This window comes from Schistocerca americana, chromosome 1 (genome assembly GCF_021461395.2).
Source record: "Schistocerca americana isolate TAMUIC-IGC-003095 chromosome 1, iqSchAmer2.1, whole genome shotgun sequence".
Taxonomy (NCBI): Eukaryota; Metazoa; Arthropoda; class Insecta; order Orthoptera; family Acrididae; genus Schistocerca; species Schistocerca americana.
In genome coordinates, this window is record NC_060119.1 from 291129807 (window position 1) to 291706522 (window position 576716).

At 41.9% G+C, this 576716-nt stretch overlaps 3 protein-coding genes and 4 non-coding genes across 11 annotated transcripts; 1 reads left to right on the top strand and 6 right to left on the bottom strand.

The window, feature by feature from the left end:
• Nucleotides 1–38303: 38303 nt before the first annotated feature.
• Nucleotides 38304–38378, bottom strand: Trnat-cgu. Its single transcript has one exon. It is a non-coding gene; the product is annotated as a tRNA-Thr (tRNA).
• A 226-nt stretch (nucleotides 38379–38604) lies between these two features.
• Nucleotides 38605–38679, bottom strand: Trnat-cgu. Its single transcript has one exon. It is a non-coding gene; the product is annotated as a tRNA-Thr (tRNA).
• A 226-nt stretch (nucleotides 38680–38905) lies between these two features.
• Trnat-cgu lies at nucleotides 38906–38980 on the bottom strand. Its single transcript has one exon. It is a non-coding gene; the product is annotated as a tRNA-Thr (tRNA).
• Nucleotides 38981–76955: 37975 nt separating this feature from the next.
• Nucleotides 76956–329745, bottom strand: LOC124622113 (organic cation transporter protein-like). 5 transcript variants are annotated; one of them, XM_047147742.1, is made up of 11 exons: nucleotides 329690–329745; nucleotides 152852–153001; nucleotides 130538–130766; nucleotides 130356–130459; nucleotides 125026–125180; nucleotides 122405–122573; nucleotides 111366–111593; nucleotides 103529–103743; nucleotides 95513–95694; nucleotides 91884–92020; nucleotides 76956–78104 (listed from the first exon to the last, which is right to left on the bottom strand). In XM_047147742.1, exons 2-11 carry the CDS (start codon nucleotides 152992–152994, stop codon nucleotides 78017–78019), a joined length of 1650 nt encoding a protein of 549 aa, XP_047003698.1. In that variant the 5' UTR covers nucleotides 152995–153001; nucleotides 329690–329745; the 3' UTR covers nucleotides 76956–78016. The 5 variants fall into 5 exon arrangements, with proteins under 5 accessions (XP_047003698.1, XP_047003708.1, XP_047003716.1 ...); XM_047147752.1 differs by lacking the exon at nucleotides 329690–329745 and adding an exon at nucleotides 213069–213107; XM_047147760.1 differs by lacking the exon at nucleotides 329690–329745 and adding an exon at nucleotides 213065–213090.
• Nucleotides 329746–341286: 11541 nt separating this feature from the next.
• Trnap-ugg lies at nucleotides 341287–341370 on the bottom strand. The gene has a single exon. It is a non-coding gene; the product is annotated as a tRNA-Pro (tRNA).
• A 59134-nt stretch (nucleotides 341371–400504) lies between these two features.
• LOC124595001 (protein TFG-like) lies at nucleotides 400505–461018 on the bottom strand. The gene is made up of 7 exons (XM_047133551.1): nucleotides 460673–461018; nucleotides 452164–452305; nucleotides 436382–436624; nucleotides 430172–430315; nucleotides 428582–428881; nucleotides 410374–410527; nucleotides 400505–402160 (listed from the first exon to the last, which is right to left on the bottom strand). The coding sequence occupies exons 1-7, from the start codon at nucleotides 460748–460750 to the stop codon at nucleotides 401929–401931; spliced, it is 1293 nt and encodes a 430-aa protein (XP_046989507.1). The 5' UTR covers nucleotides 460751–461018; the 3' UTR covers nucleotides 400505–401928.
• Nucleotides 461019–461106: 88 nt separating this feature from the next.
• LOC124595011 (UDP-N-acetylglucosamine transferase subunit ALG14 homolog) lies at nucleotides 461107–462288 on the top strand. Its single transcript, XM_047133562.1, has one exon. The coding sequence runs from the start codon at nucleotides 461397–461399 to the stop codon at nucleotides 462060–462062; it is 666 nt and encodes a 221-aa protein (XP_046989518.1). The 5' UTR covers nucleotides 461107–461396; the 3' UTR covers nucleotides 462063–462288.
• The last annotated feature ends 114428 nt before the right edge of the window (nucleotides 462289–576716 follow it).

A 576716-nucleotide genomic window follows, 5' to 3' on the forward strand; every position in this document is an offset into this window, starting at 1 on the left:
AAAATGAAAAGATTCTGGAAATATTGTTATAATTAGAATGAAAATTATCGATTGCAATACAATATTACGCATGCAATTAATGTTTTACCGCCGGAAAATGATGCCGGCCACGATCCTACCGTCAACCATCCCTGAAATGTTTTTCCGTTGTTTCCCATTTCATCGCCAGGTACATGCCCCCATTCTGCCATCGTAGCATCATGTGTGTTTCATTACCCCTTTCCCTGTGAGCTAAAGATAGATAATTCTCAACTCTATTAATGCTATAATGAAATAAATTACTTTTCTTCTTTTTGGGCTCTCCCATTCAGAATTCTTAATCTGTGTTATTAGGAAATGAAATCATAATCTCCAACAGAAATCCATTGTTCGTCGATTTTTCCTATCTGCTGACGGGTTTCAGTAACACTGTAGCTTTTAAAATGGTTCTTTGACAATGTGTCTTAACCTATAGTATGTGGTCAAAAATATCCGGATATCTAAAGTGGACGTTAATACAGGTTGCACCCGCCCTTCACATGACGGCCTGAACTGTACTGGTGACTTGTTCTGTGAGGTGTCTGAGTGGCTGTGGAGCAACGCTCTTTCTTCCTCTAGAGCCGAACCCAGGGGAGATAGAGATGCAGGACGCTATGAAATGCCCCTGATGTGTTTGGTACTCTTGTTATACCCATGACTAGTCCATCTACGAAGTCAATGAGCTGTCCTGGCCGTTCCATTTCATTCTTATGGGCTCTCTACTGACCACACACTACTGCCCGCTTCCGTTTACGCTGACGAGACCGTCTCTCGTGACGTCTAGCGGTCAATTCCGCATTATGTCCACAGCGGGATCTGCGGCGTCAGCGCGGCTGAGTGCGAACCGAAGGGGCCTGGGTTCCATTCCCGACGGGGTCGGGGATTTTCACTGCCCAGGGACTGCGTATTTCATTATCCTTACATTCGTATCGTCAATAGTGACACGCAAGTCGCCTCAAATACACTGTCGTACCGTCTTTCCACTGCTGAGTTGGCTGTATGAGCACAAACCGAAAGCAAATGAATTTAAATGAATAAAAAGAATTCCTTGTTACATAGGGGTCTCCGGATATTTTTGATCAGATAGCGTAAATCACATTCCTTAATTTTGTGAATGATTTACATGTGTAAGTAAGCTGACAGATAAACGCAAACGTACTGTTCTAGCGCTCTTAAACAAATCGTTGGATAACTAAAACATGCGCGAGTTATTAAATAGCGATTGCTCTGAACCCGAATTGGAGTAGCTAAGTGATACAGTGAACAATGAACGTTTGGTGGAGCAAAGAGAGCGAAAACGAGGCGATCGTGTAGCCTGTTATCACGCACTCCGAGCCAATAAAACTCGACTATCTTTGATTGAAGTATGCAACATAAAATTCATTTTAGCTCTGTGGAAAATGACAACTGTGATCAGGAAAAAGAAAGAAAGAAAATTGAAGTCATACGAAATACATCGTGTTTTAATCGTACTTTTATAAATAAGTTCTCATTTCTCTGCGAGTAAAGTGTATGTAATGCACTGGGCGTTGAAATGTGGCATGTAATATCTTTTACGAATACAATAAATTGCAGCGTTGGGAAGAAACATTTCTATTCTGGATTATACATGTTTTTTCCGTTATCCGTGCAGACTCGGGTTCTCATTGAACCGGAGAATCTGACGCTTGCTATATTACAGTATATCTCCGTGTCGATAGCAAAACATTCTCCTCATTGATGCCTGTTTGCCATAGTTCTCCATCACGACAGAAAACTAAAGTCTTATAGTATGAATGGTTGGGCGACGCAGAAGGGTAGGTTCAACCGCCTCTGGACTGGAAAGGTTTTCCCTATTCTTCGCGTCCGCAGGCACCTTTCCTTCGCGAAGTATGAGAGCCGTGTGCGTAAGTGTATCTGCGAAATGTAAATGACTGTAATGGGCGTCTGAATAGTGTAGTGTCATGTACGTGTTAGGGATGATGAGAAAGGCGAAAGCGTGAAGCACGGTCGCGGCACATATCCCACTCCTCTCGAAAAGCACCAAGGAGACCCGCCGAGCTTAACATCCCCATGGGAAGGACGCGTTACTATAAACAGTGCCACATGCCCTCACTTCATGAGACACTGCGGAGACTTCTGTAATTTAATCCAGAACATTGGTGCAAAGGAACTTTTATGGCACCAACTCACCTCCTCTTGTCGGCCAAATACTGGCAGTGAGAATTTCATCCACCAACAGGAAATCAACCTTTTTTCGTTTTCTCCCGCCTTCGGCTACGGATTATGTTCAATTTAGTGACCTACTTGTATATCTTTAAGGATTGCCCGTATTCTTTAAAACACATACAGTGTCAGTCTAAAAATGGTTCAAATGGCTCTGAGCACTATGCGACTTAACTTCTGAGGTCATCAGTCGCCTAGAACTTAGAACTAATTAAACCTAACTAACCTAAGGACATCACACACATCCATGCCCGAGGCAGGATTCGAACCTGCGACCGCAGCGGTCACGCGGTTCCAGACTGAAGCGCCTTTAACCGCACGGCCACACCGGCCGGCTAGTGTCAGTCTATTGCACTACGAAAACTAGTTGTAGAAACAGCAGTATTACAATGTTGTTTTATGCAGCATTATTCCACTCGCATCTGTTGGAAGTTTTCTCCCAGGATCAACTGTCTGCTTCTTGATGTGTACTTCAGACCACCAATATTTTAATGTCTTGCCACTGGTCAATGTGCATTTCCCTTTATCGCGCGTGGTTCTCGCGTTCGATGTTATTAGGAGTGAGACTAAAGTTGTTGCTGTCGGCCACGTTCACGGTATACGGCAAAGAACTGCGGGCGTAGATTCTCCTAGTCCGCGCACCTGCGCCTTTCTGCCGTGTTATTGTTTGAAACCAACATCTAAATCACGTGACGAAGGGAAAATGTCGGAGTTTCTCTCATTATGTAGCATGCGAAGTAGAGCCATCAGATATCGTTTTTCTCTTTTATAGCTGAAATCAGGTATTAATTTTAATAATCGAACGACATGTTGTATTAGCATAACTCACGTAGCAGTATAGTTAACCCAGTTTCTCCGTAATTCTCAATATTAATGCGGTTACTTGATGCCAGGTGAAAGGGTAAAAACAGTCTGATACAATGAAATGACAATTGTTTGTTGTTTACAAACTATACTATTAAAATTCTGTTTTTGTTGCACCCAGAATCATTTAGTTCGTCGCTTCCACAGGAGTATAAGATGAAACATCAGTTTGAACGGAAGCATTTTGTTTTCTGGAAAGACACGTGAAATATTTTATTGTGCTTTTATACACTACTGGCCATTAAAATTGCTACACCAAGAAGAAATGCAGATGACAAGCGGATATTCAATGGACAAATATGTTATACTAGAACTGACATGTGATTACATTTTCACGCAATTTTGGTGCATAGATCCTGAGAAATCAGTACTCAGAACAACCACCTCTGCCCGTAATAACGGCCTTGATACGCCTGTGCATCAAACAAAGCTTGGATGGTGCGTACAGGTACAGATGCCCATGCAGCTTCAACACGATACCACAATTCATCAAGAGTAGTGACTGGCGTATTGTGACGAGACAGTTGCTCGACCACCATTGACCAGACTTTTCAATTGGTGGGAGATGTGGAGAATGTGCTGGCCAGGGCAGCAGTCGAACATTTTCTGCGTCGAGAAAGGCCCGTACAGGGCCTGCAACATGCGGTCGTGCATTATCCTGCTAAAATGTAGGGTTTCGCAGGGATCGAATGAAGGGTAGAGCCACGGGTCGTAACACATCTGAAATGTAACGCCCACTGTTCAGAGTGTCGTCAGTGCGAACAAGAGGTGACCGAGACGTGTAACCAATGGCACCCCATACCATCACGCCGGGTGATACACCAGTATGGCGATGACGAATACACGCTTCCAATGTGCGTTCACCGCGATGTCGCCAAGCACGGATGCGACCATCACGAAGCTGTATTTATCCGACAAAATGACGTTTTGCCATTCGTGCACCCACGTTCGTCGTTGAGTACACCATCGCAGGCGCTCCTGTCTGTGATGCAGCGCCAAGGGTAACCGCAGCCACGGTGTCTGAGCTGATAGTCCATGCTGCTGCAAACGTCGTCGAACTGTTTGTGCAGACGGTTGTTGTCTTGCAAACGTCCCCATCTGTTGACTCAGGGTTGGAGACGTGACTGCACGATCCGTTACAGTCATGCGGATAAGATGCCTGTCATGTCGACTGCTAGTGATACGAGGCCGTTGGGATCCAGCACGGCGTTCCGTATTACCCTCCTGATCCCACTGATTCCCCATATTCTGCTAACAGTCATTGGATCTCGACCAACGAGAGCAGCAATGTCGCGATACGATAAACCGCAATCGCGACAGGCTACAATCCGACCTTTATCAAAGTCGGAAACGTGATGGTACGGATTTCTCCTCCTTATATGAGGCATCACAACAACGTTTCACCAGGCAACGCCGGTCAACTGCTGTTTGTGTATGAGAAATCGGTTGGAAACGATCTACATGTCAGCACATTGTAGGTGTCGCCACCGGCGCCAACCTTGTGTGAATGCTCTGAAATGCTAATCATTTGCATATCAGAGCATCTTCTTCCTGTCGGTTAAATTGCGCATCTGTAGCACGTCATCTTCGTGGTGTAGCAATTTTAATGGCCAGTAGTGTACTATCGCTAATGCCCGATAAACACAAAATGATCGATTCTGTTTTATGACTTCAGTCCAATGCACGTACCGAAACTATATCAAGTTAAGAAGCATAATACGAAGGCATACTAAAAGGTATGCAGCAAGCAGTAAAGGAAACAAAAGAAAAGTTTTGAGTAGGCATTAAAATCCATGGAGAAGAAATAAAAACTTTGAGGTTCGCCGATGACATTGTAATTCTGTCGGAGACAGCAAAGGACTTGCTAGAGCACTTGAACGGAATGGACAGTGTCTTTAAAGGAGGGTATAAGATGAACATCAACACAAGAAAAACGAGGAAAATGGAATGCAGTCGAATTAAGTCGGGTGGTGCTGAGGGAACTGGATTAGGAAATGAGACACTTAAAGTACACTCCTGGAAATTGAAATAAGAACACCGTGAATTCATTGTCCCAGGAAGGGGAAACTTTATTGACACATTCCTGGGGTCAGATACATCACATGATCACAGAACCACAGGCACATAGACACAGGCAACAGAGCATGCACAATGTCGGCACTAGTACAGTGTATATCCACCTTTCGCAGCAATGCAGGCTGCTATTCTCCCATGGAGACGATCGTAGAGATGCTGGATGTAGTCCTGTGGAACGGCTTGCCATGCCATTTCCACCTGGCGCCTCAGTTGGACCAGCGTTCGTGCTGGACGTGCAGACCACGTGAGACGACGCTTCATCCAGTCGCAAACATGCTCAATGGGGGACAGATCCGGAGATCTTGCTGGCCAGGGTAGTTGACTTACACCTTCTAGAGCACGTTGGGTGGCACGGGATACATGCGGACGTGCATTGTCCTGTTGGAACAGCAAGTTCCCTTGCCGGTCTAGGAATGGTAGAACGATGGGTTCGATGACGGTTTGGATGTACCGTGCACTATTCAGTGTCCCTTCGACGATCACCAGTGGTGTACGGCCAGTGTAGGAGATCGCTCCCCACACCATGATGCCGGGTGTTGGCCCTGTGTGCCTCGGTCGTATGCAGTCCTGATTGTGGCGCTCACCTGCACGGCGCCAAACACGCATACGACCATCATTGGCACCAAGGCAGAAGCGACTCTCATCGCTGAAGACGACACGTCTCCATTCGTCTCTCCATTCACGCCTGTCGCGACACCACTGGAGGCGGGCTGCACGATGTTGGGGCGTGAGCGGAAGACGCCCTAACGGTGTGCGGGACCGTAGCCCAGCTTCATGGAGACGGTTGCGAATGGTCCTCGCCGATACCCCAGGAGCAACAGTGTCCCTAATTTGCTGGGAAGTGGCGGTGCGGTCCCCTACGGCACTGCGTAGGATCCTACGGTCTTGGCGTGCATCCGTGCGTCGCTGCGGTCCGGTCCCAGGTCGACGGGCACGTGCACCTTCCGCCGACCACTGGCGACAACATCGATGTACTGTGGAGACCTCACGCCCCACGTGTTGAGCAATTCGGCGGTACGTCCACCCGGCCTCCCGCATGCCCACTATACGCCCTCGCTCAAAGTCCGTCAACTGCACATACGGTTCACGTCCACGCTGTCGCGGCATGCTACCAGTGTTAAAGACTGCGATGGAGCTCCGTATGCCACGGCAAACTGGCTGACACTGACGGCGGCGGTGCACAAATGCTGCGCAGCTAGCGCCATTCGACGGCCAACACCGCGGTTCCTGGTGTGTCCGCTGTGCCGTGCGTGTGATCATTGCTTGTACAGCCCTCTCGCAGTGTCCGGAGCAAGTATGGTGGGTCTGACACACCGGTGTCAATGTGTTCTTTTTTTCCATTTCCAGGAGTGTAGTAAAGGAGTTTTGCTATTTGGGGAGCAAAATAACTGATGATGGTCGAAGTAGAGAGGATATAAAATGTAGACTGGGAATGGCATGGAAAGCGTTTCTGAAGAAGAGAAATTTGTTAACATCGAGTATAGCTTTAAGTGTCTGGAAGTCGTTTCTGAAAGTATTTGTATGGAGTGTAGCCACGTATAGAAGTGAAACACGGACGATAAATAGTTTAGACAAGAAGAGAATAGAAGCTTCCGAAATGTGGTGCTACTGAAGAATGCTGAAGATTAGATGGGTAGATCACATAACTAATGAGGAGGTATTGAATAGAATTGGGGAGAAGAGGAGTATGTGGCACAACTTGACTAGAAGAAGGAATCGGTTGGTAGGACATGTTCTGAAGCATCAAGGGATCACCAATTTAGTACTGGAGGGCAGCGTGGAGGGTAAAAATCGTAGAGGGAGACCAAGAGATGAATACACTAAGCAGATTCAGAAGGATGTAGGCAGCAGTAGGTACTGGGAGATGACGAAGCTTGCACAGGATGGAGTAGCATGGAGAGCTGCATCAAACCAGTCTCAGGACTGAAGACCACAACAACAACAACACTGAAAAGTAAAGCCCCCGATTGTTTTCTGTTTGAATATCGGTTGAGGTATTTCATATCATGCATGCTACCCGGTCGACTTTCTCTCGTGGCTGACGCAAGTTGCAATCCTCTGGCGCTAGACGACTCCAAACTGTGCGTGTAACATGGCAGCGTACAACGGTGCGTGGAAACAGCGTGCAGTTATTCGAAGAGTTGGTCCACACACGGAGCACCCTCTCATTCAGCACGACATGCCAGACCACACACGGGGGCGGCTACATCTGCAATAATCGGACGCCTTGTGTTACTGTCATCAGTCATTCTCCATACAGTACTGACTTGGCCGAACCGATTTTCATCTGTATCAGAACTATGAGAACGCCTTCTTGGACTTCACTTTGATGGTGACAAAACATTGCAAGCAAAGGTGAGATTGTGACACCGTCAACAAACTTAAATATTCTACAGTGACGGTATGGACATATAAGGCTGTCTTTGGGAGAAGTGTATTCTCCACCGAGGTGGCTATGTTGAGAAATACATTTGTAAATGGGAAGAACAAAAGAGTAGAATGTTGATAAAGTTTTATTTAAAAAGCTATAAGAGTTTTCAAATAAAATTTCGTAGGCATTACTTTTCAGCACGCCATAGTATACTAGAAAACTTTGATTAAAGAGAAAATTCTCACGAGTTCGATATTAACATTCTGTTTCTCGAAATCTACGACATTCGACCCGTATTTTAGATCTGAAGACAATCACACATTATAATTTTCAAAAAAGTGTTCGCAAAATTTCACTTCGTATTTTTAAAATAACTTTACCTGTAGAACAAAACACTCCTTCCCTTCACATGCCTTTCGGTGCAACCAATTCTGCACCAGATTTCACCACTGTAAAGAAGGACCACTTACTGAAAGTACTAGAATTAAGATAAACATAGGTTGGACAGTATTCCCAGAATTTGTCTGCAATTCGACGTCGGTACTAGTCAGCTAATCAAGATGTAAATATAATGACGTCAGGCACAGTTTATATTGTTTGTATTATGTAAACACATTGGCAGAGTTAGTAATGAATATCAGTAGTAGAGAAAATGAGAAGCAAATATCAGTGTCACAATCGTCAACAATCAGATTTTTTACTTGTAAAGCTCGTGTAGCGTCACATATGAGTATTTTTTTCTAGTTGTATTAAGTAAATAGTTCTGTATGGCGGTACCGGTGAGACGTGCGACTACTAGAGGCGCCCGCCCTGCTGCCTGGTTGGTTCCAGCAGCTCCAGAGCAGAGGCGCGTCCGAGGTGGGTTAGGAGGACGGCCCGCGCGCTGATGAGTGCCTTTTATCCACCCCACACGAGTGCCATCGGAAATCGAAGTTTGTTGCTCCCCGTCGGAACGAACTCCTTCCCTCCACCCCTCCTTTCCTCCAACAGCTGACGCTGGTCTTGTACTGCAAGAAAAACGCATTACATCTAACTTCCTTCTCCTATCGCGCCTTTTATCTGTCTTGTCCGCCAGCGAGCTTCCAGCCACTTTCTGGAGCGATTACAGAATGTCTTAGACGTGTTCCACTTAGCAGAGAGCTGATCTAATCCACTTTGTCAGCCCATTAAGAGGTGGACTAATAATCTCTGCGCTACATGTACAGCCGCAGAGACCATGTAGTTAACGCCCTAACGATGAACTCTTCCAATGTTTCCTTCATGACAGACGAAGATACAATAAACAGATCTCACAGAGCGCTAGATACCATAACGATAACCAGATGAAACAATGAAATTCCCTGCGGGGTCAGGGATTTTCTCTGCCTCGTGATGACTGGGTGTTGTGTGCTGTCCTTAGGTTAGTTAGGTTTAAGTAGTTCTAAGTTCTAGGGGACTGATGACCATAGATGTTAAGTCCCATAGTGCTCAGAGCCATTTTTTTGAAACAATTAAATCCAAAACTAAATATCATTCACTCATTCTAATCACTTATAGGTCATGACCTGAACTGAAGCACCCGAATGGAGTGCGGTAATTCAGTTGCATTTATGGTTCGTCGGATTACGGCTGGGTGTGATTAGATAATAAATTTAAATCTATTTCTTTCAAGTTGAAATTTACCAATGAGTTGAGGAATAATTGCTTTGGAAATTTGAATTAAAAAGATAATATTTCTGAAAATAGAATAAAAGTGCGTTGTTAGAATTACACAGGGTGTCCCAAAAAGAATGACCCGATTTTAAATAGAATTATTTATCAGCAAGAAGGGCTTAACACCAACAAGTTGCACACTAAATTACTCAGAAAAGACAGAAGTTTATAAAAATCCATCATAAATGTTCAATATGTCCTCCATTGGCTGCACGGACGACATCTAGCCGATAGCCGAATTCATCCCAAACTTAGCGTAAGGTGTCGTCTGTCACTGAAGCTACAGCAGCTGATATTCTGGTTTTCAGTTCATCAATGTCACGTGGTAAGGGAGGAACGTAAACACATTGTTTAACATATCCCTACAGGAAGAAATCACATGGTGTTAAGTCGGGGGTCCTAGGAGGCCAAGAGTGTAAAGCCTGGCCTCGCGGTCCTGTGCGCCCTATCCAACGTTGAGGCACGTTGGCACTGAGGAAACTACGCACTTTGTTGTGCCAGTCCGGTGGTGTTCCATCTTGCTGATAGATAAAATTTTCAGAGTCGAGTTGTGGGAATAACCAGTTCCGTAGCATTGCAAGATATGATTGTCCTGTTACGGTTTCATCCTCAAAAATGTAGGGTCCATAAACCCTGCTTTGCGAAACAGCACAAAAAACATTCACTTTTGGTGAATCACGTTCGTGTTCAATTGTTTCATGAGGATTTTCGAGCCCCCATATACGAACATTATGACGGTGAACCTAACCGCTAATATGGAAAGTTGCCTCATCGCTGAATATCAACCGCGACATAAAAGTGTAATCTTCCATGTCCACGCTCCAGGTCAGCGCTCGTAGCGCCATCCAGCTGTTTTTTTTCTGAAACTCTAGACCATGCCCATTACATCTAGCGCTCTTTCAGTTACCTAGTGACAGTTGTCTCAATATTATTACAAGTTAAAATCGAGTCATTCTTTTTGGGACACCCTGTATATTATGTTAGACTTGAAAAGCACGGTTTTTAATTTTTTTAGAGCTTGATACCGGCACTTTTATTTCAGTACACACACTCATTGATGTTCTTTATCGTTATTAACTGTGCCCGCTTCACAAAAAGTAGCAAAGCTTTGTATTCGATAATGGCTTCGCAACATGTCTGCTCATTATCGTCCTGTCCTAATCACCGGGCGAGGTGGCGCAGCGGTTAGCCACTGGACTCGCTTTCGGGAGGGCTACGGCTCAAACCCGCGTCCGGCCATCCTGATTTGGGTTTTCCGTGATTTCCCTAACTGGCTTTCCTTAGCTCCTTTGTGAGGGTACGTCCGGCTTCTTTCCCCATCCTTCACTATCCGCTGGGACCGATGACCTCGCTGTTTGGTCCCCTCCACTGAATCAACCAACCAGCTTCATCTTTTCCGTTACCAATGTTATCATTGTTTCCATTTTCTCAAGCAAATTGTACAAACTGTGATTCTAATTGTACGATTAAAAACAGTCTGTCCAGCACCTACAGGAGTTTAACATTAGAATACAGGACAGGTACACCTGTCTATACACACGTAAATTATTCAGCAAGATATCAGAGGTCATTAAACATAGTTTCTGTAAAACAGAGGCCTTAAGAATAAATCAGCGAATATTCTGCTGGTCAACTCATACTCTGTTAAAAAGTATCCTCACATAAATTCTGAAACATAATAGTTTGCAGGTTTATAAGCTCCTATTAATGTTGGAAATCTTACGTTGTCTATTCACTGAACGTGTACACGCAAAATGTTGAAGTATTTCCTTTATTTATGTCCACTCGGTTCTACTGATTGCTTCTCACAAATTACATTTCAACACTTCCTCTTTAACTCGACTTCATTTATAGCTACCAACCAAAGATGCTATAACAACGATCGTTTTTTTAAAATAAATTGCTCTAGTTTCTAATGTACATTCATTGTAACGTGCTATGCATTATACAACATATAAGCTTATTTTTTATTTTAAGTAGTAATATACTCAATTAAAGCTACAAGTCTTCTCTTACCAGTCGCAGTTCATTTCACTGGTTCTTCATAAGAACTTTCAGGGTTTCAGGAGACACCTGCACGAAAACTGCAAAAAGTGCGTATCAGTGTATAGAGCTCTCCAAGTTAGAATCTCACATTACAGGTGCTCAATGCAGACACTGTCCGTGATGTGGCGAACGTCAGAATATGTGGAAGAGCACGTATGCGCAGTTCACTGAAGCTGTTACTGCCTGGGAAGACAGAATGGCAGTAGCCCACTTCAGAAAGTTTTCACTGGACTGCCTGATTGCAGGCATTCACTAATTTGAGGTGAGAGTACAGAGTGAATGATTTGTCTACATAGTCTGAAATTCATGTCTCCTGCAGCAACTATGTCATGGCGCATAATTTGAATCGAAACTCGAAGAGATGCTCTACCCACTGATTTGTGTCTTTTCTGCCTGTATCGTAGTTTTTGCAGACTTTTCGTTTGAAATCCTAGAGGTACTCGTGAATAAGCCTCTATTTTCACCGTATCGTTCAGGTTTACTGAGAAAAGTGTGCGTGCAGTGTAGCGCTGTGATTTTGCTGGGAGGAAAGAGAGTATGAAACATTCTTTAGTCCTCTCACATAGAATTAAGCGAGATATTTCGCTTAATGCCACTATCCGATGGAGAGGTAGTGGAGGGACTTGGGCTTCCAGGCATTCTGCGTAGTTGTCAAATCTCCATCATGCCCTCCCACATTCCCCTTCCCACACCAACCATTCTCCCCAACTTCAACCCTCTATGCCATCTGTTCTGTTTCTGGAAAACTATAGGAAGTTCAAAACCGAGATGAGAGAGTATCCTACTAGTTGGCGGTACTGGCAGAGCTTGCATGGTTGCCAGATGTTTCCCAAGATAACACTGATCGAAGTGGCACTGCAGACACACACTGGACTCTGATTTGTGAGGACAGTAGTTCAAATCCGCGTCATCCAACCATCCAGATTTAGGTTTTCGCATGATTTCCTACACTTCTCCAGGCAAATTGTAGAATGGTTCCTTTGGTGTGGCATAGCCAATATCCTTCCTCATCCTTGAAACACTCCAAGCTCGTGCTACATCTGTAATGACATCAGTGTTGATGGGATGTTAAACACTAATCGCTCTCTTCCTTTTACAAGATGGCAAAACTAATCCTCAAGGTCATAGGGTCACTGGGCAACCCAAGATGACACACTATTTTTTTTTTTTTTTTTTTTTTACTGTGGGACTCAACTGCTGAGGTCATTAGTCCCCTAGAACTTAGAACTAGTTAAACCTAACTAACCTAAGGACATCACAAACAGCCATGCCCGAGGCAGGATTCGAACCTGCGACCGTAGCGGTCTTGTGGTTCCAGACTGCAGCGCCTTTAACCTCACGGCCACTTCGGCCGGCGACAATTAGAGACAATTAGAGATAGCGGATCCAAGATGCTGAAACTAGCTCACCTGTGGAATCCAAGATCAAATATAACATATCATAGCGCAGTTGTAAAATCCAAGACAGCGGCCTCTACGATGTCATAATCCAAGCCAATGGAACCGGCTTACTTTCCCTCAAAGTTATGCAGTAATTTTATCCATCTCATATCATCCTACCTCAATACTTTGTTTAGTGCTAGTAGCGAGTGGGTTATGTCTATATGAGACATGGCAGTTGGCTCATCTTGTTCATTCGTATCACAAGACCGCGAGTGAGTCGAAATGCATCAATGTGGGCCTAGCACGAAGCCTAGATTTTGAAGTTATGGTGGAAGTTGAAAATGTTCACCAAGGTGCGAATGTGGAGATGACAGACGAGGAATGGGAAGAACTGTACAGCAATTTGAGTCATGACGAAGTCAGTTCAGTCACAGTGAATCATCTCGTAAGATTGACATCAGAACCATCACTGTATCCACTGTCAAAATTGTAACGTGCCACTTCCAATAGAGTTTATACAATGGCTCATCAGCTCGACAGATGTTAGTCATTTATGGATGGAACTGAGAAAGCATGCAGTATTTGAATGCAATTGACCATTATTTGATTCCTAAACAACTGATACCTTGTTGATGTGATATTTCACGCAGCTTTCACAAGTTACCTCTAGCGCCTCAGAGTGAGATTTTTATTACTAACTATGAACATCGCTATAAGCAATGTGATTTGAGTGGGCAACATCAAACTGATTGACCTTCTGTATGTTTTTTTATCAATACGACATGAGACATATTAGAAGTAATTTGTTCCAGAATATATAGCACAATAGAGCTTGGTAGATTTTGTGAAAACACCAGCATTTTTCAATCACCATTCTCTTTTAAAAGAGATGAGTTCAAAGTACTGAAAAATACTTCAGTGTTCATAACCTTTAGCATATATTCGTTCCCTCACTTGAATTAACAGCTAATACTATCACTTTGTGTTCATCAGATTTGGCATCAAATATCATAACCTTATTCGTATTCAGTAGTATCTGCGATGACAGTGTCAGTGACAGTGATGAATGGCTGTAGATTCAAATGTATCTTTCTTCTATACCCGGCGCAGAGATACGGTAATTCTTAAACAGAGAAGGTATAGCCCTACACTTTGTGTTTTCAAAGTTACTGTGCAGTAAGGAATGCCATCACCATAAACACTGTTCGATAGTTGAGGCGGTACGAAATTCAAATTGGGAGGTTATGTAATCCAACGTACTTTACACAAAGGACCAAACTGCAGCGTATGTGAACAGCATCGACTAGAAAATATGGATCGACTTAACAGAGTTAGTGTGTTGTACTCTACAACCTTCGTAAACATGGTCGCTCAACATTATGATGCGTGTTGTTCATCAGTACTTGTAACGTGTATGAAACCACCATGTCATATGTAAACTGAACTACGTTCTTTCTTAAGCATTTTCGTACGTGAAACAATATGTAAAAGTTTGTAAAACATGTTTAACAGTCATCCGCATGTGTTTTCCCTATAAAATTCGTTGTATACTAATACAGCATGTAGTAAGCCCCATGAGTGAGTGGCCCTCGTATGACGGTATCTTCTAGTGACCTGGCTGTGTTACATGTATCACGGAGAAATTAAATAATTTATTTTTGATGATTCAATCTTATAGTACCTAGTCGAAAACATAAACAAGGTGAGCGATTAGATTTCTTGAGGTGGAAGACTTGTTACGATTATTAACTCAGAGTGGGAGAAGAAAACGAAGAGAAACTAGAGTAAAGATTGAACAAATGAAATCATTAATATCATTTGCAGTTTCTCCGTGCAGGAGTAAATCATTTATTTTAGAGACCAAAAGCAAAATTCAAGCATAGAAGCAAAACTTCGCAGTAATTAACAGATATATCAACAACGGAAGAATGAGAAACTAAATATCTCTCATTAACCATTTCGTGAGAACCGGCGGCAGTGTTGTGACCACGTAAAAGAATATGGCTCAACCTACGTAAAAAGTATAATAGAAAAAGATTGTGATGAAGAAGAGGTGAAAAATGTAGGAAAGCAAGCAAGCTTAATTCGTGTGAAAAAAAGATGATAATGATAATAATAAGAAACTGACAAAATAAGAAGCATTCAATAGAAACTATCTACAGACAAAAATAAAGTATCTCTTGATCGAATGGGGATAGCTGATAACAACTCCTGTTTCTGACTAACAATTGTGGTAGAAACTAAATGAAAGTTGATAGAAACAAGAGATTATCACCAATTCAGTTCATAGATCTGTTCTTTACGTTCACATTAGAACTGTTCGACGACTTTTTATGTTTAAAAAACTCACATTTTGTCGAGTTGTGTATGACTAGGGTAGTCGGAGGTAAAGCCCCACTATTTCAGTTTTGCTCGTATTGGGAGAATTCTAGGGAATGTAGTTCTTCTATAAAGGGGACCGTGTAAAGAAGATATGTACAACCCATTCTTCAGGACTACTCGAGTGCGCGGGATCCTCAACAGGTCAGATTAAAGGAAGACATCGAAGCAATTCAAAGGCGTGCTGCTAGATTTATTGCAGTTAGGTTCGTTCAACAAGCGAGTGTTACAGGATTGCTCCGTGGAATGAAATGGGAACCCCTGGAGAGAAGAAGAAATTATTTTAGCAAAATAGTATTGTGAAAGTTTTGGGAACCGGCATTCGCGACAGGCTGCATAACGATCCTACGGCCACCAACCTACATCTCACCTACTGATCTCTAAGAAAAAATAAGAAGAATGAGGGCTCATACGGAAGCATACAGATAGTCGTTTTTCTCCTCACTCCATTTTCGAGTGGAACAGGGAAAGGAATGACTTGCAGTTGTACAAAGTACCCTCCACCATGTACTGTACGGTTGCTTGCGAATTGTGTACGTAGATATAAACTTCAAAAGAGAAGCTACGTTTTTCTGGAAGAACACTTTCAGTTTGAATATCCAAGCCTTCTTCTTTCGGTGCCTATTCGGTTCGGATGTTGATGATCATGATGGCTACTCATCTCTTGTTGGACCAACACGGAGTAGTTCTGTTGAGGACATACTGAACCGGCATCTTAGGTCATCAACCAACGATATTTGTCTTCTTCCAGGACCTCTTTTGCTGTTGATTTCCCCTTGCAGTACTTTTTGTAACAAATCATATCTATTTGTATTCCGCGTGATATGTCCTAGATACTACAACTTTCGGCGTTTCACTATCTTGATCAATTCAGATGTAGTGTTCATTCTTCTCAAAACTTCTATGTTTGTATTCTCAGGATCCGCTTATAAAGCCACAATTCAAAGGCTCCAGCTTCTTCTCCATGTTTCTGTTTAGGGTTCATGTCTCTACCCCATATAGGAGGACAGCATATACATAGCAGTAAAATGTATGAGTTTTGTTCTTAAAGTTAGGTTATGGCTTTTGAAGGCAGCACTCATTTTCTGAAACACACTTCTTGCTTTCCCGACGCGAATCTTGATTTTTTGCGAGTTATCCCTCATTTCATTTATTATGGTTCCACGGTATGTATATTGTTTTACCCTTTCTATAACTCTTTAGCTTATGACTAAGGTTACTCCTGCAATATTTTCCCTACTTACGCCAATGAGTTTTGTCTTTGTGGTATTTATTTCAAGCCCATACTGACTACTAACTCTTACAGTTCTGTCCATTATTAACTGTAACGCTTTGATAGTGTCAGCAAATACAACAGTATCATCAACATATCGAATGTTGTTCAATCTTATTCCATTTATCACAATTTCTTCTTCTATTTCTTCCAGGGATTCTTTGAATATGAATTCTGACTGTATATTAAATAGTATGGGTGACAAGATACATCCCTGTCTTAACCCATCTGAGCGGTTATGGGCACCATGTCACGGATTGCGTGGCACCTCCCGCCGGGCATGGATGTGTATTGCTTAAGTTAAAGTAGTGTGTAAGTATATGGACCGATTACCTCGGCAGTTTAGTCCTTTAGGAATTCACACACATTTGAAAATTTCGTAATACCCTGAGACTTACGATTGTTTCGATGTATTCTCCATCAATATGTAACGCCGCTGTTTTATTGCAATACAGGTTCTTGGTGATTCGCAGATCTCTTCCCTCCATTCCAATATCTCTCAGAATCTCCATCAATTTGCTGTGTCTCAGTCTGTCAAAAGCCTTCTGGTAATCTATTAGATAAGCAAATACATTTTTATTTAAGTCCCTAGGTCTCTGAAACAATACTTGTACACTGAACATGGCTTCTCTCGTACCCATGGCATTAACAAGCCCAAACTGTTTAGGTGCTATCTGTTCCTCACATTGTCTACATACAGGGTGACAATTATTGAACTATGTGAAATAAAATCGTCATAACTTCAGAACGGTTTATGTTAGGACGTTCAGATTTCACAGCTGACCGCGGGGCATTATGGGAGTTAGTATGGTATGGTTTAGCGACGAAGCTCACTTTTATTTGGATGCTTTCATCAATGAGCAAAATTGGCGTATTTGTGGGGCTGAGAATCCGCATTTCGCGATCAAGAATCTCTTCACGCCCAACGGGTGGCTGTGTGGTACGCAATGTCCAGCCACTGAATAATCTGTGCGATATTCCTTGACGACAAGCTGCGTACCGAATGGTGCGTGAAGGGTTTGCAGGATGATTTCATCCCCATTATCCAAAATGACCCTGATTTCGACAAGATGTGGTTCATGCAAGATGAAACTCGACTCCTTCGAAACAGGAGAGTGCTTGATGTCCTGAAATAGTATTTTTGGGACCGCATTCTGGCTCTGGGATAACCAGAAGCCACTGGCATAGGCCTCGATTGGTCGCCATATTCTCCGGATCTGAACACACGCGACTCCTTTTTGTGGAGCTATATTAAAAACAAGGTGTACAGAATAACCTCTAAACCATTGCTGAGCTGAAAACAGTCATTAAGGAGGTCATGGACAGCATGTTCCGACACTTCAGTGAGTCTTGCAGAATTTCGCTCTTCGTCTGCGCCACATCATCGCCGATGATATCTGTAGCGACGTTTACATATTGAGTGAAATGTGTGCACACCGTAGTTTGTAACTGACTTACTTTTCTTTCATTAAGTTCAATAATTGTTGCCCTGTATCCTTCTGTGTATCACCCTCAAAAACAATTTCAAGATAGGGGTCAGTAAGCTTATCGTACGATAATCTCCGCACCGTTTCGCATTTGTTTTTTTGGGCAGAGTAAAGAAAGCTGATTTCAGCCACTCCAATGGAATGTTTCCAGATATGTAAATTTGAACGAAAATTTTGATTAATCATTTTACATGATTTTCATCCATCAATTTTAAGAACTCTGCTTCTGCTTTATCTGGTCCCAAAGACTTTCCATCCTTCATCTGATTGATGGCTGTTTGAACCTCAACTTCTAATATATCTGTACCACTTATTTCATTAGTGCTTGAATTAAAAGCAAATATATTGTCATGAAATAAATTTTCTATATTTTTTCCATGCCTTTTTCTTGTCTTCTAATTCCACCATCAAGTTCCCTTCTTCATTCACTAGTTTTCCACTGATGGTCTTCCTGTAATTCCTTGTTCTTTCTTTGACTTCCTTGCGTACATTGAAACTATCATATTTAGTTTAATGAAACTAGATTTCCTCGCACTGCTCCACTTTTTAATTTTCTTTCGCCTCCCTTATTTTTCTTCTCATGTCCTTATTTATGTTTCTATATTCCGTTGGGTTTCCCTTATTTAATCTCCTTTCCTCCATTAGATTCAGTATGTCATCCGTCATCTATGACTTTCTCTTCTTTCCTTCTGGTTTCATGTACTTTTCTTTTATATGCTGTACAACTTCCTATAGTTTGTTTAGTTCTAAATTGATACTGGTACTTGTGATGTCTTCTATGTTAGTCGCAAAGTTGAGTTCTGTTTGTATATTCTGTTTTACTATCAAGTCTTTCATTTTCCTCAAATTGTAGCTCTGCTTTTTCATTCTCTTCACTCTCTTCATTCCAACTTTAAAAACTCCTACAAGCGGTGTGTGATCAGAGTTTACGTCTGTTCCTGGGTATGTTTTTACTGATGTAAAACTGTTCCCGAAACGTTTATTTAACAGTATGAAACGAATCTGATTTCTCACTCATTCGCCAGATCTGTCCATTGGAGACTTTTATATATTCAATCTTCTAGACGTAAGTTTAAACCAGGTGTTCATAATCACACACAGCAAAATTTTCAAGATCATCGCCTCTAGAATTCGTCTGTCCTAGTCCAAATGGTCCTACCTTGTCTCATGTTCTACCTTCCCCTACTTTCGAACTAAAATCTCCCATCACAACCGTCAACTCGTGTTTGTTAAGTGTTCTCAAAATTTCTATTATGTTGTCTTAAAATTCTTTTATCCTTTCATCTTCCTTGTTCGTTATAGGGGGATACACTTATATTTATATCATTAGGGTTACCGCTCAGCTGCAATGACACTATACGGGCTGATACAGGTATGAACCTTTTGAGATGTCTCGCTAGTTTTGCTGATAGTATTACACCGAACCCATGCTCATGTTTCCCGTCTGCTCTTCCTGAGTATAGCACTCTGTGTCCACTTAGGTAAATATCTCCTGTGTTTGGCCATCACATCTTGCTAACTCCAAGTATCTCTATTCCCATCCTATCTATTTCTTGAATTGTGTTATGGATTCATACAATGCAGGCTTTCACGGCCGGTGTTGTCTTCAGTTAAAACTTCCGGGCTGAGAGGCCGTGGTCGATATATAAAATTTCCACCTAACGTTTCGTCTCCATCTGCGGGAGACATCTTCTGAGGTCGTCCGGCTACTGCCACTGATGCTCCAGGTACTCTCGCATTTATAGAGCGCATAGAGGGCACCACCATTCGTCACGTGATGCCGACGGTACGCCTATCTTTGGACGGCGTCATCATTTTCGATTAAGAGTATTCGATTTTCATTCGCTGGCGCAACGTCGACATCCATATTTTGTCCGACTTTAAAACTTACTCTTTTCTATTAAAATTATTATGGTGTTTGTGAATCTCTATTGCTTCTCTATACATGCGCGCATGATAATGGGATGTTCGTGCTAGAACGCTTGTCTCATTTAATTTCGTGGTTCCCATCTCGAAAAACATGCTCAGCTACGGCCGATTTTTCGATGTGTCCTAAGCAACAGTTTCTTTTATGTTCAGCTAAGCCAGTGTTTACACTTCTTTTGCTATTGGTTATGGATTAAACCTCCTTGTCGCCCGCATCTAGTGGCCGTGCGGTAGCGTTCTCGCTTCCCACGCACGGGTTCCCGGGTTCGATTCCCGGCGGGGTCAGGGATTTTCTCTGCCTCGTGATGGCTGGGTGTTGTGTGCTGTCCTTAGGTTAGTTAGGTTTAAGTAGTTCTAAGTTCTAGGGGACTGATGACCATAGATGTTAAGTCCCATAGTGGTCAGAGCCATTTGAACCATTTGAAACCTCCTTGACTCATTTATTTTGCATATCACATTGCCATTTTTATATTTCTTTTATTTTTCTTGCCATTTGATTTTCTTCACATCTGTTCCTCCCGGAGATCCGACTGAGGAACTTACTCCGGGTGCTAATTTCGCCATGAGCATAGCCATGATAATTACTAGGACGTGCCATAAGGCCTTTAATGTAGTCGTTGACCATTGAGTTCTACGTCCTTATGCCGGTGACCGTCTTCATAGTTCCTCCGCCCTTAGAGCCAGTTTGGCAACTCTGGGCCAAAAGAGTGCCCTAATCTTAAGCCTCTATTGGCAAGAAAGCATCCCGGGAGTCACTCGGTCGCCAGAGGCTCGTCAGTGTAAAACAGGGCGCAATTCGTGCATATGACGATGGCATTTGGGTAGACATTACCCCTTGCGCATCTAGTGACGCAGTAAGGATGAATCACTTGATTCTGCAAGAAAATGTACACTGAAATGAACACAGCCAGCCTCAGTGAGTTATTTGGATACGCGAGACATCAGACTTTACTGGAATGAGATTTTCACTCTGCAGCGGAGTGTGCGCTGATATGAAACTTCCTGACAGATTAAAACTGTGTGCCCGACCGAGACTCGAACTCGGAACCTTTGCCTTTCGCGGGCAAGTGCTCTACCAACTGAGCTACCGAAGCACGACTAACGCCCGGTACTCATAGCTTTACTTCTGCCAGTATCTCGTCTCCTACCTTCCAAACTTTACAGAAGCTCTCCTGCGAACCTTGCAGAACTAGCACTCCTGAAAGAAAGGATATAGCGGAGACATGGCTTAGCCACAGCCTGTGGGATGTTTCCAGAATGAGATTTTCACTCTGCAGCGGAGTGTGCGTTGATATGAAAGCTGTGAGTACCGGGCGTGAGTCGTGCTTCGGTAGCTCAGTTGGTAGAGCACTTGCCCGCGAAAGGCAAAGGTCCCGAGTTCGAGTCTCGGTCGAGCACACAGTTTTAATCTGCCAGGAAGTTTCATCAGACTTTACTGCTCGAAAGCATGAATCTCGTAACAATTTTTTTAGTTCCTTTTGACCAAATTTCACACATACGCACCAAGCAGTCTTTTTTATGTCAACTACCTCAAGTGATTGGTTGCTAATGTTTCGTAGTAATTTTCGTAACTCTTTACCGTACTTTATGTTCTTTTTGTGATTACTTTTATAGAGAATTTTTGTTATTTTTTACAGTTATGATTTGACATAGTTTATTTTGCAAGAAAATTTATTTCTTATGATATATTAGTGTGTAGGAGCAAATAACTGCACTGTCATGGATCCTTCGGCTAAACAGCAAAAATAGTACTTTCGCTCTTTAATAAATTAATTATTTGTTCCATTCAACATATTCACAACTATGCTACTGTAGTTAACTAATTCTATTTCTTTTTGGGTGATATGCGACTGGTGACGAAGAAAATTAATTCTGAAGATTAAAAGACACTGCATTCAGAGCGAATGTTCTGCACCTTTAATCAATAATTGCGTTGGGTTACCTTCGAACTGTTTCAGATGACCACAAGTGAAGACAGTTTATACGAAACTGTCTGCAAAAGGAACGTATCGAGTGAAATTGAATGATGAAACGTAGAGATAATAGGTATTTTAATCGTAGTTTTGCTTTCCAAGCAATTTTTCCACCCAGCTTTTATAACTTTTAATCTGAGGTACACCATGTTGTATCTATCTTCTTTTATCAAAACTAGCTCATGTCCTGAATATATTCCTGCAGCAAATCAAACCCTGAATAGTCTGCTCACGAGGGTGGCTTGATACATCTGACATACAGTACAGTAAGTGACACATATACGCAACAACTAAAAGCAGGGAGCAGGGGCATAAATGCGTAGATATTAATTTACAGGACAAATGACCTCTTCATTAAACAAAATATTCTTACTTCAACACAACTTTTTATGATCACAAACCAGAAAAACGTCACAAGTATCGAATATGGAGAATAGTAAGGTTGAGAAACGGGTTCAAAGACCAATGTGATCGCTTTTCCCTCGGAAACAACCGATTTGTGAGCAGGTGCATTTTCATGGTCCAGCAGCGCGCCTTTGCAAGCGTAACTTGATCGCTACCAACTCAAATAACTATGTAGACTCTCTAATAACACTTAGTGTTAAGAGAGAGTCACAGATTTACCCTAAGTAATGGTGCGCCTCCGGACGTTCAGCCGCGTCAGTTGGAGACCAGGCAGAGCGTACACATAACAGCAAAACTCGCAGCACCTGAAAAAGGCGATTAGTCAATAGTAGGAATATAGTGAGTAAAATGGGAACTGCAACTCAGCTGAACAAATCAGAAGCACGACACTAATCAATCACGCCGAGAAAACCTCAGAGATCACTGCTTAATCTGCTCCAAACATTTACGATGATACACAATAATTCCCAAACAAATACGAGGCACCGATAAAACGGTCTCAACTTTTTCGGTCGTTTTCAGCTTCGATAACCCACAGTTTCAACGAAATTTTCATTTCTCAAATGTAATGGTCGATCCACGTCTAGCCAACAGTCACGTAAGTCCTTCGGATTACTCTCCAAGGTTTCCATACACGAGACTGGAATCATTCTTAGGGCGCTTTGAAGCTGGTGTCAACAACGGAGGCTACCATTAAACACCTTCTTCCGTCCCACAACTATAGTGACGATATTGCACAGCCGTTTATACACTGATGCGCCTTTGAAACTGGTACAGACATGTGTATTCAAATACAGAGAGACGTAAAGAGGCAGAACACGGCGCTGCGGTCGGCAACGCCTATGTAAGACAAGAAATGTCTGGCGCAGTTGTTAGATCGGTTACTGCTGCTGCAATGGCAGGTTTTCAAGATTTAAGTGAGTTTGAACGTCGGAGCACGAGCGGTGGGACACAGCATCTCCGAGGTAGCGATGAAGTGGGGATTTTACCGAACGACCATTTCAGGAGTGTACCGTGAATATCAAGAATCCGGTAAAACATCAAATCACCGACATCGCTGCGGCCGGAAGAAGATGCTGTAAGAACGGGACCAACGACGACTGAAGAGAATCGTTCAGCGTGACAAAAGTGTAACCCTTTCGCAAATTGCAGCAGATTTCAGTGCTGGGCCACCAACAAGTGTCAGCGTGCGAACGATTCAACGAAACGTCATCGATATGGGCTTTCGGAGCCGAAGGCCCACTAGTGTACCCTTTATTACGTCAGGACACAATGCCTTAGGGCTCACCTGCGCCCGTTAACACCGGAATTGGCCTGTTGATGACTAGAAACACATTGCCTGGTCGGACGAGTCTCGTTTCAAATTGGATCGAGCGGATGGACGCATCTGCACTGAAGAAGATCATTGGCCGGTAAGTCTTATCTATATGAAGATGGTATCTGTTCTTTCAGAGATGTTCTCGATGGCTCAGTATTGCCGGCACGGTAGCTCAGAGTGTTTGATCAGAGGGTTAGTAGCCCTCCGTAATAAAAAAACTGAGTGTACAGATCAATGACGACCTTGAACAGGTGTCATAGGACGTCCACCCCGAGCAAACGCAACAAAGAATATTGAACAAAATGAGATAGGCAAAACAAAAAAGGTTAACTGTCCCCGATGATATTTATCGACGTCTGTAAGCAGCTAATGGTCTGGATTTCATTTTGATTTCATTCTTCGAGAGCTGCAAGATCGCTAATGGTATCTGTTCTTTCGGACATATATTCAGATACCAAATATGAAGTCCTCGCACAAAATGTCTAAATTCGGCCAGGAGTTTGAGTCTTATAGAAACAAAACGTAAATATACTGAAGGAAGAAAGAATACAGGTCTGCGTGTGCAATTTTTATGTACGTATAACAACGTATGAAGTGAAAAGATACACAGCAAACCATAAACAAGAAAAAAGTTTGAATAACGGTGTCGAAACTGATACAGAAAACTGCGCATTCAGGATAAAAGGAATTGGAGATCAATACACAGTGTGCCACTTCAAAGAAATGGTAAGAATGATAAAACTTACATCGAGTGGATATCAGAGCCACATTGACGGAGCAGAGGATGGAACGCATCGAGGCTTCGTAGATGTGGAGGATGATGGAGGTACGCAATCCCCACATTCGGCCGGTTAATAGCTTCAGTTTCTTGTGGGTTTTCTCTTTGATGTTTATTAAGTAGGACTTACACGTTATATTAGACCGAGTTATTTTAGTGTCTCTTCAGTTTTTCATGGTAAATCTGTCTCATCGTAGTAGGTAACGCAGTTCACATACGAGAATTACACTTACAGTTGGAGTAAGAATGAAAAGAATACCGGAGCACGTTGTTCATAACCCGAAACGTATTTCTCGGATGAATCGTTCTAAGCAACTGCTGAGTATTCGGGGGACTGTGACAGTGGTGGCCTCCACCGGTCGCAGTTATACTATGCAGAACAATCAGAAATGCAGCAGCGAATTGCTTTGACTTCCAAATCAGTCGGACGTAGTTACACCGCAACCAGGAGGCAGCATACACAGGCCGTGATTGCGCGCGCGGCCGCTAGGAGTGCTGATATCGATCGCGGAGGTGTGCAGTCTGTGCGGTGGCTAGGCTGTGTAATGAAGTGAGCGGGATTTGCACGACGGATGGTCGCTACAAGAGCGGGACGCAGCATCATTTTTAGTTCTGGCATAGACTTCAGGCTAGGGACACAGGTGAAGAGGTAGTTCTCTACCTTCCCCTTAATATTTTCGAAGGAGTTTCCAAATTTTCTATTTTGAGTAGGTCCAAATAAAAACCCAAATATTGAACAGACTCGAATCCCAGCTTTCCCTCCAACAGTTCCTCTTGGTCTAACCAGTGGCTCCTGAAGATAAACCCCTCCAGAACACATACGACGAACCATGCATAGTTTTGTATCCAGGATTGTTAGCTGACCACTTACATTTTACAACCATCCTATCCAGTTAAGTAATACATCTCAGACTAATGCTCGAACAGCAACTAACATGGAAACCTCACCTACAACTACGCCAACAAAAATCCCACAATAGGTTTAAACTACTAACAGGTCTAACGTGGGAATTGCAACTCTTCACTGTGCTACACTCCTGCGAAACGTCGATTCTCCCTGTCCTCTTCTGCGCCCTTGTTTCCCTGGATTTCCGCTCGCCCCGCTATCACTCCCTCAAAATCCTACATCGCCATACACTCCACCTTGCTTTCCACAACCGTTTACTATCGCCTATGTGGATCATCTATCATCAAATTCTCGCCACTAATCAGCCATTCTGAACTGCTGCGCGTATCCTGTACTATCCTAAAACTGTAGTAGAACCGTGAAAGAAGATCCCTGGCAGTTGCAGTGAGCTTTGATTTGCGTGTCTACCTCAACCAGTCATGCAATGGAATTGTGTATATGTCTCAATTGCAACGCCTCATTGTTGTCGCATCTCTATGGACGACTATCGTTTCGACCTGGAGCGGTCTGCGGCTCAAGTTGAAGGCTGTCAGTAACACTGCCAGCTACCAGCGATATTCATTCGTCGACACTCCTAAAGACTCCATTTTCCCTTTATTTTCCTGTGACCACCTATACTGGTAAGCTGCTGCGCCTATACCAACACACCCTACCATCTCTACGCCCGCATACGCTCCATATCCTATCTCAACGCAACTTCAGCCGACTCTCTCTCTCTCTCTCTCTCTCTCTCTCTCTCTCTCTCTCTCCCTCTAACCTAATGAAGTGTGCCTCGCTAGTTACCCATCTTACCCACGATCTCAGTCTGCATCAGGGCTCCACCATCCCTCTCCATCTTCTCTCCACCCTTCTCCTCTTAATACTGTGATCCTGCCCACACAGCAAACTCGTCCTCATGTTCTGTTCTCCTGTTTCTATCGCGCAACTCGTACGTTCATCTCTGGAGAAACTATACAGAAGACCCCTGAATTTACAACTACAACATATAGAACATCTTTCTCCATCCCAAAATCTTTTACTTTCCAGTGTAGGCTTTTCAACATTTTAATCAAAGTGCAGTGTTCATTTTCAAAACAACGACGCCGTTCTGCAACGTGTTCTAATGACATATTTCTGCTTGTGTCTTTACCTTCTAGCCTTTCGACTTTAATTAAATACGACAAAGACAATCAACAGCTTAATCACCAACAAACTCTGTCTTTTTACAGATTTGTAAAATTTTTCACCTTTTATTCATATTTGTTTCGTCTTTGCGTTTATTTTAGCACTTTTGGCTGAAGAGTGGAATGTCGCACCGCTGGCAGCCCATTCTTATTCCATAAGGAGCGATGGTGATGAAATACCAGTGCGGGCTTTGGTGACTGTGTTTGTGATTATCAAAAAATTCAACTTAAATGACTTTTTACTGTATTTACTTAGAATCTTGAATTTTTTTACATCGCGAAGGGACCATAGACCATGGTATTTGATACAAAATTCAACTATGCCCGTACCTCAGAAGAAGAGGTCCAACCAGATGTGGAGGATGATGGGGGTATGCAATTTCCTTGTTCGACCGGTTTATAGTTTTGGTTTCTTGTGGGCCTTCTGTTTGATGGTTATTAGAAGGACCGCCGCGTTATTTTACGGTTGACGGTTAGACCTAGATATTTCATTGTGTCTTCGGTTTTTATGGTACATTCTGTCTCATTAAGAATACAATGGGAATTCCACCGTTAAATACCGAGGAGAGAGCGGATAGGTGAAAAGAGTACACTGAAGGCCTCTATGAAGGGGAGAACTTGCTCATGAAGCGATGGAAATAGAAACAGAGGTCGACAGAAAACAGTTAGGGGCTCCAGAATTAGGATCAGAATTTAAAAGAGTTTTGGACGAGTTCAGATCAAATAAGACAGAAAGGAGAGATAAGTCTATCGGAATTTGTGAAATCTTCGGGAGAAGTGGCAACAAACAAGTGTAGAATGTATAGGACTGGAAATATACCAGCAGACTTTCGGAAATACAGCGTTCAAGCAATCCCGAAAATAGCAACAGCCGACAAGTGCGAGAATTATCACACGATCAAAGTAAAGCTCATGCTTCCAAGTTGCTAACAAGCATAATAAACGGAAGAACGGAAAAGAAAACTGAGGTTCTATTAGACGACAGTTAGTTTGGCTTTAGGAAAGGAAAAGGCATGACAGAGGCAGTTCTGATGTTGCGCTTGATAATGGAAGCAACGTTGAAGCATAACCAGGTCACGTTCATAGCATTCGGCGACCAAGAATAAGCGATCGAAAATGTAAAATGGTACAAGATGTTCGAAATTCTGAGAAAAATATAAATAACCTACAGGGAAAGACGAGTAATATGCAATAGGTACAAGAACTAAGAGGGAAAAATAAGATTGGAAGACAAAGAACAAACTGCTCGAATTAAAGAGGATGTAAGATAGGAAGGAAGTCATTCGTCTCTACTGGTCAATCTATACATCGAAGAAGCAATGACGTAAATTAAAACCAGGGTTCAATAGTGGGACTGTAATTCATAATGAAAGGATATCAATGATAAGATTCGCTGATGATCTTGCTATCCTCAGTGAATGTGAAGAAGAATTACAGGATCTGATGGATGTAATGAACAGTCTAATGAATACGTAGTATGGATCGAGAGTAAACCAGAAAAAGACAAAGATAATCATATTTAGCAGAAATAGTAATAGCGAGAAATCTAACACTAGAATGGGGGTTACGAAGTAGACAAAATTAAGGAATTTTGCTACCTTGGAAGTAAAATTATGCATGACGGATGATGTAAAGAAAACATAGAAAGCAGACTAGATCAGGGAAAGAGGGTATTCCTGGCAAACAGAAGTCTGTAGGTATCTAACATACGCCTAAATTTGAGGAAGAAATTTGTGAGAATGTACATTTGGATCACGACATTGTATGGTAGTGAATCATGGATAGTGAGAAAACCGGGACAGAAGAGAGTCTAATTGTTTGAAATCTGATGCTGGAGAAAAGTATTGAAAATTAGTTGGACTGGTAAGGTAAGGAATGAGGAGGTTCTCCGTAGAATCTGCGAAGGAAGGGAAGACAGATCTTAACAGATGAACAGAGAGACAGACGGACGGACAGTCCTGTAGGAGTTTCGCATTTACCGATTGTGGTGCGAAAACCTATGGAGAAAAGAAATCCGTGATTCGTGGCGCACCACACGTGCAGTCTGACTGTAGTACCTCCTGAGCAAGTCGACTTATCTCCTCTGGACCTACCCAAACAGATGCAAGCGGTTACACAACATACCCTCACATATTCTACACTGGCACACAATTTTCCCAGCCCTGAATTAAAATTATTTCTCCCACGGTTCAAACAAACTTCTTATAGAGGTAGTCCTTGGTTGCAAATCAGCTGCTGAAACTGCAAAAGTACTACCAAATGATCCCATATTCTCTAACAAAGGGCGAAAAGAACCGAGCTCTAAAATGGACGCTTCCTGACTGAGAAAGAAATGAAAAGTAGCAAAAAAAATTATGGATACACCCAAATGTTTCGTTTGGAGCTCAGCATTTCTGAGCGTACTTCACTGGTTTATACCTTTCCTTTCAATTAAATTTGTTAGATAGATACCTTTAAAATTAGGTTATTATTCAAAAAGTATTTTCATTATGGTTGGGATGAATTATTAGGTGGTCAAGGTTTATACATCTGGTTTGTTTATTTAATTCGTTTAGTGCCATGGCATTTCAGTGAACTCGTCCTCATCCACTCCAGCCCTTTCGTGTCAGTAAATTTAATTCATTTGAAATCTACTGCTGAGGAGTCCTCGAGCGATCGTCAGCGTAATACCACTGTAATGAGTTCTCAAGTCACTTATACAGTTTTTAGTTTGTCCCTAAACTAGAAAAAGCAATTGTCTCAATTTTTCTACTTCTTTTATTTTGTGTCGTCTTAAATAACAAAAACACTGTCGAGACATATTATCATTATCATGCCCTAATTTGACGTCTACAGTTTGTAACTCCTGGCGTAGGCCAATATCTACATCTACATGCATGTTCCACAGACAACTGGATGGTGCATGGTGGAGAATACCTTATACTATCATTAGTCATTTCCTTTCCTATTCCACTAGCAGACAGAGCAAAGAAAAAACGACTACCCATACGCCTCCGAACGGTCCCTAATTACTGTTATTTTCATGGTCCTTATGCAAATGTACATTAGCGGCAGAAGAATCGTTCTGCAGTAAGCTTCAAATTCCGATTCTCTAAATTTTCTCTGTAGTGTTCCCTCCAATGATTCCCATTTGAGTTCACGAAGGATCTCTGTAATAAGAAATGATCGGTAACAAATCTAGCAACGCGCTTCTGAACTCCTTCAGTGTCTTCCTTTAATCCAAACTGGAGCAATACTCAAACAACACTCAAGGATGGATCGCACTAGTGTTCTATGCGCGGCCTCCTTTACAGGTGAACCACACGTTCCTAAAATTCCCCCAATAAACCCAAGTCGACCATTTGCCTCTCCCACTACCGTCCTCATGTGCCCGTTCCATGTAATATCGCTTTGCAACCTTACACCTAGATATTAAACTGACGTGAAGTGATCGCGCGGGATTAGCGAGCGGTCTGAGGCGCTGCAGTGATAGACTGTGCGGCTGATCCTGCCGGAGGTTCGAGTCCTCCCTCGGGCATGGGTGTGTGTGTTTGTCCTTAGGGTAATTTAGGTTAAGTAATGTGTAAGCTTAGGGACTGATGACCTTAACAGTCAAGTCCTATAAGATTTCACACACATTTGAACTTGTTTGACGTGACGTGTTGTAAAGCTGCATACTACTAATTTTGTATTCGAACATTACTGAATTGTTTTGCTTATTCATCTGCAATAAATTCCATTTCTCTACATATAGAGCACGCTGCCATTCATCATAGCAACCAGAAATTTTCTCTAAGTCGTCTTGTATGCTCCTAAATTTGTATCCACACCCGCAGATTGCTACTCACCCTGTCCCTCAGATCATTTATGTATACTGGATGTTCAGAAAGTCTGACAAACTCGTAAGGACGCTGCAGGGAAAGAACGCAATCGATCAGCTGTCACGGAAAACGATTTGCAGCCAGAAGACCGTCAGATTCAATTTCATAACGCCCAGTTCCTGGCTGTCAGCAGCAGGTATTACGATAGTTTATATATAGAGGCTACGGCGGTTATTAAACGCACCAATCATTTTTTAGTACGAAGGTATAAAACTGAGTGGTATCTGGATCCCGGTGCTGACGAAGATGTGCACCAGTCTTCCACTGGACATTGATATTAATAACACCAACCAATAATGGCTAATTGCACCCGAGTTTTGAAGGCTTGTCCCGTCAAGCCTCTGCACGGAAACGAGCTGTTACTTTGGTCAGTGGCGATCTAGTGAATGTAACGGACATTCATAAAATTTGTAACTCTCCCTGAGGATACCCTCCGCAGATAGGAATGAAAAGTTAGGTTTCTCTAAGAAATTCATTCGAGCACTGCATAATAGCTCGGAATAGCTAATAAGTGTGATTTTGATCGTTACCCGACAAAATTCTCTTTAGGCCTACATCAGATTCCAGAAAGCAGTAAACACAAATTGGAAGTTCCAAAACGTATATTCGATGTACAGAGTATCAAAGGCAATGGAAAGTTTACAAACTAAACAAAAGACTTGAATGTACAAAATTTTTAGCTACTACAGTCAGGACTTATACAAACAACAAAAAGCATCGAAGACCAGAACACAAGTGCCTCGTGGACAGAGGATTACAAACAGTAGAAAACATCGAAAACCAGAACGCAAGTGCAAAGTGGACAGACGAAAGAAAAATAATTCAAGAAATTGCTAAAGGACATTAAAAACAAAACTGGTCTAATACCATTGCCTCAGATCAAAGACAAAATTGGGGAAATGTCCTATACCAATAATTAAACCTGTGAAATGATCGCTGAATACTTTTCTAAATTACTTAACTGTGAAAAATCAAAATAAAAATATTTCACTTCTATCAAGCAAAATTGGGAACCATCGAGAATACATGGATTAAACTAGATAATTGAATCTCTGATAAATAACATACTTCAGCAGTAGACCTCTCACTGCAGAGCTATGGAAAATGCTGGAAAGAATTTCATTACAAAACTCGATGAAGCCGGCCGGCGTGGCCGAGCGGTTCTAGGCGCTATAGTCTGGAAACGCGTGACCGCTACGGTCGCAGGTTCGAATCCTGCCTCGGGCATGGATGTGGGTGATGTCCTTAGGTTAGTTAGGTTTAAGTAGTTCTAAGTTCTAGGGGACTGATGACCTTAGAAGTTAAGTCCCATAGTGCTCAGAGCCATTTGAACCATTTTTGAACTCGATGAAATTGGTATGAAATATGATGATCAGAAAAAATCCGTGACGAATGTGGAAATCGCATGTTTGCTACACAAAAAAAGGAATTAGAAAAAAAACCCAAATTGATATCATGGAATCTGACCACGTTCAGTTACCTACCAATTGCTGCCCAAAGCTCTCTTCAACTGAGCAGAGTCACAACTAGGTCCTCAAGTCGGTGAATAGCGGTATGGATTCAGAAAAGGGCGATCGTGTGTAGAACAAATTCTTAACCTTAAGAATTCAGTGAACTATTCCCGTAACACATTAAACAAACGGTATGTCGTCAAGTCGATAAAAGAAAATGCTTGCCTACTTTCATTTTTAATTAATTCAGTCATGAGTGCATTGCATGCACGGTTACCTAAATTAGAAGGCACTAGGACAGTATGCCATTTGATAAAGAGGGTGGAAAGTGATTGCGTACTGCTTGCCTCGGCATCTAGTTGCTCTGGGCTCTGGGCAAAAAGATATGGACAGTCTTTCTTTCCTCGCGTAATCTTGAGAACTGTTTGTGTTCGGCACTGTGTGGTGAGAAACATGCTGTTCGGTGAGTCATCGCAGGGACGAATTAAGTGGCCGCAGTTATGAGAAGGTGGAAGAGCAGGGATGCAGGAACAATGCCTGGGGCAGAGCGGGATCCGATCACAGGAGTGGCGAGCAGGAGACCCCTGTCGACCAGGAGTCGGCCAGGAACGTCCTGCTGTCGATGCACGATCGAGCATTGTCCCAAAAAATAGCCACAGAGATCTTTTTTACAACTTTCTGCCCTTCACGCACGATGGGCTAGCACTCAGGAAATTGTTCTCTGTGAGCAGAAAAACCCTCTTCAAAATTTTAAGTTGAAATAGTCCCACCCTGCTGAGCTCCCGACGTAGTGACGCCACCACAGTCGCTGTATTTTTAGAGCCTTTTAGTTTCCCATATGTTTGCAGGCTGCGCAAAAAAATAAGTGTCATGACTAGAAATCAGCCGGTGCCGTCAGAAGACGTGACGTGGGCGAATGTACTTTTTTTGTGGCGAGCCTCTCGATGGGGGAGGGAGTGATTTTGTCCATCTCGTGGAGGGACGGTATGCATCGAAATATGTTTATACGATTGGCGTAGAGAGTGGAGTTGCTGATAAAATATCGATGTATCATTACATTTTCCAAAAAGATATCGATATATATCGGTAACATACTATCCAGCGTTATGCAGATATCAAGACTGCAATATTGAGTGCCGATATTTTTATTCTACATCATATTTTCTCACAATTTTCGGAAAATATTTGAAGTTTTTTTCTTTAATTATAGTAGGATATGATTTTACTTTAACTGTGTGAAGGAGTCTTACAACTTTTTGAGCTTTCATCACTGCGGCGTTCTTGGGTTAAAAGTTCGCGTATCATCTTATTGCTTTCTTTAGTCGTACTGTCAACCACAAAATTCCCACCTACCTCAGTACTGCGTCTGGTCACCAACCCGCTTCTCTGCAACGTAGATACTGTTCTGACGCTGTTAAAGGCAGCGTTGAAGAAAAACATCGTCAATACTTACGTTAGCACAGTCCGCATTAGATCTGTCGCTAAATGTCATGTAAATGTCTTATAACAATTTTCGGGTGGAGGGCGATGGTTTCATCTCTTAGAAAAATGTCAAAATCCGGCAGATAGTTCTTTATTTGCTTTAGATGCCAAATCAAATAGGTGCCATCAGTCAGCATTGAAAACTACCAGCTAACAACACTGACCTCATCTCATAGCTCATACCATCTAGTACACACGCAAGACAGCCAGAAATGTACCAAAGTTCAACCCCAATTGTTACGCGATTTTCACAGTTTATACTCAGCTACAACATGAGTTTTACATTCGGTCTTTTTCAGTAGATTTATTTAAAAGAAGTTGCTCGCCTACTATTCCGTAAGCGATTACGAAATATGCCATGCGGAATTCTTCACGAACGCCGAGAGTTCATACGCGTTTATCTCTTCAACTAATTCCTTCACAAAGCTCAAATTTTCACAACCTGCCCGTAAACGCATCTGCTTTCACGGCGATATAAACCGAACGCGAAATAACAGTACCTTCTTCATTTTACATATAACTTTTCGGACACATTCAACATGACTTGTGCGTCCGACAGCGAGACTATGACTGCTTCAATGCCGTTGCTCACAGCGCAATTACTACTTGATAGAGCGCGGCAAAGACTTCATTCTGATTGGTTGATCAAATGAACAGCCAATCAGATCAGTCTTTCAAGATCATAATCGCGCCTCAACTGTTTTACTCCAATCAACATTGACAGAAGCATTTACGTCATTTTATGCTGCAAATATTAATAAAATGTTCCACCAGACCAAACCACACGAAAACTAATCTTGAAATAGCTTTAGATAAACATTACTCTACGAATAACTATTCTGGCTGCCTTCTTATAAAAAGAAGCTCACTTGGACGTACGTCACCAGCAAGTAAGGAGAATTACAGATTTCGTTGCAACAGCTTGTTGCACACTTTCCCATGACCAAGTTACATAGTGTTTAACAAGAGATAATATTGAATCTCTACTTATGTCCCGCATACACACTCTCATTTAATCTCATTTATTTACACAATAGTTATTAAATGAATATTAATTCTTACTGAATTCTCTATTACGAAACCGAAAAATAGTGAACGTTATTTAAGTATAAAAATTCAAACATACCGACCTAACATTTTGTAAATGATTCCAACTAATAGCAAAGGACAAACTGTTATGCATCCGAACTGACTTTAATCTTACTAGTGTCGGTTCTTTGGTATTTTAGGTAATTTTCTCTAATTTTGAAAATATCTCAGCCAGAAAGCTGAGATATTGCAACCAGCTTCTTTTTAATGACAAAAGGCTACATATTAACTTTTATCAAAATTGACCCATGTTTAGTGTGGTTTAGTTAGATTCTTAAGGTCTTGAATATTCTGTCGCTGGAACTTACACAAGTAGCGCTTCCCACGGTCGTGCTAGAGCCATGTGCGAGTAAATCACGCCGAGATACAAGGAACAGCACACTAGTTGCGTTAAAAAACAATTTTTAACACAACTAATGTGCTATTTCTTCAGTTAAAAATTCTTAAAAAATAATTGCTGAAAATGAGTAACAAAAGTCTAAAAGACAAGATCGGTAATTGTGTTGGGTGTAGACGTGTGAGGAAAGATGCTAATGTAATTGGCGCTCGACGCTACGAACAGGAACTGCAACGTTTAGCTTCACCAATCAATTTCGGCACTACAACTGCTAGGTCGCTGGCGTCTGGGGAAAAAAAAAGATGGAAGTCAACATGAAGTGTTCCGGACAATCCGATATGTGACGAAACCCAACGGTGGACATATCAGACATTTTTTATTGTGCCACTTACACGCAGTTACCGTTGTTAGCAATGTGGTTATCGCCAAGCGTGAACGTGCATTTTCCTTTCAATTCTTGCTCTAAGGAAGAAAGGCAGGCTGCTAGCGTGTTGATTTACAGAATATCTAATAATAAAGTAATACTCTAAAACCAGCAGCATATTTACAATAGCAGCCGTTATTTTTCCCGCCAGTCGATATATCGATACGTTCATTGGATATATCGGGAGCCAATAATGACATGTTTTAAATATCGGTACATCGATTCCCAATATTTTAAAAATATCAACAATCCTAGTATAGAGATTCCGCCGTGTATCAGATGATTGCGTGTATTTCCCGTGGTACTCTACATGGAGCTTATTTTTGGGGAGAAGGTCTTTTAGAGAGAATTTTGTGGAGAGTTTGCTCGTGGAGGCGGCCTGGGTGGCCAAGCGGTTCTAGGCGCTACAGTCTGGAACCGCGAGACCGCTACGTTCGCTGGTTCGAATCCTGCCTCGGACATGGATGTGTCTGATGTCCTTAGGTTAGTTCGGTTTAAGTGGTTCTAAGTTCTAGGGGACTGATGACCTCCGAAGTTAAGTCCCATAGTGCTCAGAGCCATTTGAACCATTTTTTTGTTCGGGGGCGCTGATCAGAACGGTTAGTCAGAGGATGGAGTCGGAAGAGGATCAAAATAGAAGTGTTCATCTGGGGTGCTGCAAGCGCGGCAGAGTCCATCGTTCGAGTCCAGCCAGAGGCGCGCTTCTCACACGGTACCGATACCTGGTGATGACATTAAATAAAGTGAACATTTTTATTTGCTGAAATATTTTTACTGTACGCAGAGACTTTGATAGAGGCTTGCGTAAAGAAAAAAAGGAACTAAAATTAATTTAAGCACACTGTCGATACGATAGGCGTAGAAAGTGTTTAATAACAAAGAAACTCTTTGTTCTGTGTAATTAGAATGAAAAGACTTTGTTTGTTAATCATTGCACGAGGAGCAAGAATTCGCTATTAGGTTTCTTTTGTTCTGGAATGCACGCAACGATTCGTCATTGCACGTTGTGAGTCTGTAATAGTTTAATAATTGTTGAAATAGAGTATAGAGAGAGTTATTACTGTTTCGTTCAAGTAGGCAGTCGTTTCGCATTCGGGAAGCAACAACTTTTCTAACTTTCAGTGACTGCAGCAGCGTGGGAAGATCGTACCAATAAAAGTCATTGTTGGCTGCCATTAACGGCCGTAGCATTTCCTCTAATATTTTCACAGCTTCTCCCAGGTCTAAACGCCTGAGAGTGTATAAATAATTTTTCCTTGACAGGCCTTAAATATATATATATGTATTAGTAACTTTAAAGCATTTGCAGTATTTATCAAAATTTGTGGACTATCAGCAATCGATTACCGTTTCTTTATTTTGAGGTAAAAAAATAATAATAATTTGAGTTTCCTTACGAAGAGAGAACAATATTTCTCCACGTGACACCAACGAATAATATTTTCTCATGCTTAAATTAATCAAAGATACGTTGTGATGTTTAGCTTTTCGATTCATCAAGTATACATGTCACTATAGAAGCTTCCAGTATAATTCCCTCCCCCCCCCCCCCCCCCCTTTAGGATAGATGCCATAAAACCAGTGTATTTAGGCAGCAAATTGGCTCCCAACGCGACGCCCGACTCAATTATAATCTTTTCCTCAGAATTTGATTTAGCCCATTGAACCGCGTTGCCGTGGGGCTCAGTAAAAAGTTGTCAAAATTTCAATACTTGTATGTATTGTAACATTTGATTTGTTCTTTACCATGTTCATAAAACTGAACATCACATGGAATCTGAGGGAATGATCATAAATGCCCCGAGCAACTGAAGCAAGAAAATAAATAATTTGTAGAATAAGACCTGAAAGCTCGACGTCGCAGCCTATATCTGCGATGACGCATCTGCTTAATACCATAGGTAAGGAAATGGTTCCGTAGACTCCCAAGCTTCATGATATTAAGCAATAGGTACCTAGGGGCTATGTAAAAAGCTAATTTTTGTAATTAAAGGCTGAAGTTAGGTAGCTTTTGCTGAATGCGTACAATCAGCTATGCAGAATATCTGAAGTCTTTACTGCTACAAAAGTATAAATGTAACGTTATTGGACAAAAACGAGTAATTCCTGTGGAGAACTGTATAATCAGCTGTACAGTATTGTACAGTTTTAAAGTTGTTTTTCAAAATTTATTTTTAGCTTTCAAAAATAACTGAACATTTTGTGTCTGTTAGTTAGGCTATAGTGGATTCTGTTACTGTGTGATACTTTTTATAAAGCCATTGTGTGTTTTCGTCTTTTTTGGGAGGAGTTAGTATTGTTTTAAGCATGGGTAGACCCCGTAGGAAGGATAAAGCAAAAACAGACGCCACATCAGAGGTCGAGATAGCCGAAGATGTGCAAGATTGTCCATTTACCAAACTTGATGGGGAAGGTGACTCGGTAGTACAAAATTTGGAACCCGAAGACACGAGAGTAGAAAATGTGCTGCCTGCATCTAGCGCTGAGAAGCTGGAAAAGCATACAGGCGCCAGATCAGCTGACGCTCAAGGCAAAACATAGACGGTTGTGGCTACAGCTGATGATGGTACTGTCGCTGCCGGCGCCTGCAAACGATTTTGTTTCGTTATTGCTAGCTAAGCTTGACCAAAGGAAACGTCAAAGGGAAGAAAGGGAAAGAGCAGAGAAACTGGAAAAGAAGGAAAGGAAAACAGTAAAAGAGACAGAGAGAGAACAGACTGAAACAGAAAGGGACAATCGTTTTGTTGATAATATCAATAAAATTTTTGATGATAGTGATAAACCTGTTATTGCTCATCTTAAGAAAGAAGTGGATAGCTGGCGTGATCAAGTTGCGGGATTGGTTAGCCAGAACAAAGATATGTAAAAAAGGTGGAAGACCTTGGCTCGAAAGTGACTAAACTTGACAAGTGGACAGCAGGCACTGGAGACGCAAGTCAAGACGCTCACTATCAATGTAGATGAATTGTCTAATAGTATCGAGAGTAAGGCGGAAGAGGAGGTAATAATTGCCTTGCATAAATTAAATATCGGTGTAGAACGAGAAAGCAAGGATAGAACTCTCGACTATCGCCGGAATTAAACGAAATGAATCAGCGCATTTCAGCTTTGGAGAAAGATGGCAAGCAAAAAGAACAGAAAAATTTACCGAATGTTGGCTATCGGTAAGCAACATACCGATAATTACGGTAAACAGTAAACAGTTATGTCGCGAGAATGCGGGCAAGTACAGTCTGTGCAATCGGGAGGTATTGCTGGTGCCACGGAAATTGGTGTGATACCAACCATTGCGCAAGAAAAACACGAAGAGTCACTGGTTAAGCATAGACGTTCCAAACGCTCGCAGAGGAGCAGAAATCAGTGCACCCCTTGAAACTTCCTGGCAGATTAAAACTGTGTGCCCGACCGAGACTCGAACTCGGGACCTTTGCCTTACGCGGGCAAGTGCTCTACCAACTGAGCTACCGAAGCACGACTCACGGCCGGTACTCACAGCTTTACTTCTGCCAGTACCTCGTCTCCTACCTTCCAAACTTTACAGAAGCTCTCCTGCGAAACTTGCAGAACTAGCACTCCTGAAAGAAAGGATATTGCGGAGACATGGCTTAGCCACAGCCTGGGGGATGTTTCCAGAATGAGATTTTCACTCTGCAGCGGAGTGTGCGCTGATATGAAACTTCCTGGCAGATTAAAACTGTGTGCCCGACCGAGACTCGAACTCGGGACCTTTGCCTTACGCGGGCAAGTGCTCTACCAACTGAGCTACCGAAGCACGACTCACGGCCGGTACTCACAGCTTTACTTCTGCCAGTACCTCGTCTCCTACCTTCCAAACTTTACAGAAGCTCTCCTGCGAAACTTGCAGAACTAGCACTCCTGAAAGAAAGGATATTGCGGAGACATGGCTTAGCCACAGCCTGGGGGATGTTTCCAGAATGAGATTTTCACTCTGCAGCGGAGTGTGCGCTGATATGAAACTTCCTGGCAGATTAAAACTGTGTGCCCGACCGAGACTCGAACTCGGGACCTTTGCCTTACGCGGGCAAGTGCTCTACCAACTGAGCTACCGAAGCACGACTCACGGCCGGTACTCACAGCTTTACTTCTGCCAGTACCTCGTCTCCTACCTTCCAAACTTTACAGAAGCTCTCCTGCTACTTTCTCCTCGTACAACGTACTAACTGTGTGAGAAAAAATACACAGTAATTGTGAACGCCAAAGAAGCGATCGTAATATGGGGACATTCCCAGTGAATAATAAGAAAACTCCGTGTCTTTCTGCGGACGAAAACTGGACTTATCCACAGTGACCGACAGAGAAATAACTCTGAACAGTGATAAAGCCTGTTTAGTGTAAATACCTCTATAAATTAAAGGCATACTACCGTTACAGGTGAAATTTCCATACAAATACATTAACTGTGAAGTACTAGCTGTCAAACAGTGTACTTCGTTTACGGCAGCAAGCCGCATGTTATTACGAAACAGCTGACAGGTGCACCAGCATGAAAATGTAAACCCACTAGGTTTCCTCAGTCTGTGTAGAACGCTGACCACAGTGAATACATGCAAGTTAAAACTATTGTGTATCACACCACGAGACGTAGTATTTCTCAAGACTGCGATTACAGCGAGAAGCCTACGACGTGTGTATTTAAAAGTACTGGGCTAGTGGCGTTCAACACAATACACAGAAACAATTTTTGACATTACATGGATGGTTGGAAAGTGAATGACTAATAATAATACCCTATTTCCAGCTCTCATGTTGTCCGCCCCCGGCAGCTGAGTGGTCAGCGCAACTGAATGTCAATCCTAAGGGCCCGGGTTCGATTTTCGGCTGGGTCGGAGATTTTCTCCGTTTCATCCCCATCGACGCGCAAGTCGGCGAAGTGGCGTCAAACGGAAAGACTTGCACCCGACGAACGGTCTACCCTACGGGAGACCCTAGTGACAAGACATTTACAATTTAGCTGTCATGTTAACATCTGTGTTTGATGACGATGTTGATGCTCGTTCGACTGTTACTTCATGTTCGCATACGCGAGATGTGCCAACGGAGAAGGCATGCCGACAATCACATCAGATCGACGCGAGGGGCTGAGTTCGCTCCTCACACCAACAATGCGCTGAAGTTCATCAGCCGCCGATCAACGCAAGTGGTGGAGTTTGCTCCTCACGACAACACTGAGCGGTAGTCCATAGCCCAACGACCTGTCAATAGGGGGGCGTATTCCTGACCACCACGCCACCAAACTTGTCGAAGATTCGCAGTCTACAGTGCCCCAAGAGTGTTCAAATAAATTGTATTAATCAAAATTGTACATTGAAAAAAATATTAAGCGTGTCGGCGAAATTTTGTCAAAACTTTACTCTTGTAGAGGAAAATGATTTTTTTTTTTTTAATTTGCAAGTATGTGTTTATAAAATAATGGATACAGTTTGTTTGTGTAAGGCAGTTGTAAAAAGCAAGAGACAATTTTATCTCACTGTAGGGTCATTAAAAGTAAATTTTTATGTCTTCATAACTGCTATTTGAGAGTATACTAACCTAAACTATCACTCGTATTTAGAAGCACTATTATTTTCTTACGAAACCTCAAGTGAGAACAGTTTGAAGACTCCGGGAGTGATTTTTACATCTTGGTCTTTCCCGCGCCTGTGAACCTCGTGGAGTATAAGCCATGATTTACCAGGAGTTGTTTATTAGGATCAAGCTGTTCCCATTGGAAACAAAATGAGGGGCTAGCAGTAGACGAAGAAATGCCAATGACCGTCAAACAATATCGTTGTTATCACATAATATTTGTGAGACGTTGTCTAGTGCAAGTAGTAAAAGGTGTGTTTAAACCTTAAACATCGCAACATGGGAAATACCAGTACACAAATAGAACTTTGGTCTAGATATCCCGGGGGGCCACCGTACCGATACCTAGTGACGACTTTAAATAAAGTAAACATTTTTATTTGCTGAAATATTTTTGAGTATATTTTTGACAGAGATGTGTGTAAAGAAAGAAAAGGAACTAAAATTAATTTAAGAATATTGTCAAATGGTTCTGAGCACTATGGGACTTAACTGCTGAGGTCATCAGTCCCCTAGAACTTAGAACTACTTAAACCTAATTAACCTAAGGACATCACACATATACATGCCCCAGGCAGGATTCGAACCTGCGACCGTAGTTGTCGCGCAGTTCCATACTGTAGCGCCTAGAACCGCTCGGCCGCTCCGGCCGGCAAGAATAATGTCTATACGATCGGCTTAGAAATTGTATAATAATAAAGAAACTCTTTGTTCTGTTAATTAATATGAAAATAATGTTTTTTTAATAATTTTACAAGGATAAATAATTCACTGTTAGGTTTCTCTTGTTCTGGAATGAACGCAACAGTCGGCCATGGAGCATAATAATTTATTGATTTTTAAAATAGTTTATAGAAAGAGTTAATACTGTTTCATTTAAGTAGACATGCGTTTTCCATGCAGGAAGTTGTAACTTTTTTAATTTTCAGTGAGTGCAGCAGCGCGCAAATATCGCATCAATGAAAGTCATTGTTCGCCGCTATTACTGGCCGTAACATTTCTTCTTAACAGTACATATTAGTAACCTTAAGGCCGCTTCAAGGCAGTCGATTACCATTTCAAAAGTAATATATTGAGGTAAAAAATAATAAATAATTTGCGTTTCTTTACCAAGAGACAAAAATATTTCGCCACATGACAACCACAAATAATAACATTGTTTCACGCTTAAGTTCATCAAAATACGCCGAGATGTTTAGCTTTTCTATAGATCACGTAAATATTTTACTGGTAACATTTTAAGGTGCCTCACACCACACACCCGTAGCAAGACTGTGCCCGTTATTTAAAACAACGTTATTTTAATTAAAGAATCGGAGCAGATTTCTGCATATTGTTCCCTGTTTGTAACTACAATCCTATCCTTTTCTGTAGTATATATTTTGCCCAGAACTTTTCAGTATAATTTTTCCCCCACTGGGACAGATGCCGTAAAAGTAGTACATTTAGGCACCAGTACAACACACTTCAGATTTGCAGCAGCGATCACAAAGCTACTAGCGGGAGGCAGTTGTGTACAGTGAGCGGCTTTGCCGCCCGGCACGTTTGGAATTTTCCAGTTGTTCCATCACCCTCTGCAGCATGTTCTTTCGACCTGGAACAGTGGTTGCTTAGTTTATGCGTGTACTACACTCTTCCAGTTTAGTTATTTGCATTCACTGTCATTCACTATAGAAACTATCATGTAGCGTTACTGTTGATGCTCAGAAAAAATGAAGGCATCATGCAGTGAGTTCCACCCCTTCACACTGACTTGGTCACCCTTATTGGCACTGAAACGATTTTGATACAGACGTTTTCAACTTCATACTTTTTGGGTTTCAATGTCAAATTACAATTGCAATTTATTCAATAACTCTGTTGTCATGCTGAATAACATTTCATTTTGCATAAATTAGTGTACCTTATCACTTAATAAATTTTTGTCTTTTTCTGCGGAGCTGGCCGGGCTGGCCGAGCGGTTCTAGGCGCTACAGTCTGGAACCGTGCGACCGCTACGGCCGCAGGTTCGAAACCTGCCTCGGGCATGGATGTGTGTGATGTCCTTAGGTTAGTTAGGTTTAAGTAGTTCTAAGTTCTAGGGGGCTGATGACCTCAGAAGTTAAGTCCCATAGTGCTCAGAGCCATTTTTTCTGTGGGACGTAAGATGTTATCACAAGTTCCCCAACTTAGGATTCAATATTGGGGCCGCAAATTATACTTTTTTTAAATTCGTGTTTACGTAGTCTGCTGTACGTAGATTACAGTAGTGTTCTTTAAGGGTGGCTCTGTGTTGGGGGTCATTACAGGGCAGAAATGAATCATACATGATTCACGTGTTAACATAGCTCTGGGCATCTTGTATAAATTGATGCACCTTGTGACAGGATTGATCACAAATTAAAACATACTGCCAGAATGAGATTTTCACTCTGCAGCGGAGTGTGCACTGATATGAAACTTCCTGGCAGATTAAAACTGTGTGCCGGACCGAGACTCGAACTCGGGACCTTTGCCTTTCACGGGCAAGTGCTGTAACATACTGATTTGCAGTCGGATAAAATCATTGTCATATTTTCCATCAGTTTAATAGTTCGTTTTTAAAAACAATAAAAGTATATATTTATATCAGTAGTGTTTGTAGTATGATTGCTAGCGGAAAGGCTGATTCTCTATGTATATGTTTGTCAGGGCTTTGTGTGTGTGTGTGTGTGTGTGTGTGTGTGTGTGTGTGTGTGTGTGTGTGTATGTCAGGCATAGTTTGGCAATTGATTTCATTTAAGTGCTGATATTTTAGATAGTAGCGTGAATGAGAACAAGGAGCAAAGTGAAGTTAGTACTGGGGCAGAATAAGAGCAAATGTTTTAATGACATGAAGCATAGTCAGAATAGAGATGAAGGTGAGATCAGAGAGGAGATGGTTAACTGTGCATTAAACAGTCAGGCACAAACGTAGGCGATATGGAGAGAGCAGCACCGGATTGCAGGAAACTAGATGTGGGTGAAGATGAAGATGCCGTTTATTTTCGATGTATTGATGCTGCAGTAAAAATACTAAGGATTAAGACAGGCGGGTCACATTATCAAAGTGGCGTTCTGCACAGCATTCATGTGGCTCGGCACCATGGAAAAAATGCTCAGACGCGCACTGTTCTAAAATTCTTAAAGCAGGTAGAAGAGAGGAGGCAGAAAGAAGCTAAGGCCTCAGAAAAGACGAAGCAAAGAGAAGCCAAGAACTTGAAAAATAGATTGACAGAAAACGTGAAAGCAATAGAAAGAAATAGGTAAAGTGAATTTAAGGAATTCATAAAAAGATTGACAGAAGACATGAACAAAATCAAAGGAGAGGTGATGGAAGTTAAGATGATGTCCACTGAGGAATATAAGTAGCGACTAGAGCTAAGAAAGATGCACAAGTAGGCAGGATAGAGGCGAATGGACCCAATAAAGAGATGCGAGAAGGCAGAAATTATGCAAAGCTAGCCCACAGTGCTAGAAGTCAAATAAGAAAGTTATAGCCACACTACAAGAACAAGATCAGAAAATAGAGGAGAAAACTCGGGATGAAATATCTAAGAACTCGGAAAGAATACCGGTAGTCAAGATAGACTTAAAACAAGTATAAATTGATAACAATGTTAAAGAAACAAGCAGCGAGTAGAGGAGGTGGAAGAACAAGTGGAAAAAACATCCAGAAAGAACAAGAACGTCTAAAGTGAGTGGAGCGGGAAATAAGAAAGGGAGGATCACGATCCAACGTAACACAGCCAGCGCATGAGTCCCCACGTGCGGTCACCCACAAGTCGCTGCACCACAGGCCATGAGCCGCGAATGGAGACCGACCAGTCTCACAATTGTGTTCGATCCAGATGAAACGACATGTACGTGAGTTGTGAAAATAATAGAGGACAAAAGTTGTAAGAAAGTCGTAGTCACAAGGTTACGCGCCATCTACAGGAAATTAGAGGATCCAAAACAGAAAAGAGAATACTATAAATGCTAAAGAGAACATGGCATTCGACTACAAACACTTTTTGTTGAGCGGAACTTCCAAAGTTATTGGCATAGTGGGAATATACAACATCCAAAGGCTTGGATCACCATCCTGGCCATTAGAATATCAATTAGAGTTTATTTGTAGACACATGGAATGGTTGGCAGCAGAGATAATGCAAAGTATTACAACTCCCTGCACATCATATAAGGTATTCAAAGAAGCTTTCCTCATCAGATATAGGTCGCATGAGATGCAGCATTGGATTAAACAAGAAATTATGATATGCAGAAATTTGGATTCGTCAGAATTCAAAAGCTCATTCAAAGTTTTCAAGTCTTTGGTTAAGAAGAATCAGTTCCTGGACACACCGTGTAGCACAAGTGAAGTAATCAGCTTATATGAAGCTACCCATTAACCCAAGGCCAAATCCAAAGGCAGTGTTGTTGGTGAAGTATGACACTTAGAATCGAAAGCACATTTATTACTGACAAAAAAGTACAGCTAGAGCAGAACTGACCTAGACGGCGAGCGCAGTTATTTACACAAACATTGAATGTTCCGGAATACAAGTATTTATACAACCATAAAATATTCCAAATATAAAAACATATGATACTTCAAGAACCTTCCAGAAACGGTAAGTAATAAATAATGAATTACTGCTGGTGGACAGGTTTGAATCGGTGACCCATAGCTCACCAGCCAGCAACATCAACATCACTGAATGCATCAGAGATCCATCTCTCGGAGAAATAGCGACTCCCTGTAGCAGAAGCCCGCATATGAGTCGTCTACAGCACTGTGGTCTAGATTTTGTCAATAGTCCTCTGATGATGGCACTTACAGATAATCGTGTCTGGTTGTTTCAGTACATCCTCTTCACTATGATGAGCATCAAAGATAGCCTCTTCCATAAAGGTTTGTGACTGTTGACTGAATCTTCAGTTTCTTTAAACTTTCCATCATTGATCTGTGCCTCTGCACTGTAGTAGGTCTTAGTATGAAGGACACGGATAAGATCATTGCTCTTTTGTCCTCTTGATGAAGGGTCACAATCCTTATCTTCAAATGAGACCTCTGGCAAGCGACAAAGGATACATATGGGCCAAAGTAGCACTTTAGTCAGTGACATTTCTGAAAGTCCCAATTTCAGCACAGGCGTAAAAATCCATACTGAGTTCCCTGAGCTGTATGTCACTGGCTGAGCTTGGCATTACAGTATTCTCAGCTTTTCTCCCAAACACTCAGGGCCCATATGCAAGCCATCTGTATTGCTTCTTTGGTCCTGGGGATGATGTGTTTCATGTAGTCATCTTGAGTATTGTTCCACTCAAATGGGAACCATGTTCCATTGTTATTCCTGCCTTATGAATGTGAGACAGAAAGAACAGTGTGAGGCTTGGAGTGTCTTGCTTCACAGTGTTGTGTGCAAATGTCATGATGGGCAGTGCTGTATCTCACTCTCTCTCTCCCTTCAGTAGCAGTATACATTGAGAGCATATCTACCAACATCTTCTGTGAGACCAGTTGTTTGTGGATAGTATGCAGCTGTCATCCTGTTGGTGATGCCACAACAGAAAAATTTTCCATGGTCAGAGATCATGACTTTGGGTGCTCCATGCTTCAAAATGATGTCTTCTATAAGTGCTTTTACAATTTCTGGAGCTTCAGCAGGCAGTGACAGTATAGCAAAAGACATAGTCAGTGCAAACTGTTATCATCTGATGCCCATTTGTCAACTTCAGGAAGCTTCCAAGAGATCAATTTCTGTTTGGGAGAAATGACTAAATGGCTGTTAGCTGCTGAAGGCTAAATAAATAAACAAATAAATTCAGAGTGATACCACAGGTGTGATTGGTATCAGATGCCCCAGAGGCGATAGCAGCACATCCTTATGTGGTTAGCATTCCTTACAGTGGCTGACATAATATCGAGCAGGTTCATAGAGACCTGGCCAGCACCTGATTTTATCTAGAGTTTTCACATACCTCAGGTGACCAGTGACCTGGTGTTGTAGCATCGTGAAAATACTTCAGGATCATTGGCCACAGATGTGCTGGGATGACAATCCCCAAATGATCATATTTGCTATTATTCAATGCTCCATTTAATAACTGGAATCTTTTTTGGTTGGTTCCTTGGCCTTCAAGGCTTCTATGATTTCCAGCAATGTTGAATCTTCGCTCTATTCAGCATCAATGTCATTAAATGCAGTGATTGAAACTTCATCCATCTGCTGTGTTCTGCCAAAGGAATCCTTGAAAGGCAATCAGTGACCTTGTGTTTACATCTGTTTATGTATACCATTGTGACATTGCACTCCTGAAGCTTCAGTGTCCATCTTATAAGTTTACCAGGTGGCTCCTTCAGCATAGAGAATAGAGATCTATTACAGCAGTAAATGGTTTGCCAAATAAATACAACCAGAACCTACTGATGGCTCAAACAACTGCAAGACTCTCTATCTTGGTTGGACTGTAGTCCTTCTCAGACATGGTGGGTACTCTAGAAGCATAAGCTATTATATTTCCAGTACCTTCCAGAATCTGCATGAGAACTGCACCTATCCCATAACCACTAACATCAATGAGAAGTTCTGCCTCAGCTAGAGCTGTAGAAGATATTAGCAACTCATTAATGACAAGGAAATATTTTTCTTGTGGCTTGTTTGGTTTCTCCCTGTGGTAGCTCTTCAAGGGACATGCCATGGTACAAAAGTCCTTCGTGAATAATGCACAATGTGAAAAAACTTCTCACAAAATGAATAATCCAAGGAGCCAGAAAATCTATGACTGCTTTTATTTTCTCTGAAATGGGCCTGACTCCATCACAGTTCACTAATCGGCCCACAATTTTTATTTGTCACATGTCGAAGGGGAACTTTTTCAGATTCAGATGGAGACCTGCGGTCTGAACACACTTCAGCACAGTTGCCAGGCAGCTTAGATGTTCTTCAAATACCTTAAAGAAAATGACACACTCACCCACATAGCAAAGACATGTCATCCATTTATGGTGTTGAAACAGGTTGTCCAGCATATGTTTGAAGTTGGCTGGAGAATTACATAGTCAAAATGGCATAACTTTGAACTCGTAGAGGCCATCAAGAGTTATGAAGGCAGTTCTTTTGTCAGTCAGCCTCTTCAACTAATTTATCAGTAACCTGTTTGCATGTCCACATTTGAGAAATATCTCACAGTCAGGGCGTCACCAATGTGCAGCAATGGATAGACATCATTTTTTATGATTTCGTTCAGTCATTGTTAGTCAAGTATAGATGCCATGTGTCACATTCCTTCTTCACAAAATCCACTATAGAGGATCACTAAAGGTTTAATGATTTCATCTTGCAGCATCTTCTCCACTTCTTTCTGGATTATCTGAGGTTCAACCAGCAACACTGTAAGAACACTGGCTAATTGATGGGTGATCCTGTGTTGATACAATGTTTTATCACAGACTGCTTGGTCTTTCTTTCCTCCATTCTAGATTTGAAGGTATCTGAAAATTTACACAGAATAGCTGTTAGTCGTCAATGTTGCTCCTCAGTCAGATCAGACACTGTTGTATATTCGATAGTAGCTTCCTCCGCTGCATTGTCTATACTGATGGTGGAGAATGATTCTTTGTTGATAATACTAAGCTGCCCTTACTGGACTTGTTCAACTGCAATTATTCACATACCTACAGGAATGAGTTGTTGCTGGTCATAACAAATGATAATCCAAAGTTCCCCTTGATCACCCACAATGCTTACTTCATCTGTGGCATCTAGATTCCTTTTGTAAGCCTGTATAGCTTTTTGCAGTAGATAAAAGTGTCACATCTCTTGATTGATGACTGTAACTTGTGTCATTGATGATGGTGGGATAACAACATCCTCAGTGGCAAACAATGCTATGTTATGTGTACTGTTGGATTAACTTCATCCATCTGGAGCTCTAATTCTCCACAGTCTATGATTGCTTGTGATGCCTGCAAGAAGTCCCATCTGAGGATATCATGCTATATTCTGTCAAAATGATGAATTTGAAGGACTGTGTTCCATCATTGATAGTTATTCTTATTTTGCATTTGCAGACCATAGATTCTTTTAACTGCTGGCAAAAAGCATTCAACATTAGCATAAAAAGAAGTTCCTACAGTAGCTAACAACTGGACTGACTGGCTGTCAACAAAGCTACTGATGGGAGTTCCAGTCAGCTTGGTAATTGTCGTCTTTGGAAGATTTACATCTGTGGTGGCCTCACCTCCATAGAAAGTCCCCTCACTTGCTTTTCCTGAATTCAACAGTTACATGAATGACTGGTATCTCTGTACAGCAACAGGGAATGGCTATAGCATTGTTGGGGAATGGCTATAGCATTTTTTCCTCATGCCGGAAACTGAGATGAGCTTTGGCTCATAAGTTAACTATAATCATCTGCAGTTGGCTGGCCTGAGTAAGACTGTTGTGGTGGTTGACATCTTTCAGCCCAGCAGTTGTGGAACACTTGTCTTCTTTTTTTAAGCAGTGCATGTATCCATGGTAGTCATGTGTTTTCTTCCATCCTCCAAATGTCTGTTCTTCTATCGGGTATTTCACTTGGTGGAGGAGTTTGTTGTGCCTTTGTCAGCTGGATGCTTCCTTCTTTCTCAGCCTCACTTAATTAATAACATGATCTGGATAATATTTAACATGATGAGCATCTAGCACAAACACTATTGCAAGAAACAACTTTTGAGCAATGGTTTTAATTCCCATTAATAACATCTTCTGTTCAGTTTTTATTCATTCATCATAATATATTTGTATTGTCAATGTAAAAACACTAACTTTGGTTGCTCACATGCATGAGTGTGATTTAATGCTGCAAATACAACCAGGCAAAAGCTGATATATGAGTTAAGATCATACAATGATTTTTCATATTTTTCCCACAATACAGTGCAATATTTTCTTTTAATAATCATCAAAGGTCACCATGCCAATGATGACCTCTTTCAGCTTGGCACTGCTGTCAGCTGCATGCATGAGGTTATGAGCTTTCAGTGACACTGCACCTGGTAGCAGCAAGTCCGTTGCAGTTGCTCCAGTGCCCTTGAACCCATGTAACAGAAGGAAACAACAGTTCACAGTACATATTATTTCGAACATGAAACTACACACATCACAGATATACTCATTTTTTATATTACAACCCCATACAGGTTAAATATGGTTTCTTTAACATGAATATGTTCCGGCGTAATGACAAGGGCCAGTGCGAAGAACAACACAAGAGCAGAGAAGGCTGTGAGATGACATCAGCCAATAGAATGCTGACTATGACATCACCATGACAGGAGCAGCTGCTACAAGAAGAGAATATAAGTGCTGCTCCTGCCAGCCTTGGCCGGACAGTAGAAGGTGGACAGTAGCAGAGGCACTACCAGAGAGGCCTAGAACAGCAGCGAGGTTGACAATAGCAGTAACTTATGAGTGAATGTAATTAATGTGTATGGACATTGTAATTAGCAAAGGACTTTGATTATTGGCATATCGCCATTTGCTTGTGATCCAGAGTTAAGTATTTTAAATTTACTTTATTTTAATAAAACCCATTAATGTGATTTACTTGAATTGTTGTATAGCTATCTGAGAAAGCACCACCTTTCAGGTACCCTATAACAAATGAGTGGGCAGGACGCCATATAATATTACATACTTCGCATATCCAGAGTTCTTACCACAAACCATGCATCAAACCATGTCACTGTAGGAAGGTAGTGCTGGCCTAGGGTGTGCTACATTTTCTCATGACTTTCAGCACGCAACTACATTCTCTTCATTGTTCTCAACCCACTGCTCACCTGTGCCATCCAAGTAAAAGTATACATTTCCCAAATTCGTCATGCCAACTCACTTGTTATATCTGGTGAGTTAGCTGAATCCTTTCAGTCATTTCATCAGGTCCAGACCAGAATCTGTGGAAAGCTTTGATGGATACCTGATATGCAGATGACCTGCAGGTGTTTGAAATCCATCTGTGTCTTAAATATATGGCTCTAAGGTAAGATGTACTGCTTTTTATTTTGGTCCCTGTCCACATAGGCAATGGCTATTACATTGCCTGATTATAGGCACGGTAATGTATAGCTTTTGAAGCAGCCAGCATCTCCACCAAATAATATCATGGCAAAATCACAATAAAGTCCAAATCTGAAGGTTGGATCATCAGTGAAGTCCAATATTTAGAACTGAAAGCATGTTTATTGCTGACAAAAATGGATAGAACAAAACTGATTTCCCAGAAAAAAAGTGCAGTTATTTGTTTAAATGACTGGTATTCAAAATTCTAGTATTTGTATAAGCATTGAATATTCCAGATATATAAACATAAGATATTTCAGGGTCCTTCCAGAAACAATAAATGCAAAATAACAAATAATTGCTGGTGGTCAGGTTTCAGTAAGTGGCCTGCAGCACACCAGTCAGCAGAGCAAACCACTACACTACACTGAATGGACAAGAGCTTGGGTACCCAATGATTAGGTGTTGCAGAAGCTTCCATTGTGATCACAGAAGTCTGAATGATGATGAAGAAAGTGGTAGACCCTCTGTGTGAGGGAGGCTCCTTTGCTTATAGACCAACAGATCACATTGGAGCTCTTAGTGGGAAAAATTAAAAACAGTCTTGGATCAGTTATAAACATCTTGCACAACATTTTGAACATGACAGAACTCACCACACATGGGGTTCCACAATGGCATAGACTTATTCAAAATGCCTGCCAAACCTGTTGTATCATGGTGTACATAACCTTCAAGTTGTTCAAATGGCTCTGAGAACTATGGGATTTAACATCTGAGGTCATCAGTCCCCTAGAACTTAGAACCACTTAAACCTAGCCAACCTAAGGATATCACACACATCCATGCCCGAGGCATGATTCAAACCTGCGGCCATAGCGGTCATGTGGTTCCAGACTGAAGCACCCAGAACCGCTCGGTCACAGTGGCTGGCTCTGTACATAAACTTATTTACCTGTGCTAAACTGCTATCGGTAACTGCACCTCCATCAAACCTAGCTGAAAAACGACTGACTCAATAGGCAATTTCAAATGATGTAGTCCACACAAAGTTTACAGTTCAGATAATTTAACAGCACTTTCATACTGAACCATCTATGATTTATAGCCAGACTGAGTTTGATCTACATAAATTACACACAGATAAATGGTTAGCCACATACTACGTTCGGTTGATGTCCTGTAATATGAGTGTTCATCCGCAGTAACCTAACAGTGAAGTAATTAAACACAGTCATTAAATTGTGACAAGTAAATCATCCACACAGTGATTGAATAAAGTTCTCAAATCACTGTCCTTGAAATCTAGCAACCATATTAATGCAACAAACAATGTGCACATTCAGTAACTATTGGAAGTAATACTGTTCATTTTCTAATACTGTTCTCATAGTTAGCTAAAGGCATTATTGAATATCAACACAGTTCATGAAATCAATTACTAGTTCACAGTTGGTCATTAAAAATAGTCACCGAATAGATTCTTGGATACAAAATTTAGATAAAATAAAGTACATTTTCCAACTTATAACATATGCTAAAGTGTCTGTTGTGTGTCCCCCATTTTAGTGGACATAGATCTTCTGCAGACTGACTTACAAAAATTAGAACTACATTGATCTATTGTTGTTTACTAGATTTTTACAAGTTACTATTAAAATTTTACATTCCTGATTAAACTGAATGGTGTGGCAAGATCCTTCTGCATGAGAACTTTTAGGCACAACAGTAATTGGTGCTGGGTTATGTAATCTAGTTTGCCAAACTATGGAGTTCTGCTTCAGTAACAGTGTTGTAACTAAGAATGCTAATTACTCTGAAACTAAATGGGTGCAAAACTTTACCAAGTTTGCAACATTAACTATATAAATACTTCACTTACATTTGATCTACTTTATCAGAAAGTTAGTAATTTGGTATGTGTTGACATATGAACAATGATAATGAGTTCAAAAATTACTGGTAATAGTAAAGTAATTTAGTTACACTTACGAATTTCAGTTAACACAAAGAATGTAACGAGCTAAGTTGGATAATCCCTTAGTGTGTATTCTAGATTTTTGGTACAGTGCAAATGCCATGTAAGTGATGATCTCAGAGATATTTGCAAAATAAATAAATAAATAAAAATAAGAATTTTTGGGGAAGAAAAACATAACAGAGAGAAAGAATCAACTTCTTTGTCACAATTTCCTTAGCTTCCTGTTCTGCTTGGACAAATGTTGGATGTACTACTATGAGCCTGAGACAAAGCAGAAAAGCAAGAAATATAAACATCGGTTTTTACCATCACCAAAAATGTTGAAGAATGACCCATTATTAGGCAAGGTGATACAGAGAATTTTGTAGGCTGCTGTTGTGTGCTGCAAGCATGTTATACTCATAATGGAAAACTATTGCAGGAGCATACTACCAAAATCTTCTGAAAATATTCTGATAATGTTTTACAACATGGCTCATAGAACATACTCCTGAACTTTTTAAGTTTTCAGATTTCTGTGTCAAACATAACAAATCATCAGTCATAGAACATCAACCTTCCACAGCATTATATGTAAGTTAAACAAGATTTAAAGTTTCATAAGGTATTTGGAAGTTACTCCCCCTACTTGAAAAAACATACATTTATGGGGAATAACACTGCTGACAGCAGTGACTTCTTTTCTAAACAAATAGTTCCCTGAAATTTATATAAATACAAAAATTTTGCATATAGGATAATTTCTAGGCTAACAATTTACAAATTTCAGTCACAAGCTTAATGTAGTTGACAGTTGCTTGAGTACATTACCCAGTACCTATGATCTCTTGGAAGACAACTGGACCAATGAGAGTGCAGCCATACAGGAGCTTGGGAGTGGATCCACCCACATCTTTCAGTTTCCTCCCTAGATTTTTCATCACATGCTCCAACGGATAGGTAACTTCCTGTCAAGCTTGCACATCAAATTCTGAAACATTGTTTTATGTACTAAGTATGCTGTTCAATACCTCCCCCACATCATGTGAAATATTTGTTGCCTGCCTATATTGAAAAAAAAAAAAAAAGTATTTAGGGCTTACATCAGAATGGATTAAAAAGTGTTCACATATACAGTACATTAATAAAAAGAGCTAAATGCAATGAAAAAATGAACTAGTAAGGTAATACACATATACGAGGGCGGTTCAGAAAGTAACCTCCGATTGGTCACAGTGCGGGTTGTGGGGGGAGTAGCGACGCCATCTGTGCGTTCACGCACTCAACAGGTCAGTCGGCATCAAGCCGTGGTCGAGTGAACATCGTACCTGCGCTAGTTTAGTTTTTGTGGCAGTTTGAAATGTGTGCTGCAATAGAAAACCCCGCCAAATGTGAAGTGCGTGCTGTCATAAGGTTTTTTACAGCCAAAGGATATTCTGCAGCAGCTATTCATCGTGAGCTTTGTGCCGTGTACGGACCAAGAGTTATGAGTGAAGGAGTTGTCCGTGAATGGGTACGTTTATTTAAAAGTGGACGAGAAAACGTTCATGATGAAGAGAGGAGTGGTAGACCATCATTGGTGACTGACGAACTCGTTCAGACAGTTGATGCAAAAGTTCGTGAAAATCGACGTTCCTCAATGTCGGAGTTGTCTACTGGGTTTCCACAGATTTATAAGACTCTCTTGTACGAGATAGTGACAGCAAGATTGGGTTACCGTAAGTTCTGTGCACGATGGGTGCCCAAAATTCTTACCGACCTCCACAAACCTCAAAGAATGGCCTCTGCATTAGACTTTCTGTCACGTTATGAGGATGAAGGAGAACCATTGTTAAACAGAATCATGACCGGTGACGAAACCTGGATTAAGTACGTGAACCCTGAGACAAAAGAACAATCAAAGATGTGGGCACATTCAAATTCGCCTACCAAACCAAGAAAAGCCTCGCAAGATTTTTCTGCCAAAAAACTGATGGCAACGGTGTTTTGGAATGCCAAAGGGGTGTTGTTGGTTGAATTCATGGAACGTGGTACGACCATTAATCAAGACGTGTACTGTGAAACAATAAAAAAGTTACGACGGGCTATACAGAACAAACGCCGTGGTATGCTGACTTCCGGTATCGTTTTTTTGCACGATAACGCCCGTCCTCACTCTGCTCGCAGAACAACAGCCCTTCTTGAGTCCTTCAAGTGGGATGTTATCAACCATCCACCTTACAGCCCAGACCTGGCGCCAAGTGATTATCACCTCTTCATGCATTTGAAGAAATGGCTCGGGTCACAGCGGTTTGATGACGACGAAGAGCTCAAAGATGCGGTCACAGGCTGGCTCCAGGCACAAGCGGGTGATTTTTATGCAGAAGGAATTTCAAAGCTTGTGAAGAGATACGATAAGTGCCTAAATCGCTATGGAGACTATGTAGAAAAATAGTGCAAAGATGTAGTTGTAAGATGTATATATTAAAATATTTTTATTTAACTTGGTGTATTTTTTTAAATCAACCGGAGGTTACTTTCTGAACGGCCCTCGTATAATAAAGATGTCTCATAACATTCACTTGGCAATTAGCAGATTTTAAGATATTATGTACACAAGCAAGACGAGCTGGACTGACTGATGGAGCATCTGACAAATGCCTACAAATAAGATATGGACCATAGTCTACAATGTACTGACATAAGAATTCTGTGTAGGTGAACACATGTGTTTGGTTTACACATATGAAATTGCTAGATACTATTCCTAATGTTTACAGTACACATGAATAAAATGAGCCTTCACTCAATTTTCCACAACACCCATGACTTTATCCAAAAGAGTTCCTGACAATTCAATTAGATCACTTTCTGCAGAGAACACAAGAATAATAATAGTATTTAAAATTAATAGCATTCTAAAATCAGAAATCTATCACTAGATCTTTAATGGCATTGTCACATTTCAAAATCATGAAAGGTTCTACCTGTTCAGTCACATGGCATACATGTATCAAAATCTAAAGCACAAATCTATTACATAACAGAATTATGTAGTTGTATGAATCTGCAAATATAGTGTGGCATAGTCTTAAACTCAGTCAATAGACAGAACTTTAGAAATCACATCATCTTACATACTACATTCCTGACAAAGGAGAAAAAAAAGTTCAATACCTAAGGATCATGTATATAAGCTTTCAGTTCAGTGACACTGTGTAATCCAAACAATTTCTTAGATGTAGGATACACAAGTCTGTATGCATTAGCATGTGGGTTTTCAAGAATTTTGAATGGTCCTATATAAATATCAAAGAATTTCTTTATCTTAGATGTCAACACTTTAGATTTCTGTTTGGCTTTCACCAACACAGTAACTCCTACCTCAAACTTAGAAAATCTGCCTTTACCATCATGTCTCTGTTTTCTCCCATCCTCCTGGTTTTTCATCATTTCCCTGACATACTCTTCTCTCTCTTGCGGTGACAGAATTTTACATAGTGGAAACTCAACATTCTCAGAAATAAAGCTAGCTGGTCTGTGATTAAACACGATTCAAAATGGCAAAAACATGTTGTATAATGTTGTAAGCTCTTCATAATATCCTCAAAATCACTGACATAATCTATCCAACTGGTATGATTCTTATTACAATATGTTTTAAACAGCCTTCCAATTTCTCTCATATATCTTTCTACAGGATTACTTGATGAATGGTACACTAGGGTTAGAATATGTATATTTTTGCATGATCAACTAAGTCTTTCCAAGTTTGTGATGTAAACTGAGAACCACTGTCAGATGAAATCGTTTTAGGAATACCCACCTGATGAAAATATGTTTTTTTCAAACTTAGAAATGATTTGCTTACCAGTAAGTTTCTTAAGAGGAAACAGCCTTATGAACTTCAAAAATACATCAACCACCACAAAAACATAACTAAATCCATTCTTAGGCAAAGGTCTATAGATGTCTACAAACACGTGGTCTAGATTACTATTAGGCAGTATGTTCTGTATTTTACCTCTTCTTGTTTGGTTACTTATCTTTACTCTTTGACATCTGTCACAGCTGACATTCTTTTTCTTGACTCTTCTTCCCATGTTATAAAAATAGATGTTTTCCTGAACCTTTTGTGTACATTTGGCTGATTCATGATAACCAAAACTCTCATGGGTATAAGTACATAAAGTATCAATACACTGTTCTGGCCAACATAGTTTTCAATCATCTGCGTCAGTTTTATGTCTCCTGAATAAAATACCCTTACATACCTTATAATATTGTTCATTTTTTTTTCTCTGCCTTTCTTACCCACGTCCTCTAAACCAATTTCCAATTTTGGTCATGATTTTGATACCTGCAAATGTCTTTGCAAATTTTCAAGACCTCTTTTTCCTCTTTTACTCCTTTGAAGCGCAAAAGTTTAAACTCTTTCTCTCCTTCTCCAAAGTTGTTAGATGAGTCACTCCCTAAAGATAGCCTAGACAAAGCATCAGCGTCTGTGCCCTTAATATACAGAGTGGCATATGATAAGCCACCTGATTGAATTTTGATCCTACAAGTATACTATTGGGGCAATAGCTTTCAAATTGTGCATTCAACTTTGTGCAGCTCATGGAAATTATACCAGATGTCATTGCCAGTTCATCACTTCCATTGTGAGTCAGTCATTTCATTTTGCTGCAATGGCAGACAAAGGATAGTTGACCATCACACAAAAGACAAAGATTGTGTTACTGTTCATGGCGACAAACAATGCAATCATGACCTGATTTACACACATCAACAACATTATTTTCCGTCCAAGAGAAAGTCATTAGTACATACTACACAAAAATTCTGACTACTTTCATATTCTGGTTAGTGATTAGCACTTACATCACCATACTTAAACATAGTATCCCAAAACTTTTGATCAAAATATAAACGAGAAATTTGATATTCCTTCTGTTCAATTTCAGATTCATGTGCCACATCACTAACACTGTTATTACTGTCTAATTGCAAGTGTAACTTAGGGGCCATATGGTTATTATGTTTCCTCACCCTAAAAGTGTTGATCTTCATTGAGGCAAACTGCCATTTCCCGGGTAGTTACTTCTGTGATCTCTCCCTATTGTTACTCTGATCCTGATGGAAGTTCCCATTATCTCTGTTTCTGTGATTACCCCCATTCTGATTTCTGTCATTCCTATTATTATGGTACATACATCTTGCCAGTGCCCTATCGCCGGCCGCGGTGGCCGTGCAGTTCTAGGCACTTCAGTTCAGAACCGCGGGACCGCTACGGTCGCAGGTTCGAATCCTGCCTCAGGCATGGATGTGTGTGATGTCCTTAGGTTAGTTAGGTTTAAGTAGTTCTAAGTTCTAGGGGACTGATGACCTCTGATGTTAAGTCCCATAGTGCTCAGAGCCATTTGAACCATTTTTGAACTGCCCTATCCAGCAAGTCAACATAACATAAAAACTGTTCAAGACTACTGCCCTATCAGGTGTGTCGACACATAACATAAAAACTGTTCAAGACAATCATCAGGTCCATGTAACAAATCCCACTGCAGTGTTTCTGGTAATCTCCTTTTAAGTGTATCAATCAAGGTCATTTTGTCCAATGGTTTGTCAAGATGTGTTAATTTTTTAAGTTGGTTCTTACAAAACTCTTTAAAAGTGCTACGGTATCAATATTCTTCCAATTAGGACCATTCAAAAATTCACTTTTGATTCTCTCCTGTTCTTCCAATCAAAATTTATTTCAAAATCTTATCTCAAAACTCTGATATGTTTCCCACTGACAGAGCTTTGCCTTCAATAATTATTTTAACAAATTTAATGTTTTGATTCATGTCTCTGCAGCAGTGCAGAAAATCCACTCGATGTAAATTATCTGAAGGAAAAATTTTGATAGGAGTGTTGAAATATGCAATACCATTGTTTTCATGGAGATTTTTGGTAATACAATTTTCCTGAATTGCTGAAATTTTTTCATCTAAAACAGTTACTTTAGTCTGCATTTTGTTTTCAACATTTAAATTTTTTTTAATTTCAATTGATGACATTTGTTGGGTGGTAACTCCCATCTCACACAGTTTTTGCACTACGGCCTTGAAGTCTGATGTCATCAATATTCTTTAATTATTTTGCTGACTCAGCTACTAACTCATTTTGTAAACCAATAAATTCATTTTCTAAAACATATACTTTTTCATTGATACTTTTTAACCCCTCTGATAACCTATTTTTTAACTCTGAAACTTGATTACTAAGTCAACCTATTTGATCTTGTACCCTGTCCATTTTACTATTGTTTTCTGTTCTTATTTCAGTTAATTAATCATTAACTGCACTAAATTTGCTACTGTTATCTGTCTTCATTTCCTCTAGTTTTGCTAAAACTAACTGCAAAACATCAGCCTTTACTGTTTCTTTACTGTCTACAATTTCACTCAGGTCAAACATATCCTGACTGGAACTTGCGGCTTCCATTTTAACCTCATTTTTGCTTTCATCCCTATTTATTTAGCTAACATGGACATGAGTCCACAAACAAATTAACTTCACAAATAGTTTGTACTTATCATTCCTTTTTGATGTCCCTGGATGTAGTTGTAAAGTCCTCCTCACTTTCATTAGATCTGGTGTATCATTATTGGTAGTGCATCATTATCATTGGTATAAAGAACCTTTGTTGAGCAGCCACCAGTTTTGCTCCATGTGATCAAAAATTTATTTGTTAATAAATTCCAAAAATCAACGAAATAAAACAATTTCTGCAACAGACAAAACTTCATTATTAGTCAATTAATCATGGATGACGCCCACAGTTGTAATCTCAGCCTCCTTCCTTCTTCCAGCTACTGTCCACATTAAACAATGCCCAGTCAAAATAATTGATAAGCAAAGCCTTTCATGAATATTTGAGAGAAGTGAAGATTACAATAAATTTTCCAGTTTACTTAGCTTGTCATGTTGAGATGGCTCCAGTTCTTCTTGTGTAGGGGTCTGATTCTTGAAGCTGAAAATCTGACATCAGGTCCTACTAGTTGGTTTGAACTATATAAATTTGAAGATTGTTGTTGCAGAATTTTTATGTAAATATATTTTCCACTTATTTTCTCACATTTTAGTACATCATACAGTTTGTTTTTTTTTTCACATTAACAAAGCTGAAATTACATTGTTCACACCTATTCTATGTCGGATCACATCAGAGGCAAGCTTATGACTCCCTCATTCTGTGGAAATTGCAATATTCAATAGGGTTTACAATTTTTCTTAACAAAGGAATTCCTACCAGTTTTCGTTACATTATTAATTTCGATCATTTTTTCATAAATGAATTCAGAAATAAACATAGTAAACAGTACAGGATTGTGTAATTACTAATAGAGATTTTAAATGTGCAAATAATCTGTAATTTCAAATGTTCCTAACAAAAATAATTTTAACTGTACATTCAAAAATATTACTTACTGATTATAACATCAAAACTAAAATACTTCATAAAGTAATTCCTTTTCATAAATTTTAGCTTGAAATATAATGTACTGTGTATAAAATTTTATGAAAGTTTTCAGAAAGCAACTGTGATAATATTGACCTGTCCAAAATTCAAAAAATAATATGAGTATTGACAACTACTGTTGAGGAAAAGTAACGCTAGATGAAGATGTTCCATTACAACATAGACAAAAGTACATGAGTTTATATTAATACAAGTCTGTTTCAAGAGGTTTGGTATTGAGATTCTTTGTTTTCACTTGAAATAACTCCACTGCTTCTGATTGTAAAAATTACACCTAATTTCCATTAGTAGCAACATATCTGTAACAGAATACTATCCATATCACCTCAGCTAACAGCTACACCAGAACAAAAAACAAATAATGTCCTTTAATTTATAATATGACTTGAAAGATCTCTTTTTATTTTCTGTGAAGAACTTGTTACTTAGATCAGTGCTTACATTTTAATATGACTGGCTCTGCTTTTTGTTGACAGTTCCATATTGTTGTCTAACAACAGCTTCTCAGTTTTCACGAGTCCCCTGGGGGCCGAACTGCACAATAATCCTGGGTGCAGTGTGGGGCAGCGGTGTGGTGGGTGGACTGCTGTGGCCTGTTGTGGGGTTGTGAACCACTGATGTTAACAGTGGGACGAAGCCTCTCCATCATTTCTGGGTCCCCAGTTCATTACACAATTCAATACCTTCTGCCACTACCCCAGATGTGTCCTGTGGGATTCATTCTTGGAGATAGTTATTCACTCAATATATTATAATATTTTCTGTTAAAGATGTCAAGTCAAATGTTGAACTGTGTGCACCTTAGCATTGCCTTCTCATAGGATTCAACCATCATCTGTTGTCTGGACATGAATATTTATGTAAACATCAAGGAAGTCCCCATATTGGCAGTTCCGCATGGAAAGACATGAAGATTTGGGCAGCTATATAAAAATTTATGATGCATGATTATGGGTTCAAGATTCTCATCAAACCTGAACATGTGTGCCATCACTCTAAAAGTTTCACTGGGACTTATCTAGGGGAAATGGTCCGCTTTTGATTTGCAGCTCAGTGTACATGTGTATTTACAACACAAATCCATCCTCTTATGACAAGGCTGAGCACATGTGAGCTTACCTGAGTTATTGTAACAGATACTGGTGACAATTCCTGCACTGCATAAGTAACACATTACTGCAGTGGCAAATAAATACCTATTTCTCTTGCTGCTGAAGTAAAACTTTGACTTGAAAATTACTGACTGCACAAGATTATCTTACAGCATTCTATATCTTTTCTACTTCAGGCATCATCAGTTTCTTGCTGCTCAAATAGCAAAATTCATATACAACTAGGATGTTACATTATTAATCTAATTCACTCAGCAACACTGATTTAATTCAACTTCATTCGATTATCCTTGTTTTACTTTTGTTGGTATTCACCTTATTACCTCTTTTCAAGACGTTATCATTTCCATTCAGCTGCTCTTCCAAGACCTTTGCCATCTCTGATATAATCACAATGTCATCAGCAAAGCTCCAGGTTTTTATTTGTTCTCCCTTAACTTTAATTCTGTTTCCAAAGCTTGTCTTGGTTTCCTTCACAGTTTGCTCTATTTACTGATGGAATAACATCAGGACTAGGTTACAACACTGCCCCACTCCCTTCTCAACTAGCACTTCTCTTTCATGTCCATTGACTTTTGTAACTGCAATCAATTCAAGTGTAAGTTTTAGATAATGTTTTTCTCTCTGTATTTTGTACCCGCTACCTTCATAATTTCAGTTGGTGTATTTCAGTCACATTGACAAAAGCTTTTTCTTAGTCTACATGTGCTATAAATATAGGTTTGCCTTTGTTCAGTTTATCTAATAAGGTAAATTGTAGGATCAATATTGCTTCTCATGGTCCTACTTTTCTCTGGAATCCAAACTGATATTCCCTGAGCATAATTTTTAATTTTTTTCATTCTTCTGTAACTAACTGGTATCACTATTTTGTAACCATTACTTATTAAAGTAACAGTTCAGATATATGCATGCTTTCCACCACCTGCTTTTTTTTATTGGAATAATTACAGTCATTTTGAAGTATGAGGATATTTCACCTGTTTCATATACAGGGTGTTTCAAAAATGACCGGTATATTTGAAACGGCAATAAAAACTAAACGAGCAGCGATAGAAATACACCATTTGTTGCAATATGCTTGGGACAACAGTACATTTTCAGGCAGACAAACTTTCGAAATTACAGTAGTTACAATTTTCAACAACAGATGGCGCTGCGGTCTGGGAAACTCTATAGTACGATATTTTCCACATATCCACCATGCGCAGCAATAATATGGCGTAGTCTCTGAATGAAATTACCCGAAACCTTTGACAACGTGTCTGGCGGAATGGCTTCACATGCAGATGAGATGTACTGCTTCAGCTGTTCAATTGTTTCTGGATTCTGGCGGTACACCTGGTCTTTCAAGTGTCCCCACAGAAAGAAATCACAGGGGTTCATGTCTGGCGAATAGGGAGGCCAATCCACGCCGCCTCCTGTATGTTTCGGATAGCCCAAAGCACTCACACGATCATTGAAATATTCATTCAGGAAATTAAAGACGTCGGCCGTGCGATGTGGCCGGGCACCATCTTGCATAAACCACGTGGTGTTCGCAGTGTCATCTAAGGCAGTTTGTACCGCCACAAATTCATGAAGAATGTCCAGATAGCGTGATGCAGTAATCGTTTTGGATCTGAAAAATGGGCCAATGATTCCTTTGGAAGAAATGGCGGCCCAGACCAGTACTTTTTGAGGATGCAGGGACGATGGGACTGCAACATGGGGCTTTTCGGTTCCCCATATGCGCCAGTTCTGTTTATTGACAAAGCCGTCCAGGTAAAAATAAGCTTCGTCAGTAAACCAAATGCTGCCCACATGCATATCGCTGTCATCAATCCTGTGCACTATATCGTTAGCGAATGTCTCTCGTGCAGCAATGGTAGCGGTGCTGAGGGGTTGCTGCATTGGAATTTTGTATGGATAGAGGTGTAAACTCTGGCGCATGAGACGATACGTGGACGTTGGCGTCATTTGGACCCCAGCTGCAACACAGCGAACGGAAAACCGAGGCCGCTGTTGGATCACCTGCTGCACTAGCTGCGCGTTGCCCTCTGTGGTTGCCGTACGTGGTCGCCCTACCTTTCCAGCACGTTCATCCGTCATGTTCCCAGTCCGTTGAAATTTTTCAAACAGATCCTTTATTGTATCGCTTTTCGTTCCTTTGGTTACATTAAACCTCCGTTGAAAACTTCGTCTTGTTGCAACAACACTGTGTTCTAGGCGGTGGAATTCCAACACCAGAAAAATCCTCTGTTCTAAGGAATAAACCATGTTGTCTACAGCACACTTGCACGTTGTGAACAGCACACGCTTGCAGCAGAAAGACGACATACAGAATGGCGCACCCACAGACTGCGTTGTCTTCTATATCTTTCACATCACTTGCTGCGCCATCTGTTGTTGAAAATTGTAACTACTGTAATTTCGAAAGTTTGTCCACCTGAAAATGTACTGTTGTCCCAAGCATATTGCAACAAACGGTGTATTTCTATCGCTGCTCGTTTAGTTTTTATTGCCGTTTCAAATATACCGGTCATTTTTGAAACACCCTGTATCTTGCACACTAGCAATACTTTTGTAATGACTCGTTCTTCCAAGGATTGACTTCTGGGGCCTTGATTTGACTTAAGTGCTCAGTTGAATTCTTCTAACAGCATTAAATACCCCATCTCAACACCATACTTTGTCTTCTGTTTCTATAATGTCTTCAAGGTAGATTCTCTTGCAGAGCCCCTCTATATATTTGTTCCACCTTTAAGCTTCTACTTCTTTGCTTAGTCCTGGCTTGCCATTTGAGCTTTTGATATTCATTTCCATTGCTTCTATTTTGTCCATTTTTGGGCAGCATCACTGTTTCCTCAAGTTATGCATGATTCATCAGGCTTCTAGTTCATTTCTGTTCACTTGTTTTATTTCATATTGTCTTATATTTTCTTCTTTTGTGAATCAAAATCAATCTCTGTTGTATTGTCCAAGGATTTTTATTTGGCTTTTCTTTTTGTTTATTTAATTTGCTATTGCCTTCACTGTTTTATCTCTAAAATCTACTTATTTGTTTTCTATCACATCTCTTTGTTCATTTTCATCAGTTGTTGCCTAATGCCCCCTTTTAAACCCCAAACAACCTTTATTCTTGAAATTTATCCAGGTCCCATCAACTTTATTTCCTACCTGTTTGCAGTCTCTTTAGTTCAGAACCAATAAATCATGGTCAGAGTCCACATTTGGAACTAGATATGTTTTTGTTTAAGAATTTCTGGCTTATCATCATATAATCTGTCTGAAACTTTCTGTTGTCTCCAGATATCTGTCAAGTCTGCAACATTCTTTCATGATTGTTAAACAAAAATGTTTGCAATGATTAAATTATACTCTGTGCAAAATTTTGCTGGGTGGAATCCCTTCATTCTTTTTCCTCTAATCCATGAACTACCACATTTAACATTCTTGTTCTCTTCCCCTTCCTTTTGTTAAATTACAGCCTCTCATCACACTTACTTTTTTCTCCCTTGACTATCTAAATAATTTGTTTTATCTCAGCATATATTCTTTCAATCTCATCATCCTCCATGGAGCATAAACACTTGTATCATTGTATTGGTTTCATGTCTGCCTTGCTTACAATAATGTGTTCACTATGTGGTTCATAACTGCTTGCCAATATTCCCATTTCCTTATTAATTATTAGACCTAAACCTGCAGTGTCCCTTTTTGATGTAGTATTTTTAATCCTGTGCATACCTGAGCATGAGTTCTTTCCTTTTTGCCACTGCACTTCACTAATTCCCATAATATCTCAATTCAGCTTATTCTTTTCCCTTTTTAAATTGTCTAACCTTTCTGCCTAGTTAACAGAGCTATGATTTCATGATCTGACAAGTAACAAACTTCATGTTAGTTTCACAGTAAATAATGAAATGGTATTGAGCTTTCACAACAAATGTTTGTTGATATTCTGACTTTCTTCACATTGATACTGAATTGATATGCCTATCTGTCAAAATCTTTAGCAACAAAAACGACCAGAATTAATGTCATCTCACATGTCTTACATACTGGAATGTAAATAATTTAGGAGTAAAGAAGATCAGCCAATTACAGGGAATGTGGAATTATGGTATGGGTAAATATGTAGACTGCAAGAACACTACTGCTTACCTACACTTTGTGGTTCATCACAGGGGAACATTAATAAAATGAGATTTAATGAACCTGTAATTCTGGGCCCATGACTTCACTTCCATTTATTTCAATATCCAAGCCCAGAAAACTGAACTCATTACTGAGAAAGAGAAGAATAAGAATTCTGCAATACCAAAGTGGCTAAATATTCACTGAATTTGCGAGGACACACTTGTGTCTTTTGCTGTACAACACCAACAACTTTTCATCTTTTGAGGTCTATAAAGCTCAAGTTGATGGGAGCATGTAAGACAGCTTAACTGCAAAACCATCTCAATAGCCTTGTGGAGAGCATTCCATAAAATTGCAAACCATGCACTACTCTCTGCAGTGGGCATATTCCTTACCGACTATTGGCAGCCTGCATGTTTGACAAGATGCATTTATTACTGCAGTTCTTGTCACTGGATATTATACTGTTATGATTGAACCCCTGCTCCCAGTGGATAAAAAAAGTACAAGTTCTTACAAAATAAAAGTTATAACATTTTTACAATGTTTATGAATCATACAATGTACTAATAACTTGTGTCTGCCCCCTAAGCTGCCATGCAGCACATCTGGGTTCAATTCCTGGGCCAGTTGGAGATTTTCTCCACTTGGGGTTTGGATACTGTATTGTTTTCATCATCGTCATCATCATCGTCATCATCATCATCAACATGCAAGTCACCCAATGTAAAATCAACTGGAAAGACTTGCAACTCAATGGCCAAACTGCCCCAAGTGGGGACTCCTTGCCATCAATTCCATGTGATCATTTCATTTCATAACATCCTAACAGTTCTCTACTACCTCGAATGTACACTGATGGTTATTAAAATTGCAGTACCAGGAACCACTGCACATAACAAAATTTTATATATTATGCATATACAGTGTAGTAAAAACAGTACATTATTAAATCTGTGTGTGATTTGATGATTCACAGGGTGCAAAACTTTTTTACATCTGGTGATCTGGCAGCACCAGCAGCTCTAACCCAGCTTGGTGTCAAGTTAAACTGAGCTTGGATGACAGATATGGACATGTCAACATTCTGTATTTCTTCAACTCTATGCCATAGCTTATCAGTTGTACTGGCTGGTGAATAATGGCACACCAATCTCTCAACAATCCATGACCAGATGTTTTCATGTATAAGAGATACAAAGAATGTGATGGCCAGGGAAATGGACCAACACTATTTGTATTAAACTAGATCAGCCCAGCCCAGGCACAACTGCATAGCTTGGTGAAAGATGTCATGGAGACATTCTAAGACAAGGCACAGTTACTGTACATAACCTGCTGTCTAAGTTATTGGCTGTTCAAACCAGAACTGACCATACTGTATTTCCACTGCAACTCCATGCCAGTACAGGACTTGCTAGGTCCATGTGATGAGAAAAATAAAGTCTGATGATATCTGTCCTCCTCAGAGCCTCCACAGATGGATATGTCTATCATGACACTATAACCAAAATTAGGACACATGAAATTATGACAGTGTCACACTTGTGTCTATTGTTACTGTTGGATATGCCTCTCTCTGCTGCCACATAAAAGGGAGCCAAGACAATGGTCACCATGCTGACAGTTTGTGGCAACCCAGCCATCATTATATACAAGGGCTATCCACAAAGTACATTACGTTTTTGTTTGTGTCCATTAGGGGTGGGGCTAGCGTGGCCATCTTGGTGTCATGGCATTCCGCCACTCAGTCGGCATCCTGCTGTGCTAGTGAGAAGTTCGTGCTGTACTCCATTGAGTAACTGTGACAGTTTGAAATGTCAGCGTTAATTGAAAATGCTGCGAAGTGTGAAGTGCGTGCTGTAATAAGGTTTCTGACTTCAAAAAACTGTACACCGATAGAAATCTATCGGCAGCTTTGTGAAGTGTATGGGGACAACATAATCACTGAAGGTGGAGTGCGTCAATGGGTCATAAAATTTAAAAATGGCCAAACTAATGTTCACGACGAAGAGCGAAGTGGAAGACCCAGCATAGTGACTGCTGAACTTGTCGAAAAAGTCATTGCCGTGGTCCGTGAAAACCGTAATTTCACAGTAACGGACCTCTCTATGAGTTTTCCACAAATTTCACGAAGTTTGTTGCACGAAATCATTACCGAAAAACTTGGTTACCACAAGTTTTGTGCAAGATGGATACCAAAAATCTTGACAGAGATTCACAAAAATCAGCGAATGACTGCAGCGTTAACATTTTTGGACACTTACGAGAGAGATGGCGACTCATTACTCGATCGGATCGTTACTGGTGATGAAACATGGGTTAAGCATGTGAACTGTGAGACAAAATTGCAGTCAATGCAGTGGGGGCACACAAATTCCCCCCAAAAACCCAAGAAATGTATGCAGACAATGTCAGCAAGGAAGGTGATGGTGACTGTCTTTTGGGACAGAAAAGGTGTGATTTTTGTGGATTTCCTGGAAAGAGGCACTACAATAAACTCTCAAAGGTATTGCCAAACTCTGCACAACCTCAGATAAGCAATACAAAACAAGCGCAGGGTAAAGTTGGGCTCAAAGATCTTGCTGATTCATGACAATGCCCGGGCCCACACGGCAAATGCCACTCGTGAAGTTCTCAAATTTTTTATGTGGGAGTTGTTACCTCATCCACCGTACAGTCCCAACCTGGCACTGAGCGACTTCCACTTATTCCCAGCAATGAAGAAGTGGTTGGCTATGCAGCGTTTTGATGACGACGCACAGCTTCAAGAAGAGGTAACCACGTGGTTGAAGGCGCAGGCGGCCAAATTTTACGATGAAGGAATTTCCAAGCTCGTCCATTGCTATGATAAGTGCCTTAATTTAAATGGCAACTATGTAGAAAAGTAGTATTTAAGTGTGGCTTTCATCTGTATATAATAAAAAAAAAATTCCAATACTTTATTTATTTTTAATTCCAAAACGTAATGTACTTTGTGGATAGCCCTCATAGTACTATTTGTGTGGATACTTCTCCTGCTGCAAACAAACCCCTTTCTGACTCCAGATGTGTGATGTGTCTCTATGATCCAGTATGGCTGAAAGGTCAATATGTCCATATCTTTAGATGCTACTTGTGAAGAGCAATGAGATCTTAAATGGCTTTCAGTCAGGCCCTCCAGAATCCACTGACTCCATACTTGATGACAGTCATTGGCTAAGTCCTAACACATGCAGTAACAGTGTAGAATGATAAACTGCAATCTCAATTAGCCATGATCTTCACACTGTCTAATTCTGATTCATGAAGGTACACATTTCTTCTTCTTAATTGAGGCATACGACAATCCTCTCACAACCAGCCAACATTCAAATGCAGTTTCTGAGTTATAAATACACTGCTTAATAGAATAGAATCTTTATTTGCCTTTCAGTATGTTTTCCATATCTTTCATTATCCACAAAATGCATATGATATTACTCATTCATGGTTGCACTGTGATAAGTGTAGACCAGTAGACCATTCTGTATAATAGCTAAATTTTACACAAACCTCCTTGAGCCATTCAAAAGTGAAAACAGTCTTTCCCATCAATTATAGGGATAACTGTGCATCTGTAAAAAAAATGGCTTTGTGATCAGCTCAAGTGTGATGCATGGACTTTTTAGTTCTCATTGCAGCACTATGAATGGACACACTGCAGCAGAGCTATACATTGAATACTGACCTAAGCTACAGCATTTAAGAATAAGAAGCTGGTGTATGCTGTTGTCATAAAGCAATACCTCAGTATCAAAGTTGCCCAGTTTTCACACATAGTATTAAACTGCTTGGTTGTCAAGTTGTTCATGGAAAGTTATACCCTTTTCTTGTCATAGTATTGGTGTATCCAAGCATGTGGTACACTTATATTAATTTCACATTTCTTGAATGCCATCTTCATGGTGTTTCGATTTTAAGTCCCAGCAGTGTACTTGACCAAGAGAGTATGGTTTGTATAAGATTTGTCCATATTATGTTGTTTCCAGGCCTATATTGTTCACACATGGCAAAGCATTTTATGTGAGGTCTTTCTCAAAAGCAATGCCTCCAAATTATTTATGTGAGAACTCTTAACAAATGCTATTAACATTCTGCATCTTTATTCTTCATGACTATATATTTGTAGCCCTCTGCCATTAGATGGCTGTGAATTATAGTGAGTAACATGGCAGTGTGCAATATAACTATGTCGGGAAGTGAGAAACAGTGTTCTGTAATCAAGTTTTTAATTTGAAAAGTTCATCCACTTATGGTGCACCCTCTCCTTCAGCATGACAGTGCCAAACCACACATGAGGTCTGCAACATCTGCAACAATCTGACACCTTGGGTTCAATGTTATTGATCATCTTCCATACAGTGCAGATGTGGCCCCAACCAATTTTCATCTATTTACAAAACTTAAAGAAAACCTTCAAAGAGTTTGCTTTGATAATGTTGAAGCCATGCAAGAAAAGTGAAGCTGTGGCTCTGTCAACAAATCAAGCTTTCTACAATGATGGTATCACCAAGCTGTTCTCTTGTTGGGAGAACTGTGTTCTGCCAGGGTAACTTACATTGAGAAATAGGTATGTAGACATGAAGAATAAAGATCTAGAATGTTAAAAAAAGTTTGTTTTATTTAAAGAGCTTTAAGAGTTTTCACATAAAAGGTTTGGCAGCATTACTTTTCGATGTAGGTTTAATCACTGAGGTGACACAAGTCATGGGTTACCACCTCATATTGTGTCAGACATCCTTTTGCCCAGTGTAGTGTAGCAACTCAACATGACATGTATTCAACAAGTTGTCAGAAGTCCCATGCTGAAATATCAAGCCATGCTACCTCCATATCCATCCATAACTGCAATAATGTTGTGGTGCAGGATTTTTTGAACAAACTGACCTCTTGATTATGGCCCATAAGGGTGGCCAAATTATTTGCTGGAATTGTCCAGGATGTTCTTCAAACCAGTCATGTACAATAATTGTGGCCTGGTGACATGGCACATTGTCATCCATGAAAATTCCATCTTTCTCTGGGGGCACAATGTCCTTGAATAGCTGCAAATGGTCTCCAGCTAGCCAAACATAACCATTTCCATTCAACGATCAGTTCAGTTAGACCAGAGGACCCAGTCTATTCCATGTAGACAAAGTCCACATCATTAAGAAGCCACCACCACCTAGCACAGTACTTTGCTGACAACTTGGGTCCATTTCTTCTTGGGTCTGCACTACACTTGAACACTACCATCAGCTCTTACCAACCGACATCAGGACTCTTATAAGCAGGTCACAGTTTTCCAGTCATCTACATTCTGCCTGATATGATCATGAGCCCAGGAGAGGCACTGCAGGCGATGTGCTATTAGCAAAGGTGCTCACTTCAGTCATCTGCTGTCATAGCCCATCAATACCAAATTTCACTGCACTGCTCCAATGGAAACTTTGTCATAGATCACATATTGATTTCTGTGGTTATTTCATGCAGTGTTACTTGTCTGTTAGCACTAACAATTCCACAAAAAAGCCACTGCTCTCAATCAGTAAGTGAAGGCTGTCAGCCATTGCATTGTGCCTGGTGAGAAATAATACCTTAAATTTGGTATTCTCAACACACTCAAAACTGTAGATCTCAGAATACTGAATTCCTTAATGATTTCTGAAGCAATATGGCCCATCACGTGTCTAGCGCCAACTACCATTCTGTCTTTTAATCCCCATTGTGGGGCCGTAATCATATCAGACACATTTTCACACCTGACTACAAATGACAGTTCTGCCAATGCACAATACTACTGCCACCTGTATATGTGCATATCACCATCCTATGACTTATCACCTCAGTGTATATTCATAGTTTCAGTCGTTTTTGACATTGGCTGGTGAAGGAAAATGGCTAATACTTAATGTAATTATTAAAGCTATTGAGTCATTACTGTTGTTAAGCAAAAAATACATACCACATTGAGTCCCATTAAATATTTTGTATGTTGGGATTCACCAACAGAAGAGCTAGTTTTTACAATTCATTAAAAAATGGAAAAAAAACACTGTCATTTAGATTGCATTACAATGCATTTCTTCTCATCATTAAAATTTCAATAGTTTACAACAAATCAATAACATTTCTGCCTTGTTGCCATAGGTTCCCACAAACAGAGGTGAGAGGGGTCATTTGCCCACATCCATAATCTGTTATAGACATTTTATTAATTTCAGAATTATCATATATTTCTAGAAATGATTATCTATGAGTCTACTCAACAGCATGAAAAGGGTAACACAGTTGGCTTTAGGAAATACTGTAGAACTGGCAAATTTTGTGACACAACATTTTTCTGTAGCATAACCTCACACAAATATGTGTTACATCTGAATTCCACATACATTGAATTTTATAATGTTTAAGTTTGTTGACAATAAAGTTTCTACATGCAGTGAGGTATTTGGAATATAAATGTTCGTTGTCGCAGAATTATCTCCCCCTCCCCTCTCTCACAGCTCAGAACAACATTGTGGTGTGAAGTCTAATACATCACGTGTCAGAAAAATGTGCTAACCTAGTATTTCTTCCCGACACACAGTTACAAAATTGCTCAGTTTTTTAGTTTTTATCCCCACACACAGAAAAATTTTGCATACTTGGGGCTATTTATCTTTCTGATTTTCTTAAAATCCAAGTAATTTCATGCTTATCCTCATTCAAACGAAATAAGAAGCAGTAAACTAAAGTGTTTTAAGCAAGATAATTAAACAAAACTTTTACATATTTATTTATGCATGTGGTCAACAGTGCAGTACGAGAAAAGGACGTAGTCTCTCATCCCTACTGCGCACTCTACTCATTCAGGAAGCAGTGATGGAAATGAAAGAAAGGTTCAAGAGTGGAATTAAAATTTAAGGTGGAATGATATGATTGATAAGATTTGCAGATGACATGGCTATCCTCAGTGAAAGTGAAGATGAATTACAGGATCTGCTGAATGGAATGAACAGTCTACTGAGTGCAGAACATGGATTGAAAGTAAATCAAAGAAAGTCAAGAGTAAGAAATGAGAACTGCAAGAAACTTAACATCAGGATTGATGGTCATAAAGTAGATGACGTTAAGGAATTCTGCTACCTAGGAACCAAAATAATGCATGACAGATGGTGCAAGAGGGACATCAAAAGCAGACAAGCACTGGCAAAAAGAGCATTCCTGGCCAAGAGGAGTCTACTAGTATCAAACATAGGCCTTAATTTGAGGAAGAAATTCCTGAGAATATACATTTCGGGCACTGCATTGTATGGTAGTGAAACATGGACTGCGGGAAAATTATAACAGAAGAGAATTGAAGTATTTAAAAGGTAGTGCTACAAAAAAAAAATGTTTAAAATGAGGTGGGCTGATTACGTAAGGAATGAGAAGATTCTGGACAGAGTCAGAGAGGAAAGGAATGTATGAAAGCACCGACACGAAGAAGAGACAGGACAGGATGACAGGACATCTCTTAGGGCGTCAGGGAATAGCTTCCATGGTACTAGAGGAAGCAGTAGAAGGTAAAAACTGTAGAAGAAGACTGAGACTGGAATACATCCAGCAAATAGTTAAGGAAATTGTTTGCAATGGCTACCTGAGATAAAGAGGTTGGCACAGGGGAGGAATTTTTGGTGGGCCACATCAAACCAGCCAGAACACTGATGATGTCAAAAAAATGAGACAAGTCACTGTACTTACACTTAACATAATGTTCTCTAAGCAAGATAATTAGTTCAATTATTACGCACTTACAAGTTCCATGGTATGAGAGAAACCAGTCATTTAATTTAATACAGTATTCTGAGCAACTATATATTTTGTTTAGAAACAGTGTCATAATAAAAAAACTGTCTTTTTTTACTAGCAATTTACACATGTTCCCAGTTTTATTAATGTCATGGGACTAGGGCCTCCTGTCAGGTAGACCGTTCACCGAGTGCAAGTCTTTTGATGTGACGCCACTTCGGCAACTTGTGCGTCAATGGGGATGAAATGATGACGACGAGGACATCACAACACCCAGTCCATGAGTGGAGAAAATCTCTGACCCAGCCGGGAATCAAATCCAGGCCTGTAGAATTGACATTCTGTTGCACTGACCACTCAGCTACCGGGGCGGACAGATTTATTAATGACATTTGTTTTTTAAATTTCAACTGTTACAACTGTTTCTGCATGTATGTGTGTCACAGTTACCCCAGTAATTTACAGAAATAACGTTTTTTACTGTCCAATGGCTGAATAAAATGTGTGTAAATGTTACCCACAATGTTCTGCGCATATCACTGTTAGAAGTTATCGGTAGCAGCAGAAAGTTTCCAAGAAGGCTACAAAGATGTTTTTCCTCCTGCAAACAAAATCACTTTGTGACCAGCTCATGTGTAGTGTATGTATTTTTAGGGTCCATTGTTAATGGCACCACTGTGGAAGAATGCATTGCAGCAGTGCTATGTCGGATGTTGAGTTACACTATTTAATAATAGAAAGCCAGTGCGCTGTTGTCAAAAAGCAATATGTCAGTCACAAAATTGCCTAGTTTTATGGTACCACTAAAGTGTTTGGTTGTCAGGTTGTTCATGGAAAATAATACAATTTTCTTGCTTCAGTAGTGGCTTCAACATTGTTTTGTAATCACAGTGGATGTGAACCTTTACAGAACATTGCCAAAATAGAATACCTAATCTTTTCTCTGTCACTTTATTGTGCAGCCTTTAATGACCTGCAAAAAGGGACAGTTCCAGCATCTGTCGAAGAATAAATAATGTAGAACTATGCCTGCCTGGTCCCCATTCCCAATCCCCACAAAAACAGCTCTTTCACTTGGTGGCACCTTAAGTTCATCAGTAAGTTTGCGTTTGACCTGTCAAGGCTTACCGAGACTGACTTCAGTTTTACACAGTATAGTGATTATAGTAGAGGAGGAATAACATAGTCATGCTATTCTGGTACTGTAAGTGTATTCATTCACCTGTAGTTTATCTGTGAGCCGAAATACCAAAAAATAAAAATTTTTGCACTTGGTGAGAGGAGAAATGGTGAAATATTAAGGTTGAAAAGGTGTTTGGATCTTCTTAAACTATATGTTTCCCAAACTATACAGACACCAGCCATGTATGACATCCTGCCATAGATTTAGGAGTGCTGTGGTCCAGTTGCCATGTCTACACAATAACATGCCAGGCATGGGAGATGGCCATTTTTGTTGGGTCCTGGGTAGTTAAAAGTTGGTTCCATGAGACAGTTTGTTAGCTGTTTCTGAATGTTTCCTGCATCCATATTCACATTAATAGCATTAAATGATGCACCTTAATACACTGTGAACTATGCATACTTTTAAGATATGGCAGTAATTTACCTTGAGAAAAATATTGATTGGCTAACAATCAAATGTTGAAGATCTACAAAGCTTTGTGCGCTTCCTGTTTATTTATTTCTTGGGGCATGACAAATTCTCATATTTAACTAATAAGTGATATAAAAAATTGAATGTTTGGAAGCTTGCTAACTCTTGGATAGATTTCTGTGGGCACCTGTGCTCATTGCTGTGATAGGCAGCCTCAAAATCCTGTCTCAACATATTACACTCAGATTCCTCTATGTGGTCAGTCATTCACACACCAGTAATATGCTCACTCTTTTCTTAGCTGTTACCTTTTATGTTGCAACCGTTCTGTACAGCAGCTATGATGCATTTACAGTTCTGTCCAGGATGGATGTTACATGTAGGACATAGTTGTTTTTCTTAGTAGTTAACAAGGGCTTCACACTGTTAAATGGTATGTTATTCTGCTGCATGAGCTGTCCCACCATTCTCTCATGGAACATGTGACACAGTTACAGTTCTGAGTGTGTTGTGTACTCCTGTGAATATTCCTGTACTGTGTGTTTTATACAAATGTGATACACACACATCATCTACATCAATACTCCGCAAGCCATTTGATGGTGCATGGTACAGGGTATTCCTGGTACCACTAACTGACCCCTCAATCTCTTTCCCTGTTCCAATTGAAAGTAGCACATGGGAAGTATGATTGTTGGTTAACCTCCATATTAGCTCTAAATTCTCAAATTTTTTCATTGCAGTTATTTTGCAAGACTTATGTGGGATGGAAGTAATATGTTGTCTGACTTTCCTTGGAATGTACAGTCTTGAAATTTAAATAATAAACCTCTATGTAATACATGATGCCTTTCTTGTAGTGTGTCACTGAAATTTGTTGAGTATCTCTGTAATGCTCTCTTATAAACTAAATGATTCTGTGGCAAAATACTCAACTCTTTGTTGAATCTTCTCTCTCTTCCATTAATTATAGCCAGTAGGGATTCCAAACTGAGACAGTACTTATGAACTGGTTGAACAAGTGTTTTGTAAGCCACATCTGTCATGGATTAGTTACATTTACTGAATATTCTTCCTATGAATCTCAGCCTGGCAGTTGCTTTTCCCACAGTTTGTTTTATGTGGTCATTCTACTTAAGACTGCACCACATGGCTATTCCTGAATACGTTACAGTAGATACTGTTTCTAGGAATTTGTTGTCAGTAGATTAGTTGTACAGTAGTAGATTTTTTCCTTCTATGTATGCACAATATGTTACATTTATTTGCTTTCAGGGTCAACTGCCAGTCCCTGCACCATTAATCTGTCCTGTACAGGTCTTCCTGCAAATCCCAACAGTCATCTGGTATTCTACCTTCTTATGGACAACCACATCAACTGCGAACAGCCTTATGTTTCCAACATTTTCTACTAGATCATTTATATGTGTCATTAACAGTAACTGTCCTTTCACACTTTCTTAAGCTACTTCTGAAATTACCTTTATCTCTGCAGTTTTGTTCTGTTAAGAGCAACTTTAGGATGTATGTGCAGGGTAGTCTTTAATCTAGTCACTAATTTGGTCTGTTAGTTAGCTCGTATTTTTTTCACTAGATGACAGTGTGGAACTGTGAATAAATAATTTTTTGTGTACCAAAGAGTGTGATTTAAATATAACCTCTAATTTGTTGAAGTGAGCATGGGTACAGTTTATAGAATGTTAAATAAATCATTAATGAATTAAAATTTATGGTGGGTGCCTCAACTACATAAAACACTTGGAAAACATTGCTACACTAATGTGAACTATTTTGCTGGTTTCAGCATACTTCATGGCCTGTGTTAAACCTGTTAAACAATAAGAAGAACAGTGGTAAATTGTGAAATTGTTTTGAGGTTTCAGTACAAGTGGCACTGGATACACTTCCCACTATAGTCAATATACATTTCCTGTTCTGGTTTTTTCTAACTCGAATTGATATGTTTGTGCATGATAGAGCAGTATGTAAGTTCTGATGGAAGACTATTTTTTCACCTTGGGGACTGGTTGGGATGTAGGAGACCAGTGGTCATTCTCTGCCTTCTGTTGGATACACCCTTGAAATATTACAAATCAACTTCATGTCTACACATTTTCTTTGATGCTAAACTACAAAACAGTATCTGAATCATCTGTAGGAATTAACGAACAATTTATAAATAATAGAAAACTTAGCAGATTACAAAATGAAGGCAAATATAAAATTAATTTTCACTATTTAAAAATAGTGTGTTACAGTCTCACTTTTGAATGGTATAGGAAGATGTGAAAGGGCAGTGAATTATCTAAATCCAAGTAATTAAGTGTTCTCTGTTACAAAAAGATTTATTTTGTATAAATATATTTACATTTATCTGTGATTACAATCACAAAATTGTGAACTTATGAACAAAGTTCATACCTTTCGCACTCATAAAGACATAAAAATTTTCTAAAATTGCTGATTTCCAGAATTAGAAATCAAATTTCTTCTCCATTTAACAATGAATAGTGTACACAGTTAATTAATATGAGATTTACAGCAACCAATGGCAGCTCAGCATAACACATGGTAGGTCTACTTGTACAATCACCTAATAATGTTCTCTACATTGGTATCATAGATAGAAAACACATCAGAATATTTACAAAAGTGGAGTTTACAGGAAGAACAGTTAGTAATAATTCTGAGGGTTAATTATATGAAGCTAATGAATTAGCTAAGAACACTTATTTCTTAGATGTAGAGATGAGAAAAGGAGCTTTCAAATATTGAAGAAATAGGTGCGTGATATGAGATAAAGATGTCACAGAAAATGAACTGTCAGGGAGACAGACAGAAAGAAGATCAAGAAATAGAAAAATGCATCTGAAACAATGACAGATGAGTAATGAATGAATTCAGATTCTAGAATTACCTAGCAATATTAGTAGTTTGTGTACTAATGGATCAAATACTAGATTTTTCTGTACTCTTAATCTCTCAAGCACTTGAGATCTAAATGTGATAAATAAGCCACTGTGATAAATTGGAGATAACCTCTCCTCTTAAATAAATTAACTGTTGTGATGAAAATTATGTGTATGAAGAATGATATTTGCTTGCTGATAAAACTGATTATGTATTAACTACATAAATTCTGACTAATTAATATGCTACAGAAGCTGTCTCTGGTAACAACTTTAATACTTCACTATAAAGCTACAGGTAGAGATTAAGCTTAGTACATAACATGCCCAAGCTACTGCAGTCTGTCAAAATTACATGTGGAAAACAATTCATCTTGCACTGACTGCACATTACTTACTACTCCCTGAATTGTTCTGTATATACATATACAAACTTTCATATCATGTAATCAGTCTTACTCAATGCTCTTTCGCAATTCAAGTTCTCTATATTACCGTACTTTCAAGTGACAAGCATCATGTGTGTCTTTTTATTATTAGAATTGCTTTAGAACTTTTCTTAGCTGTCTCTGCTGGTGCCTTTTCAATATCTTCGGCTGCTTTCCTATAAAAGAATGAAATCATCATTATTAATTTTTATGTAGGCTACCTCCTGACTACATAAAAAATTATGCTAACAGATACTTTCTAAAACTCCTGTTACACAGTACTGTAAATCAATAAATGAATGAACTTTAACGACATAGGTAATACAGTTACTTACAAATTGGTTTCAAGATGTGTGAAAAAAGTTGTGAGACTGACAACATTGTGAGAGATTTGGCAATGCAGTGTTTTTCTACTTGTGAAGACCAGTGTTTTCATCTCTTCCAGGAGCTCATTCTGAGTTTCAGCTCTGTACAGCACTACATGATTTTTGAAAGTGCAATCAGTGAAGCTGTGTTTTTGTTGTGTTTTACAAAAATGGAACAGCAGAATTTAGAGCAACATTATGCCATCAAGTATAATGATTTTACAAGAAAATAACAAGCACAACTCTTTAGTGCATGATAGTAATGTTTTGTGATTCTCTTGAGTTCAACATCTCTCTCACAATGAGAGGATGCAGACTCAGTTTTTTAGGTGGACTGAGTAGAGAACGTGTTTAGTGTGAGAAACAGTGAAACATTTATGCGTGAGAGTCAGTTTTCCAAAAGGACTGGAGTTAGTGCAAGGAGTGTAGACCATTTTCATGGTTCCAAAGTCACTAGTGGGTGTCATTGATGTGTTCAGGAATGAAGAGGAAAAACTGTATTTATATCAAACAAAATTTTGCATTAGATAACAATGGAATGAGAAAGTGCAATCATTAAGACACTGACATATTTAGATGGAGTTTGCCCTGTCCAGCTGTTCCGACTTAGGTTTTCCATTCCCAATTGTTTCAGTCAAATGCCAGGATGGTTACTTCATCAAGGCCCTGACTGACCACCAGTTCTGTCCTTATGAAAGTATACTTTTATATTCTGTGTACGTATATATTTTTGAGCTATTTATTTTCACTGTATTATGACGACAAATCCAGTACAATTGTGAGGTGGTCCCTGGACAGACAAACAAATACAGAAATAATATTTTGTAGTTAAAGTCTGTCATCCTATTACCTTATGAACAACAACAGAAAGATATAGGTCACAACTATGTTAATTAGTATCTGTTTTTCTTTCATACTGTATGTGGGACCCAGACAAGATAGGACTAATGGCAGATATTGGACATACTCTAGGAATATACTACAACCTCCTATCTATTGCTCACATGAGTATTGTGAAGATAAGATTAGCATAATATACTGCACACACTGAGGCATTTAAATAATTGTTCTGGGTCAATGGCGGCATCTGATCCCACCCGTTGGCTTTGATCCATGACGTAAGGATGTTGCGGTGTGTGACATCATGACGGGGTGGAGTTTAGTTTACGAGTTGGTTATGTTTGTAGATATCATCTTCTTGTGTTATGGTGTGGAGTTTAGTTTGAATTTGTTGTGTTTGTAGACGTCCTCTTGCTGCAGTTGGTGGTGTCTACTGGTGGTGTGTTTAAGGTCTGCATGTTTTGTGGTGTATTTGGTTCATATGAGTGTCATTGGTCAAAGTGTGAATCAATTTTTATTGACTGTGACTGAAGAATGGAAATTGGTTTCAGTGAGTTTAGAATTAATTTTTTTGTGTTTATGTTATTGCAGCATTGATTGGTGTTAATGGTTTGCTGATTGTCATGTGGTGAGGCATTTAATTTATTTTGTGGCTTCTTTTGTTAGGTATGGATGTGACACTTAAATTTAACAGTTCATGGTTGGGGGCTGAGATGGGGGATGACATGACATCCCTCATTAAATTTTTTCAGATGTTTGGACTGTTGGCTGAAATAGTGAAGTGTAGTGACTGCAAAGAGAATAAGTGATTGGCCGGAGTTCCAATGTCTCTAAACAGGGGCTGTTCATGTGGCGGTACCAAAGGGATAACCTTTGGCAGTCCATTAGGTGTGGTACATGGTTCAAGAAGTCTAGGTTGGCCATGAGAGAGATCGTTTTGATAATGTATTATTTTTGTTATAGATCCTCCATCAGTTTTTGTGCACATGAGACTGATGAGAGTGAGAGGACCATTTTAGACTGGTTTTCTTTTTGTAGGGAAGCTTGTTCCGAATATGTTAAGTACAGGGTGGGTTGGGTGTGGTGGTTGGGGTAGATGAGTCTCAGTTTGGGAAGAGGAAATATGGGAGGTTTGTGAGTGTGAGAGGCCGTTATTTTGGGAGGTGGGTATGCAGAGTATGCTTTCCTGGTTTTGGAAGGGTGTACAAAGAGAGAGTTGGTGAGATCAATTGAAGAGTATATAGAGGAGGGTAGTACGGTAGTTTTATATGCTTTTTCATCTTATAGGGGGTTGGGGAATAGGGGTTATTATCATTTAGTTGTCAATAATAGTTTAGAGTTCAAGAATTATGAGACTGGGGTGTGGGAGTGGGGGGGGGGGGAGGGGGGGGGGGAGCAGTTAAATCAGTCACTGGGTGGGGAAGAGTTGGGTGGGGTTGGGGGGGGGGGGGGTTTATTTTATGATTATATTGTGGAGGACCTGTTTTGTTGCAGTTTTTTTGAGTTGTTGTGCGTGATCGAGTTTCGTTTATTTTCTGATTTTATTTGTTAGCGGATTTTTGTTTTTGGGGGAGGGTGAAGATTGGGGGGGGGGGGGGGGAGGAGGGGAGGGGGAGGGGTTGTTGGAGTTGGTAGAGCGTAACTTAAGGGTAGTATCCAATTCCAATTTTTTTGGTATCATAATTGACCTATATAGGTCAAGGGAAGTGTCCGATTCCAATGTGTCGTAGCTCTGTGTGTTTTGGTATCGTCAGTTGTAGTTGACCTTTATAGGTCAAGGGAAGTGTCCAATTCCACTTTTTTTTTTTTTTTTTTTTTTTTTTTTTTTTTTTTTTTTTTTTTTTTTTTTTTTGTGGTATTGATAGTTGTGGTGTGATTATGATTTTTGGGTGTTGGTTTTTATTTTGCAGTATCGACAATTGTGGTTGAGCTATGTATGTGAAGGGAAGTGATCGATTCCTGTGGATATTGTGAGTGTAGTGGGATTTGGGAATTGTGTGTTTTTTTATGTTGTCATTTTGTGTGATTTTGGATGGTGGTGTGTGTCTGTACGTGTTTATATTTAGTTTGTCCCCAACCAAAATCCCCCAATTTCTTGTGTTGATCCCATTAGTTTGATTATAATTTGGAGGGAGATGTGTTTATTGTTTTTACATGTATTTTCATGTTTGTTGTCATGTTTATGTAATGACATCATAGGCGCCATATTAGAGACACTGAAAATGGTCATTTCCACCATATTGGTGACTTCATGGTTCAAAACAGACAGGTGGAATCGGACGCTTCTGTAATCGCATCGTTCTTCCCATCCTCTATGCAGGAATGGAACAGGAAGAAACTCTTATAACTGGTACAATGCGATGTACCCTCTGCCAAGCACCTCATGGTGGTTTGCAGTATATAAATGCAGATGTAGATGTAGATTTATAGGCCCTCTCGACAAATGTAAAAAGGTATATATATTTTGAGAAACAACAACAAAATTAAAATTACAGATACTGGTTAGAGATAAAAGATTCTAGTGAGGAGAATCTTGAGTTTCTTGTGAAAGTCAGTTTTGATGTATAATGCTAAAGCAGAGATGAACAATACTAATACTGACACTTTTGTACCAAAGGTGAACTTACTTGTAGCTCAGAATAAAAAAGTGTTTCAGAAGTTTCAGAAAATAAACTCAAAAATATTTACTTAAACAAGTGCAATGATTCCTTTAGGGGCAGCAGCCCCTTAATGCAAGTGCCTCAATAACTTTAAAATGAATCCTTTGTAAGTAGTTGCAGAACAATCTCTCCTGAGCCAGAAGCTGTAATTCTACTAAATGTGATCAGTACCCATTTAAGTTCTGCTGCAACACAGAAGGCACTCTGGGAGTCATTTAGTAGTGATGGTTATCCTTGTCCTCCTTCCTTGGCAGTGGCAACTTACCCAAGACGTCAGGGGCAACATAATGTGACGCCTGGCTCTCTGGTTTCACCATGTGGATATTAAGGTCTTTGACCACTGAAAGGGAGAGGGCTCACCAATCCAAAGGCTTAGCTGCCACTTTCTCCAATTTGTAACAACTTTTTGTGTGGCATTTTCCTTAATTATGGGAGGAGTTGCTTGCTTGGGTAGAGAAGACAGGGTGCACTCCTGACGGTGTGTAGTGGTATTTGGATGAGGTTCTAAATCCATCATCAATGGATTCTGAAAGATTTCAGGTTCAGGTATAGCTTCCCAATGCAACACACATTTGTAGCTCACAAGAAGTTTCAGAACAGTGCATACCCCTCTGCAGAGTGAAAATTCATTCTGTATTTAATGTAACTGTTGAAGTGTAGACTCCTATGGTTCAAATAACCACAGAACAACCTCTACATATCTACACTCTGCACCCACTGTGAGGTGCACAGCAGAGGGTACATCCCATTGTACCAGTTATTATTGTTCCTTCCTGTTCCATTCATGTATGAAATGTGGGAGGAATGACTGATTGAATACCTCTGTGCATGCAGTAATTATTCGACTATTATCCTCATGATTCCTGTGTGACTGATAGGCATGGGGTTGTAGTATATCCCGAGAGTAATCATTTAAAGCTTGTTCTTGAAACTTCGTTAAAAGACTTTCTCAGGATAGTTTACATCTTGCTTCAAGAGTCTGCCATTTCAGTTCTTCAGCCACTCTGATGCATTAAACAAACCTGTGACCATTTGTGCTGCCCTCCTCTGTATATGTTGAATATCCCCTGTTAGTCCTATCTGATACAGGTCTTCTACACTTGAGCAATATTCTAAGATTGGTCACACAAGTGATTTGTAAGCAATCTATTTGGTATCCTAACAATAAAGCAAAGTCTACCACCAGCTTTACCCATGAATGAACCTTTGTGATCATTCCATTTCATCTCTCTTCAAAGAGATATTTGTACAAGTTGGCCAATTCATTAGAAACAACTGCATCACCTACAAAAGCTTGGTTTTACTATTAATATTGTTTGCAAGGTCATTAATATAAAACATGAATGGGCAAAGGTCACAACACACTTTCTTGGGCAATATCTGAACTTACTACTACAGCTGAGAATGACTCTCCAACCAAGATAACGTGCTTTGTCCTCTCTACTAAAAAGTCACAAATTTCACATGATACCCCATATGATCGTACTTTTGGCAATAAGCACAGGTGCGGTACTGATTCAAATGCTTTCTGGAAATTGAGAAACACTGTATCTACCTGGTTGCCTTGATCCAATACTTTCAGAGTATCATGTGAGAAAAATGGGGGCTGGGTTTCACATGATTGATGGTTTTGAAACCCATGCTGGTTGGTGTTGAGGAGGGCATTCTGTTCAAGATACCTCATTATGTTTGATCTCAGAATATGTTATAAGATTCTACAATAAATCCATGACAAGAATATTGGACCACTTCTACTACCCTTCTTTTAAATGGGTGAGACCTGCCCCTTTTCCAAGAACTGAGCACAGTTTTTTGTTTGAGGGATCTATCATAGATTATAGTGTATGGTTCTAATGGCTTCATGAAGTTAGCTCAAATAAAAATAAGGATCCCATACCATAGGTCTGGTAATTGTCAGTGTATCTGTGATGGAGGCAATTTTGGAAGTGAAATATCCATCTGATGAAGTTTTACCCACATTGTAATAGCCAAAAACATTCGAAGGGGTTGCATCACAGCCCTACATGAGGTTAATTGGGCTTCTTATCATATCATACTACATGCAGTCAAATTAAGCAAATTCAAAACCAGAGGGCTTTTTGGAGTTCATTAATTTTTTTACAAATTTTATAGTAGAGAAAAATAATAAGACATTACTTTTACTATAGACAAGAATATTAGAAAAATGAATTTTTGTAGTTACTTTGTGAGTGCACAAAAACAGTGCCAAATAATTTAGGCCTATCTCAGTTGTAACTGTCATATCCAAAATAGTATAAAACTACATAAACAAGCAAGTATACTGTATGGTTATTTTCAAAGTAACAAAATCCTAGATGAACTATAGGTTGCCTTTACATCTCATCTGTAAATAGTAAAAGCAAGAGAAATCTTGATGAACAGCATTTGTGGAGGGTATGGTGGGAGATCACTGTTCTGAAACACATGAATTTTAAGCTTTTATCTCTGGACAACACTGAAGACAGTTCTCTCAGGTTATTTGAGTGCAGCTAAAACAACAAACTACAGATATGAAACTTCCTGGCAGATTAAAACTGTGTGCCAGACCAAGACTTGAACTCGGGACCTTTGCCTTTTGCGGGCAAGTGCTCTACCAATTTCCCAGGAAGTTTCATTTCAGTACACACTCCGCTGCAGAGTGAAAATCTCATTCTGGAAACTACAGATAGTTTATGAAAATAAGCAGAGATCATAATTACTTATAAAAAGATGAACTCATCAAGGATCTGTTCTTGGATTTTTTCTGTTAATTACCTATGTTAGACCAGACAAAAACAAAGGAAATTCTCATTAAACTTAAGGTTATCAGAAGTACGATAAAACAGTTATACTACAACCCTCTACATACAGCTCACACAGGGATTGTGATGATAAGGTTAGAATATTTACTGCATGCATAGAGGCATTCAAACAATCATTCTTCTCACACTCCGTATGTGAATGGAACAGGAATAAACTCGAATAACTGGTACAATGGGACATACACACTGCCATATACCTCAGGATGGTTTGCACTGTATAGATGTAGATGTAGATACAGATATAAATGTAGGCCTTTGGAAATTCCCATTACAAAATTCTGGGACTTTTAGAGAGGAGTGAGTACATAATATTTTGGATAAATGCCCACAGGAGTGAGTACATAATATTTTGGATAAATGCCCACGTCCAGAAATGTACCATTTCTGTTCTACAATGGTTTCACTTCAGACGCTTAACTCATCCATTTCTGCTTGAGGAATTGAATTAAACATTATGCAGTACAATTATTAGGTAACAATTTTAAAGAAAACATAACAAAACAACCATTTATCACTTAAGCACATGAATTTCTATTAACAGTTAAAAATTACATACTGTAAATGCAGTATTCTGGGTTCTTTCTTGTTTTGAAATAATATAAACATGTAATGTTTGAGTGTTAATACAAACAAAGTACAATTCAATTCCCCAAGCAGAAGTGGATGAATTTTTGGGGACGTAACACTGTGGAGTTACCCAGAACAATGTTTCTGCCCTGATGTAGCTCATCTAACCTCTCTAGATGTGCAGTTAGTTCACTCTGATCAGTGTTTGTGACACACATGCTTTGTACATTGTAGGACAATAATATATTTGTATGGAATTGTACAACCTGTTAGTTGTTGTTATACATAGCTACTACTCGGAGTGCCACACCTCCCACAATGCTGACTCAAAAATTTCAACCGTATTATGTTTAAATTGTAAAATCTCCCACACCGGTCAATTGTCCTACAGTGACACAGCTATCCATTCAACCATTTCCTGCTCCAAGGAACATCAGTCTCATCTCTTTGTTAATGCCAGTGAATTCCATGAACTTTCCAGGCCTCCGTTTGTTACAATTTCACCAAAACCTGGGTGAAGTGTCTCATCCAACAGTTTGTAGTGAACCACCAACAATACTCCCATTGTTTCCACACCAGGCTCACACTGCTTCACACCAAACCAGCCAACATGTCGAATCCTCAGTGTGACCAGTGCCCGGTGACCATTTGTCAACAATTCTGCTATGACAACGAATGAGATTCCAGATGATCTATGGCTTTCCACCCCATTCATCAGAACACATAGTGCTCCAAGCTCCCCTATGAGAGATAATGACACTTGTTACTAGGAACACACTTATACTGTGAGTAAACCTGCGTGCATTAACATTCCCAGTGTTTTGGAAAACTATACGGGTCATGATAGTTGGTGAAGAGTGCCCCCCAATAAATAACCCTGAAATTGTTTCTAACTATTTACTACCTCCCTTATGAAATAACATGAGTTCAAGTGATCTTCTTAGATGTAAAAGTGAGCCACCCAACATGGACTGGATTGTCATGCAGTGTTTGCCCATGTGATTTGTGTCGCAACATCACTCAGGTGCCACGGTGGTGCTGGCATCTCCATCAGCCACCCCACATTCACTTGGAGCCACCACCACTGTGTGTGATGCACTGCAGCAAAACTATGTTACCAGATTCATTACCTCATGAGCATACCATATACTCACAGCATCTGGCAGCTCCCATGCTCCCATGGACTAGCCCTTTGCACCACCATACTGCTGGTCATGCCCACCTTCATGCTCAGCTCACACATCTAATGCACCACACATCTTAATCTCATCATGACTATGGTCCACCCCAATACTTCCACTCCTGCCACACCTACTGTGTCAAGTTTCTCTTCACTACTTTATGACACACCACTCCCTGATGCTTCCATGCTTGTCGCACCTACTATGCCACGTATCCTTTAGCAACTTTGTGATGCACCACTTCATTATGCCTTCACTCCTGCCTTGTATACCACATTGGACAATGCCCATCTTATGATGGGGTCAGCCCCACATAATCATGGCCCTTACCATTCCACATGTTCTTAGCTGAAACTACCTCTACTGAATGTGGACTTGCCTATGCTGTGGTTCACTCTTAGTGAGAGTGCATAATGCAATCTGCAGGTATCACTGAGTAAAATGACAAATTTTCAGTTCTTCTCAACTACCTCAGTGATAATACCAATCTCATTAGTGCCTTTCTGCTTGATGTTCCCACACAAAGAAACAAGTATGAGACTGTCAAGGCACTTCTGCTTCAGTGCCTATCCCACTTGCAAGAGCAACAACTTCATCTACTGCCTAAGTGAAACCTCACTCTCTCACAACACAACTTCTGAGCTAGGGTGCAAGCTTCACCTGCAAATTGATACTAGCCTCTTCCCAGATTGTACACTGTGGCCTTTGTGGCTCTTAAAACTGTGGGGGAGCATTCAAACAGTTATGCTTGAGCTGATGCCCTGCCAGCACTCTCGGCCACTACTGTGCACCTCCTATCATGCAGATGCCAGCCATGTGACATCTATCTGGACTTGCCGAACCTTGCTGAGCCATCACTTCCTGCTGCTCTGTACAGTCTCCCATGTGAAGAACATAAACAAATGCCTACAGTGCAGACTACCACCAGTGTGCCTCTGCCTGGTCACTGATCTGTGCCTGCCCGTCAGAACACTGCAAGTTGGCTGGGCACTATGCCGCCCATGTGCATTGCCTCTGTTGGTTACACAATTGCTTTGGCTCTGACATGCTGCTCTGTAGACAGCCTTGCTCATACTCAGCATGATCTTGCACCATGATAGTAGTGCACAATGTCATTCAGCCTCTTCAAGTAGGCAAATCACCATTTCCTGGTAGCATCTGCAGGTCTCATCTATGACCAGATAGCTCTCACCTCTTCATTATGATGCACAACTGATTTCTTACCTTCTAGTCAACACCAAAGCCAATGTCATCATGACTCCATCATCTCTCGCTCCTGCTACACTTTCATTTTCACCCATGAAATTGCGTGCAGCTAATGACTCCATGATGCTGGTGACTGGAACAGCCTCCATCAATCTCTATCTCAGTAACCACCCATCTATGCCTTGGACATTCTTGGTGGCTGGAATGATGGAACCTGTCTTAGGAGCTGACTTACTCGGACACTACCGTTTACTTCCAGACCTGTACTGCACTCTGCTCCTGCACCACTATGGCCAACAGCCAATCAGCAGCAAGATCTGAGACTCCCCTCCTGCTAATGATATGCCACCATCTCTTACTTCACTGTCAGACATCTCTTGATCTTATCTTGAAATGTTAAATGCTCCTGGAAGAGCTCAGCATGACCTCTGTCATTCACTCTAAACACTGGGGTTCCAACTTGGGTATGAGAGCAACCAATGACCACCTCCACTCTCCCATGGCCAAGACACCTACCGAGCTTCATATGACTCAACAGAAACTCACCATTCTGCAACATCGACACCCACTGTCCAATAACTAAGACAGCAGATCAGGCTCAAAATAGGTCAGTCAACTGCCATTACCTAATTGCGCTCACCCAGCCACACCTAGTGTTATTGACAGTGCCTCCATGATGGAGTTGTCCATTGATGATGGAGTTACTACAACACCTAGTGCTATGCCCTCAGTCCCCACTTCATGCCAGCCTATCTCGCCACAGACTATTTGTGCCATCCACGATAGGACATTTTGTCTTATCAACACCACCCCCAGCCTGCTGATCCACCAACACCCTCACCTCACCGCCTATCTCCCCACAAACGCAAAGTGGCAAAAGCCACCACTGACAAACTCTTGTGTGCTGGTACTGTACGGCCATCTGACAGTGCCTGGGCCTCACCTATCAAGTTTGTCCTCAAAAAGGATACCACTTTGCAATTGTTTGGTAATTATCGTACCTGAATGCCCAGACTATAATAGACAACTACTGTGTATCAAACTCACACAACTTCACACATGAACTTTCTGGTGCCATCATATTTAGTGTTGTTGATAGCAGAAGGGCCTATTTACAGACACCTATGGCTGATGAGTATATATCAATAACTGCAATAATCATGCCGTACTGTCATTTCAAGTTCTTATTTATGCTGTATGGGTTAAAAAATGTGGCACATACCTGGCAGAGGTTTATTGATAGCCTCCTATTTAACATGTGCTTCTGCTATGCTTACCTCGATGAGCCAATAATTTTCTCACAGTCTCCCGATGAGCATGTAATTCATTTATGCACAATGTTGGATGAGTTAGGAGCACATGGTGTCATAATTAATTAAGGCAAGTCCCAACTGTGGAATTCAAGTGTCACCTTCATTGGCCATCAGTTGACACTTGAGGATATGCACCAAGCCAGAGAAAAGGAAACAAATCTTCCTTCTCCCTTCTCCCATCCCCTTCAGACTATCGAGAACTATGACATTTCCTTGGGGTATCAACTTTTACAGGTATCATCTCCCACATGCTGCTGAAACACACTTGTCTCCACCTGAGCCACTGCATGGCAAGAACATCACCAGAAAATGATACCTGAGGTGGACCCATGAAATGCAAACAGTCTTCCACAAGGTAAAATCTAACCTCACACAAGCTGTCACTCTGACCCTTCCATTACTGGACACACTCCTCATGATCATTGCAGATGCCAGTAACTGTGTGATTGGTATGGTACTGCACCAAGAGATCACTGGTGTGATACACTGCTGCATCTCCTCTTGCGAAAGAATGGTCCACTTCTGATAGAGAGCTCTTGGCCATCTATGAGGTGATTTGCTATTTCCAGGATGACACCGAAGGATGCCCTCTAACCATTTACACTGACCAGAAGCCTCTTGCACACACTACGAAAAACGCTTTTGTTAACACCATGCCGAGGCTCCTTTCACCATCTCAACCTGGTCTCTCAATTTACCAACGACGTCAGACGCACCCAAGGTGCAGAAAATATAATCATGGACTAACAGCCTTGCTTGACAGTCACATATACTCAGCTGACTTTGATCTACTCACTGGCAAGGGCCAAAGACCGCAACCTGCAACAACTACTCACAGGACAAGACACTGGGCTACAACTACAACAGCGCACACTTCCAGGAGTCACCAAACCTTGTTTGGTGTAATGTGTCACAAGAGAAGATAAACCAATTGTCCTGCAATCCTCTTGGAAAACAGTGTCAGACTTGCTGCACAATCTTGCACACCCCAGAGTGCATCCCACACTCAAATTAGTCACAGAATGTTTCATCTGAGCTAACGTCAAGCACAATTGCATGGTATGGACCGAGGCCTGCATCCCCTGTCAACAGGTAAAGGTATGATGCCCCACTCAGCTCCACTTTTGGAAATTCCCTATCGCAAAGGACCATTTTCAACAAGGTCATATTGATTTAGCCATGCCACTCCCCGACTCGCAGGGTTCAAAGTACATCCATGACTGACCATAGGATGCATTGGATTGAGGCCACCCAGTTACCAGACACTTCAGTTGACAGAGTTGCCAGGGCCTTTGCAACTGGATTGCGAGGTTTGTTTGTCCTATGTCACTGACAACAGATCAAGCATGGGAGTTTAAGTCAACCTTATTCAGTGAACTGTGCGAACTTTGCGGGTGCCATTGTTTCCATATGACCACTTACCACCCACAGTCAAATGGACTATGGAATAACGGCACTACATGTTCAAAGCAGCATTGATCTGCCACTGGCAGACATGGACCAATGCCTTCTAGTTGCTTCTGAGAATTAGGACTGGTCATAAACAAGATTTGAATGCTTCTCTGGCTGAGATCCTATATGGTGAGCCACTGTCTCCCTGCAGAATTTATCACCCAAGTTGTAGCAACACTGGACCATGACCTGCCAGAACTAGTGCAGCGAGTGCATGAGCAGAGACGGAACATCCACGTGCCACCACCCAATGATCAGGCAAAGCCCATCTCCCCGCCCTCCCAACCCATTCCTACAAAGGCCCATATCACATAGTCAAGCAGGACACCAACACAATTGACATTATCATCTCAGGAAAAATGACTACAGTGTCCTTAAACAGACCACAGCCTGCATGGACTTCGGCCGACTGCCTGGCAGCATGCCTTGCATTCGTGCCTTTGCAGCCAACACATGCTCATTTCAGAGCACAACTAAATATTAGTGACTTTCTGCTGGAAGATATCAATAGCAGGTGTAACATCTTGCTTCATGACTCATGGAGCCCTCATTGTCATAGCCCCTGTATATGCTGTTCCCACCACCAATTCCAGGATAATGCCACCTTTACTGCTACCTCACGAGCCTCTAATCGGCATGCTAGGTACACTGCCCCCTCACCCATCACAGATGATATCACATCTTCTGCTGCCATCACACAATCTGCACTGCATCACTATCCCCCTTTCCTCAGCCTTTGGTAGCTCCTCCCACTTTGCACTTTGGAAGTGCACCGTGGCTGCTGGTGCACCTCTCCAATAATGATATTTCAGCAATTAATGCCTCCACCACATCAACATCCTGCCAGTGCACACAGCTTTCTCCCACATGCTCCACACTATGAGGAGGTTGGGTGGCATTGTCTGTGGACATGTAACTCAATGGAGTTACTTGGATCAATATCACTGCCCTGAGATAGCTCAGCTAACCTCTCTGGACCTGCAGTTAGTTCTCTACAAATATTTGTATATAATACAAGAAATGGCCACTGTCTGAATTTACATTCTTTGAGACATTTCCTTGTCTGTAACTGCTTTAAGTAACTGAACATATCTGCAATGTAGGCACTGTTATGCACCCACAGCATCCTTCCTCTGTCTCCAACAAAAGATGTGATATATGATGCTCCCTAAAGGAAGCACCTAGCTACATGAGAAATATGATTGTCTATTTGTGATGGGTCAATACAGGTTGCCAGACAGGTTACATGAAGCCAGTCTAAGATACATATGTGCAATGATTACAAGTCTTGTGGTGCAGAACAAGCTGCCAAGAAAGGTGTGGGTCTTCTAAGTGTAATGCAATAATTATTGTGTGGTGGCCTTCCAATTTTTATTTATTTAATTTCATCAATATCTTCTTCCTCTATGCCCAAAAGTATGCATCCTAACAATATTTCACTTGATGTACACTTCCAGCTACAACTCATTTCTGTGTAAGGAGGACTGTGTCATTAATTTGTTTGTGAGGGTTCAGAGATTTTTATGAGAACCTGGAGTGCTATACTCACATGCCAAACTTCTCTCCCTCCTCAATGGTGTCAGGGAGAGTCTTGTTGAGCGTCTCTGGCAGCAGCAGTGCCAGAACTCCAGCCATAAGTGTCAGCACACCGAACAGCAGCTGTGGCAGCGGAGCCCACACACCTGCCTGTTGGAAAAGAGCCACGCTGAAATTATAGGGGAAACTATCTCCAACACATGGTCAGTCTGAACTGAAATCTCTTTCTCTATCATCACAAAGGATGAAAAGACTCAAAAGCAGTTTATCCACACACACCACATGTATCCTGTTCTGGGCCCTCCTCTGTAAGGAACCTCTTGTATGTGCTGCCCAAATTTGGAAGGAAATGGGCTGGAAATGACAATATGGTTTAAAATTATGCTTGCATGACTATGCAGCTCTGAATATAAGAGGTAACTGATGATCTCAAATGTTTGAAGATTACATTCATCATGAATCTGTTTCATCAAATCATAACATAATATCAACAAACTAGCAAAATAGATTTATTTCATGTTATGTCCCAATCTGCTCTGCTTTGCTTTATTGCAAACTTGTGCCATCGTATTGTCAACAGAGATTGTTTGCATTATATTGTTAACCAAGCTTGCCTAAAAATCATTTGTTGATATTCTCTTACATGAAATGAAGTAAGCCACAAAGCTGAAAAGCCATACACTCTGAATTCGTTTGAATTAATGTTAGTGATAATGTAGCTCATTTATTGCTGTCAGCAACTGAAGTTATTATTTCTGGCTCAAGAAAAATTGAAAACATGGAACCGTGGTTACCTTACTCTTCCCACTTTTAGTAAAAACAAGAGTAAGGAAAACCTAGTTATTTGTAATGTTTACAAAGCCTAAATAAGAAGAGACCCAAAATTTGTATTTCAGTTTTATGATGGAGCTTCCCCTTATTTGTGAGAAGCATGCTAGTGCTTAAATTAGTGAAACAAAATTTTATTAGATGCCATATTCGCATTTTATATCCAACTAAAATTTGTTTAAAGTATGAGTACATATTGCTGAATAGTGGCTGAACAGTTCTTCAGTACTGTGTGTCCTGTACAACATTAAACTGGACCTGAAAAGAATAGGGTGGTTCTACAGTTCTGTGGACAATACTCTGGGGACCTTAAACGCTAGTTTTTAAATGATCATTCTCTACCCTAAGACGTGGACTGTTCGTCATCAGACCTACTATGGACTTCAGTTCTTCTGAGTCAAATTCCAGTGAATTTTCTTATTATGAACTTTTATTATTGACTTATGAACTTACATTCTTAACTCAACCTTGCAAATGAGAAACGATTTTATGCTTAATCCAGTTAATTGTGGTTAGGTGTTACTGGTAGGCCAGCTCCATGTACAAGGATACCTCTTTCCTCTGACAGTTGCCCTGTATTGATGTTGTGACTGCCACTTTGTTGTTGTTGTTGTTGTTGTTGTATGGTTGTTGATCACCCTGGGTGCCAACATTCATAACAGTTTTTTAAAGGCTATATCTAATGCAGCCCTTTTTAAAAATCCATATTTTCATAGTTTCCCTCTTTTCTCGTGATGGTTCCATGGTAAGTAGAAATTGTAATTGTTCAGCATGTAACAGGCGATAGATGGAGTGAACAGTGCATGTAACAACTCATGTGGTGGCACACCTTGCAGATCAGGAATGGCTTAAAGTCTGGTGCAGTGATTGTTATTGTAGTGAAATGGGCACCATTCTGTTTATCAGGCTGAGTATTATTTTACTAGTTTTCCAATTGTCTGCAAGCTTTCATGAGCATCTAGTTCACTGCACATGTCACAGATATCTATCCTGATCAAGTGTATGCCTGCTAGTTTTTCATTGGTCAGTAACATCCTGTTAACATCTTTATGCCATGTGCTGCTGGCTTCTGTTGATAAATGCATTGTGACTGTTTCCATGTGATTTTTATGGTAATGTTGAAATTTTGACTCCGTGCTGTTCTTGATTGGATTTCCTGTGACTGCATCATATCTTATCTCTAGTCTGCTCTCTGTGATTGGGAGCATGTCCTACAATGTTGCTCTTCTGCTGCATTGTCACATGTAGCTAGGTGTAAATGGACGCTGTTTTGGACTTAGGTCCATATTTGACAAATGAGACGACTGTCTGACTGGCCAGGCTGTATTTGTTTTCTATGATATTAGAGGCCTTGAGTATCAGCAGAGCAGTGTACTTTTATATGAAATTGATTAGGCTGTGACCTCCTAGTTTTAGAGTGCATGTGGTGTATGCAACCTTAAATAGTTTTCTTTGCAACACAAGCCAGGTGGGCACTTCACTATAGCTCAACCAAGTTCCTTGGGCAGATTTAGTAATATGGGCCATGACTGAAGACTTTGAAAGTAAATATATTTATTAGCTTCAACTCCTCTACCAGTGTTAGATTTCTTGTTGAGTTTGCTGTACTTAGGGCTCTGGTTGAATATAGTTTTGTGCACCAGTTGTCAGTCACCATTTGTTGAATGTTGGCTTGGACATGATGGTCTGCAGTGCCATTTCTTTTCATATCAGGACCCCTTTGCTTGTTATCTGCGCGATTCTTGCAGCACAGTAGTAGCTTGATGATCCTAGGCTTCCACTTCTGCAAGATAATGCCAAACTGCATATGGTGACAGTTTCTACTGCTTCTCTTCAAGCTTTCCAAACCTTACTTTATCCAGCAAGGTCACCAGATCGCTTCACAACAGAGAGCTGCCCAACCAGCTCGGGATTTTGAAGATCTAACGTACCAACTAGACAGGATTTGGCACGATATCCCTCAGGCCAACATCCAATAACTCTTCCAATCAAGGTCAAGTCGAATAACTGCCTGCATAGGGGCCAGGAGTTAACCAATGTATCACGGACTTGCTCAATTTGTGAAGCTCTTTCTCTCGAATAAAACATAAATTTTCTTGAAATTTTAACCGTTTGGTTATGTATAAACGTACACCACATGTATCATTTCCTGCCACATACACACAATTCTTTCATGGTGTGCCGTTTCTGTGTTCTGACTGTTATAAAAACAAATGGACAACTCGTGAGGGAATCCGGATGTCATTTATATGTATTGAATTATCAGCCTAATTGGATGTCTGCTTAATTGAAAATTATATGGAATTAAATTTGATTCGCAAAACACGGCGTGATTCTGAAGTAGGTCATGTTTGACATCAAGGGAATGAGGTCACAAGCCACAACAGCAAGTATCATATGAATCTGGGCAGTTGTATAGACAGTTTTCGAGAATATTGAGCTGATTAGGCCAATGATTCTGATTTTTCGATTTTATTAAATAATACATTGGCAACACTGATCAAGCAAGATGTCAGTTTTTTTTTTCAATCCAGCAATAACAAACACTACTTGGAGTTTTGGTTTGAGACTTTTAAGTTAAAGAACATCTCAGAAAAAAAAAAAATGATGCATTGGACCTGAACTACCAACGACCACAGGATGGAGACATTGAGTATATCACAGGAGTTGTCGATCTGAGTATCTGATGAGGGCTCACTTTTTGTGAAGTGTGCAACAAAACATAGGTAGGCCTCAACACAAAATAAATAGGAATCCAGACAGGGGGGCTGTGGAGACGGAAGATTGGGCCATGCGGTTGGCAGGCGTGCTCACCAGCAAGTTGAGGTAGGGCGCAATGATGCCGCCGACACGTGCGCACATGGAGCTCGTGCCCAGTGCCGCGTTGCGGATGACGGTGGGGAACTGCTCCGTCGTGAAGATGTACACCGTGCCGTACGATGCGGTCACCGCCAGCTTGCCCGCCATCACCAGCGTTATCTTCAGCCACAGAGCATCTGCAACCCGGAGACCCGCGTCAGTGCAATCATCACGCCTCCCACCTTCCGGCGTCAAGGACATAGCAATATTATCACCCTCCATATGACCCTAATCTAGTACCTAGTGATAATTTGGTTCTTGCACTTAAAGAGGGTCAGCACTACGAGGAAGATGACGTTCAAACGTTAGTTCAGGACTGGTCAAAAAAGAGACGGAGGTTTCTATGACAATGGACTGCAAAAGCTGGTCATTTTTTAAAATTTTATTTTAAAACTATGCCTCGCATTATTTGTCGAAGTTTATGCAGTCATAAGCGACTGAACTAGTGGTAGTAGTTGTATAGGAGGGAGTGCACTCATGTAACCACAAAGATCTGAACATTTCTGCCTGAGATGGTCTGGGACATCACTGGACTTTGTACTGGCCAGTGGAGGGAGAGTCGACTGGACAATGGGCCAGAAAAAAGTCTGCAACCAGTAAACTCCGCCACTCCACCCCACTTGATTGTGTGAAGAATCCAACTCTCTGTATAAAACAGCTTCAAACGTCTGATTGCTTCACAAGTGCGTTGATGTGTTCTAGGTTCGACGTTAAGCATATAAGCAGTGAGAAGTCTGCAAAAGGTCTGACACTACCAGTACATTTAAACTCTGCTGGAATTCGCTAAGTGCTCTCATTATCGAACACTAGATAAGTGAAGTCCCTGTAATTTGCACTCGGTTCCAAGCAAAACAAATTTTTCATGCATCTCAGTGTTTATGATGCCATATCTCGTGAATGTGTGTCACACAATGATATAATTCTGCACGTACATTCAGTGCTATACAAGGATACTGTCTACAGAAGCATTGTGAACAGAATTAGTATTAAAGAACTGTTAAATTAGAACTCCTGACTGAAGCTGAATTTTTATACTGGATGACTATTGTCTGAGTAATTTGTTCTTTGTGCGTTTTGCTGCAAGACTTGCACACAGTATCTAACAGTAAAACTAGTCTCACTGTGTTAGGGTTTAACATCAGCTTGTACCTCTTAATGAGCAGATTATGACAGCCATTTAAATTATTAAATTCTGTTCATAATTATATAAAATACTGATAATCAATTTTGTGTTGACCCTGGAGGCCGTTAAATAGGCAATCTGCATCTGGAAATGTGCACCATGATCCATGTTGGCTTATTAGCAATATAGACCATTCCAAGTAATGGTGCCTGGCACATGGTACAATCCGGCTTCGAGGATGTACCATGTACTACTCTACTTGGGGAAACCGCCACAGACATCATGTGAGACTTACCGATAAGCATTCTTCCCACGCACTATTCGCGAGTGGAACAGGGTTGGAGGAATCAGATACACCATTAGGTGGCTTGCGGAGTATGATGTAGATCTAGACAGTCAATTACAATGTGCAAGAATGTTTTGTTGATAGGAATCACGTCGACTATGGCAGATTCCAAATGTGGAGGATACAGATCATAATGCAATCAACCACTCGCCCAATCAACCACTCGCCCAATCAACCACTCGCCCAATCAACCACTCGCCCAATCAACCACTCGCCCAATCAACCACTCGCCCAATCAACCACTCGCCCAATCAACCACTCGCCCAATCAATCATGGACATTACTAAGGCACACAGGTTAATGCAGTACCATCAACTCTCTGTTGGCTGCAGAAACCATCGCCCCCATATGTGGGTGCAGGAACACAGCCACTGCAAAGTCGAGACAAAGAAAAAAATTGGTATGTGCTAACTGCAGGGGTAAGATTACATCGAATTCCACATGTGGTAGTGAACTTACTTGTCAATAGGGCAATGTTTAAGCTGGTGGGGTGACCGTGATATTTCCTGCAGGAGATATTTACAGCAGATATAAAGCAAGCTCGGCAGTGTCATGGGAGCCATAATTAACCTCCTCCACCATAGAACAATTAAAAAAACTTAAAGTAAAAATGGCACAAGCGTTTGTATTTTTGCATAAATCAATTTTCAAATTTCAGAGCTAGCTTTAGGAGAATAAAGTAGCATGAAAAGCAAAAGTCTCGGAAAAAAAGGCAACTCAAAAATTTACAAGCTACATCAAAATGAAAAAAAAAAAATTGTCTTCAGTCGCATGCTTTCCCAGACCTGTGTTCACAACCATAGTGGTTAGTGAGATACTGATGACGATTATTATTATTATTATTATTATTATTATTATTGCACACTTTTATTTTATGTCACGTAAATTATGTCAATGTTACGAAAACTTGTTGCTATCATAGTTCTTAAATTAATTGCATGATAATCACTTCCCAAATTTTCGAACATATGCTTTCATTTACTATATTTTTCTGATTTGCAATTCCTTGGGAGTTATGTTAAAGCGATATACGTAGCAGTGATCTGAACAAATGATATTAAATCACTTTATTATAACTAAACATTACATTAAAACATTTTAATAATATAAGCATTATTTAATGAGGTAAGCTCCATGTGTTGTCATTCTGTACACACTTTTGTCAATTTCTGTCAACGTTGTTATTTTGCCATCGATTATTATACAGTCACATTCCTTCTGGGCCTTCTTGAAGGAGTACACTAGCTATTCTCTAACTTAGATATGTAAACAAAGCACGCGCCGCCCATTTATAATGAAATCACTTTTCTGTTCCGCAGTATATGGTATTAATGACGTTATCTTATGTGTTCATGAAAGACTACAGACTGATTGGGCTGGGATAAGGCATCTGACCGTGGCGTACGCTGGTATACAGAACTGAAAAACAAAATTAACTTTCGCATGATGTGTCATGTCAAATAACATAGCTCTATGATACTTTGACCATACGTGGAACTGCTACAGTTTAATACAGAAAGTAAGTGAAGGAAATGAGACTAACAGAAATGACAATTTCATTCGAAGACAATAATTACACTGAAGCCATTGCGTATTCATGATGGTCCCTCACACAGTACAAAAAAGTGGTGCTTGGTTCTTAACATGGTGTGTGACCACCACTGATGGCAATGCATGCTCTGTAACGTGCTCCTGTTCTGGCAGCAAGGCCGGCAATGAGTGTTTTTGGTAGGGTACTCCATTTCTCCGCCATTATGGTTGACAACACCCAGGTGGCCGTTGGTGCATGCGGACGTGCTGCAAAACGTCTGCTCGACGCATCCTGCACATAGTCGACGGGATTTAAGTCAAGGGAAGGGGGGGCTGAATATGCATTTATGCTCATAAATTAAGGTTAATGCTGACACATGGTGCAACAACGCTCTGGTGGGCGGTTTTCGCGTTTAAATCACCTCGGGGTATGACCATGCGGTGCATTTGACCTGCGGTCGTCGCACGGTGGCGCTGGGAGCAGTCCACATTCGCAGAGGTGTGTTGGTGTATGTCAGAGTACAGTGCAGCGAGTAAGTGTGCAGACGTTTCCAGACGTGCTAATGGTGAATGTGTGTTGAAAATGGCTCAGAGAACACATATTGATGACGTTATGAGGGTTGGAATACTAGGGCGACTGGAGGCTGGTCAGACACAGCAGGTTGTAGCACAGGCCCTCCGTGTGCCACAAAGTGTGATCAAGATTATGGCAACGATTCTAGCAGGCAGAGACCGTGTCCAGGCGCTAAAGTACGGGACGTCCACAGTGTACAACACCACAAGAAGACCGATATCTCACCATGAGTGCTCGCAGATGGCCACGGAGTACTGCAGGTAGCCTTGCTCGGGACCTTACTGCAGCCACTGGAACAGTTGTCTCCAGACACACAGCCTACAGACGACTGAACAGACATGGTTTATTCGCCTGGAGACCTGGAAGGTGCGTTCCACTGACCCCTGGTTACAGGAGAACCCATAAAGTCTGGTGTCAAGAACACAGTACATGGCCACTGGAATAGTGGTCCAAGGTTATGTTCACGGACGAGTCCAGGTATAGTCTGAACAGTGATTCTCGCCGGGTTTTCATCTGGCGTGATCCCTTAATGTCCTTGAAAGGGACCAGTATGGAGGTCGTGGTTTGATGGTGTGATTTGGGATTATGATTGGTGCACGTGCGCCCCTGCATGTCTTTGACAGAGGAACTGTAACAGGTCAGGTGCATCATGACGTCATTTTGCTCCAGTATGTCCGCCTTTTCAGGGGTGCAGTGGGTCCCACCTTCCTCCTGATGGATGATAACGCACGGCCCCACCGAGCTGCCAAAGAGGAAGAATACTTTAAAACAGAAGGTATCAGGCGAATGGAGTGGCCTGCCTGTTCTCCAGACCTAAACTCCATCGAGCACATCTGCGATGCTCTCGCTGGACGTATCGCTGCACGTCTTCAAACCCTTAGGACACTTCAGGAGCTCTGACAGGCACTGGTGTAAGAATGGGAGGCCAGCAGCTGCTAGACCACCTGATCCAGAGTATGCCAACCGGTTGTGCGGCCTGTATGTGTGTGCATGGTTATCATATCCCATACTGGTGTCGGGGTACATGCGCAGGAAACAGTGGCGTTTTGTAGCACGTGTGTTTCGGGACGTTTTTCTCAACTTGTCACCAATACTGTGGACTTGCATATCTGTGTCGTGTGTGTTCCCTATGTGCCTATGCTATTAGCGCCAGTTTTGTGTAGTGCCACGTTGTGTGGCACCACATTCTGCAATTATCATTAATTTATGAGCATGAATGTGCTTTCATTCCAACAGCTCCTCTACCTGCGCTGTTCCATGTGAGCGCGCATTATCATCCATAAAAAAGACATCATGGCTGAATGCATTTCTGAAACGAAGTATACAGAGAAGGAATACAGTGTCACAATAATACTCAGTGAGAGTACCGTGTTCAAAGATCTGGAAGTCAGTACGACCACGCAAGATCATGCATTCCCGCGCGGTAAGACCTGGACCACCAAAGCGATCATGTTCGAACTGTATGTTCCCATCTCTCGGTATATGACGGTACGTCCAGCACTGCCGAACTATTGGTCCAGCTGTTAGGATATGAAGAGGTATAATGTTGCGTGGGCGTACTGATCTCTAAGTCTTTCCACACAGTACACACTCCGGTCAATGTTATTGTGACACTATACTGCTTTACCACGAGTCCTTTCAGGGGTGAATTCGGTCCTGAATTCATTTTTTATGCATGCCAGGACGCGATCACATCGAACTGCGCAGATGGAACAGCTCTTGGAAATAAGAGTATGTTCGGCGAATGCAGTGGCTTGCCCGTTGCCCCGACTTATATTCCATGGAGCACATGTGCGACGCGTTGGGGAGATGTATGGCAGGAAGTCCACGTGCACCAACAACCGTCCACCGGTTGCCAACAACGATAGTGGACGAATGGATCACCTCAACACTAGAACTCCATACCAACCTCGTTGGCAGCACGGGTACAAGTTACAGAGCCGGCATTGCCGTCCATGATGATCACACTGCCTATTAAGAACTATGTCCCGCATTTTGTAATGTCGAGAGTACCATCACGAACACAGTACTTTAAGCACTGTGGTGACTTCAGTTTAATTATTGTCTCTGAATAAGACTGTCATTTCTGTTCGTGTCGTTGAGTATTTCTTTCAGTCACGTTTTTGTACTATATTATAGCAGTTCGTTCTACATAGTTCAGTCACTTTAATATGACCACTGCCTATGGTCGACGTCAACGCTCAATAACCACTCACAGATGGCAGGTGACAGCACTACCAGTGGAAGGTATATTAAGCGTGTTGGGAGGACGCTGCAAACAGTGCAAAAATTGGCGTAATGCTGAAACGAAGCGATTCGCCTGACGACCTAAAGGGAATGATCATTGGCTTTCGGAATAAGGCTGGAACCACTTTCCAAATGGCACAGATCGTGAACTGTTTGCGTGCTGCCATGGATAAACTATACCAGGCACGGCAAAATCGCGTTATCTAAAACTGACGTCGACGCAAAAACGGTGCACCACAGGCCATAGATAACAGAAATCATTATACTTTTGGAATAACCAAGAAGAGAGATATGTGATATAAAAAGGCTGGCTTCGTGATGCAACATTTTCCTTAAGACAGACGAAACTGATGTTCGGTCGATGTTCTGTTTCCGAGAATGCTGAGAATATATTGTGCTACGCTTGGTGGATTTCCGCTCTTTCCATTTCACAGCGTTCACCCACAGAAGTCCTCGAATGGACCAATAGGACATCGAAAGTCAAATGGCAGAAATGAAACCACTACAGTAAAAGTAAACAGCGCAACCAAAAGTGATGCATATAAAAAATTTTGTTCGAACGAGTCCACTTATAAATGAAATGTGATTGCTTTACACTTTAAACTATAATCAGAATTATTGATACTCCCGTAAATCACGCAAGATGGCTTTTCCGACGAAAAAGTCCACCAAAAGCTAAAGTTTAGGCCAGATGACAAAGCGAACGCCAGCTTCATATTTGTAACATCATGACAACTCGCATTATTATACCCCCACAGTGTTGGTGTCTCAGTCTGGATGAATAGCACATTTTGCAATGTTGCTTACAAGTACTATAACTTCTTAGGCGACTAGTCAGTGTGTTGATGGCCTTGTAAGTAGAAACCGGTTACCGAAATGAATTAATGGTTCAAATGGCTCTGAGTACTATGGGACTTATCATCTGAGGTCATGAGGTCATCAGTCCCCTAGAACTTAGAACTACTTAAAGCTAACTAACGTAAGGACATCAGACACATCCACGCCCGAGGCAGGATTCGAACCTGCGACCGTAGCGGTCGCGCGGTTCCAAACAGAAGCACCTAGCACCGCTCGGCCACTGCGGCCGGCGAAATGAATTAATCCTATACAACATAGGCAATATGGTGTTTTTCATTCATTCTCTTACTTTGCTCCGTAATGCTTACAGATACGCTCATAAGCAACATTTAAGGGCCAAGGTAACTTTCGCATAATGTGTCACTTCCATGTAACAAACCGATTAAACTTGGATCATACATACACTGTCCAGTCACATTGCGGCCCTCTGTCAAAAGCCTAAATAACAACATTAGCCAATGGGGACGTGCAGGAAGAGTGTCAATGAGATCCGGGGAGGTGCCTAGAATGTGGAGCCACGCCGACTCCAGTCCCGCGGTCAACTGCCCTAGGTTTCTCAGTTGAGGATCCATGGTGAAAGCAGCCCCATTGAGGTGGTGCCACAGATTTTCTATTGACTTTGCGTTAGGGGAGTTTGATAGCGAGAGGAGTATGGTGCCCTCATCCTGGTGCTCTTAGAACCAAGCATGTACACTGCGAGCTGTGTGACAATTTGCATTGTCCTGCTGGCAGAGACATAAAGATGTAAAGTTTAATGGCAAGCTAAAAGGAATAGGAAAAGTGAAGTTACACTAAAAGAAGCGGATAATGAGTGAAGAAAGGTTATTATTACGCAGCAAGACTGAATGGTGTCTAACATAAAAAAATAGGTGTTCACAATCTTTTCCATTCTTGTGTATTTCTTTCACGATGCTAATCAGTTGAAGTCGGACAATAGTCTCGTAGGCCCAAAACCGGTTAGTTGAATGCACTGTGGAACATACACAGTATTGTGCTTTTAATTTATTATTACGCTGTTCCACCAAGAAGGAACTAAAGAATCAATATAGCAATGCAAGAGTGTTTCTTGCTGTGTTTTTATGTTTGCAGCTTCGAATTTCACCGCTTGTAGTCCGTATTTCTAAAGGGGCACGTGATGCGTAGATACAAACTACGTTCCGAAACTGTCCCACTGCGAGCGCTTTTCACGTTTGAGATGCAAATCGTTTGCATGCCGAGTCCTAGTTGCCAGAAGCCACCCGATCCTCGCACGCGGGCACTGTTGAGCGGCTGCGAGCGTGGCTGAGGGCTGACCTTCGGGGACGGCGGCGGTGAGCAGCAGCACGGCGCCGCCGGCCAGCATGCTGCCGCACAGGATGCTCTTGCGGCCCCAGCGGTTCAACGTAAGCAGCAGGAACGTGTAGGCCGGGATCTCGACCGCGCCGCAGATGAAGAAGTTGAGGTACTCGTTGCCGCCCAGGCTGGACGTGTTCCAAGACAGCCCGTAGTACGTCACGTTGTTCACGAACCTGCAGCACGACGGCAGCCGCTGAGCTTGCATTTCGCACAGGTGAAGTACAAGTAACAGCAGAGCATTTGCTTTACGCAGTTTGTCACTTAACTCTATATCACAATTTCTAATCTCATTTTGCTCCTTTTCTCCTTCCATACAACCAACCAAGGTTCGTCACATAAAACACACTATATGTCATTAAGGAGGCTACTTTTAACACCACATCTTACGAACCTTCCCTAAATCGCCAAGTCCAGACACGGGCGCGCGGGCGGCCACAGAAGCAGTACGCAAACAAAGAATCGCGTAGGAATATATTCGTTTGTTCAAAATCTTAAATCTCCTGAAATTTCTTCACACATTGCTCTGAAATTTTGATACAACGTTGAATTTGATTAAGCGCGTTTTTATGTATGTAATATGCAAGTAAATATGTAGTATGGAAATGTAAAAGTTATTACTGAAAATCTCAAAAAGTTCTTGACTGTTTTACTCCAAATTTTTACACAATACTCTAATGAACATTTCGGCAGACCTAGGCTATATACAGGGTGTCACAAAAAGGTACGGCCAAACTTTCAGGAAACATTCCCCCCACACAAATAAAGAAAATATGTTATGTGGACATGCGTCCGTAAACGCTTAATCTCCATGTTAGAGCTCATTTTAGTTTCGTCAGTAAGTACTGTACTTCCTCGATTCACCGCCAGTTGGCCCAATTGAAGGAAGATAATGTTGACTTCAGTGCTTGTGTTGACATGCGACTTATTGCTCTACAGTACTAGCATCAAGCACATCAGTACGTAGCATCAACAGGTTAGTGTTCATCACGAGCGTGGTTTTGCAGTCAGTGCAATGTTTACAAATGCGGAGTTGGCAGATGCCCATTTGATATATGGATTAGTACGGGGCAACAGCCGTGGCGCGGTACGTCTGTATCGAGACAGATTTCCAGAACGAAGGTGTCCCGACAGGAAGACGTTCGAAGCAATTGATCGGCGTCTTAGGGAGCACGGAACATTCCAGCCTATGACTCGCGACTGGGGAAGACCTAGAACGACGAGGACACCTGCAATGGACGAGGCAATTCTTCGTACAATTGACGATAACCCTAATGTCAGCGTCAGAGAAGTTGCTGCTGTACAAGGTAACGTTGACCACGTCACTGTATGGAGAGAGCTACGGGAGAACCAGTTGTTTCCGTACCATGTACAGCGTGTGCAGGCACTATCAGCAGCTGATTGGCCTCCACGGGTACACTTCTGCGAATGGTTCATCCAATAATGTGTCAATCCTCATTTCAGTGCAAATGTTCTGTTTACGGATGAGGCTTCATTTCAGCGTGATCAAATTGTAAATTTTCATAATCAACATGTGTGGGCTGACGAGAATCCGCACGCAATTGTGCAATCACGTCATCAACACAGATTTTCTGTGAACGTTTGGGCAGGCATTGTTGGTGATGTCTTGATTGGGCCCCATGTCCTTCCACCTACGCTCAATGGAGCGCGTTATCATGATTTCATACGGGATGCTCTACCTGTGCTGCTAGAACATGTGCCTTTACAAGTACGACACAACATGTGGTTCATGCACGATGGAGCTCCTGCACATTTCAGTCGAAGTGTTCGTACGCTTCTCAACAACAGATTCGGTGACCGATGGATTGGTAGAGGCGGACCAATTCCATGGCCTCCACGCTCTCCTGGCCTCAACCCTCTTGACTTTCATTTATGGGGGCATTTGAAAGCTCTGGTCTACACAACCCCGGTACCAAATGCAGAGACTCTTCGTGCTCGTATTGTGGACGGCTGAGGTACAATACGCCATTCTCCAGGGCTGCATCAGCCCATCAGGGATTCCATGCGACGGAGGGTGGATGCATGTATCCTCGCTAACGGAGGACATTTTGAACATTTCCTGTAACAAAGTGTTTGAAGTCACGCTGGTACGTTCTGTTGCTGTGTGTTTCCATTCCATGATTAATGTGATTTGAAGATGAGTAATAAAATGAGCTGTAACATGGAAAGTAAGCGTTTCGGGACACATGTCGACAAAACATATTTTCTTTCTTTGTGTGTGAGGAAAGTTTCCTGAAAGTTTGGCCGTACCTTTTTGTAACACCCTGTATTTTTAATGTATGTAACTTATAAAATATATATACACACACACATCAAAAAAAGTTTCGCATCACCTCGGTTCCCGGGAATCCTGAAGACAGACGTTGACTGTAGATACCCTATCACGTACACAGTCCCTGTGACTGTTTAGAGATGTCACTAAACCCGCCCAAAGATGCAAACAATCATGCATGAGCAGCGTCTATTAGGCGGAGGGGACCCGACAGCCGATCAGTTTCAGTCATTCCACCAGGAAGGAGGTACATGGCTCGTGTGTGGTCTGTTCAACCATGCCTAGACGGTCAATACCGGGGTTCGATCGCGACCGCATTGTTACTCTGTGCCAGGAAGGGCTCTCAACAAGGGAAGTGTCGAGGCGTCTCGGAGTGAACCAAAGCGATCTTGTTTGGAAATGGAGGAGATACAGAGCGACAGGAGCTGTCGATGACATACCTCGCTCAGGCCGCCCAAGGGTTACTACTACTACTACTACTGCAGTGGATGACCGCTACCTACGGATTATGGCGCTTAGGAATCCTGACAGCAACGCCACCATGTTGAATAAAGCTTTTCGTGCAGCCACAGGACATCGTGTTACGACTCAAACTGTGCGCAATAGGTTGCATGATGCGCAGCTTCACTCCCGACGTCCATGGCGAGGTCTATCTTTGCAACCACGGCACCAAGCAGCACAGTACAGATGGGCCGAACAACATGCCGAATTGACCGTTCAGAACTGGCATCACGTTCTCTTCACCGGTGAGTGTTGCATATGCCTTCAACCAGACAGTCGTCGGCGACGTGTTTGGAGGCAACCCGATCAGGCTGAACGCCTTAGACACATTGTCCAGCGAGTGCAGCAAGATGGAAGTTACCTGCTGTTTTGGGGTGGCATTATATGGGGCCGACGTACGCCGCTAGTCGGCATGGAAGGTGCCGTAACGGCTGTACGATACGCGAATGCCATCCTCCGATCGACAGTACAACCATATCGGCAGCATATTGGCGAGGCATTCGTCTTCATGGACCACAGTTCGCGCGCCCCATCACGCAAATCTTGTGAATTACTTCCTTCAGGATAACGACATCGCTCGACTAGAGTGGCCAGCATGTTCTCCAGATATGAACCCTATCGAACATGCCTGGGATAGATTGAAAAGGGCTATTTATGGACGACGTGACCCAGCAACCACTCCGAGGGATCTACGCCGAATCGCCGTTGAGGAGTGGGACAATCTGGACCAACTGTGCCTTGATGAGCTTATGGATAGTATGCCACAACGAATACAGGCATGCATCAACGCAAGAGGACGTGCTGCTGGGTACTAGAGGTACCGGTGTTTACAGCAATCTGGACCACCACCTCTGAAGGTCTCACAGTATGGTGGTATAACATGAAATATGTGGTTTTCACGACAATAAAAACGGCGGAAATGATGTTTATATTCATCCAATTTTCTGTACAGGTTCCGGAACTCGCGAAACAGAGTTGATGCAAAACGTTTTTTGATATATATATATATATATATATATATATATATATATATATTGTATTTATAGCTTATCGACTTTTGGTGTGAATACTACTACGGAATCTGAATTTGCAGTAACAATAATCAAGGCTCAAAATCAGCGAGAGGGGGGAAGAGGAGATGGACAGAGGAGTCGGAGGAAATGGACTGAGAAAGTGCGAAGGAGGAGAGAAGGACGTACATCCAATTCCCACACATATTAGAAACATGTGCTTTCTCTTTCCTTTTTTCCAATTATCCAGATCGAGCCACAGCAACGCGTGTCCGGGAACAAATAGTGGGCAACAAATCAGCTGATGAAATCATGAAGCTTTATTAATTAACAACCTGACGCCGTATCCATAATTTACGTATTAATTTTATTTAGAGGTACTTAAAAATTCAATCGCGAGTTAAACTATGAAAGAAAATTTTTACAGAAAAGAAGCTTTACGAAAATGATTCCTAACGTACTGAGGAACCGGAATCTGGAAACAGATTTCGGTTGCCGTCATTTTGTGAGAAATTAATAAATTACTTAGTGCCAACATCCGTTAAAAACTGCTGAAGTTTTACTTGCCGTCTTCTTGCTCGTGAGAGGCGTATGGAAACAGAGTAAACCATCATTCCTACTGTTGGGACTGTACAAGTAAAGGAAACGCCTGTGAGAAAAAGAAAGTGGTCAGGTATATACTTCACGTAGTGTGTATCTCCTCGGCCACCAACGCAGACGGCTCTTTTTTTTTTCCTTTTAAGTCTGAAGACGACCAGATTGTGGTGCCACCCTGGGCATAGGTCTGGCCGATGCCACGTCTGCTTCAATCTGTGTGAACTTCGGGACGAACCATCAGCTGCCGCTGTCGACACTGTTCGCGACCGCCTCTTGTAGGCACTGACTGCCATGCAGAAGTAGCAGTTATCTGTTCATTAGTTTGAACAGAACATAGCAGTGTTATTCGTTTTCATGCATCGTTTCAAAATGGTTCAAATGGCTCTGAGCACTATGGGACTCAACTGCTGAGGTCATTAGTCCCCTAGAACTTAGAACTAGTTAAACCTAACTAACCTAAGGACATCACACACATCCATGCCCGAGGCAGGATTCGAACCTGCGACCGTAGCGGTCTCGCGGTTCCAGACTGCAGCGCCAGAACCGCGCGGCCACTTCGGCCGGCTGCATCGTTTCATTCACTTGGTCAGCCAGAGTATCTCTCAGTTCGACAGCTGACCAAAGGCGCCAGATATGCGGTAAGAGTCACCAAAATTTCAACGAACTCCCCTTGCGAACGATGCGATCCGTCCCAAGACATACCCCTCTTCCAACCGCAGTCACTAAGCTCGTTCCTTTCTTCCTTCCTTCCTTCCTTCCATTCTTCCCTACCTCCCACTTCCATCCTGCTGAATTTCAGTCGCTTCCTGTGGTTCCATAGGGCCCCGTAGTCACACTCATCATTCCATCTTCGTCAGAGCCATGACTATTCTCATGCATTGACAGCATCACCTTTACACCATAGCAACATTCACATTATCATCAATAATTTCATTTTTAGTGCGATATAAAGGAATCTACAAATTTTTAAAGCGATCAATATTGTCCACCAGTTTGTTTTTCAAAGTCTTCAGTTAATCATCTTTTAGAAATCGTAAATATGGTCCACCACAGCAGCTTTTAAATCATCACTCAATCTGTTTTTACGTATTGTAAGCTTTCAGTGTAATCTGTGGTTGCAAAGCGGTGCCGCGCGGGATTAGCCGAGCGGTCTAGGGCGCTAGAGTCATGGACTGTGCGGCTGGTCCCGCCGGAGGTTCGAGTCCTCCCTCGGGCATGGGTGTGTCTGTTTGTCCTTAGGATAATTTAGGTTAGGCTTAGGGACTGATGACCTTAGTGGTTACGTCCCATACGATTTCACACACGTTTGAACATTTTTTTGAAAAGCGGTTATATCCACCATCAGCCCGCCCCTTCGTGAAGAGTTGAAATAACTATACAGGAAAATAGAATAGGGGAGGGCGGGGCTGGTGGAGCATAAGGGTACATTGGGCTAACGAAATATCTGCGAAACTATTCACCGCACGCTAATGCATCAAATTGCGGAAAGAAGCGGTCGTGGGAGGGAACCCGTCGCGCGACCGCCAGTGGCGACTTGCGATCGAGTGAGTACACGCCGGCATTGTTTACTTTGCGATCAAAAAGTAAAATAATCGTAAACGAGAATATTTCTTATGCACTTGCCAAACTTTATCCGTTTCCATCAGGTAAGTGTTAAACTTATATAAATTTAGTATATTTTTTTATATGTATACAAATTTTGGATGTAATTCTAACCATTGTTTCATAACCTCGCTTTTATTTTAAATTTTTGGGTAGGGGTTTGTATTGTACTGTATTAAACGAGACAACTAGAAACGACGGAGAGGCTTCGTCCCGCCGCAGCCCTCAGTGGTTCACAACCCCACAACAAAAACATGGTTCAAATGGCTCTGAGCACTATGGGACTCAACATCTGAGGTCATCAGTCCCCTAGAACTTAGAACTACTTAAACCTAACTAACCTAAGGACATCACACACATCCATGCTCGAGGCAGGATTCGAACCTGCTACCGTAGCAGTCGCGCCGTTCCAGACTGTAACGCCTGGCCGGCAGCCCACAACAGGCTACAGCAGTCCACCCACCCACCCACCCACCCACCCCACCGCCGCCCCACACCGAACCCAGGTTTATTATGCGGTTCGGCCCCGAGTGGACCACCCCTCCCCCCAACCCCACCCCCCCGCCCTGGGAACGTCTCATACCGGATGAGTAACTCGAATTGCGGGGTAGAGAAATTATGGTGTACACATACGTGGAGACGGTGTTTGCGCAGCAATCGCCGACACAGTGTAACTGAGGCGGAATAAGGGGAACCAGCTCGCATTCTCCGACGTATATGGAAAACCGCCTTAAAAACCAACCACGGGCTAGCTGGCACACCGGACTTCGACACTAATACGCCGGGCGGATTCACGCTGGGGACCGGCATTCCTACCCGCTCGGGAGGCAGTGAGTTAGACCGCGCGGCTAGCCGGGCGTGCTTGGGTTGGGCTGCGGTGGGGTGGGGTTAGTTGAGCAATAGTTGCTGAACCAAACCCTTTGACTTAGAACGAAAGTAATCTGGTATACCAGATAATTACATAAACATGCAAGTCTGATTTTGAACAGAAAGTCTGAGTCTAATCCATAAGATAGTCTTATGATATGTTAGTGTTTTATCGATTCTAGTTTTGTTTATTATTAAAAGAAAATTACTTTTAGTTTTACTGTAACGTCATTAAAAGACTATAAATAAAAAGCCGATTGTCAAACAAAAATTCTATTTCATGTCGAAGTAACATTGAACCCATGGTTTGCCTAGATTTCTAATTGCTCAATTTGCTCCATACCCTTGCTCATCTTACCTCACGTCTGGGGGGGGGGGGGGGGGGGTACGTTGAGCGTACTTGACTGTTGGAATTTAAACAGCTCTAGCTCTTAAATGCGACTTGTTAGAAATAAATTACTATGGACACTTTTGCAAAGGGATAAATTACCTACCCATCAGTATGTGTAACAAACCATTAAGAATTATAGTTGAGGAGCTATAACTAATAAAGTGAAAAATTACTTAACTAGCTCCGTCCCACCCTCCAGTCCTGACGGATGTTTTTTACTCATGACAATAGCGGAACACTCACTCATTGAAAACGCTGTTTTTATGCAAAGAGATACGACTTGGATACTGAGAATATTTTATAGTCATTTCATTGTAAAAGTCTTCTAGGATGTGTGTGATGTAAACAAGTCTGCTAACTACCATGACGTCAAGTGTATTTCACAGTGATGATGAGGAGGAGGAGACACGGAGGAGGAGGAGGAGGAGGAGGAGGAGGAGATATGGATGAGGCTCAGGAGGTCGGTGGCGAAGATCAGGAGGTAGAGGAAGAGGGAGATGGAGAGGTAGATGTAACGTAAGAAAGATAAGTGCTAACCAGTTGAAGAAGATGTTGAGCGCGCGGCGCCGCATATTGGGGTATCGCATGAGGTCGAGCAGCGAGGGCTGCCTGGCGTCCTTGGGCGGCTTCTCGGCGGGCAGCATGCGCTCCAGCAGGGCGTCCGGGGGCGCGACGCCGTTGACCGCCGCGACGCGCCGCAGCATCTGCTTCGCCTCCTCCGGCCGGCCCTGCGTCAGCAGCCAACGCGCAGACTCCGGCACGAACCTGCGGCATCCGGCGGCCCGCACGTCTCACCTTCCGTCCGCAAGGAGTCACAAACAGAACAACTCCACGTTCGCGAGTACATTCACGCCAACTGCATGCTCAACAGATTTTAGCTCTGAAATACGTACTATCACCTTGAAAATTTGGGGAGGAATCTGTATATTTTCATCTTTTTTGCATTCTTTTCAATTTCCTCACTGCAAGCTCTACAAATAAAGTAAAATGGGTTCGTGGTACTCTCATTACAATTTTTCCATCAAACGCATTACGTCAGTCACACAACTAAAGCAAGCTAGTTTGTAGATGGTAAACATCTTTTATGTTTCAAAAAAACGCAACGTAGAGCTTGACTTGTTTGTTCAGTGTATAATAAAGTCACTTGTGTTAAGACGGTTATAAGGGAAAGTTGCAGAAGACTGAACACTTCGTTGAACAACTTCTCATGGTTGGGATTCACAGTCATATAATATTTCTTAAAAGACATCATAGTCGCCGTTGCCTGTATAAAATATTTATTGTTACTATTTCAAGTAACACTGCAAAGTTACCTAAACACAAAAATACAAAAGTGAAGCACAGGGTGTATATACATAATTAAGCAAACATTTTATTAAGAAAGTAGCTCAATTATAAAAACTGGAGATAAATGTACGTTACTTACATTCTGTCAGAATATAAAACTATCTGACATGACTTTGAGAGTCCCACAAGATCTGATGAGTACTACACTTATTACATCGTAATATGTTGTTAAATACATACTGAACTGTCGATGTTATCATCGTTCTAATGATCTACCACACATACAAGTTCAGGTGCACTGACAACATGTGGAGCTAAGTCAGTTGACGCGAAAATACATTTACTTAAGATACTGCCTGTGCACGTAGCAAGGGTAGTACACACCAAGGATACAACTTATAAGCTTTATATCGTGAAGTCTTCATCTGTCGACAACATACAGCTTACTAAATAGTGCTATGTTTGTAATGGGCAGTAGGATAGGATTGGAATATTTATTTATAACATAATAGGGGATAATACTTGTGTTATCTGTTAATAGGCTCTCACATTGACTTAAGTGCTCGTAAATGAGATGAAGATAGAGCTCTGATATATAATACTTTGTATGCGTATAAATTTTACGAATATAAATGGCGTAAAACGCTCGCCAGCAATCCAATCCACTGTACAGCACCACAAATTTTGACAAAACATCACAATGCCTCCGCACAAATGCTTGATGCATCCTTCAACCAGACTCCATTATAGTAAACAGGACTAAGTAAATATGTATACTATTCCATCGAAATTGTTTACATGTTTTCGGTAAGTGTCTAAAATAACTGTACAATTCTATGAATTACTGTTGAAGTAAATTCATACAATAAATCACAAGCTTCGAAAACAATGAAATGTCGACGCTACATTTCATTTATAAAACATACAAAAACGAAATACATTGGAAAATGCTTTTCTTCCCTCGTTATAGTCCATAAATTTTTCTTTACAGTAAAATCAGTAATCTGGTGTAATAAGTGTTGTACTCATCGGATCTTGTGGGACTCTCAAGGTCAAAAGGCTGTATTTTGACGAGTTTTATAATCTGACAGAATGCAAGTAATGTACATTTACCTCCAATTTTTATAATTGAGCTACTTTCTTAATAAAATGTTTGCTTAATTATGTATATACGCCCTGTGCTTCACTTTTGTATATTTGTGTTTAGGTAACTTCGCAGTGTTTCTTGAAAATGGCCATAAGGCCGAAATTGCAATAGTAACAAATACAGGGTTATTACAAATGATTGAAGCGATTTCACAGCTCTACAATAACTTTTTATTTGAGATATTTTCACAATGCTTTGCACACACATACAAAGACTCAAAAAGTTTTTTTAGGCATTCACAAATGTTCGATATGTGCCCCTTTAGTGATTCGGCAGACATCAAGCCGATAATCAAGTTCCTCCCACACTCGGCGCAGCATGTCCCCATCAATGAGTTCGAAAGCATCGTTGATGCGAGCTCGCAGTTCTGGCACGTTTCTTGGTAGAGGAGGTTTAAACACTGAATCTTTCACATAACCCCACAGAAAGAAATTGCATGGGGTTAAGTCAGGAGAGCGTGGAGGCCATGACATGAATTGCTGATCATGATCTCCACCACGACCGATCCATCGGTTTTCCAATCTCTGTTTAAGAAAAGCCGAACATCATGATGGAAGTGCGGTGGAGCACCATCCTGTTGAAAGATGAAGTCGGCGCTGTCGGTCTCCAGTTGTGGCATGAGCCAATTTTCCTGATGTCCAGATACACGTGTCCTGTAACGTTTTTTTCGCAGAAGAAAAAGGGGCCGTAAACTTTAAAACCGTGAGATTGAACAAAACACGTTAACTTTTGGTGAATTGCGAATTTGCTGCACGAATGCGTGAGGATTCTCTACCGCCCAGATTCGCACATTGTGTCTGTTCACTTCACCATTAAGAAAAAATGTTGCTTCATCACTGAAAACAAGTTTCGCACTGAACGCATCCTCTTCCATGAGCTGTTGCAACCGCGTCGAAAATTCAAAGCGTTTGACTTTGTCATCGGGTTTCAGGGCTTGTAGCAATTGTAAACGGTAAGGCTTCTGCTTTAGCCTTTTCCGTAAGATTTTCCAAACCATCGGCTGTGGTACGTTTAGCTCCCTGCTTGCTTTATTCGTCGACTTCCGCGGGCTACGCGTGAAACTTGCCCGCACGCGTTCAACCGTTTCTTCGCTCACTGCAGGCCGACCCGTTGATTTCCCCTTACAGAGGCATCCAGAAGCTTTAAACTGCGCATACCATCGCCGAATGGAGTTAGCAGTTGGTGGATCTTTGTTGAACTTCGTCCTGAAATGTCGTTGCACTGTTATGACTGACTGATGTGAGCGCATTTCAAGCACGACATACGCTTTCTCGGCTCCTGTCGCCGTTTTGTCTCACTGCGCTCTCGAGTGCTCTGGCGGCAGAAACCTGAAGTGCGGCTTCAGCCGAACAAAACTTTATGAGTTTTTCTTACGTATCTGTTGTGTGTCGTGACCATATGTCAATGAATGGAGCTACAGTGAATTTATGAAATCGCTTCAATCATTTGTAACAGCCCTGTATTTTATACAGTCAACGGCGACTATGATGTCTTTTAAGAAACTTCGTTGAACGTTTCCTGTAATGATTTCCACCATCATGTAACACCTTTCGTAATTATACTGGTGCTGGTCTGCGCGAATCAACAGTGAGTAGCTAAACCGTAGGTCACGCAAGTCAAGAAAGTCACTCCTATGATTTGCATCCATTACCGTAAAATCTTACACCTTTGACAGTGAACACAAGTTTAATCGTGCAAATTTGCTTTCAAGAACTTTATCGTTGAAAATTCAAATGCTGATCTAACAGTGACGGACATCTGCTAAACTGAGAATGGAAAAAGCAGTTATTGTTGATTTCGACCTATTCAAGTTTCGCCCACTGATTTCAGAATATTCCGTATCTTTGGAAGGACGAATTTCAGAAAGAACATCCTCTTTTAGTTGGGTAAATCCAATAGATACGTCAGTAGAACAGCAACACTATATAATACGGTAAATATGTCAAAAAACAAACAATACTATATACTGAGTAAAAAACATTTCACTCTTATAGTCAATAAAATTCTTCCGGGTTTGAGGCAGCATTGTCATCTGTAAAATTCCGACGTTTCGGCGACTGTTGCAAGGCGCCTTCCTCAGGGTGTATTGCAGCCAGTAGCAATACACCCCTAGGTAGGCGCCTTGCAACAGTCGCCGAAGCGTCGGAATTTTACAGATGACAATGAGGCTTCAAACCCAGAAGAATTTTATTGACTGTGACAACGGTCGCGGAAGCCTACGTTTACATTTCACCCTCATGTTTAACTGAAGTAAAGCTACACTGTGTTATTCGCTTTATGTTTTAAATGTACTGCGTTTCATAGATCATCATGCAGTCCAGATTAAATTGCAAATGTGGTTTAGGATTATACAGTCCAAAGCGAATTATTTACAACACATCCTGTTTCTCAGTGTCTATCGAGGATTAGCGAAGTTTCATTTAATTATCATTTGAACAATTGCAAGCCCGTGTCACGTCATTCGTTATGCGGATGTGTATATGTGTAGAACGTGAAACAGGGAAAGGTTCATTAGTTACAACTGTCAGGAGATTTCTTAGCAGAGACCGTTGCTTGCAAGATATGAAAATTAGCATTACTGCCACAGTTTAAATGTACCGAAATTTTCTTCATTTTTGTGGAACTCAGAAGTGGAGCTGCCTTTTCTTTTTATTTTCTCACGTCCACATGCGTTTGTCAAATAAGCTATGCAACTATAGAATCTACCTCATTTCAGCTATTATTTTTACCTGTCAACAATTTGAATGGGTATCATCTCTCACAGTGAATGGTCTAATTTCTCTCTCACTGCGAATGTCATCCAGAACTGCTCCTCCTACATTGCTACGCTAGCGGTTGTTTTTATTGCCAACTGTTAGTAGGTTTTTGCAGCAAGTGCTATCACGTGAGACTGTAATAAGTAATGAGTCAGACTGACCAATATGAAGCTGTGATAGATCTTTTGAGGCAGTTGTCAGAAATGGACTATGTACGTCTCTACAAATTGCCTCGTGTGTAAGTTGCAAAAAAGTATACAATCAGCTGTGATAAGTCCGCGGTGAAGTGTGACATTGCTTAGAATTGGTGAACGGTTGTCCACAATGAGCTATTTCTCGTCATAATAACATATAGATAATATAACCACAGTCCTTCGCAAGACTGAACACCGCCTTTTGGCGTTTCTGGCGCATGACGCGACAAGAGAAGTATATAAACGGAGCAGAGAAGAATGGGGAAACATTCTAGCGGCGATACGGGCCGCAAATAGAGAAACCCATTTACAGTGTCTTCGGCAAAGGGCAGATTTTTATGGTCTGTCGCCTGGGAACGGAAACTGCAAAGCTGGTCAGCTATTCGCGTGCTGCTGCCGTGAGCATCTGTGGAAAACGGTTGAAGGACGGTGAAAACACGAGTAGGTGACAAGGTACTGGGCGTTCACGTCTCATCAGAAACGTAGAGGTCACAGGCTTTCCCGCTCTGCGGAGTAGGATAGGAGTAGATCCGTGGCAGATCTGTCATCAGAGTACATGTTTCAAAACACACCGTTCAGTGCGCGTTGTTGAACATGGAGCTTCGCAGCAGACGACCTCTACGAGTTCTCATAGTGTGGCCTTACTTCTTTTGGCTCATCGGCAATAGTATTTAACGTACAGTGTAGTAATGATGTAGAGCCCAGAAAGCCAAACGAATATAAAGACGGCAATTTTACAGCATGCTTCATTTATGCAACTGAAAATATTTTACTGGCGTTAACAGAAGATTTCGAGAGACTGGGTAGCGACACAGATGTAAACGGGGTGCTAAACAGCATAGTACAAGCTGATGTTGGACCGTGTGGGAGAATCTCTATCAATCTACCAATGATGTGCGCACTTAGAGGGAGATCCCCAAGAGAATGATGAAGGAGCTACAATTACACCACCATTATAAATAACATGTGAAAGTGCTGTGACTAATTTTGGGCCTACAGTTCAGATCTGTCAATGAATGAACAGCCGCTGTGCTAGAGTGTCTTAATATATCGGCAGACGAGGCCTCTTTCTCCGTGACAGTGTTTTTCGAACTTTCATAGACGTTAACGAAAATCCATTCATCACCCTCGTCTCCAGGCAGTAGCAATACTTATCACTTTTTTCAGATGAATTTGTGTAATATTATATCATGGGGTCTATCTCCTGCTGTACCGTTTTACTTATTCGTGTTACCGGTATTCAGTCCGCGATGCTGCAACTGTTGGGTAACTTACCTCCTTTTATTCTCAACGTCATGTGATTTTCACAGTTTCAGTGCACCGAACTACATCGATGTTGATCTCAGAGCACCTCGACGACAGTCTAATCGTTGAACTGGAGGTGGAGGTTTAAGTCCCATCCCAAAATCAGTGCAATAATCGTATTTCAGTCCTCTGGATTTTTCCATAATGTAACTTCATGACGTTGGTGTTTGAAATCCTAGTTGAAACTAATGAGGAAATGTTTTTGCGTAACAGTCGCCAGAGGTACTCATGGCAAAATTTTATGTGCCATTGTAATACCTATATTCGGGCTGCTGTGCGTCACTGTGATCAATTTTTTTGACCTGTGAGTTCTTGCCGTAACTTCTAATTGATTATGCGAAGATAAAAAGAGACAGAAAAAACACACATTTAATCCAAAGTCTTGTCTCACAATACCCATTATAGGGTCCTCTACCACTTGCGTAATGTAATTTTGCTCCTTATTTCATTATCTAGAAGCGCTGACGATATAAACCTGCCAGAGGCAGATATGCTGCGAGTGGGCGAGGGAGGAGGGGGTGGGGGGAGGGTTCAGTGGTCTCCCGCCAGCTTCTGTCAAATGGATATGACCCATGGACCCATGGGGGACCCTTTGGCAGCGTAAGTAATGTAATGGGACTACACCTATGCTGTTTGTTATAATGTTTCACCAGACGATTCAACAACGATGAACGCTGCAAAGAAATTTTGTTTTCTCTCACGGACTCAGATTCGTCTGTTGGTACTTGTGCTGAGGATGACTCTTCGCTAGAAACTACACAACGCAACAGAATTAAACGATCACTTTTCTAACCCCGTAATTGTTCCGAATTGCGACGCATAAGTTTGAAATTTGGCTCACATGTGCCTACAGCCTTCCTGTGTAATGGTACAAAAGCGTAGTGCCCTCCAACGTCACCCTTTGGCCTCGACGACGACTTAAACAGCAAGGTGTTGGCACGTGCGAAAAGAAGGCCAAACCTAAGAAGCTCATGTGACGTCTAAGCGGGTTAATGACGACATACTGGCTCCCATTTCCGCCACAATTTTGTCCAACGTCACCTTGGAAGGGACAGACGATGGGTAGGTCGTCAGAGGCCCTCTTACCCCAATGTCACCCTTTATTCTGACGTCTCTAAGATGGAGGTGAGAACCGCGACGCCCAGCATTGAAATCTCGCGGTCTTCTTAAGAGTGGTCGAGGAAAACATTCCAGATAGATCGTCGCTCAGAATTTGCGCGAAATGGTCTCAGCTGATGGCACAAATGGCGTCAATGAAACCACCCCCCTCTCTGGGGTGATGATTGCCACATAACCCGCTGTCAAAAAAATGAAGTTCCTAGTGAGATCCTTAACAGGACGACGTTCATGACAAACTTTGGCACAGCTGATTATCTCAGACGTTTCAACCCTTCTCTAGGGTCATTGGGAGGCTGCATCCCAATTAAACGTGATCGTATCCCCTTTGTAAAACAATGCAACTGCAATTTTTGCTCTCGTACGCAGGTTGGGACCACTGGGGACCGCTCAAAATCATTCGACGGAATGTGAACGTGATCTGGGGCAGCAACGGGTGCTTTTGCTTTCGCAGTCCTCCTGTTTTGCGCCCTGCTATGGCATGATCATGGAAGGGTGCGAGACTGGCTCAAGCAAAGGTTCCCTCTAACACCCCCAGTAGTGCAAAACTTTCTATGACCCGCCGTCTCCCCCCCCCCCCCCCCCACCTTTACTGAAAATTTTAAATATGAACGTGTATAAAGTCAATGCGTAAAGTAGTCCGAGGCGCTTTCACGCATGCAACTGGAATCGCAGGGGTGTGTAGTTGCTGCCTGCTGGCGGCCAGGTTTACTTCACGTGCTCTCTATGTAAAGGCACGTTCTTAAAATTCTCAGTGAACAGAGGCCGCTGCCACCGAGTCTACTGCACAATTGGAGGCTCTTAGAGGGACACTTTGCCGTTGTATTCACGCACGAGTCTACGCCGCACCCTCTTGTGGCCACGCCACAGGAGAGCGCAAAGCATCCTTTGATGCTTCGAATGGCGTTCGAAGTGCGTCGGATGATTTCGAAAGATCCCTAGTGCTTCCAACCTATACACAAGGGGTAACACTTCAAACGGGTGATATCATGTCCATTCGGGATGCAGGTCCAAAATGTCCCTAGAGAAGGTTTGAAATGTCCGAACCTGTCAGCAGAGTCGAAGGTTGTCAAGAACGTATTCCTGTTGCCCATTGCACTGCGAACTGTCGTCTTAGACCGCGAAATGTGAGGTAATCATCGCCCTGGTGGAACGGGGGGGAGTTTCCATTGGCGCTCTTTATACCGCCCCATGACGCCTTTCCCTGTCTTTTCTGAGAGGTGGTGTGTCTAGAATGCTTTTTTCGGCCACTCCTAAGAAAAATGCGTGATTTCAACGCTGGGGGTCGCGGTTCTGACCTCCATCGCACAGGCCTCAAAAGAAAAGGGCGACATGTTGGCAGGATGGAATGTGACGACCCCCACCGTCTGACATCCACGGTGGCTTTGGGTAGAGTAGTGATGAAAATTGCTACACATTGGTGAGACATTAAGCCACCCTAAACGTCACCAATTTCTGAGCTGTGGCCTATTTTTCGCATTGGTCGATACCTTAGTTTTTGCAGCGTCGTCGAGCCCGAGGATGACGTCACAGTGGGAGGCAGTTGCAGGTTTCGGAAAAATTTGATCCTATGATTCCGTTGACAAGGGTGTGTAAGGCAACATTAGGTTGTCGAGTGAATTCAGTGAGCGATCCTGACATTTATTGCAACCCGTCTTCATACAAAAAATGAGACTGTGAGCTAACATAAAGGGTTATAGATAAGTATCACCGGGGTTTCAGAAAACGACTGCGCAAAAACTACAAGACATACAGAAAAGTGCTACATACAGTGGATAAAGCATCTTTCCAATTTTCTATTCGTGATGTCTACCATAGCGTTGTTGCACTGGGACGTCTCATTACATTTAGACAAGTCATCCGCTCCATGCTGTTACGTTAAGTTAGCTCATGTCTGCAGATAGTCAAGCCAAATAATAGATTTCCATGCCCGCTGCTGCCACGCTATCCCAGACAATTCGTGTCAGCGATTTCAACGAGTTTTACTCGCATATTGACATTTGCCGCATCACAGTATCCATAGTCAGTACTTGTGAGTTAAAAACTTTGAGAACAACTCTGTCCATAGATGTGTGTACTTTCTTTACTACAAAGTTTTCACGCAGTCTTCTTCTGAAACTTTTTTAATACATCATGCATACAAGAACACACATTCAGGCATCATATTTCAACGCCCTGAAGGAGATCATTCAAAGACAGAATTGCCTGCTTTACTTCTCTATTTATTGTAACTAGCTGAGTACTGGTATTGCCTGGGTACGTATGTCTCCCAATCTTCCATTAGTCGTCCTCGTCCTCCTCCTCCTCCTCCTCCTCCTCCTCCTCCTGTTTGCCCATCTACTCCTCCCATTCTCTCAATCCTTCTGCTCCTCCCCCTTTTGTCTGTCCGTGTCCTCCCCCCCCCCCCCCCCCCCCGTTTTCTCTCCACGTTATCACACCCATCCCGATAGGAGGCTGGTGGTTCTTACCCTCACAGGATTCCTTTCCATATCGGAACTAATGTGTGTACGAAATTTGATTTAAATCATTCCAGGGGCTTAGGATGAGCTTTTCACCTGTGGCTTTGTCCGCATACGAAAATGTCAAATATACTTCACGCACATTTAAAATATTTAGTACGTAATTGTACACGCATCTCACCAGCATCTCTAGTGAATTTCGTCCTGCAGTTTTCTTTTTATGCAGCTCAAGATTTTTGTCATATCTCCAGAATTGTGTGTCGTACAATGATATATTTTTGTGGGTATATATGTCTACCGTCTGAAGTACGTTGCGAATAGAGTTGGTAGTACTGAAGTAACAAAATTTCAACGAAATGCACGGTTCAAATGGCTCTGAGCACTATCGACTTAACATACGAGGTCATCAGTCCCCTGGACTTAGAACTACTTAAACCTAACTAACCTAAGGACATCACACATATCCATGCCCGAGGCAGGATTCGAACCTGCGATCGTAGCAGCAGCGCGGTTCCGGACTGAAGCGCCTAGAACCGCTCGGTCACAGCGGCCGGCAGTAATTCATGATGCGACAGTTTCACTGCATTAACAGAGAATATGTAATAACCGATAAAGATTTTTTCATTTCATCATTTTGTGCGGGTTGTCTTCGAGAGAAAGTTTCGTACAGGTTTGAAGTTATGTGTAATGTTTGTTGCAAGTCAAATACTGGACGAATAACGTATGGGCATTCGCGCGTCGTTGGTTACGCTACTTTCTCACCCGCACCCCTTTGATAGATAAGTTGTTCTTAGCCGTATAGAAATTCTTACCAGATGGTACGTGATGTGCACCAAGTTTGGCTGAATTGGTAAAATGCTTTAGGAGGAGATGTGGAACATACATGCGCATGAATTTTTATGACATTTGTGTACTGTATGTGGATTTATGTATACTGTGTTGTACTCAAAGTAACTTCGAGGTCCGTATTTTTTTTTCTATTTGAAGAGTACAGTGCTTTACAAGGCCTGGTCCAACCGCAAGTAGGATGCTGTTGCCTTCCTCTGATCTTCGAAGTGACTTACCCACCCAGATACATAAGGGACTAGCGTGGTCTCCAACAACTGTGGAACATTATCAAACGTTGGCAGAGATGGAAGATCTGAAAGGTGACAAAATTCCTAGAACTGACAGATGATCGAACCCGCGACATTTGGATGCATAGTCTGGCACTTTACCACTGAGCCACCGAGTCTGACAAGCGACGAATCCTCATTGTCGTCCCCCGGTCCACCCCCTACGTTGGGATAAACGCAGGCGTGAAGGTGCTCACCACCAGTAGGAGAGGAAGAGGATGCCGGGCGCGGTGAGCGCCACCTGGAGCAGCCGCCAGTCGCGGATGCAGTAGGCGATCGCGGCGGTCAGCATGTAGCCCAGCGTGAAGAAGGTCTGGCAGCCCACGCCCGCCAGCGTCCGCTTGCTCGGCCCCACCATCTCCATCGCTGCAACACCAACCGATGCCGGCGATCCCTTTAGACCAGGCAACCGATTGCAGGATCGAGATAGTCGCGGCGTGGGCTGGCGAAGACGTGGCCTCTCGCTCAGTAGCTGCAGGATGACTCTCCTCCAGAAGTTGGCAACGCCGTATGTCAACGCCGCACTCAATGTCGATCAGAAACCTCGCTGTTTTGAGTCCATCCCTCAGGTCAGCGATATAAAGAGTCTGCTCTGCACAGCGGCTTCCCTGTTTCCACGGCGCGTCCAGGTGGCGGTACACTTTGGTCCAGTATCTTCCAGAAGACTTTTCAGTACATCCAATTAGCTGTTGATACAAGAAATCATAAAATTTCCACGCCTGTAGAAGAACCCAAATCACGCACAGCGTTGCCTGCGTTAATCCAATTTTCATCCAAGACTGATAATGCTGGGCTAAATCATATTTGTTCATTCAGAACTGTTGCACCATCACTAGTTTTGAAACTAGTGGATTCGCCTTTTATTCCAGGTCAGATTTACAGATAGTAAGGAAAGAGATTGGGTTCGATGTCTTCTTAAGACGAGGTGCTAGATCAGTTGGAAAATGAAGGTCAATATTTAACGTTCATTCGACGAAAAGGCCGTTGGACACGGAGAACAGGCTTGGGAAATACGAGGGAGGCGAAGGCTACCAGTCGAGACAAAAAAGGAACCATCCCGACACTGGCCACAGTCGATTTAGAGAAGTAATTGAAACCTTAAATCTGTATGACTATGCGAGTTTTGAACCGCAGTTCCACTGGTCTGTTTCGCTCCCTAATTCAGTTCGAGGCATCTAGAAGCAAGTGAGAGGAATAGAAGAACGACTCACAGTTACCATAGTGGCCTGTTTGAGGGACGTACCCTGACACTCTCTTGTAATGGCTTTCAAAGAACCTGTATAATCAGGGTGGCTTGACTGGGATTTGAAAACAGCTTCTCTTAATCAGCAGTGGGATCTCTTAACTACTGAAATTATTCTCATCATGTTAACGTAAGCTTTAAGAAGTATTTTTCTCTATAAAAGTAACCAGTTTCTGAGTAGTATATGCACTCGCACTGTAAAGGCCAGCTGTTAGTTCAGAACACGTGGTAGGTTACCGAAATGGGATAAGGAATACTATATTTCCGCACAAACTTTGTGACAAACATTTATAACGTTTGCACATTCTATTAAATGTACAACAATTGTCATTTAAACATAACTCATTGGTCAGAGATCTGTCACAACGTCTGGGTACATCTACGCACCTTCCATAAATTTTTCGTACCAAAACCTTGTAAACATCGTTAGTTATAGCGTCGTGAGAGTTTTGTCTTTCCGCTACTAAGGCAATAGGCTTCGTCTATTTGATGACTACCGGCATCACATTCTCTGACTGTCTAACAGATTTAGTAGCATACCAGTAATTTGTTCTAGACGCTACGTAATTTGTGTTATTCTACTGTTGAAAAAAAATGTCAATACAGTCAAAAGCAACTCGCTCGAGGAACACACCGTTGTTTCAAAATTATTCCAGTAGGACATATATAAGTAGACTGAACCAACAAATGAAAATTTGTAACAAGGCTAGAAATCGAACCCAGGTCTTCTGCTCACCAGGCAGATGCGCTAACCACAACGCCGACGGGTCACAGTGGCTTTCCACAACTGCACGGACTACCTTAACATACCTCCCTCCTGAGCCCAAATTCCCATTCACGCCTGAGCCCACTTTCGTATTCTCCTAAGCTCAAACAATATCGGCCGAACAGTGGGACCCCGACTGAATCGCAGGCAGAGGTGCTTCGGTCAAATGAAACGAACAATGCCGTTCGATTTTAGGGAGAACACCAAAGTGGGCTGATGCCTGAATGGGAATTTGAATTGAGGAGGGAGGCACGCTAGAATAGTCCGCGCAGTTGTTCAAATCTACTGCGCCAGGGTTGCGCCGTGTGTAGTGCATCGGTCTAGTAGAGCACGGGACCCGGAGGGGGGGGGGGGGGGTCGAATCCCAGCCTTGGTACAAATTTTCGTTCATCGCTTCAGTCTTCATATAAACATCATTGATGCTCGAAACTAGAAAGGTCTCTGGGGCCGTATAGTTCCATTTGAAAGAAATACAAAAACTTCCAATCCCCAGTTTCTGACTGACGATTTTGGGAGGTTTTCCTTGATGATCAGGCAAATGTGGGGACTGGTGATCCCCTCTTAAGTATTCCATGTCCTCTGCCCCAACTCCGTGATGTGATTTGACTGGAAAGAACCAAATGCTCTATGACATCCCTCATTTCATACTCGTGTACGGATTGTTTGTTAAACTGCATTAGGGAAGGCACTCTACAGGAGGAACTTATCTTTGATCTACTAATTTTACTGTTTAGGACAATGCTGGAATTAGATAAGAGAAACTGTATCATTTTTGGTGTTAGTAAGATAAGGCACTGCTAGGTACTAACCGAGCACGTATGCGACGAGGAAGACACCGGACGACGTCATACCGATGATGAGCCGCATGAAGGCGAACGAGTAGTACTCTGGCGCACCGGCCACCATGAAACCGGCGGTCACCTGCAGCACCAGCGACACGAGGAACACCTTGCGACGGCCGTACCTGCAAATATAGTTTCGTCTCACTGCTGCGTCACCAGGAGCGTGACTCTACAAAGTCTTCAGTTACGTTCTACATTTTCCGCAGTGTTACAAGTACGAATATGACTGACGCATGAATAGAACCATAAACTGCCCAGGTTGCGTTACCGTACAGTGCCTTGACAATGTGGCACCAAACCAAGAAAAGAAGTTTTGAGTGTTGGATTCTACGAGATGTTTACCTGTTACAACAGTGCAGTGTGCATTGAAAAGGAACTGCGGAAAAGAATGACAATGTAAAAACACCATTGTGCATTGGTATCGACAATATAGGGACACTGGTTGTCTGTGAACAGTAACCTAGTGGCCGACCAAGTGTGCCAGAAGCCATGTGCAGAGCGCGAGGATAGGTTTCGTACATACTAAAAAAAAAATCAACGGTCCGCGCAAGCTACGAACTTGGAATACCGAAGCAAACTACGCACATTATTTTGCGACGGTGGCTATAATTTTGCATCACAACACAGCAAGCACTTGAGGATGAACATTTCGCCTCCAGGTTGATATTCAGCGACGAAGCAACCTCCCATTTATCTGGTAAAGGTAATCGCCACAATATAAATATGTAGGATACTGAATATCCTCATGAAAAAAAAATGCTTCAAATGGTTCTAAGCGCTATGGGATTTAACATGTGAGGTCATCAGTCCCCTAGATTTAGAACTACTTAAACCTAACTAACCTAAGGACATCACACACATCCATGCCCGAGGCAGGATTCGAACCTGCGACGTAGCAGGCGCGCAGTTCCTGCCTGAAGCGCCTAGAACTGCTCGGCCACAGCGGCCGGCCATCCTCACGAAATTGCAGTGAATGAACGAGATTCGGGAAAGACGATGTATGCGCCGTTTTACTCCTGCAGAGAGACTGTGATGGGTACCCCTCATGTTAACATATTGCTGTTGCGGTTTTTTTTCCAAACTGACTGCTGAAATCGAGAATTTCACCTCCAATCAAGGCGGGGCGCTCCCTCACTGGAGCATCCGTGTTCGTCGCTTCATAAACGACGAACTTCCGAATTTTTGGTATGGGCATAGTGGTGAAGATGACGCGGCTCTGTTTCCTTAGCCCCCCCAGGTCGCCTGACCTAACGCGTTGCAAACTTTGTGAGTTTACGGTTCTACTCGTGCAGCAATCAAATTTATACATCTAATTTTTGGGAAAATACAGAGACCTGGAAATTAATAAATCGTTTATAGCATAAATTAAATTTCCTTTTCTTTATGTCTGTGGCCACAAATTTTTTGTCACTTATAGTAGTTACAGTAGTGAACATATTTTAGGGATCGGCCAACCGCAGCCACAGTTCCATATGGTGAATGAAATCTTCCGCACTGGCTGTAAAAAAACTTTTAGTAAGAGTCACAACTGGTTTCTCATCATTGGAGATGCATCTTCATTGGCAAGTTTATTTTTCCAGTCATGACGCAGCAAAAAGAATGCTTAGAAAGAAGTCCCACCGTTTAATGTCGAGATGAAACCAACAGCACTCTAAAAGCGTTTGTCTGTGATTAAACTCACCGGGAACGCGCTGCACCATGGCGTAGACACCATAGTAGTGTGCACGGCGGCACACTTTTGTGATGTCCACGGCGTGGTGTAGCGTGAATCCAGCCAGATTAATAACACAAAAACGCTTTTAGCGTGCTATTGGCTTAATCTTGACGATTAACGATGGGACGTGTCTCTATGCTTTCCCTTTGCAGCGCCATGACTACTTAAAAAATTGAATCTATCGCCTGAAAATGCATCTCCAATGATGCGAAACCGGTCGTGACATATTAATAAAAGTATTTTATCAGCTAGTGCGGAAGATTTTATTCACCATTGCAATAGTAATCAAAAGCGTGAATAACGTGCCAATTATGCTAGCTTGCGATACTCTTTTTCTTAATTCCAAAATTCCTTCTTGACAAGCGAAGTTTTATCGTTGATGTTGCTTAGTCGTGACATTATCGGAGATCATAGTAACGGAAACTATAGCCACAAAAACTGTCTTTCGATAGCGAACGTTTCGATTTACATCACTCTTACATAGTCCAGAGGTGTTGTATTTACACAATGAAGACCTAACGAGATGCTAAAGCACGTTAGTCAGGTAAAATTATTATGTTGATTTTATTACTGGTTTGGTGAATAAGTTCGCAGCGTTTTTCCATACGTTTGACGGACACAACAGATACACATAGCACAGGCTTCATTCATCAATAATATATTCTCATTGACTATTTACAACAGCCTGCCAACGCTGGGGTAACTTTCAGTTTCCTCCACAGTAGAAATCACGTGATTTTGAGGCGAAAAACATTTCGAACCATGTTTGGAGCGCATTTTTCTCCAGAAGGGAAGTTCCACGAAGATCGTTCGATAGAGAGCGGAAAACGTGAAGTCTCAGGGCGCAAGATCGGGTAAATAAGGTGGTGTGAAGTGATTTCTGAACCCAACTTCTTTATAGCGCTTTTTATCAGTCTAGCAGAATGCGGACGGTCGTTATCGTGGAGTAGCGTCACTTCATGCAGTCTTACGGTGTTCTTCGATTGCCTCTGCAAGACGTCTCAGTTGTTGACAGTAAAAGTCAGCAGTGATGGTTACATCTCAGGGAAGCAGTTTGTGGTACAACACACAGTCGCTGGTTTGACCAGATGCTTAGCATTATCTTCTGTGGATGTGCGTAGACCATTGCGTTGCTTTGTTTGACCTCAACTGTTCCTTTCTTTTTCTTGTGTTAGCATAAAGACACCATTTCTCGTCACCAGTAGCGATACAGAGTAGGGGAGGTCGGTGGTGTTCACGAGCGAATGCATGATCAGCAAGCAGAAATGCACATATGACCACCCGCTGATTTTTGTGATTTTGGCTTAGAACATGTGGTACCCATACGCACGGTTTTTGAATCTTTTGTATTCAAATGTCGCACGGTAGTGGAATTATAACAGTTCATCATATTTGCCGGTCCTCGAATACACTGACGTGGACCATTGTGGATTAATGCATTTTTAAGCGATCTTCTTCAAACCGCGAAGGTCTTCCTGAACGTGGAGAGTCATTAAGATCAAAACGATCCTCCTCAAAACGAGAAAACCAGTTTCTTGTCGTGCTCTATCGAATGGCATTATCCTCATACGCGACACAAATGTTACTGGCTACATCCGCTGCTGTCACCCCTCTATTGAATTCAGAGAAAGGAATATGTTGGAAATGTTCCAATTTCTCCACTTGGTATTCCACTTTCTAGTATCCGCTATCTGCAAATGACAAAATAACAATATGTAGGCTCAAAGAACAACAGTGAACTACCAAAAAAATGACAAGCGATAAATAGTCGCGTAGCAACCGGAATACCAACGTGAAAAAAGAACTACGAACTTATACACGAACCATAGTTAGTCACCGGTTTGAGTAGAATGAAATGGCAGTGACTCATGTACTGCATAATCTTGTCATTTCGAACAGATGGTGAAGCCGGATTATGTCCGAATGCCGTATGAATTAACCGATTCGGCCTTTAAACAATTAACGATGTGGACATGCTACGCCATGTACCGTAGAGGAAGTAGTTCATATTGTATCGAATATACCGGGTGATCAAAAAGTCAGTATAAATTTGAAAACTTAATGAACCACGGAATAGTGTAGATAAAGAGGTAAAATTGACACACATGCTTGGGATGACATGGCGTTTTATTAGAAAAAAAACCACCCCGTATTGCTAGACGCGTGAAAGATCTCTTGCGCGCGTCGTTTGGTGATGATCGCGTGCTCAGCCGCTGCTTTCGTCATGCTTGGCCTCCCAGATCTCCCGACCTCAGTCCGTGCCATTATTGGCTTTGGGGTTACCTGAAGTCGCAAGTGTATCGTGATCGACCCACATCTCTAGGGATGCTGAAAGGCAACATCCGACGCCGATGCCTCACCATAATGTATTGCGAATACATAGAAAGAAGGATCCTTTATTGTATGATTATATGATAGCGGAACAAACACTGGTAGCAGTTACGTCTGTAAAATATCTGGGAGTATGCGTGCGGAATGATTTGAAGTGGAATGATCATATAAAATTAATTGTTGGTAAGGCGGGTACCAGGTTGAGATTCATTGGGAGAGTGCTTAGAAAATGTAGTCCATCAACAAAGGAGGTGGCTTACAAAACACTCGTTCGACCTATACTTGAGTATTGCTCATCAGTGTGGGATCCGTACCAGGTCGGGTTGACTGAAGAGAGAGAGAAGATCCGAAGAAGAGCGGCGCGTTTCGTTACCGGGTTATTTGGTAACCGTGATAGCGTTACGGAGATGTTTAATAAACTCAAGTGGCAGACTCTGCAAGAGAGGCGCTCTGCATCGCGGTGTAACTTGCTCGCCAGGTTTCGAGAGGGTGCGTTTCTGGATGAGGTATCGAATATATTGCTTCCCCCTACTTATACCTCCCGAGGAGATCACGAATGTAAAATTAGAGAGATTAGAGCGCGCACGGAGGCTTTCAGACAGTCGTTCTTCCCGCGAACCATACGCGACTGGAACAGGAAAGGGAGGTAATGACAGTGGCACGTAAAGTGCCCTCCGCCACACACCGTTGGGTGGCTTGTGGAGTATCAATGTAGATGTAGATAACTCCGGACATGCTTTACAGTGCTGTTCACAACATTATTCCTCGACTACAGCTATTCTTGAGGAATGATGGTGGACATATTGAGCATTCCCTGTAAAGAACATCCTCTTTGCTTTGCCTTACTTTGTTATGCTAATTATTGCTATTCTGATGAGATAAAGCGCCATCTGTCGGACATTTTTTGAACGTTTCTATTTTTTGGTTCTAATAAAACACCATGTCATTCCAAGCATGCCTGTTAATTTGTACCTCTCTATCTACATTATTCCGTGATTTATTCAGTTTTCAAATTTATACTGCCTTTTTGATCACCCGGTACATGTGAAAATGTAGCTGCGCGATACACTGCGTGAGATTATAATTTGGAATTCATCAACAAAATAATGACACTGGGGCCTGTAAGACCCAAAAGTCCACGCAGTGTCCCACGTAATGAGAGCATACGACACTGTTGCCGGTGGATGACGCTACACCGTAGACAGCGCTCTGCCGTGTCCAGACTTCAGTACAGCGCAGCGGACGCACTCACTTGTCGGACAGAGCTCCGAACGTTACTGCTCCCAGCAGGACTCCCAGCATGACGCACGCGTCTGCGGTCGCTCGCAGCCACTCCCTGCCGCACACCAGGTCCCACTGCAACACGATACACGAACGTGAGAGACCAGGAAAACACGCGACACTCGAGTACGCGGATATCAGTGGGGTACTCACGTCGGTGGTGGCGCTACTGGAAATCTGCGAGGTGTCGTAGACGTAGGACTCGCAGGGCACGGAGACGTTCGAGGGCACGCCGTACTCGAAGTACTCCGCCTCGAAGTCGGCGTCGAGGCGTCGGCAGGAGGACCAGGCGTCGGCGCGCTCGTCCCAGGGCAGCGTCATGTTGACCAGCGCTGCCGGCAGCGAGTACTCCGGGTCGGGACCCTCGTAGGGCAGCCTGCACCTGCGCAGGCGAGCGCGCAGGTTCAACGTGCGTCCCCACTACTACTATAGTCTAGCACGGGTATTCGACCACATGATCTTGTGTGCATGTGTGTGTGTGTGTGTGTGTGTGTGTGTGTGTGTGTGTGTGTGTGTGTGTGTGCGCGCGCGCGCGTTTTTTGGAAATCCTCTGTTACCCAATCGGCCACACAGTTCTACTAACCAGGTGTCAATAAACGATCGTGATGAAACTCGTGTGGAGATGGGGCAAAGTAATTTTTTTTCTCGCTTGTGCCCAATTTGATTTAAAGGGTAAAACACCCTGAAGGCAATTTGGCATATTAGGTTTGGGGAGAATATCTTTGAAACAATGATGTTTGTAAAAACACTTCATATATAGAAGTTTATAAGTAACCATGAACTACATGAACCATGGACATTGCCGTTGGTGGGGAGGCTTGCGTGCCTCAGCGATACAGATAGCCGTACCGTAGGTGCAACCACAACGCAGGGGTATCTGTTGAGAGTCCAGACAAACGTGTGGTTCCTGAAGAGGGGCAGCAGCCTTTTCAGTACTTGCAGGGGCAACAGTCTGGATGATTGACTGATCTGGCCTTGTAACACTAACCAAAACGGCCTTGCTGTGCTGATACTGCGAATGGCTAAAAAGCAAGGGGAAACCACAGCCATAATTTTTCCCGAGGGCATGCAGCTTTATAAGAGTCGAGGGGCATGAAAGGGAAGCAGTGGTTGGGAAGGGAGTGAGACAGGGTTGTAGCCTATCCCCGATGTCATTCAATCTGTATATTGAGCAAGTAGTAAAGGAAATAAAAGAAAAATTCGGAGTAGGAATTAAAATCCATGGAGAACAAATAAAAACTTTGAGGTTCACTGATGACATTGTAATTGTGACAGAGACAGTAAAGGACCTGGAAGAGCAGCTGAACGGAATGGCCAGTGTCTTGAAAGGAGGATATAAGATGAACATCAACAAAAGTAAAAAGAGGATAATGGAATTTAGTCGAATTAAACCGGGTGGTGCTGCGGGAATTAGATTAGGAAATGAGACGCTTAAAGTAGTAAACGAGTTTAGCTATTTGGGGAGCAAAATAACTCATGATGGTCGAAGTTGAGAGGATATAAATGGCAATGGCAAGAAAAGTGTTTCTAAAGAAGAGAAATTTGTTAACATCGAGTATAGATTTAAGTGTCAGGAAGTCGTTTCTGAAAGTATTTGTATGGTGTGTAGCCATGTATGGAAGTGAAACGTGGCCGATAAATAGTTTAGACAAGAGAATAGAAGCTTTCGAAATGTGGTGCTACTGAATAATGCTGAAGATTAGATGGGTAGATCACGTAACTAATGAAGTATTCAATAGGATCGGGGAGATGAGAAGTTTGTGGCACAACTTGACTAGAAGAAGGGATCGGTTGGTAGGACAGGTTCTGAGGCAACAAGGGATCACAAATTTAGTATTGGAGGGCAGCGCGGAGGGTAAAAATCGTAGAGGAAGACCAAGAGATGAATACATTAAACAGATTCAGAAGGATGTAGGTTGCAGTAGGTACTGGGAGATGAAGCAGCTTGCACAGGATAGAGTAGCATGGAGAGCTGCATCAAACCAGTCTCAGGACTGAAGACCAAAACAACAAGTAATTAACGTTCTTGAAAACCATATAATTATTTTTGTAAAAATTTGAAATTTTGCAAAATACCTCACAATCATTACTTTGGAAAAAGAGAACGTTTGTTACAACAAATTAAAGAAGCTGACAAGCTACATACCTCCATGTGTAACGAAGCTAGTTTCTGAAATGTAGTTTTCCTAAAATAAGTTGTACACAATATGTTGCCAGGTTATTTTCAACATAACTAATTAAAATATCAAAATATTCATTATTAGTGTAGTTATTTATTTTACTTATACTTTTTTCTGTTTTAAATTGTTTATGTTTATATCAACTTTTGTTGGAAGCACTCTGTGAGAAGATTTTCAGATCTACACTGAAGCGCCGAAGAAAGTCGTATAGGCACGTGTATTCAAATACAGAGAGATAAAAACAGGCAGAATGCGGCGCTGCGGTCGGCAACTCCTGTATAAGACGTCTGGCGCAGTTGTTAGATCGGTTACTGCTGCTACAGTGGCATGTTATCAAGATTTGAGTTTGAACGCGGTGTTACAGTCGGCGCACGAGCGATGGGACACAGCAACTCCGGGGTGGCGATGAAGGGGGGATTTTTCCGTACGACCATTTCACGAGTGTACCGTATATATCAGGAATCCCGTAAAACCTCAAATCTCAGACATCGTTGTGGCCGGAAAAACATCCTGTAAAAGAGGGATCAACGACGACTGATCAGAATCGTTCAACGTGGCAGAAGTGCAATCCTTTCGAAAATTGCTCCAGATTTCAATGCTGGGCCACCATCAAGTATCAGTGTGCGAACCATTCAACGAAACATCACGATATGGGCTTTCGGAGCCGACAGCCCACTCGTGTACCCTTGATGACTGCACGACAAAGCTTTACGCCTCGTCTGAATCCGTCAACGTCGATATTGGACCGTTGATGATTGGAAACATTTTGCCTGTTCGGACGAGTCTCGTTTCAGATTATATCGAGCGGGTGAATGTGTACGGGTATGAAGACAGCCTCATGAATCCATGGACCCTGCATGCTAGCAGTGGACTCTTCAAGCCGGTGTAGGCTCTGTAATGGTGTGGGGTGTCAGCAGCTAGAGTGATATGGGACCCCTGACACATCTTGATACGAGTCAGACAGGTGACACATATGCAAGTATTGTCTCTGATCACTTGCATCCATTCATGTCCATTGTGCATTCTGTCAGATTTGGGCAAATCTAGCAGTACAATGCGTTACCCCACGCGTCCACAATTGCTACAGAGTGGCTCCAGGAACACTCTTCTGAGTTGAACACTTCCGCTTACCACCAACCTCTACAGACATGAAAATTATTGAGCAGATATGGGATGCCCTGCAACGTGCTGTTCAGAAGAGATCTCCACCCTGTCGTACTCTTACGGATTTTTGGACAGCCTTGCAGGATTCATGATATCATTTCCCTCCAGCACTACTTCAGACAGTCGAGTTCATGCCACACCGTGTTGCGGCACTTCTGATTGCTCGCCGGGGCCCTACACGATATTAGGCAGGCGTACCAGTTTTTTGGCTCTTCAATGTACTTCTGTTCAATGATTCGTGTTAATCTCCACTTGAGAAACGATACAAATAAGCTGATACACGCCTGATACAAATCAGGATATTTAGAAGATCACCTGTTACAATTTGAATTCCTGCTTAACTTTATTTTGCATTGTGTTCTCCACTATGTATATTATGAGAAGAAATTTCTTTCATTTTATGTGAGTCGGGTAAGAAAATGTTATATTCAATTAATGAAGTACAATACACGGAACGGTAAATAAGAAATTAGTGTAAAACGTTAAATAATTTAAAACGTAAAATAAATGTAGCTCAAATACCACCAACAACAATTAATGTTTCGATATTGTAGTTAAGTTTGTTGGAAGTACTCTGCCAGCACACTGTGTACAGCTTATTTTCCGAACATGCTATTTCAGAAACCAGCTTTATTACACATCGATGTATGTAGTTTGAAAGCTGCTTTAATATATGTTGAAAAAAAAGAATTCAGCTTACATACTTGATGGTGGTGGAATATTTTGGAAACTTTCAAATGTTTACAAAAATTGATTATACAATTTTCGGGAACGTATCAATTTATGAGAAACTTTTCTTATCGTTTTCCTCCAAACCTAACGTGCAAAATTGACTTTCAGGATATGTTTAACCCCCATAAAAATGAAACTGGACACAAAACAAAAATACGTATTGTATTACTGTGCCCCTCTACACAGCTGCCTAGTTACATCGATATCGTTTATTGACATTTGGGTATGTTTCCTTGTAAGTACCAGCTGGTTATAATTAAAGTCAGGATTTTCTACCATTGCAGCGCGAACTGTGTACATGCCAGGACGCTGAAATACCTTAGGTGGGTTAATTAATCTGTGTGCTCGCGGAGTAAGCTGAAAAAATAATAGTTTCACTTTCTGCCAACAGGTACCAATACGGCGCTATAAGCTGTCAGAATGTGAAATGCTTCCTGTTTTGACATCAGTAGGCTGTTTGTCGGTTGTCAGTGTTTAAGTGACTTTTCGTACAAAGAGTTAAGACGGCTCCAGTTTTTCGTACGAACTGCAATGATTATGGAGAAGAAATTTTGCAGCCAGAGCTCGAATTGTGTCACTGTAATTATCTCTTCCCTGGACAACAGTTCAAACGATTTTGCGGGCACATTTTACACTGGTAACCCTAAAAGGTTCAGAATGTGCACCATATAAAGCCTGAAGATAGGCTACAACAACGTGACTTTGCTCATCGTATTTTGATATGTATGGAAGTGGAGGATACGTAGCAGGGGAATATTCTTTGGACGAACTAGGTACATTTTACTACCCATAGTGCCGCGAATGCACGACACTATCGCGTATGGCAGCGGTCTTCAAACTTTTTAGTCCGCGGGCCACATTGACTCCTCCACGAAGTCATAAGGGCCAAGATCTACCTAGTGGGATTAAAGCACCCCAGCACTCCATGATCACCGTAATGTAAGGCTAAAGGAAAGATGAAATCGCAAAAATTTGTTTGGGAATAGCTAGCACTGAAACGAACTACGATTTGTATTTAATTACATAATTTTGATTGGTGGACGTACCTGACCGAAATTCAGGCGTATTTTATTCTGGCGAATTTCACCGACAAAAAAGTATGTCACTGCACATTCTTCACGAAAGCGTCCTGCAAAGTTGACGAAATCTCAAAATCATTGTTAGCAACACTATTACTCTACCTCTGTTACGTCTTGCAGTGTGTCAACGCATTGTTATTTCAAGCGGCGCAACAATAAGTTTAGTTACGTAGTCTTGTAGCGAGTAGCAGAGCCAATGTCGCTGTGTATTGGTCGCGATAGGCCTCGAAACTCAATTGCTGGCAGTATAGGTACCACCTCAAATATTTGGCGGGCCGGATACCGGGGGTGTCCGGCCCGCGGGCCGTAGTTTGGAGACCCCTGGCGTATGGTGTTGCCCAGAAAATTTCACTGCACTCAGATTGTGTGAGTGTGTGGCGTGGTTTCACAAGCTTCTTCACTCTCGCTCAGTTTTCTTTGAGGAGATGACACTTTGTGGGCCTTTTAGATGTACAGATGTAAGGATCTCCTTGTGCAACGCGTGATTCTTGTTTTACAAGGACGCAGCTGTGCCCACGCCACTATCTTTATGCAAGATGAGGCAACACCACATGTCACTTGCCAGATTAAAATTTGCTTTTTTGAAAGTTTCTGTAATGACCGCATCATCTCTAGACAATTTCAAGACGTATGGCCTTCAAGGTCCCCTGACCTAAATGTAGGTAACTTCTGGTTGTGGAGTATCTGAAAGGTCGTGTCTTTCAGGGACGTATTCAGAATCTTCATGACCAGAAGGTAGCATACGACGACATATCGATCTGATTACGCTGGATATGCCGTGAGCAGCTGTCGACCATGCTGTGTTACGGATGCAGCATGTTGCTGAGTCGGGAGGACACGATGAACACATGTATTGTAACTTGTGACCTTGTTCTAATAAACGTGCCAGGACCTCCGTTGTCATGTGGCTCATCGTTCCTCCACTCCTCCGCACCACATTCTGACCTCTTACAGTGCCATATTTTCACCCGGCAGAAACTGGAACTATTATTTTTTTTTTCCAGCATACTCTGTGAGCGCAATGGTTAATACGTGTACGATACTTCAGCATCCTCTGATGCTTACAGCCCAGAATGCAGCACTCTGAAGACTACCAGTTTAATTATAACCGCTGGTGCCTAGGGATTGCGACACGTTTAAAGACCATCAATTCAATTCACAAAAATTGTTGAAACTATTACAAAATAGACAACTCTGGAAACTAAGAAAAGTCGATATTATCGATAACAGAACTGTCTCACAGAGAGCAATATCGTGGCTACCCATTAATGAATCTAAACACAAATGATCGACCCGCACCAGATCACAGTACCCAAGTCTCGTATGCCAAAGTGGCGATTATTGCTTAAGGAAGTAGAAGGGAAACTGTAAACTAAAACCAAACCCCTTTCAGACAAGTTACCCCTTTCCACTTTTTGCTCAAAGAGATAAACAGAAAGCTAAACATTATCCGAAACTGCAGCAACCTGAGACATTCGGATAGCTAGCTAGGTATCGTTGGACATGTTACTGACCTATAAATACCATTGCGAAAAGTCCCGCCAAAGGGTTGCCACCAGGATCATTATCATGTAGAAACTACCGAAAAGTAAATGTGCAGACGGAACAACTGTATTAAGAAAAACTGCCGAAGCAGTCCACGTCCCCATAAGCTAAAAAAGTGAATACAAGTGTAACACCAAGAGACTAACACAATACATGAAACCCACAACACTTGGGAACTTGTAATGAGCGACCGGATTCTTAGATCTTGAATACCAAAGAATTTCACGTGACAGTACAGAAAAGTTTACAGACTTCCGACGAGAGCCACCGTCTACTCGGTGCTTCATGTGGACTTGCGACATTTATATCTCCCAAGAGGTTCCTTAGCACCGAGCTAAATGAGTCCTCCAACGACTACCCTGCCTCACAAGAGATGCCCAGAGACAATACATCAAGTTCGAAGATTTTGAGAACTCTGAATCGCATCAGAACGGATGTAACACCAATTAAACAAATATGATTAGATGGGGCTCAAAGACGAAGCAGATAAATGCGACTGTGATGAAGTCCAGGACATGGAAATCATCTACAATTTCCCAACAACCCCGTGATATGTAGGGATGTAGGAGATATTTCGACAGTTAACGAGCTATGGCCTGACGAGAATGAAGGAGTGGACGTGACACGATATTAAGCCGATAAACTTATTAAAGAAATTTCAGGACACGGAAAATAAAAATAAGTACATTTGTGAATAAGTTGGAACTATCAAATACAAAATGTTGTGAGGAAGGCGAACCGAAGATAGCGTTTTACTAACGTAACACTCGGAAGTTTCAACAAATGTACTGGAGATAGTACCTACGATACGGCTGTCTGTCCTCTTTTTGCAGAACTGCTCCGCGTTGTGGCATCCGTGCTTGATAGGGTTGAAGGAGAACGTCAAAAAAATTCGGAGAAGGGCAGATTTTTTTGCATTATCACGATATAGGAGAGGGAATTTCACGTATGTAATAAGTGAGTTGAGGTGGCATTCTTTAAAACAAAGGCGTTTATCGTTGCGGGAAGTTCTTTTCACGAAATTTCAGTCCCCCACTTTCTCCTCCGAACACCAAAATAACAGGTATCAGAGCTTACACGGAAAGTTAGGTGTTCACTTTTCCCGTGTGTTACTCTAGAGTGGAACGTTAGAGCAATAGCCTGAAAGTGTGTCTATGAACCCTCTACTAACACGGAATTTTAGGATAATCTTTTACATGTAAGTGCCTCAGATTCTGATCAGTGGCTAGACACTATGCACGAGAGTTAAAAACATAACTGAGAAACTTTGTAAAGGATAAGAAGAGCGAAAACAGTTCAGGGCCGTCGGTCATGCGTGGACGGTACTTTAATACTCAAACAACTAACAGAAAAATGTGTTGAAAGAGGGTGAACAGTCCATTTATCATTCGTAGATGTAGAAAGGGCATTTGATAGAATGATATTAAACAAATAAATTGTGAGTGAGCATGAGGTATAGCGGTGTCTTAATACCCCGCATTAATGCAATAGTACACCACGTCAGGGAAAGCGGGTAATTTGTTATGGCAGGCATTCCCAATTAACAAAGAGTTTAGAGGGGGCTCTACCCTGGCCTTTTCACTGTTTAAAATTTATTTGGAAGAAGTGCTAAAGACACGAAGAAGGAAGTGTATTATCAGTGGGAGATGCTGAACTACACTATCCTAAAATGCAAGCTCTCACGGCCGGCATTTGCTCTCTTCATTTATGCTTTATGCCCATATACGAGAAGTAAGGAACAGGGTATTTAGAAGTTGGGAATTGAAACTAACCAGATTACACGGCATTTACTCGCAAAGTCTCTGGAGGTCGCTGGTTCGAATGCTGAAGGGGGAACGAATGTTCATAGCCAGATTCTGACTGTCGAGAAAGCGCAAGCGATGATGGCGGCGGCGGTGGTGGTGGTGGTGGTGGTGGTGGTGGTGCTTATCAGGTGATTGTGTAGGTGACTTGTTTCCAAACCTTTCCTCTGTGGTCCAGCCGCGAGGAGTGACCTCGCGGTTAGAGGCGACATATCACGGATCATAAGTTAGTTTCAGTAGTGTGTAAGTCTAGTGGCCGATGGCCTCAACAGTTTGGTCCCCTAGGAATTCACACGCATTTGGACATTTGAACATCTGTGGTCCAGGAAGTGTAGGTACGTGACACTATTGTCGGTGATGGCGAAGTGTGAAGTTCGGTACCGTTTTTTGTGTTCCACTATTTTAACTACGCAATCGACTGACCACTGCGAAGTGGGACACTTTTGATCAGTGTTAGTGATATTTCTGTCATGTACCATTTTCGAACAGAGGGAAAAATGCCGTTTATATGTTTCGGTGCGCTCCATAATTTCTCATATCTTATTCCTTCGCTCCAAAGCGAGACCCAACAGTTATTCGCTGCAACAAAATCGCAGTTCTTCCAAATAATACCATTTGGAATGTTTTAGGGTGATGAAGGAGCTGCACTGATTTGCCGGACCTCTCTGAATTCGCCTGATGTCTCCTATCATGCGTAGTAGATTATGACTACAGACACTGGAGCAATACTTTAGAAATGTTAGCACTAGCATCCTGTGTGCGATTTCCTTTATAGATGAGCCCCATGTTCTCAGTACCATTTCAACCAATCTTAGTCTTCCATTCACCGTCCCGACTACTGACATCCAATGTTATTTCCTTTTCGTATAACTTTGGATTATTATTCACAAATATTTACATGATGCGACAGCTACAGAACTTTACACCTCATCCGGTAATAGTGTACTACCACTCTCTTGCCTTTTTAATGTGAATATGAACTTATTTTCTTATTTATTCATCGGCCTTAGTTGCACCAATACAGACAGAACACACACACAATATCCTAAAAAGTTAAAACAAACTGCAATTCGTTGGTGAGTAACACAGAAAACGTTATCTGCAGTTAAAACAACACGGACAGATATGTACTGAGGTGATAAAAGTCGCGGGATACCTCCTAATATCTTGTCGGACCTCTTCTTGCACGGCACAGTTCAACACTCGATGTTGCGTGGACTCAACAAGTCATTGAATGTCCCCTGCAGAAATACGGAGTCATGCTGTCTCAACCGCCGTCCATAATTGCGAAACTGTTGCCGCTGCAGGATGTTGTACTGAGATGACATATCGGCATGTCCCGTAAATGTCCGATGGGATTCGTGTCGGGCGATCTGGGTGGCCAAATCATTCGCTCGAATTGTCCAGAATGTTCTGAGATGGCGCATTGTCATCGACAAAAATTCCATCGTTGTTCGAGAACGTGAAGTCCATAAATGGCTGCAAATGCTCTCCAGGTAGCCGAGCATATCCATTTCCAGTCAATCATCAGTTCAATTGGACCAGAGGACGCTGTCCATTCCATGTCAACATAGCCCACACCATTATGGAGCCGGCCGGAGTGGCCGAGAGGTTCTAGGCGCTACAGTCTGGAACCGCGCGACCGCTACGGTCGCAGGTTCGAATCCTGCCTCGGGCATGGATGTGTGTGATGTCCTTAGGTTAGTTAGGTTTAAGTAGTTCTAAGTTCTAGGGGACTAATGACCACAGTAGTTAAGTCCCATAGCGCTCAGAACCATTTGAACCATTTTGAACCATTCTGGAGCTTAAACAGTGCCTTGTTGACATCTTAGGTCTATGGCTTCGTGGTGTCTACGCCACACACTGAAATCTGGATTCATCTGATCAGCCATGGTGTTCCAGTCGTCTAGGTCCTTTAACGCCAAGTTTCGTCGCACTGTTCGTCTTACGTCCCACATTGATTTCTGTGGTTATTTCACGCAGTGTTGCTTGTCTGTTAGCACTGACAACTCTCCACAAATTCCACTGCTCTCAGTCGTTAAGGGAAGGCCGTCGGCCACTGCGTTGTCCACGGTGAGAGGTAATTCTCGGCACTTTCTTGACACTGTGGATGTTGATCCCCGCAAACTGTCTCATTACCCACGGCAGTTGAGCTGCATTTCAGAAGTCACATTTCGGCATACCATTGGGCTTTCGGTAGATGCGGGTGGTCTTGTTTGTACCAGTTCCACTTAAGCATATCTTCGGTCTCTCTAACACACTATTCCATCCGTTTTTGGCCATGTGTCTAGCTACTGCAAGAGATCATCCGCTGGGATGAATCGCTCTTGTACGTCATTTGTCTTTGAGTCATTATCCTTAGAGCATTATCTTGCATTTAACCACATTTAGAAAGTGGTGTCAGCCGTTACATCAAGTAAAGAAACTAATTCTTTTTCATTTCCTTACAGTCGTCCAGTGTCGATGCTTTGCTATAAATAGCAACATTATCGCGAAAGAGCAGGAAGAGCTGCTGACCTTACCTGATAGTGTTTGATGGATACTGGTAACATAAGTATTCCTATTTTGTGTATCTGAAACACACGCGATATCGCTTTCGTTTCAGTTGAATATTCATCAATCAACATAACACATTGGCTCCTGTCAGTCCAAACTTCATCGAGGCCGGTCGCGTATCTGTGGAGACACTATTACTGAACCTCGGTTATTATTCGATACAGAGTGTCTAAACATCCTGCGGCAATCTAGGAATGCGAAGTTTACACTGTTGGAGTGAGTCTACTGCTTGCGAGTTGTCTCTGTTAGGAACACAAGATGTGTTTCGCACGCTTATTCTATACAGATAATATTAAAATGTGAGTTCGGAATGTGCTCTATGCCTTTGCATTACTAGAAATTTCAGGATATTGCTACGTAATCCTGTGTAGTTGCTGTTTACCCTTCATGTAAACACTGGTAACCAGCGCTCTTTTTCATTCTTTTTCATTCACGGCGGAACATTGCGCGAGAAACTCTCTAAAAAGTTACGGAGTCAAACTCCACAGCACAATTAATGTAAAATCTAGTAAGCATTCCGTCTCGGTCTGATGTGTTCGCTTAGAGTACTCTCAATCGTTTTTCAATACCGGTGATGGGTGGAGGGCGATATTTATTTCAGAATAAAAAATATTGGTGAGATAGTTTTGGTATCCTCACGCGTGAAGTCATTAAATATAGAATTTAATATTTTGTATTTCTGTTTATTGACTAAGTTTCAGAAACAGCTCATCCGTGACATAATGGATCGAAGGTTAAGATTCCGATTCCGCCCTAAGCTGTGTTTACAAGCTATCAAATTAAGTTTGCTATTGAATGTCTACACCTAACCTGTAAAAAAACTCAGGTTAATAACCGAAGTCCAACATCGATAGTTACACTTGTTCATGTGAGTTTGCAGTGAGGTTAATGTTGGACCGAGCAAGACCTATTGTTTCTGCTTGCTGGTACAATCGTTACACCCAAGCAGAATGTCTGATCGACTTGTACGACTTTTTGTATAATCCCTAATTCGAGTTTTATCCAACTTTCAGTGTCTTATATTTGTAGATACGTTTGACATCTTTTTGGAAAGAACTGAGTTTCGAGAATTTTCTGTGGGCACTTCCGTTAGTAACTGCTAGGATTTTAATATTCTCTCTCCAAATATTCTATATCAGTCACTTTGAGTAACTGTTTCCTCCAATGGAAGGTGTTCGTTTGTCAATAATCCAAACCAAACCTTATAATGCTCCACTGTATTGCACTCAACGCGGTGGGCCACGTAATATTTACATCTGCATCTACATGGATACTCTGAAAATCACACGTAAGTGCTTAGCAGAGGATTCATCGAACCACCTTTACAATAATTGGCTGGCTCTGAGCACTATGGGACTTAACTTCTGAGGTCATCAGTCCCCTAGAACTTAGAACTACTTAAACCTAAAGAACCTAAGGACATCACACACATCCATGCCCGAGGCAGGATTCGAACCTGCGACCGTAGCGGTCGCGCGGTTCCACCTGTAGCGCCTAGAACCGCTCGTCCACTCCGGTCGGCTACAATAATTCTCTGTTATTCCAATCTAGAACAGCGCGCAGTAAAAACGAACACCTATATCTTTCTATGCGAGCTCTAATTTCCACTACTTGATGATGATGAAAATCGTCTATGCGTATGTAGGTCGGCATCAACAAAATATTTTCGCATTCGGAGGAGAAAGTTGGCGATTCAAATTTCGTTAGAAGCAACAAAAAACGCCTTTGTTTTAATTATGTCCACCCCAAATCCTTTATCATGTCAGTGACACTCTCTCCCCTATTTCGCGATGATACAAAACGTACTGCTCTTCCTTGAACTTTCTCGATATACTGCGTTAATCCTATCTGATAAAGATCCCAGACTGCGCAGCGGTACTTCAGTCCAATTCTTTTTTTCACAGTCCAATCAAGCCACTGTCACGAATAGTGACGAAATGATGAGGAAAACACAAGCACCAAGTCCCCGGGCAGAGAATATCGCCAACCTGGGAGACAAGCGTAGTTTAGGCAGTCTCTTCAGGAGATCTGTTACATTTTCTAAGTGTTCTACCGATAATGCACAGTCTTTGGTTCGTCTCCCCAACAACGTTTCCTATGTGTTCTTTCCAATTTAAGTTGTCCGTAATTGTAATGCCTAGATATTTAGTTGAATATATGGCCTTTAGGTTTGACTGATTTATCGTGTAACCGAAGTTTAACGAGATACTTATCTGAGAATGGACAAGACAATGGCAAACCATGTTCCTTAAGACTTTGCATGGAACAGGAAGACGGCTTCTTGTAGTGTTCCCAACCCTAATAGCTTCAGTACGGGACTAATATTGAAATTATGTTTGAGAAGAAGCCGCAGGAGGTCAACAGGTGTTCCACCAACTTCCTATTTCAAATTGGTAACGATGCGCATGACTGGATGGTTTGCATTTACCGAAATAAATAATTTTATGCTACTATGTACGAGTAAGGATTTGAAAAGAATGGGTGTCCAAATGTGGAACCAAAAGAAACAATATAAAAACGTGTCGTTATTCAGTCATTTAATGACTGTTATGGCAGACTGTACCGAACATAGGAACGCTGTGTTATATTAGTACCACGGCAGTTACTAGATAACTATTCTGTCTTTATCAATCGTACGGATCTTCGTCACGAGTGTCTAATATGCTTGGGAAAAAACAGGCAGAGCGACAGCGGTAGCTAGATGTGTTTGTGTTTATCCGTTTAGGCAGTTTACACCGCCTCGTTGTGAAGCATTATGCATAATTCAGGACTGCTGCCCGTCTTCGCAATTGAATAATGAGCGTCCTCTCAATTGTCAGCTAGCGATTCATCAGCTCCCGGCCCTCTTAAAGCGGTCACGCTGGACGAGGTAGTTCCGCGGAAAAACACAGCACTCTTACTAAGGAATAACCTACTTAATTTATAAGTTACACTGTATTATGAATCTAGTCACGACCACTACAAACCAGTTAGCCAACCAAATAGATCAGAACCCAGTGACAGTACGATAAAAAAAAAATTACGGCGCAAGGTAGGCAAATAAGGGTAAGCAGGAACAAATTTTACTCCACAGGACTTGTGGGCAGTAAGAGTAACAACATACTGCATCATACGATCGACGCGAACAAAGTTGTAATTCCCAAAATTCATAATAATGCACGTTTTTAGCCTTCGTCCACCACGACATCATTCGTTGTAATCTTTAAGAACTATAACAAGCAGTAAATTTGGTAGAGTACTGCATATTCGTTCCCAGAATTGATCCAGTTTACAAGATGTCGGCAGCTACTTCCTCTAAGCTGAGTGGATTTACTCTATCGAAACCGGTCAGTGCAGTATGTTTACCGACAGTCTCCGCGATGCTAAAGACTAAGATGGCTCGTTGCAACATGTCATAAACGATAGTGTAGTGGTAGTTTTACTTCGTTCACACTAACGGATGGACTTCTAGTAAAGTCATTTCTGCCCGCAATAGCAGGCGCCTGAGAATTTCTTTAGTTCGTAGCGGATGTGCGAAATAAGATGCTCTGGAAATTTACTTTTTATGTATTTGTCTCATCGATGAAGACGTCACATCGACGAAGACGTCATTAGAGACGGAGCACAAGCTTTTACAGTAATGGGGAAATAAATTTGCCGTGATTTTGCCAAGGAAAAATCCTCTTTTGAGTGATTGTTCCAGTATGTTGGAGACACACTTTATACAGGGGCATCTTTTGTAGGTAGTCTCTGTAATACATTCCGTGTATCATCCTTGTTTTCTGCCGACAAACCTCAGTGTTTTGTTTGGCTTTCCACATAATTTTCTATACAATGATTCCAAATGAAGTAGTTTCTAATTGCAATCCCGAGATGTTTCGTTGAATCGAAGGCTTTATATTAGTGTGATTTACTGCGTAGCCGAAATTTAACGAACTTTTTTTAGTACTCGTGTCGATCACCTCACGTTTCTTGTTTTGGTTCATTTGCCTTTTCTCACGCCATACAGGCATCTTTGTATAAATTTTTCAATTCGTTTTGAACTTGCGATGACTTTATTGGTCGATGTTCTGCAAACAATCTAAGAGTGCTGCTCAAACTGTAACCTACGTCGTTTATACAGATCACGAACAGTAAAGGGCCTTTAACACTTCTTTTGAGGATCATACATATCATTTCTGTTTCATTTTACTACGAACTGACTTTTCTGACAAAAATCATGGAGTCAGTAGCATAACTTGGACGATACTCAGCACGCACCTAATTTGATCAGAAGCCGCTTGAGAGGAATGGTGTCAAAAGCTTTCTGCAAAAATGGAATGTCATCTAGCATACGTAGCTGGGAAATACACGTAGTGGGTTCAGTTTCCTAGCGGAGCGGGTTTTCTTCCTCCAGGCACTTTCGCCCTTTCCGTTGCTGCTATGCGAGTTGTGTCGTATGTGTATTTGTGTAGTGGTGATGAGGGTAATGGTCGAGTGTGTAGTGTGGTTATGACAGAGAGAAAGGACAGGGCGAAATCTGGCGCCGGTGAATTTCACCAAGGGGGCCGCCGTGCTTGACATCGCACATCGCCACACGACGGACGGGTTACTATCAACCGCGTCACATGCCCTCACTTCAATAGATACTGCGAACACGTTCAGAATTCAGTCCAGTACAGTGGCACAAAGATCGGTAATCAGAAACTTCACATCAATACCGCTCCTCCCCTTGACAGCGGAATACTGGCAGCGAAAATTTCATTTACCACCAGGGTCCTAAACGACCTACCTCTGAGTCCAGAGCCACAACATACACGTGCGGCAGTTACCTCGGCTACGAAGTCTTTTAGCTTTCTGGAAATCTGACAACATATAGTTAACTCAGTTGACACATCCTCAGTCGACATCACACATTACTTCGTATGAATAAAGGGCCAGTTGGGACTCTCAAAAACGATATTTTCTGAAGCCGTGCTGTCTGTGTGTCAATATGTTTTTTTTTTCTTTTGTACAATTTATGCCTTATTGTAGCAACTCAGGCTCATAACAACCATTCAAAGTGACGATTATTTGTATCAGGGGGTGCATTTGAATATAAAAGATTGACAGCACTGTACTCTAGGTTCAAAATAGTTTTGCCTCTCTGCATTCGGTCGGCCGTGATACGCCTCTAACTGCTGCCCCAAGAGTGCTTTCTATACTGTGGTTTTTAACGAAGCACCTCACGGATATCTATTTGTTCGCCCATGTGATCGAAGACCATCATCCCAAATTCTACTACGAGAAACAACTCTTTGTCAAGGACCTTCCTTAGCTCCTTGGGGCTTGCGCGTACGTGATTTTACGCTGGTAAATCTCTTCCATTTAACGTGATGACTGTTGTGAAACTACTCACTCTACATTCTTTTAGCTTTCAAGACGCTAGATCCTGCTACACTAAACATTGAATGGTCACCTGCACCATGGTTACATCAAAGATAAATGTGTATTTCTTTTTAAAGAGCATCACTAGCGTCATTGAGACAGCCAGTTGTTCGTCATGAAACGTAAAGAGTTTACAAACAAAATGCCACATGATTCTTTATCGACTGAAATGTTCATTTATGACAATTCCTTCCTTGTTTCAAGAATTCGGTTTAGAATGCTCTGTTTCCCTTGCTGTCGTCGTCGCGCCGTCATCGTTTTCAGTCAGAGAACTCGTTAGCTGCAGTTATCTACGCTGCTCTACCCTAGGTAAGACTCATCTCTGCGTAACTCTTGCAGGATACAGGCATTTGACCTATTTACTATTGTCAAGCATTGATCCCTCTCTAGAATGTTTTCTCTTCCACATTTCCCTCCATCACTACATTAGCTTTTCCTAGATGTTTCAGGATGAGTTCCATCAACTGATCTCTTCTTTTAATCAAGTTGTGCCACAAAAATTTCTTTTCTCCACAATTCTGTCTATCACATCTTCATTAGTTATTCGATCTACTCATCTAATCTTTACCATCCTTCTCTAGTATCACACCTCAATAAACTTCTGTTAGCTTTTATAAACTTCACTGAAGCGCCAATGAAACTGATATAGGCATGTGTATGAGAGATGTAAACAGGCACAATACGGCGCTGCCGTCGGCAACACCTGTATAAGACAACAACTGTCTAGCGCAGTAGTTACATCTGTTACTGCTGCTACAATGGCAGGTTATCAAGATTTAAGTGAGTTTGAACGCGGTGTTATAGTCGGGGCACGAGCAATGTGACGCAGCATCTCCGAGGTGGCGATGAAGTGGGGATTTTCCAGTACGACCGTTTCACCAGTGTACAGTGAATATCAGGAATTCCGGAAAACATCAAATCTCCGCCATCGTTGCGGCCGGAAAAAGATCCTGCAAAAGCGGGACCAACGACGACTGAAGAGACTCGTTCTACGTGACAGAAGTGCAACCCTTCCGCAGATTGGTCCAGATTGCAATGCTGGGCCACCAAGAAGAGTCAGTGTGCGAACCATTCAACGAAACATCACGATATGGGCTTTAGGAGCTGGAGGCCCACTCGTGTACCCTTGATTACAGCATGACACAAAGCTTTACGCCAATCTGAACCCGCCAACATCGACATTGGGCCGTTGATGAATGGAAATATGTTGCCTGGTCGGACTAGTCTCGTTTCAAATTGTATCGAGCGGATGGACGTTTACGTGTATGGAGACAACGTCATGAATCCATGTACCCTGCATGTTAGCATAGGACTGTTCAAGCTGGTGGAGGCTCCGTAATGGTGTGAGGCGAGTGCAGTTGGAGTGATATAGGACCCCTGATACGTCTAGACAGGTGACACGCACGCATGTATTGTGTCTGATCACCTGCGTCCATTAAAGTCCATTGTGTATTCCGACGGACTTGGGCAATTCCAACAGGACAATGACTCATCCCACACGTCCATAATTGCTACAGAGTGGCTCCAGGAACATTCTTCTGAGTTTAAACACCTCTGATGACCACTAAACTCTCCAGACATGGACACTATTGAGCATATCTGGGACGCCTTGCATCGTGCTGTTCAAGAGATCTCCACCTCGTCGTTCTCTTACGGATTTATGGACAACCTCTCAATATTCATGCCGCCAATTCCCTCTAGCACTACTTCTGACATCTAGTCTATGCCACGTCTTGTTACGGCACTTCTGCGTCTTGTGGAGGTCCTAGACGATATTAGGCAGTTACTTTGGCTCTTCAGTGTATTTACCGCGCACCTTTGCCCTTCTGTACGGGAATACAGTACAAGAAAATACTTTCAGTGAAGACTTTCTAACAGTTAAATTTATATCTCTCTTAAGAGAGCTTCCGTTTTCAGAAACGCGCTTCTGCCTGTCGCTAGTCTGCATTTTATATCATCTCTGCTTGAGCCATCCCGTCTCATTTTTTTTTACTGACATCACAATAAAACTCTTATTATTTTTAATGTCTTGTTTCCTATTCCATTTCCTTCAACATCGCCTGATTTAATTCGTCTACATTTCATTATTACTGCAAACACTTTTCAAGACTCTAACAATTCCGTTATACTGTTGTAACATGTGTGTCGCTGTCTCTGACAAAAATAAAATGTCGCTAGAAAATGTACTGTTTATTTATTCTCCTTGAAATTTGATTCCCATTCTAATTTTGCTATTTAGTTTCCTTTACTGCTTACTCAGTGTATAAATTCAACAACGCTGGGGACAATCTTCAACGTGTGTCACTACCTTCTCAACTGCTGCCCCCATAGGATAGTCCAGAGGCTGTGAAACTTCGATCCTAAAAGTTTGGAACACCTTGTATGGCCACACAAACATTAGAACGACCGTGACGCACCTTTGTACATATATAGTCTCGTCTTTAAAACAGACACCTATGTGGGGCATTGGCGCAATTTTAGTATAGTGGTGTGCACGTAAAAACGCATGTGGTGTGGTAATTCAGCCAATTGCATCTCCTGTGTCTGACCGTAGCGTGCCCATCAGGTCGTTCTAGACACTATTGCTCTTTATATCAGTTTCAAGTACAGTGTCGACAAAAATGGCGAAACATACAGAACACATGGTCGGATGTTAATGTTATTTTGTACACGTACACACGGTCGACGGGTGGGTAAACCGAAGTAAGAGTTCTGTGTGACACGTAGAAATGTCACTATAGTGCTTTAGTGTTGTTTGTGCTTAGTGTTGTGACCAGGCCTGGTGGGGCACGTAAAAGGTATGAACATCAAGTACTGAGTGACCACTCTCAAGGACACATACACGTGTAGTCGCATGAGATGGCGTTGTCGGTACCCGAAAAAAGTTTGAAACAGGCTTTATTGTGGGCCTCCATTTGGCCGACTGGTCGAATCGTGCAATATCGAAGGTTGTGGGGCAGTCACATGTGACAGTGACCCAATGTGGACAGCATGGGAAGGCACAACAATCCCGTCAGCACGACTGACCACCGCAAGAGAAAATCACCGTATTCTGCATCAAGCACTTCGTAATCCCTTCAACATCTGTGCTCGCCGCCCGCGAGCAAGTAATGACTAACATTCTGTATCATCCTGCACCATTGATCGGAAACTAGCAGCAGCCAGAGGAAAGAACTGACGTCCCCTGCATAGGCTGCTGTTAACACCATTATACAAATGGCTCCGTTTAGAGTAGTGTTGTGACAGAGAAGCATGGACTGCTGATGAAGGGCGTTGCATTGTGGTCAGTAATGAATTTTGTTTCTGCAAAACCATATGTTGCCATCGTGGTGGCGACCTGGGGAAAATTCCTATTTTCCATTGTCTTGGAGAGGCACAGTGATGTTACTGCTAGCCTCATGGTGCAGGGAGCCGTAGGAAATGACTTTAGAACATGGCTCGCAGTCATTAAGGGAACTCTGACGGCATGACAGTACGTCAGAGGTAGGCTGCGTCCTTGTGCGTTACTTCTCCTGTGACAGGATCTTGGTGCCATTTTTCAACAGCACAATGCTCGTTCACATATGACACTTGTCACTAACAGCTGTTTGGGTGATGTTGAGGTATTCCGGGGCCAGAAAGCTCCCCAGATGCGTTCCGCAATAGAACACGTGCAGGACCAACTCAGAAGTCAATTGCATCCCATTGGCAGTATCTGGGATATCGAGGTCCATTGCAACAGTTGAGGGCCACATCGCCACGGGAGGTTGCAACTGCTTCGCAACACCCTTCCCAACCCTATCACCGCGTCCTGGCCTGAGGGACTGCAACGTCATTCTGGTGAGCGGATTCATAGTGGCGAGGTCTTTGCAAGTTTGACAATTTTGTAATCGATGAAACATCACTTACGCTCACAAACCGTGAAGTTGCACTTCATTTTCTCCTCCCCTTCTTGGTGCTTCACCTTTTTCCTGTCAGGAAATGTGTATTGAAGTTAATAACCTGCATAGTGTTCATTAGGGGGTGACGTAAAGCAAACACGACGAACGTTAATAAGCTACCAGCCATTGTTTTGATGATGTTTGGTTTGGGGGACACTGAACTCCGCGGTCATCAGTGCCCTCACAAATTCCCAATTTTTACACAGTCCAATTTTTTTTCGCAGTCCATTCTAATCACTGTCACGGATGATGATGATGATGAAATGAGGAGGACAATACAAACATCCAATTCCTGCACAGAGAAAATCCTCAACCCGGTCGGGAATCGAACCCGGCACCCATTGATCCAGAGGCAGCAACGCTAGCCACTAGACCACGAGCTACGGACAGCGACTGTTTCCTTAGCATACAGATTTACCTAGGCACAGTCAGAAACAGAAACAATGGTCCGTAGTGGCGCTTATCCCGGGGCTGCCGTTTAGCAGGAATTTGAAAGACTGGAGAGTAAGGCGCGGGGAGAGAGAGTACACTGACGACGCATCAGAGTACGAGAGTGGTTTGGCAAGTCTGAAAAATTTCCATCAAAGAATATAATATTTATGTTGCACCTCCGTGGTTGGCAAGTTTAATTATTCCAAGGAACTTATAAAAAAATGGCTCTGAGCACTATGGGACTTAACATCTATGGTCATCAGCCCCCTAGAACTTAGAATTACTTAAACCTAACTAACCTAAGGACATCACACAACACCCAGTCATCACGAGGCAGAGAAAATCCCTAACCCCGCCGGGAATCGAACTTATAAAGAATTTCAACAATGTACAACGTACAGTTCATTGTTGACAGCAGTCTGAGTTGCTCAGTAGTCGACAGCGACTGAAAATGGAGTAACCGAGTTTCGTGCGGTTATTAAACGGTTTTATGTGAAGGGCCGGACAGCCGAAAGAAGCAAAACAGAACTGGATGAAGTTCACACAGACTGTGCACCATCATTGAAGACGATTTACTTTGGGATAATTAATTTAAACATGACCGGATACGCACCGAAGGCCAAGCTCGGTCCGGCCGTCCAATTGAAGCAGAGACAAAGGAACTATTGACAAAATTCGTGATATGATAATGCAAGACCACCGAATGAAATTCGTGAGATGACTTTAGGCGTCTGAGCTGGGAGTACATAACGTCCTGCACGGAGAATTTGCTACGAAGAAGTTGTGCGTGCGGCAGGTGCCTGGATTACTCACAGTCGAACGAAAGCGCGTAAGGTCCAGTTTTTCAACATTGCGTCTGGCAGTCAAAACGGTGGAGAAAGGCTGGTGAAAGTGCACCGAAAAAGCAAACACCATTTTGTCTGTCGGTAAGGTCACAGTCACGATAGCCAAGGAATAATTTTCACAGACTACCTGGAAAAAGGCAGAATCGTAACCGGACCCTATTTAGCTTCATTGTTGTATCGTCTGAAACTTGCGTTGGCTGAAAAAAGATCGAGATTGGCAATAACAATGGTGGAAGTGCGTGAATACGATTTGAATTGGTTTCTTACCCCCCCCCCCCTCTCCCCCCCCCCCCCCCCCTCCGTTCACCTGACTTGGCCCCAAGTGACTTCTTCCTGTTCCCTAACTTGAAACTATGTTTCGATGGGTTGGGTTGGGTTATTTGTGGGAAGATACCAAACAGCGAGGTCATCGGTCTCATCGGATTAGGGAAGGACGGGGAAGGAAGTCGGCCGTGCCCTTTCAGAGGAACCATCCCGGCATTTACCTGGAGCGATTTAGGGAAATCACGGAAAACCTAAATCGCGATGGCAAGACGCGAGATTGAAGCGTCGTCCTCCCGAATGCGAGTCCAGTGTGGTAACCACTGCTGTTTCGATGGGATGAAAAAGCTGGAGGATTGGTGAGCCAAGAGTGTGTCCCTCAAAGGTGACAATGTCGGAAAGTAAGGCAAGTCGAAACATTTTTCTTGCTTTTTTACCACACTTATCAAGCTACCCTCATTCGACGGGCCTCTTTACGCAGACCGCACCACGCAGCCGCCTTCTTGCTTGCACACCACAACAGCCTACGCCACGGCTACTATTAGAGGGTGAGGCAGGGCGCTTACCTGTGGAGAGGCTTGGCTTGCAGGAAGACGCCGGACAGCTTGTGCAGGGCGCAGGAGATGGCGGGCAGGCACAGCAGCAGGTAGATGCGCCGCTGGTACCGGCCGAACTCGCCCAGCCGGCTCAACACCATCTCGTACGTCATGGCGCCGCTGAAACAGCCATCCGGGCAGTTTATCAACACCTGTACACTTATAAAGTCGTCCTCGTGAACTCCGCCATATCGAAATTACCGGATCAGCAAAAAAATAGTAACACCAAAGACATCTACATCTACATCCATACTCCACAAGCCACCTGACGGTGTGTGGCGGAGGGTACCTTGAGTACCTCTATCGGTTCTCCCTTCTATTCCAGTCTCGTATTGTTCGTGGAAAGAAGGATTGTCGGTGTGCCTCTGTGTGGGCTCTAATCTCTGATTTTATCCTCATGGTCTCTTCGCGAGATATACGTAGGAGGGAGCAATATTCTGCATGACTCTTCGGTGAAGCTATGTTCGTGAAACTTCAAAAAAAGCCCGTACCGAGCTACTGAGCGTCTCTCCTGCAGAGTCTTCCACTGGAGTTTATCCATCATCTCCGTAACGCTTTCGCGATTACTAAATGATCCTGTAACGAAGCGCGCTGCTCTCCGTTGGATCTTCTCTATCTCTTCTATCAACCCTATCTGGTACGGATCCGACACTGGTGAGCAATATTCAAGCAGTGGGCGAACAAGTGTACTATAACCTACTTCCTTTGTTTTCGGATTGCATTTCCTTCGGATTCTTCCAATGAATCTCAGTCTGGCATTTGCTTTACCGACGATCAACTTTATATGATCATTCCATTTTAAATCACTCCTAATGCCTACTCCCAGATAATTTATGGAATTAACTGCTTCCAGTTGCTGACCTGCTATATTGTAGCTAAATGATAAAGGATCTTTCTTTCTATATATTCGCAGCACATTACACTTGTCTACATTGAGATTCAATTGCCATTCCCTGCACCATGCGTCAATTCGTCCCAGATCCTCCTGCATTTCAGTACAATTTTCCATTGTTACAACCCCTCGATATACTACAGCATCATCCGTAAAAAGCCTCAGTGAACTTCCGATGTTATCCACAAGGTCATTTATGAATATTGTGAACAGCAACGGTCCTACGACACTCCCCTGCGGCACACCTGAAAACACTCTTACTTCGGAAGACTTCTCTCCATTGAGAATGACATGCTGCGTTCTGTTATCCAGGAACTCTTCAATCCAATCACACAATTGATCTGATAGTCCATATGTTCGTTTTTGGTCATTAAACACAACGGACCACCATTCCTAATACGGAGTAGAAAAACGGTTGACGTTCTAAACAGTTTCCTCTCATCGTGGAATGGATAAAGACAGGTCCTATATAGATTTAAAGAGAATCTTGTACCATCCTTAGTGAAAAACAGTGGCATGTTCAGGTAACGATGATGGGTAACAATCACCCACACTTCTCTCCAAAGTAGACCACAAAGGGTGAATACTGTTGAGATCTGGTGGGTATGGTTGCTAGAAGAGTTGCGCCAATTCATCCTCGTGCTTACAAAACCAGTCCTGGATGATGCGAACTGTGTAAACGGGTGCCCTCTCTTACTGGAACACAGCGTCACCGAAGAGGAATAAAAGTTCTATCATCGATCTGGTTACCCAAAATGGTAATATAATCCTTGGCAGCAATGGGACTTCGCAGAGTAGCTATGGGGACCATGGAAAACCAGATACGACTGTTCAAATCATCACCGGACCCCCGGTATCTTTCACTCTTGGGACAAACTCGGCCAGAAATTGGAAACGCCATCAGTTCTGCAGTGGCTGTTGCAGCTGTCGTCCTTTTATTTTTGGTTACAATCTGGCTGACTGGAATACTCTCATTCAAATTCTAAAGGTCGCGGGGGCAAAATACAGGGAGCGAAAGGCTATTTAAAATTTGTACAGAAACCAGATGGCTGTTATAAGAGTTGAGGGGCATGAAAGGGAAACAGTCGTTGGGAAGGGAGTGAGACAGGGTTTTAGCCACTCCCCGATGTTATTCAATCTGTATATTGCGAAAGCAGTAAAGGAAACAAAAGAAAAATTCGGAGTTGGTTATTAAAGTCCATGGAGAAGAAATAAAAACTTTGGGGTTCGCCGATGACATTGTAATTCTGTCAGACAGAGCAAAGGACTTGGAAGAGCAGTTGAACGGAATGGACAGTGTCCTCAAAGGAGGATATAAGATGAACATCAAACAAAAGCAAAACGAGGATAATGAAATGTAGTCGAATTAAGTCGAGTGATGTTGAGGGAATTAGATTAGGAAATGAATCCCTTAAAGTAGTAAAGGAGTTTTGCTGTTTGGGGAGCAAAATAACTGATATGAAAACTTCCTGGCAGATTAAAACTGTGTGCCCGACCGAGACTCGAACTCGGGACCTTTGCCTTTCGCGGGCAAGTGCTCTACCATCTGAGCTACCGAAGCACGACTCACGCCCGGTACTCACAGCTTTACTTCTGCCAGTATCTCGTCTCCTACCTTCCAAACTTTACAGAAGCTCTCCTGCGAACCTTGCAGAACTAGCACTCCTGAAAGAATGGATACTGCGGAGACATGGCTTAGCCACAGCCTGGTGGATGTTTCCAGAATGAGATTTTCACTCTGCAGCGGAGTGTGCGCTAATACTGGCAGAGGTAAAGCTGTGAGTACCGGGCGTGAGTCGTGCTTCGGTAGCTCGGATGGTAGAGCACTTGCCCGCGAAAGGCAAAGGTCCCGAGTTCGAGTCTCGGTCGGGCACACAGTTTTAATCTGCCAGGAAGTTTCATATCAGCGCACACTCCGCTGCAGAGTGAAAATCTCATTCTGAAAATAACTGATGATAGTCGAAGTAGGGAGGATATAAAATGTAGACTGACAATGGCAAGGAAAGCGTTTCTGAAGAAGAGAAATTTGGTAACATCGAGTATAGATTTAAGTGTCAGGAAGTCGTTTCTGAAAGTATTTGTATGGAAGTGAAACATGGACGATGAATAGTTTGGAGAAGAAGAGAATAGAAGCTTTCGAAATGTGGTGCTACATAAGAATTCTGAAGATTAGATGGGTAGATCACATAACTAATGAGGAGGTATTGATAGAATTGGGGAGAAGAGGAGTTTGTGGCACAACTTGACAAGAAGAAGGGACCGGTTGGTAGGACATGTTCTGAGGCATCAAGGGATCACAAATTTAGCATTGGGGGGGGGGGGGGGGGGGGCAGTAAGTACAGGGAGATGAAGAAGCTTGCACAGGATGGAGTGGCATGGAGAGCTGTGTAAAACCAGTCTATGAACTGAAGACCACAACAACAACATACAATATGATTCAGTGATAGTCACGATTACTCAATACACACTTTCGTCCGCGTTGTGACTTAGTGGCTGACATCCTTCCTCTTTTCCTCTATGCGATATAGATCTTCGATGTGGTGCCTCTTGAAACACCCAACTCTTCGACTACATTGGTTACGAACTCACCCAACGTAGAACCACCAACAATTTGCCGAGGTCTGAATTCACTTCGGTTCGCTCCGACTAAATATACTCACAACTATATAGAACGCTATTCTGAGCACGACTGACTCTTGCAAGGTATAAAAGACGTTGCACAGGCGCCGTTTGTGGTCAAATAGAACAGGGCAATCTGCTGACTTGGCTGGCACCTGCATGCATTTCTCGCGGTGTTTTCGTATTATTGTCCAATCCTCGTATATTTTAATCTCTCTATTGGAAACACTACATTACACTAGTCATATTCCATTAATCCCGCAGAGAATGGTCTCTGAGATGTGGAAAGAGGTCAAACGTGTAACATACATTTATTTTAAGCGGAGTACAATTAATTCATTAACAGTACGAAAGGTTATTCTACATTCGTGTCTCAGTCGATGCTGAAAGAGTCTGCAGGAGCACCGAGTACGCTCGCTTGTCCGAGCCCGTGGGTCTTCCGTCGGTGGTTTTCTCTCCGCTGACGCACGGCTAGCGAGAGGTTGGCTACTCTCATCCCGGAACGACTATGTTGCTTAGGAGTGCGAGATACGTATTTAATGTGGAGAAGGGCATCATTATCAGTCAGCACATACTTTGGTCCGCTCTCTGACTTAGCGGATGTTTCAAGCCTTCAGTGTATGCGGTATAAATCTTGGGGAAGGTGCCTCCTGAATCACCAAACACTTTGTCTTTGTTACGGAAGAATCCATGTTAGATATGGGCCAAAACGAGAACTTCAAGGAATCGAGAACAAAAAGCAATCAAAATCCACGTCCGAGAAGTTTCACAGGTACAACAGTCGCCCCTTCTTTTGTTTCTTCTTCAATATTCGAATGTACAAACGTCCCTTTATGCACTTAAAATGCCCTTCCACATACTAACTATCCACTGTAGCGATACAGACAGCAATGGACTATAAACGTGTGTTCGAGCGTTTCATCAATGGGCCTAGTGACGTTCGTTTTCGATATATATGACGTTTTTCCTACAGCCTCGCTCACCTGTAAGCGTTTCAGGGCACTCTTATCCTCTCAGTATGTATATCCGGCCAGCAAGTATCATGTGTAAAAAAAAGTCTTGGTTACAACTGCCCCAGCCCTCCTGGAGGTACGCAGGAATATAGACACATACACCCATTTAAAATGAGTTCAGCACTGCAAAATTACGCATCGAATGTTTGAGTTATTTTCGTCAGAACTAGTTTTCATGAATTAATACAACAATCTGAAATCTGACTATGGCTGAATATCGTTTTGATTTCAATAGACACCGTAGTCTACTACGGTATCTATTATAATCGGTAGGCACTGTGATATCCTCACCGCCCCGAACATTGCGATCAGTGAGGAGATTAGAGTTTGACGTCCCGTCAACAAAGAGGTCTAATGAGCACAAGCTCGTATTAGGAAAGGATGGGGAAAGAAATCTGCAGTGCCCTTTCCAAGGAACCATCCCGGCATTTACCTAATGCAATTTATGGAAATCACGGAAATCCTAAATCAGGATGGCCGGACGCGGGTTTGAACCGTTGTCCTCTCGAATGCGAGTCCATTGTGCTAACTACTGCGCCACCTCGCTCGGTCAGAGACACGGACTTAAATTTTTCTATATCGCTGACCGTCTTCAACTTTTTTCTACGACGTTCATCTATCCTCAGGGCAGAGCATGGCCATTTCACTCCGCTTCCTGTTGTAGCTGCTCAGGTAATCAGACGTGCCTGCTAGGACGTCCGATTTTTGAGTCACTTGAAAGTTTGATTTTGCTGAACACTGTTTTACATTAGCGTTGGTCATCAGCTATTATTGTAGCTGTATACAGAACAAGTGGGACAGTCGCTTTTATAAAAAAGACGGTAATTAATCGATTTACGTTTCCTAATTGTATGCGATTTTTGTGTGTGCTGTATCTCGGCTTCTATTGGTCACAGAGATAAGGGGTTCAGTGTTTTGGATATCCCTTGGCTTAGCGACAATTTATATACCTATCAGATGAACAAGAGTACTTGTAGCTATCTTACAGTAAAGGGTCAAAATTTAGACATTACGCACAGCCTCTAACCCGCAGACTCAGCCAATCGTTTGGCTCTTTTACATTGTTGTGATCCACGCTTGCACTTGGGCAGCTTACGGAAGCTGCTTTTGTTCAATAGCGGTTCCTGACAAACCCGCAAAAAACTATGATTTTTGCGTACGGAAGTACCAATTATGGGAACGACCACTCCTATGATTTCTATTCATAGAAGGTCGTCGACATTATTACCATATGTTCTTAAGATGATATTCTCGGAGAAATTCTAAACTTGTTTCGATATTATTATTCGTTATCGAGACCCAGAGGTTCAAATCAATCATTCTTATGCACGTAATATCCGGTCTGAGGTGTAAATGTAGTTTTAAATGAACGTGGATACCAGATGGCAAGGGCTCTAGGGTCATCGCAAGGGCTGTGAGGCCACCATACTATGTTCTAAGTCAGCAGTTTTTCCACGAACGAAACTTGATGTCGACTAAAAAAATTTGCCCAAAGTGGTACTGCAGCGACAAAAAATGGGCTAAAAAGGATCCTAACACGCCTTAAAAGAACTTAAAATGACCGCCAAAAATTATGTAATAGTTGAATGACTGCAAATTCATTAAATTATTTCTAATAACGTTTTTACTCTTAACGTACGAACCATAAGCCGAGTGTTTTCGATGGAGTGCAATCTGTGAGCAAAGTATCCGGAAAAACTGCAAAACTGCGTTAACCTAATATTATGCTTAACAATGAGGCAACTGGTATCCCAATTTTCCGTCAAAATCTTTCTAACAGGAGCATATTCGCCATTTTCTGTGCTCCGGTAAGAGCATTTTTTGGTTGGTTCCCTATTCCGAGATACAGCACAGCATGTCACTCTCATGAAAAGAACTTTATAGGACATTAACTTGTGGATAATTTAATGATGTAAGAATGAAATAACACAAAACTAGTTTCATGCCTCAGATTGGATTTAACGTGCACAAAGTTTTGAATTTGTTGAGAACTGCAATGGAGTTGCTAAGTCATTTATAAACTACATTTTTGCCTCACACCGGATATTACGTGCGTATTTTTCTTGTACAATTAGGAAATGGATAAAGAAAATTTTCAAGATCAGTACCTTACAAATCCATAGTAAAACTGTCAGCCTTTTGTTGTGCGTAGCCGTCTTGACATCCGCGGATCTATTTTGGAATTTTCTCAGGAATCATCCATAAACTAAATGGTGCTTCCATAAACCCCCCAAGGCGTACCATAGACCACATATAATATAAAAAGAACCAATTAGTTTGCTCCATTTACCTAAGCTGAAGGTGTGTGTAAGGTTCAAACTCTGGCCCTGTACTGTAGGATAGTTTCAGGAAGACGATCCTATTTCATATAGGAAAGGTCCCTAGCCCAAGGGCTACCGAAAACGCTTGACCCTACCTTTCTGTCACCAACTGAACCCGAGGAATGAGTCTCGGAATAATTCTGTTTTTAAGCGCTGTGTTTTGGGACGTATTACGTAGTGCATGTTGTCGCATGCATGCCGACTGGGGAAACAATGACGCACGTCATCCGCTGTACATGATTTCGAGCTTCATTCAAAGGCACATAAAATTTTCTCTGCTCTATTTTATTTCTTACACTTGTTCAAATCATTTCACGAAACATGTCATTTTTTTTATTTTCAAGTTTTTTCAGAAAATATGATCGTATTGCCACCTCATTTGCTTTCCTAGTCCCTTCTGTTCTCGAAACGCCTTAAATTTTATGCTTGAATCAAAGAAAGCCTTTTTTGATTGTTAAATATCACGCCAATGCAATATTTATGCTCAAAATAGTTAGGCTTTGAAGAGATGAACTTTTTGACACTTCGTTTATATAGCAAACAGCTGTTTGTTAAATATTTGAATTTCCTTCAGATTCCTAAGTCTTCTTAATCAGCGCGGTTGCTTTAAAGCAATTAATTTGTTTCAAAAATAGTCAATTTGATACCTATCTGTCAGTTTCCCACTCTTCGAGTGGCTATGAAACTTCGGATCATAAAACATAGTGTAATTTACAGGGAGTGGTGTTGTTGCTCCGCTCAAATTTCGACAAAAAAGAGGCAACTGAGGACTGAATTCTGGAGATTTGGACTTTTAGGCAGTCACCCAATTAGTTCTGAACACTTCTGTGACATTTATCTTGACACACTGTCCAAATGCTTCTTGCGGGTTGTTATAGTTCGCCGTGGGTTTTCTTTCATACGTTACAATCGCTGAGCTGCGTTACTTGATCTGTAAGATTCCATAGCGAGCTGGGTGTATTAAGAATTTCATTGAATCCTAAGAAATTCTGCTGCTGCTGCTGCTGCTGCTGCTGCCGCCCCTCTATACAATGTAGCTCCTCAGACTCAAGCAAGCGGAGTGATATCGACAAATTTTTTCAAACATCTGGAAGACCACGGTGTCAAACGAATTGACAATGAGAGTCAGGAAGATTTCGTCATATTTCCTTCCTCGCCGTGAACAAATCTTAATAAAATATTTAGATTTATAATGTACAGAATGTAGGTACGTTCACGTGGTGTACTATAATGCTAACAGCCCTCATCACACAACATAGATAAGACAGTCGAAATGTGAGAGAGTTAACTACTAAACGCCACAATTACATGTAAACGCGTCTACGCACGTGCCAATTTATCAGAGTGTTCAGTGAGTTATGTTCTACGAGATCTCGCTTGGGTTTCTACAGAAACAAAAACTAGGGTTTACTTTAGATATGTAAATAATCAAACTGAGTGGAAGCTGTGGGCAAAGGAGTGGTCAATACAAAGAAATAAATTCACTTACGCTCCGTTACCCAAGGAACTGGGAGTCGACGATTATCTCAGTTATCTAAGAATGGATGAAACTTGCATTTTGGGGCTACTGAACATGATCAAGCCATTCTTAACGAGAAAGCCCACAGACATGAGAGAGGTTGTAGGCTGCGAGGAGAGGCTGCTAGCTACATTACGGCTTCTATCCACTGGCAGAAGTTAAGATAACTTCAAATTCAGTGTTTTTGCATCCCCACAGCGACTATCCAAAATGATTCCAGACACCTGAAAAGATGATTTATAGTTGCCTAAGGAAATACGTCATGGTAAAGCAAAATAAATGAAAAATAATTATATAAACTTTTATTTATTTATTTACGTATGTAGCATGAAAGACGCCCCTGTAAGTTTAAGAAATCCGTTGCAAATAAGAAGAGGAAAGACTACAAATGGTGATGCCGACATTTAATAAATACAACTGTTAGAACTGTAAAAAATCCCACACTTGGCTCTTCATAGCAAAAGGCTTGGATATAGGCTGGATTTTAACAAAACAATGAAGCATTTATACTTTATGAACAAACATCCGTCGATCTTCTGTATTTCGGTTTTTGGACTTTAAATGAAATCTAAGATCTAATCTGTCCGTATTTCTGTTTTAGATTTCATTTTCGATGAGTATCGGAAATTAAAACTAGAAAGCAAAATACAAAAGGTTTCTTTATAAAATATGTGTATCTTTTACAATGTTAATGTACCACATGAAATACCGAGCGCGGTGGCGCAGTGGTTAGCACACTGGACTCGCATTCGGAAGGACGACGGTTCAATCCCGCGTCCGGCCATCCTGATTTAGGTTTTCCGTGATTTCCCTAAAATCTCTCCAGGCAAATGCCGGGATGGTTCCTTTGAAAGGGCACGGCCGACTTCCTTCCCCATCCTTCCCTAATCCGATGAGACCGATGACCTCGCTGTTTGGTCTCTTCCCCCAAACAACCAACCAACCAACCAACCACATGAAACCATAGTGAATTCATTAAAAAATGAAATAAGCGCTTCATTTCTTGCATCTCTATTGCTAAACTCCTCACACTACATGCCCCACAAACATCTGACGTCTTTAGATTTCTCAAGAAACTTCTCCTCGCACTCTGTAATGTATGTTAGAACAGCATTTAATCCGCGCCCGGTGACAGAAGACGAATCTTTGCTGGGCGGTTGTCACGACAGCGCTACACACGACACAATTTGTCGGAGACGATTGGGCGGGGAGGGGAAAGGGGGGGGGGGGGGGGTCGTTGGGTGTTGCTTCCCGACCGAAATCCAGACAAGAAAAGCTGGTCGGTCGGCTGCCCAAACCACGTACAAACGTCTAGTTTGCTGGTCGGTCGGCGCGTGTGTAGAAGCCTTTGGGCTTCCAAGTCATATCAGACAAGTAATAAGAGAACGACAACTCTAAGGCGGTAAGGTAAAATTGTGAGTTGTCCCCTGCAAGAAAAACAAAATCCAGTTTAATGGCTACATAGTGTGTGTCGATTTCCCTAGCCTCACGAACGAAGGCAGACAGGAGAAAATACAAGAAAATTCTATCTCCTACACCTGTTCAGTAAGGTCCTTGGGCAATGGAAGACACCATTCGTTCCATATGGTACGTGTAAAGAAAATCTCTTGCAAACGAAATTAAATGAATGAGATTTTAAGCTAAGGCAGCAAGGTGGTGAACTTCTGACGTTTCATTAATTTGCAGCCTGGGAGTCACGGCAGAATCTTCTGGCAAGCAATTCCAAAATATCGCACTGAAAAAGTATTCTGAATGTAGAGATTTCTGTACTGAAGATTTAAAGAAATTGTCTTCAATCATGATGAAAATTATATTATTTGTGATCTACAGCTGAACAACACAAGGAACTTATATCGCACATGGGAAAAGGACTCCTCTAAAAGATGACGAAATACATCTACAGATACAAGGCGACCAGCCACTGCGTAGTTTTTGCTATTACTGAAAGACAAATATGAATGTCTGCTCGCAATAGTATCGCAATACATCCGTGCTTCCTGAAACAGCCACCTCACCTAATTGTACTAGATCACGTCGTGTAAGGACTCTTATGTTATAGTACATGGATAGGATAAATAGTCATCCTAAGTCGACCTGGTTAAAAACAGAATTAGGATATCCGCTTGGGCTCTACTGTATTACAGAGGCATTAAACAGACAAAGAGAGAAGTACTAAAATGTAAGAAGATATTTCAAAAATATGTGGAAAATTACACGAGTGGAAGTACTTTGAAAATGACTGTTTACATATGCACCTAATGAGATGGTGAAATCGTTAAAAATATTGCGTTAAAGTATACGAGCATTGATGGTAAACTGTGACTACAGTGATGCCTCTCTAGCTTAATCTGCACAATGTGATACTGAACTTCATCAATTCATTCAGATATAGCAGTGAAATTTAATCACATGTCTGCATAGGCTAGCGTTGTATTAAGGAAACTTCTAGTTTCGTCACTGGTCAGAAAAAAACTGTACGTGGCGAGAGTTAGATACATCTTTTCAGTGGTGGGTAAAACTGCTTATTTTAATTGCTTTTACGCTACTGACAAGAATGTACCAGCAGTTTATTTTCACAAAAGATGCTGCTGCAATACTGAGGTATTCTATACCATTACGAACTCCATTGTCGAGCAACACATATTCACGGAAGCCTGCAAGTGAACCGAAGTGAATAAGCTGTTTTCTTGCTACTACTTTTGACAAGTAGTTGTTTTGATGTCAAATAATTGGTATTTAGGACATAACACAGTATGCTACGAACAAAATGTAAGAGACAATGGTGACCGTAATTTCAGAAATGAAAAAAAAAATTAACAACCGATCACTCAATATTCGTCAAAAAACTGTAAGAATCTGCGGAGGGCAGTTAGGTTCTGGTAAAGAAACAGACGACACTTTACGTCTTGAAAATAAATCTAATGTAGGAAAGAAGTATCAGATAACTGAAAGGATGAAGTTCAAATGGCTCTGAGCACTGTGGGACTTAACATCTGAGGTCACCAGTCCATTAGAATTTAGAACTACTTAAACCTCACACATCAATGCCCGAGGCAGGATTCGAACCTGCGACCGTAGCAGTCGCACGGTTCCGGACTGAAGCGCCTACAACCACTCGGCCACCGCGGCCGTCGAAAAGATGAAATATCTTCGATACGAATCCTCGGCTTAGACCTGTGACGTATAGAATATGACAACTGTAATGATGTTATTGGTGATTTTGTTTCAAATCAGTTAAGTTACAGATCAGTTTGTCACCACAACCAGGTGCTTTTTTTCTCATTTGTTGTCTTCGCCAACTGACTACTAAACTATGAATATGTGCACTGAAAGATGACATGACAGCAGATAACATTATGTCACTGGCCAAAGACGACGACGTGTGTCTAACATTCCTCTTGATCCAATTAAATCATAATCCTGGACTCTTTTACAAGTGAACATCCACCTAAGTCTCTAACTTAATGAAAAGAATTCGTAAACAATCTCTCTCTCTCTCTCTCTCTACATCCATAACATGAAATTGCAACCTTTCTCGGCAAATTTCGCCTAAAGAATCTTCCCGTGTTTATTAGTGGAGCTATAGGCGGGTCGTGATGTGTAGCTTCTTCAGATCATGAGCGAGAAACTCGCAGAGTCGCTGCATCACGAATCACGAAGAAGTAGTTATTCGAAATACCTCGTCAGCCTGTATTAGTGCAGTAGCTATGAAGTAGCCCACACCACTGCGATGGAGAAGCGCCTCACGTGGGCGGACTTACGACTCTGCGGCTGCGGCGTCGGAGGTGAAGCTCATGGTGGGTCGCCGTGCCGCGACGCACTGGCTAGTGGCCGACGCTGCTCAGCGCTGCACGCCCAACGAGGCCTAAGCGTCGCTTTGTCCTCGAGGCAATATTCGCGCCGCGACAATCACTCGGTGCAGCCAGGCACGCCGGGGCGAAACCCAGGCCACGTGTGCGCCCTCTCTGCCTGGTTTTAGCAGGGGAGTGACAGGAATGCGATCTCCGCAAGTCCAAATGAGAAGCACTAACTCATGAAATGACGAAAATAAAAGGCCCAGCAAATGCCGCACACAGGAACGACGTAACTGAAGTGCTTCATTTCTAAAGGCCCCCGCTCCCGCCGGAGGTTCGAATCCTCCCTCGGGCATGGTTTTGTGTGTGTGTGTGTGTGGGGGGGGGGGGGGGGGGGGGTGTTCATCGCATGAGTTAGTTCAAGTAGTGTGTAAATTTAGGGACTGATGACCTCAACAGTTTGGTCCCTTAGGAATTCACACGTCTTATAAAGCCCGTTACACAGTCACCAACCGACCGACCTATCGACAAATTTTTCGTGTGTAGGCTCTTTGGCCAATCGACCGATTAGTTATTCTTGTCCGGATGTCGATCGGGTATCACTACGCGACAGCAGCCCCTCTCTCCCACGCCACCCAACAAATTGTGCCGTGTGTACGTAGGGCAGTCGTACCAACCGCCGACAAAAGTTGGTCTTTTGTCAATGCGAGCAGGATTAAATGCTGATCTAATATACATGACAGAGTGTAAGAAGGACGAAACTTTAATGACGAGAAATCTGGAACACGTCGTGGAGTCTAACAGCAGAGATCCAAGAAATGAAGCACTTGTTTCGCTTTTCTAACTAATCCGCAAAGGTTTCGTATGATACATAGAGTAAAAGATGCCTATTTTAAGGGATAAACGTCCGTCGACCTATATTTCGGTTTCTAGGTTTTATTCTGGAAATCTAAAAACCGAAATACAGAAGAACTTGATCCTAAATTTCATTTCCGATTTACGTCGGAAGCAAAACCTGAAAACCGAAATATAGACAGTCAAGAGGCGTTTATTCGTAAAATATACTTGTTTCATTGTTATAAGTATTAAAATACAGCCTATAATCACGTCTTCCTATGAAGAGCAAAATGTGGGACTTTTTTCACAGTTGTAACAGCTGTTAAAAGCTTAATTTCTTACTTACGTATTTTAATCATTACATGATGTGCGCTACTACAATTTGCAGTCTTCCTTCTAATTTGAAATAAGTTTCTTAAACTTATAGTGGCATCTTTTACGCTACATAAATAAATGAAGAAAAATTACTTGAATATCTTTTGTCTTATTTATTCTGCTTTTCCATGCTGCATCTCCTCGCGTTGCATGTTTCTGGGATCATTTTAGATAATAGTTATGGATATACTAAGCACTGAATTTGAAGTGTTCTTACCTTCTGTCAGTGGCCAGAAACTGTAATGTAGCTAACAATCTTTACACGCAGTTTTCATCTTCTCTCATGACTGTTGTCTTTATTGTTAAGAACTCTTTGATGATATTCAGCAGCTCCGAAATGCATCCTTTATCCTGTCTTAGATAATTACGAAAACCATCGGCTCCAACTCCCTATGTGACGGAGTACGGATGACTGACTTTCTTTCCATTAGCCACTTATTTGCCCACAGCTCTCTCTCCGCATTTTTTGGACCTGTTACCTGCAAACCAGCCAGGGCAAACCTCAGCTTTCGTTTTTTGGTAAAACTAAGCAGGATCTCGTAGAAAATAAACTCAGTTAACTTAAGGTAAACAAAACGCAACAACAGGGCAGCGCTGTAATCGTAGAGTTTAGTCGGTCGGGATGTGTGCTGGCTACCAACGAATTGGTCAGTCGGTCGGGATGTGTGCTGGCTACCAACGAATTGGTCAGTCGGTCGGCCTGTAAATTGGTCCGCGTGTAGGGGCCTTAAAATTTTAAATACTGGCACGCAACTCTTCAGCAGTACAGCTCCGTACCTCTCCAGACATAAAAAAGCTCCAATTTTTTAAAATTTGTGATAAACTTACATGAGGTTCTTTTAAAATACTGTTTCGAAATTCAAGTTTTTAAAATATAATTTGTTATCACAGTAATAAAACCACAATATTAACTATAAGCAACAGATTCCACCGTCAGTTCTTGTAAAAGCGTCTCTTTGCTCTCTAGTTCTACTCGATACATAGCGGCACATGTGACCATGACGTCGTTTTCAACTGCTGACTGCCTGCCCCCTCCCCCCCCCCCCCCCCCCCACACACACACACACACACACACACAGACAGAGAGAGAGAGAGAGAGAGAGAGAGAGAGAGAGAGAACAAAGTAATGTATCGGTACGAAGTGAACAGGCAGAAAGTGAGACGAATTTTCGAATTAAACGTAGCTCAAGTAGTTTGTAATCTGCAACGCACACGTACGAAGCATGTGAATGAAAAAGATGTGATAGTTAATTTTCGTTCTTGTTTGTACACTGGACCTACAGGGGTCCTTGTAGCAATGTGTGTTACTATAAAAGTAAGGTAATTGGCAAATCTTCGAATTAACTGGTGAAACCTAAGATTACCATTGCGGTGTGGTAAAACTCCCAAATTTCTCGTTATATGCATAGATTTCGAACTTTTACCAAGACATATTGATAAATGCAAACTGGTAAAAACTGGATCGAAGATTCCCGTCTCCGTCGTGCAGGTTCAGACAAGTTTCATTGTTGCCAGTTGTGTGTTCAGTTAAGTTTCTTTGCTGGAAATTATGAGTTCTCAGTCAGCTCACCACTGCATAGTTTCAGTCAATATCGAGCATCGTGCGTACGGTTATCTTTGCGAATCGTTTTAGTGGTGTTTCTTATGCAACTTTGTATCAGAATGAGTGATGTTACGCGTAACAGATTTTACGCACTTTTAAGTGAATTAGTGAGTAAGAAAAATGACAACAATTTTTATGTAACTGCTGGGCAATATAATATTCTGTTAAGTGAAGTGAAAAATGTAAACACCGTTTCCAATTAAAAATCTGTTCGCTACACACATTTGAAGCGACAAGATGTTCTCAGCAACAGAGGTGAAGAGAAACTCATAGCACCGCTGTCTACTAGAAAAGAATAAATTCGTTATTACGTTTGTTTTGATGAGCTGTTTAACGTAGTACATTGCTATAGGTCATCGCGGCTGAACACGGATGATTGTTGAACTGAATCGTAAGTACAAGAATGTGAGGGTTTAATCAATCGTTACTTATTTGAGATTAAGTGAACCATGCGAGAAAAAGCAAAAAACATTGGAAAGGGGTGTTATAGTGAAACCTATCAAACCCAGTGAAATGAATTCATAACGTCAAATTGACCTAATCGACATACAAGCAGAAACAGACAAGAAGTCAAAGTTCATACTTGTATACCAAGATCATTTGACAAAATTTGTTATCCTGTGCGCACTAGATTCGAAAAGGGCTGATGAAGTAGCATATCATCTTTTGGACACTTTTACCAGCTTTGGTGCCCCAAGCATCCTTCATTCTGATAATGGTAGAGAGTTTTGTAACAAAGTCATTCAAAGTTTATGTGCGTTGTGGAGTGAGATAAAGATACTCTACGGGAAGCTGAGTCACAGTCAGTCTCAGGGATCAGTCGAAAGAGCAAATCAATATATCGAAAATATGTTATCAACTTGGATGGAAACAAATGAAACTTCAAAATGGCCTGAAGGGCTGAGGTTGGTGTAAGCAAGGAAAAGTAGGGCTTATCATGGGGGGATCAGATGTTCACCATATGAAGCCATGTTTGGGATTCCAATGAAAATGGGAATTGCGACCTCGGTTGTTGCACGTCATTTAATAACAAATATAAACACTGAAGAAGACTTGGAAACAATGTTAAACACCAGTTACACTGACTCAAAGGAAATTGAAAATGACGGTCAAGGAATTGGTGCTAGTGAATCAAGCACTGGAACAGAAGGAACGGAGGTAGAAAGTGCGGCTGCAGCTGGTGAGGAAGCACCAGAGACACAGGATTTGACGACAGTTAACAACGAGACACAGTTGCCAGCTAATGGTTGTGGCGAGACGCTGAAAACTTCCAGCAGCGTTAATAAAGTGAAACTGATCCGAGAAGCTGCCAGATAAGGTCTTCAATTGCAGGTAAAGAAAATGAAAGCAGCCTCATATAACAAAATTCCAAATCCTTCAGTTGGACAGAATGTGAGGATTAAAGTAACGGATGTAGACAGAGCAAAAACTGAAGCAAAATCTGTAATAGCAGTAGTGATAAATATTCAGGATGACGAATTTTATCAACTTGGTACCAAAGCTGGTGAACTGAAGTCATTGTACACTAGGAACCAATTTACATTGCGCAAGGAAAATTTTATCAACGTCGAATAAGTAGCAAGAGAAGAAATTAGTCTACGGAAGGTGGTTGCCAAACAATCTTTTGTTGGAGGACAAGGGTTTAAAATGTGCAATTGCTTAAAAAAGCGTTCAACTAAAAAATGCTTGTGTGAATCGGCTTCCATATTATGTACATCGAAATGCCATAATAGTCAGCTTTGTTGTAACAAAATTCAACGTTCACAAGGTAACATTTTTAACTACATTTTTCCCTAATATGGAACATCGCTCATTAGAATCATATTGGAACTCAAGAATGTTTCAATTTACAATAAATACAACCTATTTCAATAAATTGATAAGCTGTTTTTTTTTTTAAACTGAAGACGGTTTCACCAGCTGGTATCGGTACATCCTAAGATTTAGTAACGACTCTTGATAAAAGTTCTGAATATATGCATATAATAAAGAAATTCGAACTTTTAACACACCGTGGAGCCACGCAGAGTGGCCGCGATGTTTGAGACGGCATGTCGCGGACTGCGTGGCCCCTGACGCTGGAGGATCGAGTTCTGCGACGGGCGCGCCTGTGTGTGTGTGTGTGTGTGTGTGTGTGTGTGTGTGTGTGTGTGTGTGTGTGTGTGTGTGTTCTTAGCATAAGTTAGTTTAGGTAGTTTGTAAGTCTAGGGACCGATGAGCTGAGTAGTTTGGTCCCTTAGAAATTGACACACACACACACACACACACACACACACACACACACACACACACACACAGTGATGGTAAGTCTTAGGTTTCACCAGTTAATTCTAGGATTTATCAGTCATATTACATTTAACATGTGCACCGGGTCCCTGACTGGGTACGTATTGCTTCATTTTTCGAAGACAACTCCACCTGAAAAATTTATAGAATGTGACGTAAACGTCTTAAAATGATTTACCTGTCACTGCCATCAAGGGAATAAAGGAAGCGCAAGATGAAGAAGAAGAAAACGAACTGGGAAAAAGAGATACGGAAAAAGGAGGGAAGCAGAAAGAAACGTACAAGTAAGAAATACAGTGTTCCTTCCATTGTTATTCTGTTATTTACTTTCATCGTTCCAAACAGTGAAAGGAGAACAAGTTCTTCCATATGTTACCTCCTTTGACCCTCTTAATAGCTCCTTGACAGTGGGATGTTGACGTGCAATGGAAGAAAGAAAAATTAAAAGAAGAAGAAGAAGAAACGAACAATTGCAAGTAGGACTCTAGCTCTGAGGGTTCCGTACGAGCTTAATTATCTTTATAGACAGCTCATCCGTAGATTTTGGTGAATGAATTAGTGAATATCATAAGATGTGACAAAATTGGCCGCACTCTTCATTCCATCGACTTAGAGACTTAAATTTTTTTCCCTGCTAAAGGCCCCTTGATATTTGACATAAATTTCAATTTGATACCTGTATCCGTTGCTGGGGGAAAGGAGTCTTAAGAGATGGACTACAAAGTACAGTAGAGGAGTGTCCGTATAGCTTGATGCAATGTTCCTTCGGACATCTGCACAGGAGATACCAACGATCGCCAGCCATATTAAATTATGAAAAGTACTTTCAGTCTGCGAGTACGGCTGCACAACAGCTATATAGTTTACTATAATTTCCCACTCTTCGCGAGCACTCGCCTTAATCACTTCTGCTACCTGACGAGAAAAGAAAAGCCTCTCCCTGTGCAGGAATCACGTGTTATGCGAGGCACTAGGTAGGACACATGATGGTTTGGGTCGGTCCTGGAAGAGTGCTCGTATAGTTGAGGTACTTAAGGTGACCGCTCACGAAAAGCGGAAAAACCCTGGTTTATGTCCCAATCAGACACAAATTTCTGTATGTTCTTAGTAAATTGAATAGATGATGTGCAACCATATGGGCACACTGCGAGTACATTTTATTGGAACAACAAAGTGATCCTATAAGGGTTCCGCTTTTACCGACTGAGGTACGAAACCGAAAAAAAGTGGTTAAATATAAAATTCTTAGAAAAATAACACAGTTTAATCACTGAGAACTGCTCAGTGCGGTCTATTGTAGCTAGGTCCAACGCAGAAGCGGGCGAGACGGGCTGAGAGCGCCGTGTCGCGAAGTCGAGTCCTGCCCGTGCTGAGGGGCCAGGTCGGGACCGCTGCGTCCGCCGGGCGCCGCCTGCCCACGGCGCGAGGGCGCACCCACACGGCGCCGTGCTGGGATGGCATCACTCCTTGACATTACGGAGCGTCTCACAGCCGCTCCGCGATGAACTAACACGGTCCTTACTCGACTTGCACTCGTCGCGAATCTCTCGCCCAGCGCAAAGTTCCGGGCGACCGGGAAAGAGAGCAGATGACTCCCGTATGTAAGGAGGGTACAAGAACGGACCCGCAGAATTACAAAAAAATGGTTCAAATGGCTCTGAGCACTATTCGGCTTAACTTCTGAGGTCATCAGTCGCCTAGAACTTAGAACTAATTAAACCTAACTAACCTAAGGACAGCGCACACACATCCATGCACGAGGCAGGATTTGAGCCTGCGACCGTAGTGATCACGCGGTTCCAGACTGAAGCGCCTAGAACCTCACGGGCAGAACCCTTAACGCCGGGTTGCTGCAGAATTCTTGAATACATTCTAAGTTCGAATGCAATAAATTTTCTTAAGTTAGAAAAGCTTCTGGGCATAGCTGATCTTGCCCCTTCCTCTCACGGTAATCCTACGAACTATGGATGAAGGGAAACAGACATCCTAGACTTCCGGAAAACTTTCGTCACAGTCACCCGCTATAAACAGGCTCCCACGTATGTGAATGGCTCGAAGTCTTTAAGAAATAGAAAACTCTACCTTTCCGTGTTCATCAGACATAAGTGTATCATCAGGAGTGTCCAATGGAAGTATGGTATGACTGCTCTTGTTTTCTACACCGGCTGTCCCTCCATATGGAAATGAGCGTACGGCATTGTGGGCCGGGAGTCCCCCATTCGAGGAAGTTCGGCCGCTGAGGGTAAGTACTTATTGCATTCGAAGCCACATTGGGCGACTTGCACGTCGGAGATGGGGATGAAATGATGATGAGGACAACACAACACCCAGTCCCTGAGCGGAGATAATGTCCTGCCCCAGCCGGGAATGAAACTCGGGCCCCGTGGCGTCGCATCCCGCCGCGCTGACCACTCAGCTATCGCGGGCGGACGTGTCCCTCCTATGAGTCGATAAGGGCATTTTTTGTTCTATTTCTGAAGATATTGGTAATTTCGATTTTGTAATGTGTAGCTGGAGTCAGTCCAGACAAATGCTGCCCATCACGCCTTTCATCGACGCCCAGGGTCAACGGAAAGAGTCGGTTTATTTCCCATTACAAACAAAATGACTTTTTAAGAGGAATTTTACGTGCTCTCGCTGGACCCGTCCCACATTAATGTAGCGCGGCATTTGTCTTAGTGACATGTATTAACAGGAGTAGTGAAGCACGAAGAATAACCACAGCGATAGCGCCCACCTTGTCCCGTGGTGAGTGCTACCGCTATTGGCTGGCTCTGAGCACTATGGGACTTAACTTCTGAGGTCATCAGTCCCCTAGAACTTAGAACTACTTAAACCTAACTAACCTAAGGACATCACACACATCCATGCCCGAGGCAGGATTCGAACCTGCGACCGTAGCAGTCCCGCGGTTCCGGACTGCGCGCCTAGAACCACTAGACCACCGCGGCCGGCTACCGCTATTCAGCAGAGCTGGTCAGTCGCTGCTGGACCACTGGTTATTCTTCGTGTTTTACTGTCCCTATTAATACATATCGATAAAATAAATGTCGCACTAGATTAATGTGGGACCGCTCCATCGAGCGGCACGTAAAATTCCGCTTTAAAAATTATTTTGTTTGTTAGAGGAAACAATCTCTCTTGATTCTGGGCGTCCCATGAAAGACTCCATGAGTAGTATTTGTTCAGGCCGACTTCGACCACACACTGAAAAAACGAAATTTGAGGTACCTGCCGAAAAACTAGAGAAAAATCAGCCTGACAGCTCTTAGGAGGGACACCCTGCGTAGGTACATGAACAGTCAGGTAGTATGAGAAGAAGCCTGCGACAGTTTGGTAATAACGCTGTCATGTACAGGAAAGAATCGTCGTTGAGTGAATGTAGAAGGATTCAAAATGACTTAGACAGAATTTTTATTTGCTGTGATGAATGGAAGCTTGTTCTAAATATAGAGAAATGTAAGATAATGCAGCTGAGTATGAAAAACAATCTTCTAATTTTCGAATACAGTATTAGTGATGTGACGTCGATTAAATATCTAGTCGTAACTTTACAAAGGGATATGAAACAATCATCTTGGGGTTGAAGCTCTTTTTTTCCGTGTTTGCTTTAACAATACGTATGTTTTTGGATAGGGCCCGGCTTTAGCAAAACACAGTTTTGTTTTTTAACCCAAACATGTTTCACTGCAGTTGCAGCATCTTCAGTGGGCTTTTATTTTTCATCTGTTAAAGATAAAGAATGTTCTTTACTGTAACTATTAGTTTTAAATCGTAATTACAGATATTTGAAAAAACACACAAATTATGAATTAATGCCTTTTTACCACATGGTGTGGTTTTCCTGATGTGTTTCTACAGTGACTGTTTTGTTCCACAGTCTGTCATCTGCAACCACTTATACCTTAAAGTAGATAAATTGTTTAAGCCAAGATTACTATTTGAAAAATTGTTATTTCTATGCCTGAAATTATTTAATTCTGTGTGTGTAAAACAGTACCATTACAGAGAGCTGCGTAGTCATCTATCACTTGTTTGCCTTCCACTATGGCTTTTTGTATCTGATACTTTTCTTCAGTTATTAGTTTTTGTGGGGGGTCTGTTGCTGCATTTGAGAATTTTCAGATCCATAGTGATGTTTGTTGGGTTACGTTTGTTCAGCAAATGTGGAATGACAGCTGTTACTATGAAACGACCATACGTACTTGCTGTCTTAGGGGGCGGGGGGACAAATGTCGACTTCGATTTACTGGACAAATTTTAGGAAAGTGTAGCTCATCTATAAAGGCCACTTGAGTACTGCTTCAGTGATTGGGTTCCTCCTCCTGTCGGGTTAAAGGAAGACATCGAGGCATTTGATACTCATGCTATTAGATTTATTACCAGTAGCTTCGATCAACAAGCTATTATTACGGAATTGCTCCTTGAATACGAGTGGGAATCCCTGGAGGTGGCGCTGAGAAAGCATAGACAACCGGCATTTCCGACTGACTACAGAACGACTCTACTGTCACTAAAGTATATTTCTGTGAGGACCGCGAAGGTAAGAGTCATTAGGGTTCGTAGGAATGCTCACAGGCAATCCCTTTCCCTCGCTCCATTTGCAAAGGAATAGGAAAGGGAATGTCTTGCAGTGGTACTTGATGCCTTTCGCCATGTACCATATGGTCTTACCCGCATCTAATAGATGCAAGACCATTTCAGCTGCAGGATTTTCGTAAAATAAATGCAGGATTTGACATAGTAATTACGTTTTGGTCTATAGACTGAGTAATTCTCATCATAAAAGAATAACGTGGAATGTATGTAAACTTTACTAGTTAAATGACTTGTGTGGATACCAAAGCCTCGATAAATTTAAAGAAAGAGATCGTTCCCACCAGCCTATTGTTAAACGAGTATGTTATTCAGCACTACTAGCTAGTTTCAAGCGTATTCTCATTCACAAGTGCACCGGCAAAAATAAGAGTGTACCAAAAATTAAATTTATATAAACTAGAAACTCTCTACAGCAGCAATGAACTTTTTCTCAGAGACGCACTCTGCCGGCCCGTGTGGCCGTGCGGTTCTAGGCGCTTCAGTCTGGACCCGCGTGACCGCTACGGTCGCAGGTTCGAATCCTGCCTCGGGCATAGATGTGTGTGATGTCCTTAGGTTAGTTAGGTTTAAGTAGTTCTAAGTTCTAGGGGACTGATGACCACAGATGTTAAGTCCCATAGTGCTCAGAGCCATTTGAACCATTTTTGACGCACTCTGACTAGTTACATAGGCGTGGATGAGTTATCTTCGAAAATAGAATAAAACAAAATCGCATGCCATGCCCATTACGCATGTCATGGTAGTCAGCGGACATGAATCAAGATATGTAATATGCATTTATTGCCTCTGAAGAGAGACAGCGATACACAGGATTCAGTCAAGCAGGCTAATCAGTAGCAAGCTGGAAAACCATCATGGCTGCAAACAGTAATAATAATAATAATAATAATAATAATAATTAGGAGTTAATACACGACGTTAGGCAGAAAACGTAAAGTCGCACCGGAGGGACAATGATACCACAACACGTGGAGATCTGGACCAGTTTTCGACTCCGACTGACATTCTGTCCCGCGTCTACGGCGTGACGTCACGGTCCCAACTGTTTTTTGCGTGCTGGCGGTTTCGCGCCGCCACTGCCCTCGCTTCACATTACAAACCACACTCGTGGCAGGTCTAGCTGTACGAGTTACGAACACCGGTGCAAACCGGCTAACACCTCAAGAGTACATGAAAGTGTGACGAATCTTTGGCGATGCCTTTCTTGAAATCTGTTCTCACGCCGTTCCAGAATATTTTGGAAACGGGCATTAATAACGTCGCTTTTAATGAACTAGGTCATTGCCATGAGACTGCTACTGTTATTGAAAAAATTCCTTTGCGAGTTCAGATGGCAGGATGGTTTTGTATCTTCTTTATTGGAGTGCGTGAGACACTGGCAATTGCCAACCTGGAAACTATTTACGTTTCGAAGAAGATATAGCAGAGGTTCTAATATTTCATTAACGTGACATATGCAAGAAACGGTAGTTTGGCTTAACACTATATCTGTAATGTTACATTTTAATATTCTTAAGGTCTGATTTCTTTTGCTCTGAGTGCAGTCATGTACCCGACGAATAGTTTATACATCTATAAAAATGGCACTACATGTACTGTTCAGCTGTAAGAAAGATGTGTAATCAAATTCGTCATTCAAAAAGTTGTCGAGAAAACCACTGCTTGTTGTAGTCTTTCAGCTTTTGGCGACACATACCGCAAATGACTATCTTCACTTTGGTATTTTCCCCCTCCCTCCACACACACACACACACACACACACACACACACACACACACACACACACACACACACACACACACACCCCCCTTGAAGTCGTAATGCTTAGAAGATTCATCGGCAGGAACCAAAGTAAAATTAGGCAAAATAACTGCGAACAACGTTCACTGCAACCGTTATTTTGTCCACAGAAGGGACTGATAGCATTGTCGTAAGGTACTTGATGAGTCATTTGCATTTACTGCTGTGACATTGGCATTGGTCTGAAGCGCTAAGATCTCCTCAGTCGTTAAAACCATATTGAACCTTTTTTTTTGTTTTTTGTTCCTCGCGAGTAAAAGCGCAGGGAGAAACAGATGAAAAATCGAAAGATGGGGTTTCTTAGATAGGAAAATGAGGACATCATGCCATAAAATGCAGTCTTTCGTTGCATTTACATCTACATCTACATAGATACTCTGAAAATCACATCTGAGTGCCTGGCAGAGGGTTCATCGAACCACCTTCACAATTCTCTGTTATTCCAATCTCGTATATTTGGGAGCATACAAAAAGATATCTCAGATGTTGACTCATTTAAATATAGAAGCTGATGCCGCTGGAGAAACATAACCACGTAACAGCCAATACTAGGTAGCAGATTCAGAAGAATTACAAATGAGTTTTTATTTGTGTGAGTCGTCTGTTCTTTCAACGTTTTCGAGAAAACAGACTCCATTTTGATCCAGCAGTCATTATAAATTAAGATGCAAAGGAATTATAGACCTTGGCTGCCAGTGGACGCTGATTTAAGTGAATGGGAAGTTGTTTTTTTTTTTTTTTTGCCGAACTGGGATTCGAACCTGGGTATCCTGTCTACTAGGCAGATGCCCTGAGCACCATGGCATCCGGACACAGCGGTCGTCGCAACTGCACGGAGTATCCCGTAAGTCTCCCGTCAGACGCAAATCCTCAATTTATCCACATTAATGTAGTGCTCCTTGCTCTTTATTCTCATTATTTGTGGCACTCTTTCCATTCCCATAACGGTTAGAGCCCAGTGTGCATCCGCACTGAAGACATCATTGGCCATCCTTGCCTTAGTTATATGTATGTGGTGTCTGTTCTTTCAGACATGTCCGAAAAGAATGTTATTAACATGTATTATTGCAAGCATATGTTTATCTTTTTGGCTAATAATACCTCATTTGTGACTTTTCGCTGGTCGTAATTGTGTTTTTCTTTTCTTTTTTTTTTTGTTTCTTCAGCGACTTCAGATTTGTTAATCTTTAAGTATAGATTGTACACAGAGATGGAGTTTTATGCGCAAATGACTTTGTTGCAGTAACCGTCAAAAACTTTCTCCATATTCTGAAACCATTTTTATGCGCGTTCATATTATCCGTGGTTTCTAAAAATCACTCAATGAGGGTATAACGTCTTCTAAAAGGACACGGCCTATATACTTCTCCATCTGTCCTCAGTCCGAAGTAGTGGTTTGTCTCTAATGACTTTGTCGTCGACTGCTTGTTTACTTAATCTTACTTCGTTTCAATTAAAGCGCCCAGGTAACTGATAAATTCAGACGACGACACGCATTTGGTGACTCGTGTAAAGTCAGAATACGTAGTGTTTAAAACTTCAAATAATTTCCAGCAGAATCGTTCTGCTGCAAAGGACAGGTGTCTCTATTCATCGTGGTCCACTTAACAAGAGCACGTAATATTTCGTAAATCGTTAAAGACGTCTGAACAGTAGTTTCTACAATGCATGATGTGCTTATGGGGCACATAAGTAAGAGTAATGTTACAGTGTGCAAGGCAGTAGAATCAACTTCGGCTAGAGAGTTTTTCAAATCACTACTCAGCCATTCGATATCGATTCCCCATGATTCCTCTAAATCATTAGAGGCATACGAAGAACACTGAAATTTTAACAACTGAGCTACAGTCGTGTAAGTAAGTACTAGAGGGGAACAGCTGTGCTTATATAAGCAATACGAAAAGTGTATAATAGATCACTTGTCAAGAAATATGAAATGTGTGGGCCATACGGCGAATATGAAATGCCCATAAAAGAGACATATCGTTGGCTAATGGTAGCTGACATGTATGAAGGTGCAATGACACAAGTCAGAAGCAATGCAGGTGCAACACTGGCATTTCCAGTGAGAGTAGGACTACATCAGGGATCTAGCCTCAGCCTATATCTCTCTGACCTTGTCATGGATGTACTAGTCAAAGGTGTGAATAAGGAGACACCTTGGAGCATGATGTTTGCCGATGTTGTAAACTGCGAACCCACCGAGGAGGCACTTCAAGACAAGCTTGAACAGTGGAGAAAAGCTCTAGAGGAAAGGGGAACGAGAATTAGCAGGGTGAAAACAGAGTGTAAGTGTACAAAGGATACCAAATACCTATACATTAACCTGCAAGGAGAACAACTGACGCTGGTCAAGAAATGTATATACCTAGGCTCTTACATGCAAAGTGACTGAGGACTGGAGGCCGAAATACAACACAGGATAAATAGTGGATGGATGAAGGAAACTGAGCTGAGTACTGTATGATAAGAAGGTTAGCTGCAGAATGAAAGGAAAACTTTACAAGTCTGTGATGAGGCCTGCGATGCTGTATAGCCGAGAAACTTGGCCAATTAAAATGGTTCAAATGGCTCTGAGCACTATGAGACTTAACATCTATGGTCATCAGTCCCCTAGAACTTAGAACTACTTAAACCTAACTAACCTAAGGACAGCACGCAACACCCAGCCATCACGAGGCAGAGAAAATCCCTGACCCCGCCGGGAATCGAACCCGGGAACCCGGGCGTGGGAAGCGAGAACGGTACCGCACGACCACGAGATACGAGCCTTGGCCAATTACGAAAGTCCAAGAGAAAAAGATGGAAGTGTCAGAAATGAGAATGTTAAGGTGGATGAGTGGGGTGACACGAAAGGATAGACTAAGGAATGAGTACAGAAGAGGAACAGGGAAAGTGAAGCCCATAGGCAAGAAGATCCAAGAAAGTAGGATAAGATGATATGGACATATGCAGAGAAGAGGGGAGTACTACGTTGGGTGAAGAATTGAAGACCTAGAAATCGAAGGACCAAGGAGAAGAGGAGATGGAAAGACAAGGTAGCAGGGGACCTACGGGAGAAAGGATGGCTCGGAGAAGAAGCACTGGATAGGCGTTCATTGAGGAGAAGGATCCAGCAAACCAACGCCGACCCTACATGACGTGGGAAAAGGCTGAGATGATGATGATGATAATCATATTGTTGGCTAATGGGATACTAAAGGCACTCTTAAAATACGAAATGTAAATTTTAACGGTATTCAATAGTTCTTGAACCGAAAGGTGCAGTGGTGAAGCCTGTTAATGTTCGTAAAGTAATACTTCACGATAATAGGCGAAGAATGTTTAATTTCAGTTCATTTATGTGACATTTACTTGACAATGGATATGTAACTCTGCGGTGGAGTCTGTACCGGTCGAGATACTTGACCCTGAATAAAGAAAAGTGTGAGGTTATTCACATGAGTACTAAAAGAAATCCGCTAAATTTCGATTACGCGATAAGTCACACAAATATGAAGGCTGTAAATTCAATTAAAACTTATGGATTACAATTACAAATAACCTAAATTGGAACGAACGCATAGATAATGTTGTGGGTAGAGCAAATCAAAGACTGAGATTCACTGGCAGAACACTTAGAAGGTGTAGCAGATCTACTAAAGAGACTGCTTATATCACACTTGTCCGCCCTTTTCTGGAGTACTGCTGTGCGGTGTGGCATCCGCATCAGGTGGGAGTTACGGATGACATCGAAAAAGTTCAAAGAAGGACGGCTCGTTTTTTATCATCGTGCCATAGACATGATACGTGACTTGGAGTGGGTATCATTGAAACATAGGCGTTTCTCGTTGCGACAGGATCTTCTCATGAAATTTCAATCGCCAGTTTTCTCCTCCGATTGCGGAAACATTCTGTTGGCACCCACCTACATAGGGAGAAATGACGATCACGATAAAACAAGAGAAATCAGGGCTCGCAGAAAACTTTAAGTGCTCGATTTTATCGCGCGCCGTTTGAGAGTGGAACGGTAGTGAGACAGCTTGAAGGTGGTTCATTGAACCCTCTGCCAGGCACTTTATTGTGAATAGCAGAGTAATCGCGTAGATGTAGATCTTCTAAAACTTTACGACCAACACTGCGACGGGTTGCGTCTCTCAACTCTTCCCATGAGCTCTCAAACAACTGTAGAACGAATATAAATTACTTTTTAAAAGGATCTATAATATTTCAATAGCTACAGTTGTTTACCGTTTTAAACGTACAGTAAAGGAATCGTCCCCTTGTGCGCTATCCATAGCCAGTAAACTTGTTTTAAATATTGAACTGCTTACAAAATATTATCATCCATGGTACCTCCTACACTGTAGACTGAAAACTTTGCACCGCTTATCCCTGTTATAATTGAATATTAAATTCACACTGCAATAACTATCAATGACTTTTTGTGCACACTAGACATGGATCGGCAAAGTAATTATTGTTGACTTTTTATGGAATTATTTTTAAGAGAGGATACAAAAAAGAATACCACGAAAAACTCGTAGAACTAATTTCTAGTCAAAATTCTTAAATAACTGCTCCAATCCAGTTCTGAATTTCTGTCGATAACTGGGAAGAACCCGGATCCTAAAACAAATTGGTCAATGTTTAATCAGCAGCCTTTGCTGCAATGCATGCGCTTAATCCAGAGGTTAGAAGAACGAACTTAAGCATTGAATCGACGATATAAATATCGATGGAATGAAGGGACGGTGGTTAGAGTACTACTTGGAAGTAATTTCTCTCACCAAAGCCAGCAAAAGTTGTACTGCCTCACCATATTCTCTCTCGCCCGTATTTTGGAAACGGGATTAATTCAGTGAAACACTGCGACTAGCTTATGGGACTTGGTGAAATAGTGTTATGGTACGCTTTCAGTATTATTCCGTGGTTGCAATATGGCCATGTACTTTCCACTGTGCCTTATGTAAAACGCTAGTAGGCCATGGAAAGGCGGCCGTGCATAACGAATCACACCAACATGAGATATGAAATTAAGGCGGCAACAACTACAACAAAAGAAGAGGAAGAAGAATGAACAGGGTGTAGAGGAGGAAAAGCTGGGCAACATGTGTTTCTGCAGACGTGCGTCACGTCACGTACTATTACGTCATAGGCGTGACGCATCCGAATGGTGAAAGGGGATGTATTAGCTTACCCGCGGGGCGCTGTTACCAATGTGGCCACCAACCGCTAGCTGTCAACAGCTGCCGCAGTTGCGCCCACACCACATGACTTGATCACCTTAACACTTTAAACACTTCCCGCTCGAGTCATCGTACTCCTTGACAAGCGAAGAGGGCTGTAATTGAGGTCGTTTCACTCTGCCATCTCTCTAGCATAGTCTCTAGCAACATTACAATAACTGGCCTCAAACGTCGTCAGTAAAAGTGACTTACGAAAGAAATAAAACAATATAGGTATTCAAGGATAGATCTGTAACCCGAGCTTGGCCCTCCGACCACACAATCCGTGACCAGGATGGCAATGAAACGGAGGACGATACAGAAGAGGCTGAAATACTAAACGTCTGTTCCTAAAACTGTTTGGCAGAGGAAGATCGCACTATAGTACTTTCTTTAAGTCTTCACACGAACGACGAAATGGCTGACACAGAAATAAGTTACCGTGACATAGGAAAGCAATTGAAATCACTCAACGGAGGGCAGACTACTGGACTTGATGTAATATCAGTACGATTCTACATAGAATATGCGAAAGAACTTGCCCATCTTCTAGCAGCAATGTACCGTAGATCTTTGGAGGAGCGAAATGTTCCTGATGATTGGAAAAAATCAAAGGTCATTCTCGTTTCCAAGGAGGGTCATCGAACGGACGCGCAAAACTATTGGTCTTTCTCCTCGACGTTGTCTGCCGAAGCATTTTATAACATGTTTGATGCTCGAGTATTATGACGTATTTGGTTCAAAATGATTCAAATGGCTCTGAGCACTATGGGACTTAACTGCTGTGGTCATCAGTCCCCTAGAACTTAGAACTACTTTAACCTAACCAACCTAAGGACATCACACACATCCATGCCCGAAGGCAGGATTCGAACCTGCGACCGTAGCGGTCGCGCGGTTCCAGACTGCACCGCCTAGAACCGCTCGGCCACTCCGGCCGGCTATGACGTATTTGGAAGCCGAAAATATCCCCTGAGGGAAACGACACTGATTCCCAAGACAACGCTTTCGTGAATCCCAGTACGCTCTGTTCGTCCATGAGACCCAGAACACAGTAGACTCTGGCGCGCAGATAGTTGCCGTGTTCTTTGACTTCAAGAACACATTCGAGACAGTTCCGCACTGCCGCCTAATAAACAAAATACGAGTTGCTGGTAAATAGAACACAGCATGTTACTCTTGGAGAGAAGTATTCAAACTCAGAAGTAACTTATCCGACGCTAGAAAATTGTAGCATAATACAGCAAGAGCTGCAGAGGACCAACCCTTGGTGCAGGGAGTGACAATCGATCCTCATCGTAAACAAGTGTAACGTATTGCAAATATAGAGAGAGTTACAGAACGATCCCTGGAAGAAAGTATCTCCATGTAATAATAATTGTACCCAAGGAACTATTTGAAACAGAACGACCACATAAAATTAATCGCGAGTAAGGCAGATGCATTACTCGTTCGACCGATATTGAATATTGCTCATCGGTATGGAATCCCTACCAGGTAGCATTGATAGGGGAAATAAAGAAGATACAAAGAAGAGCAGCGCGTTTCGTTACAGGTTCATTTAGTAACCACAAAAGCGCCACAGAGATGATCAACCAGATCCAGTGGCAGACGCTGCAAGAGAGGCGTTCTGCATCACGGTGTGGTTTATTTTTAAACTTCCGAGAGCGTAAGTTCCTAGAACAGACAACCAACTTATTGCTTCCTCCAACGTATCTCTCACGAAAATATTTTGAGATAGAATTAGAGAGATTCGAGCCCATACGAAGGGTTACCGGCAATCGTCCTTCCCGCGAACCAATTCGCGACTGGAAAAGGACAGGAGGAATTGACAAAAGTACGCAAAGTATCGTCCACCACACACCAAAAGGTGGCGTAAGGGGTGCAAATACAGTGACAGTATTAACATGGAAACAGTGGTAGCAAAAATACATTACGGAAACATTAATTACGTGAACAGACAACGAAAGAAATTAGATCCAGCAGATAAATTTCAGGTCGGTGCGTTATTGTAAGTCTCGACTACTAGAAATCCTTTGATACAGTTCCACATCGTCTTATTATAAACAAAATATTTGCGTACGGAATATCCGGAAAGGTGAGAGATTGTACTGAAGAATTTCAGTGACAAACTTTCTCCTTTGAATGCGAAAATACTTAATCATCGCTATCCTACGTAGGGAGAAGTGATCATCGTAATAAAATAAGCGAAATCAGAGCTCATACGAAGAGATTTAAGCGTTTATTTTTCCCACGTGCTGTTAGTGAATGGAACGGTAGACAAATAGTCTAAAGGCGGTTCGATGAACCCTCTGCCAGGTACTTAAGTGCGAACTGCTGAGTAAACATGTAGATGTACTGTTGATTTAGATATAGAGAAGAGATTTCAGTGTGCCTTTCTTAATGGAGAGGCCTCGCCATAAGCGAAAGTAACACTTGAGATACATCAAGGTAGAGTTTTAGGGCCGCTGTTGTTCGTGATGTATTGTATATGAGTTAACCAACGTGTAAAATCCGCAACCCTATGTGGCTGTGTGAGGACGAGGTAGTGGAATAGATGGGGGCGACTTGGTTAGGAACTTGTTATGAGATGCCAGAGGCTTGCAATTAATCACTGTCTGGTTCAAAGATCAACAGCTAGCCCTCAACAAGAGTAAATGTAACGTACTGCGCCGAAATAGACAAGAGGATTGGTCATAGTTTGACTTCAGGATCTGCGATAAATCACTGGGATCATTCACAACTGCAAGTTTATAGTAGTTGGTGCATTGAACTAGTTTAATGTGTAACCGACCATATAAAATTAACTGTGGAGGAAGAATATCTGAGACACTGATTTATTGGAAGAATTCTCAGGAAGTGTAATTCACTTACAAAAAATGTCGCTTACAAAATCCTTATTCGACCAGTTCCTGTCTGGTTCCCCTGCATTCTGGATTTACAGAAGAAAAAATTCATAGAACGTATGACGTTTCTATCAGAAACGACACGTTCACAAGGCCAGCGTCCTTTGCCACTAGCAGCAATGGCTAGGGAAAATACTTGGCTCCACAAGCGCTGATCCTAGCGCCAGCCGTAGCCGCAACTTCCAAACAGCTAATGACTCGAGAACGATCCTATTTAAAAAGCTGAATTTTTGGAAACCCGAAACTTGAGAAAATCTCAGTAATCAAAGGCTGAACGAGAGTCATACTAAGAAGAACTTGAAAGAGAATTTAGGAAAATTCTGGGGAAGACCGATTCGGCTTCAGAAACAGCGAAGGAACAGGAAATGTTATAGGTCTGAAGGTAACCTGAGAAAGAATGATAGATATTATTAACTAGGAGCGGCGTATCTCAAGAAATGGTTCTCGGGCGAGACGTCAGATGTAAAATTCCCACAGTATTTCGTCTGTGCTACTGACATCCTCAGGTGCAACGAATGTACTGCTGAGCAGTGAATCAAGCCTCATATTTTATGTCATCCTAGGCAGAAACGTGGAGGTGTGAAGGCGAAAAATTCGGTGACAAATAGCGAAGATTTCTTGATCGGTAGCGGGAGATTAAGAGACGCCACCTGTCGAACAGCCAACCAAGAGCTTCGAAGCACCCTCAAAAACTGACTGTCATTCATAATACGCCCTGCTGTCAGTCACCCCGCGCCCTCTATCGCGAGCGATATGCGTGTGCGCTCTGAGGTTTGCCCGTCCTCGTCCTTGACATCTTAATATTTATGTTACCACCGAAGCTTCATGCCTTGTATGACCAGTTAGCTCCTCTTCGTGGTCGCTGTGTTTTCAACGTTGCGAGTGCTGGATCCCAGGTTGTGCTACTTTGGCATCCTGTGAGTCTGTTTAGCAGATCAGTCGAATTGCGAATCGCCACTGCTTCTTTGGTAACGCTGTCCCATTGCGCTGTCTACGAGAGAATTGTGGACATATTGTGTCCCGCACTGAGACAATGGTCGGCCACAGGCTGGTCTAGGCACCTACGCCGTCGACGTTCGGCTCATCTGTTTCCCACGGCGCGACAAGTTTGTCCATTGTATGACGTCCCGCTGTTACAAGGATTCTTACAGACAGCAAGCCTTCTCAAATCAAGATTGTCCTTCGGTGAGCGTAGAAGATCTCTGCGTTTCGTTGACGGGCGGAATATGCAGTTCATGTTTTTTCAGTAATCTTTCTGTTTTAGGAGAAACACAGCCAACGTCTGGCAAGACGATCATTCGTCTTTGTTCTTCACTTGCTTCCAGTTCCTCACTCATTCGTGCTGGGTGTAAGGCACGGTGAATGTGTCGTTCGGAGTACCCACTCTGCAAGTAAACGGTATGGAAGTGGTATAGCTCGACGGCTAAGCTTCCTGAGACCGATATGGCTCGTGTTCTGTGAACCAATGCCCTAAGCACACCACTTCGTTGTGAAGAATAATGACAGCTGGGGCCTATAAGCTTGTCTCGGTGAGTAGGTTTACGGTAAACACTGTGGCCCAGGGTCCATCGTCTTCTCTCTACACCAACACGTCCAGAAATGGTAGTTGGACGTTTTTCTCCATCTTCATTGCAAACTTGAGAAGATCTGGAGTTATTCGTTGTCGTGGTGTCCTTGTTTAGAACGCGATATGCAAAATCGTCCAATAGCTGGTTCATCTTGCTTAAGTACCTCGAATGACAGTTACGTGACCTTCATCCGCCAGTAAGCTCCCGATATGAGGATGATGACGTAGAGATTGAAACGCTGACCTACCTGCATCTGAGATGTTATCTCTAAATTTCCTTCCTTCCTCCTCCTGTTCGGTCCGGTGGCGACGCAGGTAGGTGACAACGGCGAGGATGGTGACACGCCAGCGGTGACGCGTGCGTCAGCAAAGGGCTGCTGACTGTGGTGTCACCGCCAGACACCACACTTGCTAGGTGGTAGCCTTTAAATCGGCCGCGGTCCGTTAGTATACGTCGGACCCGAGTGTCGCCACTATCAGTGATTGCAGACCGAGCGCCGCCACACGGCAGGTCTAGAGAGACTTCCTAGCACTCGCCCCAGTTGTGCAGCCGACTTTGCTAGCGATGGGTCACTGTCTACATACGCTCTCATTTGCAGAGACGACAGTTTAGCATAGCCTTCAGCTACGTCATTTGCTACGACCTAGCAAGGCGCCATATTCTTCAAGAATGTATTCTGAACAGATAATATTGTGAATTATGTACCGTCAAGAGCGACGTTCATCATTAATGGATTAAAGTTAAGTATCAAACTAATAACGTCCGCTTTCTGAATTGTAATTCCTTGTCATGTTCCAGACCTCACGTCAGTGTAGTTCTTCCCTCCTCACGCCAGTCTGCGTGAGCTAATAAGCGTGCGTTTCGGCCTCCACTAGTAACACGGTGTTTGCTCTTCTGCCAACACAACACTGACAGAGGGCGTTTGGGCGGCATACGGGTACGCACAGTTATGAACGACAGACAGCCTTTGCCGAAGCTCCTGGATCATCGTTCAACAGGTGGTGAAGTGCTATTTCTAGCTACCGATTAAGAACGCTTTGCTACTGGTCATCGAATTTTGCGCCTTCGTGTCTGTATGTTTTATATTTGGATTGGCGTAATAGGTAGCTTCCTCTGCAGAATGTTCGCCGCACCTGAAGATGTCGGTCATTTGAACCAATGAAATACTGTGCGAATTTCACAACGACATCTGACGTGTCTCTGAAGAACCATTTCTACAAGCACTTCGTCGGGAAAACATCAAGCAACACAGATGTGTATTTGATTAATCGAGTAGCAGAAGGCATTCGATAAAGTTAACTGGAGTATAGTGCTGAGAATTTTAAAAGAGACTGATATTGGCTAGAAAGACAGGACGTTGATGAAGCAGATGCATACAAAGCAGAAAGTGAAATTAGTGAATTAAGAGGAAAAAAAGTAGTGCAAGGCAAGGATGCTCTCTGTCGCAGAAGCTGCTAGACATACATGGAGAGGAACTAGTAGGTAAGGCCATAGAGGACGCAACAGGCATTGTAATTGGAGGAGAAAGGATAAAGACAACAAAATACCCGGATGGTCAAGCAGTGCTGGCGGAATCAGAAAAGGAGCTACAGCAGATGCTGAAGAGTACTTACTGCAAAAAAGGGGCGAGGAGTATGAAATGATAAATACAGGAAAGCCAAAAGTGACGAGAATAAGCAAGAATGAAGCGCAAGTTAACATATTCTTGTACAAAAAAATAGAACGAGTATAATTCTTTGTGTACCTGGGAGGATTAAGCAAATGGAACAGAACATGTGCGGAAGAAATAAGGAGGAGGATGAAAGCCTATGAAAAGGTGAAACAATTACTAACATCGAACGGAATTTCAACGAAGTTGAGGGAAAGATTTCCTAAATGTTAAGTATGCAGTGTAGTGTTACGCAGCAGTGTGTGCGGTTATAATGCAAAGACCACACACCGACCAGCGCCGCGCCGCGAAATGGCATCAAGAAGGCGCCGAACCGCACGCCAATGGCAAGAGCCGGCCGGAGGGCCGTGTGGTTCTAGGCGCTACAGTCTGGAACCGAGCGACCGCTACGGTAGCAGATTCGAATCCTGTCTCGGGCATGGATGTGTGTGATGTCCTTAGGTTAGTTAGGTTTAATTAGTTCTAAGTTCTAGGCGACTGATGACCTCAGAAGTTAAGTCGCATAGTGCTCAGAGCCATTTGAACCAGCCATTTGAGCCAATGGTAAGAGCGGGCAGCGTCAGACCTTCAGGAAGAGACAGTTCAGTGCCCCTGTCAACGCTGACTTAACCAGGCGCCGATCACTAGTCGGCGCCACTTCAATCGCAGTGTTCGAGAGCATCAGCACTAAGTAATAGGAAGACAATACTTAGCCTGCGTTCTGCAAGTAGTAACAGTATAAAGTAAATGCACGTAGGAGGCACAGCAGGTACAGGAAGGAAGTTATGTTTCTTTTCTTTTTAGAAATAAAGTGTCCTGTTAACTAGAAAGTTTAATGTACAGATCATTTTTCTACCACCGCAGTTTCTCTCCTTATTTCTGTCCGTGCTTGATTCCCACAGTAGGCGACACAACAGAGTGATTAGTGAACAGTTAAAAAAAATAAAAAAGAAAGTTGTTTAGAAATCTTTGGAATGTGGCTTCGGAGAAGAATGCTTAAGGTATAAAGGACTCACTGACTTGAGAAAGAAGAAGTAAGGAAGAAAAAAAGGAGAAGAAAGAAGATTACAGTAAGTGATCAGGTACAGGAGTAAATCTTGACCGGGATTTACACCGCTTAGGAACTGTCTGCAACAAAGAACGACAGAGGGAAAATTGAAAGGAACGAAGGGAAGACGTAGGTAGAGAACTGCAGTGAGGACATCACTACAAATGGCCAAAGGTGCGAACAGACGAAAGAAGATTCTCAGAACAGTACCCAGTAGACAATCTCCAGTTGGAACCTGTCGCAAGAGATACTAAAGAAGAAGAAATAATGAATGGTGATCGTATTCTGAAACGAGCGGTTACGATGACGTTAGAATTCAAAATCGCAACCGCGTGTATCTTACTGTAGTGAGGCGTTGGACTCCAGAAGTATCTGGTGTAGGACGCAATGTACACTACTAGCAATTAAAATTGCTACACCAAGAAGAAATGCAGATGATAAACGGGTATTCATTGGACAAATATATTATACTAGAACTACACGTGATTACATTCTCACGCAATTTGGGTGCATAAATTCGGAGAAATCAGTACCCAGAACAACCACCTCTGGCCGTTATAACGGCCTTGATACGTCTGGGTATTGAGTCAGACAGAGCTTGGATGGCGTGTACAGGTACAGCTGCCCATGCAGCTTCAACACAATACCACAATTCATCAAGAGTAGTGACTGGCGTATTGTGACGAGCCCGTTGCTCGGCCACCATTGACCAGAAGTTTTCAATAGGTGAGAGATCTGGAGAATGTGCTGCCCAGGGCAGCAGTCGAACATTTTCTGTATCCAGAAAGACACGTACAAGACCTGCAACATGCGGTCGTGCATTATCCTGCTGAAATGTAGGGTTTCGCAGGGATTCAATGACGGGTAGAGCCACGGGTCGTAACACATCTGAAATGTAACGTCCACTGTTCAAAGTGCCGTCAATGCGAACAAGAGGTGACCGAGACGTGTAACCAATGGCACCCCATACCATCATGCCGGGTGATACGTCAGTATGGCGATGACGAATACACGCTTCCAACGTGCGTTCACCGCGATGTCGCCGAACACGGATGCGACTATCATGATGCTGTAAACAGAACCTGGATTCATCCGAGAAAATGACGTTTTGCCATTCGTGCACCCAAGTTCGTCGTTGAGTACACCGTCGCAGGCGCTCCTGTCTGTGATGCAGCGTCAAGGGTAACCGCAGCCATGGTCTCCGAGCTGATAGTGCATGCTGCTGTAAACGACGTCGAACTGTTCGTGCAGATGGGTGTTGTCTTGCAAACGTCCCCATCTGTTGACTCAGGGATCGAGACGTGGCTGCACGATCCGTTACAGCCGTGCGGATAAGATGCCTATCATCTCGACTGCTAGTGATACGAGGCCGTTGGGTTCCAGCACGGTGTTCCGTATCATATTCTGTTAACAGTCATTAGATCTCGACCAACGCGAGCAGCAATGTCGCGTTACGATAAACTGTAATCGCGATAGGCTACAATCCGACCTTATCAAAGTCGGAAACGTGATCGTACGCATTTCTCCTCCTTACACGAGGCATCACAACAACGTTTCACCAGGCAACGCCGGTCAACTGCTGTTTGTGTATGAGAAATCGGTTGGAAACTTTCCTTAAGTCAGCACGTTGTAGGTGTCGCCATCGGCGCCAACCTTGTGTGAATGCTCTGAAAAGCTAATCATTTGCATATCACAGCATCGTCTTCCTGTAGGTTAAAATTCGCGTCTGTAGCACGTCATCTTCGTGGTGTAACAGTTTTAATGGCCAGTAGTGTAGTTGAGTTGTGGCCTCCGTAAGCAGGAAAAGGGTCACTTAAGTTAGATAGTTCATTCTGTACTGTAAATGCAAGTAAAATCATGTGAAGAATATCCCATGTTATTTTGGTGATGCAGTTATGCTGATTCCGTGTATCTTGTCATTGCAGATTGAATTTTCGCTCTACAGCGGAATGTGCGCTGATCTGAAACTTTGTGGCAGATTAAAACTGTGTGCCGGACCGTGTCTGGAACATGTGACCGTTCCCCTTCGCGGGCGACTACCCAAATGAATCAGTCACCCAAACACAACAGACGACGACCCTTCCCCTGTTCCGTCTCCGAACACTGGTGCGGGATGTCGCAGAATGTTGTAAGGAATCCATTACCTGTTCTCGGATGGCGGGCGCATAAGTGAAGGGGCTACTGTGTGCTTGGTGCACAATAGGGCGATAGTCCCTTGTCGTGGTCAGACGTGCCCGACCGGAGCACTGGCGACAACAAGCTCGCCTTCACGTATATCCACGCAGTCGAACAGCAGACTGATGCTGCCGCCTCAGAATGCTCCAAAAATATTGCACGGTTCTACCTGCGCGTTGAATGGAGACCCACACCCTTTCAAACTCTGTCGGGTGTTGATAATGCTGTCTCGCATGAACACGCAGCATCTCCGTGTCCTTCATAGCGGTCACCCAATACTGACTATTCAGGCTCCTTGTGTAACCTACCAGGTCTGGTAACCACTAGGACTCTTGATTATTTTTTAATTTTCACGGTAAATGATAACAGCCTTCAGTTGCAGGAAAAGGTTTATTGAAATCCTTGACCACGGTTTCGATATATCTAAATACACGTTCATCAGAAGCAAAAATACACGAAGACACCTTCATTAGCACAAAACTTTGCACCATAACTGAGATAGAAGAAAAAACACACACTTATAGCTTTAAGTAGCCATGGAAATTACCAAAGTATTACAAGCACAAAAACTTTTGGTCACTTATTAAAATCACATCCTGGAGTTGAGATACATAATACAATAGTGCCAAAGCCGTGGTCAGTAGTTAAAATATCACCTCCATCTGGACAACATAATCGTGAAGAGTTGGTCGATGCGAACACAGCATGTTATCAGTACTTTGCCTGTGAACTAGCGTGAACAGGATGTGAAAGCACTAGGGCAGACAGTTTCACCGAGAGAGGGCACTTGTGGTATGCGCGAGGCACTCGTGCACTTTAAAACCCAGGGATACAGACTCAGGCGCACCAAAATTTTAAAGGTTGTGCTAGTTCAAACCCTCTGTCTTAGTAAATAAAACATATCAAAACCATTAAAACACCTACATACAATAGGAAATATGAACAATTTGCCTATGTCCTAGTCTCAAGCAGGGGACGCTTGCGCTAAGGAACACGTCTAACAAGAGAGGACACTAGTGTTATGCGCGAGGAGAGGACACTAGTGTTATGCGCGAGAATCTCGCGCAAATTAAAGACTAGGTACATACTAGCTAAAACGAAGAAATTGTTGTTATAAATCGAAACCATCTGTAGTCATGAATAAAACACATGACAGAATACTTTAATCCTCACATAAACATCGAAAACCGCGTACATCAATCATCAAAATACGTAAAACCCCAACAAGACAAGAAAGGAGCATATCACGAACATCAACAGACAAGAAAACTAACTTCTAGTCAGCCAGACTATATTACGTCAGAGTAAGAAGGGGTTTGAAACTATCCAAAAAATTTTTTGTTTGTAAGCTGCACCTGTTAAGAATAAATCAATCCTTTTGAGATAGATGTTTGAAAATTTCTAACTCCTCGAACATGTCCAGCGTGTAACCCTTACTCACTTCGTGTAGCAATTCTAGGACATCCATTTTACGTGGCGTATGCTCTAAGAGCAATAGATGTTCAGCAAACGTGTGATTGTACACGTTTTCCCCATTTTTACCTAGCATGTGTTCTTTATGTCTTACTTTAGTAGGTCTACCTGCCTGTCCAACGTAATAGTTGGGGGCAGTCGTTACAACTAATTTAATTAACTCCGGATTTGGTGCCAAGTTCTTCACGTGCCTCAATAATATGAAACACTTTTTGTTTTAAGCTATTATTTACGGAAAAGGCAACTCTGTAACCGTACTGCTTCTGTAGAAGTCTCCTTACCTTGTATGATAGGTTCCCCAAGAAATGAAATAGAAATAAAGTTATTACCCTCACTCTTTATCGCCCTCTTATCTCCTAAGGTTGAACATTTTACAGCTTTTTTTTTTGGTAACTGTTTGGTCAATTAACATAGGGTCGTATCCAATGTTAGTGGCTATGGATTTTACTACAGACATTTCTTTTTCTAAACAATCCTGTTCTAAAGAATTTTCAAATCTCGGGAATCTTACGTATTGGTATTTAAAAAATTTCACCGCCACTCGCTATATAGACAATAATTATCGATATATCGACGGGAAAAGTGCCGACGTGCCGGAAAAAAGGGTCGGCTGCACATAGCAAATGTACTGCCGGGTTTTAAAGCTATATATTTAAGTATTGACTTATTATTAGATATACTGTACATGAACTAGCTAGAAGCCTGCTTATCCCCCTTAGACCAAGAATTGAAAACTATGCACGTTCGCCCTTTTCGATAACCACTTTGCTAACAATGGTATCTGCAGGTAAGTGACACAATAACAGGTGCCCGATGCGTCCGTCATTCGGTTTCGTAACACACCGGATTTTTTTCTGAAACACTTCATGTCGACTTCCCTGTTTTCTCATTTCTACAAACATCAGCGAGCTAGCAGTTTTGTCAGAATTGCGTGGTGAAGTTAAACGTTCCAGTTTCTGTGGCTAGCACCAAACGCCGATTACGTCAGCATTTCCCCTCACACGTCTCCGACCACAGCAAACACCAATCTTGTCATTTAGATTTTTGTTCTTCAGTTTCAGCAACTGTTTTTGAAGAGTTCCGATGTGAAGAAATAGCACATTAGTAGCGTTAAAACTTGTTTCTAGCACAACTGGTGTGCTATTTTTTCACACCGAATGTCTTTTTACTCCAGTCCCCCTGAATGCAATCGGACTAATTTGTGCCCTCTGTATTTGCTTCACACGGTCAAGTAGAGAGACTGGACGTGATTAAGCTCAAAAAGTAGTAAGGCTCTTTCCCAAAGTTAAAGTAAAATTATGTTTTACTACAATTCCAAAAGAAGAGCTTTAAATATTTATTTAAAATTGCGAAAAAGTATAAAATAAAACTGTTTGCACTCGATATTGCCATTTCGATATAGATATGTCGGTGACAAAATTGTCGCCGATAAATCGATATTTTATCAACAGCCCCAGTAACCACACGAAACGCGAACAGTAATGCACTCTGCTGGTGGTTCTACGTATGTCAGTGAATTATAACTAATCATTTATATTTGGCGATAGTGTGTACATCTATGAAGTTACATTAACATCTGACTAGGTTTTCTCGGTGCTTCACTTTTGTCACACACGTGTGTGTGTGTGTGTGTGTGTGTGTGTGTGTGTGTGTGTGTGTGTGTGTGTGTGTGTGAGAGAGAGAGAGAGAGAGAGAGAGAGAGAGAGAGAGAGAGAGAGAGAGAGAGAGAGAGAGAGAGAGAGAGGGGGGGGGGGGCGGGTTGTGAGTGAGTGATTCCCTTGCTCATTTTTCCCTCTTTTTTCCTTTATTTTTTACCTTCCAGATAATAGCGTGGACAAGGAATATAATCAACCATCTCTGAAATACTTCCATTCAGAGGTTAATTATAGAAGTAACAAGACCGGAACACACCGTTTTATGTTTCTCATTCACTTCTCTCTATTTGCTCTCTAACGACACAGTAAGAGCTGACGTACAAGCTTCTCGTCTTTGCAGTTTGCTAGCTTGTTTGAGCACAACCAGCGAGCAAAATCAAGGGAAATCTCTCTCAACTTTCCGTGCTTTGTCTCCAAGACAACAAACTGAGAAGTTTCTGTGAGTCAATACTTACGTAAACTGTTTAATGGCTGCACTGGTTTCCGCTGAGTAGTCGTTATCAATGAACAAATTAAGAACACGCTATGCTGACAACTGATGAAGACTTATGGAGTGAACGTGACGTGCTGCGGCGTATCGGCAGTATCAAACCGAATCTTTTACACGACTTCAGCTCACCATGGTTTGCTTTTGTTTTATGCTGAGAATGAAAATTTATTGTTATACTTATTCGTCCTGTTTTTACAATTTTGTGTGATAAAAACAGTACTGGTGACTGATTGTTGCTGCAACAGATGTAAATAGAAATAGTATGAATGAGAAAAAGTTCCTTTTCACAGTTAAGTACCGCAAGGGTCTAATTATACTCATCATTCTAGTGCGAGACATTTTGCGTTTTACAAAATGTCGAGGCGCAGTATAATAAAGTGATAATTTCACAATGTTAATTTGTGTGACTGTGTGGACATGTACAAATGAGGCAAGTGCTAGATACATTCGCTAGTGTGCCCCTGTGATATCGGGAAATCCGTTGAAAGTACACACATTTCAAACAATTTTCAACTGCAGATTGTATCTGCATGTAACAATGTGAATTATATCTGTTATTGTTGTTGTTGTTGTTGTTGTGGTCTTCAGTCCTGAGACTGGTTTGATGCAGCTCTCCATGCTACTCTATCCTGTACAAGCCTCTTCATCTCCCAGTACCTACCGCAACCTACATCCTTCTGAATCTGCTTAGTGTATTCATCTCTTGGTCTCCCTCAACGATTTTTACCCTCCACGCTGCCCTCCAGTACTAAATTGGTGATCCCTTTATGCCTCAGAACATGTCCTACCAACCGATCCCTTCTTCTAGTCAAGTTGTGCCACAAACTTCTCTTCTCCCCAATCCTCTTCAATACTTCCTCATTAGTTATGTGATCTACCCATCTAATCTTCAGCATTTTTCTGTAGCACCACATTTCAAAAGCTTCTATTCTCTTCTTGTCCAAACTCTTTATCGTCCATATTTCACTTCCATACATGGCTACACTCCATACAAATACTTTCAGAAATGAATTCCTGACACTTAAATCTATACTCGATGTTAACAAATTTCTCTTCTTCAGAAATGCTTTCCTTGCCATTGCCGGTCTACATTTTATATCCTCTCTACTTCGACCATCATCAGTTATTTTGCTCCCCAAATAGCAAAACTCCTTTACTACTTTAAGTGTCTCGTTTCCTAATCTAATTCCCTCAGCATCACCCGACTTAATTCGACTACATTCCATTATCCTCGTTTTGCTTTTGTTGATGTTCATCTTATATCCTCCTTTCAAGACACTATCCATTCCGTTCAACTGCTCCTCCAAGTCCTTTGCTGTCTCTGATACAATTACAATGTTATCGGCGAACCTCAAAGTTTTTATTTCTTCTCCATGGATTTTAATACCTACTCCGAATTTTTCTTTTGTTTCCTTTACTGCTTGCTCAATATACAGACTGAACAACATTGGGGAGAGGCTACAACCCTGTCTCACTCCCTTCCCAACCACTACTTCCCTTTCGTGCCCCTCGACTCTTATAACTGCCACCTGGCTTCTGTACAAATTGTAAATAGCCTTTCGCTCCCTGTATTTCACCCTGCCACATTCAGAATTTGAAAGAGAGTATTCCAGTCAACATTGTCAAAAGCTTTCTTTAAGTCTACAAATGCTAGAAACGTAGGTTTGCCCTTCCTTAATCTAGCTTCTAAGGTGAGTCGTAGGGTCAGTATTGCCTCACGTGTTCCAACATTTCTACGGAATCCAAACTGATCTTCCCCGAGGTTGGCTTCTTCTAGTTTTTCCATTCTTCTGTAAAGAATTCGCGTTAGTATTTTGCAGCTGTGACTTATTAAACTGATAGTTCGGTAATTTTCACATCTGTCAACACCTGCTTTCTTTGGGGTTGGAATTATTATATTCTTCTTGAAGTCTGAGGGTATTTCGCCTGTTTCATACATCTTGCTCACCAGATGGTAGAGTTTTGTCAGGACTGGCTCTCCCAAGGCCGTCAGTAGTTCCAATGGAATGTTGTCTAGTCCAGGGGCCTTGTTTCGACTCATGTCTTTCAGTGCTCTGTCAAACTCTTCACGCGGTATCATATCTACCGAATCAAAAAGATATCGAACTCACTGTGCTTATTTTAATCACAACAGAGAATGTAGTACATATGACGTAAAGAATCAGTGTTTGCGGTATATGTTTTGGACTTCCTGGGATGAACACTTCACCAGAAAATAAAAAAAAGTAAAAATTTCGTCGTCAAAAATATTTCAGACTGTAAGAAGTCTCTAATTTGCTGCCTTTCATAGCTCAAAATCTGATGATCTGGGGACACATTCACTCTTCTGTACTAGTTTCTCGTTGCTGGCGTTGTATAATTTATTAAAGCGGCTAACTGCAGTTCTAAACCTAAAAAATAGCGGTAACTATCCTTCTATTCCCATAGCAAGAAACTTAATGACATTTCAGCTATAACGCTTGCCGCGAACGAGCGAAATCCACTTGCATTTATCTCTTCAAAGCTTCAAGCCAAGTTCATATAGATAAGACGTCTATAAAACGAGTTTAAAAATTCTAGAGTAAACACACACACACACACACACACACACACACACACACACACATTTTTACGACGTTGGGCAGTCGGGTATGCCAAATACATGCGGCAAGCAACAAATGTCCTTGCCTTCTTCCGCTCCGAATTCTGGGTCACCGTACCGTTTATAGACGTAGATTCATTTTAACTTAGACAAAAGCTATTTACTTTTTTTCACACAAGCTAAGTGAGATAGAAAGAGATGAATTTCAGACCAACTTAAATATGAAACCGAGGAATTTTGGAATTCAAAGGTAGTATGACGCTTTGTTAATTTTAAGTCGTAATGATCTAAACCAATCCACACAAATTTAGATACTCAAAGAAAAAGTCGTAGAACAGGTAGTAGACAGAGAAACCATAGTTCGTTGTATGCGTCTTCTCAAAGTATGTGTCCTCCAGTGTAATGGACGTCCCGTTCTATTCCTACATATGCTTCAACGTAAGTTCGCCAGAATCCACTTTTGCTACTTTCGCTATTTGTACACCGTGAAGACGTTTTATGTCGCATTTATCCCCTTTGTACGGCTTGTGTATCCGATGTATGAAAACAGTTCCGGTCTCGAGTAGGCAAGCGTGGCTGACGGGCTGGCGTAGAATCTTCCAGACCGGCCGTGTGCTTCCGTGTGTCTTTCCCTCTGGCGGCGCTTGACGCAGTAACTCATGCTATCATCTCGTACAAGCGCTTACCGTGATAAGCTCCGCGGCAGGTACGGAAATCTGATAGCCGATACAAAAAGAAATAATTACTTGAATAGAACGAGCTGTTAAAGCGAAGATAACAGTTTTCACAGTAGGAAACGGCGATAAACAAACACATAACACAAATCCATGGTAAGTTTGCTATAATTGCAGATTATTGTTCAAAGACTTAGGCACACGTCGCAGCACTGTGAAAAAGTATAAGAGTTCGAACTTTGGTGTGCATCCGCACTCAAGGGGCCACACCAAAGTTCGAATTCTTACGGGAGTATATGAAGATAGTAACTGTTCTCGAAAGAACAGATACCACTGATGACCGTGCACCACCTCTAGAACAAATGATAATTAATTAAAACCCTCAGCGACCGATAAGTGTTGTTGTTATACCTCGATGGGTACAGCTGAAAATGTGTGCCCCGACCGGGACTCGAACTCAGGATCTCCTGGTTTCATTGCAGACGCTCTATCCATCTGAACCACCGAGGACACAGATGAATAGCGCGACTGTAGGGATTTATCCCTTGCACGCTTCACGTGAGACCCACATTCCCAACTGTCCGCACTACATACGTAATGTTTCTAATAGATATTTGCCCATCTACTCATTACTCGCTCCCACTAAGGTGACGATTCCCGTAAGAATTCAGGCAACCTGCGTGCATTCTCACAGACGATGGTCAATGCCCTGGTAGCCATTTAACTATATATGAAAATAGTAACTGTTTTCGAAAGAACAGATACCATTGATGACGGTGCAGCTTCTCTAGAACAAATGATGATGATAATAGAGAAGCTGCACGGACATCAATGGTATCCGTCACTTCGAGAACAGTTACTATCTTCATATATAGTTAAATGGCTACCCGGCCATTGACATTCGTCTGTGAGAATGCGCACAGGTTGCCTGAACTCTTACGGGAATCGTCACCTTAGTGGGCGCGAGTAATGAGTAGATGGGCAAATACCTATTAGAAACATTACGTATGTAGATTGTGGACAGTTGGGAATGTGGGTCTCACGGGAAGCCTGCAAGGGATAAGTTCTGCAGTCGCGCTATTCATCTGTGTACTCGGCGGCTCAGATGGATAAAACGTCTGCCATGTAAGCAGGAGATCCAGGGTTCGAGCCCCAGTCGGGGCGCACATTCTCAGCTGTCCCCATTTAGGTATGTCAACAATACCTGTCGGCCGCTGAGGGTTTCAATTAATTATCATTTGTCTTACGGGAATTGTCGGAATGCCGCGAGTAATGGAGGGTAATGGTCAGAAGGCACTGCATCATTAGCGTATGGATAAGTTGAGAATTAAGTCTGACGGGAGGCGTGGTATAGTAGTCCATGCAGTTGCATGACCGCTGTATAAGGATGGCCCAGTGGTGCCGGCGAGGTAGCTCAGTGTGTTCGGTCAAAGGGTTAGCTGCCCTCTGTAATAAAAAGAATTGAGCGAATGGATCACCGGTGAATGCAACGGGTGTCATAGGACATCCACCCCGAACAGATGCAACGAAAAATAACGATCAAAATGAGAAAAAAAAATGGTCAGCACATCTGCCTAGTAAGCAGGAGACCTGGATTCGAATCCTTGTTTATCAGAAATTTTCAAGTTTCCCCTTTGATTTAAATAAATGCCCACTGGCATTATAGTCCAATTCCTTTGTGCCTTCTGTTTGACCTCATGTCAGTGTTAATGTGAACGACATTTTAGAACACCTGAATTCAATCCACAGGAGTATTCGTTTCACGATGGATGGGAAGAAAGGGTGACGTGTCGGACAAGGTTGGGGCATGCTGTTCATAGGATGCCTATTCACGCTGACTTGTATCTACAGGCTGATAACTGTCACGATGTGGCTTAGCACGAAGGGGTATTTCGTACCTTGGTTCACAGAGTCCGCGTCATTTCAGATCCTGAGAGATTGTCAGCTGAGTTAACCCATCTTGAGATCACCTTTAATGAAAATGGATGTAGTGAAAGACAGATTAGACACGCGTTGCGCTATCGACCAATCGTGCACCAGGTAAGCAGTGATCACACCGAGTTGGCCTACGCAGGGAGCATTTCCAATACGATTGGTCGTGTTTTGCGGAAATATGATATGGAACGTGCTTTCAGACCTCCATGTAAGATTAGGGTCCCTTAAAGTTGCGTTAATGTTGATCTCGGTTTGCGTAAGGCGGGTGCCTACCGTGTTTGTTGCAGTTGTGGCGTCTCATATATCCGTCAGACTATCAGGACTGGAGGACCTCGTGCCTCGACCTTAATTTGAGGAAGAAATTTCTGAGAATGTACGTCTAGAGTACAGCATTGTATGGTAGTGAAAAATGGAGTGTGGGAAAACCGGAACAGAAGAGAATCGAAGCATTTGAGATGTGGTGCTACAGACGAATGCTGAAAATTAGGTGGACTGATACGGCAAGGAATGAGGTGGTGCTGCGCAGAATCAGAAAGAAAGGAGAAGGGACAGGATGATAGGACATGTGTTAAGACATGAGGGAATGACTTCCATAGTACTAGAAGGAGTTGTAGAGGGCAAAAACTGTAGTGGAAGACAGAGATTGGAATACATCCAGCAAATAGTTGAGGACGTAGGTTGCGAGCGCTAGTCTGAGATGAAGAGGTTAGCACAGGAGAGGAATTCTGGGAGGGCAGCAACAAACCAGTCAGAAGACTGGTGAAGAAAAAGAAAAAAAAAAAAGGGCAGAGCACGAGACTACTCAGTCTTCGGCTCCTGTTCGATGGTTGTTGTCCCAGGTGCATTTGTTGTAACGCTCTCTTGTTTGGTTTTAGGAAATCAAACAAAAAACACTTTTGGCGATACCATCTCTGCAGGCCGCTTGAATGTGTACGCGGGACTGTCTGTTCGACTAAGTTCAGTGCTAATAACTCGGACTCGGCGCAGTGTATCGAATTTCCTGAACTACTGTTTCTCAGTATGACCTACCCTGCAACACCCTTGCAAGCTTTTCAGCCTCTTTCCAGTCACCTTGTATATAACCTTACGAAATCGCACAATTTAGAATCACTCGATACGTACGCACACGGGCGCTACGAGCGGAACGGCGGCATTTTCGCCGTGACGTGGCCAGGCAGGACGGGTGCAGCAGCCAGCGTGACGTGCTGTTAAGAAGTCACTGCTGACGTGAGGAGGCCCGTTACGGCCGCGGCAGGGCCCTCTGCGGAAAAGAGTATCAAGGACGGCCGCCGCGGCCGCAACCGCGTCTTCGCGGGCGGTGACCTTGGGCGCCGGCTTGCATTCCGTATGCAGAGCAGCCAGCCAGCGGCTGCCGCCAACGCCGTGTTTACACCTCCATACAGCTAACACGTCAGCTAGCTAGCCTGCCTCCGTTTCCAAACATTGTACAGGATCTTCACAGAGACTGCGAGCGACAGACTGCGCCACAAACACAAACCTGATTACAATAATTGAGGTCAAGACAGATGTTATAACAGGGTGACAACCGATTTCCATTGACTAGCAGGCAACCTAAGATCTACAAGAACAATCAGAATAATTGCCTTCCAGTTAGTGTAAAAACTTCGACAGTATTTAAACACGCACACGATTTTTATAAAAGCATTAAAACATTAAAATTACTTAAAAAACTTACCCTAGTTACACTACAATTGGTTCATAAATACAGTTTTAACCAATCCAACATCATTACTAGTGGTAAATCTTCAATATTCAAAGAATTGTCACAACATGACTATTAGTGTATAAAACCAGTAGAAGAGTAATCGCTACGTGGGTTTGTCCACGACTGTGGTTTGCCAGTTATAACTAATAGCTAGCGCACAAGGACACAGAGTTACAATTTTGGGATATAAACAGAAAGAACCAAAGTTACAGATAAGTACGAACAAGTACATCAAACTGGTAATTCCAGTATCAATATTAGATTCAGAATTACTGTGTCATGGTTACATGCAGTGTGGTTATAATTAAACTTTCACTGCTTGAAAGGGATCCCCATGAAAAACGTGTGATCGTAGGACAAAGAAACTATGTGCAAACATTTGTAAGGGCATGCGGAAGAGAGATAACGAATAAACCGTTGAAAGAAACATTCCATATGACAAGGTAACATTTGTTAACTGCGTACCATGTTTACGTTCCAGGTTACAAGTATTGCTCAGTGTGACGACCATCTACACCCACGACAGCCCGTAATCGCGCTAGATACCATTTCACAATAATTGTTCGAAGCACTTTTCGAACAGTGGACCATGGAATGTTCAGTTGTCGTGACACAGCCCGCTCGCTTCTTGAAGATTGCGCATTGCGTCCAGTATTCTCAATAATGGTAACAGCAACTCCTTCAATAGTTTGTGACAAAATCGGCCATCGCCTCTTCCAGCAACAATTCCCTAATCGCCAGTTAATTCGAACTTCCGAGTTATGTTCTTCGAAGTCGGTTCAGACACGGGCCCTTTCGGTATTCTTTTACTGCGTCGATACTAAGAGCATTGGCACTATTGCTGTTATTTGGTGAAACCCTTCTCTCCTAGTCCAGACACATGCCGATTGTCTGCAGCTGTAATGTTTATGTTTCAATGCTACGTCCCCGTCTCAGTACCGGCTCCCAACGGCAAGTCATTACACTTAACAGTACTAAAAATACAAATACTGCAGTGTACATTCTGAACATCATTACTATAAAGTTAGGTAGCTATACGGTATATAGTTTTCCGCTTACACTGCCTCAAGTAGCGAGAATTTAATTATAACCATCCAGTGGATGAATAGCTCTCATTGTGAGACTATTTAAAACAAAGGATACACCAATAAATGCATCTGCTATATTTTGAATGAATGAAAGCTATTGAGGATCGAGCTTCAATTTAAAATTAAAATCATTGTTGATCGCCAAAGGTTGTCCACTGCGGGATTACTGATTTGATATATGGTTTTGTACTTTGTTCGACAACTTTACAAGTGTCATCAAAACCTTAGTTCTTTACGTTTGTTTCTCACATATTTAAAACTGTGTTCCCTCGTGCGCCACTTCTTGTTGTTGTGACATGCAAACCGCGACCAGTCCTACCGCTTTTCTACATCAGTAGTCATATTCTCACCAATCTTCTTACATTGACAACTTACACTTAGTAACGATGTTTTGGTGGTTAACATCGTATTTACGTACAATTGTAACGTAAGAATGGTAAGATTTTTTATTCTTAATGTTGTAATACTTTTCTTAAAAAATTGTGTGTTTAATAACTGTTAGAATTCCCTTTCAGTAAAAACCTCCTATTTCCTGTGGTAGACCCGAGGATACATGCTAGTTAACGGAAACCGGTTGTCATCCAGTTTTTATTACAATACATTGCTATGAAGACCATTAAAATGTATGAAAGTAATACAGATCCCTTGCCCCCTCACCTGCCAATACCACATCTTAAAAATTAGCATTATTCATTTAATACATCTCAATGAAGCACAAAGATCCACATAATGCAATGAAACCCAAATCTTGCAGGTGCAAACACTTTCTTTTTTTCCGCTTCACTGCCTACAACCTGTTAACACCTGCGACTATAACCCTCCAAAGATTTAAATAATTGCTAAGTGTCTTTACATCATCTTGTTTGTCTTCACATCTGTACTCTGCAAAACACTGAAGTGCTTGACACACGGTACTTACCACTGTAACACATATTAAGGTTCATTTCCATTCCATTCGCCTACGGGGCGCTACAAGAATTATTCCTTCAATGCCTCTACGCATGCTGTAATTTGTCTAACCTTCCCTTCGATGTTTTAGTCCATATATAAGGGGTGTAGTATATTCCTTGATTGTTCACTTAATACTTGAAACGTTGGAAGTAGGTTTTCGAGAGAGTTGGGTCTGTCTTTAGGGGTGTACCAATTCAAATTTTTCAACACCTCCGTGCTGCTCTTCCTTTGACCAAACCAACTTGTGACCATTCGTGATGTTCTCCTTTGTATACGTTCAGTATCCTCTGCATGGCATGGGTCCCACACACTTGAAAAATATTCTAGGATGGATTGCACGTATGTTGTGTCAACAATATCCTTTGTACACTGATTTCGTTTCCACAGTATCATGCTGATGAACAGAAATCTAGAACATGCTTTACCTACGAACTGAGCCTAGGCAATCATTGTACGTATGTCCCCTCAAATTGTTACACACAGATATTTGTACGAGTTCACTGATATAGTATTTTCTATGTTGTGAAGAGCGCAATCTCACATTTTTTGCCATGTAAAGGCAGTTTCCTTTCTTTGCATCTACTGATATTTTATCGAGGTCTGACTCACTCAACAGTCGTGCAGCTTTTTTACAGACACTACTTAATTCAACAAAACAACGTCATCTACAAAAGTCTGAGGTTACTCAACATTTTGCATGGACTATTAATGTTTTCTTTGACAGCAGTGTGGCTGAGAATGTGATCCATCATTTTTATGTTAGGTACTTTTATTTGTCTAAAGTGCTGACTTAATACACGTCTTCAATAATATTTTGACTGGAATCACACTAGCTCTCTTCATTTACCCTCCGTAGCATCTGTATTTCCGCTACCTGCAACTGTACACCGCCCCCCCCGCCCCCACCTACCTCCCTCACAACTGCGTCGTACTTTCAAAGTGTTCAAATGACTCTGAGCACTATTGGACTTAACATCTGAGGTCCTCAGTTCCCTAGAACTTAGAACTACTTAAACTTAACTAACCTAAGGACATCACACACATCCACGCCCGAGGCAGGATTCGAACCTGCGATCGTAGCGGTCGCTCGGTTCCAGACTGTAGCGCCTAGAACCGCACGGCCACTCCGGCCGGCCGTCGTACTTTCTAAGCACTTATACTAGCAGAGGTCTTCCTTGTCTCAGGTCCTGAAAGATATGCTGCAGTTTTCAATGTGTAGTCTTGCATTCAGAAAAAAAGTCATTTCGAAATAGCAAATAATATCGTTTCAATATTGAAACTTTTCCTTCGATATTTGCTAGAGATTTCCGATCACTGTTGCCCACTACTACTAGACACGAGATAGTATCTTCTTTAAAAGATGGCTACGAGTATGAAAGCTGTTTCCAGAGGTGTAGCTCTTAGTTGTATATGCAAAACGTATACTATCTGACTTGGAGCACTTCTTAGGAACCTCGTTAGAAACTATTTCCCACAGACAGTACTCAAATGGGGATGGGTCCCAATAAATCCATCCTAATCTGTTGCATATCGGGAATACGTGTTTTCCATTCTCCTCTTTTATAGTGAAAGAAAAGCGGAGTTTTGAGATCACAAAACGATTATACGTTGACTGAACTAACCCGAAAGGACGTTTTTCCCTGTGATAAAGTTCAATGTTGTTGAAAGTTGACGCTTAACTTCTCCAACTCTTCTAATTAATCCATCTTTGTGAAGAGTGTCACACTGACGAGCAATAATCAGAGATCGATCGCTCGTTTGTTTGGTAAGGTATATTTTTCGTGGACGACTTATATGTCATTACTTATCTGTCAGTGAATCTGAAGCCGTCATCTGTTTTTCCTACATCAAGTCCCATTTCAGTTTGCCCTCAAAGGTTACGTCAAGAAATGTTACGGTTTTTCTATCTCCAGTAGAGAAACCTAACATTAGTGGATCTTTGCGCCTTTTTATGTGCAATGCAAAACTTGTTGAATGGAATGAATAGTCTGCTGAGTCCATAATATGGAGTATGAGTGAACCAAAGAAAGACATAAGTGTTCAACACTAGTAGAAATAAGATTAGGTACAAACGTATCAAAATGGGGGTCTCACAGAGGACGAAGTTCAGAAATTCTGGTAATATGGAAGCAAAATAACCTGTGACGAAGGAAGCTAGCACAAGCAATGATAGAATTCATAGCTACACGGAGTCAACTACGAGGCACGTAAAGAAAATAGAGTACTGAGCTTCTGATGCTCAAAGGGACTTTTTCCGACAAAGTTGGCAGCATTGTTTCCAAGGACACGGTATTGGCAATAGAACGCACGGTCTTTTGTCTCAGGCGGCTGACACTCTTGTTCGAGTGCTATGCTAAAACGAGTGTCTTTCTGAAACCCGCCAGTTGCGAAGTTAGAACCGTTATATTATTTCTTCTTCCAAAGAGAAACGCACCGTTCCAGATTTGCAACGAAATCAAAACCATTCATGAGAATGGTGTGACGAATCATACTAATGTCTACAAGTGGTATCGCTAGCTTAAAGCTGGCGGAACTACGATGAAGAAAGGAGTTGGCGTCCCTCAATCGTGACTGATGAAATGTTGACGAAGATCAAAAAAATTATTCGTGACTGCTGTCGATTGTCTTTGGACGAGATGAACGCACTGATTCTAGAAATCTCCAAACCTCTTCTGCATGAAATCGTTACTGAGACAATTTTTGATAACCAAAACAGCTCACAGATCAACACAAAGTCAGCAGAATCGCAACATCACGGGAATGTCTCTAGCGTTTCGAACTGGAAGGTGAAGAATTCCTTGACACTGATCTGACCAGTGGTGAAACGTGGGTGACCCACGACACACGTGAAAGATTCAGTTTGGGGGCGACATCGCTTCTCATCGTCAAATAAATTCAAAACCGTTGTTTCGGCCCGAAAAAACAGCCTCCGTCCCTAGGGGGGATAACAGTTAACCCTGCGCGGTACTGTGAAACCCTACAAAACTGCGGAGACCCTTACAGAACAAGAGAAGGGTGTTTTAACGCAGGGAGTGTTCTTGTTGCATGACAGTACACGTCCCCACACAGCCAAAGCCATATCCATAATGGATAAAATATTTAGCACTCTCATTCCCTCAGTCGAGACATAGCCGATCACTACAATCTTGAGCCTTGATCTGGCACCTTCGAGTTTTCATCTTTACACCTCTTTGAATGTGTTTATGGGTGGAAAAAGGTTTTGTACCGACGGTGAGGTAGAGATTGCCATCAAACAACAGGGCAAAGAGGGGGCGAGTGACAATTTTTGACGAAGGTATCGGAAAGCTCATCCCTCAGCACAAAGTACATCGAGAACGAAGGCGATTACGTCGATAGTAGATATACAACTGTAAATTTGTGAGTCAAGAGGACTAACCGGATAAGAAACGGAATCTCTGCAGAATCGACGCGGGAAGGAATATATTAAGAATACTAACTAGATGTATGTGTTAAGGATTAACTTCCATGGATACCCATACAGGAAGAAAACAGTGAGTCAGCTGTTGTGATATAGACAAACAATATAATAGACTGAATGCGAGTGACACTCTCAGGCAGGTGAAGAGATTGATACCGATGAGATAATCGTGATGAGCCGCATCCAATTAAAAGACTGCTTTAAAAAAAAAAAAGACCAATACGTCACCTGTACTTACTTAAGGCCCAAATGAGTGTCCCTACACCAAGAACCAGTCCTCTGCAGACCTTTCGCCATTTTACTACATTTTCTGATGTGGCAAGTTCCGTATGTGGAACATTATCAACTGCGTACAGCCTCATGCCTCATGGAACCTCCATCAGACCAGGTTATACTTATACCGTGAACAATAACGGTTTCTGAAACTCCTTTGGAGTACTTCCGAAGTTACTTTTACGTCTGACGAGTTCGCCCACAACAGAACTCCACGGTGAGTTCTGTCTGCTAGAAAGTCTGATTCGTGTCACAGAACTGGTCCTACAATCGGTAAGCTTCCATTTGTTCACTAAACGACTGTGCGAAATGCTTTAGAATGCCTTCAGAGAGTCATTGCTATCGAAGCCCCTTTGGAAGTAACGGACCAACAGAGCGAACTAATTTACACAAGATCTCTGTTTGCAGAATCCACTTTTATTCCTATAAAGAAGACTTTATTTCAAGAAAGGCCATAACATACTAACATACCCCTATTTCAGAATTGATGTAATTGATATAGGTCTTTAATTGTGAGTACATGCATCTCTACAACCATCCGTTAATACTAAGGCTGGAATTTAAGCTAAGTAGTTACCAAATAAGTTAGCAGATTACGGATACCATAATTACAGTCAAAATAAATTACTACTGCTCTTTCACCCAGTCGCATAAAAGGCGCAGAATGCGGAGAATATTGCTTTAAAGCCCTATCGCAGCCTCATGGAAATGGTTTGCCTCTGGATATGATTTTCAGTCAATATCTACCCGGCACTGGCTACATACCCTTAAAGTTTGTTACGAGTATTTGGAAGCTCATGTTAAAGCAGGTGTGATGACATACCCACAGATTCGTTGGTCTGTTCTGTGCGCTGATAATATGGGACTTTAGTAACTTATGCGACTTTAGCCAAGAGCATATTGTTTTGCATTGGCAGAAACTGGGATCTAGGCACCATTAATATTTAAGTACGTAGATCTCTATAGAAGCAGGCGACAAAGACTTTTCTGGGTACGGTAACGCGTCATATTGTGAAATAAGTGTCTCATCCAGTGACAGTTATTTTGCTGTGGTCTGACGCGATACCATACCGAGGAGACATTTGTGTTGACAGCTATCGGTATGTTCCGAAAGTGAAAAAATGATCGTTAAATTGCCAATGAGTAAGAAGAATCTTTTAAAAATGTGGAACTCAGTGTAGTGGCAACGATGTAAATCAAAATAGGGGACATTGCACGGTGCAACCGAAGTCAAAGCTTAAGTGGAAAAATGTTCTTGAGTTAAAATTCCTTAGACCTCGTTTCCGACATGGCTCGTTTGCAGACTGTCCATTCTTTGTTATTATTGACGGCACAAAACTGTCAAGTAGCGACTGCTGTGGGGACGAAATGCCTGTCTCCATAATTGTGTCACACAGCAATAGTTTTGTCATCTGAAAATCTCTAACTCGTTCTGAGAACAATCACATGTAAACGAGCTGTGTCATTTCAATGAATTATGTAAAAGAATACTCCAAAAAGCAAAATACTGTTACTAAATGATGTTTCACAAAGGAAAAACAAGAAGTCGTACTGCCAAACCATTCCTGTACCAGTGCCTTTATAAGGCACTTAAATCAGTGCGAGTGAATCGCTAAAATCCTGAAGGTGCTATATACAGATATACTCTTAAGATTGAGTCGTGAAAGGAACTAATTGCAACGCTCACCTCTTAATCCTAGAGTACCACAAGTCTCTTAAGCATATAATTTATCATTGTAATTGAAATGCTATGCCGATAATGCGCATCTACGAGGAGAGAATCAGGACTGGTCTAGAGAACTATCTCCTTTTATCACTGCTGAAATATGTTTTGAGTTTCAAGATAAGTCAACCTCCAGCAAAAATGACCTCTCGAATATTACTTGCTAGGATTTTTAAAACATCAATCAAGCGAAATTCACTCCGCAGTTTCACATGCGATGTTCTAAGACGTCATTAAGACAACGAGATGGATTAGGCCCCTATTACAGAAGCCACTGTCATACAGAAAATCTCGCCAAATGCAGGACTGAACTGACTATTCGTTGACAGACAAAACTAATTGTATTAAAGTCGACACCACTCTGAGAACATGGTATGGCGATGAAGGGAAAATGGAAATAAGAGGAGAGATACTGAAGTCTGCAGAAAATACTTAGCAGGAGAAGGAACTAGTTCGAGGGAAACGTGCTAAGGGCGTCCAGATATAGTTTTCGTGACACTGGAGCGAACAGTAGGGAGGTAACATTGTATTGACAGATTAGTTTAGGCTATGAGAAATAAATCATGTAGGGTGTTGGCTATATCATGTTGAGAAACATGAAGACATCAGCAAAAGACAAGGAAAAAAACAGAAAAAGGAAAAACGGGGACCTTATGAAGTCAGTTGTCAGACTGAAGCATCTTTAGCTTGGTGGTACGGATGATGACCAAAAAGAAATTAGAATGTACCACGGTGTAACATTGTTTATGAATATGAAATATAACCATTACATTGCTGAAATGGTTGAAAATAAAGAAAGTTACATTCCTCGGAACACCTCTTATTTTGTGAAATGTTCACAATATCAGAACACGGATTTTGGCCAATGGCAGTAACGGAGGACCTAGTTTTGTTGTATGCTTAATGCTCTTGCATCAACCAAGATACTTAAGCAAGTATGATCTTTTAAATGGAATGGTTCGGTTTTTCTAAAAGCTTTGAAAAGCTGTTAGCACAGCGGTATAATGCTTGTTAATGTTGGTGCTGAAAATCTTCGCAGACGTATCGGAGAGTTGTAAACTTAAAAGGCAATGCACCGGGAATCGGTTGTTGCTCCTTAAACACTGCCTTGTGCGGCTTTCGTACTTAGCTTCGTCGTTTTACCAAGCATTTCGACTGTTTTTGTTTCCGCAAATATTGTTGACTTAAACGTGAGTACGTACATACATTTGACACAGTTTTCTCGATCACCTTCTGATACGCTTACAAAAACCCCAGCCAAACTGTATCTAGGGGTAAAAAGTTCTGTTAACTTGCCGCTTCAAATTTTCATAAAGTCCAGAGCTTTCAGTGACTGTCTCCACCATCGTCATCAGGGGCTAAGGCTGGCTATCGTGAACCCGCGAGGTCCCCACTTTTATGACAGATGACGGCCCCTGGTGGCTAGATTACGTCATAAGAATATCAGGAAAATGGTTCGTGCTGAGATGGTGCCCTCTGCGTCCATAGATTACGTCAGGATTTTTCCGAATTTCACTCAGAATGTGAATCGAGAATTTTCCATCCATAAACTCCATCTCGAAAGCCTTGGTGTCTACGTCGTATAAACTAGGCCACTCCCTCCCATCTGAGTACTATCATTTGCCGTAGAATTCTTTTCGATGGAACGACAATGAATATCAACCACGTGCAAAGAAGCAAGAATGGAAAATTAAATTTAGAGAGAGAGAGAGAGAGAGAGAACTTAACATTACAGGCTGTAACGATAGTCGGCAACTATCTTGAAGGAACTGATCGGGCAGCTCATAATGTTTTAAACCAAAAAGAAACGTAAAGCATTCACGGTGAGAAGCCTGTATGGAGGAACTAAATGACTGCTAGAATGCTCGACTGCTGCGTGGGGGCCATGCGTGCCATTTCCAACTGACGCAAATTTTTAAACGAAAATGCATGTAGTACGAGCATTTCCATGAAGAGCAAAATACGTAAACGTTAAAAAACTACACCTATCACTTGATGGCACGTAGGAGGAGAAACAATGGACGTAGTCTTTATGTTCAGTTATCTCGAACCCGGACTTCTGCTGCCGGTGACTGCAGCCAAGAAATCAAGAGACGCTTTTTACTTGGTAGAAAGACAGCGTCAAATGTTGACAATGTTTTGAGGAGTCAAGACATAATATCAACAACAAAGATCCGTACAATAAGGGCTATGGTATTTCAAGTTGTGACGTACGGATGCGGATGTGAGATCGGCACAGAACGGACTCCTTTTATCGGTAGTGCTGGGGGAAACTCCTTAGAGCCACAGGAATCTCAATGAGAACGAATAGGACAGTATTGTAGCTTATTAAACCAGATGGCTCCTTGCAAGATCTGATACTGACTAGAAGACTGAACGTGAAGTTCAGAACACAAAAGTAAGTCTCCCAAAGCAGTTCGATACAACTCTCGAAATTATCGAGAAAATCGACTTTGCGGTTTTCCGAGCGTTTTTAATTCACCAAAGGTAGAACAGTTTTTCTGTGGGCATTGTGGATCTGTGGTAGAATACTCGACTGCCGCGTGGGGGCCATTTCCAACTGATGCAAATTTTTAAACGAAAATGCATGTAGTACGAGCATTTCCATGAAGAGCAAAAGACGTAAACGATAAAAAAACGATAGCTCTCAAGACCGGTAATCCCAGGTTCGAGTCTCATTTCGGCTATTGCTTTTTTCGTTTATCTTTCTCGCTCAGATTACCTATGTCATTTAAATATCAAGTTCATCAAATATATTCGGATTGGCGTATATATATAATTTTTTATAACTATCATCGTCAACTAACAGTAAAGTGCTTACTGTACAGTTTGTAAACACACGTAGAAGACAAATACTGTTAACTACCTCCACAGAGAAGGGCTCTGGTATCGAGGTTTCCCCTCAGCTAACATGCAATTGTCATAAAAATTATACTGATATGTGCTAATTAGCATATATTTGGCGAATTTTACATTTAAATGACGAGGACATTCTAATGAACGAAAAAAGTAATGACCCAAATGAGACTGGAACCAGCAATGCAGCGTTTACCTGCCGATATTTTCATCTCTCTCTTCACAACAAGGGCACATAACATGCGATTTTGTTTAAAAATTTGCTTCGGCGGGGAATAGAAGCCGAATCCCCCCCCCCCCCCCCCCCCCGCCTGGCAGTCAAACAATCTACCACAGACACAACGCCCATCAAAAAACTGCTCTAGGTTTAGTGAATTAAAGAAGGTTGGAAATTTTAAAAATAATTTTTCTCCACAATTCCTTAGAGTTGCAACGAACAATGTTTGGTATTTGAGATTTGAGTGCTGAACTTCACGTACCATGAATATAAAAAAGTTACGAAACTCCACTTGTCACATGGTGTACTTCGTGGAACAAAAACTGACCTATTTGGAGCACGTCATAAGAAGATGTGATTCGTTGGAAAAGACGTTAATGCTGGGTAATATCGAAGAGACAAGAAGAAGAAGGCGGCGAAGGCTGAAATGGATCGAAGGCATCGCGGAAGTAATGGATTCCAACATGGTAATCTATGGAGAAAGTGCAGAGGGAGAGAGGGGAGGGAGAGGGGAGGGAGAGAGAGAGAGAGAGAGAGAGAGAGAGAGAGAGAGAGAGAGAGAGAGAGAGAGAGAGAGGGAGAGAGAAGAGTGATTGGGGAGGGGACAGAGGGAGACTACTTGATCTCATCCCCTCCTATTACGAGTCTAGAGACTTAACAGCTACGGAACTTCGCTCTTAGAGTACGAGGACGGGCAGCGAAGACTGACAGCCATTTATGAGATCGTGAGAGAAAGTTGCAGAAATCTCGGAATAGCTATCTGAAAACAGACGCGAATTATCTCGGACCGAAGAGGAAGGGTAGCCCCCGCGCCCCTCCAAGCAAACCCGCCCGAGACCGGAGGCAGTATCTCGCCGCTACCGGCCACGCAGCCACTCACTCCCGTACGCACCTACCTGCTTCGGAGCGCGCCCGCCAAAGACAGACGTGGCGAGGAAGCAGGCCGCCTCAACGTGGCAGAGGCTAGGTGCGCCTAGCAATATAGGCCGCCCCCACGCCGCGTGGTGGGGCAGGGCGCGGCCGACACCGGCAGGCATACAAAGAGGCGAAGCGAAGCGAGGCGAGGTAAGGCGAGCGGCGCGGCGGCCAGAACCAGTTCCGTGCCGCTCTGCCAGGGGGGATGCATTCACGCCGTGAGCTCCCCACAGGCCCGAGACTACTGCATACAGTGGCTGGACCAGTGCGTTCGGCAGCGATCAGCCGTTTCCTTGCAGTGGGCATAAACCAGAGCTTACGATACCATACGTCAGCTTTGGCCACTGACATCATAATCACCGAAACGCAACACAAATCCAAATTGGTATTTTGTCGAAAGCTGACATTCTGCCACAGTGTGTGCGCAGGTTGAAGATCGACTCCTTCAATGAAGAAGACAGCAACCAGCTACTATCGACAATATTCTTATTCACGTAAATAATGCAACTGGTTTATCTTCAGATGGATGTTAACTTCAAGATGCACATTTTTTAAAGTTTACACAAGTTCTTGGCTCTTTATTGAAGCCTAGTGGTGAAAGATTCATGGGATGGTGATACCCTACAGTATTAAATGTTATATGAAAAGACGATTGAACACAATGTAAACAATTATTTAAGGATGAGAAGCTGTAGTCGGCTGAAAAAAAAAAGTGGAATTCGTTTTGTGACATTAAGGAATATTCTCGCTTCAGGCCCTACAGGTTCATGAAATTCCGACAGTCCGATAGATTGGGGCACTGTACGCAATCTTCATAATAGCATGTGTAACGGAGGTGCGCTCCTAGAACTGTCATTGAGTCTCGTCTGGCGGAAACCCAGAACATCGCAGATATACACAGGCGCTTGGAGAATGTCTGCGGAGACCTAGCAGTGAACAAAAGCACGGCGAGTCGTTGGGTTATTCACAATTTGTACAGAAAGCAGACTGCAGTTGCAAGAGTCAAGGTACACGAGAGAGAGGCCACAGAAAGTGAAGCGTGCAGTTTAAATACGATTCAGCAAAACAGCGTGTGGATACTGAGAATTTAATTGTTACAGGATAGCCAAATAATTGTATGTGCAAGCCATCTACGTTACGAAAGAAAACATTGTCCATTATTGGCTGCACAAACTTTCAGTTTATTTGCTGTTAGTCAGTATTGCCTTTCAAGTTATTATCAAGCAACATTCAGATAATCTCTATAGAACACGTAACAGATGTAACATCCACTAGTCTACACGTGAAACCACTTATAAACACTAACTTGATCCGTATCCAATAGGAACAGATTGTTTATAATACATGTGAGAGAGCCACGTACAATAACTTATTTCATACCAAAAGGCCAACAACTTTAAGACGTAAGGCATGAAAATAAGTTTCTGCGCTAACAGTAAAATACAAAACAAAATCATTCACAGTACCAAAACCACTACGGAACGATGTTGAACGTCAGGTGTGTACAAACTCATTTGCATCTCGTGTCCAAGCGTCTAAATCTGACAAACTGGTAGAAACTTCACAGCAAGATTCAAAGAGCACATGGGTGTACTCCGTGTTAACAACCTGAGCAAATCCAGCTTTGCCACACGTCTTGCCCAACAATATCATTCTGCAAACAGCACAGAACAGGGAAGCTCCAGATACTTCATCTTGCTACCGAAGGCGTGGACCTTAGCTTTCTTGGAGAAATTCGAACATTTACCAACATAAATACAGCATTGAACCCCCTATTCAACGACCAGATTTAATTGAGAAACAAATTTTTCCTTCAGGATTTCGAAGAATTATTACCTCGAAACAGCTGTTGGATTCCCGGTAGTGGTGCAGGGTGCACACAGCCTCGCGAGACCAACTGACGAGCTTCTCGACCGATTAGAGTCAAGAAACCCGATAACAACTGGCAGCGTTGTGCTGATCACAGGCCCCTCCAGCCGCAACCCATGACGCCATCGTAGAGGCTGACACGGCGGCCGGTCAGGCCCTATTGGCACTTCTAGTGCCAGAGTGCGGAAATTTACGTAATTTTATACCTAGTATGTGTCTGTTTAGTAAGACACCTGGTTTGTAAATTAATTGTTTTAGTTAAATAATTTTTCATGCAAGGCTACATTTTACTGAATAGACATTTCAGACGTTTAGACATCTTTGTCATTTTTCAAGAACAGCATCATTGACACGAATGTACAATCTAGTATGGTTTCAGCACGCTGTAGACAGTATTCCTGAAACATTCGAAACATATGGAATGCTCCACATATACCCTAGCCCCAGAAGGCCACCAGGTAATAGGAGTAACGTAATATGAAATGCAGTACATTCAGGTCTTCCGATGTCGGAATGCGTAAGTCTCCGCAGAGGCCACTTCCGTCGCAGCTGAAGGTAACAAGTACCTGCTTCGTTAACATGCTGGCATTTCGCACCATAGCATCTGATGCCACATCAGCTAACTTGTAAGTAGGCTGTTTATGTTTTCTTATTGGCAACGTTACGTAGCGCTCTGTAGGAAAATCACTGGCTGTGCTGTGCGCAGTCTGTGGCTAGTTTGCATTGTTGTCTGCCATTGTAGTGTTGGGCAGCGGCAGCTGGATGTTAACAGCGCGTAGCGTTGGGCAGTTGGAGGTGAGCCGCCAGCAGTGGTGGATGTGGGGAGAGAGATGGCGGAGTTTTGAAATTTGTGAGACTGGATGTCATGAACTGCTATATATATTATGACTATTAAGGTAAATACATCATTTGTTCTCTATCAAAATCTTTCATTTGCTAACTATGCCTATCAGTAGTTAGTGCCTTCAGTAGTTAGAATCTTTTATTTAGCTGGCAGTAGTGGCGCTCGCTATATTGCAGTAGTTCGAGTAACGAAGATTTTTGGTGAGGTAAGTGATTTGTGAAAGGTATAGGTTAATGTTAGTCAGGGCCATTCTTTTGTAGGGATTTTTGAAAGTCAGATTGCGTTGCGCTAAAAATATTGTGTGTCAGTTTAAGCACAGTCGTATATATTTTTTCTAAGGGGACGTTTCAAACTTTTAAATCACTTCTCTGATTAGCCACTGCGTTCTCCAAAATGTTTAGTAAATCCTCTTGGCCAGCCCGATCACCAGACGTAAACCCACTGAAGCACGTGTTGAATGTTGTCTGACTTGAACTGATCTACAGGTCTCTCCAGGTCTCCGACATACCTGCCGTCAGGGAGCCTCCTGGGTAGTGCAGAACGGCGATTCATAGCTGAACACAATGCGAGGACATTCGTCAGCAGGCCATGCATCCCACTCGCGGCTGCACCACTCGAAACGCAGCTGTTTGTGTTGTGTCAATAGCACGGGCGGCAGTTCATTAGTCTAGCTGCTGCTAGTCTTTGACCAATGGCGCCAGATGACACAAAATGTTTCACGGAGACCATTACTTGTTCGCGGATCGCACACGTAGATGCGAAGGTCTTACGATGTGCTTGGTGCACAAAACGGTGATGCTCCCTTGTAGATGTCAGACGTGATCGTCCACAACTTCGACGATGAGAATGCCTGCCCTTACATTCCCATGCAGTATAGTGGTTCAAATGGGTCTGAACACTATGCGACTTAACTTCTGAGGTTATCAGTCGCCTAGAACTTAGAACTAATTAAACCTAACTAGCGGTCGCTCGGTTCCAGACTGTAGCGCCTAGAGCCGCACGGCCACTCCGGCCGGCTGCAGTATAGTATCAGGTTACTGTCGGATCCCAATGCCCCACAGATCTGGATGTTTCACAATTCGACCATTTAACCAAATGGTGATCCACAATGAGGTCCCTTCCAAACACTTTCAGTTACTGATAACGTTATCTCACATCTCCGTATCCTCCACAGTGGTTACTCAACACCTCGCACTGCTCGTCCTCATATGCCCTACCGGGCACGGTAACAACACTGAACAACACTAATGCACTTTCGCAGAGATTTGCAGCTCTAATCGTTTACAAATTTCCCTATGGTGCGTACGTGTACGAAGTTACACTGACCATATCTTCCGAGTGCTGCATTTCTTTTTGTAAGGTAGTGCATTTTACAGGTACAAGGGGGAAAAAAAATATTGCGTACGATTCGTCACAGTTTGCAAAATCAATGATTGCAAAATCAATGAGGGCTGTTTTGGAGTTGTTATTTCCTGGTAGACAATCTAGGTTTATTTTGAGTTTTGAAAGTGTGTAATACAGATGTGGTGTGCAATAACGGCCTGTGACCACTAAAACGTATTTATGTTGTCGCTTACCTACGCAGTACAAGCACCCACATAACTGTCGTCTGTTTCCACCCAGTGACACAGGTAGCCGAGAATAAAACACAGCCGGCTGGAGTGGCCGTGTGGTTCTAGGCGCTACAGTCTGGAACCGAGCGACCACTACGGTCGAAGGTTCGAATCCTGCCTCGGGCATGGATGTGTGTGATGTCCTTAGGTTAGTTAGGTTTAATTAGTTCTAAGTTCTAGGCGACTGATGACCTCAGAAGTTAAGTCGCATAGTGCTCAGAGCCATTTGAACCATTTGAATAAAATACAGCGGTACTCATAAATCGCCTACGTCGTCCTGATTTAAATAAATCTATCTAATGATGGGCAAACAGTACTTCGAAACAGGTGGTGGGAAGGTCAGTGAAAGTGACTGCCTGTAGTTTTCTGAGTATTTCAAGTGTTTTTCATTTATTATTTTGTGCTAACCCAATTTTTGTTGCTCTCGCCTTCAGTCCGCTGCCATGTTTGATATCGCCCTTCAAGCTTTACTATACACATCATCTTTGCGTAACTACTGCAGCCTACATCCACTTTAACCTCCTTACTGAGGACAAGCGTTGATCTCTTCCCCACAAATCCCATCCTACCGTCCCTCTCCTTCTCCAGCCACACCCTCAGGCACTTCTCTCAGTTACCAAATTAACTATTTATCGGTGTCTTAGGACGGATTCTAGTGTAATTGCGGTAAAATAAACGTGTCAAAGAAAACGACTTTTATTTCTTTTTTGACTTCTGATGTCTTTTTAACTCAGTTTCAGGAAAGTTGTGATTTTCGATTCATTGTGAGTCATAGGCATTATATTGCGTCCAACTACATATCGTTTCCAATCGGACAGTGTGCACATGTTTTTTTCTTCTTCTTTCTTTCAAGCAATGGAAATCGATAAGACCACGTATCTTTTGAATACAGAGTGAATCATCTAAAGCTTGCATCGCAGATATTCCGGAAATGGAAAGTGCTATTTATGTGTGGTTTCAGAAGAATGGATTAGAAGTCAGGGACTCTTATTTTTACCAATAAAAAGAATTTCATAATGCCTCGGAAGTCCATTTTTTTAAAAGTACACTATTTGAATGGAACAGTGCCTATTTACATTAACAAAGTGAAAGTTGGGTAAATTAGTATCTCAGTGACGTTTGTTGCACGATTCTAGTGCCAATAGTTTGCCAGATAATTTATTTTGAAAAGTTCCCACATCGACACTTTTTCTGTGGCATTCAGCCTGCGTTGTTGCTAGGCACGATGCGATGTTCCTTACAGTATGCTTTTGTGTTCCTCGAATGTATTGCAACTTGCTAGTCAATATGTGATAGTCCAAGCAGCAGGTCGTGAATGAACGATGGCATTTACCAATGTAGAAAAAACTGACATGTTCATGGTGTATGAAGACTGTAGGGACAATACAGTTCGTACTTGTATGGTGTACCCTGCAAGATATCCCAACAAACGTCAACCATCTCGGCAATCACCAATAACGCGAAAGTCATAGTGTAACCTAAACGACGTAACAGAAGGAAGCAAGTGACGACAGAAGAGCGGGAAATTAATGTTCTTGTTGATTTTGCAGCTGATCCGCACGTTAGCTCCCGCGCTATGGCAATGGAAGTGCCGTGAGTCAGGCAACTGTCCTACGCATTCTCCATCGACATGGATCCCATCCCTATCCACATCTCTCTCCATCAAGAGTTGCATGGACGTGCTTCTGAGAATCATGTTAACTTCCGTAGTTGGGCATTGAGACAGCGTCTCCAGATGTATCACGTATCCTGTTTAGTGATGAAGCCACATTTACCAATCATGGTCAGGTAAACCGCCGAAACGTGCGCTATTGATCCGTAGACAATCCACGTTGGCTTTGTCAAATGGAACGCCAGCGCCCATAGAGTGTAAACGTGTGGTGTCGGACAGTGAACCATCAGCTCATAGGCCAGTTTTTCATACACGGAACACTGATCGCGCACATATATCGCTATCTCCTAACAGACCATCTTCCACGAGTCCTAAAAGACGTTCCTCCGCGTACTATGAAGAACCTGTGGTACCAACATGATGGCTGCCCAGTCCACAGTGCACGTAGTACCATAGCTTGTCGTTGGATTGGCACAGAGGACCTATACCTTGTCGGGCCCGTTCCCCGGTTTTGACCCATGTAGACTTTTTTTCTGTGGGTAAAGCTGAAAGGCGCTGTTTGCAAGGATATGCTCTCCATTATATGAAACAACATAGTACTGCAGCCTGTTCGGACTTCTCCGTTGAAATGCTAGCTAGTGTGCAGCAGTCGTTCCGTACCAGACGAAGTGTGTATTGCCGCTGCCGGTGGTCATTCTGAACACGAACTGTGATGCGATATTGCAGTGCCTTTGTTATTCTGAATTACGAAGCAAAGTTTCCTCCGACGTGCATGTAGTGTGCAGTGTAGAGTTCTATCCGACTTATTACGTATATCATTGGCTTAGCGTGACAGAAAGAGCTGAAACCCAGAAAATACAGATAACCATGGTGATCGACGAGTTTGTCATCCGACAGAGGAAATTGATGCTGGTTATAAATTGGTAGTGAAAGTTTTATCGGTAGCTGTCCGTGGTGATTGAAATACCCAAAACAAATATGTCTTCGCTCAAGGGATTCAGATGAGCACATCCCTTGTCAAACGGAATAGATCAATGTAACTTAGCGATTTGACAACTAATACCCGCAGACCCATCTTCTGTATTCTTAGATATCATAATTATCGATGTAATTCGATTTCCTTGTTCCTCTTTCAGTGTTATATGTCATTCTGTATGGAGGTTTAAAGTACGGATATATTGGCCTGTAAGTTGCTAATTCTGTTTATGGGAGACTAACAATGAAACAGTAATGATAAGAGTTCAGCTCTAAAGGGAAGTCACTTGTCTCAATGCAGCGACTTTTAGGTCATCTTGGTGACAAAAAGTGTAGTCGATAGTAAGCGCGGTCAAGGCGATTACGGAAGACCCGGTTCATTACGATAGATGTGAATCTCTCTCTAGAGTGCCTGTGATAGTATGTTCCTTTGCCTTTTCAGATAACAGAGGGGAATGACTAGGAATGCTGAGTGAGTCGGTAGAAATATTTGTAAATTATGATTATCACTTTATTGTACTGATTCTTGTACTATTAAATATCCACGGTAGTGACTGTACATGAAAGACCAATTAGTTACAACGTAGTCATTAGTCGGAAACTAGTGACGCTCCTATTCCTGCGCTGATCATACGACAGCGTCGTACAAAGATTTTTTTTTCTTTATGTTGCTTTCTCCAACTTGTTTCTCAGCAACACTTTTTTTCAGACAAAAACAGAGACGTTTTGTATAAAGATCAATCTACGACACCAAGATCTGCAAATGTTGTACACGAGGATGAAGGCTGAGCGCACGATCTCAGAACTAAGCATACTGCGCTAGTCAACCGTGGCTATTTCATAACTTAAAATCAAGGACTGTCAACAGCAGTTAAAGCACATCTCAGTTTAAAGCAATTGTCACTAGCCCGCAGGACACATGGTAGAAGATCCAACAGTGTGCTCCCGTTACGAAAACAGCCCGGGAGATAACACATCGCTTGCGTTTTGGTTGTCAGCAGACAACGTGCAGATTCCAGAATGAATTTCACTCTGCAGCGGAGTGAACACTGATCTGAAACTTCCTGACAGGTTGAAACTGTGTGTTGGACTACTACTCGGTCCTGGGATCTCTGCCTTTACGGGCAAAAGCTGCATCGACTGAGCTAACCAAGCGTGATTCACTACCCGCCCTCTAAGCTTCACTTCCACCAGTACCTCTTCTCCTATGTTTCAAACTTCACAGAAGGGCTCCTGCAAGCCTTGCGGAACTAACACTGCTGAAAGAAGGAATACTACGGAGACACGGCTTAGCTACAACCTAGGATGGGACCTTGCTGTTCATGTTGCACGAATTTTATTCAGAAAGTAAGGTCCGATTGGTCGCTAAATGGAAACCATATTAAAAACAAAAATGTTTTATTTTCAACAGTTAGCTACACCTTCCAATAACTTCTCTACATATTCGCCGCTCCTATTAACAAATTTGTCGTAGCGCTGTAGTAACTTTCCAACACCCTCCTCATGGAAGGCAGCTGCCTGTACCTCCCCCCAATTTTCTATGCTGGTCTGCGGCTCGTTGGCTGTGCCAGTATGTTTCCATAGCTAGTTGTTCACGCGAGCACAGATGAGAATCAGAGGGAGCCAATTTCGGGCTGCGTGATGGCTGATCAAACACTTCCTACTGAAAACGCTGCAGGAGTGCACTACCCCACTACCGTGCTGAATGTGCGTTCAAAACTGGAAAGATCAACGTAAAGAGATCGACGGGCATACTAGAGACATTGCCCAACACGTCAGTGCAAAGATCATCGGATTTTCACTGTGGTGTCCATTTCGCTACAGATCTGACCTTGCTTTCCGAGTGACCCTGCGGACAATATAGTGGCAGTCTAGGGTTTTCGCAGATGAGGCAGTTATCTACACTGAAGTGCTGTTTGAAGAAAAAAAACTGCACAAATATCCAGTGTGATCTTGATAAGATATCAAAGACTGGCAATTTGCATTAAATTTAAAATTATGTACTTAACAGAACGATAAAACATGGTAGGAAGAACAGGAGGAGGAGATCAGTGTTTAATGTCCAGTCGATAACGAAAACATTAGAGAGGGAGCACAAGCTCCTGTTAGGGATGGAAACTTGCTGTGCCTTTCAATGGAACCCCCCCTGCATTTGCCTGAAGCGATTCAGGGAAACCACGGAAAACCTGAATCAGGATAGCCGGACGCGGGTTTTAATCGTCGTCCTCCGAAATTCTATCTCAGTCGGCTAACCACTGCAACACCTCGCTCGGCACCCGCAGCTCGTTGTCTAGTGGCTAGCGGGGTCCCGGGTTAGATTCCCGGCCACGTTGGGAATTTTCTCCGCCCTGGGGCTGTTTGTGTTCCCCTCATCATTTCATCACCATTCATTAAAGTGGCGAGATTGGACTGAGTAAAGATTGGGAATGTGTACGGGCGCGGATAATCACGTAGTTGAGCGCCCCACAAACCAAACATTATCATCGCCTCGCTCGGCTGACGAAACATACCATCCTATAACAACAGTATCAATGAGTCACAATTGGGATCGATAAACTGATACAAATATCTGAGTATAACAATGTGTAAGGATATGAAATTCGACGATCACGTAGTTAGTCGTAGGTGAATCATGTGGGAGCCTTCGGTTCATTATTAGAATACTAGGGAAATATAACTAGTCTACAAAGGAGACTGTCTATAAATCACTAGTGCGGACCATTGTAGAACAATGCCGTAGCGTATGGGACCCGGGCAAAATAGAAGTGGGGATATTGAACGTATAGAGAGAATCATGGTCACAGAACTAAGGCATGCGAGAGGGAGTCACGGAGATGCTCAAGAAAATGCACTGGCAAACACTGTAAGATAAACGACAATTATCCCCAAAACCTACTTACAAAGTTTCAAGAACCAGCTTTAAATGATGAATCAAGCATTGCCTGCTCCCTCAGGGTTCGTCAAGATAAGACTGGATTAATTATAGCGCAGACAGGGGCATTTAAACTGTCATTCTTCCCACGCTCCACACTTGAATGGAACTGGAAGAAGCCCTGATAACTGCCAAGCACTTCACAGTGGTTTGCAGCGTATGGATGTAGATTTTTCTGGAAAACAGTGTTCAGAACATTATTTACACTTAATTGCAGACATAGTTCGAGATAAGATAGATGTAATGAATTAGTTTTTTGTGAGTCGAATATACATCTGTGATAAAAAGTAGTGGCAACAACGCCGCAACATGACGTATGTACGTCACGTAGCATTCCCGTTGTATGCAGCTAATAGCAGAAGGTCAGTTGAAGCAGTGCAGTGAGCGGCGACGGCCGTGTTTGAGTCAGCTGCAGTGTGTACTGTTTGAAAGTGCGCAGAGACAGTTAGAGCACCCTAACAAAACAATATGTTTATGAAACACGAACAGCTCGCGCGGATCAAGAGTGAAGAGCACGTGCTCGAAGTACGCAACAGTGTTTCCTTCTGTCACCGCATCCCATCACCCTTCATGACCATGCACGAAGCCACACGGCGAACACTATGCAGGACCTCCCGCTTACACGGGTGTGTAAGATATTGAGACATCCGCCCTATTCACCCATATGAGTCCCTTGTGATTACGACCTACTCGCCAAAATGCTCTTCGTGGTATGGGCCACAAAATATGTGAAGATTTCTTCCGTGCCACAGGGCTGTCCTTCCAAGACATCAACAGAATTGCATGCGCTGATGGTGTACGCCGCCTTCCATCTCTGTGGGGGGAAGGTGATCGAGATATGGGACCATTATACTGGGGGCATGTAATACGGTGAACATTTTCGGTAATGTCTGATTTGATTTATAACCGTGTTGCCACTACTTTTTAAGCGACCTATGTACCTTGAGCTGACTCAGTAAGAATGCTTACCGTTCCATTCCAGAGGTTTGGTCTGAATGCCTGTGAAATTCAGTAACAACGGGCAATGTACTGTAACCTCAATGAAGACATACAGCTTGGTGTGAGGCGGCTGGAAAGAACGAAATAAATTCAACTCCTGTAGGCAACGTGCCAAACCGAGTGAATCGTGTGGTGGCTCATAGTCCAGATGTTTTGCAACATACAGTGCCTGAAAGCACCGACGAATCAAAGTGCTGCAATAATGTGTGATAACGCAAGATCCTCTAGGAGATCAATGTCACAAGGACGAACATTCTTACGTGAGTTGAAATGAAAACACGTAACACAGATGTTTGTATGTGTTGGCAAGATTACAAGCGGGAGAGAGAACATCCACAGGCCTAAAACCGTCGTTGATGGCGCTCACGGATAGTGACCACGAAACGTGGTTAGAATACATGTACATCAAACAGTAGTCTCAGCAGCTGTACTCTTTTACAGTACTTTGAGCTGAATCACGTGGTGGAGTTACTCCTCATTGTTCTGTAATATGATCGGTTGTTTTTGGGTTGTATATGAGCTGAAAAACATCACTTATCCCCGCCACCCTTGCTATTCACAAAAAAATAAATATAGAGTACGTCAGGTGTATTCCTAGATTAATAAGTGAGAATTATTTTTTTAAATTTTGTGTGCAAAGTTCTGGATGACAGTTCCGTGTCATTGAGCTTCTTCCCAATCAGCTACACATCTCTATAACAAACATCTGTAAACATACCGGAAGAAACAAGCTGCAGTCTTTGCTTCTCTTCTTCGTAGATGTGAACGACCACTCTAATCGAACTTAAAGCTTCGGTCAGTGAAAGAATGACAGTTTTGCAAACTCAGCCACATGAATACTGCTGTGGCCCAGCAACCATTATAATTTTAGCTACACCGAACAGAAATGAATATACAGTACTCCATATCGTGATGCAGCCAAAGTCAAAGTCAAAAATTAAGAAAATATAGTCAGTGAGAAGGAGCAGTGTAGCAAATGCCATTATTTGCTGACACATTCTACACCAGTCAGGATGAGTTTTTGGCAACGAGGCGCAAATGGGGTATAGTTCGTTTCATGAGCAGTAATAAGGTAATGTGTCTGACCTCGTATTTACAGTATGCTAATGACTTTCCACACGTCCTGATCGCCACGTTGTGATTGTAAGATCTCTACAAATTAATTTTTATCACAGTATAATTAATTTTTATCACAATATAATTAATTTTTCGGCAAGCAGACTGTTTCATTATTAGTACATCTCACATCCTTGAGTAGTAATCGTTTTAGGGTCTGTACATCAATTTGTAGAAGCGCAACCTTTATACCACCACTTTGTTGCCCGTCCGATTATTATTATTATTATTATTATTATTATTATTATTATTATTATTATTATTAATACCATCATCATGTTTGGTTTGTGGGACGCTCAACTGCGCGGTCATCTGCGCCCGTACAAATTCCCAATCATTACACAGTCCAATGCAGCCACTTTCGCGAATGACGACGAAATGAGGAGGACAACACAAACACCCAGTCCCCGGACAGAGAATATCCCCAATCTGGCCAGGAATCGAACCTGAGACTCTGTGCTCCAAAGTTAGCAACGCTAGCCACTAGACCATGAGCTGCTGGTCCATCAGAACAAAACCGGTAGACGTATAAAGTTGACATATGCGTCACATACTAAGGTCTATAGTTCCTTACTGCTTTAAAAAAGTTAAACTAAGTCAATGCAGTCAAAAGATACGCTGATTTATATTACATATCTTGCTACTCGCAAACTCACTCATTAAAATCTATAGTGTACTTCTCCTTATATGGAAGACGCAAGGTTTGAAAGTAAAAGCAAAGGATAGGGATCAGATTTTTTTTTCAAAGACAGACATTGTTGTACCACCGGAAGCTGCTATTAAATGATTTGTTCTGAGGCAGTTACTTGCGTGGTAGTGTCGTCATCCGACAGGCTTTCCAGCTCAAAGTGGTACAAACCAAAAGTAATCGTGGACACATAGTTTATAACGCGTAACGCCTGTTAGTATTTTGAAAGCTCTCGCTGCAGATCACTCAGTATCAGCTTTTGGTGGTATACAAGAGCCTTTCCTACTACAAATCGGAACTGTGGGTCATAGCTTAAAGAACAATTTAATTTGTACAAAAATGTTTCCCCTCTGCATTATATTCATCCCTTTCATCGAAGACTGTGGCTCGAGCACTTTAGACGGCTGCCAACAAACAAGTGGACGTCCGACAATCGCAAGACTAATCTTACCAGCACTCATGTAACAGTTTCCCGTTGCCTCATAGAAATTTGCCTAAGTCGTCGCTCCGGCACGCGGCATTTTGTGCATGCGCGCCGTGCGCTGTTTACCTTTTGATCCGAGCCGCCTTCTTCTGCCCACACTGCTGGCTGCCAGATCGCTGACAGAGATCAGGGCGGTCACCGCGGCGTATCCGGTAAGCGCGAGATAAGGGGGTGTCGCCGGTGGAGAACGGCGCCAACGGGATTTGCCTCGCCTCGCAAGAAACGGACCGTCTCACTGAGTGCTCAACTCGCTGTCAACCGGCTTTTAATAGGAGCTTAGCGCTCATCGCACTCGGCTTATCTCTATCTGCTCTCTTGTTCTGTGGATATAGGCACAAATACTGTACCGTGTTGACCGTCCTTCAGTCTCGTCTTCGTTGACATCGTCTGCAGCATTCGGTGATTCATTACAATTTTTTCCATCTCCTGCAATCTATCTTGCCCTCCTCTCCTCTTATTCTCTACTGACGCGTCCTAGTTGCTTTGACTGTCCCCCATAAACAGACCATTTCTAATGCAGATTGTGAACAAACTTCGTGTCACAGATTTTGTCAGAATTCTCGGCATACGAGATGGCGTACTCTGGTGGTTAATGAGAGAGGGAGAAAATGCCTATGGCTACATCAGTCAGTCGTAACTGTACTTAGTCAACTCATACAAATATAACAATATGTACGAATGTGAAATGGAACTATCACATAGGCTCAGTCGTGGGTAAAACAGGTTGCAGACTGCGTTTTAGTGGCAGAATACTGGAGAAATTCAACCACTGTTAAGAGGAGATTGATTACAGAATACTTGTGCGACGCACCCTATGACATTGCTCATGTGTGTCGAATAGCACTATCGGGGATATTGAACGGATACAAATGTCATCAGGTTTAATTGACTCCTAGGTTTTCTTTAATGGGGACTCCATCAGGATTACGTGCACCACGACCACCTAAGGTACAAATTCAGCTCTGTGAGTTGTACATTTGGTCTGACAAGTACTGTTCACTGACACATGCAGATATTGCAATTTTACTGCTTGTATTTGTAAGTCCACAGGGTTTTAATACTAACACTTACGATGGCCACGCAATGATTGAAATCGATTTGCAACATAAATAAAGATTTCTACTTCAATAACTAACCCTGTTCCACCTTGTGTTATTACAGGAGTGTGTCACGGAAAGGCTTTTAGACAGCTCCACGTTATCCGACAAAGCCAGCTCACAAAGTTTCAAGAAACAGCCTTAGGTGTTGAATCTAAGAATATGCAACAACCCCCCTGTGTATCGCTGCTCTAGTTGTCACAAGGACAAGATTAGACTAATTACAGCATCCACAGAGGAGTTTACAAACTCTTTATTCTTGCGCTCCATACTTCAACGGAACGAGAAGAAGCGGAAATAACCTCTGCAGTGCACTTGACAGTATTTGCAGACTACACATGTAGATGTAGAACACGTTCCGGCCCGTTGCTCAGACTGTGGCAGGAGGCGTATCGGTTTTATCCATTTAGAACTTCGGAGGGGTTTGTCGGAAGCATCTTGGCATTGGTGTGTCGGTGTAATAAGTTACCCTTTGTGTGTTAAAGATGTAGAGATAGGGGCAGATGAAGACAAAAGGAAATAGAAATCGGATACAAACTTTTTGCTCGGATAACTAGGAACGAATATTTGAAAATAATTCGCAATACACAACAAGAAATATAAATAAATCTGATGGGAAATGATGTTAAACATACAGACTGACTGATTGTGTTAATCTCTGGAAAGTGAAATGAAAGTTAAAATACCCGCTACCGTATCTTTTGCACTTCATTTACGCAACCAGGTTCGGTGGGCCATTACACAATCTTTATGCCCCTTGACCGACGTAAATTGGATCATGTGAGGTCATAACATGAGCCCGTATTAAATAAACGGTATCCGTAGATCTCTGGCTTACACCCCACTATCCCTTCGTTCACCAACCGACGACACGGAATAGTGTCGTGTAAACCAGAGATCAGCGGACACAGTTTATGTAATATTACTTCATGTTATGACTGCACACGAGATTGGATTCCTCCCAAATTACGTTGAGCAAGTGTCAATACAAAAGGGACGGCTGAAGGGGTTTTAATTTTTATATCACCTTAAACAGCAGAGGTCCTTGTAACCATCTGTTATAAGGACAGACATGTTTAAATTCTTGCAACTGAAGTATATAAAATTTTATTTTCTTACAGTAAAGTGAATCTGTTTCTTTAGAAATTTACGTATCCGTAAACAATTTAAATAAAGTATGAACATAACTTTAAAAAAAGCTGGTAGGTCTGCACAGCAATAAAAGCGCAATAACAGAGCTGCCGGCTAATCCTAAGTCCAGTCCCATTAACATAAATATATTTTCCGGGAGAATTTACCACAGTTGTAGGGTTGACAAAGGATATCAAATTGGCAGGTGTGTGGGTGCGGACCGTAATGTTCACCTCATTCTTCGCTCGCTCTTTTTTTTTTTTAGTTGTTCTACTAACAGGTCTCTGCAGAGCAGAATTGCGTATTCGTTCCCGTTCTTAGCCTAGTCTATCCTGTTTAAGCCTCTTTATCTCTGAGTACTGCATCCTGCATCCAGGTTCAAGTGACGCTTTACACACACACACACACACACACACACACACACACACACACACACACACACACACGAATTTATCAGTTTATGCATTAAATGACGTCTGGATACTGTGTGTGTTCCACTATTGCACGCTAGTGACGTAAAATAACTAATTTATTTTGTTCGCACCACCATGACCGTCATACAATACGTTTTGTAAATGTGAGCAATACATTTCTATCGTCCTTGAATATCTTCGTAAAAGAAATAAAAATTTAAAGAGCAGAAACATTACCAGTTTTATCTGTGATAATGATGGTTAAGCATCAGGGCAGCTTATTAAGTTACTTTAAGAAGAAACTGGAACCAATGTCTTTCGGAAGTATGTGTGGCAAGACGAGTTTCGTGTTTTCACCCATCATCAGTCGGCATAGAACATTGTTCATTAACACAACGGTTTTCTTGGCCGCATTTTTAACGCAGCAGCTGCGTTCTATCCTGTTACTTGTGGCAGTTTTTTTCTCATTGGCGTGCGCGCGCGCGTACACACACACACACACACACACACACACACACACACACACACACACACACTTTTGGACTTACAAGCTGCCCACATGGCTACTGCTGAGTTAAATCAGTGCATCGATGACGCTTAAAGACACTATCCATAGCAATGCAATGAAAGGAGCTACAAATTACAGGATTAAAGTCTGCAGCGTTGAAAATGCAGCCAACAAAAATGTTGTACTAATGAAGATATGAATTTATTACACCAACTTAAGATCGCTGAAAGCCCGAAACGCGTTTTGGCGTACACAAAGTTACATAAAAATCAATGGTTGCTGCATTTAATTAAAGAATATATATCATTAATGCTAAATATTTTTCAAGCACTTCTTTTACTAGCTGTTTGGATAGTACGTTAAGGAATGTCACGAACGTGTGGGATTCCCTGCTTATATTCTTGTAAACAATACCTGTACATACTTGCAGCTGTCAATCGTTTATGCAAAGGTTAAATCTCTCTGACTTTCTGTCTTACAGCCTTTCATAGCACTGATCCCTCAGAAAGCTAATTCGTCAACCTTATCACTTTACTGTTGGATTAGCCCAATCAGACTACGCAGAACAAACGAAGCGTTTGCGAAAGTCTATGTTGATTATCAGATGTCTTTTATTTCCTCGTGAATTTTATAATGAACATTTTTAATTTCACGCATTTTCTTCTAGTATACAGGACAGATACCTTTTACTTGCGAGCACAACTGTACCTTGAATTTTACAGTGCCTTGGTAGTAAAGCAGATATTTTGCTGTTTTCTGTCTATATTTTGCTGCAGAACAATAAAAACAAACAGTACTAAGACTCCACTGCATAATTTTCCTACTTGCTATCTCTTAACTGGGTGTTGTGTGATGTCCTTAGGTTAGTTAGGTTTAAGTAGTTCTAAGTTCTAGGGGACTGATGACCATAGATGTTAAGTCCCATAGTGCTCAGAGCCATTTGAACCAATTTATCTCTTAACTCTACAAAGGGAACCTCTTTCATCGCCCTACCAGCGAAAACTGACTTGGCGCTATGGTACCGACCTCTGAAAAGCACAAATTGCACTGAATGATGAAAAGGCACAATTGCGTGGAAGAGGTTCGGAACGATAGTATGCCCTGCTCAAAGAGGGGGTGATACATTTCACTTGTAACTGATGCGTATGGCAGTACAACTCCTTAATACTGGTGGATGGAAATCCTTCGAAGGCACTCCGCAGTAGGTGGTGGTTTTCATCAACATTCGTAAGCTGTGGGAGTCATATCACTGATTATTTTTACACGACAAAATGGCTCTGGGCACTATGGGACTTAACTTCTGAGGTCATCAGTCCCCTAGAACTTAGAACTACTTAAACCTAACTAACCTAAGGACATCACACACATCCATGCCCGAGGCAGGATTCGAACCTGCGAGCGTAGCGGTCACGCGGTTCCAGACTGACGCGCCTAGAACCGCACGGCCACACCGGCCGGCGAGAATGTGAGAAGTGAGGTAGGAAATGCGAATGGTCGACTTCGGTTTATTGGCAGAAGTTTAGGAAAGAGTGGTTCACCTGTAAAGGAGACCGCATATAGGACGCTGGTGCGTCCTGTTCTTGGATACTGCTCAAGTGTTTGGGAACCGTCTCAGGTCGGGTTGAAGGAAGACATCAAAGCATTTCTGAGGCGGCCTGCTAGATCTGTTACTCGTAGGTTCGAACAACACTTAAGTGCTATGGAGATGCTTCGAGAACTCAAATGGGAATCATCGGAGGGAACATGACGTTCTTTTCGAGAAACACTATTGAGAAAATTTACAGAACCGGCATTTGAATCTGTTTTACGAATAATTCTACTGCCGCCAACATACACTGGGCGCAACGACCACGAAGATAAGATACAAGAAATTTGGGCTCATACGGAGGAATGTAAATAGTCTTTTTCCCTCGCACTATTTGCGAATGGAAGAGAGTGCCGTCCGCCATGCACCGTACGGTGGCTTGTGCAGTATCGATGTAGCTGTAGGTAAGGAGGGGCATGTAGTCAGCACACCGCTCTCCTGGGCGTTAGTTTTAATGACCGAAGGCGTTACAACAATCACCATCGACATTTATCGAAAAATCTTTTGGATTACAAAAATGCGAGGGTGAGCTGAAAAATAAAGCTTCTGATTTTTTCTGATCTCGATATCGGCTCCGGTTTTACATTTCTGGATTTCCGGAAGGCTTTTGACACAGTAAAACACAAGCGGCTTTTAGTGAATTGCGTACTTACGACAGTTATGTGACTGGATTTGTGATTTCCTGTCAGAGGGGTCACAGTTCGTACTAATTGACGGAAGTCATCGAGTAAAACAGGAGTGATTTCTGGCGTTCCGCAAGGTAGTGTTATAGGCCCTTTGCTGTTCTTTACCTATATAAACGATTTGGGAGACAATCTAAACAGGCGTCTAAGGTTTTTTGCAGATGACGCTGTCGTTTATCCACTAATAAAGTCATCAAAAGATAAAAACAAATTGCCAAACGATTTAGTAAAGATACCTGAATGGTGCGAAAATTGGCAGTTGATCGTAAATAACGAAAAGTGTGAGGTCATCCACACGAGTGCTAAAAGAAATCCGTTAAACTTCGGTACACGATCAATCAGTCAAATCTAAAGGCCATAAATTCAACCAAATACCTACGAATTACGATTACGAACAACTTAAATTGAAAGGAACACACAGAAAATATTGTGGGGGTGGCTAACCAAAGACTGCGTTTTATTGGCAGGACACTTAGAAAATGTAATAGATCTAATATGGAGACTGCCTACACCACGCTTGTCCGTCTTCTTTTAGACTACTGCTGCGCGGTGTGGGATCCTTACAAGATAGGATTGACGGAGTATATCGAAAATGTTTAACGAAGGGCAGAACGTTTTGTGTTATCGCGAATAGGGGAGAGACTGTCACTGAAATGATACAGGATTTTGGCTGGACGTCATTAAAACGAGCGTTTTTCGTTGAGTCGGAATTTCTTACCAAATTCCAATCACCAACTTTCTCCTCCGAATGTGAAAATATTTTGTTGACACTGACCTACATAGGGAGAAACGATCACCACGATAAAATAAGGGAAATCAGAGCTCTTACGGAAAGATAGGTGTTCGTTCTTTCCGTGCACTATACGAGATTTTAATAATAGAGAATTGTAAATGTGGTTCGATGAACCCTCTGTCAGGCACTGGTGGTGATTTGCAGAGAATCAATGTAGATGTTGATGTACATGCCATGCGTGTTAACCGGTCGAATTTCACATTTCGCTGATGCAAGTTGCAACCCTGTACCACTGGAGGGCTTCGGATTGCAGCATGTAACATGGCGGTGCGAAAGGCAGCTATGTTGGTGCATGATAAACAGCTCAGAAAACTGAAAGCACGCACTGGAACAGTTCGTGCACACATGGAGCAACCTCTTCTTCAGCAGACAACGCTAGACTACACACGAGCGTTGCGACATCTGCAACAATCCGATGGCTTGGGTTCGCTGAAATCTATCATCCTCCATTCACTCCGCTCTTGGCCCCGTCCGATTTTCATCAATTTTCAAAACTTAAAGAACACATTCGAGAACTTCAATTTGTTAGTGATGAAAAGGTGCAAGCAAAGCTGAGGCTGTGGCTCCGTCAATAAAGTCAAAGATTCTACACCGACAGTACAAAGAAACTGGTGTTTCGTTGGGAGAAATGTATTCGTCGCTAGGGAAACTTGAGATATAAACACTCTGTAAACAGGTGATAGCAAAGTAGAATCACTGCAAAGAAAACAGAATGTAAACAACTGCAACATGCAGAACAGTGGAACAACATGTTCTCCATTTTTTCCAGCTGAACAGATTTGCATACACATTCCGACGATTGGTTAACGTGCTCTCCATAGGGTGTGACCACCACTGGCAGCAATAGAGGCCGGACAACGATGGACCATGCTGTGAATAACGTCATGAATGTCTTGTTGAGGCAATAACGCCCATTCTTCCTGCGGAACAGCTCGCAAGTCTTTGACAGTGGTGGGTGGATGCTGACTTGATGCAACCCGTCTCCACACCTGCATCACATACATTCAAATTCAAATCGGGAGAGCGAGCAGGCCACGCCATGTGACCAGTATCTTCCGTTCCCCAGAAAACATCAACCACTCGCGCTCTATGATATCGAGCATTATCGTCCATTAGTACGAAGTTTGGTCGCGCAGTACCTCGAAACAACCGTACATTAGGTCCCAAGACTTCGTCACGATAACTAACAGCAGTTAAACCTTTCCGATTCACCCGTACTATTTCACGAATAGTGATCAACATAATTCCTGCCCAGACATTAGGACCTTCCTCGGTATCGGTCTCTTTCCACAATGTTCTGGGTCTCGAAATCATGTTCCACGTTCCTTTCAGTTGCGAATCCGTCCAGAATCACTCTCCAGACCAAATCGGAACACATCTGTGAAAATATGTTCGACTGTCCAGGTGGCATGTTGATGACTCCATTCTAGATGTTCCCTCTGTGAAGATGCGTGGGCTCAGGCAATAAAGGTCACTGTTGAAGCCTGCTGTACACCGTTTGCCTCAATACAACACGTCTAGTGGATGCTGCGAAGTCAAATGCCAGTTGCTACGCAGTACTAAGGCGGTACCGTTGTGGCTTTACAGGCAAATAACTGTTCTCTCTTTCTGATATCACACGCGGTCTGCCCTTCCCTGGTCTCCGAGATACAGTTTCTGTCTCTATAAACTGTCGCCAGATCCGTGAAACAACAGAACGATTCACGTTAAGCCATCGGGCTACATGAGTTTCGCACTGGAGAGCTGTAGGAAGAATGGAAACAGGACATTTGCAGAGAGTGTTGTGGGTGTCTCCTCTGTACCATATTGCACGATCTGTGACTGTGGGACTACCCGACAAACACTACTCCGTTTGATAGATGCCCTGACGTCATCGTTGGCATGGTATTCCGTTGACCGAAATGCCATCTTTCGTGCGGAACACGATCGTACGGACATCTGTTGACAGTTTGTATGATTATATCGTGAATTAAACACAGGACGGAAAAACAGCGGTTTGTCGCTTTAGCTCTGGACGCCGGTCTATGTAGGCACGAGGAGCAAAGATGGAGAATGTTAATAAAGGTTGTTTTTTTGAAAAAGCCTTAAGAAAAAATGTGTTCAAATGAGTGTGAATTGCTGAGGGACCAAACTACTGAGGTCATCTGTCCCTAGTCTTACTCTAAGAACAACACACACACACACACACACACACACACACACACACACACACACACACACACACACACACACACACACACACACACGCGCGCGCGCGCGCGCGCGCGCGCGCGCACGCACACGCACACACACGCCCGCCCGAGGGAGGACTCGAACCTCCAGCGGGAGGGGCCGCGCAGTCCGTGACATGGCGCCTCAAACCACGGGGCCACTCCGCGTGGGAAGCTTCAAGAACGTTCACGTGAAAAATTCGGAGACATTACTTTCAAGCACACTGTCCTGTTAAGGTCAGGCAATCTTTCAAATCCAAATTTTTATATGAGTTAATTATCACAAAGCAAAAAGGCAAACGCTGTGATGAACGATTTCATAACACTATTAAAAGGAAGCTCAAATTTAACGCATTAACCACGTATGGTTATCGACTTGACCTCATGTCACCCATCAAATAGTTGCTTGCTTCAACATACACAGAATACTTGTTAGAACTATGTTATACAGGAACAAATTACAGATTGCAAGTGGGTGCTGGCCTGAGAACAAGAGAAAATGTGTCTGTTTAGCCCACAGAAGCAAATAGACAAATCTACAAAAAAAAATTTGTATTGTACAGCTGATCATTCAGAATGAAGTGCAAATATGATTCTAAAGAATCAATGCACGAGTGCTTTAAATACGAAATGTAATACAAGTTTTGCTACCCCGAGCATTCAAAAGATAGCATAGGAACATTTTAAAATAATAAAACTAGAGCCGTCCAGAATGCCAGGCCTTCTACAAATGCCTTAAAAGTAACTCAGGTATGTTCAGATTACCAAGGATGCTGACGCACCTTTAAAAGCCAGGCCAAAAAACGGCCACTAGCGAGAGCTACACATGATACAGGCATGAACACAACACAATTCTTAGTTACAAGGGCTCAACAAAGAACAGTGTCTTCTACAAATCGTATCCAACACTTAACCACACTCAAACGATGTGCCCACCATTTATTTCTATTGTGGACCCCAAAGGCAAAAGAAATACTGGGAGGACCACAGCTGTCAACCAAGCCATCGGAAATGGGAGGCGCTGAAGACTCAAGCCCCGTCGGTTGAAGCAGAGGGAGGCAGTGATGTTTCGAACGGTGTCGGCACGTTCTCCGCTGTAAACAGCCACCAATCACAACATGGCGGTCATGTCTCAGTCCTTTGCGATAGGGTTGGCGGTTATCGCTGTAGCACCTGTGTCGGGTTATATCTTTTTTTTTTTTCAGCGTCAGTTCAACCGAGTTGTGATAACTGCTCAAATTAACCGGTTTTTGAAGCAACTGATTTTCGGTTTTTTATTCCTATTATTTCCTGCAATAAACGTGGAAATGGAACAAAGACTGAAAAATTTTGACTCCCTCAGTTTCAAGACAAACAGAATCAAAATATTAAACAGGCAAATAAAAAGAGACTTACTCCCTCTGCAGTTCGCTACATTTCTCGAAAAGTGGTAAGGGATTGACTATTACAAAAAAAAATCTCCAGTGTCCTAATGATTCGAAAATTTTGAAATTCTGCTCAAAAAACATGCTACAATAGGGAATCATACCACCAGTTAGGCGTTAGGAACAATCATTACTAAAGACTGAAAACTGAAGTTGAAGAACTCTATTTCTCGTGTCAGTTTGTCCCTTTTCAAGGACTAAAAGCAGATGAAGGCATGTTGTTTTGACAGGGGTAGCATATCAGGAGCTTTCTATTTTTATTTTAAACTATGAATGAACTGTTAAGTTTCAAGTTTTCTCCTTGTATGATGTCGCAAGTTTGTTGTGAATCCTACTGTTTTTAATCTTTTAAAGCGTATGAATCATTATACTTCATCGATACCATACTCCGCGAAATACTTCCGGACTATAGATGGTACCATTCTGTAGAACAACTAGCGTTCGACGACAACACAGAAGCATTACCACACAGATCAGATAGGGTATGCACATGCATACCATGCAATAGGCCACGCCACATGGTAACAGGTACTCATTGTCTGAGCAAAGCATGCCAAGTGTTGTAGCATGTACTTGTTGCTCGTTTCTGTCGGCATTATTATCAAAATGGCACTGATCACGTTTCTCATTTTCTATAATGGTGCAATATTCCAGAGCAATGGCAATTTTATGAATAAAAATTACTTTTTAAAAAAATATTTATTTAGAACCCAAAAATTTTACTACTATGGCTAATTAAGATTTCGGTTTTGATCCGGTTAGTAATAAAAAATCTGTTTTAAGTGCTACTAGTTTTTCAGAACTGAAATACCGGCCGTATCGGTTTTAACCGGTCAGTTTTTCCCATCCCTACTTTGCGAGCGAGCCCTCTTATAAGGGGACTGTACGAACTTACCTTCACCGATTTGATTCATATTGATAGATCGTGTAGGGGTACGACTAGGACTTCAAAAGATGCAAATATCAAGACGCGACCGTTTTCGAGAAAATCGAGTTTGAACAGTTTACGCGTGCTTACATAGTATGGTTGCTAGTAGTCGGGAGCTCCGCAACCAAGCGAGGAAGCGTTTACCTTCGTAAGCCGAAGTTCGAGGATCGAGACTCGCTTCCAATACTCTTTTCATTTCACTTACAAGTAATTCTAACAATAGATATGCTTGATAGCCGTGAAACTGTGTGATGACTAAGCACCGCTTACGAATGTAACTCAGTTTTGTTTCGCAATACATACACTGAAAGAACAATACACATCCGAAGTTTTGGAGTTCTTTACAGGTGTCTATGTTTCTATGATCAATATCAGCCTGATTCGTAAAATGCTCTATAGCTTACACATTATACTTGCCATATATGTAGATAAAATAATATAAATAAAATGACTATACCGATTTGATTGAAAGTTCTTATGTATTCTTTTGCCAATCTCATTTTTCCAGGATAAAGACAATGACAATAATAAATGGATCATTCAATAATCACAGTTTGCACAGTCATAATTACGTAGGAAGAAAAAAAGTGCAGGTAGGAATATTCGATTCATGGAGCACGTGCATCTGAATCTAACGCCTAACACGCTCCCTCCCACCACCCCCTCTTCATTTTGTACGCCATTGTTCTCGTTACTTGGTCTGGGCAGACGTCACATGACACCCCTTCAATTTAGTTGTTAAAAAATTCCTTTTTATTATTACAAATGGTCGCTAGTGCTCCAAGCCAGGGTGCGAACTTCTTGAGTGCTCGTGACCATACAGAATAAGCGTAAAATTTCGAAACTCTATTTTCTCGAAAACGGTTGGGTGTTGCGTCTTTAGGCTAACACATGTTGAAGTCTTAATCGAGCCCTACACATCCTGTCAATACGAACCAAATAGGTGAGGGGAATTTTGTACGGTCCCCCACTTAGTCGCGCGTACCGTTAACATCCCTTCAAGCGACTAGTCTGCCTCTAGCAAGGCGCCAGGAATGCCGTCGCTAGGGAATAAAACCAGGGACGTTCAAACCAGTGGCCAGAATCGATATGAGCACATGCTTGGCTCAATTTCGTCACAAAACTATTGTTATTCGAAACAGTCCACGCTCAGCGCTCTATACGAAAAACCCATGGACGACTGGGAAGAAACGATGATATACTAAATTCGATTTAAGATTTCTTGAGGCTAATTAAATCATTCCACGCAAATGTGGGAGTAGTTTATGGAGTAAGGACACCAGTTTTCTCATTTACACTGTTGACCATTGAAGTTCCAACACTAAAGAGTGTGCCAAACATTTAACTGCTGTGAAGTGTAGTACATGCTTGGATGCACAAATTGATGACATTTTAGCAAAACCACAAGAAGTAGGTATTAGTAAAGCAATCTTTTTATTGTTACACAGGCGGTTGCTCATTCAGAAATACCCTGCAAATGATAGTCATTTGTCAGAAGATTGCATTATTCCTCTTTATAACGAGGAGAAACGGTCGAACAGCATATGTCGGAATGTGACAGTGGTGGGATCGTTTCCTACAGAATTAATGATTTGCCGTTTTGTAATTATATTACTGGTGTTCGTCGGTACACAAAGACTGTATGCGAATACCGAACTGATGGATTCAAGAGGATCGTAATCAATGTAGTTACACTGAGGTGAACTTGATTGGTGTTTCTACAATGGTCGATATTAGGCAGGTCTTACATTATAAAATTTCTGTGGCAAAGAAATGTGATCAAATATTCATCAAATTTCTTTGACAAAGATATCTGACGTGTCAGGAAAAGGGATATTACGCTGTCATCAAATATTTAGTCGTATTTTCTTCAGAATGGCTGGCATTTAGTAACAGCAGAATCGCATGGTATCAACTGAGAAATTGTTATTTTTAATGCTCTTAGTTTCACCGTTTCCAGCCACTAAATGGGAACCTAATTTAACCACTAACCCACTGCAAATGAGAAATGGCACTACATTAGTAACAGGTGTAAACCGCCAGAATGTTGAATGCAAGCATGCAAACGTGTATGCATTGTGTTATACAGGTGCCGGATGTCAATTTGAGGGATGGAGTTCCATGCCTATGGCACTTGATCAGTCAATACAGGCATGGCTAAAGCTGTCTGTGAAGGATGCTGGAGATCTCAATGTTGAACTAAATAAGCCCTCGGTCACAATTTTTAGTCATTTTGACCAGGTTTCAACACTTCTAAGAGTGCCTTCATCAGAATTAAATTTTTTAAGTGTCTTATAACATAATTACGAATTTATGCGAAAATAAATTTTTTATATGAAAGTGTAAGTACTGACTAACAGTACAAGAAAGAGACAGTAGTTACATGTCACATTTAAAATAAATAACAAGCCAGAAGAGCCTTAGTCACAAGTTTTTTTTAAAAAACAATATATGAAAAGCGAGCTACTGTGGGCTGATCACACTTATAAAGCCACAGACAGCAACAGACTGACGCCCCCGCGTTAGCAAGTGCGGGCAGGTGAAACTTGCCATCAAGAGTGCCATCTAGTAGCCGTAAATATTAAGTAGGCTAATTAACGTTTAAAATATAGACAGCTAAATGTTAAAACAGTATTTAGTACATGAACTCACAGGCAAAGTTTTGTATGACAACAGCAAACATGGTAACTTTTTGTTTATGTAAAAGCAAAGAAACGCAGTGTTCTCCAGACATGAACCCTATCGAACGTGCCTGGGATGGACTGAAAAGGGCTGTTTATTGACGGTGTGACCCGATCGCCGTTGAGGAATGGACAATCTGGACCAACAGTGCCTTGATGAACTTGTGGATAGTATGCCACGACGAATACAGGCATGCATCAATGCAAGAGGACGGGCTACTGAGTATTAGAGGTACCGGTGTGTACAGCAATCTGGACCACCACCTCTGAAGATCTCGCTGTTTGGTGGTACAAATAATGTGTTCTTTTCATGAGCAATAAAAAGGGCGGAAATGATGTTTGTGTTAATCTCTGCTCCAATTTTCTGTAGAGGTTTCGGAACTCTCGGAACTGACGTGATGCAAAACTTTTTTCGATGTGTGTAGTAATGGTTTGGGGTCAGTAGAATGACGATACGGGGCGTCTAGCTCGGAACTGTCCGTGAAGCAACAGCTTTGTAACAATTAGTTATGTCACTGTGGTGCCATCTGGTGCTCAGATTGCTGTTGCAGAGTCATAGGGCTAACACGATGGTCTTCCCTCTCGGTTTATTTTATTTATTTATTTAGCGTACGGCATCTACAGAGTAAAATTGTACACATACTATTAATTAATGTAAGAAACGAATTACAAATATATTATTAAATGATTGATTGCAAACAACAGTATGCAAAAGATTAGGGAGACAGCTACTGCAGCTATTTGCAAGTCCACATCTAAGCAGGTCACCCACTGAACAGCACGTGGAGTAGCATCGTGATATCCCTCCATTCTCCTTCAAACCTCCTCGCAGGACATTCGAATATCAGGTGCGGGATTGTTTGTTGTTCTGCACCACAGTCGCATCGTGGGTCATCAGTGAGTTTCCATTTGTGGATAATGGCCTTACAGCTGCCGTGGTTAGTCCTAACACGATTAAGTCTGCACGAAGTTGTTCTGGGCGCTTGCAATCCTTCCACCGGTGTCGAAGGATCAAAATCAGTGATGAGAGGATGGCGATTATTCAGTGACCAGTAATGCCTCCATTCCTTTGCTATGTCGTACCTTTCTGGAAATCTGAGGACTTCGTCCTTCCCTCTCGGTAGTGCCACGTGGCTGTCCAGAGACCTGTCATCTTGCCGCTGTACATTCTCGTGACCACCGCTGCCTGAATGAAGGACAGCACTGGTTACATTCCTGTCAAATCTTTCTGCAATATCGCAGACGGCACACCCAACCTCTCGTAGTGTAAAATAGTGAAATAACAAAACTATAATTAACGCAAGGTGGGAACTTCAAATCATTATAAGAGTCTCTAGGATACATGGTAAGATAGTACACCACTTCTTACCTGGATACGTACAAAGATAGTTCTGCATCGCAACGAAACAAATTTGCTATATGATGACAAAAAGAAAATCTCTGAAGTAAATTATTAACACCTGTGTGACAAACTACACAATTATGTGACGCATAATGGGAAACTTTTCATTTATTTGTTCATTTTTTCACTTATTTATTCATTTGCTTACTTGAAAAGGCGCTCAAAGCCTACAAGTGATGTAGTAATTACAATAAAACCTACATCGTTATATCTGTACAAATTCATTCTATTTGTCGAACAAAAACTCACTGAACGTTAATCGAAAACATAATACATTCGCGAGCGCTGTCACAATAAACGGTCGCAAAACACTTACATGACTATCACTACAATGAGAGGCGAACTCCAACAGCTGGCAATGGTTATCTGCCTGGGCGACTTGAGTGATTTATGGAGGCAAAGTTAAGAACTGTGATTAGGCGATCATTGAGAAACGTTGCGTCCAGTTACTCATATATTAATGAACTTATACTATCATATATTGACTGCTACCTTATCTGAGATTCAATGAAATTAGTTCATGGTAAGTTATTACTCAGTTGCATATATTATTTTCGAGAGCAAGGATATGCCCAACGTCAAATTAAAAACTTGAAAAAACTATAACAGAAATAAGAAATGTATGAATACTAAAAAATAGAAACGGTGTTTGATGCCAGATAGTCAATGTGTAATAACAATATTGAGCTAATTTTACGCAATGTATGTATTACAACCTTCATATTACGACGATCCAAACAGAATGTGTGTTAATGATTGACTCTCCATCCACGTTTCAAAAACTAGCATCAGTCATGGATTAAAATGTCTATTTTGCATTCACTACTACGCAGGTGTGTTGCGATTTTCAAGTGATTGTACAGTACAAGCTATCAAAAACCGACATACTTGGGTTATAGTCGAAGCATTCACCAAATCACACGACGATAAAGAAACCTGGGGGTTGGCCGGGCATTACTGATAAAGAAATAACACTGAGTGTTTCTTGAATAGCAGTGACGTAGCCCCACACTTGGGAGAATAATGTCTTACTTTATAATATAGGGTGTAAACGGTACAAGCTGCCAAAATTATGGAGACGGTACCTCTCGGTGAGCTTAAAAAAAAGTCTAATGAAATGTCGTCGTATCACGTTGTTTAATTTTGTATTTCTAAAACGCCTATATTTGTAGGCCTGATAGTAGACGCATTCCTGTTTACATTGTGAGCTGACGGCACATGACCAACATCGACTTGGCGGTCAGAGAAAGGTAACTGCTGAACCAGACAAATGTAAACATTGGACGTTTAGAACGACAAGGTGCGACGGCTAGATACTACCGAAACAAGCAATGTAAACATTCACTGGGTTGTCAAGGACGTGTAATTTGTTTTTCGTAAACAATAAATTAAGTACAACTAGACTTTTTATCTTTTTCAAATTGACCGTAACGAATCACGTGGTAGTAAAGAAAAGCTATCATCAAAATACACGAGTTTCAAATGGCTCTGAGCACTATGCGACTTAACTTCTGAGGTCATCAGTCGCCTAGAACTTAGAACTAATTAAACCTAACTAACCTAAGGACATCACACACATCCATGCCCGAGGCAGGATTCGAACCTGCCACCGTAGCGGTCCCTCGGCTCCAGGCTGTAGCGCCTAGAACCGCACGGCCACTCCGGCCGGCACATGAGTTTCACTTAGTACGAAATCGACCATCTACCACGTAAATTATTGTGCGTTTATTACAATCAACCGTTTTCTCTTTTTAAAGCAATACCATAACAAAAATTGAATTCATTTTTTCATATGGCCTCAAAAGTAAAAGTCCAGTGGATATAAATCAGGACTGCGTGCTGGCCATCGACGTGGATCGAAACATCCTGTCGATCGTCCCGGAAATCGTCTATTCAAACATCTTCGTACCAATGTGGGGTGGAACACTATCGTGGCGAAACCAGATGTTATAGCGTATGGTCAACGAAATTTTTTCTAATGAAATTGGTAGCTGTGTTTCCTCTAGAAAGGTTCGGCAATTGTCACCAGTCAATCGCACAGGTAAAACGTAACGTCCAGTACTGTAACCATCGATTATACCCGCCCATACATTTACGGAATAGAGGCGCTGAAAATGTGTTGCTGCTACCTGGCGCAGATTCTGTACACTCCAAGTGTGCGTGTTATGGAAACTGATTATTCCGTCGCAAGCGAAACAAGCTTCATCTGTGACGAATATTTTTTAACATCATGCTGCGTACATTGTAATAAAAGCCACTCTGGGAATTCTCGTCGCGGAGGGAACTCTTGCTCTCCCAACGTTTGTACGCGTTCAGTGTGGTAAGGCTGCATATGCTCCTCTTTCAAAGTGCGATGAACGATAGTGTGCGATACACCCATTTGGCGGGCGATGCTTGTAGTACTCTGAGAAGGATGCGGTCCAGAATTTGTTCCTCAGCTTCCAGTGTACGTTCTTCTCGTTGTGGGCCTGTGCCTTCCGCGCGGGGTAGTAGAGAGCCAGTATCCAGTATCTCTCAGTCAATCCAAATTAAATACGTACTCGCATGCTGTACTATGTCGTGATTTACTTAATAATGAAACAAAAGCATAGCAGTCAGTTCGTTTCTCATATATAATTTTAGGTAAAGATAATTACTGTACTTTGTTACGAATGAATCGCAAAATAATCAAGTAGAGAATTATGATGATACGAATCTTTGGTGAGCACGACAAATATCTATCGTGCAGGAATTATTCGTTTTGGAAAGCGTTCTCGATAAATTCGTACAGCTGCTCTCGCAACACCTTTCATCTACCCACAAATGAAGTGAATAGTTCAGTGGCAGTAAATTTCCCCTCCAGCCTGACGTTTATCGGAGTTGCAGTAACTTCACAACTAAGCCGACGCCTGCCGACGATCCGCGTATTGCACTCAACCACGCAGGCCGTTGTGGCCTAAGTGTTTGCGACTCATGTTCGCGATGTCAATAGGCGCATCGTTAATGTCTTCTTTTCCAAAAACATTGTCCCGAGATGAACTTTTTTTTCTGGGACAACCGTAGGAAGCTGAGTAACATGTTACTAGACGTTTTATATCAATTACTCTTGTTCTCAAATGTTAAAATGTGTGTGAATTCCTAAGGGACCAAACTGCATTGGTCATCGGCCCCTACACTTGTTCACTATTTAACCTAACTTAAACTAACTTATGCTAAGAACAACGCACACACACCCATACCCGAGGGAGGACTCTAACCTCCGGCGGGAGGGGCACTCGTGTTCTACTAAAATGATTTTTTGGTAAATTATACCATTTACACCCTGTGTACAGGGACACCTCGTGGTTAAACGATGGAAAATAAACGAAAATAAACAACATTCACCATGCAACCTTAGTGTAACACAGAATTTTTTTTTTTTTTTTTGCAGTCAAGCAAACTAGGATGAGGGTTACGGTGGTATAAGTGTATCAGTCTTGATTATTCCTTGAAAGGAAGCTTCGTACTTGTCATCACTTAAGCGCTCTTCAGTGACCAAAGTGCACCAAACATAGTGATGGGGAGCCGAGCAGGAGACATCTCCTTCTGTTGACCCGTTGAAGTGATAATTAAAGCCCACTGGGCATTTTTCGGACTGACTGAGTGACTCGAGAGCACAGGAGTGAGAAGCGGAGGCATATTACTGAAGTAACGATGCAACCACGCACCGTTTTCTCAGCGGTCCACCGTAAATTTATTAATGTGGGTGAAACTAGTGTTACCTGTCGTGCTCAACAATTATAGAATACACGGTTTGCTCTCTCCTGGCTTCAAATGCAGCGGATAGCCAAGTCACTCCGCAACAGAAAACGTGACAAGAACTGGAAAACTGTGCGAGCATCCGTGCCAACTAAAATTATGTCACGCCAGTACTTTTACTAATGGCATATACACACACCAAAAAAGTTTTGCATCACCTCGGTTCCGAGACATCCACAGATGGTGGGCCACATTGCTGTACCACCGGTACCTCTAATACCCAGTAGCACGTCCTCTTGCCTTAATGCATGCCTGTATTCGTCGTGGTATACTGTTTACGCGTTCATCAAGGCACTGTTGGTCCAGATTGTCGCACTCCTCAACGGCGATTCGGCGTAGATCCCTCAGAATGGTTGGTGGGTCGCGTCGGCCATAAACATCCCTTTTCAATTTATAACAGGCATGTTTGTTAGGGTTCATGTCTGGAGAACATGCTGGCCACTCTAGTCGAGCGATGTCGTTCACCTGAAGCAAATCGTTCAAAAGGTGTGCATTATGGGGGTGCGAATTATCGTCCTCGAAGACGAATGCCTCGCCAATATGCTGCCGATATGGTTGCATTATCAGTCTGCGGATGGCATTCACGTACAGCCCTTACGGCGCCTTCCGTGACCACCAGCGGCGTACGTCGGCCCCACATAATGCCACCTCAAAACAGCAGGGAACCTCCACCTTGCTGCACTCGTTGGACAATGTGTCCAAGGCTTTCAGCCTGACCAGGTTGCCTCCAAACACGTCTCCGTGGATTGTCTGAAGGCATATGCGACACTCGTCGGTGAGGAACACATGATGCCAATCCTGAGCGGTCCATTCGGCATTTTGTTGGGCCCATGTGTACCGCATTGCATGGTGTCGTGGTTGCAAAGATGGACCTAGTCATGGACGTCGGGAGTGAAGTTTTGCATCATGCAGCCTATTTCGCATAGTGTGAGTCGAAACACGACATCGTGTGGCTACACGAAAAGCATTATTCAACATGCTGGCGTTGCTGTCAGGGTTCCTCCGAGTCATAGTAAGTAGGTAGCGGTCGTTCACTGCAGTAGTAGCCCTTGGGCGGTCTGAGCGAGGCATGTCATCGACAGATCCTGTCTCTCTGTAACTCCTCCATGTCCGAACAACATCTCTTCGGTTCACTCAGAGACGCCTGGACACTTCCCTTGTATAGAGCCCTTCGTAGCACAAAGTAACAATGCGAACGCGATCGAACCGCTATATTGACCGTCTAGGCATAGTTGAACTACAGACAACACGAGCCGTGTACCTTCTTTCTGGTGGAATGACTGGAACTGATCGGCTGTCGGACCCCATCCGTCTAATAGGGCTGCTCATACATGCTTGTTTACATCTTTAGGCGGCTGTAGTAACATCTCTGGACAGACAAAGGGACTGTGTTTGTGATAACAATATCCATAGTCAACGTCTATCTTCAGGAGTTTTGGGATTCTGGGTGATGCAAAACTTTTTTGATGTGTGTATAAACGTAAGAAATCAGATTTGTGTGTGTCAATGTGCACAGTAATGCCTTTCAAGTTTACACCGAGGTGGCAAAACATATGGGATAGCGATGTACACAGAGGGCGTTAATTTCGCGAACTCAAGGTATAAAACAGCAGTGCTTTGGCGGAGCTGTCATTTGTACTTTTCGCTAGTGCATTCCTTGCGCAGTCAGGGGGCTACCGCCGTACTTGTATGTTACGATCCCCTTCACATACTAACTGGCTACCTTCTTCGTAGTGGATAAACTTCTGTAAAAAATTTTGAAAGTTGTTAGTCAAACCCAGATGTGACGACTGAAGATAAGTAATGTAAATACGATGTATAAAGTAATGAAGTAAGGGGAAGGGCCGTAATCAACGTCCTAGGAACAAGCTAGGTTCTCAGCAGGTGATCTATCGGACAGATAGTCTGATGAAAGATGTAATCAGAGAGTAAGATAATAGCAGAGGAAAGGAAGAAGAACTGCAATGGCTTGGGGCCCCATGCTCGCTTTGCTCGTACTCACAGAAGAGTTGTGATATCCCTGAGAGTGTCCCAGTTCATCACGTTTTACGTGTGACGGGATGCGCGGTACCATCACCTAGCACACTTACTGTGAGAGGTGTTTGTAACCAAGGTCAACGGCCACACGTTGTCTGAGGCTGGTCACTGGGGCGTGAGAGGCCAAGTCGAGTCGCCGCCAGGCTCTCTCCTCCATTAGGCAGCTCTGGCAGTGGTACCGCTGCTACTGCTGGCAGACGGATACACGCAATCTCGCGCCGCGTACGTGCCGCCGTATCGGGTTCCCCGCGGGTTGGTCAGCAAGGAAAACGAGAATCATATGCCACTGTTGGGTGGGAGACCGCGAGGGGTTGTTCGGTCGCTTAATACGAAGAAGTTTCCTTCCTCTGCCCGCGATTGTCCCTTTCCACGCGGCGTGCGAGCGTTTTTACGTGTATCTGCTCAGTGGAAGTGACTGATGAGTTAAGTATACTGCGGTGTCATGTAAATGATGTATTATGATGAGAGGACGTGGAGTATGGGGAGTAAGAACCTGGGTCCGGCATTCGGCCTACTCTCCCAGAAAGCCACCGAGCTTCAGGTCTCCTTTCGGTTGGCGAATCATCAGCAGTGCGACGTGGCTTTTTTCCACGACAACGCCTAGAGATTAGGAATTTAATCCACGACACTGCCGAAAGATCTAGTTATCAGGAACTTTACGCGCCGTGTCCCCCCCATTGCTGGCCAACTACTTGTGGTGATATTTTCTTTCGCCGCTAGAATTCGAAACTGCAACCTCCGTCCGAGTCAATGACTACTGCACAGGAATGCGTTACTGGTGTTGTGGAGCATAGATCTTCTAGCTCTTTACAGATGGTTGGAAAAAAGACGGTACAACCAACAAACTGACAGCCCAAAACGACAGTGCAACGTTCTTTGTCTCACATTAGGACATCAGTTTGGTTTCGGTAGAAGTAGGGACGCTTGCGGAGATCCTGAACCACTGCAGTTAGTAATAGAGGAAATGTGAAAAAAAGGAAAAACGTACCTTGCGTTCGTAGATTTGGAGTAGTCTTTATGATGTCGTCGTCGTCATCGTCGATATAATTTAAAGCAGGGCTTAATTCTTTCAGACACAGGGATATGAGACAAATTCCGAGCCTAAATCCACAAAACTTGTTTGTTGAACCATTTTATAAAAAAAAACTGTTGAAAAGTTATGTAATAACATTAGAATACGAACATTAACATACATTATGATGTTTTGCAAAACAGTGGGGGTACATTTTGTGTATCACTACCCTTCAAATTACGTGGTAGTATTGGATAACATTAGAATACGAACATTAACATACATTATGATGTTTTGCAAAACAGTAGGGGTACATTTTGTGTATCACTACCCTTCAAATTACGTGGTAGTATTGGATGCCCGATTTATTCTTGCAGTAATAGAGGAACCTGCCACGTGTAACACTTCAAGCAGCGTGGTGGCCTTGGAAGCAAGACCTTTTTTTTCCTAAGCAGAGAGGTACCTAGTACATAAAACATCCACTTGGATGAGATGGCCTTCTGAATTTGTCACCGACCATAGACAGAAATGATTAACTTTTACAGCTTATCATAGCTCTGCTCATCTGCTTTGATGTGCACCTGACATATAATCTGGGTCGTCATCAGTCCGATCTGCTGCTTCTTCTGATGAACACTGACCTCAAGGTATTTCAGAATCGAGTATTGCCATTGTCTCATTTTTCAGTACTTGCCTACAGCGACTCATTACAAACTGATTCTGAAAATAATGTCTTGAATAACATATATGAAGTTATATATATATATATATATATATATATATATATATATATATATATATATATAACTGAATTATTCTTGAAATTGCCGTCCTCTGCAGAACATTTCTAAGACGCGTGCAATCTATGATGATTCTGAATCTGTATACGTCATTATCTTGCGTGTAATAAAAAGCTAATCAACAATACATCACAAAAATGAAAACAATTACGTACTCGGTCACAGTGAGCGAAAATCAAGAACACTGTGCATACAGTGGAAAAATTACCGCTATAGATGAACTTTACGGAGTAATGCTACTTCTGAGCTTTCTCGGTCTTAGTGGGATCCACCACATTACGTACAGTGGATGGTTCGAAAAAATACATTCATGCTACGTGAGTTAGAACTTCTCAATTAAGTATTACGTTTTTTGCAGCACCATGAATTTAAGTAAGGAGGAATGGTGGTACACTTGTTGTGCCACGTACCCTAAAAGAGTTAGCAACTCGCTGCGCGAGTACTCGCGTCTGCTCATGCTCTTGCTCGCGAGCGAAGCAGTTACGGTGTGAAGGGGAGCGAGGGAAATTTTCGCTAATCAGGAGGCCGCGACAACGCGAGAGAAGCGCCAACTGTGAAATAGCGGAGAGTCAGTTTTGACAGCGGTGCCATCTAATAGCAGCAGTGGCGGCTCGGTATTCTGTAACACCGACAGTAACTTCGTATTTCTATCCGCAAAGCTAGGAACTAAATGTTTCTACACAAAAAGATCACTTTGCAGAATGTTTAGTGCATCACAAGACACTGAATAATTTCATAGAGTTCAATTTTCAAATGCACTACATGTCTTACCACGTCAAAGAATACGGAAACGGAAAACGTGTAGGACTTGATGGTATACAAGGGATTTTAAAACTTAAAAGGAGGCGCTCTGATGAAGAGGGAGGAAAATCAAGTGAGTGCATTGTTCGGATGACCAACGAAACTACACTACTGTTGTCAAAACTCTAGCGTCCTGTCACGGATGATGATTTAATAAAAGAATACTTGGTAGTCGCAGTTGAATATTTACGCCAACTTCAGGTAGAACAGTTTCGAGTGGTGGCGTTATGAAACACGACAGTCATGACTCCGAAAGAGGTTATGGCTGAGGACGTTCGGAGCCAGCTTGCGAAATCTTTGTAAAGAGTTTGTTGCATATTCGTTAACGCTCTACGAAAATGTAGATACGATAGATGTGACATTTTTAGCAGCATTGAAGAAAGTGTAGGAAATGTAGGTATGTCATGATTCTTGTTTGTGTGCGTACAGAGACAACACCAGTCATGTCCGGAAATGAAGCAAGAGTTGTAGCGCAACTGAATGGGAAAATGAAAACGCTTCAGTACCCAATTTGCGCTGATCTCCAGCGTCTAGATTTGTCCAGCCATTTCCATCAGTATCTATTTCCTCGTTTACAGACGTCTCCACACGACTCCCCGGCCTGTTCCCTGTGACGATGGAGGGGATTCAGTACTCGCTGCTTGAAGGCCATCACTCACCGTCTGCTCGAGGAGCACGTTTTGCTGTGAAGCCCTGATCTGAACGTAACGTTTTGTCGCTAGAACGACTATTCCCTTATGTGTTGTCCCCTTCATTTCTAAATAAACTTCGCCCCTTGTTACCTCCAACAAATCATTTTTCTGTTGGCTTCCTCTGTTTCCTTTCCTCTAATTTTTCTTCCGACATGTCTGTCAAAACTCTATCATATCTAAAAAACGTCCAAAAAGTTGCTTTTCTTATTTGTTAAATTTGCCAAGAGGTCGATCTACTCATCGGTCTCTTACGAAATATCTTCACCGGATCTTTTTCCGCCCAGATGGTCGTCACTGGCCTTCCGGCGAGATACTTTCTTATTCCTGTTAAGCATTTTCTGTCTGTCTTCAACAGTGTCCCGCTTTTCAGCCATACACCAGCACACTCCAGGAGTACATCTTGACAAATTCTTCATTTTCTTTTGTTGACTAGCTATTGTCTCCTTTTCTTGAAGTAATACTTGGTCCAGTCACATTAATGCGACCGCAGCATATGATCGACGTTAACCTGCAATAACAATTTAAAGACGGCAAGTGGCAGCGCAAGCAAATAAGGATATGTGAAGCGTATCGGAGGACGCGGACAACAGTGCAGTCGTTATCTTAATGGGGAAAGGGAGTGATTTACTTGACGTCCAAAAGGGCATGACATCTCGCTTTCGGGTCAAGAGTGGAACCGTTTCCGAAACGGCTAAGTTTGTAAACCGTTCGCGTGCCGCTTTTGTTAAAGTATACCGTGCAAGGCAAAATAACGCTATCCAAAAATGGCGCCGAAGTAACTGTAGTGAACCACGGGGCAGCAGCAGCAGCAGCAGCAGCAGCAGCGAAGATATGTACGGGCGAAGAGACTTGTAACTGTTAAGTGATCGACCGCCTAGATGAACCAAGGGGCTACCAATGGTGTCTTGTCGACGAGCATTCAGCGAACTTTGCTGCATACGGGCCTTCATAGCAGGCGCCTGGTTCATGAACCCATGCTGACTGCTTTTCATCGGTAACGAAGGCTGGAATTTGCATCCCAATACTGGAGCTGGACGTCCACTGCTTGACCGAAGCGTCCACGCTGGAGTAGGGAGCATTATGGTGTATAGAATGTTTCCGTGGCATTCCCTGGGTGATCTCGTCATTCTGGAAGGCACAACTGATCGACACAACTATCTATCTGTGGGAACCATGTCAATCCCTATATGCAGTTTGCTTTTCCTCGGCACGATGGCGTTTACTAGCAGAACAACGCAACTTGTCACACAGCCCGCGTGGTTAGAAGAGAACCAGGATGAGTTTACTGTACTCCCCTGGCCACCAGAGTCCCCGGATTTGAAACCAAACGAGAATCTATGGGACCACTTCGATCGGGCCGTCCGTGCAGTGGATCCTCAGCCGAAAAACATATCGCAGCTGGCCACGACACGAGTCGGCATGGCTGCACACCCCTTTCGGTACCTTCCAGCACCTCACTGACTGTCTTTCTGCACATCTCGCAGCGGGCCGCGCTGCAGAAGGTGGTTACTCAGGTTTTTCACAGATGGTGACAGTGTGAGTGGACAATGTTTTCGTCCGTAGTTTTTTTTTCTTTTTTTTTTTTGCTGCTTCTGTTGTCTTCTGTGATTACATTGTCCAAATAACAAAATTTATTAACTGTTCGTATTTTATTACTTCTAATTTTCTTGTCAGGTGTTCTCATTCTTGATTTTCTTGATTTTCTTAGTATCACAATTTTGGCTTTTGACTTCTAATTTTAATATTACCCCAATTTTCCGTCGTTTCTTGGCAGAACATATTAAAATTAAATTATTATTATTAATATATTACATGTGTAACGTAAATTCTTCATATTACTTGCACTTTCACTTATTAAGACAATATCATCTGCTATCTTATGTAGTGATTGGGAATCCAGTTCACTGTAACTGCAGATTTTCCTTCGAAGATTCTCTTAACTTTCTCGTTGAAAACGTTAAACAGGATAATTTGGAGCAGGCTTTTCGAATTGTGGAATATGAATATAATGGTTTTCTTCGTTAGGTTCTGTGTTAACTACAGAGATGGAAGAATAATCCGTTCTCATTATGGGAAGCAGATTGGAGTAGTCAGCTCTAAAGAAACGGTACCATGGGCGAAGACTATGAAAGCTATGAGACAGTGTTGTTCTTTTTCACCACTTGCACTTAACTTGCGTTTTGAAGAGGCGGAGGAGGAAGTAAGGATGTGGTTTGTTACTTGCGATTGCAGGCTTTCTCGGCTTATTTCAGCTATGAAATCTTCACAGGTTATCAGCCGAGTGGCATCGTCTTTTAGTCGCAACGTTTCAATGGATTGCGTATCCATCATCTTCAGGTGAAGACCGCATCTTCGCCTGAAGAATGGATAAGCAATCTATCGAAACGTTGCGACTAGAAGACGACGCCACTCGGCTGAGGCCAGTCAAGATTTCATAGCTGATTTGTTGCTGATATAGTTCAAGCATGATGACGTCACAGAAAGTGAACACGGAATTGAGAAGGGTGCGTAATTAAATGGAGCGAGTTCCACGTGATGGCTGTAGTGTACATATACAAAAATAAAACCGAGGTAATGGGACGTTCTCGCACATAAAGACTGTGTGCTGCAGCTGATTAACATGGAACCGTGGTCCTGCCGAGTGTGTATCCAGAAACTATTTACGAACGAACCCAGCTTCACAGCTTCGCTTTGCCATACCTCATCTCCTTCCTTCCAAGTATCACAGTAGCTCTCCTGAATACCGTGGGAGAGAAGTTAATGCAGAGAAAGCATTGCCTACCAGAAGCAAGGTTTCAGGTTCGAGTCCCGGTCCGGCACACCGTTTTCATTTACAACGAAGTTATAAAGCAGCGCTCACTCGGCTGCAGATTGAGGGACTGATCCTTGAAACTAAACTATAGGGCGCACAGTGAAGAGACATGGAATGTGGCTAAATGTTAAACTCCGAGAATAAAATCTTTAAAAAATGAATCAATTTTCTTATCCAAAAACGGAACAGTTAAAGAAGTATGCACTACTTAAATAAAATCGGTGGTGAGCTCCGCAAGAAGTGTATGGGTCGTAGGCAGGCATTAGTGGCCAACAGGACACCTTTGAGGCATGCACGAAGCAGTGTACTATTCGGCCTGTTGGGGGCACTCCACATTACCTCAATAGATGCGCTGTGTGTGGTGGTGGGTGCCTTCCTGATAAACCTAACGATCAGATATCGGGCCACATGCTACTGATAAGACATGACAATATCAAGGAAAAAAAAACAGGGGAAGACAGCGACACAAACGTCAACTAGCCACTTGGCGATCTGGCTTCGGGAGGGGGACAAATGTGATAAAGGGCGCAAGGTGTACACCTTTTTCCCGAACATCAGTGAAAGGTTACGAATAAATCATGCCAGTGCTGTAGCTGGCATCGTTCATTTTCTGACTAGTCATGGACTATATCCAGCACGCCTGCAGCGGGTCTTACTTTCGACGGACAGCAACTGCCAATGCAGGGAACATCGGTCCCCTGAACACATTGTGCTGTATTTTGAGCGGTACTCACTTAAAGGACGCAACGTAACAATAATCGCCGGCCGTTGTGACCGAGCGGTTCTAGCCGCTTCAGTCCGGAACCGCACTGCTGCTACGGTCGCAGGTTCGAATCCTACATCGGGCATGGGTGTGTGTGATGTTCTTAGTTAGGTTTAAGTAGTTCCAAGTCTATTGTACTGATGACCTTCGATGTTAAGTCCCATAGTGCTCAGAGCCATTTGAACAGTTTTGTAACAGTAATCACAACAAGCACTGCAACACACACTGAGGGCCTCATAAAAATGAAGACAGCTAAATAAACTAACAAAGCACATCTGCAACACAGAACACACCATCTATAAACATATGGCATCGTACCAGCTGTCAAAGACACGACTATGTTAATTCAGATGAGGACTCCAGTACGACGGACTTAGCACCGACACAGAGGACGTAACATACAAAGAGTAAGAGGTTGTTGTTGTGGTCTTCAGTCTTGAGACTGGTTTGATGCAGCTCTCCATGCTACTCTATCCTGTGCAAGCTTCTTCATCTCCCAGTACCTACTGCAACCTACATCCTTCTGAATCTGCTTAGTGTATTCATCTCTTGGTCTCCCTCTACGATTTTTACCCTTCACGCTGCCCTCCAATGCTAAATTTGTGATCCGTTGATGCCTCAAAACATGTCCAACCAACCGATCCCTTCTTCTAGTCAAGTTGTGCCACAAACTTCTCTTCTCCCCAATCCTATTCAATACCTCCTCATTAGTTACGTGATCTACCCATCTAATCTTCAGCATTCGTCTGTAGCACCACATTTCGAAAGCTTCTATTCTCTTCTTGTCCAAACTAGTAATCGTCCATGTTTCACTTCCATACATGGCTACACTCCACACAAATACTTTCAGAAATGACTTCCTGACATTTAAATCTATAGTCGATGTTAACAAATTTCTCTTCTTCAGAAACGCTTTCCTTGCCATAGCCAGTCTACATTTTATATCCTCTCTACTTCGATCATCATCAGTTATTTTGCTCCCCAAATAGCAAAACTCCTTTACTACTTTAAGTGTCTCATTTCCTAACCTAATTTCCTCAGCATCACCCGATTTAATTTGACTACATTCCATTATCCTCGTTTTGCTTTTGTTGATGTTCATCTTCTATCCTCCTTTCAAGACACTGTCCATTCCGTTCAACTGCTCTTCCAACTCCTTTGCTGTCTCTGACAGAATTACAATGTCATCGGCGAACCTCAAACTTTTTACTTCTTCTCCATGAATTTTAATACCTACTCCGAATTTTTCTTTTGTTTCCTTTACTGCTTGCTCAATATACAGATTGAATAACATCGGGGAGAGGCTACAACCCTGTCTCACTCCTTTCCCAACCACTGCTTCCCTTTCATGCCCCTCGACTCTTATAACTGCCATCTGGTTTCTGTACAAATTGTAAATAGCCTTTCGCTCCCTGTATTTTACCCTGCCACCTTCAGAATTTGAAAGAGAGTATTCCAGTTAACATTGTCAAAAGCTTTTTCTAAGTCTACAAATGCTAGAAATGTAGGTTTGCCTTTTCTTAATCTTTCTTCTAAGATAAGTCGTAAGGTTAGTATTGCCTCACGTGTTCCAACATTTCTACGGAATCCAAACTGATCTTCCCCGAGGTCCGCTTCTACCAGTTTTTCCATTCGTCTGTAAAGAATTCGCGTTAGTATTTTGCAGCTGTGACTTATTAAACTGATAGTTCGGTAATTTTCACATCTGTCAACACCTGCTTTCTTTGGGATTGGAATTATTATATTCTTCTTGAAGTCTGAGGGTATATCGCCTGTCTCATACATCGTGCTCACCAGATGGTATAGTTTTGTCAGGACTGGCTCTCCCAAGGCCATCAGTAGTTCTAATGGAATGTTGTCTACTCCGGGGGCCTTGTTTCGACTCAGGTCTTTCAGTACTCTGACAAACTCTTCACGCAGTATGTTATCTCCCATTTCGTCTTCATCTACATCCTCTTCCATTTCCATAATATTGTCCTCAAGTACATCGCCCTTGTATAAACCCTCTATATACTCCTTCCACCTTTCTGCCTTCCCTTCTTTTCTTAGAACTGGGTTGCCATCTGAGCTCTTGATATTCATACAAGTGGTTCTCTTATCTCCAAAGGTCTCTTTAATTTTCCTGTTGGCAGTATCTATCTTACCCCTAGTGAGACAAGCCTCTACATCCTTACATTTGTCCTCTAGCCATCCCTGCTTAGCCATTTTGCACTTCCTGTCGATCTCATTTTTGAGACGTTTGTATTCCCTTTTGCCTGCTTCATTTACTGCATTTTTATATTTTCTCCTTTCATCAATTAAATTCAATATTTCTTCTGTTACCCAAGGATTTCTATTAGCCCTCGTCTTTTTACCTACTTGATCGTCTGCTGCCTTCACTACTACATCCCCCAGAGCTGCCCATTCTTCTTCTACTGTATTTCTTTCCCCCATTCCTGTCAATTGTTCCCTTATGCTCTCCCTGAAACTCTGTACAACCTCTGGTTTAGTCAGTTTATCCAGGTCCCATCTCCCTAAATTCCCACCTTTTTGCAGTTTCTTCAGTTTCAATCTGCAGTTCATAACCAATAGATTGTGGTCAGAATCCACATCTGCCCCTGGAAATGTCTTACAATTAAAAACCTGGTTGCTAAATCTCTGTCTTACCATTATATAATCTGATACCTTTTAATATCTCCAGGATTCTTCCAGGTATACAACCTTCTTTTGTGATTCTTGAACCAAGTGTTAGCTATGATTATGTTATGCTCTGTGCAAAATTCTACAAGGCGGCTTCCTCTTTCATTTCTTCCCCCCAATCCATATTCACCTACTATGTTTCCTTCTCTCCCTTTTCCTACTGACGAATTCCAGTCCCCATGACTATTAAATTTTCGTCTCCCTTCACTACCTGAATAATTTCTTTTATCTCATCATACATTTCATCAATTTCTTCATCATCTGCAGAGCTAGTTGGCATATAAACTTGTACTACTGTAGTAGGCATGGGCTTTGTGTCTATTTTGGCCACAATAATGCGTTCACTATGCTGTTTGTAGTAACTAACCCGCACTCCTATTTTTTATTCATTATTAAACCTACTCCTGCATTACCCCTATTTGATTTTGTATTTATAACCCTGTAATCACCTGACCAAAAGTCTTGTTCCTCCTGCCACCGAACTTCACTAATTCCCACTATATCTAACTTTAACCTATCCATTTCCCTTTTTAAATTTTCTAACCTACCTGCCCAATTAAGGAATCTGACATTCCACGCTCCGATCCGTAGAACGCCAGTTTTATTTCTCCTGATAACGACGTCCTCCTGAGTAGTCCCCGCCCGGAGATCCGAATGGGGGACTATTTTACCTCCGGAATATTTTACCCAAGAGGACGCCATGATTATTTAATCATACAGTAAAGCTGCATGTCCTCGGGAAAAATTACGGCTGTAGTTTCCCCTTGCTTTCAGCCGTTCGCAGTACCAGCACACCAAGGCCGTTTTGGTTAATGTTACAAGGCCAGATCAGTCTATCATCCAGACTGTTGCTCTTGCAACTACTGAAAAGGCTGCTGCCCCTCTTCAGGAACCACATGTTTGTCTGACCTCTCAACAGATACCCCTCCGTTGTGGTTGCACCTACGGTACGGCTATCTGTATCGCAGAGTCGCGCAAGCCTCCACACACCAACGGCAAGGTCTATGGTTCACCGGGGGAGGGGGGGGGGGGTAAGAGGTAGACACGCAAAAATACGGAAGTTAAACAAAGATGAAACCAGGGAGACATAAGTTTTCACATAAACATCGACAGTTACTGTACCAGGGACACTCTAAACCTGTAAATATAATGACACTGATTTTTAGCACATAGCGTAAATTAAAACAAGGAGACACATCGTACACAACACACATGAATAGTCATCCTTTATCACGTAGTACACAAACACCATGCAGAAGCTGGAATGAAGTAGTGTACCATGTCAACATACCTAAGTAACCAACCTTGGGAGACACTGCATAGAGATGTCGGGGTCGAGATCCTATTCCGAGGCCTCCTCCATGGGCAGCGCAGGTGAAGGAACATCTACTACTCAACACATCCTATCGTCTTATCGTTCTTCTTAAAACAAAATCTTTTTCTTTTATAATTTCCTATTTGCAATGTCGTGTGTAACAGTTCTGTAGGTACGTAAAATACAGCTGCCATTTACGCAAAAAAGGAGTAAGCTAATCTTCAGCGAGATCCCACCTCCTCTCGGTGCTGCTAGGGCAACGAGGCCCGCGGATTCAGTTGCGTAGCGCAAGGGCTGCGCGATGCGTGCTTTTGGTTCCGGCTAAGTACACTGAGTGGGGCACTTCGGCGTGCACAAAGCATACTAGACGGCGGGCTTTCGTAAGCTAACTGCAGAACGGAGAACAAAATTTAAGTATACTCAAGGATTGCATAACACAAAAGGGGTGCCTATAAAAAGAAACTACTAACATACAAAAAACTTAAGCGCTGAAACCAGAAAATGATTCGTTAAGAGCCTTGTTCAGAGCACAGATCTGCAAAAGAACGAAACTCGAAAATGGGCAAAACAAAAATCAATAGATGAGAAGCGTTTCATGAGTGGTGTTACAGGAGGTCGTTGAAGATCTTATGAACTGACCAAATAAGGATTGATTCCGTCTTGCAATGACAACAAATGTGTAACAACAAATGTAACGACGTAGTTGTGCGCATGTAACGATGTGAGTCTATGCTTAACTTGCGTCTCCCTAACCCACCCCAGGGGTCTTACAGTTTAACATGAAATCAGAACCACATGTCTTACCTGGCGAAACTTCACTTCACTGAGAGGTGAATGTTAGGTTAAAATCAGACTGGAAAAAAGCGTAGTCCGACCGCGATTCGACCTCCAGACTTTTCGGTTTCCAGGTTGTTGCCAGACCACCAGGCCTGTCAACTGTTGCAGAAAGCTGTATGTGAAAGGTCGGTGAACGGAAATAATAGCAGGGGACTCTATTACATTTAAATACAAAAGACATATCGTCCATGATGTGGTATCAAACAGTTGTTCTGAAATGAGGAGCGTCATAGCTACGAACCTACAACAATGGAGAACAACATGAAGGTCGTGTTAGGGTTTTCTGATTTCGTCCGTTAAAAAAGTTAGATGAAGGGAATAGCCATCTTCATCTCTCCAGTCATGTCCTTCTTTCCAACATTTCAATAGACAGAGCGTCGAAACATTATTGGAGGCAGCCCTTTTCGTAGAGTCAGACAGACAGAAGTCTGCCATGTCGTTCTGAACCAATTAGTAGCCAATGTTTGACGGCGTGCAGTTGCAGATATACCAGAGATCGTGTAACTTTGTAATTCTCGTGTGAAGAGCACGCCACCAATCTGAAGTTACGCGTGCACTGACTTATTAATTCGGTTTTGTAAAAATACAATTTACTAGGGAGAGGAGGCTAAGACGTCTAAGTGAGCTGAAAGAATTCGCCATTAAATCAAGTAGACAATTAAGCTTTTTTAATTCTCATTACACGTAGATAGTTCCAATATTTGATAAGCTGACTTGTTCAGACTATCGTCTTTAATAAATACTACGTCGACTGGACGCTCCGAATGAACTGATAATGAACAGGGACTTCGAATTACGGTGGTTCTATTAACATTCTTTGCCGGTAAACGCAAAAATATAGCTGAAAAGTGCAGCGGTGACGTACTGACGTCTTGTGGCAACCAAGTTCTCTTTTAAGTAAAGAGAACATTATAATTTTATGTTTATTTGCTCATAATGAGTCATAGGGGGGCATCCGTAAATAGCTTGAAGGAGCTAAGCGCTGAACAGCATTGTGGACATTGAAAAAATGTATGCGAACTCCTATGGCACCAAACTGCTGAGGTCATCCGTCCGTAGTCTTACAAGCTCCTTAAGCTGTCTTATGCTAGGAACAACACACACACACCCATGCCCGAGGGAGGACTCTAACCTCCTGCGGGAGGGGCCGCACCATAAGTGAGAGTAGACAGTGACTGCAGCTTAGAAGAGAGATCTATTATTTGCTGACATCCTTTCCTTACATCTGAGAATTGCGACTAGGTACCACAAAAAGCTTACGTATGGCCATTCTTAGCACAGGTTTCTAGATGGCAGGTGGCCGATGAAACTGAAGGGAGCCGGAGTATTTTTACGTCGCGTATCGTGTGTAAGATTTCTTGTTTCGGTGCCAGCGGGCTAACCGAGGGCCGACGGCAGACTAGTCTCGAGATTCCAGCACCGCGCTGCGGCTATTTCCGTGGGCGGTTTGTGTCAACGGGGGACAACTGGAAACAAAAGCGTCAGCTGCGACGGTCCTGCCACGGGAACGCACTCCGTGCACATCTCGGCCTTACCGTATACTGTGCAAGCCACTGACTAGTGCGTGGCGGAGTGTACTGCCTACCAGTATTAGCAGTTGTCTCCTAGCCTATTTGTCTACTGACCGAGACATAAATAAATAAATCGCCTGTGGTTACAAAACTGGTGGAAGCCCTGCTATTTTACCCCACTTCGGTAGTTTCCGTGTTTATTTCGCTGCGTATATATTCTAAGGGACTTATTTAGCCTGACGAGGCTGAGTGCACCCCGTTCCGCACGTATCCGCAAAAAAACAAAAAAATAAAAATAAAAAAGTCATTGGGTGAACAACTCGGGATCAAAGCGGACTATTTGACAATGGAGGCGGCAGGGAGGGTAGCGAGACTATGTGCCCTAATCATTATCTTATTCTCACGATCCCCAAGCGAGAAATATTATTGTTACAGCGGAATGCTTTCACAGTTATATCGAACACACATTCTCTAAATTTTCCGAAAAGAGTTTAGCGAGAACTACGTCGAAATTTGTCCAGAGGTTCCCGTCACTTTCCTAGTATCGAGCGCCTCTGTTAGACTTTCGTATGGACCATACTGTCTTTTTACGATCCTATTATAACTCACCTTTTACTGAACGCAAATGAGTGAGTGTGCCTCTGAAAGATTAAAGCAATCGGACTATCGACTTCATTTTCAAACATTGCGTTCTATAAAACTAAACGGGATTCGATTTCGTTAAGAAATAGGAGTAGTATGTAACCGGATAAACATCAACAGTCTTCAGTCCACATTAAACCAATATTTTCTGAGCAGTTGTCAATTACTTTTTTTCCTTTACGCTCAGAATTCATAAATAAACTCCTAGCGCTGACATCAGGCAAGTACCAGTTGGCAACATCAATCAATCACAACCTCTAAAAAGCACGCTGGTGTTGAGCACGTACAACGTAATAAAACTTTTCACTTAACTACGTTTACTAACTAATCAGCTTAATAAACAAAATACCTCTTTAATGAAAATTAATCAACCACCGATCAAAACAAATTGTAGAATATGGGTACGCCAGGACTGTGATATCATTCAGCAACATATTTAGTACTTTTCATACACACATACGCATAGCACATACGCTAAATTTTCCAACACTCATTTAAGCAAAATTAATGTCAGAATAGTATGGAAATTCAAACAAACCATTTTCTGCAGCAGTTTGGTTTTTACATCAATCGAACAATTTGTGAGCTGCAGTGCCTTTCAAACTCATTTCATAGTTTTATTCAGTTTTTGTGTAACTTGACATTTGTAGGTACTCTCAAACTTTCGGGACCAGGAACAGGTTCGTAACACAGGTTAGGTGACTTAAGTCAGTGATTTTCTCGTTGAAGATGAACATCGAATTTGACAAATGTCTTGTGCACTGTAATGAAATGACAGATTCATGGACTGTTACAAGTCTAAATAATCTGTACATTCCCTGGAGACGTCGAAGTGATAAACTGCGGCGGTGGTGTTCAGTCGTGGCACTTCAAATGCTTGCTTCTTTTCAGTGTCAGACACTTTAGTGCATTCCACATTATTCCACGTTGCAATGCGTCGATAATACTTCCATCTGATGCTGTCGTATAAAATTTCTAAATAATTTTGCTTTACTTTTCACTCCAACATGTTCACACTTCAACAGCTAGCTACTGACACTCTGAAGTTCTCTTCGAGGCATGTCCTCACTCCTTTTCCTTTGGCACGTTATCATCTCCCATACACAGAGGGACTTCTTTTTGCCTGTTCCTTCCCAACCATTACAATTCTAAGAATCGAGCCCCTACGCATAATCCCTACGTATGAATTAACGAAATGACAAAATGATGTAATTTATTTGTATCGCACTGAGCTGACAGAAGTCATGGGATAGCGAGATGGACACACACACACAGATGACTGTATCTCGTACACAAAGTGCACTGGCGGAGCTGTCATTTGTCTCTCATCGAATACATGTGGAACATGACTGAGCGAAAACTGACTCGTGTGACTTGTCAACCAACAACTCTTACAGAACTATATAAACGGGTCGAACAGTTGGAGCAGGTCTGGCATAACGTATCCCAGGACAGTATTCGCCGTCTGTAAGATCTACTGGACGCCAGAGTCAGCGCCTGCACTGCCACCTGTGGAGTCTACAGTGTTCCAGCGTGGGTCGATACCTGGTACCTCAGAAACACTTGTGCTATTGATCCGTAAATGTAATCATTTCATGTACTTCATATGCATTGTTGCAACCATAAATACTGAGTGAATTGGAAACGTCAAAAAGAGTGTACTATTTTTTCCGGCTTTGTATTTATAGGTACTCATGCCTTTTCCTGTACATTGCACGCACACGTTAAACCCACATCGAGGAACTCTCTTTAGGAAGCAACTACGCTGCTCCAAGGGCTCGAAATTGGGCTGGAAGAGCTTTAAGATGACGGCATTATCACTACACGCCCAAACCAACAACTTGAAGACATAGCAGCACAGTAAACCATCAACATGTACGTAACACTGAAACCTTGACAGGCATGAAATTAGTCTATCAAAACCGATTTAAAGAAGAAATATTCTCTCTTGACAGGTGTGTCGGTATCAAGTGACGGAAACAAATGTAAAGCTTTTTAAAAAGACCAAATTGTTAAGAATCGCAATGAGCAGCACGTGGTGCTTGAAAACTGATGTCTGTCACCTCTGTTACAGTTAATCTTATGGGATTATTATACGATAAAGGCAAGCGCGTTCTGGACAATCGGCCAGATGTCATGAAGAGTGCAGTCCTATCGGACGCGGCACTAGGAGGGAGCGGGGGGAGTGGGGGTGGCAGACTCCCCTCATCAGCCTCCCACTATTACGGTAAAGATCCACGATACTCATTCTGACAGAAGGCTGAGTGAATCTGTGACCATCCTGGAGAGAATGGAACAAGGAGAACCCCCGCCCCCTATCTGGGTCCTCCAGCAGTCCAGAGATCTACCCGCTAGGCCACCACAGTCCTCTCAGTATCAGATAATGGTATCGAAATAAGAGTTTCACAGAAGCAGTGTAACAACATATTGTGTTACCTGTATCCACACATTCTCATTTCAAGGAGATGTTAAGTAATATTTTCTGAATAAGAGGTGTTGTTGTTGTGGTCTTCAGTCCTGAGACTGGTTTGATGCAGCTCTCCATGCTACTCTATCCTGTGCAAGCTTCTTCATCTCCCAGTACCTACTGCAACCTACATTCTTCTGAATCTGCTTAGTGTATTCATCTCTTGGTCTCCCTCTACGAGTTTTACGCTCCACGCTGCCCTCCAATACTAAATTGGTGATCCTTGATGCCTCAGAACATGTCCTACCAACCGATCCCTTCTTCTAGTCAAGTTGTGCCACAAAATCCTCCCCAATCCTATTCAATACCTCCTCATTAGTTATATGATCTACCCATCTAATCTTCAGCATTCTTCTGTAGCACCACATTTCGAAAGCTTCTATCCTCATCTTGTCTAAACTATTTATCGACCATGTTTCACTTCCATACATGGCTACACTCCATACAAATACTTTCAGAAATGACTTCCTGACACTTAAATCTATACTCGATGTTAACAAATTTCTCTTCTTCAGAAACGCTTTCCTTGCCATAGCCAGTCTACATTTTATATCCTCTCTACTTCGACCATCGTCAGTTATTTTGCTCCCCAAACAGCGAAACTCATTTACAACTTTAAGTGTCTCATTTCCTAATCTAATTCCCTCAGCATCACCCGACTTAATTCGACTACATTCCATTATCCTCGTTTTGCTTTTGTTGATGTTCATCTTATATCCTCCTTTCAAGACACTATCCATTCCGTTCAACTGCTCTTCCAAGTCCTTTGGTGTCTCTGACAGAATTACAATGTCATCGGCGAACATCAAAGTTTTTATTTCTTCTCCGTGGATTTTAATACCTACTCCGAATTTTTCTTTTGTTTCCTTTACTGCTTGCTCAATATACAGATTGAACAACATAGGGGAGAGACTAGAACCCTGTCTCTCTCCCTTCCCAACCACTGCTTCCCTTTCGTGCCCTTCGACTCTTCTAACTGCCATCTGGTTTCTGTACAAATGGTAAATAGCCTTTCGCTCCCTGTATTTTACCCCTGCTACTTTTAGAATTTTAAAGAGAGTATTCCAGTCAACATTGTCAAAAGCTTTCTCTAAGTCTACAAATGCTAGAAACGTAGGTTTGCCTTTCCTCAATCTAGCTTCTAAGATAAGTCGTGGGGTCAGTATTGCCTCACGTGTTCCAACATTTCTACGGAATCCAAACTGATCTTCCCCGAGGTCGGCTTCTACTAGTTTTTCCATTCCTCTGTAAATAAAGGGTAACACAGCCATAAATTTGTTGAAGGACATTGTGAAGTTTTCCACCTTGGTTATTTTTTACAAGCAATCAGTTTATTGTATCTTGCACAAGTGGCCAATTTCGGCCTTGAAGGTCATTTCCAAGTGCAGTAGGCTCGACACCTGTAACACTGTAATTGGCCAATCGTGAAAGATATAATAAACGTTATCTTTGTAAAAAAACAATCGAGGCGGAAAACTTCAAAATGACCGTTAAGTAATATATTTTACTGTATCTACCTATCAGGTGAGTTGGACAATGTTAATTGCGTTACTGGGCGCGTGTTTTTCAAGAGAGATGCAAAACTTTATCTATCTACCTTACACAGGTTTTTCATAGTTTTCGTAGATCAGCTTATGTTAATGTGTAAATGATTTGTTCAAGAAAACTGCGCATTTCTTCCCAACGAGGCTATTAACAGCGTCTCCAATGAGGTCGCTTCCCCAATGCGACAGTAAACTCTAACGTTTCTCGGTTTTATGTCTCCTGTTTATGAAACAGTGCTTTATTTGTCAAGCCCTCAGGTTTTTCCAGAATTGATTTTCGGAATATCTGAATAAATTTAATAACGTAAATATCAGTAATTAGGAAATTACGAGACTTTTGTAGACAGCTCCGATAATGAGGGAAAGCGCAATAGGAAGCTAGTTTCACAAACAGATTGCTCAGTGAACAGAGCGAACCACTGAACAGCTGGGCGTACGTAGCGTGAAAGAACTGCCCGCGAAAGCCAAAGGTTCAGGTTTGTGTCCCGCTCATAAAGGCGCTCTTGATATGTCACACAGTTTGATAATTCATGCACTCGATATCATTTCCAACAGACTTATTTTAAAATAGTAGTTCGTTAAGCACTACGTTTCTAGCATTGATCACTGTGTGCATTACAGAAGTGAATACACCACCCGCATCAGGAATTTAAAAAAAATGACATATCATTCACTGTTACGCATAGCATAGTCATCAATGCACACGACCCTGGATAATATTTCCACAGACCACACAGACACACAGCTGTTTCCTGCACACATTCCTACACATGTGGCGAGATGCAAACAGCTGTGGGTCTGGTTTGTGGGTCGGTGCTTGAACGCGTCACTTCTTAGGTCGTGCAGGCACTTAGCTTTTTATACTCATCCGTGTGAAGAGGACCTCGATTCAGAGATACCGTTGCCGCCGGCGTCACCTACGAAGTTCAGAGTCATCTTCCAAGGTTAAGTACCCGAGAGACGTGCCCGCCAATATAAAAGGAGAGACTGTTTTGTTGGCCGGCCGAAGTGGCCGTGCTGCCCAAGGTGCTACAGTCTGGAACCGCGTGACCGCCACGGTCGCAGGTTAGAATCCTGCCTCGGGCATGGATGTGTGTGATGTCCTTATGTTAATTAGGTTTGATTAGTTCTAAGTTCTAGGGGACTGATGACCGCAGAAGTTAAGTCCCATAGTGCTCAGAGCCATTTGAACCATTTGAACTGTTTTGTTGTCAATATGAAACCTGTAACAGTAGGATGGGTCGGTGAGGAGAGCTCAATGATTTCCATTGTTATCTAGTCATTGGATGTCATCTGAGTAACAAATCCATCAACGTCACTTCAACCCTTCTAAAGCAGCCCAAGTAGACTGTTGATTGATTGTGAAGAGGAAATCAGAATGAACAATCACAGCTAATCCGAGACCTGGCAAACCTTGTCTACTGACGGAGTACTGCAGACGGCGATTGCAAAAAAATCTCTCGAAATCAGCGGAAGGAATCACTCGCCAGTTCGAAAGTGCTATCAGCTGACCGGCTAACACAACAACTGTGCGTAGGGAGTTAAGCAGATTGGGGTACGATGTTCGAGAAGCTCCTTATAAACCACACACTTCTCTAGCGACCAGTGTAAAGAGCATTTGATATTGGATGATTGAACCACTGATACGGAGTGATGAATCACCCTATACCTGGACAACGTTAAAAAATGTGTGTGAAATCTTATGGGACTTAATTGTTAAGGTCATCAATCCCTAAGCTTACACACTACTTAACCTAAAGTATCCTAAGGGCAAACACACACACACACACACACACACACACACACACACACACACACACACACACACACACCCATGCCCGAGGGAGGACTCGAACCTCCGCAGGGATCGGCCGCACAGTCCATGACTGCAGCGCCTTAGACCGGGACAACGTTACCTGCCGTCGTATAGGTAACTCCAGAGGAGATGGTTACGATATGGTGTTTCCCGCAGTAAATGAGTAGTCCCCCTATTGCACCTAAGAAACGCTAAATGTGAAGGATATGAACAGATTTTATCTTATTGTGAACTACGTACCGTAGAGGACAGTTCGGAATCAGTGATCATTTTGTATCATCGTGACAATGCACACTGTTGTTAATCAGCATCTGTAAGGTAATGGTCTCTGTTCAGTTACATCTCTCAAATGGACTGGCCTGCCCATAGCCCCGACTTGAAATCAAAGGAACAAGGTTGGGATGAGTTAGAAGTTCGACTTCGCTCGAGACCCCAGCATCGAGAATTAGTACTTTCTGTGGTTTCGGCTGTTGAGAGAAAGTGGGAGGCCATTCCCCCAGCCGTTCAGACACCTCACTGCAAGTGTCCCCAGTCGAGTTGAAGCCTTAATAAAGGCTAAGGGTGAACACTTCCAGTATCAATGTCCGCAAACAGGCGTCCGGATACCTCTGACCAGATAAGTGCGTTGAACGTAACTTGCGTGCTCTTATACGTTCGCAGCTTCCCAAATACGATACGACTCTGTATCTCCAGAAAGACAATGCAGTAACCCAACCGCCCCAAATTGTGTTACAACGGCTGCAGGAACACTCCATGAGAAAATAGTACTTGCGTGACCATTGCCATTGGCACATCTGAAGCGAAGTCGGGCTAGATCTCGGTTGAGCGGTCGTGGATTCGGATGGCCCTCCAATATTTTAGCTATCTTGCAGAGTCGATGGCTTGACAGATTGCATCCTATCAGCTACCTGTCCCTTGTATGGGGTCACTGCACAACATCAGAATTTATATGCTGATTATTATGCTCACATAACTGCATAATTACATTAAATTTACCAGCAAATGTCTTTGAATACCGCTGAAGACAGACATTTGCCCCAAAGTAGTCCAGAAATAAAATTAATGAAAGTGAACTTTATTGGGAAAGTTGATGAGCCAAAACATTATGACCGTCTGATTAACAGAGTGTTAATCCGCCTTTGGAACGTAATACAGCACAGATTATGTGCGGCACGCATTCGGTAAGCAATTGGTAAATTTGTGGAGATATGACGTACCAAACGTCTACGCAGTTGTGGTGGTTTGTGGACGCGGAGCGGACATCTAATTACGTCCTATCTGTGTTCCACCGGGCTCTGATCGGACGAGTAGCGAAACATCAACGCGAGTTTTCTATCTGGCTCCTCAGACCACTGTAGCACGATTCTGGCCTTGTGACGTGGACAGTTACTCTGCTGGAACAAGCCGTCAGATTCGGGGGAGACGTAAAGCATGAAGGGATTCAGGTTGTTCACAATAATATTCACGGGTATCATGGTGCCTCCGATTACTACTACAAGTGCAGTGGCAGCTGAGGTGAACGTCCCATGTAACATAGTACCGCTCCAATGGGCTCTTCCTGTAGTACGGTCCGCGTTTCGAACAGCCGTTCGCCTGGATAATGGTGTATTCGGACACTACCATCGACCTGTGCAACAAGAAACGCGGTTCTTCCGACCAGAAATGCTCGTTCCCAGGTGCCCGGCCATAGCGATCTCCTCTTTGTCAAAGTCGCTTACGTCAGCGGATTTCCTTATTTGCGTCCCGTATCGTCGCTAGAATGATTCCCTATTTGTCTCTGATCCGTTGCTACACTTTCGTTACCGCATCGCGTGCTCACAACTCGATTAGGCTACTTTCAGTCTCGAGGTGAGAAGTAACATAGCTCTGTGAAACCCTGACCAAATATACGAGTAGAAAGAACTGCTACAATATAGTACTCTAATACACAAGGTAACTGAAAAAAATACGCCATGGGACTAACAGAAATGACACTTTTCTTCGCAGACGGCGCCTTTGTCTCCCAATCAGTGTGGTTTTTGGAAGGGACGATCCACAACTGACCTGTGTACGTTGGAAACGGCAGTCCAACAGGCTTTTTCTAAACGCGAACAGCTTGTAGCAGTTTTTTTTTTTAGCTGCATAAGGCGTATGATACCGCTTGGCGTCATCACATTCTACGCACCCTTCATGATTGGGTCTTTCGAGGCCCCCTGTCGATTTTCATTCGTCAGTTTTTATCCCACCGACTGTTTCGGGTTAGAGTCGGCACTTCGCTCGCCTCCCCAAGAGTCCAAGAGAACGGTGTTACTTTTCCTCACAGCCATTAATGGGTTAGTGACGTCTGTTGGGCCGCTGGTCACCTGTGCATTGTATATCTACTATTTTTGCATTTGATACAGCTCCTACTTGGTAGCCTCTGATGAACGCTAGCTCCAAGGTGCCATCCGGCAGGCCTCTCCATGGCCTCTTTACCCCCCTCTTTCTCCCCCACAAGAACACGGACCATGCATTTTTGCTGTCGTTTCACGACGGAACTCTACTTAGGTACCCAGAACATGGACGTTTCTGGGACCTCCTTTTTGATGAAAAGCTGATCTAGTTGCCACATACTCGTTACCTGAAGACTATCTGCATGTGGAAACTTAACGCTCTCTGATTCCTAGGCCACACCTCTTAGGGTGCAGATCATGGTACTCTTCTCCATATTTACTGGCCCCTGGTTTGGCCCCGACAGGACAATGGTTGCCAGTTGCCAGGTTTACGACTCAGCGGCATCTTCAGCTTTAAAATTGTTGGAGCTAGCCCGCCGTTACGGCGTGCTTCTGCCACCGGAGCCTTTCGCACTATTCCCAACGTCAGTCTCCTTGCCGAATTGGCGATCTTCCCTTTTGGAGATTCGATGGTGCCAGCTCTTGGTCTCTGATGCAATCGCCTTTCGACAATTTCTTGAACATACCACGAATCCCATTCTCTTTATATACGAGGGGCGTCGTCGTCCTGATAGCCGCTCACAGGTTGAACCAACAGAGTGCACCTCCCTTCCCTCTGCCGAGATTTCCATCCCTGTCCCATGACTGCGCTCCCCGTGTTTTCTCGCACACTCTCCCTCGGATGGTGTCCAGGCTATGGCTTAGGACAGATCTCTTCCAAGGTCCTAAAAGTCTCAGTCGCCACATGACATTTCAGCGTCTGTTACGTCGAGTTCTTTAAGAGTTCCGGGATGCTACCATCTTTACACAGACGGCTGTGAAACTGTGGATCAGACAAGATATGCTTTTATACTGCCTGACGGTAGGAAACACACCAATCGCTGCTGGGAACGTGTAGTGTGTTTAGGGCAGAGGTAAAAGCCGTTAGCAGAACCCTCCATTTTATTAGGAGGGCATCTCTTGACCTTGTTCTACGAATTGTCGACTCAATGAGCAGTCTCAAGGCTACTGCCTGATGTTATTCTTCCCACCCTTTGGTCTCCGCTACTCATTATCTTCCCATCGAGCGTCATCGTGCTGCCTGATCGGTTGTCTTTCTCTGCGACCCCGATTCATGGCCGAGCGGCTCTAGCCGCTACAGTCTGGAACCGCGCGACCGCTACGGTCGCAGGTTCGAATCCTGCCTCGGGCATGGATGTGTGTGATGTCCTTAGGTTAGTTAGGTTTAATTAGTTCTAAGTTCTAGGGGACTGATGACCTCAGAAGTTAAGTCCCATAGTGCTCAGAGCCATTTGAACCATTTGAACCCAATTCATATGAGTATCGAAGCGAATGGACCGGCTAACTATTTGACCAGAGGAGCACTTACTTGCTCCCCGTTCGCTTTATCGAACCCAGATGCAGATTTGCGGCTGCACACGAGATCTTTGCTCGCTCGGGGGAAACGGAAAGACATGTGGTGGGTTACTCCCCCATCTAATAAACTCTTCACCGTCGAGGAGACTGTTGCAGCATGGTGCTCTTCCTTCCTCTTCTCCTGAAAGAAATCCACTGTCTTGTATCGTATCCACATAGGTCGTACCAGGTTAACCTATAGTTTTCCTTTGTGTAACGAGCCACCCCCACTTTGTGGTTATAGAGCCTTACAAACTGTAGCTCATATCTTGGTGGATTGTCCCCCCCCCCTTTTGGCCTTCCATGTTGAGTATGGAATTCCGGATTCATTGCTTCTAATATCGGCGGACTATTCGTGGGATGTTCTCAGTTTTCTCCATGAAAGTAGTTTTCATTCTCAGTTATAAGGTTCTAATGTACTTCCAGCGCAGTGCCAGGATGGTTGGGGAAGGGCGTCTCCCGGAGTTATCTACGTCTGGGGGATCCTCCTTGAACAGGCTACCCCTTTCATTCCACTTTTTCTCTGTTTTAATCACTTTTAGATTCGGTTTGCCATCTTTTTGCTTAGCCCAGTTTTTCATTCTGGGCGTCACACGTTGGTGAATAGTGGGCGTTCTCCAGTGTAATGGATCAACTGTGGGTGGGACGTTTACTGTCGCGTTCAGAGCCCCGGGATGCCCACGTTCTGACTTCCCCCGTCTCTATCTCGCTTTTATTATTAATAGTACAAAATATTTCCATTACGTTTTTAGCCTTCTCGCTTCTACACCTACGAATCTTCGAATTATAATCACAAAATATTGTTAGTGGACGTCTCTACTTCCAGCTGCATCACTCCTAGATTGAGGAGCATTATAAAAGGTGAGACAAGTTTCTTAATAAGAAGTCCGATCACCGTGGACAGCAATGCGTGCTCTGAAACATGGTTCCACGCTGCCCACAAAGTAGGTAAGGAGCTCGTATGATAGGGCGTTCCTTTCCTATACCAGCGTGGTTTACAGCTGCTGGATTGACGTGCTGTTGTACGCCTCCCCACGCATCTCACATATGCTCAATTGGATTTATTCCGGGGGGAACGGATGGGACTGTCTATTCGCCGAATATCCTCCATTACAAGAGCACCTCCGCCTGCACAGTTCGATGCGATCCTGCACTGTCGTCCATAAAAATTATATTAGGGCCGAATGCATCCCTGAAAAGACGTGTATGGGGAAGCAGCTCAGTACCTCAATAACGCTGATCGGTGAGTGTACCGTGTTCAAAGATCTTTAAGTCATGAAGTCCATATAACATTATGCCTCTCCACACCATGACACCTGGACCGCGGAAACGATCATTTTCGGCAGCGTTTCTGGATGTATTACGCACCCTCATATGACGAGAGGTGTGAACACATCATGCACCCAGGAAGAATGTCGAACATGATCATTTTGGTGGTCCAGTTATTCTGTGGAGATGCATAATGTTACATGGTCTTTCTGACTTCCAAACCTTTGAAGACGGTACAATCACTGATCAACGTTATTTTAGTGCTGTACTGCGTCCCCATATGTGCTTCTTCAGGGGTGCGTTCGGAAGTGGTCTTGGAACGAAAGGATAGTCGGACTGTCCTGCGCGTTCCCCTGCATTACATCCCATAGATCATGTGGGGGTTGCGTTGGGGAAATGTATTGGAGCACGTCTACGTGCACCATCGACCATCCGGGAGTTGTCAGCCGCACTGGTGAAGAAATAGAGCGCTCTACCATGAGGACACCTTACCAACCTTATGGCCAGTAAGAGATCACGTTGCAAGAGCATGCATAGCCGTTCACGGTAATCACACACCGTATTAAGAACCATGTCCCAGCTTATTTTACTTTTCAGGAGGGCATCACAAATCTGAGTGACTTCAGTATAATTATATTCCTCAAATGAAAATGTCATTTCTATTTGTCTCACTGCGTATTTCATTCAGTTACCATCTGTACTATGCTGTATCAGTTCTTTCTATGTGTGGCCTAAATTTCATCGAACCGTGTTACTTGGCAGTGAGATCAATCGGAAGTTACATTCGTCCTTAAAAAGTTCTCATACAACTGTATATAAAAAATGAGATATTTTCAAAAGCTGAGTTGTATTAGGTAGTATGTTTTATCTAGTCGGAAGTAAGCTGAAAATCTTAGAGAAATTTGTAATCCATCATATTCAGTTTATAACGCTATTGTGCAGTCCAAGATGTGCTGCGTGCTAATGAACGCTTCATAGATAGCTAAATTTTAAGTCTGCTCCTGAATCCATGTACTACGCCATGAAACATCATCTTGCTTTTACGGTTAAACAGGGAGCTAGATTACATTCCAAAATGCAGATTTTAGCTGCATCGTAATGTCATATACAGACACAGAAGCCATTCTGTTAAGAAATCAAGTACAGTATATGCTTTCCTGACAACGCGATGTAACCTGTCGATTACGCTTCCATTTCTTAGTCCGTTGGTCTTACATACCAGCTTTCATCTAACATCGGTATTTGCTGACATTGTTTCGCATAAGAAAAATTCCGTGGTCCACATCTCGTTAAATGGTGACCTAACATTCGAGATTTCCTCAGGATTTTTGTCCTCCTCTTCCTCTAACTTCTCTCTGTGATATGGTAGAAAGAGGTGACGCGCACCTGCTTAGAAAATGAATTCGCACTCTGAGGAGCGGAGTTCAGATCTCCGTCTGGTCATCAAAATACCGGTTTTCCGCGGTTTCCCCGGACAGGTTAAGGCGAATGTCTGGATGACTCGTGCACAAGGGACACGGCCGTACCTTCACTACCCCTGTGCTTTGTAGTTCGCGCTCGTCGTCCACAGATAATAAGCTCTAATCTTCCTTACTTCCCACTTTCCTGTGTGTGACCTCGCCCCTGAGCAAGAATTCTATTTTTCGACAGCGACTGACGCTCTGGCTCCGTTAGAGTTCATCAAACTGTTAAGTTTTCTTTGCTTCGTGTCAGGAAGATTTGATAATTAACTCTCCTCGAATGGCCTCCAAACCATAAATTATACGATTTTGGAAAATTATCACTTAATAGACACAAATCATAAGTCTTAAACACACGTTGCCGACGGTGAAACTCGTCTTTCAGCTAACTGTTGGACACTTGCAGCACAAACATTTACCATCGAGGTAAACGAAAAGTGAAACCATTTCCGAAAGTCATTAGCGCCAAGTTCGCAACAGGTCTTTAATATTTTGAAACTGCATAAATAAGAATTATCCAAAAAATTCGAAACAGGTAATTTTTTAAATTTGTGGTAAGGTCTTATGGAACCAAACTGCTGAGGTTATCGGTCCTTAAGCCTACACATTACTTAATATAACTTAAACTAACTTACACTACGGACAACACACACCCATGCCCGAGGGAGGACTCGCACCTCCAACCGGGCGAGCCGCACGAACGGTGACAAGGCGCCTCATTCGAAACAGGAAGCAGAAAAATTGCATTAAGGCCAGACACGTTAGAAACAACCAGTGAGGATGTGGGGGCAGTGCAGCAAAGGAGAAAAACCTTGAAAGAATTCTGGAAAAGATACACATTCTTCCTTTTCTCATAGAAGACAAAGAAATCAACAAAATCTTTTTGAATGTTAGCAATCAACATCCTTATTCTTTTTGTCTACATATTATTTCTCAACAGCCACCCTGGCAATGAACACACTTCTCCCAACGAGATAGATTTTTGACACGATCACCATAGTTTGACTTTATTGATGGACAAACAACACCAGTAGTACGGAGATGGGGACATCAGGACACTTTTGATATCAAATTGATAGGCAAATTGATTAAACTGATGAATTCTTAGTGACTAGACCACACCCACCGCCAGATGTCATTTTCAGCCTGCACATTGGCCCCAGCCCCCTCCCCCGCTCCTCACCCTCTCCCTCCTCCAACCTACCCTACGGGCGGGAATTTCAAATTTTGGCGGGAGTTTCTTTGTCCCAAGGCAGTGCCGGCATCCCACCCCAACCCCCCCCCCCCCATACCCAGAAATTGGCGGGAAATTTAAATTTATGGTGCCCTTTCTGGGACTCGATTCCTGGTTCTACTGGATGGAAAGCCCAAGTGGACCTCAACACATGGAAACTATCCAGATACAGGAGAGGAAGATGAGGTTAGTGTACTACATTTATTTTGTTCGGCAAACTGACGCAAACATCAGTCCTAATTGCATAATTAATCATAAAAATTGGGTGTAATTACACAACTATATGCATAGAGCTACACATGGATGGCCGAAAATCACAATACAGCTCAAAAATTGACGATGCCATCCAAGTGGTGTTATCCAGCTGAGAAAAAATTTCGCATTAGCACTCTAAACTAGTGACAGACACACTCAAACTTTACCCATCACCTACAAGCTGGTGGGAAAAAAAGGCTGGAATGTAATACACTATCTTTATTCCTTCTGGCGGGGAATATGTTCGACTGATGAGATGCTGGTGTTGGACAGAGATGAGTTTAAAAAGTGTATTACCTGTAAGCATACAGCTGAGGACAGTATATATCGTTGTTTGACGTCAAAGTTTGCTACACATATTTGCTCAAAAACCAGCCTGCAGCCCAGGTAACTGTAGCCAATATACGATATCACAACTGATGGAATAAAAGCGTCACAGTTTTATTTGCACTTCGAAATTGTCGTGATAAATCCGGCACTCACAATGAATGGGTCACAATGTGACACATGTACTGGAGAAAATCTTTGTCCTAAAAGACTGCAGAGGAGGCGGTAGTTGAATGTGTTTTTCCTTCATGTACAATCACAAACTGCCGAAAATCGAGGCTCCTCATCCCTTACCTCCCTCCCTCCCTCCCTCCCTCCCTCCCTCCCTCCCTCCCTCCCTCACTCCCTCCACCTATGTGGAGGACACTGGCTTCTTCAAATGGCCAGCTGCTCTGCATAGTGCTCTGATGGTTTTCTGTGGCCCCACTGCCACCCCTCTGCAGTCAATGGTCACATCAGGCCCTCCGCAGTCACTTATGGCATACGTAGTGCCTTGAGGTGGCGCTCCTTATCACAAAAGGAAAATTTAGCAGCACCACTCCACGCCTCCGAAAAATGCTCCAGATGGCTTTTTCAAATGTCTGCTGCTTGCAAAACAGAAAGCCTTCCACTTAAAGCGACCGCAGTGTCTTCAGTACATTGCACTCTGGCGAGCATACTGCTGGGCGGTCGGCATTATCGACGCCGCCAAAAGCTACACACATAATAGAGGTCGGTGGTGGTGGTGGTGGTGGTGGTGGTGGTGGTTGTTGGGATGTTGAAGGGGGACTAAACAGCTAAGGTCATCAGTCCCCCAAATAGAGGACGACGCTGGCATTCCTCACAGAACAAAACCATGATGCACGAGGGCTATCCCAATCGTGGGTTGTTTGTCTAGAGGGACAGCCGCGACCTCTTAGGGAACTCTGCCGCCACGCCATTCTGATGACTGGACTATAACATTTGAATTTCACATCAACGTGAGTCATATAATAAAGCAACTATTAAAGAAGGAAAACACAATCGCGATGATAATAAATGTCCTCTTCCCACGAAAATAGGCAGTCCATTTTCTTTTAGTTTTATGAGTAAAATCGGTATAGTTTTTACATTCAACTGCAGGATACAGTTCACATCTCATTATTTTGCAACATCCAGCGAAGTGCACCGCCGCTGATCACAGATAATCACATGTGTATTACAATATTTCAGAACATTAGAGAACACAACCTTTCTTGCCATTAGCTCACATGTCGGAAAGAAACACAATCATTTTACAATCGACAACAAGATGTTATAATTCAAGGGAATGTAGCTGTTTTGTACACTATGACAGGTCTCATTTTACCATTGCGGTTCTATATCATACAGGCGTTTATGATACAAATCTTGAGTCTGTCTTGTTACAGGACCTCCTATAACATTTTACCACACATCTCTTCCGTTATATCGAAACCAATTATCATCTGCATCCTTACTTTTGACATTATTGATGCATAACTCACCTCTTCTAACATGTCTTAAGTTTGTCATACAGCAGCAGATTCTTGCTTTCTAGTTTTGTAAGCAATTTGGTCATCACAACCTGTTTCACGCAATCTACCCAAATGTCACGTAAAAAAATTTCACAACATGCTACAATTCAAGTGGGGTCTACTTTATAATTAGAGCTTATGAAACATGAAATAACACCTTTTTTAAATACAAAATCGTGATTATCATAATGAAACAGTCAAGAGTCCATGAGAATAGACATAGCCGATTCCTATTATTTTTATGGACAACATCGGTGTAGTTTTAATATAACTATCTGCTTTCAAACTTTATCCAGGTATAGCACTCCTTGTAATAGCACCTCCTATAAGACTTTACTATTTCTCTCCCCTGATATAGCGAAAAAATATTACCATCTGAATGATGTCATTGGGCATATTACATATACCACATCGCTCCATTGGAACTGAAGACCAGTGTCCAAAGTCCTTTGGGTAGATCTGCACAAAATTTTGTTGTTTCTACTGGAGAAAGACCATACCCAGCAAACTACACTACTGGCCATACAAATTGCTACACCGCGAAGATGATGTGCTACAGACGCGAAATTTAACCGACAGGAAGAAGATGCGGTGATATGCAAATGATTAGCTTTTCAGAGCATTCACACAAGGTTGGCGCCGGTGGCGACACCCACAACGTGCTGACATGAGGAAAGTTTCCAACCGATTTCTCATACACAAACAGCAGTTGACCAGCGTTTCCTGGTGAAACGTTGTTGTGATGCCCCGTGTAAGGAGGAGAAATGCGTACCATCACGTTTCCGACTTTGATAAAGGTCGGATTGTAGCCTATCGCGATTGCGGTTTATCGTATCGCGGCACTGCTGCTCACGTTGGTCGACATCCAATGACTGTTAGCAGAATATGGAATCGGTGGTTCAGGAGGGTAATACGGAACGCCGTGCTGGATCCCAACGGCCTCGTATCACTAGCAGTCGAGATGACAGGCATCTTATCCGCATGGCTGTAACGGATCGTGCAGCCACGTCACGATCCCTGAGTCAACAGATGGGGACGTTTGCAAGACAACAACCATCTGCACGAACAGTTGGACGACGTTTGCAGCAGCAAGGACCATCAGTTCGGAGACCATTGCTGAGGTTACCCTTGACGCTGCATCACAGACAGGAGCGCCTGCGATGATGCACTCAACGACGAACCTGGGTGCACGAATGACAAAATGTCATTTTTTCGGATGAATCCAGGTTCTGTTTACAGCATCATGATAGTCGCATCCGTGTTTGGCGACATCGCAGTGAACGCACATTGGAAGCGTGTATTCGTCGTCGCCATACTGGCGTATAATCTGGCGTGATGGTATGAGGTGCCATTGGTTACACGTCTCGGTCACCTCTTGTTCGCATTGACGGCTCTTTGAACAGTGGACGTTACCTTTCAGATGTGTTACGACCCGTGGCTCTACCCTTCATTCGAACCCTGCGAAACCCTACATTTCAGCAGGATAATGCACGACCGCATGTTGCAGGTCCTGTACGGGCCTTTCTGGATACAGAAAATGTTCGACTGCTGCCCTGGCCAGCATATTCTCCAGATCTCTCACCAATTGAAAAGGTCTAGTCAATGGTGGCCGTGCAACTGGTTCGTCACAATACGCCAGTCACTACTCTTGATAAACTGCGGTATCGTGTTGAAGCTGCATGGACAGCTGTACCTGTAAACGCCATCCAAGCTCTGTTTGACTCAATGCCCAGGCGTATCAAGGGCGTTGTTACGGTCAGAGGTGGTTGTTCTGGGTACTGATTTTTCAGGATCTATGCACCCAAATTGCGTGAAACTGTAATCACATGTCAGTTCTAGTATAATATATTTGTCCAATGAATACCCGTTTATCATCTGCATTTCTTCTTGGTGTAGCAATTTTAATGGCCAGTAGTGTATTAACCATATGTATTGTTCCTTCATAAGCAGTGTAAAAATCTTTCATTCCCCGTACAGCTGTTGCAGTATTCTATATAAAATCCATACCTTCCCTTACGATAGGACATAGAAGTCATTTCCTTTGCACATGTTGGAACGTCCACATACTTCATATGCTCAAGGCCAATCTATCAAGCATCCACCACCACCACCACCACCACCACCACCACCACCACCACCAAGTATAATACTTCAGCAATAACTGAAAGCTGGAGATACGAAACAACACTGAGCGAAAATCAGCAATGGGTGGACATGTCTCTTAAGTTCTTTCCTTGTGCGTGGTACCACTCTCTCCTTCTAAGAAAGGTGTAATAGTCTTATAAGCCGCCATATATTAAAAAACACGACTGCAACAGCCATGTTAGTGTCACATGTAGTCTTGCTTCTACAGGTGCTCACAAGTATCACTAACGATATCCATATTATGTTAAAAACTATGCAATTCATGTAAATCGAGGTATGGCATTACCTCTGAAAGAAGTGGTTTTTCCACACAAGTACCTTGATACTAAATGTAGATGGTGATGGCCGGAGTGTGTATTAACAGAACGTCAGTGCTATCAGATGCCGCCGACGGTGTAAGCTCGTAATAAAATCATCAAATTTAGAAAGTGATTCCGCTAAGGAACACGGTATGAAGCCAGTGTTTTCAACTCCCTCATACCGCCATTACATATTTCTCCAGTATTTATCAGGCATTCTGTCTCTATGCCACGTTTGATGTTCCGCGATATATTCATTGCCTTATAGGCGATGGTTCATTCAGAATAATGACATGCAATAGATGGTGTACTGATTGAGGTCAGTGGCTTTTCACATTTCTAGTGTTACGCTTTCTGGTAGAAATGCTGTCTGTGGTTTGAAATAGTCTTTCCATTCAACCACACACCTGCATTGGATCCTATGGAGAAGTCTTAATGATTACAGCCACTAGTGAATAATATTTGTGGCAGTCTCAAACACGAAACCAATCACCTTTTTCGAACTTATCTGTTACAGTAAAATTCCAACGTGATTTTAGATAGTCCCTATCCATCTTTTAACTGTTCCTCAGACTCTGCCCCACCATCCCTGCAGCTTTGCGCATGTGATCATTGCAACTTAAGTCGGAACTGAGCAGAAGTAAGAGAGAGCTACATCTACCACATTCTGCAACCTGTGTAGAAACAGACTGAACTGCGTTAATGCTACAGGACTGTGTTTTGACCACTTGGTGGAAATGGGGAAATGTTGTAGCTCCAGCAACTGTGTACGATGAGTAAGGTGGCGCCAAACGCAGCCTGCTCCTGCAACACGACGTAGTATAAGGACAGTACAAACAGTTACAGTGGTGTTTCTTATCGGGAAAATTAGGAAGATTCAACATCACACAGGTACTGCAGTCTGAAGCAGATCGGCGTCCCTCAGGATCAATTCACGTTTATCACCCGAACATACTATTATCGTTATTCAGTACCAGCCAATAGAGAAAAATTACTAACTGTACAAGCTCTGCTAACTTCATCTAATAGATTTTTACCGCATCTTTCTATTCTGATATATTGAAAACAAATATCGTATGCATGCCGGCATCGAGCATAGCGGCGATCCTATTAAATATACAGGTATTGATTCATTGGAGCAGGAGGCTAGTGATCGACGTCGCTTGCACAGATCAGTGTAAAGTTTCGTCATCTGTACTGTAGCAGGACCAGCTCCCACAGATTATCAGTCCCAGGAGAAGGTCCCTGTCTTATTGTTTGATACATAACTTCTTCTGCTTAACACGCTTTGTACAATGCCATACATTGTTTTTTTCTGCTGCGACTTTGAGGTCTGTGTCAGTATCGAAACTGACATTAAAACGTTTTGATCCATTGGCTCCCACAGAAAACTAGACATTGCACGGTGTAAATCATGTTGTTGCTGCTGCTCCCACCTCCCACAACACACAACACACAACACACAACACACACTAAATCTCTCTCTCTTTCTCTCTCCCTTTCTGAGAGTGTTTTAAATAAAAGACAGTCACAACACAAGGAAACTGGAAGAGTTATGAGGTATTGTAGAGCGTTTACAAATTGCTGTCCGAAGGTGATTGACGACCTCTGCATTTAAACTCATCATTCACAGTGACGGGATAGCTGACGGCAATGTGTCCTGTTTGATTGATTCCTCATATTGCTGCCATATACGCGATCACTGTTTCGGTGCTAGCCTTTCCTGGAAGGTGTTGCCCCCTCCACCAAGACACTTTCTCCATCTCAAAGAAGGGATGTCAGTCAATCATTAAGCGATAATCAAAAGCGTACCAGTGGACAGATGGGATAGAAAAGGCACCGGGGATGTACTGTAATAATAAGCATTACAGTTAATAGTGCGAACAGTTTTAGCAATTTTACAGTAATTTCAACACCGACCAATGATGCGACAGCATGCTTCCCAATTTCAGTATCATCGCTAGACCGCCCCTCTACTTTGCGAGTACCATTGCGAATGTAGATAGATGACTGTGCAGTACGTTCATTCATTGCTAATTCTCGAACATATAGACCAAAGTAAACCAGACAGCACTTCCATCATAGTGCGTAATTTACGATCATTCTATATGTGGATGAGAGAGACAGGTCATTCTCGCATTCTTAGGATGAAGTTAGAGACCGGAAGATCTCCTCCCATTGTCTGTGACCAACGCTCCGTGTAGCACTGGTATCGATTTAATCTGCAGCTAACCAGAAGTAGACCATACATTCCACGTTTCCTGAAGGAACAGTTCGAACCGAGGCTGTAACCGCTGTCCCGCACCCATCCAAGAGCACAAAATTTCTCCAGGTGCGCCACTGTTGAGGAGGTTAGCATACCTTATCGGTGTATAGTAGATATTAAACTGTTTTAATGATATAACAGACAGCTATGAACAAGACACGGTTGGTTTTTATGCATGATGGAGCTCCCGACGCACGGGGTTTCCAGCGTTTTACGTAAATCAACTCCGCTATCAATTCTGAAGTATTGTTCTAGTGTCTGGAGTCCTTACCAAGAAAGTATTGGTAAGAGAGAACATAAACACGTGCGCTCCTAAGGCTACAAGGTTCTTGCACTTAAAACATGCTATAATGTTATATCGTTGCGGTTTCCGACTTACTAGTCGTAGGGAATGCAACGCTGTTATTATCCCAATGTAAGAAATAGATTTCCAGCGCGTAACATACGTGCTCCTTGTAGGTATCTGTATGTTAAACTGTGGTGGCAAACTGTGAAATGAAAAAATACTTCCTTGAAAACAGATTCCTTGTGTTACATGTACAACATAGCTTTCCAGAGGTGTATAGCCGCCGCTGTGGTCGAGCGGTTCAAGGCGCTTCAGTACGGAACCACGCGGCTGCTACGGTCGCAGGTTCGAAGCCTGCCTCGGGAATGGATGTGTGTGATGTCCTTAGGTTAGTTAGGTTTAAGTAGTTCTAAGTCTAGGGGACTGATGACCTCAGATGTTAAGTCCCATAGTGCTTAGAGCCATTTGAACCATTTAGAGGTGTATAGTTTCCACTGTTCACATCCGATCATAGTTCAGAAATTATACTTTGCTCGAATCAGTCCTATATAAAATGATCGTTAGTAACGGAGAATGCCTCTTACAAAGTAAGAAACTAACGTATAGCGCGGTGTTCGACACATGAAATTACAGTTACGCCTACACAAACTCCGTAAAGAGGACTACTGTGAAACAGGTGTACACAGGGGAATTGCAGTACCTCTCCAACACCTGTCGCTAGCTTAGAATCACCGTAGTTATGAAACTGACTCGATTTTATGCCCAAGGTGCGGCAGGGGAATGGAGTACATCGCATAAATCTTTGTTCGTCGAAGTCTGTGACGAAGCAGGATGGAAGTCCTCTGATGACAGAGAGCATTGCTGTTAACGATCGCAAGTAGACAGTGATCTAAGTCACAAACAAAACACACAGTTGTATGCGAGTCGAACGCAGGTTATGTTACACAACTGATGCATCCCGACAGAACGGAAAAAAAAGGTAAGATGACCTGCAGCAACATGTCCCTCTCTCCAGAATGCATCATCAGTCTACCATTAAATCATACCTCGCTACAACTCCATCTCAACCGATCACTCCATTCACTCTTTGTCATCCTTTAATGCAGATGCTAGTAAGTTTAGAGGCAGGTGGTTCTCTTTTTTCCAGGAGAGCACCAAAGACAGCACTCAACTCGCGTGTGTCACTATTACCACAAAGACATACAGCAGCATGTTGCCTCGACGAAAAATGAGAGACTTTTCCTGCTTCCCGGTGCTTCCACCTCAACATTTTCTCGTATTCCTCTTGCTGTGGTATACTCGTTCCCATGTACAAAAATTGTTCTGCGCCAATCAGAAGACATGCAAGTACTCCCTGAATTTCCCCGCATTTCGGCGCATTTTCTCCTTAATTTATACGAATTTTCCGTAATTTTTCTTAATTTTATCGATTTTATGTCACTTCTGTCCATGCCAACACCTAGCACAAATGCACTATTCTTCTGGTTGGGTGGCATAGTATAGCACTGTACTCGAAGGCATCCAGTCACCTCCAACCACATATTCTACATTTGCAGCACATTTGCTCTGTTTTCTGTATTTCTGTGTCTGTGCATGTGACGCGGGTGACTCTGAGGTCCCACGGCAGACCCGAGTTGTCGTTGGAGTGTGGATCCGCGTTATATCCCGAGCGGTGTTGGGATGCGGATCCACAATATCCCACGTCCGGAATAGGATTTGAAGGTGGATGCGCCGCGCTTTATATCCGGAGTGATGTTGGGATGCGGATCCAAACACGTCATATCTGAGATACGGCTCGTAGGTGGACCAACCACGCGTTACATCCGGAGGTGTATTCTATGTTCGAAGATGGATCCACCAGCGGGAACAGCGCGTCATGGGAGCCTTCTTGATAAAAGGGATTTCCTAAGTATTCAGTATTTAGTGGGGACTGTTTTAAAGGGGATAACATTGAAGTTGACAAATAGATAAAAATCCTTTCCAAAAATAAGAAATTTCCGTTATTTTTAGGGTTCCGTACCTCAGTCGGTAGAAACAGAATCCTATAAGATCATCTTGTCTGTCTGTCCATTCGTCTGCTTAGCCCGTATTCTCTGATGAACAGCTAGACGCATCAACTTGAAATTTATGTCAAATTCTAAGGTCTACGGTCTCCTGGCGGAGTAAAAAATTTCATCTTCTACTTCAATGCAGTCAAAAACTACGACCATTTATACCACAATTTTTGATGCCTGAAAACTCACTCATCGAAGCCTACAGATGAATTGTCTATGTACATAATTTAATCTGTATGGAACCCTCAGAGCGCGACTCCCGCCTGCACTTGTACGATTTTTTTAACACATCTCGCATTCTGAAAGTTTCCTGGATAAAAACTAACAGTAAGCGTGATGAGAGTTATGCATTTCATCAACTTCTTTGGATGAGGTTCCTTAACAGCATAACGCTTTTGACACCTCTCCTCAGAGGAGACTCCTAATTATACTGCGTGCCCACGGAGTATCGCTTCATTTCTGCGACTGTATTCGTGATTTCCTGTCGGAAAGGTCACAGTATGTAGTAATCGACAGTAAATCGAGTAAAACAAGAGCGATATCTGGCGTTCCTCAATAAATTTTTATAGACTCTCTGCTGTTCCTAATCTATAGAAACGACTTCGGAGTCAATCTGAGCAACCGTCGGACTGTTTGCAGATGATGGTGCCATTTACCGTCTAGTTAAGTTGTCAGAAGATCAAAACAAATTGCAAAATGACTTAGACACGATATCTCTCTGGGGGGGGGGGGGGGAGGGGGGGGGGTAGTGGCAATTCTCTCTGAATAAGAAAAAGTGAGAGATCATCCACAGAGTACGAAAAGAAATTCGTTTATTTTCTGTTATATGATAAATCACGTAAGCCTAAAAACTGTGTCATTTCAACTAAATACCTAGGAATTTCAAACAACTGAAATTTGAACGATCATTCAGATAATGTTGTGGGGGAAGGCAAACCAGAGACTGCGTTTTATTGGCAGAACTTAGAAGATGCAACAAGTCTATTAAAGAGACTACCTACAATACGTTTGTTCGTCCTCTGCTAGATCATCGTTGTGCCGTAAGTGATCCTTATCAGACGGCTGATAACCACGCAAAGCAAAACCTTTTCAGGTAGGATTGACGGAGGACATCGAAAAAGTATAAACGATGGCAGCTCGTGTTGTGTTATCAAATCAGAGTTCGTATAGAAATATTTAAGTGTTCATTTTCAAATAATCCTCTTCCAGTCACTTAAAACAGTGAATGGCAGAACAGTGATGCAGATGTAGATGGCATTAACGACAAAAGTAGGGGCTATTGCTATCCTCTGGTAGTTGAAGTCGACGCCAAATATTCTCTGCGAGCACGTGATGCTTCTGAACGGAGGAGGAAGTGAGTAGACTGGCGTACGTCTGGAGGTCTCGTTAGCAAAGCAACTGCATCTACATCGATACTCTGCGAATCACAATGATGTGCTTGGCTGAGGGTTCAACGAAACACCTTCACAATTTTCTATTATTCGTATCTCGTATAGCGCGTGGAAAGAACGAACACCTATATCTTTCCGTATGAGCTCTGATTTTCCTTATTTTATCGTGGTGATCGTTTCTCCCTACGTAGGCCGGTGTCCACAAAATATTTTCGTATTCGGAGGAGAAAGTTGGTGAGAAGATTCCGTCGCAACGAAAAACGCCTTTCTTTTAATGATGTCCAGCCCAGATCCTGTATCATTTCAGTGACACTCTCTTCCATATTTTGCGATAATACAAAACGTGATGCCCTTCTTTGAACTTTTTCGATGTGCTCCGTCAGTCCTATCTGGTAAGGACCCCACACCGCGCAGCAGTATTCTAAAAGAGGACGGACAAGCGTAGTGTAGGCAGTCTCCTTAGTAGGTCTGTTACATTTTCTAAGTGTCCTGCCAATAAAAAGCAGTCTTTGGTTAGCGTCCCCCCACAACATTTCCTATGTGTACCTTCCAAGTTAAGATGTTTGTAATCGTAATTCCAAGGTATTTAGCTGAATTTACGGCGTTTATATTTGACTGATTTATCGTGTGACAGAAGTTTCACGGATTCATTTTAGCACTCATTTGGATGACCTCACACTTTTCGTTATTTAAGGTCAACTGCCACTTTTCGCACCATTCAGATATCTTTTCTAAATCGTTTCGCAATTTGTTTTGATCTTCTCACGACTTTATTAATCGATAAACGACAGCAAACAACCATAGACGGCTGCTCAGATTGTCGCCCAAATCGTTTATATAGAAAAGGAACAGCAAAGGGGCTATAAGACTACCTTGGGGAACGTCAGAAATCACTTCTGTTTTACTCGATGACTTTCCGTCAATTGCTACGAACTGTGACGTCTCTGGCACGAAATCACAAATCCAGTCACATAACTGAGACATTTCTCCACAAGCCGCTCGTGTGGTACAGTGTCAAAAGCCTTCCGGAAATCCAGAAATATGGAGTCGATCTGAAATCCCTTGTCAGTAGCAGTCAGCACTTAATGCTAATAGAGAGCTAGTTGTGTTTCACAAGAACGATGTTTTATAAACCCATGTTGACTGTGTAACACTATTGACAAGCATATGCAGTTTAGAGGACAGTGGCCAACGACAAGTTATAACAGTGACATAACAATTCCAACAGAGCAGCCTGTTCACTTGTAAATGACATTGCCGTGTAGCATTCCATTAATCTTCCTTTCTGTTCGAGAGCAGCGCTTGCCTTGAGGTGATTTGCGATCGATAAGACTACTCACCTACAAGATTTATTGTAATCCGACAGGCTACATAATCCAGATACATGTTTCAGGCAGATTAGCGGACGTCTCGCATCTGTCACAACTATGCGCTGACAGCTTGTTGGTTCTGAACCCGAGACAAGTGGCGAACACGAATATTTCACGTGTAAGCAGCGTTTCGACATTTTCAGCGGTTTTCTAGGGACGGCGCAGTGACTTACCATACTCCACTAAGAGCAGATCACGAGTGTTACACGCACTGCTTATCTTTGCCAAGTGGCTATCGCGTCCTTTATTCAAAAATTATTTAATTCTGCTACTCTTAGAACTTAATATTCGGAGACACATCTTTCTTCACAAGGAGACGCTAAAGCTTGGCCCGTTCGAAGTACCGTTGAAGACTGCAACGAATTATCTTCGACTTCAAGCCCGAATGAAAGACCCACACACTGAATTCTGATAGGCTGATTGTGAGATTTTGTTTTGATAGTTGCTGAAACACGGCAAGAAACTGCTACCAAGTTGTAAGGCGAATTAATCCCACTCATCGCTGATCCTCCAGCTCATCCCAAATACACTGAAGGAAAAACGATCCAACACGTTCAAGGACAAGGTCATTTTATTGACAAGTGACGTGACAGGCAGTTAATCATTGTGGGATTATATGATAAATTCAGACCAAATGAAACACACACGTCACAATGGATGGCGCCCTAACAGCCGCATCAACATATAGTGTAACCTCTACCCCCCCCCTCCCCCCCCCCTCCCCCTGGCGCGAACTTAGGAATGTATTCTCAAATGCAAACGATTATGAAAGTGGTGAATGGCATCCTGCGATAGATTGTCCCAAGCATCTTGCGCCTTTTGTTGGAATTCGGCAGTTATCTTGCAGGCTCTGGAGAGGACGTTGCTGTTCATGAGCCACATTTGGACGTACTAAGGCACGGTACAGTCTCAGTCCAACGTCAGCATCTGCTCTCCATCTCATTCCCATGATAGCGCGCAACATATTAGTAGACTTTTGGCAGTTTACGGTAGCCTGCGTATACGAGTCTTTCATTAAGGTTTGAAGACCAAGAATTTGACTGCAGTGTTGAGTGGTAGTTCCTATTGCCCATGTTCTCCTTGGGAGGAAGCCTGTTCAAATGGTTTAAATGGCTCCAAACAGTATGGGACTTAACATCTGAAGTCATCAGTCCCGTACACTTAGAACTACTTAAACCCAACCTAAGGACACCACACACACACCCATGACCGAGGCAGGATTCGAACCTGCGACCGTACCAGCAGAAGCGCTCGGCCACAGAGGCCAGGAAACCTGTCTGTCTGTCTTCGGAAACAGATTGTGGCGTTCATACCAACATCCAAGTTTATATTTCAACATTCTTTCCAGCACTTTCTGTACACAGCTAAGATTTACTCGCCCATACTGTTTATTTCATTACGTGGTTTACCGGGTTCCGTGACGTCTTCAATTCTGGGATATCAATTCTTTTGTTTTGAATGCTATTAACAAGTAACAAAAATGGACCCTCCACTTCAACGTTAACGAATACAGCACCTGGTAATGTTCTCGCAAATAACAGTGTTCTGTTGAGTTCTGTAATGGCAAATCATCCGTTCAGAAAACTGTCTCCTCTTCCGTCTGGCGCCAAGCGTTTACGAAGTCATCAGGAATATCGACATATCTGACGTCAGAACAGCAGAAAGCAATCGGAAGCAAATATACAATTCGAAAAATTTTAAAAACTTTTTAAATTTTCTATATATAGTCTCAATCGCATTCAACATTAAAAATTTTTTTTTACAAAGAGATGACCAGTTTCGGTAGCTTAACTATCATCTTCAAATCACATGTAGTGTTATACATGCAGCTAGACTGTACAACACAGTTGCACTGTCCATAACATTCTTTTTCACGTAAAATCTGTTACATTTCGCCACGGTACTGTGACAGCAGTGGAAACAAAAATACTATGAGTTTATGTGGCAAATCTCTTTACAGTTACAGACGGCAATGAAAATAATTACAAAGATATTTCACTGGATAAATATATTACTTATTCGGAATCACTGTTGCTGCAGGCTTGGGTCTATGCTTAATATATTGCCAGATGGTTGGGCTGGGTATATTTTGTCAAGGTCGTTACAGAAGTTTATCCCTGCAGGTTTTTTCTTATTTTTTTTAGTAGTCACTTTCCTTTTGGCTGCAGTATATTGACGTTTATGTAATTTCCTTGCGAAGTGTGTCTTCTGCATAGTTTTAGATCATCCCTTCGGTCCATGAAAGCATCACTGCATTCCTCGTCCTACCACATTGGTAATATTTTTTCCGGAACGGAGCTTCTATTTTTTTGGTGTACATGTTGTTGCAGCTTTTTCAATACAAGCAATAAAATTGGCGCAATCTGTTCTTATTTTTCCACTTCCTGAAAACTTCTGTATCTTCTTCGAAACGACTGTTGTATGCTTGTTCAAGTCCGCTTGCCAAATTTTCCACCTCTAAGCTGACCATGTGAAACCACACTTGACTCCTGCGTCACATATGAGAACGATCGATAAATGATCAGCCCAAAACATACCTAATGCGATCATCAGTTGGTGTGGTGGTTTTGAACTCGTGGGGGAAGCGTCCCTTAAAACGATTAAGTTACCGTCATCGACACCTCTGCTATCATTTTTCCAACTTCTTTTTTCTTGGTCTGAGTCCCAAGCAGGGTGAGGAACATTAAAATCACCTAATATTATCTTACAAAGCACTACCGTATCCACCAACATCCCCAGTAATTGCTTCGTTACCGGCTCCCTTCCAGATCTGTAAACCGACATTACGTTTGTTTCATTCGCGTTCTTGTATAAGGTAGATGCTGGAGCTTGTAGTGGTACCTCTCTTCTCACATCCTTGAATTTTATACGGGATTCCTGACCATATGAGAAGTGCACTCCCCCGAATCGATAGTCTCTGTCGGATCGGACATTATATGAAGGAAACAGAAATCGTTTATTTGACAGTAACCACGTTTCAGATATCGCACTTACTGATGTCTATTAAAGCGTGAAAGTGTAGGAGACTCTTATAACCTTTTATGGAACGAGCGTTTAAGTGCGCTATACTGAACAATTGGAAGATCCTGAAGCCTGTGGAGCTGCGGTGGATGTAAGTTGTTTCCTTTCAGAATAGCGTGAACTCTGACATCCACAAGTTTTCGCACGTATTTTCTAATACCGAATACTCTTTCCTGTTAAGTTCTCTGCTGCGACGATAGTGTCTCCGCCTGATCTCTATTTGATTCATTATTGCCTCTTGAATTGTTAAAAATGCGATACCTCTCAGTCGTTTACGTAGCCGGCGTTGATTTAACACGTGGTATCTGTTGAAGCGGCAAACTTGTGGGAAAACTGTTCGTTTCATACCGTGGTTTCGTGTTGTCAGGGTGTATCAGACGACTAGCTGTACAAGGCTGAGAACGTACACATGTCTGGAATGACGCCAACTTCTATGATTTCGTCTGCGCACGTCACGAAATTTACTGGTGAGATTGCTTGTCAGTAAGTTATACCTTCTGATGCTGGTTAATTTTCCGTGCCTTCTGATGCACTTCACGTACGGTTCAACAGAAAAGTGTACCCCGCCCTCCCCCTCCCAACACACACACACACACACACACACACACACACACACACACACATTCCTCACGCCGAAACAGGAAAAAACTTTCGCACGAATATACACTATGTGATCAAAAGTACCCGGACACCTGGCTGAAAATGACTTACAAGTTCGTGGCGCCGCCCATCGGTACTGCTGGAATTCAATATGCTGTTGGCCCACCCTTAGCTTTGATGGCAGCTTCCACTCTCTCAGGCATACGTTGAGTCAGGTGCTGTAAGGTTTCTTGGTCAGTCTTCACGGAGTGCTGCACTGAGGAGAGGTATCGGTGACGGTCGGTGAGGCCTGGCACGAAGTCGGCGTTCGAAACATTCCAAAGGTGTCCTATAGGATTCAGGTCAGGTCTCTGTGCTAGCCTGTCCATTACAGGGATGCTATTGTCGTGCAACCACTCCGCCACAGGCCGTGCATTATGAACGGTGTTCGATCGTATTGAAAGATGCAATCGCCATGCCCGAAGTGCTCTTCAATAGGTCCTTAAAACATCAATGTAGGCCTTTGCTTTGATACTGCCACGCAAAACAAGGGGTGCAGGCCCCATCGATGAAAAACACGACCACACCACAACACCACCGCCTCCGAATTTTGCTGTTGGCACTACACACGCTGGCAGATGACGTTCACCGGGCATTCGTCATACCTACACCCCGCCATCGTATCACCACATTCTGTACCGTGATTCGTCACTCCACACAATGTTTCTCCATTGTTCAATCGTCTAATGCTTACGCTCCTTACACAAGCGAGGCGTCGTTTGTCATTTACCGGCGGTATGTGTGGCTTATGAGCAGCCTCTCGACCATGAAATCCAAGTTTTTCCACCACCCGCCTAACTGTCATAGAACTTGTAGTGGATGCTGATGCGGTTTGCAATTCCTGTGTGATGGTCTCGATAGATGTCTGCCTATTACTGTCGGCGTCTCTGTCAGCTAACAGACGAGGTTGGCCTGTACGTTTTTGTGCTGTACATGTCCCTTCACTTTTCCACTTCACTATCACATGGGAAGCAGTGGACCTAGGGATGTTTAGGAGTGTGGAAATCTCGCGTACAGACTTATGACAAGTGGCACCCAATCCCCTGACCACGTTCGAAGTCCGTGAGTTCCGCGGAGCGCCACATTCTGCTCTCTCACGATGTCTAATGACTTGAGGTCGTTGATATGGAGTACCTAGCAGTAGGTAGCAGCACACTGCACCTAATATGAAACACGTATGTATTTCAGAGTGTCCGGATACTTTTGATCACAGAGTATGTCCGAAAAATCAGTTTACGTGTTATTAATTAAACTTCACAATTTATGTGACCGGATCTCATCAACACTTATGCTCATAGTAAATGCTCTTTTAGCTTCTGAACACGCATGCACTTGCCGAATCACAGACTGTCGTACCCTTCCAAATGCTCCTCGACAGTTTCGAGCGGTTTTCGCAGGTTTCCGTAACACGTTGATGAGTTTCGGCATCGTGTGGTCTGCTACATAGACGAACTGTCTGAGGTACCCCGAAGATGATAATCCAGAGGACTGAGTTCGGGCGGAGCTCGCACGCCATGGAATTGGTCATTCTCTTCCTGTCCACTCGTCATGGGGTGTACCAGCCAGTGCAACTCGTACACTGACACAAAAATGTGCTGGAGCTCCATCATGCATAAACCACGTTTCTTCTTATTTGCAGGGAGACAGCTTCTAGTAGGTATTGGAGAGTGTTCTGAGTAAAGTTCCTGTAGACACCACCTGCAACACGTGCTGGGAGAATGTATGGCTCAATCAGTCAGCTACAGTTCCAGCCCACACAATCTTAAAATGATGCGTATGTTTATCCGTACTTCACGCTGTTGGAGCAGTTTACTTTCGGCATGTTGAAAGAGAGTGAGTTTGTATTCAAAGTGAATAGTGTTACCACGAAGTTTATTACGTGGAAGCCATGTCTGTTGGCTTCGAGAGCCGTTTGTCGACAACGCGCAACAATGTCTTACGTCAGCGAACCGGTTGGTGTGTTATGCTGCTTATTTGCTGTAGTCTTGTAGTCATGAAGTATTAATGTGATAGTATCACCTAAAGCATTGTCATTTTTTTACTCTTGTGTCGTCAAAGATACGAGAAATATAAGCATTTTTGGTAAAATATGGCTAAGTATGACTTTTTACGGTCTATGTTAGCATAAATATGACCTATCACTAAAAAACTGTAAATATGACTTTATAAGCGCATTAAAAATACATTTTTCAACTCTACTATACCTGGATTCATGTACAAATTGTGCACCCTGAAGTTCAGGAGAAAGATATGATCTATTATTAAAATCCGGACCCCACTTAAGATTAATAATAAAATTCCATTGGGTACGCCAAATTCCCCCATCGTCCCCTAAGTATCGGAGAATTCCTTTCCAGTGGGTACAGTGACGCCAATTTGTGATCTGGTGGGCAGGCCTTAGACTTCATTTACTCTTCTACCCGATTTCATATCAGGCCGCGCCAACGCCTAAGTTAGCGCCGCACAAGGCGAGGTCTAGATGCATTTACTATTGGTCACTAGGCTGGAAAAATGAGTTTTGTACTTAAAAAATGTCCGAAAGCTACAGACACTAAAATGTTGGAAAAAGTCTCATTTCTAGACCGTTCGCTCAGTCTAATGTTCTCCTCACAAATTAATGTGGCTTAATTAGGACGACTAAAGAAGACACTGAGAATGCCTCCTTTCTGTAGGTCAGTGATCGCCAAACCGTCGATCAGCGAGTGGTTTTTTGGCCGATCGCGATAACGCTCAGGCTGAGTAACGTGGATTGCTCCACTGACCTTAGACCATTCTCACGATAACTGCTTCTTTCTCCCGAGTAACTGCCACTGTTAGCTGACCTCGAAGAAGATAATGCTATCAGTGAAGCTGGAATTGATTTTCAAAAAATATTTATTTGTAAAATCGCTTCCTTCAAGTTTTGAAAATATTTGCCATCTTGTTGCTAAACAAAAATAGCCAGTTTGGGTCCAGGTTGTCCTTAAAGTTGTAAGCCCACGTGGTGTTTGTAACATATAGCGTATGTGTGGTTGCCTAACGTCTCCGCAATGGAATTCTCACATCTACGAATGATTAAAATGACCCTGTCCAACCTACCCCTAGGGATTTCCATAAAATGAAATATCTTGTTGAGATTTTACTTTCGTTCAGCAAATCAAACCAATTATTCCTATCTTGATGCTACAAGAATGGATCACAATCTGGATAGCGTATATCATTTGTTATCAAAAAAATACAGAGTGCAAAAATTGTGTAAATATTAAGTGCACAATGTTCGACCCAAATGTAATGTTGAGATTTGCAGGATATATGATTGACTTTCTTTAGGCTGCGTCCCCGTTCGTTGGATGGACACAAAGTTCGCTGATACTGATAAGTGGTGAGAACCCTAAGATCTACACCTTGACTGGCATTTTCAGAAAAAGCTCCGTGGACAAGCAAATGGAACTCAACACATTTACTGTGAGTGTTTCCTTATCCGTCGAACCGAAGCACACATATCACCTATTGAAGTACAGACAGCAGCTATACTGCATCGATATTCTGTTCGTTGGGGCGTTGGCCGTTGTGGAAGCGACGCATGTGGCATATCTGCAAGTCTCTGCCTACACAGTGGACACAATACGCCGTTCGCAAACTCTTAGGGCTGAAATTACCTCTGTACAAGGCACAACAGGAAACAAGATTTCTATTTGCTCACTAGCCAGGAACAGAAATAAGACTCAAATATTTTTCTGTAAAGAAGCACTTCCATGTGCGTAAGACTTCACACAGAGATAAAGAATCGTCACTAGAGTCAACAGAATAATAACTCTGTTCTCGTGCCCCTTGTTGCAGAATCAACGCTTCTCAAAATCTAACCACCAAAATCTCCCCTGACGGTCCGCAGAGGGAAGCGTCTTCGATCGATCCCATCAGGGAAGTGGATCTCAATGTTGCTCACCTGCTCCCTCCTGGATCCGCGGTGTCTAAGTTGGCACTCAGGCAATGAATCCCAGTGGCCGTTAAAAAAAACATTACCTCCCACTACATGGGACATGAATCAGCCAGCCAATTGCCTTAAGCACTTACTCCATTCAGAAAATTTTCTGGAAGTTTCCATTTCACCTCCCACATCCTTGGCACTCTGCCAATGAAATACGCATCTCTGATTTTTAGTGGGATGTGTGCCTCGGCATTTCCTTTGGGAAGATTCATCAGAGGCCAGTTTGCAACCATAGTTTTTTAAACTGCACATTCATTTTCACTTAAAAAAGATATTTTTTCGCCTTGTTCCGCCCCCGATGATCTTCCACCAGATATGTTATTCCGAAATTTTTTTCGGCCCATCAGATTGGAAGCTCCCACCCGCAATGTCTGTGCTATGGACGTTCAGCGGCGCTTCGGCGTTGTAAGCAACCTCCTAGCTCTGTTCTCGCTCAGGGCAGTAAATATCCGCCCCTGGAGAACAACAACTCTCTTCCCAGTTCTCTAGCCGAAAGCGGCTTCTGACAAATGTGTTGCCCATATCGCTCTTTGTGTCAGTGCTCGGCTCTAGCTCCCAGACACGCAGTAGTACACAATTTGTTCATTTGTGGGCTAGCCAGCACCAGCCAACGAAATGATTAATATTTCGATTGCGCATCGTAGACAGTGAACCACCGTAAATATAAACTGAAAATAATTTACAGAATACGAAATGTAAGGTGGCAAAATCTTACTACCTTACGAAGTTAGGGCAACGTTCAGCTCCATGTATCTGTGTAAAAGGTAAGGAAAATGATTGACTTATCAACTGTTCGACCAGTGTTTCGAATGATAGCCACTACCAACTTTCGCAATATTAAAAAACTTGGCAACCCTGCACAAGACTTCACAAACCAAGGTCACTAAAAAAGCATTTCATTGGATGACCGATTTCGACGAAGCTATGCTGTCATCGTCGGATCGTATGCTTTAAAACATTACAACATATTGTCCATCACTGATGCAAGCCGTTTCACATTGCATACACACTTCCCACTATCGTGAATATCACGATAAATCGGCAAGTCAAAGGTAAAATTGTTTTAACAGACATAAAAGTAACTGTATTAAGCCGATTAAATGTGTTCATGCTCACCAGCAGCTGCCGACTCAGCTGGTGATGAACATTAACACTTATCGGTGCAATGAAGTTATTATGTTTGTACATAGTAATTTTGTATTTGACATGCCGACGTGATCTTCATGATAGTCGGAATGTATACGCAGTGTGAAACGTCGTACAACAATGATGGACAATGTGTTGTAATCTTTAAAAGCATAAGATCTGCCGATAACAGCACAGCACTGTCGAAATCGGTCATCCAATAAAATGCATTTTTAGTAACCTTGGCTTGTAAAATTTGCTTTAGTTACCGTACTTTGCAAACTGCTCCCATGCTGACAATGTCAGGAATATATATTAAAAACTAGATGGAAAAAAAAATGAGTGCCATCCTTCACATTAACATTAATAAATCGCGTAAAAAAATTGTTCTTAGATTTTTAATTTACTACTAACTACTCTTCAGTTTTCTCTTATGTTCAGTTTCAGTTTCTTCTTCTTCTTCTTCTTCTTCTTCTTCTTCTTCTTCTTCTTCTTCTTCTTCCTCCTCCTTATGTATACTACATGCCATTAAAATTGCTGCACCAAGAAGAAATGCAGATGATAAACGGGTATTCATTGGACAAATATGTTATACTAGAACTGACATGTGATTACATTTTCACGCAATTTGGGTGCACAGATCCTGAGAAATCAGTACCCAGAACAACCACCTCTGGCCGTAATAACGGCCTTGATACGCCTGGGCATTGAGTCAAACAGAGCTTCGATGGCGTGTACAGGTACAGCTGTCCATGCAGCTTCAACACCATACCACAGTTCATCAACAGTAGTGACTGGCGTATTGTAACGAGGCAGTTGCTCGGCCACCATTGACCAGACGTTTTCAATTGGTGAGAGATCTGGAAAATGTGCTGGCCAGGACAGCAGTCTAACATTTTTTGTATCCAGAAAGGCCCGTACAGGACCTGCAACATGCGGTCGTGCATTATCCTGCTGAAATGTAGGGTTTCGCAGGGATCAAATGAAGGGTACAGCCACGGATGGTAACACACCTGAAATGTAACGTCCACTGTTCAAAGTGCCGTCAATGCGAACAAGAGGTGACCGAGACGTGTAACCAATGGCACCCCATACCATCACGCCGGGTGATACGCCAGTATGGCGATGACGAATACACGCTTCCAATGTGCGTTCACCGCGATGTCGCCAAACACGGATGTGACCATCTTGGTGCTGTAAACAGAACCTGGATTCATCCGGAAAAATCACGTTTTGCCATTCGTGCACCCAGGTTCGTCGTTGGGTACACCATCGCAGGCGCTCCTGTCTGTGATGCAGCGTCAAGGGTAACCGCAGCCATGGTCTCCGAGCTGATAGTCCATGCTGCTGCAAACGTCGTCGAACTGTTCGTGCAGATGGTTGTCGTCTTACAAACGTCCCCATCTGTTGACTCAGGGATCGAGACGTGGCCGCACGATCCGTTACAGCCATGCGGATAAGACGCCTGTCATCTCGACTGCTAGTGATACGAGGCCGTTGGGATCCAGCACGGCGTTCCGTATTATCCTCCTGAACCCACTGATTCTATATTCTGCTAACAGTCATTGGATCTCGACCAACGCGAACAGCAATGTCGCGATACGATAAACCGCAATCGCGATAGGCTACAACCCGACCTTTATCAAAGTCGGTACGTGATGGTACGCATTTCTCCTTCTCACATGAGGCATCACAACAACATTTCACCAGGCAACTCCGGACAACTGCTGTTTGTGTATGAGAAATCGGTTGGAAACTTTCCTCATGTCAGCACGTTGTAGGTGTCGCCACCGGCGCCAACCTTGTGTGAATGCTCTGAAAAGCTAATCATTTGCATATCACCGCATCTTCTTCCTGTCGGTTAAATTTCGCGTCTGTAGCATGTCATCTTCGTGGTGTAGTAATTTTAATGACCATAGGATATAAAAACTGTACGGTAGCTCAGAAGCTTCGTGGGTTTGGTGACTAATTCGGTGTAGACTATAGGGAAACTTTGTGATTGTCGTTGAATGGAACTCCCGTTAGGAGTACGGCGCGTCAGTGTTTTGTGTTGATAGGCGTCCTTCGGTGAGCGTAGCCGGTGCAGGCTCATGACTTTTAATGAAGACGCAGTGACAAACAGCGGGCAGATGCTTGATGCGACGCAACGAGACACGACGCGGCGGCAGAGCCAGCCTGAGTGGCGGCTGTGACGCCCGGACTGACGGGTTATTTTCTCGCCCCTAGTTTGGGTCGCGCCGTAGCACAGCGGCCACGGGATGCGGCAGCTTTTAACTCTGCTGAAGGACTACCTATCCGTAGGTGGTTCCTGAACGTAGCTAAAACTGCAGCCCAAGTCTTGTAAGGCATAAGGCGACAACGTCTTGTTGATATCGAGGTCAATCAAATGCAGGGTTGGGAACAAATCTCTGCAACTATAACAAAAAGAATGAAATATGCATGGTGTAAACGCACACATTTGGAAGCACGTGATACTAGACAGTCCAGTCACAGTAATGTAGCAACAGCCTACGACTGATGTCAACGCAGTGATCTCAACAAAAACAGGATACACAACTCTTGTGCTTTGAACCCTTGGAAATCGTGACGATCAATGGTTTTTTTTTTTAGGTTAGCGACTTCGTACGTATATGTTGTTTTGTTTTGTGCTTTCTGTTTGATAATCGTTCATTCGTGAGCGATTTATTAAGTTTGTGAAGCTATAATGGTGAAATATTGTGTAGCATATGGTTGTAAAGAACTCCAGAGGAAAGGCAGTGGAGTGCAGTTTAATAGGTATGTTATATTTTTGTTCAGAACTAGTGTTTCTGCCGCACTGTATTTAACGTAAAAATGGCACTACTGCAGACTATATATCTTGGATTCAGTTCTGTATTTGCCTCTTGTTTATGCAGGTTTCCATTTTCTCGTCCGGAAATTCCGAAATTATGGGTGCAAGCAATTTGTAGAGACAAGTGGTCAACTACGGCATACAGTACGATATGCAGACACTTTACCGAAAATTGCTATCAAGTGAGGCCAGGAGCATCATTAAGACTGTTAAAAGCAGATGCCGCCCCATCCGTCTTTGATTTTCCGAAACATATGCAGAAAAAGATAACTGCAAGGCGACAGTTGGTTCGTAAAGAACCTGCTAGTACTCATGTAAGTGAAATATATTACAAGCTTTGAATTATAACTGTATAGGCCTAAACAAAATAAACGTCAGTAGGCCTACATTTATAATTATTGTTTTAGGCTTGCTTATGAAGGTTATTTAATTTTGAACTGTTGTGGTGTATGCAAAATTACAATGACCTCATTTCCTGCAGGATGTAAACCACGCAGGTGTACAACTGGAAAAGTCTCCTGAAGCAGTTGCTGAAAATAAAGGAATTCAGGCAAACTTCCTTTCACAAACAAAAACAAATTTAAGAAAGAAGATAATAAGACTGCAACTGCCTATAGGCCGACAAAACAAAAACATTTCGACAATGGCACAGCTGATCAATGACCTTTAAAAAAAAGACACGTGAACATAGAATCACTTTAATGATTATTTTAGTATGAAAACTGGTTAATCGAAATACATTAAATCTTAAAAATCTGCCTCAAACTGTTTCGAGATAAATCGTGAAATATAAAAACTGTCTGTACTAGCCCCACCTACTCCCTACATAGCGGGTATATCAAGGGCGTCGGTGGGGGTGGGGGGGTGGGGGGGGGGGGGGGGGGAAGACGCGGAAAACAGTGCATTCGTTGTATTGCAGAAATGGAGCGCTTTATCTGACGTCCAAAAAGGATTATCATTAGCTTTGCAACCAAGGGTGGCAGCACTTCGCAACGGCTACGTTTGGAAAATGTTCGCGTGTCGACGCGGTAAAAGTATACCGCGCATGGAAAAATCCGCCTCCAAAACCGGCGCCGAGGCAGTTGTGGTACACTACAGGCCATAGATGACAGAGGTGAACGACGGCTGCAGAGATGTGTACAGGCTAACAGATGTGCAACTGATGAGTCACAGAACGCCCTGACTAACCACGGGGCTACTAACAGTGTCTCCTCAATTGGCGTTCAGCGAACGTCACTACATATGGGCCTCTACAGCAGGCGCCTGGGTCATGCACTAATGCTGCCTGCTGTTCATTGGGGTGGAAGGCTAGAACTTGCAAGCCAATAGCGCAGTCAGACGTCCATTGCTGATGACAGGCGGCCGTTTCAGATGAATCACGTCTTATGCTCCATCGGACAGATGGCAAACACCCTGTAACAATTATCGGAAGTGTCCAGACTGGAAGAGGCGAGCGTTATGGTCTGGTGAATATTTCTGTGGCATTCTGTGGATGATGTCGTTCTGGAAGGCGCAATGGGTCAACATAGTTAGCTAACCTGGGGACCATGGCCGCCACTGCATCCAGTTTTTATTTTTCCTCGGCACGATCGCTCACAACAGAGGGACAATACACCATATCACACGGCTCGCAGTGTACGTGCGTCGTTAGAAGAGCACCAGTTTGAGTTTATCCTACGCCTCTGGCCAACAATCTCCCAGGATATATATCCAATCGAGAATCTCTGGGACCACCTGCATCGGGTTGTTGCGCCTCAACTGAGAAACCTAGTGCAGCTAGCCATAACGCCGGGGTTGGCATGGCTCCACATCCCTGTGTGACCTTCCAGAACTTGCTGCTCAAGGCATGCTACCAATGGAGGTTGGCCTGCAACTGTTCAGTACTGAGGAAACTTGATAATTTTTTTTATTTCATCCGTCTCTGTTTCATTGACATTGTTTGTTTTGTTTCAGGGCGCAAAAATAATTAAGGTCATAGTGCTTGTTGTGTTGGCAGAAGAGCCAACACCGTGTTACTAATGGAGGCCGAAATGCACGCGTTTTAGCTCACGCAGGCTGGCGTGAGGAGGGAAGAACTATACTGACGTGAGGTCTGGAACATGACAAGGAATTACAATTCAGAAAGCGGACGTTATTAGTTTGATACTTAACTTTAATCCATTAATGATGAACGTCGCTCTTGACGGTACATAATTCACAATATTATCTGTTCAGAATACATTCTTGAAGAATATGGCGCCTTGCTAGGTCGTAGTAAATGACGTAGCTGAAGGCTATGCTAAACTGTCGTCTCTGCAAATGAGAGCGTATGTAGACAGTGACCCATCGCTAGCAAAGTCGGCTGTACAACTGGGGCGAGTGCTAGGAAGTCTCTCTAAACCTGCCGTGTGGCGGCGCTCGGTCTGCAATCACTGTTAGTGGCGACACGCGGTTCCGACGTATACTAACGGACCGCGGCCGATTTAAAGGCTACCACCTAGCAAGTGTGGTGTCTGGCGGTGACACCACAGTGCCCATGTCAGAACCGTAGAATACGAGGACCAAAAAGGAGTTAAAAGCGACTAGACGTTAAGCCCAATCGACGGAAGGAAAGACAGCTAAAAACAGAGACTCTTGGCGAAAGAGTCATAAAATACGCCATAAAGACGACGGATGTTCTCAACTAAAGATTAAATGTTTTTCGCCATATCGCTACGACGGATAAAAAGCAAAACGCGGTCGACAGGCTCCGCGGTGTTCGCTAAAGCGGCCGATAACTCAGACGGCAAACGTAAAAGATAACGTAAGTGGTTAAAAAAATAAAAAAAAAAAAAAGGACATTCCCTCAGGAAATGGCGAACCGTCAAAGATTGATGGCAATGAGGGTAACATGGTTGGATATGACCTCTTAACAAATGGCGATGGCTAAAAAGACAGTGCGCAATACGCAACCTCGCCGTGAGAGGGCCGGGAGGAGGTCGGGCAAGCCGCTGGGAGAGGTTTAATTCCTCGGAGCTTGTTCCCATGAAGGGAAGACCAGTGGTGATCCCAAAGTGACACCAGCTGCTGACAGACGGTAACACACAAATTATGGGACCGAAAGGAAGAACTAGCGGGCCGAGGTACGAGGACTGCAGCCTTGGCAGCAGATTTAGCGGACTCGTTTCTCGTCAGACCGACGTGACCAGGGACCAACATAAACATCACAGTGGCTCCATCAATAGCCGTTGCACTAAGGGACAGACTGTACAGCGCACAGAGGCTCTGAAGGGCACTGAGAGAGTCGAAGCAGATGACAATTAAAAAGCCTGTGTCGCCGGATGTACTTCGTGGCCTGAAATAGGGCAAAGAGCTTCGCAGTGTTCCAGAAGCCTGTACCGAAAATCGTCGATGCCAAGGACGAAGGCATACCCGATACCACGGTCGTTCCGTGAGCCATCAGTGTACGCAAAAGGTACTATTGCTAGTTCCCGCTCGAAGTTGGACAAACTTACGGCTATAGAGCGAGTGGGGCGTAGTGTCCTTAGGAAGTTGCATTGATAAATTCGGCTGTTGTGGTTACCGGTTTTGGGCTGACACGGCCATTCCCAAACTACACACCTTGCTCTTAACAGTAATTATTCACACAATATGGTGCTAAAAGCCACAGCAAAGTATACAGTGGGCAACGAGTACCCTCATTGATCGTAGCCTGTGTGTTCGTTGCAACTGACTGGCCAGAACCTCATTAAATTTCTTTCTTAATGCCTCGCAACGGTCCGCGTTGGAAAAATGATGTTATTCAGACTTCTTACGGATGGTCAAATTTACATGAAAAAAAAAAAAACAGAAAACATAGGTCCGCAAACGAATCGCTCGTGGTTACCAGCCGCGACTAACTTGATTCTGTGTAAACGTTGTCCTAGTTAGGAAAAGATAACCATATTGTACTACATTAAGAAAAGCTGCCTTTAATGAACGCGTAAACAGCTGCACGCCAGACACGCCTGGATAATTTCGAAATTCTTGACGAGCTCCAACCCTCCAACTGTGCGTATGCTACACATTTAAGATGGTACCGAACACAGGAATCCATGTGGTTCAGATCAGGTGAGCTTGGAGGCTACGGTACAGGCCCTCCGCGCCCAATCCATCTTATGTCATACCGACGCGTTAGATATCACCATAGCAGCAAAATGTCCCAAGTGTTACATCTCACATGTGCCACATCCTCAGGATTAAAGCTTCGGGAACATCCTTACATAATGCTGCAAGATGATGTCGCAGAAACCGAATGTAATTGCGTCCACAGTTTCCTTGGTAACATAAACGGCTAAGTATGATGATGACCTAGTACCCCCAACCGCACATTCAATGACAAAAGTCGCTTATGTAGAGACTCCTGCTCATGACGTGCATTGGAGTCTAGATGATTACAAACGAGAGGATTGTGAAAATTGAACTCACGATCATGAGTGAACACTGCTTCACCTGTAAATAAAATGTTACTTACAAACTTAGTGTTGCCTATAGCTTTCCGTTGCATCCACTGTCAGAACGTTAGTTTAGGAACAAAGTTCGCCTATTAAGACAGTGAACTCGTTTAAGGTGGTACAGATACATCACACTGCGATGCATTTTTCTCCGAACGCTACTGAGGCTCATTCCAGGAATGTGTGTGGCAAATCTCAGTTTTTGGAGATTTCTAGATAGTGTTCGACGGTTTCCAGCACCAAATTTTCAAGCACACACGTAATTCATGCAGATCTACCCGTTACAGCAGCATGCTGAAACCCCTTATCTTTTCGGAGGCGTTGACGCACCCTTACAACAAACGTTCGACTCTTGGGGTGCCTTGGGGCACGGTATGCTTCACGGTAGAAGCGTACAGCCTCTCGTGCATTGCCGTTAGCCCTACGACATGTGGAATGCAAATCCGTGTACTCCTGCATACTGTAATGTTCCAAGTTGTCACCAACACTCGTACAACACAGCTGACGCTCCGCAAACACTGAAGTGTGTGGCACTGAATACTGTACTGTCTGACCCGTTCTGTTAGGAACTCCACGTCTCGACATTGTAAACAAAAACATCGCCACTAGCCGGCATGCAGTGTTCACGCAGAATCATATCATATGTGGCTGTTAACCACAAAGTCGCAGTAAACTGGCGAATGGTTCGTTTGCAGACCTACGTTCGCTGCGGCTTTGCCTCCAACATGGCGTACTTTCAACTGCAAACGTTTACGTCATTAACTTTGATACACCCTGTGTAAAACGTCATTAAAAAAATGGCTCTGAGCACTGTGGGACTTAACATCTGAGGTCATCAGTCCCCTAGAACTTAGAACTAGTTAAACCTAACTAACCTAAGGACATCCATGCGCGAGGCAGGATTCGAACCTGCGACCGTAGCGGTCGCGCGGATCCAGACTGAAGCACCTAGAACCGCTCGGCCACACTGGCCGGTTAAAACGTCATCAAACAACTGTCTATGGGGCAGAAATACTGCTGATATACAAAAAGAGTGATTGTGAAGAAATTCGAAAGAGAGAACGGGAAGTAACCAGGAAAATTTTGGTCCATTTATCCTGTAAGAGCAAACAGGCTAAGAGCGAATCAGGAAATTGAAAAGTGTACCAATATATCTTCAGCTATAAAGAAAAAGGACACTAAAAATCTAAAAGCTTATTGAAAGAACGCAACCTACCAGATTAACAAGATAAGTTGTGCAATTCTACGAAACTGATAGCAAACTAAAAATTGAAACAATGAAATGGGTCGGTGCATTACAGGATCTGAAAGAAGCAGAAGTAACTTTTTTTTTGTCATCAGTCTACAAACTGGTTTGATGCGGCCCGCCACGAATTCCTTTCCTGTGCTAACCTCTTCATCTCAGAGTAGCACTTGCAACCTAAGTCCTCAATTATTTGCTTGGCGTATTCCAATATCTGTCTTTCTCTCCTTATCAGTGTTTTCCACATATTCCTTTCCTCTCCGATTCTGCGTAGAACCTCCTCATTCCTTACCTTATCAGTCCACCTAATTTTCAACATCCGTCTATAGCACCACATCTCAAATGCTTCGATTCTCTTCTGTTCCGGTTTTCCCACAGTCCATGTTTCACTACAATACAATGCTGTACTCCAGACGTACATCCTCAGAAATTTCTTCCTCAAATTAAGGCCGGTATTTGATATTAGTAGACTTCTCTTGGCCAGAAATGCCTTTTTTGCCATAGCGAGTCTGCTTTTGATGTCGTCCTTGCTCCGTCCGTCGTTGGTTATTTTACTGCCTAGGTAGCAGAATTCCTTAACTTCATTGACTTCGTGACCATCAATCCTGATGTTAAGTTTCTCGCTGTTCTCATTTCTACTACTTCTCATTACCTTCGTCTTTCTCCGATTTACTCTCAAACCATACTGTGTACTCATTAGACTGTTCATTCCATTCAGCAGATCATTTAATTCTTCTTCACTTTCATCAGGATAACAATGTCATCAGCGAGTCGTATCATTGATATTCTTTCACCTTGTATTTTAATTACACTCCTGAACCTTCCTTTTATTTCCATCAGTGCTTCCTCGATGTACAGATTGAAGAGTAGGGGCGAAAGGCTACAGCCTTGTCTTACACCCTTCTTTATACGAGCACTTCGTTCTTGATCGTCCACTCTTATTATTCCCTGTTGGTTGTTGTACATATTGTATATGACCCGTCTCTCCCTATAGCTTACCCCTACTTTTTTCAGAATCTCGAACAGCTTGTACCATTTTATATTGTCGAACGCTTTTTCCAGGTCGACAAATCCTATGAAAGTGTCCTGATTTTTCTTTAGCCTTGCTTCCATTATTAGCCGTAACGTCAGATTTGCCTCTCTCGTCCCTTTACTTTTCCTAAAGCCAAACTGATCGTCACCTAGCGCATTCTCAATTTTCTTTTCCATTCTTCTGTATATTATTCTTGTAATCAGCTTCGATGCACGAGCTGTTAAGCTGATTGTGCGATAATTCTCGCACTTGTCAGCTCTTGCCGTCTTCGGAATTGTGTGGATGATGCTTTTCCGAAAGTCAGATGGTATATCGCCAGACTCATATATTCTACACACCAACGTGAATAGTCGTTTTGTTGCCACTTCCCCCAATGATTTTAGAAATTCTGATGGAATGTTATCTATCCCTTCTGCCTTATTTGACCGTAAGTCCTCCAAAGCTCTTTTAAATTCCGATTCTAATACTGGATCCCCTATCTCTTCTAAATCGACTCCCGTTTCTTCTTCTATCACATCAGACAAATCTTCACCCTCATAGAGGCTTTCAATGTATTCTTATCTACTCTCTCTCTGCATTTAACAGTGGAATTCCCGTTGCACTCTTAATGCTACCACCGTTGATTTTAATGTCACCAAATGTTGTTTTGACTTTCCTGTATGCTGAGTCTGTCCTTCCGACAATCATATCTTTTTCGATGTCTTCTCATTTTTCCTGCAGCCATTTCGTCTTAGCTTCCCTGCACTTCCTATTTATTTCATTCCTCAGCGACTTGTATTTCTGTATTCCTGATTTTCCCGGAACATGTTTGTACTTCCTCCTTTCATCAATCAACTGAAGTATTTCTTCTGTTACCCATGGTTTCCTCGCAGCTACCTTCTTTGTACCTATGTTTTCCTTCCCAACTTTCTATGATGGCCCTTTTTAGAGATGTCCATTCCTCTTCAACTGTACTGCCTACTGCGCTATTCCTCATTGCTGTATCTATAGCGTTAGAGAACTTCAAACGTATCTCGTCATTCCTTAGTACTTCCGTATCCCACTTCTTTGTGTATTGATTCTTGCTGACTAATGTCTTGAACTTCAGCCTACTCTTCATCACTACTGTATTGTGGTCTGGGTACGCCTTACAATCCAGTATCTGATTTCGGAATCTCTGTCTGACCATGATGTGATCTAATTGAAATCTTCCCGTATCTCCCGGCCTTTTCCAAGTATACTACCTCCTCTTGAGATTCTTGAACAGGGTATTCGCTATTACTAGCTGAAACTTGTTACAGAACTCAATTAGTCTTTCTCCTCTTTCATTCCTTGACCCAAGCCCATATTCTCCTGTAACCTTTTATTCTACTCCTTTCCCTACAACTGCATTCCAGTCGCCCATGACTATTATATTTTCGTCCCCCTTTACATACTGCATTACCCTTTCAATATCCTCATAGACTTTCCCAATCTGTTCATCTTCAGCTTGCGACGTCGGCATGTATACCTGAACTATCGTTGTCGATGTTGGTCTGCTGTCGATTCTGATTAGAACCACCCGGTCACTGAACTGTTCACAGTAACACACCCTCTGCCCTACCTTCCTATTCATAATGAATCCTACACCTGTTATACCATTTTCTGCTGCTGTTGATATTACCCGATACTCATCTGACCAGAAATCCTTGTCTTCCTTCCACTTCACTTCACTGACCCCTACTATATCTAGATTGAGCATTTGCATTTCCCTTTTCAGATTTTCAAGTTTCCCTACCACGTTCAAGCTTCTGACATTCCACGCCCCGACTCGTAGAACGTTATCCTTTCGTTGATTATTCAATCTTTTTCTCATGGTAACCTCCCCCTTGGCAGTCCCCTCCCGGAGATCCGAATGGGGGACTATTCCGGAATCTTTTGCCAATGGAGAGATCATCATGACACTTCTTCAATTACAGGCCACATGTCCTGTGGATACACGTTACGTGTCTTTAATGCAGTGGTTTCCATTGCCTTCTGCATCCTCATGTCATTGATCATTGCTGATTCTTCCGCCTTTAGGGGCAATTTCCCACCCCTAGGACAAGAGAGTGCCCTGAACCTCTATCCGCTCCTCCGCCCTCTTTGACAAGGCCATTGGCAGAATGAGGCTGACTTCTTATGCCGGAAGTCTTCGGCCGCCAATGCTGATTATTTATCAAAATTTAGGCAGTGGCGGGGATCGAACCCGGGACCGAAGACGTTTTGATTATGAATCAAAGACGCTACCCATAGACCACAACTTAATAAACCAGGAAAAAAAAATCAGAGAAAATTCACGTATAGTCAGCAGGACTCGCAGAAAAAAAAAAACCAGACAACAACAAACAAAAAAAAGCGGAGAAGTCCCATTCTGTGAGAGTGAAAGCAGTATGGGTTCTAATGAAAGCTGACTGAAGACTCTCAAGAATACCTCTCGTTGTATACGCATGATCCAAGACCATTCAAACGTGAATAACAACTATAGTAATAATAAAGAAATGGACTTTTTTTTCAAGGTCCAATCGTGTGAAATTAAAACCAAAGTGAAATTCCAACAACGATTTGCGCAAACGTGTTGTGCAGTTCTCCAGTATGCCCTTCTCTTTCGTCACACCGAACTTCTTATTTCTGAGCACACAATGAGCAAATAAAGTTACCTAGAACAATAGAATCTCTCGCAAAGTTTGAAGTACGTTCTGTCATTCGATTTCTTCATCCAGAAGGCTTCCGCCAGATTTCATATAGCCCACATAACGTACCTCTAATGCATGACAGCAAAATGCGGCAACTTTGCAGGAATTCCTGCAGCTGTAACAAAGACACTCCTGCAGCGCTTTCCATGAGAAGCGTTTCATCAAACACCATACATCCTGGACATGACTCCCTCTGAATTTCATCTCTACTTACATGGACCGCAGGCTATGAGGACAGCATTTTGGCGCCGCAGTCATTAAGCTGCACAACTGTGGAGGGGATTGGCAGAAAGCAGAGGTGGCTGTCTTCTATGACGAGGGTATTGCAAAGTTGGTACAACGCTACGACAGATTCCAAGTTGCAGCGGTGCCTACGTATAGATGTAGCCGGAATATGCAGCTAAAAGATGCAAATAAAACATTTTTGCTGTTCACTCTGGTTTCCGTTTCGCGACCTATCAGAGCTTGAAAAAGAAGTTCTTTTAACAATAAAATATTTTAATACACTGCTAATAATATTTTTAGCATGCCTTCCAAGAAATTCAAGTGCAGAGAAAGATAGCATCTGAAACGCATTCGTACAGTAACTGGAGAAGTACATGGGCCACGTTACTGATTTAAGAACTATTGTAGCAACAAACTGGGCATTTAGCACTGCGATTGTGATCAAAGGCAGCAGAAAATGAATCTGCGAGCGTTCCTTTGCGATTTGCATCCACGTTCCGGAATTTATGCTTCTGCAGTTTTTTCTTAGTAGGAGCGAAGTTGTTCTGTCGTCGCTTACTGAGCTTCCCTTGGTTGTCCTGTGGACTGTCGAGCGTGTCTGATTTTTTGGAGACAGTAGGTTCGGACGGCTTGTGTGTCGGCTCCTTTAGCTGACTGGAATGTTCGCTGCACGTAACACGCAAGCCAGCTGACGTGAGCAAGAGACTGAAAAGTGAAAATTATCCTGTTTTAAACACAGCTTGTAATTTTATGTGAGCCCTCATCATTTTAGGGACACTCTGTTTTTACACTACTTTCTTCTCTGTAAATTAGCTGAGAGAGTTAGAAAACCTGTGTGTTGAAAGTCGCGCCCCAGTTCTGGTTCAGAGTAGCGGAGCGTTAGGAGCAATGTCCGTTATAAAACAAATCTTTGATCGTATAATACGAGCAAGTAGAATGCTCCGTTTCTTTGTATTCTTAATATTCGAGTTTCGTCACTGTGCACAAATATAACGTCGTCACAGTGAGAATCTTAGATGTTCACCAGGTTATATTTATAATTGGTGGGTCGCCTAACCATGGAAAAGCTGTATAAAAACGTAAAGGATCTTTGAATCAGAGTCAACGTGAATGATTTTTGTATTACTTCCCTGAATAGTCCAAATTGCAACATTTTAATAGTCATCACTAGCTTCGGCTAAGCCATGAGCCATCTTGAGATCAATTACAAAATCAGTGCAGTGTCTAATCACAAGACTGGGTAAAGACACACATTTAATTGCTCTAATAACTGACAAAAATCGTAATAAAAATTAATAGATAAATTTATTTAAAATCCAAATCTAAAATCAAGATTACGCCAATACTGTAGAGAGGCACCAAGAGGTGTTGACTGCATGGAGAGAACTCAACAAGATGTGTGCACAACTTACACTGAGGTGACTAAAGCCATGAGATACCTCCTAATACCGTGTCGGACCTGCTTTTTCCCGGGGTAATGCAGCTACTCGCCGTGGCATGGACTCGAGTAGCTAGAAGTCCCCTGCAGATATACTGAGCGATGCTACCTCTATAGCCGACCAGAACTGCAAAAGTGTTGACGGTGCAGGGTTTTGTGTAGGAACTGATCTCTCGATTATGTCCGATAAATGTTCGATGGGATTCATGTCAGGTGATCTGAATTGTCAAATCAGTCGCTCGAATTGTCCAGAATGTTCTTCAAACCTACCACGAACAATAGTGGCCTGATGACATGATGCATTGTCACCCATAAACATTCCATTGTTATTTGGGAACATTATGTTCATTAATGGCTGCAGGTTGTATCCGAGTAGCCGAATGTAATCATTTTCAGTCAATGATCTGACCATTCCATGTAAACATAGTCCACACCATTATGCAGACGCCACCAGTTTGCAGACTGCCTTGTTGACTACTTGGGCCCATGGCTCCGTGGGGTCTGGGTCACATTTGGACCTTACCATCAGCTCTTAGCAATTAAAAACGGGGCATCTGACCAGGCCACGGTTTTACAGTCGTCTAGGATGCAATCGACGTGGTCACGAACCTAGAAGAGGCGCTGCAGGTGATGTCCTGTTAATAAAGGCACTCGGATCAGATGTCTGCCGCCATAGCCCATTAACGCCCAATTTCGCCGCACTGTCGTAACAGATACGTTCATTTTATTTCCCACATTGATCTCTGCGGTTATTTCACTTTGTGTTGCTTGACTGTTAGCACAGACAACTCTGTAAGTGAAGGCCACTGCACTGTCCACGGTGATAGGTAATGCCTGAAATTTGGTATTCTCAGCGCACTCTGGACACTATGTATCTCGGAATATTGAATTCTCCAACGATATCCGAACTGGAATGTCCCAGCCGTCTAACTCCAACTACCAATCCGCTTTCAAAGTCTGGTAATTCCCGTCGTGCGGCCATAATCACATTGGACACCATTTCATATGAAGCACCTCAGTACAGATAGCTCCGCTAGTGCACTGTCTCTTTATACCTTGTGTACTCGATACCTAACGTCATCTGTTTGTGTGCATATCGCTATCCCAGGACCGTTGTCTCCTCTGCGTATAACCAATTTAAGCAACACAATTTGCGTGGCAAAGCGAATAAGTGGCGATGTTTGGTTTGTGGGGCGCTCAACTGCGCGCTTATCAGCGCCCGTACAAATTCCCAACCTTTGCTCAGTCCAATCTCGCCACTTTCATGAATAATGACGAAATGATGAGGACAACACAAACACCCAGTCATCTCGAAGCAGGTGAAAATCCCTGATCCCGGCGGGAATCTAACCCGGGACCCCGTGCTCGGGAAGAGACATCGCGACCTCGAGACCACGAGCTGCGGACAACAAAGTAACGAACTGCTCAAAATATGAATGACGCTACCGCAGTTGCGATACTTACATTTTCCAAAATCAGTAACTCATGCGCTCACCAGCACCAAACGGCGCCCGAGAGACGGCGCGAGGGCGGAAACAGCCTTGCAATGAAAAAAATAAAAATAAAACGTAAAGCTGCCTAGTACACAGTCGAATGTGCCAAGTACACTCTCAATAAAATTAACCCAAATGGTTCTGAGCACTATGGGACTTAACTTCTGAGGTCATCAGTCCCCTAGAACTTAGAACTACTTAAACCTAACTAACCTACGGGCATCACACACATCCACGCCCGAGGCAGGATTCGAACCTACGACCGTAGCAGTCGCGCAGTTCCAGACTGTAGCACCTAGAACCGTTCGGCCACTCCGGCCGGCAAAAATTAAACCAAAATGGTGGCAAAAATGAATCAATATTGCTCAGTGATGTGTGACAGTAATATCATAATACGTAAAAATATAAGCGCTTTCACTAAAATGTTATTTTGCAGATTCATGACCGCTGACAAAGACTCCTTCCTCTTTAAAGCCTCTTTGATCTGGACCTGAGGTCATTCATAATTCTATGTCTAGGAACCATTGCCGTCTGTTTCTTTGACCCCACATGTACAATACGTTTGCAACACCCTCATACGATACGTTTTCTGTAATGAATTTGTTTCATTTTGCAGAGTATGCTGTGTTGAATAAATGCCAAAGCGAGACTGGGTCGTTGTCCCTATACTTCGCAGAGAACGCAATGTCAGCTTCGCTATTCAATCCTCCTCGTGAGTCAAACTCCGTCCCGCGCAGGCGGAACATCACGCGTCGAAAGGTTGACATCCGAATTCGTGTCAGCCTGTCACAGTTACTAAATTTTCAATCAACCGTATATGTATTTATTTATTATGTGTTTTATTTCTGGTAAGTGTCTGTTCATTCGTAACTTAATCAGGCGAGTTTTCAAAATAATTTTTATTGTATATTCGATAAGGACTTGGAGTAACATACACATATCTAGAAAGCAATTTAATTAGTTGATATATATTCTGTGTTTACCTGAAGATGAGATTCCTACAAAAACAATGCATATTAAGTTATAATAAAAGATTTGACACGAATATCATTAAGGGGAGGTTTACTATATTTGGCCCGAAAAAGCATGTTCTTTGAGAATTTTTTCTCGGGTATGTTGTAGATATCAATGTCAAATTTGATCAAAATGTTTATTGATATTTCCTCTACAAACTGGAATTTTTCGACCTGAAATGTCAAAGAACAAAGGCGGAAGTTCCGTCGAAACAACACAAAATTTCGATGTAGACGTCCACGCGCTGTATGTCACAGGTCAGCCGGCTCGTCTCAAATCAAAACTGAATTGACGTTAGCCAAGTATATAAGATTCCTTAGGAGTTGTACCTCGCTTAAGTTATTTGGACCATAGGAAACAAAATGGCGGCCATTTGAAAAAATAGGGTTTTTTCATCGATTTTCCGACTTCGTCGCCCAAGTAAAAATATTTATAGTTGATGGATCGGGATAAAAGTGGTACAACTCCTAGAAAATTTAGTTAGCTTCGTCGGAAACAAAGAATCACGCCAATTGGTTCAGTAGATTTAAAGTTACCATAACGCGCGATTAAAAAAAAGTCATTTCGAGAAAGACGTTTAAAGTTTTGACTACATATAAATGCAATATTTTGCAACGTGCGTTCAATCTTCTACTCCGGGTCCATAAACTAGTCCTTCCTCTTCGTCATAGAGGGCGTTCCGCTCGATCTGGGCCATCCTGCGCTGCTACAGAGCCACTCGTACGGCAGGTGACAAGCGGTTTTCGGCCGCTCTTGAATCCGGTGGTCGTCCGAATACTTGGCGAACTGCGTCGAATAGACTCCCAGGGTGACGTTCATCATTGTCACCGTCTTCAGAATTGCTGAATACCCTTCGTTGAAGCTGCTCACTGCCAGGAAAGTCGCAGTCTCCACAGTCTTCGCACCAGAATGCAAATGCTTGAAGGCTAAGTTCCCAACACACGCGTTCAAACTTTCATCTGAATTTTGTGTGTTTTCTCCCAAGCACCGGTACAATAACTAGTCCTGCGAAAGAAAAAAACTGGTGCGTGATAAAGGCCGATTTCAGGCAGGGTCATTTTTTGTTCAACCGCGAATAACAGACATTTCCGTTCCGTATTCGGAAAAACTGTTTCAGGGGTGGATTCTAAACACTTTTATGGATCCAAAAATGCAATTTAAAAAAATCGATTTTTTGAACCAAAAGATAGTAAACCTCCCCTTAAGTTGCCAATAGAAATAAAGTGGGTAGTACAAACAAAACTTATCAGGCTGTTACTGGTAAGTTTTGCGATATCTTGCTTGTACTTTGAGCAACAAATCATGGATAAGATGATTGTTTTGAGAGAACTGTCTGCATAACTTTGAAAGAGATCTGTAAGGTAGATATAAACGAACGTCAGGACATAGCTGCCTTCAATACGATAACGGTAACTGGAAATTCCGAGTCTATCAGCACCTGTTTGGTAAGAGCAGGAGCCTACAGCTTGTTGACGAAAGACTGTGCGGTGGCATAATCCATTGTCACGGTTGACACGTCATGCGGAGTCACGGAGCGTTAGATCGATTCATCGCCTGCGATAACATCTGGGTCACCAACCAGATAGGCTCGGATTAACGATAACCGTAACTGAACCGTCGGTATCGGGCCAACAATGGAAGCGGATGGAGCAAGCTGGGGCGCTGTTAATCGCACGACTGTGAAAAGCGCGGTCTCAGAAGATACGACACAACCGGCCGGTCGCCTGTGTAAAAAGTGACACCGAAATCCGCAGTTTGCGGGAAAAGTAATGTTAGGGCTGGTGGCTCTTACGTGTGGTCAGGGAAAAACGTTATGGTGAGACTAATTAAAATGAAGCGGCAGTTAGTGGAACATGCGGCAGCGAATGGCCTTTAGACGAACAAATGAAGTCCTTTGGCATCAGAAAGAACCGTGTGAGCGACGTAATGGAAGCTTAGAAAATACGCAGGAGTGACGTAGGTACATACTGCTGAAGACCATAAATCATGGAAAGAATGTATGAAATGTTTTTATCCAGTAATGGATTTCAAGCGTTTCTGATGGTCGCGGGGTTCGTGGCGGAGCATGTTACAGTTTCTTTTCTTTCATCTTGGAGTTAAAGTCTCGGCAGATAAAGGCTCAACAGATATTTATGGGTGGTAAGAGTCTGGAAGGCAACGATGGAGGTGTGGGTTTTATGTTGGATATTGTGGAGGAAGTCGAAAAACCATCCCGACCATTCGTGAAGGTATGTAAGGAAACGGTGATATACGTTCCAAACTAATATTCTACTGGTTCAAAATGATATTGATAGCGTTCTGCGCTTTTGAAGAGTTAGATTGCACTGCAGTATTAATGTTTGACGTCATTGTATCTGTTCAAGGTATTTCCACTAAGTATCATAAAGGTCTCTCCACAGACGTAGTTTGTGTGAGATGTATTGATGACAGATCACATACGGATCAGCGTCAACAAATACAACATCGGAAGAGACTCAGCGAGTGCCAAACCAAAGTTAGCGAATATTTTCGCAAACCATAGAAAGCGAATTAGGCATTGAGCAGGACAGTGTAAACGTGATTACAAAGATTGAGTGAATGGAAGATCTGTTCCCAATTTGTGGAATGTAGAACAAAACACGGATGGAAACAGATTTCACTGAAACGGGTTGCGGTGGTTCATCTTTTATGCAAACCGTCATTACATAAGGGATTGACGTGGAGCTTTTAATATCGGTAAGTTTAGTAGATTAAAAGCCATCGAGACGTGGAATATCGTGCAAGTCACAAAATGGTGTACGTTCTGACGATATATGCAGGACAGTAATACAATTTTGTATATATATAGGGCGAACATTAAGTCTTTTCCTGATCACAAAAAACTGTTTCTAAGAAAATTTGCTAAATACAGCCGTGCGATTTGTTGCAGATCGTAGCTACTTACGTACGTCTATGCAGTTTCCTACAAAAGGTAGCTTAATTCCATATTTTTATGGGTACACTTCTATACCTTAACGTTGCGCATAAGTTATAGGAATTTCAATCATGGATAGCGTTTCAGCAAGATGATGCATAGTCTCAGGGGCGTTTATTTGTTCGCTAGTCCTTGTCTGACATCTTTCGGGACAGATGAGTCGGTAGAGACGGTCCAATACGGCTATCAAGTCCACGTCATTTAACAACTGTTTACTTCTTTTGTTGGGTTACGTTAAGGATAAAACGTTCTGTGCAGAGAAATTTAGTAACTCCTAGACGTTCTACAGGCACATTTGGAACTCTTATCCCTAAAAAAAAAAAAAAAAAAATTCAGGTAAGCTACCATTTGGAGCGAACCGCATAGCTGTATCTACAATTGTTCCTTCGAAATAACTTTTTGCGGTCAGAGAATGAGCTTATGCTGACCCTATATACTTCATGCGTGAAGTTAGACACTTCTTTCATAAATGAAATAATCTATCGTAAAACCAAAAATTTAATTAGAACTCTAGCAATTACTTTACTGAAATTCGGAATGATAGGTAAGACATTAGAATTTCAAAGGCAATCAAATTACATCCCTTGGGAACTTAACCATGAATGTTTATTTTAGAACAATAATTTGAAAATTGTTTCACATCAAAAATAAGATCGCATTGAGAATCTGTGAATAACGATACTTAATGCTAAAGTAATTTTTTGTATTAATTCCTTGTTTTTGGCGCCAGAATTGCCAGATGCGATACCTTGTGAAACTTAGTTCTTCGTTTGAGTACAGGATGATAAGTTATAAGTGAGAGCTCATGGAGAGGTGAAAGTAAAAACGGACTGGAATGAAAAAACTATCAGTTTCAAGATGAGGTAATGAATTTGTTTGAAAAATGAACTACGAAATGGAAAATGGAGTGGCAGATGTATATAACTGGAAGTTTGATTTTCAACATTAAAATGAAAATCTGATTCCTCCGATTCGTGCAATTTTCGCGCACATTTCTGAGGCCGAGGTAAGAAGAGTCAAGTGTGACTACCAGAATGCAGCTAAATCATATGAGTGATCAGCTACAAAATCGCTGGTTGCCGAACTATTCTACACTAAAACACTAATCTACAAACCAACGTTTAACGTACATGTGACTGTAGGTGCAGTGTATTGGCTGGTCACCAACTGACAGTTTGTTCCCTAGTGCAGTGGCCTGGGTACATTAAATTTCAACGTGCATTCGAAGCGCAAAATTCTTCGGCCAGTGCTAACATCAGCTCTCGCTAACTTTTTGAACGTCATCGAAAATATATTGCGGGCAATGTCAACTACTTAGGAGGCAAATAAAAGTTTTTGTTTGATGTTTGTGTTGTGTTATGGTACCACTTATCGAGCTTTCCATACGCATCTTTATTTTCACATTGCCTCGATTACTGCATACGGCCTATATGCATGCGTTACGTGGCCACGATCTTAACTAAAGCTGTGCAGGCAATCCATCAAACAAGTATCTTCTGACTGACTTGCTGATGCTTGGACTTCTATCTCAGATGTGGGACAATGTGCTTAGTGCAATGCCATGTAGAAAGACTCGTTCATATTAATGACGGTATACTTCCGACTTTCAATGAGACAGGAAGTAACGTAAACAAGAAATGCTAGTTGTAATTGCAGACCAGTGCTACCCGTGTTATGTCCACACACGTTTTGTTTTGGAAGATTCTTGCATCTCTCAGATCACACTTACTACGAATATGTAGAGTTTGTTGTTGACTTTTGTCATACATTAGGAAAATTACATTTCCTAATTAAAAACGACGAAGCCAATACTCTCTTCGACTCGCAGCCTTTACCGTGTCCGCCACTTGGATTATCAGATTCTTGAGTGTATGGAACAAAGTGGTACAGGTATGTTCGCCCTCCTGTTTTCCTCGATGTGCATATGGAACAAGACAAGGATTTTGAGTCTCACAGACGGAACGTAAGTCTACTTAAACGTCAGAGATATTTCTACAGAGATTATCACATCGCTTAAAAGCAGAGTGTTACTAGAGCGGTGACTGCTGGAGATTTTACGAGACTATTGAGAATAATTAAAGAAAAAAATGATGCAGTCAGAACGAATTATTGACTTTTTACGCATTTTCACAGTCTCACGCATACCTCATGCGAATTACACAGTGTTGTTTACCTCATAGAAAACGCACGTTTTCATAAAACAATGATACTAACTGCTTTTGTACAGATTGTTTCTTCTCAGTCTCGAAAGCTACTAAGAAACCTCAACCAAAGACATTTACAGCTAAACAAATAGTTCATATAAGAAAACGTTTTCGGATTGGCTTTTCCCCTTTTCATTACGGATTTGCGATCGTATTCACACCGTACTTCTTGTACTAGTAGCAGGTTACTTACGTCTGAGGTTAAAATGTCACCAATTTTTCTGAGGTGGTCATTGCCTTCCCTATGGTTAGGTATCACTTCCTTGGATGTTTCATGTGTTTGAGAAACTGCCTGCTGCGCTCTTTATATTGTCAGCAGCACATCAGTGTTCCTAGTCTCCGATATGTTAGCCCAGCGCACAAATTACGGTAAAAGCTGCGCAGTGCAGGAAAGTCACTCTGGCAGTGAAATTATGGAGCGTTGTATTGAAATACAGAATCATGGCGGTGTTGAGAGGATTGTGTGGCTTTTCGGTCTACAGCTGCACGATACTGGAGATTCATGTCCACGAAATAATTTTGTGCAAGTTTCCGCGTTCTGCTGCCTCAGCTGTAAAGTGTGTGCAAAACAACATCTCAGCTACCGTTAAGAATATTTCCGCTGCGAGTTGTGTTCAGCGATCAGCACCGGAAGCAGCTCAACCTGGATCTCAGGTTTATAGCTTACTACAGTTTCCACTGTTAATGCTGTAAATCTCTCCTATTCTCAACTCATTTTGCAGACAGTGTCCACATGTACCTCTAATTCTACCTGCCAAATTATACTACTTCACGATATACAGTCCAGCAGATATGAAATCGTAAACATTGAGATGCATGAGAAAGTAGTTTTTGCTTAACAAAGAGCGTAAATCACGCAGACTGTGCAGATCCAGTTTTCGATAACGACAGCAATTAGCGACTTCCAGCTATCTTTGACCAGAATTCCAAATATTCACTAAACTTTTTCTCGCTTACATGCTTAACGTCAGATATCTAAGACATTAATTCTTTTGCAAAGTAATCAGATGTCTGTAGCTGTTTTGAGGAGGAGGATATTAGTGTTTAACGTCCCGTGAGTCATTAGAGACGGAGAACAAGCTCGGATTAGGGAAGGAAGGGCAAGGAAATCGGCAGTGTCCGTTCGAAGGAACTATCCCGATATTTGCTTAAGCGATTTAGGAAAGTCACGGAAAACTTTAATCTGGATGGCCGGACGCGGGTTTGAACCGTGTCCTCCCGACAGCGAGTCCAGTGTGCTAACCACTGTGCTACCTCGCTGGGTTGTAGCTGTTCTATTCATTAAATATTCGGGCGTTTACTCAGAAACCCTTCAGATACTTCTGTCTTTCGATATCGAAAGGTGGTGGTTTATTTCAAATTGTGTATGATCATTATTGATCCTGCGGAATTATGTCGCAATTTTATCCCACACTACAATCAGTCCTCTTGATTGAGTCAAAACTCGTTCACGGTGTTCATTCTTCTCGTGTTTGGACAGACGTGTTTTTGTAACTTCTTATTTTTTGTTCACGTTTAACGTTATTTTGCCATCGGTGTCATAAAATAAGTCCGTTGATGCTCTAGTCCCAACGATCGAAGGAGTCTCATTACACTTAACAGTGGTAATGTGAAAGCAAATAAAATCAATCACAGAAGTCTTGCCTTAAATGTGAAGACAGCATTTATAAGAGTGCTTTCCCGGATCCGTTGATACTAAGAGAGCTGACGCCTTATAGGAATGAAATGAGTTTAAGGTGAGAACGACACAGAAGTGCTATTAATTGTCTGTTCACGCAATGGAGCTCAGTATGCTAAACGGAAAAACCAGCAAAAGAAAAAGAAAGTGTGGTTTGAAATACATTCTATGACAAAAACTAAAAATATAAGAATAAAACGACGCGCCACAAAGGGATTATCTGAATGAGACAAAAATAGACAGATGTGAAGTATATATACAAACAAAAGATTAAAATTTCCAGAAGAACTGCATAATTTCCTCAACAGAAAGAGCTTTACAAATTGAGCAAGTTAATAACACTTGGTCCTCTTCTGGGCCTTACGCAAGCAGTTATTCCGCTTAGCGCTGATTGACAGAGTCGTTGGTTGTCCTGAGGAATATTGGACCAAAATCTGTCCAATTGTCGCATTAGATCGTCAAAATCACGAGGTAGTTGGAGAGCCCTGCCCGTAATACTCCAAATTTTAATAAGGGAGAGATCCGGCGATCTTCCTGGCTAAGTTAGGGTTTTGCAAGCACTGAGGCAATCAGAAACTCTCGCCGTGTGCGGGCGAGCGTAAGCCTAGGATGGCCGGTGATGAAGGGCAACAAAAGAGGGCGTAGAACACCGTCGATGTAGCGCTGTGCAGTAAGTGTACCGTGGATGACGCCTCTTCGCTGGCCATCGGGGCCCATTTCGAAGCGAGGCCCATCACTGAAGAGAACTTAGCTCCAGGCACTGAGACTCCAGGCTGAAAACGTGCCAGAAGACGCCCTGGACAGCGGTAGGATACCAGCTGTCACCCACCATACGGCCCGACAACCAGGAGCGGTGGTCTGTAGTGCCACTTCGATTCCTAGCAGGACCTCTTCTGTTATCGCCTACACCCTTACAGAGCAGCGGTACGTTAACAATACTCTACGTGCCGTTTTGTTTCCCTTCATGGCAAGCCATTCTGGGCTAACATTTCAGCAAGATAATGCCCAACCGCACATGGCATGAGTTTCTACTGCCTGTCATGCTTGCTAAATCCTACTTTTGGCAGCAAAATCACTGGATCACTCCTCAATTGAGAACGTTTGTAGCATTGTGGATAAGGTCCTCCAACACAGGATTTCGAGTATCTAATGTTCCAGCTGTACAAAATATGGAACGATATACTTCAGGAGGACATGCAAAAACTATCAATCAATGCCAAGCCGAGTAACTGCTTGCCTAAGAGCCTCAGGTGCACCAAGGCGTTACTGATTTGCTCAATTTGTGAAACTCACTCCCTTGAAGAAATCATTCAATTTTTCTGAAAGTAATCTTGTTTGTGTGTACATTTACTTCATATATATCGATTTCCGTCCCATTCGGATTATTCCTTTTTTTCTTAGAGTGTATAAGTTCATCTCATCTCTGATTTTCTTTGAGCATCAATGTGTTAGTGACTATGGCGTCAATTTTTTGCTTCTAGGTTCAAATGTTAGTTTTTTCAAAGCAAAGTTACACTATACAGCTAGCGAAATTGGACTAGTATGAAATTATCATAAAGTCTATAGAACTTACAGTAAATAGTGACAGAATCAACTTCTGTATGTATGGAATTTTCTCAGGTAATCAGTTGAGTAAAATCTGAAATGTTTCGACAAGGGTTCTTTGCTGTAAGACAGTCCGTTAGTAACGTGAGAAAACCTCATCGCTGTAATTTGTCGGGAACGTCATCTTTCTCACACAGAATGCTGTAATTTCAAGTATTTTATTAAAATAATAAATTACGATCTGTAGTGGCAGCAGCCTGCAGAAAGTCCGTAAAATCCTCTCTCGTACTGGGCCTGTCTGCTTAATGTCTTCTAGATTACAGGAGCAGGAGCGTCATACTTTTATTACAACATACGAGTACGTTGAGGAGGGTTGTGAAGGAAGCAAAGAGGACGCAGTGTTATATTTTGCCGTGGGTGGTCGACCATCATGACGGAATCGAACTAAGGATTGTGGCGACGCAAAGCTATGGCAGAGGGCAGTTGTAGACGCAGAAATGACTGCCTTCGTCCAGAAGACCATTGCCACTTAATAACCAGGTAACACCTAACCAAATTACGCCCTGACAGTCAACGCCGTTCTGCCAACTATCCAAACATATCGACGACTGAAGTTGAATGTTCCGTGCAGTCACTTGCTATCTGGCCCATCAGTGTCCCTCAAAGGAAGTAACAGTGAACATGGTGTTTGATAGAATCAGCCTGTCAATCATATTAGTATCGCCTGTCAACACATTTGTACGCCAGAAGAAAGAAGTTCAATCGTTAGTCGAAACATAAGAATCAATTGTGAGGCCAATAGAAACATACTTCAGCTCTCAGTAACTACGTAAAAGACTGATTTTGTGTTCTTTAATTTATCGCATCAGTCAATTTCAAATACTTACCAAAACCATCGTACGTCATATTTATAGTATTCCATTTTTCTTGTGCATTAAGTTCTTTATTATACTTACAAGGGAACCTCCCCATCGCACCCCGGATAGGCCTTGAAAACTGAACACAGATCACTCGAGAAAACAGGAAGAAGTTGTGTGGAACTATGAAAAAATAAGCAAAATATACAAACTGAGTAGTCCACGGGCAACATAGGCAACATCAAGGGGGATGTGGGCACAGGGGTGCCGTGGTCCCGTGGTTAGCGTGAGCACCTGCGGAGCGAGAGGTCCTTGGTTTATGTCTTCCCTCGAGTGTAAAGTTTATTTTATTTATTTTCGCCGAGTTATGTTCTGTCCGTTCGTTCATTGACGTCTCTGTTCACTGTAATAAGTTTAGTGTCTGTGTTTTGCGACCGCACCGCAAAACCGTGCGATAGGACGTGCCTCTCCAATGGGAACCGAAAACATTTGATCCAGGTAAACACGTCTGATATATTCTATACGACACTGGTGATGGCATGTGCGTCACATGACAGGAATATGTTGTCGACCACCTAACTTGCACACTTGGCGAATGGGTGAAAAGATTCTTCTACCTCTCCCGATTTAGGTTTTCTTGTGGATGTGATAATCACTCCCCAAAAAGGGATGAAAACATAAAAGTGTGTCACAAACTGCAACAGATGAATGCAACAGTTTCACAGTCGCACAGTTTTCTCTGTGCTCTGTCAAAGAACATGTTTTTAACGTTTTCGAATTTTTCCGTCTGTAGACCGTCAAATCATGCATATGTCCAAGCAAATCTGAACATGTCCTGGAATTTTGGAGAGCGAAATTGATTATGCGTGAGTGCCTGAACTCTGATAATTTTCTGAAAATAAAAATTTAAAATTTTTACTGGAGGGAAGACTTAGAATCAAGGACCTTTTGTTCTGCAGCTGCTCACGCTAACCACGGGACCACGGCACTCCTGTGCCCACATCATCCTTGATGTTGTATATGTTGCCCGTGGACTACTAAGTTTCTAGATTTTGCTTATTTTTTCATAGTTCCACAGAACTTCTTCCTGTTTTCTCGATTGATCTGTGTTCAGTTTTTCAAGGCCTATTCACTGTGCCAAATTATAACTAAATCTGAGGGGGGTGCGATGGGGAGGTTCCCTTGTTAGGTGAAACATGTGAAAGTAGTGGGTTTGCCAAATAATCGACCTGCAAAATGTCTTCGAGGAGATTATAATCCGTTCTTTAAAAATGACGTTTATACATTGCTGAAATGACCACATTTTTTCGAGGCGACTGCAATGGATACGATGTTCAGTTTATTTCCCGATAGATTTCGCAGTATAAGCCATTTTCAAGTGCTTGTAAAGTGATATAAGCAAAGCACAATCAATATTCAAACCCCGACATGTGTAAGTATTTGACACTGTCAAATTTCATGCGTGTAAACCCAGTCATCAAAAGGAAGACATTATGTGTCTTCGCTAGCAACGTTGCACAGAACTGACACCCAATAAATAAGATATTGCGCTGCTTATTAGCCGCCTGATGAAAATTAGTCGTTTCATAAGAAAAGCAAGTAAAAACATTACACACAGTGTTCGCAGCAAGATCGGACATCGAGGTGTATGCTACTGGCAGGCTATTCAGCTCTGTTTTGTCACGCTCGAAATCTCTGCAGAGTTGAAACCCACCCCTGTTCAAAAACGAAGTAGGCGGCTCAACTTTAACGCCCGGGCTAGAGGAACGAAGCACTGATAGCAAACACTTTTAGACGGCACTCTAAGACACTGCAGAGCATTAACCGGGGATTTTGAGATTTACGCTAGTATTGTGGCACGTAGCCATTTATAGATAGTACGCTGACCCACCTCTTACATTCGGTGCGGGACACCTACGGAATCGGAAGTTTAACAACACGGTGTTCGTTGGTGAGTCACTGATTTTCCAACGAGACCACTGGCAACTGTATTTTTTAATTTTTGTATTTGTGGTCTGTGAAATTCAGAACTCAAAAACCCATCCCGTTCGACGCAACTCTCAAAGATTCTCGAGGAAATAGACTTTTTTGTAATACGCTGAAGTAAAGTAAGTTCTCGACAAGCTGTGTGTGTGTGTGTGTGTGTGTGTGTGTGTGTGTGTGTGTGTGTTTGTTACAGTGCTCACTTGCTGAGGTAGGGGTAGCGGACCGTGAGAGGGAGTGTGTGGCAGAGTGTTTACCTGACTCGTGGGAGCGTAGGTTCGATTCCTAGCAGAAAGAAATTTTTAAACCAAGTTGCATGTTCTAAAAGCATTTCTGTGAAGCGTACGATATATGAAAATTGAAAAACAATCGGTAGCACTTCAGGCTGGAAATCGCTGGATCGAGCCTAAATATTTTCGTTCAGTTCGAATATCTGCGTCATTCAAATGTAAATTTTATCAGATTTATGCTAATTAAGACTGACATTTCCATCAGAAAGGCACTTATTTCTAATCACATATTTCACACGAAAATCCTGGTTTCATCGCAAACAAATTGTTAGTTTCAGTTATTTTATAAAAGATTGTTAATAGTGTTTAGATTTTAAAAATATAACTTTTTTTCATCTTTATGTATTTTACGCTTCATGGAAATACTCGCAGACCGGGCATCTGTTTAAAAAATTGATTCTGCTAGGACTCGAACCCATGCCCCAAGGGTCAAGCAAATGCTCTAAGACAGAGCCAAATGGTTTGTCCTAATGAAACGATCTTTCTTTAGCGCATTAAATGTAGTTGGAAAACTTTGAAGTCTATTACCTCCAGAATTTTTGAGAGTTACGTCGAACTGCATTTGTTGGCTGATATTTGAGTTCTGAATTTCGCATACCATAGATATAAGAAAAAAAATTAATCCGACTGCCATGTACCTTCCTTGTTAGCAGTCTCAGTATTTAAACTAATTCCTACATCTGTATCTATATTTCGCCAGCTTAAGGTGTGTTGTGGAAGGCACTTCTGGTACCGCTATAATTCCGCATGTTCTCTGCTCTATTCACGAACGGTCCGTGGGAAGAGCGACTATCGATAACTTCAATGTGCACTGTCTATCACATCGTGTCCACTTAGTGAGGCATGTCGGAGGAAGTAATGTTTTCCGACTCTTCCTGAAATCTACGTTCTACGATTTTCAGCAGTAAACGTCTCCATGAATCACGACGACTCTTTTGTAACGTCAGCTACTGGAGTTTTGAGAATCTCCATAACACACTCGCGCCAGTTATACGATCCTGAGACTAAACGTGGTACTTTTCGTTGAGCCTTCTCTATATTTTCTGTTGAGGATCTCAGACTGATTAACAACACTCAAGAATCGGTCGACTAAGTGTTTTGTAAGCCACCTCTTTCGTAAATAAATTACATTTCCTTAAGCTTCTTCCAAAGAATCTCAGAGCGGCATCTGATTTTCCTACTGTTTATTTTATGCGGTCATTTCACTTCAGGTCGGTCCAGAAGGTTCCTCCTGGGTACTTTAGGGCAGATATTGGCCTCAGTGATTTGTTGCCAATAGCGTAATCTAACAGTAGTGGACCTCTTCGCCTACTTGGTCAGTACGTTACATTTATTTATTGTTCAGGGTTAACTGCAAGTGCGCACGTCCTCCTGCCTTTTGGTTTTGAAGCCTCGCTATAGGCAACAGCATCGTCTGCTGGAACCCTCGAAGATTTTGACGTTATGCACTACACCATTCACACATATTGTTAACGGTTATGATTTACAAAATTTCGTTGGGTTACTCCAGAATTTACTTTTACATTTGTCGATTTCATTCCGTTAAGAATAAAGTATGGAGTTCTCTCTTAGAAAGGCCAGATTCCAGTCATATCCGGTCCGATGCTTAATAAGCTGTTACTTTGTTGCTACATTTTTAGTTTAAAAGAACTTAGATTACATCTGGATTTATTTAGTTTTCGGCACTGTGTTTCCCTCATTCATAACACCTGTCCTAATTTACTCGAATGTCAGGAACTATACAGCAGTTGTGCAGCGAGCAGTTGAAATCGAAATCGATCAGAAAGTTTCTTCTTGTCATTACCATTACCTTCACCACCAAATCTCCAGAAATCAAAATAACTGATCGTCAAAGTGATAACTCAGATTAGAACAATAATAATACTGTATGCTAGCACCTGTGATTACTAGTAACATGCACTGTTTTGGACATATTACGAGTACTGTACACTGAGCACCTTTCATGCATCGGACAAAAAAATATTTAATTGTGTTTACTGTAGATGTATGCCTCGCGCCTAAAGCGAAGTTAGAGGTACTAAGTGATTACAATTAAAGTGCAACTACTCAGATGCCCAGTATGGCAGCGAAAGTCGACATATCTGCTAATGTGGAACCGGTTTAAGCTGGAAAAAAAAATTGTTCCAGCTTTAGCCACACAGTGCAAATCTGGCGCTGTGAAGCATTTCGGCGACGTCTCCTGTGCTCATGCTGAATAAATTAAGTGGTGGCTAATAATTAAATCAAAATTATGCCTTTCTCGCTTGTTTGACCTCTTTACCCACATCCCGTTCCTAGTACACTACATGTGGAAACATTTCTGTTAAGTCTTACTTCCACAGCGCTAGATATGCACCTAGTGGTCAAAACAGGAACTAATCTTTTCCAGCGTTAATAGGTTCCGCATTAATACATTTGAAAATCTACCAAGTTTCGCTGTCATACGATAATTGCATACTACACCGCACTTCTGTGAGTAGTTGCACTTTAATTATAACCACACGATACACTAATTCTGAAGACAGTTATTGAAGGTATGACTTTTCCTGACACCTAACGTGTCACTAGTCGAAGGCCGTCCTGGCAATAAAGAGTGTTAACTGACGCCGCTTTTTAATAACCTCATTTCTGCAGCTGCGGTGCAACTTTGATATTAATCATGGATAAAACCAAGTTTTTTCAAGAGCACATATGCACAAGTGAAGCACGATAGAGTTTTCTAAAACGTTTCCAGTCTTTATTTATAACGCAAATGCTTGTTTATAACAAGGAACGTAAGTAATCTTCAATTGTGACCCCTTCTCACGATTGGACGATAGCACGCCGTTCTTACAAAACCTAGCAACACGTGAAAAATATTTAAGGAAACACACAAAAACTACTCTCCACAAAGGCCCTAAAATCTGAATGAATAACCACCTTAATCTGTCAACAAAGACCGTGTTAGGAAATCTAGCAACACGAAAAAAAATCTCCGATTATGCATCTTCTTCACGGAAAACACATTTTTCTACTTGCATACACGGTATTTGATGCTAGGTATAAGGAGTTTGAACCATTGTGCTTCACCATTACGCGACTGTTTTAACTCCTCGAAAGGACGGAGTGTTGCACCAATGTCTTAAATTCTTGCAAACCCAAAAATTTTAGTACAAAATTTCTGCAAGGAAAGAGTGGGCAACGACTTTCGTCAATACCTCATCTCAATTACGGCATGTCCGTGACTAATACTGCGGTTCTATAACATTTCTACTTATTTAGGAGAACCTGCTATAACTTCCTAGCGCTGCCTACCTGGAAAACAAACAGAATAGCTTCCGCAAACAACGACCATGTGACATTTAAGTCTTTTCTGGTTGATATTGTATGTCTTGGTGTTCAAAATGTCATTGAGCGTGTACTGGATGGACGTCTTGCAATAAACGTTCTTACCTACGCAATAACGAACCAGGTTTGCTGCTGGATCGAATATTTGACAGGCAAGAAGCATCACGTTATACAGTTATCTAACACTGAAGTATCTGATGTAACAGAACCTCTACTGTTCATGTTAAATTTTGAGATAACGGATAGTGTTAGTTGAAATCTCAGACTTTTCTCCACTGGTCCGGTTAAGAAATACTGCCTGGAAGCTTCTAGTAATACCAGATTTCGGCAAAATATAATGATAATGTTAAGGTTTTCCTTTAAATCGTATTATAGAAAAATGATTGTGAATTTCAAGAAACAGAATCTTTGAGTTTGACTGTAATCTTACTAAACCACAGTCCGTGTCGTAACACACATCTGGTAGTAACAGTGTACAGAGAGATGCAATTGAACGACCATATTAGGCAAATGACAAGCTAAGATTGACTAGTAGTATAATGAGAAACTTCACTTGTCTGAAAGAGAGTATGCACGGCACTTGTACGGCCCGTATTTAAGTACTGTTCAAGTAACTTCATTCCGCCTCTGTAGCTCAATGGTCAGTGCGTGGCTGCTGCACAGAGGATCCGGATTCGAATCCCTATACTGACAGATTTTTTTCTTGATGGGAGGACTGGAAAAAGATACTCAGCTTCGTGATGCGAGCTGAAGAGCTACTTGAGTGATAAATAGCGTTTCCAACTTCCCCTTGCCCCTCCATATTGCATCCGCATGGCCACATTGGCAAAAAATGACACGATGGTCGGTCTGCTCCGACTGACCCGTCTCAGCCAGAATGTGGAACTTGCTTTGTTAGTGCCGATACCAAATAGGACTAAACGGCGACATCGAGTGCCTGTAAAAAAGGGGCGCGAATGGTCAGAGGTCTGACGGGCGAGATAGTTACAAAATTATTCAAAAAACAAAACTGGTAGTATACGCCGCACATCTCGCAATAATCTGCTTTCCCTGCACAAACTACCAATGTCGCCCTGTCCTCTAGGTATTTATCCCGTACTGACCGTGAAGGTAAAACTGGATAAACAGCAACTCGCACACACACGTACAAGCACCCGATGTTCCCATATAGGTTGTCACCCGTTAATGGAACATGAAAAATGTATGGTATAATAGTAGCCTCTGCCACGCACTTCATAGTGGTAAATTACGGTATGGTAACATCGACAAGCGACGATCACGTTTGTCCGTGAGTTACTCCATTATTTACGTAATTTGGGTCGCCATGATGCTACCGAGTTGGGTGCTGAAGTGTCAACACCCAGGACTTGCATTCGGAGAGAATGGGGTTCACATCCCAACAGTCCATCAAAATTTAATGTATCCTGGTTTGTCTGTATCAGTTAAAGCGAAAGTAAAGTTATTCTTCCGAAAAGGATACAGTAGCTATCTGCTCCATCCTTTTCTTATTTGACTTCTCCATTTCTCGCTACCTACCAGTCTACAAACCGTAAACTAACACTGTAGATTTCTATAACATCTGCAGTACTTCTAGGTAATCGGATTTCCTTTATTTTGAAGCCACTGGTAAGTGCACCGCGTGTAGAGTCTGAATTTAAATGTTGGGAGGCACAAACCGGTCGTGAGACATAGTTCATTTTGTATTAATGTCTTGTGCTTGAACAGCTGAACGAAGATGAGATTTTAACAGCTGAGGTCGTAGGAAAGTGAGACGTAACTTTGCAACCACATTTCAGCCCCATCACCCTAATGTCCGTGCCGGGCGTAACTTCCGATTCTCGAGATAGAATTCGCTGCTGCTCCCTATATCTCACAGGTTTTGTTCAAGAAGAGAAGTGCGATTCAGGGTTTAGTTCTGTATGTAACGATATTCGCTTATCAAACTATATATTACAACCAGGACTGTTTCGTAAATATTCATGAGGAGAACGACCACCTGCTTCTGCGCATATAAGCTTTTAAAAGTGTTCATTTCCTTTTTAAAGCTTTCGATTCAGTAGCTAAGTTTTTTAACAGTAATTGCTAGAGAAATACTTTTATGTAACAGGTAGCCGAATTTATCACGAGGCGAAGATTTTCTTGACAGGCAGAGCACGAGAAGCCGTTCTCGACGAAAAGTATCAACAAACCCAGAGTTAGCTTCAGGTCTCAGGACAGCGCAATATGACGGTCATTGCCCTCACCATATAACTAATTTGATAACACTGTAACCTGTAGCTTTCCGTGCTTGGGGTCAGGCATAAATAAAACTCCGCGAACATTCAAATTCAACTTGTGACAAACTGTGAACGCAGAAACGTTTGATGTTACGATTTGACTAAACGAAGTGTGGCAGCATTGGCTACGGGGCTAATAAGTCTATTACGGTCTTTTGTCATAAAGATGGAGTAACACAACCGATGACTACGTATAAGCCCAATGCACGGGAAGGTGTCACGAAAAATTAGAAAAATATGCTAACAGTTGCCTAAACAAATCCACCCATCGTCTAAAAACTTTTTCATTGATATTTTTTTACCTACAAATGCTTTTCAAAATTATTTTTCCCAAAGCGTACGAGGCATGGGTCATCACCTGCACTAAAAATAGTTTAGAAATTGTTTGTTCTTTAATGCTTATCGTATGTGCTTCTTCCTGTGGTATTCATTAAGACACACTTTGAACTACCTGGAGGATGTATATTCATTATTAGTGCCTCCTACTACGCTATTCTGTTTTGTTGTCTGTCGAGTTATGTAAACTAACTTGAATTTAACACAAGCAATAAAAATTTTTAGAACAAGATTCCTCGGTTGTTTGAAGTTGCGCGATTCCATGCGCAGTTCGCATTGCTTGCAAAGCGCTCCGAGACAAGCCTTCTCACAGACCCATAACAAACAAGTGTCGCAGATTGCTGAAATAGAAACATTCGCGTTTTCAGGTAAGAAAAATGTGCTTCAAACCACGTTTTGATCCGAGAAAGATCACTTAGAGATCGGACCTAGTATGTCAGGTCAAACATAATAATGTACTCTTGTCATAACGTATATTGGGAAATAGCTCAACTGTATAAGTTCCTTTCCCACTTTCAGCAGCAAGATATAGCCAACACGTTAATGTGAAGAAACTATTTCGAAAGTTACGTTCACGCCTGTTGCTCGAGGGATATTATTGGCCGCGGCAGCAGTTTATTTCAGGTATCGGTACGCTCAATTTCGTTCTGCTTCTACCAACTGCTTTGCTGTACTAGAAAAATACAGTAGAAAGTTTCGTAATTTTAACTATACCCACTGCGGACGCGGATCACGCTAAATGGAGTGACAACGTTAGTGGGAAGTACGGGTACACTGCAGCGCCAACAGACCGCTGCCGCAGCTGGCGGTTACCTGCCTCGTGTGGCGATAGGACGGCGTCTGAGTCGGCAACTGGCGCACGCTCGCAGCGACACCAGCGGAAGTATCGTCAACTAGTACGCTGCCGCAGTCCTTTTTATCGCTGGCGCTTCGTTACGTCATGGGTCGCTGCGGCGCCTCCTGCGAACACACATTCGAGGGAATCATAATCAGCTTCTTCAACCAGCGCTGTACATGCCTTACCATACGATACCTCAAATATAGGACTCATATTAAAATGATAGTGCAACATGAACAGATTCAACAGTTATATGTTTGGTTGTCATTCATTTCGGAGTCTTCCCGTACTTAACAATACCGTGACTTCAGCTAACTCGTCTGTTTGCCAAGAACGCACACTTTTCATCGGATTTGCTGTATGTGTCTGACTGCAGGCAACGGACATTCTCAAAAATGAATATCTATTCTAATCAATTGCATTCATTTGTCACTTTGTTTCGGGGGAAAGAAACCGTAAAATTTAATGTTGCGTCGAATCAAGGTCGTAAGAGACGAAGCAGAAGTTCAACAGAATGATGAGAACGAAGTGGTCGTGGATTGTAACTACGTTAGCTCGGAGAGAACAGTTTCAGAGTTCTGACAGTACCTACATCAAAAAAAAGTATATCCTACCTACGAAATGCAAAATAGTGATATGAATAGGGATCATGGGATATTTGCAGACGTAAGATGATACCATACTTTTATGTGGTACGGACTGTAAAGGGCCACAGCCAGGCACTTTTCCACTTTTCAATCTCTCTCTCTCTCTCTCTCTCTCTCCCTCTCTCTCTCTCTCTCTCTCTCTCTCTCTCTCTCTCTCTTTCTCTTTCTCCCCTTACTCCTAACGAATACTACAGCAGCACTGTCTAAAACCTGTGCCCCTCACTAGGTGACTCTGTAAACGAGTTCGATTTGCAAGTTCAGTGTGAATATCAAGTGTGATGCCCCAGTACTTTCTCTAGGCATCTAAAAGGTAGCTGCCACACACGTTTTCAATTTTTTGAAATGATGCCAATGTACTCTAAGCTTCTCGAAGGGCGTAAACAAGAAATTTATCAGAGAGGGGTTGTTAACACACTAGTAAGCAAGGACGGAGCTTTCAATACGAGCATGGCTTTGTATCCAGCAGTTTATAAATAGTTAATCCATTCTAGCTATAGGTTCCGCCAATGCACAATAACGTTTTGGGTAATGAGATTGCCGACCTTCTTGCTAAGGAAGTCTTGATGTCAGGTTTAGAAGACTATACGCACGTTCCAGATGAGGATCTGTTACAGTTTTACAGAAAAAGGAAAAAATGAAATGTGTGTGAAATCTTATGGGACTTAACTGCTAAGGTCATCAGTCTCTAAGCTTACACACTACTTAACCTAAATTATCCTAAGGACAAACATACACATCCATGCCCTAGGGAGGACTCGAACCTCAGCCGGGACCAACCGCACAGTCCATGACTGCAGCGCCCTAGACCGCTCGGCTGATCCCGCGTGGCACAGAAAAAGGACTCGGGCATAGTGAGAGAAAGAATGTCAAGCTTCCCATAAAACTAAAGGAAAATACTATGTGCAAATAACGCCAGTGCTACCAAATAGGCCACGATACCATGGACCTTGGAAATTATCAGTTACCACGGCGCGGTTGAAGTTTAACCTCCGTCGATACGCACAGCACCTACACCGTATATGCATATTACCATCTGCACTTTGTGATTACGGCGTAGTGGAAGACACAAATCAGCATGAGCTGGTAGTACGTCACATCCAAGTTGCTAAGGAATTAAGTGAGCAAGAAATACTAGTTACCAACATCTGCGCCAACATTATTAGCAACCATAGACTCTGCAGTGCATAAAGAACTTTACTCCTTCCTAACGAAAGTGAAAAGAGAGATATGTACTGACGTAATTGCTGGTCCCAGCCAGTGCAGAGAAATAGTTTTTAGAAAAAAATTCCACACTCTGCACCGTTTCCTAGTTAATTAACACTGAAGTTAGCCAATCAGGCCGTCGCGCGCGGATTCAAGGGCCCGCCAGATACAATTACCGTAAGTTGCCCTCACAGAGTAGACGACAGCGCACGAGACTGATCAGCCTTTGGTTTGGGTTCGATCCTTACTGTCGTCCCGTGTCCAATTTTTGTATCGCTCTGTTGTTGGGTTTTAGGAAACCAAACGAAGAAAATGTTTGGCGACACCGTCTCTGGCGGGCCTCTTGAATTTGCCAGCGCAACAGCCTGACTGGCTAACTTCAATGATAATTATCTCGGAATCGACGCGACGTATCGAATTTTTTCTTAACTATTATTTTTCATCGCAACCTACCCTGCAACACCTTTACAAGCTTGTAAAACTGTTTCTGACCACCAGCATGTCTCTCACACTTGTTAAAATATTCTCATCCGGCCACGCACATTTACATTTCCCAAAGTCGCTAAGGAAATGTTGGATTGGTTCTTTTGAAATGGACAAGGCCTATTTCGTTTCTCGTCCTATCCAAACCGAACTCTTCTGCTGACTCCATTGTGTACAAAAGTGTAACCCTAATCTTCCTCATTATCGGCCGATATCCATAACACTCTTCTTATCACTCTACCAGCTGGGTCCTACAACAAATGGGAACTACTTATTTTGTACTGTATACAATGTTTCCTAAAAGTGCATTACCGATCACGAATTCTGCGGCTTCTGGAGATTTCACAATAGCTAATCAATTGACACAATTCTACATCAACATTTACATCTTTATTCTCCAAAACAACTGTGAAGTGCACGGCAGAGGATACATCCCATTGCACTACTTCTTAGGTCTTCTTTCGTTTCCATTTGTGTATAGTCTGCGAGAGAAATAGTTGGTTAAGTGCCTCTTTGGGCGTTGTAGATAACAGTGCCTTAGTGGAGTCTAAGGGACGTTATGTCCGGGCTACAGTACATTCTTAGATATCTCAGTTAACGCTCGTTCTTGAATCTTTCTCAGTATGCTTTCGCGGGATGTTCGGTGTACATCTTCGTCTGGCAGTCTAAGATATCCAGCATCCCCGTGATGGTTTCACTTACGTCAGGAAAACTTGTCACGATTCGTGCTGCCCTTCTCTGTATAAGTTCAAGATCCCCTATTAGTCCTACTTGGTAAGAGTATGACACACTTGAGCAATAATTTAGAAGTGTGCGCACGAGTTTTTTGTAAGCAATCTCCATTGCAGACTGATTATATTTTCCAAGCATCCTACCAATGAAGCGAAGTCTAGCATCTGCTTTACCTACGACTGAGCGTATGTGCTTATTCCATGTCAAATCCCTACATATTACTATACATAGGCTTTTGTATGACTTGACCGATTTTAATTATGACTTATCGATATTGTAGTCAGAGGATACTACCATTTGTAGTCCTGTGTAGTGAACATTTTTATATTTCTGAACATTTAAAGCAAGTTGCAGTTACGGCACCACTGTGGAAGCCTATCAAAGATCTGACCCACAAGTTGTGCAACGTTTTTCAGTGTAACCATCCTCTCTATCGGTTGACTAGTTGCCGATGAGATGGCTCGGCGCTAGTCTCGAATTCTTAAAGTTAACTTTGCCCTAGGACTGGCGCTGTGTAAGAAAAGTGTGTCAAGGACTCGTTACCGCTTTGACATGGCGTAAACAATTGGGACTCTCTTCAGCTGCAGGTCATGATGACTTTTATACCACAAAACCAAATCGTAGCGTAAAGCGTCTAACAATATTTTTGCTGGTTTACTAGTACTTAACTGTCCAAAATATGGTTTATAATTTTCGAATCAATCAACGACACCCGAACGGAAAATTATTGTAATTTTGTTCGCTGTAAGGGGATATGCTTTCAACATATGCTCAATATTCAGTAGTATGACAGCACTTGATCGTCTTCGCTACTGTTAAACACATGTCTTCTACTCCTAACCTCTTAAGGTATGCGATTTACTGCCAATGTTTACTAGACTTTTTTTTCTTTTTGGTCCTCTTCCTCCAAAAATATAAAAAGCAAAGACGTTGTGTTAGATGAGATCTGCTCCACAGTATTCAAGGTGAATAAGCGCTCATAGGCTCTTAAGGTATACATTTTACAGTTCATCATTACTAGACTTTCTTGTTTTGAATTATGTTTTCTGTCGTAACGCCCAATATTGACCATTCCTCCTGGGACACCTTGAATCTTACGAATATAACAAAATATGGCTGGATCGCTTACTTGGAGAGTCCTTCTCGTACCACTATTATTTTCGCCTTTACCTGACCCATTCGCGAATGGCACGTGGGAAGAATGACTGTCAGTCGAGCTCTAGTTTATCGGATTTTCTCGTTGTGGCTGTTTTGTGGGACGTATGTGGGAGGAAATAAAATGTTCCCTGACTATTCCCGGAACGTGCTCTCTCAGAATTTCAATAGTAAATCTCTCTTTGATGCACAACAGCTCTGTTCGTAGCGTCTGCCATTGAACTTTGTTGAACATCTCTGTAAAGAAACGCTCTCGCACCGGCTAAACGATTACTTGACTAAGCGTGCCGTCTATCTCTTCTACTAACCCATCCTGGTGAGGGTACCAAACAATACCCAAACATCGGTCGAATAAGTGTTTTGGAGCCAATCCTTTTATCGATGAATTACATTTCTTTAAGATTCTTCCAGTGAATCAGTTTGGCATCTGCTTTTCCTGCAATCCACTCTGTCGACGGAATTGCGAAAACCTGTGTGCTGGATTGAGAGCAATGCTGATCTTTCTCATCCTTATGCAGTACCAGCACTCTGTTATCCGATTTGCATCAAGGCTTCCGTCTGCCCGTTCCTCTCTCTACTGCTTTTCAGTCTCTGAGGGAGTGAATGAAGGAAGAATATGGTTTAAAGTCCCGTCTGTTATGATGCCACACACGAGCACTAACGAGGTCAGAATGGAAAACGAATTCGGACATGCCTTTTTCAAAGGAACTGTCGTGAGAATCGTCGTAAGACATTTAGGGAAATCACGGAAAACCTAAATCTGGGTGACCAGACGGAAATTTGAACTACAATATCAGTAATTAATAAGGACCATATGTAAAGAGTGTTGTCGGGAAGCGGCAAAAAGTGCGGTCGTTGTCGTAATGCGGAAACGGAGTGATTCATCTGACGACCAAAAGGGCATGATCACTGGCTTTCGGTCCAAGGTTGAGGCATTTTCAAATCGGCTAAGTTTTTAAACAGTTCGGGTGCCACCGTGGTTAAAGTAGGAATGGCGCTACCAACAGTGTCTCCTCAACGACCATTTAGCGAACGCTGTTGCGTATGGGCTCCTGCAAAGGGGCCTGGTCCACACACCCACACTGACTGGTGTTCATTGTTGACGAATGCCGGGAATCGAACCTGGGCGCCCTTGCGAGGTAGGCGGTAACGCTAACACTGCGCTACTCAGGCGGATCTCTGCTACAGGGAACGAACTGCTATGTTTCGCAGCGGTAGCAGTCGATCTCCGTGTCTCCACGAGTACTTTCAAAAAATAAATAAAGAAAATCGTTATTTATTGAGGTTGTTTCAAAATGCTTTTCTTATGAACTGTAGATTACTTCACAGAATACATTACATTTTCACTGACTTGTGACTTGTGTACATCTTTCAGTGCGCTCACGTAAATCTTTTTAATTTACTAGTCTCCAATTCCTTTTTCCTGTATTGGTCTTATTGTTTAACTGCGAGTATTAACATAATTTGTTTGCAATCTAGATTTGTGTATAGAATTGTTTACAGTAGCAGCATTGCTGATTATCTTTACTTTTGCTATAAATTATTGTATGATGGAGAGTTAGATTATATGAAATAACAACTACCGTATAATAGATTTGCTTTAAACATTTAAATTAAAATGCCCACTTAATGTCATGGTTTGTCATTCTAACTTTGATAATGCGTGTAGTTCTTCGTAAATAGCTCAAAATCATCATCTGGGACCCCGTGCATTGTGACAATTATCATGAACTTCCCATTAACTCTATTTCTATAACATAAACTTCAAAAGGCCAATCGCAGCAAAATCTGACGGTGTCAGTATTTTTGTAATTGTATAATTCATACTATAAATGGCGACAGACCACAACTTCAGTTCTCAGACTGGTTCGTCGTCCCTCAATAACTATAAATTTTAACGTCAAGTTCTTACTCAACTGGGAAAGCGAAACAAAACAACACAACCACGGTTAATACGGAGACAAACGAATCACAGCCAGGCATTCTCACACGTAGCATGCTATTCATGGAACTGCGTAGGAATTCAGAGTCATCAACGATTGACCGCTGCGATCTGCCACATTCATGCGATCTGCGGACAGTTTGCATGGCGTGGCGGCGGATCAGTGCGATTCGTAGTTCGTGTGTTGAGCCTCTTACAATTACAGTCGTTTCTCAATATATGTATTCTGTGAGTAGACGGTTGCTCAGTGAAAAGTTTGAAATTTCCTGTTACAGATCAATTTTCGATGTCTCAGGTGTTGCTCTCTGTTGACGATAGTCACAATAATTTTGTCTTCCTTTGTTTCATGATATTACTCACAGAGCGCGCTTCCATCGACAGGCATGTAGAGTACTGCCGGCAAAAGCGTCCCTTTGCCCTCAGCGCCAGTCGGTTACTTCTCGATTTACATCTACATCATTACTCTGCAGTTCACAATTAAGTGCCTGGCAGAGGGTTCATCGAACCATCTTTAAGCTTCTTCTCTACCGTTATATTCTCGAACAGGGCGCGGGAAAAACGAACGCTTAAATCCTTACATTTTATACACAAATAACCCGAAAAAGATATTTTCAGTTTATTTTTCATTCTTGATTTTTCTATTACGTTAAATAAGTTTATTTCGTTTTCACTTTAGTTCTTATTCGTGACAACACACACTGGAGAATATAAGAAATATTTAAACAAAAAAAAAAAAAATGTTGCGGTTTCTTCTGAAACGTGTTATATCATGTCAGGACAAAATACTTCTCTATTGAAGTTATATAACAAACAAGAATCTGATTTTAGCAGTTGGAAGAAAGATCTCAGCTCGCCACTTAGACGTATCGACGTCGGGAGTGTGTCAGTTTTGTGATGTTCTACATTTCTTGTAGAAGTCACTAACCGATAACCTAAACCACTCGCGGAGACGAGGTACTCCAGCTACAAAACGAAAACCCGAGATAGATGCACGACAAGTTTAAGAGTTTGACTTTGCATCCCCTTTAGGCGATAGGGATGTGTAACGCCTCTCTGCCTCCTCATAGTCTAGAACTAGACGCAGTTCACAACCACATTGAGGTACTGAGAACGTGCTGATGGTGACATTTGGTACAGTTTTAGCTCATAATATTAATGTGTAACTCCATTTGTAAAGGTCCGTCTTGATCACATGAACTATACTATTAGAATTGTCGGTTTCGGCTATTGCCATTTTCAGAGCTCTTACTAATAGAATAGCGGTGGCGTAAAATCTAAGTCCATTTAGCTAAAACAATTTCTACAACCGTCCTAACGATACATAAAAAATTGAAAAAAAATACTAACATGATACAACACTAATTTTTAGACATGTCTGCCGATCACACCGTGTCATCGCAGATGATAGGAGTCCCCGCTGCATGGCACCCTGCTCCCGAACGTTGTTAGTCCAGCCTATTAAACCTTGCCTCATCTTGGATCGGAGGGAAGGATGGAGAGGGAAATTATCAAAGATCCAGCACATGCGTAGAGAAAAAAAGGGACAACATAGTAGATTGTAGCTTGAAGGTGTACCTGGACAGCTGACAACCACAGAGTAGAATTTCCGAGTCGAAATGCTAAAACCTCTGGGCCGATAGGCAAAGACTTGTTTACGACTGCTAGTACTCATCTGCCTGAATTTTTAGACATTTTTTCAACCAAAAGAATTTTACAAGCATTTGATTCCATACAGAAAACGTAGTCTCTTTTCACCTTTTTAGGTAAGACATAATAGTCACTTGACTGTAGACCAATTTTCTGATGAAGGAAAATGTCAGAAGATACAGATGTGATCGGACGTCTTGCTCTTTAAAGGAAATGTGCACGGAATCGCAATGAGTGCACTGGGGAAGTGCTTAAGACACACATTTAAAATACGTGGTATATGTAAGATATCTAAATGTTGGAAAATCTAATAGAATGTATAACAGAAATATGGGATTTGTGAGTCCGCCTTGATGCAAAAGAATTTTTTTTATTTGTTTGCTTATTTATTCCCCAAATTAGTTTCAGCGACAAATATTGCCATCGCCAGTGAGTTCTTTGAATCTAAAACACGTAGAAAATGGCATAGTTATAGAAACACTGTAACACAGTATTACATTTGTACTCTCTGTTTTCTTTTTAATATAGTTTTCTGTGGATACTTTCTTACTACCTTATGAATTTTAGTTATAGCATGTTTCTAAGAATTATTGTCGCTGTTGGCGGCACATTGTCTGTGCTTTTTCTGTTGTCGTTTTTCTCGCTACACATCATGTTATCTGCAACTTTTGCTTTGGAAATTAGTGGTACGTTCCTATGGGACAAAACTACTAAGGTCATCGTTCCCTAGGCTTACCCACTACTTAATCTAACTTAAACTAACTTACGCTAAGGACGACACACACACTCATGCCCGAGGAAGGACTCGAACCTCCGACGGGAGATCAGCGCGAACCGCGACATGGCGCCTTAGACCGCACGGCTTCCGCCCGCGGCTATCTGTAACTGTGTGAGTGGCCGTCAGCAAACAAATACTAAAACGTGAACTTAACGCATGTTACCATCATACAAATGGGATTGCGGTAGTGTTGTGGATACAGTTTTATGTGTACTAGCCTGTTACTTAGCTTGTCGTGTACTCACGTTCGTTGGACGGCATGCAGATGATTTTATACACAGAAAAGCAAAACTTTAACACTTGGTTTATGATTCAAAAACACTATGCCATCTTGCTGCTCGGGTGTGTCGCGAGAGATGCATCGCATGTTGCGAGATGGCTATGAAAACTGTAGCGACAGTTGTGATGACTTCCGTTCCTTATTTCTGTCTCTGTTTCTGATGGGGAAGCGGTTCTTTTGCATGTGTGTACTTTCTGTTCTGTGTCCTAGGTCAGGTCTCTCAGACCGGTAAAGAGGGGGTTTTGCATCAAGGCCGACTCACAATTCCCATAGTGTTGTGCTTCTATGCAAACACGGACGAAATAGAATAGTTCCAAGATAAAGAACGTATAACCTTTATTGAAGGATTAATTTCTGTCGCACGGTCATTCCCCAGTCTAAATGGAATCCAAAAAGAAACACGTGTTGTTGTTGTGGTCTTCAGTCCTGAGACAGGTTTGATGTAGCTCTCCACGCTACTCTATCGTGTGCAAGCTCCTTCATCTCCCAGTACCTACTGCAACCAACATCCTTCTGAATCTGCTTAGTGTATTCATCTCTTGGCCTCCGTCTACGATTTTTACCCTCCACGCTGCCCTCCAATACTAAATTTGTGATCCCTTGATGCCTCAGAACATGTCCTACCAACCGGTCCCTCCTTCTTGTCAAGCTGTGCCACAAACCCCTCTTCTCCCCAATTCCATTCAATACCTCCTCATTTGTTATGTGATCTACGCACCTAATCTTCAGCATTCTTCTGTAGCACCACATTTCGAAAGCTTCTGTTCTCTTCTTGCCCAAACTATTTATCGTCCATGTTTCACTTCCATACATGGCTACACTCCATACAAATACTTTCAGAAACGACTTCCTGACACTTAAATCTATACTCGATGTTAATAAATTTCTCTTCTTCAGAAACGCTTTCCTTGCCATTGCCAGTCTACATTTCATATCCTCTCTACTTCGACCATCATCAGTTATTTTGTTCCCCTAATAGCAAAACTCCTTTACTTCTTTAGATGTCTCATTACCTAATCTAATTCCGTCAGCGTCACCCACACACACCGCCAGAAAAGACCTTGAAGGCAAAATGGTACCGACCGGCCGCTGTGTCACCTTTAGCCCATAGGCGTCACCGGATGCGCATACGGAGGGACATGTGGTCAGTACACCGCTCTCCCGGCCGTTGTCAGTTTTCGTGACCCGAGTAGCTCCTCAGTTTGCCTCACAAGGGCTGAGTGCACCCCGCTTGCCATCAGCGCTGGACAGACCAGATGGTCACCCATCCAAATGTTAGCCCAACCCGACAGCGCTTTTCTTCGGTGATCTGACGGGAACCGTTGTTACCACTGCGGCAAGGCTGTTGGCATTTGGATATGTAGTAGATAATAATATGGAGTGCGACCGCTCTTCGTGTTTATGAGGGGCTGAACTCTTCTGAGCTCGCGAACAGTGAGGTATCTATCTGCGGAGCCGGCCGCGGTGGTCTCGCGGTTAAGGCGCTCAGTCCGGAACCGCGCGACTGCTACGGTCGCAGGTTCGAATCCTGCCTCGGGCATGGATGTGTGTGATGTCCTTAGGTTAGTTAGGTTTAAGTAGTTCTAAGTTCTAGGGGACTGATGACCACAGAAGTTAAGTCCCATAGTGCTCAGAGCCATTTTTCTATCTGCGGAGGAATGCTAGCCATTTCTTCGTCAAAAGCCGAAAGTGGGGAAGATAGTGAGTCCTAATTCATGCCAAAGGTGTTGTATTGAGTCCAAGACAAGCCTCTTGGCAGGCCAGTCCATCCCAGGAATGTCATTGCCCACAAATAGCTGCCTCACATGTGCTGCTTTATGACAGGGTGCACTGTCATACCGATGCAGTTATCTTTCCGAACTGTTCCTCTGTCGTACGCAGTACGTAATACTGCAGCGCGTGTTCATTCATATACTTTCGCATTTAGCGTCTTCTTAAGAGCAATAAGGGGAACCACATCTTGACTCGAAAAACACCTCCGTGCTATAACACAAACTCCTCTGTACTTAACTGCCGGCCGAAGTGGCCGTGCGGTTAAAGGCGCTGCAGTCTGGAACCGCAAGACGGCTACGGTCGCAGGTTCGAATCCTGCCTCGGGCATGGATGTTTGTGATGTCCTTAGGTTAGTTAGGTTTAACTAGTTGTAAGTTCTAGGGGACTAATGACCTTAGCAGTTGAGTCCCATAGTGCTCAGAGCCATTTGAACCATTTTGTACTTAATTATTGCCACTACACATAATGACAAATAACGTTCTCAAGACATTTGCCCAAGACAAACCCTTCCATCGGACTGCCTCATCGTACAGCGTGATTTATCACTTCAAGCCACTCGTTTCCAGTTATCCACCGACCAGTGGCGTCGGTCTTTACGCCACCTCAAGCGTCGCTTGTCATTGACTTCAGAGACGTGTGGCTTATGAAGAGCTGCACTTTATTCTTTTTAGCTTTCCATACACAGTCGTTATACTCACTGGACTGCTGGTAGCACGTTGGAACTCGCGAGTAATTCCTGTTGCTGATTTCAAGGGATTTTTTACTACCCTCTGCAACGCTCGGCGGACCCTCTCCGGCAGTATATGATGTCTGCCTGCTTCAAATGGTTCAAATGGCTCTGAGCACTATGGGACTTAACTTCTAAGGTCATCAGTCCCCTAGAAATTAGAACTACTTAAACCTAACTAACCTATGGACATCACACACATCCATGCCCGAGGCAGGATTCGAACCTGCGACCGTAGCGGTCACGCGGTTCCAGACTGTAGCGCCTAGAACCACTCGGCCACCCAGGCTGTCTGTCTGCCTGGTCGTGGTTTACCTGTGGTTGTTCCTTCAAGTTTACTCCTCACACTTATAGTGAGACTTGGGCAGCGTTGAAAAGGTTAAAATGTCCCTGTCGGCGTGGGCAGTTTTGGAAAGTCTGAAATATGCCTGATGGATTTGTTACTTACGTAATAAGCAAGAAAGAGTCCACGTTTGGAATCAGTAAGGTCTCCTGACTCACCCATTCTGCATTACTGCTTCTCTACTGCCAATACAATAGTCCCGGCTTCCTTGTATACTGGTGGGTCTGCCTCTCATTACATAAGGTTGTCTGGATACTTTCACCAGATGGTGTACATCGTATTCCTTGTTTTTCTCTAAGTTACGTATTGTTTACATGTGTTAGCAACATCACACATAAACGCAAACGCGCTTTTCTAACGATCGAAAAAAATCGTTAAATGAGGGAAACATCCGCAAGCTATTACGAGGACATGCTGAAAAGTAAGGCCTCCGAATTTTTTTGCGTGAAAACGCTTAAAGCGAACAATATTCATTTTCTACATCTTTATTCTTCGTGCCTACATATTTATTTCCGAACATAGGCACTTTGGCGACGAACACATTTTCCCAACGAGAGACCTTTTTGTTGAAATGATCACTGTAGAATATTTCACTTCGTTGACGGAGCCACAACCTCACCTCTGCTTGCACCGTTTCGTCACTATCAAAGTGAAGTCCTCGAAGGTGTTCGGTAGTTTTTTTTCCTCCATTGGTTTTCAATTCTTCCCGAAGGGGGTGGGCTGGCAGCAGCTTAGTATGGCACTCTTCAGCCTACAGAATTTTAAAAACACAATAAGAAGATAATAATAATAAAGCATGTGATAGAAACGGTGACTTAAATTTTGAAATTGGCGGAAATTTGTGGAAGTTAAAATATAAAACAACAGTTCGCGATGATAATTTAAGAAGAAAACACAGTAAGCAGACAGGTACAATAGCAGACAGACAATTAAAAAACACGGCGACAGTCTGGTTTCTGTTCGCAAGAGATTAAAAAAAAATGGTTTCTGCCTGCTACACTTCGGAAAAGACACACAACACTTAATATTCACTTAAAATACTGCACTAACAAGTTTGCACGGAGATGACACACTACAGCCTGGGCCAGATGCGGGGTGGGGGGGGAGGGGGGGGGACTGGACAGATGAAGGGAAAAAGGGGGAGGAGAGGAAAAAGCAAGAGGGGGAGGAGCCGATGGAGGGAGAGCACTCATGGACTCGTGGGCCAGGGGGGGGGGGGCAAGATGGAGACGAGAGGGAGTGGGGAAAGGCAGAGGAGGGGAATGCAAAAGAACTCGGAAGAGAGAAGGGAGTCGAAGAGAGGGTAGGTGGGGAAGAGGGAAAAAGCAGGATGGGAGGGGGGAAGAGGGAGACTGGGAAAAGGACGGAGGTAGGGATGGGGAGGTGAGAATCAGAGTTGATAGGAGGGATCAGTAGAGGGAGAGAGGGCATCATCCAGGAGGGTGAGTTGGCAGAAGCCACCTTGGGAAAAGATGAAGGATGTAGAGGTGAAGAATAGGTGGGACAACGGTGAAGGCACAGCAGCGGTTGGGGGTTGTAGAAGAATGGAACAACCAGGTGATGGGGGGATCAAGTCTGTGGGAGGTGTAGAGGACTCAGATACGTTCAAGGAAAAGGAGCAGATGGGAGAAATGAATCAGGTCATAGAGGATCTGCATGGGGGATGAGAGGTGCATATGAAAGGCAAGGCAGAGAGCATAACTCTCAAGGATCTGGGGGGTCTTACACATATTCGGAGGGGGGGGGCGGAGATCCAGGCAGGAGTGGCATAGCAGATGATGGGACAGATCAACAATTTGTAGGTGTGGTGGATGGTAGAGGGGTTCAACCCCATGTCCAGCCAGAAAGGAGTTTGAGGCAGTTGTGGGCTTTGGATTGGATCGAGCAGAGATGAGGGGTTCAGGTAAGGTGACAGTCAGTGGTGAGTCCAAGGTATGTGTGGGTGAGGGAGAGGTGGACAGGAACGGGCGTAGATGGCAAGTGAAAAATCAAGGAGCCAGATGAAGGGAGTGGTACAACCTACGATGATTGCCTGGGTCTTGGAAGAACTGACTTTTAGGAGCCACTGGTTATACCATATGGCAAAAAGGCCAAGGTGATTCTGGAGAAGGCGTTGGGATCGTTGAAGGGTAGGAGTGAGAGCAAGGAAGGTGGTGTCATTGACATACTGCAGGAGGTGGACTCAAGGGGGTGGTTGGGACATATCTGCTGTGTACAGGAGGAAGAGGAGAGGGAAGAGGCCAGAGCACACCTGTAGAGGGGTAGACGGTGTGGGAATCAGTGTTATGGATGGTGTGACACAGGAGCAGTGATGGGAGAAGGAAGTAGGCAATCAGACAGGCATAGTTGATAGGAAGGGCATAGGTCTGAGGTTTAAACAGAATACCCAGATGCCATACACAGTCATAGGCCTATTTGAGGTCTAGGGATACAAAAATGGCGAAGCGATGGGAGTTAAGCTGGACTGAGAGGAGATGGGTGAGGTGTAGGAGTTGACTGTCGGCAGGGAAGGAAGATCAAAAACCACATTGAGTGTTGGGGAGCAGGTGGTGTTGGTGGAGGTGGTGATGGATGTGCCAGGTAAGAATGGATTCTAAGGGCTTGCTGAACACTGAGGTGAGACATATAGGGCGATAGGAAGAGTCATCCAACGGAGGCTTGTTAGGTTTAGGTTTAGGTTTTCCACAGGTCAGGGTGGAAGCCGGTGGCAGGGATTACGTTGTAGAGGGTGGCAAGGACTGCAAGGAAGGAGGGAGGGCAATGTTTGAGGTGGCGGTAGGTAATGCGGTCGTGGCTGGGCGCAGTGTTGCGTTTAGTGTGAAGTGTGAGGATCATGTCCTGTGTAGTGATGGGAGTGTTGAGTTCCGATGGTGGTGTGTGGCGAAGCTAGGAGCAAGGGGAGAGTGGAGGTATCTGTACGTTCGATGACGTCGGGGAAGAATAAATAATCAAATTGGGGATCATCTGGAATTGAAAAGACTTGGGATAGGCGGGAGGCGAAGTGGTTGGCCTTGTTGAGGTTATCAGAAAAGGGACGGTCATTATAGAGGAAAGGGTATTGCGGAGTAGGACGGTTCCAAGTAAGGCGGTGGAATGCAAACCGATACTTGAAGAGTTTATTGGGAGTGTGGCGTTGAGTTGTGTGCATGTCTGTCGCCAGGCACGGCGTTTCTTCGCAGTAAGCATGTTGCGGATGTGTCGTAATTGCCGGCGGCGAGTGAGTGTGAACCGGTCACGACGTGTGTTCGCCAAGTCGGTACTGAATGGAAAATGAGCGGTGACACTGAATCGAAGGTGTTGGATTGTTGCAGCGCTCGTGTGTGGTCTAGCATTATCAAGGAGCAGGAGAGGGTGTTCCGTGTGTGGACGAACTCTTCGAATTTGTAAGTCGATTACAGTACGCAGTTTCTCACGCACTGTCGAGCGGCAGCGGGCAGCAAATATGTAGATGCTATGAGTAAAGATGTAGAATGTTAATAACGTTGGTTTTATTTAAAAAGTTTTAAGAGGCACCACTTTTCAGCTTGCCCTCGTGTACCACGCAATACATTATTTGACTGTAATAGAAAAAGGCTCTCATTTCTGAAATGCTATTTACCTTAGATGAAATGAATGTAAGAATAAAGTTCTATCTGTAACATAGACAGGATAAGATAAACGCAATATTTCTTGACGCTACGATTCAGGGTTATTTCAGAAGATGACTGAGCAGAAACAACAAGACATACAAAAAAAGAAAAGAAGAAGGAACAGATCAGTGGACAGAGCGTCTCTACAAGTCTTTTTTCGCAAATACATGGCGTGAGGGGTTTCACTAGGGGCCAGGCGTGTCACAAAATGTACGCAGATCACCCACTCCGTGCTGTTGCATCGGACCAGTTCGAATCCGCAAACAGGCGACCCAATGAACAGATTTCAAAAACGTACCATGTCCCGCCTTCCCAACCAATTTGTATCAGCAACTTCAATAAATCGCATTCACATATTGACATTATCCGTGTCACAAACTGTGCTCATACTGACCACATACACTGAGGTGACAAAAATCATGGGGCCGGCCAGGGTGGCCATGCGGTTCTAGGCGCTACAGTCTGGAACCGCGCGACCGCTACGGTCGCAGGTTCGAATCCTGCCTCGGGCATGGATGTGTGTGGTGTCCTTAGGTTTGTTAGGCTTAAGTAGTTCAAAGTTCTAGGGGACTGACGACCTCAGATGTTAAGTCGCATAGTCCTCAGAGCCATTTGACCCATTTGAACCAAAAATCATGGGATAGCGATATGTACATATACAGATGGCGCTAATATCGCATACACAAGATATAGAACGGTGGTACATGGGCGGAGCTGCCATTTGTACTGAAATGATTCATGCTAAAAGGTTTCCCACATGATTATGGCCAAACGATGGGAATTAACAGTCTTTGAACGGGGAATGGTAGTTCGAGCTAAAACGTGGAACATTTCTTTTCGGGAAGCGTTAGGGAATTCAGTATTCAGAGATCCATAGGGTCAAGAGTGTGCCGAGAATAACAAATTTCAGGCATTACCTCTCACCACAGACAACGTAGTGACCGACGGCCTTCACTTAACGACCGAGAGTAGCGGCGTCTGCGTAGAACTGTCAGCGCTAAAGAACAAGCAACTCTGCGTAAAATAGGACAGTGCAACGAAACGTTGCGTTAATGGGCTGTGAGAGCAGAGGACCGACACACTGCCTTTGGTAACAACCCGACAGCGCCTGCAGCGCCTGTCCTGGGATCGTGACCACATCGGTCGTACCCTAGACGACTGGAAAACTACGGCGTGATCAATTGAGTCCCGATTTCAGCTGGTAAGAGCTGATGACAGCCTTAGAGTGTGGTGCAGACCCCCGAAGCTATAGACCCGAGTTGTCAAGCTGGTGATGGTTCCATAATGGTGTGGGCTGTGTTTACATGGAATTAACTGGGTCCTCTGGTTAAACTGAACCGATCATTGACTGGAAATGGTTGTGTTCGCCCACTTGGAGACTATCTGCACCCATTCATGAAATTCCATTCGCAATTATGGACGGCTTTACGGGCAACGTGGTTCAGTACTTCTGCATGGGGCTTCCAACGACTTGTTGAATCCATGCCACGTCATGTTGCTGCACTACGCTGGGGAAAATGAGGTCCGATAGGATATTAGGAGGTATACCATGACTTTTACCACCTCAGTTTATCATGTGAGTTAAAGCCTTGGACAGATTTTCCATCCACCGATATGGCCTACTTTTGTACATATGTCTTCAGGTTCTTGCTGACTCGTCTTCTGAAACGCTGAAGGTACTTACGAATAACCTTGTATTTGATGTTTGATTCCATGCGTCACATACAGATCTGTGAACTTTCGCAAATGGACACATAGTCGTAATGGGTAAACGTGACGTATGAATATTCAGTTGCGTGTATCACTTCGACTTCTTAACTCAAGTGATACAACTCAATGGTTAACACATATGTGACTGGAGATCAACGTGCCAATGGGTCGAAACTCAGTCTTGTTGAAAACTGAATTCTTTTTAGTCTTTGGTAAATGGAGGAAAAACACGCTGTCCAAAAATGTCCAAGTATGTTATTCCACTAACAATTCTCTCTGTTAGAGAAAATGGTCCATACACTTCGTTATGTGATTAGGCACACAACAGTATTAGATTCTTTAAACTCGTTTTCCTAAGTTTCACAGACATTTTGCGGATCTCATATGCGAACGTTGTGCCTATTCACTTTTCCACTAAAATGAAACTGCTTCGTCGATTAAAATTAAGTGCAGGAGAACGTTTCATCCGCCATTTTTCTTACAAGGCGCCACAGAATTCAATACACTTAGTAGAAATGTAGAGTACGTTCCAGGACACTTTGGCCTAGATATGAACTCCAAGGTGATCAAGTGATTGTCACATGATCATTGTCATGCATGATGTAATCAGTGACATTGCCATAGGATGTCATCACCCTTATCAGTATGTCACTAATAGTTAAAAACAGTTATTCGATCAATCGATAAAATAAATTTACAAAATCCAACTAACTCATTTGTCCTTTACACATTCCCATCTATCCCCTCATCTATCACCAATCACCACAATGGACAATCACAGTGTAGTACTAAAAATGAAAGAGCCAATCTAAAATTCGAGGGGCAGAACTAACCCAACAGTGTTAGTGCGAAACTGAAAACCTTCTCCCCCCTTCTTGCAGTTGTTCCTTGCGCCAGCCCGTCGTAGACATTAAAAACGGCACAGCAAATCAACAGAATTCAAAATGGTGAAATAGACCAGTTGTGCTAGTGGGAAACCATCTCCCACTACCCTCTCTCTATCTAATTACAGACCGGGAAGTCAGCTTCTGAGACTTACGAACTATAAAAAACGGCTTTTGGAGATAATTGTATGAGCCAGTCAAAAGTTTTTGTCTGGTTCAACCGATTTAAAAATGGCCGCGAATCATTTGAAGATGAACCACGATCCGGCTGCCCTTCCGCCTCAGAAACGAATGAAAATGTTGTGAAAGTTTCCAGCTTACTGCGCTCTGATCGTAGACTTACAATTAGGCAGATGGCTGATGAACTTAATTTAAGTTTATACGGGGTTCAGTCAATTTTAACAGAAGATCCGAACACGCGTCGAGTGTCCGCAAAATTCATCCCAAAAGTGTTGTCAAGTGACCAGAGACAATACCGACTTCAAGTGTGCCAAGAACTGATTAATCGGACTAAAAATGACCCAGATTTGTTAAATAGTGCAATTATAGATGATGAATTGTGTGTATATGGGTATGAATCTGAAACCAAAGCGAAAAGTCAGTCGAACGTGAAGACAATGTTGGTGATTTCTTTCGATTATACCGGTATTGTGCATCACGAATTTACGCCTGGAAGACAAACAATTAACCAGGAATACTACAAATGTGTCCTCGAGCGCTTGCGCGAAACGGTGGGGAAGAAAAGGCCTGCATTGTGGAAAGACGGGAGTTGGGTGCCACACCATGACAATGCTCCGCATCATCGTGCCTTCTCCATCGTTGAATTTTTGACCAAATTCAAAATTCCTGTGCTTCCACAACCATCGTATTCCCCTGATTTGGCCCCTGCGGACTTCTACCTGTTTCCTTAACTGAAATTTTCACAGAAAGGGAAGCGATTTGACTTGATTGAAGACATCTGGGCAAATACGGAGAGCGTCCTTAAGACACTTCAGGAAAAAAATTCCAGGAATGTTTCCAAAAGTGGAAACACCTTTGGGGTCACTGTGTTCAGTCAGAATAGGACTATTTTGAAGGAGATGTATCACAGTAGCATGTCAGTACCACCACTGTACAATTACAAGCTCATTCTTAACACTTTCCAATCACACCTCGTATGTTGCAGTAGTAACTCGTAGATAAGGAGGCTTGCACAGGATAGAGTAGCATGGAGAACTGCATCAAATCAGTCTCTGGACTGAAGACCACAACAACAACAATTGCCAAAGATGAGTTTTACTTTAAATACTATTCTGCAAAAATTAAAAAACGCGAAATAAATCAACTACTGGTTTTAACTCACTTTGCATGCTGTCGCCAACATAAGGCAGCATTCAAAGATAGATTTATGGACCACACTTAATGCAAGACGCTATCTAGATAATTAATTATTTTCCACATGTAGCATGCTTACATCATGTATCACAATTTTTTTTCCACATTCACACATATCCATCAAACTGAACTCTACACAACATGACTGTGAGGGAGAGCAAAGATAACGTATCACTATAAAAATATAACCCTTGACAATGATTGCAAGTGATTGTCGCGTCGTTGAGGTTAAGTACAAATTTTACCGTAGTGTAAAGCTCAAGTTATTTATTTTATCTCATCTGCGATGTTTGTCAAGTGTCACGATACTCTAAAATGTCAGAAAAAAGGGTCAGCACTGTAATCGAGTTTCGAATTCGAAGAGTTCGTCCACACATGGAGCAGCCTCTCCATCAGCATAGCAATGCCGGATCACACACGAGCGCTGCGACATGCAGCAATCATATGCCTTGGGTTCACTGTCATCGATCACTCTCCGTACATTACCGACTTGGCTCCATACGATTTTCATCTGTTTCCGAAACTTAAAGAACTCCTTCAAAGACTTTACTCTGACAGTGATGAAGCGGTGCAAGCAGAGGTGAGACTGTGGCACCGTCAAAAATTCAAACATTCCACAGTGATGGTGTCAACAAACTGATCTCTCGCTGGGAGAAATATTTTCGTCGGCAGAGTAACTAGTGTTGAGAAGCAAATATGTGGACATGAAGAATTACGATGTAGAATGTTAATAACGCTTATTATATTCAAAAGAGCTTAATAGCTTTCACACACAAAACTCGGAGGCATTACTCTTCAGTACCCCTTACAGTCATCATCATCCTCTTTTTCTCCACCTTCTGCTTTCATTGTTTTCAACGTCTTCATCTGTCTTCTTTCGGAATAATTGTCCCAGTCCCTGAGAAGTGTGTCTGAAGCGGTGGGGAGTATATTCCCCTGAATTTCTTATCTTCTGTGAATCAGCAGGAGAGGTTTCTCTCTGAAATTTCTTACCTCTACTAGATTCCAGCCATGCTGCCTCCTCTTTCTCTTCCTCATTAGCAAGATATTGATATCATAAGCATGTGTGCCCTCACGCTGTCTCCATCCCAGCAAGCTCTTAGAGGAGGAATGTTGCATTAAAAAAATAATTGTAGGGAATCAGATAAAAAGTTCAACATTTATTTGCATTATCACACAAATTCTTAGAGAATTACACAGAGACACTGCTGCATCCACATTCTATGACATGAAGAAAGAAAGATATACTACTGGTTTTCTTGGTAAATAATGTTGCTCATCCTGACAGTCACTATGGTGATCGCAGCGGTCTTCGATATATAACAGGTGCAGTGTAAGCTATCTTGTCAGTTGTTGTTGGATACCAGGGGAGTAAGAATATTGGTGCAATTCACAGTTAATTGCCTCACACTCCACTGACAATCATGGTCCACAGACTTTTTGTCCACTGACCACCACTGAATGCTAATCATTGACAAATGACCATTGTGTCCACTGACCATCAAAGACCACTAACCACAATTGCTTGTTGACCGCCACTGTCCAGTCACCATTGCTCACTGACTATCGTTGTCCAATGCTCATCATTGTTCAAAGATCTACATTGATCACCGACCATCATTTACCTGGTAGTATCCTTTTTATGATTCATTTGAGAAAACTGACTGCAGAAGATTTGGAAAAAAAGCAAAATAAGCTGTTGTTGAAGGTTTATGGATTATAAAGGCGACTGAAAATTTTAAAATACCTTCCAGCACACTGCAAGTCAGATTAAGGAGTGAAAATGTATCGTACATTAGGTTACGAAGGCAACATGCAGATCACGTTCAAACGGCTCAAGCAGCATTGAGTTTAAAGAGTCATGCACATCGACTTCCCATCTGACTCATCAAGGAGTAGAACTGTAAAACGACAATATTTATATTGTCTCTTACCACTATTTAACAGAGACATTAATGAGATATTATTCTAAATTTCAGACGCTAGTTCAGCTGTGCTTAATCTTGGATACAAAAAATCTCACCAGGTGTTGACAGAGGGGAGGATAATGCGGTTCAAGAAGCATGCACTTCAGCTTCTCATCAGACCTGCTTTTCAGAGATTAGGGCAACAATTCCGAAAAAAGATAGGTGAAGACATTAAAAATAGTGTATTTGTGAAACCAGAAGATGGAAGAGAAGATGACGATTACAACAACGAAAATGGATGTGATAATTATGATGAGGAAGAAGAAGAGGATAACTTTTTCGACTGAAAGACACTCTCCAACAACTCACCACCAGATATCAACCCTAAAAAATTGGTAGAGCGGTTAGTTTTATTGCTGGGCTCGAAACCGGTGGGCAATAATTCACATTCCCACGAAATAATATCTATTGAAAACAAGCTTCGTGAAGCATCAGTGTAGTTGAAGTTGCAGGAAATGACGTGAAAGACTGGTAAGCTGCATATGAGAATGTTAAGTCTTATCTAGACTGGGTAAGATGATGAGGAGAAACATGCAACTCTTACCATGTAACGTTATTACTGTTTACTTTGCTAAATCTCGGCTGCAAGATTTACAGTAGATAAATTAGATGTTGTGTTTCTACTGGTTATACAGACAACTTAGTTGCAGAGATATTTAATTTTCTTGCAAGTTTTAGACGTGAGAGTAATATTGATGGATTTAAAATTGGAAGCTAAATCTACAGTAATGTTCATATGCGACGGACACCTGTGTATTTAGATCAATTTTATACACGGTACTTAGATCACACTAATGCCCGCTAACAACCAGTAACTGAAGTGAGCTTCATGTGTTTTAATACGTAATATAGTGTGACATTCACCTGTGGGGGTCGCGGATCTCTAGATGGATGAAGAATCTGGATTCAGATAGCATGTTTGCTTTAATATATACAGGATGTTTCAAAATTCCTGTCAAAGGCTTCTAGGAGTTGCAGGGCGGGCTTAGTATGTACAGTTTTGGTAAGAGCTCGTTTCCGGAAATGAGCCGCTTGAATATAAAATAAGTTTTAAGGTAGAATTTCAGATCTCCCCCATTCACGGTAGGCACTCAACCTGAGAAGAGGACGCCGATGTCAGGCCCTGTTGTCATTATGGCGTGACGTACCATAGTCGCCCGACTAAAACAATGGCTGCAAGAAACTGCTACGATCGCGACTAGATCATTATAGAGATCAACGCACAAAACGAACTTCCGAATTTGAGGAGGACGTCCTCCGCCACGTGGAACAGAACCCTATGACGAGAACTCGAAATACTAGCCGTACCCTGGACTCCTGCACAGCATACAGGTCAGAGATCATTGTCTCCGCTTTGTGCGTACCGTGCAAGGAGAGATTTGAAACCCGATCCTCAAACTTATTTTACATCCAAACAGTACATTTCTGTACCTGGGTTCCATATTAAAATTTTACTAATAAGCCCCCTTTACAATCCTGAGAAGCCTGTTATAGGAAATGTGAAACATGCTGTATACATGAGCGAGAGGGTGCATGCTCGTCGGAGTTCCGCCATTAGGCAGGAGACAGGATCTTTCATCCCTCAGGAAAACGGCACTTAAGACGGGAAGGAAGTCAGGGTTGTGCACCACGTTTATAAAATTGTATGGTACACGCTCAGAGTTTTTCAATCATATACAGAGATAGAGTAGTAATACGAGGAGTTACTGACAATAACAAGGCCAATAAAATTACATCACTCCATCTTTCGGCTAATGGCACAGCAACCTCTTGAAATGTTCGAGAAAGAGTAGACAGTCTCGGTTGCAAAATGATTTTTTTATTTATTTAATTTGTGACGCGTTTCTTTCTCACCGGAGCATCAAAGGACATTGAGTAAAACCACTCGAGGATCACTGGCAAGTGTATAGAAAGTCCCGCAGTCACCAAAAATGGCACATCCCCCAATAAAAAACGCTGGACACATCCACCTGTGTTTACCCGAATTCACCCTTAACACAATGCAAGGCATGTTTACAGCAAATGTCAGGTGTATCAAGCCTCCTTGCGGCATACGTTAACCGCTTCTACTACAAGGCTATGAATCAAATGTTCAAATGTGTGTGAATACCTAAGGGACCAAACTGATGGGGTCATCGGTTCCTAGACTTACACACCACTTATACTAACTTATGCTAAGAACAACACACACACCCATGCCCGAGGGAGTACACGAACATACGGCGGGAAGCTATGAATCAAAGCTGTATGAGTGTACTAGTTAGAAGCATTAGCTGTCCTACTTGTCTTGGAAAATTTCAAGTTTTACTTAGGGCGTAAACGATTTAGTTTGGAGACTGACAATCAAGCTCTTAGTTGGGTTTTAAGTAGACCTGATAGGACAGGTCGTTTAGCTACGGTGGCTATAAAGATCTCTGCATTTCAGTTCGATATTAAACATATAGGGGATACGTAGGACATAGTTGTGGATAACACAAGCTGGGACAGGAGAGTGCGGAAGACGGGAAGATTGAAGCTGGTGCTCACTATTCTAATGAAGCCATCGAGCAAGAGAATAATGAACAGAGTGTTAATACCATATTGACAGGTTAGCGGACCTTTTTGGTGACTTAAGCAGCTACCTAAATGAAGAGTGTTGCTTCTATGATACTAAGCAGAAACTAGAGGGCCATGATAGTAAACCAGTGGTTGACATGGGAGTGAGACAGGGCTGTAGCCTGCTCCCGATGTTATTCAATATATACAATGAGCAAGCAGTAAAGGAAACAAAAGAAAAATTTGGAGTAGGAATTAAAGTTCAGGGAGAAGAAATAAAAAAATTGAGGTTTGCCGATGACATTGTAATTCCATCACAGACAGAAAAGGAGTTGGAAGAGCAGTTGAACGGAATGGATAGCGCGTTGAAAGCAGGATATAAGATGAACGTCATCAAAAGCAAAACAAGAATAATGGAATGTAGTCGAACTAAATCAGGTGATGCTGAGGGAATTAGCTTAAGACACGACACATTTAAAATAGCAGAAGAGTTTTGCTATTTGGGCAGCAAAATAACTAACGATGGCCGAAGTATACGGATAAAAATTGTAGGCTGGCAATGGCAAGAAAAGACTTTTTAAAGAAGAGAATTTTTTTAACATCGAATGTAGACTTATGGCTGCGTTTCAGACAAATACCTTCAGAGAAGAAGGTATTTGTCTGGAGTGTAGCCATGTCTAGAAGTGAAACATGAACAATGAACAGATTAGACAAGAAGACAATAGAAACTTTTGAAAAGGGGCGCTACAGAAGAATGTCGGTTAGACCGTCAGTGCAAGAGCACCTCGAATTCCTCCTGCCGATAAGGCGAATACACCCTCTTTTTGTTACATATCTTTACGAGCTTCAAACAGGAGCAACACAATGTGGCACTACACAAAACTGGCGCCAGTAGCATAGGCATATAGGGAACACACACGACAAGAACTATAAGTCCACGGTATTGGTGATAAGTTGAGAAAACCGACCCGAAACACATGTGCTACAAGACGCCACTGATTTCTGCGCCTGTACCTCGACATCACTGTGGGGTATGATCACCATGCACACGACACAGGCCGCACAACGGGTTGGCATACTCTGGATCAGATGGTCGAGCAGCCGCTGGGGTATAGCCTCCCATTCTTGCACCAGTGCCTGTCGGAGCTCCTGAAGTGTCGTAGGAGTTTTGAAGACGTGCAGCGATACGTCGACCGAGAGCATTCCAGACGTGCTCGATGGGTTTTAGGTCTGGAGAACAGGCAGGCCACTCCATTCGCCTGATATCCTCTGTTTCAAGGTACTCCTCCACGATGGCAGCTCGGTGGGGCCGTGCGTTATCATCCATCAGGAGGAAGGTGGGACCCACTGCACCCCTGATAAGGAAGACATACTGGTGCAAAATGACGTCCCGATACACCTGACCTCTTACAGTTCCTCTGTGAAAGACATGCAGTGGTGTACGTGTACCAATCATAATCCCACCCCACACCATCAAACCACCACCTCCATACAGTTCCCTTTCAAGGACATTAAGGGGTTGGAATCTGGCTCCCGATTCACGCCAGATGAAAACTCGGCGAGAATCACTGTTCAGACTATACCTGGATTCGTCCGTGAACATAACCTGGGACCACTGTTCCAATGACCATGCACTGTGTTCTTGACACCAGGCTTTGAGCACTCTCCTGTGACCACGGATCAGTGGAATGCACCTTGCAGGTCTCTGGGCGAATAAACCATGTCTGTTCAGTCGTCTGTAGAGTGTGTGTCTGGAGACAACTGTTCCAGTGGTTGCGGTAAGGTCTGAGCAAGGCTACCTGCAGTACTCTGTGGCTGTCTGCGGGCACTGATGGTGAGATATCGGTCTTCTTGTGGCGTTATACACTGCAGACGTCCCGTACTTTAGGGTTTGGACAGGTTTCCTGTCTGCTGGAATCGTTGCCATAATCTTGATATCACACTTTGTGGCAAATGGAGAGCCCTTGTTACGACCTGCTGTGTTTGACCAGTCTCCAGTTGCCCTAGTATTCTACCCCTCATAACGTCATCAATATGTGTTCTTTGAGCCATTTTCAACACACAGTCACCATTAGCACGTCTGAAAACGTTTGCACACTTACTCACTGCACCGTACTCTGACATGCGCCAGCACACCTCTGCATATGTGGACTGCTGCCAGTGCCACTGTGTTACGACCGCAAGTCAAATGCACCACATGGCCATACGCTGATGTGATTTAAACCCGCAAACTGCCCACCAGAGTGTTGTTTCACCATGTATCAGCATTAATTTATGAGCATGAGTGCATTTTTACAAGCTTCAAACAGGAGCGACTTTAGTAATGGATAGGATAGGAACTGTGATTGCTGTGTACAGATACAAGCTGAGTTGGTGACCCCCGCTCACAACTCCAGGCAGTGTTGGCTTCTGTCACAGTGCTTGAGGCTGCTGCCAAGGAGCATCACTATGTGGAATCGGATGTGGGATCCGAGGGATGTCGAGCACGCCCCATGTGTCCCCCTATCAGTCCACTGGTATGGCCACCCAGGGTACTGCCTGCACTGAAGTTGACCCCTTACCTGTGGCTGAGTGGGAAATAATCCCAAAGCCTGGCAGGCAATGAAAGACTTACCGAGGGGCCGATCATAGGGCCTCCCAGTTCGTCTGCTGAACAGATATCAGGCGTTATCTGTGGCTGATGAAGTCTCTGAATCAGATGAAGTCATCCACACTATTCCAGAGAAAGCTTCTCGGCCCACAGGGTCTGGGCACTCACACAGGGTGGGTTTCGTAGTAGTTGGGAGCTCCAACGTTAGGCTCATAACGGGGCCCCTTAGGAGCATGGTTTCAAAAGAGGTGAAGGAAGCCAGTGTGCACTCCGTGTGCATACCGGCGGGAGTCATTCTGGATGTGGAAAGGGTGCTCCCGGATGCCATGAAGAGTACAGGGTGCAGCCAACTGCAGGTGGTGGCTCATGTCGATACCAATGACGTGTCTCGCTTTGGATCGGAGGAGATTATCTCTGGTTTCGGGCGGCTAGCGGAAATGGTAACGACTGCCAGTCTTGCTTGCGAGATTAAGGCGGAGCTCACCATCTGCTGCATCGTTGATAGAACCGACTGCGGTCCTTTGGTGCAGAGCTGAGTGGAGGGTCTGAGTCCGAGGCTCAGGCGGTTCTGTGACCGTGTACCCTGCAGATTCCTTGACTTACGCCATTGGGCGGTGGGTTTCCGGGTTCCGCTTAATAGGTCAGGAGTCCACTTAACATAGGAAGCTGCTACAAGGGTGGCGGGGGCTGTGTTGAAGGGACTGGGCGTTTTTTTTAGGTTAGTGGGTCTCAGGAAACCACAGAAAGGGCGTCCGCAAAAAAGGAGGCAGATAAAACACAGTAAGGTAATTGTAGAAACGATCGGTATTGTAGTTGTAAATTGTCGTAGCTGTGTTGGGAAAGAACCAGAGCTCCAAGCCCTAATAGAAAGCACTGAAGCTCAAATAATTATATGTACGGAAAATTGGCTAAACCCGGAAATAAGTTCAGCCGAAATTTTTTCAAGCGACCAAACAATATTGAGAAAGGATAGATCAAATACAGCTGGTGGTGGAGTATTTATTGCTGTCAGAAGTAGTTTGCCTTGTAGTGAAATTGAAGTAGATAGTTCCTGCGAGATAGTATGGGTAGAGGTCATATTTAACAATCGGACTAAACTATCAACTGGATCTATTTAGCGACCCTCCGACTCAGAAGATATAGTTCCTGAACATTAAAAAAAAACTTGTGTCTCATTTCAAATAAGTACCCTACTCATACAATTAAAGTCGGTGGTGACTTCAGTGTACCCTCGATATGCTGGAAAAATTATGCGTTTAAAGCCAGCGGCGGGCATAAAACGTCATCCGAAATTTTTCTGAATGCTTTCTTAGAAAATTGTTTTGAACAATTGGTTCATGACCACACTCGAAACGTAAATGGTTGCGAAAGCATATTTGACCTCCTAGCAACAAATAATCCTGACGAATAAGGAGTATAATGACGCTTACAGGGATTAGCGACCACAAGGCAGTTGCTGCTAGGCTGAACACAGTAACACCCACAACCATCAAAAAGAAACGGAAAGTACGTCAATTGAAAAAAGCTGATAAAAATGCTCTTAATGCCTTCTTAAGAGAGAGCCTCCACTCCTACCGACCCGATCATGTAAGCATAGAAAAGATGTGGAATGATTTCAAAGAGAAAGTATCGACGGCAATTGAGAGATATATACCACATAAATTAATAAGTGATGGTACTGATCCTCCATGGTGCAAAAAACGGGTCAGATCACTGTTGCAGAAGCAACGAAAAAAAGCGTGCGAAATAAAAAAGCGCGCAAAATCTCCAGTATTCGCAAAGTTTTGCAGAAGTTCGAAAGATAGCACTTACTTCAATGCGAGATACTTTTAATAATTCCCACAAAGAAACTCTGTCTCGGAATCTGCCAGAAAACCCAAAGAGATTCTGGTCATACATAAAGCACACCAGTGGCAAGACGCAATCAATACCTTCACAGTGCGACAACAGCGGTAAAGCCACTAAAGCAGACTTATTAAACATGGTTTTTCGAAACTCCTTCACCAGAGAAGACGAAGTAAAAATTCCTTAATTCCAGTCAAGAACAACTACCAAGCTGAGAAACATAGTAGTATATATCCTCGGTGTAGCAAAGCAGCTTAAATCACTTAATAAAGACATGGCCTCCGATCCAGATTGTACACCAGTCAGGCTCCTTTCAGAGTCTGATACAACAGCTCCATATTTAGCAATTATATACAACCGCGCGCTCACAGAAAAAATCCGTACCTAAAGACTGGAAAATCGCTCAAGTCACACCAATGCCCAAAAAGGGAAATAAGAGTAATCCGCTGAACTACAGGCCCATGTCACTTAAGTCGATATGCAGTCGGCTTTTGGAACATATACTGTGTTCGAACATTATGAATTACCTCAAAGAAAACGATTTATTGACACATAGTCAGCACGGATTCAGAAAACATCGTTCTTGTGAAACTCATCTAGCTCTTTATACTCATGAAGTAATGTGTGCTGTCGACAGGGGATGTCAAATAGATTCCGTATTTTTATATTTGCAGCTTTCGACAGCGTTCCTCACAAGCGCCTTCTAACCAAACTGCGTGCCTATTGAATATCGCCTCAGTTGTGCGGCTGGATTCGTGATTTCCTGTCAGAAAGGTCACCGTTCGTAGTAATAGACAGAAAGTCATCGAATAAAACAGAAGTAATATCCGGCGTTTCCCAAGGAAGTGTTATAAGCCCTCTATTGTTCCTGATATATTAACGACATAGGTGACAATCTGAGTATCCGTCTTAGACTGTTTGCAGATTATGCTGTCATTTACCGTCTTGTAAAGTTACCCGATAACAAAAACTAATTTCAAAATGATTTAGGTAAGATATCTGTACGGTGCGAAAAGTGGTAACTGACCCTAAATAAAGAAAAGTGTGAAGTTATTCAGACGAGTACTAAAAGAAATCCGCAAAATTTCGATTACGCGATAAGTCACGCAAATCTGAAGACTGTAAATTCAACTAAATACTTAGGAATTTCAATTACAAATAACCTAAACTGGAACGATCACATAGATAATGTTGTGGGTAGAGCTAACCAAAGACTGCGACTCACTGGCAGAACAGTTAAAAGATGCAACAGGCCTACTAAAAAGACTGCTTCCACCACACTTGTCCGCCCTATTCTGGAGTATTGCTGTGCGGTGTGGCATCCGCATCTGGGGGGACTGACGTATGACATCGAAAAAGCTCAAAGAAGGGCAGCTCGTTTTGTATTATCGCGAAATAGAGGAGATAGTGCCATAGACATGATACGTGACTTGGAGTGGCTACCATTAAAACAAAGGCGTTTTTCGTTGCGACGGGATCTTCTCATGAAATTTCAATCACCAATTTTCTCCCCCGATTGCGAAATCATTCTGTTGGCACCCATCTACATAGGAAGAAATGATCATCACGATAAAATAAGAGAAATCAGGGCTGGCACAGAAAAATTTAAGTGCTCGGTTTTCCCACGCGTCGTGCGAGAGTGGAACGGTAGAGAGACAGCTTGAATATGGTTCATTGAACCCTCTGCCAGGCACTTTATTGTGAATAGCAGAGTAATCACGTAGGTGTAGATGTAGAACGCTGAAGATAACATGAGTAGATCACTTAGCTAATGAGGAGGTAATGAATAGAATTGGAGGAAGAGAAATTTGTGGCCCAACTTGGTTACAAGAAGGAATCCGTTGATACGACACATTCTGAGACATCAAGGGATCGCCAGTTTAGTACTGGAGGGAAGTGTGAGGGTTAAAAACCGTAGAGGGTGACCAAGAGATGAAATACAGTAAAAAGTTTCAGAAGGATGTAAGCTGCAGTAGCTAATCTGAAATGAAGAGGCTTATACAGCACAGTACAGAGAGATGCTACATGTGTATCTGTATACTAGAAGCATATTAACTGACAGGTTAGAGAAATGCATCCACTTTCAAATCTCTCTTTGATTATGGAGTTAGTGGTTACTGGAATTACGAATTTTCACAGACAGATGAAGTTCAAAGGTTTTCATTGCCTGCCATCGATTTTTAGATTACTTGAGTGTTCAACATCAAAAATTCATCTCCAGAACGAAAACGTTGAGAATCAACGGTCAATGTTGAAGAATATTATACATTACGCCATAAAGAGGTATGTGCCGAGCGAAGTTGTGAGGAGTGGAAAATACCTGCTGTAGTTCAATAGCCGTGTTAGAAAGCTGCTACAAAAGGAAAGAGAACTTCACTGCAAATTGTAACGTAGCCAACACAAACATAACGGAACATAAATTAACATAAGGACAGCAGCAATATGTGAAGCGTTCAATGATATGTAAAGTAAGATTCTATCTTCTGACTTGCAGAAAATCTTAAGAAGTTTTGGTCTTACGTTAAATCAGTAAACGAATCGAAGCCATCTGTCCAGACCTCTGAGAAAGCTGAAATACTAAAAACCTTTCTCCAAACGTATGTCACTGTGAAATACACTACTGTGATTCCTACTTTAAATCGTCGCATAAATGTCAAAATGACAGATCTCCATGTAACTGAGCAGGGAATAGAAAAGCAACTTAAATCGCTAAGCAGAGGTAAGATCATTGAACCTAATGAGGTGCCAGTACTTTTGTACACAAATTACGCATAAGAGCCTGTTCCTCTACTAGCAGCATTGTACTGTAGGTCGCTGGAGAGGCAAATCGTTCCTAATAATTGGAAACAAGCACAGGAGATTCTCGATTTCAAGAGAGGTCGTCGAACAGATGCACAAAACAATAGGCGTATATTTCCAATGTCCGTCTGTTGTATAGTTTTGGAACATGTTTTATGCTCACGCGTTACTACTTTCCTGGAGACCGGAAATCTCCTTTGTAGGAAACATGAGTTCCGAAGACAATGATGGAGTGCTCGCCCTTGTGCCCTGCAGATTTTGAATCAAGGTGGACACATAAGGTGGCCTCACTTCAACCTGACGCCTCAGCATGGGATCTCGCCTATTTCACAAAGGGACAGTCCCATATAACCCCATTAGCAACTACTGCTGGACAACCATACGCTCCAGAACACAAGGCAATCGCTGTAGTCAATACTCTGGAAAACAACTTCAAGCCCTTGATGGAGCCACTCAACCCTGCACACGTCCAAGTGTTGAAGGAACGACTTCACATTTACCTCTCAGCTTAAGCTGAAGACATAGAATGAGAGATTCCAACTACCACAGAGCGGGAAGGCCGATACTTTCTCCAACGCATGACAACCAAGAAGGTGCCAGGGAACGATCAAATTAATGCCAAGATGCTAAAGCATATGTCTGCAGTGGACTTCACATACAGGGTATTTCACAATTCGTGTTACACACTGCTAGATGTTACAGAGGGAACGTAGTAGATCAGGTTTTACGTGGGAACCCATGTCCGGAAACGTCATCCAATGACGCTACAGACCTTCAAAGTTACAGGCACAGGCGCCTGTAAATGTATGTGTGTACAGCGTGATTCCATGATGCTGTTACAAACTTTCAAGGATGATGGAGAAGGGTAAATGTATCAATTTGAGATAAGGGTCCCTGTACCGGGAACGAACTAGTCGAAAATTATAAACGAAAACTATTGTGATACCTCCGACAGTGGAATACATGGTACCGGTAGTGTTGTAGCTAGGATTGTAGGGTAGGCAACTTTCAGAGGTGGCAGTATCTACCAAAACAATAAAAAATGTACAGTAAACATGGGCTCTAAAATGCATACCTAAAGGGCTATGAGCACTTGTTGAGTAGAAGAAACGTGAACTATAGGTTTCCTTGTAATAGGTTAAGCAAGTCTGTTCATAGTCGGAGAAATAGCATGGACATAATGACTAAAACAGGAGCATATGTAGTAGAACATCATGGAGTTTAAATGAACCTATGGACTGACGACACATTTGCCCGTTCACAGATTCAGTACTTTCATCCAGCGAGACGACACAAGGTTTATTGTGTGCACAAATACACTCAAAATTAATATATTTTATTATACTGTATTGCGTAAAACGGGTCTTCCTTTCAAATGTGTATTATGTTATGTCGGTCAGTTTACAGTGCTATCGATTTCGGAGTTAGCGTTTATGGGACAACAGTTTCGGGGGACTCGAGATTAATGGGCTACACATTTAAATTTTTTGTAGGCTTGATGTTACATGCACTTAGAGACTGAATCCGGGACAATTTGATGGGATTTGAAGACGGTTGATTGTGCAGAGCATTTGGAACAGGCATCTGACGATGGGATCCTGGGGCCCCGAAATCTACTGCATTCTGAACAGAAGAATGAGATAAAAATACAACTGCAAAGAAAATCTATTTCATACAACTTCAGATTATTTCTATCAAAAATTTGCATGAAATCTGGTATTCATTTCCTACGGCGCTCACTGACACGGTCGTTTAGGGCCTACCAGCATCTCACGCTGTAGGGCGTTTCTATTAAAGTAATCACAGCCCGATTTATGTTGTCTGTGTTGTTACATACTGTATTTCCTTCTGTCAATACATTTTATCGCATTTTGGAGGTAATAACTGTCAGGATTACTTCTTGATTATAGCAGACAGTGTACACTACCTTGTTTGGGCTGTCGACTGAGCTCTGTAATGTTTTGTATATTCTCTGCATTTCATCGAAGGTAGAAATTATATCATTTAAATAAAGATTAAAGTAGTAAATTCGACGAGTAATCTAGACAAAGATCAAATTTACACCTCTGTCTACCTTACGTTTTTCCCTTCGTAAGAGGATTTGTTAAATTTGTTAAAGACCTTAATTCCACCTTCAGAGAGAAGGGCACGCAAATGGTGTTCAGTCTCCATTGCATCGATCTATACAATCAAGATGACCTATTTGGAAATCATTAAGACTACTGAATTAATTATGATAAGATCTAGAGTTGTAAAAGATTAGATTTCATTCATTCAGACGTTGCTGTGTGAGACTTGGAGAAGAATAAAAAGGAAAAATTGTATCAAACATTTTCATTATTAATTTAAAATTACATACTACTGATAGCTAAGTCCCCAGATCCTGTCTCTATTACGTGGTCCTAATTGCTTTTATAAGAACTGCCCCACTTTTAATTGCCTTTCCTGAGGCCCATGGAACGGAAATTAAAACTTTCATTGTAGTAGGGATGGACCTTATAGCTGTTCTCATTCCTTACTAGATTAATGTAAGCTATAGTAGAAATCAACTACAGATAACGAAATAACGTTACTCATTCGCGTATACAATGCCATTTGTCATCAGCAGCTTTCATTTTGTCTATATATTTTGAATGAGATACAATGTTTAGATATTCTTAGAGCTTTTCTGTTTTAAATTTTGTGCTGTCTCTTTTGCTGTCTTTACACGTCGAAGCCTGACGCGTTTCATCACTTTCCGATGCTAAAATTCCGAAAGAGCCAGTTTACAGAACCTGTGGCTTATTTGTTGTCAGTGATATATCACTTTCTCGCCTCTTTTTGTTCCATTTTGTTGATCAACATTACGAGAAGAAACTATATGTAATTGTCTTTCCATCGACATTTTAGTAGCGGCTTCGTCAATTTTCGTCTGATTTACGCATGATACTGACGACTGCGGCTAAAAAAACATAATGATGGTGCTGAGGATTCCATAGTCAGATGCAACAGGGAGCACAGTTTGTGAGCAGTAAGTCTTGCTCCAGCACCGAGGAGGCGACGTCTTGTCGGTGACAGGATGTGACGTCACCAGTACCCAAACAGAGTGGAGTGCGGGCGGCCTACGGCTAGGAACCGCTCCGAACCGGACAGCCGGGTGCGTGGTTGTGGCAGAGTCACATCCTTCGTCACAGGTTGCCATTACAGCTGAGCTGCAGTAGTCCAGTAGCACCCCTTTAAGCTAGGTTGCTACATTTCATGCTTTTTTTTAATGCGGAACGCCACGAATTCCAACCTCTACGTTTCAGAGCAGCAACTGCGCTCCATGTCCTCTATTATTTGCTGGATGTATTACAATATCTGTCCTCTCTCACAGTTTTTAACCTCTGCACTTCCCACCAGTTGCATGGAGGTTATTTCTTGATGCCTTAGCACATTTTAAGGATTCTGCTCCTGCTTTTTGTCAGCGTTTTCCGTGTGTTCCTTCTTCGTCGATTCTAAGAAGAACTCCTCATTCCTTATGTTATTAGTCCACCTGATTTTCAACATACTTCTGTAGCACCACATTTCAAACATCTCAATTGACTTCTATTATGGTTTTCCTGTAGTCAGTTATTCGCTACCGTACAATGGTGTGCTCCAAACCTACATTCCCAGAAATTTCTTCCTGAAAGTAAGGCCTATGTTGGACACCACTAGATTTATCTTGGCCAGGAATGTCCTCATTGCCTGTGTTAGTCTGCTTTTTGTGTCCTGCTTGCTATGTCCATCATGGCTTATTTTGCTTCCTTAACTTCGTCGGCTTCGTGACCGCCAATTTTTTTCTTAAGTTTCTCGGTATAATAATTTCTGCTTCTTCTCATTACTTTTGTCTTTTTCCGGTTTTCTCTCAGTCTGTCTTCTGTACTCCTTAGACTCTTCATTGCATTCAACATATCCTATAATTCTTCTCCACTTTTACTGAGGATATCAATGGCATCAGTGAATCTAATCATTGATATCCCTTCAGCCTGAATTTTAACCACACTCTTGAACCTTTCTCTTATTTCCGTCATTGCTTCTTCGACGTTGAACAGTAGGGCCGAAAGACTGCATCCCTCTCTTAGACCCTTTTTAATCAGAACCTCGTTCTTTTGTCTTCCCTCTTGGTTCGTGTACGTATCATATATCACCTATCTTTCCCTGTAGCTTGCTCGTATTTTTATTAGAATTTCGAACATTTTGCACCACTTCACGTTGTCGAATGCTATTCCTTGATCGACAGATCCTATGAGCGTATCTTGATTTTTCTTCATGCAGCGTCAGAATTCCCTCTCTGGTGCCTTTACCTTTCCTAAAGTCAAACTGATCTTCATCTAACAGATCCGCAGTTTTCTTTTCCATTCTTTTGTGTGTTGTTTTTATCAGCAGGTAGGATGCGTTAGATGTCAAGCTGATTGTACGATAGTTTTCGCACCTATCAGCTCTTGCTATCTTCGAAACTGTGTATATGAAATTTTTCCGAAAGTCTGATATTATGTAAGCAGTCTTATAGACTCTACACTTCAGCTTAAATAGCCCCTTGATTGCCATTTCACCCAGTGATTTTATAAATTCCGAGGGAATGTTATCTAAGCCTTCTGCTTTATTTGATCTCAAGTCTTCCAGAGCTCTTTTATATTCTGGCTCTAATACTGGATGCCCTGTTTCTTCCTATCTACTCCTTTTTCTTCTTCTATCAAGTTATCAAGTAAGCCCTCCCCCCTCATAGAGGCCTTCAATGTGCACTTTCCACCTATCTGCGTTTAACAGTGGAATTCTCGTTGCACTCTTAATGTTACTACCGTCGCTTTTTTTTAATTTTACCGGCGGCTATTTTGACTGTTCTACATCCGAATCAGGTTTTTCGCGATTTTTTCACGTTTTTCCTGCGGCCATTTCGCCTTTGCTACCCAGCGCTTTCTGTTTCTTTCATAGCTAAGTGATTTTAATGCTGTACACTTGTCTTTTAGTGAACTTCTTCCTTCCGTCGATCACTTGAAGTATTTCTTCCGCTACCCAAGGTTTCTTCGAAGGTACCATCCTTGTGCCTATGTCTGGCTATGAAACATCTGCGAACGTCCTTTTTAGAAATGTCTACTCCTCTTCAACTGAACTGCCTACCGTGATATTCCTTATCGCAGTACAAACATCTTTATCAAACTTCAGACGCGTCTCATCGATCCGCATTTCTGAAGTATCCCACTTCCTTCCACACTGTTTCTTCCGTATCACTCTCTTAAACTTCACTTTACTATTCGTAATTACTAAATTACGGTATGATCCTATATCTGCTCCTGGGTAGGCCTTAAAATCTAATATCTGATTTGGGAACCTCTATCTAATCATGAAGTAATGCAACAAGAATCTTCCCTTGTCTCCAGGTCTTTCACAAGAGTATATCTCTTCCTCTTGTGATTCTTGAATAAAATATTCGCTATTACCATCTGAAATGTATTGCAAAACTCAGTTAGTCTTTCACTTCTCTCATCCGTAATCCCTATTTCGTATTCTCTCGTAATCCTCCCCCTAAGATCGCGTTCCAACCCCCATGCTTATTAGATTTTCTTCTCCTTTTATACGTTGAATTTCCCATTAAACATCCTCACATACTTTCTCTGTCTCTTCATTTCTGCTCGCGAGGTCGCCATGTGTATCTGATTAGCGTTGTCGGCGTTGATTGAACAACCCTATCACTGAACTTTTTACAGTAGCTCATCTGCCCTACATTTCCATTCATAACGAATCCTACTCGCGTAATAACGTTTTCTGTTGTTGATATTACCCTATATTCGCGTGACCGGAAACACCTTCCTTCCATTTCACTTAACTGACACCCACTGTACCTGGACTGAGCCTTTGCATTTCCTTTCTCAGACTCTCTAGCTATTCTACTACGTTCAAACTTCTGACATTTGAAGCTCCGACTCGTAGAATGTTAGCCCATTGATGATTATTCCATCCTTTTGTCATATCACCTCCGCCTTGGCAGTTCCTTCCCAGAGATCCGAATGTGGGAGTAATCCAGAATTTTTTGCCAGTCATCATGACACTTTTTCAATGATAGGCCATGTTCTGTGTATATACATTATGCATCTTTAATGCAGTGGTTTCCATTGCCTTCTACATCGTAAAGCCGTTTATCATTCCTGATCCTTCCACCTTTTTGGAGCAATTTCCCATCCCAAGGGAAAGAGAGCGCCTAGAACCTCAGTTTGCTTCTCTGCTCTCTTTGACAAGGCCGTTGGCAGTTGACTTCTTATGTTGCAAGTCTTAGGCCGCCATTACTGATGGTTTTTATTCTAAATTTAAGCAGTGTCTGGGTTCTAAACCGGGACTGAGAACATTTCGATTATTAACTATTCCAGTTTTTGAATGCCTCATGTCTAGACTTAACTGCTGTTTCACAATCCGCCTTACACCAAGGGTATTTTTGTTTCTTTCGAAAGGAATTAAATTTTGTGGTATTTTGATGAACTTTTCTTTTAGGCTTTGCCAATTGTTGGATCGTCTTTTGTCAAGTTATTTTGTTAGAGTTGGGATTATTTTAACAGTGTCAAGTTTTGGGATAACATTTTTTGTTTTGAAGAGTTTTTGAGGTTGAAGATTTACTTTTATTTGAGTTAAATAATGGTCAGAATCAATATTAGCCCCTTTCCTACATTGGACATTTAAAATTTCTTTGTAGTTATGGTATAAAATTGCTACATGATCTATTTGAAATTCCCCAATAAATGTCTTGGATGCCCGCCAAGTTTTTTTGTTTAGAAGGGTTCTTCTTAAAATGTGTTCACATGATGTTAAGGTTTAAATTTTTGCGCGTTTGAACAAGTCTTTGGCCATTTTAGTTTGTCCATTTATGTGCAGGAAATCCACCCACCGTTTTCTTGTATTTTTTCTCTTTACTTAATTGAACATTAAAATCACCCATTAAAATTTTAACATGGTTTGAGGGAATTTTCGAGATGATGCTTTCTAACATTTCTCAAATTTCATAAACTTCAACAGCTTTTTAAGGTTATCCTCATTGACTGGCATATGGGCTTAATTAATGTGTATTTGTTATTTGCGCATTTAAGAGAAATTGTCATTAGTCTATTATTAATGGGTTTTACCTCCGTTATTGATTTCAAAATATTTTTGGAGACTGCAAAAGCAGCTCCCAAAGGTGGTGTATTATTAAGCGTTTTTTATCAGTTTTAATCTTAAAAAGACGATGATTTCCGAAATCCATGGTGTTGTCCGCCATTTGTGTTCCTTGAGGTATCGAAATTTGAATCTTCTGTTCTTTTAACGTATCTTCCAATTTATGAGGTTTACTTGGTTGCAGAAGTGTTTGTACGTTAAGTGTTGCAAAAAATGTATCCTTTTTTTTAGTTTTGAGTTAGCCAGAGGACTCCGACCCCCTCTTTGGATCGCATTACATCTTAAATTGGCTGCCCCAGAATCCGAAAGACTAGTTGCGCCAGTGATACTGGCGGTGGGCTGACCACCTGGGGTAACACTGTGATTATCAAAGTCATCCATGATAACTGTACCTGGAATCATGTGGGGTTGAGGAGACTCATTGAGTGAACTCTGAATGTTAAGACTGAAAGGATTAGACCAGGATATAAATTTCAGCCGCACCACTGGTGAACAGACACTGACCACTTTGCCACTTGCTACAAGATAGACGAAAAGTGGATCTGCTTTTGTTTTACCTTGGTCCAGGACTGCTTATTCTGTATTCTCAGCTGTCCACCATATCTGATGGAACATTCATATCCGCCACCTGTGACCCGTCCAGTACCCTAGGCAAGATCGGCGTCTTTTCTTATGTATATATATATGGCGCTGTAATAGTCACAAACGTAAGTGTACGTGGTATCACGTAACATTCCGCCAGTGCGGACGGTATTTACTTCGTGATACATTACCCGTGTTAAAATAGACCGTTTACCAATTGCGGAAAAGGTCAATATCGTGTTGATGTATGGCTGTTGTGATCAAAATGCCCAACGGGCTTGTGCTATGTATGCTGCTCGGTATCCTGGACGACATCATCCAAGTGTCCGGAATGTTCGCCGGATAGTTACGTTAATTAAGGAAACAGGAAGTGTTCAGCCACATTTGAAACGTCAACCACGACCTGCAACAAATGATGATGCAGTCACGGCTAATCCTCACATCAGTAGCGAGAATCTGGAATCTCAAAAACGTCGGTGTTGAGAATGCTACATCAACATCGATTGCACCCGTATCATATTTCTATGCACCAGGAATTGCATGGTGACGACTTTGAACGTCGCGTACAGTTCTGCCACTGAACACAAGAGAAATTACGGGACGATGACAGATTTTTTGCACGCGTTCTATTTAGCGACGACGCGTCATTCACCAACAGCGGTAACGTAAACCGGCATAATGTGCTCTATTGGGCAACGGAAAATCCACGATGGCTGCGACAAGTGAAACATCAGCGACCTTGGCGAGTAAATGTATGGTGCGCCATTATGGGAGGAAGGATAATTAGCCCCCATTTTACCCATCGTAGTCTAAATGGTGCAATGTATGCTGATTTCCTACGTAATGTTCTACCGATGTTACTACAGATGTTTCACTGCATGACAGAATGGCGATGTACTTCCGACATGATGGATGTCCGGCACATAGGTCGCGTGCGGTTGAAGCGGTATTAAATAGCATATTTCATGACAGGTGGATTGGTCATCGAAGCACCATATCATGGCCTGCACGTTCACCGGATCTGATGTCCCCGGATTTCTTTCTGTGGGATATTTGCTCTCGTGATCCATCGACAACGCCTGGCAGTATGTGTCAGCGCATTGTCAATGCATGTGCGAACATTACGGAAGGCGAACTACTCGCTGTTGAGAGGAATGCCGTTACACGTATTGCCAAATGCATTGAGGTTGACGGACATCATTTTGAGCATTTATTGCCTTAATGTGGTATTTACAGGTAATCACGCTGTAACAGCACGCGTTCTCGGAAATGATAAGTTCACAAAAGTACATGTTTCACATTGGAATAACCGAAATAAAATGTTCAAACGTACCTAAGTTCTGTATTTTAATTTAAAAAACCTACCTGTTACCAACTGTTCGTCTAAAATTGTGAGCCATATGTTTGTGACTATTACGGCGCCATCTATCACAAAGCGAAAAAAGTGGTCCAACTAAAATATTCATATTTCTTTACGTACTACACTAATATGTAATAAACAATGGGGGTTCCTATTTTTTTAAAAAAAAACGCAGTTGATATCCGTTTGACCTATGGCAGCGCCATCTAGTGGGCCAATCACAGCGCCATCTGGTTTCCCCCTTCAAGCTAGACAAGTTTCGTTCTTTGTAGTTTTTTCGTTTGACGCTTATTTCGTAAGATATTTGGCCCGGTCACGATCAATGGACCGCCCTGTACGTATGATAAAAACTATTATTAACTGTCAGTGAAAGGCAAAATTCATAATCGATGTTTGGTGTGCTATGTCTTCGTGTTCTTAAAAATGGTTCAAATGGCTCTGAGCACTATGTGACTTAACTTCTGAGGTCATCAGTCCCCTAGAACTTAGAACTACTTAAACCTAACTAACCTAAGGACATGACACACACCCATGCCCGAGGCAGGATTCGGACCTGCAACCGTAGCGGTCGCGCGGTTCCAGACTATAGCGCCTAGAACCGCTCGGCCACCGCGGCCGGCTTCGTGTTCTTATCTGCAAGATAAATTACTAGAGACAATATATGATCAGTTTAATCACGTTAACGTAAAGAGCCTGCAGTTTTCACAATAACTTACGAATAAATTGTTTTACATACTTGCCTGTTATTTTTTCCTGTGAATACGTTTGGGGATTGTAAAGTCCATCCATCTAGACAAACCCTCAGTCAAGCAGGTGAAGCCGAGTGGTCTAAGGCGCTGCAGTCGTGGACTGTGTGGCTGATCCCAGCGGAGGTTCGAGTCCTCCCTCGGGCATGGGTGTGTGTGTTCGTTCTTAGGATAATTTAGGTTAAGTAGTGTGTAAGCTTAGCGACTGATGATCTTAGCAGTTAAGTCCTGTAAGATTTAAAAAAAAAGCAGGTGAAAAAATGTCCTCCGTTAAATGTAGCTTCATACGAACAAAATGAGTAATTATTATTTTTTAATTATCGTAGGTGAACAGTGGACGAGTAAGTTATCATATTAGAGTATGCTTCTCTTTCTCTGCAGGATGAGCGCAGAACGTGCAAAGATTGTAAAGAACAATTTTGATATCTCTATGCAGTTTTGATAAACTTTTTTCGTGTTGTCAACGTAGCCTGAAGATGAGTTTGTGCTTCGAAACACGTTGCTTCATTAAATACACTCATGCTCGTAAATTAAGGATAATGCTGATACATGGTGAAACAACGCTCTGGTGGGCGGTTTGCTGGTTTAAATCACCTCGGTGTATGACCATGCGGTGCATTTGACCTGCGGTAGTCGCACGGTGGCGCTGGCAGCAGTCCACATACGCAGAGGTGTGTTGGCGCATGTCAGAGTACGGTGCAGCGAGTAAGTGTGCGGACGTTTTCAGACGTGCTAATGGTGACTGTGTGTTGAAAATGGCTCAAAGAACACATATTGATGACGTGATGAGGGGTAGAATACTAGGGCGACTGGAGGCTGGTCAACCACACAAGGTCGTAGCACGGGCCCTCCGTGTGCCACAAAGTGTGATCTCAAATTATGGCAACGATTCCAGCAGACTGGAAATGTGTCCAGGCGCTACAGTACGGGACGTCCACAGTGTACAACACCACAAGAAGACCGATATCTCACCATCAGTGCCCGCAGACAGCCACGGAGTACTGCAGATAGCCTTGCTCGGACCTTACCGCAGCCACTGGAACAGTTGTCTCCAGACGCACAGTCAACAGACGACTGAACAGAAGTGGTTTATTCGCCTGGAGATCTGCTGACCCCTGGTCAAAGGGGAACCCATAAAACCTGGGTCATTGGAACAGTGGTCCCAAGTTATGTTCACAGAAAAGTCCAGGTATAGTCTGAACAGTGATTCTCGCCGAGTTTTCATCTGGCGTGAACCAGGAACCAGATACCAACTCCTTAATGTCCTTGAAAGGGACCTGTACGGAGGTGGTGGTTTGATGGTGTGGGGTGGGATTGTGATTGGTGCACATACACCCCTGCATGTCTTTGACAGAGGAACTACAACAGGTCAGGTGTATCGGGATGTATTTTGCACCAGTATGTCCACCTTTTCAGTCGGGTAGTGGGTCCCACCTTCCGCCTGATGGATGATAACGCACGGCCCCACCGAGCTGCCATCGTGGAGTAGTACCTTGAAACAGAAGATATCAGGTGAATGGAGTGGCCTGCCTGTTCTCCAGACCTAAACCCCATCGAGCACGTCTGGAACGCTCTCGGTCGACGTATTGCTGCATGTCTTCTAACCCCTATGACATTTCAGGAGCTCCGACAGGCTATTCCCCGGCAGCTGCTCGACCACATGATCCAGAGCATGCTAACTCATTGTGCGGCCTGTGTACATGTGCATGGTGATCGTATCTCATATTGATGTCGGGGTACATGAGCAGGACACAGTGGCGTTTTGTAGCACATGTGTTTCGGGACGGTTTTCCCAACTTATCACCAATACCGTGGAATTACAGATCTGTGTAGTGTGTGTTCCCTACGTGCCTATGCTGTTAGCGCTAGTTTTGTGTAGTGCCATTATGCTTAATTTATGAGCAGGAGTGTAGTATAAGCAAACCCGCCAGGTTAGCCGAGAGCGCTAATGGGCTGCTTCCTTGACTCAGGTAGGCGCACTGGCCCGGGATCGAATCCGCCCGGCGGATTACCGACGTCGGTCGGTTTGTCCGCCAGCCTGGATGTGGTTTTTAGGCGGTTTTCCACATCCCGCTTGGTGAATACCGGGCTGATCCCCACGTTCCGCCTCAGTTACACGACTCACAGACATCTGAACACGTTCGCACTATTCCATGACTTACACTCGACGCAGACAGCAGGGGTACACTAATTCCGTCTCCCAGGGGGTACGGGGTGGCGGAAGGAAGGGCATCCGGCCACCCCTTTCCACTAACCTAGCCAAATCCGTTCCCAACAATTCCGACCCTGCGTCAGCGCAGGACATGGCACCAGTGAAAGAAAGAAAGAAAGAAAGAAAGTGTAGTATAAGCAATCGACAAAAGTTTGCGTCTGGTAGCATCTCTGAGAATCCTTTGCACGGTGTGTTCGGCAGCATTGTTGACAGATCGGGACAATAGTCTGCCTGTTTTGTACTCATCTGTTTCCTTTTCGGATGTAGGGCCGTAGCAAGGGGAGAAGACGACAGCGCGAGGAACGAGCCACGTGCGCGGTCGCCGCGTGAAGGCGGCGGCTGTGATATTGGCGCGACGATGCTGGGAAAATAGGTCAACGCCCTTGGCCGCAGCGATAAGCAGCGGAGGCGCCCTGCTTCGGTATATAAGCTGCTCTTCGCTGACAGTCGGGCTTTCCATCGCCGGGGAGAATGACTTGGTAAACCGACGCGTCGGCCGCTCGTGGGCATCCGATCGTCCACTCTCGAGAACAGTCACATCGTTCAGTTGATTCGCGGCGTGGCGCTCTATCGGGGCATTAGCAGCAGGATACGTACATCCACATAGATGAATTCTTATCGAGTCGTGGCCGGGTGACAACTTCGTACGGTAGTAGCTTTCTGCCAGGACTCGTCTGAACATGACGAACAGTAAATTTATCGAACCGATACTTTAAGAGGGTGCCGTCACTCGGGTCGATGACAGCACCAGATTCAATCAGGAATTGCGACGAAATTTCTGTACGGCGTTTGTCGTAAGTCTTTAACATGGAAGTAAACTTTGCGCTTTATATTCCTTCGCGTTTGTAGTTACGTCGGTGGAGTCTCCTTCCTGCGTAACTTAAATCACGCCCGGTGGAGTATAGACGCGTACGTATAAAATGAGGTCTACAATACGTTTGTGCTCCAGTCTCGTGGCTCGGACATCGCATTGCCGATTGGTGCGTATGTGATTCGTAAAAACTATGGACGGCAGACAAACAGTATAAACTGAAATCCCATCGATACAGTACGGGAGAACAGTCTCCGCAAGCCACCGTTTGGTGTGTGGTGGAGGGTTACTTTGTACAACAGTATTTCCCGCTTTTCCTGTACCAGTCATGTATGATTCGTGGTAAGAACGATTATTGGTTGGCCTCCGTGTGGTCTGGAATCTCTATAATGTTATCTTCATTGTCCTTTCCCGAGATTGGACTTGGCTGAGCATCTCACTGACGCTTTAGCGCTTGCTAGATGAACCTGTAACGAAACGAGCTGCTCTTCTTTTGATCTTCTCTATTTTCTCTATCAATTCTGTCTGGTACGGACTCCAGAGTGAAGAGCAGCATTCAAGTAGTGGTCAAACGAGTGTTTTACAAGCTACTTCTTTTGTTGATGAACTGCATTTCATGGGTATTCTTCCAATGAATCTCAGTCTGGCGTCTACCTCACCTCTTCCTCTTCAAATCGCTCCGTACTCATATTTCTAGATATTTTATGGAAGTAATTGCTTCCATTGACTGTTCTGCAATCGAATAATCATTCATTAAAGAGTCCTTGTGTATATGTATTCGTAACACGTCACATTTGTTTATGTTGAGGGTCAATTGCTGTTCCCTGCACCAAACATCATCCTCTGAGGGTTCTCCTGTATTACGCTACACTTTTCCAGCGTTGCGATTTCCCTATATACGATAGCACCATCCGTTCAAAGTGTTATTAAACTTCCGATGTTGTCTACTAGGTCATTTATATGTATTATGAAAAGTAATACTTCCTTGGGACATGCCCGTAGTCGCTTTTAGGCTACTTCTGAAGACTTCTCTCCTTTCAGAACGACATGCTGTGTTCGGTTTGCTAGAAACTCTTCGATCCAATCACACAGTTGGTTTGATATTCCGTATGCTCATATCTTCTTCATTAGGTGGCAATGCGGAACTGTATCAAACGCTCTCCGGAAGATGCCGGTATGAGCTTGCTTTCTGGATCTCGTGGACGAACAGAGCAAGGTGGGTTTTACGCCATCTTTGTTTTCGGAACCCATGTTGATTCTACAGGGGAATTTTTAGTCTCCATAAATGTCACAGCACGCGAACATAAAACGTGTTCCAAAATTGTACATGAGACCAATGTCAAGGCTATAGGCCTATAGTTTTATGAGCCTGTTCGACGACACTTGTTGAAAACGTTACTGACCGATGTGAAAGAAATAATGTGTGTAAAATTCTGTATTTCTCGAATCTGCCATATCTGTAGCGACAGATTTTTTTCTAAAACTCACGTGAAGATATTAACCGCAGTCTGTTTGTCGACGTTTTTTAACGGCTTTCCGCGTCTACGTTTAACTGCAAAACACGAATCAACTTCACATATTTCCACGTCACATGGGAACAACAAGATCACATGCGGGAAAAGAAAGCGACTGTCCGTTCTGATTTGGAATGAGAACTATACGAGTTAAACATTTAACACAGTGTTTGGCAAGAACGGTGAAGAGTTACAGTGCCTTAGCGTGCCCTACCATGTCATTCACGCTCGAATGACAACGAAATAATTAAAACGAGAATAGGGCCTTATTCCAGTGGTGCATTGCCATCGCTTACCGTTTGAGTACATTATGGTTGAATTTACAATGAACAAAGTATTTCTGCACAGTTCACCCGTGGACAAATATTTTCTTAGTAGTTCGAGCCTTCGTCATCAGAGCCAAACATAGCCCGTACGTCGAGAGAAGACCTCCTGGGCTTGACCGGCTGTTTCCTGCGCCTATCACGACCCGTTACGTAACGGCTTACGTTTCCATGACAACGCCTCAGTGTCGCCGCAGTTAAATGGGACTATGGCTCTCAAGCAGTACTGAAGGCAGTCTTTAGCACCTTCGAGTTTGGAAGCTGGCTGCAATACTGCCTGCTGTCAGGGATTTTCGTTTCATCTACAGAGTACAGCAACTGTACAGTGTAGTCATTTCGTCTGCACGATTTTTCGATTACTTTCCTAACTGTCTTCCTCAGGAGAACAATATTGGACTCCAACCAAATTATGAACAGCACAACGGTGGCCCGACGCACGCGACAAACTTCTGGGACAGTGTAATAAAAGAGTCAGTCGAGTTTAAAGTGATAGATAATGTAATTAACGAGGAAAGGTCCTTCAAGTAAAGCATGAGATCCGGCGTTCAATTTGATTAAGTCGCGTCGGGAAACATATCATCGCTTTTTCACTGCCCAAAGAGCCTATTAGGTCGTTTTTTGGTAGCTTTGCGACATTTTACTTAGCCTAGTTATTACATTTGTTACGGTCGGATACAGTCTTTTCGTTCGACTTAAATCTCTGTGAGGCACTTTTGAGGTGAAAACGTACATTCGCTCGTCTGTCTAACGGTTTTGTGTGACAATACCGCCGTATTTGAATTACTAATAACAACGAAACTAACAATGCGCAAGCAACGGCTGAGTCCACAACGGATGCGTTATCTCCATATGTGTCTGTCACACAGTATTTGTTTTGCGTGTGACGTTATACCAGTGTAGGCGCAGGTTGTTTAGCTATTAGGAATTACTTACTGTAAAGCTATACACTGGTGCAGCTAGGAAACGCATTTAGGTAGGATATTGATTCAGATGTCATTGTAAGGAGCTTGGGAACCACTACGAGGACCAAATGGGAGGCAATAAAAATATTCACTGCAATATAAGGGAAAAATCGTTATTAAACTCGAAAATTACAACAATGTCGAAAAGGAAATGAAAAACGCCGCAAAGCGATTACGTAGCTGACCCGTCGGGCGTAAAGCGGCCAGCGACCTCCCAAACGTCTACTGATAACGTGCAGGCGTCGTTGGAAGGCAGAAAAAAACAGTGATAATGCAGACATAGATTGTTTGTAATGTAACAGAGTCAGACGAATATGTATCGCGACGACCAAATATCGTCGTTTTGTCCGCCGACTCTGACCCGTCGGTTATCAATGTGCGAATATCGATGGAGGGTACTACAGTAGCCTATGGTCTTACTGGTACACCCGTTGTATTAAAGAGGTTGATAATTGAGTTACATGCTAATACGAAAAACTCCTTACAATTTTATCCCAACGTTTTCACGAAAAATCTCCGCTGCGGATGCGAATTGCGCCTACAGTTACCATTTTCATGTCATATTGTGCTTGTCACAGTGCCACACGTGAGAGAAACAAATTGCATTGACGCCATCGTTATTGTTGTCTTTTCTTTCAGCCTGGGAAACAAAACGAAGAGAAAGCGAACTGCCCACGTGTAAAAATATCCGCTTTCTTACAACACAAAAGGTGAGAAACATAAAAACCAGGGTAGGAAATCGCGGCTATCAGTAACGGTTACCAACACGAGAGAAAAGTTGAACGGAGTGAACGAGAAGCAAGTCCCACTGGATGATCTGGTACTTAGTATTCGAAGAATTTAATATTTTTGAGTCATGCCGTCGAAGTCTGTGGGCAACAGTTGCGCCTGAATATGTAGCATTCGAATTATTATTTAATGAAAATCGGATCCTAGTTGTAAATAACGCATAGAACACATCGCTGCAAGCTATTAGATAGGCACAAATCACAGTGCGAATCACTTCACGCCTCAAGCAGCTTGCTATCAGCGCGCAAGTCTCATGAAACAAGCAACAGATGCCGTGTCAAAAATAAGATCATAGGCTTATATAGTTAACACTCATAATGGTGTACGGTATTAACATAACTTCGTGTCCCTTGTAATGTAAGCTACAGCTTCGTAGTTTTTAGCACTGAGTCATTTTTTGTTATTTTCCCAAACGTTTCGGCGCCTTTATAGAAGCAAAGAACAACGAGAGCATAATTGTCCTGTAGACGTATCCTGCAACGGTGCTGGAATGTTTCTAAGGTTGTTATTGAAGATGTGATGCTATAAAAGTGTACATTCAATTGGAGGTTTTATTTTCTTACGTTTATCGTATAGAGCTTTTCATGCAGATTGGAGAAAAACCATCATTAACCTCCAAATCGTTAATCTGTTGTTTCTGGGGTTTACCCATCTACATCTTGTGTACCGATAACGAAGGCGCAAAAGGGGAATCAGGGCCTTTCACTCGCGTAAATACACAATAATAGTCAATTATGATGAAAGTAAAACTGACTCAAGGCTAGAATGCGGAATCGAAATTTGCTGTCGCAACACTGTTACAGATATAGCAGTGACTGCTTTCCACAAATGTTAGCGATTTGAAAAGAAAATGAGTTGTAATGATTGCCCTCATAGAGCTTTCTAAGTAAGTCTTCAAATCGATGACGTTCTAACTACCGTCGAAATCTAATGTCGCAAGTGGTTGAAATGCCAGTTCCTGGAAATTTGCGATTTTAATTTCCTGGAACAAAATCGAGTGCCCGAACCACTTTGCTTGTGCCAGATGTTGCTTTAGAATAAATCTCAACGGCTTTGCAATTGGCTGCTTCGTGAGTGTAATGAATCCCACATTACTTATTCTAAACTTAAATGTATGGCAGCAGGAATAAAGTGGTTATCATCGATTCAGTATGCAATGTATGAGTATCTGCTTAGTTCCCAGTACTATTCTAATTACTGTAAAAATTAATTTCATTTTTCCAAAAAGATTTATTTAGGATAAAATAAACGTTTAAATCCTAGGAAGTGCCTAAAATTCTAGTTCTGTTCTTTCAAGATGAAATTAGGAGCTTCTTGATGCCAGTACATTTGTAACTGTAACATGAATTGAAACAAGAACTCCTATTTTAAAAACTGGTACACAGCTTCATTGTATTGTAGACTGCACAATTACAAACAAAATATGTCTGATGCAGCAGCAGATAACATAAGTCTCTGTAGAAGAGGAATCCATTCCTTGTAACTTATTGTTATATGAACTTGCCTCTGCTGTTGTTCACAAGAGGCTTCTGCTGAATCTGTGAAGTACTCTACACCTGTCTGTGACACATACAGGCTTCAGTCAGATTCGCTTTAGATAACTGTATACTGAAACGAAGGCTCTATAAAAATAACATTCTATTTGAAGTTTAAAATACTCACTTTTTTTAAGTCCCTTTGTTTGTGCCATACGTAATTGTTCATTTTCAAATTGAACTAATAAGCAACGTACCCATATGAGGTTTGGAAGTTCCAGTAATGATAATAATGCAAAACTGCAGTGCAACTTGTAAAATTTACATATTAAACATCAGTAATATAACACACACACTGAATAAATAATCAAAACCAAGAAAAATTGTGACAAATAGTTTTATTAATTTGCATTATTGCTAAGGCTCAATATTATCAACGTGAAACAATAATAAAACAATATACATTTTTGTGCCAACTGTTACAGCTGATGTTTGCTGGATGTTTGTGTTCCACACAATCACTCTTGTATTAATAACTAAATATCTTAATATAAAAACTGACGGCCTGTTGGCTGCCAGTGTGCTTTATCTGTTTGTTTCAGAAGCTGCTGCTATCAACAGAGACGCCACGTGCTGCACGGCTGAGGCAGTGAACAATCTTACTAGCACATGGCCTGATAAACCGGACAGGACCTCTGACCATCGACATCATCAGTCAAATGAGTCCACACCATTCCAAAACCAAATGTTTTGAAAAAAAAAAAAAAAAAAATGAAAAGAAAAGAAAAAGTGTTCAATCTTTCCTGGAAACAGTTATGAAGCTAATTCATCAGACTTTGTTGGTTGACTGAAGACCCTAATGATGAACTTATTACTTTCTTGATTATTATACTGCTGCAGGGGAATTAACTTGTAATCTTTACTTTAGCTCTATTGATTATTAGCCTGAGATAAATAAATGGGCAATATGAAGACAGTTGTATATTCCAGCAAATGCAATATTCTTATCCTGCAGGACAGTTACAGGCAGGAACTCTCCACTTTTACCTCAAATCAAAAGAATTATTATAACCACTTTCACAGAAGAAGAACAATATACAGCAGTGAATCCACTGATGTACACTGTTTTCCTCCTGTAAAGATTGTGTTAATAACTGAAAGCAGTAGGGAATAAATGTACAGTTGTACAGCAAATGGCATTCATACGCTTTTTTCAAAATATTTAACAGCCATAGACAGTCACGTATCAAAAGTTCTATCACAAGAGGAAGTTTAAGGTACCTGTTACGGACAATAAATTATGGGCTTCCACAAATTTAGAATATTTTATAAATTTCGTAACAGTATTTTCTTTTGTCTTTGCATGACTTTATAAACAGGGCACTAGCTTGAGAGACAGGAACGTGACCCACACGCAGGGCAGAATCCACGTGTCGGATTGAGTGTTGGTCTGGAACACTGGCCACCCTGAATGTAATTTCTACAGTAGATAGTTATTCGTACACATTTATGCAAATGCTGGGTTAGTCTCAATATTTAAGTCAGAAAATATGACACATAAACAGTTATATAATAACACAAAGAACAAAGTTTGCGTGATTCATGGCACATACAACTTCCCTCCTTTAGGTTAACTGATAACAGATTACAGGAAGGCCATTTGACCACAAAATTAAAGTAAAAGTTAAAACTTCCATGTATAAAATAGATTTGGATTACATTACAAATGAGTTAACATTTTACATATTTGACATTAAGTGGAATCGCACAGCAAATGAGGTGTGTCAAAAGTTTCTCAGATCTATCTCTTAGTTGTAGATAAAACATTTGACCACTTTTTCCAGATTTTTGTTTTGTTTTATAGTTCTTTATTTTCTTCTTAAGTGCTCTTCACTCTTCAGTATTATGTTATCTACAGTACTAAATGACTAATCCGGGTTATGGCATTCACTCTAGTTGTAGGTTTCCAATCTAATGGTTCCCAGGAGCAACAAAAGTTTAGTTTTAATATTTTACATGATTATTGACAAATTTAAAATGGTGTCATAGTCTTCTTATTAAGAGGTATTATGTTAATGGTTTAATACAGCAAGACAAACATTACAGTTAGAAACTGTGTCTTTGTTTTGTGGCAGTGTAACTCAGTGCGCGCAAATACCTAGACTACATTCATCTAGTATTTGAGAATGAGACCACTTAATGGCTTGTATTCATACATAATTTCCAACCTTTACGAAATTTCTCTTGCTGACACAAACCCCCTCCCCAAATTATGAAAGGGGAAAAAGTTTACTGCCTACTGTATTTTTGCTGTTCATGCAGTAAAAACTTCAGCATTAGGTACGACATTTTAATTTATTACTTCTCTTCTAGAGGTATGAAATTAAGTTTTAAGTTTGTTTGGAAGTCACTAAGTGCTCTCATTATCAAACATCAGATGAGTATAGTGTGAGTAATTCGTGCTCCACTTTAAGCAGCAGCTAGTTTTTCACACATCTAAATATTTGATGTCCTACATCCTGAACTGTGTCACATATAATCATATAATTTTTCAGGTACATTACATGATGTATATGGGTACTGTGTGTGAACTTGTTGGCAAATAAAGCCCACTGTAAAGAAGTAATAAATTAAAATGTCGTACCTAATGCTGAAGTTTTTACTGCATGAACAGCAAAAATACAGTAGGCAATAAACTTTTTCCCTTTCATAATTTGGGGAGGGGGTTTGTGTCAGCAAGAGAAATTTCGTAAAGGTTGGAAATTATGTATGAATACAAGTCATTAAGTGGTCTCATTCTCAAATACTAGATGAATGTAGTCTAGGTATTTGCGCGCACTGTGTTACACTGCCACAAAACAAAGACACAGTTTCTAACTGTAATGTTTGTCTTGCTGTATTAAACCATTAACATAATACCTCTTAATAAGAAGACTATGACACCATTTTAAATTTGTCAATAATCATGTAAAATATTAAAACTAAACTTTTGTTGCTCCTGGGAACCATTAGATTGGAAACCTGGAACTAGAGTGAATGCCATAACCCGGATTAGTCATTTAGTACTGTAGATAACATAATACTGAAGAGTGAAGAGCACTTAAGAAGAAAATAAAGCACTATAAAACAAAACAAAAATCTGGAAAAAGTGGTCAAATGTTTTGTCTGCAACTAAGAGATAGATCAGAGAAACTTTTGACACACCTCATTTGCTGTGCGATTCCAAGCATCATTCAATGGTGCATCAAATGTTTCTCAATCTGTTTTATTTCTTACTTACAGGCAAATGATTTCACAAAACATTGGACCATTTTTTTTTCAACTATTGTTCAGGAAGTGTGATCTTACTGACTCCTAATTTGCTTTCCTAGCGTCTTCTGTTCTCAAAATGTGCAGTATTTAATTCTTAGTTTGAAGGAAACCATTCTGACAGTTAAATATTGACTGCTTCAGTGTAATTTTTTATGGGCAAAATAGAGGGAAATTTGAAATGATATATTTTTTAACACTTCATTCATAGTAGCTAGCAGCAGCAGCTTGTGAAATATTACAGTTTTGCCTGTAAACACTAATTAAGTTTTTTTAATTACCCTGATTACTTTCAAGAATGGAAGAGTCCCACTAGTCCATACCCCGGTACTCTGAACATTCGGTTAATCTGAACATTCGGTTAATCTGAACATGAGAAATGTTAGTTTAAGTATGGAAAACTGTGTGGTAAACTGCTGTACATACACACTATTTTAATTTACCCAGTACAGTAAACATGTATTAGAAATATTGGCAAGAAAACATTAGGTTTAAACAATGCATAACAATGAAAGAAAAGCTGTCAAACTTAATAAAATACAGCGGACATTTAATCCCTACTTTTTAGATGACCAAAACTCATTCATTGTGTTTTGGCATAATGAAAACAGTCTATTATATGATGCATAGTTGCGCCATTGTCTCATAAACATTAAATCAGCAGGTGCAGCCGTGGGCTGTTGCTTCAAATAACGTAGCTCGAGATCAAGGGCTTCTGCTGTGTCACTGTGTGGCACCAGCTCTCCTTTGTTGCTTTCAGGCTCATTCTCACTTCTGTCAAAGCATTCCACTTCTTCCTGGTCTTGAGTCACAACAGCAACTAAATCAGCCTCAGTAAGGTTCTCCATACATGCCCCATCTGCTGCCATCCACTTATCTACGTCTCCTTCACTAGCTTCTTCACATCCAGGGATTGTCCGTGTTATTTGTAGTAGATTTTCCTCTTCATTTTCAGCTAGATTGTTCTGAAAATCAAGAGATGTCCACAGTTTTCTCCATGATTTTCTCAGAGTATTTTCTGAAATATTCTGCCATGCCTGAGTGGCCCAATAAACAACATCTTTCATATTGGTCTTTTTTATTTTGTCCACTAAAGGAATGCTATCGTCTTGGATCAGCATTCTTGAAAATTGTTTTCTGTAAATCAGTTTTAATGTTTGCAGTACAGCCTGCTCCATCAGCTGTAGAAGTGGTGTAACATTCGGCATAAAAAAATTCGCCAGAATTTCTCCATCACATAATTCCTCAGTGCTGGGGCGAAATGGTGCATTATCAATCAAAAGGATTGCACGGGGAGACCGTCGAACAGAGGGAACAAACTGGCTGTGAAACCACTCTTTGAACAGCTTACCATCCATCCATGCTTTTTTCTGGTTGAGATAATATATGAGCAGGGACTTCATGTTGCAGTGTTTAAAAGTTCTGGGCCTAGCAGATTTGCCGATCAGCATTAAAGGCAGCTTGTGATTACCAGCAGTGTTGCTGCACACTAATAAGGTCACACGCTCTTTGCACATTTTAAAACCCGGAGCATGGTCTTCTGTTTTTGATGCCAGGCTTTTCGTTGGCAATGCCCTAAAATTAAGGCCAGTCTCGTCAGCATTATAAATTTGTTGGGGAGAACACTTTCCCTCTCTATCATTTTTTCAAACTCAGCCAAGTATTCCGCTGCTGCATCATGGTCAGAAGAAAGCTTCTCTCCAGTAATTGTTAGCTGATGGATTCCATGACATTTTTTGAATCTGTGCAACCAACCTATACTCGCACTAAATGATTCATCACCATTCAGTAAACATGCAGGTAAACAGCCTTCTCCTGAACCAGTGCTCCACTCAGAGGAGTTCCCCTTTCTCTTTCCTGCGTAAACCAAAGGAAAAGAGCTTCATCCACTTTATTGTACTGGGACTGTTTCAAAGTCTGCCGAATTTTGAGTGTTTTTCCCGAAGATGTTGCATAGGACTGTTCAAGCTTCACTCGGTTCTTCTTCCAATCACAAATGGTTGCTTTACCAACACCCAGTTCCGTTTACAGTTTAGATACATTCTCACCATTGTGTATCTGCTGTAAAGCATTCAGTTTTTCTTTGAGAGTTAATGTTGTATGTTTCCGTTTACTCATGACAAAAATATGTACACCACTACACCTGAATGAATACAATACAACTGTTACATGTGACAGCGATCGATAACTAACATAACCAAATGTTTTGCAAGCCAACTGGCAGTGCACTTACCTTAGACACTACAAATGACTCAACAATGCACAACAACAAGGGCAGAGAGTGAGAGTGAGCCATTGTTCCCACACCTGTTCCCATTTGTTACCATGATGTACCTACTTATCTGCTTCGTATACTTCATTCTAGAAACTCGTCACCGTAATCCTGGCTAATCCAAACATATTGGTAAATTTGGACAGGAGCCTATTGTGTTATTCGTAGGAATTCTTGTTTCGCTCCACAAAAACATTTGACCAAAAAAATAAAAACAAAGTTAGTTCCATGCCCTGTAGATCATATTTATAGTAAATTTTATGATGTGCAGTGTATAAATTTATATGGGTACATTAAGGATGGGAAAAACTGACTGGTTAAAACTGATACCGGTATTTTAGCTCTGTATAAACAATACGTTTTGATAGTTGTCTGTCCTCAGTTATAATGGGTGCTTTTTTTTTTAGAATTTGCTCATGACTGGGCAAAAAAAAAAAAAACATCAGTTAACCATAGCAGCAATGTTAAAATTTTTCATTTCTAAATGAAGGAAATTAAAAAAGGAATAACTTTTGTTTGCTGATTTTGTATTGGTTTGAAATAGTGTGTTGTTATAAAAAATGGGAAAAACAATCAGTGCTGCACATGGGATAAGGACTGTACAGCATTGCTGAGGTGATAATGTCCCTTTTACCTTGTGTTGTGGTTTAAGGTATGCATGTATGTGCTGTGTGCGAGACTTGCCTCCACCTGGTGTATACAGTGGTTTCTTGCTGTCGTCACCAGACATCTGCTGTATTGCAGAATGGCACCAACCCTAGTCTGGAAATATTGACATTTGATGCTTCATTTGCTTTAAAACATTAAAGATTTTTCTGCCATTTTTATAAAACGATAAAAGAGAAAAACAATTATGGTAACAGTAGTAAATTATAAACTTAGCAGCTGTTCATCCATAGTATACAATAAGAACAGAAAGTACCTGAACTGTTGCCTATATCTACATAATATGTGTTCATCTGCTTTTAGCCCAATAAAATGGACACATTAACACAAAAAAAAGAGAGATATTCAAACTGTTTTCACCCTTTAGCAGTGACTATTCATAATGGCCAAATAATGGTATGATCCACAATTACAACATGGTTTTTGAGCAGAGTTTGAAAAAAATTAGAATCAGCAGGAGAATACAAGCAATTTTTTGTAGTATTCAGCCACTTATCACTTTTTGAGAAAAACAGCAAATGGTGGATGGACTAAGATTTCTTTTATTTGCCTATTTAATATTTTGATTCTATGTGTCTTGAACCTGAGAGAGCCAAAATTTTGCAATCTTTGTTCAATTTCTATATTTATTACAGGAATAAAAAAATCAAAAAATGGTTGTTTCAGGAACAGGTTACTTTGAGCAGTTTTAACAGTCATGTTAAATTGGCATATAAAAAAAACTATCTAACCAAAATCCAGTTGTTTCAGTGACAATCACCATCCCTAGGCAACATGTGGATTGTTTATAGGTTTATCAACAATGTAGGAAAAGATAACATTACAACTTACTAAAAAAGACACGTCAAGTTGCATAAAAAAAAAAAAACACACACACACACACACACACACACACACACACACACACACACATGGGTTTTAAGGGAGAGGGTAAGGAGTCATTCCAATCCCAGAAGTGGACAGGTAAGTCTTTCCGCTCCTGGGATTGGAATGACTCCTCACCCTCTCCCTTAAAACCCACATCCTTTCGTCTTTCCCTCTCCTTCCCTCTTTCCTCATGAAGTAACCGTGGGTTGCGAAGGCTTGAAAGTTGTGTGCGTGTTTGTGTGTTTTTTGTTGTGTCTATCTACCAGTGCTTTCCCACTTGGTAAGTCACAGCATCTTTGTTTTGTACCTCATGCACACACAACTGCCGCCAATTCCAGCATCTCAGGACACCATTCCGGCCTGAGATGCTGGAGTTAGCGTTGTTTTGTTGTGTGTGTGTGTGTGTGTGTGTGTGTGTGTGTGTGTGTGTGTGTGAAAAGCTAAATGTGAGTGTATTTTTAATTGTGCCTGTCTGCAACTTGACGTGTCTTCTTTTCAATAAGTAGCAATCTATCTTTTCCTACATTGTTGATATTCCTACCTGGAGTTTCCATGTTTTATAGGTTCGTATTTGACTTCTTATTTCTATTCAAGAATTCATCTATGGTGTAGAGAAAGCTGTGAAAAAGAAACAAATTTATATTTGAAAACATTTATGATGACTCTCAGACATTTTATTTTTATGAGGAGATTGCCAAAGAGTTTTAAGCCATGTATTTCACTCCTTTGTGAGCCAAAATTTCATTTGCTGGAGGAAAGTGCAGACCATTATTCCTTCTAGTACTGTATGTGTAATACCTCTATTACTCTCAAACTGCAGTAGATTTTTGACAAGTTTCATTAATGAATAAATTATCACCGAGACTGCAATTAGTATTCCCAGTTGCTTAAACTCAAGACCCATCACCTGATCAACAGACAACAGCATTCCCTCACTATGAGGCCTGCCCTTTGACGGTCCAATGAAAGTGTGCCTCACTGTGAGGCCCATTATATGACAGCCTAATGAAAGTGTGCCCATACTAATAGATGAAAGAAAATTTATAAGCTATTCAATATTGTCAACGTAGTGGTATAAAATGTAACCCAGCCAATCAAAGTTTCTGTTTCTTATGTCCTGTTTTCCTTGATTTTCTGGTGATGTCTTTTGAGTGAAGTAATGTATATTCAGAACCCCTTTATTGAAGTAGTGAATCCCAGTCACATTTCTCTTACATTTTCTTCTATTTCTATACTCTCAGTTAGTAATGAAATAAAACAATAAAATTATACCTATAATAATGTAATGATATATTTATAAAATAAAACTGAATATAAATAATTATGTAGAAAATAATGGAAAAGCATTTTTTGGTTTTTGAGCATAGCTGGATTTTCCTTTTAAGAGTGCTGTAGCAACACACACCTACTTGCCTTAGGTATATATGTAAAATTAAAACCATATTTCATGTCAAAAGTGATAAGCAGTAATTTATAATCTAAAAATAACGATCTACAGAAACAGATACTTCTAACTTAGATAGCACCACTCTGAAGCCCAGATCTAAAGAAAGAATGGGAAACACGTACTTTATTTCATTGCCTCTGGTTACACATCACGCATCCTCTCACTGACATATTACTTTCGTATACAGTGGAGCTCAATTGTGTGGAACATTCCATACTATGTGAATCCATGCACTGTTAACATCAATGGTGTTAAAAGTTTGAGACCGCTGTAAGATGTACGTGTGTGAACCCACATACGATTCTAATTATTTTATTTTGTGCTGTGAACAGTTTTTACTGAAGTTGGAAGTTATCAGTGTCTTAAAAGTTTGTAATCTGTAGAGTACCATTAAATGAAAATATGGTAACTTACTGGTTTCCCAAAGCTTGCCGTTACTCTTATGAGAACAATGGCTAAGTCTAAACATTTTAACATGTCTGCTATGTGGTCTTTCTACTCTTAAGTTTTCATCAATATGTACATCCAAGAACTATGTGTTACTTTTGTTGGTACATCACTTTAATATTTTTAAAAGTTTAAAGCAAGCTCATTTAATTAATAAATGAACACACTGTCAATTGTAGGCTGTATTGTGTTTTATTAAAATAGTGCTATTAGCTAATTTCGACCATGATACATTATCGAGAACCTAAAATAAACCAATGTGGAAGAATGTTACATGCCTGCATGAGTTATACATGATGATCTATGCAGACATGTAACGTTCTTCCACATTGGTTTATTTCAGGAGCTTGATCATGGCTCACAGCCAAAATTAGCTAATAACATGATTTTAATACAGCCTACAACAGACAATGGATTCTTTTGTTAAACGCTTAGAGGCTGTGGCTCACCACAGAAGAAAAGCTCTTCATAGCTCATTTGCTTAACAAATAGGCAATATCTTTAGCAAAAGCATATTTTACTAGTTCTTTGCTTGACAACAATGCTTGTATCATCTGCCTTAGGACTAATTATGTGGTGTTGTTGTTGTGGTCTTCAGTTCATAGACTGGTTTTATGCAGCTCTCCATGCCACGCCATCCTGTGCAAGCTTCATCATCTCCCAGTACCTACTGCAACCTACATTCTTCTGAATCTGCTTAAAGTATTCATCTCTTGGTCTCCCTCTACGATTTTTACCCTCCATGCTGCCCTCCGACACTAAATTGGTGATTCCTCGATGCCTCAGAACATATCCTACCAACCGATCTCTTCTTCTAGTCAAGTTGTGCCACAAACTCCTCTTCTCCCCAATTATATTCAGTACCACCTCATTAGCTATGTGATCTACACATATAATCTTCAGCATTATTCTGTAGCACCACATATCGAAAGCTTCTGTTCTCTTCTTGTCTAAACTATTTATCATCCATGCTCCACTTTCATACATGGCTACACTCCATAAAATACTTTATGAACGTCTTCCTGACAAATATATACTCAATGTTAACAAATATCTCTCGTTCAGAAACGCTTTCCTTGCCATTGCCAGTCTACATTTTATATCCTCTCTACTTCAACCATCATCAGTTATTTTGCTCCCAAAATAGCAAAACTCATCTACTACTTTAAGCGTCTTATTTACTGATCTAATTCCCTCAGCTTCACCCAACTTAATTCAACTACATTCCATTATCCTCAGTTTGCTTTTGTTGCTGTTCATCTTATATCCTCCTTTCAGGACACTGTCCATTCCACTCAATTGCTTTTCCAACTCCTTTGCTGTCTCTGATAGAATTACAATGTCATTGGCAAACCTCAAAGTTTTTATTTCTTGTTTCTGGACTTTAATTCCTACTCCAAATTTTTCTTTTGTTTCCTTTACTGCTTGCTCAATATACGTACTCAATAACATCGGAGATGGACTACAACCCTGTCTCACTCCCTTCCCAACCATTGCTTCCTTTTCATGCCCCTCGACTCTTGTAACTGCCATCTGGTTTCTGTACAAATTGTAAGTAGCTTTTTGCTCCCTGTAATTTACCCCTGCCACGTTCAGAATTTGAAAGAAAATGTTCCAGGCAACATTATCAAAAGCTTTCTCTAAGTCTACAAGTGCTAAGATAAGGTAAGTCGTAGGGTTAGTATTGTCTCAATTGTTCCAACATTTCTATGGATTCCAAACTGATCTTCCCCGAGGTCGGCTTCTAACAGTTTTTCCATTTGCCTGTAAAGAATTCATGTTTGTATTTTGCAACCATGACTTATTAAACTGATAGTTCGGTAATTTTCACATCTGTCAACACCTGATTTCTTTGGGATTGGAATTACACTCCTGGAAATTGAAATAAGAACACCGTGAATTCATTGTCCCAGGAAGGGGAAACTTTATTGACACATTCCTGGGGTCAGATACATCACATGATCACACTGACAGAACCACAGGCACATAGACACAGGCAACAGAGCATGCACAATGTCGGCACTAGTACAGTGTATATCCACCTTTCGCAGCAATGCAGGCTGCTATTCTCCCATGGAGACGATCGTAGAGATGCTGGATGTAGTCCTGTGGAACGGCTTGCCATGCCATTTCCACCTGGCGCCTCAGTTGGACCAGCGTTCGTGCTGAACGTGCAGACCGCGTGAGACGACGCTTCATCCAGTCCCAAACATGCTCAATGGGGGACAGATCCGGAGATCTTGCTGGCCAGGGTAGTTGACTTACACCTTCTAGAGCACGTTGGGTGGCACGGGATACATGCGGACGTGCATTGTCCTGTTGGAACAGCAAGTTCCCTTGCCGGTCTAGGAATGGTAGAACGATGGGTTCGATGACAGTTTGGATGTACCGTGCACTATTCAGTGTCCCCTCGACGATCACCAGTGGTGTACGGCCAGTGTAGGAGATCGCTCCCCACACCATGATGCCGGGTGTTGGCCCTGTGTGCCTCGGTCGTATGCAGTCCTGATTGTGGCACTCACCTGCACGGCGCCAAACACGCATACGACCATCATTGGCACCAAGGCAGAAGCGACTCTCATCGCTGAAGACGACACATCTCAATTCGTCCCTCCATTCATGCCTGTCGCGACACCACTGGAGGCGGGCTGCACGATGTTGGGGCGTGAGAGGAAGACGGCCTAACGGTGTGCGGGACCGTAGCCCAGCTTCATGGAGACGGTTGCGAATGGTCCTCGCCGATACCCTAGGAGCAACAGTGTCCCTAATTTGCTGGGAAGTGGCGGTGCGGTCCCCTACGGCACTGCGTAGGATCCTACGGCCTTGGCGTGCATCCGTGCGTCGCTGCGGTCCGGTCCCAGGTCGACGGGCACATGCACCTTCCGCCGACCACTGGCGACACCATCGATGTACTGTGGAGACCTCACGCCCCACGTGTTGAGCAATTCGGCGGTACGTCCACCCGGCCTCCCGCATGCCCACTATACGCCCTCGCTCAAAGTCCGTCAACTGCACATACGGTTCACGTCCACGCTGTCGCGGCATGCTATCAGTGTTAAAGACTGCGATGGAGCTCCGTATGCCACGGCAAACTGGCTGACACTGACGGCGGCGGTGCACAAATGCTGCGCAGCTAGCGCCATTCGACGGCCAACACCGCGGTTCCTGGTGTGTCCGCTGTGCCGTGCGTGTGATCATTGCTTGTACAGCCCTCTCGCAGTGTCCGGAGCAAGTATGGTGGGTCTGACACACCAGTGTCAATGTGTTCTTTTTTCCATTTCCAGGAGTGTATTATATTCTTCTTGAAGTTTGAGGGAATTTCTCTTGTCTCATACATCTTGCTCACCAGATGGTAGAGTTTTGTCGGGGCTGGCTCTCCCAAGGCTATCAGTAGTTTTAATGTAATGTTGTCAACTCCTGGTTCCTTGTTTTGACTTAGGTTGTTCAGTGCTCTGTCAAACTCTTAACACAGTGTCGTATCTCCCATTTCATCTTCATCTACGTCCTCTTCCATTTCCGTACTATTGCCCTCAAGTACATTGTGTATAGACCCTCCATATACTCCTTCCATCTTTCTGCTTTCCCTTCTTTGCTTAGGACTGGTTTTCCATCTGACCTCTTGCTATTCATAAAAGTTGTTCTTTTTTCTCCAAAAGTTTCTTTAATTTTTCTGTAGGCAGTATCTATCTTACTCCTAGTGATATACACCTCTACATCCTTACATATGTCTTCTAGCCATCCCTGGTTAGCCATTTTGCACTTCTTGTCAATCTCATTTTTGAGTCATTTGTATTCCTTTTTGCCTGCTTCATTTACTGCATTTTTATATTTTTTTCCTTTCATCAATTAAATTCAATATTTCTTCTGTTACCCAAGGATTTCTACTAGTCTTCGTCTTTTTACCTACTTGTCCTGTGCTGCCTTCACTATTTCATCTCTCAAAGCTACCCATTCTTCTTCTGCTGTATTTCTTTCCCCTGTTCTTGTCAATCGTTCCCTAATGCTCTCACCGAAACACTCTACAATCTCTGGTTCTTTCAGTTTATCTAGGTCACATCTCCTTAAATTCCCACCTTTTTGCAGTTTCTTCAGTTTTAATCTACAGTTCATAATCAGTAGATTGTGAACAGAGTCCACATCTGTCCCTGGAAATGTCTTGCAATTTAAAATGTGGTTCCTAAATCTCTGCCTTACCATTATATAATCTATCTGAAACCTTCCAGCATCCCCAGGCCACTTTCATGGAGACAACCTCCTTTCATGATGCTTTAACCAAATGTTAGCTATGATTAAGCTATGCTCTGTGCAAAATTCTACCGGGCGGTTTCCTCTTTCATTCCTTACCCCCATACCATATTCACCTACTACTTTTCCTTCTCTTCCTTTTCCTACTATCGAGTTTCAGTCACACGTGACTATTAAATTTTGGTCTCCCTTCACTAGCTGAATAATTTTATCATCTCATCATACATTTCATCAATCTCTTTGTCATCTGCACAGCTAGTTGGCATATAAACTTGTACTACTGTGGTAGACGTGGGCTTCGTGTCTACCTTGACTACAATAATGTGTTCGCTATGCTGTTCATAATAGCTTACCTGCACTCCTATTTTTTTTATTCGTTATTCAACCTATTTCTGCATTACCCCTGTTTGATTTTGTATTTATAACCCTGTATTCACCTGACCAGAAGTCCAGTTCCTCCTGCCACTGAATTTCACTTGTTCCCAGTATATCTAACTTAAACCTATCCATTTCCCTTTTCTAAATTTTCTAACCTTCCTGCCCAGGTAAGGGGTCTGACATTCCGCACTCCAATCTGTGGAAGGCCAGTTTTGTTTTCCCTGATACGCCATCCTCCCGAGTAGTCCCCACCTGGAGATCGAAATGAGGAACTATTTTACCTCCAGAATATTTTACCCAAGAGGACACCATCATCATTTAACCATACAGTAAAGCTGCATGCCTTTGGGGAAAAATCAAGTTATAGAAACTAACACCGGATTGGATATAAAGACATGACACCTAAACATTCATGTAAAGACATGGGTAGGACAGATTAGCAACTGGAGCAGTCAATATGATGATGTCTGATTGACTGATTAATTGAGAGTGTATGGGACCAAACGGAAAGGTCATCAGTCCCGCGATTCCAAAAGGGGTTTACATAAGAAAGAGTGTCTGCTAAAAGTGAATGGATTCAGTCAGAGGAGTCAAATTATAAAAGAATGAACATTAAACACACACAGTATAAGCAGAAAAGGTGACACCAAATCTAAAAACTGGAGAAAAGGGGGGGGGGGGGGGGATCAGTCATGTGGTCACAGACCGTGAAGACTACAAAAGGAGTCCCTATCACAACCAGCTCACTTCTGGGCCAAGACAAAAGGAGAACCTTACATCTCGAAATAAAAACCACTTTCACGGAGGAAACAGAGAACCAGGTCTATCATCCGTGGATTGTCTGCTAATATTAAATTTAAGGAAGCAGGAAGACTATACTCAGCACAAAGGGTCGAAAGAAGGGGACATGCCACCAGTATGAGAGATATCGTCAGTCTGGCGCCGCAACCACATTGTGGGGGTGGGTTGTTACTTACGCTGTGGGCACACGGACCATGCATCCGAAGGTTGGGCGTGCCGAGTTTCTGACGTCATAGTGTGGAATAGCACGTTCGGGAGTCTTTCCGAACATGCAGAGCAATATCTGGCATGTCAGATATTCTGAGCGTGCTTCTGAGCGTTGACCAACGAGATGGCACAACGCCACCTACGTCACACGCACGCCGTCTCCCTTCAGTACAGAGTTGTGAGGCACCATATTGGCATTCATTTCAAGCCTATATGTATATATGGAGATTCTAAACACCAGCAAATTAAGAATCACTGGAAAACCCGTTGTTAACTGCGTTATTCGTTCCAATAAAATAATGAGAAACATCATATTCGTGACAAAAGAATTGTTGTAACTTGCGTATTATGAGAGTAGGCTATTTGAAGGCAGCGACACACTGAAGATCCACCCAAAACGCATTGTTCTTGGTACAATTTGTTATAATTGAAATTTAATTAGTAAGATGTCTATGATTAAGGTTTACAGCATGGGGTAACATACTGTGAATAGATACACGAGATGTGTTGTTGGTTTAGCGTAATGAGTAGCGTCACTGTCCCATAGCAAGAATTTTATTGATGGCAATGGTTCGCTACTTGACACTCCCAAATTTTTTTTTCTTAAGATTCGCATTTTTATTAGCTTCTGACACTTTATTATTAGTTTAATATAAGTATACACTATAATATATGATGCTATGTAAATATAAGTTCCTTTTTTTGCAGTTGGCTTAATCTACAGGACAGCTTGTGCTACTTGTATAAAGATATTTTACTCCTTCTTCTTTTACACTTCATAATTCACATGTTGCAAAGATTCTGCTACTGTGTAGGAACAGTTATCAAGTAAGACTGACCTTGTGATTTTATTAAAATGTGGGAATGATGAAATAATGTTCATCTGACGGAGGAGATAGAGAAGATCCAAAGAAGAGCGGCGCGTTTCGTCACAGGGTTATTTGGTAACCGTGATAGCGTTACGGAGATGTTTAATAAACTCAAGTGGCAGACTCTGCAAGAGAGGCGCTCTGCATCGCGGTGTAGCTTGCTCGCCAGGTTTCGAGAGGGTGCGTTTCTGGATGAGGTATCGAATATATTGCTTCCCCCTACTTATACCTCCCGAGGAGATCACGAATGTAAAATTAGAGAGATTAGAGCCCGCACGGAGGCTTTCAGACAGTCGTTCTTCCCGCGAACCATACGCGACTGGAACAGGAAAGGGAGGTAATGACAGTGGCACGTAAAGTGCCCTCCGCCACACACCGTTGGGTGGCTTGCGGAGTATAAATGTAGATGTAGAAGCATTCCAAATTTGTACCGCACTGTTTATAATGGAACTTTTATAAGCCTGTGTCCTTATTGATTGGACATGGTACTTTCCTTTTCGTGGACGAAGGAGGAAATGTGCATTTTAATAGAGCTAACGTGGCAATTTTACGCTTGCCCGTTGAGTAATCAGTGTGATTTACGAACTAGAAACATCCCTCAACTGCCGCTGGAGTGCGTTGTGATCGCGTTTACCACGTTGTGACCCACGTACCATATGCACAAGTCGCATCGTTCTTGAGCATTCAGCAGCACGTTGAATTTGGCACGCTCAATGTTGACGTTCGACAGCACGGTCCGTGTGCCGACGGCTTTAGTAGGAAACAATGGGTGAGCCGGATATGGCCAATGCATAAACGACATAAAACAGTGGACTCCTTCCGAGAGAGGTGGAAAGAAGTGCCCCAAACTGCAGTAGACTCCCTGATTGTGCGGAGTTTATTACTATGAGCAGTAGCACTCCAGATGGCATTCCACTGTTGGGCAAAGAGAGATTTGACGTAGATCCGCATATCCGCAGCTGGAATAGTGGAAGGAAAAGGGGGGGGGGGGGGGGGAAGGTAAGTATCCTCTTCTCTAGCCAATTCATTCCCTGGGACCCAGAGAAAGATGACTGAACAGGTGGCATGCTCAAGGGCAGAAGAAGGTCATGGATGGCAGAGACCAAGGGGTGACGAGAGCAGTATCGATCGATAGCCTGAAGGCTGCTGATGGAGTCAGCACAAATTAAAACACTATGGAGACAGACCTGAGAAACAAAAAGGAGGGCCCTATAAATGGATGGAAGCTCTGCTGTTAATACACATGATCCTGGCAACAAATGGTGCTCAAAGCTGGTAGGAGATGTGAAAGCGTATCCCATTTTATCAGTAGTCTTAGAACCATCAGTGTGAAGAATGATGGCACCCTGGAACTCTGCAAAGATGGCACATACAAGATGTCGGTAAACCATTGGAGCAACAGAGACCTTAGGACAATGGAAGAGAGCAGTACTAATCCGTGGGTCTAGGCACCATGCAAGGGGGGGAAGGGGGGGGGGGGGTTGCGGGAGGAAAGACACGGGGCGCAGTCCAATAAGTGCAGATGGAGATCCCGGCAGAGGGTAGCGAGATGCATGCCAACCGGCAATCCCACCTGTCGGCGGGTGTTAGGAGGGAGATACCCCTCATTGACGAAGACCACAGGGTATACAGGAAGGTCAGGGAATTGGTGAATGGTGACTGCATAAGAAACAAGGAGTTGGCTCCGTCGGATGTGTAGAGGGGGAATCCCTGCTTCTGTGAGGAAACTATCAAGAGGGCTAATTCGAAAGGCACCAATAGCCAGATGCACCCCACAATGATGGACAGGGTCGAGTTTCAAAGTAGAAGGAGCTGCTGTGCGATAAACCTGACTACCATAATCGAGTCTGGACAAAGCCAGAGCACAGTAAAGATGGAGAAGAATGTAACAGTCTGCACCCCGAGATCTGTGGGCCAGGAGGCGGAGAGCATTAAGCTTTCGCCTGCATGTAGTCTTTAAGTGACAAATGTTGGGCAGCCATGTCAGCTTTTTATCAAGAGCAAGGCCCAAGAAACGGGTCTGTGCTCGCCGCCTAAGTAAAGTTTTGGATCGGGTTGTACTGTGGGTCAACGACAAAAATGCATAACCCGAAATTTGGGGGAGGAAAACCGGAAGCCATGGGCGGTGGTCCATGTAGAGGACCATCGGATGGCACCTTGGAGCTGGCGCTCAGCAGAAACCGAGTGGGAGCTGCACCAGATTCAAAAATCGTCAACATACAACGCCGGTGTAACCAGAGACCCAACAGAGGTCACAAGCCTATTTATGGCAATGAGGAAGAGTGTGACACTTAGCACACAACCCTGTGGGAAACCATTCTCCTGAATCCGAGGGGTGCTGAGTGAAGTGCCAACTCGAACCCGAAAGAGTCAGTAAGATAAAAACTTGTGGATAAAAATCAGAAGGGGACCACGGAAACCGCAGTCATGGAGGCTAATTAAAATGTGATGGCACCAAGCCATGTCATCCGCCTTATGTAGGTCAAAGAACACTGCGACAAGGTGCCGGCAATGAGTAAAAGCCTGTCTGATGGCTGATTCCAATCGGAGTAAATGGTCGGTTAGAGATCACCCTGCCCGGAAGCCACACTGATATGGTGACAAAAGGCCCTGAGATTCGAGTACCCTACATAATCTGGAGTTGACCATCCTTTCAAGCAGTTTACAAAGCACATTAGTAAGGCTAATGCGGCAGTAGCTGTCGAGAGACGTTGGGATTTTCTCAGGCTTAAGGATAGGGATAACTATACTGTCTCGTCATTGTGACAGAAAAGCACCCGTGAGGCAGATGTTATTGAAGACCTTGAGGAGCTCTTACCTCTGGGGAATGTCGAAGTGTTGAATCATCTGATTGTGAATGGAGTCTGGCCCTGTGGCTGCCTCATGAAGAGACAAGAGCCTGCACCAATTCCTATTCAGTGACAGGATCATTGTAGGGCTCAACACTGTGTGGGATGAAATGGAGGGGGTCAGTTCAACCCTGTATATCTGCTGGAGAAAGGCAGGACGACAGGAAGCAGATGACGATGCCATTACAAAGTGTGTCGCAAGGTGTTCTGCAAGGACCAATGGATCAGTGCACAGAGCTCCTTGGATGTTCACACCCTGGACATTTGACTGTTGCTGGCGACCCAGAACGCTACGGACCTTTGACCAAACCTGCGATAAAGAGGCGTATGTCCCCAGGGAGGAAACATAGCACTCCCAGCATTCCTTTTTATTCTACATAATAAGGTAAGGAGCCTTAGCAGGAAGACGTTTAAAAGTGAGGAGGTTGGTCTGGGAGCAGTGTTGCTTAAACCGCTGCAGCACCCATCGACGGTCCCGGACAGCGATTCCAACGTCCTTGGTCCACCATAGTACCGGCCTGTGATGAGGGAGCCCTGTGAATAGGGGGACAGCAGTGCCAGCAGCATGAAGAAGAGCGGCAGAGATGCCAATGGAATTCGAGGAGGAAGTGTCAAAGCGAACAGCAGACATGTATAAAGGCCAACTGGCCCTGGGGAAAGCCCAACGTGAGGGCCTGTCTGCCTGGCAGCAGCAGGGAAACAAAAGTGTCGCTGTCACAAAGGTCATTATGGGATGACCAATGTAGGGAAGCCACGAGGGCAGGGGAGGAGATCGCGAGATTGATAGCAGAGAAAATGCTAAAGCGTGTAGGGGAACAATAGTTGAGGAGACACAAATCGAAGTCCATGATAAGTTTGTCGATTAGGACACCCCAAACCGTTGATGTAACAGTCCCCCAAGAGAATGGTGGGCACTGAAATCCCCAAGGAGGAGAAACTGGGGTGGGAGTTACTGAAGTAGGGTAGATAATGCAAGATAAGCAAGTGCCCTACCGGGAGGGAGGTAGACACTGCAAACAGTGATTGTCAGAGTCATTTGCATTCTAACTGCTATCACTTCCAAGGTGGTACGTAGGGGGATCCAGTCACTAAGTACATCGGAGCAAACCAAAGTGCAGACCCCACTAGATGCTATCCCAGGGGCAGCACAGTTCCAACAGAACGCCTGATAACCATGTAAAGTGGGAGACCGGTTGTCATGGAAATGCGTTTCTTGGAGAGCAAGACAGAACTCAGAATAAGAGGAGACAAGACGTTGCATTTCTATTAGATGACAATAGTAGCCGTTGTAGTTCCACTGGATGATCGTGTGGCGAGAGTCCAAGGTAGGCATGAAGGAGCCGAGGAGGAGGTCAGGTCACTTGGTCAGTAGTTGTCATCGACAAGGATGGGGTGACATCCATAAATGTGACTCAGGTTGCATGAGGGGAATTGGCACAACTGATGGTGCCGGAGATGCTTTCTCTTGGGTTTTATGTTTCTTCTTCTTCTTCTCTTTCTGAGGTGGAGGAGGACATGACACCGGGGGAGTACAGGTGTCTGCTAGATCAGGATCCGAAAGAGATGGGGCAACCTTGGGGCCCACAGATGGTGCGCCTCATGGCCGAGTGGTGGTAACAGTCTTCTGGCCTGAGAGACGCCGGGGAGAGGGTTCCCGATCACTGGCAGATGCCGAACAAGTAGGTCACGTTTTCCGCTGGGATGGGGGGGTGACTCCCTGATGGGAGGTCATGGAAATGGCAGGGGAGGAGGAGGGGAGAGTGGGATGGGGCTGGGGTAAGGACGAGGGAGTATGAGTAGTAGTAGGAGGAGGAGGAGGAGGAGGAGGAGGAGGAGGACGAGGAAAGGAAGTAACAGAGGTAAAAGTGGAAGATAGTGACACTGGATGGAGTCTCTCATACTTTTGGCGAGCCTCAGTGTAAGACAGGCGATCCAGGGACTTATATTTTTGTATCTTCTTTTCTCACTTGTAAGCCAGGCAGTCCGGTGAGCGAGGGGAGTGGCGGTCAGCACAATTGACACACACAGGCGGCAGAACACAAATGGGTTCCCGCATGGACAGGGTGGCCAGTCACCACACAAAGGGTCTACCGTACAGTGGGAAGACATATGCCCTAAACGGAAGCAATGAAAGCATCGCATAGGTGGAGGGATGTACGGCTTCATGTCACATCTGTATCCCCCTCGAAAGCCAGTATCGGTGCGGTTGTCTTTGCAACCCTTCTGCACACGTCAAACAAAATGAACGCCACGCCGCTCCAGATTAGCCCGGAATTCCAAATCAGTTTGCAGGAAGAGGTCCCTATAAAAAATTACTCCCTGGACCATATTCAGGAGGGTGATAAGTGATAGACACTGGGACATTGCCAAGATGATCACAGACACAAAGAGCTGCGGACTGGGTGGCAGAAGAAGCTTTGATCAACAGGGAGACTGACCGCATCTTACTAATAGACTCCACTTCACCAAACCTGTCCTCGATAGTTTCCACGAAAAACAATGGCTTTGTGGAGGTGAATGTGTTCCCATCCGTCCTAGTACAGACGAGGTAACAGGGAAAAGGTTTCAGCCCAAGACGGCGAGCCTGGCCCTCCTCCCATGGGGTGGCCAGGGAAGGGAATGCTGCCGGGTCATATGAGCCAACATTTAAGGACCCTTCACCATTCGAAGAGACATCTTTGTGAGAACGACCAGATTTTTGTAGGTTGATACGCTTCATGTGCCAAGCATCCACCCTGTTACCAACCACTCCCACCCGGGGCTCTACCCATGGGCACCACACAGCCATAGCAAGGGTCATCTGGCACGGAGGCCATTGCCAGGAGTTCCGATGCTCCAAGAAGACAAGCAACCACTCACTGGCATAAACCTGGAGGGAACAGCTCAGGTATCTGTAGTGTGATTCCTGTGTTGTCAGGGGGCTCATCCATAGGTATAGCTCCACCACACGGACTGGCTACACATGCTGGTGACATAGCAAGGTGGAAGGGGGTTACAGTGAGGAAGGGAGAGGGGAGAGGAATACACATCGTAGGTGCTAGGGAGGGAGTTTTTCCCCGTATGGCTCATACTAAAAACAGGAAATTTTTAAGTGGAGATCAAACCTCAAGTGGGGACCGAAATGCCAAAGCGGTGAAAAAACAAGCAAAAGGAAAGAATTGCAATCCATACTGGAAGCCAGGGGAATAGCCATGTCGACATAAAGCAAAACACTGAGAGAAGGGATGGAGGTGGCAACGGGGAAGGGGCAGGGAGAAGGAAAAGCAGCTAGGGAATGAAGAATGAGCTGCAATAGCTTGGGGCCCCATGTGTGCCATGCATGAACTCTCAAAAGAACCATGAGCCCCCTGGGGAGGGGGGAGGGGGGGGGGATGTCTGAATGGCAGCAGTTTGACCCTCGCTCCTTCTGAACATGTGTATCATCTTAATAACCATGTTACTTCACTTTATGTGGAAGTAATAAAAGCCAACGATACAAAAATTGTACTTTATTTATCAAATAACAATTATTACACATTTTTCATGTTAATGTCAAGTCTGCTGCATCATTGCATCATATACTGCAAGTTGTGGTGGTCATCATTAAAGTAGCTGCCACCAAGAATTTCACTTCATAGCTTAAATGAGAAATGGTAGTCCACATTATTTAAGCTATGTAGGCCTGTTTTACAATATTACTAATATTCAGCACCTTTCAACATAAATTATAATAAATGTTATAGCACAAAACGTCTCTGCTAGCAACAAAATTTATATTACACTTATTACACAATCTTAAAGTAGCTTACAGGGTAAGCAAATGTTACATACAATGCAGACTTTGTCAGTATTAGACTGTGGTCTAAGGCAGGTTTTGCACCTAATGTTTACTCTCACAATGATAGAAAAATAATCGCAGTCTATAAAGACAATTTTCAAACTTAAGTTGTTTAAATTTGAAAACTCTAACTGCATCCTTATAGCCTAGATACTTTTCAGCACTAGGCACAGGAACTTGCATTAGACTACAGCCTAATACCCATATAACAAAAACTCACCCAAAATGCTGACATTTGCACTTTTCTTACAATAGTTGTGTTCCGGCCTGAGATGATGGAGTTGGCAATTGTGTGCAGAGGTGTGCTTGCTTGTGTGTATGAATCGTGTGTGTCTTTCTTTTACTGATGAAGGCTGTGGGCGAAAGCTTAGTTTTTCCTGTCTGCAACTTAACATGTCTTTACAGAAATCTGTCTTTTCCAGCATTGTTGATTTTGAATTCATTTTATCGACATCCAAAAAGCTATGTTATTAATTAAAAAGCATATTTTTTAGACCAGTTACTTTTGCATAAGGGTGATACTGTTATTCAAAATTGAGGAGCAAATTACTTCTACCCAACTGATGTGCAGAAGGCCTACATTCATCAATGACCTTACACTATGGTCTCCTTGGTAATATCGTTGCAAGGTATGTCGGAGGAGAATAAGTTTCAGGGTAATCAAGTTGTAATGCAAAATAAGCATTTTGCCTTTCTGAATTATTCACTTTTCACTCATCTTTAGAAAAAAACTATACAGTAATGGGAATATAGTTTACTAATTAACAGGAAGTTACTCAATGTTATGAAAAATTTCAATACATCAGCAATGTATCAAGTTCAATCGTAAAACCTAATTACATGACATATAACTATATTAGTAATCTTCTTTTGCAGATACAAGCAAAAATAGAGCTTATACATGCAGTAGTATAAAATCTAAACATATTAAACAATTTTATTGGGACTATACTGTACATGCAGGACATAATTACTGAGCATAATTGCACATACATTGCAAGGAAAAAATGCCCAACTAATAAACAATTTTATAATAGGAACGTGCTGCAATACAGTATGTGAGCCAAAAACATAGACAATTTATTGATAGCCTGGCTGCGACGATGGGCGATTATAGGCACTACCCTTGCTGTAAGGATTTCCACCAACAGCAGCAGACTGCTGCATGAAACGTGGCTGCATGTATCCACCTTGCTGCTGACCATATTCTTGCCCTGAAAATGACTGAGGGCCCTGCTGAGGTCGAGGACCAGGTGAAGCACCACTAACAACTGCTGGAGGCCCACCAGAACTTTGGGGAGCACCTGCATACCTGAAATCAATACAAAAACTTCAAAATACTTTTATTTTTCATTCATCTTAAAAGGGGTCAGTCATGGGGAGGGAGGGAGGAGAGGGATTTTTTTTGGGGGGGGGGGGGGGGGGGAGAGAGAGAGAGAGAGAGAGAGAGAGAGAGAGAGAGAGAGAGAGAGAGAGAGAGAGTTTTTAGCTTTCAGATAACTCTCATTGTATCTTTTTGGTTGATAATGCCGACTCAAACCCACTAACAGGATAGCTTACCACTAGGAAACTAACAGCAATGAGGAATTTATACGAATAAACATGCACCAACAAAGTGATGCCAAGCTAAATATTAGCAAACAAAATGAACCGTTGCATTCTGTCAAATATTTGATGGGAGCTATATCTGTGCATATAGAATGGTGGTGGTGGTGATGGTGGTGAAAACATCAAAAACACAAAAATATAAACTACAACCCAGTAAATGTAAGAAACATGGGAATAGACTGCTGAACACTAAAGCATCTTGTAGAACCCAGTCACCGAACACTTTTGGGAAGTACCGAAGAAGACATTTCAAACAACGGAAAATTCAGGTTGGAATATCAACAATACAAAGAAAAGAGACTGCTACATACAGTAAAAATGACAGTTAAGTTGCAGACAGGCACACTGAAAAGACACTTACACATTAGCTTTCTGCCAAAGCTTTTGTCAGAAAAGTAAACACACACACACACACACACACACACACACACACACACACACACACACGCACACGCACACGCGCGCGCGCAAGTTGTGGTGGTCATCATTAAAGTAGCTGCCACCAACAATTTCACTTCATAGCTTAAATGAGAAATGGTAGTCCACATTATTTAAGCTATGTAGGCCTGTTTTACAATATTACTAATACTCAGCACCTTTCAACATAAATTATAATAAATGTTATAGCACAAAATGTCTCTGGACTCAGTATCCAGTAGGATACGAAAGTTTAGGGCAATTTATTTTCTTTGGTAGTTGTTACATCTTTGCAGTACCTGTTTATCTTAGTATACAATGAAGTTGTCTGCGCCCGACCACCATATCTGCCATCTTGCACTGGCATGGTGATGACTCATTCATTCATTTTGTCATAGTCAACAGTAAAGGCTAGAACACATACCAAGAATAAATTCCGGTCTGAGGTGCCCGAGAGGGTGTGTGTGTGTGTGTGTGTGTGTGTGTGTGTGTGTGTGTGTGTGTGTGTGTGTGAGTGAGTGAGTGAGAGAGAGAGAGAGAGAGAGAGAGAGAGGAGGGGGTGGGGGGGGGGGGGGTGTTTGCTTGTGTGAATGAATGAGTGCATGTTTCCTTTTTGACAAAGGCCTTCACCAAAAGCTAATGTGCAAATGTCTTTTCATTGTGCCTGTCTGCAACTCAGTGTGTCATATCTATCTTTTTCTTACATTCTTGAAGAAGACTTCGTTATTTTCTGAAAGAAGTCATTTTTCTAGAGCTAGTTGTTTGTCTATTAGAAACAAATACTTTATTTCATTGTCAACTAACAAATTTCACCTCGAGGAACATCTAAAATTGTGTGTGTGTTGTCACTTGATAATGCCCATGGTGACCAAATTAAAATTTGCCACTGAACTTAAGTGTTTCAAATAAAGAAGTCTGCAATGTGGGAAAAGATAGATTGCTACTTACCACAAAGAAGACATGTCAAGTTGCAGACACGCATGATAAAAAGACACTCACTTGTAATAGTTTTTTCATAATGCCAGGTCACAGTCATAATAAAAAGTTATTACTGCCATTAGACTGTTGTTTACTTACAGTGTTACATTTACACTTACACAATCATGATTTTGGCTTCAAAGTGCCATTACCAAGTGTTTTCTGAAAGCCAATAACAGTGAGATACATAACAAGCGATATAACTGTATAACAATCCATGTTTGTAATGCTTATTTACAAGGATTATAAATTGCCTAAGATTGCATACTGTCATATTAAAAGTACAAAATTAGACACATCGTCTAAGAGTTGATATTTCTGGCAGAGCCTACTGCTTTGTTTCATTACTGAGTACACCATCTTGACTGAATGACAGTTGGCTAAGTGTCAAATTGTCTTGGTCAAAGAAATTCCTGTTACAAGCAGGTGACCTCTTTTAGTCTTTGGACTCAGTATCCAGTAGGATACGAAAGTTTAGGGCAATTTATTTTCTTTGGTAGTTGTTACATCTTTGCAGTACCCGTTTATCTTAGTATACAATGAAGTTGCCTGCTCACAAACATAAACAGTAACAAACCTCTATATAATATTCACTGCATACATAAATATTTAAGTCCAGCTAGTCACTGACATTGTTTAAAGTACATTTTAGTAGGTAAATATACAGCTTTGTACGTTAAATTAACACATAGCCAACTCTAAATTGTGTAATTTTGCCTCAATGCAGAATAAATACAATGCAGTGCAATTTCTTATTCTACTCTCTCTCAGTAATTAACCAGTGAGGCTTGAAGCGATATCTATGAGATATGTATCATCAGGCATGTAAATCCTGTTACATGTGTTGGAACATTACTTAGGAATAAGTGCAAGTAACACAGGTATGTGAAACATGTCTTGTACATAAAAGCATTTAAGCAAATAAAAGACTCAAAAGTTTTCATGTTAAACAGCACATTTAAATTTAACATAACATAAAGAGTAGGAATATCCTAGTATTTGTTAATGGTTGATGAGATACAATTACAAACGTAAGTGCACGGCTGTATTGATACATATGGCTGTAATCTAGGTGCTATAAATATTATTTACATGTTATAGTAGTGACGTCTTATTTATATGACGTAAAAATGACAAAGTAATATTAACAACTTCAACGGCTACCACATATGAAAGCCCCAAGTGGGATAATTCCTATTTCTTAACAACAAAGCTAATCTAAAAGTACTGATCAGAGTTAGCTCTTAGAGAGGTAATAAACAATTGAGAAGAAACACAAGGTCTAGAATACTGTAAATCATTCATTGAAGACTGTAGTCTTGCCGACATGTTCATGTCAATAGTGTATACCAGAAATTTGCCCAGTCATCACACACCTATCCAATCTAAAAGCAACACCATATATTTTGACTCAGAACATTGTAAAAACTATGTCCACTATTCCATGGGCCACCGACATAATTATTTATTCCTCTTGAAGTTGTGACACACTACTACTTGTTGTCAGACATTGCTGTCAAAATCAAGAACATCTGAGAAAGACATTGAAACAGAAAGAGAAAGAGCAGCCAAGAATCGCTATCTATCCCATGTTGGACCAATATCTGGAAAGATCGGTACACTCCTATGGAAACATGATATCCAGTGTGTTTTGCTCCCATCAACAACGGTAAGAAGTCTTCTGTGTAATGCTACAGATGAACTAGGTTTCCAAAAGCCAGGTGTGTACTGCATTCCGTGAATGTGGCACTGTCTTACATGGCACTGTCTTACATGGGGCTCACAAGCAGTTAGATCTGTTGAGGAAAGATGCAAGGAATGTCAGCAGGACACCCGAATAAAAAGGCCTAGAAAAGAAGTTGCCACCAAGCACTGTCTCGAATACCATCATGAAATGAAATATGAAGAGACCAGAAGAGACATATGCCTAGTTTCTGGGACAGCGTAATTATGGAGTCTATTGAAATAAAGATGGAAAACCTAATAAAGAAGGATGAAGTTTACAATTTAAATAAAGCTTGGGCTCCAGCGCTCAGTTTATAAAAATCTGGCCACCACAAGCAACAAAATGTGAATATCAGTCTGGACTCTGTAAAACATAACGGTACAGTGTTGAATTCACAAGCAACTATAAATAACAGTTGATGCCAATGATAGCTCACAGTTGGTTGGAGTCCAAACTGATCAACATCAGAACTCTCAGCACCTGAAGAAGATGACTGAGCTGTTTGTCATAATATTTGAATAAAATGGAAACAACAACTCGACTGTACACCATTAATCATTCACAATGAGAAAACTTGGAGATCACATTACTACTAGTGTGTGCTGTGTGGTGTGGCACAGTGAATAGCGTCAGAAGCAGGATTGTCAAATGTTACTCAGTGGGCAAATTCAATGTTGCTCTTGTCCACACCACTGCCATTTTGAGAGAAAATGATTGTTTATTATGTGCCTAGACCATCAACAATAGTGTTTGATGATGCTTCCAACCAATTTGTTACTACTAACAAGAGGCCTAGAACGGCAGCAGCGAAAGGAGATAATTGACTTCAGCATCAGAATATTGAAGTTAATGATAATTTAAAAAATGTAGATCTTATGGATCTAATACCTCAGTTCCCCATATACAAAATTGATGAACTATCAAAAACATGTCCAGCCACCTTGTCATTGCTTTTAAAAGCCAATAAATTGATATGGGCCCAAATTAAAGATAACACTGCCAGCAATAACAATAAAAAATGCCAGCAATAACAATAAAAAAACTAAAACACTGTCTGCAGTCAAGCCAGTCAGCAACTGTTAGGAAAGTCACCCCTGAAAACTGGAAGGAATCTATCATATGCAAGCTATTTAAAAAAATTCATTTTTAAGAAATGATCACATCATCAAGGATCTGTGATAGGTGAAAAAAATAACGTTGGTAGAGTTTTACCATTGTAATCTCACTCACACACACACACACACACACACACACACACACACACAAAAATGCACAGGTGGAGTCACCTGAATGTTTGGTGGGTGCACTTACCGTATTTATTCGAATCTAAGCCGCACTTTTTTTCTGGTTTTTGTAATCCAAAAAACCGCCTGCGGCTTAGAATCGAGTGCAAAGTAAGCGGAAGTCCTGAAAAATGTTGGTAGGTGCTGCCACAATTAACTTCTGACGTCAAATATATGTAGCGCTACACAGGCATGATTTGCAGGCACAACAATAAATGCTGGCACCAATACTTCTGTGTCAGTAAAAAAAGGTAAAAGACGCGACAAGTTTAAACGCATGTACACAGATTGGCTTTCGAAAAGTGACAAACAACTGACACCAACAGGACGCATAAAATGTGGAAGTTTGTCACAGGTGTGCCAATGGATTTATGATGCATGGAAGTGTGTTCCAAACCAGACTGTGCAACAAGCATTTAAAAATGTTTGCTATCCAATGCAGTAGATGGTATGGAGGACGATGCTCTCTATGAAGAAATGAGCAACAAAGAATTGAGTGATAGTGATTCAGAATCATGACTGATATTTTAAACATTACAAGATGTATTACAAACCTAATAAAATTTTGTTTTAAATTTCAGCATTTAATTTCTAAGTTATTTTCATTCTTATTTTATAAGTTTTGCTACTTTGCATTGCACAGGATAGAAAAGCGTGGAGAGCTGCATCAAACCAGTCTACGGACTGAAGACCACAACAATACACACTGAATTTGAAGTCATCACTAAAAATCTACTACGAAAATCCGGCTGGCAAGACTGTTTGGGATGTATGTCAATATGGCCAACTCTACGTTCTGAATTTTTTCCTACCTGTGACAAGAGATTGTTGCTAATAGGAACTTTTATGAATCGTGAATCACATGCAGTATTCTCTTCACCATAAGAATACTAAGAATGTAAACATTATGCCATGTATTCTTTCGTGTTTGCTGCTATCTCATTTAAATCGTGTCTGCCTAATAAACTACGAAACTAGAGTGAGACAACAGCAAACGTGGGAGAATATACATATCATGTCATGTTTATATTTGTATTATTCTTATGCTGGATAGTGATACAGTCAGAAATGAAGCAGGCAACTGACTAGATTTTTAAATCTAAGATGACTAATTTCTGTGCGGAATGTAATGTACTAAAGAGACGTCTACAAAGATTTTCAAATGGAGAAAAATTTTCACTAAACTCTCGTTCAGAACATTTTCTATCATATGCAGTCTATTATTTGGTTTTTGTTGATATTTGGTTTTTGTTGATCATTATCAAAGAAAGCAGCAGTGTAAGTAACAACAAATAGCAGTCTTTTGCCATTGTTTCACTAATGATACAATTCTTGCGCACAAAAGCAAGGCATGCCACGCGCGGCGACATGTCGTAAACACTCATTATCAGAATGAGACAAACAATGCATGACACAGTACAATAATGCAGATGAAGCATGTGAAAAAGGAAGGATACCCAATAAATATGGATGGAGCGCCTGCCGCATAGCAATGGCTACATGGTAAAGCTTAACTGCTTAGCTTACAACTCGAACCAAACTACTGTAGCTGTATCTTCATCCATTCGACCTAAATTGTGTCTCGTGTTACAATGGACCAACTTTATTTCGATATGGAGGTGCGGCCTAAAACTTTTCTCTCCCCTCGAATTTCGGGTCTCAGATTTCAGGCGCGGCTTAGATTCAGGAAAATTTTTTTCCTTGATTTCAAGTCTCATTTTTCAGGTGCGGCTTAGATTCGAGTGCAGCTTAGATTCGAGTAAATATGGTAGTGTACCCATATGGCAAAATTATATTTACATACATATTTACTATTAATAAGAAGACTGCTTTCAACAACAGAGTCAAATTAATTTAATCTCAGTAACTTTAGTCTTCATTGAACAAAAGAAATCCCTCTCACTGTTTGCATTATAATTGCTGCACTAGTGAGGTAGTGTATCTGATACCCCTAATCCTCCTTCCAAACCAGAAAGCTTCCTCACCACAATTAAGAGGAATATTTTTTGCTCTATTACAAATAAGTTGATAGGTTTCTCATAAAACATAATAATGGGCTAATTATAAACCTAGCATTCTGCTTCTGGAAATGAAAGCAAATGGACAGCTGACGAGGTTTTTATGGGTGAACACAGCATCATGCATCACACTTAACTCAAAATTATCTTGTGCTAGAGATTTCCAATGAAATCCCAGTTTGGGGCAAATGAAAATATGATCCACTCTTGAGATTTTGTTCACATAATTTCTTCTCTAAATCAATTACAAAATAATTACCCTCTACATTAAAAATTCAGTAACATTGTCAGTACATGTGTTTTTATAGGCTTTTTGTACATCGCCTTAAAAATTTGTTACCTCAAATAAAAGATAGTACAGCTCTTCCAGAAGATACTGATGTGGTTCCACCTTCGAACATCACATAGTTAGTGAGTTTGAGCAAGTTGATGAAATGTAAGATTACATGTGTTCCGGGCAGGACATGATAACTTTGCTCGGTTTCTCCACGTGTTCCTGCTAAAGTGTCATTTCCAAGTATTTTGGACAGGCTATAGAGCTTAATAGAAGTTTTTATGGTCAGAGTAGTCTGTTAGTAGGTGACAACTGTATGTGTTCAAGATATATGTTCACCATTTTTTAATTTTTTTTATTTATTTCTGCATTTACTTGACATTTTAATGTTGGACCCTTCATGCCCTTACATGTAACCAGACCACCTCAGTGAGTCAACTTTCAATATTTTAATAATAATAATAATAATAATAATAATAATAATAATAATGTAATAATAAATAGTATAGAATCTACGGTATTCAGGAAACTGTAAATCTTTTTAATACTGTCTTAGGAATTGCCCTCACTATGTTGCTGTTAAAGGTTATGGCATTAACAGGAATGTATTACAGCAGTTTAGAGGGAATCAAATGAGTCAACTCATCAGAAGTGTGGGAAACAATAGGTTAAAATTACCAGATAAGAGGAGAGGAAGAAAACAGAAATTGATAGGGAAGAGAAAAGCATGAATACTTTGGAATATAACAGAGAAAGTGGTTCACTGTTGCACAGGAGGAAAACAGCTGGGATATGTTGAGCACGAAGCTATACTGATGATAACATGTATAAAGGTTTTATCTCCTCTTGAAAGCTGGGCAGTTTTGGGTAAGATGCAGGATAGAAGAGTAGTAGGGCCAAAGTGCTGAAGGAGAAAGATTTCTTGTTGTGCAATGAATGCTGGCTGTATCCAACCTGGTATTGGAGTTAGGGGATGATGATTGGTATTTCATATATGAGGAGAGGCTCTGAGGACACAAATCACTAAGAAACCAATGACAAAAACAGAGTGTGTGAAAATCAGACCACTTATCTGGTTGCACCCAGCCTACGTGAGCACAGGAAGGACTGATGTTATCAAGAACCAAGTTTGACACACATCACAATCAATCATTCAGTAGTGTAATTGACAAACCTAACAACTCTTTGTGCACTTTCATACAGAATATTCCAGTGACTTACGTTTGTACAGAGGGGTACTGGTATGATGGCTGATAAGCATTCTGTGGCACTCCTGGCTGCTGACCTGAAGCACCCTGCACCATCATGTGTGGAGGTGGTTGCTGCTGTCCCATTACAGGCCCACCAACAAATGCCACAGGGTAACGTGGGTAATCTGCACAAAATAATAATAATAACAATAAAATTATAGCCCTGAATACATAAAAACACAAAATTACAAATCTAGGAATAGGAACTGTGGAAATAAGAGGACCGATCTTAAGACCAACTCAGATACTATTGAATTTGAAGTGGGGAAGTTGCACTGAAAACCTTTCTTACACTTAAAGATTTTCCATGATGATCTAATATTTCAGTATGACTCACTGAAATCAGTAGGGGATGGTCATATACAATTGCTTTCAAGGCCATATTTTAACATAAAATTAATCTTGAAGTCCTAAAATACTGTAGACTTTAGAGAAATAAAACAAGTTATGAGCAACAAATAAATATTTAAAAGGAACCTGTATAGCAATGTTTTTATCTACAGCAGGTTGTTTATAATTTCAACCCAAAGTTTATATAAAACAAAAAAACAAAAAAAAAAAAAAAAAAGGAAAGAAAAAAAAGAAAAAAAAGAAAAAAAAAAAAACCACACAAATGTATGTGACTAGTGGCCACACATTGAATTGATAACTGAACAACATTAAAATGAGTAAAGGAAATGCAGTTACATAGTGACAGCCAGTAGAGCACTTACAAACAGGCCTAAATCCATGAAGCCATATATTAATTCATGAAGAGCCAGCAGCAAAATCTTAAAAGTTCAAGATCACAAAACTTCATAGGGTTCACAGTGTAATCTGAAGTTCTTCATCACTGAGACAGATTATCACGACTAATACAAAACAGGTTTGTTACACAATTCAAATCGTGAAATGCAGCAAAATCACTAAATTCCACTGTTGCTTACAAACATTTAAACAGAGTTAAGTTCGTGTGACTGAAAAAGAAACAGTCACCAAAAGTGGTTTGAAAATTCTGTGTCAATGTAATTCAAGGCCCTGACATGTTCGCATGTGTTCAGCTCGCGATCACAAAATATTCCAAGTCTGAAGCCCAACAGCACTTTGGTTACCCAAACTTCTCTGTTTTTATCACACTCTCCAGCACCCGACAAAAGACCTCAAGCTCTACTCTGAAAACTGTTAGAAGGATCTGGTCATGCGGGCACTATGCTATTCAACACACTTTCAAAATGACCACCATTCAAGAAATTTAAACATAAATTTCACATCTATACATATTAGAACACATAATCAATGTCATATAATCAATACTCTGGGTCACTTTGGCATCTCATAATAATAATAATAATAATAATAATACATAACTTTATGAAATTCTTGCTACATTCAGAGCTGCAGCCTGACTTGTCATAACACAACTTTAAATACATTATGAACATCAAATTACAGTTACCTAAACGTAAGAATCAGTTGGATAAGGAAACGGGGATACTCATGCTGGCCTGAGACAGTGCAATCATGTGAAGGAATACACAGTTATGACATTATATGCTTATACACAAATAAATTGTTTGTAATGAATCACTAATTTGTTTCCTTGTAAAACTTGCTGCCATAATTGCTGACATCATCAGCATTTAGGGCATTGATAACCTCACCATTGAACAGATGTAAGATCGAAAAACACACACACACAAAATCTTTCATATGATGCATCACGAATCTTGCTTGGCTGTTGGGTTCATTGCTCATTAGGTATCTATTTTCATAATGTATGATAATTATAAATGTTGGTAACTTTTTAAGTATTGTGTTTACATGAGCTCATCTCACTGTCGCAATTCATAAGCTGTTTTCAGCTGTTTTGTGACACGTGTGTAAGGTGTTTTATGCATTTTCACTAAATATTAGACTGTCTCCCTATTTCATGCATCTGAAGCCTTAATTTCTCTGCATGCTCCACAAGCATGCCACTGAGTTCCCACACTAGCTCTGACCACCAGAGAAATTAATTGCTCCCTGCTAGTCTTTCTAGATGCTTCCTGCAGCCTGCTTCCACAGCAGTCAAGCTATAGCCGCTGCACAATATTCTCACCAGCTGACAGCTGCTCAAATGTCCCCACAACTGTTCAATGCCTTCATGAGACTCTAAATACTTTCCGATTAATGGTGACCACTCCCCATACAGCAGAAGCACTGAGTTGTCAATAGGCACAAACAAAAAGAAAGAAAACTTGCCAGATTTCAGAGCAATCCTCTTATGAGCTAGAATAACACACATACACCTCCCTACACAGTGTCAACTGTACAAACAGTGTCAGTTTTGCATTTCTACGTCATAAGAGGATTAGTCCAAAAGCTAGCAAGTTTTCTTTCATTTTGTGTGCCTATCGACAACTCTACACTCCTGCTTTTTGGTGAATGGTCTCCTTTAATCCAAAAGTATTTGTAGTGTAACAAAACTTTCCTACAACATTTATACCTTCATAAATTAGTGGTTCATAATTTCATACCACCTTACATGGCTTTCTCACTGCACTCCTGAATTATTTCTCAAGAACAAGTTTATGCACAAGGTACTCCATGAAAGTGATTGGCGTAGGATTTAAGAGTCTACTCGGTATTTTCTACCATTCCCTGTTAGGTGATAAATGGGCTCGCCATGATCATACAATTTTAGTAGTGATGATAAAGTCATTAACAGGCAAAGCAAACTGAGTACGTGGGCCACAGGGGCAGCACCTTCATATTTACAGTAGACACACAGGGAGGGGAGGCAGTAACAGAATACACTCCAGTATCCTTACGAGCAGAGCACTGCCCAGAGGCTACACTTCTGTACACCAATGCCTTGTGTAGTATAACAATTAAGCTGATCGGCATTTCTGTTTGACAATACCCATTGGACACTTTGCCAGCATTTATTCACAGCACAATATACACGAATCCATATTTTGCTTAAGTAAGACACTGGCCACTTTAATTCTGATACATTATTTCAGAAAAATCTAACATAGTTCAGCAGTTTTGAAACTGCGAAGTCCTGTTCACACGTGACAATTCACTTATTCTGGCACCTTTTAAAAACAAGTGGCATGTACAAAACAGTTTTCTCACAAGAGGATGATGCGGTTCCAGGATGGGGATAGGAGAATGAACCAAATGGCAATGTAGTGTAAGGTGCCAGCTACCTCTCACTATAGCTATTCACACTGGAGGGTCTTGATACAGGTGATGTAATCCCCAGAAAACGGACACGATACATTCTTGCACAGTCCACCAAAAACAGGCATAATGCGAGCAGTGGAGAAACAGCTAAGTGGGTTTGGTATTATGGAGCGGAAAGATTGCTATTCACTACACAGAAGTGGTGTTGAGTCACAGAAATACACAATTAAAAAATACTGCTAAAATATCTACTTGTAAGTTTCTGGATACAGTCCTGAAGTTGAACACCCACCCACACACATTCACACAAGTACAACTCTCATACACATGGCCAATGTCTCCAGGCACTGGAACCCTACTTTCTGATGCTGATTATTATTATTATTATTATTATTATTATTATTGATTTGTGGGGTGCTCAATTGCATGGTCATCAGCGCCCATACAGTCCCAATTTTTACACAGTCCAAATTTTTTCACAGTCCAATCTAGTCACTGTCATGAATGATCATGATGACAAGATACATGCCCCAGTCCCCGGGCAGAGAAAATCCCCAACCTGGCCGGGAATCGAACCCGGGACCTACTTTCTGATTCTTCCTGGGCTTTCCATTGTCGAAGTGTGTATGGTATTAGAATGACATATATGAGGAGCTGGATTTAATGCTAGTTGTCTGAAACTTTTTATTTTTGTCAGTGAGAAATGCAATGGTATGGCTGAAAATAAAGGGTACAACTGATGCTGGTTTATGGGAACAAAATTACACACATAAGAAACCAATGTTGCAGAAGCTTAAAATTAATAAACAATTTTACTTCCCTGAAATTTACTGAAAATTCGATACCTCTGTGGCAAGATGAGACATTTATGGTGCAAGAACAATTGAAGTTGCCAATGTTTCTACAATGACTATTACTCAAAAAATTGTAAATCATAACACCATAAATAAATCTGTGTGTTTCTGTTGCATATTAAACAAGAAATCAATTATATTTTATCTCTTAATCCCACAGTACAATACTGTAACAAATGTAATGACGAGGATTATCAGAACTGAAAGTAGCGCAAGAATGAAGAAACAGGGCTATGAAGCATCTCGTGACAGAGCCCTGGATAAAAAGTCATAGGTCTAGTTGTTGCATCAAATTTGGATAAAATCCCAAGCTTTCAATTGCCTCCACCATCATCGTCAGTGTAAGAGTCAGACTGTCATGAACCTGGCAAGACTCCCACTTTTATGCGCAGAGGACTGTATCTGACGGGCTGAATTACATCATGGAAACACAACAATTGCATGAACTGAGGTGGCGTCCTCTGCATCCATAGATTATGTTTGCACCCACTATTCAGAATTGCTTACAGTGTAATCACTCGCCTCTGAGAGTACACAATGAGAAGTCTTACTCTGTGCTCTTTCTTTATCAACTGCATGCTTCTATGCATTGCTAAATGCATAGCAAGAGTCTCTATTAAAGATGCTTTCACTTAGTCTGATTTCAACTGCTTTCTTTATGCCACGGGCCCAATAGTTTGTTGCATGAACAAGAATTCTCGTGTATCCAAATAAAATCTTGTTTATATTTAACAGCCATCACCGATTATTCTTAATTTCTATATTTAAGGTTACACTGATGCTAAACGCAGCAATTGGCAACAATCTGTATAGACTGGACCATGAAACTGTTTCCACGCTCCCAAGGAACACCATAAAGCACTGTCACACTCACGCCAAGACGATAACATGACAACAAAAACAATCAATTATTGACAACATTATTTAATTGAATAGATAAAAATATCTACTCACCAAGTGGCGGCAGCACACACACACACATAAAATAGTCTTTCCTTCTCATCTAGTCAGTAAGTTTCTGCTGACCCACGGTTCTGGATCACTTTCCCAAAATCTACCCCTTTATCCTAGACCTCTCCAGTCCTTTTGCTTCACCCCTCTTCCTTCCCCTTCAATGCTTCTACATGAAGAAGGAGCCACTGGCTCTGAAAGCTTGCCAATTACAACCATATTTTATGTGTGTGTTTTGCTGCCGCTTGGTAAGTAGATTTTTTATCTATCCAATTAAATAATTTTGTCAAGACTGTAACATGTCACAACATTTCTTTAATTTTCATGGGTGGCTAGAAAAGTGATCTGTTTCGTTTCACAATAATTTCCACTACACAAAAAATAAATGGTCCTCATGGTGCACCAAAATAATTTTAAAATTTCAGGGAAGAAATGAGCAGTCAATAGTTTACACATTCTCAACATCCAGTCGACTAATATGTATTTTATATTTAGATAGTTTTCAAATGCGTTCCGCTGGTACCTCTGTGAAAGGGGAAACCACGTTGATGCTAAACACGAGAAATTATTACGGCACACCCTTAAGATCACTTATTTTCTGTATGGTGGCAATTATTATAAAATAACTGATGGACCAGCCATAGGTTCACCTCTTTTACCAGTCATTTTTTTCACAGAGGATATTGAAGATCTGTTGTTGAACAGCACTCTCTTCCATATATCCTGCTTCTTCAGATAAACTGAATATACATTTTTAATCTGGCCTCATGGCAGAGAAGTGCTGCAGCGGTTCACTATGCTATGCATCCTAACATAAGGTTTACAGCTGAAGTGGAGGATGGCTGGGAAGTTTCTTTTCTTAGATGCAGTGGTCAAATGGAAATCAGATGGATGAGTCTGCAATTCAATGTACAGAAAACTAACACATGGAGAGCTGCACCTCAGTGGGTGTAGCATTCACATCTCATCCAGAAGTGAGCTGTGTTGAACACCCACGCACAGGCAGGGCTATTTTAGAAAAGGAATACCTAGTCTGTGAGGTTAAACATCAGATAACAGTGTTCAGAAAGAATGGGTATTGATTAATTGAGAGGGGTTATGAGACCAAACGGCGACGTCGTCAGTCCCACAATTCCGAAACTAGTCACAGAAGAAAGAGGGTCTGCTGAAAGTGGACGGATCCAGTCAGGGGAGTCAAATAATAAAATAATGAAGATTAAAACACACACAATGAAAGGCATAAAAATTGAGACCAAATCTAAAAACTGGAAAAAAAGGGTGGTTTTTTTCATGGGGGAGTGGTCATGGGGTCCCAGACCAAGAAGACTGAAAAAGAGGTCCCACTCACAACCACCCTGCCCACACTCCAAGAGTAAAGTAAAACCTTATATCTGGAAATAAAAATCACTTTAACGAAGGAAACAGAGTATCAGTTCAACCATCCACGAATCATCTGGTAATATTAAATTTAAGGAATGGAGAAGACTATGCTTACCATGAAGGGCCAAATAAAGAGGACATTCCACCAATATGTGGGATACTGTCAGTCTGGGTCCACAACCATGTTGTGGGGTAGGGTCGTTACATAGGAGGAAACAATGGATAAGCCTGGTATGACCAATGCGTACATGGCATAAAACTGTGGTCTCCTTCTGAGAAGAGTGGAAGGATGAGTGCCAAACTGCATTAGACTCCTTGATTGTGCACAGTTTATTACTATGAGCAGTAGTGCACAAGATGTCACTCCATCTTTGGCCAAAGAGAGATTTGACATAAATTCACTTATCTGCAGCTGGAATCATGAAACGAAATTGGGGGTGGGGGGTTAAGTATCTGCTTCTCTAGCCACACAGCCAGCCAGTTCATTCCTTGCGATGCCCCCATGTCTTGGGACCCAGAGAAAGACAACTGAGCAGGTGGCATGGCCAAGGGCAGACATAAGGTTATGGATAGCAGAGACCAAAGGGTGACAAGAGTAGCATCGATCGATAGCCTGCAGGCTGCTCATTGAATCTGTTTAAATTAAAACACTGATGAGGCAGGCCTGAGAAACAAAAAGGATGCCTCTGTGAATGGCTAGAAGCTCTGCTGTGAACACACTACTTGATTCCAGCAATAAATGGTGTTCTAAGCCAGTGGGAGACGTGAAAGCATATCCCACCTTATCGACTGTCTTGGAACCAACAGTGTAAAAGATGGTGGCACCCTGGAACTCTGCAAGGGTGGCACATACAAGATGCTGGAAAACCGTAGGGATGACAGATCTTAGGACCCTGGAATAGATCAGATGTGTCGACAGAAGTGCCGACACAGTGTTATTTGAGGGGGCCGATAGGCACGCTATCTAACGCAGACGGGCGTGACTTCTGGAACAGGATAAGTAGTGAAAGCTAATAAGAAAAGTATGCAGCTCCTCGAATACTTAACTTTATTCGATCCTTGTGGTACATCGCTCTTCTTGTTGAGACATTTCATACGATAACTATCAAACTAGGTAAGGCTAATGGCGCCTTGCTAGGTCGTAGCCATGGACTTAGCTGAAGGCTATTCTAACTGTCTCTCGGCAAATGAGAGAACGGCTTCGTCAGTGTAGTCGCTAGCAAAGTCGTCGTACAACTGGGGCGAGTGCTATTCCGTAACTCGAGACCTGCCTTGTGGTGGCGCTCGGTCTGCGATCACACAGTGGCGACACGCGGGTCCGACATGAACTAAATGGACCGCGGCCGATTTAAGCTACCACCTAGCAAGTGTGGTGTCTGGCGGTGACACCACAAGATCGGTCCTAAGCTGTGGTCTAGGCACCATACCAGAGAGATGTTGGGTTCTTCCCAGGCTTAAGGACAGGAATAACTATACTGTCTCGCCATTGTGACAGAAAAGCACCTGTGAAACCAATGCGGTTGAAGACCCTGAGGCGATGTTGCCTCTGGGGAATGTCCAAGTGTTGGATCATCTAGTTGTGAATGGAATCGGGGCAAGAACCTGCAAGAATTTCCTTTCAGTGAAAGGTTCATTATAGAGCTCAGCATGGTGTGGGACACAACAGAGGGGGCTCTGTTCAACTCTGCATTTCTGTTGGAGAAAGGTGGCAGGATAGGAAGAGGACGCAGATGCTGTCGCAAAGTGTGTCGCGAGGGGTTCTGCGAGGACCAGTGGATCAGTGCACAGAGCACCTTGGAGGTTAGGACCCTGGACAGTTGACCGTCGCTGGCAGCCCAGAAGGCTATGGAGCTTGGATGTCCTTGGTCCATCACCGTAGGGGGACAGCAGTGCCAGCAGCGTGAAGAATAGTGGCAGAGTCGCCCTTGCGTGACTGACATTAATGGAATTCGAGAGGGAGGTGTCAAAGTGCACAGCAGATGTACATAAAGGACAACTGGCACTGCGGAATGCCCAACATGGAGGCCTGCCCACCTGGTGGCAGCAAGCGAATGATAGAATCACCGGAAAGTGGTCACTGTCACAAAGGTCGTCATAGGATGACCAACGTAGGGAAGCCACGAGGGCAGGGGAGGAGATCGTGAGATCGATAGCAGTAAAGGTGCCATGAGCGGAACTGAAGTGTGCAGGGAAATCATCATTTAGGGGAAACGAATCGAGGTCCATAATAAGTTGGTCAATTAGGAGACCCCCTATTCTCTGAAGTGGACTACCCACAGTGGGTGGTGGGCATTGAAGTCCCCAAGGAGGAGAAATGGGGGTGGGAGTTGCTGGATGAAGGTAGACAGTTCAATGTATGGAAGTGGCCTACTTGGAGGGAGGTAGAATTTGCAAATGTTGATTGCGGGAGTAGTTTGCACTTGAATCACTATTGCTTCCAGGTTGGTATGTTGGGGGATCTAGTCCCTAATGACGTTGGAGCAAACCAAGGTGCAGACCCCGCCGGATGCTTCCCCCTAACTGTCACGGTTCCGACAGAATGTCTGATGACCACGAAATATGGGAGAGTGGTCATGGTGGAGGAGGGCAGGGCACAGGGGAAGGACAGGTGCCTGCAAGATCTGGAACCGAAAGGTAGCGGGTGACCTTGGGGCACACAGATGGTGCATCTCGTTGCCAAGTGGTGGCAGGAGTCTTCTAGCATCAGACACACCAGGCAGAGAGGTGCCAGGAGCTCAATCACCGGGGCAGGTGCCGAAGAAAGGGGGCACTTCTTCGCCCAGGGAGGGGGAGCAGCTCCCGGACAGGAGGTCTTGGAAACTGAAGGGAGGGGGAGGGGAGAGGGGGACGAGGCTGGGGTAAAGAAGAAGTACAAGGAGGAAACGAAGTAACAGAGGAAAAAATTTGAAGATAGTGACACTGGATGGAATCTCTTATACCTTCAGCGAGCCTCCGTATGAGACAGGGACTTGTATTGTTGGATCTTCTTTTCTCTCTGGTAAGCCAGGCAATCCAGTGACACACAGGTGGTGAAACACAGGGGCTTCCCTCATGGAGCCGGTGTCCACAGTCACAACACAGAGGATCCGCCGTACAGCGCGAAGACACATACCCAAAATGCAATCACCACATAGGTGGAGGGACAACCACATGCACCGCCGTCACTGAAGTTTCAATGTCAAGTGCAACTGGATAAGCACTGTTCACGTTACAATTGTAACTCATAATTAATCTTCAAGAAATTGGAAATTGTATAATTATCAAGGAATCACTAATCTACGGCAACTGCTATTTACATACGATCAACTAATAATATAAGAAATCGAAGTTGCTTTGTGGAGAGGAATGTGTCCCCATCTGTCCTAATACACACGAGGTATCGAGAAAGTGTTTCATCCCAAGACGGCAAGACTGGCCCACCTCACATGTGCAGTCAGGCAAGGGGAGGTTTACAAGTCACATGAAGCAGCATTCAATGATCGTTCATCATTTAAGAAACAACCATTTGAGAACGGCCAGATTTTTGCAGCTCGATATGCTTCAAGTGCCAAGCACCCACCCTGATACCACCCACTCCGACCAGGAGCTCTCCCCATGGGCTCCACCCAGCCACAGCAAGGGCCATCTGGCACAACGGCCATTGCTGGAGTTCCAATGCTTCAAGGAGACAAGCAACCACTTATTGGCATACATGGGGAGGGAACATCTCAGGTATCAATAGTGTAATCCCTGTGCTGTCAGGGGGCTCAGCCATATTGGTACATAACAGCCCCACTGGCTACACGTGCTGGTGACCTAGCAGGTTGAAAAGGGAATAAAGTGGGGAAGGGAGAGGGGAAGGGAGGGGTGGGAGGAATCCACGCCATAGATGCTAGGGAGAGTTCTTCCCCAAATGGCTCACACAAAAAACAAGAAATTTTGGAGGTCAAACTTCAAGAGGGGACCTAAATGTCAAAAAGGATGAAGGAACGGGCAGAAGGAACAAAACTGCAAGCAATACAGGAAACCTGGTGGATAGCCAGGTTGATATAAATCAGAACACAGAGAGGGGAACAAGGGGGCAACAAGGAAGGAGCAAGGATAGGGAGGGAGGGCAGTGTGAAAGAAATGCAGCCAGGCAAGGAAGAATTGGTTGCAATAGATCAGGGTCCTATGTTCGCCAGGCACAATCTCACGAAAGGACCGTGAGCCCCCTGGGAGGAAGAATGGGTATTCTATCTGTGATATTACGTCAACACTGTTGAGGAAACAAATGTGTGACAGTATTCAAAGAAGGCCAGGAGGACCAACACACAGCACAGCTTCAATTCTGTGGTGCAACAACTAGTAAGATAGAGTCCTAAACAGGCAAGGAATCACACCAATCTTAAGGTGACCCAGAAAAATTAAAGAAATGTCACGACCTGTTAAAGGTAGTCTTAGCCTGAGAGTAACAGGTATTTATAACATTACTTGCAAATGTGACAAAAGTTACATGGGCCATTCCTAACAAACTGCGGACAATTACTTCGTCACTTTAAATACAGGAATTTCAAAAGATCAGCAGTGATCGTGTACAGCCTGTTAGATAAACTCAATGTTTTGTTTGAACGAATAAGAATGTTTCATGCTAGGCAAATGTAGCCCCTGATGATTACAATGAAGGCAATCATTGAAATATTAGGATTTTAACTGAATTTGACACAACAAGTAAACCGAGAACTTTTTATCTAACACTGAAGAAAAATAAACTGACATCTAACTAGGACTGCACCAGCAACATTCAGTGCATTAGCTCACTAAGTTAAACTCACTACACCAGAATGTTTTTCCGTAGCTCACCATTATTTTAAGAGGCGGCATCTAATTTCGTCTCGTCTGCTCTCCAAGGACAATATCTTTTGAATGAAGGCCCACGATGATAAACATTAGGGTCAGGTACATTGCACCGTAAGCCACATCACCATTCAGTCCATTCTCTGATTTCTATCCTCAACTCCATACTCTCTCCATAAACACATTTATTTGCTAGCTTTGAAGTTCGGTTCTGTACATCAGCTGTGAAGTTCTTGCATAGTTGGTATTTCCTGGTATTGTTCATGATACCACAGCAACTGCTGCCAAATAACAATTTTATCCCTATGATTAGTGGTATATTTACTGTGTGCACTCTGCTGCTCTTTATGTGACTTAAATACTTCAGTTCTCTTCATTTTAACATTGTGTCCCTCATGACAAAATTTGCACATCGAGTTTATCAGCTTAATATTTTGCTTAATTGTGTTGTCACCTTTAGCATTTGCAATGTCATTGCTTTTTCTTTCTTGTCACCAATAAATTTAATTTTGCTAATTGCAAGCTTGCATGTGACTGGAGCACGGTTGCATCTGGTCACATGTCGCCGGTAGTTTCCTGCTACTGCCAAATCTATGGTCTGTCTTGCCACGTAATATTGTCACCTCTTTTTGTAACAAATTTGTTCTCTCTTTCACACAAATAGCGACTTTTACAGACATAATAGTATATTTATATGACTTGAAAATCTGAAACACACAACACTGAACTATTTCTCATTGTAATTTCTAGCTGAATACTGTAGCTTTGATGCAATTGCTCGACAGAGCAAAAGCTAGGTGGTAAGTTAATGTAAATAATTAATGGGTAGAAAAGTATATCAATTCAGAAACAAAATGTTTCATCATGATATTTCACAATGACACACTGATCCACTTGATTGTATACATTTCCCAGATAAAAACATGTGTCTCCCAAAGTACGGAGAGATGGAACAATTTTCACAGATGAAGTATTTTCTGAAGGCCAACTGCTTTTTTTTCCCTTACACCATTTGATACCTTCCACCAAGCACAGGTAATCCATTATGCTGGTACTGCATCTAAAAGGATTATTGATCCAGCATGAAGACAGGAAATTATTGCACTTCACGAATACCCTTGAAAAATCTTAAATGGCTTACATTAAGACAAGCAATTACATTTACTGACAATGTCAGCTTTTAAAGCATCTATATGCATGACACCACCGTGTAGATGTGAGTACTATGGTGCTCACTATACAAAAAATGTACTACAGTATAACCCCTCTTTTACGTTCCCGGAATTAACGTTTTCCCACTGCTTATGACCTTTTTTTTTTTTTTTTTTTACCGGTCCTGGCAAATTTCCTATGCCCACAATGTTAATTTGCATCCAGTTGTGTGTCAACATATTTATAATTTTCCCACAATTTACGCATTATGAAAAAACATTTGTGGAGAAAAAATGATGCTGGCATGATGTTGACCATCCGGTACTATTTACATATATTACGTGGTTAAGTTTCTTGACACCAGGGCACTGTACTCAGCGGACTTGAATCGGTAAACGTGTAAAAGTTGGAACAATTCATTCCGTATCTCCCACCGCTACCAAGCTCTACTTGGCCTGGGAGTAACTAGGTTCGTTCGAATGAAGATGTCATGACCAATCACAAACATTTCCAAACTGTCTCTATTGCACAAACGCAGTTTCGTGATTGCTGTGATTATCGTAACATCTTTGTCAAACAATATTTAGTGTGTTTCGGCGTATGGCCACTTGGAGTGCTAGTTGATACCGTCATTCACTTTGAGTTGCTCAAATGTTTTTAGTGTAAGCAGAGCATCGGTTACGTATTTTATGCATCTGAGCAAAATGTGTTTTGAAAGTTTATTCTCACTGTCAAGTGCAATATTTAAATATGTATTTTTTTGTGATGTTACACAAACAAACAAAGTGAGATAGTTTGCATGTGTGTGTGGTTTTCTTCATAACTGATGAGGCACAGTACCTGATAACCTCAAAAAGACGACTACAGTGCAAGAGACGAAGAATCACATATATTCCAACACCATGCAAAATACTTATGTACATATTTGCACTTGACAAGAAAAAATTCTCAAAACGCGTAGTGCTAAGCATGAAAAACTACTTAACTAGTGCTGTATTTCATTATTTAAATAATGAATGACAGATGCAGGCTTTCAGAAACATCGATTGTGACATATGAAATTGAGTCAAATGTTCCTACTTTCCAGACAGGTATCAGTTCCAGCTACATCAGCGGATTTTATTAGATAATAAATCTTCATTAGATAATAAACAAGTCCCTGACAAGTCTTTTGATACCGTTATGTACGTATATCATACATAAATTGCCAGGGGTTATCCTGTACATAACTTTTACAGCTTAAAACATTATTTCCCACATTTACACCATTTTTTTCGAAGTTCTTTGAAAAGTGTAAAAGCAGCGTTTCACTGTATGCTGGAAATCCAAAACAATCTAATACCTCCTATAATCACAGTCTTGCTTTACCTATATCACAAAATAGTTGTCCAGTTCCCAGACATCATTTAAAAAATCAGCTAAATTATTTTACATAAAATGTTTGACACTGATAATCTGATTCAGTTCGAACAACATAGCTTTTGCACACAGAACTACACAGAACAAGATAATACAGAAGATTGGTTGTAGCGTCACTATCATTAACAAGAAAACCAATTCTTATGACTGGGTAGTAAACTATTAATGTCACAACTATGACTGGAGATCTTTAACCATGCTCTTTATCGCAGCATTTAAGACAATTATCTGAACTTTCAGGGAAATGACTTATATGACATTTTATTAACACTGATGACGATGTCATTGCACTTGGCCTCCCATGGTCCTTATTCCAAACACGCGATGACATTACAATAAACTAGTACAGTTTCAACTAAAGAAAATTCATCACACTGTGAATGATTTCAGGACAGCTATGCATATACAATCAAATGGTTCAGTGTGTCTTCATGAAATATCATGATAAAAACTCATGATAAACTGACAGAAGTGCCCCCGTTTACATGTGCAATGATATTATGGTCAACTAATATAAGCAAAAATCTGATTTCAGTGGTAACACAGGGAGATAAACAATTAAGAATCGACAGTTAGCTATGACACTAAAATTTTCACCAGAACACTCAGGCACATTCTATTCTATTTTCAATGTCTGTACATCAATTTTTTTTGGCAACAGATGTTTGCTACCCTTAGCCATAAAATAATGAGTAACAAAATCATCCACTGTCATTTGGCTTTTAAAAGAACCAGTCATTTGCAAAAATTCTTGAGTAAGAGACTACACTTTCATGTCGATTAAAATATCCAAACCAGAAACATTAGGCAGATTAAAACTGTGTGCTAGATCAGGAATTGCACCTGACATCTTTGCTTTTAGCAGGACATGCTCTACTGACAGTTATCCAAGCGTGACTGATGATGTGACTCAGCCTTATAATCTTAAATCCCAGTAACTCTCTCCTACACTTTGAACTTCACACATGTTCTGCTTATTTTGTGGAACTATTATTCTTTGGGGAAAAGATATAGCAGTGAAATGGCTTAGTGACATTCTACATACACAGGAGTGCTTCTATACAGATTGGAAGATAGGAGAGAGGTATTTGTGGATGTAAGGCTGTGAGGGGCGGGACAATTGGAGGTGGTGGTGGTGGTGGTGGTGGTGGGGGGGGGGGGGGGGGGGAGCGGGGGGTGTAATGAGTTGTGCTTGGGAAGTTCTGTCGTTGGAGTACTTGTCTATGCATGGCAAAGGTCCTAGGTTTAAGCCTCAGTCAGTCATATGATTTTAATCTGCCAATAAGTTTCTACTATAGAGAAGTTCATTACAGATATTAGGAACAGCTTAACATCCACCTTGAAACTTCATTATTAATTTGAAATTAACATTTTAAAGCAGTGTGTTCACTGTCCTAGTTGAGGAAACTATCATAATGCAGTATTCAAGAACATATTCTGTAAACTTAAATGAGAATGGTAATAAAAGTTTAATATTCATTTCCTTTTAGGTTCCACAATTTATCAAATGCGACTACACAACACAACGGGATAAAAGTGGAATGGGGCTGAGTCATCCTGTTCTACATATAGTTAACCACAGGTGATACACAATATAGATACTAATCATTATTAGTAGGGAGGAAAAAACCAACACTTCCCTCTTGTGTTGCTCAAAGATAGCAATTAATGAGTAAGATAAATCTTACAAAGTCACATGGAAATGTACATGATTTATCACATTCAGTGGAAGACAAAGTAAGTGAACTGAAGGATGTAACCTATCAAAATAATTGCCTGTCTTGCTGTATTGTTAGCAATCATTTGTTCTCTAAAATCAAGGTAAAAGATAATGGAAAAAGGGCATAAATATTCAGTGGGCACAGTCCAAAAAAGACCTTACTAACTACGTCCAGTGTCACTCCATGTCCTAACTTTATGATTTCTTTAATAAGCACTTATCACAAAAAAAAAAAACCAGCTGACTACACACAAAAAGAATTATTCGCCTTATAAAGAATCCTAATTGTATTCTATCAAGCTGTTTCCTTATTCTATTTTCATCTACAGGTTTTGACCAACAGTTTCTTCTCACCTGATTTCCCTTCTTGTTTATTTTCATATCCCTTTCGCTTGACTTTTGGAGGTGATAACACAAATCTGAAATCATTTTTACACATCTATGTTACTAAAAGTCTAATCCAGAAAATGGATACTCAGTTCCAGTTGTCAGCGCCTACCCAAAGGCTTCCAAGAGCAACAAATATTTGATTTTCAAAATTCCATACACTTATTGACCAAATTTAAAAATTTAAAATGTTGTCCTTACCTACTCATTAACAGCTGTTATCTTACACTAAATGTTTAACACAGTAACTCAATTATATTTGAAAGGGCACTTCTGACTTGAGGCAATGTAACTCACTGCATGCAAATTACCAAGAATGTATTCATCCCGTATTTGAGAATGAGAACTCTTAGTGACTTGCAACAAACTTTAAACATACCTTCAGACCTTTCCTCAACTTTTTCTTGTTTATGTGCTTCATTTTAAATACCTGACACATTAACTCATTTGTAAAGCAATCAGATGTTTGAAGTAGTTTTATACATGCAAGTTCGATTCTTTAAAGAACGGGATATGGGGTTTACCGGTTTATATGAATCTGTAAGATGTCTGAGACATGCAAAATATCCTCAGGCTTTAACAAGAATGTAATGATTCCAGTTACAAAAACACAGCAGGTGCTAACAGGTGTGAATATTACCGAACTATCAGTTTAATAAGTCATGCTTCCAACATGTAGACACAAATTGTTTAAAGAAGAAAAGAAAAACTGACAGAAGCTAACCTTGGTGAAGATCAGTTTTGGTTCTGGAGGAATGTAGGTACATGCAAGGCAACACTGACCCTATAATTTGTCTATGAAGATGGGGTAAGGAAAGGCAAACCTATGTTTATAGCATTTGCATACTTAAAGAGAGTTTCTGACAATGTTGACTATGTTAGCTCTCTTTGAAATTATGTAGGTTACAGGGTAAAATACATGTAGCATAGAGTTATTTACAACTTGTTCAAAAACCAGATGGTAGTTATACGAGTTGAGGGACATGAAAGGGAAGCAATGGCTCAGGAGGGAGTTTTACAGGGTTGTAGTCTATCCTCGATGTTATTCTATCTACACATTGAGCAAGCAGTAATGGAAACCAAAGAAAAATTCGGAGAAGGAATTAAAGTTCATTGAGAAGAATCAAAAACTTAGAAGTTTGCTGATGACATTTCAATTCTATTTGGAGACAGCAAAGGACTTGGACAAGCATCTGAATGGAATGTATAGTGTCGTCGTAAGATGAAAATTAACAAAGTAAAACAAGGGTAATGTAGACAAATTAAATCAAGTAATGCTGAGGGAATCAGATTAGGAAATGAGACAGTAAGGAGCAATCGTAGAAAGAATCCTGACGGAAGGTAATTTTTTTTTCTTAGTTCAGAAACTGAACTCTGTTCAGTACTCTGCTCTATTGTATAACACGATCCTTGACTCCAGCAAGGGAGATTCACTGTTTTTAACTCAAAACACACTTGGCAACACCACTAAAATCAGCTATTGACATCATTATTGCACTTCAACTGCAGATATTAATAAAGTGTCTACCATAAATACGAAGCAGGAATTGTGCGTGGTGGTTTGGATTTACATCTGTATGAAACAGATTTCCCAGTTCAGCTTGAACTGAGGTCATTTACTGTGTTAAATGAAGGTCAACTGCTTTACACAACCAGCCCTAAAAGTAGAATCTGAGTTTTGCTATTTAGGCAATAAAATAACGACGATGGCCAAATCAGAGGAAATATAAAATGCAAACTGGCTATAGGAAAGAAAGGAAGAACTTGTTAACACTGAACATTAATTTGAGTGATAGGAAGTCTTGCCTGAAACTGGGGTGTAGTCTCGTATGGGTGTGAAATGTGGAGAGTAAACAGTTCAGACAAGAAGGGAATAGCAGATTTTGAAGTGTAGCGGGGTAGAAAAATTTTTAAGTTCAGGTGGGTAGATCACATTACTAACAAAGAGCTACCGAATGAAATTGGGGAGAAAAAGAGATTTATGGCATAACCTGACAATAAGAAGGATGGTCACATTCCGGGACATCAACGAATTGAGAGAGAGAGAGAGAGAGAGAGAGAGAGAGAGAGAGAGACGGAACAAATTGAATTATCTACAGACATTTGTTCCATTTTTTTCACCGGTACAATCAATAGTACATTTGCTCATGTAAAAATTATGAAGCCACATCATAAGAGAATCAAGTTTCGGAAAATTCTTTCAGAATACAACGGTTTTTGTAATTTCACACTGGGGTCAGCAATTCACACAAACAAATTATTTCAGATATAATCATTCACTGCACAATACGCTTCAGCAGAGTTTGTAGGCGATGGATTGTACATCAGGAGAAAAAGTTAGTTTTACATACTCTGAGGTTGGAAAGGTTGCTGAGGCTGTCCACCTTGCTGGGGCTGCTGCTGCTGTTGCTGCTGCAGTGGTGGTTGTTGTTGCTGCTGCTGTTGCTGCTGAGGCTGTTGCTGCTGATGGTCAGGTGGGAGAGACTGGTACATTTGTTGTGGCTGACCAGAATTTATTGGCTGAAAGCCAGTCTGAGGTGGTGGTTGTGGGGTAGACTGCTGGTTATCAGGAAATGCTGAGGAGACTCGCCGTGACCCAGCGCTGCCCAAGCTATCTGGCGTGCTGCCACGTCCACCATCTGGCAATGAACCTGATGGCAAAGAAGAACAAACATTTTAGTCACTGACTTTGAGAATTAAGTAATATGGGTGAAAACTACGACAGCTCATATAAAATTACTTCTGAGGGTACATATACATATGAGAGAGGAGAGAGAGAGAGAGAGAGAGAGAGAGAGAGAGAGAGAGAGATCATAGGAGAAAAGGAGCAAGGTTTAAGTGCAATTTTGCGTCTGACATCAGGGAAACCTATGAATCTCAAAAGCCACTGCTGTAAGAAATATTACAAATAACCTAACTGTGTATACATAGCTAACAAACTGTTTAGGTACCCGTTTCTCAACGACAAAACACTGATGTTGGTAGATTTTATTTCATATCAAATCTAGATTTATCAACGAAAATAGCCAATTTCTGAAAATATAACTGGACAGAGAAAATCTAGTCACCAAGTGGTGGCAGGAGGAAATGCACATGAAGGTTAAATAATTGTGCAAGCTTTCAGAGCTAGTGGCTCCTTCTTCTGGTAGAAAGGTTGAAGAGGAAGAAGAGGGATAAAGGAAAAGGACTGGTGAGGTTCTTGTCACCCTGTTCGGTAAGCCTCCCATGACCAGAGGTTCTGGGCCACTTTTTCTGAACATTTCCAATTTCTTAAACATCATCAGTCCTTTTCCGTTGTCCCTCCTTCTTCCCCTTCAACCCTTCTGCCAGAAGAGGCAGCCACTGGCTCCGAAAGTTTAGATATTTCTCTAATCTTTATACGTGTTTCTTCCTGCTGCTGCTTGGTGTGTACATTTCTTTTATCTTTTATCCATCCAATCATATCAAATCTAGATTTAGTATTATCTTTCTGAAAATTGCTATCATGTGACCATTCTCTGCATTTACCGAGTAACAATTTTGTAACAAAGGGTTATCTAGTATGTTGAAGTTTTACAGGTAATTTTACTGACACCTACCATAATAATTTACTGGCATCACTGCAGGATCCTTTCTCAGTGGTAGCCTTCTCCTCATGGTGCTTGAAACCAGTGTTATGATGACAGAAAAAGAAGCAATCGCCTATTAAAATACGAGAACTGATCCAGCTGTACTGTTTTTTATCCTTCCAGTTAAGGCTTGAAGACCAGTGTGTTACACTGAACTGAGTTTTATGAGAATAATTTAGCTATTTAAAGTGAAATAAATTTATTTAATAATTTACTAATAAATATCAAGGTATAAGTTGAGATTCTTCCCCTCCTATACATGCAGGCACCCAAAATACTGAATAATGACGCGGGTGTACTAACATTACTATATATTGAGAATGAAGTAGTTACCGTCTACTGGAGGGTGTGGCTGTTGCGAAACCTCATCCTTGACAACCTGGCCACTCTCAGCAGCTTTCTGATGTGCCTGTTGCAGAGGGTCAAACTCTCGCGAACTGATATTCGGGTTGGGATTGTTCATCTCATGCTGACCAGCTGAAAAAGACGTATGAGCATTACTGTAATAATGAGAAGACTGCACTGTTATTTTTAGCAGTTCAGCAACAAGAAAATAATTTTTGAAATAGAGCAGCAGAAAAACTGTACTCATCACAGATTTTGGCCTATATCATTGTTTGCAAGGATAACAACTGAAGCAGGAGGATGAAAAGGAAGACAATTCAGGCTAGTTTGCATAACAGTTCAAATCAGTAGTACAAAATTAAATTACAGAAACACTGTTTACATTGCTGGTAAGGAGTCATTTGTACTACAAACTGTTGCAGCTGATCCTGCCTCTGCTGCTTATGCAATGGTACCTAACAACAAAACTTAATTAAGCCTGGAAAAAGATAAATTTTAACTTTCTTTAGTATCTTGAGATGTATACACTTGTTCATTTCTATATTTTAATTTAGCTGGATTTCATAGGTACCCATATCCCTATTTCCAATGGATATTCTTATTTTATTTGACAGTTCTGTCCCCACCTGCCAGACTACAACTTCATTCGATGTCTGACGTGATACTGAGTTTGAACAACAAAAAACTATGCAGTGGGTTTATCAACATCCACACCAACAAAACATTGCTTAAATCACTCCAATGTGCCTCCCATCAGCGTTTCCACCACATGATTACTCAAAGCAAAAATGATGTGACACACAGCTGTACTGCCAGACCAATCATTACCTGTCATTCCAGTCACACTGCTGATACTCTCAGATGTTCTGCACATCAAGGTTGACCTGGAGATAGAAGACCTAACCACAGACAAAAACAACAATTCCTATGAAAACAAAAATCAAACGCATGTTGTTTTTATGTACATCAAATGACTGGTTGATTAGGAGGGTAAAAATCTGTACACATATTTTGTCAAGGCAAAGTATTTTGAAATTTGCCACTGTTTTAACCAACTGATGTTAATTAAACCATCATATTCTATGTGTAATTAATTACCTGAATTGAGATACACTATCTGATCAAAGAATCTGAACACCAATTTGTACTGTGGAACTGATCACTAGATGTCATGAACACAGACCTGTCAGTATAACAGGAGGCAGGTAGTACTGTGTTGTCATTAAAGAAGCAGTATCAGCAGAATGGGTCAGTCAGGAGAATTCAGTGGCTTTGAACGTTGACCAGTCATTGCGTGTCACCAGAATAACAAATTCATCAGAGACATTTCAACCATTCTAAAGCTGCCCAAGTCAACTGTTGGTGATATGATTGTGATGTGGAAATGCAGAGAAACGACCACAACTAAACCAAGATCTGGAATACTTTACTTGCTGACAGGGCTCACCAACCTTTGCAGAGGATAGCTGTAAAAAATATGCATGAAATCAACTGAACAACCAGTCACAAGTTCCAAAGCCCTACCAACCGTCTAGCTAGCACAACAATTGAATATAAGGAGTTAAAAGGAACAGGGTACAATGGTAGAGTGGCTCCTCACAAGCCACAGATCTCTGTAGTTACTGCTAAACAATGCTTGAGGTGCTGTCAAGAGTGATGCCACTGAACAGTAGATGATTGGAAATAAGTGCCCTCTGGTAATCCAATGGGAGGGCGGTTTGGTAAATGCCAGAAGAATGTCATCTGCTATCAGGCGTAGTGCCAATAGTGAGGTTGTGTTATGGTACATGGGTGTTTTTTACGGTTAGTGTGATGGTTGCTGTAGTCTTCAGTCTGAAGACTGGTCTGAAGGGAGTGTGCAAGGCCCCCCCCCCCCCCCCCCCCCCCGCCCCACACACACACACACACACACACACACACACACACACACACACACACACACACACACACACACACCTTCCACTAATTTTTGGCATTCTCCTTTAGCATCACACTTCAAAGGTTTCTATTCTTTTCTTGTATGAACTGCCTACTGCTGACGTTTCACTTCCATACAAGGCTACACGCAAATCAAGTACCTTCAGAAACTGTTTCAAAACACTTAAATTTACATTCGATGCTAAATTTCTCTTCTTCAGAAATGCTTTTATTATTATTGTCATTCTACATTTTATATTCCAGTTATTTTACTACCAAAATAGCAAAGCTCATATACTATGTTAAGTGTCTCATTTAATAATCTACGTTAAGTGTCTCATTTAATAATCTACGTTAAGTGTCTCATTTAATAATCTACGTTAAGTGTCTCATTTAATAATCTACGTTAAGTGTCTCATTTAATAATCCAATTCCCTCAAAGTCACCTAATTTAATTCCATTACATTCCATTACCCTTGTTTTGCTTTTGTTTACACTCACCTTATATCCTCCTTTCAAGACTCTGTCCATTCCAATCAACTGCTGTTCCAAATTCTTTGCTATCTCTGACAGAATTACAATGTCTTCGGCAAACCTCAAAGTTTTTACAGGGCTATTACAAATGATTGAAGCGATTTCATAAATTCACTGTAGCTCCGTTCATTGACATATGGTCACGACACACTACAGATACGTAGAAAAACTCATAAAGTTTTGTTCGGCTGAAGCCGCACTTCAGGTTTCTGCCACCAGAGCACTCGAGAGCGCAGTGAGACAAAATGGCGACAGGAGCAGAGAAAGCGTATGTCGTGCTTGAAATGCACTCACATCAGTCAGTCATAACAGTGCAACGACACTTCAGGACGAAGTTCAACAAAGATCCACCAACTACTAACTCCATTCGGCGATGGTATGCGCAGTTTAAAGCTTCTGGATGCCTCTGCAAGAGGAAATCAACGGGTCGGCCTGCAGTGAGCAAAGAAACGGTTGAACGCGTGCGGGCAAGTTTCACGCGTAGCCCGCGGAAGTCGACGAATAAAGCAAGCAGGGAGCTAAACATACCACAGCCGACGGTTTGGAAAATCTTACGGAAAAGGCTAAAGCAGAAGCCTTACCGTTTACAATTGCTACAAGCCCTGACACCTGATGACAAAGTCAAACGCTTTGAATTTTCGGCGCGGTTGCAACAGCTCATGGAAGAGGATGCGTTCAGTGCGAAATTTGTTTTCAGTGATGAAACAACATTTTTCCTTAATGGTGAAGTGAACAGACACAATGTGCGAATCTGGACGGTAGAGAATCCTCACGCATTCGTGCAGCAAATTCGCAATTCACCAAAAGTTAACTTGTTTTGTGCAATCACACGGTTTAAAGTTTACGGCCCCTTTTTCTTGTGCGAAAAAAACGTTACAGGACACGTGTATCTGGACATGCTGGAAAATTGGCTCATGCCACAATTGGAGACCGACAGCGCCGACTTCATCTTTCAACAGGATGGTGCTCCACCGCACTTCCATCATGATGTTCGGCATTTCTTAAACAGGAGTTTGGAAAACCGATGGATCGGTCGTGGTGGAGATCATGATCAGCAATTCATGTCATGGCCTCCACGCTCTCCCGACTTAACCCCATGTGATTTCTTTCTGTGGGGTTATGTGAAAGATTCAGTGTTTAAACCTCTTCTACCAAGAAACGTGCCAGAACTGCGAGCTCGCATCAACGATGCTTTCGAAATTCATGGGGACATGGTGCGCCGAGTGTGGGAGGAACTTGATTATCGGCTTGATGTCTCCCGAATCACTAAAGGGGCACATATCGAACAGTTGTGGACGCCTAAAAAAACTTTTTGAGTTTTTGTATGTGTGTGCAAAGCATTGTGAAAATATCTCAAATAATAAAGTTATTGTAGAGCTGTGAAATCGCTTCCATCATTTGTAATAACCCTGTAGTTCTTCTTCCTGTACTTTAATTCCTTCTCCAAATTTTTCTTATTCCCCTTTCCTCCTTGCTCAATGCACATATTTTATATCATCAATGATAGGCTACAACGCTGAAACTCCCTTCTCCACCATTGCTCCCCTTTCACTCGCCTTCACCCATAACTGCCATTTGCTTTCTGTACAAGTGCTATGACATGCTGTAACATGACATGCTTGTCATTCAATTTTAAGGAAACTACTACATGAAAAAATTTGATTCTTGTGCATCTTACAGTTGGATACCTTTGCTCGATAAAGGACTGAATTTCTTTTCATGTTGTGTCACAGTTAATACACTGCATCAATTTAAATAAAACCTTGCACAAAATTTTAAAGAGTTTGCACTGCATAAACTTCGGGTATGGCTGATTTCAGCTTATATAATTGCAGAGTATGAAATGTAGATAAGATATCAAAATTTTATTTAAAATTTAGAGCAGAATTATACCTCATTTTGTTCTTGAGTTATTGATTTTTATATCCAAAGGATGGTCATGTGCAATGCTCCGATTTCCGTCCCTGCCCATCGTGAATCATATGGTTGTTAACAAATCGTTCACAATATTGAAACAAGTTTTTTTGCAAATGATAGCATGCAAAGATGTACATATGTTGTGTGATAAATAATCAAAACTTTTTTATTCACTGAGATATGGAAGTAACTAGTCAGCAGACATGAGAGAGCGGCTGAACCTGATACGTAACACATTAACAGCATTTCAGGAGAATCCAGGGATGGCAATTAAACATGTCCTCAGCACCTGTGGAGTAGCAGAGCATGACAATTTAACTGGCCCACAGCAGTTTAAGCATACATACCATGGTGTACACCACAAAATATAAATTGTAACAGCAGTGTTAGTCACAAATATGTTGACATATTTTTCACTGAGAAAGAATACTATAATTATAAAACTTGCTCATTCCACATCATAGAAACTGCAATTATAATCTATGGAACATGCTAATACCCAGCTAAGTAGTTAAATTGGGGCAGTTTAAACTCACAACGTTATGGCATACATTAAATAAACAGTATATAATTTGCAGATGAATATTCAGTGGTGTCGATTCTACTATCAGACATACGTAATGAGTTCTCACTCTATCATTTGCCCATACAATGGTCTCAGCCAAAGGCTACACTTGAAAGAAACTATTAATTTTGAAATGATTGGGGATGACTGTGAAGGAGGGACGTCATTCATACAACAGTTTCAGAACAGTCCATCTTTCCCCTTAAAAATGTTGTTCGTCATTTGTGTGTCTGCAAGGGAGCAGTGTATTTAAAAAAAAAATTTAATAATAATAATAATAATGTAATAAAAATAAAGCAAGAGGTGGCTGTTGTAATGGAAGTGCTAAACACGCCTCATTTTTTTGGTAAAGTATTGTAGATTACAATAAATGAAATGCTAAAGTATTTACCTTCTTGATACACCATAAATATAGCATGTATTGTTTCCTACAATCATTGCTTTTATTAATGAAATGTTAAATACATGTAAATCTCTTTGAAAATAATTTCAGTCATATTAATACTGTACACACATCTTTGTAGCATAAAAGACTGATGCATTCAAACATCTCTCAACTGTGACTTTATGAATCAATGCACTTGTTAATTTGTGTGTGTAACAAGCAGTCCTGACTTAGTGTTAATTGCATGATGGTGTAGTTGGTTGGACTCTGGAATCTGGTGTTGTACAGCTGAGACGGAAAAAGATGCAAGCAGTCATGATGAGCTGTACTGAACTTCGGTGTTTGTAAATGTTTTCTTTGCATTATGCAAACCGTTTTGACTTATGTTAAGTGAAAGAAACTGACAGTCATTAAAAATCTGGACAGAAATCTCAGTCCCTGCTTCATTGTTACATTTCACCATACATATATAAAATCAATGACCCATTCCCTGCATAGGAGGTGAGGTCACCGAACAAAACAACCGGCCAAAGATAAATTTTACATCAATGAGACCAAAGTCAAGTAACTTTTATTGTTTTTAACAGCCACTTGGTCATTTTTTATTATTAAGCAAATTGATGCATTGTTTATAGATGTCCAACTTCGCAAATTGTTTGTGGATTGTTCGATAACTGAAACCAACAAAGAGAAGAGAGCTGGGTTAAACTATACATAGTTGTTTCCTGAGTCGAAGAGATTGAGAAATAGGTTTTCTTTCAAAAATGACATCTGCAACTCATTAAAGTGGCACAACACTGAGCTGTTCACTTTGATAAAGTTGCATAGAAACACAAAATCATTAACATATGTTATTATAATATCAAAATTTGGTACTAACTTCGTGAGTCACTTGTGGATGAAGTGACTTCAACTGTACGGGGCTCAATTGTGTCCAGCAGGTAATTCACCCGGTCACGAATCTCCTGCAGTTCTTTTCTCACTGTTGATACCTGAGATGGAGGTAAGCCTTTAGTGCGTAATGTTGCCTCACCACCTACTAACACTTGTAGTTTCAGGATCCGGCTATACTGTACTGCAAAAGCGAGATCTGAACTGTCGAAGATTGTTACTAGATCACCATCTGTGAACAAATTAAAGGTGCTATTAAAATATATTTGAATCCACTAAGAAATATGGATAAGACTCACCTTAGTTACCAGCCAGAACTGGCAAACAGTCAGTGACAAAATATTGTTCGTGTCTGAAATACAGAATACACATACCAATATTAAGCACGTATTAGCAGTTACAAATTATAAAAATAAAATTAACAGTATAGAAAATATCAACAGCTACATTATTTTCCAATGACTGATACAAGTATAATAACCATAACTGACTATTCCATTGTGTGTGCACAGTACAAGATGGCCGCCCACTGAGATCACAGGTATTTTCTTCGTCCGCTAAAAGAACTTATTTAAGAGGAAAACGTGTCAAATTTAAATTTTCTTTGTTTCATATACTTGCTGTAGCGTCTGTTCTTGTCACATAACTGAATATTAGCATCCCGGCAGAGCTTGTTCTTGAAAAACTTCGTGTTATCTGAAGTCCTGATAATCACGACATAACCGGAAATTTTGCGTGACAAACACAAAAAATTCTATTCAAGTTTTCTTGATAGTGCAAAATTCGTTTAAAGAAGACAGCTACTAGTTTCATCAGTGTGTATTGTCACAATAAAAGTTTAATTAAACGTTTCTAAATCTTTTTTAACTAACAAATTTAGTATTGTTTACTAGTTAGATAGATGCGATCTGCGCCTAAATTTTCTGAGTTATAAATGTTTAAAAACCTGACCAAAGACACTTGATAGTGTAAATTCTCTAAACGCAATGTACTTTGTGTCATTTTTTGTTTACACACAGCCAATCTCACGTCCGTGGCAAATTTAAAGCACTAATTATTCTTTTGAAACTGACCATGAGTGAGAAACGTGGGAGCTGTTATAGGGTAGATAGTACAGGGATTTCTTGCCAGTCTTTTAAGAAATATTTTCACTAGGGGGATGCAGTGGGGAGAATGTTGGGAGAACAGAAGAAGCTCTCTCCTGGAACTGCAGAGTATGCAGTAGAAACATTTTGATTGGGGAACAGAAAAGGAAAATCTGTGCCCTTCAGGCACAGTTTGAGGAAGCAAGGAAGGAACTGATAAGGATCAAGGGAGATAGGGGGGAGGAGGGTGGTTGGGAACTGGCAGTTGGTAAGAGGATAGGAAGAAAGAAAACACAATCTGACAGTCTTATCAACACCAAAAACAGGTATCTACCACTGCCAGAGTTAAGAGGAGAAGAGCCTCGGGTAGAACGAGGAGCAGGAAACATGCAGCACACTTAAACCGAGGCCAAGAAGCCTAGGAGTGTACAAAGTGTTTGGAAGAAGAAAGTGCTGCTGCTAGGTAGTAGCCATAGACGAGGTGTTAGGCCCTCAGTTGCAGGAAAGTTTAGGGGCAGAATACCAGGCCACCATTATCTTCAAGCCAAATGCAGGGCTAAGTCATGTGATAGAGGACTTAGGGTCTTTATGTAAGGACTTTACAATAGAGGACCATGTAGTGATAGTGGGTGGCGCAGGAAACAGTTTGGACAGGGATGGGGCGTATGACATAGGTGGTGACCTGGACAACACAGATTCCGTGACTCATGGCACCAACGTATACACTGTTGAGCTGTTCCGGCATCATGATCGACCACACCTTGATGGAGCTGTGAGGTGGATCAATGTGGGGTTAAGGATGGTTCTGAGGGCAGCCAACTTTGCTCATGTTTCTCTGTTGCCCATTGGGACTATCAACACATGGGGTTTCACTAGGCATGGCCTACACCTAATCAGGACTGGGAAGGGAAGATTGGTACAGCTGATTCGTGAAAGTATAGGGCGTGGATCTCAGGCCGCACATGGTCAAATACCTGTTGTTCTGGGTAGGAAAAGTAGGTATTTTTAAGGATAAAACCAGACAACAGGTTCCCCTGGCTAAAGAGTATCTCCAGCAGTTTAAAAAATTCTGAAACAATCACTCAAAAGACAGACTTTAACATTTCAAATATCACACATACCAGATGTCACAAAGAAAACCAAACCATTGGAAAGAGTAACATGGGGCATTTATTTGGTTGGTTGGTAGGTTGTGGGGATTAATGGGACCAGACTACTACGGTCATCGGTCCCTTTTTTCCAAATATTAAAAACACCCACAGAGAATAAAAACGATCAACTGACGAGAAGACAGACGACACAGAACAAGAGAAACTTAGACAAAGACCAGACAAGACGAACTAAAATCACACAGAGTGTGACGGTGGTTGGCCGACCATAGAAACAAAAAAGGAAAAGCCAACCGCCGAGAAACACATTAAAAAATCAGACTAAAATTGTAGGCCATAGGCCAGAATCAACACAAAAACACACACACTTACATTAAGCGATAAAATCCCCCTGCCCAAATAAAACGCAAAACTAAGTCCGCTATGGCAGAGTCGTCAGTTAAAAGCGCAAGGAGCGTATCAGGCAGCGCGAAAGTCTGCCTGAGCACAGTTAAAAGGGTGCACTCCAACAGAATATGGACCACCGTCAAGGACGCCCCACAATGACAAAGACGTGGATCCTCACGACACAGCAAATAACTGTGCGTCAGTCGGGTGTGGCCAATACGGAGACGACAAAGGACAACTGAGTCCCTGCAGTCGGCTCGCATGGATGACCGCCAAACAGTCATCGTCTCCTTGATACGACGGAGTTTGTTTGGCACGGGCAGGTTGCGCCATTCAGTGTCCCATAAATCGAAAACTTTGTGGTGTAATAGTGCCCGCAAATCAGTTGCCGGGAGGCCAATCTCCAGAGATGGTTTACTGGTGGCCTCTTTCGCCAGGCGGTCAACAGTTTCATTGCCGGGTATCCCAACATGGCCTGGGGTCCAAACAAAGACCACAGATCTGCCGCAACGGGCAAGAGTATGCAGGGACACCTGGATAGCCATCACCAGACGAGAACGAGGGAAACACTGGTCGAGAGCTCGTAAACCGCTCAGGGAGTCGTGATGACGAAGATACAGATGACGAAGGACTCACCTGAGCAGGAGCGGATATACTCTAGGGCTCGAAAGATGGCGACCAGCTCAGCAGTGTAAACGCTGCAGCCAGCCGGCAATGAACGTTGTTTACAATGGTCCCCTAGAGTTAGCGCATAACCGACACAACCATCAACCATCGAATCGTCAGTGTAGACAACGCCAGAGCCCTGATACATGGCTAAGATGGAATAAAAGCGGCGGCAGAAGGCCTCCGGGGGACTGAGTCCTTCGGGCCCTGTGCCAATTCGAGCTGAAGGCAAGGGCGAGGCACACACCACGGCGGCGTATGCAGAGGGGCCCAGAAAGGAGGTGGAACAGGGAAAACCCCTAGCCTGGAGAGAAGCTCTCGGACGCGGACTGCGATCGTACATCCAGAACTGGGCCGACGTTCTGGGAGACGGACGACTGTCTGTGGGAACAGGAGTCGATAATTTGGATGGCCGGGCAAGCTAAAAACATGGGCAGCATAAGCAGCCAGTAATTGTTGGCGTCGTAACCGCAGTGGAGGGACACCAGCCTCCACAAGTATGCTGTCCACAGGGCTGGTCCGGAAAGCACCAGTGGCAAGGCGTATTCCGCTGTGGAGGATTGGGTCCAGCACCCGCAATGCAGATGGGGATGCTGAGCCATAAGCCAAACTCCCATAATCCAGGCGGGACTGGATTAACGCCTGGTAGAGCCATAGGAGAGTAGATCGCTCGGCGCCCCACTTGGTGTGGCTCAGGCATCGCAGAGCATTTAGATGCCACCAACACATCTGTTTAAGCTGCCGAATATGAGGCAGCCAAGTCAACCGGGCATCAAAAACTGCACCCAAAAACCTGTGTGTCTCAACCACAGCAAGAAGTTTGCCATCAAGATAAAGCCGCGGCTCCGGGTGAACAGTGTGTCACCGGCAGAAATGCATAACACAGGTCTTGGCAGCCGAAAACTGAAAGCCATGCGCTACAGCCCAAGACTGCGCCTTACGGATAGCGCCCTGTAGCTGACGTTCAGTAGCTGCAATGCCAATAGAGCTGTAGTAAAGGCAGAAGTCGTCAGCATACAGGGACGCTGAGACAGATGTCCCCACTGCCGCAGCGAGCCCGTTAATGGCTATTAAAAACAGGCAGACACTTAAAACAGATCCCTGTGGCACACCATTCACCTGGACTCGGGAGGAACAATGGGAGGCCGCGACTTGCACGCGGAAGGTATGATATGACAGAAAATTTCTGATAAAGATCGGCAGAGGGCCACAAAGGCCCCATCCATGAAGTGTAGAAAGGATGTGATGACGCCATGTCGTATCGTACGTCTTCCACATGTCGAAAAAGACAGCGACCTGGTGCTGACGGCAGGCAAAGACAGTACGGACGGCCGACTCCAGGCTCACCAGATTGACGGCGGCGGAGCGGCCTTTACGGAACCCACCCTGAGATGGAGCCAGAAGGCCCCGAGACTCCAGTACCCAATTCAAGCAGCGGCTCACCATCCGTTCAAGCAACTTGCAAAGAACGTTGGTGAGGCTAATGGGCCGGTAGCTGTCCACCTCCAAAGGATTCTTGCCTGGTTTCAGAATGGTGATAACAATACTTTCCTGCCATTGCGACGGAAACTCACCCTCAACCCAAATACAATTGTAAAGGTTGAAGAGCCGTCGCTGGCAGTCCACTGAAAGGTGTTTCAGCATCTGACAGTGGATGGCATCTGGCCCAGGAGCGGTAGCAGGGCAAGCGGCTAGGGCACTGCGAAATTCCCACTCACTGAATGGAACATTGTACAATTCTCGATGGTAGGTGCAAAACGAAAGGCTCCGACGTTCCATCTGCTCTTGAATGGAGCGGAAGGCCAGGGCATAATTCGCAGAAGCGGAACTCATAGCAAAATGCTCTGCCAAGCTGTCGGCAATTTCGTCGGAGTCCGTACAAACTGCTCCATTCAGTGAGAGCGCTGGGATGCTGACAGAGGTCCGATAGCCATAGAGGGGTCGGATCTTGGCCCAGACCTGCGATGGAGAGACACGGAGGCCAATGGTGGACACATACCGCTCCCAGCACTCCTGCTTGCTTTGGGGGATAAGGCGGCGGGCCCGCGCACGCAGCCATTTGAAGGTGATGAGGTGTTCAGAGCAGGGATGTCACTTGTGATGCTGGAGCGACCGCCGGCGATCTTTAATCGCTTCAGCGATCTCAGGCGACCACCAAAGCACAGTCCGCCGCCGAGGGGACCCAGAAAAATGGGGAATGGCAGATTCGGCAGCAGTAACGATGCTGGTGGTGACCGATTGAACCACCGCATCAATGTCATCACTAGAGAGAGGCTCAATAGCGGCAGTGGAGGAAAACAAGTCCCAGTCAGCCTTATTCATAGCCCACCTGCAAGGGCGCATAGAAGACTGACGCTGTGGCAGTGACAGAAAGATCGGAAAGTGGTCACTACCACACAGGTCTCCATTGGACAGACAGTAAGAGGCTAGGGCTGCAGATCGAAAGGTCGATGGCGGAGTACGTGCCATGCACCACACTGAAGTGTGTGAAGGAACCATCATTTAAAAGCGAAAGATCGAGCTGTGCCAATAAATGCTCAATGGTGGCGCCTCGACCTGTCGCCACTGACACACCCCACAGAGGGTTATGGGCGTTGAAGTCGCCCAGTAACAAGAAAGGTGGCGGCAATTGGGCCATCAGAGTAGCCAGGACATGCTGCGCGACAGCACCATCCGGTGGAAGATAAAGACTGCAGCCGGTAACAGCCTGTGGCATCCACACCCGAACAGCGACAGCCTCTAAAGCTGTTTGTAGAGGTACAGACTCGCTGTGAAGAGAGTTAAGGACATATATGCAGACGCCACCAGACACCCTTTCATAAGCTGCCCGGTTCTTATAACAACCCCAATAGCCACGGAGGGCGGGGGTTCGCATTGCTGGAAACCAAGTTTCCTGAATAGCAATGCAGAAGAAAGGGTGAAGGCTGATAAGTTGTCGGAGCTCAGCTAGATGGTGGAAGAAACCGTTGCAGATCCATTAGAGGATGGTACTGTCCATGTCTGAGAAAGGCGTGACGGGACTTGGAAGGCAGATTACGCCGCTGGGTCACCTGCTGCCTCCAATTGAGCACCGGTGCTAGCACTATTCATGGCGTCTGAGGGACCAGCGAGATCGAGGTCCTCAGCGGACGCCAGAATCTCCACCTCGTCCTCAGACACAGAGCTTGTAGGAAGCGGTGGGACGGGTGCCACCCCAATGTCGTTGGTCTTGGGGACTTTCTTCTTTTTCTGCTTGTCGCGCTGTGCCTTCGGTGGTTCAGGCTTCATGGGCTTCACTGGGTCAGTCTCAGGGACGGACAACGACCGTGAGGCTCTACGACCAGGGACTGGTGGTTGTTTCAGCCACTTGCGGGTGTCCGCTTTTCCACTGGTCGGAACTTGCAAAGGGAGGTCCCCAAGGGATCTCTTCCTGGCGAAGTAGCCGAAGAAATCTTACGCTTCTCCGGCTGGGAAGGGGGAGCTGATGTCCACGATGGTTGGGAGGGTGTTGCTCCTGAAGAAGATGGAGCAGGAGCAACAGGGTGTGAAGTGCCCCCCACAATCAAGGGGGCTGATGGATTCTGACCAATCACAGAACCAACCGTGCGGGACGACACAGGAGATGGAAGAACCGTCGTTGCAGCAGCGGCGTATGTTGACGTCATTGGCACAGGATGGAGCCTCTCATATTTCCGCCTAGCCTCAGAATAGGTCAGGCGGTCCAGGGTTTTATATTCCACTATCTTCCGTTCTTTCTGGAAGATCCTACAGTCCGGTGAGCAGGGGGAATGGTGTTCTCCGCAGTTAACACAGATGGGAGGCGGAGCACATGGAGTATTGGGATGCGAAGGACGTCCACAATCTCGGCATGTGATGCCGGAAGTACAGCGGGATACATGTGCCCAAACTTCCAGCATTTAAAACACCGCATCAGAGGAGGAATATATGGCTTCACATCACAGCAGTAAACCATCACCTTGACCTTTTCGGGTAAAACATCACCTTCGAAGGCCAAGATGAAGGCACCAGTGGCTACCTGATTATCCCTCAGACCCCGATGGACGCGCCGGACGAAGTGAACACCCCGTCGTTCTAGATTGGCGCGTAGTTCATCGTTGGACTGCAGTAGAAGATCCCTGTGGAATATAATACACTGGACCACGTTTAAACTTTTATGGGGAGTGATGGTGACGGAAACATCCCCCAACTTGTCACAAGTGAGCAACCTCCGTGACTGGGCAGAGGATGCTGTTTTGATGAGAACCGACCCAGAGCGCATTTTGGACAAGATCTCCACCTCCCCAAACTTGTCCTCTAAATGCTCCACAAAAAACTGGGGCTTGGTCGACATAAACGATTCCCCATCAACTCGCGTACACACGAGGTATCGGGGTGCATAATCTCCACTGCCTTCTTTAGCCATATGTTCCTCCCATGGAGTGGCCAGGGAGGGAAACGATCTCTGATCAATTTTCTTTCCATTGAGGTTAGACCTCGATTGCTTAGAGACTGCTGGTGGAGGCCCACCAGCGAGAGATGATGTACCACGCTTCATTGCGGGTCATCCGCCCTGATGCCACCCACTCCGACCAGGGGCTCTCCCCACAGGCGCCACCTAGTCACAGCAAAGAGCACCTGGCAGGATGGCCTTTGCCAGGAGTCCCGATGCCCCAGAGGGATAGGCATCTACTCCTCGGCATATGTGGGGAGGTAGCAGCTCAGGCATCAGCAGTGCGATCCCTGTGTAGTCAGGGGGCTACCACCAAGAGGGTACATGACGACCCCACCACAACGGACTGGCTACCGTGCTGGACGTCGGGTGTCGAAATATCCATGTACATCACGAGGGCAAAGATGGAAGTGCACAAAGGAGGGAATGTATGCTATCCGGAACACACTGCAGCGGATGTGGCCGGAAGCTCGATGTAAATCCAACTCCATGACAATATCGGGTGTGCCAGATCGTAGGGCAAGATGGATTTAAGATGCACCACGTAAGGCGTCCTTCCCCAAATGGTACGCACTAACGGAAAATTTGGAAAGGTAGTGGTCAAACCCCTAAGGGGGGCCATCATATTAAAGGCCGAAACAGTTGAGACTCCTTTTAGTCGCCTCTTACGACAGGCAGGAATACCGCGGGCCTATTCTTACCCCCGAACCCGCAGGTGGGCATGGGGCATTTCACAGGCTTAACAATCCTCCATCAAAACATGCAATCCATAAAAAATAAAATACAACTATTAGAAGTTGAGCTCCGATCTTTGAACTGCACAGTAGTTTGTGTTACTGAGCACTGGTGTAGAGACACACAAATCCAACATGTAGTATTATCATTATATGAAAGGGCAAACTCCTACTGCAGAACTGCTTCAAGGGATGGAGGATCAATCAAGACATGACATCAGTACAGTAAGTGAAGACAAACACTCTGAAATATCAGCTACTGAATTAACAGGGCTTTATATCATCAAGAAATTAATAATTTTGTGTGTGTATAAATCTCCCAGCAGTAGTGTGGAAACTTTTTTCAAAAAATTAACAGAAGTTCTAGATAAAGTCTCAAGTACAAAGATCAACATAATTCTGTGGGGACATTAACATCAGCGCTAATATCATAAATGAATCCAGCAGCAACTTCATAAATATCCTTCAAAGATTTGGCATGTCCCTACTGGTCAACAGGCAACAAGCGTTACTACAATGACTGCATCAGTAATTGACCATGTGGCCACAAATATGGACAGGGAAAAATGAGATGTAGCTGTAAAAGATCTCAGACTATCAAATCAGGCATCAAATCATTCCCTAAACTACAAGCCTACAAACGACATCCATCAGAAATTGAAATAAAAGATTTTTCAAAAGAACTAGCAAAACAAAGCTGGGATGAAGTGTATACAGAAACCAATGTGAATATGAAATTCTCTAAACTCTCCACATTATTTAATTTTAACTTTGAAAAGGCATTTCCAAAAGTATGCATATCTGTTTCAACATCTCACAAAAAGAGATGGATAACAGCAGGGATTAAGAAGTCCTCCCAAACACTTAAACACCTCAGTTCCATGAAAAAGATGTGCAATGATCCAGAATACTTAAATTTCTGTCATAGATACAAAAAGATCTATAGGAAAGTGCTGATTGCTGCAAAAAAAGTCATTTAATAACAAAATAATATATAATGCAAATAACATACTGCTACGGGAGGGGGATAAGGTAATAAATGATCCACAACACTTAGCAAACTATGTAAACAAGCATTTTTCAAGTACTGCAGAGAAGTTACAGCAAAAATTCCCCAAAACAAATATAACACCTGTAAATAATGTTGCACTAAATACAATGATGTTACTTCCAATCACAGAGAATGAAGTCAATAACACTTCAAAAATTAAAAAGTCAGTTGGCTTAGATGAAGTATCAATGTGCGTAATAAAACAATGCAAAGGGATTATGCAAGGCCCCTTACCAAATATAATAAATGAATCCTTCACATCAGGGACATTTCCAGAGCAGTTTAAACAGGCAAGAGTTGTACCTTTGCTTAAGAAAGGTAATGCAGAAGACATAGAAAATTACCGGCCCATTTTCCTGCTGTCGCCATTCTCAAAAATAATAGAAGCAATTATGAAAGACAGATTAATAAATTACCTGAATAAATACAATCTTTAAGCGAATCACAGTTTGGCTTCCGAAGTGGAAAAAATACAGAGTCAGCCATAGTAGAAGTCACAAAAGTTGTACTTGATGCTCTTGATAAAGATGAGTGTGTCACATACATATTTTTTTATCTTTCTAAGGCCTTTGATACAGTTGACCACTAGATTCCATTAAATAAATTAGAAGCAATAGGAATAAGAGGGGTTGCTAATGACTAGTTTCGATCATACCTAACAGATAGGGTACAAAGAGTAGAGATAACACATACTTCAAATAGATCTAAACATTTAGTAAAACACTGATCAGAACCAAAATACATTAATATAGGAGTTCCGTGAGATAGCATATTAGGACCAATACTTTGTCTGATATACATCCGTGACTTTCCCAGTAGTGGTACTCATGGTGAAAAAATTCTCTTCATTCATGACAGCAATATTATAGTCACTGAGAAAACAAGAAAACTCCTTGCAGAGAAAGCAAATGAAACTCTCAAGGAAGTTTATGGTTGATCAATAAGCAATAAATTGATGCTGAACATAAAGAAAACTAATGCTATGAATTTCAATTTGAAGACGAAAAATGACAATGTTAAGTTAAATGTAGATGGCACCTCTATAGACTGTGTAACAAATGCAAAATGTCTAGGAATGAATATTGATTCTCAGTTGAAGTAGTGTGAACACACAAAGGTATTTGCAAACAGAATGTCATCAGCATGTTACATCCTTAGAATCCCATCATCAGTTGCACAGAGCGTAACTTAATCATAGCTAACACTTGGTTGAAGATTTATGAATTGAGGTTGTATACGTGGAATAGGCCTGGAGACATTGGAAGATTTCAGATAGATTCTACAATGGTAAGACAGAGAATTAGGAACCAGGTTTTAAATTGTAAGACATTTCCAGGGGCAATTGTGAAATCTGACCACAATTTATTGATTATGAACTATAGATTAAAACAGAAGAAACACATGTGACTGTGCGTCATGTGTGGATCGCGTCTCAGTGAGTGTGTGTGTGTGTGTGTGTGTGTGTGTGTGTGTGTGTGTGTGTGTGTGTGTGTGTGTGATCTACTGTATTTTTGATGATAGTTTTGCTGGCTAAAAGCTTATTTGTGAGAGTCTTTTTTTTTGTTGTGTCTGTGACTAAGCATCTCTGCTATATAGTGAGTAGTACCTTTCCTTTTCATAATATTATTACATTCCACCCTGGATTTTCCACTGTTTTAAAGAACCAAAGGTCATAGAGTGTTTCAGAGAGAGCATTAGGGAACGACTGACAAGAGCAGGGAAAAGAAATGCAGTAAGAGAAGGATGGATAGCTATGAGGAATAAAACAGTGAAGGCAGCAGAGTATCAATTAGGTACAAAGACAAAGGCTAGTATAAATTCTTGGGTAACAGAAAAGATATTGAATTTAATTGATGAAAGGAGAAAATATAAAAATGCAGTAAATTAAGCAGGTGAAAATGAGATCAACAGGAAGTGCAAGATGGCTCAGCAGGGATGGCTAGAGGACAAAGGTAAGGATGTAGAAGCATATATCACTAGGAGTAAGATTTATACTGCCGACAGGAAAATTAAAGAGACCTTTGGGGGAATATGAACCACATGTATGAATATCAAGAGATCAGATGGAAAACCAATCTTATGCAAAGAAGGGAAAGCGGAAAGGTGGAAGGAGTATATAGAGGGTCTGTGCACAATGTACTTGAGGGCGATAGTATGGCAATGGAAGAGGGCATAAATGAAGATGAAATGTGAGATATGATAGTGCATGAAGAATTTGACAGACCACTGAAAGACCTAAGTCAAAACATGGCCCCGGGAGTAGACAACACTGCATTAAAACTACTGATAGCCGTGGGAGAACTCTTCATCTGTTCAGCAAGATGTATGAGACAGGCAAAATAGCTTCAGACTTCAAGAAGAGTACAATAATTCCAATTCCAAAGGAATCGGGTGTTGATAGGTGTAAATATTACAGAACCATCAGTTTAGTAAGTCACGGTTGCAAAATACTAACACGATTTCTTTATAGACGAATGGAAAAACTGGTAGAAGCTGACCTCGGAGAAGATCAGTTAGGACTCCGGAGAAATATTGGAACACATAAGGCAATACTGGCCCTTTGACTTATCTTAGAAGCTAGGTTAAGGAAAGCCAAACCTACATTTCTAGGCTTAAAGAAAGCTTTTGACATTGTTAACTGGAATACTCTGTCAAATTCTGAAGGTGGCAGGGCTAAAATAGAGGGAACAAAATGCTATTTACAATTTGTACAGAAACCAGATTGCAGTTACACGAGTCTACGAGTCGAGGGTCATGAAAGTGAAGCGGTGGTTGAGAAGGGAGTGTGACAGGGTTGTAGCCTATCCCCAATGTTATTCAATCTGTACATTGAGCAAGCAGTAAAGGAAACAAAAGAAAAATTTGGAGTACGAATTTAAATCCATGGAGAAGCAATAAAAACTTTGAGGTTTGCTGGAGACGCTATAATTCTGTCAGAGACAGCAAATGACTTGGAGGAACTGTTCAATGGAATGGACAGTGTCTTGAAAGGAGAATATAAGATGAACATCAACAAAAGCAAAATGAGGATAATGGAATGTAGTTGAATTAAATCAGGTGACACTGAATGAATTAGATTATGAAATGAGACACTTCAAGTAGTAGATGCGTTCAGCTATTTGGGGAGCAAAATAACTGATATGGTTGAAGTAGAGAGGACATAAAATGTAGACTGGCTATGGCAAGGAAAGTGTTTCTGAAGAAGAGAAATTTGTTTATGTCAAATATATATTTAAGTGTCAGAAAATCTTTTCTAAAAGCGTTCGTATGGAGTGTAGCCATGTATGGAAGTGAAAGATGGACAATAAACAGTTTAGACCAAAAGAGAATAGAAGCTTTCAAAATGTTGTGCTACAGAAGAATGCTGAAGATTATATGTGCAGATCATGTAACTAATGAAGACATACTGAATATAAATGGGGAGAAGAGGAATTTGTGGCACAACTTGACTAGAAGAAGAAATCGGTTGGTAGGATACGTTCTGAGGCATCAAGCGATCACCAATTTAGTATTGGAGTGAAGCATGCAGGGTAAAAATCTTAGAGGGAGAGCAAGAGATGAATACACTAAGCAGATTACGAAGGATATAGGTTGCGGTAGTTATTCAGAGAGAGATGAAGAGGGTAGTGCAGGATTAAGTAGCATGGAGAGCGGCATCAAACCAGACTCTGGGATGTAAGACCACAATAGCAATAGCAAGAGCAATAGCAACAACAACAACAACAACAACAACAGTGACGAGGGAGCAACACTAGGCAGTATTTTGTGCATTAAATTTAATCTCAATACATCTCTTCTATTATCTAAAATAAATTTGAGGGTCTACAGAGAAGTAATGAAAAATACAATACAATCCATTAGGTTTGATCAACATGGATATCAAAACGGCAACTACAGGGTTATTACAAATGATTGAAGTGATTTCACAGCTCTACAATAAGTTTATTATTTGAGATATTTTCACAATGCTTTGCACACATACAAAAACTCAAAAAGTTTTTTTAGGCATTCACAAATGTTCGATATGTGCCCCTTTAGTGATTCGGGAGACATCAAGCCGATAATCAAGTTCCTCCCACACTCGGCGCACCATGTCCCCATCAATTTCGAAAGCATCGTTGATGCGAGCTCGCAGTTCTGGCACATTTCTTGGTAGAGGAGGTTTAAACACTGAATCTTTCACATAACCCCACAGAAAGAAATCGCATGGGGTTAAGTCGGGAGAGCGTGGAGGCCATGACATGAATTGCTGATCATGATCTCCACCACGACTAATCCATCGGTTTTCCAAACTCCTGTTTAAGAAATGCCGAACATCATGATGGAAGTGCGGTGGAGCACCATCCTGTTGAAAGATGAAGTCGGCGCTGTCGGTCTCCAGTTGTGGCACGAGCCAATTTTCAAGCACGTCCAGATACACGTCCTGTAACGTTTTTTTTGCGGAAGAAAAAGGGGCCGTAAACTTTAAACCGTGAGATTGCACAAAACACATTAACTTTTGATGAATTGCGAATTTGCTGCGCAAATGCGTGAGGATTCTCTACCACCCAGATTCGCACATTGTGTCTGTTCACTTCACCATTAAGAAAAAATGTTGCTTCATCACTGAAAACAAATTTCGCATTGAACGCATCCTCTTCCACGAGCTGTTGCAACAGAGCCGAAAATTCAAAGCATTTGACTTTGTCATTGGGTGTCAGGGCTTGTAGCAATTGTAAACGGTAAGGCTTCTGCTTTAGCCTTTTCCGTAAGATTTTCCAAACCGTCGGCTGTGGTACGTTTAGCTCCCCGCTTGCTTTATTCGTCGACTTACGCGGGCTACGCGTGAAACTTGCCCGCACGCGTTCAACCGTTTCTTCGCTCACTGCAGGCCGACCCGTTGATTTCCCCTTACAGAGGCATCCAGAAGCTTTAAACTGCGCATACCATCGCCGAATGGAGTTAGCATTTGGTGGATCTTTGTTGAACTTCGTCCTGAAGTGTCGTTGCACTGTTATGACTGACTGATGTGAGTGCATTTCAAGCACGACATACGCTTTCTCAGCTCCTGTCGCCATTTTGTCTCACTGCGCTCTCGAGCGCTCTGGTGGCAGAAACCTGAAGTGTGGCTTCAGCCGAACAAAACTTTATGAGTTTTTCTATGTATCTGTAGTGTGTCGTGACCATATGTCAATGAATGGAGCTACAGTGAATTTATGAATTTATGCTATATGTTGGTCGAAAACAATGAAACCATTATCAGTACATTTACTATCCCTCAGGTGGCATATGCCATCATCGGATCAAAATCAATGTCATCCTTCCAGGCAGGTGTTCTAATATTTTTCTAGTAGTGTATAATTTTTCTGATGTAGGTTGCGGCGACGGACTGATATATAATGAAGCCTGAGGACTACGCCATCTTGGAAACTAATACATAGGATCAGAGTCAACAAATATGAATGTGAAATCTTAGTTACGGTGAACATAGATTTCAATGAGTGGTTTATCTCAATCACTTTGACAGCATTATGAGAATCACAATTTAATAGCAAAGACTAGAAGTCCCTAAACTAGGAATCTAATCTTTACATGGTCGTCAAGGTTAAAAGTTTACGGACACTAATTTGAAACCTGTTCTGGTACTTTTAGCTACTTCATGTATTGTAATTTATACAGTGTCTTCCAGGAAACCAAGATTTTTAATTCCAATATGGATAGCATATATTTAACATGAACACAGAATATAAGTGAAAAAATGCATTCCAGCTAATACATTCAATTCCCTTACAAACAATAGATGTAAAAGAAAAAGAATATACAAAAAAAAATTCCATTGAGTTCAAATGTAATTTTGGTTACTGGATCCACCACGACATTTCAGATAACTATGACCACACCTTGAGAGATTTGTCCTCTAAGAATTTTTTTACCATGCTATAACAAGAAATATAATATTTTTCTACTAAATGTTACATACTACGAGTCAAGAGGAATATTCAATAATGCTAACACTTTTCTGAGTAGCATTGGCGAGTCATGCAAAGTTAATGACTGCTGTGACATCACTTTTTGGTGTGTATTTTCACAGTTTGGTTGTTATTTGGTGAAGTGAATGAATGTGCAAGCAAAATACATCAGTGAGGTGCGAGATCTGTCTGTAACTTAGCCTGTTTTGGAAAAATTGCCACTGATATCACATAGTATTCTTCATTTTGTTTATAACATCTGTCACCATTCCTACATCACTGGTTAAGGCCAACAATATTGGATATTCCTCTGTATCTAACACTACATTTTAAAAAAAGAAAGCAAACTGAAGGATACTAACCTTCATCCTTGTATTTAAGTAAAATTTCATCAGAACTGCTCAATTTGCCTCTGAATACTCTCTGCATCATCAGTACAAGTTCATCATATGTTATAGCTTCATTATGAATAGGGATTCTACGTACATCATCTCCAAGTTGAGCCTGTAAATAGGAGGAGGAGACTATTTATTAATAAAGAGTTCAATGACAGCGTCACTTAGTCCTCTGCATATGAATATAATAATTTTTAAATGTAAAATCTTTGCTGTAGCATACGTGCCTATTACTTTTTTTTCCCTTCAGATCAGATTCTTTTGAAGAGGATTTTGAAGAGTAAATATTATATCTGGATCAGAACAACAAAGCGACTAGCAAAACAGCTGAGCATGCAAGAGTACAATGTCTGTCTGTATTAACACTTAGTACTCCTTAGGCCAGTGCTTGAGTACTGGCACACACAGTGACGGAATCCACTAACTTTTACATATGCCAGCTTCAATATGTACAGGAAGAGGCCCTGAAGCTCATTATGCACCTTTAAAGACACTAGTACCCTATGATGCAGTGTTTACCTTTATGCTTCAGTTTCATGATGAAGCGCAGCAGTCACCCAGACACCTCACCAACACGCTGGGCAACCAGATCCCTTTCTGTCAAGACAACTAGCTGACCCAGTTTGTTTCTACAATAACAGTTATCTCACAGTGCAGATTTAAAAAATGGAAAATCAAAATGAGAGAATGACTGAATCCTTTAGTGTGGATAACTTCATACCAGTGCACCAACTGCGAATAAACAACACTATGTGATCTCCATGTCTATGAGAGAGTATGCAGTAATGCCTTGGTAGCAACTGCTGTGTGGTGCTGCACCAGAGGTATTCACAAGCTCCCTGTTAATGGATATTGCTGAGTTTGCTACCACTTGTCTAAGTAGTTTTGCAGCATGTGTCAGATGCACTGTAGCATAACAAAGACACTATAAGAAGAAACAAATTATGTGATGAAAATACATCACAATACTTACATTACTGTACTTGACAACTGTTGTCTGCAACTAAAAGTAAGTAGCATCTGAGATAACCAAGTGATTAACAAAAGTAAAAACAAAAAAATATAACACATAGCTCACACATTGTTTGTCGTTACAGTAGATGTCCTGTAAATCAGTTACTGTTAGACACTGATACTTTTCATTCTCATAAAAGTTGCTTTTTATATATATATATATATATATATATAAAAACAAAGATGAGGTGACTTACCGAACAAAAGCGCTGGCAGGTCGATAGACACACAAACAAACACAAACATACACACAAAATTCAAGCTTTCGCAACAAACTGTTGCCTCATCAGGAAAGAGGGAAGGAGAGGGGAAGACGAAAGGAAGTGGGTTTTAAGGGAGAGGGTAAGGAGTCATTCCAATCCCGGGAGCGGAAAGACTTACCTTAGGGGGAAAAAAGGACAGGTATACACTCGCACACACGCACATATCCATCCACACATACAGACACAAGCAGACAAAATATGTCTGCTTGTGTCTGTATGTGTGGATGGATATGTGCGTGTGTGCGAGTGTATACCTGTCCTTTTTTCCCCCTAAGGTAAGTCTTTCCGCTCCCGGGATTGGAATGACTCCTTACCCTCTCCCTTAAAACCCACTTCCTTTCGTCTTCCCCTCTCCTTCCCTCTTTCCTGATGAGGCAACAGTTTGTTGCGAAAGCTTGAATTTTGTGTGTATGTTTGTGTTTGTTTGTGTGTCTATCGACCTGCCAGCGCTTTTGTTCGGTAAGTCACCTCATCTTTGTTTTTATATATAATTTTTCCCACGTGGAATGTTTCCTTCCATTATATATATATATATATATATATATATATATATATATATATATATATATACACACACACACCAGATGGATTGTTCATGGCTGGCAAACAAAAATTTTCTGTCATTTTAAGGTATTAGCACTACCACACAGTCTTGAGCCCAGAATTCTACCAATAGTTCCACGTGACATGCAAATTGTACGATAATATCGATATCCGAGCAAGTATCGGGAGAAGTACTGAATTTTTTTTTTTCCGAATAAACCACAGTACAAAATATAAATGTAGCCCCTAACGTAAACAGTGTTTTTTAAAATTCAGTTTGAGGAAATTTGGTACTTTGGGCACAAAGCAAGATAAAAATTTGGGTGTTTTACCTGTATTATTTGGTCTCATCTGAAACATCAATTACAAATGAAGCTATACTACTGACCCTTTTAACCTATTTCACTGAAGCTTTATGCTAACATGGTTAGTGTAACAGGATAGAATCTCAACAAAGAGTTGTATCTTTGCTAAGCAGACAAAATGTAGTACATAATGGAATCAACTCCAGTGTATGGAAGACCTCTTCACAATAATTCAGGCATAGTGTTTCTGAGGCAATAGATCTTAGCATATCTGTACATGTTCATTTGCTCATATTGGCCGAAAATAGAAATCATACTTCTTGAAAATAAAAAGGCATTCCTTTTATCCGTCTTTATCATTTATGCACACACTTAAATACCAGTTTCAGTACTAACACAGCAATTGTTGATGGTCATAACACATTGAAATCAGCACTCAAGGTTTTTCATTGTGTTAGTGCAGTCAAGGCTGGAAGAAAAACTTTTTGGCACATGCTGATATGCTGCTTACTGCTCAAGTTACAAGTTTTCTCATCAAATTAACTTTGAATAAATAACTGCCACGTAGCTCCCAGTCTGGAGCGAGCCTTCTGATAGCTTGCACTTCGAAGGCTTGCTTGTCACATTCACTGTTTAACAATGAAAAATCCAGGATGAAATGTAATAATATTATGAAAAGGACAGTTGCTACTCAACATATAGTGGAGATGCTGTGCCACAGATAGGCACAACAAACAGAATGTCAGAAAATGAGCTTTCGGCTAACAAGGCCTTCGTTGGAGACAGAACTTACACAAGTGCACACGCGCGCGCATACACGCGCGCGCATACACACACACACACACACACACACACACACACAGCCACAGTCTCTGGCTGTTAAGGGCACCAACAGCCAGAGACTGCAGTCATATGTGTGTGAGTTGCATTAGCGTGAGTGTGCGTTGTACAATCTTTTTGCTGTGCCTATCCACTGAGGTAGAAACTGAAGCTGCATGTGAAATTGTTTGGGCAGTACTTAGTATCTGGGGTGGGCATAAATTGATAATTGGATCCTTCTATTGCCAATGAGACTCACCTTCGATGTAACTGAAAACTTTAGAAAAAACTTCAGTTCACTTGCACATAAGTTCCCCAATCATACTGCAATCATCGGTGGAGACTTTAATCATCCAACAATTAATTGGGAAAATTAGTTTTGTTAGTGGTGGGTGTGATAAGACATCCTGTGAAACTTTACTAAAAGCCTTCTCTGAAAACTACCTAAAAACCCCTCTCATCACCGAAATATATTGGATCTAGTGGCAACAAACGGACCTGACCTCTTTGAGGATGTCGACATCGAAACTGGTATCAGTGAACATGATATGGTTCTGGCAGCAATGATTACCAAAGTACGAAGGACAACTAAAACAAGCAGAAAGATATATATGTTCAGTAAACAAGATAAAAAATCAGCCTTCTCATATCTCAATGAGGAACTTGAAATTTTCAGCACAAGTCCGGAGCATATAGAGGAGCTCTGGCTCTTGTTTAAAATATTAGTTGACCATGCACTGGATAGATAGTTACCCAGTAGAACAGTTCATAATGGGAGAGAGCCTCCATGGTATACAGTCACTGTAAAGAAACTCCTAAAGAAACGGAGAGTACTGTGTAACAGGTGTAAAACAAAGCACAGGGCTATATATAGAGAGAGAGAGATGCTGAATGAAACATGTTTGGCCATCAAGACACCAATGCTTGATGCCTTCAGTGACTAACTCTAGCAGAATGTTGTCAATGATCTTTCACAGAGCCCAAATAAATTCTGGCTGTATATAAATACTGTTACTGGCACTATAGTTAGTGACCAGTCACTAGCGAATGAGACAGGAACTGAAATTGAGGGTACCAAAGCAAAAGCTGAAATGCTTGACTCCATTTTGAAATGTACCTTTACAACAGTAAACCCAGGAGAATTGCCCCAATTTAATTCTCGTACCACTGAAAAGATTAATGAAATAAGTATTAATGTCAGAGGTGTTGAGAAACAGCTGAAATCATTAAATCTGAACAAAGCTCCTGGCCCTGATGGAATCCCTGTCAGATTCTATACTCAATTTGTGGCTCAGTTAGCCCCTCTTCTATCTACAATCTCTCATAGGTCCTTTGAACAGAAAACTACACCCAGTTCTTGGAAAAATGCACAAGTCACTCCTGTCTACAAGAAGGGTAGTAGAAGTGATCCACAAAACCACTGTCCAATATCCTTGCCATTGATTTGTTGTAGAATCTTAGCACACATTCTAAGCTGAGGTGTCTTGAACAGAACGACCACCTCAGTGTCAACCAGCATAGATTTCGGAAACATCGATAATGTGAAACCCAATTCGCACTTTTCTCATGTGATATACTGAAAGCTTTGGATCAAGGCAACCAAATTTCTTGATTTCCAAAAAGCATTTGACTCAGTACCACACCAACGCTTGTTGTCAAAAGTACAATCATATGGGATATCAAGTGAAATTTGTGACTAGACTGAGCACTTTTTGGCAGGGAGGACACAGCATGTTATCTTGGATGGAGAGCCATCATCACATGTAGAAGTAACTTCAGATGTGCTGTGGGGTAGTGTGTTGAGACCTTTGCTGGTCATATTGTACATTAATGGCCTTGCACACAATATTAGCCTAATAGTAAAAATCAGGCTTTTTGCAGAAGATGTAGTTAAGTATAACAAAGTACTGCCAAAGAAACTGCATAAATATTCAGTCAGTTATTGATAAGACTTCAACATGGTGCAGAGATTGGCAACTTATTCTAAATGTTCAGAAATGAAAAATTTTGCACTCCACAAAACGAAAAAACATAGTAGGCCTATCCTATGATTATAATATCAATGAGTCACTCTTGGAATCAGCCATCTCACACAAATACCTGGGTCTAACACTTTGTAGGGGTGTAAAATGAAATGATCACATAGATTCAACTGCGGGAAATGTAGGCGGTAGATTTCATTGTATTGGCAGAATATTGGGGAAGTGGAAACAAGTCTGCAAACGAGATTGCTTAACGAATCACTCATGCACCCAGTTCTAAAATATTGCTCAAGTATGTGGAAATGTGGGACCCGTACCAGATAGGACTAACAGGGGACATACAGAGAAGGGCAGTATGAATGGTCACAGTTTGTTTAATCCTTGGGAGAGTGTCACAGAGATATTGCAGGAATAGAAATGTAAGACTCAAAGATAGACTTAACTATCCTGAGAATGTCTACTAACAAAGTTTCAAGAACCAGCTTTAAACGACGACTCTAGGAATACACTACAACCCCCTGCGTATTCCTCACATAGGGATCATGAGGATAAGATTGAAATTATTGCTGCCTGCACAGAGGCACTGAAATGATCATTCCTCCTGCGCTCCATATATGAATGGAACAGAAAGAAACCCTAATAACGGTACAATGTGACGTGCACCTTAACTGTGGTTTGCAGAGCATAGATGTAGATATATGGTGAGTAGCAACTATTCTTTTCATAACATTCCTGGAGATAATTCCAATCTGGAACTGAATCCAAGATCTTCACATCAGTATCCAAAGATGACAACCACCTCTACAACAAATTAGTCAGCAACAATTTTGGATACGCTACACTTCATGAGCAATTCCTGTGTGAATATTCTATGTTTTGATGATACCTGAACTGCAGTGTCAGTTACATATGGTAATATACCGAGGGTGCAAACAAACATGCTTGCTATTTTTCTTTCTCTAGAAACTTTCCATTTATACCCCTCAAACAAAGCAGTCAGCACTTTTCATCTGCAACAGTAGTGTAAACACAGACCTACATAACAACTAAGCATTGCATATGCCATATTTTTCTCACACGAAAATGCCTACATTTTATCTACACTTCACACAATACTATTACAGATTCATTTGACTGCTGGTGCCACTCTGTTGTAGAGTAATGGAATGTTTTACAATTACACGTTATTGCCATTAGGAGATCAAATATGTTCTCTGTGGAAATCAGCAGGGATTCCGCTATTTACATACATACAGTAATCCTTGTTCCATAGGTCATGAATACAACATTTCGTAATGATGTGTAACATGTGACTTTAACATAAGTTTTCCTTACACTTTTTTTCAGTTACTACTTCCTATCTAAGAATTCAGCTATTGAGTAGAAGGAGTTGTCATTCAGAAATTCTTTTGATTTGCTTTTAAATGTTGGTTGGCTATCTTTCAGACATTTAAGACTATTTGGAAAATGACTAATAATTTTTGTGGCAGCATAATTCACCCCTTTCTGTGCCAAAGTGAGGTTTAATCAAGAATAGTGAAGATCATCCTTTCTTCTGGTTTGTAGCTATACACTTCTATGTTATTTTTGAAGTGGGATGGGTTATTAATGACAAATTTCATAAATGAATATATGTATGTGAAGGTACCATGAATATCCCGTGTTCCTCAAATAAACGTCTGCATGGTGATCTTGGGTAGGCTCCAGCTATTACTCTGATTACATGCTTTTGTGCAAAGAATACTTTTTCTCTTAATGACAAATTGCCCCCAAATATGATGCCATACGAAAGCAGTGAATGAAAATTGGCTAAGTAGGCTAATTTACTGATATGTTTATCGCCAAAATTTGCAGTAACCCCAATAGCATAAGTAGCTGAACCTAACCATTTCAGTAGATCGTCAATGTGTTTCTTCCAATTCAATTTCTCATCAATTCACACAACCAGAAACTGAGTATTCTGCCTTGGCAACAGACTCCTGTTCAGAGTTTATATTTATCAATGGTGACTTGTGAAATTCTGTTCATTATATTCATCAACAAGATTCAGAGAGCAGCAATAGTGGTATCAACCTGACATTATTTAACTTCTGGAAGGCTTTTGATACAATTCCAAGCTGTCACTGAGTAAAAATACTTTCCAGAAGTTGAACGAGTTTTAACTGGACTGAAGGAGTCTCAGCAAACAGCAATCACTATTTTGCATATGGAGAAAAGTCATGAGATGTGAAAATAGCTTATAACATGCTCCAAGGAAGTGCTATGCAACTGTCCCTATGTGCGTCAGGAGTTCCACAAGACCATTTACATATGGCTACCTCGCGAACAGAGTAATCATTACCCCAAAATCTCGTGGTAAAATGCAGTAAGACCTGCAGAAGACTGATGCTTGGGCTATGGACAGGCACTGATGCTAAAGACAAAGAAATTGCTAAGAGTAAATATGCTGAAATACTCAATCTGTTTACGCCGTAGGCAATCAATGGATAGTCACAAGCATCACACTTATAGGAAAGTATGTCCTGGGCAACTGAACTTCGGAAATTAGCACTAAAGACTAGTTTTACAAAATGCAAATGCCAGACAGATACAATGAAAGAACCCTTAAGGAAATGTAATGATATGTATGCTAAATGAGGTAGTTTAAGAAACTATTGTTCAACCAGTTCTTGGTTGTTGGTCGTCAATCTGGAACTGGTAGTATAAGGTAGGGAAGCTATAGGAGAGTTAATGAGGAGCTGATTATTTCGTCATTGGGAGCGAGCACCATTGAGATATTCATACAAATCCAGTTCTGGACACACCAGACATAGTCAGTGCATCATAGAGAGGCTTCTTGTTAAAATTCCGAAGGTTCAGGGCCCCGAAGGAGTCAAGTAGGCCTAACACTAATTTCCTCTCACATACATCTCATGAAATACAATAACGTAGTAACAAAATCGTTTCCATTTCATGCAGAGGCTACCCAATAGTCATTCTTTCTACATACAGTTCACGACTGGAAAGAGAAAGCGATATAGGCCTAGCAGTATGTAATGTAGCCTGCCCAAACCCTGTTAGGGAGGTTACAGAGAGCAAATGTTGATATGCATAAGAGAGAACTATCAAATATTCACATGATATCATCTGTTTACAAATCCCTGAAATCTGTTTACACATCGTAGACCTATCTGATTTATGTAAAACGGAAACTTATTAAATTGCTCACACATCACTACGACTTTTCTAAATACCTAGTTTATGGCTACCACAACTGGAACAATATAAAATCAATGTGAAAACTTTAAATATGAGCCAGCAATAGCTCACCATTAACTTCTCTCCGACACCAAAGCTGCGAATGTATAATTTTTCACAATCAAATTTTACTTTCTCTCCGAGGTTAACACTTTTGGCTGAAATATTTACATCAGATGGGATCCAAGTTATATGATGGTGGGTAGATTGTGTCTTAAAAGAACCACGCTGTCTGAACACCTAAACAGTTCCAGTTGTCGTATTAAACAAAAATAAAACTACGTATAATGAAAAGGATTATGTTGTAACAAACCTTTATGATGAGTTTCCCGCTAAGGTCTAAATGTGTGTAGGTTTGGTCTTCTGAACCACCTTTCGAGAACGAAGTCATTCTGCTGCTACACGCAATTTTAGTATTCTAAATAATACACGATAATTAATATCTTACTTGATAGTTGTTTACTTAATTAACTTTACTCTTTCTCGTCCAGCTCGTAACTGAATATTAACTAGCAATTATGATATATAATATGATAGCTGCTAGAATATAACTTTTCTGAACATAACGGCTGAAAGCTGTAGAATGTATGTCTGAATTTAACACAATGTTTAGTTTACACTTAACACTGTCACAGCCCCACCACCATCGTCCACGTTACCGGTCTCAGGTCTGTTGTCTACTTGTCTTTGAAGCTCACAGACGTCAAATCATGGCATTAAAGATGTACACTTCAAATCGATGTGTAGTAGTACAACAACGAACAATAAAAGCAGAGAATCCAACAGTTATCTTTCCCCCTACAAATAATACAGGTTTTTACAATCGAGAGCATCGTCTAAGCAAGAGGTACAGCGCGATTTATCTTAATTTTCGCATCTCTGCTGTGGAATAATTTATGTCTTCCATATAATATCTTTGTTGCGATAGCTGGATTTGTTTACGTTTATTATATGTAAACGTAATATAAAAATATGCATCTGTATTGTAGAAGTGGTGTGCAGTGTATCAGGTAATTAACGAACGTGCAGAGTTCAGGATGTTAGTAATACTTTTGTTGTCACTACTTTTACTTTTGATTGGGAGAATTTTGTTTGTAATAGTGAACATTTTAATTAAGAGAACACAGTACAATAAGCATGTCTGCAGCAACAAGATTAAAACGGCGATCGTAATTGGCTCCGGTGGCCACACAGCCGAAATACTAAGACTTATGCGATGCCTGAATCCAAGTGTCTACAGTCCCAGAATTTACATCGTGGCATCTTCAGACAGTTCTAGCGAAACCAAGATACTGTCAATGGAAGAGGCCTTAGCAAATAAATTAAATCGTGATCTGAAGGAAGCAGAATTCAAGATAGTTAAGATACCACGTAGTAGGAGTGTCAGTCAGTCGTATTTTACATCTGTGTTTACAACTTTACATTCCTTCTGTGTATGCGTTCCAATTATGTGGGCCTTAAGGCCAAAATTACTGTTGTGCAATGGACCTGGCACATGTATACCCATATGCATAATTTCTTTTTTAATGAACGTCATGTTTATAAGTGATACCTATACAGTTTTTGTGGAAAGTGTGTGTAGAGTGAATACTTTATCTCTTTCTGGAAAAATATTGTATTATGTTGTAGACGAATTTTTTGTCCAGTGGAAAGAATTGCACGAAAAATATAAGAGAAGTAAATATTTTGGAAGACTGGTGTAAGAGTTGTATTCTCAAGCCTCATAATTAAAAGAAAACATTACACATCAGCTTTTTTAATTAATGGTATTAATTTCATTATTGTGTGCAGTTACTAGCTGGGGAGATTAATGATCTGTGTGTTACATATATGAGGTACCATGCCTGGACAAGACTTACTGTTTATCACATTGACTCATGTCAACAATTTTCTAACAAATAAGTTATGTAATAAACATCTGATACATAAGATCTGTGCTTTTGACATTACCTCACATTTAAACATGGAGTGACTAGAAGAAATGTAATGAAACAAGTATTAACCTTATTCTGTAATCATTCACACGTGGTTGACTGTCTGTGCCGCCTAACCCTTGTCATACGATGATGCATAGTTGCGGTAACATCCAACAGTGCAGCGTTTATTGTGGGAGTGTCGTTTTTCATCAAGTAAAGAAAACCAATCATTCCACAATAGGGCCTACTTCACTTTATCACTAAGATTTGTCATTTTGTTTTGCTCCTCCAGCAATGTACTGAATTTCTCTGACACAAAGACTACAAAGTGTACCCAGCAGATGACATTTACCTACTTGCAAACAAACAAAAAGTAATTGTGTAACTTTCCTTTTCTGAGGTGATAACTAAATCTTTATGATTAACCCTCACAGATAATAATTAAGGTCACTCAAATAAGAGAAACCCATTTTTTAGGGGAAGGGAGGGAAAAACAAGCTGACATTGCTTTGTGAATTTATATTAGGTGCAAGTGAAAAATCTATCTTCGACAAGACAAGCCATTACATTTAGACATGAATATAATATACGACTCATTGGCATTGGCACTGGCATTAACATTATACAGCAGCAGATCAGTTCATTTGCTCTGCGTTTACAGGTGTACAACTTTTGTTCCCTAACAAACAAAACAGCTATTTCTTTTATTTATCCACCTGCAGAAAATAAATATTGTTTGGATGTTGCACAAATGTACGTGTAAGTTGATGGGAAACCATTTCAAGGAAATAGAATATGCAAATATGTTAATTAAAAACTACAAAGAAAATAATACAAGGTCACACAATACATAGTAACATAGAATAGTACAAGATCACACAGTACATAGTAATACAACTTTATATACATGTATACTTAGGATATCATAATTGTAAAGGCTGTTTTCCATAGAGCTTTACTTTTGGGTGCCTAGCCAGCAAATACTTTTACACACTACAATAATTAAGTAGACATTTCATTTTGCACAACACTTGTCCAGTAGATTTGCAAATATAATAAAAAGTTTAGGAATCAAAGACAAGATTTTTGGTTTTGCCTTAATATAAACACTAACACTGGAAGAAGCAGGTATTAACAAAACCACCTGATAATTAGTCGAACTGACACTCACAGATAAAACTTCAAAAATTAAATTTCTAGGAGAAATTGAACCTATCAGAATTAACACAGGTGTTCGGCAGGGCGATGGGCTTTCACCAATTCTCTTCAATCTGGTATTAGACAAGGTGATGAAGGAGTGGGATAAACAACTACTAGAGAGAAACATTGAAGGAATCCATGTAGGAGAACAAAGAAGAAGATTTGAGGTGAGATGTATCACTTTTGCTGATGATATTGCAGTAATTTCTAAGGACAAAACAGATGCAAAGATAATTATAGAAACACTTCACAAAACTGCAGCTAGAACCAGATTACTAATATCATACCCCCTCCCATCCCCCCCCCCCCCCACCCCCCGAGGGTCTGGGGGTTGGAATAGGCCCGAGGTATTCCTGCCTGTCGTATGAGGCGACTAAAAGGAGTGTCTCACATTTCGGCCTTTCGTCGTATGAGGCGACTAAAAGGAGTGTCTCACATTTCGGCCTTTATGTGATGGTCCCCTTAGGGTTTCACCTCCATATTTCTAAATTTTCCTGAAGAGCGAGCCAATTGGGGGTGCCTTACATGGTCCATTGTGTCCATAGTTCATTGAGATCTTTAGCCCCCTTTCTCGTCGTCGCATTGCAGTCCCACTCATTCTCCATCTTTTGAGCGAGGACACTTTCCTGGGTGCGTTTTCCACCATGCGCTGTGCAGTGTCGCTTTCTGCACCGAAGACGACCATGGACTTATTTGCACCTGATATCCAGCACGGTAGCCAATCTGTTGTGGTGGGGCCGCCATGTACCCTGTTGGTTGTAGCCTCCTGACAACAAAGGGATCGCTCTGCTGATGCCCCGCCGTTAACTCCCCATGTATGCCAAGGGGTAGATGCCTATTTCCTTGGTGCATTGGGACTCCCGGCAATGGCTATCCTGCCAGGTGGCCCTTGCTGCGCCTGAGTGGCGCACGCGCAGAGAGTCCTTGGTCGGAGTGGGTGGCATCAGGGTGGATGACCCACAATGAACTGTAGTACATCATCTCTTGCTGGTGGCCAGCCACCAGCAGTCTCTTTAGTGTTCCAGGGCTCAATTCAATGCACAGAAGCACGACCCCAAGTCGTTCCTCTTCCTGGCCATGCCATGGGAGGAACGGAAGGCTACTTATGGCAGCGAATCTTATTCTCCCCAGTACCTAGTATGTACGTGAGCTGATGGGGAATCCTTTGTGTCCATGAAGCCTCAGTTCTTTGTAGAGCATTTAGAGGACAAGTTTGGGGAGGTGGAGGGCTTGTCCAAACTGTGATCTGAGTCAGTCTTGATCAAAATAGCACCCTCTGCCCAGTCATGGGCATTACTCACTTGTGATAAGGTGCGGGATCTTTCTGTTACTATCACGCCCCATAAGAGCTTAAATACAGTCCAGGGTTATTTATTATCTTCCACAGGGATCTTATTTTAGAGTCCGATGGTGAGCTGCATGCCAGCTTAGAACGACGAGGTCTCCATTTCGTCCAGCGCATCCACCGGGGTCCGAGGAATAATCGGATTGTCACCAGTGTTTTCATCTTGGTCATAGAGGGTGATAACATTACCCGAGAAGGTCCAGGTGATGGTCTACCACTGTGATGTCAAGTCATATATCCCTCCCACGATACGATACTTTAATTGTTGGAAGTTCGGCCATATGTCTTCCCATTGTACTTCCAGCCTCATATGTCGAGATTGTGGTTGTCCGTCCCATCCCAATAGTCCATGTGCCCCGCCCCCCATCTGTGTCAACTGCGGGGGAGCACCACTCCCCTTTCTCGCGGGGCTATAGGATTCTACAGAAGGAGAGGAAAATAATGGAATACTAGACCCTGGACCAACTGACCTACACAGAGGCAAAACGGAAATTTGAAGGGTTTCATCCAATGTGGATGACAACGTCTAATGCCTCCACTATAACTGCAGTTCCAGCCCCATCCATTGCACCAATTCCGGTCAGCTCTCAGAGCTCGGAGCTGTAAGACTACACCTACCCCCTTGATGGTGGGGGCTGCTTCTCTCCCTGTTGCTCCTGCACCACCTACTTCGGGAGCAAACCCCGCCCCCCTCCCCCCAACCATCGGAGACGTCCACCTTCTAAGCCAGAGAAGCGTACCACTTCTTCGGCTCCTCTCGCTCAGAAGGGGTCCCTTGGTTCCCTTCCTCCCCAGGGTTCTCCTAGTGGGAAGGTTGACGCCTGCCAGTGGCTGAAGTGTCCAGAAGCAGCTGGTCTTATGGCTTCATGATCCTCCTGTCCCGGAGACTGAATCCGCGAAGCCCACCCACCCAGAGAAACCAAAGGAGCAGTGAGACAAGTCAAGAAAGAAGACCCCTAAGACCAAGGAAATTGCGGTGGCACCCGCACCACCACCGCTACCTACCAGCTCTGCGTCTGAGGATGAGGTGGAGATTCTGCGTCCCCCGAAGACCTCAATCTCGCCTCTACCTCAGACGCAATGGTTCTTGATTCAGGCTCTCCCTCAGTGGCAGTAGATGACCCGGCAGCGTAATCTGCCTCCTTGGTTGCTTCACACCTTTTTTGGCTGTGGACGATGTCATTCTTCAGTGGAATTGCTGTGATTTGTTCCACCACCTTGCTTAGTTCTGACAACTTCTCAGCTTTCACCCTTTCTTTTGCATTGCTCTCCAGGAAACTTGGTTTCCGGCATTGCAAATCCCCGCCCTCCATGGTTGTTGGGGTTATTATAAGAATTGGGCAGCTTATGAGAGGATAACTGGTGGCGTCTGCGTCTACGTCCTTAACTCTCTTTACAGTGAGCATGTGCCTCTTCAAATGCCTTTAGAGGCTGTTGCTGTTATAGTGTGGACGTCACAGGCTGTTACCATCTGCAGTATCTATCTTCCACCAGATGGTGATGTCCCACAGCACATACTGGCTGCACTGATAGCCCAACTGCCGCCACCTTTTCTATTCCTGGGCGACTTCAACACCCATAACCCTTTGTGAGGTGAATTTGTGGCAACAGACTGAGGCATTGTTGCTGAACAAGTGTTGGCACAGCTCGACCTTTCTCTTTTAAATAATGATGCCTCCACACATTTCAGTATGGCGCATGGCACCTACTCAGCCATCAACCTTTCGTTCTGAGCCCTGGCCTATTACCGTTTGTCCAATGGATTGTGCATGACAACTTGTGCGGTAGTGACTACTTTCCAATCTTTCTGTCACTGCCACAGCGTCCCTCTTCTGGACGCCTCCCCAGATGGGCTTTGAATAAGGCTGACTGGGACTCGTTCGCCTCCATTGCCACTATTGAGCCTCTTTCTCATGAAGCCATTGATATGGTGATTCACACAATAACCACCGGCATCGTTTCTGAGCAGAATCTGCAGTTCCCTTTTCTTCCGGGTCCCCTCGGCGGAGGACTGTGCCTTTGTGGACACTGGAGATCGCTGAAGCGATTAGAGATTGCAGGCTGGCCCTCCAATGTCATAAGCGGTACCCAACACTGGAACACCACCTTACATTTAAGCGGCTCCGTGCATGAGCCCAAGGTTTTATTCACCCATGGAAGCAGAAGTGCTGGGAAAGGTATGTCTCCACCATTGGCATCTGTACTTCTCCATCGCAGGTTTGGGTCAAGATTAGGCGACTCTGGATCTCATACCCCCCGTCAGCGCACCTGGGCTTTCCCTGAATGGAGCAGTCTGTACTGAATCAGACACGATTGCAGAACTCTTAGCAGAGCATTATACTCAGAGTTCTGCTTCTATGAATTACCCGTTGGCCTTCCACTCCCTGAAAGAGTGATTGGAACGTTGGAGCCTTTCATTCATTATGCGCCATCCCGATTTGTATGATGCCCCATTCAGTGAGTGGGAATTCCAAAGTGCTGTAGCCGCTTGCCCTGACATGGCTCCCGGGCCGGATCGCATCCACTATCAGAGCTCAAACACCTCTTGGTGGACTGCCAGCGACACATCGTAGACCTTTTCAACCATATCTGGGTTGAGAGTGAGTTCCCATCACAATGGTGGGAAAGCATCGTCATCCCCGTGTTGAAACCTGGCAAGAACGCACTGGAGGTGGACAGCTACTGCCCCATTAGCCTCACCAATGTTCCATGCAAGTTGCTCAAATGCCTGGTTAGCTGGAGGTTGAGTTGGCTACTTGAGTCTCGGGGCCTTCTGGCTCCATCTCAGGGTGGATTCCGTAAGGGCTGCTCTGCCACCGATAATCTGTTCTGCCTGAAGCCTGTCATCCACACGGTATTTGCCCACCATCAGCATCCAGTTGCTGTCTTTTTTAACATGCGAAGGCATACAATACAACATGGCGGCAGCACATCCTCACCACGCTTCATGGGTGGGGTCTTCGGAGCCTGCTTCCGATTTTTATTCAGAACTTTCTGTTGCTTCGTTCCTGCCGCGTGCAAGTTGGTCACTCCAACAGTTCCTCCCGAGTCCAGGAGAATGAGGTCCCGCAAGGCTCCATCTTTAGTGTCTGCCTCTTTTTAGTTGCTATCAATGGGCTAGCTGCAGCTGTGGGAACATCCATTTTGGCTTCTTTGTATGCTGATGACTTTTGCCTTTACTGTAGCTCCACTGGCATTGCAGATGCTGAATGGCAGTTACAGGGCACCATCTGCAGGACACAGTCTTGGGCTGTCACGCACAGCTTCCAGTTCTTGGCCGCCAAGACCTGCGTCATACATTTCTGCCAGCGTCGCACTGTTCACCCTGAGCCATGGCTTTATCTTGACAGCGAACGTTGTGCCGTGGTGGAGACGCATTGGTTTTTGGGCTTGCTTTTTGATGCCCGGTTGACTTGGCTTCCTCATATTTGGCTGCTTAAACAAGCATGCTGGCGTCATCTTAATGCTCTTCGTTGCTTGAGTCACACCTGCTGGGGTGCCAATCGGTCTACCCTCTCCGACTGTATCACACATTGATTCAGTCCCGTCTCGATTATGGGAGCCTGGCTTATGGTTTGGCATTGCCTTCACCGTTGCAGTTGCTTGACGCCATCCTTCACTGCGGGATCCGACTCACCACTGGAGCTTTCCGCACAAGCCCTGTCTACAACCTACTTGTGGAGGCTGCTGTCCCTCCGTTGCGGATCCAGCGCCTATGACTGCTGGCCACTTTTGCTGTGCATGTTTGTAGCTTGCCTGGGCATCCCAATTACCATCTTCTGTTCCCCAACTCGGTTGTCCATCTTCCAGAACGGCGGCCCTGGTCAGGGTGTACAATTGCAGTTCAAGTACGGTCTCTTCTCTCTGGGCTTTAGTTTCTCCCTCTTCCACCTCTTTTCTGGGCCCATCTACGTATACCCCCATGGTGTGTGCACCACCCAGGCCTTCAGCTGGATTTGGCACAAGGCAGCTGATGCTGTTTTGAGTTTAGTTGAGTTAGTTGAGTTAGTTTTGAGGTTTATTCGATCAGGGGGCTTTTATTGCTCAATCTGAGGGTTTGTCCCTTTTGTGTGTTGCGTCTGGCCTTTGGCCTACGGTTTTAGATTGGGGTTTTTAGTGTGTCTCTTTGTGGTTGGCTTTTCCTTGTTTGTTTCCATGGTCGGCCAACTGCTGTACAACTCTCTGTGCTTTAATTCCTTGTTTTCTGGTTTTTGTCTGTGTCTTTCTTGTTCTGTGTCATCCCTTGTTACCTCTGTTGCTTGTTTATGTTCCTTGTGGGTTTCATCGTCATGGAAAAAGGGACCAATGGCCTTTGTAATCTGGTGGTCCCTTCAACTCCCCAAACCAACCAACCTACTAATATCATATGAGAAAATGGCATATATTAAACCTAAACACAACTGAGATACATCAAAATAGTTGATATATTTAAGTACTTGAGAGAGTGGATACAATCAAATGGGTTAGATTACACCACAAGGAAGAAAAGACCGAAGAAAATGGAATTAGCATACAAACTCACCCAAAACTGATATGATAAAAGACAGTATCATTCCAGGCAAAAATTAAACAGTACACAACGGTAATTAGACCAGAAGCACTTTAACAGTGAATAAAAGAGGTGAACAAGAAGAACTGGAAAAGAAAGAATGGAAAATACTCAGTAAAATTTTAGGACCACAAAAGAACAAAAATAGAGAAGTAAAGAAGGTCCATAAGGAAACATTGAAACCATCACGGACACAATAAGAAAGAGGAGATTACAATTTTACAGTCATATGTGCAGAATAAATGAAAATAGGCTAACGAAGAAAATTTTTAACTTCATTTCAAAATTAAAAAGTACCAGGAGATGGCTGGAAGAGACAAGGAAAGGACTTATGAAAACTTAATGTCACAGAAAAGATCATACAGAATATGGAAAATTTCAGGCTATTGATCAATACTGCAAAATTTCCTGCCCAACGATGAAATTTGCTACTTGGGAGGGTGACGTCAAATGAACAGAAGCAGGCCATCGGCCAACGCATGAAGAGGTTCTGGGAAGCTAAAAAGAAAGAGATTGTACCTTTGTCTTAGGTTCTAAGCAGTCTATAATGAGCCAAATTCTGTAATAATAATAATAATAATAATAAACACCAGAAAATGTTTATTGGTCTGCAATACCAATGAGACAATGTTCAAACATAATTTTTTTTTAAATTCTGCTTTAAATTTGTTTTCCTTGTCTAACTTTCTGGTCTTGACTGGCAGTCAGTTGTAAAGTTTTGTATCAGTATGGCTCACATGCCTTTGAGTGTTTGTTCTTTTCGTTCACTGGGTACAGAGTGCTGTGCTATTTTGGGTATTGTAGCTATGTGTATGTGGATGAGTGTTACTGTTCTGATAATCGTCTACCATAGCAAAAAAATTTGTTTTAGGCAGCAAGTGATGGTATCCCAACATAGTATTCCATATGTTGCAAGAGACTGAAAATAGCTAAAATAGGCAAAACAAGTTGCATTAAGTTTTTATCAGCATGAATCACCACTAATTTTGTAGATGTCACTGTATCTATGACTTTGTCACCCAACACCATATCATAATTTACATTTTGGCTTATTTTCCCAAAGCACTCCGTCTTCAGGCCACAAGCGGCCCATCGGGACCATCCGACCGCCGTGTCATCCTCAGATGAGGATGCGGATAGGAGGGGCGTGTGGTCAGCACACCGCTCTCCCGGTCGTTCCGATGGTTTTCTTTGACCAGAGCCGCTACTATTCGCTCGAGTAGCTCCTCAATTAGCATCACGAGGCTGAGTGCACCCCGAAAAATGGCAACAGCACATGGCGGCCTGGATGGACACCGATCCAAGTGCCGGCCACGCCCGACAGCGCTTAACTTCGGTGATCTGACGGGAATCGGTGTATCCACTGTGGCAAGGCCGTTGCCCCTTATTTTCCCAAAGTGCATATAATTTGTTTTATTTGCATTTAATGTAATTCTGTTTGCATTGAAGCAAGAGTGGACACTGTAGTGGACTGACAAGGCAGCCAGTCCACAGTGACGGGTAGCCGAAAGAAAGGCACGCGTACGCACACGCCGACTGGCGTGAATTCTGGAACAGGATAAGTAGTGAATTCTAATAAGAAAAGTATGCAGCTCCACGAATACTTAACTTTTATTCTTTGTTGGTTTACAACGTTCTTGATGAGACATTTCATACAATAACTATCAAACTATGTAAGGCTAATGGCGCCTTGCTAGGTCGTAGCCATGGACTTAGCTGAAGGCTATTCTAACTGTCTCTCGGCAAATGAGAGCAAAGGCTTCGTCCGTATAGTCGCTAGGAATGTCGTCGTACAACTGGGGCGAGTGCTATTCCGTAACTCGAGACCTGCCTTGTGGTGGCGCTCGGTCTGCGATCACACAGTGGCGACACGCAGGTCCGACATGTACTAATGGACCGCGGCCGATTTAAAGCTACCACCTAGCAAGTGTGGTGTCTGGCGGTGACACCACAGACACTCTTAAGGATTTGATCACAAATTGTCTGCAGTATTTGCTTTGGAGCATGTATTATCACATTAGTATCACCTGCAAATAGTATAGCATTGGCTGTACCATCTAAGGTGTGGATGTCATTTATATAGACAAGAAACAATATGAGATCTAGAATACTGGCTTGTCGTACTCCTATTTCCTCTTTTTTATTTTTTTTTATTTATTTATTTTTTTCATCAGATACTACATTTATTTTTTGATTGTAATAAGCTGACATCAGCCCTACAATCTGTGTTCCGTTTTGTAGGTAAGAATCAAACCACTTTTCTCTGTCCTATGAATACCAAACACATCCAAATTATCTTACAGATTGCAGTGACTGACTGTATCATATGCTTTGGAGGAATCGAAATTTATTCTTACTATGCTATTGTCTTTTTCTAGATTTTTGATTTTTTTTCTTCAGTGTAGCACATTACTGCTGTTTCTATACCTTTATCTGCCTGGAAGCCATACTGATTTCTGTTTAGCAACTTGTGGTCCTTTAGATACTTTTTGATCCTGTGCTTTATCAACTTTTGTAAGATTTTGGAAAACAGGAGGAGTGATATTTCCCAATAGTTTTCTACCTAATGCTTGTCACAGTTTTTAAATAATGACTCACTTTATGGATTTTCAGCCATTCCAGAACACAATCCCTCACTGATTAATAAGTTGGCTACGTATGCCAGAGGTCTTGCACTCTGTGAAACTGTCATTTTTATGATAGACACTGGCACCACATCAACTGACATTTTAGGTTTCAAGCTTTTCATCACTTTTAACACTTCACATTTGTTTGTTGGCTTTACCCTCTTGCTACAAATAGCTTTTGGAAATTCTGGGTTTCTTGGTTTGTAAATTTAGAGCTTAATTGAGTTGTTGCAATTATGAAATAATTGTTTATGTAATGTGACAAAATTATGTAATTATTATATACTTATTTCAGTATCCAGCATATGTTTTGCATATTTAGAGAAATAACAGCCCTTTTTTTGTAAAAATGAGCTGTTTTACTGTTATTTTACTATGTTTAGAATTCAGCAGAGTTTAAAATTTTGACTTTTCTTGGCATTGTAAATTTTGACTTTGAAGCATCAGTCATTGCTCACACATAGTTTATTTGCCACTTTCTGCCCTAATATGAGAGTTATTTTTGGGTACTGTGAGAGGTTTCATGTGACAGATGTAGACCTCAACATTGAATGGCAACAATTAATAACTTACTTGTAATTTAGATTCACCAAAACATAGCAGTTACTACAGCATTACAGTTTCTGCAGTCTCACCATGCGGAATGTTTGTTTTAGAGCTTCATGTTTTTGAGAGCTTCTCTGCTTTCTGCCTCAACACTGAAAAATTAGTTTCCAGTTTACTTTGAATTTTAGAACAATTTTTATTACAGTAGAGTTTAAAGTTATTTGATTTCATCTGACTTGTGCGATGTTAAATTCATTAGGATTGTATAGGTTAAATAATAATTAAATGTACCTAATTTACTTGCACCTTTTAGTTTTCAGTCACATCAAAATTTCTCGCTCTGTTTCTGCTTATTTTTAATTCACTCACTGGAATTTTTGGTTATTTGTGGGTTGTTTATTCATTTCAAATGGTTCAAATGGCTCTGAGCATTATGGGACTTAACTTCTGAGGTCATCAGTCCCCTAGAACTTAGAACTACTTAAACCTAATTAACCTAAGGACATCACACACATCCATGCCTAAGGCAGGATTCGAACCTGTGACCGTAGCGGTCGCGCGGTTCCAGACTGTAGTGCCTAGAACCACCCGGCCGCACCGGCCGGCTATTCATTTCAGAATTAAGTTCTACATCAATCTCATTTCCCTTACAATTGCTGTTAATTTTTACAGAAACATTGCTTATTCCTTTAGTAAAGAAGAAAGCTTCTATATTTTTAATGGAATTTTTCATTTTTGTAGCTACATTGTCTATAGTTTCTTCATAAGTGTCCAAGGTATTTCAATTCATCTTTGCAAGTCCAAAAAATGCATATTTTTGCCATCAAAAGTACGGTATTTTGTTTTATTGATACTAAACACTCTGTTTGTAATTTTTGCATTTCGGCTTATTTTCTAGATATAAAAACAGTTCATAAGCAAAATCAACATATTTTGTAATAAACTGTGTTTAAATCTAGAAAGCAAGCCAAATTGTAAATATGTTTTCTTAGTGACCATTGATGATGTGTTTTGTCAATAAAATGAAATAAAGTTGTGACAAAAATGTACATTGTCCTGTTGTTTCAGAGAGAGTTTAAAATACTTTCAATAAGTTCTCATGAAGCTTGAGTAGTTTGAACCTCAATCTGTTTTAGCAACACATCTTCAAAAAACTAGCTTCCACTTAAATCATGAAATGGTGATCATTATTTTCATCTACTAAAATTTCATGCTGGAGTATAAAATTTAAAAACTTGTGGAACTTTACCCCATTCTAAATTTTTGGGAGTTCTTGTTCTTTCATTAGGTGAGTGTGTTCCTGCTTTGGTGGTGGTTTTTTTTTTTTTTTTTTTTTTTTCAGTCACCAGTCTTCTAACTGGTTTGATGCAGTCTGCCTTTTTTTTTTTTTTTTTCAGTCACCAGTCTTCTAACTGGTTTGATGCAGTCTGCCACAAATTCCTCTCTTGTGCCAATCTCTTCAAGTTGGAATAGCACTTGCATCCTACGTCCTCAATTATTTGCTGGATTTATTCCAATATCTGTCTCCTTCTACATTTTATGCCCTCTAGAACTCCCTCTAGTACCAAGCAAGTAATTTCTTGATGCATCAACAGATGTCCTATCATCCTGTCCCTTCTCCTTGTCAGTGTTTTTCACATATTCCTTTCCTCTCTGATTCTGTGCAGAACCACATCATTCCTTACCTTATCGGTTCACCTAATTTTCAACATTCATCTGTTGCATCACATCTCAAATGCTTCAATTATCTACTGTTCCAGTTTTCCCACAGTCCTTGTTTCACTACTGTACAATGCTGTGCACCAAAATTACATTCTCAGAAATTTCTTCCTCAAGTTAAGGCCTATGTTTGATGCTAGTAGACTTCTCTTGGCCAGGAATGCCCTTTTTGCCATTGCTAGTCTGCTTTTGATGTCCTCCTAGCTCTGTCCATCACTGGTTATTTTGTTACCAGGTAGCAGAATTCCTTAATTTCATCTTCTTCGTGACCATCAATCTTGATGTTAAGTTTCTCGCTGATCTCATTTCTGCTACTTCTCATTACTTTTATCTTTCTTCGATTTACCCTCAATCCATCAGACTGTTCATTTCATTCAGCAGATCACATAACACTTCTTTACTTCCACTCTGGATAGCAATGCCATCAGCGAATCATATCATTGATATCCTTCCACCTTGAATTTTAATCCCACTCCTGAACCTTTCTTTTATTTTCACCATTACTTCTTTGATGTACAGTTTGAACACTAGGGGTGAAACAGTACATCCCTCTCATATACACTTCTTAATCCAAGTGCTTTGTTCTTATTATTCCCTCTTAACTCTTGTACATATTATATATTACACGTCTCTCCCTATAGCTTGCTCCAATTTTTGTCTGAATTTTAGACATCTTGCACCATTTTACTTTGTCGAACACTTTTTCTGGGTCGACAGATCCTATGAACATGTTTTGATTTTTCTTTAGTCTTACTTCCATTGCCAACCACAACATCAGAATTGCCTCTGTGGCACCTTTACCTTTCCTAAAGTCAAATTGATTATCATCTAACACATCCTCAATTTTCTTTTACATTCTTCAGCATGTTATTCTTGTCCACAACTTGTGTCTATTAGCTGTTAAGGTGATTGTGTGATATTTCTGGCACTTGTTGGCTCTTGCAGTCTTCAGAATTGTGTGGATTATATTTTACCAAAAGTCAGATGGTGTGTCGCTAGACTCATACATTCTACATACCAGAGTAAATAGTCATTTCATTGACCCTTCCACCAATGTTTGTAGTTCTATCACGTCGGACATATCTTCCCCTTACGGAAGCCTTCAGTGTACTCTTCCCGCTTATCCGGTCTCTCCTGTGCATTTAACAGTGGAATTCCTGTTGCAGCCTTAATGTTTTGACTTTCCTATGTGCTGAGTTAGTTCTTCTGACGATCATTTCTTTTTTGGTTTTTTCACGTTTTTCATGCAGCCATTCGGTCTTAGCTTCCCTGCACTTCCTATTTATTTCATTCCTCAGCGACTTGTATTTCTGTATTCCTGAGTTTCCCGGAACATTTTTGTACATCCTTTCATTGATCAACTGAGTATTTGTTCTGTTACCCATGGTTTATTAGCAGTTACTTTCTTTTTACCTATGTTTTTCTTTCCAACTTCTGTGATGGCCCTTTGAAGAGATGTCCATTCCTCTTCAACTGTACTGCCTACTGAGCTGTATCTATAGCGTTGGAAAACTTCAAGTGTATCTCGTTGTTTCTTTGTACCTGTGCTACACTTCTTTTCATATTGATTCTTCCTGAATAATCTCCTCAACTTCAGCCTACTATTTATCACTACTACATTGTGATTTTAGTCAATTTCTACTCCTAGGTATGCCTTACAATTCAGTATCTCATTTCTGAATCTCTGTCTGACCATGATGTAATTTAGCTGAAATCTTCCTTTAGCAGCCAGCCTTTTCCAAGTATACCCCCTCATCTTGCGATTCTTGAACAGAGTATTCACTATTACCAGCTGAAATTTATTACAGAACTCAATTAGTCTTTCTCCTCTCTCATTCCTTGTCCCAATCCCATATTCTCTTGTTGCCATTTCTGCTACTCCTTCCCCTACAATTTCATTCCATTTCATCTCGCATAAATTTACTGAATTACCCATTCAATATCCTCATATATTTTCTCAGTCTCTTCATCTTCAGCTTGTGACATCAGCATGCATACCTATCATTGTTGGTGTCGGTTTGCTATCGACTCTGATAAGGACAACCCTATCACTGAACTGTTGACAGTGACATACTCTGTGCCATACCTTCCTATTCATAATGGATCGTACTCCTGTTGTACCATTTTCTGCTGCTGTTGATATTACCATATACTCATGTGACCAGAAATCCTTGTCTCCTTTCCATTTCAGTTCACTGACCCTACTATATCTGGTTTGTGCCTTTGCATTTCTCTTTCCAGGTTTTCTAGCTTCCCTACCATGCTGAAGCTTCTGACTCCCACATCCCAACTCATAGAACATTATCATTCTGTTGGTTATTCAATCTTTTTCTCATGGTCATTTTCCCCTTGACAGTCCCCTCCCAGAGATCTGAATGGGTCAAAGTGTAAAAACATCATAACATCACTTAGTACTGTTATTCTTTTGCCAGAAAGAATACTTATCTAAATTCTTATGTATCAACACAAAGTTTATGTTCATCTTCTGATTTTTTCCAGCAGTGCTTCCTTGACACAGCTATTGAACAAAGGTATTTCTATCAGTATTTCATCTTTTTCCTCCAGCTAGTGTCATTTATTTTGACCAACATACTCTGTCTTCTCAGTGGAGATCCTAAGACTGGTTGTAAAAGCTACATCTACTAGCCTGTTGTACAGTTGTTTGGAGGTTGTCAAAAAGAAGCATGATATTGTTGCAAAAGTTTATTATACACTGTAGTGCAACACTCACTGTTTTGTATAAATTTCTCATTTAATTCTTAATATTTTCTTTGATGAGGACCCTTTTTCCATTTTTCCAGATACAACTGAACAAATATGAGTACAGACACTACCCTACTTTCACCACTTGTAGCTCATATTTCCTCTCAGTACTGTTACTCACCAAGCACAGTGATGCAAAAATGTGATATCAGATCATTGTAAATACGGTGATAAATAGTTCCACAACACTGTTCAAAGCAAGCTAGCCACTAGTGAGCCAGTCAAATATTGAGACTCCCTGGCAGATTAAAACTGTGTGCTGGACCAAGACTTGAACTCGGGACCTTTGTCTTTAGCAGGCAAGTGCTGTACCATCTGAGCTATCCAAGCACGAATCACAACTCATCCTCACAGCTTTAATTCCGCCGGTACCTCGTCTCCTATCTTCCAAACTTCACAGAAGCTCTCCTGCAGACCGTGCAGAACTAGCACTCCTGGGAGAAAGAATATTGCAGACACATGGTGTAGTGACAGTCTGGGAGATGTTCCCAGAATGAAATTTTCACTATGCAGTGGAGTTTGTGCTGATATGAAACTTCCTGGCAGATTAAGTGCACTTGCCCACAAAGGCAGATGTTCCAAGTTCGAGTCTCGGTCTGGCACACAGTATTAATCTGCCAGAAAGTTTAATATCAGTGCACACTCCACTGTAGAGTGAAAATTTCATTCTGGCAACATCTCGCAGACTGTGGCTAAGGCATGTCTCCTGCAGTATCCTTTCTTCCAGGAGTGCTAGGTCTGCAGGAGAGCTTCTGTGAAGTGTGGAAGATAGGAGATGAGGTACTGGGAAGCTCAGGATGGTAGAATACTTGCCCACGAAAGGCAAATGCCCCGAATTTGAGTCTCAGTCTGGCACACAGTTTTAATCTGTCAGGTAGTTTCATATCAGCACATCCACTGCAGAGTGAAAATTTCATTCAGTCAAATATTATTATTGAAGCACCACTTGAATGGAAACAGTAAAACACAGCCTAGACAACAAAGAAGATTGTTATGATTTGTATTAGCAAACGGTGTTTTACAAACTTCATAAAAATGTGACAATGTTTCCTTCAATAAACTGCCTATTGGCTTCTGTCTCGGGTTCTTTGGCCGACTTTCATCTGATGATTTTTCTGACGTTTCACCAGCACGAGTGGCTGGCATTGTCAAAGCGTCACCGTCCATTGCCGGTGGTGAACTGGAGCCGAGCTCGCGGCCGCAGACTATATTTTACCTGCCGCGCCAACGTCCGAGGGCTTCTCCGCGGTCATTTCCGCTGCGGTTCTCCTCTTGCTACCTGCGACGGTCGTTTGCTGCAGTACGGGAAGCCAGGATCCGTGTACCTTAAGGCTTTCCTCTTTCTTGTTGAAACTGTTCGCGTGTTTCTGGACTTCTACAGCTTCTCTGAACAAGCGTGTGTGATAGTGCTTCTCTACAGCCAGAACTTCCGTGTCGGCGAATTTTATTATGTGGTCGGTCTCATTCAGTGTGTGCTCTGCCACAGCCGATTTCTCCACCTGCCCCAACCTGCAATGTCGCTTATGCTCTTTGATTCTGGTGTTAATTGATCGTCCAGTCATTCCGACATAAACTTTTCCGCATGTGCATGGTATACGGTATATTCCCGACATTGCAAGTGGGTCTCTTTTCTCCTTCGCCGATCTAAGACACTCTTTGATCTTCCTTGTTGGTTTGAAAATCGTCCTTACGCCGTGTTTGCGCAATATACGGCCGATTCTGTCCGTCACTCTGGGAATGTATGGCAGAAAGGCCGTACCCGAATGAGACCGACCACGTAATAAAATTCGCCGACACGGAAGTTCTGGCTATAGAGAAGCACTATCACACGTGCTTGTTCAGAGAAGCTGTAGAAATCCAAAAACATGCGAACAGTTTCAACAAGAAAGAGGAAAACCTTAATGTAAACGGATCCTGGCTTCCTGTACTGCAGCGAACGACCGTCGCAGGTAGCAAGAGGAGAACCGCACCGGAAATGACCGCGGAGAAGCCCTTGGACGTTGGCGTGCCAGGTACATATAGTGTGCGACTGCGAGCTCGGCTCCAGTTCACCACCGGCAATGGAGGGTGAAGCTTTGACAATGCCAGTTACTCGTGCTGGTGAAACGTCAGAAAAATCATTAGATGAACGTCGGCCGAAGAACCCAAGACAGAAGCCAATAGGCAGTTTGTCAACAAGTGGCCACGAAAGCCTTAACAATTTTGTATTTCCTTCAATAAATCCATACCCAATTTCTTCCCCATCCTTAACCAACTGCGTTACTTCTTCATGATCCCAGCTTAACTCTTATTATGTCCCCACATTTGATTTGCCTAAGGATTCAAAATATCTGTTTTTCAAGGTAGGAATTCAGACTGTTTGATTTGAACTACATATTTGTAGAGTGACTATTTGATAGCTGTAACTGAAAACATTGGTGTTGACATACAGCACTGTTATCAGTATTATTATTATTATTATTATTAGTAGTAGTAGTAGTAGTAGTAGTAGTAGTAGTAGTCTTTACTTGACTTTGAGTCATTTTACAAAATTATACAGTAATGTTTAAGTACATTACAAGAATAATAACATTACTTTTTTTTAATTTGGCTTTGAACAGCAACACATATTTGTATACCACACAACTCACACCACATAATCCACACAAAGTGACATTCTCCACCTCTTACTTAGCAATGCAGCTTTGACAGTTAGCTGCTTACTTAACAGTAACTACATACGTTCCTCAGTTGAGGCAGATGTTTCTGTTTTCAAATTGTGCCTCTCCAATAACTGCTTCAAAACATCGTCATTGTTTTATACTTAGTAAACAGGCAAAAATTACATAATGTCCATTTTGTGTTAAGATATGTTTCTCTTCGCTGTGTTTTTTATTGTGAATGGTGGTTTGTTGTATGTAATACAGCCATTACACTAATGCCATTTGTAAGCACTAGTTCTATGGCTGAATTTAGTGAACGATTAATTAGTTATTTCTTGTTCTGTGGATCATAATTGTGACCTCTCACTATGATATGGAATGAGTTAATTTTACAACTATAATGCCTCATTACATACAGTAAGTTATAGTCCCTCTCTCCCTCTCTTCACACACACACACACACACACACACACACACATGATCATTCATGTCAAGTGCTCTCTGTGTTGAATTTTTCATTTTGATACAGAGAGTAGAGGGTGTTTGACATGAATTATCAAGTTGCGTTGCAGATGCACAGTAGGTACTTACCTTGACGATATGACGGTTAACAGTGTTCACGGCATTCATTTCATGAAGCACACATAACAGATACCTGAAGATAAGACAATATTGTCTTGAAATTGATTGTAGGTACATGAGTTAAACATCGAAATAAATTTTTTTAAAATGCAGCTGAAAGTCTTGTGGATAATCAGCATGTAGAAAACACCTAATTCCTTTCTGTGCCACACTAAGGCTGAGTGATTGATAGTATACATCATTTCTACTTTCAGTATTATATGTGTGAATGTTATGTTGTTTAAAAACTCTGACGACAAGCTTCATAATGGAGTTTGAGGCTACTGTCAGTATCTCCAGCTGTTAAAGAGCTGTCAACAAGAGGTAAATTTTTTTCCCTCAATAACAAGTTACCCTAAAATATAATGTGGCAAGACATTACCAAATGAAAAATAGGAAAAGTATGTCAGCTTTTTTAAATGTTTGTCTCTAAAATCTGATTTTATCTCTAATCCAAAAGTTGCAGAGCTAAGAAATTAAGGAAGAACTCTGAGATATAACTTCCAGTTTGGGTTCAAATTACTAGGAACTCCTAAGAATTTAGAGTATTCTGTGTCATTTCTAATAGTGTGGTCACAATTTGTGCTTTACTGAATTGCAAGTATTGTTTCATCTAAATTCAATGACAGTCCTTTTGCAGAGTGTTAGTTGTTATTTTCGAAAATATATTGTTTAAATTTTCCATGAGACCAGTCAAAGTCAGCAACATTTCATAAGCCTAATAAATATCAAATGAAATTAATGCACAGGAATAAAATGAGTGGATCAATGGAGATATTCAGTGAAGTTGCAGAGACATGAAATGATATCACTGCAGCCCTTCGAGTATGCTGAACCTACCATGGGTTTGGTATTTAGTAACTAGCTGCCTGGCACAGGTTTTCATTAGTCTCTGCCTATTTGTTACCTGGAAGACATACCATCTAGCCCTCAGTGGTTTTCTTATGTTATACACTCCTGGAAATGGAAAAAAGAACACATTGACACCGGTGTGTCAGACCCACCATACTTGCTCCGGACACTGCGAGAGGGCTGTACAAGCAATGATCACATGCACGGCACAGCGGACACACCAGGAACCGCGGTGTTGGCCGTCGAATGGCGCTAGCTGCGCAGCATTTGTGCACCGCCGTCGTCAGTGTCAGCCAGTTTGCCGTGGCATACGGAGCTCCATCGCAGTCTTTAACACTGGTAGCATGCCGTGACAGCGTGGACGTGAACCGTATGTGCAGTTGACGGACTTTGAGCGAGGGCGTATAGTGGGCATGCGGGAGGCCGGGTGGACGTACCGCCGAATTGCTCAACACGTGGGGCGTGAGGTCTCCACAGTACATCGATGTTGTCGTCAGTGGTCGGCGGAAGGTGCACGTGCCCGTCGACCTGGGACCGGACCGCAGCGACGCACGGATGCACGCCAAGACCGTAGGATCCTACGCAGTGCCGTAGGGGACCGCACCGCCACTTCCCAGCAAATTAGGGACACTGTTGCTCCTGGGGTATCGGCGAGGACCATTCGCAACCGTCTCCATGAAGCTGGGCTACGGTCTCGCACACCGTTAGGCCGTCTTCCGCTCACGCCCCAACATCGTGCAGCCCGCCTCCAGTGGTGTCGCGACAGGCGTGAATGGAGGGATGAATGGAGACGTGTCGTCTTCAGCGATGAGAGTCGCTTCTGCCTTGGTGCCAATGATGGTCGTATGCGTGTTTGGTGCCGTGCAGGTGAGCGCCACAATCAGGACTGCATACGACCGAGGCACACAGGGCCAACACCCGGCATCATGGTGTGGGGAGCGATCTCCTACACTGGCCGTACACCACTGGTGATCGTCGAGGGGACACTGAATAGTGCACGGTACATCCAAACCGTCATCGAACCCATCGTTCTACCATTCCTAGACCGGCAAGGGAACTTGCTGTTCCAACAGGACAATGCACGTCCGCATGTATCCCGTGCCACCCAACGTGCTCTAGAAGGTGTAAGTCAACTACCCTGGCCAGCAAGATCTCCGGATCTGTCCCCCATTGAGCATGTTTGGGACTGGATGAAGCGTCCTCTCACGCGGTCTGCACGTCCAGCACGAACGCTGGTCCAACTGAGGCGCCAGGTGGAAATGGCATGGCAAGCCGTTCCACAGGACTACATCCAGCATCTCTATGATCGTCTCCATGGGAGAATAGCAGCCTGCACTGCTGCTAAAGGTGGATATACACTGTACTAGTGCCGACATTGTGCATGCTCTGTTGCCTGTGTCTATGTGCCTGTGGTTCTGTCAGTGTGATCATGTGATGTATCTGACCCCAGGAATGTGTCAATAAAGTTTCCCCTTCCTGGGACAATGAATTCACGGTGTTCTTATTTCAATTTCCATGAGTGTAGAAGTTATTTATTTATTTATTCACACCTGTTTGATTTGTTGATAATATGTGGAAGCATTCTTACACACTGAGTGCTGCTATTTACGCTCTTTATTTTTGGCATTATAACAGTTTATTTATTATTTCAACATAATACTGATTAAAAATGTGACACATCTGCTGTTTATGTCACTGTGGGCCATAAAATATCAGCAATATTATCTTAAACTATTTATTTGCTCATTCGTTCATCCAGGGATCATCGTACAATTATATAATGTTTGTCATCGTAATGCAATGAAATTAAATAGCTCAGAAATATACATACAGACAGAAGATGTGAGAGCGCTTTAAGGAGAACAGGTGCTCAGCTGTCGTCTTGATGAAGGAACCATCCTGGCATATGCCTGAAGTGTCTGAGGGAAACCTAAATCCAGATGACTAGACAGAGAAAATTCCATCTTCCTGAATATGAGATCAGGGTATTATTAACTGCTTTGGCTCATTCAGTTAATTACTGTTGTACAATATTCTTTGATACAAACACAGTTTTACTCTTCATCACTGCACATGTCAGGGCCCTCACTAATGCCTCCAGACCCACAAACTCGCTGCTGTGCCCCTTGCACTAACTCTAATCCATTTAGAAAACTGATTCCAAACCAGTAAACATGCCACTATAACCTGTGTTGGTCTTCATGTCATCCCCTAAGTCCACCTGCAAAACTGAGTCTGCATCCTCCCATGATGAGTGAGATGTTGAACTCTGGAGAATCATAAGACATTACTATCATGCACTATAGGTCTTGGCACATGATATGCTTGCAACACATTACAGTTTTGTAATGTGACGTGGTTACATAGTTATCCAGTTTCATTATTAACCACCACTCTGGTTCTTCTAAGTAATCTCTGACATGTAGTATCCACTAGTTATAAAGAAAATTTGAGCTGCCTTTTTAAACAGATGTATTTTAAAAGTTTCTTTCCTGATGGACCTTCTGCATGCATTATGTCAGTGAATTCCATAGTATATATTTTCCTCTGATCTGCACAACAGATTGGTAGTTGTACTCTTGTGGTGCAGTAAGGATACCCAGTTTTTTAAACAATTTTTTGCAGAGAACCCAACTACTACATCTAGTTCTTATTCTTATGTACTTTTGTCCAGTGTAAAAATTGTATCCACATTTTGTACCTTTGATAGCCAGAAGAGAATCTCATGCCTAAGAAGTGAGTGTACATAACAATACACGACAGAAAGCTAAGAGCGATACATGCAGAAGACATTATTTTCGCCACCATCTTCCTGTATTCATTCAGTGTTTACAGACAATCAATATTCACCCCAAAAACCTTGTGCTTGTTATGCCCTCTATAAATTGATCACTAGGCTTAATGTGGCATAATTGTATTACTTCTATATGCTGAAGAGCACACTGTTCATTTGATTTATGTTCAGTGTTAGTTTATTACATATTGCCTGGTCATAAACATCCTTGAGAGCTTCATTTGCACACACACACACACACACACACACACACACACACACACACACACACACACACAGAGTGAACCAGAACTCCGCCGAACGACTTCAGAGGTTGTTCAGGAATACCTTCTGAGTATTTTGGTATAAGGGACCCACAGTCTCCAGCATCTTCTTACACAGTTAATGCAGTTTGTTTGGTTTCTTGCCCCATTTACCATTTACCTTTGCATCTATATTGCACTGAAAATAGTGCACAGTAGTGTAAATGTCAACAGTATGTGCTGTGTGTCCTGTTTTGAAACAAAAATATTCCACTCACTCACACACTTGCTATTGACAACAATAATTCTCACTTTACTGTTCAACCTCAAGCTTGCATTCAGTATTGCACTGTTCTGTCTCATGTTTGTTTGTCCAGCAATATTAGCTGAACATTAACGATGATACAAAACATAATGGATAGGTTTATTGATGAAGAGCTGACCGATACGCACTTCGTGTGCAGTTTCACTAAATGCAGGGAAGGAGCAGCATAGTGGTGCCTATGCTGAGCTATTCCTGCAGTGGCAGTAACCACATTGGAGTCCTTTTGCAACTGTAAATAGGGTTATATGAGAGACTGGATGTGTTGTACATTTTGATGATTGCATATTTCAGTCTTCTTCATTACAAAGGTAACTGAGGTGACAAACTGAATAAATTGTAATTAAATTATTACTGCATAATGAACTGTCAGAGGCCATGAATCCCTGATACCAAAATATTCAGAAGGTATCCCTGAACAACCTCTGAAAGTTTGTTGGTGGAGTTCCGGTTCACCCTGTATATTAAGAACGGAAGTGGACCCAACACACTATCACGAGGAACACCTGTGTTTATGTGTTTCTTGTCTGACAGTTGTTTTACTAGAAATTTATCTTCAGTAGATGGGTGAACTATCTCCACCTTCTGCACCCTGTTTTGTAGGTAAGACTGAAGCCACTCATTTGCTGTACCTCTTACACATAGTGCTTCTAGCTTATTTAGTAGTATTTTGTGGTCAACAGTGCCAGGAGTCTTGGGCAAGTCAAAGAATATGCCAGTGACACAGTCAGAATCTTCAAGCACCACTTTTGTGAAATCTGTAATAGCTGATACTGTATTAGGTTGGTGCACAAGTTCATAACACTTTTGTTCTGCATGCTGGTATTCCAGTTGCTATGGGCTTATTTATTGAGTGTTCTTTTTTTATTTGTAGTTCACTATTGCTATTTGAGTCAACATTTTGTCACTTGGAGATAGCAAGTGGCGCTGTGGACATTAGAAGTACAAATGTGCCATTTGTGCCGAGTGGAGAAATCAGAAAATTTCCAACATATTCTTCTGTTTGAGTTCAATAATGGGTTTGACAGCAGCAGAGGCAGCCAGAAAATTTCGTGCTGTTCATGGGGATAATGCCATTGGACAGAGTACAGCAAGAAAATGACTTTCTCTTTTTAAGGAGAATCATTTTGACGTTAATGACCGCACATTCAGGAAGACCTACACTGTTTGATGAAGTTCATTTGAACTTATTAATCCACAATGATTCGTGTTTGTGTACTTGAGAACTGGCAAATATGATGAATTGTGATCATTCCACCATCACACCACATTTGCATGCTATGGGGAAGATTAAAAAATTGTGTGTATCGGGAACCACATGCTCAAAATCGCAAAAGTCATCAGGTGACCATGTGTGGATCTCAGCTTGCTCATCATGAACTGACTCATGAACTGTATCATAATTGGTGATGAGAAATTGTGTCTTTATGCTAGCACAAGGAAAACTCTTTTCAAGAATCACAAGAGGAGCAGCTGTACTTGGAAAAGGCCGGAAGATATGGGAAGATTTCAGTTAAATTACATCATGGTCATACAGAAATTCAAAAATTAGGTACTGAATTGTAAGGTGTTGTGCAAAAAAAAGATTGGTTTATACATGGACATATTTGATTTTTTTATGATTTTTGAAACAAATAAATTGTTTTTCACATTTAGTTCACAAAGCCCGTAAATTGTGAGCCAGTGGTGTTGTGAACTTACGTCTGGTATCCTTGGTTATATTTGTCTTCTTCTGCCATGGATTTGACCGTGTGTGTAACATTAATTCGTGATCAGACTTCCTCTTCCGATGCAGGCTGCTTGTTGACCTGACACTGAGATAATGTGCGGAAGAAAGGAAAACTTTCGTGATTTTGCACAAAAACGAACTTTGAGACTTAGTATTTTCATAGGATTATTATTCAGACAACACATTAATTCATGAGAAAAATGTCTTCTCACCACAATAGCTAAAGACAGAGTCTCTCTATTAATTGACAAAAAAATTGACTGAGGTTTCTCTCATTTGTTACTGCCTTCCACCATAGTAAAATACATCTTTTGCTGATACAGCGGTCGCACTAATGTTTTTTGTCAGTGCTTTGCTTACCTACCAATACAGTGAACCCAGAAGCAGATATAGATTCAGATCACAATATAGTAGTGATGAAGAGTACACTAAAGTTAAAGACATTTGTCAGGGTGAATCAATACACAAAGAAGTGGGATATGGAAGTACTACGGAATGTTGAAATACACTTGAGGTTTTCTAAGGCAATAAAGAATACAGCAATAAAGAATAGCTCAGTAGACAGTACAGTTGAAGAGGAATGGACATCTATAAAAAGGGCCATCACAGAATTTGGAAAGAAAAACATAGGTACAAAGGAGGTAACTGTGAAGAAACCATGGATAACAGAAGCAATACTTCAGTTGATCAATGGAAGGAGGAAGTACAAAAATGTTCTGGGAAACTCAGGAATACAGAAATACAAGTCACTGAGGAATGAAATAAATAGGAAGTGCAGGGAAGCTAAGACTAAATGGCTACATGAAAAATGTGAAGAAATTGAAACAGAAATGATTGTCGGAAGGACGGACTCAGCATACAGGAAATTCAAAATGACCTTTTGTGACATCAAAAACAAGGGTGGTAACATTAAGAGTGCAATGTGAATTCCACTGTTAAATGCAGAGGAGAGAGCGGAAGGAATACCTTGACTGCCTCTGTGAGGGGGAAGATTTGTCTTATTTGATAGAAGAAGAAACAGTTGTTGATTTAGATACGATAGGGTAACCAGTATTAGAATCAGAATTTAAAAGAGCTTTGGAGGACTTAAGATCAAATGAGGCAGTAGGGTTAGATAACATTCCACCAGAATTTCTAAAATCATTGGAGGAAGTGGCAAAAAAATGGCTATTCACATTGGTGCGTAGAATGTATGAGTCTGGCGACATACCATATGTACAATCGCAAAGACTGTGAGAGCTGACAAGTGCGAGCTTTATCACACAATCAGTTTAACAACTCAGCCATCCAAATCGCTGATAAGAATGGTACGTATACAAAAGAACGGAAAAGAAAATTGAGGATGTGCTAGATGACGATCAGTTTGGCTTTAGAAAAGGTAAAAGAACCAGAGAGGCAATTCTGACACTGCGGTTGATAATGTAAGCAAGAGTAAAGAAAAATCAAGACACATTCATAGAATTTGTTCACCTGGAAAAAGTGTCCAACAATGTAAAATGGTGCAAGATGTTCGAAATTCTGAGAAAAATAGGGGTAAACTATAGGGAGAGACGGGTAATATACAATATGTACAAGAGCCAAGAGGAAATAATAATAGTGGATGACCAAGAACAAAGCCCTCAGTTAAGAAGGGCATAAGACAGGGATGTAGTCTTTTACCCTTACTATTCAATCTGTACATCGAAGAAGCAGTGATGGAAATAAAAGAAACATTTAGTAGTAGAATTGAAATTCACGGTGGAAGGATACCAATGATATGATTCACTGATGACATTTATTTATTTATTTATTTATTTTATCCATCTTTCAGCACCTACATGCAATCGATGTCGTCAGAAGAGTTACAGCTATTTGTACATTATGTTTTACATACCAAAATATTACATAGTAAAAATATGGCAATGTTGTAAACTATTAGCTTACAACAGCCTCTACACCTAGATCCATACATAACAGTAAGCCATAATTTATCAGCATTAACATGCAATCAATGTTGTCAGAAGTATTATAGCTATTTGTACATTATGTTTCATATAGCAAAAATATTACATGGAAAAAAAAAGATAGTGTTGTACCCTATTAGCTTATAGCTAGCTGCCTCTACATCCATAACTATACATAATAGTAAGCCTTAGTTTATCAATAAATTAGATCATCTTTACAACTATTCTGAAATTCTTCTACACTGTAGAAAGTATTTTTCTTCATCCACACTTTGGTTTTAGTTTTGAAAATATCCATTGAAACCAATTGAGCCTGTACGGGTAAAGTGTTGAATAATTTTATGCCTATGTATTCATAGCTAGATTGGGTTTTCTTAAGCCTGGTTGTGGGTATATCAATCATATTTGTTTGTCGAGTATTGTGTTGATGAACCGATTTCCTTATAGTGTAGTTGTTTAAGTTGTCTTTTATGTTTAATAGGCAACAATATACGTAAAGAGATGGGACTGTGAGAATTTTTAAGTCTCTAAAATAAGGTCTACATGAGGTCTTGTTGTCTGTGATTCCGTACAAACGTCTAATTGCTTTCTTCTGCCAAGTGAAAATTTTTTTGGCTCCTGGAGAGTTACCCCATAAAAGAATGCCATATTGTAGATGGCAATGAAAGAAGGCATAGTATGACTGAAGCAATAAATCTTGTGTAACACATGTGTGTAGTTTGGCTAGTAGGTAGATAACTCGTGATAGCTTTCGACATACATAATCTGTATGTGTGTCCCAAATTAATTTTGAGTCAATGTGTATTCCTAGTAGTTTAACAGATGATAACTCCATGTTACTGTTTGATAAACTGAAGATTATCTTGACAGTCTTTTCATGGTTCATAGATAAGTCATTAGCTTTAAACCAGATATTAGATATTTTGAGACACTCTTCACTTTCCTCCTTCAATATGTTTATATCCTTTCCAGAATTAGCTAATGTTGTGTCATCAGCATAGAGGATAGATTTACAGGGTAAGTTGTTCGGAAAGTCATTTACAAACAATATAAATAGTAGAGGGCCAAGCACTGAGCCCTGAGGAACACCTCGTTTTATACTTAAAGTCTGTGACTGTTGGTCATTATGCTTTACTATTTGTTTTCTATTGCTGAGGTATGATTCAATTAGTGAGAGTTCCAGGTGTTTGATTCCATAGCAACACAGTTTATCTAATAATAATTTGTGGTTAACTGAGTCGAAAGCCTTACTCAAGTCAATTAGAATGGCTTCAGCAGATAATTCTGACTCAAATGCACTTAGTACAAAAGAGATAAGGTTTTCAACTGCTTTGATTGTTGATAAGTTTGACCTGAATCCATACTGAGAATCATTTAATATATTATTGTCTGATAGGTGTATGCATATTTGCTGCATTATGCAATGTTCTATTATTTTTGAAAGAATAGGCACAAGTGAAATTGGTCTATAATTATTGATACAGGACTTGTCACCCTTTTTGTATAATGGTATGACAACTGTTTTTTTGAGACATTCTGGAAAGTGTCCACTCGAGAGCATCCAGTTTATCAGTATGCAAAGGGGGTATGTTATGAGATCTACAACTTTTTTAATTACATAGTTTGACAGGCCATACACATCTTCAGATCTAGAGTATCCTAATTTAGAGGTTGCTTTAATTATATCAGTTACTTGTACTTCTCTCCATTTACAAGCTGACACTATGTTTGTAATGTTTTGTTGAAAATTTCTGCCAGATATGGGGTGAGAAATAGGTGTATGTGTTGAATTGGAATTCTGGTTGCCATGGGTTGGAAGGCTAAGATTGGCAGAGTTGACAAAAAAGTGATTGAAATCATCAGCAGTGACGTTAGCAGCATTTGTGTTGTCTTTGTAGTTTATATCCATACCTAGCTCTGCTTTTATTACTTTCCATGCAGCCTTACATTTATTGTGTGATTTTTTAATGAAATCACCATTTGCCTTATACTTGGCTATTTTAATTTCAGATCTATATTTTCTTTTCAGGTTTTTGTAAGTTTCTTTATCTACTGCTCCCTTTTTGACCTTATCGTGACAAGTAATTACCAATAGTCTCAGTTTTTGTAATTGGGGTGAAAACCACTTCTGTAAAGTTGAGTGGCTAGGTTTCCTAACATTTTTGTTTTTTTGTTTTTTAACCAGTGGACAGCATGTGTGGAAGATTTCAGAAATGATTTTGAGGAATGTGCTGAAGGCTTCATCAACATTTCTGGAGGAATGTATAACAGTATTCCAATCTATAGACTTAAGTTCTTCTCTATACTTGCTAATATTTGTATCTGTAGATAGTCTGACACACTGAGTTTGTTCCTCGTCTTCTTTTGGTTTTTTAGTAATTAGTTTCACCCATATACCTCTATGGTCTGACAGGTAATCGACATTAAGTAAGCCTAGCTCAAAATCACATTTGTATACATTTGTTATTAGATTGTCAAGACAGGAGGAGTGCCTTGTAGGACTTTCATTAGCACAAAAGAGATTATAGGATCTTAACATATTTACTAAATTAACATTTCTGGCTGTCATTTTCCTAATGTCTATGTTTAGATCCCCAAAGATTAAAATTTTGTATTTAGTATATTTTTGTATACTGATCACAAGTTTTTCTAAACGTTCTATAAATTGTTCTACATTACTTTCAGGAGTGTGATATAAAGACACAGTTATGAGCTGTATACTAGGTATAATAAAAGCAGCTGCTTCAAAAACACCTTTAGTGCATAGGTCACTAACTTCAAGAACAGAAAACTTTAGGTCTAGATCATTGCTAATATATATGGATGAACCCCCATAGGATTCACTGGGTCTGCAGAAGTATGTAGCTAATCTGAAACCTGATGGTACATACAATTTTATATCCTCTTCCTTTAACCAATGTTCGTTTATACATAAAATCATTCTTTTGTTACTTTTTAATAGTATACCAAGCTCATCAGCTTTATTTTTCAGAGACCTGACATTTAAGTGCAGAAATAAGATAGAGTTACTGTCACAGGAGGGGAGGAGTACAGTATTATGGGGCAATGGAGAACATTTAATTGTTTTTTCAGCCCTGGAATCTACGTTAGGTGGCGGTTGGACTTCCTTGGGATAAACCATAAAAAATCTTCATTTCTCTTAGGTAATTTTTTGGGTCTGTTTGAAACACGGTTGGACGTTTGTTTCACTTTACTGTCCACAAGTTTTATAGGAACGTGTTTTCCCAAATCATTTGGTATCACTTCATCATGAGACAAAGATGATACTTTACTTACTGTGACTGGTCTATTCTTTTCTGCTACTCTTGAAGGTGATGGAGGAGGAGCTTGTACTGTTTCTGCTGTTGGTGAAGTTGGTTTAGTTGCTGCTGGTGGAGGAGTTGTTTCTGCTATTACTGGTAAAGGAGTTGGTTCTACTACTGCTGGTGTGGGAGATGGTGCTGCTGCTATAGGAACTAGTTCTACTGCTGGAGGAGTTGCTTCTGCTGTTGCTGATGGTGTTTCTTCTGCTATTTCTGGTGAAGTAGTTTGTGCTGTTACTGCTGGTGAGGGAGATGGTGTTACTGCTGTAGGAGCTCGTTCTAATGCTGGAGGAGTTACTTCTGCTGTTACTGAACGTGGTTCTTCTGACGCTGCTGTTGATTCTACTTCTGTTAGTATTGCTTCTTTAGGTACTTCTGCTGCATTTTCTGTTACTGTATCTAATTCTGCATCAGTCACTCCTAGAGATACTTTCTGTGATGATGATACAGGTACCACTGAAGATGTTGTTGGTAAGTATTGCAGTCTCTGAATAATTTCCATTAGCTTTAATGTAACAAGTTGCTTTCCAAGGCCATTTAAGTGCAGCCCGTGAGTAGTGTGGAATCTGCGTCCAATGGTATTAATATTAACAACAGAAACATTTCTATATTGTTTGCATATACTGGAAAAAAGTTCATTGGCGGCACTAATTTCCTTGTTTACACACGACCAGGACATCAAGTCGTACCTTTGTGGTATATTTACGAGGATAACGTTTGTATGACTTAGTTCAGATAAACACTTGTTTAATTCGCAACAGGCTTTAGATGTATCATTTTGATAAATGTCATTAGATCCACCAAAGAGGACAACAAAATCTTTCGAAGACAGCTTTTTTATTTCTTCAGAAAAAACTAGTTTTCTTATTTCTGAGAGGGGCGCCCCAGGCTTTACAAAGCTCATCGATTTCACATTTGAAGCTTTATTTATGCGTGAGACAATACCGCGGCTGTGGCTATCGCCTAAAATGTAAAGTTTTGGAACATGGACGGGAGTTTTAGACTGATGTTTTCGTTCGCACTCGCAACAGGTTACACCACTGTTTGTGTTTTTCCCGCACTTTCTACAAACATAAACAACAGAACTGTTATTAACAAAAGTTACAGTATCTTGAGGTAAAACGCTAAGCCTCTTTGCTTCTTTTTCATACTGTTCGTGTTCGTGATGTTTTATAACTGAAAACTCTTCCAGTAGAGCACTGATAACTTCGTCTTTGGTGTTTCTCATATTAGGTTTTTGACCTAAGTCGCCTTTGAAACAGCTATTGCAGAACCATAGTTTCCTTTTAGGACTGACATTAACACACGAATAATGAAAAACCGTTTTACAATTTAAGCACATTATACCTTTTACAACACGTTTCTTGCAATGGCATGTTGTATCAGAGTTCACCATTTCCCACGAATGAGTCGAAGTACTTGCTGGATGAGATGCCTGATTATAACATTTTCCTGTTACCAGGTTTTTTTTGGCGTCTACTTTTGCGATAATATAACATGGCATACATGTACTGTCATAATACACACAGAATTTGTTGCATATCGAACACTTTTCCTCGTTATTTTTTGACTTTTGTACGGAACTAACATACTCCCGATCTACACTAGGCGCCATCTTACTTACATTCTATCCTGAGTGGAAGTGAAGAAGTATCATGTGATCTGCTGAATGGAATGAACAGTCTGATGAGTACTGAATATGATGAGAGTGATGATGAAGTCCCATACTCCTTGACAGAGCATAGGGGAATGATCCGGGAGACCTGCACTGCCGTACTAGGCAAGGTCCTAGTGGAGGTGGTTTGCCATTGCCTTCCTCCGACCGTAATGGGGATGAATGATGATGATGATGAAGACAACACAACACCCAGTCACCTCGAGTCAGGTGAAAATCCCTGACCCCGCCAGGAATCAAACCCAGGACTCCGTGCTCGGGAAGCAAGAATGCTACCGTGAGACCACGGGCTGCAGACTGGATGTGAATTGAGGGTAAATTGAAGAAAGATGAAAATAATTAGAAGTAGCAGAAATGAGATCAGTGATTGATGGCCATGAAGTACATGAAATTAAGGAATTCTGCTTCCTGACAGCAAAATAACCAATGACTGACAGAGCTAGGAGGACATCAAAAGCAGACTAGCAATGGCCAAAAGGGCATTTCTGGCCAAGAGAAGTCTACTAGTACCAAACATAGCCCTTAATTTGAGGAAGAAATTTCTGAAAATGTACTTTTGGTGCACAGCATTGTGTGGTAGTGAAACATGGACTGCGGGAAAGCTGGAACAGTAGAGAATCAAAGCGTTTGAGATGTTATGCAACAGACAAATGTTGAAAATTAGGTGGACTGATAAGGTAAGGAATGATGTGGTTCTACACAGAATAGGAGAGGTAAGGAATATGTGAAAAACACTGACAAGGAGAAGGGACAGAATTATAGGACATGTGTTAAGACATGAGGGAATGCCTTCCTTGTTACTAGAGAGAGCTGTAGATGACAAAAACTGTAGAGAAAGACAGAGATTGGAATACAACCAGCAAATAATTGAGGACATAGGTTGCAAGTGCTACTTTGAGATGAAGAGGTTGGCAAAGGAGAGGAATTCGTGGCATGCCACAATGTCAGAAGACTGATGACACCCCCCACCCCCACCCCCATCCCCAAAAAAAAAGAGGAAAAGAAATGAATGGTTCAGTCCAAACAAGCAGCAACTCCCTATACAAAACCTGCGCACATCCATAAAAGATAATGTTATGCTTCTGGTGCAACAGCGATGGTGTGGTGTTATACAAATTGCTTCCTCGAGGTGTAACCATCACTGTTGACATTTGTTGTCAAAAACTGAGACATCTTGCAGACGCAATCCAAGAACAATGACCAGGATGACTGCTTGAAGTGATGCTACTCTATGATAATGCCCATCTGCATTCAATTAGACTGACAATAAATACTATACAGGAGCTGGGTTGAGAAGTCATTCCGTATCCATCTTATTCACCTGATCTTATGGCCTCAGATTTCCACATTTGCTGCTCTCTTTCAAACAACCTTCAAGGAATTTCTTTTCTGGATGAAGATTGTTCATGAGTTCATTGCCTCAATACCACATGATTTCTACAGTTGTGTAATCAAAAAGTTATCCCTGTGTTGGCAGGCTTTTGTAAGTAGTGAAGGAGAATATATATTTATATGACTAAAGTCTCTGTTATGTGTATCTGGTGTGTGGAAAAATATTATTGGCATTTGCACCAACCCAATATTTCTCCCCCTTAGGAAGCAAATCATTGTTTGTTATTCATATAACCCATTAGTCTATCCTTCATGATTGTTTCAGTTGTCTTTGAGAATGCAGAAAGTTTTGAAACTGGCTTGTAGTTTTCAGCACTGTCTACATTACCTTTCTTTAGTAAGAGCACAACTTGTACATGCTTTAGGCTCTCTGGAAAGATACAGGAACTGAAAGACTCATTTATTGTTTGTTAATGGAGCTTTTAAGCTACCACTGTGTGCCTTTAGAACAAGGACGGAAGCCTCATCTATACCTGCTGACTTCTTATTTTTAATTTCGTTATTGTCTTCCTGATTTAAAGCTCTGTTGTGAAGAACTGCTTTGTGCTTGCTGCATAAGTCATTGTGGGTATTACACTTGTTTTACGTAGATTTTATGGCAACATCTCCAAATACCAGAGAAGTAGTCATTAAAAATTTTCTCCAGGTCCTAAGAATTTTCTTTTATTCTGCCTCCATGTTTGTTTGATTTGTATGTTATTATACTTGTGTGTGCCTTTTCCAGTTTCTTGTTTTATGACATCCAAACACTACTTTACTTTCATTTTCTACATAATATATTATTTTATAATTGAATATTTTTTTTTGCAGCAAGCAGTACCCTCCTGTGTATTTCTTTATACCTGTGGCAGTAATCTAGACTCTGTGGATTAGTATATTGCTTTTGTAAAGCACTGATGAGTTTAAGTGTCTGGGAGGACTTTCTAATACCCACAGGTATCCATTTATTTTCCTTGGCTGCCTTAGTAGAGGTGGCTACTTTTGAAAATGCCATCTCAAAAATTAATTTAACGATATGCGGAATTTAGAGAACTTAGCCTCCTCATTGTTGTCCGTATACACTTCATACCAGGTTTCATTTGCCAATGCCCTAGAAAAAGTATGTATTTTACATTCTGAAAAGATACTTCTGAAGGCCTGCAGTTTTGGAGATTTTACAAAACCCATCTAGCATTAGTAGCTGACAGTAATGATCAGAAAGGCATGGCATAAATATTTTACAATTTTCCCTGTCAATACTTGAAAGCACATAGTCTAAAACTGATTCTGAACTATGTGACGCCCTTCAAACTGGTGTATTTTATATAAGAAGAAGTACCACCCCAGCTGTATCTTGTGAATGTCTTTATTGTCTTACATGACTAGTTTCAGTGACACATTATCACAATCATCAGCCCCACCACTGCCAAAAGAGTATTAGATTCCCTTGGTGCATTTGTTGTGGAGTCCTTGTTACTAGTACACGTGGGCTAGCTTTGCTCAGGTGTGTCTACTTGACTCCTGACAAGGGAAACCACCCCTCACATACCGTCAGATTTTGTGGTAACATGGCTCAGTAGACAGTCTGTTGAAAAGTGAACACAGATCAAGCGTGAAAGGAAAAAGGTGTAATCAACTTTGAAGAAAAAAAGAAAGAAAGAAGCAAAATAGATACAGTGAGTTATTGAAGGAAAACAAGTTCAGTATAGTGTGAGCTGATAGGACTAATGGCATTGTGGTTAAGTGGAGATGGTTATGGACTGCCATGCAGGCGACACACGTTCAAATCTTTCTCATGCTCTTTATTTTTATTTTTTCCACAAAAGTGTGAACTGTCCATCTGATCATTTAAATGTTTGTTGTCTTTCTGTAGTCCTGGCAGTTGTCATTTTATACATTGGTTGTAGAATAGGTCATGTGATAAGAATACATTACCGTTGCAAGTAAACATGATGAATAGTGAGAGCAGGTGAGATTGCACATAGACGTCTCACAGAAGTGAAAACAACAAATAGACATGTGAACTATGTTACAGCAAAGGAATTCAAGAGCCAAAACTTCCAAAACAGAACACAACTTCAAGAACATTAAAAGCATATCTTCTGACTGTGCACAGAGAAACTGTGTGATTGTGAAACTGTTACATTCATTTGTTGCAGTTAGGGTTGAACACAGGTCGCCCATATGGCAGCCCAACACCATAACCATTTGACCACGATGGCATTACTACTTGAAACTACACTATATTGTATATTGTACTTACTTTGACCATTCACTGATTCATTCCCCCCCCCCCCCCCCCCCCCCCCCCCCCCACCACCACGATTCAGTACAGCTTCTTCCTGTTTTCATGCTTGAATTATGTTCAGGTTTTGATGGGCTATCGACTGAGCCATCTTACCACAAAATCTGAGGAGGGTGCAATGGGAAGTGTCCCTTGTGAGAAAACCTAGACCATGTGTTTTGTATTGTATTGTATTGTATGGAACTGGGGACCTAGAAACAACGGAGAGGCTTCGTCCTCGCCGTAGCCCTCAGTGGTTCACAACCCCACAGCAGGCTACAGCAGTCCACTCATCCCACCACCACCCCACAGCAAACCCAAGGTTATTGTGCGGTTCGGCCCCCAGTAGATCCCCCAGGAATGTCTCACGCCAGACGAATGTAACCCCAAATGTTTGCGTGATAGAGTAACTACAGTGTACGCGTATGTGGAGACAGTGTTTGCGAAACAATCACCAATGTAGTGTAACTGAGATGGAATAAGGGGAACCAGCCCGCATTTGCTGAGGCAGATGGAAAACCGCCTTGGAAACGATCCACAGACTGGCCGGCACACCGGACCTCGGCACTAATCTGCCGGGCAGATTCATGCCGGGGACCAGCGCACCTTCCTGCCCGGAAAGCAGTGCGTTATACAGCACAGCTAACCAGGCAGGCTTTAGTCCATGTGTACTAGTAAAAAGGACTCCACAATAAATTTGCCAAGGAAGTCTAAAACTGTTTTGTCAGTGATGGGGCCTGAGGATAGCGGTGATGTGCTGCTGAAACTTGCCATGTGAGACAACAAAGACATTCTGAAGATACAGCTGTGGTGGTACTTTTTCTCATACATATCATCAGCTTAAGTCCCTTGCCCATGCAATGGGATAGACATCCATAAGTTGGTGTATTTAATTTTTAATAGACTGCATATTTGATAAAGAATAGATATTTCCAAGCCAATTTCTATGGAGTTTGTGCACTCCTTTGTGGCACATCCTGTCTTCTGTGTACACAATGTAGAAATCTTTAAGTCAGTTGGGATACTTGTGGGGGTGCAGAGTTGGTTGTCATTATTTATCATAAAAAAAGGTCTAGTCATACTCATGAAAACAGTCATTTGTCCATGTGTGGCCCCACACCCACCTGCTATACTCGCACTAATTAACTCCACCAACCTTCCTTTCCCAGCCGTGATGGGTGCAGACAATGCCTAGTGGAATCCCATCTCTTCATATCTTGATAGTTTGTTCCTGAATTTCATTTTTGAGGAATCTGAATTTGGTGTCTCTCATTAGGGTTTTCTTTCTGTAAGTCTCACAACTGTCTTATGTCTTGTATATGTGAGAGCTTTTTAACTTCATTTATAGTTCTTTCCTTGATAATCAGTCATTGTGATACATTTCTTACTCTTCTCTGATTATGTCTGTTTCTATAATAATCCAGAGTTGCACAAAAGTCTTCACATCTCTACATTTTTAGAAGAACAAATTTATCTCCAGATTTTAACATCACAAGATCGAAGACTTAAATTGAAAGAGGCTCTAAAGTGCCATTATAAGGAATTTTGAGGTTTTGTGCAAAATGGAATTCACATGTAAATCCCAATAAAGTGTAAAAGGCTCAAACTGCCATGAATGAGAATGTAGAAGCAAATGCAGTCAACAGATGGAATGTGATTTAACAGCTACTGCTGTTAACATATGAAAGGCTCTATGTACTGTCCACTCACTCCTCAGTGTTAGATAAAATGGAGGCGGTAGCAATTTTTTGTGACAGTTTGAATGCAAAGAAACAACAAATTACAAGAGAAGGTGCTGTGACAGCAATAAGGAAAAATCTGAAAAATTGAATGTGGCAGCAATGAGGAAAAACCTGAAAAGTGGAAGGAATGAATACAGAAGTTAAAGTAATAAACATATTCCTGCAGAAGCTCATCCCACCCAGATTTATTGTTCCAGAAGATGTAAAGGATGGGATACACCAACCAAGACAAATAAAACCATTTTTTATCATAACATGAATGCATCTGATTTCTTCAATTTCAAAAAAAGCATCAGATTGTAATATAAACGCAGCAAATCCAAACATATCTAAAGTACAGTGGCTACAGATGGACAAACATAAGCCTTATGTAGTTAAGATCAGGAGGCCTGGGAAGGTATTCCTATTTTGAGAAAATGTATGAGTACAGGACAAAATCAAGAAAATGCAACTACGTGACCTGGATGTTACAAGCTACATCTGTGAAGAAAAGAACATCTGATTGAAATGATGTGGTACCTGACAAGTTTTACTATCTTTTTGCTGAGTATGATACTTAGAGCTTTTCATTGCATTTGCACTTTCAATAAGTTCTTCATACTATTACAATACAATGTTTGTAATTTCTTTTGGAAACTAGATCCATACTATGCTTCACTTTCAAATAAAACAGCTTAACAGTGCAATTATGACCATTAAATATCTGGTGTATTTTTACACTTATTTTCCTGAGTTTGTGATTTTGGCACTTTTTGTTTTTCAAATCTGCAGTTTTTAACTTGCACGATTTTGTTGGTTTTATTTGCCTTACCTCGACTAGCACTTTTTCTGAGCTCACTTTCATAACTAGTATTTTAACCATTTGACCACAAGGAACTGGTAGTTCTTATGTAGCATTTATACATTTTGACTACTCTGAGGTATATTAATGGTGGTATAATCTGTTAATCTCTGTGATCTCTGAGTATGCATTGCAGGGCTATATGCTCCTAAAATAACACTGTAAATGTTCATACATCATAAGAACGTTGTATATAACTATTACCTTTCAGTGTATTAATATTGAGATCAATTACTTCGACTGTGTGTGAAAAGTCCTTAATAGCTTTACACAAAAGCACTTACAATTACTCAACTAAACTATTTACATGAGGTCTAGGTGATCCCTGTGAATCCAGTATGAGACATTCCTCTCCCTGAAATGTTAGACACGTTGCTACTGCCTCAAAAAAGAAGAAAACATTTTCTACCACTCTGAGGTACTGTCTTTAATTTTGCTGTTGACATATGACATCATCTTACTTATGCTCATTTCAACAGTACTGTGTGTTACTATTTTAAAGTTTTGTAGCTTTCTAATATTTATTTCATTTTCTTTTACTACTATTTACGCAAGACCTTGTGGTACAGATGTTGTTTGATCTGCTGCTGATCTTTGATTCTTTTCAAAACAATTGCAATGTGACCGTACTTTATGTAAGCTGCTCCCCTCTTCTGCAGACATTCCAGTTTAGTTAAAAGTCACAATTTTTGTTTGATATTTCACTTGTTTGGTTAATTTTGCTATAACCAATCAACTTGTTCTATGTCATTGTATATCTATAGTTGTAATAGATTTCAGGTCCTCTTCTTTCTTTTTATTTACAGCACTTTATTACAGCACTTAATCTTCAGGGAAGACTTTCACTGTGTTCTGGTACAGTGAAGGTTTAATTTGATTCACTCTTCCTTAACTGTGGTGAATAATTGTTACCAACTTTTTAAACAAATTGATCTGGTGTGCAAATGAAAGTAGATCATTACAAATAAATTCAACAGGACTCTGATCAGCATTTTGGCTGTTGCATCAAATGCATTCCATTTTCTTTGAGCTTGAAGACAATAATCCTTGGTAAGTGGACAGAAGCAGAGTCATCGTAAGGCAGAAAAGCTTTGTTAATTGTTGCAGTATACAACAAGTATCCTGTTACCTAAAATGTTCTCCTCAGTATGTGAATTCTTATTATCTTTGTCGAAAAATAAGTATCCAAGCCCAAATAAATCTAACAGCCCAAAATTGCCATACCATCTTCACCTTTTTCATGGAGGACATGTGAGTGATTGAAAAGCAGAAGTCACTGTCAACCATTATGACGTGTCATCGTGATATAGTATTCAATTTCTCTAGTGCATCATAAAATGTTGTAATTATCATTAAAATATGGAAAGAAGCACAATTATACAGAATATTAGTGAAAAAGTTTCAGTTTTATATACGGCTCTTTAATGAAAATCCTGCACTCATTAAAGTTTCAGATTGCACAGATCACATTCCCTCATGTGATATGGTGTGTTAGATGTGTAATTGCATAATCTTGATGACTATGATAGGGAATCATAAAGTGTAATATTGTGCTTGTGTTGTCAGGGATAGGAAGCACTTAAAGAAAGGGTCTGTGCTCAGACAACAGTGAAGTCCAAAAGAATTACGAGTACCCAAGTTTAATGTCCCCATCCATTGGAAAGATGACCATCAACAGTATCACATGCACCAGTCTGTAGAATACTGTAGTGTAAATAGGTTTGGAATGTAATTTGATATTTAAACTTGCACTTATACCACCTTTACCCATAAAACTAGCAGAGTCCCAGAGATGAAAATTTCTTGTGCTGGTGTGGATCAACTTTGCCGGCCTCTAGACAAGTGACATCACAGCCATAACAAAAACTTTGATCTTGGAGAACACTAGAAAGATTTGTGTGCGGCCATACAACTTTTCCCTTTCCATCATTATTTAATTCCCCTTCACACAAGATGACAGGGTTGTAGATTACCTCTGGTACAATGACAAAAAGAAATTAATTAAATTAGTGGATCAGTGAGTATGAAATCATTGAAGGCTTGATTATGTGAAGTGATAATTCTGTGATCTGTTCAGATATATGGTAAATCTTCAGTATAATGAATATCAAGTAACAATTGAAACTTTATGACCACTTATTATTAGTGGTCACCTTAACTCATCCCTTCTTTACATTAATCTGTGCACAAATTTTTCTCACCAGTTTGATTTATTAATTCCACATTAGTCACACAATCTACCCATATAATCTTCAGCATTCTTCCATAGGGCCACATTTATTCTTGTTTGAACTGCTTATTGTCCACATTTCACTTCTGTGCAACACTGCTCTCCAGACAAACGCATTGAGAAAAGATTTTCTAATACTTAAATTTACATTTAATATTAACAATTTTCTTTTCTTGCCATTGTGAGTCTATATTCTCTCTACTGTGGCCATCATCAATCATTTTACTGCTGAAATAGCAAAATTCATCCGCTATTTTTATCATCTTGTTTCCAAACCATATTCCCTCAGCATCACCTAGTTTAATTCAACTCCATTCCATTACCATTGTTTTGCTCTTTTTTTATGTTATAGCCTCCTTTCAAGATACTGTCCATTTCATTCAACTGCTCTCCAAGTCCTTTGCTGTCTCTGAGAGGATTACAATGTCATTGGCAAAAGTTTTTATTTCTCCTCCATGGTTCTTAATTCCTACTCCAAATGTTTCTTTTGTTTCCTTTCATGCTTGCTCATTATACAGATTGTATGACATTGGGGATAGGCTACAACCCCGTCTCACTCCCTTCTCAACCACTGCTTCCCTTTCATGCCCCTCAACGCTTACAACTGCCATCTGGTTTCCATACACGTTGTAAATGGGCTTTTCCTCCCCATATTTTACCCCTGCCACCTTCAGAATTTGAAAAAGAGTACTCCAGTCAACATTGCCCAAAACTTTCTCTAAGCCTACAAATGCTAGAAATGTTGGTTTGCCTTTCCTTAACCTATCTCCTAATATAAGTCATAGAGTCAGTATTGCCTCGTGCGTACCTACATTTTTCCGGAATCCAAACTAATCTTCCCCGACGTCAGCTTCTACCAGTTTTGCCATTCGTCTCTAAAGAAATCATGTAAGAATTTTTCAACCGTGACTTACTAAACTGATAGTTCAGTAATTTTCACCCCTGTCAACACCTGCTTTCATTGGGACTGGAATTATGTTCTTCTTGAAGTATGAGGGTGTTTTGCCTGTCTCATACATCTTTCTCACTAGATAGAAGAGTTTTGTCATGCCTGGCTCCCCCAAGACTATCAGTAGTTCTAATGGAATGTCGTCTACTCCTGGGGCATTGTTTTGACGTGGGTCTTTCAGTGCTCTGTCAAATTCTTCATGCAGTATCATATCTCCCAATACATCTGGAGTGGAGCCTTGTACAATAGTGAAACATGCACAGAGAACAGTTCAGACAAGAAGAGAATGGAAGCTTTTGCAGTGTAGTGCTATGGAGGAATAGTGAAAATTAGACAAGTAAATCGAATATCTAGTGAGGAGACACTGAACAAGTCAAGGAGAAAAGAAATTACAATGCAACCTGACTAAAAGAAGGGATCATTTAATAGTATACGTCCTGACATATTTGCAATCTACAGGTTGATAATGTATGTATGTTTGTGTATGTGTTTGTGGGAGGTGGGGGGGGGGGGGGGGGACTGGAAAAAAGTGCGGGTGACTTCTATATACGAGGGCTATTCAGAAAGTAGGGAACGTTTTGGCATTAAAAAAATACTAAGTACAAGAAATACATTTTATTATAAACATCAGAAAGAGTGACTGACATACTACTTTTACACATTTTCACTAAACGTATTGAGGCACTTATCAAAGCGGTGGACAAGATTTGAAATACCTTCTTCGTAAAATTCTACTGCCTGAGACTTCAGTCAGTGGTCATGGCCGCCTGGAATTCCGCATCGTCGTCAAAGCACGACGTTGCAAGCCATATCTTCGTCGTGGGAAATAAGTGGAAGTTGCTTGGTGCAAGATCGGGGCTGTAGGGCGGATGAGGGAAAAATTCCCATTTGCATGAATTAAGGAGTTCTTTAGTGTGGTTTGCTGTATGAGGTCGCGCATTGTGCAAAAACACAATTTTGGACAGCAGCATTCCTCTGCATTCGTTTTGAACTAGTCTTCTAAGGCTGTGCAAAGTTTGACAGTACCAGGCAGAATTTATGGGAGCTCCACGTTCAAGAAAATCAATAAGAAGCACACCTTGTCTGTCCCAAAACACTGTCGCCATCAACTTCCTTGCTGACAAGGTTTGCAAACATTTTCTTGGTTTTTGGGGAGACCGTGTGTGCCCCCACTCCATGGACTGTAATTTTAGCTCGCAATTGACGTGTTTCACCCAAGTCTCATCACCAGTTACGATACGATCCAGTAATGAATTACCATGTTTGTGGTAGGCCTCCAGAAATGTCAACGTTAGCCCCATTCGCTGTTTTTTATGGTGCTCTGTAAGTATTTTGCGCACACTTCGTGCACAAAATTTGTGGTTGCCTAGCTTTTGAGTGACAATTTCGATCAACAAAGTCCGTTAAACTTGTGGAAAAGAAAGCAAAAGTTGCGTTATTGTGAAGTGATGATTTTCACGATCATTTCATCAACTTTAGTGACATGATCATCAGTCACAATGCTCGGGCGTCCACTCTACTCTTCATCATGAACGTTGGTTCGGCCATTTTTAAACCGAATGCACCATCTCCGAATGGAACATTCACTCATTACGGTGTTTCCGTACACTTCGCACAGTTCACGATAAATTTGTATAGGTTTTTGGTTTTTTTACCAACAAAAACAGTATCACAGACCGCACCTCACAACTGGCAGGATTTTCGATTGCAGCGCACAGTTCAAATTCGAATATCGATAAAACCAGACAGGCAGAGACGTTCCCGCCGTCACAGACGGATGCTGACTAAGCTGCCGAGCACGCGCATTCCAAAATATAGATACGCGATCTCCGCGCACGTAGCGGCGTCAGACGTAAATGTTCCCTACTTTCTGAATAGCCCTCGTATAAGATGGACAAAAGAATGGACCTGCAAAATTACAGGTCAATGTCCCTAACATTGGTTTGCTGCAGAATCCTTGGAACATAGTACCTGTTTGAACATAATAAACTTTCTTGAGACTGAAAACCTCATGTCGATGAATCAGTGTGGTTTTAGAAAGCATCGCTCCTTTGAAACTTAGCTTGCCATTTTCTTGCATAATATATTGTGAACTATGGATGAAGGGCAACAAGCAGATTCCAGATTTCCGAAAAACATCTTGCACAGTGCCCCACTGCAGGTTGTCAATGAATGTGTAAGCATACAGAATAGATTTCTAGGTATGTGAGCAGCGAAACTACTTATTAAGTAATATAATTACAGATTAAAGAAAGTCATCAAAGAAATTCAGAGGTGGGCAGCTACATTTTTTACCAGTAGTTTCGAACAACACAAGTATTACAGACATTCTTTGGGAACTCAAATGGGAATTAGATTAGATTAGATTAAATTATTCATTCCATAGACCCACAGAAGAGGGATCTACCTGGGTGTGGAACATGTCAGAATCCTTGGAGGGAAGATGATGTTCTTTTCAAGGGACACTATTGAGAAAATTTAGGGAGTAGCAGCACTGATCTTTTATGTTCACTCATTGGATCCATACATTCTGGTGTCTTTGTATCCTTGTTTCTCAGTAATTTCCACCAACCTATGGTTACTGAAGGCAACGGCCTTGCCGCAGTGGATGCACCGGTTCCTGTGAGATCACCGAAGTTAAGCGCTGTCTGACGTGGTCGGCACTTGGATGGGTGACCATCCAAATGCCATGCGCTGTTGCCATTTTTCGGGGTGCACTCAGCCTCATGATGCCAATTGAGGAGCTACTTGACCGATTAGTAGTGGCTTCGGTCAAGAATATCATCATAATGGCCAGGAGAGCGGTGTGCTGACCCCACGCCCTTCCTATCCGCATCCTCCACTGAGGATGACATGGCGGTCGGACGGTCCCGGTATGCCACTTGTGGCCTGAAGATGGAGTGCTTTTATGGTTACTGATAGATCACCTCTTATACATTGTGAATCTACGTATTAAAAACATCACACAAAATAATTTTAAGTGAAAAAGAACATACTCTATTAAAACGACATGCATTTTTCTGAAGGCTCATGTGGTGACCAATTTTTCGTACCTAAGTGGATATTGCAGCCAGTGTCATTGCAACAAGATACGATGTTTGTTTGTCTGATTTCAGGACATATTTTGTTTTTGGCCATAGTGTCAAGGATTACCAAGCGACTGATTACCAGGCAATTGCTGCAGACCGTTTACAATTGGCCTTTTGTACTGGGCCATATGGAACAGAACAGGGGGAGGGGGGGGGGATTGAAATAAAATAATGCACCTAATTAATTCAAAATTGTCATGAAAGGACAGAAAGGCAGGTGATATCTTTGTGCATAAAAGTGTTTAGAAGTCAGTTTTATCTGTTGTATTACGTGTGTTTTTGGGAAGTAATTAATCTTTATTGGGGTGAACAGCTTGGACACTTTTCCTCGGGAGTAATGTGGCCACTTCTCCTGATTGGATGCCATGTTGGCGTAAGTGATCCACAGAAGATACAAACAAACTGAAGTAAATAAAAAGGAACTACATTTGTAGGCCAAAGGACGTTATATAAAGATTGATAAGGTAAAAAATTATTACTGCGCATACAAGTGAGGTAAGAAGAATGACGTAAATGACTTACCTTACGTCAGACGACTCAGAAACATTTTTATTGAAAAGTAATGGAACGAGGTTCCTCTGTCAGTCTCACTTACAACAATGGCAATGTACACAGAGCTGACATATGTTGTGGGATTGCAGTATGCACATTATGCAAATGGGGGTAGTATCACATACACAAGGAATAATGGAACAGTGCACCGACGCATCAGTGGTACCAATACCAAAAGATAGGGCATGTAGCCAGGGCCTGCAGAGACAGAGTTACATGTCTGAAATGCGTGAAAGCACATGCTACACGTGACTGCGAAAAGCCACAAACCATTGCTGCCAACGTGTGTGAACTGTGGGGGCGCTCATGCCACAAACTCACATAGCCGCAGCTGTACCAAGAAATGGAAAAAAGCAGAAGAAGGCCGCTACACATAAACAGGTGGTCCAAGGCCACTTCTTTGTTACTGAACAAGAAAAATACACTCTTATCTGACGTATTTGGATTCAGCCATTTGTTGCTTGATGCATATTGTTGTAGAATACGGCTGAGAACCGCAGGCAGCACAAATACTTTTTTAGGGCTGCATGTGGCCTGCTGGTTGCAGTTTTACGACCACTGCTCCAGGCCATCCCAATTCTGTCGCCAAAATGTCATGGGTAGAAGTAGCATGATGATCCAAATTGGGCGCCAATATGTAAGAGTCCCAAGTAGCTGTAGGTAAATATGAGCAAAACACAAAACAGCTGTTGCTTGTCAGGATGTGCTTGAGTCTTTGTGGGGAGTTGTATGGTTTGTAGGTGGTTTAGCAGGCAGGTGTGACGTGTAGGGAAGCTGCAGAGAAATCAATGGTGATTATAAAACAGTTCTTTATTAATTTATTCTACTTAGACAGTCTTCTGTATGTGCCCTGTTCTCTGGCATAGCCCAGCGTTCTCTTGTAATATTCCGGCATTGTAGGAGCAGCAAGGTAGACACAGTGAGTAGTTTAATACATGCTGCTCAGGTGGCTAAGTGCTGAACTGGTATAGTCAGTATGCCAGGCTGAGTTGACAGCTGTGTCCACAGCACTGCACAGTGTCTGCTGTGTCATAGTACAGGGTATCCACCAACTTCATCTCCATAGTGGCAAGTCACGGCACTGCCCGGAGTCTTAACTCTGAACCCACAGCTGGAGGGCGGCGGCTGGAGGGCTCTGGAATGGCCATCAGCCCCGCAGAGGCGATAGCAGCATGCCACCTGCCAGGGGATGGCCAGTTGGGCAGATATTCAGGGCAGTCAGCCTTTGACAGGGCAGCAGTGCAGACCACACTCGGCGATCCACACCAATGCACACGCAGAATGTTTGTTTACTTCTCTGTCACCATGCTTCTCAGTTGAACAATCTATAATGGCCACTTTCACAGGAAGAACACACTTAAGTTCACCTTTTCAAATGAATATGCACGACCCAAAGCACTGGCCATTGAACACTTCCTACATGAAGATGTGAAGATCCTCTGAGACAATCTCATCGGCATACACCTATTGATCATTAGCAGCATCATTTATGTTAAGATGACTTCTAATGCTACCTGCAACGAGGTTATTCAATGGACGTGACATAGTCTAAAATTTTGACACTCTGATGGCAACATCGGGGCTGTAAATGTCGACCATGCAGGACTTCGAACGATCCGTGTATTCGAACTGCCTTTCGAGGTGAATGAACATGGAGTCATCGCAGCACTAAGCCCGTATGGGAAAGTCAAGAATCACGTAGCCGAGACATGGGCACAGATTCCGACGTATCTAGTGCTTAATGGTGTGAGACAAGTTCAAATAGATCTCAAACGGCGCATCCCGTTGTACATTTCAGTTGGCGGCTGCTGTGCAGTGGTCATTTATGTCGGACAACCTCAAACATGTTCCAGTTGTGGCAAAGAAAGCCATGTCTGTAATGAATGCCTGCAATGCTGCATCGCACAACTACGACATGATGACACGAACACCGACCAAACCACAACTGCCCCTCCAATCACCTATACCGTGATACTGCATGTCCAGCCCTCACAAGATGCAGTTCATAAGTGTCTCACGGGATCAGTACATTCTGAGGTGTGACACCACCTCGCCACCAGCAGTGCTGCCCGTGAATGTAACTTACAGCCAGATACACACATTCTGTTCAGAAGGATATCAGTGAGAGTTTTATGGAGACCGAAGACCGCATCATTGCACCTGTGGGTTTTGTACCAGAATGACGTGAATATCTTCCTTCCTCAGACACAGAAACACATTGCCAGAAGGAAAAGTCGCCCAAACGTTGAAAGAAATGCTGCAAGACATAAGAATCAACCACTGAGCCCCCTCTGCAGAATGAAGAGATGAAGCATAAATCTGACAGAGTACTTGATAACTCTTTCTCCTCTGCCGCGGAGACACATCATCCACAAGACAATGAGCTGTCCAACAGAGATCATGAGCAAGCCCTGCGCTTAGAAGCCATGGAACGTAGCACATCCATCATCAAGGACGCAATTGAGCTACCTCTCATCAAAGTTGAAACTGATGGACATTTATCATGAGCAGATGACGCAGATTTACCCTATGCTGACATGAGATCTGTACCTCCATTAGACTAACACTAAAATGGGGGATGTTTCTATGATGACTCCTGCGACTGCTATAGGCTTCCAAAATCCACCATGACAATCTTCACCAGCTACAAACCCATTGACAGTACGGATCCCCCATCAGGCATACCGAATAGCTACCATCAACATCAATAATATCGGCTCCCACATTAAACTTCAACTGCTCCACGACACACTAAGACCAGTGAACATCGACATTGCCCTGCTACAAGAACTGAGGATAGCAACTTGGTCTGGGTGTTATGGATATGATACATACACTGCCCCAGTGAGTATGGAACACACAGGCCCACCCATCCTCCTCCAAGAAGGGATTGTAGTTTCTGATGTTGCATGTCTCCCAGCGGCATGAGGGGTGACCATAACACTTGAAGGGATCAAAATCACAACTCTCTATGCCCCATTAGGCACTGATAAATGGAGGGATCGATCCCAGGTCTACGCAGAAGATATCACGCCTTTATTTCTCAGCAGATATGATCATCTCGTCGTTAGTGGAGATTTCAACTGTGTTCTCGAACGTACAGACCAATACCCTCATGTCACCACATGTCTGGAACTTTCCTTCCTTATCCGCTGCCTTCATCTCCTTGACACTTGGAGAGTGGTACATGTCGACCACCTGGGGCATACTCACATCACGAGCCACTCCGCCAGCCAACTCAATTCAACATATATCTCTGACACTCTAAAACCCTTTCCCATCGACACGGAATGTCGGCCGTCTGCCTTTTCAGATCATGACATCTACATCTGTACCATGAACCTACATAGGCAATCTATATGGCGCAGCGCAGTACATTGGAAACTCAATGTCACGCTACTGCGGGACCCTGATTGTCAACAACAGGTCACCGACACGTGGCATCCTTGTGTTCAATGCGTCATGCATTACAAGACCACACTGCGATGGTGGTTACTGTGCGCCAAACTGCCCAGGTTTGGCAGGGCCTACGTCAAGTGGAATCACCACACAACAAAGTTCTACTATAACGCTCTATGCGAGCTCATGGATCATCCTCCATCCCTGGACCATCTAAAAGGGGCTCAATGCATCAAAGCAAAGATTTTAACCTTGATCAGGTACTGTCTAGAAGGAGCCATTATACGAGCACATGGACAAGATAGGATTAATGGTGAAGAACCTTCTATGCATCATGTTATTCAAAATGTTCATTGATGCTGACAGGCCTTAATGACAACTTTAGAGCTACCTGATGGACGACAGCTGATTTCACAAGCTACCATTGTGGATGCCTTCACAATGCACTACAGACTTTTCTATCAAGAAGTACCTGCCGGTGCAGAGGTCATTGCTGGGGTTGCCCAGGAGATACATTGTACACTAAACACCGTAGCTACAACTCTCCTGACTGCGGAAGTGACCACCAATGACGTCCATGGTGCTGTGGCCAAAGGATCACTGAACCGGTCTTCCGGTGCGGTTGGTTTACCGCTCGAATTTTACAGAACCTTCCAAGCTTTGATGTTACCATGATTGAGAGACATGTACTGGGAACGTTTGTCTGGTGTGGCACTCCCACCACCAACGTTCATGGAAGGTTTACTCATACCTGTCCCAAAACCTGCAGGAGGAACACAAATCGACAGTCATAGGCTGTTTATGTTACTCAATACTGACTTCAAGATTTTCACACACCTTCTAGCTGTGTGACTCAAACATGTATTAAGAGAAATTGTTTCCCACAAACAAACATCCTTAGGCGGCAATCATAATATACAGACAGCCCTCAGTGAATATTGAGATTTGATCACTGTGGCAATATACTCATGACTGTGAGGCACTTTGATCCCCACCGATTCCAATCAAGCATTTGACTGCATCAGTCAAGCATTTCTCAACTCAGTGATTGACCAAATGGCGATTCCCCTGATGTTCACATAGGTGATTATGCAGCTTCTTCATGGGGCAATGTCCAGGCTTCTTGTCAACAGCAGAGTTACAGAACCTACATGGACTGAGTACTCAGTATGGAGGGGTTGCCATAGTCGATGGTGCTATATGTCATGGAACCACTCATTTGTGGATTACGGCAATGCTTGACAGGTATTCCACTCTGGAATCGTGTTCCACTGCCAACCCTATACGGATGACTTGGCCCTCATTGTACGTTCAGTGGCCAATGTACAAGCTGTAATGCAGTGGATTACCCGTTACACTGCAGGGACAGGGAGTACTATGAATGTCGCAAAATAATGCACCATGAAGATTGGCCGTGGCCTTCCCACAGACAGCATAGTCCCCTTTCAACTTGTGGAAACCCTTCACTGTCTCAGATTGGTGTACAAGCGAGACATTCGCCACACCTCAGTGACCAATTTCTGGGTGCTACTGCAATGCATGCAGGCAAACATACAAAATCCCCCACACTGCACAGATTCTGCCCATCACTGCAACAGTGGCAGCCAGACTACAGGCGACTTTTGGATATTTTGTGTGTTCTGGACCCATCTTCAAAGTCCAGTATGATGCCCTCACCTTACCGAAGCGGAATGGTGGCCTCAATCTGATTAATGTGAGAGCCAGGACTATGGTACTTTATACCAATACTATGCTCCAGTTATGGAAAAGCCAAAATGCTAATTTTACAGGAATTTTGACCACCGAGCTCACACCTGTTTCGAGACACCCACTGATGTCTTTGGCACACACCCACCTCTCATGTCGCACATTAGCTGTTTCTGTTTGGAATACAGCAGCTACATATGCTTCCCAGAACCAACATCTACTGCCTTCTCCAAACGTACCCATCCTGAAAACCCGTTGAAGCACATCACCCCTAAGATTCATGGCCTAAAGTTTGGAAAACGATCCACCAACCATACTACAGCACTGACACCACTGTGATGTGGTACTTTCTCATCAACAGCAAATGTACTACAAGACAGAAACTGCATCGCATTGCACTGGTGGACTCACCCCTGTGCCTCAAGTGCAATGTCGAAGATACAGATTTACATCGTTTTGAGTGTGGGCCAGCAGCAGCTGTCTGGACTCTCATACAGATGATTGTGGCTTTCTGCCTCCGAGTACCCCCGCATCCTACCATGATGATATATCCTGATACGACCTGCTTTCCGTCGTCTAAATGGCACTCCATCACATGGATCAGTGGCATGGCTACCATCTACCACTTCCTGGACGACATCGTCAATCCAGCGGACTTCTGGACATGCCTCCAAGTACACCACCACACCTTTCGCCGACATCGACACTATTGGGCCAATTTTGTGAACTATTTACAGAGTATTTTCGCCAACGGAGTTGGAATCTCAACGAAACATGCCAGTCAAGACTGGACGATCCCACGTTCCCCTTCTAATGGTCAATATAGAAAGGATGTTGTTCTGACGACGCACCAAAGTGGAGCAGGGCGTAGTCGGTATTGGTGATTCCTTTCACTTCTCTTTTCTCTCCATCTTATAATTTTTTTCCTTACACATGATTATCCTACCTACCCATAGCTCTTAATCTGCACCCTATTTGTTTTCTTACTCATGTACACCCCCATAAAACAAAACAAAACAAAACAAAACAAAAAAAGTTGGGGATGCTGCTGATGTATACTTATTTACGTTTACAAGAAGAAAAAGAGGGATGTTGAGAAAATATACTCATTTATGTTTTCAAGGCATATTTTTTTATTTTATGGAGAATATTCTCTTTTATTTTCAAACAATAGAGGTTTCTATTTGTTTTCTCATTACCTGCAACTTTTTGCTCAGGCAATGGGTGTTTATTCCTTTTGTTCTCTACAGCGAAGACATTTTTCTAAAAACAAAAAAAAATAAAAAATAAAAGTCGGTAGAGCACTCAAAATAAAAAAACAAAAAATAAAAACAAAAAATTAAAAAAATTAAAAACAAAAAGGAGAAGGAAAAGAAGGTAGAGTACTTGCCCCTCCCCCCCCAAAAAAAAAAATTGGTAGAGCAGTTGCAAAAAAAGTGGTAAGACGACCGCTCACAGAAAAAAAACACCATTTCTATCGTTAGGCAAGACTAGGCAGCCACATAGGGAGGTAAGATTTAGGGGTGACAAAGAGCAAAAAAATTAATTTCAAATCAATTAGCGAAAAAATTGAGCAAATGTGGAGAATAAATGAAACACCAAATTGTTTCCAAAAGCATTACAACAGTTACTTAATTAGTCTTTACTTACTTTGACGAAAGTAAACACATTGCCTCTACCTACCTCAAAACTGTCGTAGCCACTACTGAATACGAAGCGGAAACAAATGTGATCTTGATTCATGTCTGTCGAAGCGCTGGAGTGGGGCATGTTTCACAAGGTTAGGTTTATATTTCTCTTTTTAACATATCTAGAAGGAATAAAAGGTAAGTGCAGTTCATCATACCAATGCATACGTCTGTCTCTGAGTGTCTGAGACTCGCAGCACGACAAAAGAACTACATTGTCTTTCCTCAAACAAATTAGCTGTAGGTTCCTTATTTTGAAGTATTCGCAAGTAATAACCAGTAAGAGACTGTCATTACTTATTTATCGAGTGCACGTATTAGCAGAAATTGTGTGCCTTGTGCTTTCAAGCTGTAGTGCATACTACAATCTCTATGTAGCATATTTCACTTTGCTGACGTTCCATTTACACACGTAACGTCAGAAAGGACATTTTCTGTTTTAAAGCTAGTAGAGACTAGGCTTCACGCACTTTTACGACAAGAACTCCTAGAAGCAATTCGTAATCTTGAACACTAAAACAGGCAGTATTAATAACACTGTTGTAATGTTTTGTGATAAAGTTATAATGAGTGTGTCACGTCATCCAAAAATTTCACGAAGTTTTTGATTGATTAATCAAGTTTTAATAAGTTCAGCAGATGTGATAACGTCGTAGAAACGAATTCTGTAGGTTTCATAGTTTAATCATTAAATTACAATTTACATTATAATTTTAACTGAACTATTACCTGTGTTAAACTAAGATATCAGAAAATTTAAGAATTCTTTGCTACGTATGCCACAAGCCTCTAATTTCCTTTCATTGAACAACTCGAAATTTAAATTCTTTAGAACGTAAACACACCATATTGAACTTTTAAAAAATTGTCACCTTCGGCTATATGGTGTGGCAATAACCTCTCCCACCCTTGCATGGTTCGTACTTATCAAGGGCCCTCTCGCACTAATACGCCATGTGGACCCTTTGTACCCAGTCCGACCTTGATCATCCACTCATTAGTCCATTTTCTTGCATTTAAAAAAATAAGTAACTGATGGCAAATTCGGTTGCACTGGCACATTTAATTGAGTTCAAGTTTTAAATGTTCATTGCATTCTTCCAATTTCAATTATTTTGGGAAATTTCAAAATTTGAGGTAAAAAAAGAAAGAAGAAACTGAGGACATTTATTGTCCACTGTCAGCTTTAAAAGAATTGAGGACAAAGCACAAAAACTGAGGACTACCCCCCAAACATGTGGATGTCTGGTGAGCATAATTTGATGATTAAACATATAATACGAGATTTGCTTCTTGATGATGATGATGTTCGGTTCGTGGGGCGCTCATCTGCGCAATCATCAGCACCCCTACAAAGTCCCAATCTTTACACAGTCCAGTCTAGCCACTGTCACGAATGATGATGATGATGATGATGATGATGATGATGATGATGATGATGATGATGAAGTGATGGGGACAACAGAAACACAAAGCTCGTGGGCAGAGAAAATCTCCAACCTGGCCGGGAATCGAAACTGGAACCCCGTGATCCAGTGGCAGCAATGCTAGCAACTAGACCACTAGCTGCGGATGCCATTTCTTCTTGGTGGTAGTGGGGAGGTGGAGATATTGGGGAGACTGGTGGTAGTAAAAAGGAGTGGACATTATTTTTCAGTTCTCTCCTAGGGCGGCAAAACACCTAGCAACGGCCCTGCAGATATTCGTGGATTGTGGTCAGGTGGCAGCAGTGGCGGCTTCAATCCCGCATCAGTAGATGTTGCCACACAATCGGCACATGGCAGGTGCCATAACACACGCCCGTAGTGCCCTTCTTGACGAACTCAGCTGGGCGAGTGTTTAAATGCTGCTGTCCACAAGGGAAACTCCCTCTCACATACCCCTAGGATTTAGTGGTAAGATGGCTCTGAGTGTAGTCCGTCAATAACTGAACACAGATCAAGCATGAAAACAGGAAGTAGGTGTTCTGAATTGTGAAAAAAGAAGCAAAATGTGTGGTCACAGTGTTGGACTGTGAAGAGAGGGATCCATGTTCAAATCTCCCACATGTCCCCAATATTATTATTACTTTTTTTTCTGAAATTATGAACTTCAATCTGCTCATTAACGTGTCTGTTCACTGTATTCAGATTTGTGTCTGTGTTATGGTGTAAAGTCTGTTTACAATCGTGAGATGTAAGGAAGAGACTTCCAGACATACGTACCTCCTATTTTTTCTGCACAAGTACCACATGTTAAGACTCTTGCATTGCGTTTTGGAAGTTTTGACTCTTGAATTCCTTTGTTGTAACATAGTTCATACCCGTTTATTTGTTGTACTCATTTCTGTGAGAGGTCTGTGAGACGTCTTGCCTGCTCTCACAATTCGTTACATTTGCTTGCGATGTTAATACTTTCTTACCACATGACTCACATTTTGTAACCAGTGTCTAACATGACAATTGTAGAGACTACAGAAGGAGAACGTACACGTCAATGACCAGATGGAAAGTTCATAATCCTGTAAAAAAAGTGACACGACGGTGATTTGCACATGGCACATGGCTTTGAGGTCCAACGCTGCAACTGCTGAAATTCGCTCGATGTTGCACATCCTGAGCCTGGCCTGTTCATAGTTCCTGTTTTGCTTCTTTTCTCACAATTCAGTACACCTCCTTTCTGTTTCCATGCTTGATCCGTGTTCAATTTTTGACTGGTTGTCCACTGGGCCATTTCACCACAAAATCTGAGGGGGGCATGGCGGGGAGTTCCAATTAACTAAACAAACACTGTTTTTTTGCCTTGTTTCACAGTTTATTATTTACTGTACAACCTAGGTTTCAGGTAATAAGCCCATTTTCAAGTACATTACTGATTCTAAAATACGATAACGCACAGATAAACATGATGACAAGGTAAAGATAATCTCAATTTCTTAAAGTATCAATCCATAGCTTAATGTACAAGTACATCAATGATCATTTTTAACAAATTACATGCATTGTTACACATTCACCAATTATACTACAGGGACCGAGTAAAGTTATGCAGCAGCCAAGATATTTTTAACAATGATGGACTGCCAAAGTTTTGCTTCTATCCTGGGGTTGGGATCTCATCTAAAAGAGTTGAATAATTGAATTGGGTTTGCTCGTTTAATAATAGGTGTGGAGATATACCCATCTATTTTTTCAATTTCTAAAATTTCTAATTGGTCGAGTTTGGCCCTCTTTTCCTCTGTGTGTAGTAGTTGTACATCTATTGTGTATTTGTGATTATTGTTCACGCAATGTTCTGCAAAGGCTGAATCAGGCTTCCTCAATCTACAGCTTCTGTGGTGTTCCTTAGGCTTGGTACAGATTGACCACACCATCTACCTAATGTAGCAAGACAGTCTTTCACTGGAATACATGTGAACAAACTATGCACATCAAAAGAAACTAATTTTGCATTTATTGGAACCTCAACATCTGTTAACTTGTTACCTAATCTAAACTGTTCTTAATGCTATATTTCCCTCCGATGTTCAGCTTCTTCTTCAAGATGGTGTTGATTCTCCTTGTCAGTACTTACATGCAGAAGACCACACAGAAGACCAGCAGCAGGTCCCCTGTAGAAACTTCCTGCAGACAGGCCTGGTGTCTTCATACAGAAGGCTGTAACACGGAAGTGGCTGCTGTATGCTCAGTATGTGGATTAACGATCAGTACTGACTGACAAAGGAGTGGCCTCATTACTGTCCGTGTGCTCTATCTAGGGCTCCAAATCCTGTTGTGTGTGTAGTTTATTCCTTTATGCTTACATGAATTGGGAAATACACAATATTTTAGACTCGTCATTGCCGATTTCTAACGATTTTCAGCGAATTTGGTAACTTCAAACTCACTGTGGATTATGATTCAAGTAAGAACCGATGTTACCTATGGGCCAGTAAAAGCAACTGCGCCCCATGATGCCAAGGAATTGGCTTTGCTGATTGGTTAACATTCATGACGTTGTATTGCAATTTAGTACAACTGCGGAAGTAGATAGCAGCCCATCGCCGTATTACATTTTGCCGTATTTCATTGTACACTCATTATAAGTTGCATGTTATGACAGTGTGACATTTCAAGGCAACAGCACATTGAAAATTTATCACAGTCGCGTCACTCTTAATATGATTCGTTGTAATTAAATGTCAGTTAACAACACAACTTTTTCAAGAGATCTTAACATGAATGATAGTTTTGGTTACAGTTAAATGTGTTCACTGTGGTGTTGTGGTGAGAAATGTTGAGTTATGCGGTCCATGAAAGTAGGCTTGCGTCTTGCTGTATGCTAATATATTTTTTTCTTCATCGTGAATTTTGTTCATAAGTGGCAAATCCATTTGGAATAGTGTTGGTTACTGTGACTTGGCTATCATTCACAAAGCTCAGAACCACTTCCTCTCCATAATCAATTAAAGAACCTCTGGATAGACAGAATTGATCGCGTGTTGGACGAGGAGAAGATAATTCTTGATTTACAACATAACAATCTTGTACGAAAGAATAGGGACACAATGAAATGCGTAATTGGTGTAGTTTGTTTCTCACCAGCGCAAGATACGGCATCGGAGGCCATGATTAATCACATGGGTCTCTACGTTGAACTCGTACAGCTCCTCAGTGAATATTACAAAAAGCTGAAACATCATTTACAACATTCTTCCTTGCATACAGAAGTGCCAAATCTGATAAAGAATGGCTTAAATCTTCTTGTTCAAACACACTCTTGAGTAAAATAAGAATAGACGTAAGCAAAATGAGTTTTGTCTCAGTTATTCTAGATGAAGCTACAGTTGTGATCAACCTCTCACAGGTCTCTTCGATCTTTTGCTAGTCACAGCTGATCGCCAAGTGCGTGAAAGACTGTTAAAATTCATTAACATTTCTGATGATAGATCAGCCAATGAACTATATCAATTTGCCTTACATTTTATGTAAAATTACGCGTGCAATGAAAAACTAATCGTTCATAGTTACTATAGAACTGCAGTCATGGTTGGTCTTTTGAGTGGTGAAAAATTCGTTTCCAATTTCACCGTTCTTTAATGGTTTCGCTTGTTGACTGAATTTAGTGCCATCACAAGCTGTGTCAAGGATCAAAGGATACAGAATTTTTATCCTCATTCTGAATGGTCATTGTACATTTGCCCCCACGACAATCAAAAGAACCAGTGCTCTTAGAAGATGAAGTAAAGCAACGGTTGGCCAAAGTGTCTGTCACGCAGTGGTCTGCATTTCGTTTGATGAAAACTTTATACGAGTATCGCAGTGAACTGGTTTCACTTTTCAAGAAGGTTATAGATTCAGATGAGAGGCCTTTACTGCTGCTCAAGAATTTGAAATTAAGCTGCAAGACGTCAATTTCTACTTCATTCTACATGCTTTTGGAGATATTTTCCTCCTCACTGATGCGTTATTCGATACATTGCAAGCCAGAGCTTACGAAATTGATTAGTATGTAACAAAAATTAATAAATTCGAGGAAATGTTCAAGACCAATGGATTTGAAAGAATATGGGAAAAAGTCATTAATAGTCAACATGCGAATGAACAAGTAATTAAACATCTTAGATGTGATGCTCCAGTAAGTTTGGAAACAAACTTCACAAGGATCTATTCGAAAATTATGGACACGAGTTTGGACAGCTATAAGATAAATTCACTGTTTTGGAATCTGTGTTTGTGAAACTTCTAAATGTGCTTAATTTTGATCAGTATAAACAGTGTTCCCTTGAACATGCATTTCAAGTACTAAAAGACAGCTATGAGTCTTTTTTTTATTTTTTCCTGCTTAAGCAGACTTGTTTGTGATTAACTGTCAAAAAATCGATTTTTTAATTTTTGTCTTAAAAATTTGTTTGTAGTTTTCTGAACAAGAAAAAGTTTACTTCCAGGAAAATAGACCATGAAAGTACCAAAATTAGCGGAATTTAAAAGTGGCTGCACACACCGTGATGTCTCCAGAACACACAGTCAGGTCTATTAAAAATAAAATTTTGCCCTCATTTGTTTCGTTTTTATGTCTTTTTAGTCGCTTAAGTTGGCTAACCTGCGAAAGCTGTACAGTTGCTTATCTTTCGTTTATACAGAGAGTTTAGTCATTGATGTTGTTTTGGTGTGAATATTTTTTTTACAGCAAAGTAATTGTGTGCGGGAGTTTCTTATTGTGTGCGTGAGTTTCTTATTCCACATGAAAACAATGGGAAGAATTTAGAAGTTCGGTGTTAAACAACATAAATGTTATGGAAACTGGTTCACCAAATGGATTAACTCTGATAATACTGAAATACAATGTAACACAACACTTGAATCAGCTGCAACTACTCCAAATGCTTCGAAGATAAAAGTGAAATGTTTGGACAATGGACTTGACACTATTAATGCTTATAATATAGAAACTCCAACTATTGATTCAGGTTGTGTTATTGTTGAATCTCTTCTCTACCTGAAGTAATAAATGAAGTTTTGCAATGTAAGGAATGTTGCAATAGTGATGTGAAGGTAGTTGAGGAGATATGTGCTAGAAGAGGCCGTGCATCAAAATTAAGAATTGTTTCTAATTTTTGTGATTTAAGCAAATGTGGCACAACTAAACAGAGAGTATGTAACACAAATATTAAACTTGCTTTTGCTGTTAGATGCATAGGCAAAGGGTATAGAAGGGCTCAAATTTTCTCTGCTCTTACGAACTTACCTCCTCCGCAAGGTTTGACAGGTGCAATAACATTATTCTACAGACTTTAGAAGAAGTAGCAAACGGTAGTATGAAAATTGCTGTTCAGGAAGGTGTAGAGATGAATGGCAGCAAAAGATGTGTCTGCAGCCCTAGATGCATCCTGGCAACGAAGAGGCTATAGTTCCCTAAATGTTGTAGTGACAGCTACCTCCTTGGACAATGTGTGATATTCCTGGCTGCGGTCACCAGTACATTATTTTGCTAGAAGCTCGCCTTGATGTAGCTTGATACATGTGAAGTAGCATATGGCACGAAAATGGAGTGAGGTACAAGTGACAAATGGTCCTGTATGTACCAGTCCCATGGGAGAATCCACCAGTTGTACTGAACTTGCTTCTAATTGGTCAGCAGATTCGGGTGCTAGGCGCCAAAATGTCTAACTTCTCTTATTAATTATTTATATACTTTTCATTGTATTTAACCCAGTTTTTTTGTATGACAACCTCTCATGGTTATCCTATGAGTCCTTATTTCACTTGTTTTGTGAAATATAAGAGTAATGATAGTGAAACTGAAGTGCTTCAAACACCTTTGGGTGGCTTTGGCATGTCTTAGAGATGGAGTACTTTGGCTGTGCTAGTCACTCTGTTTCGGGCATTCTGGAGGGCTGCACATGGATCTCTGTTTCAGGCGTTTTGGAGGACCAGACTCGGATCTCTGTTTTGTGCGTTACTTAGATGTGAATATGTAATAGTCACTCTGTTTCGAGTGCTCTTCAGAGCTGGACATGTTGTACTCTATATCAGGCATAACTTAGTTGTGGATCTGCAATACTCACTCTGTCTAGTGCGTACTGGAGAACCAGACATATGTATCATATTTCGGAAGTTGGATGGAAAAGACCATGCAATTAAGAAAGTTATGTCGGGTGTTGTAAAAGATAGTGAAAATGTGTGACTATTTGAATAATAACCAAATGGGATGCATTAATGAGAAGTCTCGTCTACCATCATTGTCAGTACTACAGATCTTGCCCGCTGTACATACAGAGACTAACCTGGGGAAGTCATACTGCACAAAGCACAATCACAGGTTCGAAATGACAGCATAGTAGCCTCCGCTGAAGAAGATCCCACGACCAACGAGCTGCCTTCTGCGTTGGGGACACAGCTTTAAAAGAGAGAGGTTAGTGAAAAGAACGGTCAAAGGCTCTTATTCAATCTCTTCAGATGTCTCTAGCTTCGAGATCTGACATCCAAAGGGAGACATAATTTATAAATGGTTAAGTTATTGATGTGGAATGTATTACCAAGTACTGTTATGGCTGTACTAGTGGAACTGAAAATCATAAATGTCTTATAATTTTAATGGTTATAGTGGGGGGATGGAATCTAGAGGAGCTGTGAAAATATTTCACAGGTCAGTGACGAACTATGGTGTGATGTATACATCTTTCTGAGGAAATGGAGACTCAGAAGGGTACCAAAAAGTTTGTGAATCCAAACCACACAAAAACTGAAAAAATGGAATGAGTTGGGCATGTCCAGAAAAGGTAAGGTACAAGACTGAGGAACTTGAAGAGCAATTTGAAGGGAAAGAAATTAGCTGATGGTAAATGCAGTAGTAGACATGGTGGACTTACAAACGAAGAAAATTGAAATTTGTGGTAAAGCGTTATGGGACCAAACTGTGGAGGTCATAGATCCCTAAGCTTGCACACTACTTAATCTAACTTAAACTAACTTACTCGAAGGACAACACACCTTCTTTCATAAATCCTCCACAAATGATAATCCATGTCATGCACTCTGCCCACCTGGCAGTGATTCATGGTGTGGCTACCAGAAGACTGTTACTCAAGGTGAGACCTACAACTATAAACATTCTTTGCCATTTGCTGTAATGGAAGTTACAAAGCCTATACAGGGTGAAAAGTATTTAAACCGACAAACTCTGGGAGGTTGTAGGGAACATCAAACCAAATATTTTTCCTATGAGGTGTATTTAAACTGGTAGAGGAGGTTTCTCTGATGGCAGATTAATTAAACCAACAAACACTTTTCCATTTTTTTATGACCAAGAGACAACACACTAACACAACCCAATTTCAATTACAGTAGAGTTTAAAAAATGTCTCCATTGACACGTAAACAAAGGTTACACCGACGGATCATGTTCTGTCTGACATGGGTAAAACCCCCAGGAGTATCCTGAATTGTTCCTGCTGCTGCTATTATCCGGACAACCAGACCCTCTTCTGATGCAACAGGAGTTGCGTAAACAAGATTGCGCATCTCTCCACATACAAAAAAGGCCAGAGAGGACATATCTGGGGATCGAGCAGGCCATGGTACAGGACCACCTCTGCCAATCTGGGAACCGTCGGTCCAGGAATCGACGCACACGACGACTGAAATGTGCCGGCGCCCCGTCATGTTGGAACCACATGCGTTGTCTTGTAGGGAGCGGGACGTCTTTCAGCAATTCTGGCAATGCTCTGGCGAGAAAATTGTAATAGTGCCTGCCATTTAATGGCCTAGGTAGCAGATACAGCCCAATTAAACAGTCCCCAACAACACCGACCCACACATCAACGAAGAACCGAACTTGATGAGCGCTAGTAACTCTGGCATGTGGGTTATCCTCACTCCAAACAGTCGAATTGTGCATGTTGAAGACTCCATCACGCCCGAACGTTGCTTCATCGGTAAACAACACAGAGGATGAAAATGTAGGATGCATTTCACACTGTTCCAGGTACCACTGCGAAAACTGTGCTCTGGGTGGATAATCAACTGGTTCCAGGTTGTGGACACGCTGTAAGTGAAATGGACATAACAATTGCTCTCGAAGGACTGTTCTTACATTCGTCTGATTCGTCCCCATGTTACGTGCAACTGCACGAGTGCTGAGTGAAAGATCCCGCTCCAAATGCTACAAGACAGCTTCCTCAAATTGCAGCGTTCTTACCATGCGACGGCATCCCTGTCCAGGTAATCTGCTAAATGATCCGGTCTCATGCAGACGTTGGTACACAGCAGCAAAGGTCGTATGATGCGGGATACGGCGATTAGGATATTGTTGTTGATAAACCCGCTGTGCAGCTCGTCCATTGTGGTGCGCTACGTAGTACGCACCAACCATATCAGTGTACTCACTCCAGGTGTATCGCTCCATTACTAAACAGAGAAAATTCACTACTACACTGGTGGACAGCAGCTGCCTACAACTGAAGAGCGTAAGAAGCCCTCTAACAACTGAAGATCGTAATACGGCCTCTAACAAGTGAAGAGCGTAATACGACCTCCACCGGTTTATATAATCCTCATAGGAAAAACTGACATTAGGGAAAAATATTTGTTTTGATGTCCCCTACAACCTCCAAGACTTTGTCGATTTAAATACTTTTCATCAGGTATACTTATAGGGATCTTAGTGACACAAGATTATTGGAGAAATGTTTACATCGTAGAACTCAAAATCCACATGAAAGTTTCAACAATTGTATATGGGAACAAATACCAAAAACTGTTCTAGTAGGACTAAATACTTTGAAAATAGATGTGCTAGATGCTGTTCTATGTTCAGTGATGAAGCAGTGTCAAGTGTACATGTTATGGAACCGATGGAGTTCCTGGTGGACTAAATATGCATAGAGCTCTAATAGCCATTGAGCAAAGGAGACTCTTTGAAGCAGAAAAATCAGTGTTTGTAGCCACCAAAGAAGCAACAATAAGAAGAAATAGTGTGAAAAAGAGGAGGGAGGAAGAACAGCATAGGAAGAAAAATAGACCTGGGTTGCATTAGTGCCATGCAAGTTCAATAGAAAAAGCAAATTTAACTTTAATTTCTCAAAAGTTAAATTATTTCATGTTCTGGTGCACTTTGGCTAAAAGCTATTTTGTATACGGTCTTAAAACATGCTTAACTAAATAGTAGACTACTCTTGTGACTTAACTTTGAAAATAAAATGCTTTCTTGAAGAAAAATCCTGATTTCATTACCAAAATGTTTTTTTTTTTTTTTGTACCACAATTTATGACAGCACAATCTTTTCAATAGTCTGCTTTAAAAACAATAATGTAAAGAACTTTCAGGAAAAAATAAAGCTTCTACTTCGTATTTTGAGTAATGTGTACATATGGTGAACACAAATAATTAGCATAATGTAAACTTGTAACAAAAAAACACAATTAAAAAAAAGTGTGAGAGCTAAAGCTGTGGTTCATACATAAAAATGTTCTCAAAAGATGTCTTAAAAGATGATCAGCATTATATGGGCTCACAAATCTTATTCTTTGGGTTACACTGTATAAAAGACTGACAATTTTTAAAGGTTTCTCCTGGTTTCAGGAGGAATACGTCCTAAAAGTGTTGGTGACTCGTTGAGGTTTATTAAGTAAAATGAGCTCAAAACTGTAAAATTCTGTGAACTTATTTAGACTATTCTTTCCTCCAGTGTCGCAGTTGTGAGAAGTATAGAGAAGTCTGTATGTAGTTCACAAATTCAAAACGGCTTGTAAACGTAGCTCTGTTGCCAGCTGAAAAAGGATCTCCTATGGCAGCTGAAGTCTGAATCTGAATTTTATGACATGTTTATCAACGAGTCTGATAAAGATGAAAGGAGAATCCAGGTTCATTACGTGTATAAGGTAATTTCACAATTACAAACATTTTATTCTTTTGTAGCTACTCATCTTAAGGAAAAGTTCAGTACACCTCACTGAATGGCTGTAGGTTTGCAATAGTTATGCAGAGATGAAGAGCCTTGCGTAGGATAGAGTAGTGTGGAGAGCTGCATCAAACCAGTCTTTAGACTGATGACCACAACAGCACAACACACTTTTGAAATTAAAAATAAAAATGAGCACTTATTTATCAAATTTATTACCGAAATTCAATTTAAATGTAACAGTTATACATCAACTACGAAAGCAACATATGAAAATTTATGCCGGAGCGGGTCTCAAACTCAGATTTCCCACTTTGGGCGAGCGATCGCCTTATCATTTAGGCTATTCGACCACACTATCCAGACCGATCCAAACTTCCATGAGTCACATGTGTACCTATTTCTCCTTGGTGACTATGATTTCATCCACCCACACACGGACCTCCTGTGATTCCTGTGCAAGTTTTAGAATCAAGACAGCTGGCAACTCATGGACTATCATTGTGATTTTCGTCATGCGCCCGTCTTCACCTTGTATATATTTTTACTGTTATGATGAACTACAGCTTCAAATATTGAAATTAATGCCTGAAATTCAACTTAACTGTAATAGGTACACCGATGAGCCAAAACATGGTGACCACCTGCTTAATAACTTGTTTGTCCATCCTTGGAACGAAATACATAACTGATTATACATATCAGGATATGTTTGTGAAAGTATGTGCTATTAGATGTCCACGCACTTGTCATGTAATTTGCGTCAATGGCAAGCCGCAGTGATGGCGCCTGGTAGCGACACAGATGAATTCAATAGGATTTACATCAGGCGAATTTGGTCCCCAAGATATCAACGTGAGAACAGTACAACGCTCCTCAAACCACTGTAGCTCGGTTCTGGCTCCGAGACATGAACAATTATACTGCTGAAAGACGATATCGCTGTGAGGGAAGACATCAAACATGAAAGCATGCTGTCAGCATGTCTTCGATTACTACCACAGATCCCACATCCATGGTGCGCTGCACGTTCCGAGCTGCTGTTCACCTCGATGACGGCGCTTGTGGAGACAACTAGAGACCTGGTGTAGCAAAAATGTTATTCAGCCGACATTCGAATCCCGATGGTCCTGTGACCACTGCAATTGTAATTGACTATGTCTTTGGGTAAGCATGTCAACACGTAGTGGTAGTTTGCTATGGAGCTCCATGTTCAACAATTTACGATGAACAGTGTGTTCCAAAATACTTGTGCGTGCACCAGCATTGTGCTCTATGGACAGAGCTGCCACAGTTCACCATCTATCCTACTTTACAGAGCAGACAAGCCTCCAAACCTCACGTTTTGTGTGGAATGTGGACGTCCGAAAATTAAGCGCCTAGTGGTAGTCCCACTGCCCTACCTCTTTCCGTAGACGCTCACGACAGTAACATGTAAACATTCGACCATCTTTGCCGTTTTAGAGACACTCGTTCACAGGCTGTGTGTAATAATAATCTGCCCTTTGTCAAAGTCGCTTATCGCAATGGGTTTCCCCATTTGCAGCCTAGAGTGATCCCTTGTCTAGCTGCTCCGTTTACATACTGGGTGATCAAAAAGTCAGTATAAATTAGAAAACTGAATAAATCACGGAGTAATGAAGATAGAGAGGTACAAATTGACACACATGCTTGGAATGACATGGGGTTTTATTAGAATCAAAAAAATACAAAAGTTCAAAAAATGTCCGACAGATGGCGCTTCATCTGGTCAGAATAGCAATAATTAGCATAACAAAGTAAGAGAAAGCAAAGATGATGTTCTTTACAGGAAATGCGCAATATGTCCACCATCATTCCTCAACAATAGCTGTCGTCGAGGAATAATGTTGAGAACAGCACTGTAAAGCATGCCCGGAGTTATGGTGAGGCATTGGTGTCGGATGTTGTCTTGCAGCATCCCGAGAAATGTCGGTCGATCATGATACACTTGCGACTTCAGGTAACCCAAAAGCCAATAATCGCACGGACTGAGGTCTGAGGACGTGGGAGGCCAAGCATGACGAAAGTGGCGGCTGAGCACATTATCATCACCAAACGACGCGCATCTGTCGGACATTTTGTGAACTGTTTTTTTTTTTTTTGTTCTAATAAAACTCCATGTCATTCCAAGCATGTGTGTCAATTTTTATCTCTCTATCTACATTACTCCGTGGTTTATTAAGTTTTCAGATTTATACTGACTTTTTGTTCACCCGGTACTTTTGTTACCGCGCCACGTGCCCGCAACGGCATCTAACGTCGCGATGGGCAGAGGTCCTCATGGTTTGGCTTATCAGTATATAGATGCAGTACCTAAACGGAAAGATGAACATTTCTGCCGGACCGGAACTCGAACCCAGATTTCCCGCCTGACAGCCAAAGTGGTAAGGCGACCCCTCACGATAAGCGTGAAATCCGAGTTAAGTCCCGATACGGCAAAAATTTTCATATTTCGCTTTAGGTAGTACATCTATACCTGTTACAGTTACGCCGAATTTCACGAACAAGTTTCAGTATCTGAAACTGTAGTTCGCTATAAAAATATATTTATTTATGAGTTAAAGTGAGAGCGTCAGTTTGAAGTTTTGCAGTGTCAAAATATAATTTCGGACTAAAGTGAAGGATGAAGGATGGTAATTTTTCGAGTTTTGTGAAATATCAACAGCAGTACCACAGCTTGCCATGTTGCTGAATGGTGCACTTACGGCTGCCTGCGCTTATTACGTGACAGTTGGCCAGTAGGCGCTCAGCTGACAGGCTACGCCGCCGTTCGCCTGTTAATTGCGGAAGCTGTCACGACTCCTCCCACTGAGTCAACGCGCACGCGCAGACACAACTGCCCTGCCAGATGAGACTGCTTTCTCGCTGCGGGTTCTGGGAACACGGAGCTACGTGACCGACTCTGCGTCCCGAAATACAGCCGAGACGTATGCCTGGAACATCACATGGCCTGTCTGCCTTATTCCTGAGCACGTAGCTTAGTCACGTGCGTTGCTCGTGCCTTCGAGTGAAACGTTAACAGCTTTCCCGATATCTCAGTTCTGTTGAAACTTAACAGTGTCTGACACAACGATATTGCTGCGCACCTCTTCTCCCCATAGTGCTGAAACATATTTATTACGAACCTGAGAAGTCTTTTTTTTCCGAAGCATTTGCAAAAGGCGTAATGTATGTTACAGAAGTAAAGCATGCAACCTGTTTTTATGATGTTAATTTTTTACGAACTTTGAAGTAAATTTTGCCTACGTTCCGTGTTCAAAGACCGCTCTGGCATACAGCTTTAATTTCATTGGAGGCTTCAAACCGGCGCACATCCCGCTGTAGAATGAAATATTCATTCTGTTTGTAGTTTTTTCAGTTGAATTTTTTCTCTAATAAAAACGTATTTACTTCAGTGAGGACGTTAAAGCAGCTAAGAAGAGGAAAAAAAAGTGTGCGCAAAATGCTTTTGTGCGTTTTAGACAAGTATTGAAACAGAAATAAGACTCCGCGTGAAAATTGTTACAGGCTGTTAGTTTTTCTAGAAAATGAATCCGTAATGTCAACGATAACTTACACGGCCACTTTTTATCTTCCTATTGTTTGTTAATGCTTCTACCAGCTATTCTTCATTCATTAATTTTTTTGCTGCTCCTACAGATGATAAAGTTCTTGTTAGAGTGACGTCTGGTAGGTCATAAATGGTGAGGTGCACTGTCCACTAACCTGCCAATCGTTTGGGTTGTTTTAATTTCGTCGTTATGTTAATATAGTTAGAGCGGATGCAGTTTGCGTTCAACGCTGGGCGTTCAATAACTTAAACTACGCATTTCTTTTATCGGCCAGCTTCGTTGAAAAATGCGAAATTTGTTGTGGGACATCGTGGCATAGTCCCGCTTCAGCCTCTATAGTTTCATAAAATTCCGATATGTGGCAGTGCTATACGTTACTTCAAAATGGCATCCGTTATGGAGGTGCGTTCCAAGGAGAAGCTGTCACTGTGTTTCTTTTGGAGGAAAACCAGAGCGTGGTAGAAATTCATAGGCGCTTGCAGAATGTCTGCGGAGACCTGGCAGTGAAGAAAAGCATAGTGAGTCGTTGGGCGGCGCGTCGGTTATCATCGTAACAAGGTCGCGCAAACCTGCCGATCTCCCGCGTGTTGGCCGACAGCACACAGCTGTGACTCCTTCAATTTTTTGTATGCGTGCTGCCTGTTATATTGGACATATCCAAAAGAGCAGACACCATACTTTGATATATTCGAGTTGCTACGATGGGCTATGAATCCACCACCCTGAGTGCAAACGCACAACCTCTTTTACCTCCTGTGGGAGCATGAGGACCATGGACAGGGTCGGGTGGCGTTAGGTGGGAAAGTGAGTCGGTCGAGGAGCATACTGGGACAGTCCGCGCAATTGTGATGAACATTGTGTCTTGGTGGCGCAGTAGTAACAATAACCTAGTACGCAGGAGATCCCATGTTCGAATGTCCATTACACATTTTCACTCGGTGCCACTGACTCCACATTTTCCTTTCTCCCGCACTCCAACTCTGCAACACTGCGACGTGCGGACGCTATGACTCGAGATTATCGACAGATCACAAACACCTCGCTGCTCAAGTGGACTTCTCTGTTGGTAGTGCTAACACACCAGTTGGGGTACACGAAGACGTGTTCTTCCTTACAGCCCGGATCTCGTACTTTTCGACTTCCATTTGTGTGGCCCAATGAATCGTGCACTACATGGGAAGCAGTACGTGGATGATAGGGAGGTTATTGCTGCAGCAAGACGTTTGCTCCAATGTGAGTAGAGTGGTACCATGTGGGCATATAGAGCCTGTCAGTAAGGCGGAGTAACGCCGCCGCACTATGCTGAAAAATAGGGTTTTAAAAGAGTGCAGAATAACATGGTGCACTGGAATGCTTCAAATGGCTCTGAGCACTATGGGACTTAACATCTGAGGTCATCAGTTCCCTAGAACTTAGAACTAGTTAAACCTAACTAACCTAAGGACATCACACACACCATGCCCGAGGTAGGATTCGAACCTGCGATGTAGCGGTCGCGCGGTCCCAGACTGAAACGCCTAGAACCGCTCGGGCACACCGACCGGCATGGTGTATTGGAATCCTGAATAAAACCAAACTGTTTTCGGAGAAAAATGTGTTACGGTACTTATTGAATGTCCCTGGTAGGTTTCGCTAAACCTTGTATTATTCCACAAAATGCTTCTGTCGCCCTCTGCCTTCAGAATGCTGTTATCTATAATTAAATTTCACAGACCGACATATCTCATTCAACACCGAACGACAAGGCCTGCACACTTAACCTTGGATGGGATTTCACGTACCATTAGTGATGCAATCGGCTTTCGATTAAAATAAATAAATAAAAAATACAACCAATCAGTTGCAAATTATTTACGTTCGTGTCCAGACCTAAATAATCAATTTATACAACATTCAAGTGGTTAGTCTACAGATTTACTAGTTTCCAGTGAGATTTTTGTTGTGTTTTCCAATATATTCCATAAGTTTCCCTTGCTGTCTTCTTCAAGTGTGTCGAGCGCGGATATCAGATGTCCACTGTATGGACTGAAAGCTGCGAACAGGGCAGGGTGCACGCCGCTCTGTTTATTGGCAAGTGTAGTGCATAAAACGCAGTCATTACCAAATTCCATAAATAGTACATCTGATGATTCAACAAATTTATGTTAGTACATACGGACCACTTATGAGCTGATAACCGATCGTAACATCGCATCATGGCAACGAATGAGAAATACATTTCTTTCAGATTATTGGGGAAAAAGGTAGGGAACAGCACAAATACACGAATTTGTTTTGCAGTGATATCTGCGACATTGTCTTCTCGTTACACGGTGGCTCCTAGAAGTTAACGGTTACGCATTATGTAAATACTCTTGACCGGTGGTTCGTGTAGGTCAGAGTTCTCCGTTGCACTTGATTATATATACAACTAACAATCTTTTAAAAAGTTCATAATTATTTTGTAAGTTTGTGTGTTTTCTAAATCGAGGATCAAGATGATATTAGTGGGGACTAGGCGTTTCGATCTGGTTATTATACTGCGCAGAATTATTCGATAATCGTCTTATCATTCACACGGAAAGAATGTGTGTTTGAAATCACCTTCTAATATTGAATCGCACGAACAGTTCGGGAATGTCCAAACGTATCATGTGAAGGTGACGGGGGGAGTTTCAGTCGGGGAAACGGATTCTACGTATGTTGTAAATTATAGGACTGACTAGAAGGACTACAAACACGTTTTGGTCTACGACTTGTTGTGAGGAAATCCAGGAAAAGTTACCAAAGTTCCCCACCTACTGCTGCAGTGGTGATCCGTTGCAAGTCTGATACCGAGGTGCTCGCTTTACCGAACTGATATTTCAGATGAACTCTAAGCAAACTGTGTGTCTCGCGTCTTACGTTAACTAAGGCGCCCTTCCTTGCTTATTAATTCATTTAGACACAGGATCGGCGCCTGCACCACGATCGTCTGTCCAACTATATTAAAGCTCTAGGACTTATTTAAGGATATGTAATTTAGCAATATTTGATCGGTTCATGGAAGTCCACCTGACGATTAGTGCAATGGGTCTTTTCTATTGTGCAGAAGAATCGTCCATCCGTCGATGCCGTGTCAAAATAGACCAGCTGTTTAACTATTTTAAAGACATGTAAAGAAACAGTGAAGGTTCGTTTTCATGGACATGCTTTAATTCTACAGATTAGTACCAATAGCCTTTCGAAATACTGTTGTGTCAGTTCGGCGTCAAAATCTATGTCATGTTTATGAATTTCAACAATAACGTTTTTTACGGATGACGTACACCTTTGAAAACGCGGAGATGTACCTCCTTTCTTTAGGGTTCGTTTTATTAGGCCGGCAGGTACATGCGGCCTCTTCTTCACAACTGGTGTATTAGTGTTCACGAAATACTGCTGCGCACGTTTAACACGTTCGGTGTCCCCGCCCCGTCAGACGTGGTAGTTCGGGGAATGGCCAAACGTGTTAACAAACTCAATGAACAAAGAACCGCTGCCTCTGGACGAGCATAGTGTGTTTGCGACCAAAGCAAAATAAGAAAGACAACGTTGCAATTTATGGGCTGAAAATATCCATTTGAAGGCGAGTGAAATTGGTTGGAAATGGAGACCGGTTGTCATACGAGTACAAGATTCGTTGTTCAGACCTATTCGACGTATCCAGCTCGTCCGTCGGACACAGTGTCTTGAAACATTCGCCGGCCAGTGTGGCCAAGCGGTTCTAGGCGCTTCAGTCTGGAACCGCGCAACCGCTACGGTCGCAGGTTCGAATCCTGCCTCGGGCATGGATGTGTGTGATGTCCTTAGGTTAGTTAGGTTTAAGTAGTTCTAAGTTCTAGGGGACTGATGACCTCAGATGTTAAGTCCCATAGTGCTCAGAGCCATTTGAACCATTTTTTTTAAACATTCAGTGCAATATCTCATTAGGAAATTACAGATTCTTCAGTTCCCCGAATGATCAACTTTCATTAATACTGTAGACTTTCTTTTTTAAGAAAAATAATTTTGTTTAGTTCTACGTTAACGATCGATTTTTTTGGGTTCCGTACCTGAATCGGTAAAAAAGGAACCCTTATAGCATGGGAAGTCAACCTTTTTTGCCTACCGCCAATATACATCCCATTAAGAAATAACAGATGCTTCAGTTCCCCATGTCCATAAATTTAGACAACATAGTCTATGGAGAAAAGCGACCTGATGCTATATTTATGTTAGAATAAACAATCAAGATCGCAACAAGATTTGTTTATTTATCGGTTTCGGCTTATGTAAAAGCCATCTTCAGAATTTTTGGCACCCTGTGGCTGGTACTAGCTGCTCCTCGATCGTTGTATCACGAGGCAACCAGGAGCCGCCAGCACCAGTCATAGGGTGCCAAAAATTCTGAAGATGGCTTTTACATAAGCCGAAACCGATAAATAAACAAATCTTATTGCGATCTTGACTGTTCATACTAACTTAAAGTTCACCAAGTGATTAAGTTTCGTTAATATTGTTTACGTATTTTTCAAGAAAAATGATTTTGTTTGGTTCTACATTAACGATAAATTTTTTGGGTTCCGTACTTGAATCGGTAAAAAAGGAACCCTTATAGCAGGGGCAGTTCAACATTTTTTGTTTAACGCCAACTTTTGTATCTCTGTTAGCAGTAAAATTATTTAAACGCCCACCAGTCCTATAGTAATGGTAACTTATGAAGTTACCCAGGATTATTGTGCGGTTCGGACTCCATTGGACCCCCCGGGAACGCCTCATTCCAGACGAGAGTAACCCCTACGTTTCCATGTTAGAGTAATCATGGTGTACGCGTACATGGAGACAGTGTTTGCGCAGCAATCGCCGACATAGTGTAACGGAGGGGGTGTAAGGGGTACCAGCCCGCATTCGCCTTGGCAGGTGGAAAACCGCCTTAAAAACCATCCACAGACTGGCCGGCACACTGGACCTCGATACTAATCCGCCGGGTGGATTCGTGCCGGGCAGCAAGAGTTGCAGCAAGTTAAAGCATAAAATAATAATTTCTTACCAAATACCTTACGTGAAAATTTTATAAAAACTTAACCACCAACCGCCTAACGCCCACCAAGAGAGCTGGAACGCGCACTAGTGGGCGGTAGGGACTACCATTGCCTTCGTATTTGTCGTCCGTCCATCTGTTTGTCTGTCCTGTTCAGTACCGTTTTCCTCAGGAACAGGTAGAAGCATCAAGTTGAAATTTCTGTCACATATTAAGATCTACCGTCCCTTGGTGGTGTAAAAAAAGTGAAAAAATACAATCAAAAGACACGGCCACTCATGTAACGTATATTTTGATACTCGCAGACCGACTGTATACCGTGTCAGTCAGTGTGACAGATAGTTCGCTGGATAAACTGTAAGAACTGTTTGTATTTCAAGCAGAGTTTCTAACCTCAAATGGTTCAAATGGCTCTGAGCAATATGGGACTTAACATCTGAGTCATCAGTCCCCTAGACTTAGAACTACTTAAACCTAACTAACCTAAGGACATCACACACATCCATGCCCGAGGCATGATTCGAACCTGCGACCGTAGCGGCAGCGTGGCTCCGGACTGAAGCGCCTAGAGCCGCTCGGCCACAACGGCAAGCTTTTCGAACCTCAGAAAGTTCGTCCACTCATGGAGCACCCTCTCTTTGAACATGACAATGCAGGACACGCTCTGCTGTGACAAGTGCAACAGTTCGATGCCTTGGGTGTGGTCATCGATCATCCCCCACACAGTCCCGACTTGGTCCCACCTCATTTTCATCTGGTTTTTGCATTTCTGTGACGCTTTTCTTTATGGAAATACCGGTATGTCTTGTCTGATAATTTTGCTTCTCCTACCAATTACTGTGATTCGGGAAGTTTTTCTTACTGTCAGGCGACATTACGCAGTTGCAATCTCAATTATATTTCTGCGAAATACAGCGAGCAACAGGGAATGGGCACATGATGCTGTTAGCCACAGCAGTGAGTTTTCGTCGTCATTATTATTATTATTGTTAACGGTATTTTGTTGTTGTTTTTGAATATGTTTTGGATAAAATTTTATGACATGGCATATTCATTCATTTAATCCACATCACGCATTCGATTCATTTCAGTGAATCTAATAAAGTTCAGTATTATTATTTAACTTCTCGATCCGGGTAGTCTTTACAGCCAGCGACTTTTTCTCTAACCCATATTTATTAAGAGAAGGCGATCGCGAAGAGAATAAAAAAGAATGGCCAGGTACGAGCAGTTCTCGGGAGCTGACGGTTCCGCACAAACTAAGGACGTATGTAGGCAATTCATCTATTCCGCGAATCGAGGATCGCGGCGATTTTTGCCTGTTATCGACACTGATACTGGCAAGATATCGATCCCAGGGATTCTAAGACTTTCGAGAATGTTTTAATTTCAAGTTTGATGTCGGATAGCAAATGACATAAGAAATATTTTTTTCGTGTGACATAATTACAAATTAACAATTTTCAGATTTCATTCCTTTTCTTTCTTTCTTCTCGCTAAATTTAATGATTCTACGTCAAGGGAAATTACCATACAAGTTTTAATGAGTCAGCGAACATAAAGATGTCCAGAGTCTGTAGTATGTGAGTGACTGGCAAGAGCATTGTCAATACTGCCCACAGACGGCACAATATTTAAAGCCAGCGCAATGTATTTCAGATGTCTTTGATGTGGTCAATGTTACTGCGCAACCACTTAATCTCACCCATACAAATTCAATATCATTGCATATCCGGAAATATTGCGCAACAACACTGATTCAAGGGGCCGCTGATCAGGAGTGCTAGTTCCGCAAGGTATGCGGCAAAACTTCTATGAAGTTAGGACGCTAGGAGACGAGGCACGCGGAGGCAAAGCCGTTAAGGGCGGATCGTGAGACGTGCGTGCTTTGGGTAGATCAATCGGTTGCTGGCACGATGGCTCATTATTTTCGGTCAGAGGACTGGCGACCGCCTGTAACTGAGAAACTAAGTGAAATTTCCATATATGGAATTTGAGTGGCGTCATGTATAATAAGCCAAGATTTATAGAAACTTCTTGAAATAACTGTTATTTGCGACACCACTTTATTTTCAGTAATGTTTATTCCGATTGTCCTCTGCAACGTACGAGATACATGTTTCTTACATAAACGCTTTGTACACTGGTGAATCTGCAAAGTTCTGTGTCTTTAAAAATTTGTCCGTTGTATAATAATAATTTTATATATTTCTGTATGATATTGTTGTGCTACGAAAATTAGTTGTCGGTTTAGAATGACATAGATTCACAACAGAGAATGTATATATGTAAAATGCTATCTGGTTTTATTTTTTTTCTTGATGTCATTGATAACAAATGCCACTTGTTTATGATTGTTTTCCAGATTTATGTGATTATAGGAGAATCTTATTATTGACTAAAGAAAGACTTATTTTCCTATTGTAGTGCCATTGTTAACTACTTCAGAAATAATATATGTTTATGTAAATGCTAAATATAAACAAACATTGTAACCTGACAGACTTTGAAAATTACTGAATTTATTTTCGTAGCTATATAAATATCTTTTGTTTCTATTGCGTTTCTAATAATTTTGCATTCACAAAAAATATAATTTCATTTAAATTTGTCTCTGTTTTCAAAAGGCGGAAATTATACCATTTAGGACTTTGACTAACAGAAGCTTCTAGATGTTTCTGAAAGGAATATTGTTTTATATAACCACGAAATTCGCACCAAAGGCGTCACTTCGGTTCAATCACTTCAATACCTTCCCACACTGCACTGCACACACTTCTTGTGAGTTTTTAGGCTGTTTATATGCTTTGCATTTAGCATTTGTTCGATTATCATGATACAGTGAATATCAAAGTATGATATTGCAGTGGCTGTTATAAAATGACTTTTATCTTAATAATATGAATATTTATATATGTGTTTGGAGAGAGAGAGAGAGAGAGAGAGAGAGAGAGAGAGAGAGAGAGAGAGAGAGATTGATTTTTGATTGAGATTTTTACTTTAAGTCGTAACTGGTACCTGAATTTTGGTTGCTGCCTCCTTGAATGATCAGTTTCTGCACCAGTTGGTGACGTATTACAATTTGGAGGAAGTTTTTGTTGTTTAAGGTTTAAAATACGACTCTGTTAGTTACTTGGCCGTATTGCGGATAGCTTTGAGCCCAAGTTTTCGTAGCTTTTCATACGTAAGAATCCACTGTTGTAAGTAAATAAGATCAAACAGCAATCTTCTTTTTTCGAGAAAAGAAGATTGCTTGGCATACAAACTTCCTTCAAACTACACGTCCTGCTACATCAAAATTGGTCAGTGGAGTTCAGCACCATGCTATTGTACAAGAACATAATCCAATTACTGTAATTAATATATCATGAGAGGTTGTTATTTATTGAATGAAAACTATAGAGAATGCATTTATTTTCCTGTATTTTAGTGAACTTTGTACAATTACAATTCTGTCGATTGATAGACGGCGATGACAAGGAAGTTCACTTCCTTTTCCAAAAACAAGATATTTCTATTCTCCACATCCAGAAAATTTGTATACATAAATGTTTGGCAACTCTTACACATAATTCACTCGGTTTTATGACTAAAATATCAATTTTCATTAAATGTAACAATACGTTCTAAGCGACGGCCTAGCAACACGTCACCTTTCCACGAGATACGGATTAACAGTCCTCTTTTTTTTTTTTTTTAAAAAAAAAAAAAGGGTTTTAGAGTCCATACTCAAAGATTCACAACTACTATCATTGCGCGCTAAAGAGTTTCTTGCTGTCCAGCTGCGCTTCACTTCACTTCAAGTACTTTTTGAATCACATTTACATTTACGGTATTTACATACATTACTGAGCTTCTCAGAATAAAATCAGGCACAAATTAGTTTTTAAAAAAAAGCAGTGAGGCACACATAACATTACACTGTGTTATTCTGAATTGCGGTGCAAAATTACTTTGGACATGTATGCATGTTCAAAGGAACAGGCACTGCGGTGACTACAGCCGTTAGGAGATACATGAAATGTATTCGCTTTTGCGAATATGGACAGCCGCCAGCTGTATAATGAAATGACGACAGTGAAAATGTTTGCTGGACCGCGACTCGAACCCAAATTTCCTGCTTATCGCGAGAGGTAGCCTTACATTTAGCCTCTCCGTGCACGAGTCTAGGCCAGAACAAGGCCAACGAGATATACGGGCTCGGAAACGAATTGGTGATGTCACACTAGTCGGCTTGTTCGACACACTTTGCGAAAGCTCGGTTCCATGCAAGGCCCCGAGAATTCAGTTTCTAATTGGAGAAGTATCCACTAAAGGTCTTAATTTCGTCGTGTGCACTCGCGGACTTGCAAGCATTTCAACATGCAGTCAAGAATTATTACACTCGTATGAAACAGTTACTCGCTCCACGCTGGAGACGGCTGCTGGCACTCGTGTTAAGACTTGTGTTGGCACGTGCTGTGTTGTACGCACCACGGCACGTGTTTCTCGTGGGCGTCGTACCAGACCCAGATTTCCATATGTCGGCAACCATATCTCTACAACACAGCCACTGCAGTATTGTATTTATCCGCCGACACCGGGCAAGCAAGTTTCAAGCAAAATGTCTCGCCTGTACGTAAATATAGATAATGGATGTACGCGTACAGGTTGTGGGCACATGGTTCACGACATATGGAAGTTTGGATGTGGCTGTGAATTGTGCTCGGATAGCCTAATGGTGTTGCCTACACGGTAGCTCAGCGTGCTCGGTCAAAGACCTAGCTGGTCTCTGTAATAAAAAAGCTGACTGAAAGGATCAACAACGAACTTCAATGGATGCCATGTGACGTCCGCTACGACCAAATACACACATCGAAAAAAGTTTTGCATCACCGCGGTTCCCAGAACTCCTGAAGGAACTGTCGATGACATGCCTCAGTCAGGCCGCCCAAGGGCTGCTACTGCAGTGGATGACCGCTAGCTACGGATTATGGCTCGGAGGAACCCTGACAGCAGCGCCACCATGTTGAATAATGCTATTCGTGCAGCCACAGGACGTCGTGATACGACTCAAACTGTGCGCAATAGGCTGCATGATGCGCAACTTCACTCCCGACGTCCAAGGAGAGGGCCCTCTTTGCAACCACGACACCACGCAGCGCGGTACAGATGGACCCAACAAGATGCCGAATGGACCGCTCAGGATTGGCATCACGTTCTGTTCGCCGATGAGTGTTGCATATGCCTTCAACCAGACAATCGTCAGAGACGTGTTTGGAGGCAACCCGGTCAGGCTGAACACCTTAGACACACTGTCCAGCGAGTGCAGCTAGGTGGAGGTTGCCTGCTGTTTTGGGGTGGCATTATGTAGGGCCGACGTACGCCGCTGGTGGTCATGGAAGGCGCCGTAGCGGCTGTACGATTCGTGAATGCCATCCCCCGACCGATATTGCAACCATATCGGCAGCATATTGGCGAGGCATTCGTCTTCGTGGGTGACAATTCGTGCCCCCATCGTGCACATCTTGTGAATGACCTCCTTCAGGATAACGACATCGCTCGACTAGAGTGGCCAGCATGTTCTCCAGGCATGAAACCTATCGGAGAAGCGTGGGATAGATTGAAAGCGGCTGTTTATGGACGACGTGTCCCACCAACCACTCTGAGGGATCTACGCCGAATCGTCGTTGAGGAGTGGGACAATCTGGATCAACCAGTGCCTTGATGAACTTGTGGATAGCATGTCACGACAGGCATGCATCAATGCAAGAGGGCGTCCTATTGGGTATTAGAGGTACCAGTGTGTACAACAACCTGGACCACCACCTCTGAAGGTCTCGCTGTATGGTGGTACAACACGCAACGTGTGGTTTTCATGAGCAATAAAAATAGCGGAAATGATGTTTACGTTGATCTCTATTCCAATTTTTTGTACAGGTTCCGGAACTCTCGGAATCGAGCTGATGCAAAACTTTTTTTGATGTGTGTACAGCGCACAAACTAAAAAAAAATGGTAAGGCTACCGCTCGCGATAAGCGGGAAGTATGGGTTCGAATCCTGGTCCGGCACAAATTTTCATTGTGTCATTCTTTTGTACAGAACATTTCATGTATGCGTATGAAAGTGTTTCTGAATTGTGTTAAAAATGGCTCTGAGCACTATGGGACTTAACTTCTGAGGTCATCAGTCTCCTAGAACTTAGAACTACTTAAACCTAACTAACCTAAGGACATCACATAGATCCATGCCCGAGGCAGGATTCGAACCTGCGACCATAGCGGTCGCGCGGTTCCAGACTGTAGAGCCTAGAACCGCTCGGCCACTCCGGCCGGCTGACTTGTGTTAAAACTTGATACTCTATAATGTCTTATGTAAAGTTAGTGAACAATTTTTTTCTGAGTGAACATAAAAATAAAAAATGTCGAAACTAAAAAGTCAACATCATGCTTATGTCTTGGCATACTAAAAAAGATTTTCAATGGACGCGGATACCTAGACGCTGATGCCATGTGCAAAGTAAATGATAGTATAACCTCTTTCATTAGAATGATAAAACATTGATTTCAAAAAAAGTGTTTTACATTAAAAAAGGATACAGAAGTAAATACCATGCTGAAGGAGGAGGTTATACATGTAACGCCCGCACAGAACTGCACAAGAAAAACGATGAACAAACAGACAGAAAGAAAATACGTCAAAAAATACCAGTAGAGTAGTTGCCCACGAAAGGTAAAGGTCCCAGGTTGGAGACCCAGTGTAGCAGACAGTACAAACATGCCACGATGTTGCAGGAAAAAATTTATTATGTAACTCCTTTTATTCGAAGTGATGATTAAAACTGTGAAAGAAATGAATGATTGTGAAAAGAATGGGTTGTGTTCATCCTGATTGGCGGACGATAATGTACAGACACTATTGCAAAAAACAATGAAGTGCAGTAGGTGGAGCAGAATTTGCAGCATCAGGAGAAAGTCGTCAACCACAGCTATGTTTACACGGGCAGGTCGCCACGGATTACGATTAGCAGGTGAGCGAGCCTACGTGCTGTTTCTCCCGGACTCCCCGGGCCCGGGGTGGGGAACAGCTGCAGCCGCCGCTGGCGCTGTGTGGGTCAAGGCGTCGCGGACGTCTCGTGTGGCGCACGTGAACGTGCGTGCCTGCACGCGCTGCTCGCCCAGCCGCTGGACTACGTGTGCACCGCAGCGTGTGCCTCGTCACGCGAGCCGAGACCTCGTCTCGTAGGTAACGCGGCGCCCAGCTGTCGGCGTCGCCGTCACACCCTCTCCTGGGGACACTGAGTGCGCCGGGGCGAAGGGTGACGAACACAAGCGGTCGAGCTTGGAATCAGCCTGCAGTGTACTGTTAGGTTAGTTTACAAACGCGAGTGCACATTAGAGATGGGTCGTTCTCGAACTAACGGGTCCAAAGTAACGGTTCACCAAGAAGAACGGAACGGGCGAGGAACGAATTTTAAACAACCGTCTTTCATAGTTCACTTCGGTCGCGGCTTTCTACTTATAGTTCCCGGGAACGGGAAACGGTCGGTCTCGTTCCCGGAGGGCACGTCGGCCGGTCTCGTTCTAGCCTCGGTCCTGTTCCCGTCTGTCTTGGTCTCGATCTCGCTCGGCCGGACTCGTCCTTCTTCGCGTGGCCACTCGTCGCAGTTCCACTGTCGACTGCTCATAGTTAGTTCAGTATAGAGTTGTTGTTGTTTGTTTCGTTCGCTTTGCACGCCCATTCTAGGTTTGTCTCAAATCTTTTTTCAACTCTGAACTTCTGGTTCTTTTCGTATTCTATTCAGCGTCCACAACCGGTAATTAAAATGTATTTTATAATTACGTAAACTACATAAAAATTGCGTGGTATGTAATACATACATCTTTACAGGTCTTGCGTTGTATGTTAACCGGGGGCCGGAAACGACGGAGAGGTTCCGTCCCCGCCGCAGCCGCAGTGGTCCACAACCCCACGACGACTACCGCAGTCCACTCCACCACTCCGCCGCCCCACACTGAACTACTCTTTCAGGGTTATATTGTGCGTTCGGTCCCAGGTGGACTCCCCCACCCCAGAGAAGTCTCACACCAGACGAGTGTAGCCCCTATGTTTGCGTGGTAGCGTAATGGTGGTGTACGCGTACGTAGCTGAGGCGGAATAAGGGGAACCAGCCCGCATTCGCCGAGGCAAATGGAAAACCGCCTAAAAACCATCCACAGACTGGCCGACTCACCGCACCTCGACTCAAGTTTGCCGGGCGGATTCGTGCCGGGGACCAGGAGCTCCTTCCCAATAAGGACAGCCGTGCGTTAGACCGCACGGCTAACCGGGTGGGCTCTTTTCAGGTAACGAAACAGCGTATCAGCTTACTTCACTATTTCGATAAACAACAGAAGAAATTCTTGTAAAAAGGCAAGATTTTTGTTGTTACACATGCAAAGGATGTCGGCACGGCACACACGAGTGACCGTTTTCCGTCTTTTTTTGATCCAAGGTAAAAGAGCATGTTAACTGTTATAGAAGGCAGACCAACTAACAACCGAATGAAGCCCGCCCTTCGTAATCGAGTGTATGGTGTCATTTTTTGTAAAAAGAATATGATAACTCCTACAATACTATTTAAGTGATTGTTGTTGTTGTTGTTGCTGTGGTCTTCAGTCCTGAGACTGGTTTGATGCAGCTCTCCATGCTACTCTATCCTCTGCAAGCTTCTTCATCTCCCAGTACATACTGCAGCCTACATCCTTCTGAATCTGCTTAGTGTATTCATCTCTTGGTCTCCCTCTACGATTTTTACCCTCCACGCTGCCCTCCAATACTAAACTGGCGATCCCTCGATGTCTCAGAACATGCCCTACCAACCGATGCCTTCTTCTAGTCAAGTTGTGCCACAAGCTCCTCTTCTCCCCAATTCTACTCAATACCTCCTCATTAGTTATGTGATCTACCCATCTAATCTTCAGCATTCTTCTGTAGCACCACGTTTCGAAAGCTTCTATTCTCTTCTTGTCTAAACTATTTATTGTCCACGATTCACTTCCATACATGGCTACACTCCATACAAATACTTTCAGAAACGACTTCCTGACATTTAATTCTATACTCGATGTTAACAAATTTTTCTTCTTCAGAAACGCTTTCCTTGCCATTGCCAGTCTACATATTATATCCTCTCTACTTTGACCATCATCAGTTATTTTGCTCCCCAAATAGTAAAACTCCTTTACTACTTTAAGTGTCTCATTTCTTAATCTAATTCCTTCAGCATCACCCGACTTAATTCGACTACATTCCATGATCCTCGTTTTGCTTTTGTTGATGTTCATCTCATATCCTACTTTCAAGACACTCTCCATTCCGTCCAACTGCTCTTCCAAGTCCTTTGCTGTCTCTGACAGAATTACAATATCATCGGCGAACCTCAAGGTTTTTATTTCTTCTCCATGGATTTTAATACCTACTCCGAACTTTCCTTTTGTTTCCTTCACTGCTTGCTCAATATACAGATTGAATAACATCGGGGATAGGCTACAACCCTGTCTCACTCTCTTCCCAACCACTGCTTCCCTTTCATACCCCACGACTCTTATAACTGCCATCTGCTTTCTGTACAAATTGTAAATAGCCTTTCGCTCCCTGTATTTTACCCCTGCCACCTTCAGAATTTGAAAGAGAGTATTCCAGTCAACATTGTCAAAAGCTTTCTCTAAGTCTACAAATGCTAGAAACGTAGGTTTGCCTTTCCTTAATCTTTCTTCTAAGATAAGTCGTAGGGTTAGTATTGCCTCACGTGTTCCAACATTTCTACGCAATCCAAACTGATCTTCCCGAGGTCGGCTTCTATCAGTTTTTCCATTCGTCTGTAAAGAATTCGCGTTAGTATTTTGCAGCTGTGGCTTATTAAACTGATAGTTCGGTAATTTTCACATCTGTCAACACCTGCTTTCTTTGGGATTGGAATTATTATATTCTTCTTGAAGTCTGAGGGTATTTCGCCTGTCTCATACATCTTGCTCACCAGATGGTAGAGGTTTGTCAGGACTGGCTCTCCCAAGGCTGTCAGTAGTTCTAATGGAATATTGTCTACTCCGGGGGCCTTGTTTCGACTCAGGTCTTTCAGTGCTCTGTCAAACTCTTTACGCAGTATCATATCTCCCATTTCATCTTCATCTACCTCCTCTTCCATTTCCATAACATTGTCCTCAAGTATGTCGCCCTTGTATGGACCCTCTATATACTCCTTCCACCGTTCTGCTTTCCCTTCTTTGCTTAGAATTGGGTTTCCATCTGAGCCCTTGATATTCAAGCAAGTGGTTCTCTTTTCTCCAAAGGTCTCTTTAATTTTCCTGTAGGCAGTATCTATCTTACCCCTAGTGAGATAAGCCTCTACATCCTTACATTTATCCTCTAGCCATACCTGCTTAGCCATTTTGCACTTCCTGTCGATCTCATTTTTGAGACGTTTGTATTCCTTTTTGCCTGCTTCATTTACTGCATTTTTATTTTTTCTCCTCTCATCAATTAAATTCAGTATTTCTGCTGTTACCCAAGGGTTTCTACTAGCCCTCGTCTTTTTACCTATCTGATCCTCTGCTACCTTCACTATTTCATCCCTCAAAGCTACCCATTCTTCTTCTACTGTATTCCTTTCCCCCAGTCCTGTCAATTGTTCCCTTATGCTCTCACTGAAACTCTGTACAACCTCTGGTTTAGTCAGTTTATCCAGGTCCCACCTCCTTAAATTCCCACCTTTTTGCAGTTTCTTCAGTTTCAATCTACAGTTCATAAGCAATAGATTGTGGTCAGAGTCCACATCTGCCCCTGGAAATGTCTTACAATTTAAAACCTGATTCCTAAATCTCTGTCTTACCATTATATAATCCATCTGATACCTTTTAGTATCTCCAGCGTTCTTCCATGTATACAACCTCCTTTCATGATTCTTGAACCAAGTGTTGGGTATGATTAAGTTATGCTCTGCGCAAAATTCTACCAGGCGGCTTCCTCTTTCATTTCTTAGCCCCAATCCATATTCACCTACTATGTATCCTTCTCTCCCTTTTCCTACAGACGAATTCCAGTCACCTATGACTATTAAATTTTCGTCTCCCTCCACTACCTGAATAATTTATTTTATCTCATCATACATTTCATCAATTTCTTCGTCATCTGCAGAGCTAGTTGACATATAAACTTGTACTACTGTAGTAGGCGCGGGCTTCGTGTCTATCTTGGCCACAATAATGCGTTCACTATGCTGTTTGTAGTAGCTTACCCGTACTCCTATTTTTTTAATTCATTATTAAACCTGCACCTGCATAACCCCTATTTGATTTTGTATTTATAACCCTGTATTCACCTGACCAAAAGTCTTGTTCCTCCTGCCACCGAACTTCACTAATTCCCACTATATCTAACTGTAACCTATCCATTTCCCTTTATAAATTTTCTAACCTACCTGCCCGATTAAGGGATCTGACATTCCACGCTCCGATCCGTCGAACGCCAGTTTTCTTTCTCCTGATAATGACGTCCTCTTGAGTAGTCCCCGCCCAGAGATCCGAAGGGGGGACTATTTTACCTCCGGAACATTTTACCCAAGAGGACGCCATCATCATTTAATCATACAGTAAAGCTGCATGCCCTCGGGAAAAATTACGGCTGTAGTTTCCCCTTGCTTTCAGCCGTTCGCAGTACCAGAACAGCAAGGCCATTTTGGTTAATGTTACAAGGCCAGATCAGGCAATCATCCAGACTGTTGCCCCTGCAACTACTGAAAAGGCTGCTGCCCCTCTTCAGGAACCACACGTTTGTCTGGCCTCTCAACAGATACCTCTCCGTTGTGGTTGCACCTACGGTACGGCTATCTGTATCGTTGAGGCACGCAAGCCTCCCCACCAACGGCAAGGTCCATGGTTCATGGGGAGGATTTAAGTGGTACAGTGGAAAAATCGGCCCCGAGCACTGGACTCCTCATTGTCGCTTACCAGTCGTCATCTATTGTCTCGAAGTTGTTTGCATTAGCTTATTTGTTATTTCTTCACTGCCTAATTGCTCTGCTCGTAGCGTAATTGGCGAGCAGTCAGTACTCGGGGTCGGTTTTTCGTGCGCCACCTTATGTTACTTCACTGCGATCAGCCACATAACGCTACAGTTGGCTAAACGAGAGGTTTTGCAGAATCACGAAAATTACGTGTGTGAGAATTCTGTTATGAATAAAGTCTGTACTCCAAGGGGGAGGAAAGTGCCCCCTCTTGGCGCCTTCCATCTTCAGTCACCTATCCTTCTAATTTTCAATTTTTCATAAGAACCATATACCAAGCACAATGTACGGTGAACGAGTAAAAATTAACGGTTCCCAAAAAAGAGCGACCACCAGTTAATTAGTTCCCAAGGAAGAACGACTTTGCCCATCTCTAGTACACATCAGCAGATTCTCAAATACTGAACATCTGTGTATATTCACATCTGCGTCTACACTCCGCAAGCCGCCGTAAGGTGTGGAGTGGAGGGTACTTTGTGTACCAGCGTCACTCCCCCCTTTTCCTGTTCCACTCGCGTATGCTTTGCGAAAGAACGATTGTTGGTAAGCCTCCGCGTGGTCTCGGATCTCTTTAATTTTACCTTGATGGCCTTTTAGTGAGATATACGTAGGAGGAAGCAATACATTGGTTGACCCTTTTAGGAATGTACGCTCTCGTAACTTGAACAGTAGATAATAACGTGGAGTAGATCATCTCTCTTGCAGTGTCTGCCATTGTAGTTGGCTGAGAATCTCCATGACGCTTTCGCGGCTCCTAAATGAAGCTCTAACGAAACGTGCTGCTCTTCTTTGGATCTTCTCTATATCCTCTGTCAATACCAAGAGGGTTGACTGAAAAGTAATGCTTCATACTTCATAACTCTTCAACAGTTGGCGGCATTGGCGTGCGGCAGGTACTGGCTTGTTCCGTAGCCTCCTCTCTACCAAGGTTGCTACATAGCTTCTCTACAGATCCAGTTGGCGGGAAGCCTTAGCATTGAACGTTTGTGTTGTTACAGTGTGAAGTAGGGAACCCTGTGCAGACGGTCGGTCAATGCAATTTAAGCAACGTGCAGTCATTGAATTCTTGACAGCAGAAGGTGTCATCCCAAAGGAGATTCATCAGAGAATGAAAGCAGTTTATGGTGACTGTGTTGATGTTGAGTACTGTGCGTCGTTAGGCGAGTAAGTTTAAAGATGTTAAGGCGGGAACATCTGACCTGCGTGAAAAACAAAGAGTTGGACGTCCTGTGACAACAACCACCGAGTTTCTCAAACAAAATGTTGACAGATTGATTCAGGACGATCGTCGTATCACTCAGAGAGAAACTGCAAGCACAATCGGCATTTCATAAGAACGTGTGGGTCACATTATTGCTTTGCTTGGCTATCGGAAGATCTGTGCACGATGGGTACCCCCGATGCTGACTCCTGATATGAAAGCGCACAGACTTCAAATTTGCCAGGAACTCCTCTCGCGTTACGAGAATGAAGGTGACGCTTTTCTCCATTCAATTGTGAAAGGAGACGAAACGTGGGTACACCATTACGACCCGGAGAGGAAACGTCGGCCTATGGAATATCGACACAAAGACTCGCCCTAGAAAAGAAATTCAAGACGCAGCACTCAGCTGGAAAAATTATGGCCACAGTGTTCTGGGACGCAGATGTTATCCATGTTGATTTCCTTGCTCGCGGAACAACAATAAATTCAGAGCGTTACATCACAATCCTGGGAACACTGAAACGACGGCTAACAAGGGTCCGAAACGAAAAGAGAAATGTTTTCCTGCGGCATAACAATGCCAAACCACACACTTCACGTGCCACCACTGCAGAACTTCAGAAAATGAATCTCATCACCGTACGGCATTCTCCATACAGTCCAGATTTAGCACCGTCTGCCTTGCATCTGTTCCCGATAATGAAAGACATCATTATGCTTCTGATGAAAACGTTGAGGGAACTGTGAGACTGTGATTGCGGAAACAGAGTGTCGACTTCTTCCGTGACGATTTCAGAAAACTTGTTCACCGTTGGCAGAAATGTATCCAACGGGCTGGTAATTACGTGGAAAAGTGAATATTGGTAATTAAAGATCACATTTTAAGGATTATTTCTGCGTTTGATTTATTAAAATATTCCCACCCAAACCAAATTAGTTTTCATTCAACCCTCGTATATTGTACGCATCCCATACTGACGACCGATAATCAAGTACTGGTCGAACGATGTTGTTGTAGGATACCTCCTTTGTTAACGTGCTACATTTCCTGAGGTTTCTTCGAATGAACACTGTCTGGCATCTGCCTTACTCGCGATTAATTTTATGTGGTCGTTGTATTTCAAATCGAAATGTACGCGTACTCTAAGATATTTTATGAAAGTAACTGCTTCCAATGATTATTCTTCAATTTTGTAATCATACAGTAACGCGTCGTTTTATCTATGTATTTGCAATACGTTGCACTTGTTTATGTTGAATGTTAATTCCCATACCCTGCTCAAAGCTTCGATCTACTACTACAGGTCCTCCTGCATTTCGCTACAAGTTCTTTCCCATACTCTGTGTAGAATCGAGGTGGTATCCCGTCAGATCCAGTGGCCTTTCGTCTGTTGAGCGATTTAAGTTGCTTTTCTATCCGTCGCTCACTCACTTCCATGTGCGTCTTTTTGTCATTCATGCCACGATTCAAAGCAGGAAATACAGTGCGATCTTCCCCTGTGAAATAGTTTTGGAAAAAAAGACTTTTAATATTTCGGCCTTTTCTGTGTCATTTTCTGTTTCAGTGCCATTGTTGTCACAGAGTGCCTGGACAGATGGTACCGATTAATTTACCGATTTAAAATAAGACCCAAACTTCTTATTATTTTGTGCCAAGTGGTAGCTAGAGTTTTACTTACATATTCGTTAACGCTTCACGCTTAGCCTTTCTTACCCTAATTTTGGCTTCGTTTGATTTTTTTTTATCCGTTTGTCTTTGGCTACGCTTAAATTTGCAGTGAAGCTCTCTTTGCTTTCGTAGCAGCTTCCTAATGCGGTTGTCGAACCACAGTGGATCTTTTCCATCCCTCACGATTTTTCTAGGGACATACGTGTCTACAGTGTCTTGTACGATGGTTTTGAATTTTGTCCATTGATGCTCAACATTCTCAGTGCTAGAGATGAAATTTTCGTGATGTCCTGTCAGATAATCTGAAATCCGTTTCTTGTCTCTCTCTTGCTAAACTGAAAGAGTTTCCTGTCTTTCTTAGTATACCAATTCAGTGATGCTGTAATGGACTTACGACCACTGAGTCCCTGTTCTAGGCTGAGTCGAAAAGTTGGAGTCTGTTTTTCACCAGAACGTTATCTCGTCGTCGTCAGTTATCCAGGGTTTCAGAGCCAAGGTTCCATTATACAGGATGAACCAAAATTCGCGCACTCGGACGCTACAGCGCCATTCCTTGTGTGCCAACAGTCCAAGAATATGTTTGACACAATTTCGTCCCATACATATTGTCGGTAGAAAACCGGACATAGAAGATTGACAGTTTGGCTACAGTGTAATCGCTTGTACGTCAAGTATCTTCTTTCAGTACTGTTTATCTGTGCTGCCCAGTTAGCGAGCAGGCACGATAGCTCAGCTCAATAAAGAAACTGAGTGAAGTTTTCATCGATGGAATTTGAAGGATGTCATGCGAGAGCCGTACAGAATCGCTAGCGGCAAAGGAATAAGGAAGGAAGATTAGCGTTATTAGGGTTTAACATCCCGTCGGCATAGACCTCATATGAGACGAAGCAGAAGTTGGAATGTTTCAAGTATGGGGAAGGAAACCACCTTGCCCTTTCAAAGGATCATCCTGGCAATTTCTTGAAGCGATTTAGGGAGTTCAATTCTGGGTCTACAATTTTTTTCTCATTTTGATATGCCTAATACTGCTAATAGTACACTGTTTCTGAAACGATACATATCCTATAACTACAATTTTTTAAATGATGAACTAACATTTATTGATCTAACATGTCAAAAATATACATGAAGAGCAATAACCAGTTGAAATTAAGTACTTGATATTTTATAGGGCAGAAATAACTACAAACCTTAATAGAGTGGAGTTCTTAAGCATACATACTGTCTTCAGTAAGAGCGGCCAGTTAACTGAAAGCTGAATTAGTCGTTACATGATAATGATGAAGAGGATGATAAAAATAATAACAGAGTTTGGTAATTACCTGTGAAGCGTGTTGCTAGCCTGATTGGTGACGCGATGTCCGAAAGAAACGTAATGAACATGAAAGTGGTAAGTCTGGTATCTGACACTAATCGATTGATATAATAGCAGGAACGTACAGTGGAAACTGCGTTCGAAAGTAGTCGATCAAGTAGTGCAAAACAGTATACTTAGATGACGTGATTTGCATGGTTACTAGGATAAAAGAACTAGAGATGTAACAAGAAGGAGACAGGAGCAATAAAAATTTTTAGGCTTTAAGGGAATTTAGGAAAAGGGATATAATTGTAAAAAGGGAAAAACCGCTGACAATGGACCGTAGAGCGGGGAGGGTTATAGCGCGTGGAAGACAGAGTAAACACTAAAGGCAAAATACGTCTTAAAAGTGGAATAGTAAGAAACGACTGTACTCTCATTTGTGTGACAGCATTAAGTAATTACGTGCTTTTTACGTACTGTGTAACGATTAAGAAGCCAGACACTATATCGTTCAGTGTACCAAATAAAAAAAGTTACACCTACACCTGGAATCCAACTCGATTATTCTAAGGCAAAACTTTACTCACGGCACTAAATGGCCTGCTAATGTAAACAATACCCAATGAAACTATTTGTGTTGTATGGGATTGAAACGGGGTGGAAGAGCTAAAAACAGACAAAAACGAAAGTCATTAGAAACATGTCAAAATAAAATCAAACAGAACGTTACTGTCATGTATGCCAAACGATTCCGCTTGATCAGAGGATTACGAAACTGAAATTGGATTTTGTGTGGTCACGTATTAAAAGAGTTAGCGATATATCTTTATCGACGTCGTAATTAATAATCATCAACTGCTTCTAAATGCTTTTCTAAAAATGTGTCAAAATCAAGATGAGCAGTATGTTCACACCATGTCTTGGACGATTAGGTGATGGAAGCCAACCCCCACGAAAGCTTGTTTGTCTCCAACCGGAAAGAGAGGCACCTACAGTTCAACGTGGAAAATCGCACCACGTGTTATTTCTGGCGACCCCTTACGTCGTTGAGAGGTGGAGGTTACGTTAATCCGAAGAATGCAAAATCAGCGGCCCGACCGACGTTCGATCCCGCAACCTCTCGACTTCCAGGCACGCACTTTATGGCTTTTTTTTGTGTCATCTGTCTTTTGACTGGTTTGATGCAGCCCGCGAGAATTTCTCTCCTGTCACAACCTCTTCATCTCAGATCAGCACTAGCAACCTGCGTCCTCAATTTTTTGCTATATGTATCCCAATCTCTGTCTTCCTATATGTTTTTTACCGTTTACAGCTTCCTCCAGAATCATGAAAGCCATTCCCTGATATCTTAACAGATGTCCCATCATCCTGCTCCTTCTTCTTGCTAGTGTTTTCCATTTATTCCTTTCCACGCCAATAGCGCGGAAAACCTATTCATTCCACCTACTTTCCAACATTTTTCTGTAGCATCTCAGATACTTCGATTCTCTTCTGTTCCACTTTTCCCACAGTCCATGTCTCATAGCCGTACAGTGCTGCACCCCAAATGTACATTCTCAGAAATTTCTTCCTCAAATTAAAACTTATGTTTGATACTAGTACACTACACTAGGAACCAGATTTTTGACTTAGCTGTTTTAGTGCACTGTTAAGTTCTTCTCGCGAACGTTGAAGGGGGAGGTGATGGAAGAGACTCACGTTAAATTTTATAAGACTATCACTGTGCCACATTGACATACGGAAGCGAGACGAGGTGTGAATGTAACAAATTTTGGAAACAAAATACAGTCGTCTAAAATAGGCTTCCTCAGATCGGTGAAAGGTACTCCTCAAAGGACAAAAGACGCAATGAAGGGAAAAGCCAGCAATCAAATATAATCGCGCTGAATGACAGAATTTCCTTAAACAAGAGAAATTGGGTAAACCACTTTTTTAGGACGGAGGACAATAGAATTCCGAAACTTGCCCTTACATAATGTATCATCTTACAGGAAGATGTGATGTTGGTCGACCTGTGAAGAGATGGCAGGATAACTAAATTCGGAACTGGCTAATAGCATAATCTTGAAAGAGGAAGTAAGTAAAAATTGTATCTCCCATTTCATTTTAATTTAATTTGTCGTATGTTTATAGGATATTGTCTTCGAGTTCACTTCCCTTGTATAGACATTCTGTATATTTCTACGATATTTTACGTTTCTCATATTTGTCTTGTACTGTCTTGCCGTATGAGCTCTTGATAATCGTATAGCTTCTCTTTTGTCCCAAGGTCTCTTTCGTTTTCCTATAGACGGCTTGTATCTTACTCCAGTCTTGGAACTGTTCTCTAGCCATACCTGCTTAATCATTTTGCACTTTCTGTCTATATAATTCTTTTACATGACTGTATTCACTTTTGTCGGCATTTTATATTTTCTCCTTTCGTCGATTAAATTCAGTACCTCGTGTGTTATTCAAGGATTTGTATTGGCTTTCTCTGTTTACCTATTTGACCTGTTGCTTCAGTTAGAAACTGATGAGCCTCAAGCAGAGGTAGGTGTAAACAGGACACAACAAACTTTCAATAGGAAATTGAAAAAGAATGTAGGAAAGTCATCGAAAAGGAAGAAAGTTTTGTTGTTAGGCAGTTCTCATGCCAGAGGTGTAGGCCAACTTCTGCAGGAGGAATTAGGACCAGAATACCAGGTCACAAATTTTTTCAAACCAAGTGCTAATCTGGATCAGGTTACAGAGGATTTAGGTTCACTCTGTAAAGGATTTACCAGGGAAGACACCGTGGTTATTGTGGGAGGGCCAGGGAACAGCATCGACAGAGATCCTGGGTACAGTATAGAGTGTGACCTGGTAAAGATTGCGTCGGCATCGAGACACACCAATGTTGAATTTGTATCTGTCCTGAGACGCCATGACCGGCCTCATTTGAACTCTTCTGTTGGGAGAGTTAATTTGGAGTTGGAATGGCTGCTTGGGTCGGGTGCGGGGGCTCATATTGGTGTGGTTCCTGTTGATTATCTCAGTAGGTGGGACTATACCAGGCACGGCCTACATCTCAACAGGAAAGGGAAGGGGAAACTGGCTGGGGTAATAGCAGGAAATTTAAGGGGGGGAGGCACTGCCATGAATGGTAAAATACCAGTGGTTACAGGTGTTGGAGCAGCACCTTTTTTAGGATAGGTAAGACAGAAAGATGTCAAGTTCTACGAGAGGTCAGGATTGAAACAAATCTTCAGTTTAGGAAAGAAATTAAACAGCACAATTCTAGCACATTGGATCACCAAACACAGCTATCAATTATAAATTTTCACCAATCACCAGAAATTTTATCTCCACCAAGTTGTATCTCAGTCCTAGGTAATTGCATTGATGAATTAAAGTCACCCAACCCAGTTGACATAATCTGCCTCTCTGAACACCATGTGACCACTGGTATAGGAACTAGGCCTAAGCACAATGAGAAACTCAGACAGGAGAGTACTGCAAATGTTAGAATAAGGAAAGGTTCTCATAAAAGTATAATTAAAAATAATGTAAGTATATTTCATCAAAATATTGGGAGTTTAAAGAATAAAGTAGATGAGCTTCTGGTTTGTTTAGAAGATTTAGAAGCTGAGAATGAAATAGATATACTATGCCTGTCTGAGCATCACATTGTTACTGATATGGATAAGGTAAATGTAAGTGGTTATAAGCTCTCTGCGCATGTAATGAGAGAAAATATCGAGAAAGGAGGAGTTGCCATATATGTCAAAAGTTATCATTGTGCAAAAAGTATAGAAACAAAAAAGTTTTGTGTAGAGAAACATATAGAAGCATGTGCCTGTGAGCTTAAATTAAATAAAGGCACATTTATAATTGTAACTGTATATAGGTCCCCATCAGGAAATTTTCATCTATTTCTGAAAAATTTGGTCTCCTTGTTGAGCTATCTGTCAGACAGGGGGAAGCAAATTATTATTTGTGGGGACTTCAATGTAGATTCTCTGAAAGAGGGTAATAGGAAAAATGACCTTGAAGTATTACTCGGTTCTTTCAATTTGACACCCGTTATTGATTTTCCTACTCGGGTGGTAAAGGATAGCAGCTCACTGATAGATAACTTCTTTACAGACCAATGTAGCGGGGCTTTGAATTTCGCCGCGCTACACTCGTTCCCTCAGATAAAAAATATCTCGTCGCAGCGGTATGAGCGCTCGACGGCAGAGAAACTACCAAAATTGTTAACTTTTTTGTTTTTTTATTCCGTTTCAATTGTCTCTTGTTAGCGGTAGCTTAAGGCAGGCGTGATCGGATGCTGACGTAAAAACTTAATGGCTAATCTTGATCTGATTGTAATGTGTAGACATTGTGGAAATTATTAAGAAATTCGGTGGATGGAAGTAGCAAAGTGAATTAAATTGCATACAGTATCAAGATGATTTTAATTGGTATAAATTAGTGATCCCTGGACTATTACAAGATTTCGGAGCAGATTTTTTCACGCTGAAATGAGGGAGATTTTTGAAGACGTGGACGCCGCCCGAAAGAAGATAAGTTAATCTGGTAAAGGATGATCTCTCGTCTACGCCACTTCCCCCTGTCAGTTACATTCTGTTATTCTCTGTTTTTTTTCAATAACTTTTGTAGTGAAAATTGGTTTAACTTTTGCTCAAAAACGCCACAAGGACCACCCCAACAATAGCTTTTCCGAATAACGAAGTCCGATAGCTTTTCCGTAATACAAAGTCCGATCTGCATTTCTTTCATTCTTTCCCTTTTTCACGGTCTCTCTTCTCCCATTTTTTTTATTAACCAATACAACTGGCTCCCGCGACAGGACGCAATTTTCGGATGTGTCGTTTTTGAGCAAATTTGAAACTTTAATTTGTATTTTTCCCAACAGAGAATAAAATCCTGAAGTTTAAAGGGTAACGAAAACACCAACTTTATTGTACCTAAGCAAATGATACCACAATATTGTAAAGAATTTTTGTAACTAATTCAATCTGTTTTTCTTTTCATGGCATATATTGATGCGAAACTTATTTTGAGGACTTTTGGTGATTATCCGATGGAGATGTATTAAGAAAATCCATATTTTGACGAATACGATTTACGCAGAAGTGTTTGACCAGCCGCTGCAGGACAGAAAATTTAATGGTGAGTCACACAATTATGTTTCATTCAAGCATTCAATAGCCAACTGCAGAATCCATTTTTCCCTTTCCACACATCCTGTAGTTTTCTTCTAGATTTTTCCAAAATTATCTATCTCTATTGTAGTTTGTCTTAATTATAGTATTGTTGTAGCATATGAAGATCGTGAATTTGACCGACAAACAGTCATTTGTTACGAAAAATTTTGTCCGCCCTGCTGCATCTTTCTCAACCATTGTTTGCAATAGAGCAATCATTTACATTGACGAGAAAATATTTCAACCTAAATTTGAGTCAAATCTTTATTAATCAGACTTATATTATTCCCTTTTTGACTTACTATTATACATCCTACTACAATGGAACGTGGTAAGGTAGAGATAGTTTCGGCAGATGAGTTAAGTGAAGTAGATTCATCTTTCAACCAACAAGAAAGTCCGCGTTTCCCTCCATGGACGAGTTCACAGATCAATGCAATGATTTTGCCTCAAACTCGCAACATTTGTGATAATACACAGATGGCGACTTTAAATGACGAAATGGGGAATGGACGCGAGGCTAGACCGTCAGCACCATTGTTAACATCAATGTCAGAACCGAATATGAGACAAATTCAGCAATGTGACACAAATCGGACACAGGAAACTGACAAACTGGACCGACTATTAGAGTTATTTGCAGACATGAAACGAGACGTTAGTCAGAAAATTGACATATTAAACCATACTATGACCGAAAATTTTGAACGGACGACAAAACAGATGACAGAATTAAATAACACCACTCAACAGCTCAGCCAGCGATTTGAGACATTGTCCGATCGAGTCACTAAACAGGAAGAAACTTTGGTTACATTCACACACGAAACAAAAAACAATATCACCCGATGTGAGAATCAGTTAACTCAAATAGTTAATGTGCAGCAGGAAGTGAACACCCGTGTGGAAGAGTTAGCTCAGGCCCACACTTCAGCTAGCTCCACCCAAGAAAAGCTGACTGAAGAAGTGGGAAATATTACCCAACAACTTACAATGGTAGTTCTTGAACAGACCCACCTCAAAGAAAAGATAGAAAAGTTAGAAGATCGAGCGGACCTCGCGTCACTAAACAACGACACCAACATGGCCGAAAGAATTGTACATGAATGTAAATTGTGTGACGACTATCTGGACAAAAAACTTGAAACAATTACACAGGACATACTTTCAAAAACAAAGACACATGTTAAAGACGAGACAAAACACATAGAAGACGAAGTGACAAAATTACGAGACAATGTTGTGCCGTGTTTGGCGATAGGTGCAAACGCATCGTCAGGAAACGACAAAACAGCTAAAACCATGGCTAATGACACAGACAGAACACCACCTATTGTGGAATCACCTATTTCAAATCAAAATTACAATGTGCCGCTTTCTTTTCCACCGAACGAGCAATATTCCGTTACCGGCATGGCCGATGACACGTTTGTAAGACATGGGTATTTCCAGACATTTTCCAGTGAGGACAAGCACAAAGTCCACCCTATTGTGTTTATTAGATCATTTGACGGTGTTTTTCCACGTAGTTGGTCAGAAGTCGATAAAATCAGATACGTCACCAATCTCATGAGAGGACGAGCAGCTAAGTGGGGTGCCGCTATGAAGCGGCGGTGCCTTACGTTTGAACAGTTCGAACAAGCCTTCTTGGACGAATTCTGGTCCGAGAATGAGCAACAGAGTCTAAGGAGAGAAGTGTGCAACCCCGAGACCTATGACCCTAAAAAAGAGACATTAAGACAATACTTTGAGAGGTACTTAGACAAGACACTGTACTGGTCCAAACCAGCCGACTTGTCAGCGATAATCGACACTTTAAAGAGCCACTTACCCTTTCCATACCGAGACAGATTAATAGGAGTACCGGAGAATGACGTTAAGACTTTCTTAAACTTCTTAGATCAAATGGACGTAGTTTACAGAGGCGATTCACGCCATTCAAATTTTATTCATATTAGTAACCAAAACCAGCACCCACCCCAAAGGAACCGTAGTGACGGTGGTTGGTGGAACCATCCGCCTGCGCGCGAAACATATTCAAATGGAAACGTGTATGACAGTAGGAACAACCGCAGAAATTCGTGGAATAATAACAATAATTATCACCCATATCAAAATGGTAACTACAAGCAAAATGAAAATTACAGACAGTACAACAACAACAATAGGAGACGTGAGAATAACCGGTACAACCCGGGCTACTTTGACAGGAACATGACATATAACAGACATAATTACCACCAAAACAATAACAATCCCAACAATCATCGACAGAATATGTGGAACACACAAAATTCACGCATGATAAATCATATCCCTCCACGGAATCGGCCCCCGTTCCCCAGTACAGTTATGCACTCCCCGCCACGAAGTAGCAATAACAATTGCGGCGCGCTATCAGCTGACGCGTGGGCGCCAACCGGCCGGAATGTAAACATAGTGGAGCTGGTCAATGAACCCGGCCAAACACAGCAGACGACGGAAAACAGTCGACGACCGAGCTAAGCGCTCGTGCAACGGTCGTGGGGTGTTGTAAGAGCGCAACGGCTGAGACGGTTTGTTTCCTCAGGTACGACGACAAAATGACAGCTATTATATTCAGGTCCTTTCAGAATAGCAAGCATACCTCACCCAGGTTGTTACTCCCTAGAATACCCGTTATCTCACAAGCCGAGGGGGCTGCATCCCCACAGACATTTGAAACCCTTTGTGCACTAAAACAACATAATATAATGATAACTAAGTTGAACATGAGCAAGTTGCTGTGAAAACGAGATCATAAATATTTGTATTGAATACACGAACATTAAGTTATACAGCCTAAGAACACAAACATTCATTTATGGAAATTATATACTGCAGTTACACTTGCACACATAATTATGAAGAGAAGGTAAACCCAGGTGAGCACACTTGCTGAATGAGAAAAGATATTCATATAGGAATGAGGTCTATGCAGGTTACATTGGTTGTTAATTGTAAATTATAAGGTGAATCAACAACTAGTTAGTTATTTCAAGGCACTATAATGAGAGGAAATAATAGCTATTGACATCAGTAATGACATAGGTATGTAGCAGAATGAATGAGGATGTAAGAATGAATGATCAGTATGAATGAGTTAATATTTAAGTTAATATAAGAAGGTAAGTTACTGTGAAGTGGTTGGAGACAAGAGATTATTTGAGGAAAATATTATTGGAGTTTTATGAGAATGGAAGTGCCAAATGGCCCCACGTATGTGATATATTAATGTTTGATGAGGAATCTGTTTAATGTATAAGGATATATATATATATATATATATATATATATATATATATATATATATATTATGATGAATATGTGAGTAAGGAATGAGTGAGAATGTTTTGGTAATATTGTGCTACATGGAGAAGTGAGTAAACAGTTTATATCTTTAAGATTACATAAGAAGTTCAGTTTGAAAGAAAACATTTGTGATGAGTTAGAACACGTGAGTACAAGACGTTAAAAGTGAATCTATTTTCAGAGCCCTTGAAAAGGAATGAATGCAAGAAAAGCAGAGTGAACATAACGATGATTACAGCTGTGGAAAGAAGTGTAATAAGAATGTAACTTGGAAACACATTAGCTTTAATTTATTTCAGAAGTGTAACTTAGTAACCTTTCGTTAAGTTTTGTTACGCCATTGTGTGGAAGAAAACATTTATAGTTCGTGTTCAGACAGGAGAATGATATTTTAAGGAACTTAAGTTGAAACATAGTTTTTACACAGCCCTCATGTGAATGCATTTGTTAAAAAAAAAAATACGAAAGTGAAATTTAGTGCCATATTAGCCTTTATTATAATTACATATGACAGAAAACCCTGAGGAAGCACAAGATAGGAGAGTTATTAAGGCCGTTTTGCGACTCGTACAACACCTCCACTTAAGCGAACAGATGACAAAATTACATCTACGTTGAAGACATTTGACTTTTTAGGCTATGCAAGGTGAGTGCAAAGTAGCAGTGACCATCCGTGCAGCCGACGTCGAGCAACGGACAGTGAGAAAGAGACATTTTACTGTCAATTATAATAATATGTTCTTTATTTATGATTTATAGATAGACATGATGTATATACACACAACATACATAATGTTTAACCTTCCAAAAAGTAGAAGAAAGTTCATGGTTGAACTCTTGAGAGGAAATTTGATATGTTATCATATAATACACATTATGAGAGAGACAATCTCTGAGATACATTTTCCATTTGTATAGACGGTATCCACAAGAAGTGGAGATATTGAGGATGTACTGAGCAGATATGTGATTTACTCATGCAAGGATTTGTTAAGGTATCATACACTTAGTCATATGAACAGTCAGAACACAAACAGAGAATCTGTCATGATGTTACACTACACAGACTTGACGTAAGGACACTTACATGTACCCATGATTTGGTAAATTGTAAGCACCTCCTTTCACACACCCCTTGAAGGTGATGCAAACGTTACAATGTATTATATTCTCTTTTTTTTATGTATTAGCTGTAGGATTTGGTAGTTTATAGGTAGTGAATAGTTTCTTCCAGTCTATCTTTCTTTCTTTCTCCATTATCCTACCACATACTGCAGCTGGGTATTGTTTGTTTATGGAATGTAAGAATATATTGTGTGACAGTAAACTTTCAGGTATGAATAAAAAGACATGAAGAAAACTGAATATTGATGGCATTACAAGCCTGGTCAACCACTAGCCAGCCAAGATATGGAATCAAAGAAAAGAAATAAATAATAAATAAAGGAAAGCCCGTGCTTTTAAACATTAAGTCTTATATCCCTTGGCACGTCAAAACCTTAATAAAGAAAATCAAAATGACCATAAACCCCAATAAAAGAAAGCCAATGGGACTTAGTATAATTTTTTTTAGCGTAAATATTTCACGTGTATATTCTTGTAAATTTATATGTATTTGTATATGTGTTAAAACTTTGCATATTGTCAACATTTTGAAACATGACCACGAAATGTAAGCTTTCATAATTAACGATGTAAACATGCTTGGACAAAGTGAACTGTTAAAATGTAAATGTGGCAAAAAGTGATGCAAACTGTGTTAAACAGTGAACGTTATAAACGACGAATTTTGTGTTGTTTGTGAAACTTATGGCGCATAAACCAAATAACTGTTTATAAATCGATATAAACTGCAGTTTACTTTGACGATAATGAGGATTTTCGCACTGCAAATGAACGTTTGTTGGCAAGTGTAAACAATGTGGTGAAACACCTACCTTTGCGAACATCGACGCTGTTGTTCCTGGCCGGCCTTCAGATGCTTGGAGACAATAAACTCAGCACCTGTCGTAGGCGATGTGGAGGCTAAAAACTACATCGACCATATATGCCCCGGGAACAATAGTCATGAAAACGCACAAGGACCTGGAGTGTTGTGTCGTAACAGAAGACATGGACGTTGCTTCAGATCACGCACACGCCCAATCTTATGGTGTCACCGGACTTAACACGCCCATTATGCTGGAATAACAACTTGTAATGAACACTATGTGAGAGTGAATACTGTTGAAGACTGTCATAACACAGCGATTTTGAAACTGCCGCACGCGAAATTCAGTGATGCTACTGCGCATGCGCAAAGACTACGTGCTGCCAGATGTGCATTGGGAAACCAACGCTGGGAGCACACAACATTAACTGCTCTGGTGAACAGCTTGTTCAAACACACTGTATGTATATATATATATTAATTGTGTAAAAAGGATCCAAACTGTAATAATTGTATTTAGTATATAGGTTTAGAAAGTAAGTGTTGGTTAAGATTATCCCCTATGGATGCACGTGGCCTTTCCAATGAAAATTACATGTATTGACTTTTAGGTTTGCTAGCCTGCCACGCTAAATGTTTTAGCGTGACAGTCGAGGGGGCGATGTAGCGGGGCTTTGAATTTCGCCGCGCTACACTCGTTCCCTCAGATAAAAAATATCTCGTCGCAGCGGTATGAGCGCTCGACGGCAGAGAAACTACCAAAATTGTTAACTTTTTTTGCTTTTTTATTCCGTTTCAATTGTCTCTTGTTAGCGGTAGCTTAAGGCAGGCGTGATCGGATGCTGACGTAAAAACTTAATGGCTAATCTTGATCTGATTGTAATGTGTAGACATTGTGGAAATTATTAAGAAATTCGGTGGATGGAAGTAGCAAAGTGAATTAAATTGCATACAGTATCAAGATGATTTTAATTGGTATAAATTAGTGATCCCTGGACTATTACAAGATTTCGGAGCAGATTTTTTCACGCTGAAATGAGGGAGATTTTTGAAGACGTGGACGCCGCCCGAAAGAAGATAAGTTAATCTGGTAAAGGATGATCTCTCGTCTACGCCACTTCCCCCTGTCAGTTACATTCTGTTATTCTCTGTTTTTTTTCAATAACTTTTGTAGTGAAAATTGGTTTAACTTTTGCTCAAAAACGCCACAAGGACCACCCCAACAATAGCTTTTCCGAATAACGAAGTCCGATAGCTTTTCCGTAATACAAAGTCCGATCTGCATTTCTTTCATTCTTTCCCTTTTTCACGGTCTCTCTTCTCCCATTTTTTTTATTAACCACTAAACCAAGATAAGTTTAACCAGATAAATGCTCAGCCTATTGAGAATGGTATTTCTGATCATGGTGCACAGCTAGTTACAATATATGACATAGCTCCATTCAGCAATACTAAACAGTCCTCCAAAGTAGTACATTCAGTCAACGATTTAACAATTGCAAATTTCAGGGAAAGCCTACAGCAGTTAGACTGGGATGAGGTGTACCGTGAACCTGATGCCAATTTAAAATATAATTTATTTCATGACATTTTTGTAAATGCATTTGAAAACTGCTTCCCCAAGAAAATAGTTAAATATACTCGTAAGAAACCTTGTAACAAACCATGGCTTACTAAGGGTATAAAAATATCTTGTAACCGGAAAAGGGAAATGTATCTGACAGCAAGAAAGAGTAGTGACCCAGAAACTATCAAAAATTATAAAAACTACTGTGTTATATTAAGAAAAGTTATTAAAAAATCCAGGAGTATGTGTATCATGTCTGAAATCAGCAACTCTGATAAAAAAATTAAAACAATTTGGAATATTATTAAAAGAGAAACAGGTCAACCAAGAGCAGAGGACGACAGTATTACCATCAAATTGAATGAAAACTTTGCGAACAAAAAGTCAGAAGTTGAAAATATTTTTAATAATCATTTTCTAAATGTTGTGGATATAGTAGGATCCAGGTGTTCATTAGAAGATGCTAGGCTGTTAATGGAAGAGGCCATACCTATGCAATTTGATACAAATGAAATCTCACCCACTTCTCCCTCTGAAATTCGGAAAATAATAAACTTGCTTAAAAGCAAAAACTCACATGGAATTGATGGCATTTCCAGCAAAATACTAAAAGCTTGTTCTCAACAGATAAGTAAGATTCTCAGCCACCTGTGTAATAGCTCTCTGGAACAGGGCATATTCCCTGATAGACTGAAATATGCTATTGTTATACCTTTGCATAAAAAGGGGGATAGATCTGATGTCAACAATTACCGTCCAATCTCCCTTCTAACAGCTTTATCCAAAATTTTTGAGAAAGTAATGTATTCAAGAGTAGCTTCACATATCTGTAAAAATGAAGTACTAACAAAATGTCAGTTTGGTTTCCAGAAAGGTTTTTCAACAGAAAATGCCATATATGCTTTCACCAGTCAAATTTTGAATGATCTGAATATCCGAACACCACCCATTGGGATTTTTTGTGATCTCTCAAAGGCTTTTGATTGTGTAAATCATGAAATTCTGCTAGACAAGCTCAAGTATTGTAGCATGAGTGGGACAGTGCACAAATGGTTTAATTCGTACCTAACTGGAAGAGTGCAGAAAGTTGAAATAAGTAGTTCTCGTAACATGCAAAGATCAGCACATTCCTCAAACTGGGGAACTATCAAGAATGGGGTTCCACAAGGGTCAGTCTTGGGTCCTTTGTTGTTCTTATTATATATTAATGACTTGCCATTCTATATTCATGAAGAGGCAAACTTAGTTCTCTTTGCTGATGATACAAGTATAGTAATCACACCCGAGAAACAAAAATTAACTGATGAAATTGTCAATACTGTCTTTCAGAAAATTACTAAGTGGTTCCTTGTAAACGGACTCTCACTGAATGTTGATAAGACACAGTACATACAGTTCCGTACAGTGAATGGTATGACGCCATTAATAAATATAGACCTTAATCAGAAGCATATAGCTAAGGTAGAATATTCCAAATTTTTAGGTATGTCCATTGATGAGAGATTAAATTGGAAGAAACACATTGATGATCTGCTGAAACGTTTGAGTTCAGCTGTTGTTGTTGTTGTGGTCTTCAGTCCTGAGACTGGTTTGATGCAGCTCTCCATGCTACTCTATCCTGTGCAAGCTTTTTCATCTCCCAGTACCTACTGCAACCTACATCCTTCTGAATCTGCTTAGTGTATTCATCTCTTGGTCTCCCTCTACGATTTTTACCCTCCACGCTGCCCTCCAATACTAAATTGGTGATCCCTTGATGCCTCAGAACATGTCCTACCAACCGATCCCTTCTTCTGGTCAAGTTGTGCCACAAACTTCTCTTCTCCCCAATCCTATTCAATACTTCCTCATTAGTTATGTGATCTACCCATCTAATCTTCAGCATTCTTCTGTAGCACCACATTTCGAAAGCTTCTATTCTCTTCTTGTCCAAACTATTTATCGTCCATGTTTCACTTCCATACATGGCTACACTCCATACGAATACTTTCAGAAATGACTTCCTGACACTTAAATCAATACTGGATGTTAACAAATTTGTCTTCTTCAGAAACGCTTTCCTTGCCATTGCCAGCCTACATTTTATATCCTCTCTACTTCGACCATCATCAGTTATTTTGCTCCCCAAATAGCAAAACTCCTTTACTACTTTAAGTGCCTCATTTCCTAATCTAATTCCCTCAGCATCACCCGACTTAATTCGACTACATTCCATTATCCTTGTTTTGCTTTTGTTGATGTTCATCTTATATCCTCCTTTCAAGACACTGTCCATTCCATTCAACTGCTCTTCCAAGTTTTTTGCTGTCTCTGACAGAATTACAATGTCATCGGCGAACCTCAAAGTTTTTATTTCTTCTCCATGAATTTTAATACCTACTCCGAATTTTTCTTTTGTTTCCTTTACTGCTTGCTCAATATACAGATTGAACAACATCGGGCAGAGGCTACAACCCTGTCTTACTCCCTTCCCAACCACAGCATCCCTTTCATGTCCCTCCACTCTTATAACTGCCATCTGGTTTCTGTACAAATTGTAAATAGCCTTTCGCTCCCTGTATTTTACCCCTGCCACCTTTAGAATTTGAAAGAGAGTATTCCAGTCAACATTGTCAAAAGCTTTCTCTAAGTCTACAAATGCTAGAAACGTAGGTTTGCCTTTCCTTAATCTTTCTTCTAAGATAAGTCGTAAGGTCAGTATTGCCTCACGTGTTCCAGTGTTTCTATGGAATCCAAACTGATCTTCCCCGAGGTTGGCTTCTACTAGTTTTTCCATTCGTCTGTAAAGAATTCGTGTTAGTATTTTGCAGCTGTGACTAATTAAGCTGATAGTTCGGTAATTTTCACATCTGTCAACACCTGCTTTCTTTGGGATTGGAATTATTATATTCTTCTTGAAGTCTGAGGGTATTTCGCCTGTTTCATACATCTTGCTCACCAGATGGTAGAGTTTTGTCAGGACTGGCTCTCCCACGGCCGTCAGTAGTTCCAATGGAATATTGTCTACTCCGGGGGCCTTGTTTCGACTCAGGTCTTTCAGTGCTCTGTCAAACTCTTCACGTAGTATCATATCTCCCATTTCATCTTCATCTACATCCTCTTCCATTTCCATAATATTGTCCTCAAGTACATCGCCCTTGTATAGACCCTCTATATACTCCTTCCACCTTTCTGCTTTCCCTTCTTTGCTTAGAACTGGGTTTCCATCTGAGCTCTTGATATTCATACAAGTCGTTCTCTTATCTCCAAAGGTCTCTTTAATTTTCCTGTAGGCGGTATCTATCTTACCCCTAGTGAGATAGGCCTCTACATCCTTACATTTGTCCTCTAGCCATCCCTGCTTAGCCATTTTGCACTTCCTGTCGATCTCATTTTTGAGACGTTTGTATTCCTTTTTGCCTGTTTCACTTACTGCATTTTTATATTTTCTCCTTTCATCAATTAAATTCAATATTTCTTCTGTTACCCAAGGATTTCTACTAGCCCTCGTCTTTTTACCTACTTGATCCTCTGCTGCCTTCACTACTTCATCCCTCAAAGCTACCCATTCTTCTTCTACTGTATTTATTTCCCCCATTCCTGTCAATTGCTCCCTTATGCTCTCCCTGAATCTCTGTACAACCTCTGGTTCTTTTAGTTTATCCAGGTCCCATCTCCTTAAATTCCCACCTTTTTGCAGTTTCTTCAGTTTTAATCTACAGGTCATAACCAATAGATTGTGGTCAGAGTCCACATCTGCCCCTGGAAATGTCTTACAATTTAAAACCTGGTTCCTAAATCTCTGTCTTACCATTATATAATCTATCTGATACCTTTTAGTATCTCCGGGGTTCTTCCATGTATACAACCTTCTTTCATGATTCTTAAACCAAGTGTTAGTTATGATTATGTTGTGCTCTGTGCAAAATTCGACCAGGCGGCTTGCTCTTTCATTTCTGTCCCCCAAGCCATATTCACCTACTATGTTTCCTTCTCTCCCTTTTCCTACACTCGAATTCCAGTCACCCATGACTATTAAATTTTCGTCTCCCTTCACAATCTGAATAATTTCTTTTATTTCATCATACATTTCTTCAATTTCTTCGTCATCTGCAGAGCTAGTTGGCATATAAACTTGTACTATTGTAGTAGGCGTGGGCTTCGTATCTATCTTGGCCACAATAATGCGTTCACTATGCTGTTTGTAGTAGCTTACCCGCATTCCTATTTTCCTATTCATTATTAAACCTACTCCTGCATTACCCCTATTTGATTTTGTGTTTATAACCCTGTAGTCACCTGACCAGAAGTCTTGTTCCTCCTGCCACCGAACTTCACTAATTCCCACTATATCTAACTTCAACCTAACCATTTCCCTTTTTAAATTTTCTAACCTACCTGCCCGATTAAGGGATCTGACATTCCACGCTCCGATCCGTAGAACGCCAGTTTTCTTTCTCCTGATAACGACATCCTCTTGAGTAGTCCCCGCCCGGAGATCCGAATGGGGGACTATTTTACCTCCGGAATATTTTACCCAAGAGGACGCCATCATCATGTAATCATACAGTAAAGCTGCATGCCCTCGGGAAAATTACGGCTGTAGTTTCCCCTTGCTTTCAGCCGTTCGCAGTACCAGCACAGCAAGGCCGTTTTGGTTATTGTTACAAGGCCAGATCAGTCAATCATCCAGACTGTTGCCCTTGCAACTACTGAAAAGGCTGCTGCCCCTCTTCAGGAACCACACGTTTGTCTGGCCTCTCAACAGATACCCCTCCGTTGTGGTTGCACCTACGGTACGGCTATCTGTATCGCTGAGGCACGCAAGCCTCCCCACCAACGGCAAGGTCCATGGTTCATGGGGGGTGAGTTCAGCTACTTATGCAATAAGGGTCATTGCAAATTTTGGTGATAAACATCTTAGTAAATTAGCTTACTACGCCTATTTTCACTCATTGCTTTCATATGGCATCATATTTTGGGGTAATTCATCACTGAGGAATAAAGTATTTATTGCACAAAAGCGTGTAATCAGAATAATAGGTGGAGTCCACCCAAGATCATCCTGCAGACATTTATTTAAGGATCTAGGGATATTCACAGTAGCTACTCAGTATATATACTCTCTTATGAAATTTGTTATTATTAACAACCAAACCCAATTCAAAAGTAATAGCAGTGTGCATAACTACAATACTAGGAGAAAGGACGATCTTCACTATTCAAGATTAAATCTAACTTTGGCACAGAAAGGGGTGAATTATACTGGCACTAAAGTCTTTGGTCACTTACCAAATAGTATCAAAAGTCTGACAGATAACCAACAAGTATTTAAGAAGAAATTAAAAGAATTTCTGAATGACAACGCCTTCTACTCCATAGAGGAATTTTTAGATATAAATTAAGAAAAAAAAGAAAAAAACCAAAACAAAAATATTAAAAAAATAAATAAAAATAAAAATAAAAAATAAAGAAAAACAAAAAAAAACACAAAAAAATAAAGTTGTTATATTAACTTAAGTATGTTGTTAAATTAACCTAATTATGTCATGTATTGGAAAATTCGACTCGTTCCACATCATTACGAAATATCGTATTCATGATCCATGGAACTAGTATTAATCTAATCTAATCTGATCTAATCTAATCTCATCTACTGCTGTCACTATTTCATCTCTCAAAATTACCTGTTCATCCACTATTATTTTCCTTTCCCCTGTTGCAACCAGTCGCTGCCTAATGCTCCATTTGAAACTCTCAACTACCTCTGGTACCTTCAATTTACCCAGGTGACGTGTTGCATGGGGGCTTAATTAAATATAATGCAAATACTTTTTAATTTTAGTCGCTGTATGTACGATTACGAAGTCTCGTAAACGGTTGGCCCTGACTAGTATTACTCTGCAATCTGACTGCATAGAATAACAACAAGGAATGAAAGAAAACTTCCGTTAACACAATTAATTAATTAAGTCCCCAGCAACTATAAAACCTACGAAACAACAAAACACAAGTGTAGCTGTTCTGTGTGTGGAAGTGTGATTCAACATAAACATCTGGCACGGTTCTTCCTCAATAAGACCAGATATTTTAAACACCATTTATACTGAAGTAATTAAAAAGCAGAAATACTATAATTGCACATAGAAACCAGAAATACAGTCTAATACAAGAACACGAGCCAGATGCTTTGTTGACTGAACCTGTGACCAAGAGGCATTATTGTTCAAGACATTGAAATAATAGAAAAAAAAGTAATTTTTTACCTTCATATATATTGACGAAAAGCACACTCTGATCATTACAGCATCCCCAATCCAACAATATCTGGTGTCTAGCCCATCAAAACAATATGACAACATCTGAATAAGCGCTCTCCATGGGAACTTCTCAACAACGACTCACCACTGCTACATCTCAACAAGCACTCTCCACCACGACTTCTTGATAAGCACTGCCAGTGGAGGCGGCTGAATAATACTCTTTTGCGCAATCTGTGGCGCTGTGGCTCAGTGTAGCCACCTTTCAGTGTCCTAAATTTTCTACCTTTCTGCAATTTGTTCATTTTTCATCTGCATATCATAACCAATAAATTATGGGTAGAGTGCACATCTTTCCCTGGAAACATTTTCAGTTCAAAACTTGATTTAGAAATCTCTAGACATAATCTACCTAAAATCTTCCAGTGTCTGCAGGACTCTTACAAATATACAATTTTTTTCATGATTCTTAAGCCAAATGCTTGTAAAGAATAAATTATCCTCTGAGGAAAATGGCGTCTTTGTTATTTTGTACATATTTAGGACGTTATTTTGTGATATATAGTGTTTATCGATCTCTTTGGATATCCCAAGTTGATGCTGACCATTATGATCTGTTTGTGATGAGTCTCGTTTCCTTGTCAGTTTCACATACACCCAGAGGATCGGATATTCTAGCTGGAAAGTGCATCAGATCATGCACTGAAAGACAACGGACATAATTTATGGGATATTCTGGAGAATTTCAAACAGTGACGATCACTTTTGCCTAATCCGAATTTAACCGAGCGTTTCTGGAATCCCTCCAATAATTGCGAGTAAAATTCCCCAGACGGCTTTGCGTGTGCTAAAGGTTAATTGGTATGTTTGTTTGTTTCATATCCAAGGAATGATTTGCACGATAAATCATAACGATGTGGAACGACACATTCTATATTCATGTCACAAATTAATTTGCAAATATGCCTACATGCTGATTATTTACAAGTGTTATTAAAAAAAGTGATATATACACATTTGAGTTAGTAATTCTCACCCACCACCTATTACGCATTAAATAATAGAAATTCTTCTTCAGAAAAGGCGTTCTCAAGGAGAAACTTTTTCAATTTCTTTTTAAACTTTACTTTGCTGAAAATCAGACTTTTTTTTTTGTTTGCAGCACAGTGTACCCTCTTTTTGTGCCAAAGACAGTCTCAATGGGTCGTAATTTATGCCATTTTTTTCTTCTGTTATTGCAATTATATGCATCATTGTTCCTTTTGAATTGCAGTGGATTATTTACAACAAGCTTCAGGAGGGAATAAGTACCAGGTGAAGCAATAGTTAAAAGAACTAACTCCTTAAATAGACATCTATAAGCTGATCATGCGGGAGCACCACATATTATTCTTAAAACACGTTTTGGAGCAATGAAGACTTTCTCTCTTAAATATGGGTTAACCCAGAACTTTATTTCATATCATATTATTGAATGAAAATATGCAAAATATGTTAACTTACTAATTTATCTCTCCATAATATTTGCAGTGATTCGAATTGCAAATATGGCTTAACGAATTTGTTTTAGGAGTTTCAAAATATGCTATTTGCAGTTGTTCTCACCAATATGTATTCCTAAGAATTTCCACCCTATTTATTACTTCCTCGCCATGCACAACACTTATCACTGGTGTTGTACCCATAGACGTGCAGAATTGAATATGTTGTGCCATTTTAAAACTGATGATCTGTTGCTATACATATGTTTGGATTAACTACAATACTATTGTCATCCACAAAAAGAATTAATTGTGCACATTGTATATTAGACAAAAGATCTGAAGAACAAAAACGGACCTAAGATTGAGCGCAGCGGAACCCCATATGTGATTACTCCCTGTCAGAATAATTTTCCCAGACTACATTGCTTGAATTACTGAGTACAACTTTCTGCATTATTTTGATTACGTATGACATGATCCATTGGTTGGCTATACTACCCATCCCATAAAACTTCAGTTTATTAGGAGAATACTGTGATACACACTACCAAATGCCTCAGATAAGTTACAGAAAATACCAACCGGCACTATTTTGTTGTTGAATGCTTGTAAAAATTGACTAGTGAACATGAAAATGGCGCTCTCAGTAAAGCAAGTCTTCTGAAATCAAATCAAGATGAGCGTTTATTGTTGAGAGACTATATAATTTTCTAATTTAAGAAGAAGTTGGTGATACACTCATATGACTGAATTTTATGAGAGTTGCCTTTCCAACGCACTGCTGTTATTTTTCCCTTGAACTGTTTGTTCTCATATTTTCTGCTGTATTTAAGAAATGATTACTAAATATATTTGCTACTTGTGAGTCATCATTTATAACACCTCCATTCAATTCAATAGTGATATAACCCTATTCTGTGGCTGGTTAGCCTATCTCTCGTTTCACTACATTCCATATAGCCTTAAGTCAGTTGTTGGACTTACTGATTTCTGACATAGTGTGCATGTTCCTTGATTTTTAAAAACTTTTCTTAACAATTTTAGTAGTTTACATAGTGTGCAACTACTGCAGGATGTGTACTTGTTCTTGACAACAGATATGTTTCCGTTTTCCTTTCACAAGATAGTTCAGTTCCTCTATTGATCCGTGACTGTTTAGTGCCCATTCTGATTAACTTGGGCGGAACGCTATTTTCAAATAATGACATGAATTTATCATTGAATAGATTAAATTTTATGTCGGCCTTTGGTTTATTATAAATTTCATCACATGTCATCTCTTGTAATCCATTCTTGAAGGCATTTGTTTTGGAGCCATTAATTATTCTGAATGATTTCCGCTGAAGAGTATCAATATTATAAGCCACCAACTTCTTTTTCCTAAGTAACTGTGCATCACGAGCAGAGACAGCATTAATCACTATCCTGTCTTGTCCAATCGAATAAGATATTCATCTCTGACGATCACGCGGTCGAGTGAACTTTAATTTCTAACTTAAATTACGTCCGTCGTAACTAAGTAAGACTTCCTATACGTCTACGTGTTGTGAGTCAAGAAGTGGTTAGAATGTCGAATTACAACATTAAGTACTGACATTTTGGTAGTGGTGGACAGTTCTGTTTGGTATTTACAGGTAGTGGCTCCTGGAAGTCTTAATTTAGATACGCAGTATCAATGAGCCAGAGCGTCACATTTACATCGTTTTCATTTAAACAACGTTCATATTCTGCATAACATTGCCCTCGACTGCGAATTATCAAGATTCTTTCTCGCTACCTTTGTCTATAATACCAACGCATGTCTTTACTTCAGCGCCAAAATTAAGGCCACTTCTCTCCTAATTCAGATTATTCGTCGAACGTGTTGTATCTTTGGAGCATGCGTCTCATTAAGATATTGCCAAGTCAATCTCTCTAGACGTGATTTAAGAATAAACGAATAATGATTTCTTTTGTCGTCAACAGAAGTGTTCTATCTCCTTATTAAAGACGTATGAAGGGGAGATTTACACCGAAGCGCCAAAGAAACTGATATAGCCGTGTTTATTCAAATACAGAAATATGTAAACAGGAAGACTACGGCGTTGCGGTCGGCAACGCCTATATAACACTGCAAGTGCCTGGCGCAGTTGTTAAATCAGTTACTGCTACTACAATGGCAGGTTATCAAGATTTGAGTGAGTTTGAACGTGGTGTTATAATCGGCGCACTAGCGATGGGACACAGCTTCTCCGAGGTAGCGATGAAGTGGGGATTTTCCCGTACGTGCGTTTCACGAGTATACCGTGAACATCAGGAATCTGGTCAAACATCAAATCTCCGACATCGCTGCGGCCGGAAATAGATCCTGCAAGAACGGGACCAGCGACGACTGAAGAGAATTGTTCAACGTGACAGAAGTGCAGCCCTCCCGCAAACTGTTGCAGATTTCAATGCTAGGCCATCAACATGTGTCAGAGTGCGAACCATTCAACGAAACATCATCGATATGTGCTTTCAGAGTCGAAGGCCCACTCGTGTACTCTTGATGACTCTACGACTCAAAGCTTTAGGCCTCGACTGGGGCCGTCAACACCTACAGTGTACTGTTGATGACTGGAAACATGTTGTCTGGTCGGACGAGCCTCGTTTCAGTTTGTGTCGAGCGGATGGACGTGGATGTCTACGGGTACGGAGACAACTTCATTAATCAATGGACCCTGCATGTCAGCTCGGGACTGTTCAAAATTGGTGGAGGCTCTGTTATGGTGTGGGGCGTGTGCAGTTGAAGTGATATGGGACCCCTGATACGTCAGATACGATTCTGACATGTGACAATACGATACCCCACACGCCGAGAATTGCTACAGAGTGGCTCCAGGAACATTCTTCCGAGTTTAAATACTTCCGCTGGCCACCAAACTCCCCCAGACATGAATATTACTCAGCATATCTGGGATGCCTTGCAACGTGCTGTTCAGAAGAGATCTCCACCTCCTCGTACTCTTACGGATTTATGGACAGCCCTGCAGGATTCATGGTGTCAATTCCCTCCAGCACTACTTCAGACGCCGGCCGCGGTGGTCTCGCGGTTCTAGGCGCGCAGTCCGGAACCGCGCGACTGCTACGTTGGCAGGTTCGAATCCTGCCTCGGGCATGGATGTGTGTGATGTCCTTAGGTTTGTTAGGTTTAAGTAGTTCTAAGTTCTAGGGGACTGATGACCTCCGATGTTAAGTCCCATAGTGCTCAGAGCCATTTGAACCTTTTGAACTACTTCAGACATTATTCGAGTCCATGCCACGTCGTGTTGAGGCACTTCTGCGTGCTCACGGGGGCCTTCACGATATTAGGCAGGTGTACCAATTTCTTTGGCTCTTCGGTGTAGTTTTGTTGTTATCTTACTGACTTAATGGTAACGTTTATCTTTTGCCGTCGCAGCTTGCTGATGGTTCTTGATGATTTGTGCATAGTTCTACGCGAAGGAAGGCTAGTGCATTCATCCATTTAATCAAAGATTCGCTACCTTATCCCTCCTTAAAAAAGGAAAATAAAAAGGGAAGGAGGTGGCTAATTGATATAAAATGCTTGGAGCGTTTTAAATTACGTGCGTGTCTGTGAATGTGTATATGCTCAGTCCCTACAGCAGTGGGAGTGAATGAACAATTTTATGAATCTAAAAAGCTAACTAGTCTGAGATATCACAACAAAACAATAACAAAAACGAAGGCAGTCTGTTCGGAAGTGCAAATCCTTGAACACCTGTGCAATCAGAATCTACTGCTGGTTAACATTCAGTGTCGTGCTGGTAAGTCCTGTGGGCTGTAACACGTATCAATCTTCCTCTGTTTGCTGCCCATAATGTGGCAGAGGCGTTGCTATTCAAGCGTCTCCCACTCTTCGACGGCGGTGCTCCTGGTGTCACTTTTACTCTCTGAGAAGGGCTCTTAAGACGACACACTGCATATTCAGCTGGATCCACGCAAGTACAGTCGGATTTACGTCAGTAGACACCGAAATACACTCCAAGAAGAAGAAAAAAGAAGATACACCCTGAAGGAATTACCCAAAGGGTAGGGAAATCGGTAGATTTGATGTATATGTACAAAAAAGAATATGATTACAGTTTTAGAAAAACTGGATGATTTATTCAAGAGAAAAGGCTTCACAAGTTGGGCATGCCAGTAACGCATTGGTCAATCACTCTCCCTTGTTCGAGCAGTTATTCGACTTGGCGTTGACTGACAGAGTTGCTGGACGTCATCCTGATGGACATCGTGCCAAATTCTGTCCATTTGAAGCGTTAGATGGTCAAAATACAGAGCTGGTCGGAGGGCCCTGCCCATAACGCTCCAACGTTCCTGACTGGCAAGAGATCTGGCGAGCTTGCTGGCTAAGGTAGGCTTTCGGAAGCACGAATGAAAAAGCATTACTTTCCTCAGATGTATGCCCAGGATGGCTTGTTATGAAGAGCAACAAAACGGAGCGTCTACGTCTACCGTCGATGGACCGCTGTGCTCTAAGGGTGCTGTGGATGACAAGCAAGGGAGTCCTGCTATGAAAGAAATGGTACCCAGACCACCACACCTGGTTCTCGGGCTGTTTGACAGGTGAAATCCAGATTGGTACCCCACTGCTGACTGGGCCATCTCTAGACATGTCTTCAGCCAGGAATCTCATTGACTGGAGTAGGATTATCTTCAGTGATCAGTCCCGCATTCAAGATGCGTCTGGAGGCGCCACAGACATCAGTGGGATACCAACCTGACTGACTGTCGCCCGCCGTACGACCTGAAAATTAGAACTGATGATATGGGGTGCCATTTCTTTTCATAACCGGAACCTTTAGTTGTCATCCGCGCACGCTTATAGCACAGAGGTGTGTAGACGATATACTACGCCCCCATCATGACAAGCCATCCTTGGCTTTCATTTCGGTAAGATAATGCCCGTCTGCATACTGCGAGAGTTTCTATTGCTTGTTTTCGTGCTTGCCAAATCATACCTTGACCAGAAAGGCCGCCGCATCCCCAACTAAGAACATTTGGAGAATTGTGGGCATGATCCTCTAACCAGCTCGATATTTTGACGATATAACGCGCAAATAGGACGAAATTTGTCACTGTATCCCTCAGCGGGACATCCAACAACTCTGTCAATCAATGCCAAGCCAGATAATTGCTTGCGTAAGAGCCAGAGGGGAACCAACATGTTATTGACTTGCTCAATTTATATTGCTCTCCCTCTTGAATAAATCATCCATTTTTTCTGAAGCGCCGGCCGCGGTGGTCTAGCGGTTCTGGCGCTGCAGTCCGCAACCGCGGGACTGCTGCGGTCGCAGGTTCGAATCCTGCCTCGGGCATGGGTGTGTGTGGTGTCCTTAGGTTAGTTAGGTTTACGTAGTTCTAAGTTCTAGGGGACTTATGACCTCAGATGTTGAGTCCCATAGTGCTCAGAGCCATTTTTTTCTGAATCTGTAATCTTTCCTAGTTTGCACAGGCACATCGTATCAACTGATTACTGTCCCATTCGGATAATTCCTTCATGGTGCTTGTCTGGTCTGTAGTGTACATTTCTTTGCACTGATCTCTGCCTCTTGACAGCGTTGGGAGGTGTGCGAAACCCTTGCACGATACCGGCTGAAAGCAACACCGACCAACATCCCTGTTGAGTCTGTGGGACAGCATGATTGAGTTGTGGGTTGGGACCTGGCCGCCACCACAGTCTTCTACGACGTCCACAGGGCGTCGGACAAGTCCTGCACTCGTCGCTGAAGGGAGCATGCCGCACTACCGAATACGCCTGTACGGGCTTCGATCATTCACGTAATTCAATATTTTCTTTTCAGTGGATACTTTTCGCTTGGTAACATTTGCAACACGATGTTGTGAGCACGTAAGATGCAAATGAGAGAATGCTCGGACGCTTTTAAGCAGGACGATCGAACCAGCTGTATTGAATGTACCTAAAAGTTTCATTTCAGTGTGAAATCCCAAAACACAGGATGGGGTAGGAGAAGAAAACCGTGGGAGGGCGAACCCAGGATAGCAGCGTCATTTGTCGTTTGAATGATTATATTTATTCAACCACAACATAATAGAACAAATAAATAAATGCAATAATCACAAATAATTATGAGTGACAGGGTAAGGGTGAATAGTTGCTTACAGCAATAATCGGCTTTAACAAATGATTTCACCTCAACAAGCCACAAAACTCCGTGCCACAATAGACATAAAACAAAAACTTCTTTAAAAAAATCTTATTTCCTTATAAAACAGAAGCTGCCCAGACGGCAACAGTGAAAATATATTAACGACAATTTAAGAAACGGCCACTTAAGACCTTCCAAAGAGTGTCGGAAAACTATTTTTTTTTAAATCAAATAGGCCCTTAACACACAAGAGGGCAAACACACTGCTAAAATCAGCATAAAATGTACCAAAAGAACAAAGTAGATTAAGGCTGTCCATAAGCGAGGCAAGTAAAATCCCCATTTAGGCTCATACCAGTACTTATGATTAAATGATTTGGAAATATTCGCATAAAATAATAATCAAGACAGCACCTTGTGCTTGAGCAAGTTTAGAAAAAGCTTAGCTACCCAAAATATATAACATATTCCAAAGGAGTTATACAGTTTTAAGTAAAACTTTAAATAAAGTCCCATAGATTAGAACATTAAGTAATATAGCTACTTAAAATTTATGAGCAAGCAGTGTGAACCAGAGCGCTAACGCAATCGCGGACGCGCCTCAAAGGCAGCCAAGAAACACCAAGGTGGTGCCTAACAGAAACTAGCCCCCGTGGCCACCAGCAGCCGAAAAACAGGCCGCGATGCTCAGAAGACTAAGCAGGGCTGTTAACAAATACCACTTAAGTGAAACATAGGTCAAACAAACAAGTAAGCAAATATTAATGATCAACTTCTCGAGAAATGGTCAGCATACATTTCTTAATATGCGACTGCTACGAGGCGGTACTTAATTATCAGCTCTTACAAGCAATGCTTCCTCCCACGGTATTTAGACATGAAAACCTACAATACCATTTTAACACCTACACTGAAGAGCCAAAGAAGACACCCGCCAGGTTAGCTGAGAGCAGTAATGCGCTGCTTCCTGGACTCAGGTGGGTGCGCCTGCCCCGGATCGAATCCGCCCCGCAGATTAACGACGAGGGCTGGTGCACTAGCCAGCCTGGATGTGGTTTTTAGGCGGCTTTCCACATCGCACTAGGTGAATACCGGGCTGGTTCCCACATCCCACCTCAGTTACACGACTCGCAGTCATTTGAAACACATTCGCGCTATTTCATGATTTACACTAAACACAAAAAGCTGGGGTGCACTGATTCCATTCTGAGGGGAACGGGGTGGCGGCAGGAAGGGCATCTGGCCACCCCTTCAAATTAACCTTGCCAAATCCGATTGTAACAATACCTACCCTGCGAAACTGCGGGACAATGGCACAAGCGAAAGAAGAAGAAGAAGACTGAAGAGCTAAAGAAACTGGTACACCTGCCTAATATCGTGTACGGCCCCCACGAGCACGCAGAAGGGCCGCAACACATGGCATGGACTTGACTAATGTCTGAAGTAGTGCTGGAGGGAATTGACACCATGAATCTTGCAGGGCTGTCCATAAATCCGTAAGAATACGAGGGGGCGGAGGTCACTTCTGAACAGCACATTGCAAGGCATCCCAGATATGCTCAGTAATGTTCATGTCTGGGGAGTGTGGTGGCCAGTGGAAGTGCTCAAGCTCGGAAGAACGTTCCTGGAGCCACTCTGTAGTAATTCTCGACGTATGCGATATCACATTTTCCTGCTGGAATTGCCCAAGTCCATCGGA

Coding starts and splice junctions, on each gene's coding strand:
- LOC124622113 (XM_047147725.1), bottom strand. CDS start 165,041: ATGAGCTTCACCTCCGACGCCGCAGCCGCAGAGTC. Junction 95,695..103,528: donor CACCGCCGCCGTCCCCGAAG/GTCAGCCCTCAG, acceptor TCCGGGTTGCAG/ATGCTCTGTGGCTGAAGATA. Junction 92,021..95,512: donor CGCCCTACCTCAACTTGCTG/GTGAGCACGCCT, acceptor CTTTTCCAACAG/GCAGGTGTGTGGGCTCCGCT.
- LOC124595001 (XM_047133551.1), bottom strand. CDS start 460,750: ATGACTTCGTTCTCGAAAGGTGGTTCAGAAGACCAAACCTACACACAT. Junction 452,306..460,672: donor GCGGGAAACTCATCATAAAG/GTTTGTTACAAC, acceptor TCCTATTTACAG/GCTCAACTTGGAGATGATGT. Junction 436,625..452,163: donor ACTTAAATACAAGGATGAAG/GTTAGTATCCTT, acceptor ATTTGTTCACAG/ATGGTGATCTAGTAACAATC.
- LOC124595011 (XM_047133562.1), top strand. CDS start 461,397: ATGTTAGTAATACTTTTGTTGTCACTACTTTTACTTTTGATTGGGAGA.